The following is a 565,548-nucleotide window of genomic DNA, read 5'->3' as shown; positions in this document are numbered from 1 at the left end:
AATCTGTTACTCTACAACATTGATACACATACCAAGCACCAGAGAGAACATACAAAATGAAATGATTTTCACCACTTTTTTTGTCTTAAACAAAAGGCTTACATAGTTGTGAGTAGTATTTTGTCACACCTGATCTCAAAATGAACCATGTGATGAAAAGCTGTCACCTTGAGCAATGGTTGGCCCATGAATATACTTATGATGGCATCCTACAATAGACTGTTGACAGAGATGTAAACAAGCTGTGCCGAAGTTATAAAATAGTACCTCAGACATATGCCTAAATGTAGCATTTACAGTTAGTTAATAGATAGAGGACAGTATGCTGATCTTTTCTTGCTTCATACTGTCACTGAATTGAGAAAGCTATTAGGGTCATGTAAAACATTAGTGTGTCATCCACTAAAATAAACTATCTAAACTAAATATCGCCCTGTGTGTGTGTGTGTGTGTGTGTGTGTGTGTGTGTGTGTGTGTGTGTGTGTGTGTGTGTGACTGTTTAGGAACATCGGAAGACTGACCACAGCTGCTTACAAAATGAGTTTTCCCTGACCAGTTAGTATGTTGATGAGCTGCCATGGAAGGAAACATAAAAATGCATCACATGGTGAAAGCAAATTTTGGTCTTATGAAGACCTTTGTATTACAAAAAACTTCAGTTCTGTATAGCATCTCTTCACATCATAGTATTTGGTCTTTAAACTGGTTAAACTGCCCTGAACCCAGAGTTGACATTTTTGGTTAGGCCTAGAGTTAAGGCTGTTATGTGCTGATTTTCATGTTTTTAGGCGTTTGTCATCTTCTTCTATAGAGCCTTTGCAGTTGCGTCACAAATCTCAACCACGATGGCAACCACGCCTGGCGCCATCATGGAGGTCCATTGGAGAATTGGCTGTGCATAAATAATGGCTAAATATAAAACAACCAGGCAAGAAAAAGGTAGATATTGTGTAAGTCAATTCAGCAATGTTCAAAGTAAAAGTGAATAGTCTGATAAGGTAGATTTGTTTTCAAATGTAGGTTACTGTTACACAGTAAACTGTCTTGTCTTTAGCCCTAGTCTCTACTCCAAAACACTCTGAGGTGATAAGAGTCAGCCCAGTTAACCTGAACAAACTGTTGGTTTTTGGCTTTGTTAGCTAGCTAACTAGCCAGTAGGCTATTTTAGCAAAGCAACTGATGTTAATGTTAACATGAGACTACTAGCCCCTGCTAACGCTAGCTTCTACATACCTTAGCTCAGTGGTTCTCAATGCTTGTCCTCGGGACCCAGAGTACTGCTGGTTTTCTCCACTGCTAACATTCGCTTAGCTACTGTGCAAATCAGATGTTTTAACAAGACAATGATGGTTAGCTGACCTATGGTTTACTAGCTAACAAGTTGACATTATCTAAACACAGAATCGATTAGATGTATCTGGTGAAATCATCAGCAATCAAAACCGCACAGAAGTTAACCATGTCTATTCAGTTCTGTTGAGACAGTCAAGTCGTACTTTTAGAAATGTAATCAGCTGCTCACAGCCACTGTTGCCCAAGAGTTGTGGACCTCCAATATGGCTGCCAGAGGGTGTGTTGCATCTCCTGAAAGCCCTCTATAGGCTGAATAAAAGACACATGATGGCAGATCACCAAATGTAATCCACTACGGACTGGAACAGCTCTGACAGCTCCCTCGTCTAGCTCTCTCTTACTGCTGGTGGTGTTAAAACAAACCATCCACTGCCATCAGGCTCTATCTGAAGATATCTGAGCCTCAGCTAAAAAGACACACAGGCTTGACCTCTGACAGCCATGCTGCTCTCCCACCTAGCAGAGGGGAGGCCCTGGCCACGGCTCTGCGGATCCAGACTGAAGCTCAGCCCAGATGAATCAAGGCTCTCATTCACCCGCTACACCGACCAGTCCCACTGTGAGGCCTCCCCGCATCCCGCTCTTTCACACAAGAGCCTCTCTGTGTTTGTGTTTCGCCGATAGACATTCTCCTCTGCAATCAGCCCACACAGCTGCAGTTGGCCGCCGAGAGCCACTTAATGGTCTGCCAGGCAGTCTTGGTATCCATGAAGGACACGGTCTCGTAGCGGGTGGGCCGGCAGCAGGGGTGAGCGCTGACCTTCCTGCTGGAGATGCTGCCGTTGTCCATCAGAGCCTTGAGGGCCAGGTCGTAGTTCTTGCGGGAGCTGTGGCACGTGCCGACGCAGTACTTGAAGAGGACCGTCTCGTCCGAGTCGTAGCCGAGGCCGAGGTCCCGGACGCGCATCTGCTTCTTCTCCATGTGGCAGTCGCGGCTGCTCTTGGCCTTCTTGCGGTTCCTCCTGGTCGTCCTGGAGGAGGTTGGGTCGGGAGGAGAGCGCCGCCATCTGCTCTGCTGGGCATCCTCCTCTTCCTGACCCGGTGACCACTCCTCTACAGGAAACACACATACACACACAAGAAACCAGGTTAGTTAACTATTTGGTTGTAACATCAGAGATGTCTGGCTTTCTCCCATATTAATCAGGTTACTGTGGAATGGAAACATCTTAGTGCTTTCACATCTGGTTTTTTACCATCTGTCAGACTCAGACTCACACAGCATTATGGGTATATTTTGATGTCAACAAAATACATGGTGGTGAGCAGAACTTGCTATTGGGATCATCATTACTTCCCCCTGTATTAGAAGTAAGCTACTACTGCTCAGTTAAAGAGGGAGGGGGAATCTGTTAACTGGCTGATTCATGCTAACAGGGAAACTCAACCACAGGGTATCAAAGGTTCATGTAAACAGATAAACCCCAATAAGACTTTAACTAAAGACAATAGCCATGTACCAAAAATGTGAGCTGCCTTTGACCTGCACGAACCCCCAAGTCAAATTCCTGCTGCATGTAAACATACTTGGCAAATATTTTTTTATTCTGGTTAGTTTATCTCTCTCATCTGACAGCATCCTGGGTTGATTCCAATTGCATGAGAGCAAAATGTATCAGAGTAAGAGAAAGAGAAATTAATTAATGAGTTAATATTTCCATTGTGACTTCCAGGCATCAAAGGGCCTGATCCCGACAAGCAAGTAGTATCTGCAGACCTGTGAAGCCAGCAATTGTAGTAATAAAGCAAACGTAATAGTAAATCATATACAGACTCCCAATATATCCCAGATGTCTGCACTGGCCTTTAGAGACTAGGGTGAAAAACTTCTCACACTTTAGCTCATGTACTGGATTAGAATGAATGTTTTGGCTAACAAGTGCTGCAGACCTGGGCTTTATGAGCTGGTGGGGGAGAGCATGTGCGATCAAATTGAAAGCAGATATGGGTGTTGAAACTGGGAGTGAAATTCCTCTGGTTATCAGCTGAGTGGTGCAAAGAGTACTGTCACTATGCAGGGTCATTACCACTAGGGGGGCAGAGCTGCTGGCTGAACTCCAACAGGAACTGAAGTTGCTTTTTCAGTTGCCAGGAACATTTCAAACGAGATTTGCCCGCTCTACTGTGGCAGTCTTGCCCAGGTGTTTTGACCGATTTCAACTTCCCGACCTGCGTATGGCTTTGCCCTGTACTTTTCCAAAATGCCTCCATGCAGTATTTTCCTTAGGGACTGGTTATTACCAATGTAGAATGCTCTCCTACAGCAGCATAGACAGTCACGTTGCTTGTCAGTTCATGCCTTCATGTTTACGAAAAGAAAACTTGTAATCATGAGAAGAAAAAAAAGAACAGAAAAGTGCATAGAAATGTTCCCCAGGCGAAGACGAGCAGAGGACCTTTTCAGTCAAACCCTACCCAGGTACATATCCAACCATGTTAAAACATGCTACAAGGGTTTGCATTATTTCATATAATTATAGAACTATTCCACAACATTTAAGGAAGTGCTCCAACTTTTTCACAACAAGACAGGCAACCCTCATTGACATCAAAAGTTACAATTGAACTGTTGCCAATGATGCCCAAAAGGACTTTTCTAAACTCTGTTTTTGCTTTTTGCTGAGGCTACTGCCAAGGGAAAGCATGAATGTCTTGTTGTGATGCAGTCTGCTAAATGTAAAGCTGTCAAGACAAACTGTAGCTCAAGGTTTCAATGTCATTTTGGCACCAATTCACTTAAAAAAATGTTGCTGTGATAGCCCAACATTCTCGCAAGGAAGCAACCATTCAGAGACTTTGACACATTATACAGTAGTCTTGGTTCCCGCTTTTTGTGTCTCTGATCCTCGAGTTCATTCTATAGGCTCATCCATCAGCACCTAATGATGGGTGTGCTCTTTTAAGATCACCCTGTCCTGATCACGTGATGGGCGGATACCAACAAGAGTGGAGTGTACTGCCATAATCGGAGGAGGCAAAACAAGCCCACCCGTAAACAGCCGGTACATTCAGTTTCATTTAGCCTACCACAGTCAAATCAATAATCAGGGTGAGGGCAATCAGTTTTGCACTCTCTATTGATTCTTAGTAAGGTCAAGCTGAAAAAAAGCTTCATCAGTGTCTTCTTTTAAATCACTCATACTGAAAACATATTTTTATAAACTTGCTTTTACTTACTTGTTATGTGCTGTTTGTGCTGTGAATGGTCAATCAAAGTAGAATAGAGTACAGTGACTGAACTCTAGTTTGGCTACATACCAAACTGCCAGGCAAAATGAATGGACTTACAAGTCAAAGCAAAATGTACACTGTTTAATGTTAATTTCAAGTCCTGGCTGTGATGCATGCAGGACTATGATGCATGACAGGAATCTGCACATCAGATTGATTATTTTAACCCTGTTGTATATTGGGGCCCGTGCTCCTTGACCAAGGCCATGCTCTGTGCTGAAAACTACCAGGCATACTTCCAGAGGTTATATTAGTCATCGGGGAATGACAGTCTACTATTTTATGGCCATTACCAATCAGGGCTCCACCACAGATTTATGAAGCTTTGTTTTCAGTGAGACAGCTTAGCTGCACAAAAACTATTTGATTATCGTTACACTGAAGGATGAAGATGAAGAATAATAAAAGCCCAGGAGGGAGAAAAAAAAACCTTCATCCTATCAGAAGGAAATTTGATATGCTGAATGCGGACACAAATACAAACCTGTTTTGTAATACGACTTTTATTTATTTTGTTTTTAACATACTCACATTAGCTAATATTTCATAAAAATGTGCAAATTTTCTTATGACTTTTTTGCTTAGTGGATAAAGTCAGAATGCATTTTCCTGTTTCATTCTGATGAATAACTAAATGCTTGGTAATTTACAGAGGGATTTGCAAAATGATTGTTTTTATGAGGAATTATTCATAAAATGCTAAATATGGTGAAAATCTCAGATTTTTATGTAAAATACCCCATAAAATAGAAATGATAAAATATATCAGAAGCCTCTATAAATTCATTTGGTGGCCATATCTACATATCTCTCTAAGTGAAGTTGTGTTTTGCATACAGGGAATATGTCATGTTTTTTTTTCTCTAATTTTCTGCCTGGTGCGCTTGACACAGCTGGTATAAACACATATGAATAAACTATTTACAGTTGTTTTTGGTGATTGATTTGTACATTTTATGAAACAACAGTAGTTTAAACCAATCCAGACTTCAGACTCCAGAATGCAGTTTGCAGCATTGCTCTCTGTGTGAGGCTGCACACACTGTGCGTTGAGGGGAAGCACTCACCAAAGGCGTCAGGCCAGGGGGCGTGGGCGCTGTTGTCCTGTCCCGGGTCCCTCACCTCAGCCTGGCCGGCAGGAGGCCAGGAGGGCTGCCTGAGGATGGGCGGGAGGTCCGACTGGGTCTCCTTCGTAATACTGTCCTCTTCAGAAAACACATCCTCCACCAGCGTCAGCAGAGACGCCACCACCCAGAGCATCACCTGACAGCAGCAGGGACAACACGGTTACTACATGTGAAAAATGTATTTCAGTTCTGAGTTTAAAGTCAGAATTCAGAATTCTGAGATTAATCTCATAACATAAAGAGATGACATTTAAAAGAAATTGACATGTCAGCCCTTGACTTTCCTCAGTGTAGTGTGATAGAGAACTCTGATCAGAGTGTCTATCAGAGTAAGGGATTCTGGTTTGACCCCTGGTATTGGCAGTGCCCAACGCTGCTAAAATGCACCTGAGCAAACAGCAAAGGCACCCAGCCTCCCTATATGTAAGCCCAATGACTAGCATTGCAAACATTAGCTAAATGTTTGCATGATTTTGTTATTCCAAGAAGAACAAATACAGTATTTCACATATCTGATGAAGGTAAAGACACTGAAACGTTGTATTAGAAGAAACTATTTAGATCCTATGACTGTGTAGGAATCACTGTATTTCTTTGGTCTGACCCTTGTTTCCTCATTGCACCTGTCTGCAAAGCTTTAGAATCAGATGTGCAGAAGCTATCCTCTTAATTTTTTCAAACCATACATAGTGAATTTTTTTTTTTTTACTATTTGCATTTGATTTGGTGCTGTATTACATAAGCCGTTGTACGTGTTGGGACTCCAAGCTACGCTGGGTAAGCTGATCCATCCTGTTCCATCAGCTCTTTGACATGGAAACCGTGTCTGGGCTCCCCGGCTGGGTTTGAGCCTATAGAGGCCCAGTCTGCACGGCATTGTGGGATACCTGCAGCCAACACCTCCACCTCTTTAATTACTTAATCGACACGTGACACCGGGCAAGGTTAATATTTTAGGGGCACTTATAAAATGAGTTTCTCTGCAGTGTCTGCCAGGCAGGAACACAAGGCTCAGATCAGATGGGCCATGTAGTGGAAACTGGACAATGCTGAAACATATACGCATCTGCTAAGGGTAAAACAGTCTGCCAGCAAACCCCGTCGGCCTACTTCTCAATCTCTCACTGCTTCTCATATATTCATATATACTGGTGCAAACTGGTCAGTATAGCGGAGCAGAAAGCTTAGTTAGCAGGGATGTAGTGGAGGGTAAGAGTTCATTTAGTTTTCTACACTGATGCACATCTTTATGATACATACGTTATTAAAGACATACACTGTAGAAAGAAGCATTAAAGTGATGTACGGTACATGGAAGTAGCATCTCTTTTAAAAAATAAAACTAATTAATACTATCTTGAAAAAAGTGACATGTATCCATACAAAATTATTGAGTGATGAACAAGGGTGGAAGTAACTAATTACATTTACTCACTCATTTACTCATTAGTGGCTTTTTTGTGCACTTGTGCTTGAATTTGTACTTTTTTGAGTCAGTAATTTTACTTTTACATAACTATGTTTTTACTGAAGTATTGTACTTAGCTACATTTTAAATCACATCTATTACAGATTACAAATTTTGTGGCTCTCCATAAGCATCAGAAACCGGACAATCGTAAATTGACAAATTGTGTGAGTAATCTGGCTTCACTTTGTGCACGCTATTTTGTAATTTCCAAATTTTCCAATTAAAAGATTGAACTCTTGTCCTTTCAGAATCGTGTGGGGAAGACTACTTACTTAAGTAGATTTTTTACACTAGTAAGTTTACTTCTACTCAAATAAAATATCAGCAAAGTAACAATACTTCTATTTGAGTAGGACATTCTAGTACTTTTTCCACTGCTGGTGATGAATTTCAAGAACCATTCAAAATGAAACCCTTATATTCATATTGGTTGCTGGCCTTAATTTGATCACCAGCTGCTACATCACAGGTCAGCTGGTGATCAAACATCCTGCTTTGGTTTGAAACACGCTCTCTGAACTCTTTGAACACGCTCACCTTCCAGTTCTTCAGGTGATGCTGGGTAGTTGACACCTCCTGCCTCCACCAGTTTTTTCCATCTAAAAACAAAAAACAGAATCATTCTCTACAACTTTTCCACAAGTCTTTGCCATCAACCTTTCCTTCAAAATGCCTCCTGGATGTATTCCACAGAGAAAGAGGTGTTCCTGCCTTAATTCACTGTAATTACAAGGTACATTTGCTTTTTGTTTAGCCTTTATTCATCCAGAGAGGGGTGCATGCTCTTTTTACCATGACACCATGGATGAGACAGGATGAGACACATATCAAAAACCTGTACACTATCACACTACATCACTCCTCTATAGCTGAACACTATCAAACTACATCACTCCTCTATAGCTGAACACTATCAAACCACGTCACAGTTTACAAATCATGTCTGTTCATTATTGAGCAGTATCTAATTGATAAAATGAAGTAAAAGTTGTATTATGAAAATTTAACTTTAACTCGGAAAATTCACACCTTAGCTGAGAATTTTCACACAGCTCCCATAATCCTTTTCTCATATTCAGAAAAAAACACAAATGGGCTCTGGGCCTGTACAGAATCTGTTCTTTACCCCTGCTTCACATTCATACAGTTCCACACATTCACACTGAGAGCTGCCCAGTACAACCACAGTCGACTACTGTCAGTCACTGAGCAGTGGGGGTTTGTGTGCCTTGCTCAATGGCACCTCAGCTGTAGTTGTAAGGAGATTGGATTGTGGTCCAGATTTTGAATCAGTGAACTTCTGAACGCAAGCCCACTTTTCTGACTCCTCCTGTTCTTACACCAGACTCTCTCCTGGGTCAGTTGGTGCAAAATGAACAGACATTTACAGACACACTGAACATTTTACACAATATATACACTATCTTTTGGTCATATAGGGTGAATGCATTGATACATGTAAGGGAAAATGCAGAATATTGTGCATTAGTGACGTGTTCACTTAGCCAGAGGAGACTGGTGTTGAGCAGTGCTGAGTTCATGGCATCAACTTTCCTTCAAAATTAGTTTTTGGCCGGAGGCTTTTAGAGTGTTTGTTATTCCAGCAACAAAACCATGAAAGTGATTCTGATTCTGGTAACTGCTGATCTCATGAGAACAGTGAAGAAACAATGATAGAGAAATTCTCTAACGCTCTACAACCAGAGGTGGAGACTCAGGTCACAGTTTAATTGCTTGAGCTTTGACTTGATGCATAAAGAGAAGACTTGAGACTTGACTTGACTTGGGTTCTGGTGACTTGGGACTTGACTTTGACTTGTACTTTGATGACTTGAAAAGGTTTCTAAAGATCTTGTGTTTGTGTAAATGGCTTAGATTGAAAGTGATGAGATTTGTTCCAGCAGACGACTGAATTTAAATTCTAATAAATTGACACTGGACTCTTGATTTGTTGACTTGGTGTTCTATATTTACACTTGACATTATTGAGATGGATTTGACTTGGACCTGACTTGGTAATCTACATTTAGACTTGAGATTTGACTTGAGACTTGTGCCTCAAGACTTGAGACTGACCTGGGACTCAAGCAAAGTTGACTTGGTCACACCTCTGTCTACAACTGATCCTGTGTAGCTGGGTAGAGCAAGGCACTAGCACTGTCAGGGTTAGGGGTTCAATTCCCAATGCACACAACCAGAGCATTGTTCACAGTACCATAATTTGGCTTGAGAACTTGCTGTGTGTTTGGTGGTCATACAAACTTCAACTGACACAGGGAAGCAGATAATGGCTGAATTTTCATTTTGAGGTGAACTGTTCCTTTAAATGAATAATCTACAATATTTTCATATAAACAAATGTCCATTTCGCTACTCTACATCAAGAAAAATACATTTTTGCACACCTAAAGGTCTTTGTGTGACAGGTGCGTAGGACAAGAACCAAAAAGGTAGATGCTGAAAAAGGAATAGAATCCCGCACATTGTCTATACTTGCGAGGAGTTTTAATGCGACGTTTCGGTCATCGGACCTTCATCAGGCAAACACAACAGATATGTTTGCCTGATGAAGGTCTGATGACCGAAACGTCGCATTAAATCCCCTCGCAAGTATAGACAGTGTGCAGGATTCTATTCCTTTTTCAGCTACTCTATATCACCAAGTGTGTATGTCCAGTTCATGAAAGCCTTTACATTTGCTGTTCTTAAGACCCGGTGTCTGGTAGCTCTTTCCTGGGAAAAATCCTTCCATTCGTACAGGAAGTGATGCGTTTTATGTTTCTGGTTTGGTTGGAATAAACAGAAGAAGAACTGGGTAGTTAGCATGAGCAGTGATAGCCACCATGGCTGAACAGACAAATAAAAGAGCGCCACCTACAGAAACTCAAACAGAAAATCCAAGGAAAAAGACAAAGTCACAGTACTGGACACACTGTTTGATTGACAGGTGATCTCTGGGAAGTGCAGTGCAGAAACACCACAGCAATGAGACAAAATTTTACCATTTTAACATTATGTGGGGCCTCTAATTCACGATGAGTGTTCAAGGCAGCACATGCGGCAGGATGCTATAATGACCCAGTTGGATCCAGCTCCTAGTACCAAAGAAAAGATACGGCTGTTCCTGTCTTAAATGCAGGACCTACTGGAAAAGGGCTCACTTGATTAAATGTTATGTGACAGGCCTCGTAAAAATGAGCACAGCATATAACATCTTGAGGTACATCTAATCTATAATATTTAGTATGGTACATTTTATAGTATGATTAAATAACAGAGACCGCCTGGGCTTTCAAGTTCACTTTATGCCTCGAAATAAAAAAAACAAATATTTACTGTCGCGCAATCTTTGAGTTAGGAAAGAAGATACAAAGTTTCCTTACTGTGAGTAGGACCTCCAAACATGACAGACACAAAGATAACGGCCATGAATCACCTAACGACCACCAAGATGTAAAAACGGCAAAAGAAGACGGCAAAAGTACAATTTGTTATTTCATGCTTTTGATGTCTTCATTTTACAACTTGGTGTTTCTAAAAATAGCCCGGCCTTTCTCTGCTGACCGAACCCTGGTTCCTGCAGTAAAGTTGACATGGAGAGTAGGGCAGAGGAAGAGATCTGGATCAGGTTACACAACACTGACCGCGTATGTAATCAATACCCTGTAATGACACATAAACGGTAATGCTAATGCTACGCCTGCACGCAACTACAACAGTTTACAATAGACCAGACTGAGGATAAGCATGAGAGAGAAGGAATCGGCAGTTATGTCTTAAAACGGCTTAATAGCCTGTCATGGAGTGTAGAACCCTACAATAATATGTTATGTTAATGTTATAACAGCTTTTAACGTAACAAATGCCAGAAAAACTAAATGTAAAAAAAGCTAATAATGTAATAAAATAACAATAACAAAATAGCAATAAAGTAATCTTATTTCCTTGGTTGAATAATGAAATAACATCAACCAGTGATGCATTTTTTTTAGGCACAGGGTGAGAATATAGTTTGTGTATACTTATAACTTAGTATGTACATATACTTATACTTTTAATTTCTTTTTAATCTTTATATTGTTGTACTTTGTCTTGTTTCACGTGCACAAATATGCTCTTTTTATGTTTATGATTTACGATTTTAGTGTTTTTTTAATGTACAATTCTGTGCTGTTTTCAGTACACCTTACTGCAAGCATGAATTAATCAAGTCAAGTCAATAACACTTTGAAATCTTTTTAAATGTCTGTTCCACATCAAGTAAGAATAACACTACTAGCCTAATATTCACTCTGCTATTATAAAATGGGCTTGTGGTCAGGATTACAGGGCGAAAGCAGCATTAATAAGTAAGATTTTCACTGGCAAGGGTGGAAGTAATGAATTACATTTACTCCAGTTACTGCAATTGAGTAGCTTTTTTTGTGAACTTTTACAAGTATTTTTTAAAGTCAGTCAATTTACTTGAACTTGAGTATGTTTTTGATTAAGTATTGCACTTAGCTACATTTTAAATCACATCAATCACAGAGTACACATTTTGTCGGCTCCCCATAAGCAACAGAACCTGGACAATCATAAATTGGCCAATTGTGGAGCCATTCACAGTGAACAGTCAGTCAGTCAGTCAGCAAAGCAGAGAAGAGAAATCTGGCTTTACTTAGTTTGTGCACTTTATTTTTTAATTTCCAAATTTTCCAATTAAAAGAATCTAGTTTGAACTCTGTCCTCTCATCCTTTTAGAATTGAGAAGAATAGAATCACATATAACAATGTTCTCTTTTCTAAAAGTCTTTTACTTGCGTAGATTTTTACACCAGCACTTTTACTTCTACTTAAGTAAAATATCAGCAAAGTAACAGTACTTGTACTTGAGTAGAACATTCTAGTACTCTTTCCACCACTGTTTACTGGCCCATAGCACAAAACCTTTTGGAGTGCTCAATTAACGATGAACAAACAAGCGACAAAATTTACCCTGGCAGCAGATGCGAGCTGCAGTAAACTCTGCTTCTCTCTCTCTGCATGCAGGACAGCGGCAGAAATAAATAAGTGATTTGACCTGAAGACTTTAGCCAAGAACAGACTGATGGCCTACAAGAGGGACAATGCTGTCACAGAGCAGCCTGTCTGATGTGGACCAGCCACTTTGGACCAACCACTTGCGTCCTGTTGGTTTGCACAATGAATGAGTGACAGTCAGCAAAGCCAAATGTGCATCATGACATAATATCGGTAAAAAATATTGGCTATAAGATCTGCACCATCAATCCTAAAATATTGGTATCAGCCTCAGCCCTCTAAACCCCATATTGGTCGAAACCTAAAGGGATGAACCACAAAGACAAGGAGGGTCTTTAATCTTCTGTCTGTTACTGCTTACATGTCCTTTGATCAGCTCGCTTAGTATAGTCTACAGCAACTCAACACACACACACACACACACACAGGCCGCCGCCGAGACACTGGGGCCAGACGACAGTGCAGAACCCCCGAAGTGTCCAAACTAGCGAGAGTAAAAACAAACGCATGACTCATTAAAATGAGTCGAGCCAGGCCTCCTCCGTTCATCACCCTTTCCAAAGGAGTGTTCATTGTCTGGCTGACAAATATGCCCACTGTATACATTCTCAGTGAGAGAGACAATGTAAAATATTCAGACCAAAAAAAAACAACACGTTGGAATTCGATGCTACGTCACCGGAGGGAGGCCATGTGAGTCACCGGCGTCCTCTGTGATGATGAATGATCACGGTGCTGAGCCACAAACCACACCGCCATCATCCTGAGCAGCAGTAATAGGCCCTGCCTGTTAGTTTAGCGGTCGGACCTGCAGGGGAAATCTTTGATTGACTTTCAAGTTATGCAAATTTGGTTACGATTCCCACGTCTGCTATCGTCTACCTCTCAGAGATACAAACACACTTCAGGTTTCCCCCAAGGTTTCTCTACACCTCTGGAAAAGATCTGAAATTGTGAAAAGATAAGTCACTGTCTACTAAAAGAGTTCATAAACCAAAATGCAACAGTCTTATCATCTAAAGATAGTTAAAAAAAAAAGCATTTGAATGTGGGTTCTTATTTCTGTACTAGGACAGATGTTGGCCTTTTATTAAAAATCTGATCTGGTCCAGTCAGTGTCGTCCACCTCTAATATGATGGATATGATGCAGTTTGTTTGATTACATATTTAATATTATCCTCGGTTTCAGTGGAGAGTTTTAGTGACCCATGGTCTAAATGCTGTTTCAGAGGCTTTTCCATCCTGACAGAATAAAAATGGTTTTCATGAAAATGGTCAAATCTAAAGAACATCGGCACAAAATATCAGCTTTAGTTCAGTAATATCGGTATTAGCCTTTAAAACAAACCCTAACTTGAACATTACTTTCACAAGAGCAATCACGACGCAGCTAGATACAGAGAGAGAAAACTTGAATTCAGAAAACAGATGAATTTCAGAAAGCACACTTGGACTTGAGTCAGCCATTAGTGAGAAGGCCAACCCTCATCACTGATGTTTGACAGCATGTCTGTTAACAGTCTGTAGCCAAAACATGTCAACAAAATGAAAGAGCCCCTGAGGACATGCATGACAATGTGTCACATTCCAAGCATTGACATGATTGCGTTCGCAAGATAAGTACAGAATCTACTGTGAGAAGTATGATCCCTTCAACGAAAACGCCCATCGGAGTTCGAGTTTCTTCAGATGCTAAAAATAAATTGGGAAAATCCACATAATCAACTGTGTGACAACACATTGTGTGCTTCTTACAGGAGACATCTGCTGCAATAACAGGTGAGTTTCTGTGTCATGGCAGAGCGTTCGATGGGATTAGCATGTTTTATTCAGTGATGGTACCTCGGCATTTAAGACACGCGATGACCAAACACTAGGTTTAAACATGCCAAAACAACCCAGGTACCTTCACTAATTTCTTGAACCAAAGTGTAAAAGTAAGTATATAGGTACAAAACATGTTTTCAATCACACCTGACACATGTCCATATCAATGAGTGGTCCTAAAAATCTGTAATTCCCTGTTCTATCTACAGTAAGTCAAGGTAAATCCATTGCGGGCCAAAGGGGAATTCAGACCACCAAGCATCCTAAGTCAGTTTCGTTTCATCATTCCTCAACATTGTGCATAAACACTGACGTCCAATCACACTCACGCTACGCAGCAAACTGCATCCTGTGAGTGTGACTGAATCCATGTTTACGTGTCCGTGGAGCAGAAAACAGAGGCTAAGTGAGCCCAGCACGCCCCGTCGGAGCCTCTTGATGGATGCCCGGAAGAGATTTTTATTTAAATTTGGCTTTTATAAATGAAGTGGAGGCTGTTTGGATTCCCAGCATGGCTCTGTCCCTGTGAGCGTGACTGGTGTGGAGCAGATGTTGATGTGAGCTCCCAGTTAAACTCTGGATCAGCAGCACCATCCTGGCTCTTTTATCCTGTGGCAGCAAGCTAACTCTGTTGTCTGCTGGTTGATTGGCTAACTGCCAATGTGAACAGAAAATTTGAAAGAAAGCAAAAATCTACCAGCCTTTGGTCACTTTCTTTACTTCACACATGGCTTAGCGTCTCAGACTACTAATTGACATTACAGACGAGGTGGCATTGTTGATTTTTGCCTTTTAACAAACAGTCAGTCTACTTGCTAGGCAATCCTGTCCTGACAGTGTAAGCTGGAGTCTAACTGAGGCTATTGGAGCTTTCCACCACTGTTGAGGACATCAGTGTCTCAGGCGGTCTGGGAGAGGTTAGCTCTGTTTACAGAAATGCCTTTAGACATCATTCCCACAACTTTGTGTTTGGAGTACTGAACTAACTCCATATTTCCTAGAAACTTGTCTCCACATTAAGCCTTCCGCAAATGATTGTGGCCACCAGTAACTACAAACCCTGAGGTACGACTACCTCCTTTTCTGGTTCTGCTAGGGCTGAAATACTACATACAAGCTGATACACTGCAGTTACAGGTTGCATAATGGTACAACAGACTGAGTAACACTGTGTGTTTGCATGCACACTGGTCCAAAGAGCTCCTGTCCTGGTTAGGGTCTTATTCAGGGTAAGCTATTGATAGGCATCTGCATATCCTGCTCCAAAAAATCCCTTTACACACAAATATACAGAATCTTCAGAATATTATGAATTATTAGAAAGAAAATTTACACAGACTTGGGAAAACCAACAGTAAACAGGACAAGGTGTATACTACCCTCATTATTCCACCTAATAGATCATTAGCATACACAACTATTCATGGCAAGCAAACTAGCTGCATCCACCTTTAGAAAAATGGTGAACAATGATCGATCTTTTGCACTGCATGCTGTCACTTGGACCAAAGCACCGCGAGGATTACCATAACAAATGAACGTTAAGTAACGTGACCTGAGCCCAAAATGACCCGATCCGTATGCGCTGACTGAATGGGTGGATGATGTCGCCCGCTGGCCTAGCACTGAATGGCCTGACAGTTATACCTATCTGCTGGAGAAACCAAGTGTGTACACCAGTGTTTCCCCTATCATTTTTTGTTACAGCGGGGCGGTGTCGCTTTGTCCGCTATTTGTCACTTCGATCATGAAGGTGCGTGTCGACAGAAATACATTTGATTAAAAAAAAATCATGTGCATTTTCAGCAGGGCTGCCACTATTGAATTATTATACAAACACTGTACAAAACACTATAGAAAATATTGGAGCATGGTGGGTCATGATTTTACCGTGGCGGTCTGACACAGTATAATAAGGGAAACACTGGACTGTACACTAAAGAAAAATTAAAGGCATATAAATCTTTACATGCGTACAATTATGTACTGCATGGCCACATTCAGGATATACGTTTTTGCCACGTCACGTGATCTGAAAAATGGTCAATAACAGCACATCTCAGCTATTTTATTCCCCTCATAATTGGGATAAAGGCTTACCTGGGTTATTGTAAATGAAATATGATGTTTACATGGACCATGGCAAAATAATTCTAGAGTATCTAGAACAATCCTGAAATTGGTCAGAAATAAGCAGTGAGAGGAGGAGCTGAGGTCGTCGCTCATAGTACTGGAATGGGTTAAAATCACTTCCACAGCAAGGCTGCGCAGGCTTACCAGGGCCAGAGTCAACTTCAAATAAATGAGAAAAGATGTTTAGGTGTATTTATTTATAGTTAATTTATTTATGATACTATTTAAATAGAGAGAGAGAGAGAGAGAGAGAGAGAGAGAGAGAGAGAGAGAGAGAGAGAGAGAGAGGAGTATAGGTCCCATAGGCTTGCCCAAACAGGATTCCCTAATCACAAGTCACGACACTGGCTTAGAAAAATCCTAAACAAATCCTCACGACTGCTTTGATACAAAGAGTCTGTGGAGAAAGTGAAGAAGACAGACGATATAAAGTTAATCCCTAAAGTAGAAAAGCACAGTGAGCCGTAAGCATTGTTTCTACAAAGACAACATTAAGGCTCAGGATGTTGTGCCTCTGTTGTTAGCAGCAAGGCTAGCAACAGGAGCTCGCCGTTTCAACTGACAGCTCAATATTGTCTCGGTATGAAGAGACAAATTAGTCTATATACAGTATATAGGTCCAAAATCGCCAAACTTATCCTTTAAGGTTACGGTTAGGTTTAGGCAACTAAAATAATTTGATTAAAGGTTAGGGAAAGGCTTTGGTCAAGGTTAAATAAGTGGCTGGGAACTAATTGTGCATCTAAACTTACAACTTGGCCGTCTTAACGATTTTGTGTTTAGATAATGTCAGCTTGTTAGCTAGCAGCTAACCCCCACTGCCTTGTTAACACATCTGATTTGCACACTAGCTAACATGTAGGAGCTAGAGTTAGTAGTGGCTAATAGTTGCATGTTAACATAAACATCAGTGGCGTAACTAAATTAGCCTGTTGGCTATTTATCTAGCTAACAAAACCAAAAACCAAGTATTTGGAAACAAATCCACCTTATGAGACTATTCACTTACTTAGACCATTACTGAATGGACCTAAACCCACACCAAAACAACATTTTTCAGGTAGGCTATCTCTCTTTCTCTGTCACGGTTGTTATATATTTAGACATTATTTGCACACAGGCAATTCTTCAATGGACCTCCATGATGAAGCCAGACAGGGTTGACAGGAGATTTGTGACACAACTGCAAAGCCTCAATAGCCAAGCTGACAAACCCTCTGTGCTGGGAACAGGGTCCGATGTTGTTTTAGGGTTAACTGAGCTACACTTGAGTTGGACCTGTATTGAAAACCAGACTGAGGACTGAAGACTGGAGCAGTGTAGCAAATGATGTAATAACTGCCTTATAATGTAGTAACTGTCATGTCAAAATGTAATAAAATGTCCCACTAAACGAGTTGAAAAGGTAATAAGACCTTAATATAATAAATTCCAAAACTATTACTTCATAGTGGGTGTAAAATATTTTTCGCTGATGATGTAATAACAACATTGACTAGCAAATGTTATGACTCGTTATTAGGCTGTTATTTTTTTTACAAGTTATTACATCATTCGTCAGTATTATCATTATGGCATCTTCGTTAAAGTTAGTTATTTTATCCCTTATGAGGTAATCACCAGTTAATGTTATGATGGGATGTTATCACGTTATCTGCAAATGTATTACATTAACAGTTTTTAGTGGATTTAAGGACATTTTTATAACATTTTGACATATTACATTATCCAGCAGTTTTCGATTTATTACATTATTATTATTATTTATCACATCAGTTGCTACTAGCAGAATAGAGCAGGGAGTCAAATAATAACGACTGAAGGAGGAAGGAATCGAAATATGAAGTTATTGTTAATAATAGTGTTAAAGAAAATAGGCAGGAAAACACAATTTGGTCCTGTGTGGCTCATTGGGTAGAGCAAGGCGCTAACACTGGCATGGATAGGGGTTGTTTTCCACACATACTATGCACACATTGTTCTATAAGGCGCTTTGGATAAAAATGTCAACCAAATGGCATGTTAATTCACCTGCCTACTAACCGCCTTGTTGAATTTTGCAATCAAGTGAATTGAAGTCTAAAAACAGTGAATAATGTGACCCGTGGGCCTCCGAGTAGCGACTGCTGTTTTAACAGGCCCTCAGGGTGGGGAATTACCACCAGCCACCAGGCAAATGTGGGTCAATGTTTGGCTGGTTAGTGTCTGCACTTTACCAGCCACTCATTGTTTGGGATCTCTTTCTTATTCCAAATCCATACTTGGCTGGTGAAATAGTGAAAAAAGTTGGCAAACTTCCATCCAAAATCCATTTGCCACTGAGACCGGTGGACAAAAAAGTTAGTTTCCTCTCCAAAAAAAAAGTCTTCTCCTTTCAAGTTCTTAGCACTGTATTGTTGTCCCCTCTTCTTACGCTTTACTAAGCTTCTTTAAAAGGATAAAGGCTAAAGGATTCACAAATACGTACCGTTGCTAGTGGTGACCTTTGCTACTGCTGACCCCTCTGACTGTTTAGAACGTTACTCTAAAAAAAGCATATCAGCCAAATGCTTCAATTGTGGCTGTCTGAGTATAAGCTGTTTGAACGGGGCCCTAATGGGCATCACAGCAGCTCTGACCCCGTCACAAAGTTGTAAGTGTTTTCTATTACTGCGAAACCTTGCTGATCATTAGCGCTGGGTGCAATAAAGCAGGCTGCTGTTATTCTGCCAGTAGCTGCCTGCAGCCCATAACTCTTCCTAGTGCCACCTTGCAATCACTGGCCCAACAATCACGACATTAATCCTGCTGAGGTCTGGAGGGGTTACAATAACACCAGCAGGTCTCCTACGTTTGCCACAGGGAGGGAGAAGTTATGGTATTGCCAGCTTCAGGGACGGCTACATTAAAACTGACACTTACTAAAATACTATGATAGTGATACTAAGAGTAGCTTCCCTATGGTAGCGAACAAGACACAAGAACCCAAAGACACACAACATCACAAGCTCCAGAGATGCTGCTCTGGATAACCTGTGACTTTCCTTACCACAAACCATCTACTGCCCCTTTATAGGTTATATAGGTCTTATTACGGCTGTACTGTATGTATAAACTAAAGATCTATTAAGTGAAAGCATATGAAGGCAAATTCCTCCTACATGTAATATTCTTGGTAAATAAAGGTGATTCTGGCTCTCCAAACAACGCAGGAGAGCTGTTAAGTATTCTCTCAATGAAATAAATAGACAATTGGACAGGGAAACAAGTCAGTATAGCATGTGAAAGATTCAGTTCAACCAATCGCAGTTATAATGTGTCTAATGTTGTCCCAAACTGATTTTGAACTTCCAATTCATCAGATTTGAATTTTGAGCTTGGTTCCACAGCTTGGCACAGACTTTGCTATTTGTGTATTTATTCTCATACAAACAGGAGAGAAAGGAAAAGGAAAGCCAAGTGGCAGAGCTTTGCCGCCCTCGTTGGATAACAACGAGAAACCTCTCCATGCTGAAAGTTGCAGAGGATGAGAAGGGAGAAGCAGGTTTTCTAATAAAAAGTGATTTAAAGCGGCATCTGGAGGTGCACTGCTCAGTTCAGCTACATTATGTGATGCTTTCAGAGGAGGAAACAAACTTTACATCCAGCAGCATGTTATGATTTCATGAATTCATTTCGATGGCCTTAAAACAACTGAAGCAATTCTAAGAATGATCACCATATTAAAATTTAGGAGCTAAATTTGGGGAAAGAAATATCATCTGTCTATTTATCATCATAAAATACATTATTATTAGCTAATATAGTATCTTTTACTGCTTTATTTGTCTCTAATTTCTATCAGCACTATAAAACTTATTCCAACAACGTATGCCATAAACAGGGGGTTTTAGTTCCCTGATATATGACAGTAACATATCCAACTTGAGTTATCCCATATGAAAAGAAAAAAATATTTAGCCTTATAAGGGCATTTACACCACAGGGTGTAACATATATTTCAAAATAAATATACACTGAATGTACAAAATATTAGGGACACTTACTCTTCTCATGAAGTACACTGATCCAGGTGAAAAGCCATTACCTCTTATTGATTTCCCTTATTAAATCTATACTGATCACAAAGGTGGAGATGTAGATAAAGTCACAGGAGGATTTTTAAGATGTGGGAAACTGAAATGTGGATTTTGCACAAGGGGCCACAATTCAATATCAGGAATATGTTCCTAATATTTAGTACATTCAGTGTATTTATTGATAACATATCCTGGGATAAGCTCATATTTCAAGCTATACTTTTAGATAATATGATGAAATATACTCCAATCAAATGTATTTCAGTACCATGTGTACGTGTAAATACATGTAGAACATACAGTGCAGTATAAATGACATTTTTGACTTAGCCTACATTTCCTTCAAATGGTTAAACTATAGGCTATATAGTAAAATCTAAGATGCGGTTTCCATATGCCAATACACGGCCTATGCGTATGTGACATAAAAGAATGAAAGTCAAAGGACTATTATGGGCTGGAGGATTGACAGCTTCCTATACTTAGGCTACTGCAAGCATTTCTGATATTGGGGTTGACGGGCTTCATAAACTTTCCCAATGAGAATGAAATAAGGCCAGGGCTTCTTGATATATATAATATGGCACGTTTGTATAATGTTATAAACCAACAGACTTACCTTTGCCGAGTTTGATCACCCTCCCGATCATGGACGTGCGTGTAAAGAGCAAAACGTCGGTGTGATTCTGCGATAGTAATCCACAGACACTCGGATCTTCTCTATGGATCTCTGCGTTGATTCCCCGGCTATATCCCGTGGCATAGTGGCGCAATCCCCGTGTCAGTCCTCCTCATTGTTTTAAAAAGTCGCAGATATACCAGCCCGATAGTGACCACGGACCTGACTGGCTCACTGGATCCTGGAGGGTTTAGTTCACACGCCGGCAGATGAAGATGGGTGATCGGCGGGGAAAGGCAAAACCCGTGTGCGTCCTGGATGTGTGCGTCCTGCGGCGGGACAGGTGTTGGTGTGAACTGACGCTCCAGATCCAGATGTGGTTTTTTAAAGCCTGCGGTGTCAGATTCCACCCGCCATCACATGATCCCGTGCTGTGGCATGACAATCAACTCAACACCAGCTCATGTTTTTTTTTGTTTTTGTTTTTTTTACTTCAACATGTCCCAAATGTTCCATGTAACTCCAGAGAGGCAAGTCAGCGCGCAAGGAACCGGCACTGATCATACAAACTATCAGACAAAATAAATAAATAAATAAATCAACTTATTAGGCGCGCACGCTGCTTTTTAGACCGAGTTGTGTATGCATGGGTGCCAGTTGGGTATGGCAAGGTGTGGCACTCTCCATACCTCAGTCTAAGTAAGTCAAATTTGATCTGGTAGTTTTGATCATTATAATGAAGAGCAAAGATATAGCAAAAAAAAAAAAATCACCAGAAATTTATTTGGGGGGGGAAAAAAAAAAGACATCAGGGGAGCATCAGGATTTCCTCTAAGATGATAGTTTGGTGACCTATGTCTAATAATTTATCACATTGATGTAATAATATCTCCTAATTCATCAATCATTGCTCCACTTTTTCCCCAGAAATTCCTCTTTATATGAGGGGATTTGGGGGTTGCGATGGATATTAGATTCAGGGAGTTTTGCCACACAGCAAAATGATGAAGTGTTAATTTAACTCTGAGTGTATAAATCAACACCATGGTGTTTTTATCAGTTCACACCCATCACAGATAGTTTTGAACAGTTTGCCCCAGAGCCACATCATGAGTGGACAAACAACTCTCCAATCAACACTTGTCAACTTCAAACAATTGTGATGGAACTTTCAGAACTTTGCATAACCACTCCGTATAAAAAGCAGCAGTGAGATAACATCTGACCTCAGTATCTTTACTTCTGAAGTCGCTCAAACCACCGTGATGCTCCTTTAAATGCTAAATCACAGAGAAAGCAAACAGGCCCAAAGCACTGCAATAAAAGAGCATTCACTTTCAGGAACAAATTTCAAGTGAGCGAGCGCTGGTGTGCAACCTCAATCCTGTGCGAGTTTATCAAGATTGGCTGGGACTCAAGCTAAACTCCCCGACCAGCCTTTTAAACCCGTTCCTGATTGTGGCTCTCCAGTCAGGATCACAATACCAACCCCCCCCCACCCCGCACCCCCAACACACACACACACACACACACAGACACGCACACAGCATCTCCAGCAGCCAAACACAAGATTAAACCCCTCTGAAGGCTGCAGCTCCTTCTATGGGCAGCAACGGCTCACTGGCTGCTGCTGGAGCTTGACCCTGCCACCCTCTGCCGACCAGGGTCCCTCTCAGCTTGAAAGGCTGTCTGATGGGTGAGGGGTGGGTGGTGGGCGAGGGGCGGTGGGGAGGGTAGGTAGAGGCCTGGCAGGGGCAACAGGGCAGGAGACAGGAGCTCACAGGGGCACTGAGGAGTGACCCGGGTCGCAACCGCCAAAGTCACACATTTATTCATGGCTAACCTGTTCAGTGAGCCGCATCCGCTCCACAGGACAAACAACCTGCCACGGCTAAGTCTCTGAAGGAAACTTGTAAAAACAACAACAACAACAACAACCCCCTTAACTCTTCACTGTTGAACTTCCCCAATGGTGGAAGCAGCCATTTCCATCTTCCGTCACAGACCGAAAACGTTTCAAGAAATAACTCACATCACGTTCTCCTCGCTGAAGGATTTCCCCACTCTCTCCACTCTAATTGCTCTAAAAAGACCTTTTAGCTTTTATACTCTTTCTTTTCAGCACTTGGCTCTCATATAATCGTTGTAGGAATATCGTAACGGCTCCATCTGACCTTTGCACTCCTGATGTTTAGTCGTTTGTAATGATGGTGATCTAGGAATTGAAGCATATTGTATTGTTGCAGTCATTGTAAGTCACTCTGGATAAATGTAAAATCAACGTTTTTTTTGGTGTCAGAATTTGTAAGTAAGTAAGTATGCCTGCACATATACGGAATTTGACTTGGTGGGTTGCTTAGGTCACATTAAACATAACACAACACAAAATAATAAAATGTACTATCTAAAAATTTTAAATGTGGGGAATAGGTCTCTTTGAGAAATAGTATATAAGTATAAATGTAACATAAAAAAGTATAAGTAGTATTTAAAAGATTTAAAAATAGAAATTTAAGACTCTTCTCTGTATAGTAAGCACATGTATATGATGATATGTGATGATATTTGAGACATACTTGTGATAAATGGCTATATAAATAAACAAACATGACACTAAGTTAATGTATATTGACTTAATATTGTATAATATATAGAATGAGTGACTATATGTATATATGTGTGAGATGAACCAGCCAGTCTGACTCTATCATGTTGAAGGTTGTTGATCATGACACAACACCTTTATCCGTCTATATGCATGGACATCCACTTAGAGAGCACAGCACAATAAGAAACCAGGAGACCAGAACCAGGAAACGCAGCACGCATGCAGGTCACACACTTGGCTGCCGACGAGCCTGGCGAGGTCACACTCTGGAGAAGAGGCTGGATCGAGGCTCCGCTTGACCTCTGCTCTCGGAGAAACGATTAAAGGGCGACTCCAGCAGGGGTCCCCCGGTCCTCCGCCCCCTCCACATGTCCGGGCCATGACCCACAGCGGGGAGTAAACGGGACCCACACAGAGTCCACTCTGCCTGGCCGCTGAGAAAACACTGCCCACCTGCTCAGAGATCCACACGCTGCTACCTAGAGGTGGACGGATGACCGAAACGTTGCAGTCAAGTAGCTGCTACATTAGCTCAAAGCGGCTCAGTTGGCTAAGGTGCAAATCCTTAAAAGAAGTTGGTGGCTCCAAGTGGCAGTGAGAGGTAACTGTTTGAATTTTGATGACTTCATTACCCAAGATAGGTGTATTTTTACATAAAAATCTTGCTAAGTGCAGCTTTAAATACTCGAGAGCATAGTTAGTTTCAAGGAACAGATATTTCACATGTTCCAAAATCCACTTTTGAGAAGTTCCTTTCAACCGCTGGTGCTTCCATAGCGAGACTCAACTTTGCTTCGGGCCTCAATACTCCTACTGTACAAGTTTATCCGCCTGAACCTGATTATATTCCTATAGATCTCCAACACGGAGCAGTAAATCATCAGTCCTGTCTTCTGAACTTCCCAAAGGATATAATTAACTTTTCCACTCAAAAGAAATGATGACTTAACCCTTCAAAAAAGGAATTGATGGCTGAAATAATTTTATTTCAATACTCATTTAAACTCAATTTGGCCCCTGTCAGTATGATGTATTTTCAGGCGTATAGAAATCAGCTGCAAAAACACAGTGTTCATTGACTGTTAGTGTAGGATGAATAATACGGAGGAAATGGGATCCCAGGAGAGGCTGCACAAACCGTGACCTGACCTCGCATCACAACGGAGGGAATTATTTGATGTCGTTTTGGTAAGCTACCACTTACATCTGCCTCGAAGAGAATGCTTTATCGCAAAAAAGCCGAAGCAGCAGATACGCCTGTGTTTTTATAGAGCAAACTGGATGTCTGACGGAGCAATACGAGCCCAATGCCAAACCACACTTTGGCGTCTTTAGTCATGGCCAATTACATCTGGCAGGGAAACTGGCAGGGAAACTCAACGTTACCGCAGAGCAGGCAGGCACAGAAAGAAGCATCTTGTCAAAATAACCCTGATTATCAGTGCATGCACTGAAACCTGAACATTACCCTGCAATCAGCTTATGCCCTGAGGTCAAGCCCCCAGCGGTGTTCATGCCATACCTCCCAGTACTTCAACGGATCTCTCTCTCTGTCTCAGTGAGCAAACTTCTGTCTAGGCAAGGAGTCTCACAATAGCTACGAAGGACCTGATACCATAATGTTGCTCCATTCAAGCTGACCTTTTGTCATGGGCTCCATTGGCCCCGTGGGGTCTGTTAGGAGTGTGGAGGGTGACATGGGGTCACCAGTTTCCTGGGTGGCCATGCATGGTTCTCCCAGGCTCCTGCTGGTGGCAGCATCCAGTCCCTGTCCTTATGTCCACCCAGGTTCACATTCCTGCACCCAGGACAGTACCATCAAGCACTGATCTGCAGCATAAGAATCTGACCATTGAGTTTCACTGACCTGGTACCTGTTTTCTTTCATAATCGGTATCAGGACAAGGTATCCTCACATTTATTACTTGAACGACAGCCTTGAGCCAAAAGAGGGATAGTTCAATAAACGCACAAGCATTGAAAGACAGGGATGTAGTGCTTGAGTCTGGTCTCTAGACCGCTTTTCTGACCTCTTGGACTTGTGTCTTGTTGACTCAGACTTGTCTTGGTTTTGGCTACTGTTGGATACTGAGTGACTCAACCTTTTTGATCCTCAAGTCTCAATTATTATTTTTACATTTGGAAAGGATGTACACTGTTTATTGCCTGTTTTGGCCTCGGAATTGAATAGGACACAATTTGCTCTGGTCTTATTCTTGACTTGGTCTCGACCCACTTTGGACCTGGTCTTGATTCAAACTTGACTGTACCTGGTCTTTGAATTGATTTGGACTTGACTACATTTGCTCATCCATGTGTCACACGCAATATCTCACACACCATTGATCCGATTATGACAAAATTTGGGGAAATGATGCATCTCACCGCTGCATTCCAGCATTCCAAATTGCAATGATTGGCCCAAGGGGAAACTACAATTACAGCTCAAAACAAGATGACATATTTGTTACTGACTGGCCCAGATGGGGACTTCATCATTCATGGGGGACGACTGTTTACTGTTGATTTTTTACTCCAAGAATATATTGTAATTTATTATATTGTAATCTCTCATTTCCATGATATCTTGCATTACTAGGGAAACACATAAGTCACATACACTCCATTGTAATGTATGTTGCATGGCTTTTTCTTGTGAGAAGCTGATGTGCCATAGCAAATCAGGCTGTGATATTTCATAGATGCAGAAAGTAATTTATAACAGCAGTGGGAGTTTGAACATATAGAATCCAATTGCTTTCCCATCTGCACTCTGTCCCCTCTCAACTGTCTATGTGTGTGTGTGTGTGTGTGTGTGTGTGTGTAATGTGTATATCTCTCTGTGTGTGTGTGTGTATGTGTGTGTATGTGAGTGAGAGAGAGAGAGAGAGGCAGACAGAGAGAGAGATGGTCACTTGTCAGTAAATCTCCTTGCTGTGACTCTAATCTGCCGAAGACATGGAAATGTAGAAAATCTAGCTGCTGTTCCTATTCTGCAGAATAAGCAGTGAATCAACTCAATGTAACAATATTCATCCAGAAAGTGAGAAATAGCACACGCCTTCCCATGCTATACTCGGGACAAGGAGACCCAAGAGTACATGAAAATCCCAGCTGCCATGCATCCTAGAGAAGGGCTAAAGTAGAAACATTTTCGGCATCCCAGTCATTTCACATATTGGAGTTTTAGTCAAGATTTCTTGAAGGCAGAGCTCAGTGGGTAGTGCCATAGAAGATACCTAACTGGAAAACTTGAATGACAAAGAAGGAACTCAAAATAAAAATATGAATGGCAATGACTTTTTTTGTTCATTCATCCATGACCATGGAATTCATGATATAGGAAGATCAGCAGCTAGCTAACTAACTATGCCTAGTTTGAACATTGAAGGTCAGCTAGGCTAACTAGCTAACCCAGATAAGTTAGTGTGGCTAGATTCCATTTCAGTTAATAGCAAGAGCACTAGACTTCATAATATTAGTTTCTTCCTTTCTTACCTTTTTCACTGGGCCTCAGTCTAACATTACTTATTGTGCATTCATGTGCTATCAGATATATAAAAAGGAATTTCAGATGTCAGAAGTCAGAAACCCAAGTTATGATGCAATGATACCTTTAACCTTCTCAACATGGCGGAAAATCAAGTTTTAGCATTAAGAAAACACTTCTATACACATGCACCTTTATTACATGTTTGTAGCTAGCCAGAATAACCATGATAGGGCGCTCACCGAGTAGAGCGCGTACCATAAGGCTCAGTCCTTCCTGCAGCGACCTGGGTTCGAATCCGGCCCGCGGTCATTTGCTGTATGTTCTCCCCTCTCTCTCTCCCATACCTTCCTGTCTTTCTCTCACACTGTCTCTATCTAATAAAGCATAAAAAAGAATAACCATGATAACAAATATTTTTGTAAAGGAAGTTAATTCAATTAGCTTGTTAAGCTGCAGGACTTTGTGACAAAATGATGTGAATGCCACGCTGTTAAGCAGTTGACTGCTAAACAGCAGTCCAAACAGCAGTCCCGGATGTCGGACTTTCCCACCAGCACATGAATACTAATTAACCAGAAAAACTGTTGGCTCTGCCCATTGACGCTTAACTCAACCAATGACATTATTTTTTCATCCAGAGGTGCTCTGCCTCTAGAAATATTTGTATGACTAAAATGCCAATCTATAGTCATTTCCCCTGCATCCACAGAGAAACACGGAGCCATGGTTTCCATCTGCGAGAGCTCCCACGCCTGCCATCTTTGAGTCAAGGTTTTTATTAGGGAGTGTGTTGTGGCCTTATCCAGTGCAGATGCAGTGTCACTGGGAATAAAGGGGAGTGCAACCTGAGCTTGTACAGCCACACTCTGCTGGAGAACAGAGCAAAACCTGCCTCCTGCTCAAGGTTTAATTAAAACAAAATGATGGTCTGGGACGATTCGCAGGGATCAGGTTTCACACATGAAAAGGAAGCAAGCGGGATGAAAACCCCGTCTGCAACCGAAGCCAGTCTGGCCATTGTTGCCGGTATGTGGAAGCTGTCCCCCGGTGTCCTCAGCCATTCCCATGTTGTCATCTCGAGGCCACCTACATAGTAATGAGGAGCTTCTGTTTGTGTGCACTCATCCAGTACCCCCCCCCACCCCCACCCCCCACCCCCTTCCCCCACCCCCTTCCCCAGCCTGAGAGCATGTCCAGGTCAAGGATCCTCTTTAAATAGTGGCCACCTGCTCCTTCTGTCCACAGCAAAACTCTCTGTGATCTCACACACTTTCTAAATCTGTTTGCTATTTACTGCAGATGCAACACAACCACATTGTCGCTTCCTAAATGTCTGCTACCAGCACTACTGCCAGACTATTGGGTTAGGATATAGTATGTTTTTTTGGTTGTCTCAGTATGTTTTTGGGTTTGTCTGATATAGCACAATTTGCTGCAACCCACACAAGTTGACAAAAAATCATCAGGGCTGGAAGAGAAGGGAAGGGCTTTATCTTCTAGGTAGTAAAGAAAGAGAGAGCTCCACATACTGTGTACTTAAGTTTGCAATTAGACCATCTTTATTGAGGGCCTCAGAATCCCATAAAACGTGTCATCACTTGTGCGTCGACGTGGTGTTCATGCTTCATTGCCTATTCCTATTTTACTCACCCGTTTATATGATCTGTCTCTAATTCTGTCTTTATTCCCCTCTCTTGTTTAGGGACAAACTCTTGGAGACAGGCTTTTTTCAGGCTCCAACTAAGTTTGGATAGTGTATTTCTATTTTCTATGCATGGTAGTGTTGTTGATGGATGGATCACCTTAAATAATTGCAGGCCTGTTGTGCATTTTGGTATGTTTTGTACATGTTGTTGGTATACTTGATTGATTAGTTGGTGTCAATTAGGTGTGTTACCTGATTTGTCCTTGTGGGCCAACCTAACATAACACAACACCTTCTCCTACCGACCTGTCACCTTGTACACAGGTGTGCAAAAGCTCTACTGTTTGATCTTCTAGATAGTCAAAAAGAATTACCCATGTGTTGGCCCTGCACCTAGGTAAAATATAATCCCAAAACTAACTTTGCCTGGGGGACATTTTAATATTTTAATAATACACTACAGTGATTTCTTTTGAAGATAATGTTTGAAGCAGTGACTCACAGCAGAAGAATGTCAGCTGAGGTGAACTATGGGTAATGAAGTGAAATACAGTACAGAACAGTACAGTACAGTAGGGAAGACCTTGTGAACTATTCATATAGAATAAGTAACCCTGCATGTAAAGACAGGAGTCATTCTGGAGAGCAGCGTGTTCTGAGAGTTCAATCAGGACTAGAGAGTAAAGTGAAGGATGAATGACGAGTTTATTGCATGAATGAAGTTACAGAAGAGTCTAGAATTTACAGAAAGGCTTTGGCAATTAGACCCCATCATGAAATTGATAAATTCCCCCCCCAATGGAGTCTAGAGATGGACTTCCTGCAGGTGACTGATGGAACCTCATTTCTTGAGTCGGATGGTCTCAACTCTGGAGCTGGAATCTCCTTCTTGAGGTGCCGTTTCAACCAACAGCTGACTCTGGAGCCAATATTATCTGCGGGTTCAAGTTCTACAGGTATATAAGAGACAAATTATATATAGGTCCAAAATCAACAAACTTATCCTTTAAATTCTGGCAGCAGCAAGACGATTGGTACTCAGAAAGCGTGGACAGATCTGATTGATTCAATGTAAACAGCAGAAGCAGTACATTCTTCAGAAGTACATTCCTTCAAAGATATTATGAATGATGAGGGTCTACGGTCCTTACAAGAATTCAAGAATGAAGGAATGTCAAATTTATCTGGTTCATCTTTCTTTTTTTATCTGCAACAGCAATACGAACACATGGTGTTCCTTGGGATCAACGTCTTTCCACTCGTCCATTATTGAAACGTCTAATGTGTGAACAGTATGGAACATTGGCCTCGAAAATTACCAAGTGGACATAGACTGGGACAGAGTGTGGAGGGGGATCCCTCTTTGACTTTTACCTATAAGGTTTTCTTGGAAGTGTTTCCTTGTATACTTCGAGGGTCTAAGGCTGGTGGTGCCAGGTAGGTTAGGCTATGTAGAACAGGTAGGCTGTTATGTCTTGCTAAAATCTGCTACCATGTGTGTCTTATGCTTTGGTCTGTTTCCTTGAGTTTGTCCTATATCATTCTGTTCTATGATTGATTGTTGATCAGTTAGATTTAGTTAGGCTCATTCTCTGTAAAGTCCTTTGAGACATGCTTGTGATAAAAGGCTATAGAAATAAGCGAACTTGAACTTGAACGTATGGAATAACATTCCAATAACTTCAAAGAACTTGAACCATCAACTGATACATTACAAATGTATCTATCTGACCGCCAGGAAACAATGTCAATTAAATGTCACTCTGACACCCATTTGTGACTTATGTGATTTCAAAGTTATTGGCCCATACTGTATATACACACAATGTGGGAGTGCCCGGAGGTGAAAAACAACTGTTTGGGAACAAATAGCCTAGTACATCTCAGCAGTGACTGGAACATCGATACCCTGTCTTCCAAACATGATGTTGTTGAATGATGACTCATCACTCAAACTCACGACATGCCGGTATGACACCTGCCAAAAGAATGTTGACAAGGAGATGGAAAACACCTGTCTTAATACCACACATTTGTTGAAACAACAACTCTGAGTAATGGCTCTAGCTTAACTACAATTGATATGCTGATAATGTCTTTTTTTTTTCCTGTCTTGAAGTTGGCAATATGTCAATATTTCATATTTGTATACATCTATTGCAGGCTGGAAGGAGGGATGGTAGACTTAAATGTATAGTGAATTTTTTGCCATATTACAATGTACTGTGCTGCCTGTCTACCGATATTTAAAAATACAATAAAAAAATTGCTCACAAAACAATAAAAATGGCAGAAGCAGGAAATGACAGCTGACAGTGTGAGAAGTTGACAGCGTGGGAAAATCTCTCAGACTAGACAGTGTGTGCGTAAGAAAAGTAGACTTCCCGACTGAACTTTCGCTATAGTATAAGATATTAGAAGCTATTTTACTATATCTTTGGTTGCAGATCAAATTGGAGATGATATAAGCATTATGAGCATCTGGGGGAATGCACTGTGGGCTCAAACCTTTAGGAAAAATAGCTTCTTAACACCCTGTAGTGATTTAAAGACTTAAACTGATTTACCTGGACCATCCACAATTTTCCATGACGTTGTATTCATCTTCTTCATATTCCATGTGTTTTGCATGAATGGAAATCTAGTCTTTAGATTGCCAGGAATTTCAGGACAACCCCGTCACAACAGCATATTAACCTGACCTAACTTGCAAATCAAATGATTGAGCTGCTCTTGCTACAGGCAATGCAGCAAGCCTTCATAGCTCTGCAGCTATTCTCTGGCTCTGATGCCAAAATGTTTGGACCAAACTTCTGATTTCTTTATTATTTCTATCTATCTTGGTGAATATAGTGACACCTGAGCTCCATGATTAAGGTTAAAGCTATACCATCACGTTTGCATATCAGATCATTTTTCTACACCAGGCCTTTGTCACATTGTGGTGAAGAAGTTTCTGCATTGGCATCTCAGTTAAGCAATAAATGGCATTATTAGTGCTCTTCCGTCAAAGCAGAAACACTAATATAACGCTATGAAGACACTTGAGTTCTAGTTTTTTCCCCCATAATATGCAAAGTGTATGATGAAGACAAATAACAGGCTAAATGTAAAGATAAATGTTAAGGTGTTTGCAGTTTTTCTGACAACCCAGACTGACACAGTTGACCTGTAAACATCCCTCTCCTCCCCATACTAATATCCTGCTGAGGCTCAGCACACAGTGACTCATCACAACCACCATGTTTACCTCCATCCACTCATAAATATCTAACTACTCAGGAAATAGGGAACACATCTCTTAAGCTGGAGAATGTTGCCACAGCTGAGACGATCTGATAGTGTGTACAACAGGACGGTTTGGCTCGGGATCTGATGAAACTTTTGCTTTTGATCCTGTGACAATCCCAATACAGTTATAACTAGATGGCACTCAGTAGAGCGCATGCCTCCACCAATGCTATGCAATTGTCAATATATGCCAGCTGACAGCTGACTCTGGGGTCAATATTCTCTGTGGGTCCAAGTACTACAGGTACGTAAGAGACAACATTGCCAAACTTATCCTTTAAAATAAGAATAAGAATACAAGAATAAAATCAAAGTTTTGACCATTGGAACTTAAGTACGCATAACCATTGCATTTCTTCTGTTTTTTTGTAATGTGACTTTCAGAGGAAGGGAACAGAAACGCAAATTTGATGATTTTTCTCTTCATCATCAAACATTTCCCATGTTGCACGCAGCTCATTAAATAACAACAGACAAGAGTTAAAAATACAGCATCATTATCAGCTTTATTTGTTTTGGTCAGATTAACCTGACAGTCTGTGTTCTTGTGCATGGCCTACAATAAATACATGAATACTTTGGCTTGAGCATCTGAACAGCAGGAAGTTCACCAAAGTGAACGTGAAAGTGAAAGTGTGCAGGTCAGCGTGTATTAAGCAACGCATCTGCACACACACAAACGTCACAATGCAGTTGATTTTGGTAAATAAAATCACAAAGCTCAGTTGTATTAAATTGATCTTGATAATAGATTATGATTGATGACCGTGGGCCTGAGATTCCAGCCTTTAGCAGGGCTGACTGAAATGTGACAGACAAATGATTCAATAAAACAGTAAAATGAGGAGGCATCAGTGGATTCATTAAAATAAATCAAGAGGTGTCCTGCTTCTATTCTTGGCATTGAGTAGAAAAGAGGAAGGAGATCAAAGTGAATTTCAAACATCTTAAAGGAACAATCGGTTCATTGCAGTACATTCTTGCATGGATGCACAAATGAAAATGAAAGAAGTTGTGAACACAAGGGGGGCGGTTCAGGGGGCGGAGCCTGGACGTATATTGAAATGCCTGGGGGTGTGGAGGATTTCCACCTAGACAGAGAGTACAGACCGCACTGCTTTTTTAGAAAGCTTGAAATCTCAGCAGCATTGAGGTAAAAGATGGAGTGACTGGCATTGATCAACAACACTTGCGAAGCCCCGCTGATATATTATGGTTATTTTGCAACAAGCCAGTAAAATATTACTGATTGTTCCTTTAAGGGAAGGAGAGTGTAGGGAGAGTGTTTGTGCGCCCGGTTTAACACAGAAACTAGAAGAAGTAGATATGATGTGAAAAGAACCCTTTGTCTGATGGCGATTACATTCAAATGCATGAGCAGAAGGACACTTCTTCTGGAGGTATTCTTGGCACAGGCTCAATATTTATACCAAGCATCTTCACCCACTTCTCTTGACTTATCAGTCTGCAGCAGATCAGAGGAGCAGCTTGATCAGGCGGGCGGCCTTGTCCAAAGGTTGCTGGTTTGATCCCCAATACTGCCGACATACCCCTGAGCAAGGGTACCTCACCCCCACGGAAATGCAGCCGGCAACAAGGACGGGTATTGATAACTAGCCGTCATTAGCTAAATACTGTGATACAAGTGCTTGCAATATGTCACTGGGTCTGTCCTTGTAAAAATAAACCTTATATATAGACAGAGGAAACCAGACTCTCTGCATTGTCCATGATGGATGACGACTGTCACCGCTGCTCTCTGCGAGGGGAAATGGCCTACTGACCCTTGTTTTTCTTTCTTCAAGCCCATCAGGTGCTGGAGCAGGTTGAGCCGAGCAGAGCGCTGCGGGACGAGACCCGGCAAAGCTGCGCGAAGGCCGTCAGCATCCCGCGCCGCAGATCCCGCGGGTCAGGTCCTGAATGACGCCAGCCTTCACGAGCTTGACCAGGAACTCCTTCTCTTTAGATATGTTGTGAGTCCACGACTGTAGGGGGGAGAGACAGAAGATAGGAGGAGAGTTAGGTAGATAACATGCAATAGGCTCAAAATGCGGGCCTCCACGTCTTTCACCTTTCGGCCCAAAATGACACTCTCGACAAGTCGAGGGCAAGAGGCACAATGGTCAGATAAAAGTGGCGCTGAGTCAACAGCCCGTTAAGCTGGAGGACATTGTGTTCCCCACTGTCCCAAAATAGAGGGGATGACAGGGAGAGGCCAAGTCTTTTCAGTTGCATAGTGATTGCTGAATATGCATTTTTTGTTTGTTTCTGAACTTTCTATTATAAATGTATTTCCACCCTGTTTTTTCTGTTTCTTCTTTTTATTGAAGGTGCTATGTGTGGCATTTTTAAAAATCAATATATCTTTGTCAAATTTGTTGCGATACCTTGGTGTAATCTCTGTAAACAAATGAGACCATGGTGGAGACGATTGGTAGCCTCCATCTCATGCCAACAGTACTGTTAGTAGTAGTACTTCTTGAAATTAAGACCACATTTCTCTCCCTTGTGTTGCTCCACTGTTTGTTTTGAAGAGCGAGATGAAGGATAAAATAACAGCCAATATGCATTCAGACCAGGTAAGCTAATGTCAAGTTGAAACTATGCAGTTAGAATAGAGGAACTGGAACAAAGTTATGCGTTATTTGCAAAGTAAGAATTCTAATTGCCGAAAGCAATCCATCAGATTTCGCACCTGGTATCATACAATGTAAAATGCAGTACAGGCTGGTAGAGGCTGCCAATCTTCTCAGTGATGGTCTCATTTGTTTACGGTAATTATACTAATGTGTCAAATTAATGGTAATGATTTATTGAAAGCAGCAGCTTTAATTGTCATTACTAAAATTTTAGAACCATTTTAATTTCATTAGTCTTTTATTATTTGACAATCACATACTTAATTTGTATATTGAAGTACTCTACTTTCTAAATGAATCATTGGTGTTGCTGTAAAAGAGCTTGCTCTCCGTGTGGCTCTCCCCTAATAAACAACGTGGGTAACCACTTTCACAGAAGCACAACCAAGTGGCATCAGAGAGGGAGATGACTGTAAAGGCTTCATGAACTAGAAGGGAAATTCACTGGCAAATTAGAAATGTTTGTGGGAAGAGATGTGACACTGCACGCTTCAGGAAATTCCAGGGATTTCTAATGGCTTCAGAACAACACTCATGATTCACACATGATTCAGGGGACCAGCCCCTCTGATCGTTACCTCCACCTCTCAGACATGGAGCTGTTGTCAAAGAGCCGAATGTCATGACAAGTGGCTAAGACTCCACATTTAAAGTGTAAATCCACCCTAAAACAGAACTCCAATTTATTATTCCAAATTGTAAATGTCTGAATGTTCATTTCAGTCTTTTGTTGTGTTCCCCACCCCCCAATCAGGCAAGTCACTCATGTTTTCTCTGGTTTATGAATCACAACTCACATGAGCTGGTGATTTGGCATACTCTCGCACACCTGTGCTTGTTTACCTACACAATAATGTGGATCTATGAGTAGTCAGCAACTGATTTGATTGGACAGTCATGATTCATATGGCAGTAATGCAGTGGGTTGGAGAATGAACAAGTTTGAGAATGTCTGAGTTAGCGAGTGAAAACGTCCCGCTTCAAATTGCGTTTTAGGGTGGAACTGTGGAACTGACACAAACGTTCAGCTTTCAAGAGGATAATTATCTGCTCTATTCTGAGGAGAGCAGTTACAGTATCTCAGGCACAGTTGGTTCTTGTTCAGAGCCTGCAGGGACAGTAAACTGACAGACAGAAGGAGGAAGAGAGAGAGAGACGGAAAGGAAAAGAGAGAGAGAAAGAATGGAAGACACAAGTAAAGAATGATAAAAAAAGAGAAATGAAGACAGAGGGAGAGAAAGAGAAAGTGCACTCTTCACTTCCTCTTTACTTCCCTGTGCAACAGGAAGGGAATCCTCTGGGCATGGATTAGACAAGCTTCCTCCATTCAATCTCTCTAACTCTAATCATCCCATAATCTGCTCCAACAATGCAGCATTTTGGGCACTTACTTTTCATATCAACAAATGCAGTATTTGCTGAATTTTGCCTTGTTAGGGTTAACTGTCTCATTTTGATTGTGTTATGGGGGAAATGTGATAACCTGAGCAGGCTGGCTGCCCTGGTGATTCAGCAGACGATACCTGGTGCGTACCATTTCCTCACAACGTTGTATAGGTTTGAACCTCATGACTCATGACCTGTGTTGCATATCATCCCGTCTCTCCTATCCTTGCGGTCATTCTCCAGTGTATACTATCTAATTACACAGAAATGTCTTACGAATCATTAAAAAACGCTCCACCTGCAGGTGATTAAGGCAGAGGTAGATAGGTGTAAGGTAGGTGGCTCTACAGTGGTTCTGTCACATAAAGAACACAATCACAGATTCAGGCTAGGTGATTTACAGGGCCTTGGGGCATGAAAGTTCATAGAGTGCAAACAATGCTCCTAGATAAAAAGAAAAACTAGTCTTGAAAAGAAGTCCAGCTTAGTGTATGCCAACAGTAGCAACATTCTTTGTGCAAGTGTGCGTCTCTTTTTAAACAAGTGTTTATTAAATTAGACCAAAAAATGCCACCCACCACCACAAAAATATCAGTCCAGGTGGGCAAAAGAAAGGCCCCGATAAAAATAAGTGAATTTCTTGCCCTGACTCAATTATACATGGCAGGCGGTGGGATGGAGACAGCTCTGCGCCTCTTTGAACTGAAACACAAGTCGGAGGTAGTCTGTGGAGATGGGATGAGGGGGATCGCATGTCAGCGATGGACAAGCCACTCTGCCTCAATGTCACTGGGCTGAGAGTGATTTATGAGCGGGGAGAATACTGTGTACTTAAGCAGTGGAATGAATGGCAGGTTAGACACTGGATGTAGTGCCTGCGGTTGCGCCGCTCTCAGAAACAGTACCCACAGACTCAGACTACACTTGAGATTTAGTACACATCCCATTACGCAAGTCAGCATACTTGGTAGATTCCTTCCAGATTCCTGAGAGGCATATTAAATAATGAGAGAAAGGTCAGAGTAAACTCCTGTGCAGCGTAAACGTGGAAAACTAAACAAAAAGGATGTTGGCGGACGGCTTGGTTGGAATGCTAACACAGTTGGAGCAAACTAGTGGCTGTGAATTCTGTGTGGGTGTATCGTCCCTTAAGGGTAGAGAGCAGGAAATACTAGGGCAACAATCAGCTGACCTGTGGATGGAGTGGATGACTCATCAGCCTAAACTCTGGAAGTTCATAGCTGAGAGTATCTTAGGTCAGCCTCAAACCCATGCTACTAACACCTCACCAGTCTTTGAAAAAATCGAACTAACTTTTTGTCAAATGACCACATTGGCCAGAGGATTCATAATTTAACTGGCTACATTAATTTTTTAGTGGCCAAGTTAATTTTTAAAATAGAAAGAATGGATTGAAGACCAGCTGGCTACGTGCCAAAGTGGCTTGCAGAGTTGTCACACTTAACAAAGTCAAAAGGTTTTAGCCAAAATTTATCATAGTTTCTACACCTAATTTCTATATCTATTTCTATACATAACATCCAACACCCGTTCTACTCTTATTTAAAGACTCTTGGCAATAAAAAGGATGGCTCGTGTCATTGAAAATTATTTGCTGTTGATAAACATCATTCCTAGACGATGATTACTTAGTATAGAATTCAAGCTGGCCCCAAGTACGGTGGTTTGTAAACTAGTGGAGTGCACTCAACTTGATGATGTCACTTGAAAAATATTATCTGTCTGTAAAGGAATGCCACAGGGCTCTGTACTCGGCCCTCTCTGATTTACCATCTATGCTAATAATGTAGGCCAAAATGTGTCAAATGCTAATTTCATCTGTATGCCGATGATATGATCATTTACTGTTGTGCTGCAAAGTATGCCTTTAATAACCTCTAAGCTGCTATAACACTGTACAAGATACTTTGTACCCCTTGAAACTGAACAAAACCAAACTTTAAGTAACTGAGAATGTTGAATCTTATTTAGGAATTTTAATTGATGACTGCCTTTCCTTCACTCCAAATATTCAACAACAAGCTAACAAATTAAAGCTGAAATTAGGATTTTATTTTAGGGATGAATCATGTTTTGTCTTTTGCAGTTAAAAACAAACTGGCCACCACCACTTTTATGCCACTATATGATTATGGCATGTTTTTTATTCACATGCCTCCTCCCAATGTTTTTGCACCTTTTACAACTGTGTATTGCTTCTGCTTATTGAGTTCTTGTGCTGTTATATCTCTAAAAACTTGGTGGAAATTACCGTTTACGGTTTATCATCTGTCCCAAGGGTCAAGCAAAAGTGCCTTCATGTACTCTGCTCTCTCCTTATGGAACTTACTGTGAAATTATTTAAAGAGCTGGGGTCTCTTGGTGAGTTTAAACTAATATTGAATTGGAGTGCTTTTGCTTCAGGATATTCTATACAACACTGGTGTGTTTTGTTTTGATGCTGTTTTCATGACCAGGTTGAAAAATAAATTCTTGATCTCAATGGGACTGCCTGGTTACATAAATAAAAGTAAAACAAATAAAATAAATACAATTATTGTGCAAGGTTCACATATTTAGGCCAGCTTGTAAATGTTTGCCGTGCTTTATGAGATAATTATGCAAAAAAAAAGACATCATTATTTAGTGTTTGCTTTTATTTTGACAGTATAATCGATATACAACATATCCAGTGGTTGTTTCTCTACTGGCTGTCTGTGCGGACTGGTGTGAGAATGTGGGTAAGAGGTAAGCATGTTAATAAAGATGACACCCCTTAAGTTCATGATTATGAGAGTGACTAACAGCATTTATTATTCACTGGTTCCATTATTTCCACATGATGCCATGAGAAATATTTGAATTACTGTGGACCAGTTTGCTGATGGACCTATTCCTGGGATCATCATATCATCATCATCAATACATATTATCATCAATACCTGTTGTAGTTTCTTTGCATCTATGCCTTATCAAATCAGGTCCTTAATTACCTCTTTGATGGCTGACATCCTGATCTTCTCGTAGTAGTGTAGGGGGGCATGGGGGGTGCTCATGTTGTAGCCAAATCCAGCCACGGCTACTTCATCACAGTTATGGAGGGCCATTGTTATGGCAACTGACCCCAGGGTTGGGATATTCTGAAAAAACAGACAACATTAAGTGAGGCGATGAGGACGCAATGTGGTCCTCACGGGGAACAAAAAGGTAGATGTACAGTTTAATCAAAGGATTAGAAAGGGAGTTATAGGTCATTGAGATGAAGGAGACTTTTAATGCCCCCCACAATGAACACGCACCCCTGTGCTCCAGCATTTCATTACTACATGGATTGGCTCAAGGGAGATGCTACATAATTTGTTTATTCGTCCATGTGTCACACACAGTATCTCAGACACTACTGATCAGATTTTGACAAAATTTGGGGAAGTGATGCATCTCACCACTGCGTTCAGGGATCTTCAAAATTACACTGACTGTCTATAATTACAGGTAAAAACAGGGTTGACTGACTGACAGATGGGGACTGCATCATTCATGGGGGACAACATGGTTCGTCAACATGGTATGAGAGGTAGCTTTCTCTCTCTCTTTGCTGTTCCTATTAGAGATAGCTGGATGTTCAGAAATGAGGGGTAGTTATTGGCTGTGTGTCTAATGGAGTTGTGAGGTTTATCTGCCGTGCTGAAGGCCTACACACTCACTTTAACAGACAGCAGCTGTGATGTTGCCAGCAGGTTAATGGTGAAAGGCTTCTCAGCGGAGGCCTGTGAGTGACAGCGCTAATCCTGCCAGCAGCATTTTACTGGCTGGCTGATAAGAAAGGCTAGCACTTCCTCCACAACATCCACTCACCTCCATCCTGCCTCTAACACTCCCATGTCTCACCCAGCCAGGGCATTTCTGCTGCTGGGCTCCCTGAGCAGCCGAGGGCACTGGTTGTGTCGATATTGAGACCCAGATTAACAAAAGGTTTGTGCAAGGAAGACGGCATGCTATATCACCAAAATGACCAAATTCACTAACTGTGCACAATGAGTTGAAAGCTGCTTGTGCCTGTCATGCATATATTACGCAAATTATATGTAAATCTCATTATTTTGCCCACAAAATATTTGCAAGTGAGGTCATGCAAATCAAGATTGCACCCACTTTACTAACACTTTGCAGCACCAACTCCCCCAAATCATTGTAGCGCATATAAGATCTTTTGAAAGGTGGTGTAAAGACTTTGCTCAAAGAGTTTGTCCATTCAGAATAGCTGCTATATTTGCTGCAAGACGCGGACATCGTCGCCAGCAAGTCAGGCAGCAAGGCAGAGGGTTTTCATAGAATCTCACATCAGATCAAAGAATGCTCCAATTATAAAGCAGCTTTAGGGTGCAGGGGTGCCAACACTGGTGAATTAGTCTTACAGCTGAAGCAATTTGTGCTTGCAATTGGTGATGATGAGGCTATTTGCTTGCTCAGTGCTCTTTTTCAAGGCTTCCAGGACAAGTTGATTTGCATAAATTTCTTAGTGAATAAGACAAAAACTTTGGGCTCAAGAAATGGAGGCACAAAAATTTGCAAATTGCCCATGTTATGCAGTCTTAGTCAATCTGGACCTTTTCCATTGCACACGTACTGTACCCATACTGGGCCTACTATGGGTATGGTCCAGTATCAGGTCTGTCGGTGTTACATTGAAACACTGACCAGGTGTAGTGCTGTTAACTCTCTCATTTGCTGCATAGGGTCAGTTACCACTGTAGTATTCCAACATTGTGCATTCCTGTGTAGAGGGACATTTGTGACTGGGATTCAAACATAAATATGAATAGATTATACCAAAAAGCGGTTAACCGAGACATGACCTATAAGTCAGAACATGTGTGTACATGTAAACATACTTGCAAAGTATAATTTCTTATGGTTTTTGATTTCATCCCTCAGTGGACGTCTTACAGCTCCTGAGATTTGCAGCCTGGTCCTATTTGTACCAGCCTAATGGTAACACTGTTTTCTGACTCATTTCTGGGTCTGTGTTGGTGCTTGGGTACCTGGAGGATCTGCTGTGTGTTAAGACAGACCGCTCCTGATGTAAACAGACAGACAGGGGAGTCGGGCTACTAGGGCTCCAGTCCCAGCAAATTAACTCACTGCTACGTGTGAAACAGCTGACTGTTCCTGCTGCTTTTCTTCAGCTATACTTAAACCACGATTGACTGCCAGGGAATCAAACAACAGGTCTCTCACCCCTCTGCCCATTTGGCCGTTGTTGTGAGGCAAGCCAATCAGCTTGAAGGATGCTTCCTGGATGAAGTAGGGGTTCAGGATTCGTATGTCGCTGGGCTCTCTGGGAACATGCCTGGCCACCGACTTCCAGAAACCGTCAGTGCTGCGCTGAGAGATAAATAGCGAGGAAGGGAGAGAGTGATGTTAGTGTGACCCTCATACTCGACAAATTAGAAAGCCTAACATTTATTGTGTGTGTGTGTGTGTGTGAGGCGGGTAGGTTATCTTTAGAGATGGAAATGTTTTTCAGTGATTTGGGTTTTGCAATCTTAAATGAAAAGTGAAAATCGTGCTGTTTGCTGTTTGTGCTGTTGTATTTAGAAAAAATGTCGCCTGAAATGGGCCACTCAGACCATGGTTGATTTGTGATGAAGAACTTTACTGGAGTTGACCAATCATCTTCCGACTGAGGCGAGGGGGAGGGGCAGACCCCGTTCTACTGCCAGCCAATCAGAGCAGCGGCTCTTTCCATGATTACCTACAGAACTCCTCAACCCAAGGCTGGCCAAGTGAGAGCTGATGCAAAACAGTTGGTCAGTGAATTTAATGGGCGTCACCTGTGCAGATACGTCAGGTGTGCCTTTGACAGCTGGAATAAAAAAGGTGACCGTGAAGTGTGACAAGTAGCTTTGAAGTGCTTTGTTAGGGTGTCAAGGACTTGCCCTAACATGACCCACCTCCCTGTTACTTGGCTATAAACTATATTTCTGTCACAACAACATCACACTGAGGGACTCTGAAAGCCTGGGACACATTTTCCAAACAAAAACACTAGCTAAAAGTTTCATTAGCTTAGGAGCAAAGTGTTGTAATAGCTACATACTGTATAGCTGCCCTACCACTCTGAACACATACTAGTTTTTTCTTTGTCATGTTCCATAGGCTAACCGGTTCACCCTGAACAGGAACATGCTAGGTCAACCCTTTAACAGTTTGCTACTTTGTGGTCTGCATGGACCTATAAAAAGCAGAAGAGATTAAATTTAATTTCCACAGAGGTTTTCATAATGAAGCCAGGTGGTCAAACTCCTGTAACAAAGACCCTTTCCAGAGATTATTGCCACTTAGGTTTTCTGCTAATAATGAAGTGTTGAAGTGCGAGGGACTCCCAATATCAAAACCAGATGTGATGTAATGAGGCACAAAATGACCGTCTTGCTCTTACATGAAGCTAATGGGCTGAACTAATGAAAACATTATGCTACCTGAGAACCATAATCACATGCACAGCAGGGACAAACAACCTTTACTGTGTGTTAGCGCTTTCTAGTTAGCTATGTTGACATTAGGAAAGGCAGTATCAGAGCAGCGAAAAATACATGATTTGTATAAATACATACGGTTATTTTAGCTTATTTTTCTTGGTCAATCTCTAACTCTACATGGAAGAGCAAGTCCAGCCCGCTCTGTTGTACTATTGTGAACCAAGATACATCATACAAACATTTGTCATTTCACAGATTCCCCACTGAAAAATATATTTGAAGCACTAGGTAGCTAGCTAGTAGCTTACTAACTAGCTAGTAAGCTAACTAACTTCCCTGATGAAAATTCGTTGTGGTTGTCCTCGAGATTGCTAGCTAATTTGGTAACTGTTTATCTTGTCCTCACTTATGTAGTAAGTAATGCTACCTATATATATCTTTTGGGTAGAGTTTCCCACCCCAAGTGTTCAAAATGGCCGCCGAATGAATAAGGTAAATAGAGCGGCCCGTCAACCAAGTTGCTCACAGTGTGAACAAGTGGTTATGCCAACTACCAACAAGATGCAAACCCTTGAGTGGTAATGCTGGGCCGCAGAATGGAAAGGAGTGGAAAATATGATGGCGCTTAAACAGCCCAGTGAAAGCAATACCCTGAGATGAGACATGGAGGGGAGAGGTCAACAGCATTAAAAACACTGATGAAAAACAAGAGGAGCAAACAAAGCCAGCCAGGAAAGGAAGCCCCTGTATCAATATACCTGGGGCCATTAGGCTAATTACCAGTGGCCTGCCCAGCAATCCTGATGTCTGTATGAACAGTTACTGGGATACCTGCCACTGAGATGCTCGCGGCGCTCAGGTATGCCGGAGCACGGGGCAGGGAGAAACCAAACAGCGCCGGTATGAGCTATTAGCTAACTAGCATAGCGCTGTCACCCTGCTCCACGTTAAGCTGTGAGCTCCTAACTGAAAGCCCAGCTGGTAATCCTGTCTGACAGAGACCATTTTGCTCCTCTAACCGAGATGGGAACCGAACACCTCTCTGTGGCGGCGCTGGGTTGACACAACGGTCTGTGGGAAACCCATCTGCACACCGCGGAGAGGATCAAATGACAAGCACTTCTCACATCCATTGTATCACTGTATCAATGAATGTGTTTACATGCGCACAGTATTCCGGATAATAGCTCGTATACGGGTTAAAGCTGCACTAGGCAAGATTTTTTCAGCCTGAATCACAATTTAATTAATTGAGAGGCTGTGGATTCACCTTATTTGCACATATGAAATTCAGGAGTCGCGTATGGTCATTTCTTGGTATTGAAGTTCAAAATTTTACCAGTTACCTCTTTGGAGCAGCCAATATACATAGTTGCCTAGTGTAGCTTTAAGGTAATATTTATCGCACTTTGCCGACAATGCATGTACTGCTGCATGTTTTGTTTTATCATGCTTTTATTTTGTTTCTGATGTGTCTTTGTCCTTTTTTTTACTGTTTCTCAAGTGTTCTTATGTGTTCTTTTTGCTGAATGACGCGCGGCTCATGATCAAGAATTCCAATGCATTTTTATGTAAATGTCAAATAAACTTGAAACTTTGGGATAAGCTGTGTCATATGCATCTATTCATCCTGATCAAACATGAATTAACAGAATTGTCAGAATGTCTCGTGGCAAATATCCCTGTCATCACATTTTTGTTTCTCATAATTTGGATAAGAGCTTATGTGGGTTACTGTAAACAACTTATGTGCATATGTGCCAACTCAAAAACTTGGAATACTTGAGTATTGCCTTAACAGTCACATGCATTTGTTGATGCCAGCTGTGCAAGACTCCTTGTCTGAGGGAGTTGTTAGCCTGTAGCACATTCTCTAATGGGGATTTTCTATCGGGACTGTTGGCTGTGATGGATGTCGTTTGTGTCCTTACAGCACAATGCCAGCTCTCAGTCTCTGCCTCGCCACTCTCCTTATCGTGCCATCAGTCTCCTGCCAGCCAACACTCTCGCTCATTCATAACCAGTGACAAGTCTGTGTGTGTGTCCACCAACGGCTCTGTTGTCTGCACTCCTGTACTGGGAGAAGTAACTTGATCTCCCATCCTGAAGTGTTGCTGTGAAATGAGGCCGGCCTCATCAGCTTCAAAGCCCTCTGACACCATTATTGTTCAGCCGACATGACTGTGTGGCAGTGTCAAATGTTACACCTATACTGCCTTCGACAGCCAACGATGCACGTGATGCGTAAACAGATTCTATCAATGCTTCTTTGTACTGATAAGACTCCGTGGATTACTACAGAGGTGAGATATCTTATGGCTACACTGTAGGTCTTTGTAAAACATGTCAATAAAGCAGGATAGGGATGCAGCAATATGGCTGCCATGGCTGACTGACTCGTCAGTGTCTCTGCCCCCACCTGTCACTGGAGGTGAAAACTGATCCAGGGCTTGGACCACCCCAGTGATATCCGCCGCCTCCTGACAGGATAGGTGAAGCCCTGGCTTCCTGTTCTGCCCTCAGTGCTCTGGCAGAGCGACTGCTTTCTGATGTGCATCAGAGCTGAAGCCTCATGGGGGTTGGGGGTTGGATAGGCATGCCTGCTAGAAGTCAAAGGATTCCCCGTACCAAGTGTCCAATATTGTCAGGTAGCAAAAAATCTGTCGCAACCTTGCAGCTCCTCCAAGGTGCATGAATGAAAAAGAAGCAAAGGAATGAAAAAGATTCAGCTGCTCTTGGAGAACAAATTACGAAGCTTTAATTTCAAAAACCAACATGTTGCAGCTGCAACAGCCTTCGTCAGGGTTACAGGACTGCATGCATAGTCAATCTATATCCTTAAAGACTAGGTAGGTAAGTTTGAAGGAAAACAGGAAGTTTAGCTCAACTAGTCAGATGCCGGAGCCTCAAAATTGACGTTGAAAGCGAATAGCAGAGCAATAGCATTATCATTATTGCCGAGATGATGGCTGATTTATGTCCACCCAACAATGGACATTACCTTTGCTGAATTCAAACAAATGTGAACTTAGAAAACCTACCTACAGAGGCTTTAATAATAACAATCTTTATTTTTATAGCGCCTTTAAAAAACAGAGTTTACATCTACAACAACCTTGTGCGATTTTGAAACTCTAGTAAGACCGGTCTAGGATTTTGAGAGCTGTGATATTTCAATTCTAAAATTCAAAACAGCCATCAACTGACGGTGGCTTGGCCTTTCTAGTGTAAATCCTCTTCAGGGTCACAGGGGGCTAGATCCTATCCCAGCATGTAGAGGGAGACTCTCAGGATAGGTCGCCAATCCATCACAGGGTGTATCTGTCCTTGTAAAAACTAAAAAAGAGAGTCGCACACTCTTCTGTTAATTGCATGATGTTCATTATTGGTCAGCAAGCATCACACAATTAAGAGAAGAGTGTGTAGCTATCTTGTTCCTTTTTGAAATCGATAAACAGCAGTAGTCAGCAACTCACTGGGTGTGTGCTGTTTTTTCATGATTTTAAAGTATCTGTCTTTAAAAAATAAACCATACATATACTCTACCTTCCTTCACCCGGCTGCCCCCCGGATGGCCGAGAAGCAATCTCAGAAGCCCACTGAGATCATCTGCACAACGCTGCACAACTAGGCTAACTTTCCACAGCCATTACTCGCTTTTATCCCTCTATTCATATCTACTTGGAGATCCGTGAGCGTTTGACCCCGGACGATCTCCTGCCAGGAAGGCAAGGGAGTAGAAAGCAGGTATGTTGTGACTCCGGCTGCAGGAATGTGTCGTATTCCCATTGGAGCGTGCGCAGCCGTCGTGTGTGGAACCACAGCTGGTTCTCAGAAAAGAGACGAGGCAGATCTGAGCTGTGAGCAGGCAACCTCGGAATGCCGGGTTGACCTTGTGGCCTGTGGTTGTTGTTATATTCATACGTGCATGATGGATTTTCCCTTAAATGAGAACAGTAACACTTCATATGTCACTAGTCCTGACGCCACATCTGTGGTCTAACCAACCCCTCTCATGTTCAGGCTTGTTTGTGTCTAATTTGTTTCATCTGACATCGAAAACCTCTCCCTCCCCTTCCTGCTCATATTGGCCTAGAGCTCTTGTCAACTAATTGACATGTGTTTCAAAATACTGTTAACACGGTAACAGACAACTTGAAACTGCTTTTATGAGTCGACTTAGCTGCATTTCTTCGGGTAGAGTTACTGTGTTACAATGTCAGAGAATGCAGCCATGTCCTTGAGTTTAAAATGCCCCTGGTAACATTAGCTCCAAGAATGGAGTCTAGACACACACACAAATACACACACATACACGCATGTAAGGAAATTCAACGGGTTACAATTTCTCCTCCAAGAGATAAGGGTTATCTATTCACAAACAGAGCAGCCAATTAAGTCCTTTCATTAAATGTCTCCACTCACCTGAGGGGAGGGGCACACTGGCTACTGCAGCTCTGACCGCCGACCGGATAACTTTATCATAATGGAGGAAAGGGAGATGATTTTTTTTTTAAAGTTTACTTCATTAAGCCATACGCCAAATGCTCGGGGAGTTAACACATTAACATTGTTCCCTGTGGTCAGAGATGACATTAAATTAGTCGCTTTTGAAAAATAAACTCACCAGGGTGGTCTGAAAAGTTGCCAAGTTGTCAACAGTGATTAGAAACAAACCACTGTTGCTACTCCTGTAAATGTAAAATGCATCGCAGCAGAGGGTTTCTCCCAGTTCATAGGTGTTTAGAACAGCAATTGTAAAAGCTTTCATGAACTGCTTAGAGGTGGAATCACCAATGTATGGTATCAACTGGTGATAGACCAGCAAAACGGACATGTTGTTTGGTGGTGTATCTTTCTTATTCCCATGGAAAACTGGCTAAATGCCACATTGAGATATTTCCAGTGCAGCTACAATGGAGTGATAGCAGAAAATGTTTCAGTGATCTAAAACATAAACAGTAAACGTCAGGTTTTGGTGTCAGTCCCTCAGAATCAAAGAGTTGTTTGTTTTTCTAGACTCACCGTTTTGCACCGACATTCAACGATCATACATGGAGAAACACATCGTAGAAGAGGCAGAGAGACCAATTTCTCCACTGACAGCAGCCTCAACAGACAAGAATGCAATGCAGCCACAAGACTCTTGCTCTTGCTCTTACTACGCCATCGCAATCTCTATTGCTACACTTTAAGTTGTACAGAAATAACACACAGCTCAAAGATCACACTTTTGAGACATTTATATGCCCCGACTCCCACCTTTGATTGAAAGCAGCAAGTTCACGGCCCTTCTCTGGGGGGGGGGGGTTATCGAAAGGCATTCTGGGAAATGTAGGAACTCACTAACTGAGGTAAAAGTAGTAACTCTAACCAAGGACAACTCACACTCTGACCAGTTGCAAATTGTCTTTCTCTACATGCTTTTATGTATCCAGGATTATAGAATAGTTGCAATCCTCCAGTAGGAGCCAGTTCTTTTTCCAATCAGGCATTTTCAGAGGTATTTAGTAAATGTAGTGTAACAAAGTTCGATTTGCAACACAATAAACTGAATTAATGCAGCCCTAATAACTTGTCCAGCTGCTCACTAAACTCAGAACAGTGTGCATCTTTACAAGCATGACAAACAGGTGCACATGGCTTATCATGTACTGTCATCCTCTCCTAACTTCCCACTGCCATCTGCTGGTTAACCATAGCTGAATCCCTGTTTAAGTCCTTTCAGATGACAGTCAGGTAACTGTACTGTACACTGAATGTACATGGTATGATATTGAGTTGCAGCTTCTTTTGCACAATCCACATCTCAGTTGCCTCAAAGCTTAAAAATCCTTCTCTAGCTAGTATGCTTCTCTTTATCTACATCTCCTCCTTTGTGATTAGTATAGATTCAATAAGGGCAATCAGTAAGGGATAATGGCTTTAACCTGGATTCACCTGTCCTTAATATTTTGTACATTCATAGTTGAAGAGAGCAGAGGCTGTGGACTTTCAGGTGATGAATCACACTCGTGCTCAAACGGATTTGAGGTGACTGTATAACTGAGATGTTCTTAAAAACAACATCAACATGGATTTGTATGGTTCTTGTTCTGAAGGTGTCAGCTGTCTTACCAGCTTCTGGTTGAAGACCATGTGCCGGAGCCACTTGAAGTCCAGAGCTTTGAAGGCGGAGAGGACAAACAGGGACTGTCTCTCATAGCGCTCTGTCTTCTGGATGGCCCCCTCTGGATAGGTGATGCGCATGGTGGTCTTGGAGCCAACGTCTTTCTCAAAGCCTTTCACTGGGGCCTCATTCAACCTGCAACACACAGCTGCACAATCAATTGAAAAAAACGGCATTGTCCGAATCAGAAGAGGTTAAAAGTTTTTATCCTAGACAAAATATTGTGATGCAGTGCAAAATGCTGGGAGTGTAACGCTGGAATCACACAGGGCGCGTAGCAGCCAAATACCGCGATTTTGCGTGCGAGTCGCAGTTGAGCCATTACACCAGAAGCACATAAGGTAATATTACATAGGTACCCTGGATGACAGGGCCTGCACTCTTTCCCTGTTCATATAGGTATGTACATTTTCATTTATACAAGGTAAAGGATTTGGAAAACTAGTTAAAGCTACAATATGCAACTTTTTTCTCAATTTGTCAATTCACTTTTCTCAAGGAGAAAAGTTGCAGATTGTAGCTTAAGTAAGTAACATGGAACAACAAGAAGTGTAGTTCCTTGTAATATGCAACTGTAAATGTGTGGGTGCATCTCTCCCTGTAAAAATAAACCATGCTTGTAGACTACATTGTATGTACACTGGGTGACACAGTTTAGTATTAATTTGCCACAACTTACCTCGCCACCACATCAAACTCATCAATCCTCTGGCCCAGAGACCTGTTGGCGAGGATTCCTCCATTCCCTATGATGATGCATCTCTTACAACTCAAACTGCAACACAGCAAGTAAGCACCATTTGAATGAGGCGCGATTTCACTCAAGTCATTTACCACAAAACTCTCCCCACATCTCACTAAAGTAAGATTTCACTGGAGGACTGTATTTTTTACTTTGACTCTCACCCTCAAAACAAAGCACAACACATCTAAACAAGATTGTGTGTGTGTGTGTGTAAATATTCCTACTGTATCATTCATTTAGATTTTGTTCAAAATAGAGTGATAATATTGAACTGTGAACCGAGTATTATGTACCAAACCTTTAGCTGAATGTACTATTACATTTCTATTAGTTATGCAAGTACCCAATATGTATGCAAAAACGTGTACAACCCATATACTGTATATACATGAGGGGCTAGAAGACAAACAGCTACCTGACATTTGTTATTAAATATTCCAAAAACACAGATGATTACATGCTCTAAATGCTCCCATTCTGCAAACAAAGTTAAAAATAGTCACGTTACAAAATACATTCCACCCACATAGCAGCAATCAATCTGCAAAAGCAGGTGATCAATGGTCCCATTTCAGAAGGAAAACCCCCATATAATTTTACATACGCAATAACAATGTGCACAAACCTATGTATCTGTCTTATATACTGCCACATGCATTTATGTCTTTCCATCCCTGCTGCCATGACACCAGAAGTGTGAAAGTGAACAGAGGGAAATGTGTGACACTTTGGTTAATATCGTGGCCATATGATATCGTATTGGCGCTCTCAGGATTCAGATTCACTTCAGCAAGTGGCCTCTGTTTAGTCTGGACTGCTTAATTCGGGGTGGAAAAATAAACACATTCCTAATTGTCTTAGCTAGCTGATGAAATAAGGTCAGCGCACAGTGTCTGTGGAACCGATGAGGCCCATATAAAGACAAAAAGCTCAACCGAAAGTGGAATCGAAAAACGCTAGGTTTACTGCATGAGCTGATCTGGGATCCGTTCATTAACATTGTGATTGCAAGGCAGCGGGCTGAATTACTTAAGACTTATCACATTAGCATGGAAAGCCTGCTGAGTATTCCCAGGATGTTCCTCATCCACTGATGTTCAACAGATGAAGGATTTCTCTCTCTTCCTCTTGTGCTCTCTCACTCTCCAAGGCTTTAACTGGCATACTGCAAATGCTTCTGATGCTTTATAGTAAACTCACTTATTTTGTCTGCGATTCTATTTGTGGCTGCCGTCTTGGTCGTTTATTTTCAAATCTCAGGATTAATCTAGTTAAATAAAGCAGCATTAGCAAGATGCTTATGCTTATCAGTCTAAATCACAAAGTGTGGCTGCAACAGAGAAGAGCGTCCCATCCTCGCTAATTAAGATGCTGTAAATTTGCCCTTTTGGCCCAAATTAAGTTCTGGCGTCGGTATGATCACTAGCGGGAAATCACAATTTCACAAACTCTCCATCCAAATTATATTATTTACACTTTGTAATGACATTTTTAAATTACTGATTACATTTTGGCAAGCCAATGCCTTCGCTAGAAAGATTTGTGGCTCAGAAATAAACATAATTTTGCACAGTCAGACTTGTGGTCACTGAACTATAATTTATTACATCGTATCGTGGTTGTATTGAATCGTGAACCCCATAGTGCGTATCGAATCCTATCGGGAGATAAGCATGTTGTCCCATTCCTAGTTATTTCCCATTGCCCCTTGGGGCTGCCAAAGAGTACAGTTGCCTAGTGAAGCTTAAATAAAGAGCTACAATAAAAATAAAAGAATGAAATAAAAGAAAGGGCCGGCATGATGTGGATCAGAACCTGAAAGGACAACTGCCATCAACTTACTTGTCCAGTTCTTCCCCCAGGCCGTAGCTGCTTGTAGCTGACAGGAGAATATCTATGATCTTCTCTGTGGATACAAGAGAAGGGAGAGACAGAGAGAGAGACAAGTGAGTTGAAGATGAAAGACAAAGAGAGCTTCCTTCCACATTCCAACCAGCAGCATCACCTCGATGGTAGATGAGGGTGGCGTAGCAGAATTGGACTGTGCTTGTGATAAATGAGGTAGGGCTTGGAGCCAGTGGCTGGGTGGGCTGACACTTCTTCATGTTACAGTGTTATACAACCATTTAAGATGGGTGGCCAGGGAAGGTAAGAGCTCATATATACTCCTCTACCTCTGGGAGGGACAGATGTATACAGCGGAGGACATTGGCAGGAGGTGGGGTATGAAGAAAAACCCAGCGAAGGGAACAGCGGTTTTAAACAACATATTCTCTGCCTGATGTGAGCCATTTGAGAAAGAGGTTACATCACAACTTTCTCGACTCTTTAGGCTTTGATCTGGGTGTTAAAGGTCCCATATTCTACACTTTCCAGTGTTTTATTCTATGTCTTGAGGTCCATTCAAAGCTGTGTGTGTGGTGTCATGTACCAAAAACACTCTCAATCCATTTTTCCACGTTCATTTTCCAGCATCTCTCCTTACCAAGCCTTACCAAGAACAGGCTGTTTCTGTCACTGTGTCTTTAAGGCTCATTAATATTAACGACCCTCTGTTCTGATTGGCTAACAGAGTGAAATGTGAGACACTGCAGCCCAGCAGCTACAGGTAGGGAAAACTCTCCGGTAATAAACAATGACAACCGCTCAACCGCTTTGAAAAAAACACTTTGTTAGTCTATTATTTCTTACAAAAATGATAATGAGCGAACCTTTGTGACGCCACAAAGTTACGGAAGTCCAAACGGCTCGTTTAGAGGCTCGCTTTTCTAATATGGATTGTGTGGATTTAGTTGGTGACCGTGCGTTTTGATACTTTCACCATGTTTAGATAGCACATCCAACTCCTTTATAATCAAAGAGGCAAGGGGAATCCTGTTTTACACCATATGGGACCTTTAAGTAGAAAGCCAGAACTAGGCTTATGACTCAAATAGGTGCATCCACCCATCAATCCATACATACATACAGTATATTGCAAAACAGAACACCAAAAGTTTGCCCTGTCCATAATTACTGCAATACTTTACTGTCCAACAATTACTTAATTGTCCATAATTCCTTCTCATAAGTCCTTCTCCTCCAAGTGAATGCACTAGTTAATTCAACTGTTAGGAATGGAAAGGCTAGGCGTGCAGCTCTTGAAAATGGTCAGAACATTAAAGTGATAACCTGTGAGATCCATGCATTTTTTATGTTCTCCATCTTTGTTGCTCAGCGCTCATTGCTGTGGTGTTTCTGCACCACTCTTCCCAGAGATCACCTGTCAATCAAACAGTGTGTCCAGTACTGTGACGTCTTTTTCCTTTGATTTTCTGTTGATGCAGTTTGAGTTTCTGTAGGTGGCGCTGTTTTCTTTGTCTGTTCAACCATGGTGGCTATCACTGCTCATGCTAACTACCCAGTTCTTCTTCTATTTATTCCCCACAAACCAGAAACATACATTCCAATCAATTACTGGAATTCAAATATCTTATCAGTACTGAGGGAGAGCTGGTGTTGCCTCAAGAACCTGCCTTGGAAGAGTGGTGGTCTGAAATATAGACTGTTGGAATTATTTTTGAAAAGGGAATGAATATTGTGATGCATCTTTCTAAGGCTTCTTTTGAGCGGTGCTTAAAGTCAGAGAATCTGTGCTCTTGTCCATGCTGAAAGAAAAAAAAAAAAGGCTGATATTTTGATATCCTCAACAACTGTGAGATTCACGAAACTCAAGAAAGTGACTATATTTCTTGCTTTGACAGAATAATGTTCATGTTCTCAAATGTAGACTTAACTACTTTAACACAGAACACTGGTTAAACAGATCTCACTTGAGGAATGAGATAAATCTGTGATCTTGTCAACGGAGAAAGGAAAAACAACCAGAGGAAGATGAGGGCCTTATAGCTGATGGTTGATATCCTGTTCCCTTCAAGAATGTTCTACATAAAGCCAGCAGATCCACTCCTCAGTCTGAACACACACACATCCTCACCATTTAGCTCTCACATCTGAGTGCCTGAAGTTCAGTTTTAACATTTTTAATACTATTGTATATCAAATAGTCTTTTTAGGATTACCGTATGTATGAATTTACTCTCCTTTAGTTTAGCTTGCCTCAGTGTTCCCCTCCCTGTTTGAAGTTTGAGTTTCTGTAGGTGGCGCTCTTTTCTTTGTCTGTTCAGCCATGGTGGCTATCACTGCTCATGCTAACTACCCAATTCTTCTTCTATTCATTTTAAACCGGAAAACATAAAACACATCACTTCCTGTGTAGCAGAGGATTTTTCCCAGAAAGACCTACCAGACACCGGGTGTTTAGGACGGTATAGTTTCATGAACTGGCTTTAGGTTGAATCATTGTTGTGAAAATTAATATCACCAATAAGTACTTAAAGGTGCTGCCAACCCAACTACATACAGTATATAGGTACAATATATTACTATAGGCAGCTTCAGTCTCAAAATATCGGCATTGGTAGTAACCTTCAACAATCCCTATCAGTTGAACCCTTCTAAGTAGTATGCAGAAGTAGATATGACACAAACAAATCAGCCTTGACTTCAATAGTGTGTAAAAAAGCAGTTTTTTGTTATTCCTTGCGATATATGTGAAAAATATGTGAGCAGTGTCAAAACAATACTAAACAGCGACTGAGTTTAAAATACAATTAAGACTATGATAAGCGACATTATCAGCCCCCACCACTCCATGACTTCCACTATTCATTTGTATGTGAAAATAATAATAAAGTTAAAATATCTTAAACATGACAAAGAGCAAGTAAGAGAGAGATAATAGCACACATCCCAAGTTTGTTGGAATGGAGATACACTGACATTGGGCTGATGTGTATGACCTCCAAATGTTAGTGAAGATAATAAAGTCAATCCATACCTTGTGATTTTATTCCAAAGGGGGGCAAATAATCACCGATCTTGGAGAATCGTTTAAAATTTGGATCAAGGAACATTGGCGCTGGTTTGGTGAACCTGGTGATATAAAAGAAAACACAAGTTACAACAAGCAAGTGTCCATCAATAAAAATCTGTCCACCGCCCGCACAGCCCTGATGTGAACACTGCAGATGCACTGATTAATGGCAAAATGCTTTAGAGGATTAGGAGCATTGTGTTTCCAGCTAATCCACCGGCTGTCTGAGTTTACCTGCACCACCACAGGCTCAGAGACAGGTATAAGGGGGGGGGGGGAGCTGGGGAATTAGCAGCTAGGACGTGATCAGATAGGACGCTTTTCTCTCCTGCTCAAATGTAAAGCGCGGCTGTGAGTGTCGCCAGTAATGCAAGGAGCAAGAACTCAAAGGGTGCAAGGAGTGGTGCAGTTTTGTAATAACTTGCAAGTATTAGCTAGCTAACCTGAAGTACCAAAGGGGATAACGTCCTTGAAACTAAAGATGGACTAGAGAGAGTTAGTGATTGCTCTGCTTGCTAGATAAGGAAGAGGAGCCCATTCTGAAATGGAGGATGTGGGTACATGATGTCCTCCTAGGCAGAGCAGAGCACCAAGAGTTTTATCGTCTGGTCCAAGAGTTCTGCCTAGACAGAGCCTGTTTCAAGGGCTATTTTTATACTGACGTAATGTACTAGTTGGGACATGTTCAACTTGGAGCCCAGTTCAACACCCCAAAATGCACTAGCCCATATTCATAAAACCCACCGGCAGGGATAACAATGCGGTAGCGGGTGAGACTGTGGTGGGAGGCTGTTTCCCTATTCATAAACAGGGTTTACGGCCTCAGTTTTACCGCTTGCACTGTTTTGGCACCACCGCCCGCTTCTGATCATTTGCATGTTTCGTAAGCGATTCATAAAAGCTCACTGCTGCGCAAAAAACAAGGTATATGAACAATGGTAGTGTCAGTATTGAGCTTTTTGGTGAATAAATACAAAGGACTGAAATTCCAAAAGTCAAGGTATCCTAGAGTCCACGTTACCTCTGAATCCCTCAGCCCCCACAATCCAGTACCATGAGGTGCTGCGTAGAACTAAGGTCATTTTTTTCAGAGCAAACATCCATGGTGCATCCACACCACCCATAATCGATGTGTGTGTGTGTGTGTGTGTGTGTGTGTAGGAAAGAGGAACAGAATGACAAAGGGAGTCTTGTAATATACAAAGTGGTGCCTTCAGATTTGCAGCCCAAAGTGAACTGAACTTAAAGAACATGACAATAGTTGCTCTTCAACACACAGAATCTCAATAGGGATTAATGTAAACAATATGAACAGGAGCGGTGCAGTTAACATGCTAGGTAGGGCCCAAAACCCTTTATAGGAATACACAAGTTCTCACTGTATTAGTGTGTGGCGAACACACTGGTTGCAGTTTCACCTCAGTGTGTTCAGTATTTAGGCTCTGATGAAGACTTGGTATAATATATGTAATTTGATTAAAGCTGCAATATGCAACATTCTTCCTTTAATTTACCAATAAATAAATAGGATACATGACACATCATCAGTCCCTGTCTGTGTGTGACATGTGTTCATGCCTAAATCCCCCTGCTTGCCCCCCGCTTGCCTGGCAGGTTCAATTGGCCAAAATGTCTCACCAGCCTGACACAATTTATTCTACATGAGCACAGTTCAAGCTGGCTGGTTACCACCAGCACTAACTTTATAATGAAGGTGTGTTCAACTTTGCATGCAAAACAAAAATTACAGTTAACTATATTTTGTTAGTTTGGAGCATTAAGCATGTTATGCTCTATTTAATGTTCACATCTGTCTCCACTTTAAGGCATTAGGCCTTTAGATGTGCAGCCACAAAGTCAAACTCCTCATTTAGGCACCATTCTTTTGAAACTTGCGGTGTTTTTTTCATCAAGATCCAGGACGATGAAGACTAGGTCATGTTCACACTGGGAGTAGAAATTAAAAATGTTGCCAGTATAACATTCAGTGGCCTTACCACGCCCAAATCAAGTCATCCCAGTCATTTTCATCTGAGTTAAAATTGCACACATTAATTGATGTAAAAAATATGAGTAAAAATGTGAATCTGGACAAAAAATGAAATGGAGAAATTCAAAACAGGAATTTCAGGAAATAAAAACAAAATTAGATTTCATAGGGGACTTGATACCCTGCCAAAGGCATTGGGAGATCAAACTGACTTTGCTGGAATACTGGAGATCGACCTGAAACTCAGGTCAACTTAAAACATTCTTCGCCCAGAGACTGACAAGACCAACCACACTCATAATTACATCGGTATTTACATGCTTCAAAACACTAGAAGCATAAAAAGTCCTCCTTAGGGGAATACTACTCAAAATCAATCTTAAAATGCATGAAATATTTGCCAAAACAAATGAATGGCAATTGCTTTCAAAAGTTGTACAAAAAATAAACTAGGCTTTGAACTTTGACATTATATGTAGAATTTTGAGAAATGAAACCTAGAAACAGTGACATTTCCGCAAACCCAGTCTAGAATTTGCTGCGGAAAAAACTAAGAAACATCCCAGATTAAAGGGAAACTGTTGCTTTAACCCAAACAGCCCCTCCAGCCTTGGCAGATTATTGTTTCTTTTCATTTGTAATATCACATAATGAACTGCAAATTAGCTCTGATTTGGCAAAACAAAACTGCTGCTAATCAGAGAATGTTGGAATGTCTACAAAACAGTTAAGGGAAAAATCCACCCTAAAACACTTTAACACTGTTAAAAAAACAGTTACTGGCGATGTACCTTGCATGCTGGGTCCATTGTTTTTTTCCATTTCCCGCAGATAACTGGCCAAGCATAGACAGTGTGACGTCAGGTTGAGATATTTCCAGCGCAGCTACAATGGAGTTTGATATCAGAAAATGTTCCATAAATGTCAGGTTTTGATGTCAGTCCCTCAGAATCAAAGAGCCAGGGCTTCTTTCTAGAGCCGCCATTTTGCACCAAGAGACGTTCAACAATCATACAGGGAGAAATCCATGGTAGAAGAGGAAGAGATACCAATTTCTCCACTGACAGAAGCCTCAATAGACCAGAATGCAATGCAGCCACGTGTTTTTGAGTAAGGGGCGCGGATGCGATCAAAGACACCAGTGTTCACAAACTAGTTGACTAGCTAGCTAACAGGTGAAGCCCCTACACCCACCTATGACTGAAAGCAACAAGTTTACGCTCCTTCTCTGGGAGTTGTCGAAAGGCATTCTGGGAAACGTAGGAAATCAACAACTGAGGTAGAAGTAAACAAGGCAGATTGAGGGAAAGTGGGTACACCAAAAGAGTAAATTACAACACTCCAGGCGAGCCTCTCACCTGAATCACCTGCTGTCAGTTTGCAGAGAAAGACAGAACAAGGTTGGCAAAGACACTGGAATAAATGGGTCAGGCCGGCATTCATCTCAGGATGCTCTAAACATTTTAACCCCTCCCTTCTCCTGAGGAAAATTCTCCTGTGTTATTTTAACAGGTTCAGATCTGGACTCTCCGCTAGCTCACTTCATTAATAAGGCTCTCTGAAAGCCCTGGTGGATTGGAGCGTTGCGTGTCTCCGGTGCTAAACGAGACCGGATAAGTGGACTGGGCCGTGGCTTTCTCACGCACTGGGAGAACGGCAGAGCAGAACGGGACAAAAAAAGATCTGTGCACCACATGGGCCCGTTCAGACCGGCGCATCTTATGACTCATTTTTTTAGAGAGTGCTAAAAAAGATTCGCAGGTGAAGGGCTTTCATGGTGTGGGGGCCTCTTTGGTGTTCAATAATGCAGAGGCAGAAATGGGATCTTTCATCTCTCATGCCACTCTGAACTCAGAGAGATTTCCACAAGACAGGACTGTCCGCTGAGCATTACTTGAACTTGGCTGGGTAAGAAAACACAGTAACTGGTTTGTGGACTGAGGCCATTTAAATACTATTTTTCCCCCTATCAGTGAAGACCCCGGCCACTCTGCCACAGCTCAGATAATACCTAAACATCCGTTCACACTGCAATCAACTTGGTTGATGGGTCGCTCTATTATGACTGATTGTTAGAGGCTCCAATTGCATCTATGTAGTGCATAGCTGCAGTCTGCAGCTACAAAGTTTTGAACAGGCAAATCATGTATTTTTTGCTACTTTGGTATTACCTTTAATAACGTTATATTGTTCCTTATTTATCAACTTTACCAACAATGTTGGTTGATTTTGACAAAAATATTGCACACCAACAATATGTTGGTTAAGGTTATTTGGTTGGGTGCAGGGTCATGTAGTATGGTGTCCCTGGAGCAGGTTTGGGGGTAAGTATCTTGCTCAGGGCTACAGCATCCTGCTGCCCCAGAGGAATATTTATGTCATGATATGGTAAGAGTCACACTGCAATTTCCCCATACTCACATGCTTAAGTGATAAGGCCAGTGTCCAAAACTTTTTGGCTTCCCTGTCAAGGGCGGGTGAAGAAAATTTTCTTAAAATAACTTAACATGTAATAATATATATGTAATAATAACATGTAACCACCACTTAACCATCCAGGCAGTGTAGAAAAAGAAGACAAACTCTGCAGAAGTTTAGATGATACCACTTTGCAGAAAGCCAGCGTATTTAGGAGTCTGCTTGATACAGTTTTGCCTTGATTTACATTCATTCAGTCAGAATGAATGTACGGTGGCCAGCAGGGACTAAGTTTGAGAGCAGACTAAGACCAAAAACAGTACCTAACTGACGCATACAAATGTTACTGTCTCAAAGAGTCAGTGCCCAGTGTGGTGACCCTTACTGATTTATCCACCAAAGACAAATTTTACTGCCATTTGGCGCGATTGGTAATTTGGCGCTTGGTAAAAACATTTTCATTGTCTTTACATGTCAGGCGAAATTTTCAAGCACTGCTGAATGCATGTGGAAGAGGGGGGAGCATTGTTACTCACATAGAGAGGGGTACCATGACCCTCTAGCCATCAAACTAGCTGGGTGTGAGTCACTCTGCCATCCTATTGACCAATGGTCTGGGGTCAGGTCACCTATGACTTCATGGCTGCCACTCTTTAGATGAAGCGCAACCCACAGAGCACCAGCGGTCGCTCAACACACAAGGAAACCACTTTCTGAGCAAGGGGGGTTTCCTGGACTGAGGAGGAGAATCATTCCCACCAGAGTGAGAGTCCAGTGTAAGATTCTAGATGAACTGATAATCTGTGGCTTCATTGTGCTAATGGGGAGAAACTACAATGGCATGTACAGAGGCACTCGGGATTAGACATCACAGTTGAATGGAGGGCTGAGAGGGAAAGCTGCGGTCACACATGGGATGGAAAATGATAGTGAGTCCGTTGTCAAAGCAACACCACAGTTGCAAATGCACAGAGTAGGAGCTACTTCTGTGAAATGTATGGAATGAAGATGAAAGCTACAATGAAAACGTCCTCATTGTTATTACCCATGTGTGTGATATCACTTCAAACAACTTACCACCAAAAATGACTTATATTTATTTCAGTGGACGTTACTGTCAAAGGATATGTCAAATAGCAGGTTTAAAGGTGCTACCTGTGGCATTTTAACATCAACAAACCATTACCGCAATAATTTTGAGACATTAATACAATTATCGTAAACAACCGAGACCACTGGGTCGGCAGCATCTACTGGCCTCCACACTGCATTTTACATTGTGTGCCACTGGGGTGGATGTGGAAGGAAATCTGCTGGATTGCTTTACAGCACACAGGGATATTGCTTTACTCCATAAAGCAGGAAAGGGCGCTGTTCTTCCAGTACAAATGGAGCTGAAGCTTTCAGAGTTTCTGGCAGATGGTGGAAGGCGGAAAAATCACTTCTAACATATTTATCCTTATTTACTAGTAATGTGACTGCACAAATGGGTAGTGTTGTCACGATAAGTTAAATTTCAGTACTACTTCAATAAGGACTGCATTCAATATTGAATGTTATAGACATTCAATACTTTCACCAAATGTGTTCTGCAAGCAGAAATTCAAGTTCACGTTCAAGCTAATTTATTTCTATAGCCCTTTATCACAAGCATGTCTCAAAGGACTTTACAAAGAATGAGCCTAACTAAATCTAACTGATCAACAATCAATCGTAGAACAGAATAATGTAAGACAAACACAAGGAAGCAGAACAAAGCACAATACACACAATAGAACATTTTAGCAAGACATAGCAAACCTACTCATTCTACATAGCCTAGCCTACCTGGCACCACCAACCTTAGACCCTCGAGGCATACAAGGAAAAACTTCCAAGAAAACCTTATTAGGACAAAAAATGGAAGAAACCTTGGGCGGGCCAAGGCGAAGAGGGAGGTCTACAGGGTGTAAATGTGTGGATTGGAAAAGTTAAAAGAAGAAGAAGGATTAGAGAAGACAGAGTGTCAGTCTGGGTCTTGACAGTGGACTGGGGCAGTCTGAGTCAAACAGCTGAAAGCATTCAACAGTGTCAAACAGTTCACCACATCTTCATCTGAATCCCAGTCCACTTAAATTGGTTGACAAAGCTGGTGCCAGATGTCAAATATGGAACTTTTTGGTTTACAGAACCAATAAAGACAGAAAACTATCAAAACACCAGTGCAAACGTTGCTAAAAATCTGTCCAAGTGTGGTAATACATTGCTTAATGTGCTATTGTAGTAGTATCAAATGTTCAGTATTAACCTTAGCATTGGTATTTAATCAAAATTATGGTATCGTCACAACACTAGTCCATGCTGTTTCTGTGACATCTACCCAATGCATGCTGGGATAGGCTCCAGTCCAAGTAGCAAGTAGTAACACTCTCTTCGCAATAGGGAAAAGTGGTGATGATTTTGAGTAAGACTAGCACTAACAATACCGCTGACGTGAGATAGAGGCTATCAATCGTCTCGACCATGGTTGCTTTTGTTTACGGTAATTATACAAAGGTATCACAATTACTCTGACAATGACATATTGACATTTAAAAATGCTACAAGTACCTTCAAAATTAGCTGCAAAAGAAAAGGAGTAAGTATGTATTCTTACTTTGGATAAATCGCGGTCATCTTGGCAGCAGCAAAGCCAGGCTTACAAGCACCCTTACTGAGATTGCCATACTTGTACATCAGCTCCAAAGGCCTGTGGTGCGAAGAGAAATGAGGTCAAGCAATGAACAATGTTTTCAAACTCCTTAGTAGAGGAATTGTTGGTATGACGCATGGAATTTGTCTCAAATCATCCAGATGACCAGATGATCACAAGGGTCTTCGGTTTGTTCAATTTCTCTTGATGCAGTGTATGATTTCATGTCATACATATGAGAGATGAAGATATCTTTCCAGGAGTTATGTTTAATGGTGGTTTTATCTTACTATTCAGCAGTCGGATACTGTAAGCCTAAAAAACTAAGCAAGACGTAGAAGGCCTCCTGGTAAAGAAATGTAAATTGCCAATCAAAATATCAAGCTGTCACTTCAGCACATGAACAACGAAATGATTTTTAGGCAGTATAGAATGGTTCCAAAATGCAGGGCCATGTTGCCAAAATCAAGCCTACCAGTAGACACAAACAGTAAGTGAGAGGTGTAATATATAGAGGGAATACTTACAGATTAGCATCCAGCTTCAGAAGGAATCCTTGTTTGTCATACACTAGATAAAGAGAAAGAGAGAGGAGATAAACATGCCTTGACAATGAAAATTTAAATGTGTTATTTTAATTCATGAGGCACTTATCACAAAGTGGGGAACAAGTTTCTGTATTGGCACATCAGTTAACTGAAAGCCTTAACATTCTTAGCTAGCATCCAAGCGTCGAAGTAAAGAATTACATTTACTCTCGTTACTGTAATCGAGTAGCTTTTTTTGTGTACTTTTTTGAAGTCAGTGATTTTGCTATTGCTTGATTATGTTTTATCTTAACTATCACACTTCGCTACATTTTAAATCGATTCAATTACAGAGTGCTGCAGTATTATTGTTTTGTGTTTGCCTGGTTGTTGCACAGATCGTAGCAAAAGAACATCATTGGAGTAAGTTAGAATGGACTGATGATAGTGAAAGTATTAAGTTGCAGTGTATGAAACTTTTGGCATGAGCAGAGAAGTCATTTCATGCTTGGACATGTCTAGGACAAATGGATGATCCATGAGGCCCGTTTGAGGCAAAATGAGGAAAAAAATGATAGCGCCACCTTGTTGTGAAAGTTTGCACACAGGCATAAAGAGTAGTTGTCTCACTACTGACCAAGCTTGATGATGACTGGACATTTCGCTTTTTGATGCGATAGAGTTTATGTGTTTGTGGCCACACCTACAACATTGACTGGCTTGTGGTGACTTAAGGGGTTGGACTACAATTCTTTTGATAATTCAGGGCATTCATCAGGGCACTCATAAGATTCGTTGGAGACAACTTTGGTGTAAACGACCTATAGGACGAGTTTGCTTTAGGAGGTTTTGTAAAAATGTCAAAAAACCTTAAAAATTGAGTACATTAGTACTTAATACAGTAAATTTTGTTTTCATCTGAATGTAAGGAATATGAGGAAAGAATAATTATAATGCTAGGATAAACGGTTCAAGAGTTACAGATGGATATGTGAAAACACTGCACTGTAGCGCCACAATCTGACCAACATGGGTGACAATGAGGGTGTGAGTGGGTCACCATAGAAATAGACCTCCCAAGTTTGGTTGCTCTAGGACATACTGTTTCTGAGCTGCAAACACTTTAACAGAAAAAGCACTTTTAGCGGAAAGCACTTTGTGCTTGGACCCTTAAAAATAACAGACTTAGAAATAACAGAAGATTCAAATGTTATGGTGTCATTTCACAAAACATAGCTTCTAGCAATAGAATTAATGTGCATGGTCTGAAGAGGAGACAACCACTCCATGACTTTGACTGATTGTAGATCTAGTACCATAGCCTTTCGTGGAAGAAAAAAAGCATGCAAATCATTGCACAAGGAAGTCGCTGTGATTCATTTGCACTACAAGCAATGAGATATGATTTGATTTTGCGGAATTTTCCAGAACGTCATGTTTAACACATCAGCATGAGGCAAAGTTATTTCCATGGTACACCATGGATAAAGGATTTCCACCCACAATGTCTGTCTGCAATCACCATGATCAACACGCAAGAGGTCACAGTATTTGTCATCTAAGCCATCAATTTCTATTTCCTCTCTGCCCTTTACTTATCCCCTTATAACATGATTTCATAGAAATGTAACACACATAGCAGTGTGCTGATCAGGCAAGCCAAAAATGGTGCTATTTGTTCAGGTGGTATGTGACAGCAAAATAGAGGCTAGCTGCTGGTCACTGTGTCCTTAATCCTGAACTAAGACATTGGAAGTATATTTTGTATAGGAGTATAGGCTGCGCTCTAACCCCTTCTTCAAGTCAACCTTATTTTTTTGATTAATCATTTAGTTTATAAAATGTCGAAAATAATGACAAAAGTTGATCACAAGTTACCAGAGTCCAAAGTGTTCTTAGTCTGAACAGCAGCCAAAAAACCCAAAGTATTCATTTTATAATGAGAGAAAAGCAAGCAAATCTTAGTATTTGTGAAGCTGTGACTAGCAATTTTTTGGTATTGTTACTTAATAACAAATTTTCTGTTGATTAATTAATCGACTAATCGTTTCAGCGCCACAATATACATATGGTACAATAGATATAGGATTATGCCATCATATGAAAACTTTAAAAAAGTTTATATGGTCCTTTATGTGCTGAGTAATTTCCATGACCCTTGAAGTAAAGAAAACCCTTCAAAGGTTATTTTCAAAACTGCATACAGTAGGTTTCAATAATAAATCAGCCTTGAAAATTTACTTTTATGGACAGTTTTTTTTTTTTTTCGACAGTAGCAGTATCCCTTACTGAAATCCCAAACACAAATCAATCTCATATCTCATTTCAAAATCCCTCCAATAAAAATAGAGTTTCTTTTTTTATTGGAGGCAGAGATTGACAAAGCAAGGAAACAAAAAAGGTTTAGCCTAGTCCTTAATAGTTCTGGGAAAACCTCAATACAACTAATACAGCTGTGGCTCCAGAAGTGAACAATCTCTTATTACCACTTATCAAGCTCTTTCATGGTTCTATCTTCCCATTGAAGCAAACCTCTTACTGTAGAAGAACTGAAGTAAAAAAAGAAAGAAAAGAAAGCAGCTCGGCCACTTCAACACAGTATAGATAAGCCAGTGGGGCGCGCACTGTAAGCGGAGCTGACACTATCTCTGGGAGAACAGCGTGTGTTGTTGGGTGAGGAGCTGTAGCCAGATCCTGGACGGCTGATGGAAAAGCTGGCTGTAAAGGCAGTGTGGATGGAGGGCAGAAAAGCACTGTTTGTTATCGCTGGCTATTGTGGGAAGCATGTCCTCGCAGCGGATGAAGCAGGGCCCACCTATCTCTCTCAACTTACAACTTAGCAGTTTGGCATCCACGGTTGTCTGTCTTCCTGAGGCACACTTTGGGGAAAAAGCTTCTGTATTGGTATTATTCATTTAACCAAAACCTTGCATGTTAAGCATTGATACCATTCCTCATTACAACCAATGAGTAGTGCTGGTTAGTAGTACTAGCTACTTTTTCAAACCATGGGGAAAAATGTAAATGCGTTGACTCCCAAAGCATTTAACAACATATTCATGTCTGCAGGTCCTGAAAGAATCTTGAAATGTCTTGAATTTGATTAGCAATATTCAAGGCCTCAAAAGACTATTAAACAAACTATTCAATTCAGTTTTAGTTGCAGTTGTTGGTGTGCTGTTTTTCTAGTAAGAAATCAGCTCAGTCATGCAGAATGGGATACCACAGCACAAAAGGGGCACTACCAAAAACCCATTTTAAACTAGGACAAAACCTGTAATATTAACACACTATTTTTAGGTAGTTGAAAGCCAAATGTGGAGACTTTTTCTCCTTAATGTGCCTGAGAAAGAAAAAAAACAACACCAACCCACTCCAACTTAACCCAACAGGTGCTAAGTAAATCAACAGAGCCAATAGTCCTGGTCTTACAAAGATATCATACCTCCAATGTAATAATGTTGTGTTGATTTTCTCAAAGGTAGCCAAATATCATGGTTGAGGTTATATACAAATATATACATATCAGTAATTCTGTGACGTAAAATAAAACTATAAGGTTTTGAAGTTGTTTCGTTCTTTGGCACACTACCAATGGAAGTGGAGTCCTTTATGTCAGGTATATTCATATATCTTCTGATACTTGACCTGTGCTAGTTTTGCAATGTTTTAATTCTAGGAGGTGATAGGAATATAACGTAATAAAACTTACAGAAATGGCAATCCATTAGTAGACTATATACATTAGTGGTGTTTGAACAATTCCAGAACTATAAAACCACCCAGCATGGCTTCCTGATTCGAATGTGGAGAGATCAGAGGATTCTGCCTATACCTGATCTCACTATTCGTCCAACGGAGAATATGCTATCCACTTCTGTGTCTGCAACACAAAAGTGTAAGTTAATGGCTATATGTAGTTTTAGTCATCTATTTTTCTTCACCAGACACTTGCCACATTATGCGAGAGATGGTTTTTTTTTTTTACATTTTGTCCTTAAGCTAACTCACCCCAAAAATAGCTGACTAGATAGCTTGCTGCTAGGAGTATTTTGGTTTTGAAAAAAATTTGCACAATGCTAGAAAGCTATTTTTGGGGTTATGTCCCCAAAATATGACAAATGCCCTGAGAAAAAAAAGACAAAAATTAAAAATGTCAAGGTTAAAGCTACACGTGATAACTCGGTACGTCAACGGCTATTCTGGTCAGAATTCACAACTGCACTCTGTCCATTTTACTGCCTTCTCACTTTTAATGACGTCAGACAACAAACAATCGTGTGCTTATTGATCACGTAAACACTCATGACACTGTAGGGTGCTTGGGATAAAACTGTCCTTACACATAAACACTCACAATACTGTAAGATGCTTGGGATAAAACGCTGTGTCTGTCGTTGTAGAATACTACTCACAAAAGCTAATAGGCTAATATATAGCTATGATGCTAATGCGGCCGCGGTAGTTAGCATTAGCATCTACCCACACAGTACCTGGATGTTACATAAAACCCATCACTTCCCGTGCGATACTACTATTTCCAGCCAGTGTACTATAAAAGTGATTTTTACCACAAAAAAGTAATCACATAGAGCTTTAAGTTAAGCTGAGAATGGTTGGGGTAGGTGCATCACAAAATTTAAACAGGCAGTAGCCCGACATTTGTCTGCACCAACATCATTATCCTTGGCCATGTTTTTTAGATTTATCCTGCGTTCCATTTAGAGTCTGAAGTCAGATATTCCCTGCTGGTAGGTTGCGATTACAACCTCCATGCATACTAGTGGTCCAGCTTCGAAAAACCAGGGGAGAAACATCAACACCCGCAAGATTTTCTTTGCCCAACTTACTGTTATGTCAATGATATTTGACGTTAGCTAGCTCCTTAGCACTGAATGTTAGCAACTGTATGTGTAACTTTAGCCTACATTTCAAATTTATATGTTTAACAACCATAACAGGTGTTTTGATACATTTAAGGTCATGTGATGCTGAGCATAAGTTAAACATAATGCTGTGTAGCATTTACAATACATGCCGCCATACTGAACACATTGCACTTTGCAAGCTAAAGTAACAACCTAAAATGAATATTAACTAATTGCAGCTACACAATAATGACTGTAACACAGAGGATTTTTCATAATGAGAACAGACAGAATGAGGAAGGAAACAAGTTAGTCAAGTCTACATATCTGATGATTAACTGCCTTTATAGGTTCCAAGAAATTCAGGAGTCATTAAGAGTCTATAAAAGTTAACAATACATTAGTGTCATTGCCTTTCAAACTTTGGGAAGGGAGAAAGGGAAATGGGCTTTCTATCAGGAATGAGAATTTCAATTAATTTCAACATCTGTACAAACCAGGCAATAGATGATGACTTTTGATGATGAATTATTCCCCTAGTAAGTTTAGTAAATATGTAATATGTGAATTGCAAATGTGTAATTATATTGTTGGGATTGTAGTGCTTTATGCTGGCAACTCAACAAGTTAAAAAAAATTCATGTTCGACCGTCCAGTATTTACAAAGTACTGAAATAGTCTTACAAGGATTTTTTGCATTATTATTCTCATCTCCATAATGCATGAAACAACGCTACAGTAGAGCTAAAAGAAACAACTGATAACATTCTAGCTAATAGACAGCTGTACAGAAAATGCTGAAAGCTTCAGATGGTTTCTGTGGGCAGTCAAAGGAATAGGCTACCTTAACATTTTCAATTTCAGTCTGCTATTTTCCATCACCAGACACTTGTCACATTGTGTGAGAACAGATTTTATAAATACGCTACAATAGATAAAAAACCTTTCAAAGCACATTAAGGAATAGGCCGCACCGCCATGGCACCATGGTTGGGATACATGAGCCACAAAATCTAAACAGGCAGTGCGAGTTGTGCTTACAAGGTTGGTTTGAGAAGATTAAACTACAGCTGAATTGTCTGGCAAAATTCTCTTTTCTGCCTGCCAAAAGTTTACAGACTCAGGAAAAGCTTAAGTGCACTAATCAACAAGCATTTACTTGGTTTTTACATAACGGGCTATTTTCAAATCAAGCCTGGACTCACGTTAGCAGAGGCTCAGCCATTCTCCAGCCTCAGCCCCTCCACCCCTTTTATGAACTTTGAGTGAAGTCTTCATCCCCAGCAAGCAGTGAACAAACATTGCTCCCAAATTGCTAGCAAATGCTGATATGCCTGAGGTAAAAAAGTAATTTTCTGCTCTGAAATATGTGTATTTTCACAGAACCTGAGTTGCAGCTGACAGATTGAAAGGAAAAAAGGAAAGTAGTAGTGTGTATAGTTGGGCTATTGTTTGTTTTACCCAGGAGAAGCTTGTTCATACCATCTGTGCATCTCATCATGACGTCTTTATCATTGCTAGTAAGGATGCACCAATACTCAAATGCAACGGATACTGAGCAAGTAGAATGCTAAATTAGGCTATTGGGATTAGACAATTTCCCAAATACCTATAGAGCTATATTTCCCCCAAAACAAATCGAACGTAGACCCAAGATTGTGAAATGTTCAACTGTAAAAAAGTGATCTGAACCAAAGTCAGTTATGTAAATCTATAAATAGGATTGTAAACCATGTTTTGCAAATGAAATCCTTTATGTTACAACTAAGAATAACTATTTACTCCTTCAGTTCTCATGTTGCAGAACATTTTTTTATGTCCAGACTTTTTGCTGTTTGTATCCTCACTCTTAAAAAACGATTCATACGTAGACAGAGTTCTGATTCTAGACTGGAAGTAATAAATATTTTATGTGGTTTCAAAATATATAGATTATAGAACTGATATATAGATTTGCAGAACAGAGTTTGGGTTTTCATATCACTTTTTTACGCTTGAAGCATTTCACAATGTTGAGTTTCCGTACGATTTGTTTTTAGGGGAAATATACCTCCTTAAATACCCCATGGGAAGAGCTTTGTATAACTTGTTAGAAATCAGAAAATACATTAGCAACTTGATTATTTTTCACACAAAGAAGGATGATACCTCTCTCTAATGGAGAAATCAGGTTATATCTCAATCATTTTTTTCCAGTGAACCCAAAAGAATAGTGCAAGTTTCTTCGGGTCAAGAGGTTAGTTCTGGAAATCTGTATTAAGCAGTGAAAAGGAGGGATTACAGGGATTACAGTACAGTTAACAAAATCCTAAACACATTATTGTCCAGAGCAAATCTGTTCATTTAAAACTAAAAAAATGTTCACAATGAAGCTGTAGTACCTTTTAAGCTTTGACACCTTATAATTACTGTCAGTTAGCGTAACCGTACACAGGTTTGTGCACAATAAACCTAAACATTGTTTTGACATTCAAGAATGGTGATGCATCTGGATGATGAGGAAGGGATACACTCAATAATAAATATTAATATCTCCTCAGCAGTTGATTTATTTAGAATAAAGGGATGATAGAGAAAAGAAGTGTTGTTTTCTCTTGGTTTTATGCAAGATCTTAAATTAAGACAACACACCTAACAATTATATTAACAAGGGGGATAACCATACTTCATCCCTGTCAAATTGCCCCATTTGTAAAAACGCTAACCACAGGACCTCAGTCACAGATAATACAAATAGATCTTGTACAGCCATGATATTGTCTAAGTCAAAATAGTATAAAAGTAACAAACCAATGGCACAGGATCAATCATCAAAATGCACAGCAAATGAGAAAATCTTTTGTATCCAGGCTCAGTAACTGATCTGGAAAAATCCCAGGCAAGTGTTTCATTCCATGGTACTGGCCATTTCAACATCATAATCAAACCTCAACCTATTTTAACCCAGACCAGGGAAAGAGCCAGTGACTGAATCGGCTTTAAATCAATTAAATTAAACCTGTGTTTTAATAATAAAAAGTCTAAAAAGAGTACCAAAAGAAAAGTATGTTGGCAGTGACCTAAAACAATATAACAATATGTAAGACATGAAGAATTTGGTTGCAATGGGTGTCAGTGAAATGATCAGCACTTGACTCCAGGCCTATTCCCAGTATCACCAGTATCAATTTCAGCACCTCAAAAAATGGCTAGAATTCTCCCTTATTTGAACACTTTATGATATATGGAATACCTGTGAAGAAATTGTTGCCATGTTTCATCTTTGGGCAATGAGCCCAGATGATCAATGTCCAATGTCTTTGTACTTTGATAGCAGTGGGGAGACATTGCTGCTGAATGCATGTAGAGTAAATGAAAAATCCTATCCATAAGTAAATGTATTAGCTCCCCCATCTGGTAAAAAAGTAAACTGGACAGACAAAAAAAATGTCCACTCCTTACACAAGGACACATCAGACTTGGCTCGCTTTTGCTATCTCCTATTTTTATTCATTTTCATTTAGGTCAATATCTTTTAAGAAATGACTCTTAAGACCTTAGACTACACTAACCTTGGCATTTCTATGTAATATAAATAAATATTTAAGATACTACCTCATTTGTACTGTGTAATCATGTTTGCAAGAGTTGATGGTTTCGTCCTCACATCAGTTAAAGTCATGAACTTTGTTTTATCTGCATTCAACATGAGCTTCAGTTGACATAACAGTGACTGTACAATATCAAAGGTGGGTGTATTTTCTTGATCGCCTGACTGATTGTTGATCCACAGCATTAAACAACTGAATAGTCTGCTTAAGAATGAAAATCTTCCTTTGGGATTTGTAATCCAAGCTACCGACAAAGACTGAAAAAGGTAAACCCACAACTGAGTATAATGAATTTTATGCCTTACTGAATATAATGAAAATGTGACTTTGTTCGTGTCAATTACAGGCCACCGTAGGGGGAGGGGCCTGCGCCAGAGACTTGTGCAAAAGTTCTATCAATGTTGTTGCAATTCCTACTGGTTACTGATAGAGTTTGATAAGGGTCACAGATTACTGGCCCTTTACCTTGGGAATACTTACGTGATTTGTGGCCCCAGCCTCGTAAGCTGAGCCTCCCTGAGGAGTAGTAGAGGAATCCAAGGGCCAGCATGGAACAAAGCCCCAGGAGGAGGTTGCGATTGGGCTTCATTCTCATCTCCAGCTATCATACATGGCACATCCCACACTGGAGCCTGTCAAAACAGATAAACCAGTTAGCCCACACACGTACAAATCATATTCATACTTAATACACTCACCTATTTATACATGAGATGGTCATCAATGCAAATCAGGTCTTTCATCCCATTCTGTCCGTCTGTCTGTTGGCACTGGCAGGATATCTGAAAAAGTTATGAATGGATTTGTATGAAATTTTATGGAAAGGCTGGTCATGGGGCAAGGAAGAACATATAACAAGAAGTTATATGTCTTTTAGTGAGAACCCACACCTGCTGCCACACCCCGCTTTGGCCAATCAGTGTGAAAAGTTTTTGTGAAAGTTTTGTATATGTGACTGTCCAACTATCAATAGTACAACATTGTTTGGCCTGTTATCTATAAAGCATTTATAATACATTAATGAGACCATTTACATAGTTAGGCTGGGTTAGTTAAGCAGTAAATGTATAACTGCAGTACATAGCCCATGGGAATAGATATCAGAAAAATACTGAGATCGTCCTAGATATTACTTATTGACAGAATACAGTAAAGTACAACAATAATATATACACATATACATACACGCATATATACAGTGCAGATATATACATACACATATATACACAATCATATACATAGAATAAACATAGAATAACTATAATACCTTATACAATACAATACAGTATCATATACTTTACACTCCACTAGTAGTATATGCAGAGTTTGACTAGTTCGGCTGCATCTGTAAGTGCTTCAACTGTTTCCCTTTTTGCACCATTTACACGTGCTATTGATGAGTCTAGAACAAGTATACTGTAAAATAAGGACATCCACTGATCTAATTTAAGGACGTGCGGTGGTTTCCATCTCATTACTAAAATCTTTTTTGCCGCTGTAAGACTAGAGAAGAACATTTTTTTTGTAGGCTTAATATATTGAAGGAGGAATCGTCATTCAACAATATAACATTAGGTAAACATGGTATTTCAGTGCCAATGATATCTGATGAGACCTGTACAATCACCTGAACATTCCCAAAACATGTGGCAGTACAGTAGGTGCCGATCGACCTTTGTGAACATAGCAAGCAAATAGGGCTATCTGTAGTTGGCAACACTTTCTAGGTGATAGATAAAATCTATGAATCATTTATAGTGCAACAGTTGATTAATATAATTGCGGGATGTTAATGAAATGTTACTCCATACTCTTTTCAAATCTATTGTCAGTCCATAATTTTTCAAATCTGTATTCCAAACTTTAACAATTCCCATGTAACCTTGAGTATTCTGTTGCAGTTCTCATCATTTCCACCAGTGCTTGATTGCAGATAGAAAAAAAGGATGATCCAGGCAAATTAAAAATATGTTTCAGATCTTGGAGGGACCTTAACCCTTCGTCATTCATAATGTCTGATAGGGTATAAATCCCTTGATTTTGCCACTGTGGAAAGTAGATTGGTTTCCCACCAATATTCAAACGGTTGTTCTTGAATATTGGAGTATCAAGATGCCAATCCAACCCCAAATGCCCAGCTTTTCAACGCAGTTCCATATATAGATAGAATGAGCAACACTTGGGCCAAAATATAAGTAAACTGGGTGTATGTGGATCTGTCTAACAATGGAGCAAGTACAGCATTCATATCGCCCCCTAAAATTATTTCAATGATTTCAATCATTTCGGTAATAATTTTTGATAAGAAGTCAAAAAATTCAGGTTTGTAGAAGCTAGGTGCATAACAAGTAATGAGTGCAATCTTCTCACCAACTAAATTTCCTTTCAGATAGGCGATTCTCCCATCTTGATCGTTCCCTTTATCAACAATGTGGAACTTTAAGCTATTGCGCATGAATATGATAACGCTTTATTATTAGCAGATGATGAGGCAACAACTCTATAGTTATTATTCTTAATTTTGTGTATATCTTTTTCCATGACGTGTGTCCTGAAGCATTGCAATATCGGCCCCTTTTCTACTTATAATATCAAGAGAGCTGGCAATCTTCAGGTCAGTGTTAAGGCCTCTTAAGTTCCATGAAAGAGTAACTTATTTGGCTATAATACAGAAGAGTATAATTCACATTTTTTCTTATGTGTCAGCCTGTACATCTTACTCAATAAAATTGAAGTTCACCTGGGGCCCACCCTCCTCCCCACTCTTATTTGCAGCCATAAACCCTCCCATACCCCTCAGTTCCCTACCTCCCAAGAGAAGGGGAATATTTGTCATAATAACATATCACACTGTATTTACTGTGCCCTTCTCTCCGATTCCCCATACTCTGATGGTACCACCCCCAACCAATCAATCAATCAATATCATTGTTCACAACAATGGAGAGTGGATTTGTTTTGTTCATACCAACAGAAAAATAAATAAATAAATAGAATATATAATAAATCAGTGTGAAAAGTTAATCAGTTCTGCCTTACCATGACCAACCTTTCCACAAAGTTTCATGCAAATCCATTAACAACTTTTTGAGATACCCTGCTAACAAACAGACAGAGAGACAGACAAACAGGGTTTAAGCAATTATACAGTATAAGTTTCCAGTGTTTTAGAGTATGTAACATTGCAGCAATGCATTATTAATAAACACCATGGCCAGTTTGAAAGTATTATTTTGAGTTTACTGACTTTCACATTTTTACCATCAACAACAAATTAGATTCCAACCAGGACGTTATCAGGTCATTAAAAGGACCCATTTGAATGTACATCTTTCTCGTCCCTATAACTGGATTGTCCCTCTTGTGCAGAGGGAATGTCACATGAAACATCTGTAAATGTAATGCTGCCTTGCTTATCGGCAAAGCTACACACCTGGCAGAACATAGCTTATGACAATTTCCGGATCGTATGTATCAATTCTTCAATTTGGCATCAATCCTAAATAAAATTTCAACGTTTTAATTGGTTTGTGTGCTATTCCCTCTATCCCACCTCCCACCATTGTAGGCGGCAATGAGCAGTGTGAGACAAAGTTAAAAATGTATTGAAATAAAAACTGCTTGCTGTGTTATGTTAAATATACTAGAAGTCCATATAGATTCAAGAAAGGTCTTAAATGATGTATTATACACAGGGACATATTTAGGGCAAATCTGGGGCAAAATTTGCCGACAAACTTTGCTGGAAATATTTTCTTACTGAAAACAATGTATCAGTTTGAAATCTAGCCAAGCTTGATTGGAGAGCAAGCTTTACTGGTAAGGTTTCAACATTATCCAATGAGAGACAGGAAAATTGGTCAGGTGACCTGTCCTCTGCCCAAAATATTTTTTGAAATGGTCCAACTGCTACTAAAGGTAAACACAACTAGGTAATAATAGCTGTGATTCTTTTTCTAACATTTAATCTAGCAAGCCAGCTAGCTGTTGGATGCCAGAGCCATACATAAACCCACACATTTTTACACATTATTACACGTTATGATGAACTTCCAGTGATAAAATGATTAAATAACATTTTCAGTAAAAGAGGCCAAGATAACAATGATGGCAGCAGTATGTTATTTAATCCATTTTCACTCGTCCAACTGTCAAATTTGTCAGTTACTATTGCCCATTGCCCTCTTTGCCCATTGTCCAGTTGCTCATATTCATTGCCCATTGCTGGCAAATGTTGCCCTAAAAAATGCATGTGTACCTTCAGCTTTAGACCTACAATAGGCTATAGTAGCAGACGTGATTGGCGGTCAGGTGAATGAATGAAGGTTATTCACCCTTCAGCAGGTTAAAGTCTCTGGGCAAAGGTCCTTGCACTGAATACATACAATTGAAACTGCGTAGGCTTCAGTGCCTTCTTTGAGTACCTGTTAGCTGCCCAAAGACTTTCATCTGTGGCTGCAGGTCACTTTAGTTCTGATTCAACATCAGAGGAAGCTTGTTTTGCTCACCATTTTCATTTTGGTGCAGGATGTATCTGTTAAACTGTTATTATGACTTAAAAGATAAATATACACACTTAATAAAAAAAATAGATACTTGATAAAAGTAATGATATGATATGATAGCAGTGGCAATTCCCAACATTGCGCCTGTACAATTCAGTTTAGGGGGAAATAAGAAACTACACTTGTATTGTAACTTCATTGTATTGCTATTTTATTTCCAATCTACTGTAATGGTAATGGTAATGTGGTTTATGCCACAGCAGAGTGACTAGAGGAAGCAATGACATGAATAGAAGGTTAACATTATTATGATGAGCACACTGCTTTTATTGAAGCTAGCAGCTAGCTCACCTCTGGCTCTGTCTTATATTGGCTTCAGCTACAGTAATGATAGCATGTTAGCTAGCTACCTGAAATAACCACTGGGCACTCCTCAGGCTCACAAGCGCTGACAGCTGTACAGACACGAAATGCTTTGCCCTTCAAAACACAAAAGTAAATATGACAACAGGGATATCTGGCAAACTGGCTAAAGGTAACTTAACTACAAGCTAATAAACATGACTACAGTAGCTGGCTAGCAAGCAAGCCATTCACACGGACTCTTACCGGACGGACACCGTTAATTTTCAAGATGACCCCAAATCCGTCGGTGCTTCCTGCCGAATTGGCCAGCGAGCTGATGATACGCATTTGTCAACATTAAGTGAAACCATTCTCTTAGTCCAAACTAGCTATCCATCTGGTCAGCAGGTTTTATAGGCTCCAGCCAGCCTTTACGGTGTCCACCGCCTCCGTCCAGACGGTCCACAGGCAGCCAGCACAGAGGGGTATAACGTTAACCCCAATAGGTTCCGTTCTCTCGCATGGAAGGAACGTCACGCCAAACTCAGACAAAAAATCTGCTAATTTAATGTTGCCTTGCTTATCGGCAATCGTACGCATTTCGTAGAACATGAATTACACATTTTATGAATGTTTAGGAGCCACTAGAAAATTCGACATACAAGTGATTTACCAAGCAACATCTATTTCAATAAATTGCCAACTTTTTGAATTGGTTCGCTCAGTTCACTGCCGTCCACCACTGTATTGAATGGAACAAGGTTGTGGAATAAGAGGCGAACCAATTCTAATTTTTACTGGTATAAACGCTGCTTGGTGTATCAGATATACGCCGGAGTAGAGAATGGATCCTAAAGATTCGTAAAAGCTCTTAATGTAAGTTTAAAGAGGTGTGCATGTTTGCCAATATGCAAGTCAGCATTAAATTTACATTTTTTAATGTAGTTTGGAAGAATAACCTACTGGCTTGATTCAAACACATTGTTTAGCTTGTGAAGGTTAATTAGTACACTTTTAATTGTAGTTTGATAGCCTTCATGCTTCTCATCTACAGTATGGATTGAAATATGGAAATACAGAACATGAAAGGACAACCATGTACCAAGAGGAAAGTGGTTGTTTCTTATTATGGCTCTTTGACAGCCTGTGTTGAATAATGCAAACAAACAAATGATTGAATGAATACCTGATTTGACGATGGGTGGATATATATATAAATAAATAAATCATTAGATAGGCCTAAACAAATAAATAAATGGCTGGTGAAAAAATGCTGCTGAAACATGAAAGCAGTATTAGACACCTGACACACTGTTTTAAAATAATGTTATGCCACAAAAATGTCAATCAATGTAAGTTATGTTATTTTAAGACTAAAAAATGTCAAGGCATTTTTGTGTTAACAGTCACCAAACTGAAGTTAATGAGTTGTGACCTTCTCAAGTGACATCTAATGAAAAATATGTCTTGTCTGTTAATAAACTTGGACAGAAAACATTGAGGAATATCAACCATTTCAATTTACAAACATTTGTTGTCATTAGGTTGTACTTTTCAGCCAATATACCTGCTACACTATGGATATAGTATCATTTTTCAGTCAAAGTTACAAAAAGTAACTGTTACTGTAACTGTAATTTTTCAGATATCTTTCTACTAGGAATAGTAATAGAATTGTGAATTCATCACTGCATGTTGTGGCATTGCTGGTCTGAAAGAGGCATGAAGAACACAAGTGTTGATAGTCGATATTAACCTGTAAAGCAGTATTTTGAATGGACCACATTGTGATAGGAAAAGCCTTAATCAATAACAGGATGTTGATTATCATGGCTTTTTTTTCCCACGGCGCAGCCAAGGGTATCGCATGGCAAATTCAGGTCAGGCAGTCAGTCAGTCAGTCAGGTAACGCTTAGTGCGATGATGTGCTTCATCAGATGGCCTCTAGAGGGCGATGTTGACTGTGAGGTGCAGTGTTTCCCCATACAGAAGCACAAAATCAAAAGTTGGTCTGTATAGAAATGGATCTAAATCGATCTCTAATGCGCCTGATGTCGCATCATGTCATGTCTGTAATTTGAAGATGTACAGACAGCAGACCAGCAGCATTGAACTCAATCCACAGAGTCTCCCAGTGTGGAAACAAAAGTGAAACATAAGTGCTTGCTTTTACTCATGCACCTCAATGGAGAAACTGCTGACTTAAGCTGCATTCAGACTACGGGCTACAAAAGCTACAGAACGGTCTGGCATACCAAGGTACACTGTCGCCAACAGAGCAGAAAAGTGTTGCCCAGCTGGTCGCTGACGGTTCATGTCGTCGTCACACTGGGTGCACCAACTGATAATGTCAGACTGTCATAGTGTTGCATTTGTCTCGTTTTTATTATATTTGTCAAATACTCGTTCTAATTCATCAAGTAAACAATAATAACGTAAATATAACGACCCTACACTACCTTGATTTGGTCACACTTCACCGCGTCATCAGAGCGTGGAAAAAAGTTGAAGCCAGCTGAACTTCAGTTTGTAGCTGCGCTCGCCCGACGCGCTGCTACATTTTACGCTCTGCCGTTTGTAGCGTCGTGTTGCCGGCTTCCATTGAAAACGAATGACTTCCTGTCACTTTGTAGCCCATAGTCTGAACACACCATTAGAGGCTGGGGTCTGTAAGTTGCTTGTGGGTAACAACAATCTAAAGGTGACACTAATGACTTGGGGCCTGTCTCACAAAGCCAGTTTAGTGAGCTAAATTTGGGCTTTTCTGTCTCATGAAGGTGGCTCACTTTTAACCTTGGTAGATCGCCATGGTAACCTATGCTGCACAGCTAACCTGCTCTGGAGCAGGTTAAATAGAAACCTATAAAATAAACCTATAAAAGGCCCGTCTCTGCACCAATCAGCTCTCTGGACAAATGGAGTCACCATTCCTACAGGATCCCAATATGAACAACAACAGTGCTTTCAAATGAAAGTAACAGGTAACAACAAGAACTGTACAGGGAGAAACTGCTGAATAAACAGATAGGCCAAGAAAGAAGGACTGTTCACAGGTCCACGTGTTTAGAGACCAGCAGAACCACTTTGATTTTCATCGTCATTTATTAGATCAGAGATATAATAAATGTTTGTAGCATTTCCGCTCCACCCACTCTGGTTATAAAAGAGGACATCTAACAAATAGCAGGTCGCTTACATTAGTTAACCATAGTTATCAATGGTGAATGAAATTTAATGTTGTATATTAAGTATTGAAATTCTTTCATATGATTCTCAAGAGAGATTAATGCAATAGACGTCTGCACTCATATTCCCATTGGGAACATGATGTAGATTTTATGAATATAAAATCTTTTCACAGCCTCAGTGTGACGATACAATATTGTATAAGTGAGAAGAATGAACAGTGTGTTTTAATGATGGGGCAGAGATAAGCCTAATGACAATTATTCAGTCTGCTGATTTTATTTTTGGATTATTTTCTACTATTTTTATCTTCAAGTTGTGTGCTTACACTCTACTGCCTTTTCCCCACTGAATCATGCTACTTTTCCTTTCATCTTATCTTTTAAAATATGCTGCTCTTGATCTGTCCATGTTGCATGTGATTGGTTATTTGTTCCAAATCCCGCCTCTTTCATGTGAGCTCATAGCTGGATTGGTAAATCCTGGGTTGACAGAGCCAGTTAACGACCTCCTTCTTGAGACCGGTTAGATAGAATTGCTGTTGTTTGGTTTTGTGGAGCCGGCTATCACAGAGATACTCTGACTATGTTGAACTGAGAATATATTCATCATGAGGGACCGACAGAGGAGCATCAGGGTATAGAGGCCATCAAGAAGGAAGGTGGACAGGCTATGATGCTGGGAGTAATCTACGCTCTGAACTTAGCATACCCAAAAGAGCTCAGATATTATTATGAATTTATTCAGAAGGTCTTTATGCAAATGGGATGTGAGAGTTCTTGGACTGAAGAACAAAATCAGTGTTGGTCTTTAAGTTTAGCCATATCACATTTAGCGGACTAAACCACTCAATAAGGCTCAATATAAACATCAACTGACATTTGTGTATAATTTAGACATTTGCAACCCTCTTGACACGTCTTGAACAAAGCACAGCATCTTTGTCTGGTATAAAAAATTATATGTGACATTGAACCTACAAGTTGACCAGAGAATCACTGAAGAACTCGTATCTGCATTGTGCATCTCTAATCCTGTGTACAAGGACATTGGGAAGGCTGTCATCATGTCACTGCTTTAAAGTCGAGATGAAATGAAAAATGCCTTTTTAACCCTTTTAGATCACATCCCCGGTCATATTGTGCACCTATTTAACAATATATGCCAAAAAAAATACAAAAAATCAATTTCTTTGTATTCTTTTATCAAAATTCAATCATGTTTTCTTCCTGTAAAACAAAATATGCCGTGTGCTTACGTAAGCATGCCTCAACCAATTTCAACCAATAATATCATGACATCCACCCATCAATCAATCTTCAACTTTTAGCGCACAGAGCTAAGAGGCTAAGATTCATCAGTTAGCTAGCTAGCAACAGCATGGTACTTTGGTGTGTCTTTGGGTGTTATGACACACCCACTTTTCAACGTTCAAATCAAATTCCTCCCAACGTTACGTCCCACCTGTCTTTCCTGTTTCACTTGGAAATACGTCACGATACAGAAGTTAGATACTCTCGAAATGCCGTTTCATCTCGACTTTAAAGGGTAAAAACTACTAATAAGAACATTTCAAAGTAGTGGAGCCAACAGAATTTATCTTGGATGCTGAAGAAAGAAGGACGCTGCAGTATGTTCCACTGTTAAAGTTTTGCAGCAGCTTTTAAGTCAAACACATTCTTGACAAGGCTTTAGATACTCAGCTCATATCAGAGACGGGAATATACAAATGCTTTCAGGTTGGTGTGTATTTCAAGGACAACAGTTTTGTGTTGAACCCAGATTGAGAACCAAAGTCTTAGTGGAACATTTAAGTTGAACTTTAAAGTTTTCACTTTCATTCTTGGTGAAGTGAAAGACTCTAATGGCAGTATCAGTTTGGCTGGCAGTATCTTCTAGGAGTGTAAGAAAATATTGATAAGCTTGTACTGATTCTGTTTTACAACACAACCTTTGACTTTTTATTTCTTTGAATTCTATAGTTAAATCCATGCACTATACTGTAAAGTTTATAGAGTAGCAATTAGGAGAGTAATATTGACTATCAAAACAATAATACTGTCAAATCTTGTAATTGATAAACAGAATCAAAGTATTGCAAACTAGAAAAATGGGAAAATAATTCTGCACACTGCAAATAAAAGGCTAGGACAAAACAGCTTTTTTAGTTCAGAAAAACTAATTTATTGCTTAAAGGAATAATGCTGGTGTTTTTTAATGCATTTCTTACCGTCAACAAATCCTATGAAAATAACAAAATCAGCAATGATTTTGATTTGCCAACAAGTCTCGTCCATGTAGCCGATGCCCAATAAAGCCATGTCCCAGTAGCCATAGAAGTCCATTCTATTAAAAAAACTATTAAAAACACGTCACAGAGCCATGCCGTTGCTCTGGCAGCATATTTCATCATCACGATGCACCGGGCCGGCCGACTTTTTCCTCAAACAACTTAATAAGCCGACCGTAAACACGTTTTCCATCTCAGGAAAGTAGTTCCGTAGCACTGAAAATAGTCCCCAGTGTAATGAAGAATTTGTTCCCATTTGAATTAGATTTGGTAATAACTACAACAGTCTGACTTTTTGTGGTAACAGTTAGCAATTTTTAAAATAGAAACTATGTGTTTGTGAGCTGTATTTAAAGGTTTTTAGCTTACAATTGGAGCCAATGACTTTCGTGTTGAAGGCTAAAAAGGGAACGTGGGAAGTCGGAAAGTAATGAGAGTAGAGCAAACGCATTGTTGATTTTGATATTTTCATAGGATTTGTTGACGGTAAGAAATGCATTAAAAAACACCAGCATTATCCTTTAAGTGCCTAATTTAAAGGTGCAAGTGAAAAAAGAACTATGTACAAAAGAACTAAAGTACGGTGGCCATTTTAGGACATCCTCAGCAGCCTTTATCATTCGTAGATCTACTTTGTCAAATTTAGATGGACTTGTGTCGGGTTTAGATGTACTACTCCCGGCATTATAATCAAGCGCTTCCAATCCTTCCTTGATGAAGGATTGGAAGCGCTTGGTTGTAACGCCGGGACCGCCCTCCATTGCAGAGGAGCGCCATCTAAGTTTGACAAAGTACATCTAAACCTGATACAACTCCATCTAAGTCTGACAAAACACAGCTAAACCTGATACAAGTCCATCTAAATCTGACAAAGTCGATCTACGAATGACAAAGGCGGCTGAGGATGTCCTAAAATGGCCACCGTACTAAGGAGCAAACGGCTGGTGGTGGTGCAAACAGCTCCTGATGACTCCTGTTCCTGCTACAGAGGTGCAGGGTCCCCCTCACCTGCACCACTAGAGGAAAAGAGGACAAAGAAGACGGGGCATTCACTCAATACTCTCTTACTTACCAGTTTGCTTGAAGGCTCAAACAGGCCAGTTCATTGATTCCTCTTGTAAGCAGTGAGGGCAAAGCCTTACCTGAGGACATAGAACAGGAGGTAAGCGGTGTCCTCTCTGTCCTTCAGGACCGCGGCCTCGTCTGTTCTCGTCACACGGGAGTCATCGAGGGTCACCCATTCACCGCCGTGTCCCTCGACGACGTCACTGACGTAGTGACCTGTGTGGGACACATGAAACACAGTGCAGATTAAACTTTATTTGGTGTGTTTGTTTATATGTGTGTGTGTGTGTCCCAGATCCATATTTATGTCTGATGTATGTGACATTAATTACCGCAGTCGATGTTCTCCCCGAGGTGAGAGACGACTGCAGAGAGGCGGTAGCTGCTCTGGACACTGTGATCCTGCTGTAAAGAAACATGGTGAGTGATGAGGGGTTCATTTCCTTTTTAATACTTAAACTACTCTATCCATGAGTAACTATTCAGTACATTTTCTCTCAACAGTTCATTGAAAAATGACTGTTTTCTCTCTCTTATACATTTATTTTCTTTCTCCATCTCTGCTGTCTCTCCCTATTTCTCTCTCACCACAGAAGCTCCCTGCTGGGATCTGTCTCTGTCTCCTGAGCTCTCCAGCTGATCGACTGATGCTGAGAAACACACCACAGAATCTTCTTTTACTTGGAAACTTACAAATTAAAGTTGGGTGTTTCTAGTTAGTTTCACTGAACAGGTTTAAAATTGCACAATTTCTCTTACCTGTGCTTGGGAGGGGTTTTGCCTGAGGCGACACCTTCCTGCCTCCTGGGGAGCTTTGAATGAAAGAGCATCCTTTTTGATCAATATGATATTCAAGACAAATATATATAGGAAACTGTTTTCAGACATGACATACGTGTACAGTAATAGGCAGGTGCTCATTCATGCTAGTAGACTATAGTTTCTTAAATCTATAAGTCCTGTATAAGCCAGTTTGACAGACAGTCATGAGCTCATTCAAAAGAACTAGAAAGAGAAAAGCTTTTCAATCAGAGAAGTGAGAATAATCAAAATAACTCCATTACATTGTTTGGAGTGGTTTTGGATGGTATAACCTTCATTTAATGTACATTAAACCGTTTCATGGTATTTCTGGTTTGTGAAATTACTCAATAAATATGTATATAGTATGTTTAAAGTTATTATTGCAGTTGTTCCAATATGGAGTGTAATGGTTTACCTCAGTACATCCTGCTGCTCTTCCAACAGGGAGGCCAGAGAAAGGACTGGAGGGATGCAGACAGCATCATCCACTCTCCTCAGCTCTTCCCCATCGTGGCAGAAGCGCTTCATGTGAAGCACTAGCACTCTATTAAAACAGAGAGTACCATTAACACATACTATAGAAAGACAGTGTAATTTACAACATCATGGGCACGTTCATGTATGGGACTTACCTGGGTAGAGTGAGGAAAGCTCTGGACACTGTCGCCTGGTGGCCAAGGCACTGCCAGCAGGTACACTCCAGTTCTGATGCCTAAGGAAAAAGACACAGAGTCACTAACATAGATGTGTGTGTGTGTGTGTGTGTGTGTATGGAGAACTGAACTGATCCTCTGTATACTGACTTTGAAGTAGAGTGCGAGGCTGTCGGTCAGGCAGGAGGAGAGGTCCAGAGACAGGTTGTTGTGCCCCTCCTCCTGGAAGACTTTGTTACCACAGCTTTAAAAACAAACATGGAGGAGAAAAATACTTTAACTCAGATCACCGGACAGTTCTGTGAACCTCAGTGATGTACTTTGTTGTTTCATGTTTAATTCTGTGATTGTTCAGATAAAACATCAAGAGTATAGTAAATGCAGTTTGCTGTTGAGTTACCTGGAGCAGGTGCGGACAGACTGCAGCTTGAACTCAAAGTTCAGAGTGGGACAAACGTAGTCCGGTGTTGTGGACGTCCCCTGCTGTGTCTCGCCCTGCATTTTCATGCCCATGAGGAAGAGCATCAGGAACTCATGGGCATCCTGTAAGAGATCAGCAAGCCATTAAAATATGTTTATCACACAAATACTGCAGTAAAAAAGAAATCATGAATGCTAGACTCATTTTTGTACCTGCTGAAAGTCTTCCTCGTACTCCTCGTTGAACACGGCCAAGCTGCTCTTGACCGACCTCAGCAGCCTCCTCTTTCCATGGTAGGAGCTGTGACCCTGCCTCGCCTTGTACAGCTCCCCAAAGTACCTGGAGAACAGGAGATTGAGAGCACAAGTATTTATGACTTGCTTTTAATACCAAGGGAACAATCAGTAAAGCAATGAATCACTCAGTAAATCTGTAGCCTAGTGTGTGGGGTGAAGATCTCTTGCTCTACTGTACCTCTGCAGCTTCAGGCTGGTTTTGGTCTTGGGGCTCCACAGCACCTCCTGCCCCATGATGTCAGCACAGAAGCTGGGGATGCTGTACAGGGCCTGGAGAGTGGCGTTCAAGAAGCAGGTGTTCCCAACGTTTGGCAACCTGAGACGAAAAGCACATCAATAAAAATAGAATAACTTTATAATATGTTCTGTTGCCCAAGGTGCTTTTAATGAACCTAGAGCAATTCTTTATGAAAACTGATCTGACTGAAACTATGCACAACACCTGATGAAAATTCATGGTTTGTAATGGCAGTGATATGACTGACTTATCTGAACCTCAGATATCCAAACTGTCCAGTCTACCAAATGGGCATAATTAACTAAATAGGCAGTGATGAGAAAATTAACTCTGCCAAGTCTTAGAGATGACCTCAGTCTAAAACTTTTTGCTTTTCCAATATGCTAATACTGTCAAGTGCAATTAGAATAATTACAATTTTCCTGCTTGGATTTTGTTTGCCGTATACTAATTAAACAGGAATTGAATGAAGGTAGATCAATTTCATTTTTGTCTCATACCCCAGCTTCTTCTTCTGGCCTCTCTGGGTCTTGCTCCTCCTGAACCAGCTGAAGAAAGACAGCAAGCTCCTGGACTTGAAGGAGGATTTGCCCTCTGCCTGCACTGGCCTGAAAGATGGAGAGAGAGAGAGAGAGAGAGAGAGAGAGGAGAAAGAGAGAGAGAGAGAGAGAGAGAGAGAGAGAGAGAGAGAGAGAGAGAGAGAGGAGAAAGAGAGGGGCTGGGTAAGAGAGACACAGACTGGCAGGGATGTGATCTGAGCAACACAAAAAAGAATGGAGCCAAAGGCAGAAAAACATGAATATTCACTGGAAATGTATCTGTAAGCAACATATCTGATCTCTAAACTGTCCTAGGTTTCCACTGCTGTATGAGAAACCTGTTTCATGGAGAAAAACAGTAATACCTCTCCAGAGATCCAGAGCAATGCAGCTCCAAGGAGACTTATGAGGAGAAAAACATGAACTAATGAGAGAGCAGTTTTGGAGTGGCACATGGACAATAAATCTATATATATCATACATACATATATATCATAATATGTCTGTTATTAAATGTACCTGCTGTGGCAGCGATGCCAGGAGACTCGGTCGGTGCTTCCTGGCCAAGCGCCTCAGGAACTGCTGGAATCCTAAAAAACAGTGTACCTTCATTTAGGACAAAGCAGCTACACAGGCACACTGACCATGATACTGAGGCATACATGATGCTTACAGTTTCATCTCAAAATGTTAATATCACCCCACAACATTTCTCAGCATCGCAGGAACCACTTTCATTCACTTTAAACAAGCCACTTAAAGGGAAACCTTGACTTTTTGACTTGAAGGGTTATTTTTCTTCTTCAGCCAATGGACACAAAACAGAGAATCAACTAAACACTTCAGTCAACTAAACAATGGCATGCTAGTATTGGCAGCATCATTCATGGAAAGTCATGGATACTGATGTGTCGACAGCTACCTCATTGGCTACCCATGGCAACCAATTCCATAATGAATGAATGAAAGCAGTGCTAACAAGCAGTATTTAGTGGGAATTCAACACATCACAGTGTCCCTTTAAGTGGGTTTGACCAGACAAATTGAATAATGGAAGAGAATGGAGCTCTCAGTGATGGTTGGATTCCTGCTGGAAAGCCACAGTAAAAATATATCATTAGCCTTAATTAGCCTGTGTCATATTCTACCTGTCGATGGCGCTGTTCTCCACACCCAGGTCCTGGCTGTCTGGATCTGATGAGGAGTTCAAGGGGCGGATGGTGGAAGAGGGAGAAACAGTGGTGGAGGAGGAAGAGGAGGAGGGAGAAATGGGGGTGGAGGGGGGAGAGGAGGAGGAGGGAGAAACAGGGGTGGAGGGGGAAGAGGAGGAGGGAAAAACAGGGGTGGAGGGGGGAGAGGAGGAGGGAAAAACAGGGGTGGAGGGGGGAGAGGAGGAGGGAGAAACAGGGTTGGAGGGGGGAGAGGTGGAGGGAGAAACAGTGGTGGAGGGGGAGGGGGAAGAGGAGGAAACAGGGGTGGAGGTGGGAGAGGAGGAGGAAACAGGGGTGGAGGTGGAGGGGGAGGAAGGAGAAACAGTGGTGGAGGGGGGAGAGGAGGAGGGAGAAAGAGTGGTGGAGAGGGGAGAGATGGCAGTTTCGAGGGAAGAGACAGTGGCAGAGAGGGAAGAGATGGAGGCAGAGAGGGAAGAGACAGTGGCAGAGAAGGAAGAGATGGAGGCAGAGAGGGAAGAGATGGTGATGGAGAGGGGAGAGGAGGAGGGAGAACAAGTGGAGGAGGGGGAGGAGGAAGGAGAGGAGAGGGGAGAAAGGCGGAGAGAAGAGCGTCTCTTCCCCACAGTGGATGAGGCACAGCTAGGAGTCGGCCACGTGCCATCATCAACAGCCTGTTAGAAAGAACAAGGTGAAGTTCAAAATACTGTAATGTACCTGGGTATAATTATATATAAAGATGAACCACAGAGAAATAATTTGAATTTGAATCCTATTTTTGTTCAATTGAAGAAAAAATTCAATCCATGGCTAATGAGAGAATTATTTGTTTGGTCTGGTATCATTGTCCAAAGCAGAAGGAATATCTAGATCTGTTTATGTCTCATTGGCCCAATGAATATTATCAAGGATTTAAACAAAGTGCTTTGTAATTTTATTTGGAGGATTTTAGCTCTCTTAAACAATAAACAAAAAAAAATATTTTTGTCATTATCTAATGACCCTCCTGTCAGCTGAAACACTGGCGAAGTTTGTATTTATAACACACATCAAGCTAGCTAGCGCAGCTTCATAGCAACTTTTTCCAAAACAACTGGAGTGAATAGAGATAGTTTATTTAGTTCCAAAAAGGTAAAAATGACCATAAATTAATCCAAACAGCATAATACAAATGTTTTGAAGCCAAACCATTGCACTGTGGGTCCAAAAGTCCAATATTCAGGCCTAGGTTACCTTATCTCCCAGATTTTCCGCACTTCTTCTGCACCGCGCCAACGGTCACAACAGTAGCGAGCAGATGCTGCGTTAAAATGCTGTCAGAAAAATTGTAATTATGGAAGAGCGCGCTTGAACGACCCAATAAAATGGTAAAAGCCAATGGGAAAGTCAAATTTTACAGGATAACCAAGAAGCCAAGATGTGACATTCTCACTTTTTGTTTAACTTCTGGTGCCACGCACAACAACTTTAGCTAATACACTACCCATACACTAATTCAATTAAAATATCTATTTCAAAACTGTTGTAAATATTCTCCTCTTCATTCTGCTGTTGTAGCACAAAGTAGCTCTGTACCATTTGGTTTCAAAAAATAGTCACCAAAACAGCTACTTTTGTTGCAGGGTCAATTTAGTTATTTCTGACTGAAAAGGTACTTGAATACACGAGGAGTTGTATTTACGACTGGAACTATCGAAAGTACGAGCAAACGAGGAGCACCTGAAGGCAGCAAGAATCTTCCACCAGATCGCTGAGAGTGAGAGTTGCAGCACACTTATATAATGGGATACATATAATAATTTACTGAGCCAAAGTTTCGACCATGGTTTCTACACTATGTCTTCATCAGGGCATAATGTATGAATACAAATAAATGCGAATTTATTCCATAATAAAGAGAAAATTTTGTCATTTGTTTTTGTTCCTTTTTATCCTGTTTTACTGTATGCTATCTATTTAATATCTTATTTGCTTTGTAAAGAACTTTTAAACGATTGTTTGGAAAAGCGCTGTCTAAATGAAGTTCTTATTTATTTATTTATTTATTTATTATCTAAACAGATAATATCGCTGGTCGTGGCTCTTGCATTTTCCTCTTCTGAATATTGAAACATAACGTGTGTGTGTGTGTGTGTGTGTGTGTGTGTGTGTGTGTGTGTGTGTGTGTGTGTGTGTGTGTGTGTTTGTGTGTGTGTGTGTGTGTGTGTGTTCGCTCTGAGGTCAAAAGCATTCTAAAGTCAGAACAGCGGGTCGAGCTAAAGCGCGTGCTTCATTCAAACAATAACAAGTCCAGTGTCCGCGCGCTGTAGAGAAGCTTAGAGGGAAGCTCCGTGAACTAGCAACACTTTGACCGCACGGACCCATAAAAATCCACAATAATTCATAATTAATGAAACAATTACTGTGTTTTACTCGGAACCGTCACATCTCAGTTGATGCACTTTGTTGACTTTTTTCTGAGCTGCATTTCACATCCTTCACAAAGTTTCTTACTTGTAGCTCAAGTTACACCGTGAAAACGCACAAGAAAGACAAATTTGTTCCACTACAAAGATGAAAATGAGTCAGTCTTACCGGTTTGGAGAGGATGCTACCCATGGTGCCAAGTCCTAACCAGGTCCGGCTTTTCCTGTGAAAATTTAACAAAAAAAAAACAAAAAAACGGGCAAAAAACAAACAAAAAGTCTACAAAAAACGACACAAATCAACGAATAAACGAATGAATTAACGAAAAATGAATAAATGAAAGAATAAATGAATGAACACGTGAATAAATGTATGAACAAATGAATATAGCCGAGCTATGTGAAGATGTCTCTTGAGTCGAAGCGTGCTGTCAGGTCAAGTCTGTTGGGACAAGTGATGATTCTCATTCGAAACAGCATTTAAACAGGGAATGTTGCACTGTGGCATCACATGTGACACAGCTGTTCTCTGACTCTAAGAACTAGCAGCTAGCAACATAGAACCATAAAATAACTAATGGACCTTTTTAAAACAATGTCTCTTTTTCTGACATCTTTCATCTGTAAATATACTCATAATGCGCATTTGGCCGTCTGGACTCATTTCTGTAGGAGAGTAAGCCACCTAAAGCCAGTTTGACCAACTTTATATTTGTGGGTTGAGTTTGGTTGGTTTGAGTTTACTCATTTTTTAAGGTGACAAAAATCTTCATGATATAAATTAATAGTTGGCCTGTAGTAAGCTGTATCAAACTTGTTAAAAAAAAAAAGGGATTATTTTCTATAAAGACTGGTGATTTTTTGTTTATTGTTATTTATTTATTTATTTATTTTATTTGTTTATTTTTGATGACCAAACCATTAGGCCTCCATCACTGCTTACCTCCATCTACATATTTTACATGCTGATGATGTGACAGCATTTTCTTGCTCACATTTTCTACACTTGGTCACAAATCATTCATTCATTGTATTTTTGAAAATGGCTCTTTTCAAATAAGTCATGTTTCATGATCAAAATCATTCATTTTCATGCTCAAATAATCATGATAGGGAAATACCTTCATCTTTGTTACTTTGTTACATCTCATTCATGCAACACAGCAGCATCTGGTTTTATTTCCAGTGAATAAGCTGTTTTACATGACATAGTGCTTCACTGTGTTTCACATGTGGCACCTTTTGTCTTATCAAAGCTGTCAGACAATTATAAAAATACACATTTCCATACAAAATGACTGTTTGGAGCCAATATTTTGAGTTTGTTTACATGTATGTGTTTTTTCCTTCTTTCCAGACGCTGATCCATTCCTCATACTGTTCAGCCAAAGATTCCTCTCCTCTTTCCTGTTGAAAAGACACACACACACACACACACACACACACACACATCAGCACCTAGCACACAGCATCATCATCAGCATCCTCTCCGTCTCTCTCTCAGTCCAACTCTCTGTCTCTCTATCTGTGTCTCTTTCATAATGTAACACACACACACACACACACACGCACACACACACACACACACACACATCAGCACCTAGCACACAGCATCATCATCAGCATCCTCTCCGTCTCTCTCTCAGTCCAACTCTCTGTCTCTCTATCTGTCTCTTTCATAATGTAACACACACACACACACACACACACACACACACACACACACACACACACACAGTCCCTTACCCTCTTCAGTCACAGTATAGAGTCTCCATGGCAGCTTTGATGTGTTCAGTGACCTGACAGTGGAGCAGCCAAGTTCCAGCAGACTGAGGAGCATCTTCACCGTCTGAGAACAGTTTGATTCATTGTTCCAGGCTTCACTTTTGTCAAAATCTCAAAGCACTGTCAAGTTTTCCTGTAATTACTGATGACAAGTTTCTAATTTTGCAAGATTTTAACTGAAAAATTGCAAAGTCAATTTTTAGATCTTTTTGTCTATTTGCCGTTAAGATGAGACTTCCATCAAAAAGTGTGAAGATCTCCTGAGATGATGAGGTTTTACCTGGAAGGTGGCTGGAAACAGCTCAAACACATCAGTACGATGCAGACCTCCACCCGACTAGGGACACAGAGAGGATTATCGTGTGTGTGTGTGTGTGTGAGTGTGTGTGTGTGTGTGTGTATACCTTGTATTCCACACTGTGGCCATGCCATGGTTTGGATTACAGCTGGGGCTAAATTTAGTTTTAGGGTAGTCTTAGGCTTCCTCTACCTACCAGCTCTCATTCTCATCAGTGCAGTGCAAACTCTTCTCCTTCCTTCTTCAGACCTAGAGACCTGGAAGCAACACAATTTATAATACTGTACATTACTACTATCATTATAGATGCAATACATTTACAGTAATAGCAAGTTCCAGTTCCTCCTCCTCCCTCTTTAGATGTGGAGATCACATGTAAAGACTGTATATATTACAGAACAATATGCAGCACTCATTACAGTAATGGAGCATCGCGTTCAGCCAGAACACTGAAGTCGTGTACGCTATCAGCTGATTGGCTTTCAGCTGTCCAATCCAAGCTGACTCTCATCACCAATCACATCCAAACAAGTCAGTGAGGTGGTCTTTATAATCTGCCAGCTCACACTGCTGATCATTCTTGACCCAAGTCGATGCAAATTCCTTCCACCACCCCAACCTCCTCCTGTTATCTTATTATTATATATATTATTATTTTTATTACTATTATTATTATTATTATTATTATTATTATTATATATTATTATTATTATTATATTATATATATTATCTATTAATAGATAAATAGATAAATAGAAATAGAATAGAAACAACAATATAGCAAATGCAGGTACAATAAACACACACAACTGACAATTTCAACATTAGAACATGTTCAGTGAATGTATTTAGAAGTATGGGGAATGCATTAGAGCATTATTAGGGTACAAAATAAATCCTTAAATCCTTGATAATATTCATTGGGCCAATGAGACATGAACAGATCTAGATATTCCTTCTGCTTTGGACAATGATACCAGACCAAACAAATAAATCTCTCATTAGCCATGGATTGGATTTTTTCTTCAATTGAACAAAAATAGGATTCAAATTCAAATTACTTCTCTGAACTTCACCTTGTTCTTTCTAACAGGCTGTTGATGATGGCACGTGGCCGACTCCTAGCTGTGCCTCATCCACTGTGGGGAAGAGACACTCTTCTCTCCGCCTTTCTCCCCTCTCCTCTCCTTCCTCCTCCCCCTCCTCCACTTGTTCTCCCTCCTCCTCTCCCCTCTCCATCACCATCTCTTCCCTCTCTGCCTCCATCTCTTCCCTCTCTGCCACCATCTCTTCCCTCTCTGCCTCCATCTCTTCCCTCTCTGCCACTGTCTCTTCCCTCTCTGCCACTGTCTCTTCCCTCGAAACTGCCATCTCTCCCCTCTCCACCACTCTTTCTCCCTCCTCCTCTCCCCCCTCCACCACTATTTCTCCTTCCTCCCCCTCCACCTCCACCCCTGTTTCCTCCTCCTCTCCCACCTCCACCCCTGTTTCCTCCTCTTCCCCCTCCCCCTCCACCACTGTTTCTCCCTCCACCTCTCCCCCCTCCAACCCTGTTTCTCCCTCCTCCTCTCCCCCCTCCACCCCTGTTTTTCCCTCCTCCTCTTCCCCCTCCACCCCTGTTTCTCCCTCCTCCTCCTCTCCCACCTCCACCCCTGTTTCTCCCTCCTCCTCCTCTCCCCCCTCCACCCCCATTTCTCCCTCCTCCTCTTCCCCCTCCACCACTGTTTCTCCCTCTTCCACCATCCGCCCCTTGAACTCCTCATCAGATCCAGACAGCCAGGACCTGGGTGTGGAGAACAGCGCCATCGACAGGTAGAATATGACGCAGGCTAATTAAGGCTAATGATATATTTTTACTGTGGCTTTCCAGCAGGAATCCAACCATCACTGAGAGCTCCATTCTCTTCCATTATTCAATTTGTCTGGTCAAACCAACTTAAAGGGACACTGTGATGTGTTGAATTCCCACTAAATACTTCTTGTTAGCACTGCTTTCATTCATTCATTATGGAATTGGTTGCCATGGGTAGCCAATGAGGTAGCTGTCGACACATCAGTATCCATGACTTTCCATGAATGATGCTGCCAATACAAGCATGCCATTGTTTAGTTGACTGAAGTGTTTAGTTGATTCTCTGTTTTGTGTCCATTGGCTGAAGAAGAAAAATAACCCTTCAAGTCAAAAAGTCAAGGTTTCCCTTTAAGTGGCTTGTTTAAAGTGAATGAAAGTGGTTCCTGCGATGCTGAGAAATGTTGTGGGGTGATATTAACATTTTGAGATGAAACTGTAAGCATCATGTATGCCTCAGTATCATGGTCAGTGTGCCTGTGTAGCTGCTTTGTCCTAAATGAAGGTACACTGTGTTTTAGGATTCCAGCAGTTCCTGAGGCGCTTGGCCAGGAAGCACCGACCGAGTCTCCTGGCATCGCTGCCACAGCAGGTACATTTAATAACAGACATATTATGATATATATGTATGTATGATATATATAGATTTATTGTCCATGTGCCACTCCAAAACTGCTCTCTCATTAGTTCATGTTTTTCTCCTCATAAGTCTCCTTGGAGCTGCATTGCTCTGGATCTCTGGAGAGGTATTACTGTTTTTCTCCATGAAACAGGTTTCTCATACAGCAGTGGAAACCTAGGACAGTTTAGAGATCAGATATGTTGCTTACAGATACATTTCCAGTGAATATTCCTGTTTTTCTGCCTTTGGCTCCATTCTTTTTTGTGTTGCTCAGATCACATCCCTGCCAGTCTGTGTCTCTCTTACCCAGCCCCTCTCTTTCTCCTCTCTCTCTCTCTCTCTCTCTCTCTCTTTCTCCTCTCTCTCTCTCTCTCTCTCTCTCTCCATCTTTCAGGCCAGTGCAGGCAGAGGGCAAATCCTCCTTCAAGTCCAGGAGCTTGCTGTCTTTCTTCAGCTGGTTCAGGAGGAGCAAGACCCAGAGAGGCCAGAAGAAGAAGCTGGGGTATGAGACAAAAATGAAATTGATCTACCTTCATTCAATTCCTGTTTAATTAGTATACGGCAAACAAAATCCAAGCAGGAAAATTGTAATTATTCTAATTGCACTTGACAGTATTAGCATATTGGAAAAGCAAAAAGTTTTAGACTGAGGTCATCTCTAAGACTTGGCAGAGTTCATTTTCTCATCACTGCCTATTTAGTTCATTATGCCCATTTGGTAGACTGGACAGTTTGGATATCTGAGGTTCAGATAAGTCAGTCATATCACTGCCATTACAAACCATGAATTTTCATCAGGTGTTGTGCATAGTTTCAGTCAGATCAGTTTTCATAAAGAATTGCTCTAGGTTCATTAAAAGCACCTTGGGCAACAGAACATATTATAAAGTTATTCTATTTTTATTGATGTGCTTTTCGTCTCAGGTTGCCAAACGTTGGGAACACCTGCTTCTTGAACGCCACTCTCCAGGCCCTGTACAGCATCCCCAGCTTCTGTGCTGACATCATGGGGCAGGAGGTGCTGTGGAGCCCCAAGACCAAAACCAGCCTGAAGCTGCAGAGGTACAGTAGAGCAAGAGATCTTCACCCCACACACTAGGCTACAGGTTGACTGAGTGATTCATTGCTTTACTGATTGTTCCCTTGGTATTAAAAGCAAGTCATAAATACTTGTGCTCTCAATCTCCTGTTCTCCAGGTACTTTGGGGAGCTGTACAAGGCGAGGCAGGGTCACAGCTCCTACCATGGAAAGAGGAGGCTGCTGAGGTCGGTCAAGAGCAGCTTGGCCGTGTTCAACGAGGAGTACGAGGAAGACTTTCAGCAGGTACAAAAATGAGTCTAGCATTCATGATTTCTTTTTTACTGCAGTATTTGTGTGATAAACATATTTTAATGGCTTGCTGATCTCTTACAGGATGCCCATGAGTTCCTGATGCTCTTCCTCATGGGCATGAAAATGCAGGGCGAGACGCAGCAGGGGACGTCCACAACACCGGACTACGTTTGTCCCACTCTGAACTTTGAGTTCAAGCTGCAGTCTGTCCGCACCTGCTCCAGGTAACTCAACAGCAAACTGCATTTACTATATTCATGATGTTTTATCTGAACAATCACAGAATTAAACATGAAACAACAAAGTACATCACTTATCACTGAGGTTCACAGAACTGTCCGGTGATCTGAGTTAAAGTATTTTTCTCCTCCATGTTTGTTTTTAAAGCTGTGGTAACAAAGTCTTCCAGGAGGAGGGGCACAACAACCTGTCTCTGGACCTCTCCTCCTGCCTGACCGACAGCCTCGCACTCTACTTCAAAGTCAGTATACAGAGGATCAGTTCAGTTCTCCATACACACACACACACACACACACACACACACACACACACACCAAACTATCTATGTTTTTTTAATTTTAAACCTGTTCAGTGCTAAACTAACTAGAAACACCCAACTTCAGTTTGTAAGTTTCCAAGTAAAAGAAGATTCTGTGGTGTGTTTCTCAGCATCAGTCGATCAGCTGGAGAGCTCAGGAGACAGAGACAGATCCCAGCAGGGAGCTTCTGTGGTGAGAGAGAAATAGGGAGAGACAGCAGAGATGGAGAAAGAAAATAAATGTATAAGAGAGAGAAAACAGTCATTTTTCAATGAACTGTTGAGAGAAAATGTACTGAATCGTTACTCATGGATAGAGTAGTTTAAGTATTAAAAAGGAAATGAACCCCTCATCACTCATCATGTTTTTATGCCTCCGCGCCGGCGACAGCCGTGGCCGGAGGAATTATGTTTTTGGGTTGTCCATCCGTCCGTACGTCCGTCCCATTTTCGTGAACGCGATATCTCAGGAACGCCTTGAGGGAATTTCTTCAAATTTGGCACAAACGTCCACTTGGACTCAAGGATGAACTGATTAGATTTTGGTGGTCAAAGGTCAAAGGTCAAGGTCACTGTGACCTCACGTCCGTCCCATTCTCATGAACGCGATATCTCAGGAACGCCTGGAGAGAATTTCATTACATCTGGCACAAACGTCCACATGGACTCAAGGATGAACTGATTAGAATTTGGTGGTCAAAGGTCAAAGGTCAAGGTCACTGTGACCTCACAAAAGACGTTTTTGGCCATAACTCAAGAATTCATACGCTAATTATGACAAAATTTCACACAAATGTCTAATAGGATAAAATGATGAAGTGATGACATTTTATATCCAAAAATTCAAAGGTCAACTTCATCGACATCATAATGTTTTGCTTACCACTGTAGCTGAGAAAACGATCTTGGGTCATTCTACAAAAACGGTGGAAGTGCTGTCACTTACTTTTGCAGACACCAAAATCCTTTAAGTTGACCTAATAATCACATTAATTATATATGTTCAATAAATAAAGACTGTCCTTGCAATGATAAAACAAAGTTTATTGGCAGAGGCATATAAGGCGGTTATTTCTAGTTCTCAGCTAATTCGCTTTGGGTGGATATAGGCAGGAACACGCTACACGACAGCTTGATTGCGCACGGTGAAGTGTGTCAACATGTTGACTCATCACTTCCAACGATAATCCTTCCCTGTCATTAAAAAAAAGCACAAATATATCTCCATTTAAACATACATATGCATGCGCATTCACACATGTATTATGCACACATTGGAATATTATCTTGGCACAGTGCTTTTCTGGGCTCCCCCACATGCTTATTCTGTGTCGGTGGGAGCGACGTCAGAGCTTTTGCCAGCAGTGACTGGGTGACTTGGCACCTCATCTGAAGGAGCAGATTTTTTAGATTCGTTAATTTCTTCACATTTAGACATGACAACAACTACTGATAAAGGGATGCATTATACTGGTCATGAATGTTGGTCCAAATGCAACTGCAAAACAAAAGATTTAAAAATAAAAAGCCCATCAGATTAGAGTACCTGTGGATTCCTGGAGTATTTCAATGGCCACGGTGTCTCGTCTCGCCTCGAGCATGGGGGCTCGCTTGAGGACCTCGCTGTAGTCCTGGCAGGACAGCGAGTAGAGTCTGCAGCGGGTCATGCCTCACCTGCCTTGAGGAGATAAAGGCCTGGATGAGCAACAATTTCCTCCAGTTAAACAGCAGCAAAACTGAAGCTCTCCTTGTTGGCACTCCACACCAGGTTCAGTCATCCCCCATACCTCATCTCACCTTTGACGGCCAGGACATCCCCCTCTCCTCCTCAGTCACTAATCTGGGTGTTAGGTTTGACCCTCACCTGACTTTTCATGACCATATAAAACATCTGTGCAAGACCTCTTTCTACCATCTCAAAAACATTTCCAAACTCCGCCCCACTCTAACCCTGTCAGATGCAGAGAAGCTTGTCCATGCTTTTATCTCCTCAAGACTGGACTACTGCAATGCACTCTTCACTGGGATCCCTGGCAGGAGCATCCAGAAGCTCCAGTATATTCAGAACAGCGCTGCCAGGATCCTGATGAGAGTGCGAAAACACGAACACATTACACCAACTCTGTTTTCATTGCACTGGCTCCCTGTCTCCTTCAGGGTCGACTACAAAGTCCTGCTACTCACCTACAAATGCATCAACAGACATGCGCCTCCCTACCTACAAGAACTGATTACCCCACAAACCTCCATCCGCACTCTCAGATCTACCAACAGCTTGCTCCTCCGGGCCCCCAGTACCAAGCTCCGCACCACAGGGGATCGGGCCTTCTGCTCGGCTGCACCGCGCTTGTGGAACAGCCTTCCTAACCATCTAAGGGCAGCGCAGACCCTGGACTCTTTTAAGACGGGCCTAAAAACCTTTTTATTCAGGAAGGCTTTTTCGTATTAACTTTTGTTAGCGATCTCTTTTTTCTTTGTTTTTATTTTTATGTTTTTAACTCTGTAGCACTTTGAGATGTCATGATCTGGCTCTTTGTGTTTTGCCCGCCCACCTAATCCTTTTCCTTTCTCCCTCTCCCTCAGCAGGTACATGCAGAGGGGCGGGGCCGATCTCCACGGGAGTGAGGCTCACAAGGCACACCTGTCTCTCATCCCGCAATCAGCCCGGCTTCTTAAGCCTGCTCCAAATTCTCCCCAGTGCCAGATGATTCCCGCACATGCTCGTGTCTCATGCCTCCTCGCTCTCGTGAAGATCTCCTGTCGTAGTGTTTCCTCAGCGTATCTCTTGTAGATACTCTAGTCCCAGTTTTCTAGTGAGTTTTTTCCCTCCTGGACACTTTATTTTGCCTGTTCATGGTCTTGTTTTTCCCGTCAAGGTGATTTTCTGTTAACCTTTGAAAATAAACTGTTTTTGTTCAATTCTGCATCTGGGTCCTGGCTCTCCTTGAACACGCCCCTAACAGAATCATCTGGCCCGAATGGACCCAGCAGAATCTGAGAGTTTTAAGCGGGCGCTCTCTAGCCAGGCAGCAGTGGTTAATCAGCACGAGTCCTCCCTGCTCCAGGTGATGGAACACCTGCAGCAGCTCACCGCCAGCGTGTCTCAACTGGGCGGCCAACTGGAGGCCATCAAAGACCAAGTGATTCCACCTTCCGGCTCTTCCCCTCGACTCCAAGCAGCTGACCAGACCGCCAGTCCAGCGCAGCAAACCAGAGAGCCCTACATCCCTATACCTGCCAGGTATTCCGGTGATTTAGGGACATGTGCTCAGTTTCTCCATCAGTGTTCACTAGTGTTTAGCCAACAGCCTAATACATATGCTTCTCAGTCAGCTAAAATTTCATTTGTCATGAGTTTACTCACAGGACAGGCAGCCGCCTGGTCCTTAGCCATCTCAGGGCAGCAATCAGACCTCCTCACTGACTACAAGCTATTCTCAGATGAGATGAAGCGGGTTTTCGACCACCCAGTCAAGGGTAGACAGGCAGTGGGTCAATTGCTGGATCTTCAGCAGGGAAACCAGCCAGTGTCACAGTTTGCTGTAAGTTTCCGCATTCTAGCCGCGGAGAGCGGGTGGGGGGACGCAGCCCTTCAGGCTGTTTTTTGTAAAGGGCTCTCCAGTGAAATTAAAGATGAGCTGGCAGTGCTTGAAGAATGCTCCTCACTTAACCAACTCGTAGATTTAGCCATCAGACTAGATAACAGACTGAGGGAGAGGAATAGGGAAAGGCTGGAAACCAGGAGAAGACGACCTGCAGCCGGTTCCTCGCCTCCCGTCCAGGACCCCGCACCACCCACTCAAGGCTCCACCCTCCTCGCCCACGAGTCCCGCCAACCCCCAGCGGAGGAACCCATGCAGCTCGGACGGGCGCGCCTGACCCCAGCGGAACGACAGAGGCGGATGACAGGGAGACTCTGCCTCTACTGCGGCCAAGAGGGACATTACGCCAGCCGCTGCCCGGAGGCGCCAAAAGGCCAGGCTCACCAGGGAACAGGAGGTTCCTGGTGAGCCAAATCTCATCATCCTCCGCTTCACGCCTCCGGGTGGCAGGTACGATTCACGCCACACAACACTCCCTCTCGGTCGAGGTCTTGGTCGACTTGGGGGCAGATGACAATTTCATTGACATTAGTTTCGTTAAAGCCCATGGCCTACCTGTGTATAAGCTAACCTCACCCAAGGAGATCCACTCCATAGATGGTAAATTGTTGGAAATTGTTACTCACAAGACCGAGCCCCTTAAGCTACTTCTCTCCAGCAATCATCATGAGCATGTTGAATTGTTTGTCATCACCTCCCCCCTTAACAACGTCATCTTGGGCATTCCCTGGCTCAAGCGGCATAACCCCCACATTGACTGGGTCACGGGCACCATCCGCAAGTGGAGCCTGCACTGCCATGCTCACTGCCTGCAATCTGCAGTCCCGGCCCGGATCTCCAGCTCCTGCCAGCAACCCGAGGTAATTGACCTGACTAATGTCCCCTCCGAGTACCATGACTTAAAGGAGGTGTTCAGTAAGACTTCTGCCAGCACCCTTCCCCCGCATAGACCTTACGACTGTGCAATCGAGTTGCTCCCCGGGTCACCCCTCCCTACCAAGCGGTTGTATAACCTCTCCAAGCCTGAAAGGGAGGCTATGGAGAGTTATATCACAAGACTCGGTAGCGGCGGGGCTGATCCGGCCCTCTTCCTCACCCGTAGGGGCGGGCTTTTTCTTCGTTGAGAAAAAGGACAAAACGCTCCGCCCCTGTATTGACTACACAGGACTTAACGACATCACAGTCAAGAACAAGTACCCTCTTCCCCTCATAGACTCTGCGTTCAGCCCCCTACACGACGCCTGCGTTTTCTCAAAATTAGATTTGAGAAACGCCTACCATCTCGTCAGGATCCGTGAGGGGGATGAATGGAAGACTGCGTTTAACACGCACCTGGGACACTTTGAGTATCGGGTGATGCCTTTTGGACTGACTAATGCTCCTGCTGTTTTTCAATGTTTGGTAAATGATGTGTTACGAGACTTACTAAACAAGGTTGTGTTCGTTTACCTCGATGACATTTTGATTTTCTCACGGTCCCAAGATGAACATGTTAGTCACGTCCGGGATGTCTTACAAAGACTCCTAGAAAACAAGCTCTATGTCAAGGCTGAGAAATGCGAGTTTCATGTGTCTTCTGTCAGTTTCTTAGGATACGTGGTGGAGAAGGGGCAGCTGCGGGCCGACCCCTCAAAGGTGGAGGCGGTCAGGGAGTGGCCTGTTCCCACCACTCGCAAGCAACTATAACGCTTCCTAGGGTTTGCTAATTTTTACAGACGGTTCATAAGAAACTATAGCCGGATAGCGGCCCCTCTCTCTTTTCTCACCTCGAGTAAAGTAAACTTTGCCTGGTCACCTACTGCTGATGCTGCTTTTGGCACACTGAAAGACATGTTTATTAATGCGCCTGTCCTTACTCACCCAGATCCTGAGCAGCAGTTTGTGGTCGAGGTTGATGCCTCGGATTCAGGGGTCGGGGCCGTCCTCTCCCAGCGCCAGCCTGCGGACGGCAAGCTCCACCCCTGCGCTTTCTTCTCTCGTCGCCTCAGTCCTGCGGAGCGCAACTACGACGTGGGAAACCGAGAGCTATTGGCGGTGGTTCTGGCTCTTCAGGAGTGGCGGCACTGGTTGGAGGGGTCTGCGCAGCCATTCATCGTGTGGACAGACCACAAGAATCTGTCATACCTGCGCACGGCGCGGCGCCTCAACTCCCGTCAGGCCCGGTGGGCTCTCTTCCTGGGCCGGTTCTCCTACGCCCTCACCTATCGCCCCGGTTCGAGGAACGTCAAGCCAGATGCACTCTCCCGACAGTTTTCCGAGGAAGAGAGGGAGCCCAGCAGTGAGACCATCCTTCCTCCCGCCTGTGTGGTGGGGGCGCTCCGGTGGCGGGTCGAGAAGGAGGTCCAGGAAGCCCTCCAGGGACAAACGGTGCCGGACGGGTGCCCTCCCGGACGGCTTTTCGTTCCCGTGGTCACGAGATCTTCAGTGCTCTCTTGGGGACACGCCTCCCGGATAGCCTGCCACCCGGGAGTCCATCGCACCCTCACATTGGTTCAGCAGCGTTTTTGGTGGCCGTCCATGGCTGCTGATGTTCGAGCCTTCATTGCCGCCTGCACGGTGTGTGCTCGCAACAAGGCCTCACACCGTCCCCCGGCGGGTCTCCTCCAGCCCCTACCCATTCCTCCACGCCCTTGGTCTCACATAGCAGTGGATTTTGTTACGGGCCTGCCTCCCTCAGAAGGAAACGACACCATTTTGACTATTGTGGATCGGTTCTCCAAGGCGGTTCATTTTGTTCCCCTTCCCAAGCTCCCCTCCACCTTGGAGACCGCTAATCTGTTAGTTCGGCATGTGTTCAGGCTCCATGGTATCCCCCAGGACATCGTATCGGACCGAGGTCCACAATTCACCTCCCAGGTATGGAAGGCTTTCTGTCGGGCGCTGGGGGCCGCCACCAGTCTCACCTCCGGCTACCATCCCCAATCTAACGGGCAAACGGAACGGGCCACCTTCCCTGGGTGGAGTATGCGCACAACTCCTTGATCAGCTCGGCCACGGGTATGTCCCCGTTCATGATCAACACAGGATTCCAACCCCCTCTATTCCCCAGTCAGGAGTCCGACGCGGCGGTGCCCTCGGTTCGGGCCCAGTTCCGCCGGGTCAGACGGGTGTGGTGTGAGACCAGGGCAGCGCTGAACGGAATCGGCGGTTGGCGGACCGTCACCGGATCCCTGCTCCCAACTACAAGGTGGGTCAAGAGGTATGGCTGTCATCACGAGATCTTCCCCTCCAGACCGAGTCCAGAAAAATGGCCCCCAGGTACGTCGGTCCCTACACGGTGGAGAAAGTGATCAACCCCAGTGCCGTCCGGCTCCGCCTCCCTGCCTCACTGAACGTCCACCCGGTGTTCCATGTCTCCCTCCTGAAACCTGTCTCGGTCAGCCCTCTCCAACCACCAGTGCCACCGCCTCCTCCCCCCCGTCTCATTGAGGGTCACCCAGCATACACAGTCACCCGCATTCTGGACGTCCGCAGGCGGGGCCGAGGATATCAGTACCTGGTGGATTGGGAGGGGTACGGTCCTGAGGAGCGCTCCTGGATCTCGCGCTCCCTCATCCTCGACCCACAACTGCTGCGAGAGTTCTACAGTAGGTACCCGGGTAAGCCAGGTAGGACGCCTGGAGGCGTCCATTAGGGGGGGGGTACTGTCATGATCTGGCTCTTTGTGTTTTGCCCGCCCACCTAATCCTTTTCCTTTCTCCCTCTCCCTCAGCAGGTACATGCAGAGGGGCGGGGCCGATCTCCACGGGAGTGAGGCTCACAAGGCACACCTGTCTCTCATCCCGCAATCAGCCCGGCTTCTTAAGCCTGCTCCAAATTCTCCCCAGTGCCAGATGATTCCCGCACATGCTCGTGTCTCATGCCTCCTCGCTCTCGTGAAGATCTCCTGTCGTAGTGTTTCCTCAGCGTATCTCTTGTAGATACTCTAGTCCCAGTTTTCTAGTGAGTTTTTTCCCTCCTGGACACTAAGTTATTTTGCCTGTTCATGGTCTCGTTTTTCCCGTCAAGGTGATTTTCTGTTAACCTTTGAAAATAAACTGTTTTTGTTCGATTCTGCATCTGGGTCCTGGCTCTCCTTGAACACGCCCCTAACATGAGATTCACTATGAATGAAAAGTGCAATACAAATAAAATTTATTATTATTATATTTACTGCAACTGTACCCCGGCTGATGAAATACATGCTCTCTCCCAGCTCGCCTCTCCTGATGATCAGGTCGCCCTCGTCATACATTTCAAACACCAGCACCTCCAGAAGTTCCAAAATGAAGAATGGGTCCATTTTTTGGAACATGGGTGTGTTGGAGACCAGATCATTACAGGTGTAAAATATCACCTGCTGTAGAGGTTTGAAAGCAACGCAGAGAGAGAGAGAGAGAGAGATCAATGAAATGGTAACTCAAGATGAGATGAGTGGAACAGCTAAATAATCTTGGGCCTAAATCAAGACTTCCAGGGCGAAACTATTTTACAGGGTGAAGCTGCTGCCCGGTTTACAGCTTCTTTATCCCAAATCACAGTAAGGGAATTGGTGAAACTTTGTTTTAAATAATCTGCTGTTTGGTTTATGGCAGTGTGTTGTATTATTTAGAAACACTTTTTTTTTTATTCATAAGCAACCCAGTGTGAGCATGAGTGGAAAGGTGCATCTTTGACATATGCATTCTCTACATCATGCTCATACTGCCCTCCAGTGTTGAAACGGTGAACATAGTGAGAAATGCATCTGGGTTGATATGTGAATACAACACAGACATTAAATCACTGTGAGTCAGCAGTGTGCTTTGTTCTACCTACTGTACACACTTTCACTGGTCCTTAAGTTGGTCACTAAAACATGTATTTTGGCCAGGATCACCACATACATCACTGTTCCAACAGCCATACTGGTAATGATTACCCCCAGCTCTGGTGCTCCTGAAATAAAAGAAGGAAGGGTAGGAGAGATGGTGTTATATTAAGGTTACATGGTACAAGGTTCATATCAGTGAAAGTGACAAAATATTGTTGTCTGACCTGTGGGAAAGTTCTTTGAGCCATAGTTGAGAGCCATCATTTGACAGAGGGCCCTGAACATGGACTTTGTGTACTGGTATGTTATGGGTTCATCCTAATAATATAAAGTGTAATTATGTGAAGGGGAGGGTGTTTGTCTTCACAAATACAAGGAATATCCAAAACAAGTGGATCTGCGGTCACAACAAAGTAACATACACAGCATGGGCAACTCACCAAAAGGCCATCCAGCATAACCCAGCTGTTTTCAGGGAGGTCCATGAGTTTATCTACCAAGAACTGAAAGCAGGCGTTCCAATGGCACACAAGAGCAATACCGATAAACATGTGTGTCAGTTTTATAGCAGTGGCTATGCCCCCAATGCCTGCCATCTACACACACACACAAACACACACACACACACAGAGGAAAAAGTGAGGTGTCAGCTGACCCTTTGATCGAACAAGCTCAGTGGTAACACTTTACAATAAGGTACACAAAAACGTGCGTAGTTACCAAGGAACGAGTAAGGAACAAATCAGGAACAAACTGCTAGTTAACGAATAGTTAACGGAGTTCCTGAGTGACTCTGAATCAAGTACTATATAGTACATAATGACAAGTTACTTAAGAACAGACTATTAGATACCATGTTAATGAACCAGTATCTAATGATTAGTTCCTGGATATCTGTGAATGCACATAATGACCACTTAATGTATCGTTCCTGATTAGCTCTGAATAAGGTACTAAATGGCAAATCATTACTTCCTTCATTACCCCCATATTAGTTACTATTTTTGTGTCCCCTCAAGTAAAGTAGTGCATCATACTGAGTTGCTACTAAGAATGCATCATTATTTTCTGATTATATTACCATTAGTTACTGTTTTTGTGTCCCCTCAAGTAAAGTAGAGCATCATACTGAGTTGTGAATAGGGAATGCATTATTTCTTCATGATTATCTTGCCATTACTTACCATTTTTGTTTCCCCTCAAGTAAAGTAGAGCATCACCCTTCCTAACAGACAAATAACTACTGATTTGTTCACGTGTATGCATCATTACTTAATGATTATCTTACTATTAGTTACCATTTATGTGTCCCCTCAGGTAAAGTAGAGCATCACTCTACCTAACTGACAAATAACTACTAGAGTTGTTCATGGGTGTGCATCATTACTTCATGATTATCTTACCATTAGTTACCATTTTTGTGTCCTCAAGTAAAGTTGAGCATCACCTTATTTACAGAATAAAGCACCAACTGGTCCTCACCAAAATAATGCAGTTTAATGCTGTAAATTGTGAGCTGGCTAAATTTTGAACTATTTGGTTACCAAGTCATTACTTTATAATACCAATTGTCAAGTCTAATTGAGAACAGACAAGTACATGACTAATACACAGTATGTAGATGAACATTTTTATGCAATGTAATATCAAATGTAATAAAAATCGTGCTAACAACAATCACCTACACAAATTTAAAAAACAAAATAACACCCATTTTACAGACAACAGAGATAAAAAAAAAAATTACTAACAAAGTGTATTGAGTCCTAGCCTTTTTAAACACAAACATGACAACATGTACACATGTGCCATCATTCAAATGTAAAAACAGCCATAAACTTGCAAAACACTGAACTGTCATAAGCAGAACAGTTCAGTTCAGTTCAGTTTGGAGTTAAAATGTCTGTAGTAGATACAGAGATGTCAAAACACTGACCTACTTAAAAAGACAGCAGCAACTGGTAAAAGACCAACACCTAGTTGTGGCATGAGTGACAACTTATTTCAGCTGTAAGTAGCCTCCGCCAGGTTTCCACTGCTTTGGTCCTTGCTCTATCCATTCAAGTTCTGTGGGCTCATCTCATCGTAGCTCTGCATCCAGCCGCTCTTCTTCCTCCATGTCCTTTCCCTCATGGTCCTCAACAATCTGCTCCACAATGATCCTCATCCGCACTCAGCTGCTCTTGTCGGTCTCCATCCACCTCTGCAATACAAAGACATGTATAGACACAGTACATACATTGTAAATTGATGTGACACAGTATTCACTTTGAAACACTTACTGAATTACTTTAGCTTAGGCTCTAGACTGGATAGAATATTCCTTTAGCAAACACTGATGTCATACTCTGTATGTGGTCATTCCTAAAATGGATTAATAAACGCCTCAGACGTCAGTCAGAGTAGTTATATATCTAGTAGTAGTAGTAGTGTTATATCTCTATGTGAAAAAAGCTCTCAAAATATCATCCATTAATATTTATTATACATGGCCTGGATGAATACTTGATTCTGATTGGCTGCAGGGGTGCTGATTAATTTCAGATAACCACATGGCTCTGACACAGTAGTCCTTATCACTGCTCTAATTTAATGCATCACGTTGAGACTTGCTTATGAGTTGAATGATATTATTGTATACAAGGGTACTAGTTAGGTGATGGGCATCAAATAGCTTTTAAATGAAAATATTCTAAATGAAAATATTCATGTCAGGGACTCCCAAATTAATAGGTATATGATAAGACTTTGTCCCAATGAACCCCATCAGGGAAAAATGTTGTAGTTGCTCATAATTTAGTACTTAATTACATTGTAACTGAGGGTGGATAGGTGGCAGTCAATACATGACTGCTTTGATTATAGGTTTCATCAAAGCAGTCATGTATTGACTGCTTTGGTATGTAATGTATTGTGAGTGAAATTATAGTGGAATTAAACAATTCCTCATTTTGCTTGGGACCCCCTGTGTCCTTCTCAATAGCCCCCTTTCCACTGAGGGCCAAACCTGGTGCTTGAACTTAGTTCCAGAGTTCCTGGCCCCTTTCCACTGGGTTGGCCTAGGCCACAACAGGGCTAGTCCAGGAACTCAAGCCCTTCCAAATCCTCAGGGCCAAAGCTGTTAGCCCTGATGCTTATACATCATCACATTCTATATTTTTTCAAATAGGGGGTGTTGCTTAGTAACGTCTGCAACTGAGTGCAGCCATTTCTACATTAATGAGCATCTACCTGTTAGAAACTAGGTATGTTAATTCTTAAATCTGCATTACTTTCAGCTGCTATCTTAGAAAAAAAAAAAAAAAAAAAACATCTTGCCACACAGAAAAATAAGACTGTTACGAGTTGGAAACAACTTTTTAGCCTGATACCGTATATTAACACCAACATTGGCCTTATTTAGCTGTCTAGAAATTACCCCAATTACTATCACTCACTTTCCAAGTTTGACACACACAGTAGTAAAGGACTAATGTTAAAGAGAAAAAAACTGCCTTTGCTTACGCAGGCAAGGCAGTTTTTTTTTACTTTAACGCCTTCAGTAGGCGTTTAAATCACTGTCCAGCGATGACACTTTGTTTTTTATGTGAGTGATGTTAGCCTCATCCTGCAACCTTCTTCTTTTTTAAAACTTCCCACAAAGTAATTAAAACTAATGTTAACGATTATACGGTACATTTGACAGCAGCGTTGTCTGCCATGTTTGATGACAAGCAGTTGTGTAAGTTAGTTGTCATGGTTATGCAGGGACCAGGTTGCTCAGTGGAAACACTTTAACAAGTTTAGCCCAGTGCTTAAGTTCCAGGCTAGAGTTCCTGGGCCAAAGTTCTTGGGCTTTTGGCCTTCAGTGGAAAGTGGAAATGACCCCTGGAGGTTCCTGGACCCAAATGTGGGAGCAGCTTACCTAGATGACAGGTTGCTCACAAAAACAAAGCATGCAGCAATTGTCTTTTATGTTCTATGAATCTATTTATCGGCTTATTGTCCACGTTTCTGCTTTGAGACAGAGTCACATATGCCAGCTCTGTGTGTGCAGTCATCAACACCTTAGCCGCGATCGGGGGCCCAGTTTTCCGCCGGCTGTCCCGCCGGGTCCCTGCACCTCCACTGTATCACAGCTTCAGTAGCATGTGGAAGACGAGGAGGGGATGTCACCCCCCCCGTGACTCCTGTCACACCTTCCAGGGACAGGTCAGTGAGAGAGGAGACACAAGCACAAGGATACACCCACCGGTACTCAATTTACCCACCTTTTGATTTGAAGAATAGAGCTTACCCACCTTTTAGTCGCACATAAATCTTCAGGCTGGAAATTCATAGTATATGGGTAGAGTCTCGTATGAGAAAAAGGATGAATTCATTGTTTCTGAAAATGTAAATTATTTTTGTTTATATTGGTGGTTGTTTGCCAGGCGTTCATAGTTTACTCACATTATCACGACACGACACCAGCTTGATGGACACAGGATTGCATCACATATGGGTCCATCATAGTCATATGTGTTATTTTATTATACAATAATGTTGACATGTAAGTGTTGGGCATAGACCTACATGGCATAACAAATCCATTCAAAGCCCTTATGAAGATGATAGTCCTAAATAACCTAGTCCTCCGAGTCTTGTAATCTGTAGCTCACATAATCCACTGTTGTATTCATCATTGTCTGTCCACTCTGGACTAGATCAATGGCTCGGTCCTGATGCTGTGCTCTATACAAATTGGATAAACTGCCAAGGAGGTGACTTTGCAGGAGCTGCAGGAAGACAGCAGACCAGCACAACACTCCTTTGAAGTATCTGTCTCTCTGTTTCCATTTTTTTTTTTCCTTCCTTTTTCGGTTCTGAACCGTTCTCCCAAGGTCAGCCGCAGCGGGAGGCGTAACTGCCACTCACCCGCCAAACCCTGGAGGGGAAGAGTATTTCCATCTCAACAAAAAGAGCTCCCGACAACCCCTGACCCGGCGTGGGGCGTGAACAGAGCCGCCGCTGACGACGAGAGGCCGCGGGGCCACGGGGGTTCATTCCAACAAACAGCTGTGCAGCATCCAGCGCGGCCAAAACACTGAGATAATGAATTCCTGCCCTACAGTGGGCTAGGCAGGCTGTTCCTCACTCTACGCTGAGAGGATAATTCAATTAGCTCGACGTGTACGGCGCTGAAGTCTGAAGCTGAAGTTATAATGACGGTGGAACCTGGGGTTATTGTGTGTTTATCATAAGAGCCTGAGTGGGTTTCATGCTGAATATTCCCGCTGTAATGACTAAACCTGATACAAGTCCATCCAAGTCTGACAAAACACAGCTAAACCCGACACAAGTCCATCTAAATTTGACAAAGTAGATCTACGAATGATAAAGGCAGCTTTAGATGTCCTAAAATGGCCACCGTACTTTAGTTCTTTTGTACATAGTTCTTTTTTCACTTGCACCTTTAAATTAGGCACTTAAAGGATAATGCTGGTGTTTTTTAATGCATTTCTTACCGTCAGCAAATCCTATGAAAATATCAAAATCAACAATGCGTTTGCTCTACTCTCATTACTTTCCGACTTCCCACGTTCTCTTTTTAGCCTTCAACACGGAAGTCATTGGCTCCAGTTGTAAGCTAAAAACCTTTAAATACAGCTCACAAACACATAGTTTCTATTTTAAAGATCGCTAACTGTTACCACAAAAAGTCAGACTGTTGTAGTTATTACCAAATCTAATTCAAATGGGAACAAATTCTTCATTACACCGGGGACTATTTTCAGTGCTACGGAACTACTTTCCTGAGATGGAAAACGTGTTTACGGTCGGCTTATTAAGTTGTTTGAGGAAAAAGTCGGCCGGCCCGGTGCATCGTGATGATGAAATATGCTGCCAGAGCAACGGCATGGCTCTGTGATGTGTTTTTAATAGTTTTTTTAATAGAATGGAGTTCTATGGCTGCTGGGACATGGCTGTATTGGGCATCAGCTACATGGACGAGACTTGTTGGCAAATCAAAATCATTGCTGATTTTGTTATTTTCATAGGATTTGTTGACGGTAAGAAATGCATTAAAAAACACCAGCATTATTCCTTTAAGCAATAAATTAGTTTTTCTGAACTAAAAAAGCACAAAACCAAACAACAGCAATTCTATCTAACCGGTCTCAAGAAGGAGGTCGTTAACTGGCTCTGTCAACCCAGGATTTACCAATCCAGCTATGAGCTCACATGGAAGAGGCGGGATTTGGAACAAATAACCAATCACATGCAACATGGACAGATCAAGAGCAGCATATTTTATAAAATAAGATGAAAGGAAAAGTAACATGATTCAGTGGGGAAAAGGTAGTAGAGTATCTTCAAGTTGTGTGCTTACACAACTTGAAGATAAAAATAGTAGAAAATAATCCAAAAATAAAATCAGCAGACTGAATAATTGTCATTAGGCTTATCTCTGCCCCATCATTAAAACACACTGTTCATTCTTCTCACTTATACAATATTGTATCGTCACACTGAGGCTGTGAAAAGATTTTATATTCATAAAATCTACCTCATGTTTCCAATGGGAATATGAGTGCAGACGTCTATTGCATTAATCTCTCTTGAGAATCATATGAAAGAATTTCAATACTTAATATACAACATTAAATTTCATTCACCATTGATAACTATGGTTATCAATGGTGGCCAGTCGCTCTGACCTCACACATCATGAAGACCTTTGAGAGACTGGTTCTGCAGCACCTCAGACTGGTTCTGCAGCACCTCAGGCCCCTGGTGGTCGGCTCCCTGGACCCCCTGCAGTTCCCTTACCAGGCCCACATTGGAGTGGAGGACGCCATCATCTACCTGCTCCACAGGGCTTACTCACACCTGGAGACGCCAGGGGGCGCTGTGAGAATCATGTTCTTTGACTTCTCCAGTGCCTTCAACACCATCCGGCCCCTCCTGCTGGCAGAGAAGCTCTCTGAGATGCAGGTAGACCACAACCTTGTGGACTGGATTACAGACTACCTCACCGGCAGGCCACAGTACGTCCGGCAGCCTGTCTGACGTGGTGGTGGGCAACACCGGCGCACCCTAAGCAACCGTTCTGTCACCTTTTCACCCTCTACACCTCGGACCTCTGCTTCAACTCTGGATCGTGCCACCCACAGAAGATCTGATGACTCCTCCATTGTCGGCTGCATCACGGAGGACAATGAGGAGGAATACAGAGAGCTGGTAGACAGCTTTGTAGGTTGGTGCGACAACAACCACCTCCAGCTCAACATCACAAAGACCAAGGAGATGGTGGTGGACTTCAGAAGGAGTAGGAGGCCCCCAAACCCCGTCACCATCCAGGGGGAGGAGGTGGAGATGGTGAACTCATATTGGTTCCTTGGAGTGCAGCTCAACAACAAACTGGACTGGTCAGACAACAAAGGACAGAGCAGGCTGTATTTCCTGAGGAGACTCGGGTCCTTCAACGTGTGCAACAGAACCCCTCTCACCCTCTCTACGATGTGCTGAGGCTGATGAGGAGCAGCTTCAGCCACAGGCTCCTCCTCCCACGATGCAGGACAGAACGCCTCAGGCGTTCCTTTGTGCCGGCGGCCATTGGACTGTTCAACAGCATCAGCGACCCCTGTGATAGCCAGCCATGACCCCCCCCGCCCCCTGGACCACTCATGCTGTGATGACAGACCAATCCTTCTGGGTCCAAGAGAGAGCTATCAGTTGGTTACAGTGGCTGCTTCCAGTGAAGGTGCCTTGTTAGTTTGACATGCAGGGTGACATATTCACACCATGCTGCTACATCAAATACAGGTGTAATAAAGTGACAACCCCAAAGTTATGTGAAATAGACTATTCCAAAAGGGTTACAAAACTTTTAAACCGCATTGTATAAACTAATTACCTCTTTCAAAATCTTCAGCAGTTGTGCCATTTTCTGGCTGGGTAGGAAAATGTATCAGGATAGAATAAACCTATATAAATAGATATAATGTATAAATAGATAGAATAAAACCTGTATAAACACTGTGGTCCACCTGAGGAATGGATAGATAGATAGATAGCTAGATAGATAGTGTGTTTGTCTCTGCCTCTCCAGGAGCGCTGTACCCAGACGGTACCGGTCCAGAGCAGAAGCGTGACGACTCAGTGGCTCCTGGCAGGACGGTAACGTACGAGTGGACCCTCCCGGTGTCCCACAGCCCCACGGCAGAGGACGGTAACTGCCTCACCAGATTCTACCACTCCCATGTCTCTCCCCCAAGAGACATCGCCTCCAGACTGGTGGGACCCCTCATCACCTGTCAGAGAGGTATACTGGTCCTCTTCAACCCTGCAGTGTCCCACAGTTTCAAGCTGGACTGGGCAACTTCACAGGTACTGGGAACTTTATAGATGCACCTACCCTCCATGTAGACACCCAGTATTTCTTTAAGTATGGATTTAACACCAAAATGGATTGCAGAACTGTTCCTGGTGCATTCCCCTCCTATAACTTATATCAGTTTCATACTCTCCTCTCCTCTCCTCTCCTCTCCTCTCCTCTCCTCTCCTCTCCTCTCCTCTCCTCTCCTCTCCTCTCCTCTCCTCTCCTCTCCTCTCCTCTCACACACATCACCAACCCTGCCAACGGCCTGAAGGACGACGAGAGCAACAAGATGCACGGTGAGGAGAGTGTGCATATATGGAATCACACACACACACACACACACACACACACACCTCTTTCATCCTCCCCTTCAACGTTGTTCTGTACACTAACCTGCCTGGACTGAGCATGTGCCAAGGCAACAAGATCCAGTGGCATTTGATTGGCTTGGGCAACGAGGGCAACTGTTGAATTTTTTAAATATTTGACTTTTAAAACTTTAAGTGCGTTTTCATTGTATTGTCTAGTAAACAGCAGAGAGTGACCTACCAAGAGACCTACTGACAGTCACCTTGTTTCTTTATTAGATTAGATCGTATTAGATAGGGAGTAAGATAACAACATGTTTAGTGTAGGCTTCTTTCTTGTTGTTTGGTATTGTTTGTGAGTGTTTATGTTGTGGTCTCCTCCAGAGGGCATGCAGGCTTTATTTGAGATCAAGAAGTGTTTATCCAACGTCCATAAGCCCCGCCCACAGGGTGACCTCAGACAGTTCTTCATCGCTGCTGAAGAAGAAGTCTGGGACACACATACACATACACACACATACTGGGTTGATTTGGACACAAATATTATTTAGCAAGGCTTGAAATAATAGTCAATTAAAGTTGTAAATGGTAAAAATGAGACTAGCTGGTCCTCACTGCCCTGGAAGTTTCTATAAGAGACCCATTTCAAATGGTGTGTGTGTGTGTGTGTGTGTGTGTGCGTGTGAAAGTTGATATTTTAGAAATATGAGGTTGTCACCTGACAAACACTGTTTTAAATGCTTTATTTGAATCCAGTAAATTCCATTATTATTCATATGAGAGGTTTCCAGAGGTTTAACAAAACTTAAGAACTGTTCTGGGTAGTATTGTTCCTATGTAGACGATGAAATGAAACAAGGTATAATTAGAACATATGCATCTCTTTGATAAAGAATTAGTGATTATTAATACTTTTCCAACCCCATCTCTTTTAGGATGCCACTATGAGTCAAGCACTTCAGTGTTAACAAGTGTCTTCATGTGGGTTTTATGTGTTGAAATAACAACAAGTAGTAAGGATATCATGTCCTTAGACCTCAATATGTTAAGTGATCCTATACAATTTCCAGTCCATTCATAGCTGATTTGGCTACTTTACAATATAACTGTATATATCAAGTAAATGTTGTGTTAACTAAATCAGCTGTATATGAATGAACTAGATGTCAACTAAAATATTCACTGGAAACGTTGGGCGGAGGAGTTCTGAAGTCCTGCGAATTTGGACTCAAACCCTGTTTGTGTTTTTATAAAGCTATCAAAAGTCAAGAAAGCCACAATCAAGTCAAATGTAAATCTTATGCAGACATTTGACAGAAAATACAAATAACTGTACACACATGTGCAATAATTCACTATAATAGCAAGTTAGGTATATGTTTACACTTACAAATAAACTTCTTTTCTCCAGCACTATCCATGTTTGTTTGTTAGTTTTGGGGGGCAGGACATCAGAGTCCTTGCTGGTTTTTCACTGGGACCGCCCTAAACGCTCGTGGACTCATTGGGAACACGCCTCGAAGTCGGTGAGGTTGTGAGTGCAGACATTGGGATTGGGGCTATAAAACTTTGAAACAACGTGAGCTGAAAGACCCAAATCATATAAACTTTCACATCAGCCCCTCACGCCCCACGTTGTCTGGACCTCTGTGCTTCTGTCTTTGTTTTTAACAATTTTTGCAAGTCTGGCTGAACTCTGAATTTGATATTGGTCACAAACACTTAGAAGCTACCCACGCTTTTGAATCAAAGAATAGTTATCTGAAAATTGTTTGTACCAGACTCAAGAGGTCCAGCTTGCTGCTCTAACTGCAAGAATGTCCATGTTTAGCATGCGTCTTGTCTTGTATTTAGATTTATTAAGTTCATTTCAAGATATTTTAGGTCAAATAACCTTATTACATGGCTGGTAGATTTAGTGCTTTCAAGAGACTTTTTCATGATAATCTAGTTTGAGGGAAAAAAAATCATGAAATAAGAACAAAAGTTCAACACACTTCAAATCAACACACTTGTTTTAGGATTTAACTGTCTCAGACAAACAGCACCAGAACACAACAAAAATATCTGCCAGTATAGGAAGATAATTTGGCGTCAAATATCTTGAATAAATTTGAATACACCATAAAATCACCTTTTGCAGTGGACTCAATGTAAAGAAATCATTAAGACTGCTCAGATTGCTAGATGATTTCTGTAACAGTATTTACATTAGAGAAATATAAATGATAAATGAGTAAATCTGGAATTATGAAACAGACAAATGGCATGAAGCCGATTTCTTTACTGAAACAAACAAATGAGCTTTACAAAATGCTTGAATGATAATCTGGAAGTCCAGTATTTATCTTCAGTATCACGTAGATGGGGAACAGGCCTACTGCCGACCAGGAGGAGACAACAGAACAGACAGCTCATCTCCTGGCTCCACAGTTAACATCTCAAAATAGACTACATGACATTTATAGCTCTCACAGACTTCTGTGAAAATACAGATAGAACATGTTTTACAAAACAACGCAATAAAATAGAATAGAAAACTCCCCCCCCCCTTCCCATGTACAACTCTGTTCATACTTTGTGAATAATATAAATTCATTTTGCACTGGACTGATGAAAGCACGGGCTTGTAACTGGTGATAACTCACTAGAAAACTACCATTCCTCTGAAGTCTCACACTGTGACGAGAGCAAATTACAGGCAAACGATGGACATCTGAAGGCCACCTTGTCCCTATAATAAGTGCATTGTGATGGATGAGCTTGGCCAAGTGGAGGAGTACACAATCCATAAGACGTCTTATAAATGTACAATTAACATTCTAAAAACATACTTTTTGACAAATTAGCAATGGCAGCACACAACGATTCAAAATGTCCTCTCAAACTGGACTTAAATAAAAGTGCAATGCACAACTTTCAGTAGAAGAGTAAGGAACCAACTGGATAGACAAAGCGCATTAAAAATCAGAATGGATTCTTTTAAAATTCATCTATATACTGTAGAAAAAATAGAACATACATCATCAACCTCAGCCTCCACAGCATTACTGCAGACTCATGTCTGTATTGCAGAGGTTACTTTCTCAAAGCACCATAATAAATAGGCTGGTAAAAACAACTCTAAAAATGGAAAAGCTATATTCATTGCTTCTACAAAATTAAGTGTAAAGGAATGCAGTTAATATTGTAGCAACAGAGGAGGCATATCAGTGAATTAAATGGCATTGCTCCCTCTTTTAATTAAACTTCGGTACACACAGCACCCCAAAACTCTGAAAATAACCAACTGGCAAAGTTAATTGAAATGTTTAGTAAAGAGCAGTTCACTTTATGTTACTGCGGATGAAAAGCAGTAACCTTTATGTCATGTTCTGTTTTTATATTGGTGCATTATTGTCAAAATGCTACTTTAGTGAGCGAATGCCATCGTCTAGTATTGCTTTCAGTAACGCTGTCATTCATGTGTAGACACAAAAGTTACCGCTATTCGGCACTGCAGGGGCTGCATATCAGCTACTGCACTTGGCTTGGAGTTTCCTTCCCGTTGTAAAGATGGGAACGAAATGTTGTTTCCTAGGTCAGTGGTTCTCAACGTGGGGTCTGGGGACCACCATGAGTCCTTGAGGGGGTTCCAAGGGGTCCCCAGCAAATTAATGCATGTTTAAACTTCACCATTATTTCATTTACAAGAAGTTTACACAATTAGAAAAACTATTTCGATCATAGTTTCTCTGTTATCTCTCTACCTACAATACAGATAGTCCTGGAATTCTGGACAAAATCATATCTAACAATAAAAATATTGTCACATATGAGTCCGAGAGACAAAATCTCATCAAATGGGGGTCCATGGCCCTAATGTGGACTAAATTAGGGGTCCTTGATATGAAAAAGGTTGAGAATCACTGTCCTAGATCACAGTCAAACAACGAAAATACACTCCTATTTCAGTTAATGAAGCTGGGTGAATGAGCAATAAAAAAGGAAAACAAAAGTCAAACAAAAAAAATAATACAGCCCAATGTGGGGTTCCTGAAGGAAGTCATTTTGAGCTACACTCTCTCAGTGGCTAGCTGCTAAGTTAAGGTACAGTGAGCACAGTTCCAGTCTATCAGTGCTGGTGGTCTGCGGATGAGTAGACACGTTTTGAGCGACTACTCCATGATGGCTCTGTAAATCACAGGTTCAATGTAGTCCCCTCTGTAGCGCGAGTTGATCACCCTCTGTCTCTTTGAATCCTGGATGATCTCCTTCTCTTCGAAGATCCCGTCGAAACGCATGTCTGACGCCTTGGACTGGAGAGAGATAGAGAGAGGGAGGGAGGGAGGGAGAGAGGGAGGGAGAGAGAGAGAGAGAGAGAGAGAGAGAGAGAGTGAGCAGACGACTCGTGAAACGTGGAAAAGGCTTGTACAAGTCAGTTTCACAGGTGGGGTGAGAATGAGTAGATTAGGAAAATGGGGATTCATGTGTTTGGTTTGGATGCAGCAAACAAAACATACTATACTCTACGAACCAGTAATTCCTTAAAATAACCTTACATTTACATTAATTCACCCCTTAATTCATGCAAAATCCCCTTAAAATGAGTTATTAATGGAGGAGACCCCATCAAAACCACTTTAAACACCCCTTAATGTTTGACTGCTTACTTTCTAATTTAATGTAAAATTCAGGGAGACAGGAACTTTCCATTAATAACTCATTAATAACCCTGTAAACCTGCACAAAAGGCATAAAAAAATCCCTTAATTTCTAGTGTCTCCACAAACCAACCCATGAATAAATCCCTTGATACTAACCTTACTTTTTTAAAGCTGTTATTTTTAATGGATAATGAATGTTTATGCAATGAGAAATGAAAGACATTTCAGGGATAAAATTAAGGGGTTTGGTTTCGTAGTGATATGATCCGCAAATCACAGTTGCTGTTTTTTGTTGTTGTTGAGTTAAATCACTTAATGATGCCGTGCAACATTTGTAAATGCCAGTTTGTTTTCTAAACTCAGTTAATTTCGTCAATAGAAAATGTCCATAATGTGAGAAACCTCCAGTCACTCACCAGTCTGGACTTGACTCTCTTGGGGAGTTCCTCATCCAGAGTGTAGACGTCATCTCTCTTGGCTGTTAGCTGCGAGCCATCCTCAAATTCCACCTGTACCATATAATAGTCGCTGTCAGTGTCTTTCTGGATAAACACGGTAAACATGACTTCTACCCAGTTCTGTACATTTCTCTCATAGGACCTGATGCATATTTCTGAACAAATTTTGGTACGTACGCTACTTCAGCCTGTAAATATGATGCGATAATGTGCATCGCTTGCACATCTGGACTTACACTATGTCTGCATATACAGTATGTTACCTCCATATGTCATTTTCATAATGTGAACAGCTTATAATGCACATTTGCAGAGCAGCACACAGTTCTGTAGATATGTTCTTTAACCTTATACCTGATAATGTGAACAGCTAATGACGCACAATCCTGTAAATCTGTCAACAAAGATGCTCCATCTTTATCTGTTGTAGTATTCTCAATGTTATCTTGTTGTATCTTGTATGTATATCTGTATGTTGTTTATTATTCTTATCTCTCTCCTTCTCTCGGGTGCTATACTGACCCAGCTTCCCTTCAGGGATCAGTAAAGCTTCTTCAAATAATAATAATAATAATGATAATAACTTTAAAAAGTATTTGTATAGTACTTCTCAAAAACAAAGTTTACAAAGTGCTTCATAACAAAGCCCAAACAATACAGGATTGGTTAAACAAGAAAAGAAGAGGACAGCAGCCAAAACAAAGAAACAATAGTGAAGAAGAAGAAAGAAAGCACCAGTTAAAACCCTAGCTGCTGCATTCTTTACAAGCTGGAGGAGAGAGATGGAGATACTTTTCATTTAGGCAGGAGTAAAAGAGTTGCACTCGTCTAGGAGAGAGGGAATAAAAGCATGAAGCGCTTTTTGACTCAAATATATTAAGGGGGCCAAAGAGTACCATTTCTGATGTTGTGCTGATTTTGATGAAAAATATGTTTCTTCTCTTAGTCTTACCAGGTACATTTGGATCACATGAGCTGCCACAAATTTGGCCCCATAGACCAAGCCGTCTGTCCATCGCACCTGAACCACCTCACCCTGGGGTGGGGGCCCAAGCTGGGCGCAGTCCCGGTTCTGTCGGACAAAACACACATCTTACAGTTCTGAGCAAAGAAATACATTTCACCAACTGCATACAGCCATATCATGGGTTGAACTATTGTTATGTACAGGGACAAACTTTTTACAGGCAAAGCTCATGTGCCAAAGTAAAAATTCAAACGTCAATGTATACTTTAATGTACTTTAAATGGCAAGATTGAGAAACTACCCAAACCTACCACAATGTCCTCAGGGAATAGATTGTCGCTGAAGGAGCCGTCATCAAAGTTGACTTCGTAAAACGTCTCCTTGGACAGCTGCACCACGTCACACTGGTAGTAGCGGCCATTCTTGTGCTTGCATATCACCTTCTGTCCCACAGTCAGCTCATGCATGGCTGCTTTATTGCGCTGTGATAGCAGATACATTAAATTATTATAGTATTCAGTGACTTCAGTGACTTCTGGGGCCTCTTGCCTCCCAATAAACTGGGAAACTTCCATTATTGGTACAGAAACCAGAAGTGAACAAAACGGTACCAGTGCATCCGGTTGCCGGAGTCTCACCAGCCGCTTACCTCGATCTGAGTCGGGCCTTTGTGCCGACAGCAGGTGACGTAGACCACGAAGGGCCACTCATCCGGCTGCATCAGGACTCCGGCAGCCTGGGCGCAGGTGGGGTGGTAGGCGGTCGGACAGCGGCCGTGAGAACACTGCACACAGCAGCCAGAGGCCTTCTTCATCCGCTTCTTACAGTAGTAACATTTCTGCCAGAGAGTAAAACACAGGGCCCGAGGCTGAGGAAGCTGCACAGGTTTTGAAATGACTCGGGTGAAGCAGAAACACACTGGCCAGCGCGTGTCTGAGTACAGACCGAGCCTTAAGGTTTCATCACTCGGTCGCTCCCCTACAAGACTTTACAGTGGTTGGATGTTCCTTCAGTTTTGGTTTCAGGTCCGTTGCGGTTTTGCTTCTACAGGTTGCAGTACTAAAATTGTTGACATTTGGATATGTAAAGCGGATATTTAAACTGAACCAAAGTAACTACATACGTCAATTACAGTAGTAGTTATAAACATTGAGACTACATTAGTTTTCTTTAGAGTTGAATAGGGATAAGTTAGATCTTTTGCTAACGCTTTATTTTCTGGGTCCACAAATTCATTTGCTGAATTCTTAATTTATTTTAGTTAATTTCTTATTTTCTATATAACTACTACATAATTTAATGGTTCTGTCTTGGAAACAACAGGAGAAATTGGAGGAACTTTCCAACTACCATTGAACTCTTTCTCTATTTTCCCTATAATTAGAACATAATTTCATGGTTCTTTCCAGGAAACCTCTTAAGAAATGAACAGTTCCTTTCTAGGAAATATTAGGAAATTGCAGACCTGGAAAATAAAGCGTTACCAATCTTTTTTTATTTTAGATTTCTCTAGTAGTGGTGATAATGTTTTTGCTACGCAGTACTGTGCTAAACGACACACTCCCAAGAAAAACCCTGGCCCTTTGGATAAAAGCCCCTAATAAAAGGCATATGTCGTGTTATGCTAACATACAGTAATTATCTGAACTCACTCACCAGTTTAAATCTCTGCAAAGGTATTCCACTTAAATCCACAGGACTTCTTTCAGTGATGTTGACAAAGCGCGCCTCCAGCACGGCCACCGCACACATCACATGTACCCACCTGGAACACACACACACACACACACACACAACAGCCATGGTAAACGGCATGCTTATTGGCTATTTTGTGTGTTGTAATGATAATTACTTGACCCTCTTTCTTTGCTTCCAATATTTTTCCAGTGACTCTACTAACAATTTGAATTTTTTCGAAACTTTATTTTAATATAAGAATTCTTTCCCAAAGGATGAAATGATCTTTTTTCATCTGCTTGGGACGCAGGCTGCAGCTTGGGACGCTTGGGACACAATCAATTTGATTTGAATAACCGAATGTATGCCAGTTCAAGGGTGAGGGACCATTACCAAAAGCTGGATGTACTAAAATAGCTAGATATCCTCTCCTGTTCCTTTCACCCTGTGAAAGACTCTTCAACAACTTACTTGTTGTTATTGGCTTTCTGCAGGGCTCCGCCCCTCAGCGAACACAAACAGCAATTCTGCAAAGAGGAGACACGATCAATCAACTGTCCAGACAGTTGTATTTTGTGACCTTTAATTCTAAAGTCACTTGTCACATCGTGGGTGAAAATGTTTGAGTATTGGCTCTTCCACTGCTGTGGCATGTTAACTTTATTGGTATCCCTTATTCAAGCAAATGGCTACAGCTAGCTGCAAACAAGCTCATTAGTGCCACCTAGTGATTTAAGAGAGAAATTTATGAGAGAAAATGAGAGTTAAGTGTAACTGCGGTTCTATGAATTCTTGGTTGAACACTGAACATTGTCCATCTCATCTCATCATTGTCCAGGAAGAATGAAATAGAACAAAACATTTTAGCATAACTGAAGAACAAATGCAAAATGACTAAATATATAACCTGGTATTTAAACACTGAGACTTATCCCATTGAAAAACAATAACAAGCCATCTTGAGTAAATGCACCCTGTCAGGAGTGTCCACTGACCTCAGTCATGGCGTTGGCCTTGCAGCGTGCACACTTCCACTCCTTGGTCACACTGGCTGGGTCTACACCATAGCAGCCTAGAGTAAACACACACACACACACACACACAATCTGACACATCTGCTGCAGAGCTGAGCTGATAGACAGAGGTGTCATCAGCTGTTTAGAACTAATTATGACATACCTGGGACACTTTTTCCTCTGGCACAATTTTCACATGACAGCAGCCATGTTGGCTCCACATTCCTGCTTTCTGGCCGTCGCTAAGTAACAACTGATTCTACGCCAGCTCTCCTCAAAAATGTTGGGCATCTCACCATGTTGTTATTGAGGACAGTGGCTATGTTTACATGCACGGAGAATTCAGTTCTTTACCCAGTTATTAAAGTAACCAGGGTTTGGACTGAGAAATGTAAATGTCATAACTTGGTTTAGAATAACCTGGCCAAGCTTATACTCAAATTATGAAAAACCCAGTGAAAATGCCTTGTCGGATATTAAATGGTTTACTGTGGCGTGGAAACGGCTATTGCTTCCATTTTTGGTTTTTGATGTCAACAAAAAACAAGGTGGCAACAGTACTTACAATTACTAGTGGGATCATCCTTTCTTTCCCATGTATTAGACACCACAGGTGAACAGGAATATTCTGTTAATTTGCATATTCATAACAACAGGAATACTCAATCGTAGGGTTAAACAGCTTAACCTGAAAAAGACCTTAACCAGAGTACGGCCAAATTCCAGCTTACTTGTGCATGTAAATGTAGCCACTGTTACATATTTGCAACCGACTCTGAGTTCAAAGTAAAAGGCAGCAACATGGCTGCCCATTCAGTGCAAGCTAGACATATTCTCTCTCTTCAGTGATAGAGGTAGAGTGTAAATACTGACTGGTGTGAACGCGGACGCTGCATTGGGAGCAGCTGATGAGGAGGCTGGTTCCGTCCTCCTCCAGGTGGGGCTTGATGGGCTGCTCTTCGCACTCGGAGTCCTCCTCTGTGATGGTGGTAAAGCACATCTCTGGGATCAGAGGCTTGGTCCGCATCCGGCCACCGGACACCATGACGGGACCGTCTACACTGTTCGCACATTCAGTCTGGGAGGAGACAGAGCACATGACAACATGAGGCTCAAAACATTTACAGCAGTGACACAAACAACATCCTACATACCTGCCAAAGCCTTAGCCTTTCTAGATCTAAGTCGGGCTAGCTTTTGTCCCATGGCCACACTCAACATTCTGGCTCTTGTTTCACAGTAGGGCTGCATGATTATCGGTAACATCATTTTGATTATTGTACAAACAAAACTGAATTAAAAGGTGCATGGTATTTAAAGGCTTTGTCACAGCAAGGCAAAAATGTCCCAAATGAAACCAAATCAAACATGGAAGTCCTTTTCTGCCCACCCAAATCCATTTAACTAAGCCACAATAACGTGGGTACTCTATCCTCCAGTGTAAAGCCAGTGAGAGATTTAGGTGTAGTTTTTGATGCCAACTTCAGCTTTTGAGGAACAGGTTTTGAGAGTTGTGCAATCTTGTTTCTTTCAAGCGAGGAATATTTCCAAATCAAGCTGTTTTTATCCTCCATTTATCTGGAGAAACAGGGTTTTACCTCTTTCATTTACACTACTGTGACTCTCTGTATCCCTGCCTCAGTCAGAAGTCCTCTCGTCTCAACTTTGGCATCTTTGTATTGGTTATATATAGTTTAGGAAATTCATTCTAAGATTTTACTTGTCACCTTTAAGGCACAGATGGGTCTAGCACCAAGCTATTTTTAATTTTTAATGCCCGATGAGCCAGAGTGTAGCCTGAGATCCTCAGTCAGGCCCCTATTGGCTGTTTCAAAGTATAGATTAAAAACAAAATGTTCCTACTGGCTGTTCCACAGTTTAGATTGAAAACAAGAGGCTGCTAAATCTATATCATCTTTTAAATCACTTCTTATAACTCACTTTTATCAACTTGTTTTTCTATATGCATTCATCCTTTATTAAATGTTACTGACCTTCATTTATGCGTTGCTTTTATGTTCTTGCTTTGCTTACATGGCTCTTTCATTTGTAGCATTTATCTTTTTGTTCTGGTCATTTTTGTCACAAGCCCACTTTTCTAAGGCTACTGTCTCCATGGAATGCTGGCACACAGAACTAGGGCCAGTGGCTTTTATCTAGCATTTAATGTCTGCTTTTATGAATCTAATTGGTCCCTGAGAGTGACAATACAACTGCTTGCCAGTCCACCAGACAGAAAGTTTTCTGGTCCATGAGGCGAAAAGAAAATTGAGAACCGCTATGTCAAAACATCTGACTCAGGCCAAGGGCACGTAACATGAACTAGAAACTCACCAGCCATTTTGCCGTTGAGGTAGTTGTTTTTTAGAATGAATCCATATTAGCTCCTTTTTCCTTTTTTTTTTTTTACCACCAATATCACTATCAATTGCCTGCCTATTTAAAAAGTGAACTCTGGTGGAAAATGCCATTTTCCCACAGGAGCTCCATAAGTGCGGGATGTGTTCCCAGCATCTCTACCAGGAATATGCTTAAAATAATAAGAACTGCTGACCAGGACCCAAAATTATATATCCCACACCTCAGTCTTCTTTCTCTGTAAAATGTGCTTTTCCTCCGCTGCCCCTAACTGGACCTGCAACTGTAACCAGCTGTGTCGGTCTCACTGCACATCTTAGCAGTAAACCCAAGGGAGCTGATGTTTTCCCCATCAACAACAAATGGTGCACAGACGTCTGTGGTGTCAACACTTTGCTCTCTGAGCTTTCAATCACTGTGTTTAATCTGCTTGTCCTTCTGCTCACCCAGGAGAATTTTCCTCCTAATCTTTGCTGCCATCTACATTGCACCTCAGGCAAAATCAGATGAACCTAAAAGCTCATCAGCGAGATAGATTACAGCACCGAGAACATCCCAACTCTGCAATCTTCTTCTGGATTCCTTTAACCATTGTTATTTGAGAAATGTATCCCCATATATAAAAAAAACCCACTTCTACTCCAACATTAAAAGGTGCATACCCTATGCAATTCTGACCATACATGTTATCTCTTGCTGTGATGAGGCCTGCCTAATGAAGAAAGCCATTGTGAGTTACAACAATGCTAAGCCAGGGTTTACAAAGGAACTACAATACCTGAAGAAAATGATGACTGTTTTACCTTCTACCTGCCTAGTATGCTGCTATAACTGTTAGCTGGTTACTGGTAGCTACAGTAAACGGAGGAAAACATGGCAGTCATCAGGGTGCAGTGATCTAAAAGCCAATCTACATTCAAAGTTTTTCTTGTCATACACATTTTAGAACTTTAAAATAGTTTAAAGAAAAGATATTTTGTAAAAAAAAAAAAATAGATGTCAGTGTGCAGAATTTACTGAGTTTGAGTATGATGAACGGTTTAAAGCAATATTGTACATGACGCTCTTCGCTCTTAAGCAATTAATTGCAGCTTCTGCAATTTGAAAATTGCAGAAGTTCATATTGCGATTTCGATTTTTTTTCCGTTTAATTGTTCAGCTCTAGTAGGAGGAGAAAAGTTCTACCAATGTTGTTGCAATTCCTACCAGTCTTTTAATTTGACTAGCATGTAACTCTTTGGTTGCCTTGTGCTCACCCGCTGGTACGTGTGGAACAGCATGCAGATGGAGCAGTATGGAGGCTTGGAGCCCATGCGCTGGTTGTACTCCCTCTCTTTCTTCAGGTTGGGAGGTCTGCTCTGCCACAGGTGAGCCAGGGGTTTGGCCCAGCTCTCCCCCTCCAGACCTCCCTCCTCTACCGGCGCCTCCTCCGGCAGCTCTGAGGCACAAACAAAACGATAACAACATTCATATTCGGCCAATATTACGGAATTAAAAAGGCAGAGGTAGACACGGCCCTGTGAAACCACAACACACACCGTCATCTATCATTCAATCAGCTTCTGTAAACAAGTCAATACTTTTAATCCTCTTAACAAACATCTTAGGTCCTTCTGGACACTGCTGCTTCATTGTATTAATTTACTTAAATATAAGCTTGATTATATTATCAACACATATGCATTACTTTCACATCTTCACCAAATGTTCATGCAATATCACATGCTATGACATGCATCATAATAGATTATACATACATTCTGGTATGACTGTGTTGTGAGACAGACACTTAACTCGTACTTTTGTTTGTTGTTTTAAAATTCTTGTGCTATATAAGTGAAGACGATGTTGACGTGACACACCTTCATCACTCATGCCATCCTTAATGAGTGGGTGATGCCGTGGCAGCTTTCCTAGATGGGTGGCTGGCTCTTCGTCTCCAGTCATGTCTTCTGCCCCCTGCTGGAGAAAAACAGCGTCTGTCAGCATCAGACTCCAGGCTGGATGGTATTTTTCAACACGTTTAATACAACACATATAGGGCAATTACAGTCCTATTACTGCACCTAACCTCATGGAAGTATACCCAAACAAGAGCGGGAACAGATACTGGAAGTGATACTGGCAATAGGTCTGGGAGAAAAGCCCTGATTGCAACATTGAAATGACACCACACACACACACACACACACACACACACACACGATGTTCTTGTTCCTCTTGTTTTAGCTTTTTGCGTGTGATGTTACTGAAATTTGTATAGCACGTGTGTACAGTGAATGAAGTAGAATAAGAGTAAAAGGTGTAAAGTGCATAGTGTGCTTAATATCTACAGGTGCACTCGGCTCTGCTAACCTGTCTGTCATCTTTCTCCATCTCATTGTCGCTGCTGTCGCTCTTCCTCTCCACCTTGGGCTGGGCTTCACCTTCTCCGTAGTCTCCCTTGGCGTAGCTGTGGACGTGCAGGACGTCGGCGGGGCTCAGCGTCCTGTGAAACAGCCCGTGTGCCGGGCTGGAGCTGCTGGCCGGCTGAGGATCCTCGCTGCCGCCCGCTTTCTCGGAGCCCAGAGCCACCGCCTGCCTTTCGACCGGCTCAGGGGGACCGGCGTCTGCAGCGGACACGCCGTTTTTCTCTTTTTTGGCTGGGCTTCGTCTATTTGAGGCTTTCCTAGCATTGGCTTTAGACTGAGATTTAGGCTGTGGCTTGACATCTTTCTCCTTCTTTGGTTCCACCTTGACTTTCACCGGGTCTGAAAGAAGAATAATGTAAACAACAGTAAACATATCGCCCCCCCCACCAATGCTGCAGGCCCCCCTCTAGCGACTGATAATGTAATAAATGCTGCATAATGTAGTAACTTGTCAAAATGTAAGAAAATGTCCCTCTAAATGGGTTGAATATGTAATAAAGAAAATCATTGAAGTTTCATCTCACATCTCATTATGCTAAAACACCACTTCTACCTTTATATTTAAAAGGTATATCTTTTATTATGTGTATATGCATATTATATTATATGATGGACAGCCAATTGTGATGCTGGAAAACCCCAAAAAACGACGACCTACTGTTTTTCATATTGCAGTATCTGTTTGTTCTCAGACATAAGTTGAATTTATTACATAGAGAACCCAAAACAAACAATGATAATTTTCCTTTGCCTTTGAGCTGTGAGGTACCTTTATCTGGCTTGATGGGGACTTTAGCAGGCGACTCCTTCTGGGTCAGCTTGGCCTTCTTCTGCTCCACCTCCCCGGTCTCCCTCTCTGTCAGTTCAGGGTTTCCATCCTCTGGGGCTTCAACAGCATCATACTGACGCTTTGTCCCAGTCTTCGGCTCTGGACTGGAGTATGGAAGAAAGCATCATGAAGAATGGAAGAATTCAATGAGAAACCAGTGGTGGGCAACCGTGTGCCACGGAGGCCCGAGAGTCTGCAGGCTTTCAATCCAACCACACTACACCAGGTGATTTCTGTGCAAAGGTGCCTAATTTAAAGGTGCCTTTAAATTCTACTTTTATTTTACTGGCCCTATCATAGTTTGTGTTTTAGTGGGGTACATTGGACGGTATCATAATTTTTTCCACATCTAGCATTAGTGGCCCCTAACTGCAGGAAAAATATAGTGGAATAACTGGTAACAATAGTAGAGATGGCTTTCCCAAAGTCAACGCAGTGAGCGTGAATACAGACCTTTTCTCATCCTGGACAGTATTTGTATTTGTGGCATCCTGGACTACGGCCTCGCTGGGACTCTCCTTTAACGGCTCCACCTTCTCTCCTTTCAGAAACTCGGCAGCCTCTGGCGTGGGCTTGGAGTGGTCGATGGGCGCGTTGTCCTTCCCCGCCTTCCACAGCTTGTAACGGTCTGGCTGAAACTTGCGTACGAACACATCCATGGAGATCTTCACCATGTCCTGACGGCAGGAACACTGGGAGGAAAAGAAGATGTGAAGGTATATTAGTTAGACTGACACAGAAAAGTGCACTTGACACAGAAAAGTGCACTCGCACTCAGACACCATGAACACAATCTTCACATACACAAGATGCAGCCATTTCCTACCACCTGAGATTGACCATTTCTAGCAGCTGAGATCACTAATATATTCATGAAGCTTTGGTGTACCAGTGTTGCTTGTTTGCCGTAATCAATCCATCGTTGAGTGGCAAAGTTGGTGGATTCAGCACAGTTGAAGCCATGGTTGAAACCAGCATGATAACCAAAAGGGAACGTCACAATGAACTGCCCAGCCTCCTGAGTGACCTGAACACCAAAAAACATACAGGAAAATAATATAATAATAATATTCATAATTCATTTTTATTTGATTTACTTGTTTGTCTTCACTGCCTGTTTGTTAAGCTCTTTCTAACTACTCCACTATATAAATAAAGTTTATTATATTGACTTCAGCAGAGACATCAAGTGAATGAAAGGTCACCTTCTCAAATGGTATGCCATATTTTTTCAGAATTGAGGGCGAGATTAAAGTCATCTTGTGCCGCAGGAAAGCTTCGCAGCTCTGAGCATTCCCAGGAAAGAAACCTGTAAGCACAGCCATCAGCAATTTCATTTTTAACGAATTCTGTCTTACTGAGTGTCTATATTTAATAGGGATGGGACGATGTGCTTAACTCAGGATACAATTTGATACGTGATATGGGGTTCACGATTCAATACAACCAGGATACGATGTAATACATAAAAGTATGACTGTGATTATGTATATATACTGTATATATAATTCAATTCAATTCAAATTCAATATATCGCGAAGCAAAAATGTGACAATACGTATCGTGGGGCAGAAAAATGAATCGTGATATTAGCTGCATTTTATTCTGCTGTAGTAATCACAAATGAGACGCTTGAGCATCACAGTTTCAAAAGCTCTCAATCCAAATCATATTAGTCACTTTGTAATGACGTTTTTAAATTGTTGTTTACATTCTAGCAAGACAATGCCATCGCTAGAAAGATTTGTGGCTCATAAATAAACAAAATTCTGCATATTCAGACTTTGTTGTCACTGAACTTTTATTTATTACATCGTTTTGTGGTTGTATTGAATCGTGAAGCCCATATCACGTATTGAATAGTATGGTGAGATAAGCATATCGTCCCATCCCTAACATTTGGATATTTTTAAATCAAATGTATAAAGGGAGTACTTTGACATATTTCTTGTTATTGCAATGTAATGGTACCCAGTGGTTTCAGATAAAAACAATGCAAATGATCAATTTTACCTGTAGCTTTAGGACAAATATTGAAACTTGTGCCTGGTGAACTAAAATCCAAATAATAAAGGAGTCCCTGTGGGAACCCATTACGTACCCTTGGCAAGTCGTTCCAGTCGTTTCCCATGTTCTGGTGGGACAACATACCTGTGGAAGAACAGAACCGTAGAAATATCAGAAATACTATCATGGCTTTGAAGCAAATATACCTGTGATGTAGCAGGTTATGTACAGTATATAAAACGAAATAACAGATATGGGGATTGTATCTGCAGACTTTAGTGGCATCAGCGATGTTGTTGGCAGAGAGTAAGGGTCTTTTTTTTTTTTTTTTTTTTTTAGATATCTTTCTTTTCCTTCCAAAGTCAGGTGGGATGTTTGCTTGTTGTATAGCCTGTTTTTATAATGGAATGCTGTTTTGGAAGTCATGGCAGTGTCAAAACACTGATGTGACTGCAACTCATGAGTACTTGACTAACATTTAGATGTATGTTGTGGTGGAACTCCTATGAATCCAGTTCTATTAGACAGAAATTTCAAGGAATAACTGGACTTTTTCAATTCTAGCTATACAAGCAATTGCCACAATGTGGGGAAAAGGTTTCTGGATTGACACTTGGCAGAAACTTGTTTTTTCTTTTCTGTATAAGACAGTGTGAGGATCTGTTAGAGTGACCTTACCAGGACTTGGGCTCTCCGAAGTGAAGGTAGTTGATGCTGTAGAGATCCATGTCCTCAGTGTGCCAGGCGAAGGTGCTCTTCCACATCCCAAAGTAGAGGTATGGCGTGTTCACTCCTTTGATCTTGATTCCGCTCTCGTTCTCCACAGTGTCTAGAATGGTGTTCAGATGGCCGATGTTCCACTCAGTTACATCCTGTGAGGGAGGATTAACGTATACGTAAGGCAAGTGACTTTTGAGACATTAGTATAATTACCGTAAACAAACACGACAAACAAGACATTATCGAGAGGCTTAGCAGCTTCTACCAGATTCAACAACAGATCCTGCTTTTAAGACAATAAAGCAATCTTGGGTCCGTCGTCATTTTGCATTTCTATTCTTGCTTTACACTAAAATTTGTATTGACAAATAAAAGTAGATCCGGTCTCCCAAACAGGAACTATCTCTCCTAAATGGTATCAATGAATGGGAAGTAAAAATCCCAACACTACAAACTCGTCCAGCTGCGTCCGATCTTGGTGAGTTTATATTCTGGTTTTCATGGCGGTCAAGTGCCAAATAACCCCCATGTTAAAACTAAGTGGAGTATTGCTTTAACTGATAAGGAAAGCAAGAAAGGAGACGAAGAAGAATGGGTTGGTAGTGTGAGTACAAACTTAAAAGGTTTGCATAAACACAGCGAGGAGATGTCAGGTCCAGATCATAGAACTATCCAATGGCTCAACCCTATTGAAGACTCACTGGATCGTAGAGGGTTCCACTGACATCAGCTCCGTAGAGAGGAGGGTTGAAGGTCAGATTCTTCCAGAACTTCCTCTCCAGCTCTTCAAAATCCACATATCGGGGATTACAGAACCTGGAGTGACAAATGTTTTCAGGACATTCAGCTGTACTCATGTACAATAAAAAATGATTTTAAAAGGTAAGGCAACGTTTTTTTTAGAAACCTCTCCTACCGATAACTTACCAATGCCCGTCTGACGACATTCAAAGGGAATATATACTGTAATACACCATCATGAAAACCTTTAAAAAGGTCCTTAGAGGGAGCTTGACTGGTGATCAAAAGGACAGACTTCTAAAAATCCTGAACCTCCCGTTAAAAGCACACTGCAATCCTACAGTCATCGTGTGTAAAACAAACAATGTTCAGTCATGCAGATACATAAAATTGTTGTTTTTTTAACTGAATATGTAAAGACTGACTTGTCCATGTTGGAGGTCTTGCGGAACTCGCGGACGGTCATTGGTTTCTTCTGGATGTTGTATTGTGTGAAGAGGCCCGACTGGCCGGTCACAACCTGCTGAATGGGAGCGGGAATCACCAGGTCATCGATGTCGTCGTAGGTCCGCCTGGGCTTCCAGTCTTTAGGTGGAATAACCTGCAAAGACAGCATTGAGATTTCTCCATGATCGGCATCACTTTCTTGTGGTCCTGTCCTGTGTAGCTCAATGGGTAGAGCAAGGCACCAACACTGCCAGGGTTAGGGGTTCAATTCCCTGTGTAGCTAATCAATGGAAGCAGAAGAAACAATCAAACATCATGAAATCCTGAAAAAGAATAAGAAAATATCAGAAAACTTACTTTTGCCATTCCGGCCTTGTGTGCTCCTTGTGACTCCATGTAGGCAATGTACCGACTGAAGTCTCTGAATTCCTCCTTTGAGGGGTTAAAGGTCATTATCCTGGAGCCGGCAGTTGGGGCTGCTGTGTCTGTGGTCATCCTGGGACTGTTACTTTGACCTGCACCCTCTGCTCAATGGAACATGGGAATGAACATTTCCTGGTCATACAGTATGTTATTTAATACTAAAACAAACATAACCAAGTTTTCAATAGCAGCAAGATTAAACATAAGATGACATGCATGAAATATTTTGTGTGCATTGTAGAACATATACATATTTTCTGAGTCTAAAAGTGGCATAATGTGTAAATAATGAAATTAAACAGGGCTAAACAGACATGGTGAGCCTGTGTCTGCACCAATGCCACTGAGACCAATTCATGTAAATTTTTTTGCACTCCTGTATAGCATTCCTGTACAGTTTAGACTATTTAGTATTTAACATTAGCTGCTAGCTAACACCTTCAAGTGGACAGTGTATCAGAATCACCGTAAAGCAGAGTTTCTTCAACTTTTTCAGGCTGTTACCCAAACTGCGTGCATTTAGTGTCATAATGGGATTCACGGTCATGTGCTAGTACTTTACTGACCCACCAGGACAGACAGACCCTCCTTGACCCAACTTGTCTTTGTACAGTATCACTAACTTTGTGGCGACCTGTCTTCCCCTTTTCACCACTAACGTTACTAAGTTCCACAGGCGTGACCAAAAATATATCTCAGAAAAGTTTAGTTACATTACATATGTGATGTTACGTTACAAGTTGCTTGCAAAACAATGCTATGATAAAGTAGTTAGCCAACAGAGGTGGTGTTTATCTTTTCGCAAACAGGCTATCTAACGCTCTCTCTGGCTTTACAGTCCGAGTTACTAGCAAAACAGTGGAGACTTAGAGACCCGCCCACTCGCAACTGTAATTGGACAAAATCCTGACTAAACCTGATTCTATGTTTGTGATTGGCTGAATGCCACGTCTGTTAAAACCAGGGCCCACTGACAGTCCTCTTCCTCGGAAAAATATTTAGCTAGCCAGTTAGCTAACATGCTATCTGCTGGCTAGATTGTCCTACACGTCAGGAATAAAAAGTGTAGGCAACAATAACCCTACCATGACTACATTCACAAGTAAACAGGAAGTTATTGGCAATTGCAGGCAATACAAGTCGCCCTGTAAAAACTGGGGATAATTTGTTCAAAAAAGAAGCAACCGCTAAGTGTGCAGAAGAGTCAGAGATCTGACAGCTGCCTCCGCTCTCAGCTAGCCAACTAGCAAACATGTCTTGTTGCTGACCGTCAGTTTCTTGTGCACAAACTTGGAATTACTCCTAGTTTCCTGCAAACGAGTCAGTGCTAAAGTGGTAAACATAAACTTACATGCGCTGAAATGTAGATGAGTTGTTTTTTCTCCTCAGATCACTGCTAGTAGAGTGTAAATACAGACATCATCAGTCCGGGTAGAAAAGATAGTCCTCCATTATTCCAGTGACGCATGCCCAGTGTGTGTTTGTTTACATGAAGCAGAGGAGGGAGGGGCTTCCGTACACTTCAGGCCAATCACAACGCCTTATTTCCTATAGACCGCTCCTCCGATATATATTATGATAATTAAAGAAAACACCTAGTGATTGACCTTTTAAATGATGGTGCCCACTCACTTGTGGATTTCCACTTGTGAGTTTAATTTTCATACAAAAATCCTTTTGCATAGTGCTGTAACACATCATTTGCATGTATCTCCCTGTCTTTCTTTTGTTTCCCTTATATGGCTAAATTTAGACTCATATGTTTGTTTGCTGTTATATGGGGCTGATATTTGTCTAATCAGATCATCCATCTCCTTCCCAAGTACAGACTGTGTGTGAAAAGGGATAAACCTACTGTAAAGACAATCCAAGCTTGGAACAAGGAGAGCGATGACCGGCAGGGACCCTCATCAGTTGACTGACTGTATCACCTCATTGCATCCAGATCTGTCAAGAGTCTGTCATTAGAATAGAATAGAATGCCTTTATTGTCATTGCACAGCAGTAAAATTAGATTTTCAGGGGGAAACTCCCTAAAAGGTGCTTAAAAAATAGACTCGATAAAATATAAAGTATAAAAGTACTGAATATACACATACATACATACATACCTCCATCCATACATATCTACATACATACATACATACATACATTCCTACAACCTACATCTGAGTTAAATATCCAGACATATATGCCATCCACTTAGTTTTAATATGAGGGTTATTCGGCTCCTGACCGCCATGAAAACCAGAATATAAACTACTCACCAAGATCAGATGCAGCTGGACAAGTTTGTAGCGTTCAGATTTTTACTTCCCATTCATTTGAATGAGGCCAGAAAATAGACTGAAAACTGACATTTAACACGTTGGTGAACAGATTCAACAACAGATCCTGCACACTGGCACTGACCTATTTATTTATTTTATTCACTGATTTTATTCAGTTTTTAATACAATGCAGATACACATAGTTCTACAGCAGCTTCTGACCTTGGAAACCAGGTGGAATTGCAACAACATCAATAGAACCTTTTTTTTAATGCTTTATTACAAGTTCAAATAGGAAATACTGGATGCAATTTCAATTTTGAACAAATGTAAACTGAGTGGAGTAATAAGTCATTTGTTACGTGTCTACAGAACCATAATCAAAATAAAATAAACAAATGAAACAAATTAAATAAAATATAAACAAGTAAACTAAATAAATAGAATACATCTTGTAGTACAAATAGGTAAGGGGGTTTGAGAGCATTCTTACCATTAATTTGTTTTAAGGTTTGCAGAAAAATAGCCAATACTTAAACGCTTCTAATATAGGGGGTGTTTTATAGAAGCTACATTTATGAATATATTTTTTTGCAATTATCACCACATCATTAGACACTGATAGAACTTTTCTCCTCCTACACAAGTCTCAGGCACAGCCCCCTGATCACTCCTGTCCCCTTGAGCTATGGTGGCCTGTAATTGACCCAAATAAAGTCAAACTTTCACAATAGAAAGGAGTAGGCTAATTACAGCAGAGGTTTTTGTTCCAAAATGTGACAGAAAAGTGAGTGTTGAAAGCAAGAAGTCTCAGCACCTGGCCAAGTAATCGTCGAGTCATTGGTATTGCTCAACCTCCTGCAGATATTATGGTCCTTCTGTGCTATGGGACAGTAAAAATCTAATAAATTTACCTTTACTTGACTGCCCACAAAATGTCTATGTGAAATGAGTGTTGTCTGATAAGGTTGTTTGGGCTTGTGTTTTATCATCTTTATTGTTTCCTATGAGATGAAACTGCATATGCAAATATGCTGATGACACCGCCCTGGTTTGGGCTGTTGATGATCATGACCGCTCTGACCATGCTTCCAGGCTTTTGGATTGGTCTAAATCCACTTCCTTGATGATCAAAACAAAGGAATTTATTCTGAACCGTGGGGATCCAGTCCCAACACTTATCCTACGTGACCAACCTGTGGAAAATGTTAAATGTTTTAAGGTACAAGGAAACACACGTTGATGACAGACTGAGCTTCACAGACAATGCTGATATCTGTAAGAAAACCAGTCAGAGGAAACTGAAAGGGATTCAAAGAGGGTTTATGTTAGCCAGATAGAGAGCATTTTTGTGTTCAATATCTGTTTGGAATGGAAATCAATGGAAACCAGCATAAAAACTAGAAGAACTAAAACTGCACTTACTGTTTTCTCTGGTTGTCATGCACTACTGTCTTCTGTCATGTTGCTTTATTGTCATGTGCCAAAAGATGATTTTCCCACCTAGGTTGGACAATAAAGTTTTATTCCATCTTCAAAAGCCCATATCAGTCACACACTAATTCATTCAGAATTTGTAAACGTAAACTTATTATTATTATGTTCTGGCATATAAGTTGTTGAGCTAGCATTCACTTCCGAAACTTGCCTGACAAATGCAGAAACAGAATTAATTTAAAACACTTCTTTCAGCTCTTCATTCAGAGGGAAAGAGAAAGGGGGAGAGAAAAAGAGGGAAGGGAGAGAGGAGTGTGTGCGTGTGTGTGTGTGTGTTATGCAACTCTGCAATATTTCCGCCATCTGCTTTGAGTGACAGGGAGGGCTGCAGGTCCACTGGACTTCAATTCACACCATATTTACACAGAGCTAAAAAGAAGCACGAAAAAAAAGGCGCCGGTTTTATATTAAAAACCCAATTATTCAACTTTATTAACATCAAGGTTTTCCAGACATTTTTTTTCTCTCCTTTTTATTAACAAATAGAAAACAGATCATGTACACAACAGATTGGACCCCCACAGCACGTCTCAAAGACAAAGCGAAATGAATCCTTAACATAGTCCACCTCATTCAAATTCACCTCACTTTGTGATCTTATCCAGTGAAAACCATAGAGATCCACCACCGCACATTGATGCTGCTTTGAGTTACAAGTCTGTCCTTCTGCACCACAGTGATAAAATAGTTTAGCTGTAATACCATGAATGGGGACCCATTGATAGAGACAGAGTTTATCTGGCTTGTTGTCTCCTGGCCTATGTCAAGCCAGGTGTTTGCAAATGGAAAGGCGGAGTTCATAAGATCAGCAGGATAGTCAGAAATGTGTGAGTATCACTTGATCACTTCCCTGTACAAGGGCCATGTCAGATGCAGTATATGTGGTCCAGCAAGTAACGCAGTGCTGTCCAGACTCGGCTTGCTTGTCAGACCACCACCAGGCACCGTCTTGGCTACTTTTGTATCAACACAATCTCACAAAAATTTGTGAAATGAGCACTAGCTCTGAAACGCAAATGATATGTCGTGGACACAAATTATGTGAAGATTACGTTCCGCCACCATGAAAGGATTATGTGACAGTACCATGAACTGGACACTGCATTTTCTTCTGTTTGTCACGTAAAAAGGTTCGCTAACTGTTTGCCTAAACTTAAGGTTAGCTTAAATTTAGGCAACAACAAGGTTAGGGTTAAGCTAGGCACCTAAAACTTTGGTTAAGGTTAAGCAACTAAAACAATTTGGTTAAGGTTAGGTTATGGTTTTGGTCATGGTTAAATAAGAAAAACTTTCTCTGAAAATGAAAACTTCCCTCCCAGTAGAAAACGTCTTGTCCTCTACACCCTTACTTTCCACCACGCTATTTCAATGCTAAACTTCTTGTTTCTAGTTGCGTGTCTCCTCCACATAATCCTTTCCTAGTGGGGAAACATACTTCTCTCACTTTTCGTGTACAAAGCACGTATTCACATTTTGAAGGAATACTATGCAGGACTTTACTTTTTAAAATATTTTTAAATGACCACACTCTGTCACCACTTCCCTGGACTGGCAATCTGGACAGCCTCCTACTTTAGCTAGGTAATGTTTGCTAGTTAGCCTGCTTGGCAAACTATCGACATGTAAGATATCCATCACTGTTATTACATTTATTATCTTTACTGTATGTTGAGTAATGTTTTCTGTAAGTCCATATGACACGAGGAAGTCTCTGTTGCTGTTTCACCCAACTGATGTCTGCTAGCATGTCGTTCACACTGGTGGTGAGAGGATGCGGGGAGAATGAACACAGAGGCTAAACAACATGAAGCGTGGGGGGAAATCCTGCATAATATACCTTAAGACATCGTGCTCATTTTACAAAATTTTGTGAGAACAGGCTGTTTGTATTTAGTCTACCTGAGTCCATGTCAGCAAGGGAGGTGACAACTATGGTGCTGCTCTTGCAGGACACACAACCTTCACAATAGTTTTATTTTGTTGGGAGTCTGAAGGTCTTTGAACAACAGGCATTGAGAAAATTAGTCAACAGTTATGGACAAGAAACTCAGAATCTGTACATGGTAGTAGTTTTTCAAATGTCAATAGTCTATGCACGTTTATAGCCATAGGTTTATTTCATAGTTCACAAACTTTATCTGTTTCTTTGTTTGATCTGTTTGGTAGATATAATCATTCTGTTGGATATCAAGACAGGAAGTCAAAAGACTTATAAAACTTTGTCCCACATGTCCCACTAAATAAGACCAACTGAGTAATGATAACATTAGAATATCATATCTATGGTAGAAAATAAAATCATTAGCAGCTCTGAGTATGCGCTCTCCAGTATTAATAACTCGGAGCATGTTGAAAATACATGTCCTTAGTGCTAATAAAAAAAAGAAGATAAGCAATAAAATTTCAAAATAAGACCCATTAAGACGCATAATAACCAGTGTAAATGATTACAAAATAAATTCTAAATATTCATATCAACATATTAATAATGAATATAAATGAAAAATAGCAGAAAAATAATTTTTGCTATCAGGAGGAGGCAGAAATCGGGGAGCGATGGGAGTATTCAGTCAAGAATCAGAATGAGGCATATACCGAAAGTCTTTAGGGTTGTTTGTTTTTTGGGAGGTTTTGGTGTAGGGTCTATAGCAGGTTCATGGTACCAGTCCAGGAGGAGGGGTTGTCCGGTCAGAAACGTGCTCTCATCCCCCTCTCCTCTCCTCTCCTCTCTCACTCCCTCTCTCCTCTCATCTCCCCTGTTTTCTGCCGGCATCGCCTCCTCATCAGTCCTCGCCTCCTCGTTAGCCTTGGGACTGATGTAGCAGAGTGGATATGGCTCAGAGGGGACACCCGACTCTTCTGAAGGTGCTGTCCGGGCGGGGTTATGTTGCATAGTGATCAAAGCTTCCCAGGTACTCCAGCGCGGCCCGGTAGCACAGCTGGTACTGATCCTGGGAACCCAAAATAGTGCGATTCCAGTCAGTTTGGGAGTGGGAAACTAGAATTACAGCAGTAATGAGATAGAGAAGGGAAGAATACTGAGACATTTTAATGAGGGTTTGGTTTTTGAAGGCCTGTAGGAGCTGATCCCTTAAAACAACCATACATTTTCATTAATTTACATAAATTCACCCCTTAATTCATGCAAAATCCCCTTAAAATTAATTAAGGGAGTTATTAATGGAGGAGATCCCATAGAAACCTCCTTAACCACCCCTTAATCTTGACTCCTTTATAATTTAACGGAAAAATCCAGGGAGACAGGAACTTTTCCATTAATTTCCACTTAATAACTCTGTAAACCATGCACAAAAGGCATGAAAAATCCCTTAATTACTAGAGTCTCTAATTTTAATGGATGACTAATGTCATGTAATGTAGAAATTAAGGACATTTCTGGGATAAAACTAAGGGGTTTGGTTTCTTGTAATAAACACCTGATAATGAAATAACATCAAATTGTAATAAAATGTCCCTCTAAATGGGTCGATTGAATGTAATAAAACCTGTTAATGTAATAAATTACCGGATGATGTAATGACATCTTGAGATATTGCATTGATATAGTAATCATTTTAAAAAGTCTTGTATTGTACTTTGATAATCTACAATCACTGTCGCCAATTATTTCAAGATGTGCAAAATGATGTGAAAAAGAAAGAGAGAAACAAAAACAGCATATTAACAATTGTAAGCAATGGCACTGTTAGTGTTTGGTGATAAATGAGAAGCGCACCACACCTCCGTCTGCACCATGGCTGGTCTCTGAGTTCTCAGCGTCTTGACGGTCTGGAAGAGGTCCACCACTCCCTCGTACCTCATCCTCTCCAGCACGATGCTCAGGGTGATGAAGACACCGGTGCGCCCAACACCAGCACTAGTGGACCAGCACACAATTAAGACTTTAATTGCAAAATAACAAAGTACGACACACACCGTCTACATGCAAGTTCACGTAGAGCCACCCAAAGAATTCGCACAACTCTCTTAGTACAACTGTAAGTACAATTCTGGCCGTCATCCTCCAGAACAAGAAGCTGGAGCATCTACTCTACACTCGACATGCGCTCGTGTGTTTAAGCATTACCGGATATCGCCACTTTGATAGTTGCTTGCACTTGCTTAGGTAATATTGTGATTCAATCGGGACATTTGAAAATTTCCTTTGGATCTTGGCAAGCTAGGGGAACCATTCTTAACTGAATCTGACAATACTGTCATTGATCCTGGTGTGAAGCTATTTTCATTATCATACGTTTCTACAGAGAAAACAGTGGTGATATCCTCAGACGTGTAAACGCATTAGGCCAAAGTTACAGCTACATGTGTCTAAAGCCTGGGTCTAAGGTCTATGTAAATTCTTGTCGTAATCTCAGGGCGTCTTCACATCAAGCATGTTTGGGCTGGTTTGAACTCAGCACCAAATAACCGCACTGAGATGCCTGAAAACAGGTCCTCTAACAGGAGAACTGTGGTGCGGTTTGTTAGGAATGATAGTGGTGCGGTTTGTTAGGAAGGATAGTGGTGCGGTTTGTTAGGAAGGATTTTGACACCTGATAGCCAGCAGTTCCTCATGCTTGGAAAGCCTAGTATAACAAAATGCACTGAGAGCAAACCGCAGTCTGGACTGATGCTCATATCCAGCCAATTCTTCATGTGTTCTTAACTGGTATGAACCCCAGAGAATGAAGTCTAATAACCTGGTGAGATGACAGGTTACCAAAACTGTCCAATAAACAAGCTACTTGTGAGTCCATGTGACTTTTGTTTACAAGTCCTGGCTTGCTTCTAATTAGGCAGTGTGAACCTAAATGAGCCAAATACAAACATGCACATTTTTTCCACTATGGTTCAGACCAAAGAAAACAAACTGTAGTAACCATTTGGTCAGATGTTTCAGGTCTTGGTCTGACGCTAAGTAGGCTTTGAAGGTACTGGTTCTCCAGAATATTGTTGGTCTTGGGGACCATTATACATACACACACACACACACACACACACACACACACACACACACACACACACACACACACACACACACACACACACAGTTACCTGCAGTGCACAGTGATTGGTCCATCTTGCCCAAACTGCTCCTTGGTTTTATGAACTTGGCCAATGAAGTCGATGAAGCCCTCGCCAGTTTTTGGCACACCTTGTTCTGGCCAGTCAGTGAACTGAAACTGCCTGATGGTCCTTGACTGACCATCCTGAGGAAAACAGAGGCAAACAAGTGACTAACACACAATTCCTAGGTCTGAATCACAGAAGTAGAATGGATAGAATGGTCCTTCCACTGTTTGCTATGGTAATTTGGATAGTACAGCATAAAATGGCCATTATGGATATTTAAGGGTTACTTGCTAGGGTGACAAGGCAAGTCTGGGCATTAAGGCTGTGAAGTCTGTCACACTGTCCACACACAGAAGCTCCTTTGGTCTTTGCTGTAAAACCTCTCACCTCAGTGACTTGCTGTAAGTCGGTTTATACAGAAGCTAGTCCAACGGCACTTAAAAATGGCCGCCACTCCGACCATCCAGGAACATTGATTTGAATGGGAATGACTGTTCTATCCATTCTATCCAGTTATGCGATCAGAACACTGTTCAGTACTTACACAGCGTACTCCTTTTACTCATAGTCAGGACCATCCATGCAAACCATGCTGTACAGAAGGCTGTTGCCAGTGAACATTTTTTATTCCAGCCATACTGAAACTGACTGATTAAGACTGAGGACAGCCTGAATCAATCACCTTTAGCCTTGAGCCTAGACTGAGGAACAATCAGAAGGGTTCCAACTAATAGGGAACTAATAGGTCTGTAACGTAGCTATGGTCAAGCCCTAGCTGTGCTTTAAATGTCACCAGTAAAATCCCCCAAATAATTCTGTATCAAACTGGTAACCACTGGAGACATGAGATTGACTTTTGACTAAGGCAGGAATAGAGCGAGTTACAGTTGTCTAAATGAGATGAGATTAAAGCACAGATGACCTCAGAAACTGTGGAGGACAAAAATGACTTGATATTTTATGAGTTTCTCAAAGAAGAAAGATTGCACTACTCTCTTTATGCACTTCTTTTGTCTTTATTCAAAAGGGGGAGGCATCATATTAGAAACTGTTTTGGACCAGCTGCTGTTTGCCTCATGGTTCTACATTGTCCGAGTTTGAACTCAAGATGCAAGTTAACACCATGAATACCCACTGAACAATGTGAACATGTCTTAGCTTAGTACATATGGACTTCTCTGGTGCATACTTTTGATATTTACAGCTGTTATTGCATTGTTTAAATATGATATCATGTATTTACTGCTTGGTCTAAAACTGGGCAATACATAGCCAATAATTCTCCTGGGCTATATGAGAGCTGAAGTATAGATGTGATGTTGAAATATGGGGTAACGACACAATCCTGAGGACGTTTGGGCTTAAGGGAAGAGTGACTGTTTATCTTTAAATGTGCTTTAAAAAGATGTGTTGTTGAGTTGTGGTTATAGATGTCTTTAGCTATTTCTCCCTCACTACTTTTGTTTTATATTTTATTATTTCAAAATTTCATATTTCATAATGTACCTTCTCTGTGCTTTTAAATGGATTCTTGGTGATATCACACAGGAAAAAGAGAGATTGCTCTCTGTTGCCGCTGCTACACTTGTCTTCTCAATGTGACTTTTATCCCCCAATCCCGACAGTACACCGGGCAGGTTTGAACACTCCCATATTGGATTTTTCTGGCACTGTGATCCCATGAGCCAGACCACATCCTGTGCTGAACGGACAAGCGTAGCCGTGGCATGCGTGTCCTTCCCAATTGAAATAACCTCAGCTGAACCCGTCTCCCTGCTGCTACCTCATGTAGGGGAGAGCGGGGCAAGTTGTCACATGGGTAAGTTGTCTCAGTGGCTTTATTTCTGAAACTAAATATTTTAGAGCCAAAAGTCCAATTACAAAAATGCTTACTTTCTTAATAAGAGGTTACCTATGTTGAATACAACAGTCTAAGTCTCATTTTTTTCTTATAAATGTCTATGTCTATGTGAAAACATGCCCTGTCATGTGTAACAACATGCCCTGGCATGGGCTAAGTTGTTACAAGTTGTCAAGTGGTATTTCATCAGTAACAACTTTTTCTTCCAGTAAATTATTCAAAATGTAACAATGCAATTTTTTTAAGAGAAGACCTTAATCTAGCTAGAAAAATATATATTGTATCTCAGTAGTAAGGCACTACTGAGAAATACATCAATGAGTAAAAAGTGTGACAACATGCCCCGCTCTCCCCTAACTACAGTAAAACACCACCGAGGAGGACCTACCCTGGCGTCTGTGACTTTGAACTCTCTCAAGATGTACTGAGGCATGTTGTATTCAGCCATGGGATCCACAACAAAGTACTGGTACCGTGCGGAGCGCTCGGCAGGCCAGTACTGATGGCACTTTTCCTATGGAGAGGAGGGATGGAAGGGTCAGAATCTGTGATGCACATAACAGCCTTTGAGACGAGACCACTTGGAATAATAACAATTGCATATGATATAATCTACTGAAGAGTATATACACAGTGCTGAAAAGTAATAATAGTATGTGTGCTTATGCGTGTGCACATGTGATATCTGCTCATCAGGGTTCCCACCATGACTCTGATGGAAAATTCCATTACTTTTCCATGACTTTCCAGAATAAGTTTGAGCACTTCCATTGTGTAAAAATGTTTTTTTTTCTGTCTGGTTTCGCTGAAAACCATCATCTAATGCAATGAATATGTGAAGCAAGTTGGAAATACATGCTATATTCCTGTAAAGTGACTAATTTGTAAAATTCCCTGACTTCCTTAGAGACTTTCTCAAATTCCCTGACTTTCCCCTGACTGGAATACACCTGTTCCAGCTATATGGAATATGATATTCCAGAAAGTCCATGACCAGTGAGAACCCTGGGTCCTGCAGTATTCGGAGGGTATAGACGGGCATATATGCGTGTGTTACCCGTCCCATCTCGCGGAGTTTGGTGAGCATGACGACGATGGTGGAGTTGTGCTCCCATAACATTCTCCAGAAGTCCTCTGTGGTCTCGGCTAACGGGCCCTGGGTGGCCATGTACGCTTTCTGTTGCCTGCAAATTGGAAAATTGGAACAGAGATATGGCAATGTTATTGCTGAGGTTTTTTTTTTTTGTAGCAGTGGTGTAATTGGGTTTTCATTCCAAGTGTGTCCCTGTTTAGCCCTAGTTTTGGTTCTGGTGCAGGCTGCAGTGCTCAAACACAGCTTTCATTTGATTGTAATAAAAGTACTGGCAATGGTAGAGCAGCAGTAATAGCAGCAGTGATGTAGTGGTAAATAAAAAGGTGGGCAAACTATGATCTCCAGTCAGTGATCATCATGTGGCAAACAACCATCAGAAAGGATTACTGTATGTTTTTTCATTAAAAGACCCGATCCTCATATAACTTAGTCAGTCTGAGGCTACTATACTGTATCTATAAAAAGCTGGGTTAACTCAGTTCAGGTGGGTTAACTCTCCACGAAATCCCTGAATAGTGGGTTGCATTTCCATGCAACCCACTACAGCTGAATGATTTCTTCAGGTGTTAAATATTCAATTTTACACGCCCCCTTAAACTTAAACGTGATGAATCAGCTGTCGGTGATGTGTGCACTGATATTTCAATGGCTTTGCTTGAACGCAGAACCTTTTTAACAGCACTGTTAAGATGACAGATGCCGTCCAAGCTGCTCAGTCCAGCTTTGGGCTATCCACTTGAGGCAGTTACACCACATAGCCACTAGGGGCCACTGTTCAACCATGCAGGAGGGCGCTTCAGTGATTCTCACAAGCCTCTGTGCATGACATGTGAGTGCCACTGCCAGTGCAGCACACATACTGTGTATTTATGTTATCTGTGCACATCAGTGGTCCATCCATCATTTTTTTCTAACAGCGGTGGCTGGAGGCAATTTTGGTTCCATGTTCTGCCCCTTGTTTTGGTCTGAGGTTTGGTTCTGATGCAACTTGTAGCACTGAAACTGTTATTTGGATACTTTATAATACAACAACTAAATATACATTTTGGAGCCCAAACCTGCTGTATTTTGTTGGTTGGACAGCTTCTCTGGCAGTGCTGTCAGTTTACTTGCTATTCTGGCCCTCCACTGCTGAATGATTCCAGAGGAAAATGTGTCCAGTAGCAGTTGTGTGTGGTCAGATGCATGTTGCTAAAAACAGATTTATGCATTTACATCCTACTAGAAGAGCCTTGGCTGATGGGTCAGACCTACTGCTGAACATTACTCACCTTGCAATCTGAGTCACAGTTAATCACAGTTCGTCTCAAGGAAACCATAAAAAGGAATGCCATCACAAGGTTACCAGTGGCATTCTACTGTAGCTTTTTCTAATGTAGAAGTAATGATATTCTAGTGTAAGCTTGGTGTCTGGATTCCTATCTTGCATCAGCAGAGGAGGTGAATCACTACAGCTGATATACATAGAGGTCACTGGACACCTCCAAAAATCGTCGTAATCGCGTTCATCCTCTTCACCCTAAGCCATCTTAATCCACTCTCCTCACTTTAAAGACCTGCCGCTGAGACCGCTGGAGCTCACCGTATCTCAATCCACCCTTAATTACTGCTACAGGAATTAGAGAGGAATTACAGGACACCCCTGCCTCCTTCCCCCTCCTCGCCTAGGTGGAGGCGCCCGGGGGACTTCATTAGGTGCTGACAGCTGAGAACGAGGAAACCCTGCCCTCATCGCAAGCAAAAAGGGCTAGTCCTTATTCATTTGCCTCTCCTTTAAAAGTAAAGTAGTTCCTATTAGTGTTTACATTGTCATAAAGGAGATGCTTCTCTGGGAGGCCTGAGATTGGCTATAAATCCAGATGCTGTCCAGTCCCACAGCGCCTAGCTAGGTGTGCAGCATCAACTGTGGCTGTATTTGATGTTAGTACAGACTGTAACACTGGAGAGAGCGCTGTTTGGTGGAGGGACTCTTCAACAGATACTGACTGGCAGTGAGGAGGTACTGTAACCCATAAAATGCATCATATCAATCGCTTATTGGATCAGTGAGAAGCCGATCACACGGTTAAAGTAGTTAGTCAAAGATTGATGACTCTCATCAGCAACTGAAACTGAGAAGGCAAGGCATGCACATAAAGGGAAGGAGTGTGCAATGGGGGGGGGGGGGGGGGGGGGGTCAGCAATCAGATGATCAGCTTGTCTTGTTGAGTACAAAGGAAGAGTTGTAGGAGTTTAACATAAAGTACAGTAAAGTTGTGAACTGTTAACCCTAACCCTGTTAACAATAACTGAACTGTTGCTTTTATCGTAAATATCGTAAATACATACTACTCAATAAACCAAAGAAAACAAACCAGAAAAATACAATTATTACTGCAGTAGTACTGCATATCAATTTGGTGCTGGTACATGGGGGTTAAGTGTCTGATGACTGATCGACTGACTGACCTGAATTTGGCACCTTGTGACGTGGGATAAATCATACAAAAGAGTCTTGTGGATATTGGCAGGAGCAGATTCATAGAAATACAGAGAGTAATCAGTTTATTTCTCTGGCTTGTCACCTATCACAAACAGGCTACCCATTTACAGGAGGGAAAAATACGAGAGAATGAACAGCCCTGCCAATAAGACCAATTTGTTTTGACAACTGACACAACAAAGGGATGGGAGGCAGTGAAACACTGGACTCCATGTCAGCCCATAATTCACTGCTGCCAGCCGCAAGAGAAAAGGTCCACCTCCTCGCTCATTAGAGCTGCGACTGTGTGAGCAGATTTCACTTTTCCACTAGTTCCACCATCCCCAATTGATATTTTCCACTGCAATTTTCATATCTCATCCCCCTCTCACTTTCTCCCTCTCCCATTCCTGCGTGTGACCGCACCTTTTATTCATTCCATTTTACAATAAAATGATTTCTGCAGGCATACCTGTATCCGTCAATGAAACTGGCGTTGATGTAGTCGGACCCCTCGACTCCTCTGATTGGCTGCAGACAGACGCGGGTGGACTCGAAAGGCATGATGTTCACCAGTCGGTTCTTGAATTTGTTGCATGGCAGGTTGGCACTGATGAATCTTGAGGTATGTGCTTTAGAATTGGCCAGTTTCTGTGGACAGAATGAGGAAACATCTGGCTCTGCTGCTGTACAGACACACGATCCTTAGCCCAGAGGTGACTGCGCTGCGGCTTCACAACAACGCCCACCGTCTCCCCAGTCTGCCTCCGGTCTTTTAAAGTGCTAATATAACCAATCTTCGCAGAGTGCTGGTGTGTGAACAAGGTTGTTAGAGGGCACGGGGAGCTCACACTCTTATTGATGCATGAAAATGATGCACTTTGAGCTGATCCCCTTTGTTCTCGGACTTCAAATGAAAGCCCGACGCCACTCGGCGTTAAAACCCCATCCTGAGAATGCCACGCAGACATCGAGGAGTCAGAACAAACCCGCACAAATGTGAGACGACTGTGAGCCGAGATAGACGTGGCTGTGCCAGCGCATATCAAACCGAAGAGAACAAAACTTTTGAAAGCCATATCCCAAATGAGAGGGTTTTTTCTGCCAGCTTTGCTGACAGGTCCTAATGTGATTCCTCTGCACCGCAAGAGCAAGTGTCAATTTGAGAACTGCTTGCAAAACAAATTTGCAGTGAGCCGAGGATCAAAACCTAATTATGCTCGGTCCGGATTTACAGCCATCCTGCTTGCTTGAACAAGTTAACGTAAAATAATTTGGGTTGTGGCGTGCCCCACAAGATGGGGCTGGTTAAATCAGTTTGGTGTCACTCAGCAGGGAGCGAGCAGAGGGACCGCTGGGCCAGCGGAGTGCAGTGCGGCGCTGCAGCCGATCCCACGTCAACTAACCGCCCCAATAAACCTTTATCTTTACACTGTCAGACAGCCAGTTTGTCCCAGCCCTCCTTCTCGCTATCACCCTCTTTCCCCTACGCCTTTCTTTCTCTCTCCCTCTCCTTCAGCCTCTCATCTGAAGCTCTGAAGATAAGCTCTCGCCACAGAATGCTCCTCCTCTGAGAGGGAATTCATCTCTGTTATACAGACTGAAGATGAAAATCCCTCCTCTTCCCTTGGCTCCCGCCGCATCGTTCAGGCAGACAGACTTTATTGAGCTGTATTTGACTCACCATGCACCCCAGAAAACAAAAAAACAAATGCAACCAGCAAGCCTGTTACCTTGAACTCCAGCTCCATGGCGGTGACGGTGTCTCCAGGGGGGATCTGGGTGAGTTTCTGGATATGGGCGTACAGGTTGCGGGCGGGGACCTCTGTGTTGCCACATGTCGCGGCCTCCATCAGCGCCTCGTGGATGAAGATGTACTGGTCCTCTGTCTGGACCATGTAGTTCCTCTGGGCTCGCATGCACGTCACGTGGCCGTAAATGTCCACTGACTTCTCGTGCTTCATCCTCTCCAGCATGGCTTCGATTACAATGAAGCAGCCCGTCCGGCCCACACCAGCACTGCCAGAGCAACACATTTGTTGTAACTGTATAGGTGCAGTTGCAGTCTAATGAAATGCACAGGGCAGTGGGTTGGACTCTGGCACTTGTCAGCTTGTTCTTACTCTTTAGACAGGTTATTATGCTCTTGGCATGCTCTAGGCTGAGGCATGGTGTGGCGTTAAATGGCTGAAATTGCATTACTTTACTTGAGTATTTCCATTTTAGAGAACACCATGAATTTATTCCTCTACATTTCAGCCTCCTTCCTCAACATTCTTTTACTTTACGTGTAAGTTTACTAACGTATAAGTTTACTCCACTACATCAGTGGTTCTCAACGTGGGGTCCGGGGACCACCAGGAGTCCTTGAGGGGGTTCCATGGGGGTCCCCAGGTAATTGATGAATTGTTAAACTTCACCAGTACTTAATTTTACAAGAAGTTAACACAATTAGAGCATGTAGAAGAATGACTGTTTTGATCATAGTTTCACTGTTATCTCTCTACCTACAATACAGATAGACATGGGATTCTGGACAAAATCATATCTAACAGTAAAAATGTTATCAGATTTGGGTCAGAGAGAAAAAATGTCACCAAATGGGGGTCCGTGGCCCTAATGTGGACTAAATTAGAGGTCCTTGATATGAAAAAGGTTGAGAATCACTGCACTACATGTATCAATCACCATGTTTTTTTTTCTTTTCTTTATACAAAATGTGATCAGATCATACTCATGACTCAAAATCTCAAATGTCATGACTCCACATCAAAATTCAAATCTCCTTTTGGAAGTGCATGAAATTGTGTACTTTCAGTATAGTGCGATGTCATAGATTTGGGAATAACCATCCCTGCAATCTCTGCTGACAAGCCTCCTGTTTCCTTTCGAGCGAAGAGCCAACCTCCACTGCTCCCATCTTTCAGAATGGTAAGGAGGGCAGAAAATAGCCAAAATTGATTGCCCACACACTCTGTACTTCATAGAGGTCAATGTATTAAAGATGGAGCACTGTCTATGGTCTCTTGTAATATTTAAGTGTAGTTAAAGCTGCACAAGCCATGAACTTATAAAAATCATTGGGACGTGATAGATTTATTTGCCCAAATCAAATTCTGGTGTTAGATATGGACACTGGCGGGACATCTCCACACAGGAGGTGATAAATTAGAAGTCTCCTAAACAGCAAATGTACAATTTCTGTCCAGAGAAAGCTGGACTCACCAACATTAGATCTTTTGCCTCTTTTGTCCATTTGGTATCTTTGGTGTAAAGCATCACAGACCGGCCGGGTTGGTAAACATGAGCATGCTGTGTGCAGTTTACTAATGTCACCTTACAGGACTTCTGGGTATTGAAGTCATCAAAATTCAAACAGTTATCTCTGCTACTATTTGGGGCCGCCAACATGTGAAAATTGCATTGTGCAGCTTTAATAGGAAATACTATAACTTTACTTGAGAAGAATATTGAACAGAGAGCTTTTGCTTTTACCAAAGAGCATTTCTACCATAACCTGGGTAAAGTAAAGTGTTTTCTTCCTCTACTATCAGTGTTTTGGATTTGAGAGGTGGTTTACCTGCAGTGGACCACCATGGGCCCAGCGTCTGGGGGGTTACAGGCCTTGACTCTGCGTAGAAAGGCCAATGTTGGGGTGGGATACTCAGGCACTCCATGGTCAGGCCAGGCCATGAACTGGAACTGTCTAACCTCTCTCTTCTCGCTGGAGCCGTTCTGTTACAGCAGAAACACACACTTAAAGCCCAGCAAAATAGGTGTGTACCATCAACACTCCTAAACCTGCCTATAGTACAAATCAAGTTTCTGAGACAATCTTTCATTATATTTGACATACAGGTGTGAAAAACTTACACCAAAACTTAAGACATGATTTTTTTTCATGGCCTCACATAAAACATAGAGTCACATAGGGTCACACACACACACACACACACACACACACACACACACACACACAGATTGATGCGGGAATCTCAACAACATTTATTTCCATCAGAAATGCAGTCTGGCACTTGAAAGCATGAATGAAAACACTTATTTCCAAAGAGGTCCTTGATGGCACATTCAGCACTGAGTAATTATACTGCTATAGCAATATCAATGGATAAAATTGGCCGACATTACAAACTTTTATTCACAACAACATTAAACAAGCCATAGATTTCATTCATTTATCTAATTTGAGGCCAAGATCATTCTGTAGATCTTGCTCTTCCATGGAAAACCACTCACCTTATAGAGGGCAAAGGTGCGTACGCTGTAGGTGGCCAGTTCCACAGTGTCCAACATGGTCACCTGGATCATCCCATATGTCTCTGTGCCTCGACTGGGCCAGTACTGGTCACACTTCACCTGCACAATACACAGAAACACACACACACACACACACACACACACACACACACACACACACACACACACACGTAAACACTGTGAAGTGTTTTTTTCACACACAACAGCTCTACTGTTGTAGTGATATCTCTGTACATTTGGGGAAAGGGAAAGAAGACAGCCTGCTTATCTGAGAGAGAGAGAGAGAGAGAGAGAGAGAGAGAGAGAGAGAGAGAGAGCGAGAAGAACTGAGTGGTGGAGAGGAGAGAAGGGTGAGTAGGGGTGGAAAGACTACCAAAATCTTTCTTACTGCTGCTGAAATATTACTTTTTTTTTTCCTAATGAGGTTTTTGTGGGAGTTCTTCTTTGTTCTCATTGAGAATCCATTCATTGTGTTAAAATGTGGCTGTGTGAAGGTCTTTTAGACTGTAACTGTGATTAAGGGTTATACAAGTAAATTTCACTTGATTTGACTTGGCTTCAGCAGAAGTAAATTTAATGGGGAGAAAATCTACAGTAAAATTAAAAGTAGCTCATTGAAAATGTATTGAGAGATACTTTTTTTTGCCTACCAAATTTGTCTCTGTAATGGATGCTGTTTCTACCCTAAGGTCCTCGTGCGTGATCATCATTACAAACATGTTTCGCAGTCCAGTTTTGTTCAAGCCCACAGAACTTTATTTTAAATTCTAGTCAAGATCCCAAGGTTTTCAAAGATACCAAATATGTCATGATTAATTACAGGGAAATGGTGCAGCCATAAAAAAATGGCATCTTGGGTTTGAATATTTCACTCAAAATAAGCAGCTACAGCTTCAATGAAGCGTTGGAACGAGCAGATACAGAATATGTATATAACATTGTCGTACAGTATGGAAAAAGTATTTTTTATAACTTTGAAGCTACTTAAGGGGAAATTTAAGGGGGAACTCAGGGTGCAAGGGGTTAAAATGTAGCAACATATAATACTTCAGTCAAAACATACTTACGTAAAAGTAATTACTGTCTTCAAAAAATACTCTAAAAGTACAAGTACACAAAAAAAGCTACTCCATTACAGTAACAAGAGTGGATATAATTTGGAGGGACAGACTCTGGGGAGGACAGGGGAGACAGGGACAGGCAGTTGGACATGAGTGCTGGCTTCATGGGACCGAGGGACTCAGTAGGCTAGGCTTCAGATGATATAACAGATGGGGGGCTTACGGTCCATAGACCCGGGTGGAGGGTGTGGGTGGTGATGCTGCTGTGTGTGTGTGTGTGTGTGTGTGTGTGTGTTTGGGGGAGGCCTGCAGCCTAGTGCAGGGCCACAGGGCCGCTGGTCAAAGCGGTGTGAAGGGCCAGTTCACCACCTGGACACATCACACACAGCTCACTGAGTTACAGGCAATCACTAGAAATCTGTTAGCTAATGAGATTTTTTTGAATGCGAGCCAAAGGTGCAGCATGTCCAAGTGATGATGTGTCTAAGAGCCTGTAGTGTTTTCATTAGGTCCTTGTTGAACTGTCGTGTCTGAAATACCTGTGGTAGTAACCTTTATAGACCAGCTGATGCTACTGCTGATGCTAGTTTTCCACTAGCAGATTGATTTTTCCATTTAGCTTTTCTCTACAATTCAAATAGCTTGTGAAAGTGTTTGGCTAGCTAGTAGAAGATTCATTTCAAGTTCCCTGGTTTCCTGATAAGCTAAGTCGTGTCCTTTTACAACATTAGATTGTTTGATTTAGGTTTTGCATATTGTTTGTTGGACTTCTTCGTAGTAAGTGGACTTAATCCTTTGTTGAGGATGTAACGATAGTGTAGTAGCCCTTGTGTATGTTAGCAGTAATGTTAAGTTGTAGTAGTGAGCAATTGTTGGTGATTTCATTTTACTTTTCATTGTCATATGTGACGGTGGTGTTTTGTTTGTATTCAGCTTGGTTAGTCAGCTATAGCCGTTGCAGCCGTCACCATTGTTGGTTGACATGCTTTAGTGTTGCTTTGTTTGTTTGACTGCCTTGACGCATATTACATTTTAATGAGTTATGAGACATTTCCCAGTGAGATAAGCTAAGACTGTAAATGTCAGCCGGTGACATTAGTGAACGCTGCATTAAGTTGGTGGGAGCCGAGCGAACGACGGGGAGGTGTGATGACGTCCTCCGGCTGCTGTGGCCTGGTGTGTTGCCGGCTGTGTCTCAGAAGACAAAATGCTGAACTCGTGCTGGATGGCACTAGCTGGGTAGATGAGCTACTATTAGCTCTACTCAGTCTACACGATATTAAAATAAATCTCCTCAGTCTAGTTGTATTCTCATCAGTAGTCATTAATGGAGGACAGGCCTTTAGGTCAAAATTTGGAGCGCTTGATACTTCTGTCAAGTCAGTCATCATAGCATAACATGATGATCATAAATATTAATGAGGGTGGTGGGAAAAAGCTTAAATATTCATTTATGAATCAGGGAGTTGGACAGGTGCAGTCATGCACTCTGCACTACAAACACAACTCTAAACCTTCCTGAGGCTTGCTGATGTAGTCTCTCCTCTGTATTTCTCTCCCAGGGCTGGGAAGATTGCTTTCAAAAGGTAATCTGTAACAGATTATTATTGTCACATTGTCACACACGTATTGTCACATTTTTATATTGGGATATGTTGAATTTCGATATATTGTCCAATCCCTATTAGCCATTATTTCCAGATGTGTAAAATGACATGCCTATACTCTTAAAATCGAATTATTTTTCCCTTCAAACATGTTTCTGAGTAATTTAAAAGTAATCACATATTTTTTTTTCAAAACCATATGTGTTTTCACAGTGACAGCACTGATTCTGGTACATGTAGACTGCTACGTCCCTCACACTCCAAGCAGGATATTGAGGACACAAAGGTTGTATTTGGCTATCACCAGCAGCCATTATCTTGCTCAGAGGTTAGAGGGCACCTAATATTCCCTGCACCCCTGGTTGAACCAGAGATGTGTGATATTGGCTTTGGCAGGAGGCCGACGGTCTCTGTCACAAATAATAATTGCACGCTGCTGTGGCACTCAATTGTGCCCTTTGGTTGTGGGGATATTAACAGTGTAAGGGAGGGTTGACAGCATTACTCATATACACTGTCCCTTCCCTGCTGGCAGTCCTCTACCATGTGACTGGATGTGAACGGCTCATACTTCATGTCCACCAGCAGGGTGATGCTGCTGCTCAGCCGAGCTCATCCGTACTACTGGAGTGACTGCAGGCTCAGTCAGTGCGCTTGTATGTATACTGGGGTTAGACCAATATATTGGCTATCTGCCAGTGGCTATTTATTGAAGAATTGATCAATAATACAATGGTTGTCTACAGGAAGCCGTTAATCTGAACTGATTCTAATGTGACATTTTGATGGATTACACACAACTATGCATGAATATATTTGTTGTAAAACTGCCTTCCCATGAACAAAAACGTGTGAAACTTTGCAAGGCAGTATAATCCAAAACAGTTAGTTAAAGTTTAAAACCTTAACAGATGGAGGAAACTGCAAGTACTTGGGAATCATGAAGTCCATTGCTCTTACTTTTTTTGAAAAACTGTAAAACGAATGAACTCTTTTACTCTGTCCAAATTTCACCAAAATTGCCCACAGGCATCTTCATGCTCTTTTCCAAAAACGATCTACAAGGCTTGTGGATATGCTGTTATCTGCAAAACTGACTGAGCTGTGCATGTAAATGTCTTAATGGCGTGTTCAGTAGATATTGTAGATGACCTGTATGCAGCTCATGATATCTCAAAAAAATATTTTTTGACAAAATTTTGCATTTGGCTGTCATGTACACAATGGAAGTCAATGGTAAAATGGTAAATTTTCAAATGTCTATATTTCCTTAATAGTTTGACTAATCTAAGTAAAAGTTATTTCAAAAATTGTGTACATAAAGTGCCTAATCTTTCATGCCAATAGACTATTCTGATATACTAATGCTAATGCAGCCTATAGTTTCAAGGCCTAACAGGTTGCATTTCTTCAAGACTAAATGCCAAAGCTGTTCCCAGCCTGAAACAATGAATACTTTTTTTTTTTTTTTAATAGTTTCAATCCAACAATATCAGTATTGGAATTGTCCTTCAAAAATACGTATCGGTCGAACCTTAATGCATACCAATTCTCTGGTCATATTTGAGATTTTCAAGTGTTCCATTTTATGGGGTGCCACGCCTAAAAATCAAACTCTGCGTACAGCTTCTCATCACAATTGTGAGAAACCCCAAAAGATAGCTGACATATAGTGATTTTAGCATGCATGTAAATACACTCAATAAGGCTGGCTCTTTGGCCACTGCTCTTAATAAGGACAGTGTGTTCAGTGTGTTTTTATACAGTGGTTATTTTTTCCTGTGCTCAGATGGGGTTGTGAGTCATGCATGTATAGTATTATCTGTGTTCATTACCAATGTAATTTGGAATTGATTTGAACATTTTAATGACCATCTGTACGATTTATTTTTGGCTAGTGCCTAGCTGTTTCTCTGAGTGTGATCTTCCACAGTCCAGCCTGAGGACTTTAATATAAATTTGTATCTATATAATATTGTATATATACTAAGCACTTTGGTGTTAACAAGTGGAGTTTTTAAAGTCAACGTAGTTTCACTCAATCCAATCATGCAAACCTCCACCCTCCACCTGGAAAACACTAGCGTACTTGTCTGAACTGTAGTTTGCATACAGTTTTTTTCTTGTTTTAATTATTCTATGCATTTGCCATTTTGCATTATGTAGTATTCTTTGTTGCTTTCTTTGCTGCTGCTCTTTTTAAGCACTGCGTTACTATGCTTTGATACATGCTCTGCAAATAAATGTTATCATTATTAGAGTCATTATCATTTTTGTTATTATTCTGCAGGAGACGCTCACCCGTGACTTCTCTTCTAAGCGGGTCATCATGACGATGGTGTTGGTCCTCTGCTCCCACACCATCCTCCAGAAGTCGCTCAGCGTTTCCGGCAGCGGCCCCTGGGTGGCGATGTAGGCGTTCTGCTTCCTGTAGCCGTCAATGTAGTTGGCGTTGATGTAGTCGCTACCGGGAACGCCTGCAGCGAGCAACCCGTTAAAAAGCATTAGCAGCTCTACAACCGTCCACATGCTCACACACTGAGCATTATGGGGGAAATAGCTCAGGTGGAAAAAAGAGAGATCCAAGGTACTCAAAAATTTAGCTAGTCGTAATTGTAAGTTACAAACTCCTTAAAAACTGGAGTGTGTTGGATCTGTCTTTTTTCCACATTATTATTACATGACCCTTTTAAACCAAAGAGCACCCAACCTCACAATCTTTAACACTAGAAGGTAAAAGCATTCCAACCTCCTGTCTGTTTTAATAGACAGCAGCTCGCTTTAAAGGAATACCTTGACATTTTGAATTTCGGTCATTTTTCCTCTGCTGCACCCTTGTCTTGTGTGAGAAATTCTTTTTCATTTATCTCTTAACTTCCCTCCAAACTGCTCATTAGCATTGTTAACATTCCACATTGAAACCAATGAATACTCCTCGTTATATTTTTTTTTAATGAGGAACGGTTAAGAATGTTAACTATTTTGCAGTTATTATTATTATTAATAAACCTTTATTTAGACAGGTAATCTCATTGAGACACGGGGTCTCATTCTCAAGAGAGACCTGGTAAAGCACAGCAATCAGACTACAGATGTATAATAGATGATTCATTTTGGGATTATTTACATACGATTGAAGGGAAAATGTGTTTTAAAGACAGAACATGACACAATTGGAATAGTTAATCGAGGGTAAAGATGCGGACGATAACAGTGAAGAGGATGAAGGGGAACATATCGTGACTCTCACCATCAACGGGTGTGAGGATGACCCTGGAGTGGTCGTAGGCGATAACGTTTGCATAGCGGTTCTTTGGCTTGTTGACCTCCAGGTTGGAGTGCTCCCATGTGAACTGCTGCCCTGGATCAACAGACTGAGGCAGAGAGGGGAGAGAGCGGAAGACAGAGAGACGTAGACGGAGAGTGAGGTGAGAAGGAGAGAGAGAACACGTAACCATCTATTACAATTGAGCCTGTATTAGTTTCTGTAGTTTACAGCCTGTCGGGGCTCGGGGTGAAGAGTCCAGACCAATAAATGTGACACAAAAACTCATTCGTCATCCTTCCTCCAGTCTGTGGTTCTATAATAAGAAAAGCCCTTGATGATCCCTAAGCCCCCTGGATTCAACTTGGACTGTTTGGAGAGTCACAAAATCACCTCCTGGCCAACCCTACCAACTCAGTATCCTGTTAGCCAAGGAGAGATCCAATGCTGAAATGAAAGGAATACAGCCAGTTTTGGGGAGATTGACCCATTGGTCAACTTAGCCATTAAGTGATGCAATACCAAAATCATCCATGTGTCCCCAGTGCTCCATGCTAACAGTTTAGCATCCACTATGTTGAGTGATAGTAGGCTCCATGCTAACACTTTAGCATCCACTATGTTGAGTGATAGTAGGTGACTAGCATTATCTCAAAATTGAGAAAATGAGAAATTGCAGTGGCTGTAAAGCTAAATGGTTTTGACATACCAGGACTACTTTCCCTGAGCTTGCTTGCTTTTGCTATACTCTTGGTTATATTCCATTTTCATCTATATATGCAATTGTTTTCCTTGCTGTATCCTATTACTTTTGCTGCTACAACAAACCCAATTTCCCCACAGGGATCATTTAAGTTATCTTATCTAAAAGGGTAGAGCATTCAGTGATTCTATTCCTTGGGTGGCTCAATGGGTGGAGCAAGGCAAGACTACTTTGAAATGTTTTAGGTTTCCACATCATAGAATCATTACATTTTGACAGATGAAAAAAACAAGAATTGCTTCTGTACTAAATTATCTTTACTATTTATTTCACTGCTATCGACTAAATGATTTTATATGGTGCGTGCGAGATGGAAAACCACACGTATGTTCCTGGGATGGGAGAGTGTGTGCTGATATGAGCCGGCCAGGCGTTCACTATGCAGTTTGATGATTCCTCTCAGTTCTCTATCGATCGCTGGCTCTGAACTGCAGGCACAGTTCCAGCTGAATAATGACATGCTGGAGATTGTTATTCATTATTGACCTTTCACGCTCCTACTACTTATCTTACATCATCTGAAAAACAAACACTCTTGCACACACACACACACACCCATAGACACACATACACAGGCGCAGGCAAAACGAAGCGGCTGCGAGGGCTGTAATATCCTGCTGGTTTTCCTCCTGACTGGCTGGGCGGCTGTGTGCCCCCCCCCCCCCCCACACACACACACCCCCCCCACCCCCACCCCCCAGTCTACAGCTGATAATAATGACAATGGAGAGAGAGGTTGAGCGCACATCTTATTTAACAGCCTGTTAGGTAAAGCTTCCACTGCGTCGCGCTGACAAATCACTCACATTACCGCTAATGTGCTCCGCCGACATGAAGATCAGTTACCGAACATGTCAGTGTAATCACGCTCCTCGCGCCACGGTCCCGCCGCCGAAAAACAGAACAGGTAAGAGAGAGAGAGAGAGAGAGAGAGAGAGAGAGAGAGAGGAACATCCGGGCGTCAACCATGTGTGTTTCTATATGACGGAGACACTGGGCTGGCACTCGGCACATGGTGGCAAATTAACCGAGATGAGACTAATAATTGACTTTGCTTCACGACACATTTGAGGAGTCCGGATTTGCCTGATCCTTACCAGCAAACCTCACTCAGTACACTGGCACCCATTGTCATTTATCCTACTGCTGCTGTCACATGACAAAAAAATGACTGATTGATTGATGATTTCCATGTATTTCCTTGAACTGAAATGTTGCATTCGTGTCTCTAATGACCTCATTACATTTCAAATTTCATGATCTTTGGACATTGTAAATCCACTAAATTACAACCCATTTATTTATGGATCAGAAATTGGGAAATTGTTGCAGCAGCAAAATAGTAAAAGGAGACAGCAGAAGGAAGTAAGTGTAAAGCAAGTGTTGGTGTTTGGGTAACACTTTATTTGTCCAATGTTGATACTGAACCATCAGGTGACAAAAAGTAGATGTTCAACAAAGTGTCCTGTGCCTATTTGGTGCCAAGACACTGAATATCTATAGATTTCTTTTATCTATAGACTACTTTTAACACAATTGTCACTTGAGTATCACTTGAAACTCAGTAGACTTTTTACTGACACATTACAGTCACTTGATAAGAAGTTGAGTATCAACATTCGACTATCCAAATAAAGTGTGACCAGTATTTTAAGCATATGTAATTGACAATTTCAATACAAGAACATAGCAGAAATAAGAAGGATATGAGAAATGAATTTGTGAATTTATGTGTATTTACAGCATATATACAGGATGTGCAAAATGTGCATTGTATTCATGTGCATTAGCAGGTCAATAGAAGTTCATATTGTACAGAAAGTGTCTAGATGTGCAGATGTATGTTTGTAAAAAAAAGTATTCATCTTATTAAATATAATCAATTTACAGATGTAGATAACATATAGCTACAGATTCGCATATGTGCATTGCTAGCTGTTCACCTTTTCAGAAACTCCATAACTACATGTGCAAAAGGTGCATGTGCATTATTGTTTGTTCTCATTATCATTATCCTTATCAGAACATAAATATAGATGAGATAGCATATGTACAAAAATGTGTCCAGAGATATGTGCTGATTCACATGCAGAAAATGTGCAGAAATATGTGCAGATCACAACTTGTGAAAGCTGATGTATAGATTAGTCCATGGCATAGGAATGTGAAAAAGCAGCAAAGCAGGATTGTTCGATGATACCCATGGTACCGAATGAGGATATTTTTGTTGATTCCGGAAAAGTTTACTTTTTGGCAGCAGCTACTACTTCAGTTAGCAGTTAGACAGGTAGCATCATGCACTGTTCTGTAGCAACCTTCAGTCTTCAGCACTGCTTGGAATAAGAACGATAATGCACTATTTCTCTGCACCATAAACTCACAGAAGCACACCACCCGTTCATTTCTGCTAATCAAGACAAATTTATATATGTAAACAGATTGTACACAGAAATACATATGTGTACACACACATGTCTGCGATACACCTAATAAGGCCGTGCCACTCTGTTGTTATTTCAACCAGCTGTCTGGAGATGCAGCAGGGAGAAAAAACCCATCAGAAATGCTGCAAAGCACCAAGTGGCTCTCAGCTGTTTCAAGTGGGACTCCATTGTTCCGTTGATATTGTAATTGAGCAAACCAAATTAGGGAGCAGGAGGTGAATTTGTCTCTAAAAACCCTGTTTAACACCTGTTGTCACTGCAGAGCATATACACCCAGCTGGGAGGGGAGAACACTGTTTGCAAGCCTCAATCATGAATTTACCATCTCTGACTTGCTTTTCCTGGATATACGACCACTCTGCCTGCTTCAGCCAAAACATCAGTTCCCATAAATAGTAGGTAACTTTGGACAGCACACTGCACAGCCAGCGCTGTAACGGTGCATTCACACTGCGCCCAAGGTTGTTGGCTGAGAAAAGTTGGCCACAGCTGAACTGAACATGGCCATCAGCTGTCAACAGCCAATCAGATTCCCATGCTTCCTTGCTTCCCTACCGATGTGAGTTTGCTTCATGGACAATAGTTCCGCCTGACAAGTGCAAGATGGACGAGTTGGTTTCAGCCATTTGAAGCTTCCTCTTCTCTACAACTTTTATTTGGAAGATTACAGGAATAAACGTCCCAAAAACGATGCTGGAGAACAACTGCATCCATCCCTTGTTTTTTTTTTTTCCTGTTTATTTTTGATTAATTAAGAATGGACTGTTATGTAAAACACTACTGTACTTAAAGGTATATGTGTGCATTTGTCTTTGTGTGACAGCCACCCTCTCAACTATTTCAAATCAACTCTGTTGTATTACGCTGTTGTTTTTTCTTTTAAAATGTGAGTGTGTGTACGAATGTGTGTGTACGAATGTGTGTGTGCGTGTGTGTGCGCGTTGAACCAGTGATTCTATTTCTTTTTAAAAGCAGACAATGAATAGACTCTGGGCAACGGTCCAACCTGCAACAGATATCAGTAACAGCAGCAGCATAGAGAAGCCAGCAGCCAAACAAGAAACTACCAATCCTTGCCAACACAGAGGACAACAGCTATAAAATTGTGTTTCAATAACTCCGTGCTGACGAGCCCTGGGGCTCCGTTAGCAGCCAAAAAGTTTTACTACACTGGTTGGTATGCAAGCCAGCTTTTACCCATCTGACAAGGATAAAATAATGGATGTAACTTTAAATATAATCTTTATTATATAATAAACACAATTACTCTGAGGCAGGACTACCTCAGTGTGAGTGTGGAGGATTATACAAACTGTTGTGAATGCCATACACATACTGTATATATATATATGCAGCAGTATCCAGTGTAGTCCCTAATCAGACTGGCTTATCCATCAGATGTAACAAGCTGTGAGATCCTCTAGCTGTTCTCATTTTAAACACAGCCATTATCAGCCGTTCATTTCAAGGCCCGCTGCTTTCACAATAGACTAATAGCTAGCGCCTATGTAACAGGAGGCAGGAGGATATAGAGTGTGTGCGTCTAAGTGTGTAGGGGGTGTTACAGAGAGGAGAGCAAGAATGGATATGGGTATATGTGTGTGTTGCGAGAGAGTGAGAGAGAGAGAGAGAGAGAGAGAAAGAGAGAAAGAGAGAGAGAGAGAGAGAGAGAGACCCGACACCTGGGTCACCTACAGTCCCCACATCAAAGTGCTTGAGTTGTGCCATATCAGACGCCTGCAGTGCATCCTGGGAGTCAACTGGCGTGACTGTGGGCCTCATACTGCAATACTAGCAAAGACTAACTGCAAAAGTAGGTTGCACAAAAATGAACCCTTGCACTCAATGTCGGCACCGGCCCAACATACTGTACAATAAAGACATTCAATGTAGATGTATATGTCTTCTACCTTCTTATATTAGAGGATTTCCCCCTGGCTTTGCTGTTTAGAACGGCAAATGTAAAAGCTTTCATGAAAACTGGGTATAGGTTGAATCACTAATGTATGCTATCAAAGGAGATGGAGAGCAGCAAAATGGACATTTATGTTAAACGCATGTGTGTTTATGTTAAATGTCCATGTTTGAAACGAGGTTAATGGTCATCAAAATATCATTCCAATTTTTAATGGTGACCGGGTGAGCAAATATAACAGCAACTTATCTCTATACCGTTCTCTCCATCTCAACAAAATAGGGAAAGGCAGAAAAGTTGATTCAGTTGCTGTTTTATAATTAATATGCCCCCTTCCTTCTGCTGTGCGTAAACAGTGCACCCATCTGTCCTGCTTTATCCGCTTGGAAATTCACCACTTTAAATGCAAATTACCTTCCTTTGTAGGACATCAACAAGCCATAATCCCTCACTGGCTTTTACAGTAGGTAAGAGCAGTGGAATATTATTCTTGGAAGGAAGGCATAGAATTCATGCGGCATCCTTTTTACCAATCCTGAACTTGAACTGTGCAACAGTAAGCCAGCTCTATACATGAGTAAAAACATCTTAGACAGAATGGTAATGTGGTTTGGAATATCTACTGTGGGGTATTTCACTCAGGAGAGAGAATGTTGATTTTCTGGTTATGTGGATGTTTATTTTTACCACGTTGTGTTTTGAAGTTCAAGAAAAACCTTCAGTCAACGGAAAACTGTGCATTTACTTCATGGGTTATTTGGATTCCCCACTATGTTTCCCACTATGACGCACAGTCCTCAACTGTTGGCCAACGGAGTTGTTGAGAATCAACAACAATCAACAATCAACAATCATCAAGTGCTCAACGCTAGAGTTAGACTGATATATCAGGCTGATTATTGGATATGAGCCAGTCAGTATGGTCCACCTCTGATGTGATGGAGGTTCCAGACTACAGCTAGTCAATATGTTTTTATTATTATTATTTTATATCAGATATCTGACCAGAGAAATCATTCCAGTGTGGTGTGGGAGGATTTGACTCAACAGTCTGCTGGACCTGCAATGAAACCTGCCTCACTCTGCCTTAAAGAGCTGCTAACCCACAAGAAGAAGTTCATTAGTCTGGCTTTCAGTGGAGAGTTTTAATGTCTCTTGATGGTCTAAATGCTGTTTCAGAGGCTTTTCCACCCTGAGATAAAATTATGGGGCAAACAATGAGTTCTTTCTTTCTTTTTTGGTATGAAAACTGTCCAATTTAAAAATATTGAATGTCGGCACAAAATTTTGACTATCGACAGCTTCAATCAAAAGATATCGGTATCGGCCTTCAAAAACCCATATTGGTCAGACTCTGCTTAAGTGTAGTTGCATGTTAAGGTGAGAGTCTCTCTCATTCACTTCCCGCTCCCAGAAGTCATTCAGGGATTCAAACAACTCACTAACCAGCAGGCTAATTTAGCAAATCAACTAATGGTAATGTTAACATGCTGCTAACATTAGAAACTGGGTAAATCAAACATGTTAACAACAAGGCAGTGATGGTTAGCTGTCCAGATGCACTGGTTAGCTAGTTATTATGTAAGCACACAGTAGATCCAATGTGTCGAAGGGATCAGTTCTCAGTCAACAACGGCACAGAAATGAACTACTGTATCCCATAGACCTACTGTTGAGACGTCTGAGTTATAAGTTTAGAAATGCAATAAGCTATTCGTAGCCATTGTTGCTCAAGAGCTGAGGACCTCCAAATGCATGACAGCTGGGCTAGAATAGAAGAGATACCTGAAAAAGACTGTTGCATGAGGCCATTCAGTAACATTATAAGTAACTGACTAGCTAGTTAGCTAACTACTCAGCAAGCTAATTTAGCAAAGCAACATTCGACTACTAGCCACTACTGACGTCTGTTTGCTTTTACTAGATATGTTAGCTAGTGCGCAAATCAGATGTGTTGACAGGAATGGTTAGCTGCTAGCTAACAAGCTGACATTATCTCAACTCAATCAGATGTTTTAGTGGAGAAACAATCAGTTCCCAATCAAAAACAGCTCAGGAATGAACCCTACTGAATTCTCTTGAGACAGCTAAGTTGTACATTGTTGGCCAAGAGCTGAGGACCTCCAACATGGCCGCCAGAGGATGCATTGCGCCACCTGAAAGTCCAAGGAGAGTTACCTCGTACTCCTGAGAGAAGCGTAAGCTGTCGTTGGCCTTGAGTCGCTCTATGTGGTCTGCCAGGTCACAGGTGGCGATGGGAGGATGCTCCCTCATCCCTGCACAGAGAAGTGGAGTGGTAAATACAATGCATTCATTCATTCACACACACACACACACACACACATGCACACACACACACACACACACACACACACACACACACACACACACACACACACACACACATGCATACTCAAAGTGGATAATGTAACCAGACCAGAGTGCAGATGCATGTTGAAGGCGTAGAGCTAACTGCTAACAGTGACATGGGGTGAAGGTGAGGGTGTTGTGTGGTGAGCAGAGGGATGACGTAGGACCGTAGTGCTCTTCAACAGCGTGTTGTAGCCACACTGGGGATGTGAGCGTCAACCAGCATGCTGATTGGTTGAATAAAGCCCAGAGCGGGATAGGTGAGTGGGAGGGATTGCAGGGTGGGAGGTCGGGGTGTACGAGTACCGACAGCATCTTACAAAGATTAAAAAAGTCTCCTCTCTGTAAACTGATTACATAAGCTAGAGACATACTGCACATCAGCATAATCAATAAACTGGTCAAACTGCTCATGCTCTGCTTTAAATCATTCATATACTACTTTCTTTCCTTCCTTTTTCTTTCTACTTTCTTTATATACTACTCCTAAAAGAAACCTATTCCCTACATTTCTACTTCTGAATATTTTCTATGCTACTTTTAATAATTTTGTGTTGTGTTATGTTTAACGTGACTTACGTGATCAACCCGCCATGTAGGATAATGGCCAATAAAACTGATTCTGATTGTTGTTTTTTCCGCACTCACGAGACGTGAAAGTTCACTCGACAACATAACACATGTTTTGAAAGACCCTGATGAATTGATTTCCACACTATTCTAGACTTAATTTCACTTGGAAATAAAAACATGACAGGCTTTTGTTCATCAAGAGTGCCTTCCTGCATTTTTGGTTTCTAGTGATTTCTAGTGTTTACTTCTATTGTGTGATGCTATTATGGGTGATGAACGTATTATTATAGATTTATAATGATGACCATTATTATCGAATGCAGACTACGCAATGCTTAACATCATTTTGTGAAGTCAATTGCCCCCTGTGAGGAATAGAGACAATCTATTTTCACACATATTATATTGATATATGACTGATATTTTATCAAATCTTTATTACATTTACAAACATTCACATAATAAAAAAAAATATGCCACAAAAGCCCCCACCACAAACCACCAATGAAAAAATCTTTTTTTTTTCTGCCTGATAATAACTGTTTCACTGTGATCCAATTATACACTATGCACCAGGAGAAACTTTAATGTGACAAATATATTGACGGACGAGTTAAAGGCTTGTAAAACTTGATTCTAGAGAAAGTATATAAGCCTGGCCGCATTTTCTTATTATAATAAAGCTGCGGTTATTCCCTGTAACAGCAAACTGACATATATCATTGACTTTTTTTGTACAATTGTATAAAGAATGTATCTCTTGTATTTTAATTTTTTTCTTTAACTATTAGGTTAGTTGGTTCTCAGCAGTGAGAATAGAGAGGTATACAATTTAGCTGGCTAATTGATGATAATTGATTATGCAGCTAGAAAATGGATGGATGTATAATTCATTGCCATTTATATTTTTATTTATATTTAATCCAAAATTCCTTTCAAGTTTGCCAGTTAGCTAACACTTATTCTTGCCTTCAGAGCAGATGGAGCAGCACAAGTGTTTGTAGACCTAAAACTCCAATATGTGTTATTGGTCATCCAAAGCATTTTTGATTAAATTAAATTCCCTATTAAATTTCCTATTACAAGGCATTCCTAGAAACACCATGGAGGCATAGGACCTAAGAAGCTAATATTTGTAAAATTTCTATGAATGTTCAATCACACTTTGTGGCCTGTGACCCAGCAGCACCCTAGTAGCATTCCATGTTAAACGTTTTGAACTTGTTGAGATTTTCGGTACCATTGGAAGGCAGCAGGTTTGGCACTAGAACCAGGCCTGTTTAGTATCATTATCTATTGTTCTTAAAACGTGTCTTATTTGGGTATTTATATGATGATATACTGAATAATAGTACTATAATTGCACTATAGCTGGTTTTGGGGTGTATAAAAATGCATTTCACTAGTAAGAGACCATTGCTGCAGAATATATACAAACCTGGGACTTGTAAAAATACAATTTGACTCCATATTACAGTATTTGATCACAAAAGGATCCCTCAAAATATGCTTACACAGTTATAAAACTGCCCTCATTTCAAGTTTTGGACCTCAGTCTTATGACAAATCCCAAACCAATCTCAATTTGAATGCACAGAATGAGCGAAACAATCGATCTGTGACTGGCCTCAATTAACATCATTGCCATATCGATAGACCCAAGCTGACAAAGAGCTCTTGACATAGCGATTATGGCAGAAAAAAATCCTCAGTTCCACTGGCCTAGAACATGACAAAACAGTTTTGCGCAGGTTTGTGTGGATGTCACTTCTCACCCAGGCCAGCGATCCCTCTACAAGCAAGTAAAGTTTGGACCAGGAGGAGAGCTGAAACATATTTTCTACATCAAGTTCAAGGTTTGTACGACCAATTTTGATTGCAAGGATTTTCCTGACATATATAGACCGATAGAATATGCTGGGATGGGGGAGGGGTTAGAAGAGAGGGCTCAAATTCAAACGACTGCAGTGTAAAACAGAAAGGGAAGGAGGCGGGGATGGGGATAGACATGAATGAAACACAAGAGGAATGAAAACTAACTTGGAGTGTTCGGGCAACTGGGGGCACTGGAACCTGTAGGGGAAAGACGGGGCAAAACAAATAGCAGATAAGAGACAGAAAAGAACAGGGGGAAGCACAGGGAAAGGAGTTGTATGCTTGAATATACACTTGTGTAGTGGAGTGTGTTCACAGTATGCTGTCATGCTTAGCACCGGCTCTCTCGCAGCTAATGTGTCCGTAGAATCCTCTACAACATGGTGACAACACAAGTCTGGGCATTAAGGCTGTAAAGTCTGTCACACTCACTTGAGAACTGGGCAGATGAGTCTGTTAGCAAACTGTCAAAACTCAACTGGAAGCTAACGTTAGCGACGAGGCTAACGTAGCTTTATCAAAGACTGTACTTCTCTCTCTAGGTCTTCTAGCTAACATTAGCATGTTAGCAATCCATGGCAGCAAGGAGACAGAGAAGCTGCTTTGGTTCTTGCTGTAAAACCTCTCAGCTCAGTGACTTGCTGTAAGTCGGTTTATACAGAAGCTAGTCCAACGGTTCACATAAAAATGCCCGCCGCTCCGACCATCCAGGAACGTTTATTTGAATGGGACTGACCGTTCTATCAATTCAAGTTCTGAGCCATAAACCTTCAAATTTTTCATCAAGTTCCCTCTGAAATACTGTCCCATACTGCCCAGTCAAACACCTCTACACATTATTCATCTTCAACATTGCATTGTCAATGTCCTGCAGAAAATTTGCATCTGCAGGAATTTAGGTATTTAAGTATTCTTAGCATTTTACACTGCGTTATCAAAGTTTTGACTTCATCCTATGGTCCTGAAACACTTGCGAAAAACATGGGTGAGGATGATGTCAGCTGTCAATCAAGGTACGAAAACAAAACAGGTAAAAATCGAAACAAAAGGTTCCTGCAGGACAGTCAAAACTACCAGCATATGTTGTAGACGAACAGTAACTTTCAGAGGGAACTAGGCCACCCGGTGAGCTTTCACTGAAGGGGGAACAAAGGTCGGAGCCAAATGAGTTGATGAACATATATTGGTGTAAACAACATCTGCCGAATCCCCTCCCACTGTTAACAGACGTAAACGCAGCCCATCTGATAGGGAGAAGAAAAAAAGAAAACAATGACAAACTGTGACTTTAAACCTCCCACTGATAGAGAGGTGAAAGCAAGAGATAAGAGAGATAGCTGGAAGGGCGTAGAGGAGATGAAAGAAGACGTGAGTGAGAGAGATAGGACAGGGATGGAGAAGAGACAGAGAGGGAATATGAAGACAGATATAAAGAGAAGCCGATAGATAGGAGGGTTTGATTCATATGCGCCAATACATTTATTTTTGGATTAAAGCTGCCAATATTTTATGCTGATATTCAGTATCTTTAAAGTTGACCATTTTCATGCCAAGAACATTCCAAAAAATTACAAGTATTCAGTGTTTCCCCCAAGATTTTTTTTCTTGTCAGGATGGAAAAGCCTCTGAAACCATCATGGGACACTAAAACTCTGCATTGAAACCCAGTTTAACGAAATTCTTTGAGGTGGTTGGGATCCTTATAGGTGCTAGGTATAGCATTTTAAAATCAATAAATTATTACAACATTAATTTTGAGACTCAACTATAATTACTGTAACCAAACGAGACCATTGCAGAGAAGACTGGTAGCTTCTACCAGCCTCTACACAGTTTTACATTGTGTGTCAGTGACCAATCATCTCCACCATGGTCTCATTTGGTTACGGTAATTATACCAAGGTATCGCAATTCATTTATCAATGATATATTGATGTTTAAGGCAGAGTGAGGCAGGTTTCACTGCAGGTTTTCCAGACTGACAACCCTGAAGCAGCAGAGACAAATCCTCCCACACCACACTAGAATTACTTCTCTGGTCAGACATCTGAAATAAAAATAAATTCACTAGCTGTTGTCAGGGAGGAACCTCCGTCATATCAGAGGCAAAACCTGCAAACCTGCAAACCTACACTTTTGTCTAACCCTAACAGAGAGATAGCGAGACAGCCAGACAAAGTGAGAGAGAGATGGAGAGAGTCGTCTCCTGTGACTCTTGCCTTTCTAATTTCTTGGCAGACTTTGAAGCTCGTAAATCTCTCCACTTCCACAGCGCATAAATAACCTTTGCAGGGTCAGTCAGTCTAGCTCCCATCAACAAGTAGACTGGAGGGAGGGCTTCTGACATCCCAAATGCGCTGCCTTTATCTCTTGTTTTCCTCCCTCTAAATTCACCGTGCACTCTGCCCCCATTTGAACTGAACACCGAGGATTACTCTATTATTTTCCAAGAACTGTGCTTAGAGTCGCAATAAACGCCATTGACTCCTTTTCACAGCAAATGATACTTATTTCCTATGACTCATCAGAGGAGCGTGGGAGGATGTGAGAAGACAACACTGAGCTAGTAACATCTTGACTTGACTTTCTGACAGGCTGGAACATACAAGGAACCAGCAAATACAGGACTTTTTTCTATCTCCTGAGCAAAATTACAGATTTGGCTGGGGACACACTAGATGATTTACACCATATTTGTCCATCCCGAAACTCAGAGGAGAAATCCCTATCGAAGGCTTGGTCGGGACCAATGGTTGGCAAAGATTATGTGGTATTATGAAGGGTTTTCAGGTCCAGATTCACTAAGATTGCGTACACGCAATTCACAAATTTTATTTGCGCTTCAGTCGCTTGAGCTAAGAAATGTATGCAAAGCAAGTGCGGCACAAACAAGGGCACTGCACAAGCAAATAGCCCCTTCATCAGTAATTGCGAGCACAAATTGCGTGTTTCAGCTGTACAACTAATCCACCAAGGCTGGCAACCTTACACCCTAAAGCCCCTTTATAATTGGAGCATTTGCTGATTGGATTTCAGTTTCTAAGAGGGAAAACCCTCTGCCTTGCTTCCTCACTTGCTATCGATGATGTCTGCATCTTCTCTCTGCGTAAAGTCTTTATTCCACCTTTCAAAGGATTGTATTTAATGTGGGAGAGTTGGTGTGAAGTAGGGCGCAATCTCAATTTGCATGGCCTCACCTACAAATAAGGTGGGCAAAAGAATGAGACTTACATATAATTTACACACTGTATGCATGACCATGACAGGGGCAAAGAGGCTTTATTTTTTGACCAGCCACTCATTGTGCACAGTTAGTGAACAGCATGGCATTCTGATTTGGTCATTTTGGTGATACAGTGTGCTCTTCCCTGCCTTTAGTGAATCTGGGCCTCAATTTTAACAGACTGAACTAAGCTGCCATGCTGAATATTTACCATGTAACATCTGCAGGGTCCTGAACAAGTCCTGTGGCAAGTGGGGATGAAAGACCGCCAACAGCCAATGAGAGCCAAGTTTACAATGAGGTGAGTCGGCAGGATAATCTCAGTTATTAGGGGCTGGGGATGGAGCGACTCAATAAGAGCCGGGCTCTGTGTGTTGGTCAGTGCCAGCGGAGTCTGTGGATGCGTCTGTGAGGATGTACCACAGGATTAGCTCCGCTGAGATGGTAGTTTGGACGTGTGAGCATGTGTGTATTTACTGCTGCTCTATGCCACTCCAATAATGCAGACCCCCCTGAGCACCTAAAAAGCACTAGCACACTTGCATGGTTAAGTGCCTTATGCCCAGTCCTTGCCTAAGCATTTAGAGCGAGCAGATTTACCACTGAGAGACTCCAAATCTGTGAAGTCTGTTGTTTATGTGTGTGATGCAATGCGTTTTCAAAATCGGTTAGGATTTAAAAAGTCATCTGGTGTGGCCCCAGCCTCGGGGTGTATCTGCTGACATTAACTTTTTGCGATAGTATGTCATTTCTACCGTATGCGTCGCTCACTTTTTCTGCTTGAATGACACACTTTGTCCACTCTGTATCCGTTACTATCACTTTGTCTTCATCGATGTATTATAAATCTACAAATGCCAAAGTGTTTATGTGCTGATGCAAATATAAGGCCAGAAACAAAAACCTCAGCAAAAGTCAGTCAATATTAATAGTGTCACAACCTGTGTGGCCTTAGGGGGTATAATAGAGAAATGATTTGGACATCAGTCTCCCTGTAGGCATGTTTGTATCTGTGTGTGTGCATTTCTGTATAAATAAGTATGAGATCATGGTCGCTTGGAGGGTTGTCTCTGTGTGTGTGTGTGTGTGTGTGTGTGTGTGTGTCCATGCCTTGTGTCTGATAGTTGAGTCTTCTCATCTCCACCGGGTCGGAGGAGTGGGCCAGCAGTGAGTCCTTGACCCCCGCCATGTGCTCGTCCTTGGCTGAAGGAGAGGCTCGTTTCCTGGGGCAGAAGAGGAGATGTGATGAGAGGAGGTAACCACACACACACACTCACACACACATACATTTGTCTTTCTCTACTTGTTTCTCTACTTACTAACCCTAACCCTAAACCCAACAACTAACACCAAAACCAACCTCTTGGAGAAGTGAGGACCAAAAATGAGCTCTCCATAGGTCTAAAAATCAAACTGGATAGATGTACAAGAACACATAAACACACAGTTTAGTGGATCTTGTGCATCTATGAGAACAACAGATCTTGGTACTTTAGCTCAACTTGGGGCAGGTTGAGCCATCTCTGTGTTAGGAGGCTGTTTTGAAGTGAATTTAGTGTGACACAAAGTTGAAAATGATTCCATAAGCAGTTAGTTGGCTTTTATCTTTATTTTTGGAAAGCATATTGGAAAATAAAATGAAGTTTTGCATGACAAAGGGTCTAACGGGTAGATCCCCTATATCTTATCATGTATTTTTAATTGAACACTGGTTAACTGATTTGATTGAGTAGACCAAAATTTGGTATTAAATTAATCATTTTTTGAAGATATCAGGGTTGTTCAACTAACCTCTCATAAGTTTCAGTAACCCTTAACATTATACTGCTCCCATTCTGTCATAATATTGTAATATTGTATAATTTTGGAAGCAGCGAGTGCTACCAAAAAGGCTGAATTACTGATAGAGAAGTTGTGAAATCTTGATCCCAATTAATGGCTACTGTAAATCGTGACAATGGTACAAGTAGATGGCGGTTATATTATAGCTGAAGTAGGGCAGAGTAGGTTAATAAAATACTGTGAAATACTGAAATACTGTTGGATGGTCATGTTCATGTTCAGATAAAAAAGAAAAGACTGATGTCCCCTGTTGAGAGGCCTCCCGTCTTCAATCAAATCAGTGTAACTCATGGAAGGAAGTGAATTTCACAGTATGTTACAGTTGGCTGCCACTCCCCTTTAAAGGAATACTTCCGTAGCCTTCTCCGAAACAACAGAAGTGGCCGGGAACCTGTTCTTTGGAATTCCATAAAGGGAATTCCATAAATTGTCCATAAAAAAACGTGTTCTGAAGCCAAATGATTGCACTGTGGGTCCAAAAGTCCAATGATTTTCCACACTTGTTGTGCACCTCGCCAACAGTCAGCCTACAGTAACAAGCAGATGCTGCCTTCAAATGCTGTCAGAAATACTTATGGGTAGAGCGTGCTTGAATGAGCCAATAAAGTGGTAAAAAGTTTAATTTTACATGATACCCAACATGCCAAAATGTGACATTCTCAGTCTTTGTTATGCGTGATACTCCAGGTGTCATGCATAGGTGTTATTAGCCAATAAATGCATTAAAATATCAATTACAAAACTGATGGGAATATTCTCCTCAATCGTTTCAGGGTTCATTTTGTTATTTTTGACTACAAAGTACTTGAATACGTGAAGAGTTGTATTTACGACTGTAAATCTCGGAAGCAGGAGCTCACAAGGGGCACATGAAGGCAGCGAGATTCTTCCACCAGATTTGTGAGTGGGGAAAATCTAGAGGTGAATATTGGAATTTTGGACCCGCAGTGCAATTGTTTGGCTTCAGAACACTTGGATTATGCTGCATGAGGAGCAATTTTATGATCACTTTTTGCCCTTTTTGGAACTCTAAAGAACATGTTTTGGAGAAGGCTACCATGGACCTGCACCAGCTAACTCGCTGTGTGTTATGTGGACATACAACCTTCACCGGCATTTCGATTGACATGAGTAGATAATGAGTGAATTTTCATTGTGGTGTGAACGATTCCTTTAAGTGACTAGTGCCCGGTTGAGTGTTTCCACAGCTGAATGGAAAGCGGTGATACAGTTGTGGGCTTTGCTCATTAAAACCTCTAATTTCCCCCTTTATGATTGTGCAAAAACAAACAGGCTGAGCAATTAGTGAATCAGCCTGGTGTCAACAAAGCTGGCTAATGACAGCGGTGCAGAGTTGAGGGCATGTGGTGCTGCAGGCAGCCGCAGCTCTCCACTCTGCCTGTTGTGTCTCCAAGCAAAAGACAAGCATGCGAGCTGCTTGTCTTAATGTTACCGTGTTACTTCTGCCTCACAAATTCTTGGTACCTGGCCTAAGTGCCTCTGAGTGAATTACTGAGTGCTGAAGTGCATTCAGCCATGTTCCCAGTATTCCTCTTTTGTCAACTGCCAGCACCTTTATTACATTAAAGTCAATGGGGAGCAGCTGCAGGGGGGTTGGAAAGCGTCCGCTTTGGAAAAAGCACTGCGGTTCTTTTTTAGGCAGAGCGGAGAGCTTTAAAAAAAAAAAGAGCAACTTTTAGAGGAGACCACATAACATGGATTGACCAATCAAAATGAAGAGAATGCAACCGACCAATCACAAAGAAGAGGAGGCGGGGTTTGGGACTACTCGACAGTTTAGGACAGCAACCATAATGAAAATGGAGAAAGTAGTGGTAGTAGTTGTTGCTGTGTGTTGAAAATGGAGAATGTAGCAGTAGTGAAGTTGGTAGTAGTTGTTATATTATGCTTTTTGAGTTTCTTCTGAGGGTTTGAGGGTTGTACTGCTGTGATGATAGTGGCAGTTACAGCAGCTAGTCATTATGGTAACAAACCCTTTTATCAGCACAAAATGCAGTTGAGGCAGCTTTTGCACACAGAAAACGCAGCCTTCCTACCTGTCACACTATTAGCGTTGCTGTGCTATGCTAGCGTTGCTATGCTATGCTAGCGTTGCTATGCTAGCATAGCTGCTGTATGTAACAGATTTGTAGCCTACTCTGAACTTAGAAGAGAGACAAACCAAGAACATGCAAGGTGTTAAACAACAGTGAAAAGGTCTTTGTTATTTTAGTTATTGCCTCTAGGTAATATCGTGACTTGAAATTCCAGGTTTGGCTTTTGTTTTTGCAGGCGCAGCTGCAGGTGTGTGAGGGGTTACGGGGTGAAGAAACCACTGAGGGAGGATTATTCTGAGAGGAAGATCAACAGGATTTGTGAACTCAGCACTCCGAGCTGTCGGAGGGAGTGCAGGGAAACACACACACACACACTCGCGCGCGCAATAAACATATGCGCACTCCAAAACACACATGCTCACACACACTGTCAATTGAACCAGATATGTCTCAGGGAAAAAATGCTTGAAGACAGGAGCGGCTCAGAGAGATGGCGTAGCGGTGTGATTCTGACAGTGTAACAGAAACAACGAGCATCTGTCACTTCACATCACTGCTGTCAGAAAACATGGAGACGTCTGACCCGAAAGCACATTTTACACAGCGGGGATGGATGTGCAGAGGCAGCCCGACAGCTAAACAAGGAGGGGGGGGGGGGCATGGTGTAAAAACAGGGAGAAGTACTAACCTTTCTTGTTTGCTGCGTCCACAGAAAGCAGGGAGACAGTGTGCAAAGGGAATAGAGAGAAAAAGGAAGAGTGATAGGAAGGATTAATTTACACGCTGTCAGCAGCGGGGAGGCCACACACTGCAACTGACTGAGCACATTACTACACCTTTAACTACACCTCTCCTTCTCTTCCTCGCTTTCATCCTCTACCTCACCTCTACCTTCCTCCACCCTCTCAGCCTGCAGTTTAATTCAGATACCAATGACAGTTAAGGAGCTTTAAGGTCAAAATCTGCACTCATGGGTATTCAGGACTTGGTTCTTATCCTGAATGTTGGTCTGGTGACACACTCTGCAACTCTAGGTTACGTGAGGGAAATGTTGTGTTTAGGCATCCAGCATCTGTATTATGTGAACCGTAATTTACATTGCTCTGTTTCACTCGAGCAGCTTTTACAAAGCTCAGAATCCCAGCTGGTTCATATTTGTCTATCTCATATTCATACAGTCTGTTGTCACCTTTATTCAGGGAGCCATCTATTTGGAAAGCAAAAAGAGCTCTGTATCATATAACCAGAGCTGGTGGGGAATGGATTGGGGAAGTAATTGACTTAGAATGATATGATTACAGATATTGGTAACTGTATTCCATTATAGTTACTGAAATCATTACGGTAATCAGATGTATAAAGATAAGTTAACATTCTCAGAGACTGTGACAAAGGCATTTTTATGGTGAGATAACAGACACAACCGTCATTTTACACCATTTGAGATAATGCATTATAATGGCTGCATCATTATTGTAAATTATCATAATGAGGCAATTCAAATTACAGTCTATAAACTGAGACAAACTGTCCATTTATTGGTATGTTTTATGGGTTTTAGAGGCAAAGCAATCCAATTTAGCTACTATTTAGGTCATGTTTTAAGATGGTAATCAGTAATGTGTAATGCATTACATTTTGAAAGTAACTTCCCAAATTTACATATGAATTGCCACTGGTGAGCAATTTCAAGTCAAGCACTATCAGAGATGTAAGCATGTGAAATTGGATCACTTTATTGATTTTGCCCTGTTTTTCTCCCTATCCTCATACCAACAAATTGGCTGGCTTATCCGTACAAGAGAGCCGCTCTGAATACTCCCTAAAAGCCAAAGGAGTCTAAACCTGAAATACAAAAAACATGAAGTAGCAGTTCAGCTGAGTTCAGCCCTGTATATCTGTTTCTGAAAGTAGAGTGAATTTGAGAGAGCTCTCTCCGTTTTGTTGCCCCAAATATGGAAGAGATTTATCAGAACTTGAAATTTAAATGAAAGAAAACATCCGAGAAGAACTGAAAAAGGTAGAGCCAGTAACATCAAATACTGCAGTGAAGTTTTTCCTTTCCCCTTTCTTTCCCCCTCCATTTTTAAAAAATTATTTTCATAACATTTTTTCTGGTGAAAGCAAGTAGTTATTAGCATGATAACAGTACTACATTAATGTAGTAAGTTGTGCAATCATTACTGAATAATTACTGTGTAATACTCTGGAAACACTTTCCAATACCTATTATGAAAGTACTAGATAACACCATGCAAACTGTACTGCCAAGTAATGTCAGACTTGATACCTCAATATTACACTGATTCTACTCTTTAGTCATTCAGTAATGATTGCACAACTTACAACATTAATGTAGTACTGTTATCATGCTAATTACTAGAAATAACTGCCATTTAACTGAGAAACTACACATAATAATAATAATGGGTAATTACAAATAGTTACTCCTTATTACCAGAATTTACCAGTTACTTTCTGATAAGTTCTATGTAATTACACAGTAATTACCCTGTAATTTGTACCGTAATATAAAATGCTACCGACAATACAGTGATGTTTAGTGATGTGACACGTAGAAAAAACCCATATAGGTCGAACCCCAGTAGATCGACGGAGAGTGAGAATGAGAGAAAAAGACAAAAAGAGTAGTCCCATCTCAGCGGCAGTCTAGCCATATGGATGCCCCCTTTCAGCCCAGTCAGCAGCTCCAGATGTCTGGCCTTAGGACGGCCTGGCTCAGCCCGAGCCCGGGAAACACGAGCCAACTGTCAGCCTGGAAGAGCGGGGCTGCGGGGCACCCAACAGCGCCTTCCTCCCATATGCCAAGGAGCACCCTATAGCCTTCAGGCTCAGCCCAGATGAACGACTGTCTCAACTCTAGAAAATACTCAACTCCAACCACTTCTTCACATCTCGCTCTTGTAAATTGTTCTTGTTGTCTGCTGTGCTGGGAAAAAAAAAAAAAAAAAAAGGGCTCCAGGTCTCCCTGCAGATGGCTCTGAAATGATCGCTCAACTACATGATTTGAGGAGAAACGCTGAACATACAATGCCTCAAAGGTACGGTTAAACTAGTGCTGCTTTTATGTCCTGTCAAAATAACAGAGGACACAAATGGAACACAATGTATGGTACAGTAAGTGGCTGCTATTCATGATAATATTACTCTTAAATTGTCTAGTGGAATTTCTGTTCCAGTGAGCGGACCTTAATGCAACAGTCAGTATAAGGGTTAGACCGATATGTCAGCTTTCCATTACATTGAACCATGGTTCTGACAAAATCATCCACTTGTGATATGATGGATATGATGCAGTTTGATTGATTACATATTCATTGCAGAATTGATCAATACTACACTGGTTGCCTACGAGAATCCCTTAACATGAATTGATTCTAATGCAACATTTTGATGAAATTCCACAAAAGAATGAATATCTTTTATTTTTATTGTTATCTGTTAACTGTTCTTATCATTATTATTATTGTTATTAATATCCTTGGCTTCAATGGAGTGTTTTAGTGTCCCATGGCCTACATGCTGTTTCAGAGGCTTTTCAACCCTAAAATATCAAAATATCGGCTATCAGAGTCTTCAATCCAAAATCATCAATTATTCAAAAACCCATATCAGTCAAACCCAAGTTACGATTGATGTTTTTTGCTGACACTTTGTAACTTTGAGTAGATCTTCAGTAGATAAACATAGTGAATATTATTAATACCATTTTCTTGCAAACACAACTGACACCCACCTCTTAAAGAGCAGGATAGCGATGACGATGATGATGATGAGGACCACGGCCAGCACCGGGCCCATCACCCACAGCATCTCCGGGTCCTCGGTGTGTCGAGACATTCCGCTGTGGAGCTTCACCATGATGGGCTCGGAGTACGGGCTCGCTGCAAACGTCCTCTGCTGTGAATGTAGAACGGGACGGTCAACACTGTGTTCACATTCCCTGAGTTATACAGAATAGAATAGAGGCAATCAGCTTACATGGTTCGAAGTAACCTGATTTCTCTAATAACCTGGTTTGCATTCATTTAATAATTAGTTTAAAGGTCTAACGCAGGGGTGTCAAACTATGTGCCATGGACAGCCAAGAGTATGCAGGCTTTTGTTCCAGCCAAAATACGGAAGAACAGATAAATCTTCCTGAATGATGCCTCAGCAGAAGAAGAGGGACCACAGAGAGAGAGTCTGGGCCGTCTGGGCCAGAGTCAGCTGAAAACTTCTCCTTAGTGGGACAAAGCGGGATGGATCATGAGGAGGAGAAGAGAAGACTGCATAAAGAATGGATGCCCCAGCCCCACCCAAACCACCCTCTTCGACAAGAAGAGGTCCCATCTCAAACTTTTATCTTAATGTTTCTTATAACTGGTGATCTGTATAACCCAATGTTTCTTTGGTATGCATGACTACTCAAGGCGAGGCTAAGATTAATGATTAAGATAGGTTATGAGAAATTGTATCTTATTAAAGAGAGAAGCTATTATTTCACACAAGTCTCTTGGCTCCTCCTTGCATCTAGCCTGATCCTGGCAAAGATCCAGCCTAATTGTTTTAATATTTATTCATGCAAAAGTGATAGTGGGTGTTATTCCTTAATTAGTGTGAATCAGGGTCCAAAATTACCATCCACCAAGCACCAAATACTGGTAAAAGAACATTTGAATGCCTTGGTTATATAGACTCTTTGGTCACACGCTGTCCCTGCTGAACACTGTACACTCTCTCTGATTGTGAGCCAATCAAATCAAAGCAAATCAATCGCTCTGTATCAAACAGGCTCCTGATTGGCTACCTGTTACGCTGCTCTACATAAATGAGTAGCGTCAAAGCTTCTGTTTCTCTACTGCCTGGACTAGCCTAACGTTAGATGAATGACAAATAGCAGATCCAAAACAAGCAACAACAAAAATGAAGAAAAAGATAAATTAAAGATTGTATAAGCGAAAAACCAAGATTTACAATTAAAACTCACACAGCACCTGAAATAGCATTGAAAACAGGTAGGGTGACATATTTCTGCGAAAAATTATATTATTTTGGCTGGTAAAAAAAATATATTTTGGCAGGTATGTATTTTTTTCCAGGGTACCAGTCCTTGGCAGGTGAGCCAAAAAGTTAATTTTGGACACTGGTGGGCATGTAAGTGAGCCAGGCCTCCATATAGGAGTATGGGGGAGCTTTAAGTCCTAAATACAGGCAGCATGCTGACAAGCTGCTTCGGGCTGAGGGCAGCTGCTTAATGACTTCGTGACAAACCTTAGAAAGCAGCAGGGAGTTAACAGCAGAGGAGAGGGAGAGGAGGAGTAGAGGAGGAGTCTGAATAAAAGGTGAGAGGGATAGACAGAGAGAGAGAGAGGCTTGATGTGCTGGAGTGTGGGACTACACAGCTCATTGTGTGAAACCCTGCTGAGACCAGGGAGGCTGGCAGCGGCACAGGGGAGGATACGCATCAGTGGTATCCTTTGAGGACAAATCCAATAATGCCGACAACTTCACCACGCCTTCCGGACGGCAGCCCAGACCCTTGGCCAACCCTCCCCGTTTCCCCTGGCATCATTAGGCAGCGTGGCAGCCTCTCCGTTCCAAACAGCATGAGACGAGCACAGACTCCTGTTAGGAGGCGCAAAATGTCCCAGAATGCATTGGACCGATATTTTGGTTTGCTTATCCGCGGTGATGCAGTGGTAAATAAAAAGAAGGGCAAACTGTGACCTGTGAGGAGATCGCTAGAAGATAGCTACCATGGTTTCTACAATAAATTACACTTTGTGAAAAACCTTGCATCAATCTTTATTCATTGTTTAGTAGCTGGTTAAGTAGCTAACTAGCTATCAATCAACTCCAATTCTATGCTATTTGGTTAGCAAGTTAACGTAGCTAAGTAGCAACAGGGCTCCAGACTAACTTTTTCAACTGGTGGCGCAATCACAAAATTTGTCGCAACATTTTGCCGTGGCATCGCACATTTAAGATATTATTTTGCTACAAACTAGCTATATAAAGTAGATAAAAGTATAAAGTACATAAAAAAGCTTTGAAAGCAGAAATAAGGTGCAACAATTGATTTAATAATAAAGTATATTTTTTTCTTTCGAACATAAAGTGCATAACAAGTCAAAGTGCAAACAGTATACAGTATTTTCCTGAGAAGGCTCCCCTTAAAAGAAATGTACTGTACTGTATACATTTTCAGGGGTAGAAGACTACATACAGCTTTAGGGAAGTTAACTTTGTTTTATTACTCAAGACAGACATTGCTGTGTAGAGTTACTCCTGTCTCACGATTACTTTTCAAAACAGCTAAGGCACATTTGTCATAATGCCTTACTTTAGAGAACAAAGCACAAGAGCAAGTGAGAAAATACAAGTAATTGGAGGTCAACATCACAGAACGAAAACAAAATATTGGCCACTGACTATTTACCACTTTATTTGCTCATTCAAGCACGCTCTACCTGTAATTACAATATTTCCGACAGCACTTGAAGGCAGCATCTGCTTAACAAGTGCGGCAAATCTAGGAGATAATGACGTAAATATTAGACCTTTGGACTCACTTTGCAATCGTTTGCCTTCAGTAATTTTATGATCTTTTTATTTGCCGTTGTTAGAACTCTAAAGAAACGGTCTCCAGAAGGCTGCCATGGAGCTGCACTAGCAAACTTGCTGTGTGTTAGATTTGGACTTACAAACTTCACCAGTGTTTCCACCCTGGTTTCCAGTACGGGTGAATATGTACATGACCCACCAGCGTCAAATTATGGCATTGTTTGCTGTTATAATTTTTGGTGGCACTGCCAAGAAAAATGATCGCAAAATGTGACTAAATGGTCGCAGTCTGGAGCCCTGAGCAATCAACTGACTGATGCTATGTTATGTGGTTAGCAAGCTAACTTTAGCTGCACAATGCAATAGGAAAACCATGAATATACCATCTATATTATATAATCCATCCATGTTGGATTTTTTTCCTCAGAGGTCAACACAGCCAAACAAGGGTTTCTATTTTCCGACTGTGTGAATTCGCAGGATAAGGGTCACCAGATTTGAACTCTGCACGGAGGCGAAGTACGAAATTGATTTGTGACCGGAAGCGACTGTTTTTATTCGCATTGGTTTGCAATTGATGTCAATGGGAAGCGAAGCAAATTTCTGCGTAGGTTCATGCTAATGTGAATTTCATTGTTCGAATTTCAGTCGAATGTTAAAGAACCATAAAGAATTTGAATCTCACTTGAATGCATCAAAAACTGCATTTATTTATTTATTCATTCGTGTGTCAATATTATGTAAATTGTATCGTTAATATTCAAATTTCAGTCGAACTTGACTCATTTCAGTCAATTCATAGTGGAATTTGATTTTTAGGGGAAATTGACAGCCCTACTCCAGTCAGTATTTCGCTATGTGAATCAGCAGAGAGTCACATCATTGAAAAAGATATTGCGTGGTTGCATCATAAACTCTCAAAGCAGCCAATTTCAGTTCATGTCCTTGGAAAAAAGTCCTGTTTTGCACCCTGATTAGTTATTTGCAGAGAGAATGTGTAAGCAGTTGGATATTGGCACCATATAATAAAGTTAAATGGATCAATTTGCGAGGCATAATTCACTTTAAGTAACTGTGCTACTTGTCACTTTGTGTTCTCAGTGACAGGCGCAGGAAGTTTGACTGTTAGTGAATGGGACTATAAATATCCCTCTTACCAGATGCCTGATGGGGCTCTGGCTCTACAAGGCTAAAGGAGCTGAAGCTCAGACTGGAGGTACTCTGAGGTAAAAGCCATATGCATAATTGAATTATGGTACCTGTTAAAACAATGTCACCCCACAAATGGCTTTGGCTTACATATCGATTCATTTATTTGAAGATATTTTTTCTCTCTTACATTCATTGTCTGAGCTTGTGATATAAGGGCTGACAGGGTGCAACAGCAAAACATGAATTATACATGGATTTTGTTGCTGTGAAAGATGCGTTCACATTTGTCATGTTGAGAATGCAGGAATAAAACAGACATCTGATGGTCTTTGACACTTCCAAACAAGTCAAACTCTTCAAAAACATGTAAATACAGCCAAAATCTAGACGGACATTTGGATTGTATATTTAACATCAGAATCTTACTTTCCAAATGGAATTCATTGCAGATCACTGCTTAAATTTTTTACCAGTAACATAATCCATCTGAATACTAAACCAATACCACCATACTTTGCCTCAAAGATCCATATATTATGCAGTTAATGCGTTCCAACTAACACTGTAATCTGAATAGCTGTATTATCATGAGCGACAAACATTTTCAATCATTATTTCAAGATGTGCAAAATTAGGTTTGCATGTTTATTTGTTCCCCTCGAAAACCAGTCTTGTACTATTTCCGGTCCTCTGGCTTAAATCCTTATTATAATCCTTTACATTACATTTTACCTTTGAGGCATTTAACTAATGAATGTAACAGTAGAATAAGCTTCAATTCCTAGATCAGCGACATTGCAAGCAACCAATACTAAGGAGGTCAAGGGACAGATACTGCGTGGCGCGACAGTATTCGTGCAACCATCGAACAATCACGTAAGTAAGAAGAGCTAAGAACAGAAATAAAATAAGAGAGGATTTTTTTAGATTAGAGTGGAGCGGATATGATTCAGCAGAGGGACGGTGATGTGAAAAATCCATACTTCGCCTCAAAAATCCATATAGATTATTCAGTTCATCACCCCGGGTGCTCTCAGAGTCACCATCATATCATCATCATTATCATCTTTTCCAAGTCGTTGTCGTTGAAGCTAGATTTGATTTGTCTCGATGACATCCCATATTTTTTCTCCAGTGTCCAGCTCAGGGAGATACTGTAGTTGATTGGACTGTTGTAGACGAAAGGAATAATATATGGTTTTCTAAATGGAAATGTATTTGAAAATGACCAGACTGAGGTGACCAGGGAGGCTAATTGGAATGATATGGTTTTAATGAAATGTTATGTAACCGGCCAAATCCGGAAACACACACATTCACTGATATGACAATTATTTTTTTTGAAGAATCCCAGGGATGTGAGAATAACACTTTTGGGCACTTTGCGTTTCTCTAGCTGGTGTAGTCAATGCTAACAAACAGAGGTGGAAAGAGCTCCAAAATTGCCAATTGTTTTAATTACTTTGCTAAGACTTAACTGAAGTATCTGTCAGAAGTAAAATTACTGGTGTAAAAATCTACTATCTAAAAGTAAAAAGTAGCTCATTTAAAATGTACTCAAAAAGTTAGTAAGTCTTAAAAACAGACATTGTTACAGATGATGTTTGGCATTCAATACAAAAAGGACAAGAGGGCAAAGAGGTCAGTAAGTAACAAATGTTATAGACTATGTTAAGCTTTATAAAATATGAAATAAATAAATTCATGTCATTAGTCTGTGATTAAAAAAAACTGAAAATGCCCATCCCCAATATTCAATAACGTTACTACATTGATGTTTCTTTCGCTATTAGCTATCCAGCTAGCTAGCAAGGTTAATGAACTAGCTAGACAACAACCAGGCTAACACAATCAATACAACTGTAGCTGGATGGGTGTTAGCTAAGCTACTATCAAGGGCAAATTTGAGCATTTAATGTAACTGTTAATTAACTTTGATGTTTGATGCAGATGCAGTTATGACTTGTTAGTTTCTGATGCGATGCAAAGTTTGTACTTTGTAATGGATGCAATTTAAAATGTAGCAAAGTAGAATACTTCAGTCAAGATATACTCGAGTAAAAGTAACATTACTGCGTACACAAAGTACACAAAAAAAGCTACTCAACTGCAGTAACAAGAGTAAATGTAATTTATTACTTCCATCCTTGCTAACAAGGACTATCTTCCCAATCTCAAACACACCAGCAGGCTCTTAAAGTGCAGTATTTTGGAAAGAGGACCGAGCTTACCCAACTTTTCAACTCTTACAAATATGAATCCACAGAAGAAACCTTGAAACCTTAACATCTAAAAGGTGTGGAACTTGGTAACATGTTGAGCTCATCTGTCTCCCCTCTCTCTCACAGCTTTCTTTTCTCAGAAGCTCTTTCTGGTACTTTTTGGCAAAGTACTGCAGACAGCAGAGAAAAGTTTTTTGGGGGGGAAAAACGGCAGCTGTCATGGCTTTTAGACACAGCAGGAGAATATTCCAAGGAATATTTAGATAATCTCAGGGGGGAAAACTTTGGAAGTGATCAATTTGAGCAGTGCTACCTGATAGAAACTAATCCTTTTGGGGGTAAAAAATGTGCCGCCGCCGCTACATGTGCTCGCTCTGCATCGCTCTTTGGATTCGACGGAGGAGAAGAAGGCTGTTTAATATCAGTGGGAGGAGGAGAACATTTTCCTATTGTCTCCTGTCCATAATCTTACCTAAAAAGAATGAAAAAAGGGACTGATAAAATAAGCGGAAACAATGTGTGATTCTAATGCGCTCTGACAGCTCTGTTATTCCCCAGAACTCTGTTAGAATCCTCCTCGGCCGGAATCTTCCGCTCACGCAGCTTGTCTATCGGCGACAAACGGGACGGGATCCAGTCGACCCCCCCACTCCCCCCTCCCCAATCTCCAGTCTTCTCTCTCTCTCTCTATCTTTTCCTCTCAAAGTTCAGTATCTCTCTCTCTCTCTCTCTCCACCTGACAGTCCCTTCCAACCCCAAGAAACTCATTTTCCAAACACGGCGTCCGAACCATCCTCTCTCTCCTCAATGATTGCTGCATTTCTCACCTTTACAAGTATGTCTGCGCATTTCCCTCAGGTGCCCCCCACTCCCACCCCCACCCCTTCCTACCAATCTTATCCCCCATTAAGCTCCCTCTCTTTTCTCTCTCCACCTCTTACTCTTCTCCTCACCTCTCCGTCGCTCCCACAGGGAAGCCAAAGCCGTTCGCCCTCGCTATATCCCCCCCCCTTTTTCCTCTGCTGTAAATGATCATACAGTTTATATGGCCTTTTTTTTTCTTTTATCCAATTTCACACGTCCCGGCTTGTTTACCAGCCATGGGAGCCATAGAAAGCCGCAGTGCCCTTCTGCTACAGTCTCCAGCCCCCCCCCCCCCCCTCCAACCCCCCTCTCTCTCCGTTCTCTCTCTCCTTCCTACTCTCTCCCTCTCCTCTCGCCTCCACGCTGCCAGCAGCTTTGCGGTAGCAATAAAAGCTAAGCTTATACTTCCCCCCCTATTTTCAATGAATGTGATTAGGCTTCTATTTTTGTCTAGGCTTGAATCACATTCAACTATGTGTCTTTCACTGCATCTTGGAGTGGCTGGGTGCTGGCACAATGAGACGAGCTCTGTCCAAAGCTACACTCTTAAACTAAGGCGTCGACCATGTAATTGCGACATGGCGCGTTTGAATGACCTTTGAATGTCGATTTAACACATTTCATTTGAATTGTTTCAGACTAATCTGTCTCCCACCTCTGATCCTCACTGTCATGTATCATCAATCTTGTGATGTTCAATGCATTCCAGTTATTTAGTGTTATTTAGTGAATGAAGAGTTGCAATTTACTTTTTTGGGGAACCCAGTTTCCCTCAACCTGCCTCTTCTACTTCTACCTCAGTTAGTCATTTCCTACATTTCCCAGATTAGCCCCTTAATCAAAATGCAACATGCCTTGTGGCTGCATTGCATTCTGGTCTATTGAAGCTACTGTCTGTGGAGAAATTGATTCCCCCTCTTCGATCTCTGCCATATCAAACTTCTACCAAACGTACTCTCTATGTTTGGGTATAGTATTGGAATAAGAAAAATTCGCCATCAAACAACAAAATGGACCCAGAAATACATCACCAATAGCTGCTTCTTAGCAATTGTTTTAGGATGGATTTTTCCTTTCATAGGAACACGTCTTTAATTGATTCATTTTTTCCACCGATCAATATGTTTCAGTTAGCGACAAGACATCCTGTGCTATTTTAACACAGTTTTTAAGACTATAGTGGGAAACAGACATACGCAGGACCAAGCCAGTAAAGAAGATGTCACAGTCACACTGTTAGCTTTTACCAGTCAGGAAATATCACGGCTGTTTAAAAAGCCAGAAGTCAGAGCTGCTTTCCTGGAACTAAAAAAAAACCCTCCCTCAGATCTTAAAACATTTGAAATGGAGATGCCACAGGGGCAGAATTCTGATCTCAGAACAAAAGCACTTGAAATTAGAGCGACGGGCTGAATCGCAACACAAGATGTAGGAACCAATTATCGGTGGGACGCCTCTGAGTGACAGTCGAGTGTGCGGCGGGATCATGCCTTCACCGCGTGAGCGCTACACAGACATACGTATGCGTGACTCAAGGACGTGACTCACATCATTGCTACGTGCCTGGCATGTAAGCGCCGCTGCCTGAGGGACTGCTCTTTTGTTCCCCAGATAGAAAACACTGAAGGGGGGAAAACAACGGCATTCACAACAAACTGCAGCCCGTTTATTTAGCATTGTCTTAGGAACTGTATGTGACGAACACTGCCGGGGCAAAAACTGGAACGTGACCCACAGAGCAGAGATGAAGTTAGGAGAGCTATTCAATTGACGATTTTTAAGGCCACGAATGAGGACAAACCTCCTGTAGGTCCACATATATCAAAGCCCCGTTGAAGCTGCCTCAGCCATTCCCTCATTCTCCGGTGTGGTTTTGTGATTTATGAAAGGGCGAGAGGTGCGAGCGCAGCCTTGGTCTCGGTGAACTTTTCCCGACACCGCGCAGCTGCACACACGCCAAACTGTAACCTACAACTTAATTCAGTCTAATACTCAACTTCACAATCCTCTCGGGTAATAACAGGAAGCTGGATCGTGTGTATTTGAGTGCTACAGAGGGCAGAGGGAGTGAACGGGAGAAAAAACACACAGCACTAGGTTGGCAGGGTGGTCAGAAGCCTCCTAGTAGTCCAACAGTGCTCAATACTGCCAACGAACAAAGGTGAGGTTTTGACGAAACCCAAAGACATTAGTGACCGATTTCTCCAATTTTACAGAAGCCTGTATACATCCAAAAATAATACAGACTACACTGCAAGATTTCTTAGATAAATGCAACCTCTCTCAATTAGATGAAGAAGAGTCAGCTCAGCTGAACTCTGATGGCCTCCCAGGTGAGCTGTATAAAAAATTTAACAAAATTCTTTGTCCATATTTACATAAGATGTATACTCAAGCCCACACTGATGGTGTCCTACCTCTTACCCTAACAGAAGCGGTCATTACAATGATATATAAAAAGGGTAAGGACCCACAAGAAGTGGGCTCTTATGGTCCCATTTCCTTGTTAAACCAAGATGGAAAATTGTTTTCCAAAGTCCTGGCTAACAGATTGAGCCCCCTTTTAGATAAATGAGTACACTCAGACCAGACTGGTTTTATACCAAACAGAAATTCTTTTTTCAATCTTAGACGACTATTCAACATCATGTACTCTACTGACAGACCGAGAGAAGAACTAGCCATTCTGTCACTCGACGCAGAAAAGGCATTCGACCAAGTCGAATGGCCCTATCTGTTTGAAATCTTAAAAAGGTTTAAATTTGGGGAAAAATTCATTTCAATGGTCAAGCTCCTCTATAACAACCCTTGTGCACAAATCCTCACAAATCAAACGCTGTCCCCCCGTTTTAATCTATATAGAGGAACGAGACAAGGGTGCCCCTTATCTCCCTTGATCTTCACCCTGGCAATCGAACCTCTTGCTGAGAGTATCCGCTCAGACCCTCTAATTCATGGTTATGACAGAAAAATCTATAAATAAGATATCATTATACGCTGATGATGTTCTGTTATATATTACTCAGCCACAAGTTACTATTCCAAAGATACTAGAAAAAATCAATTCATTTGGGACCTTCTCTGGATATAGGATAAATTGGAGTAAAAGCGAGCTAATGCCCATACGTGTACAGGATATTTCTTGGTTACAGAACCTCCCTTTTAGCATATCTCCAGAGAAATTTACATATTTAGGAATTCAGATTACAAAGTGCCACACCTCTTTATTCAAGGCGAATGTCCCTCCATTATTGTCTAAATTACAGTCAAATATACAGTTTTGAGGACCCTTCCAATATCATTACTTGGCAGAATTAACGCTATTAAAATGATCTTTCTACCCCAATTGTTGTACTTATTTCAGAATATCCCAGTGTTTCTTGCCAAATCCTTCTTTAAACAATTAGACTCAATTGTAACCCCTTTTTTATGGGACTACAAAACACATAGAATTGGCAAGAAACACCTCTGCAAATCTAGAAGGGAAGGGGGCTTGGCATTCCCAAATTTTTTATCATATTATTGGGCTTCAAACATTAGGATTATGACGTACTGGCTAGATGACACAGCAACTCCACCAATCTGGCTTGAAATGGAACAGGAGGCATGTCAACCTTACTCGATAGGTGCCATCCTTGTCACCTTACACCATAGCAAAATCTTTATATAATTGCAATATAGTGATTCACAGTACCCTGCGCATTTGGAAACAAATTAGATCACACTTTAATCTGGCATCCATATCTTATGCTCTACCTATTGCTGGAAACCCTACTTTTGCACCATCTAATCTAGATAATACTTTTAAACTCTGGAAAAAGGCAGGCATCCATACAATAGGAGACTTGTACACTGAAGGCACCTTTGCTTCCTTTACACAAATACGGAGTAAATATAAATTACCAGGAAGCAACTTCTTTAGATATTTGCAAATAAGAGACTATGTAAGACAACACCTGCAAAATGTTGAGACTTTTAGAGGCTCCAGTCTTGATGGATGCCTCCGACTCTCATCATGCTCAGAAAAATCAATATCTTTTATATATGACACCTTACAATCTATCAGTCCAGTTGATTCTACTCTAAGAAAAACAAAATGGGAGGAAGAAATGGGCATTGAGATCTCGGACGCTCTCGGGAAGAAAGCTTGGAGCTTAGAGTTCAGGGATTAGGTTAGTAGAGAGCGTTTTATTTATTTCTATTTCTCTTGCATTTTGTATTTTGCATTTTGTCATATCTTTAGTTGTCACTGTTATTTTATATACATTTGTTCAAGAAAACGAAAAAGAGCATATTCCGGTCTAATTGCATGTATATTTGTATGGATATATGTGCTCATGTATGTGTATATATGTCAACATGCTCAAATAAAAAAACATTTGACACTCAATACTGCCAACGATATTCAATAATGATATTAGATACCGCTGAAAATATTACGATATTTGCGAAATGTCATGATATTCGAAAAATATAGAATATCGGCCCAAGCCTAGTAGACAGGTATTAAAAACTAGCTAACATTAGCTAAATACTAGAATACTAGAAAAATGCGATGATTAACATTGGAATAAAACACTCATATTTCTTTGTGACAAGGCCAAAAGCACATGTTGTTGAGTGATATATCAATATACTGTATCATCAAATAAACAATCAATATATAGCGATCATAGTAACTGAAACCATTTTGGCCTGTTTCAACAGTTACCATAAGTGGCTGAATCATTCAAAAACATTCACCAAACAATACAGCTATTTGCCAGTTGATTTACCTCTCCTCTTGTCCTTTTGCTACACATCTATCCACCCACTCTGCCTGTTAAACACTGACTCCGATCGTTGGCTTGCAGTTGCTCAACAACTGGCCGATTGGTGAAAACCTCATCATCCTCTGCACGTGACGTACATGCCCAGTGTGTGGATAGAGTCTCCAAACCGGAAAAAGATTGTTGAATAGATGGCGTGTAAAAGAGTGTAAAAGTTCAATTTTCGCATGTTGGCGGACCCAAATGAAAGTGAGAGGTTTGAATTTTGAGGACTTCAATACCCAGAAATCCTGTAAGGTGATGTCAGTAAACTGCACACAGCACGCTCATAGTTCCTAACCTGGCCCGTCTGTGATGCTTTATACCAAAGGATACCAAACGGACGAGAGAGGCAAAAGATTTAAGCTTTCTCTTCAGCTTTCTCTGGACAGAGCGCTCACTGCTGCTGTTTGGGAGACACTTCATTTCACTCTTAAGTTTGGATTCATCACTTCCTGTGTGGTGAAGATTTCCGACACCAGACTTTAATTTGGTCAAACAGGGTCAATCTACAGCGTCTCAATTAGCGGGGATGGGACTCTTCTCTGTTGCAGCCCCACTCTGTGATTTGTGTGGGCTGTCAAGACGGCTGGCAATTTACATAAAAATCTCACCTAATGCAGCTTTGACTATTTATGTGATTAATGGTGCAGCTCTACAGATACAACCAATTGGCATTTGTTGCAATACGTCATTGTGGTTGCACCTACCCTTGTAAAAATAAACCTCACATATGCATATCCATATAAATAAGTGGAGGTCAGTGACTGTCACTCACAGACTCGTGGTCCTTCAGGTCGGCCAGGACAAAGCAGCGGTACTGCTGCTGCCCCGGGAGCGGCTTGTTGTAGTAGCCGTTGTATTTCCTCTCGTCGCCCAGAGTGAAGACCTCAGGCAGGACGTCCAGCTTGGCAGCGATGTAGGGCTGCAGGAAGTCCTGGGCCTGTCTCTTCTTTCTGTGCAGACTGGGGTCGGCGCCGGCCTCCAGGAGCTGCCGGGAACACAAAGGAAACAGTAGGCTTTGGGACAGGCGTAACATGATGTCACATGACAATGTCACGTAACACGACATGACATAACATGCCATTTGATTCAAAAACAGTAATAAAATAATGTGATTGATCCCTGTAGGGGCATTCTCTGTTCTCTTGCCGCCCTCCATAGGAGGTCAGAGGTCAGTTTCAGCTACACAACAGCAGCCCTGGAGCTGGGAGGGACTCAGTGTCTTGCTCAAGGAAGGGTGGGGGGCTTGAACCGCAGAACTTGAATTGATAGAACAGTCATTCCTATTCAAATCATCGTTCCTGGATGGTTGGAGCGGCAGCCATTTTTATGTGTACTGTTGGACTAGCTTCTGTATAAACTGACTTACAGCAAGTCCCTGAGGTGAGAGGTTTTACAGCAAGAACCAAAGCAGCTTCTCTGTCTCCTTGCTGCCATGGATTGCTAACATGCTAATGTTGACTAGGAGAGCTAGAGAGAGAAGTACAGTCTTTGATAATGCTACGTTAACCTTGTTGCTAATGTCAGCTTTCAGTTGAGTTTTCACAGTTTGCTAACAGACACATCTGTACAGTTGTCAAGCAAGTGTGACACACTTTACATCCTTAGTGCCCAGACTTGCATTGTCACCATGGCAACTAACCCTTAAAATTCCATAATCGCCATTTTATGCTGTACTAGCCAAATTACCATAGCAAACAGTGGAAGAACCGTTCTATCCATTCAAGTTCTGTTTCTTGAACCCAGGTTTTCTGGCTGAAAGCTGGTGTCTCTGACCACTAGGTCACCCTGCCACCCCAAGGACACTCATATCCAATGCCTTACAGTAGTGCCAGTGCACACAGCGTGAATTCAACCCCTAACTCTATTAGTACACACACTATACTGACTGACGCACAAAGAACACACAGTGTACAATCATTAAATACAGTGTTGGAGAGTAGTTTCACTATATGTAATTAAACCAGTAGTTCGACTAAATTCAAATTTGGACAGTGTTTTTAAGCTTCTATAAGTCCATCTGCTGCATGTGGTCTTTTTGGGGGCATACTTGGGGGTGGACTGGTAGACTGTAGTTCTGTGTAGTTTTATTCAGAATAACAAAAACAGAGGAATGAGTGAGCCTACTTTCAAAAGGTCCATCCAACTTTAGCAGCTGAGGCTATGTGGAGAGGTTGACTAATTGTTTCTTCAACTCTAGCCAGGACCGGGCAGAGAAGCCAAAGAGCGGCAGTTTTTTTGGCTACAAGTGAGTGTCTGTTTTCAGCTCACTCAAGAAACCATACTTTATATCCTTACTCAAATTTGCAATCTATAAAGTAAAGCAACTATTTGTCCACCATTTCTGATACTGACAATCAAAACATCCAATTCAAGTACCCAAATATTGTCTTCTTGTGCATTATTGGCTCAAATCTTGCGTTTCAGTGGTCTAAAAGGTGCCAGCCGGCTCGATACTTCATAATATACATGTTGATGAGTGAGGTTTAGTAGTTGAACTTTAATAAGGGGCCCTAGACTTCACTACCATAAAGACAAAATGATCTCATAATATTTTTAGCCATTCCCTTTCTTTTATTTGTTTTCAGCATCACCTCTCATCAGTTTTGGGCTTTGTGTGTGTGTATGTACAGCAGTCAGATTGGTGCATATAGGTATTTCTCTACAGTTTATGGTCTATATACACACACAAGCTGCAGCTGTAGCTGTGTTGGTTACTCCACCTGCCCCACAGAGCTGTCCTCCTTTTTGGGGTCATGCTGGTGGCAACCCTAGAGCCCTGTAGCACTGTGCACATCTTCCTATTTTTAAGTGCGCCATTTATAGTAGTGAGCTTGTGTGGACTGCAATAAACAATTTGCCTTGGCCGTACTGCACAGGTGGCTACTGAAACCAATGTGGCAAGCTTAAGACTAGCTTTAACCAAGTTTCCACTTATAAGCACCTTCAGTTAACTAAACTATATTTCTGTTGAGGGAAGCTTCGTTGCAGTTCAGTTTCTCCCGGTGTGAAATAACTAGTAGCTTGTAAAACTAGACTTTCAGAGTAGCTTCACCAATACTGACTACACCTTCATACTGTACGCTAGCATAGGAGCATGTTGGGAGGTATTGGAGAGTTTATGGTTAGGGAGAAGCTTTTCTCCAGGAGCAAGTTTCATACTCTACAGTATGTGGAAGTGGAATGTAGCTCCTCTTCTATCAGCCTGATGTGACCTTCAGAGGCAGTACAGAGGGTCATGGCTTCATTAGAGAAGCTCAGCTGTTCCTATTCTTTCTGTGTGTGTGTGTGTGTGTGTGTGTGTGTGTGTGTGTATGTGTGTATGAGATGTCATTCTCAACCACCTGCTTCCTACCTCCCATTCATATTGCCTTTGAGTCAGACTTTCCTGCCACCCATCAATGTTCAAGGTGACACCGGCGCACAGGGAAAAATATTAAGCACCTAGTCGTCACCAATGGAGAAAGTTCAGTCAAACATAAACCGCATCCGCAACCTTGTTCTTTGTTCCGTTTTCCTCGACAGCTCAAACAAAACCATTTTGTACAGAAAAGCGACTCAGTTTATCAACCAAATGGCAAACACTTCCGAGATTTAGCCCTCTGGGAAACGGGAACAAAAGGAAAACAGATTTCACGGATGCTTCCGATTCAGGTATATTTATTTAACGCCCTCGGCGGGTTTTGATATCGAAAAGACTGCACATTTAGTTTGTTGTAGCTCCTTTCTGCAGATAACAATGCACTGAGGAAAAAAAGCACACCTCCCATAAAAGCACAAGATGGTGCATTAGCCCACACAAAGGAAAAATGCTGAATGCTAAGAAGCATACCTGAAATTAAGAGTAAAACATTTTTACTGAATCTGGGATAACTGCTTCATACACAGTCGCTCGGCTACTGTAGAATAAGAATGAAACCGTGTCTCTTCATAACAATGAGAGGTATTGTCGTTATCGATTTGTTATTTCTGTTAAAAGCCAGCATAGATTGATGTGGTGACTGCGTGTCGCTTTTTGTTGATTTTACTTGTGTATCTGAGGAGTGGTTGTCTTGTTTTGCAGTCTGAGTGAATCTCTGGATCAAAACTTCAAACGTTTCCTGGCAGTAAGATGTTCTTTTGTGATTAAAGGAACAATTCTGATGCAGCTCCCCAGACACTAGTGCCCAAAAAGTTGTTCTTTGGTATTACTGTATGTATCTTGTCTTCATATCTCTCTGTGTTGTGTGTTCTCTCCTCTCTTTCCCCTTCCTTTTTGTCATTGTCAATTAGAATTCATCACTAAATGATATAGTTATCAGTTGATAGTGTAAAGCATACAGTTATACATCAAAAGTTTAGTAGGTAACACTTTACATTAAGAGTTCATTAACTAATGTTAACTAATACATTTACTAACATGAATTAAGCATGAACAACATTAACAAAGATTAGTTAATGTTAACTGCAGATGAACTGCATTAATTAATGTTGTTACACGTTTGTTAATAATGTTAACTTATGTGTTTAGTAACATTAATTAAGCATAAATAACAACATTAACATAGATGAATTCATATTAAATGCAAAATAAACAACTGCATTAAGTAATGTTGTTCTATGTTTGTTCCTGACATTAACTAAAGTGAACAAGTCACAACAAGCATTACCTAACGTGATTAGTGTGTTATTCATGTAATTTGGTTTACCTGTTGTAAAGTCTAAAGTTGTTGCTGTGTAAAAAAAGCATGTATAACATGAATTAATGCAGTTGTTCATGTGCATTTAACATTAACTAATCTGTGTTAATGTTGTTATTCATGTTTAATTCATGTTAGTAAATGCATTAGTTAACAGTAGTTAGTGAACACTTAAAGTGTTACCGTTTAGTAAGATAGTATAGCTGGAGGCTGACTTACAAAGAGCACTTCAGGGTAAAGATTGGATGTAATAAGAGACTGAGGGCCTTTAATAAAATCCCAAATAAGACTTGCTAAATTGCATTTGCAATGGAGCAGATAGCATGTGTGGTAAATTCTACCATCGGGGGTGAACAACTAAGAATAATTGCGTGGATGACGACAGGTCCAAACAATCATGTTTAATTGAGGCTTTTGTGTGTTTGGAGTGCTTTCAACCATGGAGAGCTTGAACGAAAATGGAATGATTAAAAGTTCAACTTAAATGCCTTTTTAAATTCAATGAACATTTGATTGAGTTTTTAGTAACAGTTTTATTAAATGTATAATTTAAATGTGAATTTAATTAACCAATGTACATAATGTTTTTAAATGTATATATAAATTGATCAATACTAAGCAAACACTGAATTATATGTAAATGCTGGCACACATTGCATGGGTGACTGGCTGTAAATAATCCCTTACTTATTCCAAAAGCTCTAAAATTGCATTGGTTTACAAGTCGATATGTTTGTATTATTAATGCTTCTGGCATTTCAAAAATATTTACACAGTTGTGAATTCTCTGATTTTGCTGCAGCCGCCGTCTCCCTGCTATCAGCGCTGCCATCTCTGAATGAATGTCTGATTAATACCTGCTAATTAATACCTACTACCTATGTATTACATTACACACACAGTACCTTTCCCGCAATGACTTTCAGTCTTGGCAAACCACATTAGACGTAACCTAGTTGCATACTCTCGTCCCAAAAGTTTGCACTCTCTGCTAGAAACGCCCAACATTCCATATTAATTAAGACAAACCTGCAAAAAAGGACGGGGCTTGTATTTTAGAGTTCAAAGAGAGGTTAGTGTTGCCAGGCAAGCTAGTTCTGGTGTCTACACTTCTGGGTGATGCTCCTTACATATTATAGAGTAGTCATAGGGAATGATTAGCTCTTACATTAAAAAAAAAAAGGCCTGGAGTCCCTTGATATCTTATGGAGGACACTGAGGGACACATGGGAAGGGAAGGCTGCAGTTATCTCTTTCTAGCCTAACAGAGCAATTCAAATGCACCAAAGTAAGACTGGAGTTGACGCTAACAGAGTGTAAAGATACGACAGTAATGTAGTGCCTACTCCAGTGACTGGGCACAAATGGACCCCTACAGAAGCAGTTCAGGAAGCATAATCAGAACTTAGACACAGGGGTGTTGTAGGGAAACAGAGTCGTGGAGGCCTTGGTTTTTGAACAGCCAAAGCAACACCATTAGCCCTCCTATAATGACATCTTTTATGTTTGGGGTCAAATTGACCCCAGCAATTTAAACCTACAAAAAAAATATTGTAATTGAAAGTGTTACCCACCACTTCAGAACATCAGCAAGTAACAATAATGAAAAAACACAAATAAAAAGAAAATGAGTCACCAAAGTAGTTTTTCAGAGAGCTGAGACAGGACCTCGTTGGCAGAAAATCTTCAGGTGAGATAAAACTCTAAAAACTTGATAAAACTGCACATCTTATGTTGGGGGCCTAAAGCATGGGAATGTTTTTTAACGATCAGAAAATTGCATGGGAACGTTCCCTCAGCAGCAGTCAAAACAAAGAGAAAAAAAATATGTATAAAACTACTATGTTTTCTCTGGTTTTATAAGGCTCTTTGACCCCAAACAACACAGTTGCATACAAAGTGTATACAGGAGCTTGAAAACATATCGTGTTCAATTTTATGTTTACCTGTTTTCCCCATGAAATTAGGAAAAGTCATCAAGTATCAAGCTAAAAAATAATGTTAATTATGTTTTTAGAGACGTTAAATGTTGAATGGGGTCAAATTGACCCTAAACATAATAGCGTTAGAAAAGAGGAAGCTGGTAGTGGGGAAAATACATCGCTAGGAGGAAATAGCAAGGTGTACAAGCAGCTTCTGAAGCTAACCAATAGATGTATTGGGAACGTGTAGAGAGGAAGAAGCTCAGATGGAAAGAGTTTTGGAATATGGAGGCATCTAGGATTAGGATTATCAGAACTAGTTACTACTACCAGTGGCTAGGTTAAGACCCCACATGTCCTCTCTCAGACACACTGTCAGGATGCACAGCTGGTCTTGACCAAGGGATATTTACTTGGCAGCTTAACCCTGGCCAGTCCCTAAGTCCCTGGCAGCAGCAACCAGAAATTAATTCTTTGAATGTGAGGAGAGAGAGGATTAAGCATCAAATTGGCTTCATATGTAAAGGTGAATAATTCAGGAGCGATTTATTATTAAGTAGGCACAAGTTTGGGCAGTTAGGGGCAGCTAGGGATTAGGAAATATGTGTGTAAGTGTAGGTTCAATTTCAGGGAGGTGTACGCCAGAACTTACTGCAGTGAGTCCTCTGGAGGAGTGGTGGATCTAATTCAACCACACATCATCGGTGGGAGGGGCCCACAACAATATTTTTCCATACTTTTTCCCAGCATTATTGTGCGATTTCCAAACCTCTCAAAATAGATTGAATTTCAATATATCGTCCCATCCCTACTTAATCTCCACGTATCTACTGTGTGTTGACCTGCTCCAAGTGCGAGTACTGAAAATTAGATTGATACTAAAGATTAGTTAAGTACTGTGATATAACAGTTACACACACACACACACACACATCCACTCACCTCATCTATGTCCATGTCTTCAGGGTTCTCCCACCTCCTCAGAGAAGCTGGTGTGACAGGAACCACCACTATATAGTACCACCTGCATCAACCACAGAAACACAACTGGATTACACACCCACACACACACACATACAGACACTGCTGTAATGTGAGTTAAATGCCATGTCTCATCTCGCTGGTAGCTGGACAGAGCCGACTTGAAGGGATTTCACAATATTTGTCCGGAACCATTTTACATTCACGTCCCCCCTTCCACTCTCCTAAACTAACACCAATGGGATAAGTCTGGCTCTGGGACTGGCGTGTACTCAGACTTTAATTCACTGTGTGATGAAAAGGTCTAGGCAGGGCATTCAAATACTGATTGTGTTACTTTTTTTTTTTTTTGGTTATCACCCCTACTGGCTATGCTTATTATAGCTGACTTGTGGGCGGTTTCTTCAGAGAAACAAACACTTGAAACACAATTAAGTCCAAATAATTTGCAGTGCCTGACCGAGCTGGGTAATAGTAATAAAAAAGGGCCTCCTACTAAATTGCAGCCTTTGCACCGGGCTTCTCGTTGCTTATTAATTGTGGTTTTAAAACTCAACTCTTAAATAAATTGCTTTCTGGTATCCGGAGAGAGCTTGGAGCTGCAGCGGGGCTAGTGTTAATACAGCGATGCGGTTATGGAGTGTAATCATGGTGTTGTTGCGTTGTGAGACTGGAGTTTTTGTTAGTATCCAACACCACTCTGACCTAATAGAGCTCTCTGCTGCTGCCTGAGAGCTCACAGCAGATAACAGGCTGGTTATGAACTGACTAGAACAAGACGAGAAGTAAATAAAAAGGGCTTGAAATCCCTGTCGAATAGCCCCCAGCAGACAAGCTTGTGTCTGAGCTATTGATTTAACACGAAACACATTGTGCCTGTGTGTGTGAGTGTGTGTGTGTGTGTGTGTGTGTGTGTGTGTCTGTGTGTCTCTACCAGGCTCAGCCTCTGTGCCTTGGCGGTGAGGCTGTATACGGTGGGAAAAGCAGCTCCACATTGGACATACAGTGAATGCATGATGTAGGAAACAGCCAGAATGTAGTAACTTCATTTCAACCACAAGCGTGCAAGCTTTATTTCAGAATACACATGGAACTGTTTTTTTTTTTACTAATTTATTCTACACTTTACTAAAACCATGGCATCACTTAAATGTTGGCACAACAGTATACAGCATTAAAGGGGCATTTCACCTGAAATATATGAGAGTTGTAATTTGTTCCACTGTAATTGATTTGCCAAGAGAGAAGTTGCTTCTGTCATTACTTTATTTGAAATGTATTTAAAATTGTTTGGTTTCTTTGGAATACCTAAAAAAAGGCTATTCACTTTACAATGTATATATACAGTATATACTGTATATATATATGTAAAAAAAAATGAATATTGTCTATTTTGACTAGCTAGTACTTTTTCATTTGTAAAAAGATTTCAGTTAGCAAATATAGCTACTGATGCTTTGTGCTATGTTTAGTTGCACATAAAATGCCATAGTTGCTGTTAATGATATTGCATCACTTTCTTCATAAGATGCCTTTTTTTAGTTGCACATACCAGTGGTATTTGTGCTATCCTTGAAATTGCACTTTTTTAAAATGTTTTTATAATTTATCGTTATTTCTGAATTCACATCAACAAGATTTGATTTGGCAAATCCTGCTTATTGACCCCTCATAGACGTGTGTGTGTGTGTGTGTCAATAATAACATTCTGTGAAATTATGACTACACCCATATGTAGGTGTGCCTTGAGATTTGGGTTTGAATTTTTCACACAGAACCTTATTCTATACATGAAATAGCACTGAACACAGGTCGGGTGACACATGTTTTTCAGTAAGACCACAGTACCTGACTGGGGTGGCCGGGGGGACCCCGGGCAGGCTGATGGTGAGTTTTCCGCCCTCCTCCGGGTCGTGCTGGTACTGAGCCGGTTTAGTCTTCAGCAGGTCTGGAGCGGTTCGGATAGAAACCTGCTGCTGGAGGCCGCCGGCGCTGTTCCCCCGACTCATCAACACGAAGGAGTAATCCGTATCGGGCTGCAGCTGTGTGATCAGCTTCCTCTTCAGGTTGCCTTGGACCTCCACACTCTGCTGGTTGTACAGGATCTGCACACGCAGGGGGTGGAGGGGGCCGTGGTCAAATTCTCATTAGGGTTAGACCGACATGACAAATACGATGATATGCAGACGATACTATCCTTTCACTAAAAATCAAATCCAGTCCAGTCAGTGTCATCCACCTCTGATATGATGGATATGAAGCAGTTTAACTGATTACATAATCATTGTATAGTTGATCAATACTACACTGGTTGGAGACATTTTGTGTGGATTCCAAACAAGCATACATGAATATGTATTCTTATTGATATTCTTATTCTTACTGTGGAAAGTTTTAGTATCCCATTGTCTAAATGCTGTTTCAGAGGCTTTTCCAACCTGAAAAGAATACAATTCTGGGGTAAACACTGAATACTTGGATTTTTTGGAAATTATCATGAAAATGGTCAAATATTAAGATATTATGTATTGGCAGCATAAAATAGCTATTGGTAACTTCAATCTAAAAATATCAGTATATAAGTATTGGCCTTCAACAACCCACAGTGGTCAATTTCTATGTCTTATATCATGTTTTTGTCACTAGGGCTTTTTAGTTATTGAGTATTGCAGGTGAGGTGACACATTAATGTTTTTACATCTCCTGTCTTGCCACTCTTGTTTTGTCCCATTCACTCCTTATCACTGGGCTGCTGATACATGGTATACACATTTTCTTTTGCACTTTATCTCATCAAGCAGAAGTCATATACACCTAATCAGAGCTACACTGTGCCAAAGGCATGAGTGACATGAGACAGGCCCCTTAAAAAATAGCCAGTCATAAAAAAAACATTACAAGTCGAATTTAATAGGGTGAGAATTGATTTTCCTGATGATTCATGAAGCAGCTACTACGCTGTTGAGAAAAGAGTCCAAAGGTTTAGAGAGGAAAGTTCCCTTAAGTGTGTTTTATGTTGTGTATTTTAAAGTATCTTGGCATAGGTAAATACATAAATACATAAAATAAACTATGCATACATTAAATAAATCAATATGTATGTATCACTTATGCCAGGCAGCCACTCGGCTTTTGCTCAAATGAGTTGCTCCTTCTGCAACTCTGTTCCTAAAACAACTAGGCGAGCATCGACAATAAAACCTACAACCCACAAATATATTTTCTGCTTTCTTTTACTCACTGCTATCTAGTTTAAAAGATTGAGTTAATGCCTAGTTAAGGTGGAACTGAATTTAAGACCAATTCAAAAACCAAAACAGAGAAGCAAAGCTGGCAAAACCAGTCTATTTCTGATTGAAATGAATGTTGTGAACGTACAAATGTGCAGAAGAAGTCAAAGGACTGCAGGAAATTAATTGTTTAGGGACTTGAAGCCCGACTATGTTTAGTAAAGCAGCTAGGAGGGATATTGCACTAGTAACCCTGTTCTGGATTAGACTGGAAGTGGACATGCAGTGCAGAGAAACCTGGTATTACACTGTAAACAAAATAAGACCTCAATCTTTTTAAGGCCTTCATTTTAGAGAATTTTTTAAAGAATTTTTCTGCAGACACCCTGTCAAATAAAAAAATATAAAAAAAGACAAACCTAACAGTAATTGTCTGGCTGCTTGTGTTGTATTTCCAACCCTGCTTTTACCAAAGCTATACACTGACCAAGTAATTTCCTTTAATTTATTTTATTTACTTTAAAACATAACTGAAAAATATAAAATCTGACCTTTTGTTTGTTTATTTAAACCTCTATCTTCTCTTTAAAGGGGAATAATTTAAGGTTTTAAATATGTTACTTATGCTCTAGGACTGTATTTCAGTGTACATGAGTGAACAAGCATTACCAACTCCTCTAAACAAGCAAGAATAGTTTCCCCTAATTTGTAATGTAATACTGAGGTAAAACTCCATAGAGAATCAATTGTAAAGGTTGACAATGAGAGCACCAAGGATTGGTAGTACTACTATAACAGTGTGCTTTTTCTGTAAAAGTTTAGACAAACACTGTATAGACCCACAGAGTCAGTGGGGTTATACAGCTATGTTGTTTATAGTATAGTATAGTCTAGGAAGCAGTTTGAGATAGTACTTGTGTATGAAATCAGATATTTGTTTTGGTTCTCTTGTCTCCACCTTCTAGAGATGATTGTTCATTGATTAGTCTGTCCTAGATTATCAGAATAACATCTGTAAATTCTTAAATTGAGTGGTATGTCCCTTTAAGTGGCGAAGCTGCTGTCAGCATGGAAGCAGAGGCTGGCCTTACCTTGAAAGGCACTTGAGATTTGTAGGTTTCTGGTACTTCCCACGTCAGCAAGACAGAGGTTTTCATCACGGCTTTCACGCCAAAGTTTTTGGTGAACTCTGAGGGAAAGTGAGGATGAGTTATATAGGGGTTGCTGTTATGTGGATTTCTTCATCATTACCATTAACAAGATCCCTGCATCCCTGTTAGAGCTCGACTCAGGTTCGACAATCTGATCCCAGGCCTGAAAATATATCCGAACCCAAACCATGCCTGTAGGGTTTCAATCAATCCTGATTAAAGCCCACAACCTTACAGAAAAACCACATGAATTTCACATGTGGTTTCCCGTGTGGAATCACATGTGAAACACATGACATCACATGGGCAATATGTGGAACACATGTGCTTTACACATGGGAAATGTGTGGTTTTGGAACATTTTCAGGTGCTCCACATGTTATCACATGTAATAACATGATTACATGTCCAATGGAAATCATTTGCTCTTTATTTAAGAATTAACTTGTGTGTACAACATGCTATCATGTGCGCACAATATATAAAAAATGCACTTGAGTTGCATGCCAAGTGATATAAATAGATATAAAGATATATAGATATAAATACAGTAGCAACTACAGTAAATCTATCTTTATTCATCTACATATCAGGTTAATTAAACCAAAATCAATGCACTCATCTAAATTCAAGTAATTAGAGGCTAATCAAGTTTGAAACTGAATCTAGCACATGCTTTATTAAATTGTGGGTACGTGTTAATTAATTTGTTCTTGCAAATTATTAAATTGTGCACACAAAATAATGAAAATGAAGGTATGAATAAGCCATAATGAAAGAACCATATGTGTGTCCTTGAATTGAACAAAATGAGGGCAGAAAGTCTATTTCACTTGCACACAATACCACGTTTGTTTTTCCCTGTGGCCACTCCTGGAGCCTCGAGCTCCAACAGCAGAAACAAGAAGTAGTAAAAGTAGCAACACCATAATAGAAAAATACTTAATTAAAAGTAAATGTCTGCATTCAAAAGTTTACTTAAGTAAAATAATAGAAGTATTAGCAGTAAACTGTACTTAAGTATCAAAAGTAGAAGTCCTCATTCTTTCAGAGTGTTAAATTATTGATGCATTAACCTGTAAGAAGTATTTTAATGTTGTAGGTCTAACTTCAAAACCTTTGTTCCTTAATGAAAAATCACTGACTGACATCCAAATCTTCACTTTTCCTTTATATAGAGCATCCACCCAGACATTTTAAATCATGCTCAGTAAGTAATCAGTGTTACAGATTGTATAGAGGGACTATAAACGCATAACGGTGCTAAACAGAGGTCGTTTCAACATGAGCCATATGTGTGATGTAATCGGAACATGAAAGAGCTGTCGAGTGGCCCAGGACCAGTGAGGTAGGGTGGATGGGCTCAGCCTCAGTATGGCTACCTGTCTCCACTAGCAAGGCTGCAATCTGCTCCTCTCTGCTGCCATCTGCTTTGTGGTGTGTTGTTGTAGGGGTGTGTGTGTGTGTGTGTGTGTGTGTGTGTGTGTAGCTGTGAGCATGTTTGTGTGTGCTGCAAGTTTGTGGATGGGGATATCCATGTGTGTAGTTCTGTATACATACTATGAATTTTGATTTTGTTTTTTTTTAATTAGTTTTTTTTACTGCCTGATATCACAAAATCACCATAATATATCTGTGTGGGGCTGATAGGGTTCTTGATCAATACCAATGACTATTTTTACATGGACAGCAATAATCCGACTATTGGCCTTATTCTAAATAAGACAATATTCTGATGAAGCTGTTTGCATGGGTTGCTTAGAGAACTATTCCACTCTTATTCCTGTTTACATGCTAAAGAGCTTAGTCCGATTAATAGGACAAGGATTGCAACCTCTAGAGTTGTTCTGCTTTTTTGTGGCAAAGTAGCTGCTTTTTAACACCTTCAAGCGGTTGCGAACTTGTTCAGGCAAACGCACATAACCCTCTTCCTTCATTCGGTCAGAAACCATTCCAAAACCTATAAACTTATATATATAACTTATATATATCTGATATCCATTCCCCTCAAAACCTTGAGCATTGTATATATCGTGATATTTTGGCGGGACAGTATCACAATATACAATTTGGGATATCGTTCAAGCCTCCTCCTCACCCACTGGAGTTTCAAGACCAGTCTCACCTGGCATGGAGGTGGACATGGTCCTGCTCTGGATGCTGGGGCTGATGGGCCCCCCTCCTTTGCTGGTGAAAGCTCGGACCCGGATGTCGTAGGTGGTGTCGGGCTGTAAACCCTGGATGGTCATGTGCGTCTCGGCGGTGCTGTTGGTGTTGTTGTGCTGGCTGTTGATGTCTCGGTACACCACCACGTACTGGACGATCTTCCCGTTCCTTTCGGCCAGAGGGGGCGGCTCCCAGGCCAGCTTGGTGGAGGTGGTAGTCAGGCCCACCACGCTCAGATTCTGGGGATAGCTGCTGGGTATGTCGTCCGGCGTGGTGACCTCCTTCACGTGCTCCTCCCCGTTGCCCGCGCGGTTTTTTGCACACAGCTTGAAGATGTAGACGGCGCCCTTGTGCAGGCCGGTGACGGTGAAGTGGTCGTCGGTCTTTTTGAAGTCTTTGACGGTGAAAGCCTCCTCCTCGGCCCGCTTGTACTGCAGCTGGTATCCCACGTGCTCGCCCACTATGTCCTTAGGGGGCTGCCACTGGATCAGGGCGGTGTTCCCTATGGTGGTGCTGATCGTCATAGTGGGCTTGGCAGGCACTGGAGGACGGGAAAATCAGTGGTGCAAGATGTACACAAACAATTTACTTAAAGAGTAACTAAACACCAAACCCAAATCTGTGGTGAAGCCTGACATCTAATGGTGAAAAGTAGTATACTGAACTGGCCATCTGCTATTGGCCGGTCTTTGGTGCCAGGTGATGTCACCACCTGTTGTACTCTAAAGGAGGTGACATCACCTGGCACCGAAGATCAGCCAATAGAAGATGGCCAGTTCAGTACCCTACTTTTCACCATTAGATGTCAGGGCTGCACCACAAATTTGGGTTTGGGGTTTAGTTACTCTTTAAGTAGAGATAGAAATACTCTGAATAAATATAAATATTCTCTGTTCATAATTCTATTCAAGGAAAAGCTTTACAGTATTTGCTGTTAGTATCAAAAGTAAAAGTCTGCATTCTATATAAGTTTCTTTTATTTGAGTGCCTGGGAGCATTCAGTCCAGTGCATTACATTCACTTAAATGGAGCGATGGTCCATTTATGCTGGCACTCGTCACTTCCATTTGCTGTTACCTGGCTCATACTTTGACAGTTGAGCGTTTCCATGAGCTTGTCTCATATTTTATGTAGCGCAGAAAGTTCCCCAACGTGGCAATAGTCAAGTAAACTATAAGTATCTCAAATATGCACTTGACTACAGCAGCTGAATGCGCTCCACCTCTGGGACAGAGGGGCTGGCACAGTCAAACAGCCATCATTGTAACGGTATTATTCAACACTCAACGGTATTATTCAAATGTGCACTACCTAAAAAACGATTGTTATTATCTTAACAATTAAAGCCAACACTCAAACGGCAGACTGTAAACCTTGGAGTGGTTCTAATCTTATCTGTCAAACAGAAAATTTCCATTTTCCATAGGTGATTACATGTATGTATAGAGTGCCTCAAGGCTCGGTTCTTGGGCCAATACTGTTTTCTTTATACATGTCACTGCTTGGCCATAATATGTTAGCGTTATTATCTCTTTTCACTGCTATGCCCCTATTACACAATACACAGCTGTACAAATATGCAACTTTATCTCTCAAACAATCCCAGTTACGTATGAGAAGACTGTCAAGGTGATGTCAAGGATTGGATGTCTCAAAAACTCCTTCAACTAAATAAAAAAAAAAAAAAAACAGTGGCCCTGAGCACATTTTTATACAGCTGCTGTCTCTTGGTCCTTTACAATAAATACAATTACAATACATATTACAATATTAGGATTTATTTAAAATTTGAATTTCCTTGGCACAGTTTTAATGTGCAAAACTCTTTATGCAAAGATCCAAAAAGACTTGCAAAAGTTTAACCCTAAGACACAAAACGTTTGTGCATGGTGGAGTGGCTCTATTATTGTGCTGGAAACCCTCAAGCTCTTCAGGTCAGTGTACGGTATAAATTTGTTACAGTTGGTCACTGAACATGTGATTTTTGGCGTTTTTGAAGTTTTGACTCCAGTGTTTATCATACTGCAACTGTGATTGCAACTGCAACATTTATCAAAAATGATTCTTTTTTGAGACACACATTAACAAACACACATATACATAACCACACACCTGCTCCTGTTGTGGTGACCACCTTGGCCTTGCTGCGCGCTCCGTCCCCCTTGGTGGTGTACGCAGCCACGGTCACAGAGTAGGTGGTCTCTGCAAGCAGACCTGTTATGATGGCCTCCTGGGTGGTGGAGAGACAGAGAGAGAGAGGGAAACACAAAAAGAGATAGAGACACGGTGAGGGAGAGAAACAGAAACAGGAAGAGAGAGGGAGAGAGAGGGAAAGGAGAGAAAAAAAGGGCAACAACATCCCGGTTCCAGACAACAGCCTCAGTTGAATCGGTCAGCCGGTTTACTGTACCGGGGCACTCAGGCACATTAGGCAAGTCAAGTGCACACAACATGCGTCTGCTTCACATTCCCAACACTCCCAAGGCATTAGAACTGCTCCTTTGAGGAAAGAAAAAGTCAAATGAGGGTCATGGACGTAAACCTGAAGTGCATTTAGAGGAAAGACTCTATGAGGTACTTCTCCTGGTTCTTGGACCTCATCGACCGAGAACAGGAAGAGAATATTGCAGTATTTGGTTGCATATCTGCTCTTGGGAGCAGATCTAGAATAGATGTGCCCTATAGATGCCTTTCCTCGCATTTTCTGCCACGGACATACCATTTACAGTAAAGTACCTAAAAGGGGAATACCAGCCTGAAACAGAATCCATGTAACTCCTGCGATCTTGGATCTTAGAGCCCCTACAAAATAATGCGAGCACCTAACAATATGTAAAAATTAAGAACCTAATAAGGAGTAGAGCCGCCTTTTGCCTTCAGAACAGCTTCAGTGCTCCTTGTCCTGCTGTCAAACAGCATGCTGAACTGTGTGTAGAGGGATACTGGAGCTTTCTTCAAGAAGGAAAGCCTCCAGTTCTTTGAGGGATGAAGGAGGTGTCATTGAGGGACACTTTCTGCAGCCTATCTGGTTTACTTCTAGGAGATCAAACGAAGTCTGAGTTGAGGTGGCAGAGCTCCTGAAAGTGTCTCTTGATGGGGTGGAAACTGTGCTTTGATTATGAAGTAACTCAATTACAGTTACTTACAGGTATAGAATTTGTTTGAGCCGAACCAGACGGGCTGAAATCTCAGGAGAATTCCCATGGGTTTTGTCACAGTGTGCACAAAGTGTCCTGCTCACTGCTTCTCTCTCGCTTTGAGAGAGGGTTGTTATTTAGATATGGAGTGAAGTGCCCAAGATCATAGGAACATATTGCTGCTGTCACGTGACTGCCAACTTTTCAGGAACTAGGAAAAACAAGCCTTCTTCTTAGCTTGACGACAATGCAACTTTGAGTTGACGCAATGGTTTGAAGGACAAGATGTAAATCCTTCAACTGAGGTTACAGTAAATCATGAAAATCAACAAAATTATAAGGTTTTCACATGACAACAGCGATATCTGAATTCCGTTTTCGGGTGGATATTCCTTTTAAGTACCGAGTCAAGGTGTTGACGATTTTCTTCCACCATTATATCAGTATTGGGAACAGGAAAACGATAGCTTCAGTTAGTAGTTGGAAACCTTGGATGTCCAACTAAAATTCATAATGTCACGGTATCCCTTTCATATTAATATAGACAACTTAAAAACAGTGTTGAACTCTACAAAAGCCCAGACAATTACCACAACATGGCAAAACAGGAACACTCAAGTCATTCTGTAGGCAAGCAGTCTGTGTTAATATATAATGTAAATAACACAGAATATACACAGAGACATAATCCACATACACGCACACACACACACACACACACACACACACGGAGACGCAGACATACATAGAGGAACACACAGTAAGAGTCAAAAATAGCAGAAACAGCAGACCGACAGACACATAGCAAACTTCATATCTCCCCTCAGGAAAATTTCTGCCAACACACATCTGAGAACACAAGCTCATACATGCTCCTCCTCTGTTCAAAAGGCCTTGTTAAAGCACCAGCATGTACAGAGTGTGTGTGAGCTGCTGCCAGGAGGCCATTAAATGGCTTGGAGAAGGCCTTCCTCCTCTCAGCCAGCAGAGGATCCCTTTCCAGTGCGGCCGCTGAGTGACGAATGGAGAGGAGTAAGTAATAGAGACGAAGCTTCTGATGAGAGAGAAAAGGCCAGGGGTTGGAGGTGGGGGCGGGGGCGCGGGGAGTAATAGTTCCAGCAGAGAACACCCAGTGGGTGCCATGTCCCCTATCAGACCAGCCGCCTATGCCTACAGCTGAGGGCTTGCTGCGCCGTGGAGATGACAGTGCAAATTAGCAAAGACAGCCAAAGCTTCCAGAAACCAACCAAATTTCCAATTACGATTTCATGGCTCGCCTCTTATATCTTTATAACATGATGTTAAAAAATAAAAAAAATCTTCATCTTTTTCTGCTGATTAAAATGCAGCCTGATTATGGCAGACATGACAGAGCAGGATGCTGGTGGGTCCCAGGGAGCTGAGAGTTAAGATGCTTCCCTCCTTCTCTGTCTTCTCTTGCGGGGCAAAGGGGGTGAAAGATGAGAGAGAAATGTGACTCATCTGAAGCTATTGAACTTCTCTAAAAGGCTCATTATTTTAATCGGGCGGTATTCCTTTTCACTCGCGTTGCCAGAGAGTTTCTCGCATTTGGTAGGAGAAAAATTGTAATCAGCCTTTCATCTGTCCTTTTCAAATGCAGAGGAAGCAGGAGAGGGATTCTGCGAGGATGTGGGGATGAATTCCCAAGGACGGAACAGATGAAACATTTTACATTAAGACACGAGACGTCTCTCCTGCGAGGGGAAAGCCTGGCTTTGCGGGAGCCAATCGATTGGCAGCGCCTTCCTCTGGGTCACACATCAAATGCTTGTGTCCTCCACCTCCCCGTACTTTTCAGCCTTCATCGCCGGGGGGGGGTTTCCACTAATGTTGGGGACAACTCCACTACCAAAGCTCATTAACAACTACCAAACTGTGCTGATTCATTCCCACTGAGGCGACACAAAAGCAGGGACACTTCTGACTCGTACTTCATTGAATGTGGGGTACAAACAGGAATGTCGATAACTGACCATGTGTTCAGTGTGAGCAACAAGATCAGCAAGTCACCAGAAGTCAATTCATGTCCCACAGAGCTGAGGAAAGGACCAGGGAATAAATGTCCCAAAAACGACGCTTGGACAACAGTTGCATCCATCATTGGGGTCGACGGTGAGCTCTGACGTAATGTTACTGAGTTTTTTCTGTTTATGTGCAATTAATGCTATGAAATTAGCACTTGCTAGATGCTAGACGCAATCAGGAGCTTCTCGCACCGCCCACAACCGCTTAGAACGGAGGCAATGAGACTGAGACTGGCATGAAATAAGAGCAAGTGACATGAAGCCTTAGCCTTAAAATCTTAAAGGTAACAGCTACTGTATTGTTAGGGACATATGAAGTCATAAAAAAAACATGACTCCCAGGAACAAGATTAGGTAGAGAACAAAATGAAATCATAAAAGTGTTTAAAAACTCCTCTAACAGTCTGGTCAGCGGCTTGGACAATCAAATCGTCTCCTCTACTCAAACTGACATCTCCAACAGTGACGAGACCGCATCCAAAGTGAGTTGTGAGACTTTGAAGGCCCGGTACAGGATTTCTCATTGATATCGTTGGGTGAGTCAGGAGCTGTAAGATGCTGAGACGGCATACGGAGTATCACAATAGTTAAGACTGGCGCTGCAGAAAAGGTGGAAAGCACAGACGAGGAACAAACACAGACACTGTACGTTCCTGCACAGCAGATCCAAGCTCACAAACACAAACTGTATGCGCCAGTGGTGTGTTTGGATTTCTATTGCAGAATAAACCCACAAGAGCCAGATTCCAGGAGAATCAATAAGCGGTCTCACACTTTATTTGATGGAGTGAACCAGAGAACAGAACCCTCTGCTGCAGTGACTCAACTTTTAATAAAAGAAGAATGTGATTGCGGTGAATCAAGTCAAGTGAGGGAGGCAGTAGGAGAATCTACTGGAGGCTGGACTCTTGTTTGACAATTACTGTTGTCCAGTCAGGAGGACTAGAGCTGTGTGTGCGTGTGTGTGTGTGTGTGTGTGTGTATCTCACATAATACCATAGCAGGTATACAGGTATGAATTTGGCAGTAATCTATAAAAGCCAAGGGTGTGGCTGGCTCTGAAACTTAGATAGCAATAAAACCACAACTCCAACTTCACTTCAAAAATGAAATCAAAAGAGGATTTACAGCTGCAACTCCTCGGAGACTGTGATGCTGAGACCTGAGATGGCTGTCAAGACACACACACATGCACACACACACACACACACACACACACACACACACATTTGTCATCCTGGTCTTCGGCAGCCTGTCACCAGCTTCAAAACCATATGTTGAGCCATGAAGTCTAAAGTCTAATGTCATCTGTCTGTGTTCATATCAAAGCCCAAGGCAGAGGCTCACAGGTTCACAGTTGTGCCCCGATATCCCCCCTTCACCCCCACCCACCAAAACCAACAAACACAAACACACAAACACACACACACACACACATATAGCCCTCCACACCTCCAGAACCCACTCTGGAAACAGGCCCAGCACATTGGGAGAACAGTAAAAAAGCCTGTTAGAAGTTTAAAAAGGGATTTTCCCCTGGTTTTCTAAGGAGCAGACAGCTCTGTTGAAATCTGAACGTTCTGTATGCTTTTTTTTTTTTGATATGAAGCCAGAATGCGGTGAAAAACAGAGCAAAAATCCTGCCTGTGACAAGAAAATGGAAACAGCCTTGGGGATGGATGGAAGGATGGGGAATGAAAGTGAAGGAACGGGGCTATCAGACAACTAAATACTTGTTTATGGGCTCTATAGCAGACTGGCTGTAATTTACAATGGTAACTGTACAGGAAATGTAATAAGATGAGTCATGTCCAGATTGCATCGGCACTATCAGGCTAAAAATGAGAGCAGTTTTGATCGCTTAGCGGCTCCAGATTCTGTCAAGCTCATAATCTTATAGTGATGTTAGGAGATGAGGTTAGGTGGAAAAATGATTGTGTTAGTGCCCACACTGAGATTGGTAGAGGATACGATAGAAAACACACTCCCCCATTGCCCCCTTTCCACCCAACACACACTGCAGCTACTCACGTAGTCCGTCGAGTCCTCATCACTCCACTGATGAAAAGGACAGACAGGGGAGAGGAGTCACAGAACAGCACAGAACACACAAAAAAAAGACTGAACTTTTTTTCAGTAGAATGTACTGCAGGCCATTCTACAAGGCTGTGCTGCTGATCAGCATGCTGGACGACTGCAATGATTAGTGACTTGAGGGGAGAGATGGCGCAGGCGGGGGGGGAGGTTTAAATGGCATGCAGTAACGGAGGTAATGTGTGTGTGTGTGTGTGTGTGTGTGTAATGAGGATTCTTCTCCATAGTGCCACCTGGTGAGGCAAATCTGGTCCATGCTGATGAGGCTCCCCCGCTGGGTGCCTTGGGGAGGAGGAATTAAAAAAGACAGGCAATAATCGAGCTACTGTAAACCTGCCAGGGGCCTCGATGGCTCCGCTCAGCACGTCCAGAGGAGTCTGGAGCCGAGACCGCCGACTCACCTGCAACATGAGCCCCGTATCCTGGACCTGGGAACCTGGGCTGGACTAGACTGGACAGCACACTTTCCCACATCTACCAACTCTGCACTGTCCTCCAGTTTTAAAGGCACAGTCTGTAATAGGCTTGGGCCGATATTTGATAATATTGAATATCGCAATATTTATTGTATATTATATAGTATAGTATATTATAATTATTAGTAGCCTAGAAATGTATTATTAATAGCCTAGAAATGTATTAATAGCCTAGAAATTTGATGTAATTTAGAAGAAATAAAATGAAATAGCAAAAAAACCAAAAACAAACCTGTAAAAACCCTGAAAAACAACCCGGTGATAATATCGTATATCACAATATTTTGGTGGGACAGTATTATTAACTTTTGGATATCGCCTGTATTTATGTTTTGATTCATTCAATAATTTTTTCCCCAGGGGTTCCCACTGTGACCCTTACGTACAATTCCAAGACTTTGTTGTTTGACGCAATATCCTAGTACCTATAAATGTACCTGGTGATTTAAGTTGAATCTGATCCAGTCGTGACAAAGCAACAGTTCATAAACCTTCAACCGGCTTCTTTCAAATGAAACTGCGTTGTTATTCCATCTGTATAATGCAGTTCACTGTGATCAAAATAGTGACAACCTGAGAATGCGATAGAGTCAATAGAGGAAAATAAAAATAAATACCTTTGTCAATTACTGCTGTGCTGTTATTTACCCTGTGTTTCTTTGTGTCACTGGGATCTATTCACACTCAATAGTCTGTGGTGGAGCAGAGAATCGTATTTTCAGGTTTCTCATTTATTCTTTAGATGTTATAACTCTTCCCGAAGGTTGCGCTCACCGCTCAGGGTAGAAAGAGAAAGAGAGAGAGACGGAGAGACAGACTGAGAAGATAGAGGGGCGCAGGGAGGTGAGATAGAGACAAAGAGGCAGGGAGTATGAAGGTATACAGAGAATGAGAGCGGTTGGCAGACGAGCGCACAGTGTCGGAGGAAGGAAAAGATAAAACGATGAGGAGGGATAACAACAAAGAGAGAGAGATAGAGAGAGAGAAAGGCGGGGAAGAAAGATGAAGAGAGAGCGAGACAGAGGGAAAGAAAGAAAGAGAAAAAGAGGGAGGAAGGAGAACAGAGAGACTGGGAGACAGACAGAGAGAAAGTCATGCAGAGTGCTTGGTGATTGCACTGCTGTAAAGTGTCTGTTACTGAGCTGAGATTAAATTTCACCTGCAGAGGTTGGAGCCCTTTTGCCTATCCAGGAACGAGTCGGGGGATTACATTTGTCTCGGTGGTCTGCAGGTGCCAGCACTTATTCCCTTCATTCAAGTTCCCTTCTCTAATAAGGCGCAAAAGCAGCCGGACCATCTGCATGCCAAACTGGCCTGGCCTACACCCAGAAAGACAACCTGATCTCACAGAAAAACGTGAAATGAACGCAATTTGTTAACACCAAATTACATGAAAATTACATTTTCATTTTTAACAAATGTTTTTCTTAATTAACCATGACCAAGCCCTTTCCCTAACCTTAACCGAAGCTGTTTTACTTGCCTAAACTTAACCAAAGTCGTTTTACTTGCCTAAACTTAACCGTTAGCTAACCTTTGGAACGTAATTCAATTTGTGGCGGAGGAACGTATCAAAATTTGTGGCAGAGGAACATATTTCAATTCGTTGTGGGGGAACGTAATTCAGTTTGTGGTGGAGAAACGTTATTTTCACATAATACGTGTCCACAGCACGTACATCGCCATTTCAGAGTTTGTGTTAATTTCACATATTTGTGTGAGATCATGTTGCAGAAAAACGAGGGTTCTTCAAGGGGTCTTTGGCTGGGGTTCTTTATAGCACCAAAACAAGTCTATATGTAGAACCATTTCAGTATGGAGCTAGACAGAACCTTTCTAAAACGACAAGCCAAAAGAACCATTTTCTGGTATTATATAGAGTGCTTATTGTCAAGAGGGTATTGTACTGAGGAAGGCCAAAGGATGTTAAATTTGGCCAGCCTCTCTTCAACTCCCAACACGTAAGCGGCTGCCTCAAAAGAAATGATTCAGAGACACGAGGCATTTGTATTCCACTCCACGACCTTGCTGACTAACCAGAAATAAAAGACAAAGGGGTTCGCTTCCTCAGCTCCTTACAAAAAATAAATAAAAGCTGTTATCATAAACAATATAAGCTGCTAACAGTGAGGTGAAAATCAGCTCCGTTCCCCGGTGAAAGTGCAGCTCGTGCACTAAATCAAAAGAAGATACATCACATCGAGCTGTGGGGAGACTAAAAGTGGCCTGAGAGTAGTAACCATCATTCTTTCATACAGTAACTGATGCATTACTGGGATCCACGCCCTGATGTATCACTGGCTCTGTCAGTGAACTTGTAGATTATGAGGATGAATCGCTCTGAACTGATGACTGGCCTCACTGACAGAAATAAGAGAAAACTACTGCATAGTTACCAAGTTTCGGGGGAAGGCACTCTCTGCTTAAAAGAATAGGCGTAGGTTAGCTCAGGCTTCATAACACGACTGAACAAAGGGCAAAGGGAAAATAACAGACTCACACTACAACTGGTTGGCATTTCTTAAAACACCAAATGTTCCTTTTCAGAACCATAAGTCCTGTTCTGACAGGAGGAAAATGGGCTGTTTCTTCTCCAAAAAATCCAGAAGAAATCAACAACAACGACTGTTGAAACTGTTGAAATGAGGATAATAAAATATTAGCCATGCTTCTATTATTATTATTGCTCAGCATGGTGTTTAGCCAAAAGCAATTTACAGGCTGAGGCACATAGTTTGGTTAGATGTTCCTGGAAGCAAGCGTCACTGTGCGCAAAGCCTGCTAATTGCTCTCAAGACAAACAGCAACTAAAAGTTCAACACGGCATCCAAAAGCACAAGAAAATTAGCCATTAGACCATGGAGGAAACTCTACGTCTCACCTATAGACAAAGCATGGGACTCCATTCAAATGAAGGTGTGTGAGCTGATAAGTTGAAACCCAGAGAAGTCTCTCTAGAATTAGAATAGAACTAATAGACCACCTACCAGTGCACTGAAAAACACTAATAGAGGGGGTAATAGAGGGCTTCAGCAGAAGTAACGCACAATTTCTTTGCTGTTGTTGACTGAGGGCTGATCATTTCGCTACTAATACATTGGATTTACTATGTGTTTAGACTGTGAAAGCTTGTTCGTTGGCTATAGCCATCCAGCGCATCTGGTCAGCCACCCATCACTGTCTTGTAGTTAACACATCTTATTTACCCAGTTGATAACGTTACGCCAGCACCTACAGTAGCAGTGGCTAGTAGTTGCATGTTAAAAAGCTACAAGAGACAATTCACTGTCAAAGTATTATTCTGGTACTATTCACTTTTACTTTGAACGTTGTGGTTGTTATGTATTTAGCCATTATACATAAGACATTTAGACAATGGACCTTCATGATGACACCGGCTGTGGTTGCTGGGAGATTTGTGATGCAACTGCAATACTTCTATTGGGGCCAAAATTAATGCTGGAGTCGAGGGGGAAAATCATCAGTATGGTCACTCCAGACGGGATTAATAATTACAATAACCCTACCTGGCACAGAGAAACTAACCCCATCTGAAAAACATTTCAACAACGAAGCCAATAACGTCAACATCACAAAGTTAAATATGGCAAAAAGTTCAAGAGGAGACTGACGCATTGCCTGTAGTGAACCATTAATTAAAAAAAGGGAAAAAAGAGTGTGTTTCACAGTGTTTGATTTTAATGGAATCATCTGAGGGAGCATTCTGACTACACTATTTATCTGAAGTTGTTAGGCTGAATTGTAGATGACCCTGTGACCTTACCAACACTTCAGATCACAGTATCTTTCATTCTGTGTGTGTGTGTGTGTGTGTGTGTGTGTGTGTGTGTGTGTGTGTGTGTGTGTGTTGCCCCTGGGGGCTGGCCCCACAGCTTGTCAATGCCAATACAGATTGCTTGACCCTCGTGCCAACCGAACAGTCACATGGCACCTTGCTACAGGGTCTTAGAGGCTAATAGAGTATTTGCCTGGGAGCATATGTCTATGCATGAAATGAGTGTGGCCATGCATGTTAATATCTATGTTCAGTTTGTGTGCAGCAGCCAGATACTAACAGCCCAGAAATAGAAATGTATGTCCTCCTGCAGTTCAAATAGAGAACAAGGAGCTATCTCCAGCCCTTTGCTCAGCATGGGCAGTATTGAGCCAGGCCATCTTAAATGTCATCCTATTTGGTGTTATTTCACTCCGCTGTAGTCAATTCTCCATCGTCGTCAATAAAAAGCACCTACGGAACATAAGGAACAAGAGCTCTACTTTGGTATAGGGCATTAGGGAGCTGATTATTAAGTTGCCTAGGACAAAGTTTAAAGCTTGGATGACTTATCAAAGCTCTCTGAAGAAGTGTGATTCATTGGGCAGGCATCTTTGTTGCCTTACTCTGTCATCCCTAGCAAAAAAATCACTATAATATTCCTTTAATATTCCTGTAGGGGCTTATAGTCATGGGCGGAAATTACGGGGGGGACAGGGGGGTCCGGACCCCCCCTTCCTGGGAAAAACAGAGAGTTGTCCCCCTCAATATATCATTGTAAACATAACTATATAATTTTAAATAATATAATAATATGCATTGAAAGCACTTGTGCTAATTATAGACACAAAAAAATGCGTTTTTAAGTTTCTAAAGATTGCGCCCCCCCTCTCATATGCCTCACAGTGGTTTGGTCCACTGCCTACCTTCCTCCCCGAACCCCCCCACACACACATTAGCCCTTGGTACGAGTGTCTGTGGAGCAATCTCTGGAAGTGTGTCAGTGGTGGCAGACCTCCAGTAAGTAGCTGCTTCACAAAGGTTAACTTAAATCAAAGGATGTGTCAGAGATTTTTCTTTACTTCTACCACTCAATAGAATAAAACACATTCACAATTGTAATCAGACTACATTTTGTTGGCTCCATTACCTCGCGGTTAAATCTTGTGTCAACGTATTGGTACGGGGCAGCCGCGTCTCCTAATGCATGTATGTGTATGGAGGCAGGAGGTCTATCCACAATTAAAATCATCATAACTCGCTGAATTTTCGACCGATTTTCAAGCGGTTTGGTTTGTTACAAATGCCAGACATGTATTTATGATACAGGATACTTGGTTAAATTAAAATGCGGGTTTTCATACCAAAATGATCTTTTGTAGATGATAACAGTAATATTTCTATAATATAATAGGCTATTTAAGATTAACTTACCCTACGTAATTAGGTTCTAAGTATATTCTTTTTTTCTTACTGCATGTAAAATGGCTGCCACTATGTAATTTTGTTTATAATTTTGGAAATAAATGAAGACTTAATTCTTAAAAAAGAGCCTGAAGTAAGTTTCTGGCAGGCTTCATAGCGTTCTGGACTTTTACACATTGACAGCAAAACATTAGAGATCTGCTTTTTCGGGAAAACTAAATCTAATTAGGCATATATTAGCTTTAGTTCAGTTAATGGGTGTTGCATCTCACCTACTACTGTAAATAACCTGCATGCTGTGTGTGTGTGTGTGTGTGTGTGTGTGTGTGTGTGTGTGTGTGTGTGTCTATTTGTCAGCCAGCCAGGTCAGTTAAAATGGCAGAGAAAAGAAAAACAGACATCCGATCATTTTTCAGTGCACGTAGAAGTAGAAAGACCCCAGTAATATCAATGGCAATTTGATAAAATCTTCATAAGAAAGGAATGAAGTGCTTATGGAAATGTTTCATAATGGACCTCTATATACATTTAATACAACAGTACTTTTGGCGGCACCTTTGGTGTCCCCTTCAGGAATTGCTCTTGAGAAATTTTTCTGTTTATTGTCCCCCCCAACAGTGAAATGAAATATCCGCCCTTGCTTATAGTGTGCCTGCGCTACCCTGTAGTGAGTCTATAGTAACCTTATCATATTTTATGGCATTTATTATGTTCTATGGTATCTCTTTAAAATTCTCAAAATATTCCTAAAGGGACTAACTCTAGTAATGTGTGCTCTATCCTACTACATTTATTGCTATAGCTCTTTTTTTTTAAGGGATGATCAGTTATTTTGGCAGATGTCTGCTGCAGACCTAATAATTCGATAGTGGCACGCAGACAAACCGTTAGCAAAGGAAAACAGGGACAAGCAAACAAGCAAATGGGTCCAAAAGTCTTCCAGGATCGATGAAAAACTCCTTTGCTTGAAGTACCTTGTCTATTTTGTTTAATCAGTCCTTGCGAAACACAGATGCCCTCTGACACTCAATTAAAAATAAATGAACCGTTGTTTGCCACGGCTCACTACGGGCTAAAGCTTTTGGGTAAAAAATGCAAGGTGCCTGGTGTACATACTGCACACACACTTAAAAAGTTACAAGCTAAGCGACTGATAATATCGTGTTCTCAGTCGTCAACCTTACTTTAAGATGTTTGAAGCTATTTTTCTTACTGCACTAGCAGATCATTTTGCTGGTCTCAATAAATTTCACTTAATGCTAAACCTGTCATTTTTTGCAGTGCAAAGTTCTCAGCTGATAGCATTGTTTTAAATCGAGCAGACAGGCTGAATAAATCAGAGGGAACAGAGCCTGCTCTGACACAACGCAATCTCATTACAAAATTGCCGTGTCTATCAGTTGATAATAGAATTTTCAATGTGCAGTGTCTCATCATTCTGCATGGCAAAATGACTGTGACTCAGTGCCACTATCTCTTCCTCCATATATGTATACTGTATATATATATTTATACATCACTCTTTCTCTCTCCCTCTCTATTTTTCTCTCTGTTTTGTAATGAGGCATGTCCCATTAGCGTACCTGTCTTTCAGTATTGCTATACTCTGACTATTCAATTAGATAGTGCTTAAGCTGCTTCACTAATGCACCTACTCATGCATGCTCTATACTGTATGTGTTGGTCGTCAAACCTCGCCAAGATAGGCTGGCAGCTATCTCAAGACATGACATGAGGAATACCTTTAGGACCTGCCTCGCATGAGAGGTGGAGAGCAGCCTATCTATACTCTGGCAGCATTTCTGTTAAGGAGCACTTCTGCATTCTAGTGAGAGTTAAAAGGCTATCTCGAAGCTCAGATCAGAGAGGACATTAACAACACACCCAACGGGGGTCTTCATCTGCCAGCTATCTGGCAAGACAAATGTCTAGTCCCATGGCTCAGTGCACTGTGACGGTACAAATCTTCATCTGAACAGTTTAAACTAGAGAGGCCAGGTTGATGAATCCTACACTGGAGCCAAGTGACGCCCAGAGGCTTCAGGCATGCCCAGCATTGTAGCACTGATGTCTGAATCCACTGCAGTCTAATAGCCTAAATGTTCCAAAACCGTATGCTACAACTGCAAATATGTCAGTCGCTCCGACCATCCAGGAACGTTGATTTGAATGCGAATGACTGTTCTATTAATTCAAGTTCTGTGGCTCCAGCTCTACTCTTGCACACCTGATTTAATTATGGTGTCATGAGAATGTGTGGCCCTTATTTGAATTGGAGCTAAAAGTTGCAGGACAGGGGGTCCTTGAGAATTGGGTTGAGAAACACTGCACTGCATGTAAAAAGTCTATGTACATACTTGCTTGGCTTTCAAAACAAGGCCAAGTTCACAATGGCTGCGTCCACTGCTTGGTGCAAACAATGGGCATCAATATTTACTTTCGCCATGCTGTCGTACATCAGGTAAATTCTGGGCGCTTAGCAACTTAATGCTGCCTACCCTGGTTTGAGTGAGATATCTGGCAACCAATAAAATCTAAATCTCAAACGTCGAGTGAATTCTGATTACAGTACATTGTTCGTCTTAGGTCACCTTCCAGCTACAGCTGGATGAGAGGTCCAGCTCACCATTATTATGGTGACCAACCCTCTCTTTACATTAACTGTTAAACTTCTCCCATACCCGCTATTTCTCTCCGCCTCCTTCTTCCTTAAGCTTCTTCCCCCCTCCCTCCCCAACGCCTCTCTCAGCGACCTGCCACAGGCTGGGTTTGTTTTGCTGGGCTACGGCAAACAGAGATGAGACACAGAGAGGTTGCCATATCTTATCAGATCAGACAATGCTCACGCTTCACAGCCATCAGTGCTGAGAGGGATGAGAGGGTCCTTCAAGCATTCTCCAGCCATCCAAAAATACGCCTCACTGAAATCTTAAAACCCACCAGCTTGCCAGTAGAAAAGCAATAGAGAGAGTCAAGTCTAAACCTAACAGTGGAGGCATCAGGAAGCCAAGGCTGGGAATGAACAGCCAATTAAGGCTTTGCTCCCCATCTGTAAGCTCCAATAATTTGGTATGACTGAATTTATTTTGTCATTAAGGCCTTTGTTGTGACAAAAAAGGCAGTAATCCATACTGACTGTTGGCAAGCCAAGCCTCAGCGAGACGTCTGAACGATTTTCAGGCAGCTTCACTGAAGACAACACACAGCCCAGTGATCACAGCCCTGCCTGACTTTCCCAGAAAACACTGTTTTGTGGTCCTTGCTTTTGTGATGCTGCACACAAGCTGGGGAAATGGTGATGGGCTCCCTCAAACAGATTTAGACCCAAGACTTCATCAGGATCCAGCGCTGAAGGCCACTTTTCATCTCTGTGACAAGGACGCATGGGCTGTAAACATGGATGGACACAAGCAGCCATGGTACAACTGGTACTGCTGGCACCGAGATCTGAGCCTCCACTTAAAATGATTCATCACCACACCAGGGACTGAATCCATTCATCACAGAGAATGTGTGATGTCAATACAAAAAGCATGTCACACAGCCTAACCCAGAAACACTCATCCTCCATAGTGCTATCCTTCATTTCTCCCTCCGTCCCTCTTGAATCCCACCATGCCCTTTTAAAAAAAGTTGTGCTGTTTTCAACATCAAGTGTCTAGTAAGGGACAACACTTCTTGTATCACTTTTCAAGACTGGAGGTGATCATCAAATCCCAAAAATTCCAATCCGACTGTCTTGCAGAGAACAAACCTTTCAAGAATGCAAGGAGAGAGAACATCTTTACAGTTTGAGATGGACTGAAGAACAGTGAACATCTTTACAGTTTGAGATGGACTGTGTTCTTGAGGTAGCATCATGATTTAAAGGTGCCACTTGAAGCACTTTAACAGCATTAAATCATTAGCATAGCATAGAAGATTAGCAGCCTCTACTGGCCTCGACGCTCCATTTTACATTGTGCGTCATGGTCAGATTTGGTAGGAAATCTACTGGATTGCTTTATGGCACAAAACAGTAAGGGGTTTATGGGAAATATGGTCTTAATTTTGAGAAACACTAGCGCTATCAATACCAGCAGCATCAGATTGAGGCTACCAATTGTCTCGACCATGGTTTCATTTGTTTACGATAATTATACGAAGTTATCACAATTAACTAGTTAATTAATTAGAGCAAGGGACACCAGTACATACTGATGCTAATACAAAACCATCCACAGAGTAAATAAAAGGAGCAAGAAAACACACAAGAAAGCTGGTAAGAAGTAAAACTTCTCCAGATGTAGCCAGGTCAGTATGTAGGATCGGTCAGAGTGAGTTATGAGATTGCCGCTAGGGAGTGTGTGGTGTGTAAGCGTGTTAAGGTGGGGATGCTGTCAGCGCACGTGTGTGTGCGCGCGTCAGTGGAGTTTGTCTTTGGGGTCGCTCCGTGGACCTTGTGTTGAGTCTCATCATCATCACTGACGCCAAGGGGAGAAACTAAACTTATCACAGATGAGGCTTGAAGACAGTTCCTTAAAGAAAAATCCGCTCACCAGTGGGGCGATTTGTGGGAGTTTCTATGTGTGTGTGTGTGTGTGTGTGTGTGTGTGTAGAGAGAGAGAGAGAGACAGACGGAGAGAGCAAAGGGAGAGTTGTAGATGGGTTCTGAGATGGGTTTTCAGTTGCCTTTATCAGGCCTGCTGCTATGCACAGATAAGACAGGAATGCTGCTTATGAAGGAAATCAGGTGAGACGCTCCTCCTGGAGAACAAAACAAGCTGAGAGGAACAGAGCAGAACACCACGTTTCTGACTTTTAAACGTTTACTCTTTTACTTCTACTTCAGTAGGTTTGGAAGTACTTACTACTGTTACTTGAAGTGGTAATCTGTGAGATTCTTGTGTGTTTTTTCTATGTCTTTGGTGCTAAGAGCTCACTGCTGTGGTGTTTTTTCGTTTTGTCACCATCTTTGGTACTAAGCGCTCATTGCTGAGGTGTTTCTGCACTGTACAGAGCAACAGTGTGTCCAGCACTGTGACGGCACTTGGCACTTGTTTAACACTTAAAAACGCCCTCTTAATGCTGGCATCTTCTTGTTCAGTACAAAATCTGCTACAACTGTATCTTATGCAGTGTTGGGGGTTAGGTTGTTAGAGTAATCAGATTACTTTTTTGTGGTAACGACTAACTTAATGTGTTAGTTTTTCAATATATATCGTATACATCGTATACAATAACTGCAACTCCAGGGGGTTAATATGTCATTAACTTGGCAGTTGCCCAATATGGAACTCAATTTATTTTTCATATTGTGTATATTATATCATACATAATGAGCTTATAATGCACGTATGATGCCTTGTAATGCCTTATGAGCACCAACTCAAGTAAAGAACTGTATAATGAACCCGAAAAAATATTGGTATTGATACCCAGCGCTGCTGATCAGCGAGGTGTTGTCGGCGAATTATTCAGCGAATACGGATCAAGTCTGTAAATCTTTTCTCTAGTTCTGGAAGAACTAACGCACACAGAAGAAGATCCATGGTAGGTAAATGGCTGACTGCAATGAAGATGAGATATGCTGTTGTTGTTGTGTGATAGTCTCCAGGTACATCTCATCACACTTTCATAGCATGTCAGCCGCTGAGCTATCTCTTACACACACACACACACACACACGCACAACCACCCACCCACACACACACACACACATACACACACACACACACACACACACAATCCTTACTCCTTATGACACAAAAACAAGGCTTGCTCTTGCATTCCTAAGCAGGATTAACTAGGTTTTTCCATTATTCACACATTCACATCTATGGCTGTTTTCCACTACCATAGGCTGGAGTAAAAATAAAACCGCAACAAACATGAAATGCAATTATTTTGATGGAATAACAAGGCATTGTATTTGCATTATCATCATAAAAAGCACACTGCATTTGGATCCAATCACAAATGCATTTTCATCAGCATACAGCAGACCACACACGGTTTTTTTGGTCTGTTTCTATCCCTTTTCTATTCCAGGGGAAGATAAGAAATCATTTGCACATATTAGGTTTGGAAGGCACATACTGTACAGATCACAAGGAAAATAAGATCTGGAACCACATCCAGTGTCTAAAAAACCCCCTCATCATTTATAGGCTTGCTTTTAGGTAATAGTTCTCGATCTTGCCCACTTTTAACATCGTGCTGTTTCTTATGTCTTTTATCTTGTTTTATTCCACATGTTTCTTGAGCCTATTTTGTTTCTTGTTTTATCTCCTGCTTTTATATTTTACTCTTCTTGTTTCCATGCATTCCTACAAAACACTTTTTGAACTGATTTTAGATAAGTGCTATATAAATACATTTTATTGTTATTATTTCATGATTCAAGCTGTCACATTTTGGACACGATTTTGTGCGTCTGTCACCTTTTCCCTTCCTTCAACCCGCTGTCTGTCTAATATTTACATATTTTTTATTTTAACCTTTATTTATCCAGGGAGCTTTGACTGAGCAAGCATGCTCTTTTCCATTCACGCAGTTCCACACATTCACCAGCACAGTATTCCACTGTCGGCCAGTGAGCAGCTTCATTGGAGCAGTTGGGGGTTCAGTGCCTTGCTCAAGGGCACATCAGCAGCAGTTGTTGAGGGAGGGAAGGGTGTCACTTTTCCCATTTTTTCCCAGCCGTTCCTGGGATTTGAACCTGCAGTCTTCCAGTCATGAACCCGCTGCTCTAACCCTTAGGCTAAATAAATTGAACACAAGATAAAAAATCACCTGCTTAGCTTGTCATTGCGCTGAAGAGAGAGAGAGAGAGCGGGAGAGAGAGAGCGAGACAGTACCTGGGCTTCGGGGAGGGAGACATCCACGATGACCGGCTGGCCGTGAGGCTCCCCGTTCTCCAGCCTGGAGTAGACCAGCTGGTAGCCTCTGATCTGGCCGTGCTGCTTCACAGACAGAGGAGGCTTCCAGCTCACCCTGAGGGCCGTGGAGTTCAGGGCGTCGGCCTCCACCTTCCTGGGAGGAGCACCGGGCACTGCAGCAGACACAGCAGGAGCACAGGCTGAGTTACTTGCAGTTTAGGCAGTGTGATTTTCAGTTTTCAGGTTTGTTTGTTTTTTACCTGGATTTGGTTCTATTCTCTGTGTAACTCAAGGACTACCCACCATATGATGGATATGATGCAGTTTGATTGATTTCATATTTATTTCATATCTATTGTAGAATAATTGATCACTACACTAGTTGTCTATGGGAGGCCCTTAACCTGAATTGATTCTAAATGCTGTTTCAGAGGCTCTTCCACCCTGACAAAAATAAAATTATGGGGCGAAGTACTTCTCTGGAAGTTCTTTTTCACAGTCATCACAACATATTGGTTATCGGCCAGTTCAATCCAACAGTTTTAGTATCACTATCAGCCTTTAAAAAAAAACCATATTGGCCAAACCCTGCTGTGTAGTTCAACAGGTAAGTAAAGCTGCCAGGGTTAGGGGTTCTATCTTCCCACTGGGGCTACACATACTAAAACTGTATGAACGCCACTAAAACCACTACACTACTACATGGTGTTTTGGATAAAAGGGTCAACCAAAAGGCAGATGTTTTGTTCTGTTAAGGCCTGCTTTCACTTCTAAAACCGAAATCACTCCTCTACCCCGATCTGATAAACAACATCAAAGTTTTCAAATTCTCCTGTCCTGATGAGATAGTTGCAGGCCTGGAGAAGTTCAAAGGTAATGTGAAGGTTGCTGGCTACCTTTGAAGGTTACGCACATCAAAGCTTGTCATGTGCAGCCCCCAGAGGATGCTGAGAGGCTGGTTTAGTGCCCGCACTTTCTACTTTGTGGAATATTGAAATGGGCGTGTGAAGATTCTTCTAGAATGCTTGGTCAGCTTCCAGGGGAGTTGCAAATGAATACAAATTTGACTTCAATAAAAATGAGAAGACTTTGTCCGGATATTAGTGAAATTTGAGATAGCAGAGGAGAGGGAAGGAAGCGTTAAAGGTTAAAATGCCCTGCATTAAGAGATTAATACACAGATAGAGAAGTGTTAGTAGCTCCAGTAAAAAACACCATCCAGCACTGCAAGGAGGAAAAAGCTTCATAACTTGGTGTCAGCACTATGCACTTTGCTCTAATTGGAATTATTTAACCTCATATATCCACAAGCTTCCGCAATCAAGCATCAACCTTTGGAGCAAAACGTCGATAATACTCCTGTGTTAACAGCAAAACACAAAGCCTCAGCCTGTGTAGGGTGGAAGAGGAACAAAAGAACCATGTAATACACACAACAGAATCCCGTAGCAGACAAAACACATCTTTGAAGTTAGTCTACTGGCATTGATTGAAATAAGTACTAGTCTTTTTTTTTTTTTGCCAGCAAGCTGCGGCTTGTGCAAAATAAATATTTCAGTCAGGGATAAACTGAAAATGAAGCATATACATGTCTTATTACAGCGGGAGTGTCAACATGCTGAAAGAGACATGCTTTCGGTGCTTTTGGATAGGATGTTTGGAGTGTCCACTGGCCTACAGGTCTGTATTGGACAACCGCACACCCAGGCAAACAAGACATAAGTAGCTCTTTAGTGAGGCAATTGATGAGATTTTGGTCAGAATCGATTGTTATGATGGAAAATAATGGGAAAATAGGGTCCAGGTCGAAAATGGCCAGAGCTGAGCTGGAATTCGACTGTTTGGCCAACCTCACCTCTTGTGTTCTTCTGTCTGACAGCATGATGCCAGATCATCTATGTCTTTTTGGAAAGGTACCCTTGTCTTTGACGTAGTGGTAATGTTAGGTTTCACTTTATTTTCAAGCAACGCTATAGTGCACGGCCTTATCTTAGCAGGAGAGCTGTAACATAAATGCAACCTGGATTCAGACATGGCGTAATGTGAAACTGTGTGATACCAAATGTAGAAGTCTGAGGTTTAAATAGTCTATACTTGGTTTAGACTTTTGGAGCCGTTTGCCTGACTGACAGCATGAAGCCAGATCATCTATCTGTCGGTGTTGGGGCTTCTCAGTAGTAGCTGTCAACTACTTCAGGCAGCCACTAATTGTCTCCTCTATATCTCTCTCACCATGTCCTGTGTGCTTCCCTGTCTGGCTGTTCTGTCTGCTTACCTCCGGTCAGAGGAAACCTTAACCCGAACCACCTCAAGCTGTTACGGTCGTTCACTTGCATTTACTTGCATGTTGATTCCGAACACAACTCATTCAAAACCTCGAAGGAAATGTTGACCACATACTGTGTGACGAGAAAAGGCTGGTGGAAGATGGGTTGTAATATGATGAAGTTCACCATTCACCCTACTGCGCAACGGCTGTTCTCCACGTCTTTGTGGTTTGCTTGATCCACGGATCGCTTATTTTGAAATTTGGTCTTGGTGTGCTAGAAGTCACATGGACGCAGAGAAGAGTCTATCTGTAGCCTGCAGACTCCCTAAAAGACACACCGCCACAAGGTACTCAGTACAAGACACGCAATACAGGTGAAAAACAAACTACCATACTATTTCCTATGAAAACGATTATCTTTCAACTTATTGTTATTTACCAGCCTATACCACATTATTAAAGTTAATCAATAAAGCATTTCAGAAAAATAACAAAATCATATTTTTTCTTTAGGCCTGTAGTCTCAGCCCTTTTTTTTGTTGGTTAAATGAATTGAATGATATCTGAAATTGCATGTCATTGGTGAATTAGTTTGCTAACCACATAGCATCAGAGTCGATTGATTGTTACTTAGCTACGTTAAGTTGCTAACCAAATAGCATAGAATCGAAGGTGTATTGAGAGCTAGTTAGCTACTTAACCAGCTACTAAACAATAAACAGCCTAAAGGCAAGGTTGTTCACAAAGTGGAATGTATTGTAGAAACCATGGTAGCTATCTTCTAGTGATCTTCTCTGCCACGAGTTTGAAATGCCCACCCGCCGAGAAGATTAACATCACATCCTTTTTCGATGTGATGAGGGGGCGTGTCTTGTACCGACATAGCAGCGAGGGGGCGTGTCTTGCACTGACGTGTTGTCAAGGGGACATCTTATACTGATGTACCATGTGGGGGCGTGTCTGCAGGCTGCAGATAGACCTACTTGTGGATGCAGAGAACAACGCTTGCACAGTAGGGTTAATGGTGGACTTCAAACTGGGTTCAAAGTGGGTTTTAACGACACAATCTTTTGGGTGTCAATTTTCCACATCTATCTGTACATCCTCAATGATCAGATCCTGTCTTCAACCAGCCTTCAAAATTTCCTCCAAGGTTTTGAATGGGTCGCGTTCGCACTGAAGATGCAAACAAATAAAAATGAATGACAGCAACATCTTGCGGCCACTCAGGATATGAGCGCCCACTCACTCCCGTGCCATTTTCATGGACAGAAATGGTTCACATGGGGCTCCACATTTTTGGTCCAGTACCATTCAGCACCCACGTCGACTTGACTGAAGCTGTTTTCCTTTCCTTTTGCACTTTTCCTAGAATCCAACACGTGAAGGCAATTAAGTTCACATCATGAGCTTGTTGGCTCAGGGCAGCAGTGAAATGACTGAGCAGTAATTTGATAGAGATCTCAGAAAAAAACGTACAGGTCAAAATCCCAGTTTCATGTGTTGAAGGGTCCAAATTGGAGGCAAGTAGATCTAGCAGAAACCAGGTACAGCAGATTATTGCAGCTCCCTGCCCATACTATCAAGGGCACTGATAGCTCTGGCAAAATGCAGAATCTCAGTAATTATTAACTCAGGAGTTGGCTTCATTTCAGTTTATTAAAACAAATTAATAGTCAGCCAGCAGCCTTCAAGGCCCAGCGCGCCTTAAGCGAGGTGTCAGAGAGCGAAATGAGAATGTGGTGTGATAGGAAGGCACCAGAGCTGGCACTGATGTGGGGGCTGGAAAGGAGAATTAGTGGGGAGACCGCGGAGAAAGCTGTTGCACTTTGTGCGGAGAATGGACAGATGCTGGAGAAATCCAGTGAGCGACGAGAGCTCAAAGTCAAATGGGGTGCAGAGAGATGGAAAGAGATGAAAAGAGTGTGAGATTAAAATTCAGTGGGTGTGCAGGAGAAAATGTGTTGGGAGAGGCAGAGGGAGAGAGGGGGAGAAATCGAGATAGAGAGAGGAGGACGGGAAGGAGAATATGTAGGGAGGGTTAGCGCTGTGGAGTGGGAGAGGAAACTGAACACTGCTTAGACTTGTCTCTATAATGACAGAATTATTGGGCTTCACCCATAAACCAGGGTGGCCCAAAAAAGCACATCCTGATAGATCAGTCAATTTCAATCAGTCAAGGCAACTCAATAAAGAGAGAGCACAAAGGATCTGCTTTTTTTGGAACTGAAGTAATAACTCCCAACACACACACACACATCGTCTCTCCATCTTTCTCTCATGCTTAGAATACAGACGCAGACAACTCAAACACAATAACAGCACGAGGGAATCAAATTAATCCAGACATTGGGAAGACTAACATAATTAAGAGGGAAAGGAAGGGAAGGAATCAGGAAGATGTCAAGGGCAGAGACAGAGTTCATTTGTAAGAAGTCGCAGCGGCTGCAGCCAATCACGAGCCAGCAGCGAGCTTTAACGGAAGAGGGGCTGCGCACCATGCTGCTATGCTTTTTAAGCCCCTCCGACAATGTCCGGGACTTACTGTATGCATTGATACTTTGATTTTCTCCATTGGCTCAAGAAAAGAGCCCATTACTCTTTGGGCTCATTGGTCATGATGTGGCCCATTGTGTCTTAAAGAAAGAAATGGATCTTTTAGGATTTGGTGTAGCGGTCTTAAAGCTATGGACACTAGGTGTACTGTGCTGTGCTGTGGTGTGTTTCTGAGTTGTCTTCACCAGCGACAGTGATAAAAAGCGTGCGCTATGTATGGCAGCACTTCCCTCCGGACTGAATCATAGCGGCCATTTAGCTAGCGCCTCAGACCTGCTATCTGACTGAGAAGACCGAGCATGTCATATCGCCACTCAGGCAATTCTCCAGACACCTTAGCCTGGCAAGCCGGCGACCCAGCAGGATACAACAATGTCATCACGCTGAGCGAAAGACAGACGGATTGATAGAGAGAGGCAGGCAGAGAGAGAGACAGCGGGGATCAGAGGCAGCCGCGGCACGCAGCAGCCAGCACGGTCTCACAGAATTGCGTGAAATGAGCATACACTTTGAAATGCAGATTACGTGTTGCGGACACAAGTAATGGGAAGATTACATTCCTCCACCACAAAGGGATTATGTGACAATTGCATGAATTAGACTCAGCATTTTCACGTGTTTGTCACATGGAAAGGTTAGTTAATGGTTAAGTCTAGGCAAATAAAACAACTTTTATTCGAGACAGGCAACTAAAACATCGGTTGAGGTTAGGGTCAATGAATCTGTTCTGTCTTGGCAATGACACTGACGGTAATTTGTAATTAGTTTACTAGCTAAGGTTTTAGGTGTTTTCACAGTAAATCTTTACTGATAAATGTATCAACTCTTATACATATACTCTTTAAACTTATTTTGGGGATGGGACTGGATCGGACCGTCGGTCTAGACCGTCTTCAACCACTGCTGTGTAGGTAAGCAAATAATGTTAATCATGTTAGAGCTAATTTTGTTGGGTAACTTTAAAGCAATATTCCACTTCCACCAGAATATAAACTAATCACCAAGATCGGATGCAGCTGGACGAGTTTGTAGTGTTCAGATTTTTACTTCCCATTCATTTGAATGAGGCCAGAAAATAGACTAGATTCCCTGGTTAGGGTTTAGGCTAGGGTTAGGTTTTGCCGCTGAAACTATTTGGTTAAGGTTAGGGTCCAGCTTTGGTCATGGTTTAAATAATAATAAACTTTTTGCTAAAAATGAAACCTTCACCCTAAGTAGAAAACTTGTCATGGGTTGTGAATTGAACCCAGGTCTCCAGAGTTGAAGGTAAATGTATCCGCCCCCCCTAACCTCCACACCCTCACTTTCCACCTCGCTGTTTCGATGTCAAACTCCGGCCTGTTTCTAGTGGTGTCTCCTCCACCTAATCCTTTCCTGGTGGGGAAACATATTTCTCTCACGTTATTTGCATTTCAATTCATCGTGCTCATTTCAGCAGCAGAAGAGGAGGAGTGTTACTACTGGGAGGGATACTACTTCCAGACTGGTCCCAGTCGGCCCATCAACATACCATCCTCCTTGGTTCTGATGCGGGCGGCAGGGCTCTCTGGGCCAGGCCCTACGTCAGTATGCGCCCTCACCCACACCGCATACTCAGTCCATTTCTCCAGATCCTCCAGCACGTAGCTGCTGGCGTCGGCGCCGATTCCTGACACTTGGTGGCGCTCCATGTCCTCCCCTGTCAGTGCCTGGTAGGCTAGGGAGTAGCGCACTATGTCCCCGTGGCGGCTGCCTGCGGGGGGCGCCACCCAACTCACCTTGACACTGGTGGAGCTGAGGCTCAGCAAGTGCACCTCCTGGGGAGGGGCCGAAGGGGCTGATGGGAGGGGAGGGAAGGGTCAAGGGTCAAGCAGGGTGAATGATGATGGGAGAGTGAGCAACACACCTTCTGGACTGGGAAGAGCGACTGCACTGGTGTTGTAGAAACATTTTTAGATAGATTATTTGATCTATGAACTGTTTGGTCTCTGTATATTTTGAAACTTTTGAAATTTTTGATTTAGTATATCTATTGATATCTATTTCCTTGGTGAGTTCAGGTGATTTTGAAATGTGTATGATGGGTTTCACCCCATAAACACCGAGTTATCAAAAAAATATTTGGGTTTCACTTTAATTCATGGAATAAATGAATGCTGTCTTCATCCTTTTCATCTGATAATCTCCACAGTCCAGAGGGCAAACAAAACAAAGGTGATACTTCACGCTGTAGTTGCCTTTCTGTAAAACAATATGCTCACTAAGGCATATTACAAAGAAATACAAGCAACACAATGTGAAGTTTCACCAACTTAAAAGTAAAACAGGCATGCTGATTAAGTAAAAATATGTATGCATGACAAAACCCAGGAGCAAAATACAACCAGATATAACAGCAAAATAAACTGTATGAATTAGTGCAGAGCAGGTGGGAGAGATAACATAGGAGGAGTGTTTTCATGCCTGCTTGTGAATTGGCAGCCACAGCAGTGAGCGTGGACTCACTATTTGAACAATGCTGGAGGTTGGCTCGTGCCCGCTAGTAGGCCAAGCCCGGCATACTGCAGAGGTGCCAGCGAGTTGTAGCACAAACAGAGAGACGCACAAAAACAGGAGTAATTCCCTCACTTCTACAAGAACCTTTGGATGCAGCCATGCTGGAGTGCAATAGATCAAACGGGCAGAGATCAATGTGTGGGAGACATTGCAGCCGATAAAAGTCTCAAATACAAACAGGGTTATGAAAAACACTCAAATCTGGAGTAGAAGTAGGTGGATTCCGAGAGAAAGGGAATTAAGACCGAAAAAAGAAACTGAATATACGGTAGGAAAGAAAACAAAATGGTGACATGTAGAGGAAGAGGATAGATTGTCTGGATTGAAGAATTAGGTTGTATTTCTTGGACTGCTCTGGACTGGTTCTCATCTGACCGGTCATACGGTGTCTCAAGACTAAATTTTTGGGTAGATACTGTTCTCTTAATATATCTTACCACCACATCTCTCAGTGAAACCAAACCCCGTAAGTTAGTGGTATTACATGACTAGCTAGATGATGTCAAGGACTGGATGTCCCAAAACGTTGCCTTTGACTCATGTTTTAAGTTTGAACAACATGATAAAAAGGTGGTTTTCACACATTTTACCAACTTAGCAACAGTTTCTAATGTCCTGGTTTTTAGACTAAAACTAAACACAGGTGACGGGCTCATATTACGCCCATTTTTATGGAATTTTAAATATGAAATTGGCCATTCCTGAGACTAAAAGAGGAAATGCAAAATATTTTTTGTGGGTTATATCAGGTAGAGTGTGTGAGAATAAGAGGAACTCAAGGCAGACAAGCTCCAGATACATAAATAAACACAGCAGAGAAGACAGTGATGGGCAGAGGCATGAAAAGACAGAGGGACTTCGACAAGCAGTAAGTGACAGCGCTGGTCTTTAGTCCTGTTAGCAGGTTTCCTGACACGGTGGGTTGGTCTGCCAGAGGACTGATGCGAAACTGGAATCGCACCGACTGGTTTCAAACACCTCTATTCCTATGGGAACCAGTGTGACTGCCGAAGCAGGCATTTCACTATAGTGACAAGTAAAACAAATGGCTCAGAATAAGCTTTGATTCCCTCTGGGAGCTGTCATAAATATCGCAGCTTCAAATCCACATCTCCCAGCATGCCAGCCAGGTAGAGATCCGGCTGAATAAGAGGTAAGAATCTGAATTAAAGGTGTTCAATACCATTAGTGTCAGCGTGGGAGCAGTGATCGAACAGCAGCGTTCAAAGCCCTGAACATCAGCGAGCTGTGTGCCGCGTTTCACATGACAAACTATAATTATAAAGGAGCGTGACATTCGTAATATGTGTTCTGTCTGTGCAACAGTCTGTTTGTGTTTGCTTGGTCTTACATCATATTATGTGCTGTATGTATCTACTCAGTGGCTTTATTAGGCTATTTGTCAAAATGTGCAATGTGCAATGGCCAATGATTTGTTACACACTGGCAGCAGAAAGCAGAAAATGAATATATCACGCAGTGCTGGTGTGCACATGAACACTGCCTTACCATCCAGATTTGATGGTTTAGGGACGCATGATTTTACAGCAGACCAGTAAAAGTAGCCCTTACAAAAAAGTCCTTGGGATTGCCATTTGTCATTATTTGTACCTTAATTTTGCAATTAGAGGTCCCACGAACTCAAGCACGATTGGCTCATGCAAAAAAAAAAGTGTATTTATAATTAAGACTAGACGAGTGATTAACTTTTGCATGCTTGAAACTTGAGATTTACAATTACACAGTTCTGTGAGCTAGATAATCCATCCAGTGCTGCTAGTATTACTGTGTTCCAGTAGTCTCAGTACACAGAAATGACTGGTTAAGAATAAGAGGTTCTGCTCTCTTACACTGATTGGGTGACAATATTACAAAGCTCATGGTATAAGCAAATCTCTTATTACGTTTGTAAAACTGTTGGTAAGGAACAATAACGCCAGGAATCCCAGAAACCTCCACACCCGATTTCTCTTTGTGGCATGTGAATTTCACTCTGAACATACGTATATCAAATTCATTTAAAATGTCAAGTTACAAGCAGGCAAAATCTAATAATAACTGCGCAGTCTATAATCACAACACGCATTACTTAATGTGTCTGATAGGTGCTTGTCACCACAGGAGCTTGAATGCGACAAAAAAATAATGACTAAGCTCCAATTTTATGATAGCAGATAGCTGGATTGTCATTCCATAAAGGTCACTGCTGTGGTTCCCACCTCACAAGCATTTCAACGCATAATACAAAATAGTTTGTGCTTTCAGAGCAATGGAAAAGGAGAAACCATCAAAATAAAAACTATCAAATGAAAAAGTTGTAGCCTCCTGTCGAATGTAATAGGTAAAGCTACAGAAGCTTTACAATACATAACACAAATAACTTGCCATGCTTTCAGAGCACACAAAATGGGGAAATCTTCAAAAACGGAACATTAAATACTATACCTTCAACGTTAATAGGTGAACTCCATTTAGGCACTCAAAGTTAGCATATCTCCAGGTGGTTGGTGTAGACTACTAAAGGTTTAGCAGTCTTTTTTGTACTGTACTCCACTAAGCTAACAAAGGTTTCACACTGGCATTCTAAAGAAATATACCATGTTTTTGGTAGATTATATCAACTGGGTTGGTCAATTTAGCTGTTAAGTGAACAGAACATATACAGATACCAAAATCATCCATGTGTCCCTGGTAGTTCCAGTGCTCCATGCTAACAGTTTAGCATACACTGTGTTGAGTGATACAGGATCCATGCTAACAGTTTAGCATACACTGTGTTGAGTGATACAGGATCCATGCTAACAGTTTAGCATACACTGTGTTGAGTGATAGCAGGCCACTGCACTTAAAATGACTCACCATTTAGTTTTCCAGCTGCTACAAGTTCTCATTTTCTCATTTGCGAGACAACATTAGTGGCAGTGCATCTGTTAGCATGTAGCTTACTATCACTCAACATAGGGTATACTCTAATTTTCTCAGCATTAAACAGCTACGTTGACCAACAGGCCAATCTCCCATAAAACTGCATCCTTTAAGTAGGGTAGGCCTAAATATTAGTAGGTTAAGAAGTGTGAAAAATGCTGTATGATACCGTGGTTTGATTTGGGGTTATAAGGTTGCAGCACTTACTGGACTGGGCTGTCCTGGCCTCAATAGGCTGGGTGAAGACTCCTAAACCCATCTCAGACCGTGCTGCCAGGGAGAACATGTAGAGCGTATCTGGCTTCAGACCATCTACAGCATAGGAGCCTGCTGGGTTGAAAGTGGCACGTTGCTGTGGAGAGATGAAGAAACATCGGATCATTCATATACAGTACACACACTGTCCAGTAGTTCCATTTAACGTTTTTTTTACACTTCAGGAATTTCACTGACCCAAAAACCATTTCTCATGCCCCAATTAAAGGTAGCCTAAGTTCATTTTAGCTAACTTATGTGGCAGCGAGAGACGAGCATGGAAAAATCTAAATTATGGACCGCAATTGGTAATACTAAAACCGTCCAGAAAGGGCTTTAGTGAGATTTTACGTTCAAAATGACCTTACGTTTCAATCTAAGTGTAACTGGTGCAACAGGCTGCAGGGCCTTAGTGCCCATACAATATTCTCGTGACCATAGAACAATCATAGCGAAGTGCTAGGAAATAAATCGAATAAGAGCTGCAGACAGAGGGATTTTTTTTGTGAGTAGAGAGGGGAAATCATTCTGTAGGAAGAAGGCGATGTGAGGCACTTCTTAAAAAGATGCGTTTGCAGTCTACGATGGAACATGGGGAGTGACTCATGGGGAAGGATACTGAATCGGATGGCTGTGCCACACTGGGTAACTTCCACCCCACTTAAACAAATTTCACAGTATTAATTTCAATGGAGATCTATAGAATTAGTTCTCAAAGTGGGGTCCGGGGACCTTGAGGGAGTTCCAGGGGGTCTCCAGCAAAACGAGGAATCGTTTAATTTCAATATAACTTAATGATTAGAAATGATTAGATAATGTATAGGAATGGCTACTGTAATCATTTCCTCACATACAATGTAGACAGTCCTACAATTCGATACTAAATAAGCAACAACTAGAACCCCTAGTCTAAGGTTGTATCAGAGAAAACATTGTAAAGAAACCGATGGCAAACTTGATGAACTCATTGTCAAGTCAGATAAGATTAAAATTAAGATATTAGCTGAAACTTAAATGATTCCTGTGGAGAAAGTGGGCAGTTGCATCAGCAAATACTAACAGAATATAAATAAGAAAAGAGCAAATGGGGGATTAAACAACATATTAAACACAAACCAGCTGGCAATTCCAACACTAGAACATATTGAGTGGTAATATGAAAAGTATTAGAATATATGAATGCAGGGTGTTTGTACAGCAGTAGAACATACTGAGACAATGAAATGTATGAAATGGAAAACATGAATGAACAATGAAATGTACAATATGAAAATATATACACATATCACATACTGTGTACATACACTACTGTGCAAAAGGCACCCTAGATTTTTTATAGAAATTTTGTCTTAGATGTTTGTCTTCTGCATTAGTGTGTCAGTAGCAGTAGCAGTGAAAGCATCTTCGCTTCATGGATTTTTTACAAGTGCCTAAGACTTTTGCACAGTACTGTATATGCAGTATGCACTGTACATGCTATGAAAATACATCACAAAAAACAATATATTGCAGATAGCAAGGTTGTAGGAGCGAAAGCCATTCCAGTTTTTTCACACCAAAACAACCACATCTGCCTCATGTCTGTATGCTGGTGTTTACCTTGTCCCCGGCATTGTTGGCCTCCCAGTAGAGCAGTTCAAAGTTGATGATTGGGTCCTGGACGGGCCAAAGCCATGACAGCATGATGCGCGAGTCCAGCTCGGCCTCTGCCTCGAAACCAGAGGGCTGAGCTGGAACTGCAGGAGGGAGGAAAAAACAAACAGATGAAGAGAGTGAAAGAGAGCGATGGAGACAGAGACAGCAGGGTGGCGGGGATACAAAGTGAGGAGAAACACAGCCAGAGAGGGAGACATAAAGAAAAACATAGAGAAAGGGGGTATTAGGTGAAACGCTGCAACACTCATCAGCATTCAGAGTAGCAACCGGACCGGCATGCTACGAGACACAGCGGACAAGCAGCGCCTTCAGATGTATTCCTATGTGAAAACTGAAAGTTAAGACTGAAGTAAGATGTTGAGATTTCGCAAATATCAGTCATCGAAGGTTTCTCAGGTGACTCCTTTAAAAGTTGGAAAGAGAGGAAAGAGGAAAGATATTGTAAAACAAGCTTTTAAACAGTAAATATGCTTATTTGAATTTACTACATTTAAAACGTAGGTGCACTAGGCAACTTTGCACGTTGGCGGCCCTAAATGGCAGCGAGAGGTAACTGTTTGAAGTTTGAAGGACTTCATTACCCAAAAATCGTCTAAGGTGATGTCAGTAAGTGTCTCCTTCCTGGTGTGTTGCTGTTTCTAAATCTTGCGTAGTACAGTTTTATGTGTAGGTGTTGTTGTTATGTTTTTAACTCCTCCAGAAGTGGCCAAGAATTAACCTTCGATTCTTCAACTTTTCTCTCATGGAGCCCATCGCTCCCGAGGTTATGTAGTGGACTGACACATACAAGGTGGCGCTCTTTGAAAGGATTTCACATTAATCACAGTGATGTGGTGGTAAATAAAAATGTGGTTAAACTGTGATCTTCAGAAAAGCATCCATTTGTGCTTTCCCCCTTCAAAGACCCTATCCTCACATAAATTGCATCAGTTTGATTCTTACTATGATTTATATGATGAATTTAGGTCAAAAAGATTTATGTGGGCCTAAAAAGGTGGTGAACTCTATTCCACCATGGACAGTCGGCTGTGCTGTGGTGAAAACACTTAAAAAACATGAAAAAAGAGGCTTTCTAAGAACAATAAATACTATCGTTCCTCTATAGCATGCCTTATTGGAAGTGCAGGCAACCACTTTGTCCTTGAGGACGAGGTGTGGGACCTCATGGGTACTGACTACAGCACATACACACATACAGTATAAACACACACACACACACACACACACACACACACACACACACTCCTGAGTATCCTTGTACAATGAATTACCCCCTTTGCTCCTCTCACCTGTTCAATACATGACAGCGTAATGCTTTATATTGCAGCTCCGTTTTTCTGTAATTTCAAAGAAATCTGCCAGTAACACAATGTAATAAACTTTAACCTAGATGGTTCTGCTGCTACCAATATACCTGCCATAATACTACCATGACTGAATACTTAGTGGTCAAAAGTTGGATTTGTTATATATTGATAGTTGGTAGTCTCACACCAATAGTATTGTTAGTGCTAGTGTTTCTCAAAATTAAGGCCACATTTCCCATAATCCATGCTGCTTTCTGCTGCAAAGGCAATTTTGCTTTTTTGGTCTCTGTTTGCTCTGGAAGAACAGCGCTCTCTTCCTGTTTTGTGCCATAAAGCAATCCAGCAGATTTCCTGCCAAATCCAACCGGTATCACACAATGTAAAATGCAGTGTAGAGGCTGGTAGAGGCTGCCAATCTTCTTGGTGATGGTCTCATTTGTATATGGTAATCATACCAATGTCTTATGATGAATGTGGTAATGATTTGTGCAGCACCTTTAAAAGACAATTCCAGCGTGATTGGAGTTTCTGCTGACTGTTAAACATTTTTTTTCCAGTGCATTTATTAAATTGTGAGATATTTGCTATTTTTCCTTCGTCTTAGTTGCTTTTCACAGTAAATATTTTGAAACAAATGCTATCTAAATATTATGAGTTACTCCCAGTAAAGAAGAGGGCGCTAATTTTATGCCGCAATTGTGTAAGATTAAGCTTTATTTTCAGTTTAATTGTATGGCTGAAGGAAGCATCTTACTTTGAATTGTCTGTGGGCTTGACTGGGCTGTGATTGACAGAAGGTGGGTTCTAATGTAACCGCAGAGAACCTTAGCTATTGGTTGAAAGTTCAAAAGTAGTCTCTGTGTTTGGTTTCCCCTTAATATGAAACAGTGACCAGAACTTCTTTCAAAATGTAAAAAATTATCGCCTGATATTAGCAAAGTTGGAACTGAATGGAAGTGAATGAGTGAATGAGATTAAAAATATCTTTAATCGTAGCGCATGCCTGTTAAAAAACTGTCACAATTAACATTAAAGGGATGGAAACGTAAAAAATTAGCAAAAACTGGAATTGTCCTTTAAAAAGTTACTGTGGTAGCGCTTTGAAGAAACACATTCAGCATGTTCTCACCTCCCTGCTGTGTCTTGACCTGCAGTACATCAGAAGGAGGCCCGTCGCCGACCGAAGTGAAACCCAGCACCCTCAGGCTGTAGGTGATGTCTGTGGTCAGGCCTGAGATGGTGGTGAGCCGGCTGTCGTCCGTGTTGTGCTTCTGCCACGCGCTGAGCGGGGCGTCGTGGTCGGAGCTGTAGTAGACCCGGTATCCCCGGATCTGCCCGTTGGGTTCCTCCGGAGGCTCCCACTGGACCAGCATGGTGCTGGAGCTCAGCATGCGGGCCTGGACGTGCAGGGGAGGCGAGGAGGGCGCTTGCTCGCTGGTGCGGGTGTCGACCACGCCGCTGGGCGGCCCGCGGCCGATGTTGTTGACGGCCATGGCGCGGAACTCGTATTCGGAGAAGGGGCTGAGGCCGCCGATGCTGTATCGGGTGGTGGCGACACCGTCTACCTCCTGGAAACCGTTTTCGGACAGCTTAGCGCGGTACTGGATCACATAGTAGGACACCGGTTCCGGGTTGCCGGAGTCCCAGGTCAGGGTGACGCTGGTGGCGGTGGTTTCTGTCACAATGAGGGAAGTGGGCGGCTTGGGCAAGGCTGTTACAGAGCAGAGACACAAGACAGTCAGACAAGCCTCCTATCTCCATCTCTTTTTCAGACTTTCTAACATTAGGTCTGGCTAGAGGAACGCCCACTGATGCACTGAATATATGGAGCAGTTCAACGCTGCCATTCTATCAGTCAATCACTATTCAGGAGCCTGTCTCTCTCATCTGTACTGGGGCAGCAGGCGAGGCATGTGTATTATGTTGCCAAGCGGATAGCTGGATGTGCTTATATGGAAATCCATCTATCTCACTGGTGCTGGGCAAATCTAAAATTATATATATTCAATGCAGGCACACACCAAACATTACTGCTCTGAATTTTTGACAGATAGAAAGAAAACATTTCTCTGTCTGCTATAAAGAAGGTGTAGATTTTTGTGTGGACTTGCAAATTAGGCCCAATAAGCCATTGATTTTCTGTCACAAATACGTGTTTTTGGTTTTAGCTTGAACATCTACACATTCACAGCTATACTCTCTCACTGTTTTTCTCAAGCCATGTCCAATAGTCTGCCTCCAATAACTGCCTTTCACTGTTAAAGCTAATTTCAGAAACATATTCATCCAACATAATTATGTTGTCGCCTGTGATTTGGAGTGAAAAATTATGTGAGCAGATTCAAGACTACATATCAGATAATATATGTATACTAATAATATATCAGAGAGAGAAGTGAATAATGTGGTAGAGATACTTGATGCTGTTATTTGTTGCTTTGCTCTCTGATTTGCATCAAAGCAATGGAAATGTTTTTTTCTATTTCTTAGAAATGAATGTAACAAAACCCCAGATTGTAACAAAATGGTGGTAAAATATGATGCTGAATTACTTTTGCGGTGGGTTGGACTTTGTGCTGTCAGAGCTCAAATGGATGTGCTGAGGTAAGAAGCAAAGCAGTGGGGTGTGTATAAAACTGGAAATGCTCACAGACTGCCATTAGGGATGAACCATTGCAACCAGAGGCTTTTAGCTACAACCCTCTGCAGCTTCAGTCTTGACATCTGGTTTATTATCATGCAGTGTATCCAGAGCCTTCTTTTCCTTCCTTACAAACATCTTAATCCCAAAAGTCTCTGGCTGAATAAAGTTGCAACTTTCTCTTGGAGTTTCAGTTTGCAGTTTTCATAGAGGAGAATGTGTTCATGCAATGCTCTCATATAGATCACCATCTGTTACTGTAGAGCTAGAAAACCAGTGGCACAGTTCTTTCTGAAACAAATAACAAGCTCTTTAATTGAACTGTTGCTCCTAATATTAGTAAGCGTCACAATATCATTGTAAGAACATTAGCACCTTATGATCAGTATAAAAGAGATATAATATGCTTTAATACACGCAATATACAAAAAGTCTAGAATCGTTTTTTGGGGCAACTGAATGGCTCTATGACATGGCTCTATAACTATCATAACAAATCCATAATGTATTATAATAATACATGAATGTATGTAATTTTCTTATGTGATTTTAATGAATAAGTAGAGCATTTATGCTTATAATAGGCTTATGATGCCTAACAGTGCACTTCAAGTAACGAATTACCTAATATTAATACAACTTTTAATTGTTTTTAGTATGCAAACCTCTTTATGAGTTCATCAACTGGCATTAGCTGAGGATCTGCAGTCACCACCAATGTTCAGGCTTTACTTCTGACTCTCCATTCATTTTAATTTGTTTTAGAGCCTACAGTAGTCTAATATCCATAATTCTTATACATCTACAACCTACAGCATTACAAATCCTGCTTATTAATTTTGTCTCTCAACCACTCTGGCCTCTGAACATTTGTCTGGGACAGCAACTTTGGTGCTTACAGTAATTAATACTGTTTTAATATTGCAGTCTGCTATCCTTAACTCCTTTGAGAACTTAATTTCATTTCTATCCACAGTAATGACCAACCTCACCCTGAGAGATATGGTACACAACGTATATAGGCCTACTTTAATTGCAAATATTAAGTGATGTTAAAGATAGGACCTGCAAACAGAAGTGGCTCACCTATCCATAATGTTAGCTAATGTTAGCAGTCAGCTACTTCATGTTGTTCATGCTATGTGCAAACCAATTTATCACATTAACAGCCTTTATATTTAATATTAGTAATATACAAACAATGTGCTTCATATCCTTAGTTGTGCTTCTTTGACAGTCAAGCAAATTGTTGATGTTATGTTAGCTGTGTCTGCTAGCTAAGGTAGCATTAGGTAACTCTAGCTGATTAACGCTGATGCTGTTAAAACTAGTTACTGGCTACAATTTACACAATCCAACCTAGTTGATTTAGAGATAAATATAAAGTTAAACCCATGAAGCAGCTGACTGCTAACATTAGTTAACGTTATGGATCAACATCATGGATGTACACTTCAATCCAGTGTAGTCTTTGATTTGGACCTTCTCTAACTGCTTATCTACGATATCCAAGGATAATTTTGGTGTAAATTTTAATTTATCTGTCCAAACACAGATCTATCTGTTGATTTTGCCTCTGTTTCTCTCTGTCTTTCCAGTGTAGGGTTTCCCATCTGAAGTATGATGGTCGCCATGTAAATAAAGTCAATTCTCTTCTATTCAGAAACATTCATGCACACACACAATCACAGTGTGTATTTGACCTTTGACGGTGATCTGGGCGGTGGTCTCGATCATGCCCAGGGAGGATATGGCCACGCAGGTGTAGTTGGCGGACTGGCGGATGTTGGTGAGCTCCAGGACGTTGCGACCCACGGGCATCTCCTCCTCCTTGGTCAGCTCCACCACCCCGCTCATCCACTTCACGTAAGGCATGGGGGCGCCGACCGCCACGCAGGTCAGGTTGACGCTGCCGCCGGGCATCACGTCGTGATTGGTGGGGGGAATGGAGAAGCGGGGAGGCACGCGGCGGACTGCAAGGGGTAAAGAGAAGGAGAGTGAGTGGACACCGAAGGGGGGCGGGGAGGGGGGGGGGCATCACTGGACCACTGGGCTGACTCCATGTTTAGCTGGCATGGCTCTCACTATGCACCCGTGCTTCCCCTATCATTGATTGGTCAGGATGGACCAGCCTGCATAGAGAAGCAGAAACCCTGCCTAAGAATGTCATTAATATTTGTTTCAATGGAGCGTTTTTGTGTCACATGCTCAAAATGCTATTTTAGACAAATTCATTATTGGTTCCAATGGAGAGTTTTAGTGCTGTTTTCAGAGAATTTCATTAGTATTGGTTTCAATGGAGAGTTTTAGTGTCCCTTGGTCTAAATGCTGTTTTAGACAATTTCATTATTGGTTTCAATGGAGAGTTTTAGTGTCCCTTGGTCTAAATGCTGTTTTAGACAATTTCATTATTGGTTTCAATGGAGAGTTTTAGTGTCCCTTGGTCTAAATGCTGTTTTAGACAATTTCATTATTGGTTTCAATGGAGAGTCTTAGTGTCCCGTGGTCTAAATGCTGTTTTGGAGTTTCATTAACATTGGATTCAAAGGAGAGATTTAATGACCCATGGTTAACTTGCTGTTTCAGAGAATTAGTATTGGTGTCGATGGAGAGTTTTAGTGTCACATGATCTAAATGCCATTTCAGAGGCATTTCGGCCTCATCAATGAAAACCCTCTTGGGGGAACACTGCTCTACAGTCTCGAACCAATGGATTGGTTAGGGCTGTCCTCTTAAAGCCCCCATGTTTTAGATATGGCACTATGAACTGTATATTATGCCAGCTCTTCTCTACTAGATGTAAAAGTCAAATTAGGCTGCACTATGTTCACTTGGAAAATGGGTAAAATGTGGGAAACTGTGCCTAAGGCATGTAGCTGGATTTCTCTGGAGTGTCTGGGATTTCCGGCTGGGCTGTGGGGATTAAAATGCACCTGGAGTCTACTGTGCTGCTAGTTGGAAGCATTTCCATCACATCCTGAGGCTGCACCAAGTGCGCTGAAGAGAATACAGAAGGCTTCTCCCCTATTGTTAGTCCTCATCCTTAGAAATCCCCCTAAGTGCTGGGATATGCTCCTCATTACATTACAACTGAATTAGCGCAATACTACTCTGCTTGCATTAAATATGTAGACAGCTCTGTTGCATAACTAAAGCGCTAACCCTCTGACTTAGATGAGCATGGTCACGAAATATGACTCACAAAGTGTAATTTAAGCTTCGGGCTGAAGTATGGGTGTGAGGAGCTTACATTGTGGCTTAGAGGCTTTTCTAAGGGTTTCTTCTTGGTTTAACTACAGAGGGGGAAGAGTGAGGTTACAAACTGTGTCTAACTGGGAGAGAATGACATTACATGTTCACTTTGCTCTACCTTTCACTGTTAATGTATCTATGCCAAATTTAAGAAGCTGATGTAATGTAGAAGAGGAATTATGTGCTGCAGGGAGCGACTTGAGTTGAGTCTTAATTTACAGCGGAACTGGAAAGCTGTACTGTACATATGTTTGGTTGAACAGCGATTGACATCATTCGCAGAGTTTTGCAGTACATGCGTGGGCTAAGTGTTGCTGTGGCGGAGAGAATGCCATTTTAGCCACGCCAGGCTCAGCTCATACAAGAACTGTATTGTCTACTGGCATGGGAAGCGGCAGGCTCTGATGTGCAGATGGCCGGCATTAAGATGGATTCCCATGGAGACGGGAGTGCCTGAGAAAGTGACGTGGAGGAGGAGAGGAGGCAGAGGGAAGGGAGAGGGAGAGGAGGAGGAGATGAAGGAAGGAGATGCAGAAGGGGAGGAGGAAGAGGGTGAAGAGGAGGGGGCAAAGCGCCGGGTCAGTCCAGGCAGGGGCTCGGTGGAAACTTTTTTTCCCTCTGGCTAGTGGGATGTCTGTGGCTGAGGGAAGTCTATTTTGAGGTCTTGTTTAAAGGTGCAGCACACAGCACTAGTAGCACAAAATGACCATAATATATCTGCGGGTTTAATAGGGTTGTTGATCAATGGCAATGACAAAACTCACTTTCTAGCTTGTACAAAAACTCTCCCCCAATCTACTCACATTTTCAACTGCTCAAAGATGGAGGATGGTGCTATGAGTGACCGACTGTCATCGCAACACATTTTTAGCTATGAAAAAGCCTTGTTCTCAAGCCAAAAAAACAAATGACAGAGCAGTATTATTATTCCAGTCATATATAGACATTTCTTTCCTTTCTTTTCTCTAATTAGCATAGCTTACTCCTCTCGTGAAAATGTGATGTCAATTACAGGCCACCGTAAGCTAGAGACCTGTCAATAATGTTGATTCTTACGGATCGCTGATAGATGCTGCTAAAAGTCATAAATTACTTAATGCCCCCCCCCCTTTTTTTATTACTCATTTTGTTGTAAAAACTGATTGCCTGTTTAACACATATTCATCTGCTAGCTAGCAAATGCTAAAAAGGATCAGCCAAAATATAATTTCATGTCCTTCACGATGGACTATTTGAATGCAAAGATGAATGAGTGCTTCTCACAAAAAGCTCGATTTTTTTTAATCTTTTTTTCATTTTGAGTAAGAAATAAAGACACAGGCTGGGGTCAGGGTGGCCTTGACTCTTAAACTCTTTACACTATTGGGAAATCTTGCCAAAACAGGAGATCCCTTGTGCCAAGCTCATATTTTATGGCAGTATCTATGAGACAATAACCCGATGGAGGTGGTAAAATTTTAGCAGGTGCACAGCAAAAGCCAAGCCTTGACATTTAATTTCCCAATTGATCTTCCAACATACACAGATGGCCTGCAGAACCGCCATTAATGCGGCCGGTGGAAAACATTCCCCTCCCGCACTTCCTTGTAACTCTTAATCATTTCAAAGCGACAGAGTGATACCGACTGGAGTGACAACTATAAATAAATGCTCCATTTTCTTGTCTGTGTGCCCAGGAAAATGTCATAGTTATAGTAATAAAGCGTCAAATTTGGATGCAGAGAGGGGAGTGACAGAGCTCTGTGTATGTTGGTAAATGGAAATAGAGCCAGTAATACATCAGAGGTGTTCCAAAAAACTGTTTGACATCATAACATTGAAATTACCTGGTTATTTCCTTACCACAGTAAAATGGAGGAGGTAGGTAGGGCAATAAAATTGGATTCAACAGCCCAGGCTGGCCAGCAGTTACATCAACACCGTATCTCAAAAACTACTGAAATTGAAAATTGTATTGAAACTGTCTTTTCCCCCTTTAACAAACATTTCAGATTTTATGTGACTGGAATGCACTCACTCACACAGCAGTAGTGCATTGTGGGAGGTTATCTAAGGCACCTGGTTCAACTGTTATCTAGTTATCTAGATAACAGTTACCTCTTATGCTGAAATCTTCATTTTGTTCTGCCTGCTATTTTCTTGGATAAAACAGACATAGGTGTTTTATATATATATATATATATATTTAATTAACTTGCCCGAGATGTACCGAGATATTAATTTCAATTCAAGTCAGATAACACTGAGACATTTGTTTGTTGGTAATTAAACTGAACAGAGGGTTAGCCAAAGGCAAATAACCTCAGTCTCAGCTTATGAGGCTGCATGGTTTCAACATGCTGGCCAGCGCTGGGGAAATCACCATGTTACTATATTAGTTGATTAGAAACCATTGAGTTACCCAAGGATATGGAGGATGGTCACAATGTAATGACAGTAGTTTACTGAGTCAGAAATTACATGGGATGTTATTATTGCTACTATTGGGTTGAACAATGGCCTGATGGGTGGACAACTGGGGTGCTGACACCAGGGGTGACACTGGATTTGTCACTGAGTTGCCATGATGCCGTTTAGGAGCAACAGAAGCATATTAGGAACAGCTCACAGTTAGAAAACAGACACACACTCTTATCTTCATTGGCATGCCAGAAGAGAGGCGAGAGAAGGAGCGGAGGAGGAAAGGAAGGAGGAAAGGCTGAGAAGATTTGGGAAGCCGAGTTCTGATAAAGAAAAAAGCTGGAGTTGGAGAAGTGGGTTAGGGTGAATGGGAAGCAAAGTCATCTTTGTATGCATTCTCAAGGAAGGCATGCAGCAGTGCAGGTGCAGAGGCAGTGGCAGCAAGCTAACTAAAGGGCTGGTTTCATAGACATGGATTAAGCATAGTCCTGGATTTAGAAAATGCTCTGAATGGAGATCTTCATTAGAAGGAGCTTAGTGTTAGACTGGGCTGATGACATCTCAGCTTCAAGTCTAATGCTGCACTCCATTCAGAGTCGGAAGTCAGAAATTCCCAGCTGGTAGGTCGTAATTACAACCTTTGTGCGTTCCAGTGGTCCAGCTCGGGGGAAAAAAAGGGGAGAAACATGGAGGCCCACAAGATTTGATTTGCCCAAAGTAAAATACTGTTCCCCATGCAACAGCTAATGTTATATTGATGACATTTGGCAAAGTTCGCTAGCTAGTTAGCACAGAATGTTGGCAACTGTAAGTGCAACTTCATTTCAAGTTTATGTTTAACCATTTACCACACAGGTGTTTTGGTGGATTTAAGGTCATGTCATGCTTAGGTGTATTTTGAGGATTCTAACCATGTTGACAGTAATGCTGTGTAGCGTTTACAGTGTTACAAGTTAACAACATCTCTGAAACCTTGCGTTTGAGAAATCTGGACCGAGTTTCCTACTTGGAATTCCAACTTCGTTACGTTTTCCCTAGTAGGAAGTCAGAATGTCCAACTTTCCAACAATTCTGGAACATCAGTTCTCTGGTTTCCAGATTTGTGAGAGTTGTTCATGTTCACAAATATTGATTAGACTGCTCTACACCAAAGGAAAGAACATACTAATTCTTTCATTGAGTGGTATTCACCTTTAATCCATGTCTGTGAAACTGCTCCATAATGGCTTTGGTCATGGGTCTACAAGGGCGATCACAGGAAATATACCTACTCAATCAACTACCTAAAACTATAACTCTGCGCTTCTTACAGACAGACTTAATGACATTTCAATATCAGAATAAAATAATTTCAGCCTCTTAAAAGTTAATTTGTCCAACCAAACCAACAGAAAATAGAAAAACAAACACAGCATTAACTAAGTATATGTATCCCAGATTATCAGCCAAAATCTCATCCAAAAACTGCCTCTTTCAAGTCCTTAAATTCTGTAATCCTACATTCAGACAGACTGCAAAAAAATGTAAAGGCGGCGTAAATGTATGCAATGCCAATCGGCTTCAATCACATCTCTATCCAGGCGCCTGTAAATTTCCCCCACCTAATATTTACAGCGGGGAAAAATGTCCATTGGATATTTGTGACCAATGCTACTGACCAATGACATCTGCACAAAAAGTTTACAAAAGCTAGATTCCCCAAAGAAAACACTTGTGGTGCTGCTACCAAGCCCGGCACACAAGGATTAAAATGCAGCATGATAGAATAAAAAATATAATGCTGAAGCAGAGTTTCAATTAATGAGAAAAATGTCAATTAAAAATAATCATAATGGGACTATAGAAAGATGTCAACCAAAACCACTAATCATAATGACTGGACTAAAGAAAGATGTCAACCTAAACCACTAATCATAATGACTGGACTATAGAAAGATGTCAACCTAAACCACTAATCATAATGACTGGACTATAGAAAGATGTCAACCTAAACCACTAATCATAATGAATGGACTATAGAAAGATGTCAACCTAAACCACTAATCATAATGAATGGACTATAGAAAGATGTCAACCTAAACCACTAATCATAATGAATGGACTATAGAAAGATGTCAACCTAAACCACTAATCATAATGACTGGACTATAGAAAGATGTCAACCTAAACCACTAATCATAATGTTTGTCACCCTGCTACCTCCTATTGGATCAAGTGGTGGCATCAAACCTGTTTGCATGTTGTCACGCTAATTTCAGTGCTTATTTTCCCGGTCAAGCAATCAGACTCATACGAGGAAAGCCAGACAAAATTTCACCTCGCTTCCTATCTGAATGTAGGGTAAGTTTGAGGTGAAGAGCTTGTGGTATGGCAAAGCAGTGTGGAACAGAAGCACACAAGTGGCCATGAAGTTGTGCTGATGTACAGACCGTAGTATTGTACATCACATCCAGTAGGCTACATGCTATCCAATGCATTGATACGAATGGAAATGACAATTGATATTAATAATCTTCTCATAAATACGAGGAAAGAGAGAGTGCACCATCTACATGTAACATTGAGTCTGCCATTTGGTGGAGCCTTTTATTCAAAGCACTTTAGCATACACTATGAGTGCATACAATTTTAACCCCAAACCCTGGCAGTGTTAATGCCTTGCTCATCATCATTATCCTCCCTAACCCTTACCTTGCTCTTCAGGTACAGAAGACAAGACACAGGCAGGAGGAAGATGTAACACTAGACCAAATCTCACTAAACACGATACCACTTGCTTCAGAATTAATAATCATTCTGAGGATGTGAGATGTCCATTTTGTAAATGGCACATCTGATTGTAGAGCTGACTGGAGAATGACTGAGCCTTTATCCCACTCTGCACCCGCTCTCTCACTGTGACTGTTTCAGCTGGAAAGATGGATGGGTGAGAGCATTTTTTTGGATACAAGAAAAGTAGAATTCCACTGAAATGGACTTGTAGGTTGTTATTTTGCAAAAGAATATGTTTTCTTAAAATTTGTGCTTTAAAGCTGCACTGATTTAGACTGATAAGACAGCTGGATTTTTACATATAACCTTGGCTGATGTCATACCACTGTACCTACATTAAACATTTACATATTTTAATATAGGTGTAGGAAATTGTCAATCAAAATTTCTTTCAACTATTTTAAGCAGTGCAAATTGCCTTTTCCTCATTTTTGAGAATTTGTAACTCAAAATTTAATAAAACAACAGAAAAATATATTGGGAAATTTGATTTAAAAGTAAACTAAAATCCAAAAATGTGTTTCTGTGGTAGTGGCCTTATAAGAAAAAAATCATTCTCCCCTGCAGTCTTTTTTGCTCTCTTTCATTGTTTACCTAGATTTGAAGTCTGCAATGAATACTGATTCCACAATAAACAATCAAAGCCACTTTAGCTAGCTTTATAACACAAAACTCAAAAGGCTTTTTGCAGTTACACAGGATCCACCACATGCTTTCTAAATAGGCTAATGTGAAAAAAATGTGACTGAAATTTGAACGTCTATGTATGATCCATTCAGCTCGTGCGGCGTCCCTGTATCTGTTCTCTGACCTCAGGCGTGAAGCCATGAAGCAATGAGAAACCACACTGTTCCTGTGGAATAATAGACAACCATCAAACCACACCGCAGTCTGCCAATCCACGGCTCCTTTCCCACATATCGAAACACAAACACTTCAGCCAGGGCAGCAATTCACTCCAACAGTAGTTCACTGCCCCTTAAAATCTGAGCTGCTCCACATTCTACTATTAATGATGCGGCAGTAAGGGTCTTAGAAAAAGAGTAAACATGTTTGAGGCTATTTTGTTCTCTTGGAGAGCCTGTCTATTATTCTAGCATAACATGGTAAAACCAGCATGAGCTCCGAGCCTGCAGCTCAGAGTAATGATGGTCAGACAGTGGATGAGAGCTGAGACAAGCCATGCCTTTGAATTAGCCAACACACAATACAAACATGATAGGCATGCTGGACAGCATATCATGGGACCGTGGGACACAGTTTCGCAAAATTTCGTGAAATGAGCGTGAACTCTGAAACGCAGATTATGTGTTGCGGATACAAATTATGTGAAGATTACATTCCTTCACTACAAATTGGGTAACACTTTAGATTAGGGAACACATATTAACTATTAATAAGTTGCTTATTAACATGCATATTAGTAGTGTGTTGGTTCATTATTAGTCATTACAAACCATTTATTAGCACCTTATTCTGCACAATTGTATTCTACAAGTATACCCCATAAACTATGAACTTTCCCTCAATAGCTTCCTAATTAGTGCTTATAGCAGTCAGTTAGGAAGTTGTTGCACATGAATTGGGCTTTTAGTGTGCTTTGCTCAGTATGGGGCTTATAAGGTGCTAGTATCACATATTATTGAGCGAAATGATTACATTATTGAGGGAAAACTCATAGTTAATAGTTAATATGTGTTCCCTAATCTAAAGTGTTACCCAAATTGCAATATGTGACAATAATGTTACGTGTTCTTCATGTGAAAAGGTTAGCTAACGGTTCAGTTTAGGCAAGTAAAGCAAAATCAGTTAAGGCTATGGTTAAGGTAAGGCAACTAAAACAACTTTGGTTAAGGTTGTCGTTAAGTTTTGGGTTAGGTTTAGTCACACTTTGGTTAAGGTTAGGCAACTAAAGCAAATTTGGTTAAGGTTAGGGTAAGGTTTTGGTCACGGTTAAACAGGAAAAACGAGCTGAAAATGAATACTTCACTCCCAGTAGAAAACGTCTTGGCACAAATTGGGAATTGAACCCGGGTCATCGGAGTTGAAGGTAAATGTATTCGCCCATCCCCCCCCCCCCCCCCCCGACCTCCACACCCTTACTTTCCACCGCACTGTTTCACTGTCAAACTACTGCCTGTTTCTAGTCGTGTCTCCTCATAATTCTTTCTTGAAGGGCAAACAGATTTCTTTCACTTTTCGTGCACGGAGAGAGTATTTGCATTTTAAGACATCATGCTCATTTCACAAAATTTCATGAGACCAGGCTGCATGGGGCAGAGTGTGTGGTGGTGAGCGGCAACATGTAGCAGTGAAGAGGGTGGGGGAAGAGAGGGGGGGCGGGTGGGAGGTGCACTGAGGGTGGGGGGTCCTGAGAGAGAGGCCGGGACGGGCCTGAGGCGCCCGGCGAGATGCCGGCGCTGCACGGCTCCAGTCTGCCAGGCCTTGGCTTAGGAGGGTAAAGACTGAAAAGAACCAACCTTCCCGTTGATCTGAGTGGTGAGGTTTGGATTGTATTTTTGGATGGCAGGGTGCGATGGTGATGGAGGGAATCAAGATAAAGTGAAAAAGAAAAAAAAACAACAGAGGACAAAAAAAAGAGGAATGGGAGGAAGAAGACAAGGAGAAACAGAGAGAGTAAAACAGGCAAATATCTGCTTATCCATTAATGAGTGATAAAATCACAATGGAGGCAATATCCTGTGCAGAGCAGTGACAAACACACAATACAAACACAGTGTAAACCCATCAGACACACAGAGTAAAAGGCCATGGAGAGATGAAGGCCATCTCACCAAAGTACAATCAGACACATATACACAGCAAAATCGTCAGTGTAAATTAAATTCTGAGTGTGTAAAAAGTAATTTAATTTTAAAAGCCATATGATAGATTTTGACACACAACTCTCCAATGTCAGCACAACAGAAAAACCAACACCTATTAACACTAGAAAAATTGCTGTGTATAATATATGAATACACAGATATTCCACCCACACGCACGTACACACACACAAGCACACACGTACACGTACAATTACACACACACACTTTCTTCCCTGTCTCTAACTTCCATGCAGTGTACGAACTCCTCATAGCCAGTGAATTACGATGGCATTTGGGAGGCCGAGGCTTGCTGACAACCAGACTTCATTAAGCACACAAAGCAGACAGTGTGTTGCAGCCCACATTTATTCTGCCCATTGACTCTTGGTGAGCTCAGCCACTGAGCCCTGAAATCAATGGACGTAGAAACGTGGACCCTGACACTGGATTAGTCATACACTCACCTACAAAATAAGATTTTTTACCTCTGCCTTGTTTAAGGAAGTGCCCAGTCCTAACTGAGGCAACATTCATCTCTATGGAAGAACACTTTATAGGCTAATACTGCATTAAAGGAATACACCAACTTTTTGGGAGATTGTCCTGTTGGTCAACTTCCCCATTACTAAGTGATGAGAACATAGACATCAAAATGATCCTTGTGTCCCCGGTAGATCATTGGTGCTCCATGCTAAAGACGCAGTCAGACTATGCACCAAAGTGCAAGAAAATTTGCCTCTTATTCACTTCCATTGTAAACCATGTAAAGGGCAAACAAAGAACAACTTCTGGTAGGTGAACATGTGTTGAACTCTGACCTGTGACTTAGTACAGCCAATAGAAATGCTGCTTTGGGCATGTTGATGTATGAAAGAAAATCCAACATGGAGGAGTATCTAATCATGGCAGTGTCACAATGATTAGCGTGTCTTCCAATTTTATACAGCACTGCTAGCAAAGTACAAAAATAAGCAAAAAAAGTGATGGCTTGCACTCAAAGTGAGGCAGGACTAGATGGTACATTTATATGCACATAATAAATTGATAGATGTTTTAAAGTTACCCATTAATACCCAATACTGGCTAACTAGCATGCTAGCAGCTAACAGATAACTAGCTACCACTTGGCACTGAGCATAGCATCGCAGCTGAGTGGCATTTATCTATTAACTATTAGCTACTAGCTATGATAATGTAGCAATACTGCCTAACTAGCATGCAAGAAGGTGCCAAGCATAGCACCGCCCTATCACACATGACATCATATGTTCTCTTGACACAAAAATAATAATTTATTTATTTTATAGATGTGAGCAACACTTTAGCATACACTATGTTGATTGAAAGTAGGCCACTAGCATTATCCGAAGTAAGAAGACTGGCCTTTTAGTCATAAAAAGTTGTTTTAGGTGTTTTTTTTTTATTATATGGCCTGTAGATTTGTAAATTAAAATATTGGATATTATTAACTCAATATAGCTGTAGCTGTTTCAGGTGAGCAACCAGGTATATTTTCACTGTGCAGTGACTTGTACACAGTCTCCCATCACCCACCACATTCACTTCCTATGGAAACAGGGACAGTAGTCCCTGCTAGTTCAAAACAATGCTTTATTGCCAGACTTAGCCATATCATTTAAAATGATTTACCATTTAGCTTTAGAGCTTCTATAAGTTCTCATACTCACTTTTGAGATAATGCTAGGTGTGTGTGATAAGTGTTAGCATGGAGCATGGGAGCCAATGATCTATCGGGGAAATGGCTGATGGTTGATTTTGGTGTCTTTGTTCTCAACACTTAATGGCTAAGTAGAACAAAATGACCATTCTGCTAAAAACTCTGTGTATTCCTTTAATATAGTTTAGATTACTATTGGTATAGGTTCCAGGTACATAATGCCTTACACTGAAACAAAAACAAGCACAAACACACCCTGCAACACACAACAGAAGAGACTGAAGACATTCTCTCTCACTCATGTCCAAAGACACCAAGAAGTGCAGACAAAGCAAAGCATATTAAAAGATAAGCAAACACATGGAAAATGGTGGGCTTCACATTTTGATAGAAGGATAAGCATTTGTGAGATGAAGATAAACATACAGTCTGTGTATATGACGGACACTTCAGTGGAAAATGGGATCAGAACGCAGGACCCCAAACACAGAGAAAAGAAAAGAAACTAAAAAAGACAAAGAGAAATAGAGATAGGACAAGAGAAGACACTATCTCTCTCTACACACACACATACAGACACACACACAAACACACACACACAACGCATGCCAAGTTGTAGTGTATGTTCAGAAGCCACAATATGAGACACGAATGGAAACATAAGCTACTGGCACACCTGGAGAGATTAAAGGTTAAAACAACTCAAACAAGAGCTTTGAAGAGAGAGGCAGAAATAACAAATATTACACACACAAAAAAAGAGTTTATAGTTTTCACTTTGATGGCTACAGCTCTCTCTAGTTTAGTGGAGGGATATTCCAGCTGTTGGCCAAGAAAGTAAAAAAAGGTTTATTCATTTTTTGAAAATTGTAATACTCTGCATTTTCATTGAGTGAACAAAATATCTTCAAAAGCATGTTTTGAAGATATTTTGTTCTGTAAAAGTACTTTGAACATTCTTCTTTTTTTTGGTTCTCAAAGGCAATTTTTATCTTGGGAGAGAGCATTATCTGATCAGTCTTTGGGAAATTGATGCATCTGTATAAATAAACATCTCCCACATACAGTATGTAGCCTATACCTCCCACACACACACACACACACACACACACACGCCATTTTTGCCAGGAGGAATCAGTTACCTCTCTTCACTTTTATCTTAACAGGGAAATTAAATTGCGAGCAGTGTTTCCTAAACGTTCTCAGGTTCTTTATGGTGGCAGCAGAGTCAGTCAGTGGAAAGGACTGAGTGCGCAATACAAGAAGTTAAGTTGATATGGCATATGTGTCGGTACAGCAAATCTTTTAGTGGCAGGCCTTCCCAAAATGGATCTACGTAGTATAGGAAACCCTGGAGAAACATTTCAAAATGACTCCACAGAGTTTACACCACAGCAAGTCCCTTAGGAATGGCAAATTTCATCAAAATCTCAGCACAAGAACAAAAAAGATTCCCATGCAGACGTGTTACCTGTTCAAACACCTAAATATGAGGTTTCATATGTTTGAAGGTGGGGAGAAAAGGATAGAATGAGATGTCTGTCAGAAAATGATTGCAAAACAACGCTAGCGTAAAAAAAGAATTTGGTGGTAACTTTATTTAGCATGTTGCAGGCATCAGCTTTGACAGTAATTTTTTTTAGGGCGAACTGCATCAAAGAGCATTGTCAATGGAAATGTCAACTGAATAAGAGAATAAAGCTGTAATGAATCACCCTTGCGCTTTGAAATTGCCTTTGAGAACCTGATATCGGTTGAGGCTAATTGAGTTGTTTGTTGACAAGGCCTACTTATGAGAAGCCCCGAGGCTCGCTTTCACCCCGCTGACTTTTATTGCAGCGCGCGCAGTCGACCGTATCCCGCTTTTGGGGGGGAATTTCCTCCCTGTCTGCTCCCACACGGGACGGCGGCGAGGTGTCAGCTTCTCCTCTGGCAAGCCTCCACATGTACGCCCCGCCGCCCTCCCTGCGCTTCGCCCAAAACAAAGAGGCAGAACCGCAGCCAACCTCCCGTTCACCCCCGATGAGTCAAAACACCCCCCCCCGTCACCGTGAGGTTGGCCGGGTCAAGCAAACTAACAACAGGGCAGTGGAGCAAGTACATAATCACCGCCCGGGAGACAAAGACGAGGCAGAGGGAGAGAGAGGGAGATAGAGAGAGAGAGAGAGGAAAGGAAAGGACAGTGAGAAAGCATACACAAAGCAGACATCAACAGGTTCGACTTTCACTGCAGCTGGATCCAGGGAGCGGGCGACATTTCCCCATTAGCAGTCAGGAGGCAGACGGTCACCTCTACTCTAGGTGGAGGGCAGTACAGAGGGTTAGTGTTGACCATACGGACGGAGGAGAGGCCCTCACTGTTTGAGGCGGTGACCTGTGTGGCAGTGGGGGGGTGGAGGGTGGGGTGGGGGGGGGTCAAGAGGGATCTTACCTCGAACATAAAGGTTAGCCGGAGCCGAGTAGCGAGTCCCGGCGCTGTTGACCGCCACGCACTCGTACTTGCCCTGGTCCGACTCCTCGCTGTTCTCAATCTGAAGCGCTCCTGGGGAGGAAGGCCAAAGTGTCACGGTTCAGGTCTACGCCACACACATGCAAACGGCACTCACACACACACACACACACAGACCACACACACCCGGACATGGCAGCACAGTAAATCAGATACAGCCACACTGACAGCAGCCCTCCACACAACAAACACACAACCCGCCATATATTAGCCTGAGTGAGTCCAAATTTGTAGATATTATCATTATAATGGACAGCAATTATTAAGCAAAAATGACCAGAGATCTATTTGGAAGCCAGATCTAAAAGAAAAATTCACATTAGGGGAGCATTCAGGACCAATGTTCCCACTAAACTGATACATCTAATAATTTATCACTGACCAAATAATATCCTGTCAGTTCCTACATCTAATAACTGATTACATTGACCAAATAATAATATCTTGTCAGTCCCATCATCTAGTAATTGATCACACTCACCAAATAATAATATCTTGTCAGTCCCAACATATATAATTTATCACAGGGACCAAATAATATAATCTTATCAGTAATGAGTCATTGCTCCACTTTGTCTAGTCAATAAAAGCAGGCTTGTTTTGTTTTTTTTAGTGGCAAATGATATTAAATACAGGGACTTAGTGATAGCTTAGGGTTTAGTAAATTGACGCCCATACACAACAGGCATACGCTTGAAAATATGGCTGGAAAAGACACTCATCCAGGCTTCTGCAGTGCCGTTCTTGCCAACAATGCAGATGTAGGTAGAGTGGAATTACAGTTATCATGAGCCCAAGAATTTTGCTATGAATAGGCACTTCTGAAAACATGAAAATCTATAAAATGCGTGTTCTCTCTTACATAGAACCCTTGAGAAACATTACCTCAACTGAAGAAAAGAGACTGAGCAATTAACGTAACTTAATGTAGGAAGTTTGTTGTTTATGGGGCAGCAGGTATAAAATATCTGCTATCAGAAACATTCACAGCTCTTCCTATAGTCTGTTAAAGGAATACACCAAGTTTTTGGTAGATTGTCCCGTTGGTCAGCTTAGCTGTTAATGAGAACATAGACACCAATAAATGCAATAGTATGCTTAAGTGTTAGCATGGAGCCTACTGTCACTCAACATAGTGTACGCTAAAGTGTTAGCATGGAGCCTACTGTCACTCAACATAGTGTATGCTAAAGTGTTAGCATGGAGCCCACTTTCACTCAACATAGTGTACGCTAAAGTGTTAGCATGAAGCCTACTTTCACTCAACATAGTGTACGCTAAAGTGTTAGCATGGAGCCTATTGTCACTCAACATAGTGTATAAAGTGTTAGCATGGAGCCTACTGTCACTCAACATAGTGTATAAAGTGTTAGCATGGAGCCTACTGTCACTCAACATAGTGTATAAAGTGTTAGCATGGAGCCTACTGTCACTCAACATAGTGTATAAAGTGTTAGCATGGAGCCTACTATCACTCAACATAGTGTATGCTAAAGTGTTAGCATGGAGCCTACTATCACTCAACATAGTGTATAAAGTGTTAGCATGGAGCCTACTGTCACTCAACATAGTGTATAAAGTGTTAGCATGGAGCCTACTGTCACTCAACATAGTGTATAAAGTGTTAGCATGGAGCCTACTGTCACTCAACATAGTGTATAAAGTGTTAGCATGGAGCCTACTGTCACTCAACATAGTGTATAAAGTGTTAGCATGGAGCCTACTATCACTCAACATAGTGTATGCTAAAGTGTTAGCATGGAGCACCGGAGCCAATAATCTACCAGGTAGGCTACCTATAGATGATTATGGTGTCTTATGTTCTCATCATTTACATAATGGGACAGTCTACCATAAACTTGTTGTATTTCTTTGAGGCAGCAAATTCTGTAATGAAATTACAGAAAAGACAATGGCTAAAGTCCTGTGTTGGTTTAACTGCCTGGGTGTCAGGCTACTACTGGCATTATACAGTTGAACACTGATTTGTTCATTCTACTGTTGGTGACAGTACTGGGTGTACTGGGACTGCTCATCAAATGGAATTGAAACCCAGTAGTTAAATCAGACCAGGGCTGAAGGACTCCATTGCTGCTAAGCTTGCTGAACCTCTTTGGCTATCTTTGTCTCGGGAAAACAACAAATGAAACAGGAGCTGTAACAGAGCACTTACCTGACACCATGGTTTACCATTTCCTCAATTCATTCCAAAACCATAATACAATTTCATAGCATTCATACAAACATTCGGTATTCATTTAGACACTGAGGTATCAGTAGAGACTTGGTTTAGGTTTAGACAGATGGCGTGAATGTGTCTCTTGCAATTATACAATGGTGTTTACTGGCTGAATGTGACACACATCATGCAGTTTTGCAACCACTGGACAATAATACATGTGAAAAATAAAATGTTAAAAAATATATTTCAGAATATATTTACTTAAATGCATCATGGAATGGGTTTGTAACACAATGTTAAGAGCTGGTTAAAAAAAAAAACATCAGCAGTAGAAATAAAATGATGTGTGTGTAGCCACATCCCTGGTGGATCTGGTAAAGGCAGGGAGCCCAGAGATGGAGGAGGAACAACCTTCATCTGGGATGCAGCCAGCAAGGGCATTCTGCCTGAGATGTATGTCCTTAAACTGCATAAGGACGGAAGCTCTCTCTCTCTCTCTCTCTCTCTCTCTCTCTCTCATACACACACAAACACACTCACACATTCATGGGGCTCTTCATACAGAGCATGTAGGTAAGCCTTTCTCCTCCATATCACAAAACATTGTGTCAGAATGATAATGTCCCAAGGTCTTAACTTTCTCCCTCTGGGCCTAAATCGGAGAGATCAGATCTCATTGTAGGCCAATCCTCACATTGCTGCTGGGGAGTGAAGAGGAGAGCATGCAGCAGCAGCTGCTTATTGGCTGAGTTAAATCTGCTTCTCAGTTTCTATATTTCCCCTTTCGATTCCCTGATCATTGTCTATCTCATAGCGCATTCACCATCTCTTCATGGCAGGGCCCCTTGATGAGAAAATGTTTTATTCCCTCCTGAGAAATACAAAACGATGCTGATGGATGTTTGCTCTGACCTCTTGGCATAAACAAGGCTAATCAGCGCTGGCGGAGAAGGTGTGACTTCTCACAGACGAAGATCTGGAAGCCCTAAGCCGAACGTTAGAAGCTGCCAGAACTTCCTCTGCCCTTCAGGCGGTGAGCCTTTAATAATGTAGTGATGTGTTTCCTCCCTCTGCAGCTTCTAAGGACAGCATGCCGACAGAGGTCAACGCTCAACACCTGAACAACACGCACTTTGCAGACTACTAATCGCGCCAGCTGTCAATTGCTATATCGCGTATGCAAATCGTCTTATTTCATACTCCGCGCAACACCTCGGTAGGAAAGTCTAAGAAAATTGGCTGCAGGATCGTCAGCTAAATATCTAAGTAGGGCTGCCATTGAGAGGAATACGATTGGGAATACATACGAATGCTATACACCATCTATAGGACCTCTTTCTATGCTAGGCAGCATGTCCATTTGCTGATGTGCCTGAAAAATTTTCATTAGGTCCTTGTTGAACTACCATGTAACCTATAAACCAGCTGATTTTCCTGCTGACGGTAGTTTTTACTCCAATTGCACTGGAAGATTGCTTTTTCCATTTCACATTTCTCTACAATTCAAATTGCTTGTGGAAGCATTTGACTAGATTCATTTTAAGTTCCCTGGTTTCCTGATAAGGAAAGTTGTGTCATTTTACAAAATTAGATTGTTTGATTTAGGCTTTGCATATTGACTGTTGTACTTCATTGTAAGTGGTCTAAATCCCTTGTTAGCGTAGTAGGCCTTGTGAAGTGTATATTAGCAGTCATGTTAGTTATTAAAGAGTAACTAAACCCATCCCAAAATCTGTGGTGAAGAGTACTCAACTGGCCATCTGCTATTGGCTGGTCTTTTGGTGCCAGGTGATGTCACCACCTGTTGTACTCTGTAGAAGACCAGCCAATAGCAGATGGCCAGTTCAGTACCCTACTTTTCACCATTAGAAGTCAGGCTTCACCACAGATTTGGGTTTGGTGTTCAGTTGTAGTAGTGAGCTATTATTGGTGATTTGATTTTATTACCTAGTGCTACGATAGTTTTCGCTTGTTCTAAGACATCTCAGTCTGGCTGAGTGATCCGTATGTGCAATTTCATTAGGATCGGATGTAGCTTCCTTGAGCTTTATTCGAAGGATTGACCATACACACTTATGAAAGGTCATGTGCTGAAGGCAGAGCAAGTGCCGGGGGCCAAGCGGAGAGGACAGAGAGCTGGAAATGGGGACACTGTGAGGTGACAGGAGGAGGAGGAGGAAGGAAGGAGGTGGTGGAGGAGAGGGGGGTTGAGGAGGAAAAGAGGATGAGTGGACTGTTTTCTGTACCCAGCATTCTTACCTCTGATTGGTGTACCACCTGGTGAGGTAATTTGAATGCAAATAACATTAGAGAGAAGCATTAGTATAAAGATGAGAGAGAGTGACAGAGAAAGACAAGAGCAGCAGGAGAGCAAAGAGAGGAAAAACAGCCGAGAAAAGAGCGACTGCTATTCTATCCCTCTTTATAAAGGAAACTCACATTCATTTCACTGATATGAAAAAGTAAAGAAAATATGTTTGCTACGTATATAAGACATTCTTTAATATTTAATGAGTCAAAGTGATAGCTGAGAGTGGAAAATAAGAGTAATGATTATTCGCAACCAAGGCTAATTTCATAAACGACAATTGTGCAGAATGTATTCTCTGAGAAAACCATTTTCCTCGGTCCAACTGGGTGTTCTTTTTTCCGAATGCTCCATATATGCACAAAAATGCTTAAATAATGTATACCCCAGCTATGGCTCCCAGCTTTTCAATTGTGAATCTGCTTATTTGTTTTCACCTGGTGCTTGTTTGCGTTACACACCTGGGTATTTGCTCTACAGAGCTCTCATCCCGCTATGATCACAAACCTACTTATTCTCCACACCTGCTTTTTTCTTTTTTCTGACAGCACCTGGCTATCAAGTGCTTGACCCCTCGTTCGCCGTGAACAGACCTGTTCTGGTTGTAACCCAAGGCGTTTTACATTGTCTGGAGACTGGGTGTGATCTGGGTCTTCAGCATCCTGCCGTAACAAGGCAGATAAGAACACAAGCTGCCTCCTCTCTCTGATGCAATACAAAGAAACCTGTGCTTGTGTCCTGGAATACATTGTGATGTTGCTGCTTCTATGGGAGAGCATTCTGCTATCCAGCTCCAGCATTAGCATACTATAGATGTATTTTTACAGCAGTTGTCATACTAGGCTAATCATACGCCGCCCTTCTATTGTGTGTACCATTCTTTCTAGTGCAGTGCAGTAGTTACATTTCTTCCTTTCATCTGCATATCCCCGTTGTCAGTATGCATACGTTGAGTCATTAGTAACAGGGGCCATTTGGGCATATCAGGTCATATGCAACAAACGGTGGAGAAGATTGGTTACTATACAGATGCCAGCGATCTGGATAATAAGCCAAGCCACTCTTGAGCCAACAGGAGCACAGAGATGTGGGAGATAGATGGTGAGAGATAGTTGTGGGTGTGGGGGTAGGGGGGGGGTGCCTGGAAGCTGTGTGGCCCCTGGGTCCGATGGAGGGGACATCAGCAGCTTTCAGAGGGCTGGACTGGGTGTACTGAGACCTGCCATGGGCTGCCTCCACAGCTGTCTGACAGCTACACAAACCCCCACGCCGCTCCCCCGTGAAATCAAGGGGGGGTTCATGACAGATTTCAGGGTCGAACATTCATTGTGAAAAATAATAGGGCTTTATTATGTTTTCACAATGTCTGGATTGGAAGAGGTTGTATTTGCAATAGTGTCCTTCGTCAGTGAAAAGATACAGTGATGGATTGGTGCTCTTTAATTTGAACCTTAATGTTTCAGTTGAGAGTACAGTATATTCCACTGTAGATCAAATTCTCATCTAAATATATGGCACCAATTAGTTCATTTAGGAGCCACAGTATGGGCATTGGTGCAGCCGCTAACCGTGTGTTCACACTGCGAGCAACTTGATAGGCCGCTCCATTCTGACTGATTGTTGGTGGTGTGAGAGGCTCCGACTGAATCTATGTAGCAGTCTGCAGCTACAAAGTGTTCAACAGGCAAATAATGTAATTTTTGCTGCTTTGGTATTGCCTTTCATAACGTTTCATTTTGACAAGTTAACAGACCTAGCTAGAAAGCACTAATTATAGGTAGCATTAATCAAAAAGGTAAAAAAATATTCATAGCTTACGATCGAACCCAACGATGGATGCAACCGTTCTCCAAGCATCATGTTTGAGACATTTATTCCTGTAGTCTTTCAAATAAATGTTGTAGAGAACTGGGAAGCTTTGCATGGCTGCAATCAACTTCTTGCCCATTTTGCACTTGCCAGGCAGAGCTAATGTTCATTAAATTAAATCACAATGAAATCACATTGCACATAAATCTGATTGGCTGTTGACTGCAAAAAGTTCAGCCGCGGCCAGCGTTTCTTGGCCGACGAGCTTGTTTGGCTAAGTTTTCCTGGTTGCTCGGCTCTATAAGAAATGAATGGACTCCCAGTGACTTGTTGATGCTGTTGCTCGCAGTGTGGACACAGGGTTAGTTGACGCATCGATTTGAGTGTTTCAGAGACTGGCTGCCAAATAGGTAGCATGATGTTTTACTCCAGCATCGATTCCCGCAAAGGTGCTTTGTCCCGTCGCGCTAATCCTCTTCTTCCTCGCTATCAGATCCAGCAGTTCAGCTCTGCACTCGCTATGTTTGCCTGTCAAGCGTCTAGCATGGCGAGCAGGGTCAATTTATGCTCAGGGCCAGAATCTCTCCTAGTCGGACAAACTTTGGTTGTAATTACTGGGAGACAATGGAGAGTTTCAGAGCGTCGGAAGAAATCCTATTTCGGCAAAGAATACATAGGATATTTTCTTCCATTTACCGTAAGAGAGCAAAGGTCTCAAATTGAAAAATGAAGCTATTAGTGTTCCATGATGGATCAAAGTCATTTAATAGGGACACTAATTCATGAGCAAATTTAATCGCTCTGCCATATAATGAATTCTATTGAAACAAATAAATTGAATAATTGTGGAGTGCTGACATTACACACAGCTATATATTTCACTTGCCTTGTGTGACACAGGGCAGCTCTTATTTATTTATTTTTTTATAAAAGGAAGTCAGCCATCTGGGCTTGGCTGCTGTGGGGACTGTGTGACGATGGAGCCCTATGAACCAAATTGAAACAAATTGCTATGCTGTTCAGTAATAATACATGGCATATTTGTCCTTACCTAAGGCCCCAAATGTGGCTTGGGAAAATCCTCAGCACGGACTTCAAAGCCAGTGATATCCTAAAGCCTGTCTCTCAGCCTTTCCTCCCTCTCCGTTTTCGAGATGAGAGGAGCCAGAGGAAAGGGACCCCGAGCACTCAGCGCTGGGAAATCTGGCTCTTGCTCTGCTGCAAGGGCTGGCAAGACAGTGCGGCTCCTGGACGGCCTTTCCACGTTGTGTGGGTGCTTGCAATGTTGGCAACGGATTAACATTTCTGTTTTCTCGCAGCGACTGAGGGAGAGGACAACTGACAGGTTGCGTGGAGCAAGGGTATTCAGAGTAGAGCTGTCCAACTCCGCTGTGAGCTGCTGGACGGCCCGTTTGTGGTGGAAGATGCCCTGTGTGGTACTTTGGATGCTCGCCATCGCCCGGAGCTTCAGAGAGCCTGCTTCACATGGCTGGCTCTGGTTTAAGATTAATCATTGTCTCTAGCCGTTAAGCACCGCCGGCACACCAATATTCCCACACAGGTGCTGCCGAGGTAATTACTGAAATGTATGCTGTTCAGCTCAAAGTGGGAAACATTTATTCCAATCTTAACTTTATTGTGCGTTTTACCGTGTGAGACTTAAAGGTCCACCCTCAGATACTCATACACTGTTAGAGTTCATCAATCTGCGATGTTCATTGCATCCCAGAAGTTATGTTATGATGACATATTGGAATTTATGTAATGTTTATTTATCAAACTCCATTGTAGCTACGCTGGAAATATCTCAACGTGGTGTTTGGCCAGTTATCTACAGGAATAAGAAAAATACACCACCAAACAAAATGGACCCAGAAATGCAAGGTACATCGCCAATAGATGGTTCAACAGTGTTTAAGTGTTTCAGGGTGGACACTTTTTGTGTGAACATGTGAAATAGTGTAGCACTGGTGTTATCAGTTCATGGCGCTGTTGTTCTTTACCTGAGCGGAGCTGTTTTATCCGCCCGTTGCTGCTGTTGATGTCCACAGGTAGGAAGTCTTTGAACCAGGAGATCTCTGGGTCTGGGTTGCCACTGGCGGCACACAGCATAGTGGCAGTGCGAGTCCTCTCCACTACCTTCAGCTGGGGGCCCATATCTATGGTGGGGAATCCATGTGGGATCTGGTCCTCTGTGACAAAGACAAAGACAAACAAACCGTTGGCGATCTCATCCTGACAGCTGGACACTCTAAGTGGATGATGGCAGCTAAGACATCAGTCATCGGATGCGTCATTCAGCCCGAACCATGTGGTGTGAGATTTCCCTTCTCATCACCGCAACCTTGAGCCCACGAGGTGCCCCCCTGTGAAATTCAAACGTAGTGAAATCCAGCCCTAATGTAAATATCGCTAGGCCACGGCATGACTAATCCCTCTATGGAATTTCTCGTCATGGATCTGCGCGAGCGGGAGGGTGAGAGATGCAATTTCACTTCTACTGAAATTCATTCTGACGGAGTAAGGCCCCTACCCTGCTCAGATAATCTGAAAGGCTAAGTGTGGTCAAATGCCAGGCCTGCCAAATTATGGATGAGACATAATAAAATCATAGCCTGAAAATCCCATTCCACGCCTCCCTCCATGCAACTGAGACGCAGTAAGACAGCAACATCACATCAAGAGTTCTGCAAACCTCTCCAACCCTCTCTCAAAAAAGTCATTGAAATAAACAAATCTATTAAAGTAGTAATCGAGACAAAATGTAAACAAAGAGGAACTCACGGATTACCACTTTAAAGATTTTGCTTATAGAAAGGACTTGGGAAAGCTGTCCTTTGCCAGCCTGGTTTTCTGTGTCATATATGACTGACAGTGCTCAGTACTAGCTGTCACCTGGATAGGACAGGTGAAAAGAAATCATTGAAAGAGGCAGACTCCCTATTCTCAATATTGAGTATGGAGATGTGAATCTCATCAGCCCTTTATAACAGCAGGCTGATGCCAGATGAGGGATGATGACATCTGCGGATAGGGATTTTGTCATCGACAGACAATGGAGACCGAGACTCTTGCTTTTGACTCATTTCTTGAAATGATGGCAATCATTAGAAATGATGGTAACCATTAGGTAGCTGCAGGGACATAATTAGCCTCAATTATAACCATAGGGCATTCTAGTAAAAGCGATACCATGATATTTTAAATTCAGGCTATCATTTTTATTCACCAGGCACTTGTCAAAACATGGGGGGAAAACTTCTGTATTGGCTGTTCAGTCCTAAAAACATGTTGCCATGTTGAATTCCTTCATGCAGTCAGACAGTACCTTGTAGCTGGGGATTCACACTGGTTTCAATGAGGTTACCAATACTTACAAGCTATTTTTTAAGGATATCTCCTGGGAAAATGCTACTTCCCATTATATGGCAAGTGTTAAAAAAAAAGTGAGTGCAATTTGTTGTCAGTGTTGCAATGGGGATTGAGGGGCTTGTATTATGATCTGGAGGAACAATGCAATAAATAAGATGCTCTAGCTTTGATCTACTATTGACTGGTCAGACTTCTTTCAATATGGTTTCAAGTCATTTCATTTATTTCATTATAATATGACTGGTTTTAAGATTAACAAAAACTTGAAATAAGAAACTTAAGATTAAGCTTAATCAGTGTCAGCACAAGACAAAAATAATTGGTCTTGCAAAGCTTGTTATTTTTGCCATGTATGCTGAATCTCCACTAAATTACCACAGTTGAGGCTACTTATCATAATCATATGACTTACAGTAAGAGTGTGAATAACACATCTTGGATACAGTTTCAAGTTGAACAAGGATAATAAAATCAAGATAAAGATCAAGTACAACACAAACCTTAGGAAACAGGGCTGCATTTTACGCATGTAGGTGTGTGTGTGTGTGTGTGTGTGTGTGTGTGTGTGTGTGGTGTGCCTGAGCCTGTGCGTACATACACATGTTTGAGGGGATATAGGAGCCAATACCAGGGCAAGTGGGACAAAGGCAAACACCACATCCCACTATGTCAACTCACCTCTCGCACTTTTCAGTAAATAACAGAAGAACCAGTAGAGATCCTGGTGTAGTATACTGACATAGTATCTCCACTGATTATGCCATTTATTGATAGACCCATCCTCAATGAGCACCTGCTTGCATACATTTTAACCAGATCCAAGCGCTTCTTTCTCGTTTCCCTATGAACATATAACACTCTTTGCATTTTCCACATAAATGGGCCACTGTTGCTTCATAATCCAAACTGGAAAAGTGACTACCGCAAAAAAAAGAAAATTAAATTGCGTAAACAGTGACACTACTGTGTAACAAGAATGTGAAGCAATGCCCTGCCTCCCTATAAGGAGGACAATGACGCAGATTTGTTCACAAATCTCAGAGTACAGTGTGACAAGCTCCCAGCGCGACACTGGGAAACCCTCTAATAAAGAGCTTAAAGTGGTGTGTGGGGAAGGGAGGGAGGATCCTGTGGTGACAGACACAAATGAAACCCCAGAGAACACCGGGAGGGGCAATGGCCAGTCATTTGTTTGGGTTCTGCTGGGGAACTTTAGGGTCTGCTTCCAAACTCAGTCTGTGAAAGTATTCGTACACAGATGATGTAAACTGTATTTTTATATCTTTGTATCTTGTACATTTGTACAGTATCTCCTACTGTATGTCCTTCAGTAAATGCTTACAGGTGCATAGCATAGCATTTTAAAGGATAAGTTTGTCGATTTTGGACCTATGTATAATTTGTCTCTTACATACCTGTAGTACTTGGACCCACAGAGAATATTGGCTCTGGGGGGAACTTTACTTTTACTCCTCTAAAGGCAGTTTCACACTTACAGTTTCTACTACTGTGAGCAAAAGGCTTTTACATACCAAATATGAGAAGTTTCTTGGAAAAATATAGTCACAGATAGATATAAAAGATAGATATTTTCTTTTAATCTCAAGCCAGTTTTCTTTTAGAGGAGATAATCAGATAGAGCAAAAATGAACCACTGACCCACACTGACGACCTCAAATGGCAGCAAGAGGTGTTTGAATTTTGAGGATGTCAAGGTGAATCTACAGCGTCTCAATTAGTGGGGATGGGACGCTCCTCTCTGTTGCAGCCCTACTTTGTGATTTAGGCTGATGAGACGATTTTTACATAGAAATCTGGCAGAGTGCAGCTTTAATCTAGAGAAGTTGACATGCATGGTGAATTGATACAGGAGATTTGTTCTACAATAGGGCAATATATGTGGTAACCTGAATTAATTGAATTACAATGTAATATTCTGTTAAATAAGTATTCACTAGGGGTTTCTATTGTGTGAGTAATTGGGATAGGCAGAGCGACTGTCAGGCGGAAGAAAGGTAGAAAGTAAAGATATAGAATGTAAACCATGCAGCTACATTTTCTGGTTCACTTTTCTGATGACAGAACTAACAATTATATGATGTACGTTTACTTGTAATAGATCATTTTAATACCTCAATACTTTAACTCAGTATATTTTTGAATGGAGGACTTTAACCAGAGTAGTACTGAAAGTAAAGTAAATAAATGTATTCTTCCACCACTGTCAATGATGTTACTTTATCGGTTTATATTTAGGCATTTGACTGACTGTTGTGCAATATTAATGGAAGACAAGTCAGGTCGTTAATGCAAATGGACAATGGAAAAGCCTTTATTCCTGAATACAAACATGAAACACAACAAAACCTGAGATCCAGGGCGCAAAATGAGCATGTATGGTGGATGAATTGCTGTTTTCCCAGGGAGCTTCCCACTACGGCCTGGGAATTAGTAGTACTAGTGGCCTTGCATTTGTTTTAATGGGCAAAGAAAGTGCACCATATTTTTGTGAAGATAAGTCAGAGAATAAAGGATCAAGAAGAAGGAGAAAAAAGAGAGACAAATCTTTCAGTCATCTTGAAACTCTATAGCCTATATCTTGTCTCAGATGACATGGTCCCACCTAACAACTACAGAGAACCCAATCTGAGGCGTGCTCCAGGACAATAGAGAAAAGCTGGTTACTCATGTAGGGTTTTTTACCCCTCTCAGGACACTGGATATCCATGCATGAAATATGTGAGCATAGTAAAGGAAATGCTCTTCTAGGACTCCATAGTCGCGTATTTCAGAGGAGGGAAATTACCATGCTTTTAAAAGGTGGGCCCACAACCTAATCCAGGATGACTCAAAGGAAAAATCTTGAAATTGCCGATCGAAGCTCTCCAGCAACCTACGCTGAAATACAAAGAGAGCTCTCATTGTGCTGCGGCTGATTGGCTGTCAGTCAAACGCTATTTACACACAGAATAATGGTGTACTGACATGTCCTGTCTGTCCACTCCTGTCAGTCACTCTGCCCTGCCTCATCTCTTTATCAACAGCCTTTGGGGAGGAGACAGGGTAGCCCAACCTTCCCAGCACGCTATAGCAAGTGGCTGAACTGTGTCAAATCCCTGCTGTCTCCTTCCAGCCTCCTACCTGGCAAAGTAACAATAGGCCTATAGGCTTGTTTTCCCTCAAGCCCTCTCTCCCCTCTTATAGGCTGCTTGGTATAAGCACAACTACTAAAAACTACAACTCTACCATGTTGCAGTTATGGACATTGTTACAGTTTGATTTTGTTTAAGTGGCTAAATTTTAAGATATTACATTTTCAAAAATCCACCCTTTTTTCCAGGCAATTTCAGACTTATTCCAGGAAACGCATCACAACTGGACTTGGTCCTGATTGGCTCCCCTCACTAATTACTGAAATCCTTCCAATCAGGCTACTTTGCAGCATTTGAACTGGAAAGGCTCCAATCAGAAGGTTTACCTCATTTGGATTAAAGGAGCAGCTGCTGTTGGCCAATCAGGGTCCAGTATTGTGAAGACATAGGCTGCGGTCGAATAGTCAAAAAAATACGTCCTAACTCCTATTCCTAACCACTTTTCCTTGACCTCGTTGGAAAACGTCATGAGGTCAAGGAAAGATGTGAAGGAGAATTCAGAAGGACTTAGGAAAAGACAACCGCGGTGCTAAGAGAATCCGACTGCATTTACACTAGGCTACGTAATTATGCGACGGCGGATGTTAATGACGTGGGTCTGCCGTGGTGAAACTACAATGTTCCGAAAATGGACTACTAAAAGCGCATCTTAGATACTTCGCCCCGTGCGTTCTTACCGTGTTGTTTCATGCAGGCTATATAAATGTGGACAACCCGGTGAAAAATATTGCTTCATCACCAAGGTTGGAATTGAAATAAAAAAGGAATATAGGCTACCAGTCACAAAAGTGAAACGGGTTAGGGGTTGTCACATTGAGAATGGTTGCTCACGCTCAGCCTCCTGTCCGCTCATATTTATCGACACCTTGAAATGTTGACTTGATTGTGCTTTGAAGTTGTTATGGCTGATACAGGCCTTTATTAAGGCAAGGGTTTCAGCATCTGTGACTGAAGTAAAATTAATTAGTGATATTCCTAAAGGCTGGCAATACAACAACGCTCAGAATGAAGAAATAACTAATGCAAACTGAGCATAGGTTATGCTACAACGTTAACTTCACTTTGATCATTTTACAACAGCAGCGTAACGTTCATAGTTCGCCTCTATGGGTTTAACATATTGTTGAAAGTTTAAAACATATAAGCATATTAGCAAGTTATGGCATAAGATGGAACATGCTTAATAAGCAACGGTAACTTGCATGATGATCTGCGGCCCTTGTCGGTCATGATCATTTGTTTTCGTGAACGGCCGAATGGTGCGTCGTTGCTGCCGCAAAGAATTGTGGGACGGCATTATCTCCTTTCCTTTCGTAAAGGATGGTCCAGTGTATCCTATGCTAAAGGAGCTAAGTAAGGAAGCATTGAAGCACCTTTCCTTAGCATGTAGAGAATTCGAACAGCTCTTATCATGGCTGCCACTTAGGTACTTCCGGGTCATTTCACTCAGTTAGGAACCTTCCTAAGCAAAAAAGACTATTCGACCGCAGCCATAGTCTTCACATTCTTTTTTTTCAACTTTTAACTAAAATAAATGTATTTGCAAAGCATCATGAAGAACATTATTCCTATCCTGAGCTGTAGTATATTTGAAAACTTTAAAGTAATAGTTTAAGTTTAAGTGTAGCCAGCTTTAAATACCACCTCAGACAACCTATAAGGTTCAGCTCAGCTGCAGCTCTTACTCTGGACTCCAGTAATTCACTTTCACTTCATTCAATTCAGGAAGTCTCAAAAAGGAAGTCTTTTGCCATAAAAAAGAGGTCTGATATCAAATCTATGGAGAATTTGAGAATGTAGACCGCTCCATTATTATGTGCAATGCCGTTTCAATTTACAGTTGGAATTGAGTGAACTGAGAGTGAATGGCCCCCGAAGCCAGTCCCAGAACGGCGTCCCCGTTGAGTCAGGTGGAGCTTGGCTGATAACTGCTGGCCTCACGCTGGCCTCAATGTTAGCAGTGCAAAGATACTAATACTGGCATTGGATGTCCGACTCCTACCAGGCTAAAATATGGTAGTGATATCAGAGAGTTTCCCCTATAATAATAGCTGATACCAAGAGCCACATGTAACATTTTCTTCATTTTCTGCTTTTTTAAATAAACATAAAGGGATGTTAGAACTCTTTAATGAAAAAAAAACCCATACAGCATATTTCAAAAATTTTATCCTATGGCTGCAAACTAATAGTCTGAAATCTGAGTGTTGTGAAATACCAACTGGAGGGGGGACAGAGTATGGGCCAGAAAGTGAGTTTTGAAAGCCATAAATCTCAGCACCTGGCCAAGTGATCATCAATCATTGAGTCACTGGTATTGATCAACAACCCAGTCAACCCACAACAGATATATTAGGTCATTTAGTCCTATGGGGCAGCAAAAATCTTCCCGACTTCCCCTTTAAGTTATAGTTGAATACTGAAAACTGTTATCAGCAGTGAAATAGCTCTATGGGTGCATCCCTACTCGGTGTAATGGTGTAAGAGGCCTGGGTGATGAGAGCCCATAGACTTGTGTACACTGTGCTCATTGTTCTGCTGTGACAAGGTGTTTGGCTCCAGCTGGGCCACACATTCCTGCTGTAATGCAGCAGCACCAGCTTTGTGAGAGCAGAAGGAAAGCTGATCGGCCCTGATGGTGACACGGAGGGGGGTCATGGTGGGGTGGGGTGGGGCTGGAGGCAGATATAGAAAATAGGTCTTACTACAGGTAGGCTGTATTTACAATCTTGAGGCCCAGCCAGGGGAAAGTGTCTAGAAACACACAGAGACATGCTCATCTCAACAGATATTATATTTAGTATATTTAGTAGGTCACTTTCAGAAGCTGCGTGTTGATGCAATTTAATGAGGGAAACAAAGCAGTGCCATGTTATCCACTGGGCAAAAACTAGCTTACATTAAGTATATCATATATTTGCAAAGAGGTATATCCTTAAAGTGATGTTGAACTTTGGTAGTACCTTGGGTTGTGTAGCTTATATAACCCCAAAACCTTTCAGTTTGAACAAGTGTAACACTGACAATCTTCCAAACGTTACACTTGTTCAAACTGAAAGGTTTAATAAACATAAAAAAAGTGATTCACTTAAAAAATATTCAGCAGAATGTGCAGAATGAATCTGCTTTGCTCGCGTTTGTTATGTGCTAGAAGTGTGATTTTCAGACCTGTTTCTCCATACAATGGCAGTGAATGGAGAGAGAAAAAAAAATGTAATCCTCCAATCGCTCTCACAGAGCAACAGATAAGAGAATCACTGATGTTGGGGTTATATCATAGCCAAGAAGTTACACAACCCAAAGTACTACCAAAGTTCAACATCACTTTAAGAGAAAATGTGTACTGTAATCACGCGGCTTTAGCAAAACAAATTAGAACCAACAAGGCGAATAGTGTTTGTGTAAGGCTGGTGTCTTGATGTGATTTATAAAGAACCCCATCTGTTTGTGTGTATACATGTCTGTCTGCACGTGTACCTGTTAGGAACAATGAGCCCTTTCAGACCATCCTAAGCACTTAACTCAGTTCTTGTTACTCAGATAATGGATGTTACAGTTTGTTAGCAAAGCTACAACAAGTCGATAGAACCCTAGAAATTAACGTGCAGCAGCTTCCAATCAGTTTTGTAACTGTTTCACAGCTGTTTCTCAACACACTGGCAGCGCTTGACCAAAACACTGAGGCAAGCCCTTTTTGGACTGATGGAAAAGACTGCGTTCACGATAAAGTACATGGGTGTACAAACCCTAAAATGTCCCTTTAAGGCGAGGCACTACAGGGGAAAATGCCAATTTTTGGCAGGATTGGTCAAATTTGAGATATAATATTTTGCTTCTATAAATACTGTAGTTTCATAAAACATGCAAAACAACCATCAAAAACAATTATAAATAGTTAATTTTGTATTTTTTATTTGTACACCAAGCACAAAATTACACTGAAAAAATAAAACATTGAACCAACTAAAAGAATTTGAGGTGAATCATTACCTCATATTCTTTTAGTTGGTTCAATGTTTTATTTAGAAATATTTTTAAGTTGACTGTAAATAAATAAATTCAGTTTAACCTGTAGTTTTTTCTGACTGTTGGAGCAACCTTATTATTTCAATTTGTCAGAAATAAAAAACATTAATGGTAATTGTTGAAAATTGCAATTTTTTTTTTTTCAGTTTTATCCAAAACAGTTCATTTGATCAATTATGACTCAGAGAACATTCAAATTTTTTTTCAGGTTTATTTTATTCAAAATTAAAATGTCATTAAGTATGGTTTTCCTCAACAGACATTTAGTTCAGAGGTCTGCCTGACATGCTTTCTCCATCCTTGTATGTTAATCAATCACCAAATTGTTAAACGACACCTGTTACAATGGAACCGTTTTTAAAACTTCGCAAAAAACACAACACATATTTTAAAGTAAAAGTATGAAAAAAGACATCCTTGTCTTATGTGTACATCCTACTATAAAATGAGGAAAACCCATCCGTCCATCCGTCTGTCCATCCGTCCGTCCGCATCCATTTTGCTCCTCAACGGGTTGGCCAATCAATCTCAAACTGCACATAGGCATTGAGCATTGGCATAGGCAGGGACTGACGGAGCTGATTTTTCCATTTTCCCAAATTTACGCTGTTTATGCGCCTTTTTGGCAAGTCTGCGCGGAGTTGTGGCGCGCTCATTAGTTAGAAAGTATATTCTATGGAATGCTTGAAAATAGATAAACACAAGAAAAATACTTTCTGAAAATGAACCCAGTGAGACAGAGCAATTTCAACTGGAATAATTCCGGGTCACTTTTGAGCCCACAATTGCAGTAAATAATTATTCAAAAGTTTTTTTTTTTCCTTAAAATACATAATGGAGACCAACATTAAGACACTGAAGAAAACATTCCTACAACTAAGGAAATGGGTCTAAATTGTATATATACTGTATATTTTTTTGTAATATGTTGATTTATCATATACTTAATCAATACTGAAGCGTAAATGCAATACATTTTAAAAACATCAACCTCATAAAATTGTTTATGCATAATTAATTTACATTTTGAAAATGATTCAAAACATCAATTCCATATCAGGCTAATAGAATAATTCTGCTTCAAGAAATCCTCCAGGTTGCAGAACTGCTGTAAAATCAATGGAAAAATAAATCCACATTTGAGGACTCACTCCTCTGGCCTGTTAAGCTGGCACCTAGTCTCTGAACTCTGGCAGATATCTTGTTTGTGTCAATACTGCAGTTCAAAAGCAATCATTTTACAGTACAACCTTCAAATATCAACCTCTTAAAACTGTTAAAGTCGAGGCTGCAGAACCACTATAAGACTAATAGAAAAATAAAATAAAGTGGTTCAGTGCAAGCAAACTCTTGGACTCCTTTGGATATTTCAGGTTGAGTGCATAGATGAGACTGGAGAGCTATAGCAAAAGCAGTTCCAACCAAGGGGAACTCAGTCAGGACTTCCACACCTTCAATGACTATCTAGATGTCTTTGGGTGGATGGAAAGGATCCTCTTGTTCCCTGATGACAAAGATATCCATGGCTGTCTGCGCCAGGTCTTGAACCTCATTTGCTTGTATATCCTGCAAAAACTCAACACATAAGGACAGGAGAGTATGAGGTTGAATTAATACCCTAGTAGATAAAGAAATTACAGTTTTGTGTGAATTCTGTCAATACTGATCAGCTATGGGACCCACTGACGCAGGACACTCAATCATAGATACCTGATCTAAAAAAGAAAATGTATGTGCCCCTATGACATAGAAAACAGAACTTACCACAATCAGTGGCAATTGAATGAAGGCAGCTTCCTGGAGGTTGCACTGCAAGAGGAAACATTAGAAACATGTTTTTAGCAAGCTAGCCAATGTAAAAATCTTGCATTAAGTTATAACTTTTTTACCCATACGCTAATAATTCACAGATTTAGATTTATCTAAACAGAGGACAATTGGCCAACCTTTGTTAAAGTTGCCACCACATGTAGGCTAATTAAGCCGCAGGGTAACAAACAGTAGCAAGGCCTAGCTATGTTGCCACTCCATGTAATTATGCCACAGTATAAAAACCGTTAGCTAGGCTTATATAGTACCATGTGCATTAGGCTAGCATTAGCTAACGTTAACTAGCCAGTTTCAGTGTGAAGGCCAACTACTCAACATCTGTTAGCTAGCTGATGAAATTGCAGTAGGGCAGAGCAAATTAACATTTGTTAACTATTAGGTACAAGTAACGTTAGCTACATAGCTACATTATTTCGGTATCTGATATAGCTACTAACAATAGCTAGCTCAGAGAGCAATGCTTGCTTACATTTGCAAAAGTTAACCGTGCTAGGATTAGCCAAAGTCTCTCTTGAGCATATTTCATATACAATATTTTGTACCATCTCTGTATTAGCCAGCCATGGTCCTGTGACAGGTAGATGTAATGATACAAAGCCAGGCAGTCACTGTCAAACAGGTTGAATAAAGAATGCTAGCAATGCCAGCAATGCTGGGCCTATAGGCAGTAAAAAAACACATACATACATACAGCTTGTGCTGTATGTATGTGTGCAGTGCTGCAGTTACATTTTTTTACTTACCCTTATTAAGTTAGTTTGTTAATCAAATGCTGCTCGGCCGCTCGTCATCTGGTCTGGAAAGGCTGTAGCAGCTGCATTTCACAGTTTTGTTTTCATGTATGTGCATGTACAACTCATAGGCTACTCAACCTAACAAGGTTGCCTTGAATAAATGGAAGAATTTCAGTTTGACTTGCCACTGCCAATTTACATTTATCCAAGTAAAAGTTATAGGTTTGTAAATATGGCCACTAAATGCTGTGACTAAATATATTTTCAAAGGCTTTTTTGATATATTTTGTTATTTCTATGTTATGGGCTATTTTATAGGAAAAAAGCAAAAAAGGATTTTTTTTTTCCTATTCACATGTGTTGGTGCCTCATCTTCAAGTCAGCCATGGAGATCAATGCTGTCCCATGTTGCTATCGCTTAGCGGCTTTCCTGCTGATGTTGACATGGTGGGACGTGAGGTGGAGATGATCCAGGGAGGGAGAATTCCCCTGGTAATGGCTTCAGTGTTGCCTCTGTACGGCCTGGTGCAGACAGACGGGCCTCTCTATCTGCAGCCCAGATGAGGATCACTTACCACTTAGGAGTTTCCCAGACTAAAAGTGGCTGGGAGGGAATACTTTGGACATGAAACAATGCTGGTGTACATGACGGGAAAGTTTTCACCAGACAAGGCTATACTGTTTCATTTCTGCTGTTGCAGGGTACGCTGTTTTCACACAGGGCTGGTCAGTGATGGATTACATGTAACAGAATGACAGTAATTTGAATGCAACAGTGGTTAAATACAAAGAAAACTACCCAGAGATCACTTGTCAACCACAGTGTGGGCGGTACTGTGACGTCTTTCTCCTCTAGATTTTCTGTTGATGCATTTGAGTTTCTGCAGGTGGCGCTCTTTTCTTTGTCTGTTCAGCCATGGTGGCTATCACTTCTCACGCTAACTACCCAGTTCTTCTATTTATTCCAAGCAAACCAGAAATGTGAAACGCATCACTTTCTGTGCACCAGAGGATTTTTCCCAGGAAAGACCTACCAGACACTGGGTGTTTAGAACAGTAAATGTAAAAGGTTGAATCACTATGTTATATCACTATATTACAGCAATCAGCAATAGAGGGTAGCAAAACGGTCATTTATTTATATAAAAATGTCACAGATTACTACTTTAATAATAACACCATTCAAAATACAGTCTGTAATTTGAAAATTGATTGACTTTATATTCATTTGACTGCATATTCTATGAATGATGAAAAAGAATCAGTTTGACTACTAGTAGTTTATATCAGGTTACATTTGGAAATTTAAGTACAGTATGTTCACCTTGGGACAGCATCAGGACATGGCTGAAATCAAGGAGAATTAAGTACTGCTTATAAATACATACAATAAAGATTTGTTTACTTATGAAAATGTGACAATACGTATCGTGGGGCAGAAAAATGACTTGCGATATTAGCTGCATTTTATTCTGCTGTAGTAATCACAAATGAGACGGCTTGTCCATCACAATTTCACAAGCTCTCCATCCAAATTATCTCCATTGCTAGAAAGATCGTATCGTGAGATGAGGATAGCGTCCCATACCTGTTACATATGTACTGTGTATGTGTGTAAGTGGTCGGTCCACTCCCTTTTTTACTTTATATGACGACAGATACTTCCGCTACACTGTCTCTGGGCTCAGGCTATGCTGTTTTGACCCCAACCCCGCTTGAAGACAATTAGCAGCTTTTGGAGCAGTTAACCGATGTCTGTCAGTCTTGACAGCCGCCGGGGTCCAAGCAACCATTGAGCAAGACTTTTGGCATTCAAGCAGTGCCACAACATTAGTCTCAGGCCAGCAGTGCTTTCATTCATGCCAGTGTTCCACTGGTGTGGAGCGGGCAGAGAGAGAGGGCGACCTGTGAGGGATCCTGAAACAAAAGACAACACGCCTGTCTTAGCCTCAGTGTTTCCGAAAGCCGACCGCTCCCCCTCCCCATCCATCATTTTAATCAAGGAGATGCCAGAGCCCCTGCAGGGGAACTATATGCTCTTAATAAGATCTTCCTTCCTGGTAAATTAAAAGAGCCAGAGCCCATCTCAGTGGAAGGGGGAGAGTGGAGGGGCAGAGGAGGCTGGGCAGGATGACAGGAAGGAGCAGCTACTAAACTGAGGCAAAGAGGGAGAGATCTTGGCAGGGCACCCAGAACCATTTGCCCAGTGCAGCACCAATTAAAAGAAACAAGCAGCTCCCACATGTGCTGTGTACCTTTCTAATGGCCGAGCTTTACTCCAGCAGCAGGGAAGGGAAAAGGCGTGTGAAAGTGTCCCCGCCCTCCCACCCGCTCTGCCAGGACTTAGCTGTTTTGTTCTCTGCCTCCTTCATACTGGCACCTGGATACTGCTGCTGGTTTGCTTAAAGTACACATCTGTGATGCTCAGTGCATTCCAGGAGTTATTTTGTGATGAAGGGTTGTAATTTACTTTTTTGGTGAACACTTTCCCTCAATCTGCCTCATCTACTTCTACCTCGGTTTAGGAAATTGGTATCTTTGCCTCTTCTACCATGGATTTCTCTTATCTTTCTCTTATTGTAGCTACACTGGAAATATCTTGGACCCACCAACCTTTGATTGATTGATTTGACAGTTTACTGACGTCACCTTACAAGATTTCTGGGTATTGAAGTTCAAACAGTTTTCAATCAGTTACCTCTCTATCTCTGGGAGATAGAGCCATTAAAGGATACATTCAGCAATTCTGAACGCACATATAATTTGCGTCTTACATAGCTGTACCACTTGGACCCACAGAGAATATTGACTCCAGAGTCAGCTGTCAGTTGAAACAGTGAGCTCTGTTGCCTCTTGCTGCTAACAATGAGTCCAAATGGGGTTTGTCAAAATATCTCCAAAAAACCCAGTCTGTGAAAATGACTTTCACCCCACAGCAGTCTGTGCTGCGGCAGAGAAAAATAGTTCAGTGATTTCCTGATTAGTGAAAGTGTGTGTAATGGAGGAACTGTGTCATGTTTACTTTCAACTCTCCTGTGGAGCCTACAAATGGCTTTTTTGGAGATATTTTGACAAACCCCACTTGGACTCATTATTAGCAGCAAGAGGCCTAACACTGGAGCTCGCTGTTTCAACTGACAGCTGACTCTGGAGCCAATATTCTCTATGGGTCCAAATTCTACAGGTAGCCTATGTAAGAGACAAATTATATATAGGTCCAAAATTGCAGAACTTATCCTTTAAATGAAGACTTTGGCCACTGGAGTTTTCAGTCCTGCTCCACAGCCATTGCTGAGCTTCTGATTCTATGCCAGCTGATTTTTAGGATGTTGTGCGTCCAATCATGGCAACATCTCTTAATTCCAACCAACAGGGCAGCAACATAGCTGCAATAGCCCAACCTGGCCAAGCTACTGTATCTCTGACATAATTGGCTGATTTTCAGTTGGCATCCTTGAAGCAGGTAGGTGCACAGATACGTGGCGATCTCCCTGTCCGACCTGCCGCTCAAAGCAGTAGTATGAGCGTCCCATTTAGTCTACTGTCAAGAATCAAATTACCTTCTGTGATCGTGCGGCAGGCTGTGGGTTTGTGTGTGCGGGGCCCGCTGTGCCGCGCCGCGCCGAGGTTGAATTAAAGGAGATATCCTGTTCTATCTGTCAGCATCACCTCACTCAGCATGATGGATAGCAGCTCCGTCGGGTGCATAATGCTCTCTAAAGAGGAAAAATCCTCCTTCATTTTAAAGCAGCAATGCCAATTACAGCTGCTGCTCAGGTCTGCCCGCCTGCCCCGCTCCTCTGCATGGAGCCGCGGTTCTGGAACACTGAGCACCGAAAACCCTGACTGAACGCATTCAGATTGGAGGTTTAGTTCACATATTCATACCTTTCAACAAACACAATCACACACACACACACACACACACACACACACATACGCATCTACACAGGTAGTGCTCGGGGGGCACATTGCATCTTTAACCTGTGTGTGAGCATTGGTCTGAATAGGATGAGGCTGCCTTGGAAAGCTTCCCGCAGCGGGTTCAAAGTTTCTATCGGCAGAAAAGTGCCAACAACTGAGGAACACTGCTAAAACTAGATGGAATATAATCTCGGTAGGTGAATGCTATTACTAGATCTGTGCATAAATGCGTGCTCATTTCAGTGGGCGAACACTATTTCAGTGCTTTACCCAAATAAGCACAGATTAAAGCGTTGTAGGGCTCGCTTCTCCTTCCCGAATCCAGTGTGTGTTCTTCTAAGGGGGCATATTTAGCGTAGGGTCGATGCTGCTGTAGTGGCTTCTGCAGTAAGGAGATTTCAGACTCAACTATCTGCCATCTCAGTCCGCTGTTTATCTCCCTACAACAGGCCCAACTCAAGGCTCCCAGGCTCGCACACGCGTACCAGCAAATATAGCCTACAGTACACGCGAGCGCAGGGAGATACACTGACAGGAACGCCGCGCACAAACACACGCATAAACAACACACACGGCGCCTGGATGTTGCTGGCTGATAAAGAAGCAATTAAAGCCATCAGATTTGAGGCGGCTGTAAGAATAGCTGTTTATTTACTTATTGGCCCTGCCCGTCTCTCTGGATCTCTGTGCCTTACTTGCTGGTGACATTGAGAATTACTTTATAATTGATCTACTTAGGCTACTTAGTTTTTAGTCCGCCATTTGTTTCGGGACATTTCAAACAAACTATTTAAGTCAAGTCCTCTTCCTTTGGATACAGCAACTTGTGGGTACTTCACTTAACTTTCCTATTCATGCTGTGATGACCATCTGTGCTGGGAAGTTACCTGCTGTAGTGTAATAAGATGACACTATAATGATCCCTGTGGGAATTGTGTCATTGCAGCACGCAGATGAACAGGGCGTAGAATAGAAAGAAATAGAATCTGAACATAAAAATACAATTTAAACGATTGTGGGGTTATGTAAATCTATGCAGCCGACAAGTTCAACACATTAAGTAGACTGTATACATGGGAAGTATATGGAAAGGATATGGATTACTGACATACAGTAGATGGACATTGATTTACTTACAGTTCTTTCTTACATATATATTACTGGCAGTATCGATTGCTTCCTTAAAGGAAAACTAAAAACTAAAACACTTTAAAAATTGTTTAAAAAAAAGCAGCTATTGGTGATGTAACTGGCAGTCCTGGGTCTATTTTGTTGTTTGTTGGTGTGTTTTTCTAATTCCCGTGGATAGCTGGCCAAATGTAGACAGCGTGACGTCATGTCCAATATTTACAGCAGCTACAATGGAGTTTAATAGCAGAAAAAATTTCAGCTATCTAAAACATCAACAGTTAATGTCAGGTTTTGCTGTCAGTCCCTCATTGAAAGAGCGAGGGCTTCTTTCTTTACCCACCGTTTTGCACCGACGTTCAACAGTCATACAGGGAGAAATCCATCGTAGAAGAGAAAGAGATACCAATTTCTCCACTGACAATTTCTCCTCTTGCCGTTACTATCGCTATCGTTATCGCTCTGGCAACCTACACATAAAACCAACAGCTAGACGCAACAAGTCCATTCAAGCTCCCTGTGGGTTGTCGAAAGGCATTCTGTATGTAGGAAATTACTAACTGAAAAAAGTAAAAATGAGGCAGGCACTTCATCAGAAAATAACTCCTGGAATGCATTGAACATCACAGATTGATGGTATAGAACAGGGGAAGAGTATCCAAGGGTGGATTTTACATATATATACTGTATGTAATGTGTGTGTGTGTGTGTGTGTGCATTAAGGTGTTAATTAATGTTTGTGTCCCAAACCCCACAGTCAATATGCCTTCTTGCAGCACAGCAAACACTCCCTAATTATGTCATTGTGTGTGTAATCAGATTACTGTAGTCCAGGTATAAATAATCCACTGCTCAGCAATCCTGATGATGATATCAGTGTGACAATGTTGTCATTAATGTTGTGCAATAGCCAAAGGAATTGACTCGCTAATGACTGCATCAGATACTGTCCTCTGGTCCCATTACTCCTAACTGCTCTGAGGGGTCCACAGAGGAGGGAGAGGGGGGGCACGCTACACTACACACGCTTACAAATGCAAACAGTTGATTGGTAATTATGGAGATGTGGCAGGCCTGTAAAGTGTTAAGCTCTACCCTCTGTGTAAACTCCGCTGACTTGTAGGAACCTCGGGGGGACGCATCTTCAAAGGCTTCGCTTCAAACAGCCGCTATTAACAGCTTATTAGGAGATGTGTGTGTGTGTGTTGGGGGTGGGGGTTGCTTGTGTGTGTGCGCGTGCGTGTTCATATATTTGTATTTGCTGAGGCGTGTGTGTGTGTGTGTGCGCTTAACGTGTGGCGGCAGAGGGAGGCCGAGAGAAATTAGCGATGCAAATAAATTCCTCCCCCTAATTACGCTTGATGAAAACAAGCGAAGGTCAGCCGCCTGGCCGAGGTGTGTGTCCTTACCTGGGATAGGGAGAGAGCACTCAACAGGTCCATACGTGTGTGTGTGTGTGTGTGTGTGACTGTGGTCAAGTCAGCAGAGTGCTAGATTGTAGAGTCTGGGCCCTATTTAAACGATCCATAGCGCATGGTCTAAAGCGCATGGCGCAAGAGCATTTAGGGCGTGTCCAAATCCACTTTTGCTAGTTAAACGGCGCATAATCTGGGCGCAAAGTAAGGCGCAAGGCGCAAAGGGGTTGTACCTAGTCTCTTAATTAATCATAGGTGTGTTTTGGGCGTAACATGAATTAAACCAATCAGAGTGTCATCTCCCATTCCCTTTAAAAGCCAGGTGCGCTTGCACCTTGGCGCATTGCTATTTAAATGGCGGATTCGGCAAGTAGGAGAAACAAACGTCCAAAAAGCATCTATATGTCATTATAAGCTGACATGGTGTGAATTAGTCTCAAGTAGCCTAAGTGCATTACAGTCTTTTAGACCCAGTTTGTCACAATTAAATCCGACAAATTCAAGGTGTTAGGCATTTGGACTGGATGTCTCAAGGTAATAAATACTGATGCGTTATGACGCACGGGGCGCATTGGAGACGCCGGTGCCAGGCGCAGCGTCCTCTACAGCCTCCTCTTCACCGCGGTCTCACACTGTCTGATCCCCCGAGTCAGAAAACGAGAATACAGAACTTGTCTATGCGTTTTTTATTCACATCGAATTAATGTGAAATGTTGAGTGCGTGGTTACGTTCACTCTTTCCAAAAACAAAAGGCACATTTACGATACCTGGGTCAGGAAGATACTGCGCCAACTGTCTGTCGGTTCTGAATTAACAGCGCTATGTTTCTATAGGGTACATAAAATATGTATGTAGGCTATTGACCAATCAAGGGCGATGTGTGTGTGCGTCGGGTAGGCCTATGTTGTGCGTCGGGTGAAGGTAAGATGCCTTTGCAGTTTATTTTCATGACTTTTTGTTGGGCTGTGCTTTTTACATATTTACTGTGCTGTTTTCCTTTGTTTTAGGTTGCGTATTTAGCAATTGGCAATGTGTGATGATGGTTAACGGGACATGCACGTTGCGCATTTGGCATTGCGTAATGGTGAAAGCATATGGCAATTTGGCAACAAAACGCATGTCAGGAACGAAGTAAAGTGCAAATTTTCATAGTAGATGATCCTATTTTTCTATTTTGCATGGTAACGTTGTGTGTGTGTGTTTGAGAGAGAGAGAGAGAGAGAGAGAGAACTGATTGATGCTGCGGGTCATTGTGTGGCAATAACAATGGGCATCATATTATTATTAGTTTTTGAGTTTGTATAACACAACAGATGTAGGCGCATCTTACTATCTGAATAATGCGCCCTTTAAATAGCAGGAAAATACTGCGCCATTGCCTTTAGACCAGGTTTTTGTTGGTCAATGGCGCAATCGCTTTCCGCTCTCTCAAGATAGCAATGCGCCAACAATGCGCCTGACCACACCTCATTTTAAGACCAACACGCCCACGGGCGCACAGATGGGTGCAAGTACATTTGCTATTTAAACAACGTGGGCGCTGGGTGTGAAAATGACAACTGCGTCGGTCGGAAACTAGCAATGACACTTGCGATGCGCTTTGCGCCGCTTTGCCGCGGGTGTAAGATAGGGCCCTCTGTCTTAATGGCAGTGCATTTAGCTTCTAAAAGACAGAAGCCACTCCACACTCTTGTTGTTTGCCGTGTTCTTTGAAACACCACCATCAATTACCTGTGAGAGAGCAGAGGGTCAGACACACTCCTCCTCCGCTGGAGTTCAGCGTGGCTACAACAGAGTTTTTGCGTTGGATTTGGCTGGATTGGTAAATTTTGAGATATAATATTTTGCTTCTATAACTACTGTAATTTCATAAAATATAAAACTAAAAAATAACCAAAAACAGCTAGAAATAGTTAACTTAATACTTAACTTGTCATAAGTCAAAGTCATAAAACCAAAAGTGTTCGCATTTGTATCCAAAGGTTGGAAACTATAAACATTTGTCCTCTTCCAAAAAAACACAGTGTCATTGGGAAGCAGTCAGCTTAACGCTCTGACTGAAAGGAATACCAAGGTGCCAGTTTAAAGCTGCGCTAAGTCTTTGCGTGTTTGCGGCTCCAAATGGCAGTGAGAGGTAATCTAATTGTGCTGCGTTGCACCAGAGACTTGTATATAGTACCAGAGACTTGTAATACCAGAGACTTGTAGTACCAGAGACTTAGTAGTAGTTCTGTCAATGTTGTTGCAATTCCTACTGGTCACCAATAGAGGTCAACAGAGGTAATAGATCACTTCCTGCCCCTTTATTTAAAATGTTTAGTTATTTTGTCCTCCCTTAAATCACCTCCTAATACTACTGGGAAGCCACTTGTTTGACTGTTTATCACCATATTTCTAGGTGGGTTTGGAATACACTCAGTTATCAGCTTAATTACCATGTAGATAGGAGGATGTGGGTCACAGAATATCACCCTGCCTTCAGCAGTGGACCCACCTATCACCTAAATTAGCATTATATAAGATGCTACATAGGATGCTTACTCTGTGTGTGTGTGTGTGTGTGTGTGTGTGTGTGTGCGTGCGTACATACAGTATGTGTGCCAGTGTTTCGATGTGTGTGCCAGTCTGTGATGTCGGCTCTGCTCTTGTGTATGTGTGTGTGTGTGTTTACACCAGCCTCCTGCCCACACTAATTACCAAGGAGAAGGAACCCACAGCAGCTCCCACAGGGTTCACATCACAAGCCAGCCGCCACACCGTGCTTCTGTGTCCAAACACAACCCAGCTGCCAAGGCTGACACATCAACATACACACACACACACACACGCCAAGACACTATCATTAGTAAACCATGTTGCCGATAATTCTCCAGATAAGGCGTATACACAGGCTGCTCATCTCTCTTGGCGATGCCCTGCTAGTAGTGTTGTCACAATAACCGAAATTTCACACCGTTGCTAAAGGTTGAATTCAAAATTGCGTTCCACAAGCATTTCAAGGTCACCACTAGAGGAATAGGTAAAAATGGAGTTGACTAGACAATATGCGTTCACACTGTGAGCAACATGTTCAACAAGTCACTGGAAGTCCATTCATTTCCCATAGAGCTCAGCGACCAGGGAGACTCGGCCGATGTGTGGACGCTCAACAAGCTTGTCGGCCAATGAATTTTCACGGTCATGGGCCTTCAACAGCCAATCAAATTTCCATGCTTTCTTGTTTCTCGACTGATGTGATTTAGCTTCATGCCTTGGCTTCAGCCGTTCAAAGCTTCCCAGTTCTCTACAACTTTTATTTGTAAGACTACAGGAATAAATGCCTCAAAATCGATGCTTAGAGAACGACTGCGTCCATTGTAAGTCATTTTATAATCCAAGTAATTTTACTGAGGTTAATTTATTGAGGTTCTTTCTTATTGGCAATTAATGCTACCTGATTAGCGCTTGCTAGCTAGCTAGGTAACTCCTGAAAACTATGTTATGTTATGAAAGGCAATACCAAAGCAGCGGGCGTTTGACTTGGTATTGTAGTAGTATCAGATTTGTAAATATTATTAAATATTAAACTGGTATCGAAGTCAAAATTCTGGCAACTGCTGGTTTCCTCCACAGCAGCACCCGACTTTACCATCACAGCTGTGACAGAGAGAGAAAAATGGTGTGTGTGGCTCCTGGAGCTCAGTGAGAGGGTATGAAGCTAGGCAGGGTCTGCCTGGACTGTGGAGCCTGTATGGGTGATGGATGAGAATAATTATGTGGAACGTCCGCTTGCATAGCATGTGCGGGGGGGTGGGGTGTGTGTGTGGGGGGGGGGGCGCGCCGGGGGCCGACTCCTGTTCATGTGATATAATAACAGCAAAGCATGCCTGTTCATTCCTCGGCCCCGGTGCACTCCATCACCCGGCCAACCCCGCCACCCTCAGTCTCCATTCCTTTATCCATCTACAGTAGGTAGGGTCCCGGCCCTGGAGCCAGCACAGCTTTGAACACAATGTGCATCAAAAAAACAACCAGCCTCCAGGCTCCGGGAAAGCACAAAGTCTAGCCAGGAGAGGGAAGAAGCCAGCTGGCCGAACCACAGCCTGAAACGACGACACAGGAAATCAGCAGGGAAACACTGACAACTGTGACTGCTGTAATAAAAACACGGCAGGTCTTATAATAATAACATAAGATGAAACTATATTGATCACTGTCGGGAAATTAGGTTGTTGCAGAAAATAGACTATAAAATAAGCAATAAAAACAGTACTGTTACTACTGTTACCACTTCTACCACTGCTACTAATACTACTACTACTTATAGTACTACTACTGCTACTACTACTACTACTACTGTTACTTATAGTACTACTACTATTGCTACTACACTACTATTACTACCACTGCTACAACTGCTACTACTAGTACAAAAACTGGGGATTTAAACAAAATACAATTGACAATTTCAACATTAGAATGTGTTATGTATAAATGTATAAATGAAAAGTATGGAAAAAAAGTATTATGGTATTATGAGCGTGTGCAAAATAACTACATACGGACAAAGAAAAAAATGAATGAAAAATATGTCAGATATAACATAAATATACCAAAAATATGAAATATATGCAGCATAAAATAAGTGGGAAACTATGAAAAAAACATTAAAATATATGGAATATATGCTAAATTAGAGGCATATGAGCATAAGATGAAAACACACACGCTTGTTGTCCCATACAAGACTTTACACAGTGCTTTTCAAAAAGGCATAACAAAACAGGGTAATAGCAAAATATCTAAAAATTGGGAAACATTCAAAAGAAAATTGGTCGAAAACAAAAAATAAATGACTAAAAATATAATGAACAATTCAAGACTAAAAAGTGGGTAAAATATTATCTGCTGGCAATGTTGTTTTACGCTATAGTTTCTGGGCTGACAGTTGTTTTTATTTTATTTTATTTTATATTTGCTTTGGCACTATCTGCAGGGACTCTCTTTGCAGAGACACGTTTCCCGACAGACAGGAGATGGCATCCAGCTTTCTGAGGGTTTAGCTTGGAATGTTATCTTTTTCACTAGAGACGTTAAAAAAAGCAGCGTTAATGGATCTCTAGACAGTAAGACAGAGAGTAAAACAGAGCGAGAGCGGGAGAAAAAAGTGAGATAGACAGAAATAAAGAGGGAGGGAGGAATGGGTTTGTCTCAACTGGTTGTCTGGCTGAAAAGACAACAGTTAGGCAGTGGATAGGACGGTGCAATGGCTGTCTGGATGCCATCTTCATCTATCTTAGGGGGAAAAGACCATCTACAGGCCTGTTATGAATCTGCATTCCTGAAGCACCCTCAATATCCTCCACCTACAATCTAATAAATTACAAGAATGTTGAACCAAGTACATGAGGAATGGGATTAATAGATTTTAACCTTCAAGGCAAAACACGGTGGCTATCGCTGGTCATGCTAACAACCCAGTTCTTCTTCTATTTATTCCAAACATAAAACACATCACTGCCTGTGCGCCAGAGGATTTTTCCCAGGAAAGAGCCACCAGACACCGAGCGTAGGCTGATTAAGTGTCGTTTTACATAAAACATTTACATAGCCTACCTTTAAATATGTGAAAAAGAATCCACATTTGTGAGGAGACTAATACCTCTACGTTTGTCTTTTATGACAATGGTGAACTTGTGAACTTTGTCAACTCTTGTCACCTAATACCGTTCTCATTGCTCATTCCCCTTCCCCCTCCCTAGCCTGTCCTAGGCCAACCCACTGCACCCTCGTCCTTGGAGAGCAGAGGTGTTGAAAGCTGCACAGTTGGGTCTGGTATGCGGGCGTGGCGGCGGGCCGATCCCTGCCAGGTAGATAGGGCTCCTGGCTGTCTCCTGTTTTTTTTTATAAAACACTGATAATGAGAGGCGGTGAAGGAGTTTACATTTGCGCCAAGGCATCTCGATACGGGACGTACCAGGAACCTTCTGACTCTCTGATGTTTTTCTCTGACGGGACACGACTGGACGCAATGGGTTTGGGTCGGGTTGTACTGATTTTTTATTTTTTTCTCACTTAATTGCTTGGCCTTGGGTCAAAAATATTATCAGCCATCTCATATTAAATCCAAATTAAGTTGTAGGCCTAAGTCAAGCTTTGCTGTCCCTACTGAGCGCTTTTGAGAGTGTTCACAACTGGTTCAAAACATCTTGATTTACGGTACATGGAACAAATCCTCTACCCGTCTTTGATTCCTCCCTCTGTAGTATCACTACATCTTCACATTTACCCCTCCAAGCCAAACCAACCACACATTTCTTGCTTAAATCCCCCGGTTTTGGCTGGAGTCTGGTTCAAAGTATTGGTAGTAGTCATTTAACATGTGAAAATGAGCAAATTTGGCTTTCAGATCCGGGCTCAATAAAAGGAATTCCCCTTGGGCTTATGACTGAAGTTCTTCAGGTTGCTCTGCCTCTCACCAGGCTTCTCACTGTCTCCCCTTTATGTAACACCGATAATGAGAGCTGCTGAGGGAGTTCACATTTATACGAAGATGTCTTGTTATACAGTAAGTGCCAGGAATCCTCTAACCCTCTCTAATTTTTCACGCTGTAACACCGGTTCGGTTAGGGAACTGAGAGAATCTGAATTTCAGCCCATTATTTTTTCGTCGCCATTCACTTAATACAATGCAAGGAAAAAAGTTTCTACATTTGTCCCTCCAGCTACCTTTGAAACTGCTTGTTAGTGCAAGTGTTGCTCGTTCAATCCAATGGGTCGCCCTTAAGCCATACACCAATGAGGTCGCTTGCTGCTAGCAGTGCCCATTGGTTCCCAATTAAGAATACTAACAATGCTACAGTAGCTTGCCATTTTATGCTCAACTTACGCACCGTCACCAAAATTCTTCCCACATTCTAACAAGTGCCTGCGGAGGAAAATGCCAAGGTATCCCTTTAACGACCTGTGAGTCCATTGACCTCTCTGGACCGGGCCGTGTGAGAAAGACAGATTCCAGGTGGGATTTAAAAGCTGCTCTGTATCAAGTTTCATAATATATCGTCAGTGTGTGAACATGGGGCCCAGGTGTATTATGCACTCCATTTATGTAACCCCATCTGTAACACAATAGCCTGTACTTAGCCAGGAAAACAAAAGGACAAGGTGAGGGAGAACTTCAAATCACTACATAGGACTCCGTTGCATTTCCCCATGGCATTCAGCGCTGTCTGCTGATTGTCTGAAAGGTATTCCACGCAGAGAGAGGAGAGCCCGCGTTAGAGCGTTAACTACAGGGACAGCCTGAAATCTAATAATGAACGCAGACAAACACGTCAGGTAATATGATGATGGGCTTAAAGATGGAAAAGCACAGAGGCTATGTTTTACAAAGAGATTCAGATCAACATAAATGTCTCCTCACCCCAGCTTTAAAGCTAGATGTGTTAGAGATATACATCTAACACACAGAGACACGCTAATGAAAACAGTAGACAGAAACACTAACACATGCACGCTGCACACTCACACACACATTATAGAGGCAGAGCAAAGACTCTAAGGTATGGAGCCCGGTGCGTCTGGCGTAACTTCTCTGTAAGTCTACTTTATGCAGATTTCAGGTGTCGGGATCAAGCGTTAGCCAAGAGAATGATAGGTGTCTGATTGATGAAACATCCCAGTTTAAGTTCTGCCTGCCCTGCCAGAGAGAGGAAGGAGAAAAAACTAATTATCACCGTTTCTAGCCGTCCAACCTCGTATGATGCGTCAGAGACAAATTAAAGAAGGGCAGCTGCATGGAGGAAAGCTGCTAAAATCGTGGGAGTGGATGGTGGGTGAAGAGAGATTTCAATGATGACTCTCAACAAATGAAAATATCAAGTTAGGCGTACAATCATACCCACAGCCCATATAATCTTTTTTCAATGTTTTTTCAGAAATCAACTTGCATGTATTTGTAGCATTCAATTTATTTAGGAATAGGTCCTAATCCACCGAATTTGTCTACACCTACATTTAGATCATGAATAGATGCTGATAGGATGATCTGCACTGATGTTGAAAACTTCTGTAAATACAGTGCAAACATTAAAGTTGAGACAACCTCTGTAGTCGTCCGTGAAAATGTATAAAATATTGGTGTTCTCTGGATAAGAAAATCTACAATGTATCAGTAATGTCTGTGTACAGTGCTGAAGAATAGTAAGAATATATGATGACAATGTGATCAATGTGATCTATGATGTCCAATGCAGTCTTAGACTGAAGTCGCTGATTCTTTGTGCCAATATTCAGAATCTTTAAATTGTAAAATTTTTGTGCCAAAAAATGGGATTCAGTGTTCCCCATGAAGATTTTAATCCAATATTTTGGACCATTTTCCTGCCAAGAAATTACAAAAAATGCAAATACTCAGTGTTTCCCCCAGAATTTGTATCCTTGTTAGGATGGAAAAGCCTCTGAAACAGCATTTAGACCATCATGGGACTAATGAAATTCGTTTAGGTTAGCAGCTGTTTAGGCATTATTTAAATATTTAATAATGTATTTACTGCTTGGTCTAAAACTGGGCCATATACAGCATACAGCCCAAAAGATCATGGGCTATATTAGAGCTAAAGCATAGACTGTGCTCAGTGGAGGTTGTGAGTAAAATTTTGTGAGCCCTTTGGAATTACCTGGATTCCCACATTAATTGCTCCTAAAATATGGTCTAGTCTTCAACTCTTCAAGAAGTCATAATAATAGATAAACACAATCTGAATTAACAAATGACACAGAAACAATTGTACTTTTCCATGTCTTTACTGGAGACATTGTTTAAGCATTCACAGTGTAGGATGGAAAAAGTATGTGAGCCTGCAGGATAATGACTTCTATGAAAGGGGCTAATTGGAGTCAGGTAATCCAATCAATGTGATGACATTCAGATATGGGTTGGAGGTGCCCTGCTCTATTAAAACCCCACAAAGAGTCTGCTCTTCACAACAGAGATCTGATCAAGTGAAACATGCCCTGATCAAAAATGATTTCACAGGACCTCAGAAGAAGAGTTGTTGAAGCTCACAGGGCTGGAAAGGGCCACTAAAGCATCTCTAAAGACTTGGGCCTCCATCAATCGCCAGTCAGGTGCAAATGGAAGAAATTCTGCACTGCTGCTGTTCTCCCAAGGACTGGGCATCCTGCAAAGATGCAAGAGCGCACTGTACAATGTTGAAAGAGCTAAGGATCTGCAGGCATCTCGTGTACTTGTTAATGTCTGTTTTCATGAGTCCACAACAAGGAAAACACTGAACAAGTGTGATGTTCATGGAAGGACACCACAGAGGAAACCACTGCTCTCCAAAAACTTTGCCAAAGATCCCCTGGATGTTCCACAACGCTACTGGAACAATATTTTGTCGACAAATGAGACAGAAGTTGGCATAAGAACTCTTTGGCAGAAGACACAATGCTATATTTGGAGGGAAAAAACACTGAATACCAACACCTAAACCTCACCCAAACCATGGAGCATGGTGGAGGGAGCATCATGGTTTGGGGCTGGTTTACCTCAGAGTCTGGAGAGCTGTGTTTGTCATCTGAAACTTAAAAGAAGTCGGGTCACACAGCATGACAATGACCCTTAACACAGAGGTAAATCTACAACAGAATGGCTTTAACGGATGAACATTCACATTTTGGACCGACAAAGTCAGAGTCCCGACCTTAAGCCTTAAGCCTAATTGAAATGTTGTGGCATGACTTGAAGCGAGGCATCTCACAACTGTATATGACACTGAAAATACGATATTTCATAAAAAGCCAATATCAGCTCCATATATCAGTCTAACTAACACGCACACACATCTTGCTTTTGCTATTCTGTGAGGCAACCTTGTTTTCCGGTCACTTGCAGGGAGTAACCTTCCTAGAAATCATTTGCTTCAGCACACTCATGCGAAGGCGACAGCAGGCAGTGCGTGGAAGCATGTGCAGGGGCGTCTGACTCGCAGTGAAGCTGGCAGCTATGGCCGTTCCGTCACGTTCTCCCAGGAAACAGATGTGTAAAACCAGCACATGACCCGAACGCTCCCAGGGCCCCCGGGCCGGGGTCGGGTCGGGGGCCCCGACCCGACCGGCCTCCCTCCCGACACCCGGCGCTCCGGGGGTCACGGGTCACTTCCACAGCTCTGTACTGTCATTATGCTGTTACAGTACCTGTCACCTCCACACAGCCTGGGAAATACGGGACGTTTTTCTGCTCCAGTGAAGAGTAATTCAAAACGCTTTCACTTCCACTGTTTTAAAACCCCTTCAACATCTCTGACAGGTGCGCTGGTTGGCTTGCAACGCCAGCTTGATGATTGATTCCCCAGTGGCTTTAATGGTTAACGGCTCTGTTAGCAAAAAAACTGTTATGCATGGCTGATAGACTCCAGCGTTCGACACATTAAGCACCCTAATGTTGTTACATGCACACAACAGGGGTTTGTTGGGATGCGGTGCAGAGGCATGTGGAACTTTCTTCAGCTTCTCCTTCTTGACTCCTTGTGATTTTACGACAGCATCGTAGTTTTCAAGAGGCAAATTCAGCCAAGGCAACCTTCACTCATCTATAACTGGATACTATGAACTCTAAGCTCTTTTAAAAGTGGGCTGAAAACTTCCCTTTTTTTCCCAAGCTTTCGACTAACCTTGTGCATGTATATATGGCTGTATGTGTGTACATATATGTGTATATATACATATTTTAAATATATGTGTATTTTTTATCACATTTTATATATATTTATTGTTGTTATTTCTACTATTTTAAAACACTTTTGCTATTTTCATTGTTTTTGCATGTAAAGCACATTGAGTTTTCCTGTGAATTAAATGTGCTATACAAATAAAGTATGACTTCACTTGACTTGACTATGAAACCTTTTTGTACAGATCAACTCTGTTCTGTATTGAGCAGTAAATAGTTCATTAAGTATAAGGTGTATTAGCTAAGCTTAAGAAAAGCTCTGTTTTCTTGGGTTTGTGACAGGCTTTTCCTTTGGGGGCCGAGGCACTCTTGCATGGAGGTGCTGAAAGTGCTTCAGAGGGAAACCCTCTGGATGTTCCCATTTGATGCTTTGAACTTTCCAGGCCTCAACAAGAAAATGATTACAGGCCATTCTTATAATTGGTGGCCCTATTCAGTACCACAGCTAGTGCTCTGAAGCACTACAAATTATTTGTGTTCCAACCATTCTCACTTTGGAGTACAACTGACCATAGCGCTACTTTTTTTCTCTTTTTTAAAAAGTTGTTTTGTTGTAAAAGAGATTTTAATCTCCCATAATCCTCTTCATATGGGTGTGTTTTGATGATGTCATGCAACGGCAGAACTTACTTCTGGATTCTTCTATTATGCATATGTATATATATATATATATATATATATATATATATATATATATATATATATATGTATATACTGTATATATATATACATATATATATATATATGAAGTGATAATTATATATAGAAATCTTTTTATGATGGCAAGACAACACAAACTCTTTATAATAAAGTCCATTGTTGTATAGGTAGTACTTCTATGTATGTATATAATATTCTAAAAGCTATGTCTGCTAATGCTTTAGCTACCAACGTTAGCTTGCTAGCCAAGTAGCTTAATATTACTGTATTCTCCACTGAAGAGATGAAGGCAGCTGATCAACTAGGAAGCCAGAGAGCAGAGATCACATTCAAATAAACTGATAATTAATAAACCATTTTAAGTTAGGTCTATATGTCATCGCCACAAATACTCCATAGGACTGTACAGAATCTGTACTGAATCTTGTTTTGGAAGGGGATTTCTTTCCGGTTCCTCCCTTTGGAAAGCCAGAGGCCAACAGAAGAGACAACAAACTATCTATAGTCTATATCCGCAGGACAGATATGGGCTCAGGACATGTTTGTTTAGACCAGCAGAGTACAGGATATCTACAGCACGAGGCAGCCAGCCATGCAGCAGCCCTTTGGATCAATCACAGCCAATCGTGGAGCTTTCATCATCCTCAGCTGGACAATGGAGAGAGCAGACAGCATCACTTCATACCAGGTAAGAGAGATTTAAGTGCAGCTCGCTGTGTAGCAATATGTCATAATTCTCAGCCATGCTGTAGCTGACCCAATTAAATGTGTGCTAGACTTCCATTGAGCACTGCTGCATACAATAAAGAGACCTGCTGATTGGCTGCTGCCGAGCTACTGTATATCTTATCTACATTTCAATAAGTGCATTTACATTTACTATCCTGGATAACAGCTCATATTAAGTTCCTATTCAGAATATGTTTTTCATATGAATCTTCATATCCTGATCAGAAATAACTCTCTGTACATGAACAAATGTCCAGGAATTCCAAGATAATTTGCCATTAATCAATACTTAATGTAATGTTTTTTTTTAACCAAGATAAGTGTTACCTAAATATGTAATCAATCAAACTGCATCATATCAGAGGTGGACAACACTGACTGGACCAGATCCCATTTTTAATAAAAGTCCAAACCTATATATCAGTCTATACCTATCCAATATATTCAGTATAATTGGTCATGAAAAGACACTTAAACACCAGACTTACACAGTAAGCAGTATAAGTTATAACCAGCTGTGTTACATAATTTTCTCCTAGTCAGGACAACAGCTTATCTAGGCCATTGTAGACAGGATATGATGCGTACATGCACTGAATCAAAAAGAAAGTATGCTGATTTATTTAAGGGGTATTGGTGTGCAGGGATATTCATCAGCGCTGGAGTTCAGAACAAACTCAAGCTGATGTGTGACAGCGCTGCAAGTAACAGAAACATCAAAACACTCTGCTGTTCCTGTACATTTACTTCTCTGCCACTGATTATGCCAGCCAGTGTCATTTGCCTAATGTTCACATTTGGCTCCGGGCCTCGGAATTATAAATATGTTTACAGCTTGACAGGTTGTCCACTGGTTGTGTGTTGCAGCCGAGTCCCCCGAGGGCCTCGGAGTGCAGCTCCGCAGTGGGACGGCTAGGAATTAAACAGCCTTTCAGCTCTCTTTACTGATTTGTTCCCCAGCGCCAATAGCCGCCATAATGACTGGAGTGATTGCTCGTGTTCTGCGGGCCGCACAGGGAGCGCCCTGATTATCACTGGTGAAGGTCAGCATCGCTGGAAATGGGGAAACGCGGGGGAAACACTGGAAATGGCACCGCTAATTCCTCTGCTTGTGTATTCCGGCCGCAGAATGACATACATTCTGTGACCTTCTGATCACAAGCCTGCTTCTCTAACCTCTAGGCACCATCCCAAGTAATGGAACTACATGAATCTGATTACAGAAAAATCAATTGCACATCCTAGTTATTGTAAAAAAAAAAGTAAGCAGATTACAGATATATTTTTTTAAACAAGGTGATTACTTGTTGGATTTCTCAAAAACATGTTTGAAGGGAAAATGTGAAACTGTGTCCACACTAACATCATTTTACACATCTTGATTAGTTAATATTGACTGTAGTGGATGATCTTAACACTTTTAAATTACACACTGGAATAAATTGCCTGTATTTTCTATGGATTTTGGAGGCAATGTCACCCAAAAGTAATCAGATTCACTGAAAGTAATCAGATTGCATTAGTGAGTTTGAGTATTCCTGCAGATTACATTTTGAATGTAGCCTTTCCCACACTGACCGTCACAGAGCATCTGAAGGCAATTCTCTCCTGTGACCACTCAGACTTTTCCCAATGAAGTTATTAGCAATTGTCAAATCAAATGTAATGACAAAGAGGGATGATGTATGTTTGAAAAATCATCAATAACAGTAGAGTCTCTTTAGGTTGAAGTGCTTAAATGACAGTTTCGAGTGTTTGTGGTTGCCAGACTGATAGACTACAACAATGTGTGAGTATTTGTGTGTGTGTGTGTGTGTGTGTGTGTGTGTGTGTGTGTGTGCGCGTGCATGTCCATATATATGGACTGCTTCATGTATATGTCCATATATGAAGCAGTGAGGTCCTGTCACCCTCCTCCATCATAAGGACTGTTGACGTTCTGGTAAAGCAGAGCAAACCTGTTTAATACAAAACAAACTCGCTTTCTGCCATTCCACATCTCTTTCCCGCACGTACTATACCGGTCTCTGCATGCCCTCCTTATCCTCCCTGCTTATCTCTGCTGCCCCCCCCCCCCCAACACACACACACACACACACACACCCCAACCCCCGCCACCATGTTTTTCTACTAATCTGTTTACCTAAGACCACTAGGCAAGACCACCCCTTGGAAAATGTGCTTTTACACTTCAAAAAAATAAAACTCTTCCTTGTCATATCTGAGAGTTGGCTTGGGTTTGCATTTAAAGGAATACAGCGCCTTTTTGGAAGAAAAACTCAAATCAAGCTCAAACTCAAAGTGATGAGAACCTGAACACCAAAATCATCCGTGTGTTGATAGATCGTTGGTGTTATGCCGCATTCATGTCATATTGGATTTACTGTAAATACGAACTGCCGACTGAGAAAAGCTGTTACCTGGATTGATCATCTTTACACTGCGGGAGGGGGATCCGTGGGAACTACTGTATGTTTGTATTGTTGTGTGATATCATTTGAAAACTAGAATGAATTGTGTATAACTGTATTTTACACGTACCGGGTCATGTCTGGCTTTTCTCCTGCTTATTTATTTGAACGCCCCCCTCTTCCCCGCGTTGACATCTTTACACAGAAATCGAACGCGGCTCAGATCCACCAATAACCCGGTCTAAATACTCTGTGTAAAGACGGCTTATGTTCTCATCACTTAAAGTTGACCAACGCGGCATTGTCCCAAACACTCACTGTATGCCTTTAAGGAGAATGTCAGCATTTGCTGTGATACTGCAGTAATAAATGAACTGTGTACAAAAAAATGTTTCTACTCTATCTGCCTCTAAGCCTACTGTCTCAGTTACAGTAATCTGATTAGAAAAAATCATAAATATAATCCATCACATTAACTGTAATAAATAGAGGACATGTGAAAAAAGTAGGCGACTACTTGTTGGATTACTTACCCACATGTTTGGAGGGAAAAAGGGACTGTGACATTATAGAGAATAACATATTGCGTAAGTAATGTTTGATAATGGGTGTAAATGATAACGTTTAAATTACAGCCTGTGAAATGCTGCTTATTCTATGGCTTCTATGGCAAAGTAATCCTAATTATCAGTAATTGCATCAGTAATGAGAGACGCTTTACATTGTGAAAGTAACCTTCCCAATGCTGCTGTCTCATTTTTCACTCTTGGAGGCACGGTGCAACAGCCCCTGCAGGTCAAAGGCTCAGCTTCATAAACTTGCTGGGTTATGTGGCAGCGGCGCGGCTACGAAGCAACGCTCATCATTCATCTTTCATAATGTATAATTTATCACTGCTAATGCAGCTCAGTGCCAGCTCTATTTGTCCCTTCCTCTTTCTCTGTGCTGGAGAAGTTTAGGTGGTTAAATAGCCGAAGAGATGGATGGCCTCCATGCAGGGAATGGAGGGGCATTATAGACTCAAATCAAACAGCAACCAATTGCTAATGCAAGAACAAGACAATAACGGAACTAATTTGGTAGCCATATTAGACACCAAGGCAGCAGGATGGCCTAGTGGTTAGTCAGGTCATCCGGGGTTCAATCCCCCATGAGGCCTCAATGCTGGTCTACCCTTTATAAATCCCCAAAATCGTGAAATGGTATGCAGATGCACAAGCCTCATAGTCTGCCCCCTTAACTCTCACAATTAACCATAGATGGCTAATGAAACGCCATTAATATATACTGATATGCATGTAAATGTGCTCGTCATTCCATTCTCTGTGTGAGAAAATGGCAAAGTCGGAGTAGGACGGAAAAGAGAAATTTCCCTGGTGGCCGCAATTCACCAACCAAAATAAGTTTGTTGAGTGGCAACATGTCACAGCAGCAGTTATCGCTGCCAACTCCGAGACCCAGACCTTTTATAGAAAACAAAGAAAAAAAAAAAAGAAATGGTCCAATATAAAGGCAGATGCCAAGAAGTGTATTGCTGAGCATCGGCAGGCTGTCAGTGCCACTGGCAGGACAAACGTCTCACCTCGATAACCGGAGAAACCCTAATTAGTGGCATTGTGTTTGGTGTGTGTGACACCGACGTGACATTAGAGGAAGAGGAGACTGCTGCAACCGACCCAGATATCCTAATTGTGCTTTTTGTTTTCGGAAAGAGTGAACGGAACCATGCGTTCAACATTTCACACTCATTTGACTAAAAAAACGCATAACAGACTTAAAGCAATATTCCACTTAGTTTTAACATGGGGGTTATTTGGCACTTGACCGCCATGAAAACCAGAACATAAACTACTCACCAAGATCAGATGCAGCTGGACGAGTTTGTAGCGTTCAGATTTTTACTTCCCATTCATTTGAATGAGGCCACGAAAATAGACTGAAAACTGACATTTAACACGTTGGTGAACAGATTCAACAACTTATCAGATAGTGGCCGCGGCCGGGGGTGACGATCCAAAAATACAAGATTGTAATGGAAATCAGGATCACTGCCTTGCCATATGTGTGAGGTATAGAGGAACAAGCTTAGTCTTCCACATCAAAACATGCTCTCATAAATAATACAAACTCATAATTACAGTCATCAGGAAAACTTGCTTTCAATGGGAGAGAACTTCAGGTTCAAGTGTGTTTTTAACAGGTTTGCTCTGCTTTAATAGAACATCAACAGTCCTTGTGATGGAAGAGGGTGACAGGACCTCCCTGCTTCATCTGCGGACACGCACGTGCACAAACACACACACACACACACACACACACACACACACACACACACACACTCTTGTAGCATCTCAGCCTGGCGGCCACAAGGATAATTTGATGACTGTTTCCCATAATTAACTTCATAAAGTTTGTTAGTTCGCAATGAGCGTTGTCAACACAGAGATTTGTGAGAGCTTGTGTCTAATTTGGTGACTCACTCACCCGTTACACATTATTGCCAAAAGTGAACTTCAAAATCTGACAAGCGGATTCTGCTCGCTCCCCACAGAGGTCCGGATTTTTGGTAGAGACTCATTTCCCTGGGGTTAGTTATTTGAAGTGGTGAAATAACTATAACTACGGCTCATAGCTTTATTTGACCACATTCCAACACAGAGGGAAGAGGAGAGGCTGTTGAGTTTCAGTTGAGTAATGCAGCAGTCTGTCGCCCTGTAGAAACTTCCCTCTATCACTGTAAAGGATTGACCAAGATCCAGTCAAAGCCATAAAATGCACAACAGGTACACTAGGATAGATACAGTGATAAGTCTTTGGGGGACAATCCTGGACAGAGGTCAGTAATCATAAAGCGAATGCAATGGAATAAAGGATGTGGGTCATGCTATTAGGTGAACAAAGTGCACACAGTTTTATGTTCCAGCAAGATGGTCTCCATTAAATCGCTTTTCTTTTTTCCTTTTTATGAGTAGGAAGCAGTCTCCTGCTCTGCTGCTGCTGCCAAGGTGAGGCAGCCGTTGGCAAAGGTTCGTCTACAGCTGGACCGAATCCACTTGGCAGGATGGGGCATATTGTCCAAAAACAGCATCAAGCATGACTATTATCACAGGAAGCATCAGCAGGAGCCCTATCTAGACTGTCAGAGGCCTGTGTCATTTCTCCTCCATGCCGTAAACAGTAAATCTGTCCTGAGTCAGAGAGTTGGCACAGGGTGTGTGTGTGTGTGTGTGTGTGTGTGTGTATGGGGGGATGTGGGGATGGGGGTAAATTGTTGACATGTGGGCCAGACATGAGAACTTTCTCACAATCAGAGCTTGAAGTTAAAGCTGCAATATCCAAGTTTATTTTCACATAGAAAAACCAAGAAATCAACATATACATGATCAGTCTTTGTGTTCCCGCCTAAATCCCTGTTTACCTGATTTGGCTTTTCAATCATGGTAGGACATTTTGGGGTGTATAACATTTGCAGTGGGCGTGGCGTATGGGCGTGGCCAGTGGGGAGCTGGTTGTGGCTATCAAGGTGAGGCTACCAGCCAAATGTTGGTCTATTTTGGCTGCAGATGGTAAGTCTCAATACTTCTAGGCACTTTGGCTAACCTGCCTTTGATTAGTCCATTCTCTTAGTGGATACATTTGATTTACATCATACTCAGAGTGCTAACCCCTACCTGGAGGACAGTGAAGCAGATGTAAACAGAGGAAATTCAACAGATCGTTGGACAGAAAATTTTCCATAGGGCTGGGCGATATTGACAAAATCAAATATCACAATATTTCTGACCCAATACCTCGATATCGATAATATGACAATATTTTGGGGATGACTATTGGTGCTTTCAGAAGATATTTACACAAAATTTTGAGAAACGAACATTAATAGGATATGATGGCGAAGCAGGTGGAGGCATTCACTGTCAAAATTCACCTGTGGTTTTGGCCGCTTGGTTTGCATTTGCTTCACGCTCCTCCACATAGGGTTGCCCACCCCGAGTATGACGGAAATCAAATATCGCGGAAATAAAGTGAACCGGGTGAGCAGTTGGCCAAGCAGTCGAGTGGCTAACCGTACTGAAGGGTGGCTGGTATTACATCGACAGTGCCCACTTTCGCTGCTGAAGTGCCCTTAGGCAAGACGGCAAAGCTTCTTCGCGGAAAGACAAATTCAAATCGCCTCATGCAAATCGGCTCTTACTGACACAAAGTAAGACGGAGAAAGCCAGGATGCTTTTAAAAGGCACTGATGTTGATTCAGTGCCTATCAGTGCGACCAGCAGTACCACTCGGGGCCATAACAAGAGCACGGATGGGCGTTTGGAGTGATGTGCACTTGCGCACTCGAGTGTCACAATCAAGCAAAAGAGAAAAGTATATGATGTTTTCTGAGGATGGAGCGCACACGCCCACGCAGGAGAAGTGCCTCTCATCTCTTCTGCATTGTGCCTGGCTTCAACGTCCCGCTGTCTTCACTATCTCCCTTCCTCATCCCCTTAAGCTCTCTCTGTCTGTTCACTTCATGACTAATGCTTCACTCTCATTACCCAGAGTCCTGCTGTCTGCTCTTCCTCGTCGTCATCCTCTTCCTCGCTCTCATCTCGCTCTCTTTCTGCCCACTCTCTGTTATTGGTTTCGCTGTTTTGTATTTCTATCCTGTTCTCTTTATCTCTCTCTCACTCTCTCTGTAAGACTCTCTCAGCTTGTCTGCGGTATGCACACACACACACACATCCTTGTACTTCTATCCTTATGAGGACCTTCCATTGACGACATTCATTCCCAAACCCCTAACCCTTACCCTAACCCTTATCCTTACTTTAACCTAATCCAAATTTTAATCCTAAACCCAAATCCTAATCCTAAACTAACCTCTTGAAAAAGTGAGGACCGGCCAAAATGTCCTCACTTTGGAGGTCTAAAATTTTAAAGTACAAGAACACACACACCCCACACAAAAATGACTAACCCAACTTTTGAAAATAGAATATGACACAAATGGTGAGTGGCATGAAAGCAGAACTCATTACAGAATATGGTGAGAATGAACCAGTTTCTGAAGGACTCTATCTACAATATACTAACAATTTTGCAAATAGAACCATTTGTACTTCTGAAAGATTGAGATGGATTTACAGCCTTTTTGGAGTGAAACACTTTGACATGAACAGAGAGTCTGACATACAGCAGATTCATGTAACTAGTACATCTGTTTTAGGGTTCGATCAATACAGGTTTTTGAAGACCAATACTAATACAAGTATTTTTGTATTGAAGCTGCCGATCGATATCTTCAAATTTGACAAGTATTACGTGTTTCCCCCAGAATTGTATTCTTGTCAAAGCCTCTGAAACAGCATGCAGACCATCATGTGACACTAAAACTCTCCACTCAAACCCAGACTAATCAAACTGTTTTAGGGCTAGCAGCTCTTTATGGCAGGGTGACTCACCACACCTATTATATATAATATATAATTATATATTAATTATATATAAAATTAAAGTTTTTATGTAGCTGTGGTCAAGGAAGAACTTCCATCATATCAGAGGTGGATGACACTGACTGGCCGATATCCGATTTTTAATAAAAAGCCAATATCAGCACCATATATCACCAGACTGATATAGCGGTCTAACCTGAAGCTTTTTCTCATCTCATCTCTGTCTCAGGAGTCTATCTACATTAGGGTTGATATTGGCCTTTATTAAAAACTGGGTATTGGCCAGTCAATGTCGTCCACCTCCGATATGACGGAGGTTGCTCCCTTTGTTACTCTTAAGGTGTGGCAATCTGCAAAATCTTCAATGAAATCTGCTTCAGCCTGCCTTAACGAGCTGCAACCTGCTGCAGAATTTCATTAGTCTGGGTTTCAGTGGAGAGTTTTAGTGTCCCATGGTCTAAATGCTGTTTCTGAGGCTTTTCCACCCTGACAAGAATAAACAATTCTGGGGGAAACACTGATTATTTGCATTTTTTGTAATTTCTTGGCAGGAAAATGGTCCAAAAATATTGTCTATCAGCAGCTCCATCCCAAAATATCATTATCGGCCTTCAAAAAACCTTATTGGTCCAACCCAAATACGTACACATCTGCATCAGAGCATCAGAGCGCAACCTGTTTCTTGTCTGAGCCCTGTTCATCAAATATTAGTCTCTTAACAGCAATTATCAGCCCGTCACTCTCCTTTAACAAGACCCTGAGTGGTTTTAGAGAGACAAAGGCATGGTTGTTTGGTGCTTCGGTGCCTGAGGCTGTGTTTACTGCAGACAATATCTAGATCTCACAATAAATATAATGGGTTCCTGGGTGATTTGGAAGAAGGCTGCCAGAAACACAATCCTTTTTCGTATGAGATTGTTTGTCTATCAATTACAATGTCGATTAAATAATTGTGTTTGGGCTCCGTCTTCCCGTTGGCAGGAACACCATGGCTTTCTGGAGACACCTACAAGGAGGTTCACAGCCAAAATCCATTTCAACACATTCATGCTCAATAAACACAGTCAGTCAGAGATATCTAGCTCCATCTTGTCTGGTATACTGTTGTCATGATAGCAAAATTTGGACTTTGGTACCAATATAAGCCCAGGTAACACTGTTTCAACTGAAATCATAAAAGGATACTGCAGTGAAAAATGAAAACTGAGACAAAGGAACCTATGGTAACATGAAATAACTTATTGCCCTATTTTATACAGTTGTATTCTGCTCTTGAGGATGCTCCCCAAATGAATCCAAGCAGCATGCGAGAACTCAGAACAGAATACAGAACAGAACCCAGCAGACACGTATCACTGAGATATGGAATATGCATAATGCACAAGGCAAGAGATGTCATCACAAGTATGATTAATAAGAAACATTGACTTGTTTGAATGTGATGGGCGATTATGAGAATCAGCTGATACTGATCTGTCTGAACACAATGCTCCGTTACTGTGAGTAAGGCAATAGTGTTTTTAGCCATTTACAACTCCCCATAATAAACCCCTTTACATGACTGAAGTAATTATTTCGATTATCCAGAGAGAATTGTGGACATCAGAGTTTTTTGCTAAAAGAAGAAAACTTGTTTCCTGTCCCGCCACTATCAAATTTAACCAAAACAATTGCAACCATGATTCTGCTGTACCACATCATGTTGTTCGTCACAGCCACAGGCCTATCTCTATTTGCAATTACAAAATTCAATGCTTCAGGCGCTACTTTTGGAAAACCTGTTTGGGAATTTTTTTGGGAAACTGTGGTCCTCCAGTTCAGTGAGCTGGAGTGGAGAGAGAACTTTACAATGTCCCGAAGAGCTGTGTGATCTACTGCGTCCAATGGAACCCAAGGATGTCACTGTCTGTGCTCCAATACTCCCCATGACTTGGACTGTATTGGAGGCTCTGTGGAATACTGATTTATAGCCAGCCAGTTCGGTATGTACAAAAACACAGAAGTTCATGTAGCTCTTTTGCAAGAGCCTGGTGCTGGTTGCACAAGATTTAATCAAGTGTGTAATTGCTCGGAAAATGCAAACCACATACCTCAAATTAGAGGCTGCAGATGGAATGCACATACCTGTCCTGATGCCTTCAGATGGCTGTTGTGATTTAATCCACCGAAAGGGAAGGTCCTCATACAGAATGGCAGCGCCTGCACTAAGACGTGATCTGAGTAGGTGTGAGGCACAAGTGTAATTTTGGATACCAAAATGGCGCTACGCCACCTGATTTGTACTGACACTCCCCTCTGGAACGCTCCCTGCCCATTTCGGTGCAGGCAAGTCATGGCCAACCACAAAATTAACAAATTGCACGCAAGTTGCACAAAAAGCGTGTAAACAAGTTGCCAAAACATACCTTCATAATATGCAAATGTGGTGTTAAGAGAACTGTGTTGATAAAACATACCCAAACTCAACTAAATTAAATAACAGCCTAACCAAAGTACATAAATCAATGCAATCAAGTACATTCAGCTAATTATGTCTGAGCACACACAAGCACACACTTTAAAAAAACGTGTCTCCATTTTATTAAATTGTGGGCATGTGTTATTCTTTTGCATGAATTTTTAAATTGTGCAATTGTGGGAACAGATGCAAAGCAACACGGTCATAGAAACAGATCACATGAATATCATGAGTCTGCTGTAGCATGGTTTTCTGGTAAAATATGAGGCAAATTTAATTTGTGTGAACATTTTCAAAGGATTTATATTGGATTTATGTTCATGAGTGTGAATGTTATGCAATGTTGTGATAGAAAGTATGGTGAAAAACAACAAAAAAGGAAAAACTCTAGTCTAGCAAACTATCTTCTAAAGCAATACTTCTTAAACTATGTAGCGTTGAAGTACTGTGACTCAGTGCAATGCTTTTCACAATTCTTCTTACAGACTCCATTCTTAACTACAATGCTTATGTTTTCTTAAATCAAACCATGTGGTTATGATTTTAGAAAATGATTTGTTGTTTTTCCTGCTTACACCAAACCTCCTAGACACGAGGTCCAACACAACACCAGGGCTACACAGGATCACTTGAAACTGGCAACCCTGATCCAGATCAAGCTGAGAAACCCCCTCTGCTGTCAGAGAGTCAAAGAACTGAGGAAAAGAAGAACAAAAAACAGGGAGAAACACTGCATGTCTGAAAGAGTGAAAGGAACCGGAGCGAGACAGTGAGAAGGCCAGACAGGCGGTCGGGGTCTTACCCTCCAAAACAGTGAGCTTGGCGCTGGTGTTGATCTCCCCCACACTGTTGGTGGCTGTGCATTCGTAGATGGCTTCGTCGCGGTGGGTCCTCAGCGGCTGGATGCGCAGCACCGAGCCCGAGCCGTCGTCAAACTCAATCACCTAGTGAGGCGGACAGCAGAGACAAAGGATTTCAACTAATAATAAGTGACATTTTCATATAAATAAATGTCTGTTTTGCTGTTCTCTGTCACTTACTGATCCAAGTGTGCTGGCTTTATAGCTAGTGCGCTAGCTTGTAGCGCACTTGGATCATAAGCGATTGTGAGTGAGTGAAACCACGTAGACGTAGGAAAATATGGCAGCTTTACTTTCCTTTTGCTTTGCTTGTTCTCTCTTTTCTCCATGCTCTCTTTCTCTTTATCGTCGTTTCACTTGCCTCACTCTTTTCTTTCTGTCTTTCTTTGTTTCTCTGCTTCCCTAACCTCATGTTTTCCACCCAACTCTCTCAAGTGCATTTTAAGCGAGGCAGTATGCATGATTGGAGTGAGTATGCTTGGGCATTGAAACAAAGTGTCCATTGATTCTACAAGGAAGGAGTCAGGCTCTACAGTCTTCTTGTCATTTATTAATTTCCCCGCAATAATTTTGTTAAGGGGATTCAAATTTTGGCTCAACTCTGGGAAGAAGGAAGTGATGCGTTTTATGTTTCCAGTTTGTTTGGAATAAACAGAAGAAGAACTGGGTAGTTAGCATGAGCAGTGATAGCCACCATGGCTGAACAGACAAAGAAAAGAGCGCCACCTACAGAAACTCAAACTGCATCAACAGAAAATCCAAGCTCCACCCACACTGTTTGACTGACAGGTGATCTGTGTAGAAACAGCAATGATGATCAAAATGAGGAACTCGTGGAATACCACTTTAAAGCTGCAGCTATAACACATGAAATGCACTGTGAGGCATCATAACACATTATAGGCGTTTTATCAGTGTATATGCACTAATCTTACACTATAATCACATCTGGCATGTAGTGCGTTATAAATCTGGTATAACTGTGTAATGAGACACTACAGCGTACACATTTGCCCCAAAAATGATTCAAACCCTAGAGTTTTTGTGCAATGTTTCTATTAAATTATTAATCATGTCCCGATTGTGATTAGAATGCACTTATGTGTTTATGATACCTGGTAATACAAGACAGAATAACCACAAATACTTCTATTCAAGCCATACCAGTTACTGGACAGTTTGTAAAAAAAGAAATAAACATATGGGGTCCAATTTATTCAGATAATAGCGTAGCTTGGGCATTGAAACTCCGGAGTCTCTTTGATCAGTGCAGTCATAAACACTTTTTTCTGACACGAGTGCAAGGGCAGAGCAGACACTCAGCCGGCAGAAAACTCCTGGTTTGATCACTCAGCATGAGGACTAATACTGGCTTTAGATGGACGCCACTTTATATTTCGAGGAATGGTGAAAATATGAGGAACGGGTTCTCGCAGGACTCTGCATTACGGCGAGTCCGTCGAGACGATTTCGACCGTCTCGAGTTCAGTCCTGACCGGTAGAGCAGCTAAAAGAGGATGTATACAGTGATGAGCTTGAGTGAGTCACAGGTATGTGAGGGGCTTTAGGAATCTCGGGGTGGGAGGGGGGTAAAGACTCAGAGGTCAGGGCATCGGGCGCTGCACTTCCGCCCCTGCTGCAGTGTGTGTGACCCAAACAGCCGGCTGGCAGGAAGCGCATTCTTGTTCTAATGAAGGAGGCGGAGAGCTGGACTTTCTTCCTGCCTTGGTAGGAGGTATCTCCACCCCACACACAGGGTAGCCATCAGTTTGAGTAACGCCGAGCAGACAGGTGGAAGACAATTCCTATTACTCACAATGACATGAGCCAATTAAACAGCCATTGTAAGGAAAAAAAAAAATGTATTTCACGGTAACAGACTTTCAACTTGTGCACACATAATGGCAAGTCTGCATATATATCAGAGCTGCAGTGAAGACCACCTTAGTTGTTGCTGTCCCGCCAAAATATTGCGATATACGATGTTATCGCTGTTCGCCGATACTCGATATGGCGGAAAATATCATGAGAAGATTCAGGGGTTTCTTAGATTTATCTGCAGGAACTCTGTACTACATCTTTCAACATGAGGATTTTGACTAATCAATGCACTTAAGGAGCATTGCATACTATGCACAGATGTAATCCCCTAAATTGTTTGTAGTGCTGGAGAGAAAATAATGAAGGTGGTCTACCTGGAGAAAAACATATCTTTAAATTTTTTTAGATAGGCAGGAAAAAGTTTGAGTCAGCATCCAAAAGTGTCTGAGACCAAGATGTCCAAGTTCTCAGAGAAATGGTCTGTTTGCAAGTTGCATAAAAAGTGTGCGAACAAGTTGCTAAAACATACTTTCATAATATTACTCTAGATAGAAAAAAATCATATTCTCCAGATATGAAACCTTCACGTTATAAACTAATATATAGAGCCAGTGAAACCACACTTGATTCATGATTCTCTTTCCATTATACTTCTTCAAAAGCTGGACTCGACTTTATAAATCTTAATTCAGCTGAATAACAGCCTAATTCAACTGAAGGCGGAGAGCTGGACTTTCTTCCTGCCTTGGTAGGAGGTATCCCCACCCCACACACAGGGTAGCCATCAGTTTGAGTAACGCTGAGCAGACAGGTGGAAGATAATTCCTATTACTCACAACGACGTGAGCCGAGAGTCTCCGTCTACGCGGGACTCATGTTGAGCCGCTTCACTTGAAGTCATTTGGGCCGGCTGGCAGCTAATGAGCCTTCCCGCTGCTCCGGAGTCATGCAGGACGGCTCACAGGGTATTTACCAAGTGGCTGTGGTGGCGTTAGTGCAGCTGCATGGGGAAAAAGTTCTGGTTCTGATCTACAAACCTATGCGCACCAGCGTTTTTGCGCGTGGAAATGTGGTAGACACTTGGCAGGAGACTTTTAGACACAATTAATATGTAGTTTGCGGTGTGGCAATATCACTACAAAACCAACCCCCTTACTTTTATCCCTGAAATGTCCTTAATTTCTAATTACATAAACATTAATTATCCATTAAACAGCTTCAAAAAAGTAAGGTTAGTATGGCTTTTTAAGGGATTTATTCATGGGTTGATTCGTGGAGACACTAGTAATTAAGGATCATTAATGGAAAGTTCCCAAAAGTCTCCCTGAATTTTACATTAAATTAGAAAGTAAGGAGTTAACGTTAAGGGGTGTTTAAGGTGGTTTTGATGGGGTCTCCTCAATTAATAACTCCCTTAACTCATTTTAAGGGGATTTTGCATGAATTAAAGGGTGAATGTAAGTTTATTTTAAGGGATTACTGGTACGTAGAGAATGGAGGATGAGATTATTTAAATGGTCATTCCCATCGATTTACTAAACAAAAACACACGCATAATGGTATTTAATGTCAAATAAGAGAGTGTGTGTCCCATTTGAGAATTGCTCTTTCAAATGTCAGAGGGTGGGATTAAGAGAAATTCTAGATTGCCAGTAATAAAAAAATTAACTGCAACCTCAGACCAAGAGGAGTGACGCTGTACCCACTGTACTTGTGTCAACCCTTCATCTCCTGGTGTTTTCTCAGCTACAGGTATTCTAATTGGAAAATAGCGACTGACTTGATTTGCATAAGTGGTGTTAATAAACCTGGAGAAAGTGCCACTCGTTATGTTTTTGCACACGGTGGTAATTAGCAGCCCACAGCTCAACCTCACCGCCACTGCAGAGAAACAGACAGACCCGGTCGAGAAGAGAGGGAATTTTCTTATGTTGACACACTGTAATTGCATATATACAATTGCAGCATCTCACATGCACACACACACAGTATTCTAATAAGCTGTGTGAGGCTGGAGACCGTAACGCATCAGAGAAGGGGATTTGAGGCCGGGTCTCCGCTGGGGCGTATCAGTCGTACCTCAAAGCGCTGAGAGCTGACTTTCTTCCCCTTCTTCATCCAGGTGATGCGCGGCTTGGGCTCGCCCACCGCCTGGCATACGAACGACGCCACTCCCCCCGAAATCCCTGTCTGGTCGTCGGGGGACTTGACGAAGCTGGGCATGCCTAAGGGAGAGAGATGGACGGAAAGAAAGAGACAAAGGAAGGAAGAGAGGGGAGAGGAGAAAGAGAGGATAACCGATATCAGATGAAGAGCCGTGACAAGAGAAACAGCTCCGGGCGGGTTACAGGGATTTTACATCTCTACATCTGCTGTAAGTCTTGCAATAACAATATGCTCTTTCAAAACGTGTCTCATGCCTGTAGCCACACCTAGTCAGAACCACTGCCAGTGAAAATAGCTGAGCGCCGTCCTTCCCCTGCTTCTAAACAGCACCTGTCAGTTGTATTAATAGTGATAAGGCTGACAGCTAGAAATGGGCAGATATAAATCTTGAAAATTCTCCTTTCTATGCATGAATAGTCATATATTGTAAATCCGACCTCGAGGCCCAGATTCACTAAAGGAAGAGAATCCGAAAGCCACGGTGTACAGTCTGCAATGAGTGGAAAGCATGGCTCATAGTGCTGGTCAAAAAAATAAAGCCTCTTTGCACCTGTAATGGTCATGCATATGTAAATTATATTAAAATGTAAAGACTTTGCTCAAAGAGTTTGTCCATTCAGAAAAGCTGCTATATTTGCTGCAAGACGCGGACATCGTCGCCAGCAAGTCAGGCAGCAAGGCAGAGGGTTTTCCATCCTACAATCTCAGCTCAGACCAGAGAACGCCCCAATTATAAAGGGGCTTTAGGGTGCAGGGGTGCCAACCTTGGTGGATTAGTCTTATACAGCAACACGGTGAAGAAGGGGCTATTTGGCTGTGCAGTGCTCTTTTCCAGGGCTTGTTTGCTCCACAACATCTTTACACTGAGGTGGAAAAATGAACAAATTGCCCTCGCCCTTGCAATCTGTTTTGCAGGTGACTTCATCTTGCATTCAGACTTATAAAACTTATTTCAAGATCTTTTAAGTCAAATTGTGTTACTATATTCATTTCAGGAAATTCTAATAATATGACTTCCATTAAGAAATAATCATGGTGTCACATTTAATTTCTTGAAACAGCAAAATGATCTGCCAGTGCAATGAGAACATTTGACTTCAAGTATTGTGGAATAAGCTTGTCAAGTCTGTTACACTTGCTGCGATTGTCTGGGAGGACACGCCAGTCCTGTTATCGCTTCATAGCAACCCACACAAAGCCATGCCATCCTTCAGAGAGAGACAGCTACAAATGTGAAGTGGTTAGACGTGTAATTAAATATTCCGCATGTCAGAGCACCCCGGGGTGAACAAAAACATATAAAAACGCCGCGCTCCGCCTTCAGACACGCCACCTCTGTTCCCAGCAACAGAAACATAATGCAGACATTTGGCCTTGGCGGTACAAGTGGGTCCTTGAGAGGAGGGTCAGCGTGTCGGTAATTGGGGAGTGTTTGTGCAGAGGCAGGCCGCGACGGGTGGATGAGACCTGAAGTGTTGGCGCTTGAAGGCATCAAGGTATAGTCATCCAGCAGTTCCCCCCTGCTTTGCCGCTGCCCTCAGATCGCCCTCCGTCAGCATTTCTCCTAAAATAAGAGCTTGTTTCACTGCTGTAACTTTGAAGAGAAGCTTAGGTGACAGCAGAACTTAAAGAGCAGGCTTCTAGGAGCAGGCTGCTGCCTGCCTGCCTCTTTCTCCTTGTGTGGTTTGTGGTTCGTGGCTCTTCTCCATACAATATGTATTTTATGGCAGGCCACCCACTCACACCAATAAACCGATACACTTGACACAGCCAATTAACAAACATACACACACATGCCTGTCGGGTTAGCAAAGGCATGCGTACAGTAATCAGCCCAGCAGGCTGCGAGACTAGATCAGAGCTTTATTTGTCCTCAAGGAGGAAATCCATTTCCACAGCCAGTCAGACAAAGATGTGTCCATTCAAAACCATTGTTCCTCAGACACATGACTTGACATACACCAACACACCATGACAGAGGGAATGTAGACATGACAACAACAATAGCTTTGCACTGCAGGAGCATCTACTGAAAGCTCATAACTTATGCCTGATTCATACTTCCTCCATATGAATGAAGATGTGTCGTCGGCGTACCGTAGCATTCATGCTGATCGGCCGCGCATCTGAAAACAGTACTTTAGAAAAATTCAAATTTCGAAATTCAAATTTCAGGCAGTGATCGACATGGCGCAGTCCGTCGCATGAAGCATGAACCAGGCTTTGTTGATCAAGTGTCCTGTGATCATCATCCTACACAACACTTGTAGACAGGGCCTCTAATAGGCTCCTCTGTGTGATGTTAGACTTTCACCAAGTCTATGAATAACGTGAAAGAATTACATCCTCTGCCTTTCCCTTAGTCTGACTCAGAAGGACTGCGGCAATCCTCCCTGTTTCACATGAATCTAAATGAGACATCTGTTGTCTTTCTTGATACAACCCTCCTATGAATGAACTTTATGGAGCCATGCTTAGCAGAGTATGTAAACCAGTAAACATGAGGTCTTCACTAGAGGGTGACTGCACTGCTCTTCCTGCATGAGCCAAGCATGAGCTGACAACCTTCAAGCAGGAATTTTACTCTCGCTAGGCTTGGGCCGATATTCAGTATTATTGAATATCTCAATATTTTGTGAATATGACAGTGAAAAGACAGTGATTTTTGGATATCGCCCAAGCTTAACTCTCACAGGACTGTACTGTAAGACTGCTATTCTCTAGCTGCCCACCTCTTGTGTATGTGTGCGTGAGTGTGTGTGTGTGTAGCTGTGTGTTGTCCGTCCTCACATGAAACACCAGTGTGTCTACATATCCATATCATCGATCAGTATTCCACAACTATACCGTCACAACAACATCTTCAAAATGGCTAGATAGGAAGAGGAAAGGTAAATTTTCCAGTCAGGGGTTAAATCATATTTCCCCACCCAGGACCCCGTGAAGTGCATTATGCAGGGAGGGCGAGACATTTTCACAGTAACTTTTGGCAGCTGATAAGTGCGCTTTATAAAGTTCAATGCGATTCAAAAACCCATTTGTGTTCTCCGAGCCAAGGGCTGCTCCCCGGGCACATTTCCATGGAAATCCAGTCATGCGGGTTTTTAGAGCGGGCTACTGTAGGGTCCAGAGGATGGTCAATGTACAGCAAGGAACATATTGGCCTTTGCAACGCTATGGAAGGATAACCTAGCGTGGGAGAGTCAAGGTTTTCATCTGAGGTTCCACAGAGGGAGAAGAGGGAAGAAGTTCATACCATTATTTAGCTATTTATTTCCCATGACTGCTGTTGGCTGACCCCGGGGTTTGACACTCTAAATGTAAAACACACCGTGCCCTCGCCTTACTTCACTGACAGCTGTGAATTCTCTCTCAGTTACATTCATATGTGACCCTGCGGTTGCTGACTGTTTTTTTTTTGGTTTCTTTTTGGCGATGGCAGAAATATGTCCGTTTGACCTCTCGTATATATATCCGTCAAGGACAGGCACTTGGAGATAAGAAGAAAATAAGAAGAAAAAAGAACGAAAAGAACTTTTCAAGGGAGGAAATGTAGCCCATGTGGAGAATCATTAATGTCGAGGGCTTGGAGCCAAAGGGGCGTAAGTGCGATTTTGGGCGAATATGAGTATTATCAATTGAAAGGTCTCAGTGAGATCTTTTCAGTGCCAAAAGCACACAACTGAAATCATGACCCATAAGTTTGAATTAAACAAAAACTGAAAGCCGTAACAGTAAAAGTAGGGTTTTGTTTGCTGCCAAAAGGGCATAACTGCACTTATGCCCTTTTGACACCAAGCAAAACCCCACTTTTAACACTGAACAAGCATTGTGGGTAGAGGATTCTAACAGCACTTAGGTCAACTCAAAATGCATGCTGACGTAAGTAATACTAGCATGGCAGCATGATCACATCATTTTTAGTATCCTATTCATATCCTAATGAATATTCTAGGTCAATATTAGATGAATGTAAATATGTTAATATTCCCATGAAATACTTAGGCCTATAGATTCAAAATGTTATTTTATAATGTTAGGAGTGTGAACTGGTCAAGATGAGCTCTGATAGTAAGACTGCTGGTAGCTGAAGTTATCCCTCAGTGTTATGAGGAGTTTTACAGGTCTTTGAATGTGTCCCAGGACACATCAATAAGTGATATGTCCTGGGACACATACAAAAATGTATTATACTAGCAAAATAGTAATCGTTTTTATAGTAATATAAAACAAAAAGTTAAAATTTTGTCCTTAGTATGTGGTAATGGCAGCTGATCCAAGTTTTATCAAAATTTGTTTTGGCTCTCCTGTAAAATTTACTATAACGCACTTATGCTCCTTTGGCTCCAAGCCCTTGATGTATCATAACGCTTCTGTACGCAGTGTGTTCGTTTCCACTAGAGTTGCTTGCAAGGAAAGGTCTCCATAGGAATAAATACTTTATTGTCTGAGTATTTTTTTTATCCACTCACCTTGAGTATTTTTAGATGTTTAGACATTTGGGGACAGTGGAGGACCTTGTGGTTCTTCTCACAAAAAGATCAAAAGGTCGATCGATATATCTTGTGAGATTCTCATACAGAAAAGTTGCATTTTTAATGTTTCGGTTATCTCTTCCAAATGTGGTAGCCGGTTTGCTGCAAAAAGATCTATTTCTGATACCAAAAATGGGGTCAGTCCCATTGACTCTTAACCCACTCATCATTCTTGCTACATTAACAGCTACATAGTACTACAAATAAAGACCAAATACAGTGTGACCACCAAAGCCCCTCCATCCAACTTGTAGTGACACAGATGGGGAGGTGCAGAGATTATCTGGATGGTAGAAAGATTAGGGAGATCTCTAACACATAAACAGTCACACACACAACTAATGGATCGGCACATGCTGACTGCTGAGGGCTTATTCCAGAAGATACACAACTATTGACCCTTGAACCTCACAGACTGCACACTAAAGCCCCTTCCACACTGCACTTAGCTGTGGGCTACCTGCATTTTAGAACCGTTTTAAAGGAAAAATCTACCCTTGAAAGCTTTAGCACTGTAACAGCTATTGGCGATTTCCCGTCGCCAATAACAGTCCTAGGCCCATTTTGTTGTTCGATGATGAATTTTTCTTATTCCTGTGGATAACTGGCCAAATGTCGACAACGTGACGTCATGCCAAGATATTTCCAGTGCAGCTACAAGAGAGTTTTGAAAGTTTTTCAGCTATCTAAAACTGGTCAACGGTAAATGTAACGTTTTGGTGTCAATCCCTCAAAATCAAGGGGCTTCTTTCTAGAGCTGCCATTTTGCACCGACGTACAACAATCATACAGGGAGAAATTCATCATAGAAGAGGCAGAGATAACAATTTCTCCACCAACAGTAGCCAAAATAGACCAAAATGCAATGCAGCCGCAAGACATGATGTGTTTTGATTAAGGAGCACGGCCGCGATCATAGACACACTGCGATGTTCACAAACCAGTTGGCTAGCTAGCTGTGTTTATGTGCCCACCTTTGATTGAAAGCAGCCACCTTTGATTGAAAGCAACAAGTTCACGCCCCTTCTCTGGGGCATTCTGTTAAAAGGCATTCTGGGAAACGAAGGAAATCACTAACTTAAGTAGAAGTAGACAAGGCACATTGAGGGAAAGTGGGTACACCAAAAAGTAAATTACAGTGCTTCATCAAAAAATAACTCCTGGAATGCAGTGGACATCGCAGATTGATGTTATCTAACAGTGTTAAGAGTATCCTTGGGAGGATTTTTCCTTTAACCCTTGACTAACTGGCCTCTCAGCAGTGGGCAGACTTGTGTTCGCACTAACCCATCCTAAAGAGTGTTAACCCTGACTTTAGCCCAGAGCAAGTTAGCCCTCAATGGATCAGGGTTAGTGCCAATTTTTCAGGGTTTTCAAACAATAGAATTGAGTGAAACAAGTGTAAAAATAGATTAAATTAAACTTAGGGCTCAGGCGGAACATGCTTTGTGGAAAAAAATACTTAACAGGCGGCAGTCTCAACCTGTTCTGTTCTGTAGTTTACTGGCAGACTGGAGTTGGTCATGATCTCTATCTAGCAGAGCTGTTATTAGTCTCTGAGATCAGGTGCCTTACAGGTTTCAGGCCGACTGGCTGTAAAAACAAATGAGCCGAGGAAATATTTGATTTAGTTTTCTCTGCAGACACATGTGAGGACATCGCCAATAATGAAGCTCAGCTGAGTGTCTCCCAGCGCCGATCTGTATTTCATAATGAGGTTTCATATTACATGCTGTCCTCACCTAACTATTCATACGTACACACACACACACACACACACACTAGCATGCATACATGCAAACACTCATCACTCTGTGGGTTGGATGTGAAAGTGAACCAACTCCTCCATGACCACCGTCAGCATAATTTCCATCAGAAGAACAGCAGAGTTTTTGGAAGACTGTCCCATTAGGAAAGTGATGATAACACACCATGCTGAGCGATAATAAGCCACTCACTTAACTCTTAATTTAGGCTTAGGCACTTAGGCTCTTAACACTATCCAAAATGAGAGTACTGACCCAAAATATTATTAACTCATTAACTATTTATTCCTAGCTTTGTTGAGTACTCAATTCTGATTGGAAGGCATTCTGATGTCTGTTGTCTGAATAACAGACTGCTGATTCAGACCGCTGTTTCACATCTAATCATATCAGTTTTGTTGATTTGTAATCAAATTAAATAGTGTCACCTTGTGCCAAAAAGACGCTATTCCTTGGTTACTGCAAATTTTTCTGGTGGAAGCTTGTAAATTACTTTAGCTTATAGTAAAATGATCTAAATCAATATTTTGTGTCAAATGATTTCAGACTTAATAAGGAGGATAGTAGGATAATGTACAGCAAGCCAGTCATTATAGCAAGCCACTTCACTCATTTTGATATGATGACCAGTTTGCTGTAAATAATCCCTTAAGTAGCTGATGTAGCTACATCACTCAACATAGTGCTTAAGTGTTAACATGGAGCCTACTATCACTCAACATAGTGTATGCTAAGGTGTTAGCATGAAGCCTACTATCACTCACCAAAATCCTATGCTAAAGTGTTAGCATTGAGCACCGGAGCATATCGGATGCTTTTGGTGTCTATGTTCTCATCACTTAACAGCTAAGTCAAAAACTCTCTGTATTCCTTAAATGCTGGACCATTGCAGCTGGAAGTCCTTGTGATAGGAGACTTTGTTTTTTAATCAAATCTGAGGTGTCTGCTGAGAATTACATGCTGTAATTCTTAATGCCTGAACAGCCAGTTTATCTTTACTTGCTATAATCTGGATGTGGGGGAGATTGAATTTTGACTGACACACACACAGGAATAAATTTACAAAATAAACAAGCACAGCCATGCATACACCCTTAACAGCTACACACACTGTATAACTATGATAGGCTTAGCTTGTGGTGAATGTCATGCACTCCTCCCTGCTCATTTAGAGGCTGATCTTTGTGTAAAGCCAAACTCACAGAGGACATGCATGGCTGGAGCCAAAGAGGGGAGGAGAACCTTGTTTAGTCAGGGGAGAGGCAGAGAAAAACAGCAACCCAGAGGAGACTAGGGGTGTAACGGTACGTGTATTCGTCCCGAACCGTCACGGTACGGACGTCAATTGGCATTTACATTTCATCGGCTATGCGCCCATATGCAGTGGTAGAGGACCCCGGCTTCAAGTATTTATTAAAAGTGCTCGAGCCTCGTTACAACGTTCCATCCCGTGTGCACGTAAGCCAATCCGTGGTCCCTGCCCTTTAGGCACAAGTTCTATTTTATCTTATATTTTATTACATTGTATTTATTTAGAATTTTCACACCAGGAGATGTTATTCAGTTCTGTATTGCCTTTTATTTTGCATCAGCCCTAGGCCGAAGTAATTGAAACACTCCTTATTATTATTTATTTTGTAATATTTTCATAACATAAGAGATGCTTTTCAGTTTTGTAGCCGATTGTGACCTATTGCCTTTTGTTTTTTATCAGCCCTACATAAAAATATGACCTATGCGAGAGTGTATGTTCACTGTTTACATTTTACATTTTACTGCTTAATACACTACAGGCTGTACCAACTACCTCAGGGGGTTTCCATCCATGTATTCTCATGCGAATTAGGATGTATCAAATTAGAAAAGCTGTATGGAAATGGCAAAATTCCTAAATACTGCAAAAGATGCTTGCTTGAGGCAGACAAGCGTTTTCTTCAGAAGACATTATGCGATAAATAGCGATGGAAATGCATTTGTCGACAAGTCTCCATCGTGGTTGTATGACCATTCGTTGGTAGAATATTACCACATTCATTTCTTTCTTTTTTCTCATATTCAAATGGAAGCATGAAATATGACCAACATTAGCTGACAATAAATAAGAACAACTTGCCCAACACTGAAGCAATTTTTGAAAGACTCGTTCCAATTTTTGTGGCGGATGTTTTTTATTTGTTTTTGTTGATTTATTCACTTCAACCCCAGCTGATGGAAATGCACCTAATTTGCATTTTTTGTTTTAGCAACATTCCAAAGGTTGGCTTAAAATTTGCTTGAGAGTTGGGTGGAAAAGCAGAGAAAGCAGAGAAACGACGAAAGACAGAAAGAAAAGTGAAGAAAGAGAAAAAAAGAAGGGATAAAAGAGAGAACAAAGAACAAAGCGAAAGTAAGGCTTCTCTATTGAAGGGGCAGCAATGAGCGGGAGGCCAGCTGGGAATCTCCCATCCCATCTGGAGCCATTTGCTCTGACGCAGCCTGTCCAGCAGGCAGCTACTGGCTACTAGAACAGACCTTCGCACCAAATCTAACACCATTTCCGCTGAGACATCACTCGCTTTCCATTACAGACTCTTACAAACAGCTTCAGTGGTATCCTGAAGGCCTGAGAGGGGCCGAGCTGCAACCGAAAACTGGCCTGGAAACCATTTTCTGCGTTCAGAAACACTATTAGGAGGCAATTTGGAGCAAGAAATCGATAAATGCGCTGGAGTCCGCCCAGTTTGTCCTCATTAATAATGGAAAGGCCACTTAAATTCCTTTAGACTTGTTCTGCATGTGTTTGTTGAGAAGGATCGGAGGTGGCTGCAGCCAGGCAAAGCACTAAAGTGGTTTGCAGTATGAGCAGAAATGCAGTGGGGACTGTGTTTGGGTCAATGCAATTCTCCCCAATAACATTACCTGGAAATGAATATTATAGTAATTACTCATCACTGACTACATATTTGACTCTCCTTTGACTTTTATGTGTTGTTGCTTTTCTTTCTCTCTCTTTTTTCTCAGAAAAAAAATGATAAACTAAAAGCAGTTGAACTTTTTAGTACAACTAGAAGCGATGGTTCTACAAGAAGTGATGGTTGATACAGAATTTATTTGTTTGAGGGCTTTTTTAAAAAAAAACTGATTCACTGATCCAAGGACTGCAGTCTTATGACTGCTGGAATTTTAAGTGCATTTTGAACAAAAAGAAAATCGACATCGATTATGTTGTTAGCATTGGAGCAAAACCTCATGTACACTGAGTTAAGGTGGGAACAAAAAGGTGTGAATAGATTTTTTTTTTTTTTATCAATTAATTAAAATTCAAAATCTGTGTATATAGAGTTCATACCATCAAAACAAACACAAAAGCATGTAATTCATTTGCACTCTAGTGATGATCACTTTCAAAGAAACATTTAGATAAACTGAGAGTCAACTGACATGAACTGAAGTGCTTTTTAGTATTTTAAGTCTAAAGTCTCCTCCATGTCTGCAGCATACTTACTGTGATCACCTAACCCTGCTCCCCCCTAGTTAAATGCATGTGTGCAGAGCTGTGGCATCCCACCAAAACACAAAGTATTTATCAGACTCGCCTTTTATATCTAAAATCCTCCAGGCTACTGAATAATTGCTGGAATAAACTGTATTGGTTATGAGCTCATCTTCTTCATGGGTGGTTTAGCTCCAAAGAGCAGAGTGTTTTCTTCATTCAATTACTCCCGTAAATGATGCCACAGTAAATAGGAGATGGTGCCTTTCAGCAGATGCTGCAGAAGCCTGTGGCGACAGAGTGCAGCTCAGTGCAGGCTGGTTCACTCCGGTGCCTTTCTAACACCACCGAGGGAATCGATCCACACAGCACATTATGGCACTTACATGCTACACTAACTGGCTAGCGCTGCTGCTGGTCATTCTTTATGCCAAGTAGCAATGCAACGTTATCACTCCATACCATTTTACTAGCGTTTGACCGATGGGTTTTTTTTGGACTGTTTTTCACCGTTTTCATGACAATTAATTCCAAACAAACACAATTATCTAATGTTTCCCCCAGTATTGTATTCCTGTCAAGGTTGAAAAGCATCTGAAACAGCATTTAGAGCATCATGGGACACTAACACTCTCCATTGAAAGCTATACTAATACATTTCTTTATGGTGGGTTAGCAGCTTCTTAAGGCAGGTGAGGCAGGTTTCTGTGCAGGTTCACAGACTGACACCTCTGAAGCTGTTGAGGAAGAGCCTATCCTCACCTCATACTGGTGGTAGACAGCACTGACACACTGATGTCTGATTTTTACTGACAGGCTGATATTGCTTTGAAATACTGTTATAACCCTATATTTGACTGTCTGCTGACAATGGAGACAGTTCTCCCGCTTAGCTCCGCAACTCCATGTGTAGCTATAAGAAGAGCTCCCCATCTAATAATGCATGTGTTGGCTATATGATATTGAAAAGATAGATGAGCCTACAGATGATGGAAGTGCCTCTTTTTACCACATGCTCACTTTGAATTGGTGTTTGTATTGGAGTTTTTGTTCCAAAACAGAATGCAGTTGCAGAATACGAAAGTGAGTTTTGCACCTGGCCAAGTAATGGTTGAGTGATTGGTACTGATCAGCAACCCTATCAACCCCCCGCAGATATATTGTGAACATTTTGTGCTACGGGGGAGTAAAAATTGTTTTTTTAACCTTTATATGTTGAGTTTTACTTTCATTTCACCAATCAACAGTGAGTTTTACTTTATTGTCGCCAATCCATTTTTTAGAGTAGGTGTCATGTTTTTAAAACTCATTTTAGGATGCAATTCTTCATGTATGTGGGTCAGTAGTTACAGTGTGACAGATGTCATCCTGCCTTAGAGGAAGAGTAAGCAGGTGGAAAATGACTGTGGTAAAAGGACGCCACAAAAACGACTGGCCACTTGTCACTTTTCCCAGATCACGGCACTAAACCTATTCTTAAACTCCCTGGTTTACAGCCTATCGTTTCACGTCTCATTGTCATCCACCACAGCATACTTGTCTTACAGGGCCTTTTTCTCATTTGGAGTCAAGAATTTAATGGTGTCTAGGCATGCAGCCAGGCAGTCAAATGTTGTGTGAGGCGGAAGAAAGCTGTGTTTCAGAGGCAATTCACAGTGACAAATGACGAAAGTTTCACACAAAGTCTCTTCTCCTCTGAGAGTGTCTCATTAGGCTTTGGAGTTGAGAGGGAGCAGCCATGCAAATCAACCTCTGATCAGTCAAAGTGACATATAAACAATCTGGCTCCCTACTTCTGGACACCCCAGGTGGAATCACTGACATGCATTTCACAGAACAAAAAAAATAGTTTCTCTTCCCAACGTGAATGTTGTGACACGTGGGAGGAACGGAGGGTTACTTACTTATGCAAAGTCGCTCAATAACAAGACAGGCTCAGACTCAAAAAAGAATCAATTTAGTTGTGCAGAGGCCAATGCAGTTTGCCTCTAGTTGGAACAAAACACTAGCCATCAACGCTAATATATACAGAGTAAAATGCCTTCATTATGCCTTGTGTTCCATTAAAAAAGTGGCATAGCCTATTATGCTGCCAGCTTCATTCTCAGCAATGAATAAAGACAAAGTAAACTGTTGAATTGAATGAAAAGTACTGTAATCCATACTAGTAAAACACACTGGCTAGCAATTAAGCGCTCACCTGATGCATGCAGCATTTCAATTTAAAATCTATTCCAAGTACCACGTCCTAAAACAAAAATATGTTCTTGGTCTCCTGCATTATCAATAAATAACATCTATTTAAATCAATATTTTAACATCCTGCGAGACATTATGACATTATGTGATTGAGTTTGTATGTATGTAAACAGAGAAGCAGTGCATTTACGGGTGATCAAGTGAGCAGACTTTGATGGACGGAGGAAAGAACAAACGCTGCTCATTTAGTTTCACAGCACAATTCCCCTGCCCTCTAACACTTAAAATCCTGCCAGTTCCCCAGCGCTGCTCTGACGGGCCTGTCAGCATAAATTGTCAGTCGTGTATGTCGGTAACTTCCCTCTGCTGTGGTGTGGTAGAGAGACCGGGCAGGAAGATGATACATACATGACTGCGGGGAGAAAAGGGAGAAGCTGTCTGAGGAGCTCACTGCACTCGTAACTCTGATACACAGCGGGAATAAGCCGTGCAATGCACTGGTACACCTTAAAGGGATACCCTGACATTTGGGATTTTAGTCTGTTATTTTTCTTCACCAGGCAATTGTCACAAAGTGAGGAACAGTTTCTGTATTTGCACTTCAGTGAACTGGAACACGGGTCGTTATTGTTGCTGCAAATCGTTTCTCATTCAAACCAATGGGCACAAGGTAGCTGCATGCTACGTAGTCATTTAGGGCCCATTTCAGACCAAGACTTTAAGCATAACTATGTCCTGGACCCTATTTTCACATCACTTTCATTCATACCGATTGATTGATGACCAAAATCTTGTCAATTACTTCACTGCTTCCCACATCCCTCCATGTTGCTCCAGGTAACATGTTACTCCAGCCCACATCCCCCCATGTTACTCCAGCCCACACCCCTCCATGTTACTCCAGGTAACATGTTGCTCCAGCCCACATCCCCCCATGTTACTCCAGCCCACATCCCTCCATGTTACTCCAGGTAACATGTTGCTCCAGCCCACATCCCCCCATGTTACTCCAGCCCACATCCCTCCATGTTACTCCAGGTAACATGTTGCTCCAGCCCACATCCCTCCATGTTACTCCAGGTAACATGTTACTCCAGCCCACATCCCTCCATGTTACTCCAGTTAACATGTTACTCCAGCCCACATCCCTCCATGTTACTCCAGCCTACATCCCTCCATGTTACTCCAGTTAACATGTTACTCCAGCCCACATCCCGCCATGTTACTCCAGCCCACATCCCTCCATGTTACTCCAGCTCACATCCCTCCATGTTACTTCAGGTAACATGTTATTCCAGCTCACATCCCTCCATGTTACTCCAGCTCACATCCCTCCATGTTACTCCTACTCACATCCCTCCATGTTACTCCAGCCCACATCCCTCCATGTTACTCCAGCTCACATCCCTCCATGTTACTTCAGGTAACATGTTACTCCAGCTCACATCCCTCCATGTTACTTCAGGTAACATGTTACTCCAGCTCACATCCCTCCATGTTACTCCAGCTCACATCCCTCCATGTTACTTCAGGTAACATGTTACTGCAGCTCACATCCCTCCATGTTACTTCAGGTAACATGTTACTCCAGCTCACATCCCTCCATGTTACTCCAGCTCACATCCCTCCATGTTACTCCAGCTCACATCCCTCCATGTTACTTCAGGTAACATGTTACTCCAGCTCACATCCCTCCATGTTACTCCTACTCACATCCCTCCATGTTACTTCAGGTAACATCCCTCCATGTTACTCCAGCTCACATCCCTCCACATTACTTCAGGTAACATGTTACTCCAGCCCACATCCCCCCATGTTACTCCAGCCCACATCCCTCCATGTTACTCCAGGTAACATGTTACTCCAGCCCACATCCCTCCATGTTACTCCAGGTAACATGTTACTCCAGCCCACATCCCTCCATGTTACTCCAGTTAACATGTTACTCCAGCCCACATCCCTCCATGTTACTTCAGGTAACATCCCTCCATGTTACTCCAGCTCACATCCCTCCACATTACTTCAGGTAACATGTTACTCCAGCCCACATCCCCCCATGTTACTCCAGCCCACATCCCTCCATGTTACTCCAGGTAACATGTTACTCCAGCCCACATCCCTCCATGTTACTCCAGGTAACATGTTACTCCAGGTAACATGTTACTCCAGCCCACATCCCTCCATGTTACTCCAGTTAACATGTTACTCCAGCCCACATCCCTCCATGTTACTCCAGTTAACATGTTACTCCAGCCCACATCCCGCCATGTTACTCCAGCCCACATCCCTCCATGTTACTCCAGCTCACATCCCTCCATGTTACTCCTAATCACATCCCTCCATGTTACTTCAGGTAACATCCCTCCATGTTACTCCAGCTCACATCCCTCCATGTTACTCCTACTCACATCCCTCCATGTTACTTCAGGTAACATCCCTCCATGTTACTCCAGCTCACATCCCTCCATGTTACTCCAGTTAACATGTTACTCCAGCCCACATCCCTCCATGTTACTCCAGCTCACATCCCTCCATGTTACTCCTACTCACATCCCTCCATGTTACTTCAGGTAACATCCCTCCATGTTACTCCAGCTCACATCCCTCCATGTTACTCCAGTTAACATGTTACTCCAGCCCACATCCCTCCATGTTGCTCCAGCTCACATCCCTCCATGTTACTCCTACTCACATCCCTCCATGTTACTCCAGCTCACATCCCTCCATGTTACTCCTACTCACATCCCTCCATGTTACTCCAGCTCACATCCCTCCACGTTACTTCAGGTAACATGTTACTCCAGCCTACATCCCGCCATGTTACTCCTACTCACATCCCTCCATGTTACTTCAGGTAACATGTTACTCCAGCTCACATCCCTCCATGTTACTCCTACTCACATCCCTCCATGTTACTCCTACTCACATCCCTCCATGTTACTCCTACTCACATCCCTCCATGTTACTTCAGGTAACATGTTACTCCAGCTCACATCCCTCCATGTTACTTCAGGTAACATGTTCCTATGGGTAATTACACCATGCAGAGAGTCATAACAAGTGTTTATGCAAAGTTGCAATGAGCATTGCAAGTGACTGAAAAAAAAAAAAAAGCAGGCTTTATTGTTTTCATTCAAATAATGTCCCAAGGGCAATTTCAATCTTTGTGCGTCATCATCCTAAAGAAAACTGAATTCAAGGTGCTGCGTATCTAAAGGCAATGCCTCACCAGCAAAACACGAAACAGAGAAAAAGTCCTTGGCCTGACTCTCCACCATACCGATAGAAAGGACAAAGAAGCCAAGGTTTTGAATGAATCCGCTGAAAGGCACGCCTAAAATCCTCAGTGCAAACATGGAATAGTCCAAGTCTGAATAGGAACAGCTCAAACATGCACAAGCAGAAACTGAAATACATCACTGATACGGGTGATGTGGGGCATCACCCATATCATACCCATGGGATATTTTTCAGATGGAGACCATGTAGAGATGGGATCACTGTCAGCTATTGTCTCTGCTGGTGTAGACTGGGTGATAGTTTGTACCTGCTGACTGCTGACAGAGGCCCTGAAGGCATCTGTTTGTCCCTGGCACATTAGATCCACGCTTTGTTGGTTTGAGAATATGAAAATGTAATTAACATGGCAACATCAACAGATTATTATGTATTAGTGCACAAACAGAGTTGCGCATACCTACATTCAGGAACAATCAAATACACACACACTTACTTACAGTACACATGTGAACACACAAGTACACACACACACACACACACACTCATACACACACACATACATGCACAACACAAATACACGCTAACGCACTAGTATGCACATTGATGCCATGAATGCTTTCAGCATATTAAAATAATGCTTTTCATTTTGAGAAAAGCAGTCATTCTGACTGAAATGCAAATGTACTATCCAGAAAACCCAAGGACCTTTTGCAAATTTCATAACCCACTGAAATTCAGTTGCAGGTCCATTTCAATGAGGTGTTTACAAACTCGTGTTTAGCTGACATCTGCTGTCATTCCTAATTGTAATGTAACAGTGCAGTCAATCATTCTGCGAGTGTGAATAAATTATTCAATGAATTAAAAAAAATAAATAAATGCCATACCGCAAACTTTGGGGTTTTAATCTATACGTCAAAACAACTCCATCAGGAAGAGCTCGGCTGAATCAAGATGAAGCTTTACATTCCAATGAACCAATCAATTTACAGTCTTATCAACTGCCAACACAGACATTGCAAATCCAATAGTAATCCTCTGAGAACTGGAAAAAAATTACAACACTTTATCACAAAATAATTCCTGGAATGCACTGAACATCACAGATTGATGATATAGAACAGTGAAAGAGTATCTGAGGGTGGATTTCAGTTCCTAACAGCTAGTCTCAGCTAACTCAGCATGCTCATTGATAATTATATATATGCATCTGAGCCCACACAAGCAGACTGATTAGTCTGTGTGGAGGAGCACTGGGGAAGTGTAATGAACATTTAAGTAATACCTCTTTCATACAAAGCCCTCGCCGAGCGTCTGGCTGAACAGAGTATTTACTATATGGACATCTTTACCTCTGCGTCCTCCTCCATAATGACATACCCAAAACCAGGCGGCCAAGCCTGTGAGAAATTCAATAATCTAAACTTCCATTTGGAGAGCCTGGATGCAAAGACACTGCTACCACTTGTGTTTGTTCTTATAAATAATACATTGTTCTCTGCTGCTCCTTGTTCATGACCCTCAAAATTGCCTCCCACGCAACCATGGGAGCGGTACCCACACAGTGCTTGAAAGTTGGAAGGAGGAAGGCAAAGAAACGGGGAATAAACAGATTCTATTTTGCAAATCATGATGTGTATGTGACCCTGGGGACTTGCGCGCACAAAGACTTCTTACAAGCCTGAGTAGGAGAAAAAAAGGTAACAGTGTACTATCCATAAAATGGGCCCAGGGCTGGGTAGCAAAACACCTGTTGAGAACGTACAATTTCGGTGTTGAAGGTGTGAAGTCCCTAATAGTGAGCGACTGTGGCTACAGTAAAAAAACATAATGACCTGTTGGAGAACCTTCTTTAAAGATCCAGTAGTATTTTATAGTACTATTTTCGATCTTTAAATGCTAACTTGTATTGTTTGAATGCTTATTGTCTATTGCTTTGTGTCTGAATAATGCACTGGTTGCCACTTATTTTTTATTGTTTAGTTTTGTCTGTCTGCAATTTGCACTGCACCAACTTACCAAGTTAAATTCCTTGTATGCACATACAGTAAGTACAATACATCTGAATCTGAATCTGAAACTTTGGATGATCTTGATCCATTTTTCTATGTACAAATTTCCTCCCCTAAATGAACAGTGATTGGTAAAAGTCTCATCAAATGACCAAGTGAATTTAATTTGGTTCGGGGATGCCAGAACTTACTGCTTCGCGGTCCTAATTCAACCAAACATAGGTGAAGGATGGTGCCCACTTGATAATGTGCCACTCAAGCCTGTAGCATTTAGATTAGCTAGCTGCTGCTGCCTGTCTGAAGGTCCTGTAGGTTTATAACAGCAGAGCCTGATGTCCTCTAGAGTCACCACAACCTGTGTATTGCTAAATGCATTTCAACAACAGTATCCAGAGTTATCTTTAGTTTAGTTTATGCAGTGTTCACGTCATACGAGATTTACCGTAAATACGAACTGCCGACTGGGAAAAACTGTTCACGTCAGCCTACAAGTGGGAATTACAAGTAGGACTTTTTGTAGGCTCCAATATCTCCCACAGATATTGGTAATATTAAATAGAAGAGAAAACAATAACAAGGAAATATGGTAGAATAGGCTACTGTCGCAGCGGCGGGTCTGCATGGTCAAAAGAGGTGGGGAGAGAGAGGCATTGAGTCGTGGCTGAAATTTGTAATTTATAGCATTTTGTGTTTTCTACCTAGTATATGGACTGAAATAATAAAAACTGCCATTATCAAAACCTTTGAGTTCAGTACGACTGAAATAGTGGGAGACTACTGATTCCAGGAGGACTAACACAATAGGTGTGCTGGCCAGGCTCAAGCAGTACATGTGGAGGATGAATGCGTTTAACAATTTATTGCAGGAGTTGAAGGTGACATAACATGATGTGTGGTTCTTGATATTACTTGACAGGTTTTCTATCAATAAAAGGGAAACACAAAACAGACAGAGGAAATATTATTTGTTCTGTCATCACAATGGTATTTACAAGATAAGATATCTGATCTGATATCTGAAGATAAGGATAACTGAATTCACTTAAGAATCATAGGTTACAAAAGCTTGCACAAAAGCATGAAAATGACATTGATGTAACTGGGGCTAGGATTTCCTTTTTCCATTGATCAGTTCACTAGAATCAACTACCTACAGTAGTGGTCTGTGAACATGACAATTTAAGAGATACAGATGTCTCATTGCAGTACGGTCTGAAAGTTCTGTCAATATGGCTCATAATCAGATGCCAAAGGTGGAATGGTTTTATATGCCTTGGGAAATCAAAGCAGTATTTCCCACCAAGAGGCAAAACTCAAGATACTGTAAACCACACTCTGCACGTGGTCCAGTATGCTTTTCCAAAGCATTGTGAAGTGCGAATGACATCCAGAGAGGTGGCGACTGTAAAGCACTCCCTCTAATAAGGCTCAAGCTCCCAGGGGACACTTGGTGTTTCACATGCAGGCATAATATCATTCTGTCTGTTCATGCTTTTTACACTCCAGAGCTATGTAGAAAGAGGCCATTTTCACTGATGCTTGAGAAAAATATTCCAGCGTTTGAGGAGTGTTCGTGGTGAAAGATAATTGCTTACGCAGCCCCCTGATGAATTTGACTTTCCTATCTGGCAAATTACAGTGGGAAATTACACAATGTGTTTATTGCAGCCATAAAGCAGGCTAGAGACGATAATGAACTTGTTGATCAGTAACATTGCCCTCCAAGGGCTTCCTCCGTGGCTTAGAGGGATAGTCCTGCCTGTGGCCTACATACTGAAAACCTTTCCCAACGCTGAGGAACATCGTTCTCAAATCGCCATAGCACACTTCAAAAACTTTGCTATTGATAGGAAAAATGACGAATATAGTAGTCTACAGTAGGACTAGACAAAATGAAGCCGATGAGAACTCATTACACAGTGATTACAGATAGAAGAACATTTTCCAGCTATAAAAATCTAAACGTCAGGTTTTGGCGTCAGTCCTTCAGAATCAAAGAACGAGGGCTTTGAAAAATCCATTGTAGAAGAGGCAGAGATACAAATTTCCCCACCGACAGTAGCCTCAATAGACCAGAATGCAATGCAGCCCCCAGTCAAAATAACACACAAATTAACCTTTCATACCACCAATATAGCTGGTCAGTATCACTACTGGATTGAACCAACACTTTTTGGTCGACTAAGCAGTCTGCTGTGTAACACCGCATTATGTAATAACACGACAAAATGTAATACATTTTCACTTCATTATGTAATAACACCCGCATTTTGTAATAATCTGCCGCATTTTGTAATACACAGCCTGAACGCAATATTTAATACATTTCCCCGCATTTTGTAATAAATTATTACATATTGCGGTGGTTATTACAAAATGTGGGAGTTGCACTTTTTTTATGATGAAAATGTAATAATACAGTGCATTATGTAATAACCAACGAAAATGGATGTCTTCATCTGTACATGTTATATTTTTAACAATTAAGCTAAATTAAACTTCCCAAATATTAAATTAGACTGGCGTTATAGTTGACTCTGATCTTAGTCTAAATATCCACATAAAAGCAGTAACAAGATCAGCTTTTTATCATTGTACAAATACAGCCAAACTCAGGGACCTCATGTCAAAAGCCAACCTGGAAAAACTCATTCACGCTTTTATTTCTAGCAGACTACTGCAACGGTCTTTTGACAGAGCTCCCCAAAAAGACCATCAAAAGCTTCAGCTTATTCAAAATGCAGCTGCTAGAGTTCTTACAGGGACCAAAAGGTCAGACCACATCACCCCGATTCTTAAGTCACTACACTGGCTTCCTGTCAGCCACAGAATTGAATATAAGGCAATGCTGCTTGTTTATAAATCAATACATGGAGTGGGACCAAATACATTACAGACATGTTTAAGGAGTACACTCCTGCCAGGCCTCTCAGGTCAAGTGGGAGTGGGCTGCTAGTAGTGCCCAGTGCCAGGGCTGAACTTAGTGAAACAACCTTTAGTCACTATGCTGCGCATCTCTGAAACAGACTCCCTGTCCATCTTAAAAGTAGCCTAACCCTCGAAACTTTTGAATCAGAACTGACGGGATTACATTTCACTGTGATTGTACCTGAATGATTACACGTGACAAATAAAAACTTGATTGATTGATTGATCAGGACTCAAAATCACACTGTTCATGAAGGGTTAGGGTTAGGGTTTATTATTACATATTGCGTTCAGGCTGTGTATTACAAAATGCGGCAGATTATTACAGAATGAGGGTGTTATTACATAATGAAGTGAAAATCTATTACGTTTTGTCGTGTTATTACATAATGCGTTGTTATTACATAATGCGTTGTTACATGCTGCCCTATACGATAGTGGTACATGAAGATAATGGCGATGTAGTGGTAAGTGAAAGAAAACTTAACCACCAGGCCTCACTGTTTTTTGGCAACACCCAGCTCTTTTTAGGCCTTTTCCTTTTCCTCCTGAAAGGCAATCAGCTCTTATAAAGCCGCCGGTCTGCACGGACGCTATCAACCGTACGAAACGTCCGACTCATCTGCCTCCCCGCCCACCACCAGACTAATATGGAATCCCATTTTCTTAATATTCGACCTCTCCCCGCCCGTCCCAATTTTGACGTCGCGCTCATTACACATAGCTGACTTGCTTCTATGGGACTCTCATGGGAGTACCAAAACAACATCATTGCATTAGCCGGTGTCTGGTCCGTGCGTTCGGCTAATTTGTTAGTCTCCAAACCCAGTCATGACCCCCATCTGTCTGAATCAATACTCATAATGGGAGTTGCATGTTGTTATCCTTGTTGGTGTTCAACTCATTTGCATGTTACTCTACGCAGGGTATGAGCATAACTTTGACTGATAGGGTAATTTCTCCAGCAGACGTCTTAGCAGCAGTTAATTAGCTTAATACAAAAGTATAGCAGTAAATACAAAAGACTCAGTGGAAGCAAAGTCAAAATTGATCAGCATTTGGCTGGTGGCTGGAGCTAAATTCAAGCCCTGGTGTTACCATATAATCTATAATCTATTTTATACTGTATGTTGCTTTTATTTTATATTTTAGGCTATCTTTATCCTGTGAGCAATATTCAAACGCTTCTGATGCAAATCTATAGTAACAAGTGGGTCTGAGTAGGTGTGATTTGACACTAGTGTTAACAGAGGGAAGCAGCTGTCATTCAAAAGGTACGCCGAGCCTCAAAACCCCTGAAGGAATGAAAAAGTCTTAGGCATCACAGGCAAATAGGGAAAAAACAATCCTTTCATCCTACCAGAATGAAATTTGACATGTTGAATATGGACACACATACAAACACTTTTTGCATTATGACTTGGATTTATCTTAAATATTCAAATGAGCTAATATTTAATAAAAACTGTACAAAATGTCAGAACACTTTGTCCCAGTGGATAAAGTCATACATGTTCCTTTTTTTGGACAAATTCTTTACAAATCTGTATATGGTATGTATGTATGTACATGTATATGATATACACAGTATACACAGGCCTATATACAGTATATAATCTCAGATTTTCTGCTTTTTATAAAAATGTATAAACATGTAGAAATCTACTTTTTATAGTTGTATTTGATGATTAGTTACATAAACAGCAAAATATTATAATATCTCAAAAGCAACCAATCAAATCACCATTTACACCTGTGGTGCCTTGACTTAAGGCAATACATAGAGCACATTGCATGACAAAGGAACAGTGTTTGGAGCCAATTCACTTCAATGCTGCTGTACCATGCTGTTAAAAACATCCTAGTTGAATAATGTGAATTAAACTCCCAAGGTAATTTGCATTGTGTAACATTACAATGGGAAGGTTGGGTGACAATACAGTGAAACAACAGTGTTGTGAGAAGCTTTCTGTGTGAGTGGGACTCCTGTGCAGCTACTGGCATTCACACTTAACCAGGCTAAGATTAACACCAAGAAGAAGTTTGTTGAACAATCATGACCAATGAGAAGCCCAGGAATGCTGTGTATAGCTTTGAGATAAAAATGTGAACTTTTGCACCAATACTTGTCAAACCTCAGAATTCCAGTTTAGGTTTTATAACCTTAGACTTTGTGAAACCCATTTTATAGGCCTACTGAATTCATAACTTTAAAAGTGCGATGTGTATCATTTTTAAACATCAATACATCATTGTCAAACTAATTGTCATACCGTACTGTAAACAAATGAGAGCATGATGGAGACGATTGGTAGCCTCTATCTAACATCAGTGGTATTGTAATGCTAGTGTTTCTCCAAATTATGACCACATTTCCCATAAACCCCATTGCGTCCTGTCCCCCTCCTGTTTTTCCATCTGCCTTTCACTCCTTCCACCATCTGCTGTTGCCAGAAACTCTTCAGCTCCTTTTGTGTTGGAAGGTCGCCCCCTTACTGTTTTGTGCTGTAAAGCAATACAGCAGATTTCCTGCCAAATCTAACCTGAGTCCCTTTCACACATGAAACCCGTAAAATTGCTGTTTTAATTTTTCCGGTAAAGGTAACAGTTTCTGTTGTTCACACAAGACATGTCTTTCTGTTTTTTTAACGTAATGCTGCCATTCACACAACACTGGCAATAGCGTTAAATTCCACTGTTGTCATTTCCAAGAAATTATGTGTAACTGCCGGAGTCACTGCAGTTTGAAAACACAGCGGGCTAATCTGTTCGTCCGCCCGGACTCCAGGATCTCTCTTATTTCCACGTCTGTCCAATTCCACATTTTCGTCAAAATAGTAAAGCTACAGCCTGTTGTATACTGGTTTGTATTTCCCTCCTACAGTTCCACAACAGAGCGTCCTAACGTTGTGCATGCTTATACCGTTAACGTTACAGCATTATTCACACATACGGTCGATACGGAACTTTACCAGTAACGTTACGACGTCTTGAGCAGTGAAATTGGTGGAACTTATTTACCGGCATTTCGACACCGGCTCCTTTTCACACATGAGCCCTGTGCCGTTAAATTCACAGAACACGCTGCATGTGTAATATGCAGCGTAGAAGCCGGTAGAGGCTGCCAATCGTCTCGGCGATGGTCTTGTTTGTTTACCGTAATTACACTAATGTCTCAAAATAAATGTGGTAATGAAAAGCTTTTCATCTGACAGCAGCACTGGGTTTCGGTAACAAAGTCACATTCAAACTTGGATCAGACATCAGACTGGAAAGCTGCCTCTGCAGATTGTGTGAAACTAAATGGATCTTACCTGCTTGTACATATTCAAACAGGTAGATTAGTGCCAGTGGGGATTTCAGAGCTGTGTAGAAAATTGCACAGCGACGTTCCCTCGTGTGGAGGGACGATAGTGATACTCACTTTCTGTGTAGGACGGCAGCACCAGTCTGGCCAGCAGCAGGAGATGAAGGGCTCCCACGGTGAGGGGCGACACCCATCTGAAAGTATGGTCCATGATCTGGCTGTTGGCGCTCTCTGCTCTGGTCCTGATGCTGCTGCTGATTGGCTAAGACCTCACGCAATCATAGGGTGACACCTAGGAGGAGTCAAGAGAACTGGTGTTAAAGGTAGTGGTACTGTGGAGCTCCTATGAAGCTTGAAGTAATAATCTGCAATTCAACCTATACCAACTTCATGAAAGCTTTTAAATTTGCTGTTCTAAACACCCGGTGTCTGGTAGCTCTTTCCTGAGAAAAATCCTCTGGTTCACAGGAAGTGATGCGTTTTACATTTCCAGTTTGTTTGTAATAAACAGAAGAAGAACTGGGTAGTTAGCATGAGCAGTGATAGCCACCATGGCTGAACAGACAAATAAAAGAGCGACACCTACAGAAACTCAAACTGCATCAACAGAAAATCCAAGGAAAAGACGTCACTGTACTGGACACACTGTTTGATTGACAGGTGATCTCTGGGAAGTGCAGTGCAGAAACACCACAGCAACGAGCGCTGAGCAACAAAGATGGAGACTAATCTTGCAGATTAGTGTCAGGGTTAGAACATTGCAAGGTAAGAAGCTCCATTCCCTGTGTTGCTTTGATGTATCTTAACAAAGTTAAGTATCTGATACACATCAATCACTTGAAATGCTGCATATCAACATCACTGACTAATGCCAAGGCTGCAACAAAGGGAGCTTAAAGGTCATTGTTTAAGCCTACTGGTCCCAAAGCACCACAGGAGAATCCAGACAGTCCCCAAGGCTCATCAGCAACTGGCTGCTCAGGAGGGAAGCTCTTGGGCCAAGAGGATGAAACAGCATCCCCAAATCTTTAAAGCATTACAGGACAGGAGGCAGAGCACGCATGATGAAGACTGCGCTAAAACCCATTAACCGAAATGACTAAGTGACTGAAAGCCACTCTGGGGCAAAGGCTATGTGAGTAATCATATTCCGCAACACAGACTGACACTCTAACCTCTGTGTGTGTGTGTGTGTGTGTGCACGCATTGCAAGATTATGGTGCATATCAAAACTGCTTTCCTAATTAGTCACATTCAATCTGAGTAATATCTTTGAGTCCATGCCTCTCACAAATGCAGCTCACATACGGTAACAAAAGGCACCAGGCTCAGGCATAATTTTCCTGCCATTTGTCTACATCAGCCTGAGCCACACATTAATTAGAACACCAGCAGCACTTCCAACTCTGCCCTAGGTGTGCTGGTGGGCTGAGGCCCATCCAAAGCAGAGCTTGGACAATTAACTATTCAGTGTAAGCCTTGAATGGCTTTGTATACCACTTCTCTTACACCAGTGATTCTCAACCTTTTTCATATCAAGGACCCCTAATTTAGTCCACATTAGGGCCGCGGACCCCTATTTGATGAGATTTTGTCTCTTGAACCCAAATCTGAGAATATTTTTTATCGTTCAATATGATTTTGTCCAGAATCCCATGTCTGTATCGTAGGTAGAGAGATAACAGTGAAACTATGATCAAAACAGTCATTCTTCTACATTCTCTAATTGTGTTAACTTCTTGTAAATGAAATCATGCTGAAGTTTAACAATTCATCAATTTGCTGGGGACCCCCTGGAACCCTCAAGGACCCCTGGTGGTCCCTGGACCCCACATTGAGGACCGCTGTCTTACACTACACTACTGGCAATACTCTTCTTATTTCAATACCAAATACCTCTAAGTCTCGGGGAGTTCAAAATGCTTGTCATCAAACACAGCATTTTGATTGTATTGATGTAGGTCTGGTGTTGCACCAAAATTTATTTCCCTCACGAATTGTGGTCCCCCTGATGGTGTCCCTCCATTTCACGACAAGGAAGAAAACAAAATCATTAAAATTTTTGCGGATTGTTCTCCTGTCGTTTGCTTTTCAAATGGTAAGACAACATTTTAGAGATGTTCATTACAAAGACTGAACGTAGCCTACCTTGTTGCTGCATAATGAATGGAGATCACACTTGTTTGTGTGTTTATCTCAAACTGCAAGCGTCAGTTGATTCTACAAGTAGTCAGGCTATACATTACTCTAGTTGGCATTTTTAGGGGATACACATTTTGGCACAACACCATCCTTTCAAAAGATATATAGGTCACAGCGTAAATATAGCCCCAGGTTTTGCCCGCTACAAAACTTCAACTTCAACAGGTCTCCTTTCTCCATAATACTATTCCAAGGGTGGGAAATTACATGTTGTTCTCACTGTCCTGTTGTTCCCAGGTTATTACTGAAAACCATGCACCTGGAACGAAAAGGCCTGCCCAGTCTTCGCAACTCCACTGATTCACCATCAGGGCCTTAGTGCTGAGACGGAGCGTTGTGAATCCCGGCACTCAGAGCCATCAAAACCACTCCCTTCTGCCTCAGCACACAAGCAAATTACAGAGGGAGAGCGGTGGTCAGGTTGTACTTTCCCCTGATTTCCTTCCATTCCACAAATGAAATCCAGAGGAACATAAATCTGTTCAATGTTGCCATCCATGCAGATACACACAGGCAAAAACTGGAAAGATTGAACCAGCTCCACCAAGCTTCAGAGATTTGAGTGTTTATTTGCTGTAGAGTCTATTCTAAACGCACTTGACAGCCCAAAACATTATTTTGTGGAACAGACGTGAAAGGAGAAAAAAGAAAAAAGAAAAAGAGGATTCATGAAAGCTTTTGATTTTTCCACACGGTGTGACTGAAAACACACTTTCAACGTTCAGTCTAAAAGTTGAACAATTACAGAAACTCTCCCCAGAAACTGTTTGGTGAAACTTTGGAGATGATTTCCAAGATCTTTGACGTGTCATTAGGTGTGCTGCGAGATGAAGGTGGGGAGGAGACGAGGCGTTGGATTTCGACACTCTCCCTGGATCAGCAGCCTCCATACCATTACTATTGTCTGCCAGCAGCACTGTGGCACGGCAGGGACCCTGATGGCTCTGACAACTCCGGAGAGTCAACACTTTCATGTGCGCTCTCACATCTCACGGATCACAATGCATTGGTTCAACGGCACGTCAAACTCTCAACTCGCCAATCAGAGTGATTCATCAAACTTACATTCCCTCCGGCTCGGTTACATTTTGGAGAGCGGCGCGCCGGTGTGCGGTTGGAGCGCATAATTTAAACATCAGGTTTTGGAATCCGATTGTTTCAAACTGAAGTAAACGAGAGAATAGTCACATTTTTAGATTTTCAAAAGTTATTTGAAGTGCAACGTTCGCAAGCAAAATACTGTTATAATGCCCTCAGTGTTGCAAACTGCAACAGCGCAAGTGGTGTGGGACCAAAACACTGCATCATTTCAGTTCACCAGACCGCAAACCATTTACATTTTTAAAGGGGCAAAAAGTATATCTGCGAGGGTTGATAGGGCTGTTGTGCAATGCAAATGACTCAACAATTACTTAGCCAGGTGCCAAGAAATCTGTCTTTCACAACTCACTTTCTGGCTCGAACTTTGTTTTAGAACAAAAACTCCCATTGCATGGGGAGTTTTTGTTCGTTCTACCAAGCCAGTGCCATTGCTAGAAAGATCTGTGGCTCAGAAATAAAACTAATTCTGCACTGTCATACTTTGCTGTCATTGAACTTTTATTTATTACATTGTATAGTGGTTGTATTGAATCGTGAACCCCATTGTACATTCATGTGAATCGGTACATATTTCTGGACACTTTTTTATGTACATATGCTACCTCCAGCCACAAATGTGCTCAGATATTGATGCTTTTAATGAGAACAGTAATGCACATGCACTTTTGCACATCGTCACATTTTCTGCACAAATGGATCCTATAATTGGAATTTTTCATAAGGTGAATAGCTAGTAATAGCACATAATCCAAAACTGCACGTTCTGTACATGTTACCTACATCTGTAAATTGAATGTATAATATGTATGACCTTCTGTTGACCTGCTGATGTGAATACAATGCACATTTTGCACATCCTGTATAAGCTATAAATTCACATAATTACTTTCTTTATATTCCCATCTTCTTTTCATTCGTATATTGTATATATTGATATTATTGTAATTTTTCACTTATTTCATACTGTATATATTTATTTTGTTGGGTATATTTCCATACTATACTTATTTTCATTCATTTTTTCTTTGTCTCAGTATGTTCTGCTGTTATTTTGCCCACCCTCAGACATGCCACAGCACTTCAGACTTATCATTCATACATTTTCAAGTACGTATGTTTATATAAACCCGATTTGCTTTATTCTTATTCTATTTTTCTTTTCTCTATCCTTTTACTATTTGCTGCTGAAACAACCAAATTTCCTCACAGGGTTTCTTATATCTTATATGATGTCTTTCAGGTAATATATAAAACTTACACAGTATATATATATATATAACATTTAATTTATTTACAGTTCACCAACTGCAACTATGTAAAAAAAAAAAGTAATTTCTTTATATGGCTTTGTGTTTCATATTGTGACAGCTGAGACAATCATAGTTCATCCCAAATATGTTGAGTTGGTCGAGTGTACAATGTGTTTTGTTGTTTTCAGACTGATATGTAAAGATTGTACATCATATAATCCCTTCTTATAACCCATTTTTAATCTCTAATGTAAGACAAAGTGGATTTGTGATCTGTTGAAATCTAGAAAGCGGATGTCCAAACAGTCATTCTATTTTGTGCAGTGTGTCTTTACGCTCTGAGCCAGAATTTATTTTGCCATGTAAATGTGAAGTATATTCAGGGTCTTGTTTGGAGGTTGACATTAGCCTTTCACAACTTGAATAACCATCATAATTCAACATACAAGTCAGTTTAACTTGAGTGTTAAGACACAAAAACAAATCTACTTTATAATAATCCTGTTATCACAAATGTTTTATCTTGGAAGGCTGGAGGTCAGTTGAATAAATCATTTGCCGAGACTGGTCAAGGCCAAAACTTATGAGGCAATCTGTGAAGTCAAACCATGGGAGAAAGCAATCCAGCAATATACTGTTTATTTTTTCATAAATTACTGGGGGCAGATGACACTTTTAATATCTATCCTTTAATATCTTCATTGGACAGTCATGCTAAATACCTGTTACACAGCAGAACCTCATCTCTGGGATCAGGAGAACAAATATTTCTGCATAAAAAAACAGTTGCACGGTTGGGGAGGCTAGTATAACTACTAGTGATTACCTGCTTAAAACTGCAATCAGTAACATAATTCAATGCTACACTCAATCAGTAACATAATCTGATTATTATGATTTATTGATAACTGATTGTTTAACTGCAAAGTTGCAGTTACCGCATACGAACAAACGAATCTGTAGACCAAGCAGAAGTGGAACTATTTTCAGTGGAATTTAGGTGAAAATTAGTGTTTTGTGTAAAATATTATCTTAGGAAGAGTATTACATTTATTCTGAATTTTTTGCTCATTTGACATAGAAATAAACAGACAAGTATGGTTGAAAGTGCTAATGTTTCAATAGTCCTTACTGAAGTCGGTGGACCAATCAGAAGCAGAGCCTTGGTCAAACCCACCATTAAAAAAAGCCATTGCACCACATACTGACAGCAAGTGTCAGTCATACTCACTAGATATCAGATCAACATCATGCGATGTTGAGTTCATGTGAAGGTTATTTTAATGGCACTACTGCTCTATTGCAGTGGTTCAACCTTTTTGGCTTATGACCCCTTAAAACAAAGCGACCCCCCTGTCAAAGACAGTCTAACCAGAGAATCATTTTCCCTTTTCAACTTGTTTCATTTGATATCAGAGAAGGCCTAGAGGCTGAAAACTATTCAGTATTTCACAAGAAGAAAGCAAAAAATGGAGAAAAAAAAACATGAATTTGTACCTCAACCCACAGGTTGAGAACTACTGCTCCATTGGATAGTTTACAGTGAAGAAAGACAAGATAGATGGGAAAGAGAAAAAGAGTGGGAAGACAAAAGTCCATGGTATGGGACATAGTATTCGCCCTTGTCAACTGCACCCCATACAGACCAATGTGGATGATAGGTGAGGTGGGTACAACTAAATTAGGGCACAAACACACCAACAGTTTGTTTTTTCAAATGTTTGTATTTGGTTCGTTTAGGTTCACACTGCCCAATTACAAGCCAAAAAACACATGGACTCACCATTAAGCATCCATAGTGGTTAATGTCATCTCACTACATCTATGGTACGCTGCTGCTGTATGCTAACTGGGACACATGTCACCTTTGTTTTACACATTAGACACACTTAGGCTTAATCTGCATGGACAGTGGCAGCATGACAAACGTGGACACACATAGCACACATACACCCTGGCAAGGGTACACACTCACACACACCTCACTTCACACAGCAATCCAATGCTGTTTGTGGACTGTGTGGATGGTGATCGCCCACAGTTAGTTGTAGGAGACCATATGAGATTCTTGTTCAGGATCTTCAGCCCATCTAAGAATTATTTAAAGCAGTGATATGCCATGTTTTCCATGATTGTTTTTTTTTTTTTTTTTTTTACAGTGTATGTCCGTGTATGCTACTCACTGTTTGACTGAAATGTATTGTGTTTTTCCTTGTTTCCTCCTAGCTGTTGCTAGTTTTCACTGCAGTTGAATTGGAAGATTGATTTTTCCATTTCACATTTTTCTACAATTCAAATTGCTGGTGGAAGTGTTTAGCTAGCTAGTAGAAGATTCATTTCAAGTTCCCCTGGCAGGCAAGATAAGTTGTGTCCTTTTACATTAGATTGTTTAATTTAGGTTTTACGTATCGTTTGTTGGACTTAACTAGGCTTATTCTTTTGTTGAAGATGTAGCGTTAGCATAGTAGGCCTTGCTAAGTGTATGTTAGCAGCAATGTTAGTTGTTAAGTTGGAGTAGTGAGCTATTAATGGTGATTTGATGCTATGACATTATTTGCCAAGATGCTCACAGCTGGAAAACATGTAACTGGCAAGCTAGTTTTCACTTGTTACCTTTACATTTCGCCTGGAAAAAACACATTGACAACAATTCTCCAGCGACCATTACCAAGAATTCAGTGTGTCAGTACTGGATTTATCTTCATACTTGTCAGCTACATTGTGTCAGCTACTTGTAAAACCATTAAAACAATGAAGACCAGCTTCATTACAAACATAATTTAGCAGCACACCATAATACCAGTCAAATTACATTGCTTTCACATTAAAATGTGAAATACAGATAAACCAAGAGTGTCTATGGCCCAGGGGATCAGTCTGAGAAACCTAAAACAACATTAACGCACCAGATTACCTGAAATCATTGAATGCCTGAAGTCATTCAATGAAACAAGTGGCACAGAAGGGACGATGGAAAGAAAACAGTTGAATCATAACATATTTGACTGAGAATTAATTCACACCGAGCTATTATGAATCACTTCAGCCTGGGTGAAGGCCAGAGTTTTTACAAATACATTCTACATACTGAAACTATGGCCACCATGAATGCAGTGTGATTTCTTTAAAGGTTTTCAGTGTTGTTTAACACCTGCAGGGCAAGATAACTTGACTTTATTTTTTGTTGAAAGTAGGCTTGGATATCAATATCAAAAACCAATGTCACTTGTACAAAAATTAAGGTGCACCTAACAACAAAACTGTGGGTCAGTAAAGAGTACCTTAAGTACTTTTACTTTCTTTATGGTAGATTGCATTTATTAAAAATGATATTAATATAGTCAAGGTGAAAAGAAAGAAAAGAAATGCGAAATATCACAGTTTTCAAAACCTGTGCAATGCTGTCTCTCCATGACTTTTTCCAGATCCACTTTCTCTACAAACCACTGGTGTTACATTTTCAAAATCACAAAAGGAAATAGGAGTCAGTGGTTCAGAAACATTGTGCATTTGCCTTGTTCTTATGGCAACACTTGCTGATATGGAATATTAGTAATTTAATCATTCATACAAGTTTTTGTATGAATGATTGGGGAGTGAGGCGGCTGTCAGCCCTGCAAAGGCGTGCACACTACCTGATTTTGTCATTCAAAAACCTTTTCCCATTAGTCCAGAACAGTTCACTACAAGTACAAATACAAAATAGGTGTTCTGTGGTTTCTTGCTTCATGGTAGAGAAGCTACAGTTTACATTTGCATTACAAAGTGACATTATTACAAGGATAACACTGATGAATATTGTATGAGACTTCTTTCACTTAATGTGATCCAGCCACATTGCCATTTTATACAATTTTATATCAGATTTATTCCTCAAAATAAAATCAACAACTTATTGAGAACTTATTGTTAAACCTGAATTCTTTTCTGGGCATTCTCTTTCTTCATCATTGAGCTAAACTCTCAATGTCAGATTTCAGTCTTGGTAAGTCTTGGACCGCTTCACACTACACGAGTCCGGCCAGACTGGACTAACTAAAGCAATCATTCTGGGAAAAAATCTTGTCGGCCTCCGGTCTGGAGTCGTTGGGAGTCTTTAAACTGTGTATACTACAGGATAATGTCACCAAACAACAGTCACGCTTAGAATCAAGGATAAAATCATCTAGTGTGGCCTAGCCTTAAGTGTATGGAGCTGCTCATATAGTCAGACATCTGACATCCTCTGTTGGCAACTGCCTTGACCCAGTTCGCTTGTAAAAGTAGTCGAGGCAATGGAGATACAACTCTTGTGTTACTTAATACAATCACAAAACATCCTCAGAGTTATTCACAGATTTCAGCTGAGCCTTTAATACAATGAACTTTCTCTCTGATCGACATTAGAGAATCTCCATTAATGGCACTGTGTCACAGCTACTGGTTTTGAACAGAGGCACACCACAGGGATGCATCCTGTCATACAGTTTTTAATCTCAACTAATGATATGCAAATTCAAGATTCAGCCTCTTATGTGTACAAGTGTGCTGATGACATGGATTTGGTTGGGCTGCTACAGGAGGGTGATGAAGATAGGGAAGTGTCTCTTGGGGATCTGATTAGCTGATGTCAAGGCAGCGCTCTGGACATAAATGCCATAAAGTTGGTGTACAAAATCCTTATATTGTATCTTGTGTGTTTTTAATTCTGGTGCTTATAGGCCAAGTATATGTACAGTGTTTTGGTACAGTACCAAAGTGAAGCCAAACTCATATTTCTTACTGTGTGGACAGTAAAGTCTCTATTCTGTTCTACTCTAGCAGCTATATCACTAATAGTCCCCAGGTTGTCTTGTCTTATGTCTCTGTACACTGTGCTAACAATGTTGTGTGCTCTTGATATTTTTTGCATATCATCCCTTCCCTCTCTCTTGTATTTTCTGTCATTCGCTACCGTACACCATCCAAGAAAGCACAACACCCATCAAAACAGTCTCGTAAAAATATTCCGTAGACCATGAGGGCTGAGTGAGTGAAACTGGTTTTGTTCACAGATCAGTTCAGTACAGGTACACTAGGATGGTTAGGTGCCCAAACATATTTAACACTAGCTTCAAAACAGCTTTAACACTCATTTCAAAGCATGTTTAACACATTCTCCACCAACATTAACAGCAACATGCCTGGTCAGTGATCCAATGGAAAACCAAAGAATGCTGATACTGCATCATACCCAAAGTAGGCCCAGTACAAAAACTTTATGAGATTGCTGAGGAACAGAGGGAATACGATTAAAGAGCTAAAGCCTGTAAATTTTACTAAATGCTTACAGATAAAATAGCCTGATTCATGAAGTGATGAACATTAATTAGCAGCATTTTTAAAGCTATGGGGCACAAGCTAAGACATCACAAAGAATTCAGTGTGATGTGGTATTATAGCAGTGGGGTGACCCGCTAAAATTCCACAGGACCATTAATAAAAATGTTTGTTTTGCAGGGAGTGCCTAGTGGAAAGTAACATATCTTTCATATTTTTATCGATTCATTGTGAACACTGGCAGAACTGCTGAGTTAGGGTATAATACTAGATAGACCAAATGCAAACAGCCAGAGTATATTTGTTCCCACAATGCCTAGTGCTGACTGGTGTCAGAAAACAGCAAAGGCTCTGAAAGATAATGGGATATGATTCTCTGTTCGGTTTTTGCTTTAAATGATTCCAATACATATTAATATGGCAAACTCACACACATAACACTTGCAGAGCTTGCAGCACAAGACAAACACTCTAAGTATGCAGTGATCTTCATTGTAATGACAGTAACTGAATCATCTACAGTTGAATGAATAATTAGCAGCAGCAATTCAAAAGCTACAAAATGTTACAAAATGGGGTTTGACTGGCTACTCCTGCAGCCACAGTATCAGTGAAAACACAAACACTGAGTGTGAAAAAGTGAGGATGACTGTGTTATCTATACGTTGTAATTGCTTTACAATTCTCCAGACTCCTGACTGTCTGGACTCTCAATAGAAACAAGGCCTCGCAGAAAGGAAGGCAATCATTAATGTGCTTGCTCAGAGCACCGGGGGTCACTGCATTGATTATTGGATGTCTGCGATATTTAATTACGTTGACAGCACTTACAGTGAAGTAATCTCATAAAGCTATCTTTGTCAGTTTTTTTTTTTTTTTTTAACAGTTCCGTTAATTAAGAGTCTTCAATCAATCGCAGCAATTGCGACGTGGCATTTTCAGATTACATACAGCAGGAAACATCAACACTTATGTCGGCCATATCAGCATGGTGTTACCAGTGATTTAGTATCCAGATATTGATGTTGGATAGTCCTACAGACCCCCCCTCCATCCCCCACCAATAACCCCTGAATATAGTGAATATTTCTGTCATTATCTTCTGTTTATTTGTAGCTTCACCGCTGTTTGTCCTGATCAGTAAACAAATCTGAGTAATAAACGAATCCAATTACAGCCATTTAGTTCCGCAGTGCTTTGTCACGCAGCGACAAAACTACCTATTGTTTTGTTCCTTAAAAATTGAGATCGAGGAAGAGGACTCAACTGTCGAATTGTCTTTGGAAAGGAGAAAACTGAGTAGAGATGAAAGGGGGTGTAAGAAATAGAGCGCAATGATTGAACATTTACATTTGAAAATTAAGAAAAAGAAAAGATTACTTGTGTCTTGTTGCTGTATTGAGGTATGACAGACAGAACTATTTATATTATAGTTAACAGTGGGGAGAGGGAGCCCTATGATCAAAGTAGTCTTGCACATTCTGTCATTAAACTACTAGTTCAATCAGTATTATTGAACTAGTATTTATTGAATCAAACAGTGATCAAACTTTAGTGTGGACTCTATTAGAAGCTAATGCCCGATTACGGGGATAAGAACCCCAGAAACAATAACAAGTTATTTCGGGGTTATTGCAGATCAGCATCAGCATCTGGAATGACAGATGACAGCGAGATACGGGAACAGCAGTTTTCCGGAGTGAACTTACGCTAAGCTTCATTAATAGTGAAATAAGAAGTATCTTTCATTTTGCTGAAGGCCATTGTGCTAAAGGACAGCAGAGTTGTTGAGCGCTCACAGCGAGGGGCCGTGCCAGCCTGTCAGCAGTTTGCCCCCCCACCCCCCAATCACAGTGTGCACCAGTGGTTATACCGGCAGCCTCATCTTCCCCAGACAGGCAGGCAGAAGCAGGGCCACATCTCCCTTTCATCAGGGGTAGAAGGGTGGCATCGATCACCATCAAGCCTGCCAGGGTGAAGGCTGGAGGTGTGGGGGCTGCTGGCTCATCCTCAGAGCCAGCAGCCCAGTAAGCATTTGACGGATGGCGACATCCAGGACATGGCCTCAAACATTCACAATATGATGTTATGGCACGGTAAAGATTCATTTTAACACTAGGAGAGCCATAATTAGCAGGAGTAACATCTAGACTAAATCAACTAAATCCAGGAAAACAGCTGCAGAAATTGTGTGAAATATTTTATTTGTGTTTTTATACCATTTTCATTATTTCAGAAACCAGCAGGCTGTTATGGAAAATCCAGAGAATCGGTCTGGCACACAGAGCGTCAGTCTCCATGGAAACTGTCAAAATCAAATCGTATAAAATCGATCAAACATCACTTTCCTTGTATGATTATAAAAATCTAAAAACACTAGTCTCTAAAGACAGTGCTTCTAGGAAATGTTAAGGAGGGAAATCTCTGTACAGCTGGTAAATGTCAAGATATTTCAATTCATTAATTAAAATCACTGTCACTTGGCTGGCTAACCTTCCTAATGTTAAAACAGCTTTGGAGACTGTTTTGAACTGATATCAGAAAGACATTTAGGTCGTGATATCACAAAACCATGCAGTTAGCAGCTACCCAGCTAACATTTTGACACTGAATAGATGTTGATAGGGCAGCCTGCACCAACATTCAATACCAGTGTAAATATAGAGACAAAATGAAAGTCCATCGTCCACAGCTGCTACCTGCATCGTTTTGGGACCTAAATATCTTTCTGATATCAGTTCTGTGTTCAGAGAAGGACACGGTGCCTATGGTCAGACCCACACACAGTTGAAATGCTTAGGTCTGCAGGGCAACAGATAGATAAGGAAACAATCCTCTTTCCTCAGCAGGCTAGCCAGTGGAAGCCAGGTAGAGATTTAGCTGTTTGCACACAGACTGGACACAGACCGCACTCTTCCATGGGAGTTTGCTCTTCCAAGCATTTTCAGTGGAAAGAGCAAATGTTTTTTCTTTCATTTCATTCAATTCCCTAACGCACAAGTGGTATAGAGAAGGCATTCGGCCTCATTCACGAAATGCATCTGATCAGATTTGCATACACTCATCTGATACACGAGAGGTTGTGCATGTTTCTTGAATTCCACATTGGTCTCTCATAGGCACTTGAGCAAAAGTAAGAAGAATTTAAGAGAAGTTTTGTGAACGAGGCCCACTGATTCTCCCTGGTTCTTGTTAGAGCAACTCAGTGTGAGATTTTAAACAAGGATTGCGTTCACTTGTCTCCACCTTTTCTAAAACCTTGTTCAGTCTATCCACGGTGGTTCTGAATGTAAGTTAATTAGCAGGAGGCTCTCAAGTTGTTTTGCATTTAAAGTCTGTCTTTTGACAACAATGATAATTAGCTGCAGAATGCTTTATAATCAGAAGCCAGCGGTAGCATCGGTTTCATGCTGCCAACAAGAAAAGGATTTTCAATAATGCAGCACCCCTCATCAGTGGCAAATCAAAGACATGGCACTGTCTCATGAAGACGCTGCGGTAGAGTCTGCTGTGTTTTCAAGTCCCTGGGCAGGGTTTGGGTTGATTCACATTCAATCCAGTCACTTGGAAGCAGATATTATATATATATATGTATATATACAAAACATTTAGAATGTCGCATGGATGTTATGTGAACTGTAGCTTCAAAATGTACATTTTGAATTGGCTGAACTGAAAGTGAATTGTGCCCGACTGTGGTAGAGATGAATGAAGCTTGAAATAGCTCAAAAATACAAAGCTGAGTGGGTGTCTAGTCACAGGTACGTAGCATGATGTTATAGGTTCAAATATAGATCACAACCTTTCTTCTATTTCCTCCTCCCTCTCTTTTACATCCTTCCTGTCACTCCCCTGCCAGTCAAATAAAGAAGAAAGGTTATAAAAATCATCTTAAAATATATATTATATATATAGAACAATGATCTGTTGGGATGTGTATTATCAGCAGTCTTGGTGAGTTGAACTAGTAGTTAACATAACATTCTGCAGCGGCTTGGTGGTAAATCAACTAAGTTCAAATGTGGATAGTGTTTTTAGTGGATTATTACTTTTCATTCTAGTCATTTTGAGGCTATATTAATTTATCAAAAATAATAATAATGTGATTTGTGTTATATGACATTGCAGAAGTAGATTTGATCATCTTTTAAAAGTAGTTTGAACTAGGCTACTTCTTGTAAGTACCGTTAACTAAACTATATTTCTGTTAAGGGAAGCTTTGCTGTAGTTCAGCTTCTTCCACTGTAAAGTAACTGGTAGCTTGTAAAACTAGACAGAGTAGTTCCAGAGTACCTTTGCTGAATCCACTGAGTTGTCTTTTACAGTGAGAATTTACAAGAGGAGGGAGAAAGAGATACAGAACCGGAGAGACAAAAGGAGAGAGATAGAGGAGAGAGTGAGTGCTGAATGACGCCACTGTGCGCTGCTGATGAGCTCCACTATACAACCTATAAAAGAGTATTCAGTAGTTCTGCCGAAGTCTAAATCCCTGAGCCTTAGTGTACTGTTAAAAGCTTTCCTTTATTGCGTCTGAGTCTGCCCTTTCTCCACTCAAGTCCATAGTCCATGGAGATAAGGGCAGCGCAGAGGGCTGAAGTCATTCAGACATGCATCAAGGATGGAGGAAGAGGAGGTGTGTGTGTGTGTGTGTGTGTGTGCGTGTATGGGGGAGGTAGTAATACTGAGCTCCCCATACCACAACTGCATTAGACGAATCTACTCTAACAGATAAAACTGCACTGAGCAGAATTGGCTGGTGCCCTTTAAGCCAGTTGCACACTAGACAAGATTTCACGAGACAAACAGTTCGCCTCTGTTCACTGTCTATGACAAGCTAGTAACCGTGTGTGCATGGCATGATGAGGTAGATGGAGAAGTGAACCAGGCCCATGATGCAACAAGAAAAGTGAAAAAGTTGAATATGCTAAAGGGTCACAGAAAAAGTACCAATTTCATTCATTCATCCAGGACTCAAATTCTCCTGGTCACTAAATTTTCGCCCCTAGTTCCACTTCGGCTTTGAATGGAAGATGGAAGAAAGAATTATTTTTGGAGCAAAGTGTCAGAGATTGTTGGTCTTCTGGGGTAATGTTACCTAAAGTATTTTAGCTGCTGACTTTAGCTCTGGCATGCTAAACAAGTAGCTAATGTTAGCTTGCCAACCTAACTATCCAGTGCTTAGTTTGTAAATGATGAGGTCCCGGAACACCAAGGGGTCGGTGTTCCCGCAAGTCGGTCTGGAGGGAAAAGGTTCAGGAACATATCGAGACAACAAGCGCATTGGAGGCACGGTGGTGCTCAGTGCAGCCATATAGCTTACTGTAGACCTAACAGCCTAAACATTACTAAATGACCGACTATATGACCTTAGAGCTCCGACTACTGGGGACCTATAACAATATTTGATTATTGCATAGGCTACATAATGCTCATTTTTACAAACCTGCCCTTCAAGTAGTGGACTAAAGATATAACTGCACTGTGCACAACATAAAAATGCCCACATAGGCTACTATATGAGACATCCTAATCATACATAAAGGAAACTGCAATGGTTTCAACCATTTACCAGAGAAATTCTGGTTCAAGTAGTTACGCATCAATATTCAATACAAATACTTTCATAGGATATCGATTTTGAATGTAGGAAACAATGTCAGCGAATAATGCAATAAAACATGTCGTGGTGCAGCTAGAAGTAGACCTGAATGCGACACTCAGCTGGACCGCGCTGGTTTTGAAATGCCCACAGTGATGGGGCTTACAGCCCTTCACGTCAACCAATTCTCATGTTATTACCAATTACTTCTGGACACTCAACATAACACGCGCAATTGCCTGCATATTTAACTGTGGGACTTACAGGTCCGCACTCCAAAAAATTTCTGTTTCGCAGTCATCTATACAATTATGAATTTTCATTGTCCCAGCAGAGACCTAATAGATTACAGAATATGCTAACACGTTTACAAAAAAAAAAATCATGCTTACCTTGTCTAATTTTCCAAAATAGTCCACACAGCGGACATATGGACAGCAAATTCAACTTTTAGCCATGACGCTGTCTGAAGTTTACCATAACACACTCTGCAGAGCAGCTCACTCATGTGTGAAGTGATTACTCTGCGCTTGTTGCTACTTTCTAATAGGGTAATCACCTGTCTTCATATGGAAATGAGACAGTTAGGTTTTTGGGAGGGGAAAGGAAAGAAGAGTCAACTATTGGGAGTATTACATGGCAGACAAAAAAAAAAACGTTTCATGCCACCAGGTGCCGGGTCCACGCAAATAGGTACTGGAATGCGAGGTCAAATTAAGCACTGTAACTATCCCATCACATCCAAATAGCTGTAGCCACTTAGCTAGCTAGCTCGCTAGAGTAAAGCGTTATTTCAAGATTAGGTTTTCCAGACATTTGATTATAGACATTTTTATTATTATTATGTAGCCTCAAATATATTAGCTGCTAACTTTAGCTCTGGCACGCTAAACAAACAGCTGTTTGTGGTTAGCAATGTTAGCTATTGCTAGCCTAACCTAACAAACCGCTAGCCACTTCGCTAGCTAGGTCACTGGAGTTAGGCTAAGTGTAATTTCAAGATTACATTTCCCAGACATTTGATTACGGATTATATTTGGACAGAATGAATTTGCTCCGATGCGTGACCCCAGAACACACCCAGTGAAACGGCCACAAGTGACGACTTTGGATAGAGTGAAGCGATGCAAAGCAAGGTGGTCATGCTCGGTCTGCATGTAGCCTCCCGTTACTTTTACAGTAGAATCCTAAAGCAAGGATTCACGCTAAATAAGAGTTTATGAGTGCAGTCCCTTAGAGTTGTTAAATGGGGCTTGGAGTTAGGAGAAAGATGAGGCTTTCCTCCCCAGAGGAAGCCCAACCCATCTCCACTTTCCCTGTCTGCTGCTGTCACAGCTCTCCCTCCAGCTCCTCTATCAAAGCTGCCCAGACAGCCTTTAAAGGCTCCCAGACTATAAGTTACCTACAGGAACAATGTTCCTCTACAGACACTTGTTAGTTCCCCCCATCACTCTGTCCTCTTCCCTCTATGGAGACTGCAGGATACCGCACAGGTTTTTCATTGATTCGGTTGCTGATGGCTCAGGAAGCTAGCAGAGAGAAAGACTGGTTGTCAGCTGGCTAGTGGAGCGAAAAAATGAGAAGCACCCTTAAGAGAGCTTTGATACATTAACGAAATGTGATTAAAGGCTATACTCATCAATCACCAATTACAGTATTATTCCACAGGTCTTAGCCTACATCCTATGCTGTAATCAATTATGTGAAAATCAGAGACTTTCAGCTTAATTCCAGGAATTTATTTGCAGTGATTGCATTACATTGAGATCAACACAAATTTCCATTAAATATGCATGATTATTTTGTAAACATTTATTGCCATGTACTTAATGCTGTAATTTTGGGATTCATTAGTTTTCATTACAGTGATGGGAATTGAAATGGCCTCTTTTCCAAATCGGCGCCCAGACCTGATTTGAATTTGTTAAATAATATTTTTTTTGTGGTCAAATTGTGATTGGATATCCAGGCATCCAGTTACAAAGTAAGAAATTAATGACATGATTGAATTACATACTGTATAATGACTCACAAATATCTAATGCAGATGCAATGAAAACTGTCTCCCCTATTCCCACCCCCTGATAGCAACCCCCCACCACACACACACACACACACAAACACAGGTCACAGAATCAAAATGGATATTAATAAAATGATAAAGTTTTGAAAACTGAAAGATTAACATAAACCATGAGTAATAATGTAAACAGCTCATATTATTTCTGACAAGCCATCTACCCAAGCCAAGAGGTCTCATGACTGTGAGCGTATGAGATCATTACTGTCAAAGTGCAACCGAGTGAGTCAGAACATACAGCACCGTGAAAACTTAGGCTACACAGAACAAACAGCACTGTGTATTTACATCAGTACAACATGAGTCCATTTTCAGTGTTTCTCAAGGATGGAAAGGGATGGCTGGCTTGAATAATTGATGTTGTTCTAAAAGCCATCTCTCAGCCAATTATTGCAAGAGCAACCCAATTTCTGCCCTCTGCATCTCAAGTCTTAAAACAAAGAGGCGCAGAGCAGAGGACTGTTGACCCAAACCACCGGCAGGCCAAAACCTACATTCTGTACAGTCCCATGACATATTTCTGGTGATGACATATAAACCTAATTAATTATCAGTTTATTTGAATGTGACCTCAGCTCTCTGGGTCCCTAGTTTATCAGCTTCTCTTCTTTGGAGAATACAGTAGCATCAGGCTGCTTGGCTAGCTAACGTTAGCAACAACACTGTCCCCACATATAAGCACTACTAAAATGCAAAAGTATGTGTTGTCTTACAATCATACATTTTTTTGTATAAAAACTCATTAATTTTGCAACTTTATCAACTCTGATTGATTGTCAGTGGATTTTACAAGTATTAGCTCTCTGGTTTGTGGCTTTGGAACTTGTGGACTTGTTCATGTTCACAATATTGATTGGGGGATCCTAGACCATAGAAATATTGAACAAATAAAACAAAAAAATTAAATGAAGTGGTATTGAGCTGCGCTAAGGGAGCGCTGATTTCAGTTCCGGGTTTGAATTTCAATACAGGAATATAGGTAGGCATGCCTGTAAAATGCCTTTCTGTAAAAATGCTAACATGATACAGTACATTTCCAGGAATTGGGCTTCAAAACTGGCCTCTAGCTGTAACAGAAGGTATTGGTGTCACCTCCAACTTTACCAAAAAAACAAAACAAAAAGGAAAGAGGGTTTGTTTTCGGTGTGGTTGACAACCTGGTGTCAGTAATGAAGAGGTTGGTTTTGTTCTGTTGAGCTTGAAGATATCATAGAACACGCTAGGCTAGTATCAATGCTAACATTACACTTTGTGGTGTGCCTTTTAATTACACCTCCCTCTTTTCTATAATTATGGTGTATGTAGACAGCAACGATTCAGCATAATATGGCAAATTACAAGTCAGCAAAGCTGCGAATACGTCAAGAAAGAGGGAAGCTGGCAGTGGTTCTGTCTCTGTTTGCTATCATTAAGCTCTTTCAAGGAGCTACAAGGCGCGGTAAATATTATTTTCAGGTGAAGGGGCTTATTGGCAGCAACAGGATCAGCAGAGTCTAACATGTCGGCATTTTCTCACATTCCAGCAACAGCAATCCACACTGTAATGAAGAGGGGGTGTAAAGCTGTGCTGCACCATGCCAAAGGCCACAGACAGGACCGCGGCTTTTTAGGTGACACGTCCTGTCAGGACAGCTGCTCATTTGACTGGGTTAATAAACACTGTTAAATATGAACACTGCTAATTCCTCTGGTCTCCAGGCTGCATGTAGAGGGGTCACAGCGTAAGACAGAGTGACACATTCCCTCACGGCTTCGCTGCTGGACCCCCCTGCACTACCAAACCAAACCCATGAATTTTATATTAAATTAGACAAAAAGGAGTCAAAAAGTAAGGGGTGTTTACGGCGGTTTTGATGGTTGATTTTTAATATCTCCCTTGCATAAATTAAGGGGTGAATTCATGTAAATGTAAGGTTATTTTAAGGGATTACTGGTTCGTAGAGCTGTGGAGGGCTGCAGTAGCTGGGGTTACACCAAGATATGGAGCCAATATTGGTCTTTCATTAAATATCAGATATCAGACAGTCAATGATACGATGGAGGTTCCTCCCTGACCACAGTTGCATAAAACACCTGCGATGACATTTAGTTCCTTTATTTATTCATTTATTTGTTCTTTTTTCTTTTAATTAAAGAATAAAATTCTGGGAGAAAGACTGACGAACTGAATTTTTTTGGCTTAAGAAAGATCACATTGTTCTAAAAATAGCGTTATCGGCCTTCAAAGACCCATATCGGCGAAGCCCTAGTAGTAGCACTGAGTCACTCATCACCTCCTTCTGCGTGGACCAACAGCATGCTAATGTATCTCTAGACAAACCGCCTCACCGACGAGCGGACGGCCTCTCACCGCGCGATGATAAATATCCTCTTTCATATGTGAATGATGACACATATTCAAAAGAATCCCACCCCTCCCCTGCTCTCCCTTTTTATTGTCCCATTCAGTCAGGCTTAGTGAAATGAAGGAACGGAGCGGTTGTCTTAGGCCATAACTCCTGTCATAACAGCCAGTCAGGTGGACTCCTACCTGTATATTCACCAGGCGTGTCGGGACTCGTCGACCCCCCCCCCCCCCCCCCCCCCCCCCCCCCCCCGCCGCCAGTGGATTCCCACACAGGCGGTGTCGTGAACCACCCGCTGGAGGTCCACAGGCTACCGCCGCGCCGTCACACTTCCACCCACAGCTTCAAAAACATGCCGGTGAAGGAAGCTTTCTGAGATTTCAAAAGAGGCTTATCTGATTTATCACGCATCCTTTCAGGTTGTTTTAGGTCGGCGGGATATTGGAGGAAGTAATTGGTCGCGTTTGTTCGCCATGCTAGTGGAAATCAATAAGGTTAAAAACGGAACACAGCTCTGAAAATCCCTTACATATAGAATTCCAATCCAATTACTCACTTTTTCACAATACAGTTAATTATGTAGAGTGACTTGAATAGAATGTGACTTGTGCTTCTAATATTTCGATAACCAAAACACTGCTGCAAAGGCTCTTTGAAAGGATTCCGAGTTCATTATAAATCAGATAGGCTTCAGAAAACCCTGAACAATCCCTTTAAGGATTTTCTTTCCAGCTCCTAAACCCAAGAGACCCCTTGATGAGCACTGGACTCCTATAGGATGCTGTAGGGAGACTGTAACTGGCCTCTGAAGGCTGTATATCACTAACAGTTTCACAGCAAGCAAGGATTGCTTCGGGGTAACATAATGAAAAGGACTCCTCAAAGCAGAAAGATTATATTTACATCTTATTTATGAAGTAGCACATCTGTGAGATTTCACAGCTATAGATTGGCTTCTATTACTAACACTCCGGTCATGAATTTATAACGTCATCATCAAAATAACTTTGATTAATGGTGAAAATATATAAGCACAAGGCGAGGATAAAAAAAACAACAAAAAAAAAACAATCTCAACTGAAAATGTTGCAATCTTGCCCCACAAAGAGCTGGACTTGTGAGGGATTAAGCTCCACATAGTCACCAGTTATGGATGACACCCTAAATAACTGAGGCAGGAAAATCAAATGGTAATAAATTCCATCTATTCTGAACTCCCCTTCTGAAGCTTGTGGGAGAGGGAAGGGGACTTTGAATTCCTACTTCAAAGACGGAAGAAATAAACTCAAATGCTCTCTTCATAAGGCAACCAAATTACCAGTGTTACGGCAACTCCGGTTTGATCCACCTCCAGCTGTGGTAAAAGGTTTCATATTGACTTCAGACATCAGCGTGTGTGTGTGCGCATGTGTGTGTGCTAGCGTCCTTCCCCGTGTACGTCTTTCTTAGTGCCATTGTGTCTCTCAGTCAAAAAAACAACACCACCTCTCTGAGCCCCTCTGTGAAGGATTCATCAACCGAACTAAAGCGAGACAAGAGTGGAGCCTCGGCGGTAATCAATTAATTCTTGCGACCTCACACAATAACCAGGCAAACAGCTCAAATCTGGACCGCAAACGACACAAAGGCGGGATTAGCTCCATTAGCGCAGGAATCTCAGAGGCAATTAACCCGCCGTGAGCAAAGCCCTTTCTCGGATTCCAGCATGTGGCGCCGGCCGAGGCAGACGGAGGAGGACGGGGAGACGAAGTGACGAAGGAGGGGGGAGGGAAGGGGGGGATGTGAAAGATGCCCCGAAGAGCCCGACGCTTGTAAAGCTCAGAATGCAGGGGTCAAAAGCAACTTGTGGTGGGGTATAGAAAGCAGTGATAAGGTATATTGTCCCATCTCAACAGCCAACACTGACCCAGATGAGCTGCTGCCTACTGGCGGGGGTGGGGGGGGGGGGTAGTTAGGAGGGACGGTTGACTTTTCTTCTGCCTGAGCTCTTCATTTGTTCCACTTCCTCTGCTCCAGGCCAATTTGCTTTGATTTCCCTGTCTTTCTCTTCATTACGTTCACACATGTTCATTATGTTTGCATGCACGCTCACGATTCCATCTTAACCTGATTAAGGCAATACCGCAACGATAGAAATTGTATCGTGTAAACGCCTGTGTCTGATTACATTAATCGGGGTAAGGTCATAATCAGAGTAAGCATAACCTAGTTAACACTCAATCTTTCTATTTATTGTGGCATGTAAACACTTTAGTCAGACTTTATTTGTTTTGTTTTTTTAAACTGTTATTAAGATCGACAAAGAAACTGTTTTTATGTTAAACCAAATTAAAGAATTGAACATCCTTATGTTTTTAGACGACTTTTTGTTCAAAAAGTTCTCGACCAGGTTTAGACCCATTATTAAGTGAATCCATGTTAACCAGGTCATTAGGGAAATCATGTCAAACCATAGAAACAAAGTAAATACGGCCTTAAGCGTATCATTTACAGTAATTGGAGTATTCGGGTGCGTGTAAACACCCTCAGTGTGAAAGGGAACATGTGGCGAATCCCACAGAATGAGTTGTAGTAACATGTAGGCCATCCAGTTCCAAGTAAACGGTGGCTTCTTTAAATGAATGACTCCGAGACCGTAGAGGACTGTGGGATTAGGTGCTGACAATAGTGCGGTTGAAAGACGTAAGCCTAGCCGCCTGAAATGTAAGCGCTCCCCAAAGAGTAGCCAGTTCTCCGCTGAGCAACGTTAGACCGGCAGCTCGTCCAGGGTGATTTCTCACCAAAACAGATCTCCGGTGTACAGAGTCGCTGTGGGGAAGTTGACCTGTTCTTCAGTGCTGCATCTGGCCTACTTCTCAAAGTGCTCAGATACAGTTGTTTTATGTAAACATTAACACTAGGAAGGACAGTTGTTTTTGGGGAGTTTAAGAGAAGGCCAGCAAGCCCTTACTTGAAAGGGGCAAAAAGGAATTATAACTACTATTTCCTTGCATGATTTTAAAAATCATCTTGTTTTGGTTTGTGCAGAAACTGACTCTACCAAAAGTCATGGAGGGACATTTTGAAGGCTTCAATTCTAAAATACAAATCAGGCATGAACTGACTTTGTATTCATTAATCAGGAGCCATTTGAATGAATGTTTGTTTTTTTCTGCAAAATGAAAACTCTCAGCTCTAAATAAATTTCAGTTCACTTTTTCAAAGTTCATTTTGGCACAAGCCACTTCGTTTAACCCCCAATGGAAAGTGCAAAAGTGCAGCTGTAGGTCTGCAGACAAAGCTCTACTGACTGTTCCAGTCTAGACTAAAAGCTGAAAGGCAGTAACCTGCCTGAAAAAATTACACTGACAGACTCACTCATTTCAGTCCCGTTTAAAAACTCATTTTCATAAACTTTCAATTGATAGTTATTCATATAAATGTGTATAACTTCATTTTATTGTACTGGGTTTCATTTTGTATTTGATATATTACTCAATGTTAATTTGTGAGTTTTGTTAAAGGCTTCATGTAGTCTATAAAAGCGTCACCCTTTGAAATGCATCTGAAGTATTGTTGGATTCGTTAGCTTCCTCTACAGCACTTTGTTTATAATAGTGCTTTGCAATAAATTATTGAAATTATTATAAGGCATTTTTGAAAGTCATTCTCTGTTCAACCCAGAGGAAAGAGTTGTGGATTATGGGTGAAGGGTGTAGGAGGGTAAAGCATCAAATAAGGACGGTGTGTGGAACAGGGAACCATGTGCTCCGTTTGTTGCTACACTTAGAGTAGATACTCAGACTGAACTATTTCACTCCTGCAGGCAAGGTTAAGCCTTCAATATTCTCTCAATATTCTTACTTCATTCCTCTCTATCTCTTTCTCCCTCGCTTGCTACCTGGTTGTGTGTGTGTGTGTGTGTGTGTGTGTGTGAGTGTGTGTGTGTGTGTAGGTAACACGTACGCCTCACCAGGGTCTTTTGTTGTTGAGTGCAATCCACAATAAAACACAATTGATCAAGACAAAACTAATCCAAAGACGGGATCATTTTCAGTGAGGCCATAAATAGATGCTTGCAAACCACTTTCAAAAATTGCTCAAAATAATTACAAAAAACAACAACACATATCTCAAAAAGCATGTGACCAGGTGGCATGAAACTTCAGAAGCTGCTGAATAGTAAATAAGTGCTTACCCACATCAAGATCCATGGAGAAAACAGAGAAGATATCCCTTGGGAATGTGTGTTGTGCTGCCTTCGCTGTCTCAGAAACCTCAAAAGTGGCAGAACAATTCCTCTACAAAGCCATAAAACAATTCCCCCTTAAAGATTGCGGAGCGCAGAGCCTGAGGGGGCGGTCTGCAGCCGGTCAGGTCAGCCGCAGGTAGAGGCTTTGGAAATGTGTTGGCCGTCTGATTGATCTGAATGGATATCAGCTCCTTTCTGGCTGAGAGGCCGCTGCCTGGCGCGGGTCACCGCTGCCGATCTCTCCTGGGAGTGAGCAGCGGTGGAAAAGCCCTGCAGCGCTGTGAACGGGGCCAGCCAGCGAGCAGCCAATGTCTATGTGCGTGATGTCACAGGTGTTGGGTTTCACCTCGTGGGGGTTTAGAGGGCGGGGTTTGCTTCAAGGCCCCGGCCAATGGGGAAGATTGTGCTTCAGAGGAGTTGGACTGAACACACAGGTAAGGCAAACCCCTCCCTCGCAGAGCTTTACCTGGCGTCAGCGGAGCGGTAAACAGGCTGACAAGAAGATTGGTGGAGGAGGGGAGGGGGGGAGGGGGTTTAGGGGATTCAGTTTGTTTGTTTGGAAACAGACTAAAGTCTCTAATGGGTCAAACTGGGGGCTTTTAGAGGCACAGCCATTAGCACAAAAAGGCCTTTAGGGATAAGGCCACCAACAGTCAAGAACAGGATAAGAACAGGATACGTGATAAAGGCTTTTCATTTTCTTGGCTTGAATTTCAAACAATCAGAAATGACAGGTATTATTAATTCCAGGTGTGATTAGCATTAAATTCCAATAATTGTCAAGAGCTACACAATGTATTTGTATTCTGGGTTCAAACGCTGTTGAATGCTGTATAACATGTATAGCACTTGCTATTCATGAATCAAAATCCAAAAATACATTTTTCAGGGAGTTAGAAAAATATTATTTTGTAAATGACAACAATGTATATTTTAGTTTACATAATGGTTTTGAATGGGTGTTCAATATTCATGGCATTTGCTCAACAAATGGAGGACCGTGCAAACTTTCAGTTCAAGAGCAGAGCAATGCAAAGAACAAAAGTGGCACAGTATGGGCACGTTATGACAACATTAAATTATAAGGGTATTTCCTGACGATTAAAAGTCCATAATTTAGCATTGAAGCATAATTACTTCCATTAGCTTGGAATGTGAAAGGCGGAGATCAAGATAGGAACACAAACACACAGCAAAATTAATTTATAATTTATCGCTTGGCCACAAAAGCCAGATTAAAATCTCAACAGAGTGTAACAAAGGGCAGCATTCTGCCAAACCAACCAGTCAGAAACCTAACCTAGCCTAACCAAACATATGCCTGGTATTAAACAGGATGGAAGTTCATTACATTGGCTTAATGATGTGTAAGTGTATGTTTTATCCAGAATCATGAGTGACTGAATGGGAGTTCCTTTGTTTATTCCTGTCTGTAGGGACTGAACTGATATTGTAATAACAGTCAAAAGTCAGTAGACAACATTCATCCATTCACATTTGGTTAACTAAGTTTCCACTTTGATGATTACATTATCAGTTCAGTTATTACATTTTTGAAAACTGAAAATTTCAACCTTCCCTTGAATGTAATAAAACCTAAAAATAAAAAAAAAGTAATAATTATGTTAACAGAAAAACAATTATCAAGCTAATGGTAGGGCACTTTTAATACATTAATGGGAAATGTATTGTGTTAACAGAATTATTACACTATTATCTGTAAATTATTATTATGATAATGGAAATTCATTGTATTTATTACAACAGCTGTAACGCTATCATATTGTATTTTTACTCACTGCATTTTAGAAGCACAGTTGAGTTTTTCCAAAACGGATTTTGTAATTGGCTTTGGTCACAAGCACCCATATCTAGTTAAAAAATATGGAAGCCCTCTGTTTTGAAACTCCTTTAATGCTTTTGAAGGCTTTTAAAGGCATTTTGACAACAAATTATACGGCCATGTTTCATACTTCAGAGTTCAGTTCAGCACTGTTTGAAATGACTTGAATACAACTTCAAGAGACATTTCCTGTTTACCTGCACTAGTATTGCTAAGTGATGAATATGCCTGAACCTTCCATTTACAAGAGATTTTAACACAATGGGACATACTTGCTTCAGCGAAAAACAAGTAAATCAATGGCATTAAATCCATCTGAACCACAAAAATGTCTCACTCTCATGGTCCTGAGCGCATATGACTGCTGTGGCTGCTTTGACAGGGGAGAGGGAGAGGGGGAGGGGGGGGGGGGATCCATTTCAACTTAACATCAGAGAACACATTTTCAAAAGCCAGCCATCTCATGTTACTCATAAAGATTTATAATTTCAGCAGAATGAACTCCTGCAATTTCACAGGGTCAAAAGACACATCAAACAAGCTGTAGTTCCCCTGAAAGCGAATGGCCACCTGGTAGAGGAAACTGGCTATAATTCCTTCCCCTTCATTCAATTACAAAGAGCATCTGTGATCTGTGATTAGTGACGTGGAGCGCTTGTTAATGGCCTTCTCAAAATCATAAATTCAGAAAGAAAATGTGTCAGGCTGAAATCCAACAACATGTGAACAGATCCCTCAGCTTTCTTACAACAGCAGCGTAAAACTGCAGTCAGATCAGTAAAAAGGTTCAATGGTTCTTCTGTATTTATTCAGCAACAGCAGATAGGACCAGCGGAGAACCTCACAAAACTAAAATGAATGAAATCTTGGGGAAACACTGAGGCTTTTTAAGCTACTGTGGAGCTGGGTGCAATGCAACACCTTTACACTCCAGAAAAGAGCTATAACACCCCCTTTAGGGGCAGTCTGCTCATGTGAGACATTTGAATGAATACCAACAACACACATGCACTCTCTACAAAGACATTTAGAGACTGTAAAATCAGCATACCGTTCAAATAAAACTGATGAGTGTTTGATTTGCAACTCAAGGACTGCTCCACACCGAACTGTCCGAGAAGCGGACTTGTGGCCTGAAGGTTCCCGGTTCCAATCCCAGGACCGGCAGGGAAAATGTGATTGGAGAAAGTGGATGAGTAATACTCTTCCCTCCCTCAATAACTACTGTGCCCTTGAGCACTGACCCCCAACTGGCCCAGTGGAGCTGCTCAGTGATGAAGACTGTGGTTGAACTGAAGGAATGTTGAGGATGTTGCTGGAAAAGAGCATGGAGCTCAGTCAGCTTTCCCTGGATGAATGAAGCTGAAAAAAGGAGTTGGACTAGCTGACACAAGGCTCTATTTTTGTGATGGCGCATTATGATGGTGAGGCTTTGCGGTGGCGAAGTGGCATTTACGTCAGGTTTCGTCAAGTTTTTTTTTCTTCTTTGGCATTTTGGTGACCCACTGTGAACTTAAGGAGTGTGTAGGTGGTGTGTCAGTAACAATCAAGCAGCGCAGTGCAATTATGGTGTCAAGGATTATGGGTATTTGCACTTCCGTGTAAGCCTGTTCTAGACAATTTCCGTGGCTTTGCATGCAATGCGTCTATGAGCACATCCTATTCAAAAGCTTACCAACACTTTCTGTGGATGATATGTTGGCCAATTTGACTTTGATATAAATCCCTCAAGCAGGAAAAAATAAGATGCAATATTTTTTATCCTATGTACACATGTGGCTGTGGTGTGAATGACTGTCACCCAACATAGAGCTGTCAGTATCCCCCACTGCAGCCAAACTGTCTCTGTGGTTCACCACCAACTTCTGTTACACTCTTCGCCTAATATTATTGAACTGTTTCCTACATTGGGCAACGGTTCTCGTAGGACCAGAACAACACGTTAACCAAATGTGTTATCTAATCAAACATCATCTGCCTTAGGCGGCTTGTTTAAGGTGGTGTATATTCGCCCGTGGCGATTCATCACCTCCCGCACAAGGACATCAGTTTTCTCTTGGGAGAAGCGGAACCGCTCCAGCCTGTCTCTTCCATTATGAAATTTTCAGAGCACCGTGGCGCAGAGTGCATTGCTTTTAAAGGGTAGGAAAAGAGGTTATTTGATTGGTCATGACTGACCACACCTACTGATAATGTATTCCTCCTAATCCAACCCTGTTTCCAACTGCGCCGCAGGCGCACCACACACCTCTGGCCACAAAATTAACAAAAATTAGTCCCCACGCCCTGTGCACCCACATTGTGTGCCTTTGACTATGCTTTGCTCTGGGCGACATTGATTCACTAAAATAAAGCCCATAGAGTCTAGTTCATGTGGATGAGACTCTACCTGTCTGGCACCTAGGTGCACTACAGAGATGTGTCTTTACCTGTACATCCATTCCCTGTACACCAGTGACTGTGCCTCCAACCAGCTGTCCATCAAACTGCATCTTTGTAGATAACACCAACCGGGTGACTACAGCAAACAACCCCAAAATGCAAGGGTTTATGGGAATAAGGACATGTATGTTGACATCTGATAGCCAGCAGTTCCTCACGCTTGGAAAACCAGAGAATTACAATTACAGCAAAGAGCATAGACCATCATGCTTAGCTATAGTTACAGGGGCTGGAATCCCTCACCACCAAAATAACTTGGCGAGATAGGTTACCAAAACTGTCCAATAAATGAGATACTTGCGAGTCCATGTGACTTTTGTTTACAAGCCCTGATTCGCTTGTAATGGGGCACTGTGAGCCTAAATGAACCAAATACAAAAACTCAACATAGTAAATGTTTCCACTGTGGTTTGGACCAAAGAAAACAAACTGTAGGTGTGATCACACCCTAAGCTCAATGTCTCACAACCAATCCTAGTCTAATTTGACAAGTTAGTACTTGAAAGTATCCTCACATCCTCTATCACAGTCTGGTGAAGCTCTACATCCTCCTGTTCCAAAGGCACGCTCCAATGTGTTACAGAACTGCATAACACCAGAGTGAATGAACCATTGCTCAGGGTTCCCACTGTGCCCCTCATGTAAAATTCCCTGACTTTTCCATTACTTTCCACAACTAACTCAGAGGGCTTCCATGATCTAAAAATGTTCTTCCTTCCTGGTTTGTCAGGGTTCTTACACTGCTTGAATTTCTAAAAGACTTTTTCCATTAATTTGTTGATTTGATTTGACTGAATTAGTCAAATTCCCTGAATTGGTCAAATTCCCAGACTTTGCCGGTCTGGAATACACCTCTCAAAATGATATTCCAGACCAGTAGGAACCCTGAATATTATTGGTCCTGTGCACCCAGGCAATCTTCTGCTCCAAAAACTTTCCTTTGGGAGACGGTACTGGTCTATTAAGTCCGGAACTACCTATTACCTCAACAGCTTCTTCCCAAGAGCTGTCACCCTACTCCCCCTACCAATTATCCTAAAACTCTATACACCCATGAAATCTGTGACCTCGTATTTATTAAGACTCTATTTATCATTACCTAAGAGGTATTTACATTATGTTGCCTAGTCACAGTCTTCACAACCAAATGGCTATGTTCACACTGCAGCTGAAAGTGGCCCAATTCTGATTTTTCCCTCACATGTGATATAGATGTGATGTGTTCTAATCAGTGTGAACAGCAAAAAGGTGCATGAAGTCAATTTTTTTCAAATTCCAATCTGAACCATGGATATGTGCTGCAAAATCGGATCCCCAGGCATGCAACCTACATGTGGCATATATTTGAATTAATAAGTGTTGCCATGACGATAAGTAAAGTCATACACCTGAGACCATTGTCATAATTTTGGCAGCTTGGCTGAGCCAGCGTTAGCATGGAGGACGATGTAACTTCAGACTTTGCACGCTTTGTACGTTACATGTTGAAAGCATGTTATCGACATGCTTCTGCGCCAGTTCCACCAAGACAAATTCCTGTGCATCAATTGCATTTGGAAAATGAAAAAGTGATTCAGCTTTATTCCATTATGCTGAGTGCCACTCACACATGGCATAGAACAGCCTGTACTACTCCACCCTACAGAGATTTTTTCATTACTGGAGGTGCTATGGGTAAAAAAGCCCAGAAATGAAATGAAATGATCCTATTTAAAGATCTTTATGAAGCCCTTCCCACTAAGCCTCTGCTGAGTGGGCTCTGTCAAAACCTCCAGCTTAGTGAGAGTAGAGGCAGTGCTCACCAGATCACCAGGAAATTCTCCAACTAAGTGGTATTGGGCCTTAAACTAGGCCCGAGGAGAATATATGTGTTTAGCCCTGTATGTATGTGGAAAAATTGGTAGATCATCATCATATTCTCTCAGATGCAAATTTTTCATCAGTTATCCCAGGAGGTCACCCTACAGCTTTCTTTTCACAATCCTCTACAGGCTTTTTCCTTGGATTCAGTGCAAAAAACATTAGCAAGTCAATTTCTCCTGTAATCAAACGGATCAAGCTTTTTAAAGGATTTTTTGGTCAATTTATTTTGCTGCACTGCAGATTAACTGATTTGCAGATATTTCACTTGTTTTATGATAATGTAATTTATTTCAAGAGAAAAAAAGAAAAAAAATGGAAAAAATGAAAAAAAAAAAATGTCTGGCTCACGTGCCACTGGTTGTAAACGTGATTACGTTTACAACCCAACAACATACTCTTTGAACAATGTACTTTTAGTCCATGTTAACCCATCTGATTGAAAGTGATTGTGAGACATGAGAATGAATGTCAGCTTAATATTATTATTATTAGTAGTAGTAGTAGTAGAAAATAGCACTTACTTTGACAATCAGACAAATATACTTGCGGTGTTTTGACTTGTTTTGATATATCAAAACAAGTCAAAACACCACAAGATAATTAGATAAGAACAGAGGGTAAAAACAATATAGGCTAATAGTAAAAACTAATAGGATAAAAGACACAAAGTAAGTCTGTAAAAAATACTTTTAAGAGGTGATTTAAAAGATGATTGTCATTCTGCTAGCCCAAGCTCCTCAGGCAGGTCATTCCAGAGTCAAAAGCCCAGTAGCCATTAGTCTTAAGCCTAGACTTTAGAATTGCAAGAAGGGCCCTGCCTAAGGATCTGAGGCTTTACCCTGGTTTATAGTGAGACCATAGATCAATAAAGATTGGGTTCAGACCTAACCAGGATTTAAAGGTGACTGATAAAATCTTAAACATCTATTCTAAACCTAACAGTGAAGAGATGCCAGAATTGGAGAGATGTGATTTTTCATTTAGCTGCAAACATTGTGACATCCAGCACTTTATGTCACTAAGGCATTCCTTGAGAGTGGCTAGGCCATTCAAATCAGGGGGAGATATATCTGTGAGGTCTTGGCGTACTAGAAGTAGAATAAATATTGTGGTAACGGATTAAATAGACAAGTGGGAGCATGTAAATAGAAAACAAGATGGGGGCTAAAATTGAACCTTGAGGAACTCCACAAGTAATGTGTATTAAAAAAGTGATGGAAAAAGTTCTATGTGAGGTATGAGCTGAACCAATGAAGTGCTGTGTCCTAGATGCTAACTGAGAATTTTGAGGCAGTCAATTAAAATTGCATGGCCTGCAGTGGCAAAAGCCTTACTGAGATCCAACAGGATTACTTTCACCCAAATTGACTGTTAAATTAAGTTATTGGTTACTTTAAGGACTCTCTCTTTACTATTCTTTGTTCTAAAACCAGATTTAAATTGCTCACATGTCTTGTTTTGCCTCATAAAAGCTATTAGTTAAGTTTAACCAACTTTCCTAAAAAACCTTGATAAAAAATAAACCTCCAAGACAGGCCTGTACTTGCTGGGATTTAAGGGATACGTTTTAAGGGGGGATTGAACCACGGCATGTTTAAAAACAGAGACCAGTTGCCAGAGGGCTACTGATTATCAATAAAGTACCAGGACCAACTGTATCAAAGAATGTTGTATAGACACATCAAGGGGGCAAGTGGGCAATGTCATATGAGATACAGTTTATGCTAGAAATGAGAGACATTGGTTCAAAATAGCTAAAAACTACAGAAATTTTCCTTTAACAATATAACCTGATTAGGGGGAGTAATCTGAAGCCTTATGTGCTCAGTCTCTTTGAATGTTAAAAATGCTGAAAACTCTTCACAATTGTCTGAGCTGGCTTCAATATAATGACTAGAGGAGAGGCTGATTACAGTCTGTTACACTGAACAGGGCCCATGGATTACGACAGTTCTTAGATATGAGATCACTCAAGAAAGCCACTCTAGCGTCTTTAATTGCTTTCTAATATTTTCTCACAAGGTCTCTCAAAATCTCATAACAGATTTGTAATCTATTTGCCTTCCACTATCATTCAGCTCACCAACACTATTATTTTTAAGGCCAGAGTGTTCTCATTGTGACATAACAGTACTTTTGTATTTGACTTCTTATCTTTATAAGAAGCAATGAGCCCAGAATATTAAGACAGGCGCTCTTAAGATACAGTATGTCTCTATTGTCTCTATTCATTCATATAGAACTGAAATGATATGAACTGAAAAAAATGAATGTGAGACACAGTATGTAAACATAGAAAATGTCATTCTTCTAGACCTTTAAATGAATATGAGATACTGCGTGTACACAGTGTCTTGTAAGCCTGTGTGGGCTGGGCACCAATATGGTGTATGACACTATAATATGTAATCAATCAATCAATTTAAATGAATGTGAGATACCGCATATAAACATAGTAAATGTCTCTATTAATTATGGTAGAACTTTAAATGAATGTGAGACACTGTATGTAAACATAATAAATATCTCTAGTCACTCTTGTAGACCTTTAAATGAATGCGAGACACTGCATGGAAATCATAAATGTCTCTGGAGCAATAAATGGCACATAGTTATGGCTATAACCGCAAACTCAAGACCTGGGACAACAGACTTCATGCAAAAGAACCCATGTGATGTTAAGTTGGTGTTTTTTTATGATCACTATATTCATCATGCTGATTGTTTCTGTTACATTGAAGGGTTGAATTTTGAATTTTTTTTGTGTTATTCTTGCATCCCTCCAAACCAACAGTTAACATTCCTAATGATCACCATCCCTTTATTCTGACCCATCTCCTGTGTTCACTTCCTGCACATTTAACAGAGTCCTCTGAAGGCAGTCAACAAGTGTTGAGTCCTGAGGCAAGGACAAATCAGGAAACAGGTGTGCAAAAAATATATTTGCTAACGCTTTAGATGAGAGCCTGCATTGTAGAAGTAAGCAATGCTGAGCTTGTTACTCAAAAATGTAATATCTTACATGTTAGTTGTATTTCAAAAGCACGTACATGGTTATTGTTCCCAATACTTGCTACATACATTTTGCATTGCTCCCTAACAATCGGCAATTCCAATTCATCTCTTCAAACATCTGGGGATCAGTGTGGTCGGATTCTTTGCACATTTTTTACACAAACTTTCTGCAATCTTTCATGGAACTATCTATTAATCTGCTGGTTGATGCTGATCAGTTGGGTGCAGGTTGCTCATATAACTGATTTTGGCAAGCAAATGGTGCAGTGAGAGGCTAGGAATTAAGTACCTAAATTGCCGTTGAGTCTCATCCATATGTATATGTGTATTTTACCAAAATCTTTGGCTTATGACTGGCTGCTTACCTTTTCCACATTTTGCGTGCTGAATTTGAGGCATTTATTAATACAGAATGTGATGTAACTATCTTGTGCTACGATGTAACTGTCTCTTGTGCTAGAAACCTAGCTTGGATGTCAGTAAGGGGAAGGAAAGGGGGGTGGGGGTGTAAAGCGGGTATGCCATTGGTGTTGTCAAGTGGACACCTCCAAATATCACACATAATTCATTGAATCAGGCCCCCAACACCTCCAGGGAGCTCCAAATTAAGTTCTAACGTCCCACCTACTCTCAACACTGATCAGACCTATACTCATCTACACCAACTACGCTACCCTACACTACGACGTTACGCCTACACTTAACACTTTATCCTAGTCCATGACATCACATCCAATAATTATCAACAACAACAAGCTAATGGGATGGAAAACCCTCCAGCTTGAAGCGGCCCACTCAGGAGTTCAGACACCGAAGTGTATCAGCAGACAGTAAGCTTAATAAACCATGTCTACCAGAAGCAGAGAATGGTGTAGGACTACCCTCCTACCATAGGTATGCCATGGGATAGATTCCCACTCTTTGACCCCAACTGGTGTCCTTTCTTTTCAGCCAGAGCCACGCTCACCATTGCACCTGAGCTCATAGTTCAGTGTACCCAAGCTTCTTCCTTTCATATGCCTCATCTGCTGTACCTTCCCATGGCACAATGTGCTCAACAAAGTACAAAAGTTTTGGACCACAGTTTCAGGTAATGTCTTAGGACGGTGCTGACCGTCTCTGGACGGACACAGAAATCACCCACAAAAACACGCGCTCTTACGCCTTTCAAGACTCCATTGCTGAATAACTCGGATGACACTATCTATCGCTGACACCATGGTTGTTGTTAGTCCTCCGTCTTTGTCACTTTGACAGATACATGACATGTTGTCAGGACATAATGTTTCAACAAGGGTGCATTAGGGTGGTGTACTACATAGAGAGACTATCTGGAGGATAGACCCGCATTCAACCCATGTTGGCACGCATCCTCCCTGCTGAAGGGTCCTTGAGCAAGACACTGAATCCCTTCCAGCTCCGGGACTGCTGTTGTAGAACGTAAAAACCAATGTAAGTAAAACCAAAGTCTCTTTAAGGAAAGTAAGTTTGTGACTAATAAGACAAGACTCCCATCGCTTTAAATGGGGGGTCATCTATAGCTAAAGTTGTGACACACATACAATCATTTGCATTACATATTTACGAAAACTGAATTGTTAACAACATGGAGTGTTAATACTTGTTTCAAAGGACACTGTTGTCACAGAAAAACGAATTTTTTCCACTTACCGATGCTTGTACGCTGTGCACTGCTTCACAAAACGGTAAGATTATGATTGCCGTATTTTCTTTATAATATGCCGATTGGCCACTTTCGCTGACAACATGTCTTACGTTGTCGGAGCTGCCATCTTTGGCGTTACGGATTTTTCCATTCAGAACTGCTACAGTACACTGTCTCTATATATAATACTGTCTCTGGTAAAACTAAACATGTTATAAAAGAGCTTGCACAAAAGGCCAAACAAGTGCCACAGCAGTACACAAGAGTAATGGGCAGTCCCTCCAGGAATGTAGCTATTTTATGATCGCATTAATTGATGCAAATTCAACCAATCCCTGCAATTTTGCAAAAGTACCACAATTTCCCTGCATGAAAAGGCCAAATCAGCAGAGCTCTTGTAATTGTGGCCAATCATCACACTTTTTCATATAAAATGGTCCAATCAAACCATACGTCACGTTCTACTACAACCAATGACAGAGGGAGGAGATGGAGGAGGATTTAGAGTTTTATTCACTCATTCTATTACTGCTACTACTACTACTAGTACAACTACTGTTACTGCAACTACTACTACTACTGCTACTACTACTAATAATAATAATCATAATAATGATGATAATAACAATCATCATCATCATCCTCATTATAATATATATATATATATATAATATATAATAATATATATATATATATAATATCCTTTGTTGTTACTCGGAACCCATGTATTTTTTTCTGTTTAGAAAATAAAGGATGAGCACTAAAGTATTTCCAGTAGTTTCTGTGATACGCAGTATATTATTATCACAGGAAATGATTATGACTTTCATAATGGTAGGTAGTAAAATCTCATTTCTTCTCTCTTTAGTGCCACTTTAGTCCCATTTTGTCCTTGATTTGTGTTTTCTACCAATTCCCACCATATTACTGCAAAAACACCTAAAACTCTGCAAATTGCAATTTTTGGTGTCAGTAATAATCACAAGAAAAACTCTGCGAAATCCTGATGGGACCGAATAGATCTACGAGCTGTAACAAAAACAAATAGAGGGAAAGGGCACAACGTTTTTGGATCATTCAAATTCTGACATTTAGCAGGAATGATAACCAAACTGGCAACTGTTTTTTTTGGCCTTTATCAGTAATATCATTGCTCATATTAAAATTGTAATTTGTTATACCATTCGTTACTGAGAAACGTTTATTATTGTAATGCTTTACCAAATTACCAAGCAAACAATGGCAATAAAATGGTAAGAAAAGGTAACAATCGGTAGGTTCTGTTGCTACTGATCATTCACCTGATATTCACCTCAGTTTTCTGCTATAACCTGTTATAAAAACCCAGACACATTTTGTTGTCTGCCTAATTACAATATAATGCACAGAAATGGGGAAAATTTTAAGTAATAGTCCGCGATATCTTCATATAAATAAATGTCAGTTTTGCTATTCTCTATTGCTGATTGATATAACACAATAGTGATTAATCTATATCCAGTTCATGAAAGCTTTTACAGTTGCCGTTCTAAACACCCGGTGTCAGACAAAGAATAGAGCGCCAGCTACAGAAACTCAAACTGCATCAACAGAAAATCCAGGCGTCACAGTACTGGACACACTGTTTGATTGACAGGTGATCTCTGGGAAGTGCAGTGTAGAAACACCACAGCAATGAGCGCTGAGCACCAAAGATGGAGACTAAATTTAAAAAAAAAGATCTCCAGGATTGCATGGTGAGAGCACAGCATCGCAATTTGTTTTTGTCATGGCATCTATCTGTGGAGGTAATGGCAGGAAGGCATGCTGCGGTCAATGCATATACTAACAGTAATCAGCGTGGTGAGCAGCTTGCGTTGCCTTGGGAGATTACTGAAGACACAGACACTGGAGATTTATGCCTGGGCAGCGTGTTGCAGGGAGTGCCATTATCCTCCACAGAATGCATTAACATTTTCTTTCTCTAATTACAAATACGGCCTCTGTGGCTCACCAGGGAATAATTAAAGGTCTGTCTGAAGGTTTCCTGGTCGCTCTCTGTCAAATCTCCCTGAATGGACCACCACAACACAGAGAATTGTGTCTGGCTGTCTATCTGGCCAGCCAATACTTCTCCTTTCAGAACACTTTCTTTCCTGCAGATTTGGGTTTTAGTTATACAAACATTTCTTGGAGGCAGAGTTGCTCTGGAGGCAGAAATAAAAATTGGCTAAGTTAAACCTGAAGTTTTTCTGGCTAAGTAATGTTAGACTGAAGCACTGTTGCTAATTTGGCAACTTTCTTGCTAGATTTAGCAACTTTTCAGACTCCCATTCTGACTTTCTTTGTGAAAAGCAGCGAGTGACAAGTCTGGTGCCTTTTTTGGACCATGGGCAACTACGTTAATGTGTTGAGTCACAAAGTATTTGGCCACAAATTGGTTCAGCTGATGCCGATTTGCACGACTTGCTTGTCTAATCCAAAGAAGTCTGATTCACAGTGTCTCCCATACTCAGTGTAACTCCTCCCTCCACTAAAAGCTGATATGCAATTTAGCGGGGAACGTCATCTGACAACTTCTAGTGACTTCTTGAGCAACCAGTAGTTGCTCAAGAGTTGCAACAAGTAGTAACTTTCCGTGAGAGAGAGTTGGCAAGAGCGAGTTGAAGCGAGTTGAAGCCCAGTGAAAAAGTCAAGGGTAAGAGAGGAGGAAGCTAATATTATGAAGCCTAGCGCTCTGCTACTAACTGAAAAAATACAATCTAGCCACAGTAAGTTGTCTAGGTTAGCTAGTTAGCCTAGCTCACCTTCCAAGTTAAAATGCCCTATACTAGCTTATAGCTATCTAGGTACGCTAGGTAGCTAGCTGCTGACCTTCCAACATCATGAATTAAAGATGCTGCAAGCAGCTTTGGAGAAATGAGCAATTGATTGACAGGCAGTAGGTACGCCTCCTCACAGAGAGCTCGCCTGATTGGTTAAAGCCTACTGGGAGCGCTGAGATTTTGGAGAGCCTGAAGACAGAGGCAGGGGCGATCACAGAGGCCTGATCTTCTCTCAGACCATTTGAATTACTCATAGCTGAAAAGGTGTTATGAAATTTTCACTAAATAATAAAAAAATGAAGTTGCCTACACCAGCAGGAAAAAGTCATTAGCATTTATGTTTTGTATTTACATTTCAACCACAGTTCCATCTTTGCCATTCAAGTTTACCACTTTGAAAAACAGTGGTTCTTTGGCTCCGCCCACTGAGGTATAATTCAACAAATGAGATTATTGCTGCTTTCAGACCAGCTCTATCCCAGATCATTGTTGTTATTTATCTGCACCTGGAAGATAATTACTCCCCAATGTGGATCAGTAACAGCCACAGCTTTGCGCTCCACGTATGTTGATTATGAGCATTGATATTTATAACCTCTCCATGTCATTACATGAGAGGGAAGACGTAGTCGACATGGAAACCGCCAACTCTGCTGGCCAAAAGCCCGACGAGTGTCTTGATGAGTGGGGAGGAGACAGCGGACCGGCGATGTGCTCCGCTGCTAATGTTCACAATCTAACCCTGTAGCCTGCCACATGATTGACACAGTGGGCTCCGGCATAATGCCTCTCATACAGTCAAAAGCACTCGTATAATCCACAGGAATCCATATGTGTTCATCAGCAGCAATCAGCAGCCCCCCTCTACACGCCACATTCGATGATCCATGCTGATGATGTTTGCCGGTGATTCATAACGCCTACATTGTCCATGGATGTGCGGTCCCAGGGGGCCGCGTTAATGAGGTGATAACAGCCCGCATGTGCGCTATACCTGGTGCTGCAGGTAGGCAAAGTCACAATGGGCCCTGCATGAGCTCCACTCCCAGATCCAGAGACAATTGTCTGGGCGATCTGCCTCATCCCGTAGCCTGAGGCGCTGGGGGGGATTCAGTGGAAAAATGAGAACCGGCTGCAGCGAGAAGACATTGTTTGGATTTTGTAGATGTATCATGTATACTCTACTGTCATAATTTATTATCTTTCACTTGCTTTTTGCACTGTTTTATATATTTGTGTGTGTCTTTGAGTACCATGTTAAGTGCTTTATAAATAAAATGTAGTATTATTATTATCGTGTTCCTAGGGAGGCACTGATCAGGTTTTTTGGCGCCGATTCCAATTAGCGATTTAGTAACTGAAATGTTGCATTTTAGCCAGACTTTCTACTAACTCTAACTACTAACTAACAGCACACATCGGGTAAAGCATAAACAGTAACGTTTCAATCTAGCACTGTGTTTAACAGATTGTTCTTATGGCTGCTGTAACCATGTGGAAATAAATCAGTTTTAAATCCAGAGTTATTACATGATAGTATGAGATATGATGATATTACATTGAGGTAGTCTAGGCTCTGCCTTCTGTCCCATAAATGAAACTGTCTAACCATATAGGCTCTCAAATTCATGTCACAATGTCAAATATGTGAAGTGTCAATGTTTAAACAGTTGAAAATAGGGAATGAATCCAATAATCAAACTGTTGAGAAAGGAGTCAAATGAAATGACAAAGTCTCTCTCTGTAGTTAAAAACAGCAAGGTCATTTTATGGAATTCTTCTTCTTCGTTTAACAAGAATATTAAATGTAGGCCTATAATGTGATCAGGCCTTTGAATGGGTGCTCGGCTATCTATACCACGACAATCTATTTAGTGGATTACGATCGGTGTCCCATTGATCGGCGCATCCTTACATGTTTCATCGCTGGCAGCAGTCCATCCTCTGCCTTCTGGTGCTTTGGCTCGGCGGCTCCAGGCCAGGAGGCAGACAGGAATAGCAAAGTCCTGCTGCGGCCACCTCTGGACTGCTGTTGTAGGCTGATGACATTAAACATGTAAGGCGACCACCGCCATGGCACATCACACGAAAGGTCAGGGCGTAATTCTTCAGAGGGAGATGGATAAATAATAGAGTTTCTCTGTGGCCACGGCTGAGGGTTCAAGGCTGCCCTCTGTCTTTGGGGAGAGTGGTATGTGCCGTAGCGATCCATGTCGCAGCTCCACTGGAAGAGCCACTGGAAATAAAAGAGGACTCTATCTAACACGGGATGAGGTGGAGAAGTCGGCTTTCTGACTTCATGGGGGAGATTGGCCCCATGCAGGCGACATTGTGCTGTGGCTTTGTCACAAACAGGAAATTGAGTGCAGCGGTTGAACAAATGCTGCTTCCAGTTGCAGAACTTGATACATTATTCAACAATAAAAAGAAGAACTAGAAATAATTTTAAATCACCACAACCGCCACTGCTGCATAAAAATGTCATCTTTGCGCATGTTCCCAAATTCATTCATTCGATCATTCATCCATCCATTCATTATTTATACAGGGAGGGACACAATGAGAACAGCAGCAGTAATAACTATTATTTATTTACTTTTACTTTACATCATCATTCTATGGCAACAGGAATACTGACCCTTGACCTCCTTACTACTGGTTGCTTGAAATGTTGGTGATACTGTTGCACTCATCGTAAGTCACTCTGGATAAAAGCATCAGCTAAACAGCTAAAATGTAAATGTAAAACAATTTCCCAACTCTGGAATCCGTGTGATAAACTCATGTAGCACCTGCTTTATCGCATAAACCATGAAAATGTGTCACATGATCGCCTCCAAAAGTTGATTAAGTGTGATAAAGTACTGAATTATTTCTTTCAATATTAAAGTGTATTCTTAGACATCGTGGAGTGAGAATAAGTAGGACGTGGAGCTTGGAGGAAACTTTTTGAGTGCTGCACTGTTTGTTACAGTTACAGAATTTGAAAAGGAAGAAGTGACATTGATCCACCACCTTCAAGTTGATTAATGCGTCGCCTTGAACAGACATCTAACACATCATGTCCCGTCTCTGCTTCCTCTAAATTACACCCTCTCCACTCACTGCAGTGCAATATGATAGAAAGTTAGTTCATCGCTGCAATGAGTTACTTCCTCACTGGGTGCACTTTTCATTTATCAATTAGTTCAGGTCGTCCAATCTTAACAACAAACACATCTGCTCGAAATATAGACAATATCCTAATCAACGCTGAATAAATTATTCATTCTGTTCCTGTGCAAATCTGAGTAATGGAAACAAATAGGAACATCATGGCTTGGCATTCATCATTCACTGTTGTTCAGTAGAGAAGCTGAGCAGACTCCTCTGCCACATAGTGCCATCTCTAATAAACATGACTCCTTCAGAAAAAGACCCTCTGTCCATTAGGGATGCTCTGATCCATTGGCCACCGATCATAATTAGCCAACAGATGTTCTACACAACTCGTCGGTAATCAGCTGATTATCGTTTCAATTGCCCAACACATTATAGGCCAACATTCGCTATTTATGTTCATGTGACATTTGACAGTAACTGAATACAGGCTTCTTTTATTTTTTTTTTAAAGGTGTTCCGTGTATAATTTTAATGTCAATAAATCATTACCACCTTGATTTTGAGACATTAGTATAATTACCAGAAACAAACGAGACCATCACCAAGAACACTGGCAGTCTCTACCGACCTCAATACTGCATTTTCCATTGTGAGCCACCAGGTCAGATTTGGAGGGAAATCTGCTGGATTGCTTTACAGCACAAAACGGTTAGAGGGCGCTGTTCTTCCAGAGCAAGCAGAGATAAAGCTTTCAGAGTTTTTTTGCAATGGCAGATGGAAAAATCACTTCCAATGTGTTTATCCCCTTCAGGGAGGGGGAGGGTTAGGTTTAGGGTTAGACAGGAAACTTATGGGAAATGTGGCCTTAACACTAGCACTAACAATACCACTATGGTGAGATAGAGGCTATCAATCGTCTCCACCGTGGTCTCATTTGTTTACAGTAGCTATACCAACATATCACAGTTAATTTGACAGTGATATAATGATGTTTAAAAATGCTACATTTTGCACCTTTAATAGAGAACTGGTCCATCTGTTCTTTAAGTGGCCTTGCTGTTTTACAGACTTGGTCATTTCATTTCAGTCTTTTCTCAAGTTTGATTATTGAATTCATCCAATATTTTGAACTGGTAATAAACACTGACTACATATATTTCTGAGGTTGTTATGAATGCCATAGCTGATGATCACAAACAGTTTAATGTATTGGACAGAAGGCGTAACTGCCTCAATGTAAACCTTTTTCATCAAGCCCACACTAACATGGTATAATGTTTGGATAAAAAAACTATTATTTATTTCCACATGGTTAGGCAGCCATAAGAGCAATTGGTTTAGCACAGTGCTAGATTGATATTTTACGATCTATGCTTGCTATTGATGTGTTACAAAATGGGAATCGGACCTAAAAACCCTGATCGGCGCATCCATAGTCTTCCATTGCCTTTTAGCTTGCGAGACTTTGCAGTCGGAGGCGAAGCGAGGCGATTCAGATACAGATAACCGAGCCAGAGAACACAGAGAGGGGTCGCCGTCCTGGTCATGTCAGATCCTGTGATCTGTCATTGGCGATGTGTCTAACAAGGCAGCTGGCTGAGAGCAGACAGGTATAGAGGATAGAGCGGCGTGGCTGGGAGGCCGGCGCCTGTCAAATTAATGTCCTCCACTACAGGCCAGTCAATAAACTCTCCCAACAGCACCTGATGAAAGATGTATTCCTGCTGGCCTCATCGATCTCCGGCCTGAATACAAAATGGAAGTTCCCGCTGTAATGTGACACTGTTGTTCCCTCCCTATGTGATGCTGCATTATTCAGAAATGGATTTTTACATTTACATTTTCTATTCTGAATTTAACAACATTTTTACAATGAGCATCTCCTCTAGAATATAGATCACAGTAATGTGTCAGGGAGATGGTTTCTGTATGAGGATGTGTGTGCCTGTGTGTGTGTGTGTGTGTGTGTGTGTCTTCATTGACATTATCCTCATTGTCAGTGTCATCATTCACTATCGCTATACACAATGCTGGGCCAATTACTGGACTCAATACAGTAAGTATGCCCTGTCTGTGTGTGTGTGTGTGTGTGTGTGACATGTACATGCCTCTGGCACTGTGGTGTATGCATGTTCCCACCATGCCTGTTGAATGATCCAGCACCATGCCAGGGTGTGTGTGTGTGTGTGTGTGTGTGTGTGTGTGTAAAGGATGCTGTCCCTGGGTGTTGTCAGGGAAGTGCAGAGTCAGCTGTAATAGCCAGCCATATCGCTGCTCACAGCGATGCCCCCCACCCCCCCTCCCCTCTGGGATAAAAGCTGCCATACTCTCTCTTCATCTGCACTCATTATGAGCAACGCAAAAACAGTGCAGGGAAAACAGAGCTTTACTTGCTTTATGTGGTTCAATCTGCACAGCACCCACCAGCCACGCTAATAGGACTCTTTTTCACTCGTAACACCCGCCATTTCTCCTCCGCAGCTCCACACATCATGTCATATGTCATTTCCACGAGTAAGTAACAAATTACATTTACTCTTGTTACTGTAAGTTAGTGGCTTTTTCTGTGCACTTTTTGGAGTATTTTTTACTTAATATGTTTGTACGTATAGTGGCTATAAAAAATATTCACCCCCCTTTGACTTTTTATTGTGTTGGGATCAAAATGGATTTGTTATTGTCACTGATAAACAAAAAGTACTAAAAAAAAAAAATCGACATATTTTTCTAAATCAATTACACATAAAAACAGAAAATAAGTGATTGCATGTGTTAAAATGAGGTGTATTTATTTCAGAATAAATACACCTGTCCTTGGCTAATCCCACAGTTGGTTACTGCATTTCCAAACTAAGACTACACCATGAAGACAAAGGAACATTCTTCGATATGAAATAATTTTTCAGATATATTATTTCATGTCACTTGTCTTTGGAGACTAGAAACTGCATCAAAATTGGCCAGCGGTACATGAAATTGTAAATCATATCCATTGTAGAGTATACATCTTACAGGCTCTCCAAAATCACTGCATCACAACCTGACCAATTGTAAATCAAGCCTACATAAGAATGTGGAAGAAACACTAACTGTAACATTTAATACACAAATCTATGCTTGATAGTAGCTTAGCTAACACCCATCCAGCTACAGTGTTATTGGTTTGTGTTAGCCTGGTTGTTGTCTAGCTAGTTCATTAACCTTGCTAGCTAGCTGGATAGCTAGTAACAAAACAAACACCAGTGAGGTGACGTTATTGGAAAATGGAGATGGGTATTTTCTGTTTGTTTTTTTTTATCACATATAGAATGAAATAACTATTAGAATCTTATTTTTATAATGATGAACAGTCTAAAAATGTACAGTGTCACATACTGAACTCTGTTCTCTTTTAAATGAGCTACTTTTTACTTTCACTTACATGTAGGTAGATTTTTACTTCAACCTAAGTGAAATTTCAGAAGTAAAAGTAAAGGAGCAACAGTAACAGTGCTTCTACTTGAGCAGGATATTTTGGCTCTTTCCACCCATGCTCATTTCAGCAGCTCTGGCTTGTCATTTATTTGGACAACTTAGTACAGCATCATTTCCTCAATGTCATCAGGTGAGCCTGTCGCAATTAGCAAGCACTTAGCAATTGCAGCGATGCGTGACTTCAGGTGTGAAAGTGTTATTAAAACTGGAACGGTTATTTATATTCATGAATGCAGCTTTGCTAATACAGAGAGGTCCTCTGGGTCCGCGGTGGAGAAGGCACTCCTCGTGTGATGCATCTCTCCTGCAGCAGAACAGCAGTATCTCTCTAAGCCTGTCAGTACAAAGGTCGCTTGCCCACATGCCATTAACCAGGCCACTTCAATTCTCAATATTGTCTTTCAAGGGCTGCCCTCAATTTCAAAGCCACAAACTTTGATTATTTTCACTGTGCCAGTCTAGCAGCAAAAGAGAGAGAGAGAGAGTGAGAGACAGAGATAAAGATTCGCTTTTCTGTACGCTTTCAGCTTTATTACAGCCGCTGGCTGGAAGGAGTTGTCCAGATAGGCGAAATCTGATTCAGATCTCTGAGACTGCAGGAGGCACAGAAACTACAAAAGGATTACCCAATGTTTATGGCCTAATAAATGGAATTAGGCTCTCTGTTTAAGATGGATACACTTTCCGTGGAGAAAATGGGAGAAAATGAGCAACTTCCCAAGCAATTAGCAATAATCTTCCTTTCTAAAACGAGATCTGATTATAGCATCCATCACATTAGAGCAAAGGGCTCTAATAAACTAGACCTCGTTAAAAAGCGAGGAGCGGTTCTGCTGTATTGCTATTCAGTAGGTGGATACAGCCAGAGTCAGCTGATGGAGGTGGTGGAGGTGTCTTTTGGTCAGTGTTCCTGTGTGTTTCAAAGCCCACAAAAAGTAGCACTCTGATTTGCAGTGGTGATGTAGGCCGTCTGGAGCTGAACTCTGAACCCTTACCATCAGCTTTGACAAATAGGCTTAACAACAGGCCTCATTTACTAACAACAGAGTGGTCAGCAAGACAAATATCAGAGGGGAAAGGGAAAAAGAAATGAGGACAGGGGTGAAAAAATGGTATGTCTCAACCTAATCCGTGGAGGCCCTGAACAAACTCTGCACTGTAGCTTTGCTTTGAGTTATAATAATAATAATTAGGGATGGGACGTTATACAATACGTATTGTGGGGCAGAAAAATGAATGGTGATATTAGCTCCATTTTATTCACAAGCTCTCCATCCAAATTATATTATTTGCACTTTGTAATGACATTTTTAAATTATTGTTTATATTCTAGCAAGCTGATGCCATTGCTGGAAAGTCAGCACAGTCACTTTGTTGTCATTGAACACTTAATTACATCGTATCGTGGTTGTATCGAATAGTGAACACCATATTGCGTATCGAATCGTATCGTGAGATAAGCATATCATCCCAACCCTAATAATAATAATAAAGAGCATTATATGACAGCAAGTCTATAAAAATTGTTTGAAACAGTGATTTCAAAGATGATACAGGCAGGTCAGTCCAAATTCTAGGAGCCCTGATGGCAAAGAACCGAACCTCTTGTTTTTAACTTTGGAACAGCCACTTGGAAGCTATTGCTTTAAAAGCTGCACTACGCAAGATTTTCATGTAAAAATCCAGTTGTCTTATCAGTCTAAATCACAAAGTGGGGCTGCACCTGTCTCATCCACATTAATTGAGACTCTGTAGATTCACCCTGTTTGTCCAAATTCAATTTTGATGTCGATATGGACACTGCTGGGTAAATTGGGACACTGTTGTGTGCTCCCATGATGACACACACACACACACACACACACAAACTGTGTACTAGTTATTGTTGCTGACTGTTTAATGGTCATATGCGTTATATGATTGTGTCCTTATTGAGAGTTGCTTTATGCTATAAATAAATGATGATACATTTTAGATTAGTACTTTATTTATCCTTCAATACTAATATCACACAAGTGACACTCAACTCTTTTGGAGACACACTTCCAGCTGAAATTGTATAACATTATTCTTTTTCTCTTTTTTTTTTACACAGCATCACTGCAGTGCTTTCAGCATAGATAGACTTTGCAGTTCACAGTAAGTCCCATACTCATATTTCAACTTGTAGGCTGTATAACTTCTAATAGTCCAGCAATTTGCATCTCAAGGCTTAAGACTGCTTTTGCCCTTATTCATGTTAATTACCGTTTAATGGATTAAAACCCATTTCACCCCAAAGCAAAGTTTACCCATGCATTACGTTGAAATAGAGACTATAGTGTACAGTTTTATTTCGGTTTAGGGAAGAGTCAGTCTGATAGAATGTGTGGAATGTGGATTTACTTAATGAGTCATACTGTAGTCATGGATATTACTGGGGGAATTCTTAGTTAATAAGTTGGATTTACTTTTTACAGTGACTAAGCCTTCATAGGAATTCATATCACAACAAAACACTGCATTCAAATATTCAGCAAATTATATATAAATGATGTTGGTTGCATTGATCTCTCCCTGCTCTTGCTTTTGGCTGTCTTTAAACTACGTCATGCAGTTGTTTGACTCAGACTCATACAGCTTTTATCTCCTACCACTTTTAGAGGAGCATTATTCTATTATCTTGTAACTGACTCAAGCTCAATCTATGTTACCTTTCATAATCCGGTCTCTGTTGTATAAAAGTGGTTTATGCCAATGGAGCATTTAATGTAGTATTTTTATACACTCAGTTTGTTGGGGAAAAACGCCTAGCAATTATCTTTTTTGCTCTCTTTAAAAGCTGGCACCAGGCGGGCATTAAAGGCTCACTGAAGTGTGTCTTGATATTCATAAAAAAGCCAGAAAATTGCCACCATTGCTAGAGAAAATGTGAAAAAAATTCTATTATGTTTTAGAAAAATTTCTTCAAAGACCAAACACATATTCTTGTTTAGATTTTCCCTGTTCCCCCTATAGGTTTGTTTTGTCTTATTCTTTGATTGTGTTTTTTCGCTGTCATGGAAATTTAGGAAGTGACTGAGCAGAAAAATGTCCGTTTGGAACCAATCTGTCTTTTGTTCACCCTTGTCTCATATGAAGTAATAAAAATGTGGTCATAAAAAACCCAAACAAACATTAAGAAATAGAATTATATGATAAATAAGTTTGATAAGATGAAACTTTATTGATCCCTGTGGGGAAATTAGGTCGGAGCAGCTTCAAAAGTAACAGGATTCAGCAGGGAAAAGAAGATAAATAAATAAATAAAATAAACATTACAAACTAACAATAGTAAAAACAATAAACCATTGTGTGATTATTTACACACAGGGTCCGAAATTAACAGTCGCCAAGTGCCAAATGCGGGTAGATTTTCCGTTTGGCGAGTAAATCTCGGAAGGCTATCCGCCACATGGCGGGTAAATGTTTGTACCAAAATAGTCATGTAATAAAAAACTATGCTGAGAGTCTCTACCGCGTTTTGGTGTTGGGCGCGCAGAGAGAGCAAGCGAGAGAGAGAGAGCGAGACAGAGAAAGAGAGAGTGCAAGAGAGAGAGAGATCACGTCTGTGTCGGAGTTTCACAAGGGCGGGGCTGAGCTCCTACACACACACACACACACACACACACACACACACACACACACACACACACACAGGAGCGCCAGCCACAGACCGTCTCAAGCTCTCCTAGTTTAGCGGCACTGTTTACCGTACGGGACATCAACTACTCCACTGTCACTTGCCGCCGGTCTGCTGCTAGCTACCGTTAGGCTAACTAAATAGCTATTATGTGGCGATATTTACAAGGAGTAAGCCAACCTTTAAAACGAAAACCCACCGCCACCGACGAAAAGGAGGGCAAAGCAGCGGAAGCACATACAAAAAGAAAGTTTTGTGAGAAATGGAGGTTTGGAGATAACAGAGTTTCAAGAGACTGGCTACAGTATGATGCGAAGGCTGTGGTGATGAGTTGTTCCATGTGTCACCATGTGACGTGTGATGCTGTGGCACCAGGACTCTGTCAGGAGCAGGAGGCCAGACTTCATGGACCGTGCAAAGAGGGTAGAGAGTGAGGAGTCTGATGAGGAGGTTTAAGTTGATTAAAATGATTAAGCATCTGATAGGTTTACAAAACCTTCAAATTTACTTTTATGTTTGATCCTTAAGTACATTTAATAGCAAATACTTCAGTAGAATTTTGAGATCAAGACTTCTTGAGTTGTATTCAATTGATTAACCGTTGATCAATATATTCAAATATTCAAATTTTGCTCTGGCCTCTTCTTTAAGTTTGTATTCAACATAATACCTTATTATCTCAATGAAATGTACTGAAACGAATGTGTGTATATATATATATGTATATGTGACACAAAAAGGCAATTTATTATTTTGGCCGGTAAAAAATATGCTTGGCCGGTGGATTTTTTCATCTACCAGCCACCTTGGCCGGTGAGTCAAAAAGTTAATTTCACAGACTCACAGACTACCTCTGCAACATGAGGAGGTTTGGATCTTTAGTGCATCTTGATTGCATTTAGGGGAGAACAAGGAAAAATTTGCCACTTTTTATATTTTATGCTACTATTCATTATTATACTATGTCATTATTTCAAACAATAATTGCTATGTAAGGGTGTTGGACATTAATTAGAACATTTCTGTAGTTACTAGCTAATATAATAGCTTTCTGTAGTTAATAGCTAATTAAAAAAAGTTTGTCTTTTGGTTGAACTTGCCCCGAGTGGCACACTTTACCCCACAACCACCATTTTGACAAAACTGCTTCACACAGAAACTCAGGCCCACGGCTATACTACATTTAGTACTTCATATTGCACCTTATACAATCCAATTTCTTGCTTACATCACTATCTCCATCACAGAGTCAAGGAAATTAATTATTCTTCCTAAATCTGACCAACAGACAGAGCCTGTAAATTCAGAATAATAAGTTGATGTTCAGCTGACAGTTTCCTCCTTTCTTTCCATATGCGTCTTGTATGCATCCCCACACATTAGTGCAGATCTATTGCTCTACAAAGGGTTATGTTCTGTTCCAAGGGCATGATTGTTTAATGGTGAAATGAAGTGAAATTCAGCACTCCTGAAAAAGAGCAGTCCATTTGGCTTTATTAGTCCGATTCAGCTTGCGCAGATATTCATCTTGTTTTTTTCCCCCTGGCTTCTTAGCCAGAGCGCTGCTGGATTTACTCATATCTCAACTGTTTGTTTATGTCGATGCATCAATTACCAGGATAAAACTGTATTGACTGCATTGGTCATTTCGCATTAAGGAGTTGGGACCTGAATGTTTGCAGGAATCAGATGTGAGAAGAATGCATGATTATTCCTTTTGTCTGCAGGGAGAGAAGCAAGGCAGAGCTACAGGCATTCCAGTGGTGCACCATTCCCACAGGAGAGAATTTCCAGCTTAAAACCTTCAAAGCCAGTTAGAAAGAATGAAAATCAATTCTCCTCCTGCTGAATACATTTAGAGAAGAAACCTCAAATCCGTCAAGGAATGAAAGTGGCTGGCATCCCTACACCTGGAGACAAACAAGGCAAACATATAACTCGCTCCTCTAACACTGTCTTTTAGAACATGATAATAAGCTCCAACTGCTTACTTGTGTTTTCTATGCCCACTGAGACAGATAGTGGCCAAGCACACAGGCAGAGCTGTAGTCAAGACCACCTTAGTTGAGTCCAAGTCAGTTTCAAGACCAGGTCCTGTTGAGTTTGAGTCCAGACCAGGTCCAAGACCGAGACCAAAGCACATTGAGTCCAGAATAGGCAATTAACTCTCTACCTGTCTTTCCAAATGTAAAAACAATCCTTAAAGTTGTGTAGCTTCCTGGACATGATATAAATTGGCAATTTGCTCTTATCTGTTGCTCTGGGTCTCCAGTCAGAATCTGCTTTGTTCGTGCCAGTGAATGAAGAGAGAGAAAAACACAATTCTCCAATCATCTCTACCGGAGCAACAGATAAGAACGAATCACCGATTTTGGGGTTTTATCATGTCCAGGAAGCTACACAACCCAAGGTACTACCAAAGTTCACCATCCCTTTAAGGAGTTTCTTAAGGATCAACAGAGATGTAGACCAATCTGCAGGAGCTCTGTACTAAACCCTTCAACATCCAACTCATCAATGCATAGGATTTTTGACTAATGAATGCATAGAAGTCTGAGAAGCATAACCTACTATACACAGGTGCAATTCTTTGTCTCCTTATAACCAGGTTACAACAAATACATTTAGGTAGGTGGGAAAAAGTCGAGTCAACATCCAATAGTCACCAATACCGAGTCAAAATAGGCAGGAGACTGAGAGTTCAAGAAAGTCCAAGTGCATGGTGGGATAGGTATCACGCCCCTGTAACCTTGAATAGGAATAAGTAAAGGAAATGAATGAATGAATGAATGAATGAATGAACAGCAAACCATTAGCTCCTTCTCTAAGCAGCGGGTCATGGTTTACACAATGTACTAACAAGAAAGCACAAGCCACGTTTGTGCCACGTTTACACCAATTACCATGCACGTGGCCATTATGTTCTCATGATGCTGCCCTTCCGTGTGATTTCTCTGTGCAAATATGAGCTTCAGCCATGGTGCTCTAGAGACCAGACACAGTGCAAAGGAGCATCTCTTCACATCTCTCTTCTTGGTGATCTCTTTTCTTTCTCTCTAATCATCTCCTTACTCGTCATTGGCCTGTGAAGGGTCATAGCAACCTCCTCTATTCAGTGTATATCCCCCCCCCCCCCCCCCCCCCGTCCCTCCCCCCCATCACCATGATTACATATTGGATTTACTCAGCAGCAAGTTTGAAGGAAAAAGGCGTTTAGCGTCGTTACAGCTGGTGAATTGGAATAAAAGGTTCACTGAACTGCAGAATCTATAGATGTTGGAGACATAGTCATTCAAAAGCAATCCCATCAGCTTGTATATAATATAAAATTGAATATAATATTAAATGGGTTGATAGACTCCATTTATCACCCTCCCTTCCCCCCGTGATTATGTATTGGATTTCTCAGAAACATGTTTGAAGGAAAAAGGCATTCAGATTGTTCAATTATAATCATTGAATTTTAACACTATTACTACTACCTACTACTACTGCTGCTAAAACATCTACTACCTATACATTTAAAGGTGTATTCCACTAAAACCCTATTACTTCTACTTGTAGTACTCATACTTTAAGATATTCATACTTTTATTGCAAAATATTTTGCCATGCAAATGAATGGCGGAGGGGGAATAGTGATATCTGGTGGTCAAATGGTAAAAAGCTTTTAAAGATTGACTACTGTAATAAATGCAACTTATTAACCTTTCAAGTAGTAGTAGTAGTAGTAGTAAGTTTCAGTAGTAGTAGTAGTGGTAATAGAGTATTATTATTATACCTTCCCTTTTGTGACCTCTTTATGTCTAATATCCTTCAGACAGTTGTGTTGTTTATTGAACCTGAGTTGTCTGTTTTGATGAAAATCTATATAATTTCTAGGGATGGGACGATATATCGGAATTCAATATATTGCAATTCAAAACTGTGACAATACGTATCGTGGGGCAGAAAAATGAATTGTGGAATTGGATACAATTTATTCTGCTGTAGTAATCATAAATCATCACAATATTACTTGCACTTTGCAATGACATTTTTAAATTGTCGTTTACATTCTAGCAAGCCAATGCCATCGCTAGAAAGATTTGTGTCTCAGAAATAAACAGAATTCTGCTCAATCAGACTTTGTTGTATTGAACTTTTATTTATTACATGGTATCGTGGTTGTATTGAATCATGAACCCCATATTGCATATTGAATCGTATCATCAGATAAGCATCATCCCATTCCTAACAATTTCAAATCAGGTGTATATAATGTAAAGGGGTTGATATACTCCACAGACCTCCCTCAGTACTGGTAGCCATCCACCTTAAAAACCCCACTGGCTGACAAAACAGTTATGAGACGTTTAGAGAGTCGAACAGCTCCCACCCATCTGCAGCTGGCTGACCGGCCTGATAGGCAATAAAACTATACTGTCGTCAGCCCAGGCTCCCAGGAGACCTTCGTTAAATCCCACATAAAACTAAAAAGGACAGAGAGAGAGAGAGAGAGAGAGAGAGAGAGAGAGAGAGAGAGAGAGAGACAGACAGACAGAGAGAGAGAGAGAGAGAGAGAGAGAGAGAGCGAGACAGACAGACACACAGAGAGAGAGAGAGAGAGAGAGAGACAGACAGAGAGAGAGAGAGAGAGAGAGAGAGAGAGACACACACACACAGGCGGGAGGGTTGAAGGTGAGGGTGAGAGTATCACAGAACTCATTAAACTGGCAACAGGACTAAAGGGCACAAGGAGGACAATGACTGGCTCGTTATTTATGACTCCTTATCTCAGTTTTAATAGGAAAACAATTTCCTAATTGCAACAAATTAGTCTTGCCAGAGGTTCACAGGGCTACACATTAAATCATTACCAGCTTTAACACGTGTGAACAGTCCGTTCACACTGCAGCTCAAAGTCTTCCCATTTCTTCCCTCACATGTGACACAGATCGGATGTTTTCTAATCAGTGTGAACAGCAAAAAGCGGCATGGGAAGTCACATTTTTGGGACCACATGGATATGTGCTACAAAATCAGATCCCAAGGCGTGAGACCTGCTTGTGACTTGGATTTGAACCCTCAAATGTGAATTTGTCACTGTTGCCATGAGAAAAAGTAAATCTTATGTAATTTATCAGTCAATTGTCTTAATTTTGTCAGCTTGGCTTAGCTGGCGTCAGCATTAGGAATCGGACTATATGCTTATCTCATGATACGTTTCCATATGCAGTATGTGGTTCACAATTCAGTACAACTACGATACGATGTAATAAATAAAAGTACAATGACAATGTCTGACTGAGCAGAATTATGTTTATTTCTGAGCCACAAATCTTTCTAGCAATGGCATTGGCTTGCTAGAATGTAAACAACAATTTAAAAATGTATATAAAAATATAATTTGGATGGAGAGCTTGTGAAATTGTGATGGTCAAGCCGTCTCATTTGTGATTACTACAGCAGAATAAAATGGAGCTAATATCACGATTCATTCATTTTTCTGCCCCATGAGAAGTATTGTCACATTTTTGTATCGCGATATATTGAATTTCGATATATCGTCCCATCCCTAGTTAGCATGGAGGACAATGACACACAACAACGGAAAGAAAGACAAACAGACGACTTGACGCCTCCATTCAGCCAAAACTTAAAGGCTTATACTGTAACCAAAATGTGTTTAAAAAAAAACAGATGTGACGTGTTTTGTTATTGTTACTCTGCCACATGTCTTTTCCACAATAGATATGAACAGTTATCCCAAAAAATCAGATATGAGCAGCAATTCAGATTTGAGCATGAAGGCCTACAATGTGAACCGGGCCTATAGTATGATGCTCAGCCAAGACTGGTTAACTATGCTATGACTAAGACTATGCTATGATTTGGTTCCAACTTCATGTACGCAAATGAGAACTGGGCTGCCCTGGAATTGAATTATCTCTAACTTGAGCCAGGTCAGAGGCAGTTCAAGGTAATGCCTTGGTATGGTCTGTGCTTTAATGTGTGGAATGAGCGCTCCACAAATTAGATCAAGCTCTCTTCGCCGGGGTTGTTCGCCGCTTTCAAAGAGAAGTTCTAGCAGTGTATTTCTTCAACCGAAACCTGAACAGTATTGGAAAGCCAACTCTTGGAAGTGCACAGTCTGAGGCATAGAAAACAGAATGGGAGCTAGAAAGCAGAAATTAATCTGGCAACCTTCCAGTCACAAGCTGGCTACTCTAGTCATTATGCTATCACCACCCCTATTCCCAATCAGTGTGTGTGTGAATGGCTGTGTGAAGCTACGGTATGTTATAATGTCATTAAGAATACAATACCCTCCCTATCTCATTAAAAATCTTTCTAACCTACAGTTCATTTTCTTTGGTCCAAACTCACTCGAACTTGGAAGAGGACCAAGACCTGCATTTTCAGGTCTTGCCACCCGAGTTTGAATGCCATTGTTCTCACATTTACTCTCAGCCTGGCTCCCTATAGTTCATGACAACATATTGGTATTCTTATCACCCATAAGAAACGGGCCCACAATCCATTTTGGGCACCAAGCCTACTATCCAATGTGTGCAATTAAAACACACAGCAGCAGGGATGGGAAGGTTGCTTCAAACTATAATCCACTGCAGGTTACTAATGACCGGCTAAAATTGTATTAATTATGCAGTCTAATGGATTACACCAACTCAGTAATGTAATCTGATTGTTTTTCAATTATGCTCGGATTACTTTTTCTTTTTCAAAATCTATATAATGTATGGGACTACTCACTTACTCATTTTAAGACTGCTACTACTGTTTCGCTCTTTTCATTTTCTCTACACACTTTTTGGAGCTTATATATATTGCCAATCCCTGATGTATTCTTCTATACCAGGGGGGTTAGACGTGATGACTTGAATTGAGACATAGCTTTTAAATACACAAGGAAGTGTCACTTTTACATTTTAAATTACAGTGTAAGTCCTGGCAGTCAAGAAAAAAACCCTGCTGCACCAGTTTGAGGTGGCGGTGTATTCCCAAGAGGAAGCAGCAGCACTAAACCGGCCCAGAGGAAGACTCTGAGGAATGTCGGCTGTGTTTAGTCTCTAAATACATGTTAAATCGACTCCAGTATCATTTTTGTCCCTGCGTGCGCTTCCCCATTTGACCGTCTGGCACGGGGCTTTGTTTCAAATTACCAAAGATCAAGGTACTTTAATCAGCAGTTAATTTCCACCGGCGATGGACTGAATCCCCGCTGTATTCTTCCAATCGCCCAGCCCTATCACCTCCAACCACGAGTGAGACTTCTTTGAAATGGTGTAAAATGATCTCGACACCTCCAAATCAAATGTGTTTTATAATTCAAACCTCTCTGAGTGATCCAAAGAGTTGAAAAAACGTCTTACTTACACACAGCACATTTTCCAGTGTTAAAAAGTGTTGATTTTTCAGTGAAAGGTATTTGGAGTTGACAAGAGTTGATTGGAGAGGTGTTTGCCTAAAATTGTCTAAAGTATTAACTCAGATGGGTGTGGACATTTGTGATGATTTCTACACTCTTTAGTTAGAGTCTAGAGTTACTTTAAAGCAATATTCCACTTAGTATTAACATGGGAGTTATTTGGCACTTGACCACCATGAAAACCAGAATATAAACTACTCACCAAGATCAGATACAGCTGGATGAATTTGTAGCATTCAAATTTTTACTTCCCATTCATTTGAATGAGGCCACGAAAATAGACTGAAAACTCACATTTAACACGTTGGTGAACAGATTCAACAATAGGATTTTATTAGGATCCCCATTAGCTAATGCAGAACATCAGCTACTCTTCCTGGGGTCCACACAAAACATAAAAGCATGACAACAGATAAGACACTTACAGACAAAACAACCAAATAATATTAAAATCAGAAAATATCACTAACAATATCCTTTCTCACAAACATGTTACTATACATTAGGGCTGAACAATCAGTCGATCTACTATCTATCAGTCAAACAGATCAGTCGAACAGATCCTGCTTTTAAGACAATAAAGCAACCTTGGGTCTTTCGTCATTTTGCATTTCTATTCTTGCTTTACACTAAAATTAGTATTTAAAAAGAAAAGTAGATCCGGTCTCCCAAACAGGAACTATCTCTCCTAAATGGTATCCCTCCGCTGTGTTCTCTTCTATCAATAAAATGCTATTTGGCAGAATTATGTTCTAAAACGTTGGACCAACAGTCAGTTGAAAATCACAGCAGCAGGATCTGTTGTTGAATCTGTTCACCAACGTGTTAAATGTCAGTTTTCAGTCTATTTTCTGGCCTCATTCAAATGAATGGGAAGTAAAAATCTGAACGTTACAAACTCGTCCAGCTATCTGATCTTGGTGAGTAGTTTGTTCTGGTTTTCTGGCGGTCAAGTGCCGAATAACCCCCATGTTAAAACTAAGTGGACTATTGCTTTAACACTGACAATTTTGCTGTGTATTTATCTTTTTTTCTTGGTTTTACTCCAATGCCATTACATATAATGCGTTACTCCCCAACCCTGCCCAGCAGTGTCCAGGGGAGCAGCAGATTGCCGAGGCCCGGGGCTCTGCCAGGCTCAGCGGGTCACATCCCTTCAGAGCCCAGGCCGGCCTGACGTCCAGCCTGAAGCCAACCCTCCTGCCACCGGGGACGTCACGCTCCCAGAGAAACACGGCCAACACCCCGCCGGTCCTCCTCTCCTTATTCAGCTCACAGCTGATTGTATGGGCACATAATGTCCCTGGACATATGGCGATGATTCATGTCTGTAACAGGAATCGCTCGTGTGAAAATATAACCTGTAAGGCCTTGAAGGAAAGAGGAGGGACGAGGCGACGACGGCCCCAGGAAGTGAGTTCCGGTCTCTATTGGAGGAGGAAATGTGGAAAAGCAGAGACGGTGTGTGAGGAGTTACAATCTGTGGCACGAAGACTTGAGGAGCTTTGTCGTAAAATGGCAGTCTGCAGATTTTTAGGTTAAGAAGTTTGGCCGTTGTGTGCTCTTGTGCTTGTTCTTGTTTGTTGATGTTCATCGCGGTGACAGAATTCAGCCTGATGTTAACCCTACGTTCACACATACGCTTGATCGCTTGACTTGAAAAACAAGCAGTGAAATTGGTATGACGACATGCAAGCAGGACATGATTTGACTCAACAAAAAGCAGCAGGGTCATTATGATTAGTGGTTTAGGTCGACATCTTTCTATAGTCCAGTCATTATGATTAGTGGTTTAGGTCGACATCTTTCTATAGTCCAGTCATTATGATTAGTGGTTTAGGTCGACATCTTTCTATAGTCCAGTCATTATGATTAGTGGTTTAGGTCGACATCTTTCTATAGTCCAGTCATTATGATTAGTGGTTTAGGTCGACATCTTTCTATAGTCCAGTCATTATGATTAGTGGTTTAGGTCGACATCTTTCTATAGTCCAGTCATTATGATTAGTGGTTTAGGTCGACATCTTTCTATAGTCCAGTCATTATGATAAGTGGTTTAGGTTGACATCTTTCTATAGTCCAGACATTATGATTAGTGGTTTAGGTTGACATCTTTCTATAGTCCAGTCATTATGATTAGTGGTTTAGGTCGACATCTTTCTATAGTCCAGTCATTATGATTAGTGGTTTAGGTCGACATCTTTCTATAGTCCAGTCATTATGATTAGTGGTTTAGGTCGACATCTTTCTATAGTCCAGTCATTATGATTAGTGGTTTAGGTTGACATCTTTCTATAGTCCAGTCATTATGATAAGTGGTTTAGGTTGACATCTTTCTATAGTCCAGACATTATGATAAGTGGTTTAGGTTGACATCTTTCTATAGTCCAGACATTATGATTAGTGGTTTAGGTCGACATCTTTCTGTAGTCCAGTCATTATGATTAGTGGTTTAGGTCGACATCTTTCTATAGTCCAGTCATTATGATTAGTGGTTTAGGTTGACATCTTTCTATAGTCCAGTCATTATGATAAGTGGTTTAGGTTGACATCTTTCTATAGTCCAGACATTATGATAAGTGGTTTAGGTTGACATCTTTCTAAAGTCCAGACATTATGATTAGTGGTTTAGGTCGCCATCTTTCTATAGTCCAGTCATTATGATTAGTGGTTTAGGTCGCCATCTTTCTATAGTCCCATTATGATTAGTGCTTTTGGTTCTTTAAAAGACAAATAGATCTTATGTCACTTCACATCATTGTCTCCACTGATAACCACTGATACCGTAGTTAACCATAGACCCATTGTCTCGGTGTCATGTAACACTGATGAAGGGTTTCTCCCAAAACGCTTTGATTTTTATACATTATTAAAACATTCATCGGCCTCCAAGAGCATCTGAATTTGTTCCTCCTTTCTAGAATGCCATTCCACCTGAACCTTCTCTCCGGTGTCTACCCTACTCTGTCTCCATTTACTACAGGGTGCCCTTATGCTTTCCTACTGAATTAAGATTGAGAATACAAGGACAGCAAACTACCAACTCTCCGTAAAAATAAAAATAAATAATCACCATCCACACCAATATCGCATAAATCTGTAATCTTCAATCCCATCAACCCTCCCTTTTCCACTGCATGTCAATGGCTAAAGTATAAACAGGGGAGATCAACACATTGTCAAAGCTATAGGCTGTGTCATTGTCACACCTTGTCAACCACTTCCACACTTTTCAAAGGCTGAAAATTTGCTTGCAGTATAATTCCCTGTTACTTGTAAAGAAGCAATATCCAGGATTTCAATAGACCTGAATAGTCAGGAAACTCATTCATACCTTATCTACAATACTGCTAGGATATAGGAGGCTCTGTGGTGATAAGAGGTAATATAGCTGCGAGAACAGCATTCATTCAGGTGATTTTGAGTCAGAATTTAAGAAAAATGACCCTTTAAGCCTATTGTGAAATGCAAATGAGAATAAACTTCACCACACAAATATGAATTTTTTCCCCTCTGGTACAAACCTTAAGAATGTCTAGAAATTGTCCCTGAATAAGCACAGACTCAGAATGGGAAGGCGGTTACCAAAACCCATTGGATTCTCCACTAATGACAAATCTGGCCAAGGATTTTAGCTTGAGCCAAAATGGCTCCTTCACAGTGGCTTGAGTTTCTTGGCCAGATTCAGATTTCAGCCAGGGCCAGCCAAATCCAAGGGAGCAAAGTGAATGGTACCCCAAGGTTAGAACAAGATGGTCTGAGGAGGAGGTCAGCGCAGTCAGCCAGGTCCAAGCATCCAGGCTGACGTCACAGATTCACAGAAGAGAGGATAGAGAGTGCTTCTATTGGGTTTTGGAAATGTAAATGTTAAATTTTTATCCTGTAGCTTTGCATCACCCAGTGACAGGCATCATGGGAGATAAAAACTTCAATGATTGGTGGAATACACTAGGGATGGGACGATATACTTATCAAACAATATGATTCGATACGCTATATGGGGTTCACAATTTCATACAACCACAATATGATGAAACAAATGAAGGTTCAATGAAAACAAAGTCTGACTGCAGAACTACGTTTATTTCTGAGCCACACATCATTCTAGTGATGGCATTGGATTGTTAGATTGTAAACAACAATTTAAAAATGTCATTATGAAGCACAAATAATATAATTTGGATGGAGAGCCTGTGAAATTGTGATGGTCAAGCGTCTCATTTGTGATTACTACAGCAGAATAAAATGGAGCTAATATCGCGATTCATTTTTCTGCCCCACCATAGTCATGTTTTTGTAGTGCGATATATTGAAATTCGATATATCATCCCATCTTTAGCTAACACCGAAACACGTAGGTGAACATGTTAACTGGCTGCACGTACTAGCAGTCAGACAGATGAGAACAATTCAAACATATGACTGTGAATAAATGGATCTCATTCACTTCATATCTGAGGCACTGAACGCCATTAGATGAAAGCCGTTCAATTTGAACTTGCCAAGACACAACTCATGATCAAAGGTTTCTTAAGATTATCAAAGCCAGACTGAAATGATGGGTGTGCATATCAAATTCTAATGACTCCTCTCAAAATATCAAGTGAGGAAAAATGTTTCATTTATATGTGGGCTCATAGTGGGAAAAAGATCTTAATTTTGAATCCTAAGGCACCATTCACTGTCCTGACCAGTGAGATATCATGGCTGGGATGGAAGTGCAGGAAATCATGGGGGACATTCAGGACACAGCGGTCTATTCAGCTAGAATGGGAATAATAAATGCATTGCCAAGCACACATTCTGGAGCCAAAAAATGTCTGTCTCTTGCTGTCTGCCCTCCTCCTCCCTCAACATAACAGAAACATTATTTGAACATAGGCATTAATAATAAATAATCAACTTTATTGATATAGCACCTTTCAAAACAATTGTTACAAAGTGCTTAACAACAAATAAAAGCGTGGAGTAAAAATATAAGGTAGTGCGTCTTGGGTGCGCATGTGTTTTGTGCTCTCTGATTACAATTCGATCACCCAGGATGCATGTTAAAGCTACACTAGGCAAGATTTTAATGTAACTAATCCCCGTCTCACAGTATCAGCCTAAATCACAAAGTGGGGCTGCAACAGAGAAGAGCGTCCCATCCCCACCAACTTCAATACCCAGAAATCCTTTGTGGCGATGTCAGTAAACTGCACACAGCACACTCGTATTTCCTAACCCGGCTGGTCTGTGATCGCTTTAGGGAAACCAAAGAGACAAGAGAGGATCTAATGTTGTCCAGCTTTCTCTGGACGGAGCGCTGCTGTTTAGGAGACACTTTTGGATTTCACTCTTCAGTTGCACTTGCGTGGATAAGATTTCCCACCAGTGACCATACCCGACACCAGAATTTCATTTAAGAAGACAGGGTCAACCTACAGTGCCTCAATTAGAAGGGATGGGACGCTCTTCTCTGTTGTAGCCAGACATAATTTAGGCTGATAAGACAGGGATAGTTTTACATGAAAACCTTGCCTAATGCAGCTTTCATCTATGAGAGGAAGTGTTAGTGTGAGGGCACAAAATGGCATCCAAAAACCCTGCCTCGGCATGTGGTTACAAAGAGGCCACAGGGAGGACACACACACACAATCATCGGTGGCACACTGCAGATTAATTTGAGCTAAAGACATGTCGACCAAGACGTCCCCTGAGGCGGCCTCTAATATTCACAACAGTGTCAGCGTCCAGCCCTCAGATGGAATATGAACCTTATTCACACGGCAGCCATTTTGAACACTTGGGGTGGGAAACTCTACCTGGAAGAGGAAGCACAGCCAAGCTAAGTCCTATACTGTTGTGAACCAAGATGCACATCATACAAACATTTAGCATTCCCCACTGAAAAACATATTAGAAACAAATGGATCTCAGGAATCCAGAAGGATATAGGTTCACATTTTAATATACCAGACTCTAAACTTAGGTAGCTAGTAGTAACTAGTAAGCTAGCTAACTAACTTCCCAGCTAAATTCAAGCAGTCATTATGGTTGTTGTTCCTGAGCTTGTTAGCTAATTTAATAACTGTTCAGTCCATCTGAACTCCTTCCTTATGCGTTGAAGTAACACTAGTTTCATATATACTGTACTGTGCAAAAGTCTTACGTACATGTAAAAATATTCCGTAAAGCGAAGATGCTTTCAAAAACAATGAAATGAAAAGTTTCTAAATATCAAAAAAATACCATAAAGAATACTCTACTGACACGCTAAAGCAGAAAACAAATAAAGTAACATCTAAGACAAAATTTATATAAAAAATCTAGGGTGCCTAAGACTTCTGCACAGTATTGTATATGGCAATCTAGTTTCCGACCCTGAGAGTTCAAAATGTGCCGCTGTGTGAATAAGGTCAATAGCATTGAATTCTAGGAATCACTCCATCCACCATCGCTGCTTTATGCATCTACTGACAGCTCCACAGCCCTCAACCAACGTTTCCTAACAAGCATTGCACTGCAGACTGCCACAGCACACGCTTTCGAGAGGAGACAGAAATGAATGCTCTTTAGAATATGAAATGACCAATTAGTTCATCTCAAATCCACAGCGACACGCAAACCAAACAGAGGCGCTTTCGCTCATGATAAACTGTTTGCCTGCTCCCGTCCTCCGTATGAATGCTGATGAAAAGAGTTGCCGGCGTTTTCGCTGAAAACACAAACTGTACTTTGTGAACTTTGAAATATTTCAACGTGGAGCGCATAAAACCTACAGAGAGTTATTAGCGAGCCCCTTATTCACGCCAGCAGAGCTAAACATTAATTAACAACAAATCTGTACAGAGAGGAACAGAGACTAATCAGCATTCAACAATGCAGCCTCCCAACACTTCCATGTGATGCAGCGCTTACAAGATAAAGATCTGCCTAGCAAGCAGCCTGTGATAACCGGCTTGTGCTGTAAACGCACGCTCTGAAAATATCAGCGTTTGAAAAACTGCAGTGTTTTGACGGATATGAAAATAGAACTGTGACATCTCAAAAGGTGTTTGAAGGCTCAGATGGCTGCAGTGGGTTGAGGTACTGTATGTACCAGCAATGTCATGACATCAAATCCGTCTCATGACAGAAACATCGTCCTCCCTCTCTGTCTGCTCCCTTCCTTCTTTGTCTCTCTACTGTGTATGTTATCTAGTAGATGTGCCACAAGAGAAATCTTCATGTGAGCTCATAACTAGAGGTGACTAGACTTTTTATAGGTCTTTACCCGCAGTAGGTGGACCAAGCACACTTGTTTTTCTCTGCAACATCTACTTCACAGCCAGTTTTCTACAGGTGTAAAGTGAAGTGAATAAATCTGGAAGGTGGATAGTTTTCTCTGCCTAATTCTGCCTGTAGACGCGTTAATGTGAATACCACCCTGTATGTATGCTGTAATCTTTTTTCACACTGTCACATTCCTCTCACTGTTATATACTACATATATACATATATATATATATATATATATATACTGTATATACACTACCAGTCAAAAGTTGGATATATGCATTTTTCTTTATTTTTACTATTTTCCATATTTTAGAATAATAGTAAAGGCATCAAAACTATGAAATAACGCAAATGGAATTATGCAGTGACCAAAAAAGTGTTAAACAAATCAAAACGATCTTATATTTTAGATTCTTTAAAGTAGCCGCCCTTTGCCTTGATGGAAAGGCAAAGGCATTGGAAAGAAATTCATACATAGGCATCAACTTCACTATTTATATTTGTCTAACAAACTCATTTCAAGCATGTAAGCATAAGCCTTTAGATCAAAATGGCTTTAAGAGAATGAAAAACATATATGTTCGATCAGGTGTGTCCAAACTTTTGACTGGTAGTGTATATATAGGCCTATTTATTTATAATTCTGTTTTTTCATAATGTACAAATCTCAGATTGTCTTTCTGTCTCAGTAAGTTATATTTCCATTCATACATTTCTACTGAAAGCTGCACTGGACATGATTTTTATGTAAAATTCCATCCGTCTTATCAGCCCGAATCATGAAGTGGGGCTGCAACACAGAAGAGCACACAACACACTAATTGAGACGCTGTAGAGTCATTCTGTTTTCTCAAATTAATTATAAGTATCATTACTTTTATTAGTATTAGTATTATAATTCTGATGATGGTAGGTTCACTGACCCTATCTCAAACCCACCCAAGTCACTCACCACCAATATCTTCCTACCTGTATAACTGGGACCATATTAGTTACCTTGATTGAAACACTTAACATGAAGGCATCATAAGTCTATTATAAAGCATTATAAGCACATTATAAGCATATTGTTAGTGCATTATAATCAAAGAATGATATAATAAACAGTGTGAAAAATTGAAGGGGTTGAATATGTTATGGAACAACTTTAGTTAATGACATTAAACTGAATGTCATTTTCTGATGTTTTTTTCTGAAGATTATATTGTAAAAATAGTTTATCTCTTATGGGCTTGGAATCTGCTTATAATGCATCACAATGCATTTCAAGTAAAGTGCCACCAATAATGCTATAGTATAGGGCTAACAGAGAGGCAACAATTAAAGGAGTGAAAGTTGAGTCAATATAATCTAATGGTACTGCTGAGTTAAGTGTACTGACGCTAGCTTAGATGTAATGAGCCCACAAATCTAAGTCTGGTTTAATGATGCAACACTGATTTAAACTACATTAAAGCTAGCAGGGGTTTTTTGCACAATTACACTATGATTTGCATGATGATGCAAAAGGCAAAAATAAATTGCAAGTGAATCTGTAGCAATACTTTTGGAAGAAGCACTATACAGATGGCTGCACTTTCAATTTAAACCTCCAGAAAGGATAGATGAAATTTTACAAGAAATCCAGCGGCTAAATTCAAATATTATGATTGATAAAAAAAAAAATTAATGGATAACATGTTTTCAAAGTGCATTATATTTATAGTATATGGGACATAATTCATAAAGAAAGAATTATATATGTCATTCAAAGAGCTTAGTTGCAAGTTGACTTTAAGATACTATATAAATGTGATATGGGGCATTGAGCAAAGTGTAGAATGTAGATTCTATAAAGAAGAGACAGAAACCTCCAAACATTTCTTCTGGCATTGCCCAAAAGTTGCATTACTTTAGACTCAAGAAGTTCAACAACGATATGAAAGAGAATTTCAAATGGGCTTAATGGAAGTGTTATTAGGCGAATTAAAATGCAGCTCTAATTCTATGATAAATATTGTTATACTGTTGGGCAAACATTTCATTTATAGAGCTACAAATGTTGAACAATTAAACATGAATAGTTTCCTATCATCTGTTTCTCACTTTAGTAAGATAGAGAGTATTGCTGCCTCGAAAAGACAAATTGGTCTTTGGGAATAGATGGTTGACCATAAGCTGAGGCCTGGGATGTGGAGTAGGAACCAAATTTGACAATATAATGGGCACAATGGAGGATGGATTAAGGACTTGAATAATGGCAACTGGCTGAATATGTAATTTATATGAAATAATGAGCTGCAAATGAATGGAATGTGATTGTGGAGAGGAACGAGGTCTGGAGTGGAATGGACTAATAGCCTTCGTGGGCAAAGGACTGAGAATGTGGACTCAATGCAAACGGACCTATGGATTTGATGATGGGCTGTAACACTGTTGTTGTTTCCTCTGTCTGTTTGTATGTCTTTGTTAGAAGAAAATCGTTAAATAATCTGTAGCAATACTAATTTACAGGTCATGGCTTCTCCTACAGTTCATGCAATCATAAGATAGTTATAGTAGCATTTTGCTACTCTTTATCACCAATTGAGACTAATGTATAGCCTGACAACTTCTTTGTAGAATCAATGATCAGTGATTTCAGATAAGATACTTCCATTCTTCATAACCCCATGAGATGCTTTTGAAACATTGTTTTTCTGTTTGAAAAAACAGCAATCGGAAAACAATCCAAAAATATTAAAATATTGAAATGATGCTGTCATTTTCTTCCCTGGCATGAAATCAAGGCAAAACCTGCCAAGGGAAACACATTTATAGGGGAAACAAATTTTGCCGTAACACCAAGTGATGGGAAGTGCGAAGCAAAGCACCACAGCAATGACCGCTTAGCAGCGCGGACGTCGCCAAAACCGGGATCTTGAGGATTACCACATTAAGAATGAAACGAGGGGGAGCTACTTCTGTTCTTTTGTGCCGCGGTGCGTTCAGGGTCCCTCCGTCGAGGCGGGAGCTGTCAGTTTGCAGGGAGAAGGAGGGCATGTTTCAGCGCGGGGGTTTCGGAGCTCGATGTTAGCGTGGTATCAGTCACGAACAAGCTCACAGCAACTGTTGTCTTCCTTTTAAGACCGTTCACAAAGGATTCGCCTCTGTTAACGCACACGGTCCCGCCTGTCACCCTTCACTTTCTACCGCCGACATCAAACTTAAACAACTTCACTTTTTCAGTTCTACACTACCTGGTTTCCAAAGCCGAGAAGCCTTGAATACAGTGTGCCACTACATACTACATACAAATCCGTTTAACCGTAACACAGTGTGTAGCCTTGTACTGATGATTAGGGAAGGTTTTGCATTTATTGTTGGCATGCAGAGAGAGTCTGGGAGCAAGTCAAGGTCACACTTTCAACACTGGAACCTATTCATCCGTAACATACAGCGGTCTGGACAGGAATAGGAAAGGATAATTAAGAGAGGGAATACAGGTAGCGAGGTGCTGCCGTTTATTCCCACACTGACACGCTGTACAAGGTGGAGGAAATAATTAAAGCCTCATTCTGTCAGTAAACAATTCATTTCCCTGTCTAATGTAGGAGTAAACGCTTCGCTCCGTCTCTGCGTGCCCCCCCCCCCCCCCCCCTCCCCCGAGGGATGCTGGGAAGTGGAACAGAAATATGATCTTGTCCGGCAGACTGTGCAGCGGCCAATCAATGTAGGGGGAATTGATTACAGTCTCTGGCCCCTAATGAGCAATGAGGGAGGATACAAGGAGAGAGGGGGCTTGAATTCAGAGCCTGACGCTTGCCTTTATCCTGCCGGTCCCAGCCTGCTGTTTCTGATCCAGACTGAGGTTAATCATTGTCATTGATCTTCTGGTTCTCTGAAAGGGCGGCCCGAAGCAAGGGCCCCGATCGCTTCTTCGACACAGAAACTTCTCTGTGCTCCCTCGTCAGACAGACTTTATTATGCAAACAGTCGAGGCGACGGTGTTGTGACGAGTTCGGGAATCAAAGGGAAGCTTTGATTGGAAAACAGGCAGAGAGTTGATTATGTAACTAGGGTAGGGGACGATATATATCGAAATGAAATGTATCGCGATACAAAAATGTGACAATACGTATCGTGGGGCAGAGAAATGAATCGGGATTTTAGCTACATTTTATTCACTAGCTCTCCGTTGAAATTGTATTATTTGAAAGTGTCACTGCTAGACAGATTTGTGGCTCAGAAATAAACATAATTCTGCACAGTCAGACTTTGTTGTCAATTAACTTTTATTTATTATATAAGATATGATGAGGGAGATAAGCAGATCATCCCATCCCTAGTTAGACCAATATATTGGATTGCGGACATTGGCCTTGTATTGAAAATCAGATATAAGCCAGTCAGTGTCATTCACCTCTGATACAATGACAGCTACATAAAAACAGTCTGTAAGACCTGCAATAAAGTTTTATGTTCTTGGCACATTTTATTTATTCAATTGGTCAATAATATTTTTGTAAATTAACTCTTCATTTAAAGGCAGTAATGTATCCCAGAGTTTCCCTACCATTGGATAGGTGGTTTGGGTCAGCCTGCCTTAAGAGCTGCTAACACTAAAATAATTTCATTAGTCTGGGTTTCAGTGGAGAGTTTTAGTGTCCCATGATGGTCTAAATACAGTTTCAGAGGCTTTTCCACCCTGACAAGTAAGGCAGCTTCAACAAAAAAATATCAGTATTGGTATCAGCCTTCAACAGCCCATATAGGTCAAACCCTAGTTAGACATATGTGAGAAGAACACCTTGCCTCTTTTTACATAGTTTTGTACTTTTGTGTTGTATTTTAGCTCAGGAATATATATGTGGATGCTCTGCTGGACAAAAAGGAGAGATAAGAGAGCAGAATGGCCATTCATCCTTGTCCGTGGTGCATTAAAACACAGCTTACTCCTGGCAGCTCACAAACAACATCCGCCGTGTCATAAATTCACTTGCTCTTTTTTGTTCCGTATCTTTCAGAATTTATTGCTGAAATAAACTTGAACTGTGGCCATGAAAATGCTTATATCCCTGCCGGTAACATGGCTAACTATTTGTTGCACCGTCGGTCGTAAATCAGGCGGCGGCGAGCCTGTCTCGGCCGAAGCCTTTTCAGATCCATTTACCACTGATAATGCCTGCTGTTCCGCGGGCCTCCAGGGGCCGAAGCCAGGTCCCTTCATGAATACCCAGACCCGCTCGGTCCGCAGCGCCTGGAAAGCAGCACGAGAGACTAGAAAAGGGGGATGTGAGGGAGAACTCCTGTTTTTCCGTGCGTTATCCAGAAGCCAGTGAGCTGTGAGACGCACAGGTTGAGCTGTCACGAGGCGCGCCGCAAACAAGACGTCAACTGAAGCAGAAGCTTTTCTCAGCGAACACGCACTCCCATTCAACTGTGCTGCCGTGTGACGTATTCCTCCAATTATTTCCCCAGCCTATCCCGTTCTATGACCTTTACAAAGTGCATGAAAACAATAAGACTGGTCAGATGAGGAATTCATTTGAAAATGAGATTTCCACCATATGAAAAAAGTTGATGTGCCTTTGCCCAAGGGCACATAAACCCATTATGATGCATCATAAGCCCATTATATGGCATCATAAGTGCATTATCAGGCAACATGAGCCCATATAAGGCATCACAAGCCCATATAAGGCATCACAAGCCCATATAAGGCAACAGGGGCCACATAAGTCATCATAAGACTATTATCAGGCATCATAAACTCATTATCAGTATCATAAGACCATTATCAAGCATCATAAGATCATTATCAGGCATCATAAGACCATTATCAGGCATCATAAGACCATTATCAAACATAAGACCATTATCAAGCATCATAAGTCCATTATCAAACATCATAAGACCATTATCAGGCATCATAAGACCATTATTAAACATCATAAGACCATTATCAGGCATCATAAGACCATTATTAAACATCATAAGACCATTGTCAGGCATCATAAGACCATTATTAAACATCATAAGACCATTATCAGGCATCATAAGACCATTATTAAACATCATAAGACCATTATCAGGCATCATAAGACCATTATCAAGCATCATAAGACCATTATCAAACATAAGACCATTATTAAACATCATAAGAGCATCATAAGTGCATTATAAGCTCATTGTGAGTGCATGACAATGATTACAATCAGAGCATGATATAGTAAACAATATGAAACATGTAGGGGGTTGAATATTTCATTCAGCAACTGTGTAGTTAATGACATGATATTAAATTGAATGTAATATTCTCATGTTTGTTTGATGATTATATTCAATTTATATTAAAAAAAATAGTTATCTAAGTAGTTAATAGCAGGGGCAACAATTAAATAGTAGTATCATTCCCATTCAGATGTGCCGCCATGTGACATGACACAGTAACGAGGCAAACACTTATGAAACTTTCACAAAATCCGTGAAAACAATAAGATCAGGTGAATTCAATTTGAAATGACACATCTCCACCGCCGGAAAAAAGGATCGCCCACTCAAAATACTTTAATGCCGGCATGAAAGGAATAACATCAAAGAGATTTCCTGTCTTAAGACCTTGCTCCCAAACATTGTAACGTTTTGCGGCTGCAGCTATTTGAGTTATTTCCTGATGAAAATCTTCAATTACTTTCGCAAAATGAATACTGCTTTGGAATGAACACCCTTCAATTATAACACGTGTCCAGGAAACAATATTTTATTAAACACAGCCATGTCAAGGTCTGACGGACCACTCTGTCCCGTCTCCCCTGTATGACTGGTCACTCTAACCCCTATCTACGTCCATAAAAACCCTATAAAACACACTCCATCCACTTGCCTTTACAACTTTCATATTGCCACCAGTGGGTCTGTGCCGCACAGTCATAAATATCAACCCTTATTACATAACAAGTCATTGCAGATGGATTGTGTCCCCGTGAGCGACCGGGTAATGCTTTACTTGACGTATTGCTCATGAGGCATTATGAAGCACCTACAGCACATTATAAGCGCATTATAATCATTATAATCAGCGTGATATACTGTAGGATATCGTCACTGTCAGGTGAAAACCATGTATCTCCAAAGTGTCCATTTTTCAGCCTTGTTCTCACTTTGACCCCCATGCATTTAGAGTTGAAAAGAATTAGTAGAATTAATAGCATTTTCTCATCCTATAGGAGCATGTAATCTTTCAGCTGAAATTAAAACATGAAAATCACCAAAGTTGGAGTTAATATTTTCACCTGAGAGCGACGATATGTTGTATGACACTATGCTAAATCTTCAGGTGTTGAATACTTTCTGGGGCAGCTATATAGCCAATAATTATTAGCTAGGGGGATTATAGTAATAATCCCATAACACAGTCATCCCAAAGTCAATATAGTGCATTTACACTTAGAATATAGTTTAAATGCTCTTGTGATGGCTCACATTTAGGGTCAGACTAATATACAGTATCATTCTGGTTTCCAATAGAGAGTTTTAGTGTCCCATGATGGTCTAAATGCTGTTTCAGGGGGTTTTACAGCCTGACAAGAATAAAATTCAGGGGGAAACATTGAATACTTGGCATAATATTTTGCCATGAAAAAGGTTACATTTAGAGATATTGAATATTGGTAGAACATATCGGTATTGGCCTTCAAAAATCCATATCAGTCACCCATACTCACATGCAAGTATCCCCAAGATCTCACAATCGGGGGAAGCCATTCAATGCACAATCCCCACCGTGATAAACACAAGTATAAATACAAATTAAATAATTACATAAATATGAGAAATAAGATAAAACATTTAAATGTATTTTTTTTCCCATTGTCATCTTTGCAATTGCAGATCTTATTCAGATGCCAAGGCTCTACAGTATATCACCATAAAGAGCAAAAAAAAAAAAAGTAAATAATTCATGCCCTGCTGTATTTATCTTGATGAACTTTCCTCTGGTGTTTCCATAAGGGAAGAACTCGGTTTCTCTAATAGCTGCCGGTGGCCATGTTTGCTTGTCAGAAGCATTTGTTTTACAGCGGCTCCTCCTGAGCGCTAGTACACAGTTACAGCAGTAGGTCTGTTTGGTGCTTGGACTTCATCCCTGATTAGAACAGCATGAGGTGGGACCACATGGCCAAGTGCAAATGGCAAGTAAATGCAAAGGATACTCATAAAAAAAAAAAAATTTGAAATCCAGCATTTCCTTCTGCCGTGAACGGGCTAAATCTTCTCAGTGAGGTCTAATGGGGAAATCGGATGCATTAAAGTGCGGCCCGTTCAGAAAGGCAAGCAAACGACGCTAATCCAAACGGATACACAACAGGCCTAAGTGCTTTCATGACAAAGTTTGTCCAGAGGCCGTCTGAGGTGAAAGGAGTTCACTTGATGCCAGAAAGACAGACAGATGCATGTTTTTAAGATAAAACACGTGTCTTGCTGTAGCACTGCTTGCTTTATCTCGGATCATAGGGGACTTTAAATAAGTGTTGAAGCAAATGAGGTAAAAGAGCACCAGGTGAAATTAAGCAGAAAATAGCACTTTGTAACAGCAGTGTGAATTCCTGTCACTCAAGGCATACTGAGTAGGATTTTGCTGGTTGTGGCTTGTAAATACAACTTTCAACGTTGACCCTCCTCCCTGCGGTTGCCAGAACGGTAAAAAAACAGTAAAAAAGTACAGCGAGGCAAAATGCCAAGCAGACAAGACTCGTTCCAAAACGAGAGTGAATCTGGTCGGCTTTCACCCGTTGGTGAGTATTGAAGGAGAGGATGGGGATGAAGAGTGATGCGGTGTCAGCCTGTTTTCTGTTGGACAGGTAGCTGCCGGTTAGCTTAGCTATCAGCTTTTCTACTACAGAGAAGCTACGCTAACGGTAGCTAGCTGCCAGCACACTAGCTCTGACCAGAACTCCAGTTGTTAGATATTTAACAATTCAGCAGTGGTTCTGGTTGCAGGACACACCTGCTGCCAAAAGACTGACGCCCAGAAACGTCCCGAACATTCAGAAATTAGAAAATCCAGGCAGAAGGCAGACTCTCTGCAGACACACACACTGTCACACACTACCAATGGGCCAGAAGTAATGACTGAGTAGGATCACTTTTGGATGAGTTCATGCTATTTCAAGGGGGAAAATCCTGCTCAGTATGCCTTTAAACTACATGCACTCTCGTAGGAAGAACACATTAAGGAGGCTCAAACAGTTTCAGCCAGAAGGTCTAACTCAGTCCATAGATAGAAGTGACCCATCACTCAGCTCCATTCAAGAGTGAAGAATGAAGCTCTCAGACTTTTTTTTTTTGTATTGTATTTTATTTTTTGGGGGGGGGGGGGGTTTGGAGGTATTTTATTTTATTTCTTCCAAATTACATCCAATTTCTAGGTTGTTAATAATAATAATAATTATTATTATTACTAATTACTAAGTTACTATTCAAGCATTGGAGGAAACAATGGCCATTAGGTGTAATTTGCTCACTCCTGCCATTTCCAGAAAAACGGGCTGATTGTGGAAAAGGGGACCCACTTGAAATAGAAAGACAAATTTTTCACTTCAAGTATGATTATTTTTGTTTTTTATCCTTTTTATCCACAAAATATCGCGATACTTGATAATATTGAATATCGGCTTAGATTCCACACAGGCACACATAAACATGTTTTATTTTAATCATCATTCTGGATTTTTGGCAGGAAAATGGTCACAATTAAAGATACTGAATATAGGCTAAGAGGCACTTCAGCTGCCTAATGTCCAACCATAATCACCATGATATATAAACATACCCAGTTATGCTAATGAGATCATTAATTAACCTAATTAATGAATTCATTAGCAAATGTGAGAAAACATACTTGGCACATGGGTGGTATTAATGTGAACTCCGTATCCTAAAGCATTATGGAGCTGTAGTAGTTTCAAGAAAGTGTTTCCTCATTAATATGCAAATTTATGCATCAAGGCACTCAAAATCTAATCAGATCATCTACTCTATACAGAGAACCTGTGGTGGAAGTAGGAAGTTGCTATCATGTATTGTTCTGACATCATGTCCCGCAGACCATGCACCATGGTGGATGGAAATAAGAACATGGGTATTGCTTTCGGCCTTCAAAATCGCAAATCCGTTGAAGCGTAACACAGTGTATAGCCTTGCGCTGATGATTAGAGAAGGTTTTACATTTATTGTTGGCATGCAGAGAGAGTCTGGGAGCAAAGCAAGGTCACAGTTTCAACACTGGAACCTATTCATCCGTAACATACAGCGGTCTGGACAGGAATAGGAAAGGATAATTAAGAGAGGGAATACAGGTAGCGAGGTGCTGCCGTTTATTCCCACACTGACACGCGGTACAAGGTGGAGGAAATAATTAAAGCCTCATTCTGTCAGTAAACAATTCATTTCCCTGTCTAATGTAGGAGTAAACGCTTCGCTCCGTCTCCGAATATCAGCACAATATATCGTCTATCAGCAACTTCCAGTCCAAAATATAATTGGTATCGGTCTTCAGAAACTCATATATGGGGCGAACTCTGGCACACAAAGCACTGTAAATTACTGAAGTGACACTGGCATCAGCCCACATCTCAGCCATCAGCCTTTTGCTCTGACGTCTTATTAATTGATGCTCTGCAGGGACTAGCGGGCTTACAAGTCTGACAGAGAAGCGAGCGGTTGATCCATGTGACAAAGAGGCGTACCAAAGAGAACGATGAGGGGTTCCGGCAGCAACTTTAAATATGTACACAAGGGGCGGTGGGGGGGCGGGGGGGCGGATTCGACTGTATCAACAGCATGTCGTCCTTTTAACACAGACCTGGCGTCGCCTCTCAACCGGCGATCGCAATTAATTGAAACAATTTCATGCAAAAGCCAGCGCTACTGTTACAACGTTTCAAAGTATCATTAGGACAACTACAAAGGCTGCCTTCCTTTCTGTCTGCTGACAGCGTTCACATCAAAGTGCAGAAGACTGCAGCCTCAACAAGTGTAACTGGGACGGACGGCCACCCGCTGTTGGGAAATTGCCCTAGCAGCAATGTAAGAACAAGCATAATTCAACATCTGGCCTGTTTTAATATTAGGGTTTTCTTAGAATTTCTGCTTTATTGGACTATTGACAGACAGGACAGATGGAAGAGAGAGAGGCAAATGACGTGCAACAAAGATCCCAGGCACTGTAGACACTGATGATGTCATTACTATATAATATCAAGTAGTAATGTATCACATAGAATGTTGAAAAGGTAATTAAACCTGTTAATGTAATAAACTGCCAGATAATGTAATAACACCACATTATTACATTAACCAGCATTATTGCATATTTTTGTATGCATGTTTTACAATAACATTGACGAATGATATAATAATCCGAGTTATCACATTTTTCTTATCCTTATGACGTATTAGTCAATATTGCTATTACATCATCACTTAAAAATGTTACACCCCTTATAAACTAATAACCACTGGTTAATGTAACAATGTTATTTTAATACATTATCTACATATTTATTACCTTAACAGGTTTAGTACCTTTTCAACCCATTTAGGGACATTTTTATTACATTTTGAGAAGTTATTACATTATAAGGCAAGCAGTTATGACATTATCAGTATTACTGCTATATTGTCGCATTTTCTCGGATTCTTATATAAAAATCCCATTACCTTTACTTCCTGTTTCCCTTTCCTATGACACCATGGTTATGTCCCAGGGGCTGAATACATTCATTTTGAACTTGAATCAGAATTTGTGACAGCTCAAGATTATGCACGTTATGCAAGAATTTCATGGTGGATTGTTTCACTAACAACACTCAAGTATGCTATGGGCTTCACTGCCTTTCTTTGTTCTGGTCCAACCGGTCCACTTTTGATTATATACACTACATCTCAAATACGTCAAATTATGGGAGTAAGTCACCAGCACCATCGCTATCACAGTCCTTGTGACTTTAAGCCTGCACAGACAAAATACCCATCACAGAGTTCCTTTTTGATACCGGCAGTCACATTGTGTCACAGTGGGGAAATCACAGGTCTGTCGCTGGCTGATAGGATCTTGCCCTCGCTCTGTGGTGAGATGAAACAACAACATCGCCAGCCAGACTACGGCTGAACAACAAACAATGGATAGTCTCATTGAAAAGCCCGGGCCATTGTGGTTCTGTTCCATTGTGGAAATGAAAGGAGAAAACCTGGAGTGTTCTGTAGATAGGTCAATCAGCGCAGGAACAATACCATGACATGCCAGTCACACACTGGCCCTTCCCATCCCATAGGAAACAATACAGGGCCTGTTGCTGTAAAATCTTTTCCCTGCTCTGCCTGTTTACCAAATACCAACATTATTTTTAGTATGAACTAGCACTAGCAAGTGTGTTCTTTGAAATATAATATGTTCTCAAGTGGAATATCAATATTGCATTTGGAAATGGAGAGAGCGTATCCATGCATCTGTGTTGGCCAATATCCATTATTATAGAAGTTATCCAGAAGGGCTGTTTATGGGCGCTTTCTTCTGCCAAACAACCACCGTTTTCCAAAAAAAGCTGGCACAGAGCAGGAGGAAGTGCCTTGCTCAAGGGCGCTTTGTTGTCAAGAGAGGAGTTGAGCATTACTTATTCATTCCCTCTACCCAGATTTTCACAGCCGCTCTGAAGATGTAAACACACAACCTTCTAGTCAAAAGCCCTCTTCCTTAAAGGTCCCATATCGTGTAAAACGGGATTTCCCTTGCCTCTTTGATTATAAAGGAGTTGGATGTGCTATTTAAACATTGTTAAACACTAAAATCCAACTAAATCCACACAATCCATGTTAGAAAACCGAGCCTCAACTTCTGTAACTTTGTGGCGTCACAAAGGTTCGCTCATTATCATTTTTGTAAGAAATAATAGACTAACAAAGTGTTTTTTTCAAAGCGGTTGAGTGGTTGTCATTGTTTATTACCGGAGAGTTTTCCCTACCTGTAGCTGCCGGGCTGCAGTGTCTCACGTTTCACTCTTGAAACGGTTAGCCAATCAGAACAGAGGGTCGTTAATATTAATGAGCCTTAAAGACACAGCGACAGAAACAACCTGTTCTTGGTAAGGCTCAGAGAGATGCTGGAAAATGAACGTGTAAAAATGGATTGAGAGTGTTTTTGGTACATGACACCACACACACAGCTTGTAATGGACCTCAAGACAGAAAATAAAACACTGGAAAGTGGAGAATATGGGACCTTTAACATTTAAGCTGCATCCAGAAAAAAAGACAGTTCTTCAGTTAGTGTAGTGGTTCTAAAGTTAAAGTTCCTTTCATGCTGCAGATTTCATGCATTCTTAAAGGTTTCTTTACAGCACCATAAAGGTTCTATGTAGAACCATTTGGTGCTAAAGAGAATCTTTATGGTTCTTTATGGCACTGAAAAGGGTTCTACTACAGCACAAGCCTACACAACCATTTTCTGCTACTATACATAACCCTTTTAGTGAGTGTGGAGACCCAAACCTGGTTGAAAATACTGTGTATATATATATATATATATATATATATATATATATGTATATGTATACAGCTTGCCAAAAGAAGCTTGTCAAAATACGGCAGCCCTTCCCACCCATACATTTTCATGCTTGTTCATCCCTGAAATTACACACAATTTATCAATGTGGAAAGGACAGGTGAATATCTGGCAGAGAGGCAGAGGGAAGCCAGCCCACATAGTGAGACAAGTAGCCAGGGCCTTAAATGGAAACAGTGATCTGGACAAATAAGCAGAGGGCTGCAGTAGTTCCTCCACAGTCAGTCAGCTGCCTGCAGTCCTATATCACACTCATAGCATTCAAACATTGGTTGTGCAACTGGAGATGGGAAAACAAAGGTGACTAAGGGTTGTTTGAATTAGGGCCCAACCAGTATTGGATTTTTGGGGTCTGATAGGATGACTGACAAATTTGTCTTTGTTTATATTTAGTCATTGTTGTTTGTTTCAACTCAAATATAGATACATCCTTGGTATATTGACACCATGATATTTCTGAGGTATATATGTGTGTGTGTGTGTGTGTGTGTGTGTATAAAAGAAATGCACTTTATATAAAAGAAATGCACCTTTTTCTAAGTCCTAGTGTTAAAGTGAAGCTAAAGATAAATGACTGTGCCAAAATGACGTTGTGATAATTTCATCACTGCATTATTGACAAAATAGTATATACCAATACCAATATATATTTGAAAGGCCAGAGTTGGTGAATGATATTGGTGTGCCAATATATCTGAAAGGCCCTTGTAAGGCCCATGTAATAGCACATATATGTGTGTAACAGTGTATATGTGTACGTAACAGTGTGTATACATGTGCAACAGTGTGTATGTGTAACTGTGTGTATGTGTGTGTAGCAGCATGTATGTGTATAACAGTGTGTATGCAAGTGGAACAGTGTGTGGGTGTGTGTAACTGCATGTGGAATATGTGTATAACAGAGTCAATGTGTGTAACAGTGTGGATGAGGGTAACAGAGTGGATGTATGTAACAAGGGGGAAAGTGTGTGTAACAGTGTAGATGTGTGTATAACAGAGCCGATGTATGTGAAACAGTGTGGTGGGTGTAACAGTGTGGATGTACAGTATGTAACAGTGTAGATGTGTGTATAACAGAGTCAATGTGTGTGTAACAGTGTGGATGTATGTAACAGTATAGATCTATGTAACAGTGTGGATGGATGTAACAGTGTAGATGTATGTAACAGTGTAGATGTATGTAACAGTGTAGATGTATGTAACAGTGTGGCTGTATGTAACAGTGTAGATGTATGTAACAGTGTGACTGTATGTAACAGTATAGATGTATGTAACAGTGTAGATGTATGTAACAGTGTGGCTGTATGTAACAGTATAGATCTATGTAACAGTGTAGATGTATGTAACAGTGTGGCTGTATGTAACAGTATAGATCTATGTAACAGTGTAGATGTATGTAACAGTGTGGCTGTATGTAACAGTGTGGATGTATGTAACAGTGTAGATGTATGTAACAGTGTAGATGTATGTAACAGTGTGGCTGTATGTAACAGTGTGGATGTATGTAACAGTGTAGATGTATGTAACAGTGTAGATGTATGTAACAGTGTGGCTGTATGTAACAGTGTGGATGTATGTAACAGTGTAGATGTATGTAACAGTGTGGCTGTATGTAACAGTATAGATGTATGTAACAGTGTAGATGTATGTAACAGTATAGATCTATGTAACAGTGTAGATGTATGTAACAGTATAGATCTATGTAACAGTATAGATGTATGTAACAGTGTAGATGTATGTAACAGTATAGATGTATGTAACAGTGTAGATGTATGTAACAGTATAGATGTATGTAACAGTGTAGATGTATGTAACAGTGTGGCTGTATGTAACAGTATAGATCTATGTAACAGTGTAGATGTATGTAACAGTGTGGCTGTATGTAACAGTATAGATCTATGTAACAGTATAGATCTATGTAACAGTGTAGATGTATGTAACAGTATAGATCTATGTAACAGTGTAGATGTATGTAACAGTGTAGATGTATGTAACAGTGTGGCTGTATGTAACAGTATAGATCTATGTAACAGTGTGGATGTATGTAACAGTATAGATCTATGTAACAGTGTAGATGTATGTAACAGTGTGGATGTATGTAACAGTATAGATCTATGTAACAGTATAGATCTATGTAACAGTGTAGATGTATGTAACAGTGTGGCTGTATGTAACAGTATAGATCTATGTAACAGTGTGGATGTATGTAACAGTATAGATCTATGTAACAGTGTAGATGTATGTAACAGTGTAGATGTATGTAACAGTGTGGATGTATATAACAGTGTGGCTGTATGTAACAGTATAGATCTATGTAACAGTGTAGATGTATGTAACAGTGTAGATGTATGTAACAGTGTGGCTGTATGTAACAGTATAGATCTATGTAACAGTGTGGATGTATGTAACAGTATAGATCTATGTAACAGTGTGGATGTATGTAACAGTATAGATCTATGTAACAGTGTGGATGTATGTAACAGTGTGGATGTGTGTAACAGTGTAGATGTGTGTATCACAGAGTCGTATTTAGTGCAACAGTTTGGGTGTGTGATGCGTTCAGCGGTCAGGACTGAGTCTCAGCATGCAGCCTTCATTAGGATGACCACCGCAACACATACTGATGCCTTCCATCATACATTCACAGTGCTGGCATGCAGCTGACGCCCTTATCAAGATGGACCAACAACAAGCAGAACAGAGCAAGCTCCCTCTGCCTCCTCTCTCTCTCTCTATGTTTCTCTGACTACCTCCCTCTATCCTTCCCTCCCTCTCCTCCTCTCTCCATCTGTAGCTCACTCTCACTCCCCCACTCTTCCCCTCTCTCTCTCTCTCTCTCTCTCTCTCTCTCTCTCTCTCTCATTAACTAGAGTAGAGGTCTGTCAAATGCAGGTGAACTGACAGCCAATTATCACTGTTTCAGAGAAATCCATGCACTCGCCTTCTTCGTCTTACTCTCTCTTATTCACTCTAAGGTATTTGGATTTGCAGCCAGAGCAGGAACAAGACAGCTCTCCTTGCCATTCTTGCTTTAGAAAAAGTGCTAAAAAAAAATTAAGCACCGGAGAGTAAACCTATAGTGAAACGAAACGTCAAGCCATAACTGGCTAATGATTCCAAGTATGTTCCATAGAAACAGATGGACTGCCAAAAGCAAAACTCAACAGAGAATTGGGTGAATCTGGCTGAGCCCAAAGTAGCAGTACTGAAATAGTTGAGCAACAGCTACACCCAGGTATCTATTTTTCAAGACAGTACATACATATATAAATAAATAATGCATTCTAGCTCTATATTATCATTAGTAATGTTGCAGTTGTTGTTATTATTATTATTATTATTGTTACTATTAGTTGTAGTGAGCTAGTAGTAGTAGTAGGCTGGTAGTAGTATATAATGTGACCTTAAGTGTTCATGTTGCAATAAAGTCTATCTTTTGACAGCTGTGGGAATGCAGGCGTAGTCTGCAAATCACAAAGGCAAGTCGCACAATTTTCTCAAAGGGTCAAACGCAAAAAGGCATTCATAAATGCATCAAACCCCACGAATACTGAATTCCTCAGCTATAATTTATATCACAGGACCAGTCCACAGCAGGGGACTTTATTTGGATCATGATAATATCATCTGTCTTGGCTACACGCGTGGGAATCGTACCGTCCACCTACACTGGCCGCGGAGAGTCTGAACAGAAAGAGCTCTGTGGGTTCCAACCATTCAAAGGCAAATAAATAAGCTAATAAATATCGACACGAATAATACAAATAAATGAGGCACGTAATGATATTTTGGCTCAAAAAATGCCACTTTTTTTCATCACGAGATGAAAACGTCGGCGATGACCTGACTGGCCAAATCTTTACATGCACGGCACAGTGTGGGCTAGCCGCGATACGTGCCGTTCTCTCGTGTGGGCAAATGGTCACGCCGAACTCCATTAAAAACAATCTGGTAATTTACTGTAGCCCCGGCTATCGGCAAAGGTAGGCTATATACCCCTTAAAATGTGAACCAAGACGTTTTTTGAATCATTGTGATCCACTCTTCAAATCGGCATACATATATTCCACGAAGCAGCACACATTTTAATAAAATTTCAACTTTTACAACTGGTTCGCTCGTTACTATACCACAATCTTCCTCCACCAAAATACACCTCGGAGGGCGGTAACGAGCCGCGTGAACCAATTATAAAAGTTGAAATTTTATTGAAACAAACGCTGCTTGATGGATTATATGTATGCCGAATTGAACAATGGCTCCTATCGATTCAGAAAAGCTATTATGTCATATTCTGCGAGGTATGTCATTTTGCCGATAACCAAGGCTACACTCATTGCCACATTTTTTATGGATTTTGGCCTGTCGTTCTCTTTATAGAAGAGAGGACGGCACGTATCGGGGCCAGGTGCAGGCTATCAAGTCGAATAAAAGTGTTGGCTGGACTTGTTGGAATAAGACATCTATTGAACAATCCTCCAGCCATTCTAAGCAGTTTTCTGTCACACAGTACTGATCCAGAGTCAGTGACAGGAGGCTGCGTGCCCAGTCTGCAGGACGGTCATCTTACTGCACAAATGTCACTCATGCACCATAAAACCCTTGCATCTCTGTCACTTTACACTGTGTGCCACTTAACCTTGTAGGAAATGAACATTAAAACTGCAAAACTCACCATTTTCTAGGGTTTCCTAAACGTTGGCATTTCGGAAAGATATTCACAAGAGCATTGGGGTCTCCAGATTAGACTTCAGAAAAGAGTCACCCAATTCCTTCAGTCCCGCAACACTCGCTCAATGATTTGTAAAAATGGCCCGTTAAAGCACCGCCAGGAGTTTCAAGTATAATCCTCTGGTTGCCTGCTAGGACTTTTTCTCTCAGTGGCAGTAAATGTTCCCGGTAAACCAGCAGTACCCGCCTGTCTCCCTGTCCGTGTTGGCTCCTCTCTGAGAGCCCAGCATCTCCAGCACTTCGTCCATACGCACTCTCGGGATCTCTCGGGTGTGTTCGGCTGTGTCCGGAAAACACCGTAGTATAGGCTAATAATAGCGTTCCGCCTTTCTTATGCAAATTGCCGAGCTCCGGTGTTTTGTTTGCCAGTTTTTTTTAAAAGACCGATTGATAATAAGCATTTAGGCTGCCGGCCTGACTGAAAGGTCGTCAGTTCGAATCCCTGGACTGGCTGGGAAAATGTGGGTGGGGAAAGTGAATAAGCAAAGCTCTTCCCTCACCAGCTCTCCCCTTCCTTGACATTTACCGCTGAGGTGCACTTGAGCAAGGCATTTAAACCCCAACTACTCTAGTGGAGATTCCCAGTAGCCATCAGTTGGAAAACTGTAGTTGTGGTCAGCACCAGTGTGAATGTGTGGAACTATACACTGAATGTGTAAAATAGCCTATTAGGGATTACTCTTTTCATGAAGTACACTGAGGTGAATCCAGGTAAAAGTTTGTTGATTTTCCTTATTAAATCAATGCCAATCACAAAGGAGGAGAAAGAGAAGCAGAGACTTACAGGGGGATTTTTAAGATGTGTGACAAATGAGATGTGGATTGCGCAAAAAGAGCTGCAACTCAATATCAGGAAAATGTCCCTAATACTTTGTACAAAAATGTTACAGGAATAACTTAAAAACTTTTGTTTTATTGGACATGCACACATTGAGAGTTTTGAGCGGTACGCTGGTATCTATTGAACTTTTTTTGAGGACAGAGTGAGAAATCAAATTGTAAAATTATGAGGTGTTGAGATAGATCCAATAGGCTAACTGATCAATAATCAACTTGTAGACATAGCCTAGTGTATGTGGTTTGAATTTCGGATTGTGTTGAACATTTTTGTCTTTTTCTTTTGCAGATGCTGTCAAGCCCGGTAATACAGATGCTACCATGAAACTAACTATCATGAAACTAACCGTGCCATGGGAACATTTAAAACATGCTCCTGGTGGAACATAGGCTACTTATTGGTTATGTTTATTTTTTTATGCTGCTGTTGACTTAGTGGTAATCGGTTATGTTGGTTGTTTGTTGCTGATGTTGATCTAATTTAAAAAAATGACTCATAATTGTCATGTGATCGCACTGAGGAAATTTCCAATGCTTGCTGGGTCAGCATGACTAAATGTGCACGGACTTTGGAGCACTTTGGAGCCCCTTGCATACATGCCTATGTGAATGCTTGTATGGTCTAGCATGAAGCATTTAGGAAATATGCATCCCTTCCTGTTATATCCAAATTCTGTGATACAAAGATGATGTAGGCAGTTGAAATATACTGTGTGTAAAATTTGGTGGATATTTTGGCAACTTTTGGCAACAAGAAGGTTCAAAAAAATTTCAAGGTTAGCCTGAAGGTGGCGCTCTGGAACATTACCAAATGTGGTCTGTCACAGTTTGGGGTCCAACCCGAATATCAAGTGTTTAGGAATTATGCCTCACTTCCTGTTTGCACGTCTTTGCCATCAACTTCATTTGTGCACCACAGCCAAACAGTTTGGATTTTCAAAACTCTGGGTAATATTCATAATCCATATATGCTGTGTTCAAAATTTCATTGAGATTGGATCAACTTTGCTGGAGAAATAACAAAAATTAGATTTTGAATTTCTGATGACATTACTGGGTTTGGGAAATTCCGTGGATTTCGTTACACACTACAATTTTGATGAGGTGAATACAAGTAACCTATTCAACCCTGCTTGATATAGATACTTTCCACAGCACATGAGCAAATACACATGCAGTCTTCCCAACACGCGCTGATGCCCTGCACTGGTAGAAATACAATTGGCAGAAGCACTCTAAATCTATTTCACTGTATACAACAGAAAAGTAGACCAAAATTAATAAGTAACAGTTTCAAACTGGTAAAGAGTAGGCAGCCAATCAGCACCAGAGCAGTTATGACTTGAAACTGTTATCCCAAGATTCAAACATGGATGTCATAAGTTAGCAGTATCTTTATGGAATAAGCTTCCTAAAGCTACTCAGTTCTCATCCAAAGACGACTGTAAAAGCATTCAAAGAATATGTTCAGTGGTCAATGGGTCTAAATATTTTTTTTAACAGTTTTTGTATAATGATGACTTTTTCCATGAAGTGCCTAGTGAATCGTACATGTATATTTGTATGTTTTTATCAGTATGTTTTATTTTGTATTGATGAAAGTGTGTTTTTTTTAATGTAGGACTCTTGAATGAGTAGCCTATTTGGGCTAACAAAGATGCTAATAAAAGAAAGAAATTATGCCTTTCATGGCTAGGTCTGCCAGAGCATTAAGTAGCCTATGTACTCTTAGGGCAAATAATGTAGGCATTGCTTTGAGGAGAATGAAATTAACAAGAAACACTTTACCAGATTTATATTCATAGTTTGTAATTCATATTCAGTGTTAGGGATAGTAAACTTTCTAGCATAACATTAGCTTTGCTAGAAAAGTAAAGTAGTGTTTAGAAACGGAACTGTTGCATGAGAATCTCACGTTAATTATGGGATGGGAATGATTGTGTTACAGCTATTAAGGATGCTGTAAGCTTTTATCAAGGAAGCAGAGATATTACAGGGAAAAATCTTTAATTTGCAAAGCCAAACTGTGCACATTTTGATAAAATTCTATTTTTAAGTTGTAAAACGATTTTGAGACATCCAGCACATGGCAATGGAAAGAGACATGTTTACACATGACACATGTTTACATGACATTGCAACATGGGAGCATGAAGAGGGAGAAAAGGATGGGGCCTAGAATTGAGCCCTGCGGGATTCCACAGCTGATGTCTGCTGAGGAAAATGATGAATTGCCTGTAATGACAGAGAAGGTGCTGATAGAAAGGTAGGATGTGAGCCAGCTCAGTGCTGAACCTGAGATACCCATCCAGTGCTTAAGGCGGTCAATTAAAATTGCATGATTAACTGTACCACATGCCATGCTAAGGTCTAACAAAATTACAATCAAACCCCTCCTGAATCCTAAAGGTGGTCATTAGTTACTGTAAGAAGGGCTGTCTTGTGCTGTGCTCTGTAATGCTCTGAAACCCAAAATTGAATTCCCCAAAATTGTCATTCAAAAGAGATATCAGATGAGTTAGAGCTACTTTTTCTAAAACGTTTGATGAAAATGGGAGTTTAGAGATACGTCTATAGTTGTTAAGGGTTGAAGGATCTTGGCTAGTTTCTCTAGGAGGGGATGACTGTTGCATGTTTAAAACTGGAGTGGAAAGTACCAGTGGCCAGAGAACCATTGATGATAGATAAAATGCTAGGACAAAGACATCTTTGAGGAATTTTGAGAGAATAATACCAAGTGAGTACCATTTCCTTTAAAAACAATTGGGAAATAAATGGGTTAAAATGGACTGAAACAGCAAAGCTTTCCAACACATCAGTCAGGAGGGGACATCTTCAGTCTTACATTTTCAGCCTTTGTGGTAGGTCCTCGCCGTGCTCTGGGAATGCTTCAATACTGTAGCTGAAGGATGGGTTAACAGCGGAGTCTATCACTTTTGAGTTATGACATTTTTTAGATACGAGGTTAGACTGGTATGCCACTTTTGCATCCTTAACAAGTCTCTGATGCCTAAACATTAGCTCTTTTACATAAAGCATTTGTAGCTTGTCTTCCATCCTCTTTTTAAGGTCCCAATTGTGTTATTTTTTATGTTCGAAGGTAGCAATGTAGTCAAGAATGGCTAAGCAACTGCAGTTAAAATGAGACAATAGCTCTCTCTCTCATTAGTTTGTTGATCCTTTGAGGATATAGTTGCAAGAATGGACAGGTTACCAAGAATTGGACATAGAGTGATGTAGTAGTGGTAGTAGTAGATGTAGTAGACACGTTATGGTCACACATATAACTATCCTTAGCCTCAACATTCATTAGGATGGAACTAAAAGCATTAGATTAAAAGTATTGTGATGTGAATGAGCTGTGGGACTCACAATTAGTGACGTAATGTGTATGGACTGACCGATTGATTGAAGTGAATACAGGTGGGACTGATTGCGAGGCGGGAGGGACACTAAGCAGACAAAAGACTGGGCAGACGCCGCATTTGGGAGAAGCCTCTTGTTGCTGCGGTTCGGCACTCTTTTGGGAGGGAGGGTATCGTTCGCAGTCATTTAGGACTGCCGGCGATGAAGACAGCGAGAGCAGGTGGTTAGCTGTTCCTGTGTTAGGAGGGGAGGTCTGCTGCCTCCCGTAGAAAGTTAGGGCCGGGACCATAGAAGAGTGCCGTAGCCGCCACCGCTCCCTGAGTGTTACTTCTTGCCGTGTGGGGTGTCACTGACGCCGGCTGAACTCTGTCACTGACGCCGGCTGAACTCTGTCACTGACGCCGACTGAACTCTGTCCACGCCGACTGAACTCTGTCCACGCCGACTGAACTCTGTCTACGCCGTCCAGCGAAGCCGTTTCCCCGGGGAGTTGGACGGCGTCTCAAGCTCAGACCCCGGGGGAGGGTCTCGCCAAGCGGGCGAGCTAAGTAGCCATACACGCATAAAAATATTGTGTATTCCTGTATGTGTGTATGCGTGTAGGTAGGTCTGTTTTTAATAGCGTGGGGAGGGAGAACAGATGAGGGAGGGGTAACGGCAAGCCCATAGGCGGGATATTCATCTCGTTCCACTTTAAAGTGGTGATGGTTGTGTAGTGCAGTGCCTGTGCAGTGTTGTTTGGGTGATATTTGCAGTGCCTCCAGTTTAGAGGGTGCCAGCGTGCCGTGTTCGAGTGGTGTGCCTTAAGCTAGAGTCTAGCCCTGTGTGTAGTGCCTTTCAACTCCGTGGAAGCTTTTGATTATCCTAGCGTGGCTAGTTGCCCCTAATTGTTTGTAGACCCCTCGCCATTTTATGAAGTCGCTCATATATTTGTCTATTTAATAAAGATTACCTTTTTGTACTGTACATTATTGCATTGTGATTATTCAAAGGCTCTGGCATTAATAGCAGTGTTTTCCTGCTAACTAAGAACAAAACCCACATTCATTACAGTATGTACTTTTCCACATACACAGACATATTAAAACACTCAAATATACCAATACATATGATGGGAAACAGACATGTATGTTAAAATCACAGTGTTAAAATTCTGTCATGATTACGTATAACATGAGACAGGAGGTTCTCTCTGTTCTCTCTAAACTAACACACATAGCAAGGGAGCCCTACTGTTCATCAGAAAACTAGGGAGGTAGTAGGAACAGTAGGGCGATCGGTGTCGGGCTGGACGGGCTGGCCTTCCTCTGAACCCAGTACTTGAAACTAGTTGGTGCGCTGTATAGTTGGTGATGAGGACGGGGGCGTGCAGCAGTGAGGTTTCCCAGATCACATAGCCACCTACTGCCAGACAGAAGGCTGGGATTTGTGGGGAAAGGTGGATGAGGTGGGGAGAGGTGGTGAATAGGGTCTGTCTGGGTGGCAGTAGAGGCGTTGGTGTAAGAATATTAAATTGACAGATTGGTATTCAAAAGTGTTGAATGGCAGGGGCCAGTTAATATTGTTGAATTCAAATTGGCCTAAAGCTTGGAGTATTCTTTGATTTTGTAAGGGTTTTAACTAGACCCATGTGTTCAGTGAGTGTATTGTGCAGTTCTGTCAGTCTGCCGTATCTGTTGCAGGTAAAAACACTCCAAGTAAAACACCCCTCAGAGATAATTATACAGGTCACCCAGCTCCCACTTCATGACCTTCTTCTTATCCCTCTGCAGACCATCCAGAAAGCCTTGGGCTGCCATAGGCCTCGATTCACGCTAGCGCAGCTAACTAGCTTAGCAAGCTAGCCAGTCTGCCATCAGTGTGGAGGGAGGCAGCTGGAGGCAAGTATCCAGACAGGAGAGACTGAAAAATGTAGCAACACCAAACCACTGAAAAAGAGGTCAGAGATTTGGCTCTGCAGTAGTGAATAGAACACCCTCACCTTGGCCACACTGCAAGACCAAGGCATGGCAACCTGAAGCTCTGCACCAAAGACCTAAAACACTTGTTTTCCTTAAATCTACTCATCACAAATATGCTAATTGTAACTCTGGATATTGATAATACTTTCAGTTTGTATGTAATTTAGTCCTAGTAAACCTTAGATGTTTTCAGATTAGATTCTATTAGATGAAACTTGCAGCAGAGAAAAATGAGTGTAAATAAGAAAAGAGCAAAGAGGATTTTAAACATCAAACATTACAACACAGAACATATTCAAGGAATAGTTCACCCCAAAATGAAAATTCAGTGATTAACTACTCACCCCCATGTCAGTGAAAACTCAAACAAAACAAAACAAAACAAAACAAAACAAAACAAAATAAAACAGAGCAAGTTAGCCCCTGTACTTCCATTTCAGTCTTCTCTGCCCCCAAAACTTCCGCTACATGCTGCCATGTTGTAAACAGTATTCCAACTTCAGCCAGAGCATTGTAGGGTGCAACTGTTGGCACGTTCTAGAACAAATCAATGCTGTTGAGGAAAATATAGGAGATAATGAGGCAACAGTGGACTTCTGGACCCACAGTGCAATTGTTTGACTACCAAATACATGGATTATGCTGCACAAGTTGTTTGGAGAAATTTGATGGACATTTTATGCATTTTTTGCAGCTGTAAAAAGATGGCCCCACTAACTTCAATAGTTTCGGAGAAAGCTGACTGACATGTTGGGTGAGTATTCAATGGATGAGCCAATTTTGGGGTGAACTACTCCTTTAAGTAAACATTTATTAATTAAAATGTATTTGCAGTTATTATTATTTGCAAATGCAGATAACATGTACAGAATGTGCAGAAACGTAAAACACATCACTTCCTGTGCACCACAGGATTTTTTTTTCCTCTTTCATGAACTGAATATAGGTTGAATCACTATTAGATAGAGTAGCAAGACCTTTATTTATTACATTTATGAAAACATCAAAACCACAAAGCATTTTGGGCTGAGCTAGCTTTTTAATATGTTGTCCTCATCGAATATGAATAATAGTGGAATTTAATCTGATGGGGAGAAATAATACAAAGGATTTTGTTCACTGTGGGTGGCTCTTATTGAACATCAATCTTTCACCTGCTCAAATGCTCTGAGCAGAAGGTGAGACTGATTGTGTATCACAGATACTCTGCCTCAACACTAGCAGCCCTGTTTCATGCAGCCATACAATGCTGAAGAGTCTCTAAACTGGAATCAATTGTAAATTTGTCTGCATCTTCCATGGAGTTCAGAGACAAAGTAACCCGAAAGTAACTGAAAACCATCACTAAGAAGTTTTAGCATTCCAGTGGATTATGTTACTGATCACAATTTTAGGCAAGAAATCAGCAATGATAACCTTGCCTCAGTGGTTTTACAGGAACACACTTGCCACCATTAAGCTTCATATTATGTATGCTGTCTCTCCTCCAGTGTAGCAATTTTTGGCGATCATATTATAAACGTGTGTGTGTGGGTGTGCGTGTGTGTGTGTGTGTGTGTGTGCATGCATGTCTTTTCTGAATTAGAAAAATGTTCCTCCCAAGACACATAATATGTCTCTGACCTAGTTAGACTAGGTAATATTTGTTACACAGAGGAGTGCTAATAACCCTAATACTCTGGTAGGGTAAAATTATCTCAAGCTTGCATCCTTTCTTTAGCAAAGCAGAGCTATTTTGGGTTCCGCTGGTTTTGAAGTATCAAAATGGCATTTTCTTTTTTTAATTATCCTTTATTTATTCAGCTCAGTCCTGCTTAAAATCTCTTTTGCAGAGGAGGCCTGGCCAATGCATTAGATTGAATGCTTGTAAGCTTAGGTGTCTCTTTCCGCAGTTTCACTTCTGTCACTATCGTTACAAGACAAAACCAATCTAATCTTAGCAGTGCTTCAAAGTCCATAAAACATACAGTATCTGAAACAGCTTTTTAGTGTGTTGATCAAGGTTTAAGCACGGATAAAAAATACCTCTTACATTAATACAGTACATGCAGCCTTAGATACAGCCTTGATGTAAGGACAAAGAGACTTGCATTTGTTTTGAGATCAAGCCAATAACATTTTGTGTACAGGAAAAATGTCTGCAGATTCGAATTGGGTGTGCTCCCATCAAACACCTACACTATATCTTCAATATCTTCTGAAACAAAGAGACATAATATGATTGCTCTGTACCTAGTGTAACATATTCATCAGCGATTCATTGCTTTGCTTTTTTTCTCCCAGTTTGATGCCCAGAGACGGTACAGATTAGGGCTTGTGTTTCTCTCTCTCACATGATAGCCTACCCACACATTGCCGAATGCACACATACATGACAGCCGTGATACCTCTCATTCTGTAGGCTAACATTAAAGTCGAGATGAAACGGCATTTCGAGAGTATCTAACTTCCGTATCGTGACGTATTTCTGAGTGAAACAGGAAAGACAGGTGGGACGTAACGTTGGGAGGAATTTGATTTGAATGTTGAAAAGTGGGTGTGTCATAACACCCGAAGACACACCGAAGTACCATGCTGTTGCTAGCTAGCTAACTAATGAATCTTAGCCTCTTAGCTCTGTGCGCTAAAAGTTGAAGATTGATTGATGGGTGGATGTCATGATATTATTGGTTGAAATTAGTTACGGGCATGCTTACGTAAGCACACGGCATATTTTGTTTTACAGGAAGAAAACATGATTGAATTTTGATATAAGAATACAATGAAATTGATTTTTGGTAATTTTTTTGGCATATATTGTTAAATAGGTGCACAGTATGACCGGGGATGTGATCTAAAAGGGTTAAAAAGGCATTTTTCATTTCATCTCGTCTTTAAGACTCAAAGTTCAGAAAACGTCAATTTCACACTGAATGTGCGTCCTTTCCTCTTCATTATGTTCTGTATTTCTTTGGTGTGACGAAATATTTGTGGTATTTACGACCAAAACCACTTGAACGCATTGCAAGTCGTACTTTCGACTTCCGAACTCGTACCAAGGAGCACTTGAAGGCAACATGATGCAGCACAATAAAGCAAAAATAAATATCAGTTATTTACTCTAAATTTTTGATACTGTCGATCATTATTAGCAGTGTGAGTATTGGCTGTAGCCTTGTTGGCGCAGTTAGAATATGGATAAGTTGTTAGCCTATAGCATTAGCAGCTAACCAGTGCAGTTGCTATATGTTAAGCTGTTAGCCTAGCAACAGGAGCCACCACATCGTCTTATTGGTTTCTGTATGTGTTCAGAATCTCTTCATGTGGAGAGGTTGACTTGCTACACAGAGAGTTGCTAAAGCTGCAGAAAACAACACCTCTATGTGGTGGCACTGGCTTCTTTACTAGTGTTAGCCTAGCATAGCCAACACGAGTTAGCATGTAGGCCCTGCACCTCATAACACTAAGGGTAGCCTATGTCCTGATTACAACAAGGAGATGGAGCAGAATTTGGAGCGGCGCTCTGTCAGAAGAACCAGCATGAGCAAACCAGAGGGATGGATACATTTTTATGAATGGATTGTTCTGTAAACAGTAACATGCTATTGCTTGGAGTAGGTGTGGAATAGGCCTGTAAAATGATTGCCTCTAACACCGAGCTCCTTATTTAATTTATACTGTATAGTCTGTTTCTTCTTTTTTCTATGAAGTAGCTCCGTTATGAGCAAAGCTTTACTTTCCTATTCTTCTGCTTCGCCCACCATATTGATGTTCCAAAGCAAACCAACGGACAGAAATCTATCCGTCAATAATTCTGTCCATTTTCTAATGGTTCAGTGTGGCTGCCGCCTCACACCACAGCAGTGACCTAAGGACAAACACCTACAGAGAGGCTGCTTTTAGTGCGTATGGTCCTCGCCTCTGGAGCAGCCTGCCAGAGGTCCTGAGGGCATCGCAGTCCGTCTACACTTTTAATGCCTAAACATACCTGTTTAGTTGGTTTGGTTTAGCTTTTACATAAGTATGTGTTATCTAATGTGTTGGCTAATCTGCCCTTGATTTTGTTTTACCTAGCTTTTAAGTAATCTGTTTTATTTCAATCTGACCCCTTTTACTGTGATGCATTGGTATCTCAGTTTCAGTTTCACCATGCTCCAATTTTATGCATTGGTTTTTATTTCCTTTTTCACTATTGTATTCTATCTTATTTTACTTTATTTTAGACATTTTTTACTATCATTATTATTAGCATTACTATTACCATTACTACTATTAATATAGTATTTACATTTTCATTATTGTGTTGTATGTCTTTATTGTTCTTATCTGTTTTATGTTAAGCACTTAAATAAAGTTTGATTGATTGATTGACCTTTTAGCACCAAAGATGGGGACAAAATAAAAGGGCATCTCACAGATTACCACTTTAACAGCAATAAGTCTTTTACTGTAGTGATTTCATTTCATCTAATAGCCTTAATTCCAGTATGCACGACAGAGATATGGTTGAATACCAATGATTCTTTCACCCTAAATACAGCAACCCCATCTGATTTCTCATAGTTTCAGAAACCCAGACTCACTTAAGACTCTTAATTTTGAGCTAGCACTAACAATACCAATGGTGTGAGATAGAGGCTACCAATCGTGTTTGTTTACAGTAATTATACCAAGGTATCACAATTAATTTGACAACGATGCATTGATGTTTAAAAAAAACTGCTTCACATAGAACCTTTAATTTGTTCATCAAAGTAGGAATAGCATGATCATAACTCCAGTCCAGCTATCTGCGACGACACATTTGTCTGTCTCAATCCAAATATGAAGCTGGACAAAATGGTAATCTCATCTGTCTTTTTCCAAGGAGATCTGTCTATTTCCTCTTTTTTCTTCCTGAAAGATTAGTGAACGCTCTGGCCTTTTGGTGTGTGAGATAATTATATTTCACCACTTGCTGCTTCTTTGTCTTTTCACAGAGAACAACGTTACACATCAGGCAGCTTGCTTTGCATTAGCAACTATAGGTGTACTTTCAATTCCCTGACTACCTCTACTGCTGGTGGAGAAAAATTATGAGCAGTTATCATTATGCTTGCCATCTTGTGTTTTGAGAGGACAACTTCAGATCATCTCAGTAACATGCATGGTTTAGACCAGTGATTCTCAACCAAGGACCCCTAATTTAGTCCACATTAGGGCCACAGACCCCCATTTGATGAGATTTTTTCTCTCAGACCCAAATCTGAGAATATTTTTATTGTTAGATATGATTTTGTCCAGAATTCCATGACTATCTGTATTGTAGGTAGAGAGATAATAGTGAAACTATGAATTGTGCTCACTTGTTGTAAATGAAGTAATGGTGAAGTTTAGCACAATTTGCTGGGGACCCTCTGGAACCCCCTCAAGGACCCCTGGTGGTCCCCGGACCCCATGTTGAGAACCATTGGTTTAGACTCCTGACATGACCTTGGAGATATTTAGTAGCAGCGATACATTTTTTTCACCTTATGACATTCTTGTGTATTTTCCAGCTTTTTTCAAAATGTAGTTAATTTCTCAGGAGAATTTAGTTAAAAAATCTCTGAGGCCATTTTCTGATGCTTTGTCTTTAAAACAGAGTGCAGGAAAGCTTCAATATTTTTCTAGTCTTATTACTGAGCGCTGCCATTACACTAACATTCTGTTTAGGTGCATTTAGTGAGCTGCTACTGCTTCAATGATTTCACATCTTACAAGTCAGAGTAAGCTACCTCATTGTGATATTACTGTTTAACACAGTGGCCCCACAACAGTAGAGGAACAGAGCCAACGTTCAGGTTTTCTCAAACTGCTGCCAGATGACCGGCTCCTCAATCTTTTAATGTAACAGCAGAAGAGGCTGGCTTCAGTTTGAAATTCAATTAGGCTTGTTGACACACTCACTAATCACATAAGAGCAACCCTGCAATCACTGGTTTAGTTTCCCTCTTTCAATTGATCTTTTCAGTGTTTTTTCCTATAGGTGTCTTGTCTAGTTTTGTTTTATTTTGAATGTTATGCAAATTGTCTAAGGACATATAGTTTCAGGATTATTATGTAAGCGCCTAGCCGTTTGCATTACTCACATTATTGATTACATTGTATTTTTTATACTATCCAGTATGATGCTTTTTCTCATGTCTCATATCTGTCCGTCCTGCTTCTGCCTCTCTGTCTTTCTCTCCCTCTCTTCCCCGTCTCTTTTTTCTGTCTCTGACACACTATCAAGCGGACTGTTGACATTATGGTTCCTGCTGTGGGGTAATTGGCCCAAGGGAGACAGAAACGGTGTAAAAATGAACTTCACAGAGAAATTGGAACATGGAATTAACAAGCACTGCTAATGAGAGAGGAAAAAACTCCATGCCACATATCTGTTTTTGCGCATGCCTGTTGCAGCTATGAATTTCGATCAGTTCAAGCTCTGCTAATTAGCAGAAAGGTAGGTGTTAACAATGTGTAAGCTTGCTTTTTTGGCCATTAGAGGGAATTAGATATTACAGCTCCCTATTTTTTAATTATGCTATAATTAAACAGTAACAAAATGTAACAAGTACATTTGGCAAAGCTGATAACTTTTGCAATCAACAGGCATTTTATTCACTGAATCATTACTGGTCAGATTGTTGGATTTTGTTACAGCTTGATAGGAATAAACTACTGAAAACAGAGGAAACCAGTGTCCACTTCCGCATTTGCTTATAGCTTTAGCTTCTGTATAACAACTCAAACTTTATCCTGTAACTTCTGTGTAAGTAAATAGAAATCATAGATAAAAGGAAGCTGTAACTTCAAGGCCAGCCAAGATTGTTTTTTTTTTTTTTTTTTTTTTTTTACAATCAAGACAATAAGGACAATCTTTGAGATTTATCCATGCAGTCTAGGCTACTTTGTGCGACATTTTAATTTAAATAAATATCAGTTTTGTTACTCTCTCTTGCCAATTGCCTTTACCTTTAATATAATGCAGTATTACAGATAGCCCTTCACAGTGTCTCCTTGAAATTCAAAGTCGTGAAATGAGAATATTGTTTTAGGATAATTTATTTTGTTTCACTTTCTTCTGTAACAAGTTTCATGATCATGAATCAAGGTAAAATATCTGCAAAATGATCTGCTAGGGCAGGACATTAAGATTTATAATATCTTTAAATAAGCTTTATATGTCAGAAAAGAAGATTAAAGACACTCAATGAGCTTGTCTGTGCTGTTGAAACTTTTAACCAGCAAGTTTGCAAACGTTAACTAATTATCAGTCCACTGACTGTTTAGCTAGCTAATGTTAACAGCACCAATGCAAGAGTCATTGCATATCAGAGACCATCTCCAATAATAGTTAGTTAAAACCACATCTGGTTACCCAAAATTATGAATTAAAAATTCTATCAAACCAGTGGCCATACCAGATTTCCTTCACCCTAGGACTCAGCCAGCCGTTTTGTCTATGCATGTATCTACCTTGTGCTTGTGTGGCTGTGAGACATGAGACATGGAGCATACTGTATATAGGCTGGTTTTATGTTCACTTGTTTTCATATATGTTAAACAGATTACATCCATTTCAATGCTGCATTGATAGCTATGAAGAAAGTGAGATTGGTGCCATTGTTTGATAATGAATAAGTAATTCTCTTTGACCTTTCAGTGTATTTCTCTTCATGGGAGTCATGGCCACTAACAAGCGGGTCTGTAAGTACTGTCTGAAATAAGATACAGATTGTGTGAAATAGTCTGTGTGCCTCATGGGAGTGCCAAAACTCATGTTTTAGATACAATAGGTGGTTAGTGTGTTATTCATGTTCCATATGATCAGGTGTTGCTTACTGTATATTAGGAGATATTGCTATGAAATGGGTGCGCTGCAACCTGTTCTGTGCAGATGATGGAATGAGACAAGTTTTTATTTTAAATTTTTTTACATTTCATTACCCTTTGAATACGTATATAAGAGTCATAAGAATTGCAATGTATTTTCCATCCACAGCCAAAGTATGGATAATTGGTGACGTCCCTATGATGAAGTCATCCTGTCTTCTATCACCCACAGATGCTGGTGGAAATCTGAGGAGGATTGACGAGGCCAGGAAGTCTGTGAACAGTGTTATGGCTGCCTTTGTTCACGTTTTAAGTGGCAGCTTTGTACATCATCCTCACGCAAGTTTTGACTGCCCTGGTAGGCCTGGGAGTCGATTCTAGTCAATCGATTCTTCAACTCCAGACTATTTGGAATCGAGTGTCGACTCCAAAGTTGTGGAGTCGGTTCTACAACTGGAATCATAATTATTGCCTTTATATGTCCAACGCTAATATTGACTATTTTGCTTTCAGGTTTTCCTCTATTGTGCCTTTATTTGATGTGGTAGATTCTGATGGGTTTTGAAGCTTAAATTATGGTTATTAAATGGATATTTTACAAAATCTGGGTGCATCCCCTCTGTTTCAGTTTTTAGAATTGAGAATTGAAAAAGAAAAAGAATCAATTGATTCTCACCATTTGGAATTTGAATCAAAATTTCCTTAAGCCTTTCCTTAATAAACCCTTAAGCCCTGGCCTATTTCTGGACGATGAGGTTCATTTCACCCCGAGGAAACATTATATATTTTTGATAATTATACTATATATATTTTGTATTAAGCCCATAAGTAGACCACAGTTTCAAGTGATGATTGATATTTTGTCATATTGTATATTGTAATTAGTTTGCAATAAGTTTGAATATAGACAGCATTTGTAGGCATAACACTGTTCATCTTTACTTTCTCTGCTCTCTCTCATCCCTCTCCTCCTTGTCCTCTTTTCACCTGTCTTCTGCCACAGCGTTACCACCCCATGGTCTATGCCATTCCCTTCTCCCCACCCTGGTGTAGCTGTTACCATGGTAAACTGACCAAGACAAAATTAGGTTTATTTTTATTCATTTATTTTATTTTAATGTAATTAATTCATCAGGGGAATTATATGTTTTGGTTCTATGTCGGCCCCCGTTTTGGTCACTGATTGAATTGTATTATGTGTTACACTTGAAAATTCAATTCCTTTAAATTGAATACATATTTTATTTTTGACTCATTTCATCACCCCTGATAACTTATTCCAAGATCTGTTAGGTAATGGTTTTTCTTATGGTATAGAGCTGATACAGAGTCAAAGATTTAAAATAAAAGTGGAATGTGTACATCATATAATAGTTTAGAACAGGCTGGGAAAATTCAGTATCCCCATAAGTATTTCAATATAAAAAAACAAAGCAAAATTCCTGCTATCAAAATTCACCTCTGCTGTGTCTTTATCTGCTGATGATTCTCTACAACACAAGTCAAGACATCTGTCAGGCATTGTGGATATCATATAACAAAAATACTATTAGAAAATGTCTTGGGACACAGCAGAGGTGAAGTTTAAGTTTGGGAATGTTCATTTGTTTGTTCTGACAGAGTCAAAGATTTGTGAATCACGCAAGTAAACTCAAAATATTAAATTCTCCAAGAACATTACACAGGTCACATTTTGTGGCAAGCTTGCATTTCCCCTCTGTAATTTGTCAATGTGTGTGCAAAATAATTGACTATATTGTTTTTTATGCATCGTACGTATCTTTGCTATGATCTGTTTTACATCAATAAACCATAACAGGATTATGCAGTTACAAATCACAGGAATAACTGACATTTGATTCAACTCTGTATCACATCAAAGAGAGCAGAATTTATTACATAATAAGGAATAAAGTCCGGATCAACTAGGGCTGGCTTACACTGGCTGATGCAAGTAATACTGCCAATAGATTTCTGTTTCTCGGATAGCTGTATCACACAGGGACAGTAGCCGGGCTAGGAGTGCTGAAGAAGAAATTCTAAGAAGACTAATTGTCAAAGAATTCTGTGAGCCAAACTAAAGGGGGTGGAAGATTGCGGGAGTAAACTCTTCTTCTTTAGATTTGGCTCTACGTTGCCCTAATCCTCCGTATCTATGAATGAACAAATCCATAAAATTGCTTTTCCCACTTTACTTTCATGATTCAAATGTATACAACCTTGCAAAACCTCTTACGACTTATGACCTGTCAAGTGTTTATCAAGGAAAAATACATAGTTGTGAAGTTGTGATACCACTCTTATTCTTTTCAGTTTTTCATTAAAAAAAACGAATGCATCATGGAAAAATACATTCACTACAACCAACAACTACAGCCTTAGACAAGTAAGACCAAAACAACAACCAAGGGAAAGGCTCTTCATTAATGTATGAAAGCTGAAAAACTGCCTGTTCTTCCTCACATGGGGAAGAGCAGGAAACCAGAGAAGTGGCTGCGCTTGTCGCCATTATCACAGATCAGTGAGTCAGAACGGAGGATGACATCAGTAAGGTCTCCCTTGTCCAGCATCAGATCAACACACACACTGCTCATGTTAGGAGGTCTTGCATATGTCTGCAGTCAGGGCAGCGGCTCCATTCCTGCACAGGATGCCATGGATGTTGCATTTAACCAAAGCAGCAGAATGACATTCTGACTTTACTGAAGATTTGAAAGATGTCAAATTAACGTCATAAATGCTTCTGTGGCTGCTTTTTCATAACAACATAAAACTCGGCCCATGTATCAGTTATGTCAGTGGAGAAGCACTTTTGTAAGAGTTTTGCTGTGAACATTAGGAATAAAATGGTTAACTGGGCCCATTTCTACGGTCTTACATCAGATTTCCTTCTCTGAGAGGCAGAGGCATAACAGGGTTACTTTTATTTCTACTTTTTTAGACAGTGCACAGTAGAGAGTGAAGCCAGTCCCCGTGCTGCAATGTTTTCTGCTCTCCAACTAGCAGATGACACAAGAGAAGTCTCCTTAAGTCTCCTTTAGTGGAGGATGCTGACGTGTATCTACTTCAAGAAGTGAATAACTTAACTTAGCTGTAATGTGCCCATTACAGCCCAGTCGAATGCCATGCTTCTCAGATTTGAGATGATTGTGTGATTAATGAGGAGAAAAACACAAGATAAGAAATGTTACCTGTGGTTATGAGTTGATGGGAGTGAAATTGCTCTATCCTGAAGAAAGGTCTTTATTTCATGAACCCTGACCCTTAATGGTGAAAATGCTGTGTTCTTGCAAACTGAGCCACACGGACCAACTGAAGGTGATGTAGTGGGTGCAGTGTTTTGGGCATTTTAACTTCAGCAAGGGCTAGGGGCAGCACATAAACCAAAGAAGGTTCCCTACACAAAAAAAAAAAATTCTCACTTTATTTTTCACACTTTAAGTTTTATCCATAAAGAAAGTCACATTTTGGATTTGATTCTAGTTTTACACAGTCACAGTGCACTACCATGTGCTGCTGTACATATCAATCTAACCTATCATGTTACCTGAGTTGTACAGTAACAAAGAACTAAAAACAGCATACTAAGCATCTTACATGCATTAAAATCAGTTCATGTTAAAGTATTGTCGCACATACTCATTTTTACCCTATTATGTGACAATGAAACTCTGTCACGATAATTGGAGGACAGAATTTCTGCTGTAATTATGCAGCATAATGCACTTTTTTTTTTTTTACCATTCATGTTAATACTGTTTATACATAGTAGGAGTCATAGTCAGAAGACTTGGATTATACTACACGAGCTGTATGGAGTCATTTTATGGACATTTGTTGCCCTTTTTGAAGCTGAAGGACTGGACTCCATTTACTGCAATTGTTTGGAAGAGAGCTCCTGCCGCAGTGAGCCTGGAGAACTCCTGGTAAGTTGTATGAAGAAAAAACACTAACCCGAGCTTGTACTGGCATGAGGATGAGTAGATAATGACCAAATTTTAATTTTTGGGTGAACTATTCCTTTAAGTTGTTTTTCAACTTAAATGGATATATCTTTTGAGGAACAAATAATGTGTATGATAGGGGTTTTGAAGAAACAGTGGGTTTGCTCATTGTAGAAGAAACAGTGGGTTTGGTCATTGTTGAAGCAGGGTTAAGTGTGCCAGTTAACTGAAAAGGCATGGAGGTAGTTGTTGGTGTGTTTTAGAAATTGTAAAATTCAACCTAAATGTTGATTCCTCTGGCTGGGTTATTGCTGTACACAGTTCTCAACAACACTTGAAGTTATGCACTTACCTATGCCTAAAAAATCCCCCCTGGCGATATGAAAAAAGATTTTTTTAAGCAGTTATAAGGCCAAATTGTGAAAGCAATGTCATCATGATAGACACTGTAGACCACATAGGGTCTCCTCAATGACGTCTTCCATCATGATGGCATTGTTGTGATCAGCAGCAGGAATCCTACAACTTTTTCAACCATTAATACTGTATCTGCAACCTCTTCACTGCTCCTAGAAACAGACTGTGAAGCCACAGCGGTGTCCCTCAGGCGTCTGCTTCCCTAAAGGGAGTTGTAGGAGCCAAACCGTTAATCTTACACTGCTGTGAATATTCACCTTGACAACTAGTAATATATTTACTTATTTTAAAATTCAGGTTTGCAATTTATTAGGTGCTTACAAGAGACTAACTGTGGTTCTCAAAGTGGGGGCTAGGAACCCTCAGGGGTCCTAGAGGAGGTTTCCCCAGAAAATATAGCAATTGTTAAATTTAAATGTTACCTGGTTCACTAGAAGTTATCACAGTAAGAGAATGTATGCAAATAATTACTCTGATGATAGGTTTCCTCCACTGTTATTTCCCCACTTACAGTAGTTTCTCCAGTAGTAAACACCCTTGTTGAGTGTAACGCTTATTGGCAGGCACCCTCACAATATAGAAAAAGAGATGAACAACAATGACTGTGAAAGTACAGAAGTAATCAAAGAATGTAATCTTATTGTATTAGAAAATGTTAATGGTATGGTACATGACCATTGGAAACACTTTTACTGCATATAGACATCAACTTCAGGCTGTTCTCATGTACTTGATTTGCTACAGCTCAATAGGAAGAGCATGGCACCAACACTATCACTGAAATCCTAAAGTGAGGCTGTGTCTTGGCTGGAGTTTCTCATTTCATCAGAATTTTATGTTGCAATGATTAAGAAATCCTTTTCATCTCACAATTCAGGTTAACCTTTATCTATCTTAACCTTTTCCACTATTTGTTTTTATTTTGCGGCCTGTTAGGTGCTGTAAAAGTAGACAAGGTTACATGCAAAAACTTCACTGAAATATGTGAATATAAATGCATTTTCCTACCTTAGAGTGAGTGAGGACAGCAGAGATGAGATGAGAGGAGGGGCTGGGCTTCCAATTCTCTCTCCTCGTGTTGACCACCCACCGCTGCAGCCTGGCTTCTCCACCTAAAGGAAAATATTTCAGAAAAAAGGCTGTTATGTCAGGCTGAATTGTGAGTGTGCATACTGATCTACATCTAGCCATCAAAGGTATAAATTAACCAGGCACCGAGATATCCTCCTGGTGCCCCACATTGAAAATCAGTGTTGTGACAGGTGAAAATCATAATTCATGATTTTGGGACATTGGACAACTGGGCTAGTTTGACTAAAATGTGTCATGATACCGAGGTCACACTCTTCTGATTTTGCTTCATATCTCCTTGTTTTCCAGGTGCAATGGTACAATTACAGCAAATAACATTCGCAATATCATCTACATCACAGCCCCGAAACAACTATTCAACCTATTCATTATCCACAGAAATACTTTGCCATCTCACTGAAAAATGAAAGAAAAGTAGGCGACTGGATGAAAAGAAACAGTTTTCGCTTAGTTTTAACTAGGTCAAATGAAATGTGAGGCCACACAGCAAAAAGCCTGACAGCGCAAAACAACATTTCCCTATATATAGTCTGCTGCTGTGGCCAATTCATCTCAAGTCCGCCTTCCCTGTCGAGTAATAACCACACAAATAAACAATACGTCGGGTTACGATTCACCACTGATATTTACAAATTAGCTGACATTGATACTGCTTTATCAAAATGGAAACGTCAGTTAACTTTATGGAAATGTCACACGATGGAGAATGTTGGACTAAGGCGACAAGCTGGTTTTCTGAGTTCAACACGGTCACGACTAGCCTGGAAACGTGAAATCCACACTGTAACTTTACCACGGTGAGTCCAGTAAAACCTCCGTCCATCCCATGTTCCACCCTTTGACCGGCCCTGCACTAGTTAACCAAATACTGTAAATCTAACACATTAAATTCCTTTCCATTAACGTTTGCTGGCTAGCTACGTTTCCCAGCTCTGATAGCTAACGTTAGCAACTAGCTGACCTAGCTAGCTAACTGACAGCATGGTGCATGTTTCTTCGATTCTAACTTGCTAATTTGGGTTAGCAGGCCAACTATAACAAAAATGGACTTACCGAAAGAACTGAAGAGCAGAAAGCGTTGGAGGTCGATAATTTATTCTTTCTTTCTCACTTCCCTTTTAAGCACAGCTTTGGTAGAACAGTTTTTGTTTTGCAGCAGGAGGCAGTTCTACAAACGGATACCAGAGCTGATGCTGCTGTTTCTCCTGTTAAACTCAAGATCTCCATTACAGATTTCTAATTAAAAATGTAATTGATGTCACAGCACGCCACATTTTACACACAACAAAAACGTGTCTTTTTAGTAAAGCCACTGCAATGACAACCCCAGTCTCTAATTGAATTCTTGTTGCTGATTCGTTTAAGGTGCTTTCAACTGACTGATAATCAAAGGTTTTATTATGTTTGTCCTGGAACAAGCAAAGTGAAAAACCTTTTAATTTAAATTAATTTAATTGCAACATTTCTCTTCACTTGATTTGAATTTGTCACTTTTATCTATGTAAAAGGACAGCAGGGTTACCTTGTGGTTAGAGTGACCATCCCACAACTGAAAGGTCACAGGTAAGAGTATGTGTGTCCTGTCGAAGTGTCCTCAACAACACACTGAACCCCTATGTGTTCACTCATTATAGTCACTCTGGATGGGACTAAATACCTAAAATGTTAAATGTAAAGGAGAGGACAGAGTGAGAAAGCAACAGAGAGAGACAGAGAAAGATTTCATCCTTCTTAGAGCTACAATAGTTGACTTTTTCTTTGAAAATCAGAAATACAACACTATGGCATCTTTACAGACTAGATTCTCTGTATTTTAAATATACTGAAACTTTAATATGTTAACTTTAATGTTTTAATGGATGTGTACCATTGTGGAAATTAACTGCAATTGAATACCCTACAATTTACAGACAAGACTAGACTGGCACTGTCCTGTAAATGAGGATGAGGATGATGATGATGGTGGTGGTGGTGAAGATGATAATGAGGATGATAATGATGGTGGTGAGGAAAGTGATGATCATGGTTGTGGTGAGAATGATGATGATGAAGTTCATGAACATGATGAACACAGTGGTGGTGGTGGATGGTGATGATGAGGATGATGATGATTATACAGGAAGGGATTTAGTTGCATGATCCTCAGATGAAGGGCAAAAGAGCAAGCTGTGTGTCTGCTAAAGCTCTACAGTTTAAAACCCTTCACCATATAATCATCAAGATTATAGAGTTTACATTGCCAAACTATCAATACCTGACACCAAAATGTAGTATAAGGATAAAAAGAATTCCCCAGCAGCTGTTAAAGTCTAATTAAATCCAGTAATTGTTCTTGTGCAGTGGGGAAAATTATGAAAACCCTTGCCTGGCGAAACTCCCAGCAAGACGAGTGAGTCAATAATGAGTCAACAGCATGTTTCACAACAGAAGTGACTTTCCCTTAACATGAGTTGACACTCAACCTTGCAGCAATCAATGAGTAAGCGGGCCGGGACAAACAATGGGGCATCATCCTCTTGACAGGGGGACAAAAGTCAGCACAGTGCTCAGCTGCGATGTGAGGCTTGTGTGTGGCGCGCTCATCCCACAGTGGGTTTTAGGTGCTAATTTGAAAATACCAAAGATTGGGTTAACAAGGGCTGACATGCGGCCATACACTGCCTGCTGCATAATGCCTGGTGGCACGGACTCGCACTGTGTGAACAAAACTCATTCAGAAGTTGCCTTTTCACATAAACTTGTCATATGTGACTTTTTATTGCCGTCATAACCAGTGCAGTTTGCATTCTGGTCTTCATCCGAGCTTCTCATTCGCTTATTAACAAACTGTTGGCAACCATTATTATTCATATTTCACAGTACATTTCTGTGTCCTCTTCCTGTAACATATTTGAAGCGGGCTGCCTCCCTAGATTTTTCTATAATCATAATTGCCTTCATTATTCCCTTCCTTTTCAGTCAGCGTTTTCTCTGAATTCTGACTTTCTAATGTCAGCTTCTTCCTCTCTATCTCGGCGCACAGAGGGAACCTTTTCATCCCGCCTCATTCTGGAGTAGACAGCACAAAATGAGAGACTGAGCTGGTTAATTTTTAATTACTTGAATGCAAAGCTATGTTCTGTTGGGCAGTGTCCTAATGGCTCACAGATAAGATATCCCCTTGCAGACTCCGGAGGACCAGTAAGGAGGTGGGCTGCTCTCCAGTGGGTACAGTATCACCAGACTCTATTTCACTGGAAAACAAGCCATTTGGAGGCCACTGTCCTCCGTATTGACTGCCTCTTAGTTCTAGTCTGGAAATGCTTACCAGGCAGCTTGGGAATCATGCACATTATATCCACACTCACAGATGGCAGATCCCCCTCTCAGTATGCCAGGTTTTTCTTTTTGACCAATTTCTCTACACATGAGAGGAGAGCGGATTTTTAAAGGTGCTGCATGCAACATTTTAAAATCAGTAAATCAGTACATTAGTAATTAGTAAAATTACCGTAAACAAACAAGACCATTGCCAAGAAGCCTCTAGCGGCCGTTACATTGCATTAAGTAAAAATCTGAACGCTATAAACTCGTCCCAGCTGCATCCATGAAATACTTACTTACTTGCTTTAATTTGAAGAAACACTAGCACTAACAATTCACATTCCCATGATGTCACATGCATTTCCTACCACTATGGCGCTTTACAATACACACAGTCATTGGCCGTGGCTGTCATCTGATTATAATCACCTGTTAATTTCTTACAATCACCTGTTATTTTCATACCAAGATGGCCATGTAGTGATGGAACAGAATACTATAAATACCACCGGAGTGAAATAGAGGCTACCAATCGTCTCTACCAGGGTCTTATTTGTTTACAGTAATTATACCAAGGTATTACAATTAGCTTGACAATAATATCAGACTTCAAAACCTTCATTTTCTATACACATGGAGTCAACTAAAAGTCTCACAATTAATGCAGGAGAAAACGAAGCAGCAATTAAAACTGACTGCTGCTTCCACAGGAATGAACCTCTTGGCCCTGCAAGATGCGTTATTATATTCAAATAATATATTGTATTCAAATAGCCTGCCTGGCTGTGCTCGAGGCACCACAGGCTGCTCTGGGACCACTTTATATCCCCGAAGTTGATGCATGAAAAAATGTTTCCACATGCTAATTTGGCCCATTGGAACATACACTGTAGGGGTAAAGGCAATGTATGGAAATCAATAAATTGATAAAAGAGAGTGGATCAAAACAAGTGAAGCAGTGCAATGGATCTGAGAACTGGGTTTTGCAGAGGCAGAGTAAACCCTTTTAATGGTCTATTAATAGACCATATGTGATATGTAATCTGCCACACGATTCACGTTCTCTAAAACATCAAATAAGCCTGTTAAATCTGAATTTTGGGGTCTGCATAACATGAAACTAAAAAGATGTTTAGTAGTCCTCCAGAAAATAGCATTTTTAATACTTTGTTCAGTTTAGTTCAGTTTCAACCATAAGAATTTATTTAGTATTGTTTTGGAAAGATTTAAGTGACATTGCTTACCGCCAAAGTAAAGCTATTATTTGACACATTGAAGTTCCACAGTGGTCAAGCGGACTGGTACAGTTCTAATTCATGCTCTTATGTTACAGTTAATTCCCCATGTATTTGGACAGTGACAGATTTGATATTTTGACTTCATGCTCAAGTCATGAAACAATGACTGTACTACCTTATAGAAAATCTCTCTTCTTGATCTCAAGAGCATAGGCTTGATTTGGAAAGTGGTAGGAACACAAATTGCTTCAAAGTTACTACCTTCTGAAAATAACAATCTCTCCATGTACATTTGGCACCATGATTTTGGGGGAATTTACAAATACTCTCAAATTAGAGTAGGCTGTGTAAACTTTACCCACATAATAAATGTAATAAATGTGTCATTTTACATCTAACGTAATAACACCATGGAGTCAAAACATTATGTAATTTGTATGAGTACAGTCACTGGATTGCAACATGACTTTGTTGTTGGGAACAGGTTCAGGGAAAACGGTGCTGTGTTCTCTCAGATGCCTCTCCTTACTGTTTATCTGCTGTTGCACTTAAAAAAAAACACTGATTCTGGGATGACCTATAGGGCTGGAAGGGTGCATGTCAAAAAGCATGCATATGTCACTCTTGATTCAGGAGGTACACTGCCCGTCAAAAGTTTGAGGACACCACATTTTTCTTTATTTTTACTATTTTCCACATTTTAGAATAACAGTAAAGACATCAAAACTATGAAATAACACAGATGGAGTTACGCAGTGACCAAAAAAGTGTTAAACAAATCAAAACTATCTTATATTTTAGATTCTTTAAAGTAGCCGCCCTTTGCCTTGGAAAGAAATTCATACATAGGCATCAACTTCACTATTTATATTTGTCTAAGAAACAAATTTCAAGCATTTAAGCAGAAGCCTTTATCCAGCCTAATAGTTAAAGCACTCGCAGACTGTATTATTTTCATAAACTGGCAGCAATGTCATGTAAAATGAGCTGTCACTGCTTGAATTTACTGCCATATACCACTGAAAAATATAATTCTGCAAGCGCTATGTTACTTGGCCATTAAAATGTGACAGGCAGTATAGTATCTGCTGGAAATTGAGTGTCCAATCAGCCCATGGTTAAGGCGTTTCTTCCTGTCGGCAATTTGACTTCCTCTATAAAAGCCCTAGGGTTCACATAAACAGCCTCTTGGCAGGCGGTGCTTACAAGGCAGGAAGGCGGCTTCAGCAACAGGTGTCTCCTCTCTCAGGTGTTTGCAATACTGCAGTTCGGTATGGAAAGCCAAACTGCTGGACATTGTGTTGGTCCTTGTGTCTGTATTGGAGAGCAGCGATACCGGCGAACTGGAAGGACGTAAAGCTCTACAATGAAGTGTACACAAAAACTAGGAAAATAAGGCCCAGGTTGAAAATAACTGGAATTATCCATTAACCTTTTCACATGACGAACCAGAAAAAATGGTGTGTACAATTCATGCGATTGCTACAATAATCCTTTCATGGTGGAGGAACGTAATGGTCCCTTGATTTGTGTCCACAACGTGTAATCAGAGTTCGTGCTCATTCACAAAATCTTATGAGACTGTGTTTGTTATGTTGAGAATCAGAATAATGAAGCTGTGGATATAAAATGTTTTAATATCTGATGAAATAGTCCATGATCAACAAACTTGTGAGGATTACTAATGATTCTTTCCATAATAAAATCCCTAGTGGATGACTCATCATGGCCTTGGACGGGTCGATGGGATACAGCATAGAACTAACAGGGTTCATGTTTGCATTTTAAAAGAAACTTCTTCCTGCCATGTTGGTCACTGAGGCAAAATGAACTTGCTTACTGGGGTAGCTGAACTAACTTTGCCGTAGACAGGGGAGGTGTCTATGGAGATTAGATGCAAATATGATGCAATTCCCATCCAATCCAGGCCATATGCTGGCACAAATTAACATCATATGGTAGCAGGTGCACTAAGATGTCACCTGTCGGTGTTAATTTGGCCTGCGGGTGACGTTGTCATTTTTACTTGTTATGTTGAGAGAAGAGAGCTTCTCATTTTGTTATTACCTCGGATAGTTGTGTGTACTGATATCTAATGTACATGATATCCTGAGAAAAGGCTTGATTTGTCCATATGGAATTTGAAAATGTACATTATTCCCATATATTGATTGTCATTACTTGCGAGTGGTGAGAGTTTTCATTATGGTTTAATAAAACAAATGTAGGCCATAGTTTATAACTTTATCCATTCATAACTGACTGCTCTGATGTTTTTGAAGTAAACTATAGATGAGAAATTATTTTGAAATCTCAGTTTCCTCGCTGCACCAAACATACCAACCGTACCAATGCACCAAATCCTGAACTCAGTATTTATGTATGACTTTTGAATAAATGAATAGGTGTGACTTGTCAAAACTTTTGTGAATTGTTCCACCTCTACACCCAGAAAATGGAGGATTCCTCATAGGGTCTTTGGTTCGGACATTGGTTCTATATAAAACCATAACAACCCTCTGATTTGATAAAATAATTAATATCTCTGCATGCATTTCGTGCATTCTTATAGGGTTCTCTTCAGCACCATACAGGATCTCTGTAACCATTTGAGCATGGTGCAATAGGGAACCTTTCTTAAAGGGTTCTTCACAGCACCATAAAGGGTTCTGCTATGGTACAAGCCTAAAGAGCCATTTTCTCATGCTATAAAGGACCCTTTTTATTTATGGAACCCTTTTATTTTAAGAGTGCAGTATGGATATTAAAAAAGACATGTTTGTTTGTTGTTTGACAGTATGAATACTATAGGAATATACGCTTATGTTGTGGTCAAGTTGCCACCCCTCCTGTTGTATGAATCCTAAAACAAGCCAACAGATGGTGTCCCCCAGGATACAGCCTCGGAGGGGATGTACGCTGGGAAAAGCAGCTAATATTAGACATATTAGAGCATTTCTCAAGGTACTTCCACTGACAGATGGCATGAAAGCTTTGACTCACAGCACAATGCGAGTGAAGTCTGACCACACGGAGTACTATGAAATGCACTGGAAAACTGCAGCACTCCATATCTCATGCTGGATATCCACCGCTGAAATATTCAGATAATTATACCCTCTGCTGTTTCTGTGTTTCTGTTTTGTAGGCAAAGATCATAAAACAGCTGATGATGACTCACTACTGAGCCGTATCAAAATGCCAGCAGTCAGTTTTTAAGAGTATGCGTATGTTTTTCTTATATTTAGTGATGCTTCTCTCATAGCCCATCCACACTAACAACGCAATGTGACTGAAATCTGACCACACAGACCACAAATTGCTCTGGAATACCAATGTGCTTTGAAAGCAATGGCAACAGACAAAACCACATAGTTTAGGAGAGGAGACACCATTGACTCTCCTTTCACTGATGGCATTTCTATCTTAGGAAGCTGTTGTTCTGGCAACAAGAAGTTAGACACTTCATTCCTCTATAGCTGGACGCAATGGAAATTCATCATAGTATGGTGAAAATAATTTTGTGCTGATTTACCAACTTCATTTCATCCCAACTAATTCTCTATGGAGCAGTTCCAGATTGCTTAAAGGTCCCATATGGTGTAAAACAGGATTCCCCTTGCCTCTTTGACTATAAAGGAGTTGGATGTGCTATCTAAACATCATGAAAGTATCAAAACGCACGGTCACCAACTAAATCCACACAATCCATATTAGAAAAGCGAGCCTCTAAACGAGCCGTTTGGACTTCCGTAACTTTGTGGCGTCACAAAGGTTCGCTCATTATCATTTTTGTAAGAAATAATAGACTAACAAAGTGTTTTTTTCAAAGCGGTTGAGCGGTTGTCATTGTTTATTACCAGAGAGTTTTCCCTACCTGTAGCTGCCGGGCTGTGGTGTCTCACGTTTCACTCTTGAAGCGGTTAGCCAATCAGAACAGAGGGGTCGTTAATATTAATGAGCCTTAAAGACACAGTGACAGAAACAGCCTGTTCTTGGTAAGGCTCAGAGAGATGCTGGAAAATGAACATGCAAAAAACGGACTGCGAGTGTTTTTGGTACATGACACCACACAAACAGCTTTGAATGGACCTCAAGACATAAAATAAAACATTGGAAGGTGGAGAATATGGGACCTTTAATGTCATCACATATTCCAACCTTAGTTCTCTGGCTTCTGCTTTTGGGGAGAGAGCTGATGTTCACAAATATCGACTGAACAGTTCTAAACCATGGGAATAGCATTCATTTTTAAATTGACTGCTACTCTCCTTTAAAATACTGAGAAGCCTACAACAAGACTTGAGTTGTTTTTGATGGACGGTGGAACTCTGTCAATAAATAATAAAAGAAATCTGGATAAATTAAATATGGATTTTGACAGCTTCTTTTCCTGTTCAGTAATAACGTACCCTTTGGAGGCAGCAGCGGGAACAAGCTACAGTAAAACAGGCTGACCTTTCAGCGTAATATGAAAATTTCATTACTCTAAAACATATTGGGAAAACCGCATTCAGTCATGCTTCATGTATCATTCCAGTTTATTGGTATACGTAATGATCTTGCTTGTGACATTTTGCCATATATAATGACAAAATACAATATTTCAACATGAAAATACATGTCTCCCTCTGTCTCCAGGCCAGAATCCTCTTTACTTTCTGCTTTCAATACCATGCAACCCAAAGCACGAATAATGCCTTTTAAATAAATACTTGTTCCTTCCAAATGTTTTCAATATTATTCGGATGTTTTAATAGTGTGCCTATAGTCATGGAGAAAACAGGTTCAGCTGAAAATAACTGGCTTTTCTCATTGAACTCAGAAGAGAAGCGGGCGGGGTTTGTTTGTGTTTCTCAGTCAGTCTGGCACACACACACACACACACACACACACACACACACACACAAACACACACACACACACAGAGCCGAGCAGAGGCAGAGAAACAGACAGAGAGTTGCTTGTTCGTACACTTTTGTTTGCTCCAGGAATAGTGTAATTATGATTCATTAATTAATTTCTAATTTAGCATTAGTGAGGCCAGTTTTTCAGGTCTGATCTGCTCTGCTGATAGACTTTGTCGGTCAGAGTTGGTTTGACAGAGTGGATGACGACCAGTACAGCAGCATGTTGGTTTGAATGCCAGTTAACTTAGTGTTATTTCCCAATGGCATTTTTACATTTTTTCTTTTATGTTCAATGTAAACAAAACACAACACATACATTCAGTATTATTGAATTGGATGAATACTTTTGAGTTATTTTCTCCATAACACACATATCATAGAGACATTCTTTCCATTTGCCAAGGGATGGAGCAGAGGACTTCAACCAATTTCTTCTTATTTGCTTTAGCATCGGTATGCGTAATATTCTAAATTGATAAAGTTCATTTTCTGAACTTTATGCCAACAACATTTTTGCCAGTCCTGAATTTCTATTTCTTTACCCATCTCCTTCTCCCATTTAATCTTGACATTAGTTTTATTGTCAGCCTATTTCTCAGAATCTTGTCTTGCCCCCATTTACCTTAATCATATATATCAATAATGGATTAATCTGATATGGTGTATGGTGTGATCTCTGCTGGACTTGTTAGTTAGCTGCTGTAGTATTGCTGTAGTATTGGTAAGTTTCATTTTTGTATATTGGTCAAGATAATCTGAATTTATGTTGATGCAGCACAGTGAATGGCAGCCTAAATTGTTGTTATTGTAAACAAGGATTGTCAAGTTCATATTAAAATGTTAATATATGTTGATAAAATGTTAATGTATGTTGATATAAAAATGTTAATAAAATATCTGAAATGTTAAACTTTGCTTCTGTTTCATTTTCCAATAAAGAAATGTACATTTTGTTTGTTTACATTGTCATACAACATATCATGAATATAGAGATAGAGTTAAATTTATAATCCAATGTTACTGAAGATGAAATTGAGGACTTTAATTGTTGGCTGTGTGGGTTTGTTTGTTGTGAGTTTGCATTTTAGTTGGCAACCTGCCAATGGCATTGATATTGAATAGTCTCTTTTGACTGATCTTGATTTGGTACTAGTAGTACTAGTAGTATTTCAGCATTATGCTGTTAGTCATTTGCAGAGCCAGAAGAGAGTATTAATTTTATTTTAAAAAAAGGGGTGGCCCACAGCAATATTCTTTCAGGGGGCCCAGAATTCCTAGCTACGCCCCTGTAAGTCACTCATATTCAGCCAATCATCACCATTCAAAAATGATAAATTAAAAGGATCTAAATTAAAAGATGCTTGGTGAAGGGCTGCATATTCTGTGAGATCACCCCTCGCCTTAAATTAGTTATCGCAGATGGGAAAAAACGTTTTGAGTTTCTCTCCAAGGCTGTTAGGTCCATTGATCCCTGGGTCTATGATGGCAATTCCCAGGGCGTCCGCTGCTTCTCTCGGGCTGCTGTAGGTCACGGCTCCTTCTCGCCAAAAATTTTGAGTTTTGCTGGGAAACGGAGATGGGATTTGATGTCTTTCTCCCTCAGTGCGTCTCTGATGGGTTTGTATCAGATTCGCTCCTGCTGAGTTCGCATTGAGAAATCTTGATCGATCTTTCTCCTTCATAAAGGAGTTCCCTTTTTCGACCGTGTAGCTTTCAGAAAGTGCTGTTTGACATCCCAGGTGAGGAAACAAGCAATAATCGTGTGCAGTTTTGCGCTTCTGCTAAAGTTTGTTGGGGATGCGCTCTCACCACTCTAAGTTCCCAATTCCCAACATTTCAGCCTGTAAGTTTTCAACAAAGTGCCCTAATTCTCCTTCATTCTCTCGCTCCTTAATATTGTAGAGCCTAATGTTATTCTGTCGGGACTTGTTTTCCAAGTATTGCACTTTACTTTCCATTTCTAACTAAATAACTAAACCTCAAACCCAAATCTGTCTCTCTCTTTGCCTTTATTCAATGTGTAGTCAAAATGATCTCGTAATTTTAGTGTTCCACTGCAACAATTCTCAAACTTTTTCATATCAAAGACCCCTAATTTAGTCCACATTAGGACCACGGACCCCCATTTGATGACATTTTGTCTCTCAGAACCAAATCTGAGAATTTTTTTTATTGTTAGATATGATTTTGTCCAGAATTCCATGACTATCTGTATTGTAGGTAGAGAGATAACAGTGAAACTATGATCAAAATAGTCATTCTTCTACATTCTCTAATTGTGTTAACTTGTTGTAAATGAAATAATGGTGAAGTTTAACTTTAACTTTAATTCATCAATTACCTGGGGAACCCCTGGAACCTCCTCAAGGACCCCTGGTGGTTCCTGGACCCCATGTTGAGAACCACTGTTCTATTGTATCGGTGGATGTCCCCTTCCAGGTCCCTGGAGATGGAACTGTTGGGTGTGGGTATAAATGTCAGTCCCCGTTCCAGAGGCCGGGTCTCTGTGAGAGATAAAGGAAAAAAAAGTTGAGAAATGAAGAATGTGTGAATCTGAGGTTGGAAGGGGCCCAAGTGGTGGCGTCCCCTCCTCACTTACTTTAGCTGATCCGCCCAGTTTTTCAGAATCCGTGCTGCTGTGTCCCTAGTCCAATGAATGTTGTCGTGGTCTGTCTGAATGTCACCCTGATGAACTTTGAACAATCTGTTGGAGTATGGAGCGATGTATGAACTGAGACGTTTCAAGGTAGTCTGTTGGGCTGATGTCAGCTTTGGGAAATGGTTAATTATAGGAATGAATATGGTGGCATGGGGATATTTAGATATTAGAGGTGGCTATTGGAGGAGGTGATGAAGTGGATGGGCACTTTTTACGGATGGGACCTAGTCTGATGGTGGATCCAAACTGAATTGTTGTTCTAGGAGACCGATTAGCTAATGGTGTATGGGATCTTGAGGGTTGTGGGGTAGTAAACATTTTGGAGGGTTCAGAATGATGGGAGAAATCCTTGGGAATTAATCCTTTGTTCTGTCCCACGTTTTTCTCCACTTTTGTTTCTACTTCCATTCCCTCAGTGGGCAAAGTGTTAAAGGTGGTGTGCTTTGTGGATGAAAAAGTAGAAATGAAAAGTTGTCGTACACTGCAATATTGGAAGCTGGTAAAGTGTGTGGTGTATGTGTATGGCTATTCAACGGCTTAAGTTGGGAGGAGGGTACTCACAGGTGCAGTTTCGCTACCGTGTCTGTGGATCACTTGAGCCTTTACCATCAGAGGCTTCACAGCTTTATCAGGTTGAGCTATTGGGGCTGTCAGGATGCTCCCCGGAGCTGCAGGGGGTCCTAAAGGTGGAGATTCTTCCATTATCAGTTCAAGGTTGAGTTTGAAAAGTTGTCCCTGATTTGTCTGGCCCTCCTGGATGGATTGTACAGGAGGGCAGGTTTCTGGAGGGACAGATAAACTTGAAGGCTTGATTATACGGGAGGATGGAGATGAATTTGACCATTCCTCAGTCTCCTACCTAAGATGCTTATCTGGCTGAGTGGCAGTGGATAATGGGATGGCAGAATTTCCCTCCAGAGGAGGTAGAACAAAGGGTTGGGGATTGACTCCTAAGGGTAATGCCAAGGTGCAGCCTGCTTTATAGGCCTTGATGAGTCAGCTGTAGGCTGATGTGTCTTGGGCCGGTGGTTTGTGGACTGAATTGGGGGGTTAGTGACTTTACTAGTGTCAGGTTGGGTTAGGCCAAGAGAACCATTTGCCTAAAGGATTAGGGTCACCGGTGTCTCTGGGAGTGGTAGTGTGAGTGCTGGGGCTAGTAGTGGGATGTAAAAGGGCCTGGATACAAGTGGTTGTACTATCCTTATGTCTATGCTTGTTCCATACTGTGCTTGGTAGTGTTTCAATCTTGATCATATTTTGAAATTTTCCCCAACATCATCTGAACAACAGAAAAATGCCAAATTGTGCTTCATTCTAGAGTAATAGCTTCAGGTATACATCAACATAGTATGTGATAGTTTGAGCAGCAAAATTGGCCAGGATAGTGTAGTAAAGCCGGATACTCCTGCCAGGATTTGAACCTGGTACTTCCACCCTATAGGATAGATGTGTTACCATTACACCACAGGAGTTAGAGACTAGCTTTACCACAAAAAAATAAAATAATGTATACACTGGTCAACAGGCACAGCTGATCCCCTTCCTTCTGTACCCTTTGGCAGCTTACCTGTAATAGCCATTGCCACAGGAAACCTACTTACTGTATTGTAGCTACGGGTTGGCTGCAAAATGCAAAGTAGGTGAGTAGCTGTGAGGAGTGGTGGCATAGGTCATCACAAGCATGTCTCTAAATGTCTTTTATAGAGAATACGCCTTCTTAATCTAAACTAAATGATGTAATAAAAGACAAACACAGGCCAAAGAGACACAACAAATTAGAAAGTAACCAGCCATCAGGAGATCCCTGTTTAACGTGGCCCTCTCTAAGCATCCGCATGTGTAGGTCAGTCAAAGTTGGGCTTATGCCTGTGTCCAAGGTGCAAAGCCATCACCCAAGTCCTCTCCCAGATACAAACTCTAAATCGGACCAGAGTCTGAAAGATAAAAAAGTCACAAAGACACACACAATCACAGTCATGTTGGTTAAAGCTTGCATAGTCAGAGCAGACATATTCATCCACAGCCTCATAAAGACAGCAAGACAGTCTCTGTAGAGAAACATATAGACCAAAAAGGCAGCCCTACACTGGGTTTCCAATGGTCAGTTCCTATATTAATGCTATCAAATATAAAGGTAGAAGAGACATCACGAAATTTAAGCGCTGAAACTTTGTGAAGAGAGTGTTGCAGCTTTGCGTGTAAACGTTTTGTGTTTTCAATACATTAAACCATTAATTAGACTGATACAAACATTAAGTTACAAGCATTCAATTTTTTTTTCACAAGTATTCAAACTGGAATTACAAAGACAGATACATTTTTTTCACATTTGCAAAACTTACTTACGACCACGGAACCTCAACGCGAGTACAAATTCCTTCCTACAAAGATTCAAAACTGAGCTTGAGACATTCAAAACTAGTTTCAAGCATTCAAAACTTAGCTTTAAACTTTCGAATTGTGGCAGGATTCTAATTCCATAAATCCGCACCTGCTTTAACAGCAAACAGCGGATTTAATGGCACAGAGGAATTGCAAAGTAAACGGTGGATGTATGGATTGTCTTCTATAGATATCACTATCTATAGGAGCTGCATGTTCTGTATGTTCCTGGTTGCAGTTAGTGGACTATAAGCACAGATGAGTTCAGCTCTTACATTTTTTAATGCAGAATCATTATCAACTTTTATGTGCTGTAAAGGTAGAATAAAGCACTGGACTTGAATGGACAGTTGAGAAGGACACTTAGTTTCCCTATTTTTCAAATGACCTCTCAAATGAGTAAAGTATTGTTTAGGACTGCAGGGCTCAGAAAAATTGCATAAATCACACTGTTGTGATGAGTTAATAATACTGATAACGTTAATAAACCTAATTGAGCCTTTCTACTCCATCACTGACTTAAATATCATGCAGGGGTAGACAGTAGCCTAAGTGAGTGAGAATTTGTTTAACTTAAACATGAAGGCACTGAAGCAAAGAGTGAAGCTTTGTAATGCGGCAGTAAAAACACTGTTTTATATTACAAATATGTTAAGTGTCGATTAGCTTGCTCGATAAACAGTGTCTCTGTCCCAAATGGAAGGAAACTTAGTTTTGGTAACATAATGTTACTGGAATGCTCCTAGCTTAGCTTCAGCATACAAAGGGACAAGCTAGCTAACGTTAGTACTACTGTCTGCAACAATGTCATTCACTGCAGTTTAGATTGTAGACTAATTCAATTGCTGCATATATGATGTAGATATAACAACGCCCTGACTGATTTTTGATAGTCAATTATACAGGGAGCTAACCAGGGTATTATTTCTGGATTTGAAGGCTCTTTGAAATTGACAGGTTAAGAAACCTGGCGTTGTGAAGCAACGTTCGCGGCGAATGTTTTCCTCGTTGCCCCGGACTGTTACCGCTGGGTAACTGGTTACCGGTCAGTAACATGTCGGTTATTAGTCCGCGGCAACGAGGAAAACGTGCCGCGAAATAACACTTTTTAATGTAAAGTATGTTGTTTGCCTGATTTCGTGACAAGATTGCAGAACTAACGTTAGCCAACGTAACAGTCTATCAACTGAATTGGAGAGCTTTCTGAACACGAATCAATGAGGAAAGAATTCCGTAGTTAGCTAACTATAACGTTACATCTTATGCGCATTTAGCAACAATATTAACATTAGGTGGGATGGTATTGCACATTGTAGCTTCCAAAAATATTTACCTGAAATTATTTGCGTTGTCTCGCTGTCTTGCGGTCATTACTGTCCTAGGGTCTGGCTGCAGACTTCTAGTGACAGGCTCCTCTCTGGCTGCTCAAGCAAGTGATCTCACTACACGTTTCGAATTGCTGTTCCTTCAGGCTCACTCATCTAAAATTCATCTATTTTACATACTCATTCCAAATTAATCTCCTCAAAAGTCAAAACACTAGAGTGAAGAAATGTTTTAATGTTGTAACTTTATAATAGGGGTCCCCCCCCCCCCCCAAAAAAAAAAACAACAACCCACAATGGCGTGTGACGTCACGCCATTGTGACGTCACAATGTGTTTTCTTGTCACAAAGACATCACAATGCCTATATATAAGGTGACCAGACAGAGAACTGTTCTGAATGGATATGATTGTTTTCTACTACTACAGCAATGGAAGATCCTACTATAAAATGAGGAAAACTCTGTCTGTCTGCAATCAATCTGAAACTGCACATGGGCATTGAGCATTGGCATAGGCAGGGACTGACAAAGCTGATTTTTCCATTTCCCCAAATTTACGCTGTATTGCCAGCAAAGCGCTGGGACCATGATCCCAGATTCTCCATCCAAACCCAGGACTCCCCTGTCATGTAATGGAGTTTCACTGCTACTCCCAAAGAGAAAGCGTTTATCCTGTCCCATCAACCCCACGGTGGGTGAGGAGAAAGCTGTAAAAGCCAGTCCACTGGTTAAACACATGCAGCGTGCTTTGGCCATCCTGGAACCCATACACTCTGGACCAACCAGGGGATCAAAGAGTACAGCTGGTAAGATAAAGGCAGAGGCTAGGCCACAACAGCCTCAGCCACATAGGAGCATCGCCTGTGGTTCTGCTTTTGACTCAGTTGTAGTCCCTGATGCTTCTACTCCACGCAGCCAGCCACCGACAAAGACGCCAGCAAGAAAACAGCACAACAGTGTGTGTTTTGAACAGCCATCCAGGCCAGCTCCTGCCCAACATTTCGGTCTGATGCCGCGTGTGAAGCCTGATAGGTGTGAATCCAAAGCGACCCGCTTGCCAGCGATCGTTTACCAAACAGAAAACATCAACCACCTATCAGTCAGGCACGAGTCATATGAAACCTTTTACCAGATCCCACAACCCATGATTGATGTTCAAGGACAAGGGTTGTCAGTGCCACTGAAAAGACGAGTGGATAAGACTCCTGCTGACCCTGGCAACATGATGTCTGCTGCAGCTGCTATGACTGAACCAGTAGCACCTGCCTCACCAACAGATCTGATGCCCTTATGTATTGATCTGACTAATCACAGCACATTTTGTCCTGTGATTACCAAGCGACCATCTGCCACGACACTGTCTACGGCTGAGGCGGTTTCGTGGATGTCCCCTCTGCAGCGTAACGGTCTGCTTGTTGCCACCGATGACCACTCCGGTATGGCAGCATCCAGGCCAGCTCCTGCACAACATGCCGATCTGATGCCTGATGTGAAGCCTGCCTTGTTATATCCCCTGAAAGTCAATAAGAGACCAGCGGGGACCCAAGCAAGAAAATGGCAGAACAGTGTGTGTTTCGAACAGCCATCCAAGCCAGCTCCCGCACAACATGTCTGCCTGAAGACTGATGTGAAACCCACCGTGACACATCCCCTGAAAGGCAATAAGAGACCAGTGGAGACTCAAGCAAGAAAATGGCAGAACCGTGTGTGTTTCGAACAGCCATCCAGGCCAGTTCCCGCACGATGTGTCAGTGTGATGCCTGACGTGAAACCTGATGTAACACATCCACCAAAAGCCAATAGGTGTGAACCCGAGCCGACCCACTTACCACCGATCTATTGCAAAAACATCAGCCACCTATCAGCCAGGTGTGAGTCCTGTGGGACCTTCCCGAAGATCCCAAAGCCTTGTCCGATTTCTACCGAACTTGCTGTTCAAGGACAAGGACTGTCAGTGTGCCGGAAAATTGGAGTGGATAGGACTTCTGCTGGCCCTGGCAACAAGATATCTGATGCAGCTGCTATGCCTGCACCAGTAGCGCCTGCCTCACCACAAGGTCTGGCGACCTCACGTGTTGATCTGACTATACGCACGATCTCACATCCAGCTGCCTTGCCACGGCCTACCAGAGTCATCGCGCCCAAGTCAGTCTTGCCGATCGACCCTCCGCAGCCTGACACTCTGCCTATTCACACCCGTGACCGCTCCGGCATGGCAGCAGCTAAGTCAGCATCACCACAATTCCCATCGGCCCCACCAAACACACCCAACACCGTAGAAATCTTCATAACTGAACTACCAGATGAAGACTACAATGAAGACTTCAGTGAATTGTGGGAGAGGTATGAAAACCTCACTTTTATGTGAGGTTTTCTCCTTTGTGAAGTGTTAAATAAATGGCTTCACCAAATTAAAACAAATGTCCCTGTCCATTTCTTTAAATGACAGTAATGTCTAGATTGGCCAATCTGTATTTGCAGCTCTAAGGAAGTATTGGTGCTGTGTGTTCTGTAATGATGAAATAGAATTAATGGATTATTTGTTTTTCTACTGTGTTTACTCCTACAAAGTATTGTGGGAATGTATGATTGATTAGAGACCAGTATAGAAGACAATGTAGTCTTCAGATGTTAGATGACAAGAAGACAGACTTTGTTATGAATAATTTATTACTGTTAGAGAAATGTTCTCCTCCAGCTCTTGGAGTATGAATAGTATGAAGAGTAGGTGTATTTTCAGTAGTAGTTGCTGACTCAGCAATCAAGAGAGACACAATAAAGAAGTAATTAAGAGTGTATAAGTGTGACTGGCTGAAGCAAGCATACTAATAATAATAAAGAGCTTAAGCAACAATAATAGTGTGCTTTGCTTACAGCAGGCACACTAATGAAGGCAGGTACAGAATTCTGGGCCGTAAACTCACATTACAGCTGCAGGAGAAAACACCAATGTGTGGGAATTTGCAATTGAGGCATCAGACAAAAAAAGAGAGAGAATAGGAGTACAGGACCAATGTCATTGTTCAACAAGCTGGATATCTTAGTGATAGGTCTCTGATGTGATTACAAGGGAAATGCCATTGATTTGCTACAGGATATTCAGACAGACGGGGTAATGAGGGCACTCTCCCCCCCTGTGAATCAAACCCATAGCTATATGCACTCTTGATCAAAGCTGTGAAAACAAACAAGAGAAAAAAAAACAACATTACCACTGTAGAAAGCAAGTCTAGCAAGTTTGTTTCTTGATCTCCACAGTGGCAATCATCTTAGAAATATCCCTATCCTGCAGCTAACACACATCCATCCACCATTAGCACTGTGGCGTCCACTGCAGTCTTTGCTCCCTGGAATACACTAAACTAGAACTTAACAGGCTATAATATTATGACGCTGGAACAACGGGTGCTAGGCCATTTCAAGCATATAGTAAGACAAAATCAATGGTCCCCTTTCCACCTGGCATTAACACGCTTCTCGTATCTTGATTGTGTCTAGATATGATGTAGCTGGGTTAAGTACCTTAAAATGCATCTCTGGTATACTCATTGAAATCATTGAAAATTTCTCTTTCCCTTCTTTCTCTTTCCCTTCTTTCTTTCTCTTTCGCCAAAACGCAGTGTCACACATGTCACTTACTCTTGTGATATTTACATCCTTTTCAATTGACAGTAAACACCTCATCTGACGTGTTCCCCATCCACCAGTTTCCTGACAATCCATTTTGGACCAGTATGTTACTGTCCAAGCTGCCTGCCTCGTGTTTGATTTGTGTGCACTTCCTGGCGTCACGAAAGCTTATTTACATAGCTCGTGAATGTGGATTGGAGACACATTGCATGTACACTTTGTTTTGGCCAAATGCGTCTCTGCGTCACCTCTAGAGGCGGTTTTGGTGATCGGATTTTCAGTGCTTCCTTCGCTGCATTTACACCTGCATCCGATTACAATCCGATCATATCAATCCGATGTCCCTGATGCCAAGAAGATGATAGAAAAGTCTTTGGATTTCCTTACCGTGCAATCTTACACTGAAGGACTGCTACAAGTCCTGCTATAACATTCAGGGGCGAATTCACAAAAGGATTGCGCGGCTTTTGCTGACGCTAAACCTGTGCAAATAAGACAAAAAGAAACCGTGTAATTCACAAAGCACTTACAAAGGGTGAAATGCACCGCTAACTGCGCTGCCACGCGTCTCGGTGCTCCTGTGCTATTTGCACATATTTAAATTAGGTAATATGCATACATTTGGCGCAAAATTGGTCCCTTTCTATGCAAATGAGCCTCATTGCAAAAACAGTCCAATTCACAAAGATCGGCGCTAATTGCCACACGCAGTTAGAGTGAAATTATTAGCGTCTTCAGAGAGTTGGTGGTAATTGAAGCGCATTTATAAGGGGTGTCACGCTCGTGCTCGTGAGCGGATATTTCGAAAGAGAATATCACTTGTTGATTTAACTGAGAATTGAATTGAATTGACCTTGCAAATGTCTCTGCAACAATTCCACCTTTGTGTGACCTAAAAAATAAAATTGTCTGTAAATACAGTCTGTAAATAATATTTTGACATTATTATTATTATTATTACTATAGAACTTTAACACAGATTGCAAGCAAATAAATCAGTACAACCAAACAATCAATACAACTCAATTTCTCACTCTGAAAATATTTTCACTCATCTCACTAGTCAGCACAGTGGGCCTTATTTTGGCCTAAAGATTCAGCACCATGGACAGCCCCGCTCAAACTCATTTATTACCTCCGCCAAGGAGGTTATGTTTTCGGTGCCGTTTGTTTGTTTGTTTGTTTGTTTGTCTGTCTGTCAGCAGGATTACGGAAAAACTACTGGCCCGATTTTCATGAAACTTCGTGGAAGGGTGTAGCATGAGCCAAGGAAGAATCCATTAAATTTTGGAGCGGATCCGTATATTGGTCTTGCACATTTGCATATCATAGAAGACTGGATTGGCCTTGGCGGAGGTCTGCGCTCTCCGAGTGCCCTTCTAGTTTATTTTGGGATGCAGTGAGATGCAATGACAAACAAAGGATGCAGTGACAGGATGCAATTGTGTCATGAAGAATAAATGAATAAAGCTCCCCTACATTCTCCTTTGTTCTCCGCTTCAAATCATGCCATCTTCTTTTGCAGTCTGAAGGTGCGTTTGGAAACACCAACAGCTCTGACAGACTGGGATATTAAATCCCAAATATGGTTTCTCGCAGTCCCGGTTAAATCTCTTGCCTGAAGTTTTGAGGAATGCCTCTGCACCTCGTCCGTCAGGACTTGCAGCTCGCGGTCTAAAAATTTCATTTTTCTCTTTCTCTCTGCCACTGTTCTGCCTACTGTGTTCTTGGCCCAAAGGCAACATTTGCCACATTGATAATTGCAATCAGACGCAAAACAGGGGCAAATTGCACTCAGTTGCAACAGGTTATGGGTGTGTTTGCGCTGGCATATCATTAGCGCAATATCTTTTGTGAATCGGTCCTTGAGATGGAGCAAATAGCGGTTGCAAATGATACGCAATTCATGGTGCTATTAGCGGCCGCAATCCATTCTTTGTGAATTCGCCCCTCAGTCTTTCACAAGATTAAAAGCAGATACGAGTCAAACCAGGGCAGAGTGTATGAGGCGGAATTTAAAGGAGCAATTTGTAATAGCAGTATGGCATAACTTGTTGAGTTACTGTTGACCCACTACTGGCTTTGGTAATGTTTTTATACCATTGGATTGAAGACCTTTTTTCAATTTTCCAATTCAACTGATTGAGCTGTTGATGCAAGGACTGACAGTGTGTGACATTTAGATTGATCATCCTCGAAATCCTTGTTTTTTTTATTCATTTTTTAGATTTTGTCTTCATCTTTGGTGCTTGCTGTGGTGTTTCTACACTGCACTTCCCAGATATCACTGGTCAATCAGTGTGTCCAGTATACTGTGACGACTTTTCCTTGGATTTTCTGTTGATGCAGTTTGAGTTTCTGTAGGTGGCGCTCGTTTCTTTGTCTGTTCAGCCATGGTGGCTATCACTGCTCATGCTAACTACCCACTTCTTTTTATTCCATACAAACGGGAAATGTAAGACACCGGGTGTTTAGAACAGCAAATGTAAAAGCTTTCATGCACTGGCTATAGGTTGAATCACTATTGTGTTATAGCAATCGGATAGAGCAAAGGGGACATTTATTTATATGAAAATGTCTAGGATTACTACTTTAAATAAGAGGTGCAATGGAGTGTGCCACTAAGTTTCACTTTAAGTTTTGGAAAACTTCTTGAAGTAATTCTGCTGATCACAGCCACATGATAACACTGGTAAAAACAATTGTTAAGCATCCTGGTGGATCCCAACCATTGTTACTTGTCAAGCCACCCCCATCTGTCCTGGGTACTATCCAGTAAATCAGAGCCACACTGAAAGATAATCTAAAAATTAAATTTTTTGACAACAATAACACCTGAGTTTAATCTCAACATGCCTGAGCCACGATTAATATCCATTGTGTGTTGAGGAAGAAACAAACAGCAACTTGTATTGAATGCTACCTAATTGTTTACCGTCGTCCTGTGAAGGCCACCCAGAGAGAACAGTATCCATCTGTTCAGGCCTGGTCACTGGAGCATGGTGAGTTAATCTCATTGGAAATGCAGCTGTTAGCAGCATGCTGTACATATCTCACCACTACAGTGTCACAGTAATCTCTATGGGGTCACCAGAAGCAGGAAAACTAGCTTAATTCCCTTTTGAATTGTGCGTGGTATCTTTGTTTTGAATAGTAATGGCTGTTTCTCCAGAGCCAAAGTGCAGGGTTGGAGTTAATTATACTGCGCACCTCCTGGGCCGGGACAGTGCTGACCCTGGAGGTATTAGAATAAGAAAGGGAGGGAATAGAGCAAATAGGGAACTCGGTGCAGATATGCTACCAAATTGCTACACAAAGCAACATGAGTGGATGAAGGTTGTGCTTTGTTGACAATGCAACTTTTCATATTTCACCACTGCAATACAAAAAAGCTGATGGATTCAAGTTGATTTTGTACAGAAGCCAGGATAAAGTACAAACAGCTTCATGAGAGGTTGTTGCAAATGTACCACATTTATCAGATTAATCTTTTTTTTTTTAGCAAATACGTTTAGGAAAACTTGGATGTCAAGGCAAGTTTATCAGTATGTACAGCTTTGCAAACAACAAATCTGTTATCATCAGAATCTGGAACTGTACTGTAGCAAGGTGACCCTGCCTTAACGTAAGGCCAACTGCTGCCAAGACTTCCCAGGAAGTTATTTGTCATCTGTGCCCCACCAGCACAGAGTTACAGGAGTCAGTTAATCAGTTCCCCAACGTTTTGGCATAGCACTCACAAAAACACAGATTGCTCTGGCCATGCATCTTGCTGTCAGGGCCAGAGAGCCACCCTCTCCCTGTGAGGCTTCCTGATGTTACTATACAGAGCTGTCAGCCTCCACTCCCTCTGTGGCAAACCCTTGTGATAGGAGTCATAAAATGCTCTCATACAATCACTGAATTATCCCATAACTCCTACAGCACTCTTCCTTCTGCATAGAGTGTGTGGGACCTGCTGCCTGTATACCTGTATAGAGGCTGTGCAGTTGCATCACAAATCATAACAGGCTGAGACACCTAGTCTCCACTCCAAAACACCCTGGAACATGCAAAGTAATGAGCATTTTCATTTCAATACATGTCTGTTTTGCTATTCTGTATCTGAGACAGCTCAGTTAAGCTGAACAAACAGTTGGTTTTTGGCTTTGTTAGATAGCTAACTAGACAGTAGGCTAATTTAGCAAAGCAACCAATGTTAATGTTAATATGCAACTACTAGTCACTAACACTATAGCTTCTACCAGATATGTTAGCTAATGTGTTAAGCGTGTTAACAAGACAGTGATATCTGGTTAGCTAACTAACAAGCTGACATTATCTAAACATAAAATCAATCAGATTTATCAGTGGTGAAATTCCCAAATAACCATGTCTATAGTAGGCTACTCTTGAGATGGCCGATTTATACGTTTCAAAACTCAATCAGCTGTTGACAACTGCTGTTGCCCAAGAGCTGAGGTCCTCCAATATGGCACTATGCAGGGCATTATGCCACCCAAAAGGCCGCTGTAGTGGCTGTAATGAGACTTTGCTCGAAAAAATACAGCAACAGCAGCAGCATTGGTTTTATTTAGTGAAATCCTCTATCAATAATTGCAGTGTATTAATACACCCGGCCTACAGATAAGAACTCAGGTTAGATTCAAGTCACATATTTTCTCACGAGTGTTTCACTTATGACGTGCCTTTGGCCCAACCATAGGCTGTGACTGATTTCCCTGGGAAGATTTTCAGGATTGTCTTTAGTTCATTGTCTGTATAGTTGTAATGTGTTGTTTTGATTGTTGTTTTGATTTGAAGCCCCATTAGGATATAAAAAAAAATATTGGTTTGAAAATGTCCACCCCCCAGCAGGACCATTCATACAGGCTTTTAGTCATGATATTGTTTCATGTAATTAATTTGATTGAGCTATAATTAACATTACAAGGGCTCAGTCTCTTCAAGATAACATTCAAACTGACAAATAAATACTAAATCCATAACTCTTAATAACTCCAATGGAAAATTAAATTATATGAGACTATTTACAGTGATGGGACATGTGAGATGATGTTACATCACTTTTTAAGTGAACTGCCAATTTAAGTGTATATGTGGTAGCACTGATTATGCATATTAATAAACTAGAAATAAACAAGGTTCTGATTAGCTCTGTGAGGGAACTGTAAAGCAGAGGACACTGGCACTTTGGTTAATGAGATGCAAACGCAAGACTTTCTTATAAAGGTGCGCTGATGACATGGATTTTGGTTGGGCTGCTACAGGAGGGTGACGGAGATGGGGAAGTGTCTCTTGGGGATTTGATTAGCTGATGTCAAGGCAGCGCTCTGGACATAAATGGCAGGAAAACTAAGGAATTGGTTATCAGCAGCAATAGTAGCCAGCTCCAACCAAGTCAACCTGTAACAACCAGCTTGGGTTTTATTTCTATATAACAAACATGTCTCAGCAAATACACAATATGTCTGCTGTAGATAAAGACATTGAGTTGGTGTACAAAAGCCTCATTGAAAGTAATGCGAAAGGATTGTAACATTTCAATTTGATATGGCAACCTTGGGACCAAGAATTAAGTAAAAGTTGTCAAAGATTGTGAATATGGTGAATAACATTTTTTCAAAAGCCAACTGTGTGAGATATATGTGGTTCTTGCCTGTATTCAATAGGTCTTTTATCACATGCCATCTCCGTGTTGAATTCTTAATGGGAATCTACCAAATCTCCATCAGGAATTGCACTTTTCTTTTTGTAAATATGAATAGAAATCTCTACTGGCAGCTTTGTTCTGTTGTGGTATTTGATCATGAATTGATTTTATCTTGTCTGTTTTTAAATCTACCACAGTGAAGCCAAGGGCAAATTTCCACTTGTATGAACATAAAGTTACAATTCAATTCTATTCTATTCTGATGCAAGATAGGCTACAATTTGTCTCTTGTGTTTTGCTGCAATTAATTATTAGGCAGCATTAGATTAATGTGTCAATTGCAGTACATTTCCAGGTGCTGTAGGGTGGCCTGAAGGCAGACAGAGTTGCTGATTTGATCACTAGCACTGACAGGAGTGTATGTGCCAGCTGTACAGTGCCCACTGTACCTAATTCCCTATTGTTTTCCATTAGGCACTGGCTAGGACAGCGGGGTCCTAACTTGTGGGCAGTTTGGGCCCTTAACATGTGCTCAGCTCATGAGGAGTGTAGGTTTGAGGACTCTAACTCGGAGGATTCAGGAGTGAATAACAAACTTATTGATGTCAAAGAATGTGGTGTTGTTGGTCTTGTGTCTTAATTGTAATACTGGTCTTCATTAGACCATGCTCTTAAAATGCTATGCCTCTTTATGTCCATCGTGATAGGGACCAAGCCCAATATTCAGATATTCTGCATAGATTTAGTATTACTTTTTAACTCCTTGTCTAATGTGGTTGCAGGCGGACACACCCGCTGCCAAAAGGTTGACGCCCAGAAACGTCCCAAACATTCAGAAATAAGAAAATCCAGGCAGAAGGCAGACTCTCTGCAGACACACACACTGTCACACACCACCAATGGGCCATAAGTAATGATTGAGTAGAATCACTTTTGGATGAGTTCATGCTATTTCAAGGGGGGAAATCCTGCTCAGTATGCCTTTAAGAGCTCTTTATTTTATTTATTTATTTTTTTTACAGTTTATGGTTAAGAGTTATGTTTGTAATGATTGCTGTAAAAAAAAAAAAAAATGAGTGAACGAACCATATACCATAATTACCTGTGTCCATAGCCCCATTCAGGATGTATGATATTTGGAATTGGAATTTGTCCTTCTACGTATTTCTCCTAGATGCACGTGCATCTAGGAGAAATACATAGAAAGACAAATTCCAATTATCATGTGTAAATTGGCCAATAACATCATCTTTTTCCCGCCTCTCCTGCATACGTTTCTGCAGCAGTTGGAAAGATCCTGAAAAACTCCAGCAAAAGTTCTTCAAGGTGCATTTATACAGATGCTTTTCGCCCCACAACTATTTTACTTGTTAATTTTATTAATCAAACATTTTTGAAGGTTATACGGAGGCAATCTCTGCTCTGGTTACCAGACATCCGATGAGCCGCTGAATTTAATATCTGTCTGAAAAAGGAGCAGAAGCAGAAGTCTGTGTGGGGGGTTACTTGGTGCGTATGTCTGTTTACGTGCATGCTTATGTTCATGAATTTGTGTGTGTGTGTATGTGTGAAGGGATGGGAGGTGAGTCAGACAGGGCTGAGTGTCTCTGGTGATGCGGCTTTACCCAATATCTTCCCTCATCGGGTCCTCCAGGAATACTGGTTTTCATGGGCCTGAAAAATAAATCTGTCAAAGCCCCGATTTGAATTACGCAGCCCCGCTCCCCCCACCCATCTCCTGCCCCATCTGATGGTTCTCTCCTATCTCCTCTGCATCGCTCAGGAGAGTACAGGATACTCAACTGGCAAGAGAGAGAGCACCGATGACACACAATCTGACGCACACACACACACACACACACACACACTTACGCTTTCTTACTCTTTTTTTCTCTTTCACTATTTCTCCCTCACACACACACCAAACAAAACTAGGTAATGCGTCACCAGAGCAAACACCGGTATAGCACATGATCATCAGGGTCATGCCTGTGTGCTGGAACATAGCCCACTTAAAGTAATAATAAATCTGTTTTGCGATCTGATTGATGTAACATAGTGGTGACTCAACCTATAGTGTTTTACGTTTCCGGTTTGTTTGTAATAAACAGAAGAAGAACTGGGTAGTTAGCATGAGCAGTGATAGCCACCATGGCTGAACAGACAAAGAAAAGAGCGACACCTACAGAAACTCAAACTGCATCAATAGAAAATCCAAGAAGACGTCACAGTGCTGGACAGTGATGGGAAAAACAAGGCTTTCTGAAGCTATATACAATATTTATGTTCTATTTGTAGACTTTATAGACATATATAAGAAGGCATTTATATGCCTATACCTAAATTTGTGTATGAAATACTGTAAACTACATTTGTGTATGAAATAAACATTTGGGTATAAAAGTAGTGTATGGAATAGGAAATTCCGAGTGTTATCGGGATTTTTCTTATTGAAGAAAACAATTTGTAGTTGTTTGTAACCTTGGTCTCTTTCTTGCTCCCTCCATTTCAAATCAACTAAATCTCTCTGAATATCAGCGAAAACGACTCTCGTCTATCTCTCCTACATGAAAACCCACAACATTTGGCCATTTTTATTTGTTTTTATTGTAAATATTAGCAGGAAGGCACATCAGGTGATATGCAGGAAACCTGGAATCACTGACTGCAGATCAGCCAAATCTCGTTTGAATCAATCAGTTAGTATGAGCCTAAGTTATGACAACTGATTTGAGATCAGTAGTTGCCATAAATTTGACACAGGTTCACTTTAGGCTCAACCCCCTAGCGTTCAATCACCAAAACTTCAACACGTTTCGAAACAATACGACATAACAAAGCTTTGTTTGCTGAAATCACGTGACTTGGCCACTTTGAGCACTGTTTCAACATGGCAGTGTCACAAAAGTGTCAAAGCGTTTCAAAACGGCGTTTCGCATCCGCCCATCACTACTGGACACTACATTTTAAAGGACAGTTCCTGATGTTTTTTCATGTGATAATGAATTAGTTCATTTTTCTGAGAGTTGTATGAGAAACTAGAATGCATGGTTTGATTATGAGCACATTTTAGTCTCTGTAATTAAAACTGCACATTGGCAACCATTGCCAAATGGCAGTGAGAGTTAACTGCTTGAATTTTGCATTTGAACTTTGCAGACTTCATTACCCAGAAATCCTGTAAGGTGATGTCAGTAAAGTAAATGTCTTCTTCTCAGTGTGTGGTGGGATGGAGGAGGTGAAGAGGTTCAGCCATCGTTGGTGAGTCCAGCTTTCTCTGGACAGAGTGCTCAGTCACTGCTGTTTAGGAGACACTTTGGATTTCACTCTTAAATTTTGACTTGTCACTTCCTATGTGGAGAAGATTTCCCTCCAGTGATCATACCAACAGCAGAATTTAATTTGGGCCAACAAAGCCGTGAATCTTGAAGCTGTTATTCCGAGAGCTGTGATACCACTAATAACAAGTACAGATCCTGTACAGGCCCACGGCGCGTGTGTTGAATTCCACAAGCTGCAGCCACACTGATCCGACAGAGAACGGACAGAATTATTGACGGATAGATTTCTGCCCATTGGGCTGTTTTGGAATGTCAGCATGGTGGGAGAGGCAGAAATACAGTAGCCTAGCTTCGCTCATAACTTCATAGAAAAAATAAGAAACAGACTCTACAGTATAAATTAGATTATTAAGAAACTGACCTGGAAAACCTACAGTCATCCCATAGTTATACCAGGCTTTCTCTGTTTTATCTGTGTTTTGGTTGTACCATTGTGTCTGTGATCGCCACTATTTTTTCAAAAACAAACCTAGGAACGCCTCTTATGGTGACAAATCCATCCGTCCAAAAAAAGTTCAACTGGGTTGAACTTTCTGTCCGTCAAAACGGATGGAAATCTGACGGAGACGGACACATCGTCAGTGCTGTCCGGACAACAGACAGCTCTTATTGAAAATGAATTGAAATGAATGGAGACTTAATAACGTTACCTACCGTTAAGGTTTGCAGGGCAGCAGAAGATGTGGATGTCTGTAAATCGGCGGGTAAGAGTGGGGCTCACTGTGTGGGACTGAATGTGGCATTTATCCCACAGACGAGAGGCCAACTCTTAGTCAAAGACGCCCTCTAGAGGCCATCTCACGAAGCGACATTTAACGAAGTGACAGGTATATGACTGACTGACTGACTGACCTGAATTTGGCTCCTGATGCCCTCGGCTGCACCGTGGGAAAATGTACTCTCAATCTGAATTATGTTTAAGTGTAGCATGTAGAGAATAAGTCCTTGTCTTACCACAAGGACAAGACTCCATACAAGAGTGGCAGATAACAAAGCAGAGGTGTTTGTAAGAGCGTGTAAACCCCTGGATTGTGCTGTGGACTTGAAGGATTTGACCTTTTATCCCTGTCATCCCGCTAGTGGAAAACAAAGACAGAGATTTGATGACTCGCTGCTTAAGGGCCTCTGAGTGCCCAGAGCTACAGATCAAAATGTGAGAGCTTTTCCCCCCAATTTCTCAGGGCTTTTCAACAGCTAAGCTACCTAGATGTGATCCACACTGCAGCCGCCTGTCCAGCCTGAGTGGAAATAAGATGATATGCATTCTGGCTGAGTCTGTAGTAGCTCGTTGTCTTCATAAATCCACCTGCGGACCTGACACTGTGGATTAAAATATGCATGTAATCCACCATGAATAAAACAATATGGCATTATTCCTATCTGCACATTTGCCGATAGCAATCAAGAATCATGAGTATCTCTCCTTTCAGAGAGGGAGGCTATCAAAACTGTGTATGGAACAGAGCTGCGGAAAAAAACGCTTATGTTCCTATAGGTTCCTACATACAACTGTTGGAAAGAACATTTTACACATCAATATATCAGTCAAATTCATTGTGATACCTTGGTATAATTAGTTACATTACCGTTATGAGAGCATGGTGGAGATTGGTCGCCTCTATCTCACACCAGTGGTATTGTAATGCTAGTGTTTCTCAAAACAAAGACAGCATTTCCCATAAGCCCTGTTGCTTCCTATCCCCCCCCCCCCCCCCCCCCCTCCTCCTCTCTGAAGAGGATCAACATGTTGGAAATGATTTTTCCATCAGCCTTTCACTCCATCCACCATCTGCCGCTGCCAGAAACTCTCAAAGCTTTAGCTCTGTTTGCTCTGGAAGAACAGCGCCCTCTTCCTGTTTTGTGCTGTAAAGCAATCCAGCAGATTTCCCTCCAAATCTGACCTGGTGGCTCACAATGCCTAAAATGCAGAGTAGAGGCCAGTAGAGGCTCACAGTCTTCTCAGCAATGGTTTTGTTTCTTTACGGTAATTATACTAATGTCTCAAAATTAATGTGGTAATGATTTATTGATGTTAAAATGATACATGTATCAACTGTAATGCAAGTGCAATTGGTACCAACTCAGAATGGCTTTTCAACCCCTACAGAATATTGTGGACTTATTCTTCTCTTTTGTACGTACACAGGAAAAATTGTCTGGCTGCCTCTTAAATGTCATTTGAGTGCATGTCACTGAAGTCTCAGTAGTGTGCTGAATCTTTCAGCCTCAGTGTGTGTGTGTGTGTGTGTGTGTCTCTCAGTGTGGTATTCAGGAATCATTTTCTACTGCTGTGCTCAGAGCCACTCAGCTCTCTCTAAGCCCAACCTGCTGCCTGCTGGAACACACACACAGACACACACACAGACACACACACATGCGCACGTGTGTGTGTGTCCAAGATATACTGTTATATATTCAGCCAGCCACTCTCTATATAACAGCAAGTCTATTTACAGGATACCGAATGCATAGCACAGGAGTGGGTCTTTATGGATCAGAATATTCCTGCATCATGAAACTTTTATGAATTAATACATTTTTGAACATGCTTATAAAATTCTAAACTGCCATACAATGCTTTGTTTGAACGCAATAATAGCAATCAATCAATTTCATTATTTATCTAAATTCAACTGTAATAAATCAAATGTAGGCTATTGATTTTGAAGGGTTCTATATCAATCATAAAATATTGTCCTGAATGAATACATAGACCCCAAAATTGTTATGTATACCTATATATTTACTTTTCATTTACTCTATTCTTCAGAGTATTGCAATACATGGGCCTAAGGCACTGATTTATTGGATGAGAACACAACAATTTGCTGTTTATACTTAACTACCCAATGTCCATTGTAAACTGTCCAGTTTCCTAAGAAGTGGACAAGCAAGAAGCTCCAACCACGCAATACAATGGTCTCTATAGCAACAGAGTCCTCATGTTCTAAGCAGCAGCATGTATCAATAATTGAAAGCTGTGGAATGTCAACATTATGTCAAAGGTATGTAGCATCATTAAATCATTACCAGGCTATAGGGATGGGAATCGAGAACCGGTTCCAGTTGAGAACCGGTTCCAAATTGTCTGATCCATCAGAATCGTATGCCTCCGAGGTTATCATGCCGCCATTATCGATGGCGGCATGTTTTTCTGACAGTTGCGCATGCGCATTGCAAAAACTCATGCGTCATGACATCAAACTCTGTGTCTACGCTGCTGGAAACTTGCAACAAGAAGGAGTCATGGCGGAGAGGAAGAAACGGTCCAAATCGTGGCTTCATTTCATGAAGAAAGATGACAACAGTGCTACTTGTAACGTCTGTAAAATTATCATTTCTGTGTTCATACATAGCGTTTTTTGATGTGGAAAAAGCGCTGCCTGGAGCGCTTTCTGTGAGGAGAAATAAGAAGCGGATCACGGCAACGTCACCTGACGTTAGCTGAGCAGCTGCTAGCTCACTGACCAGCTGGTTAGCACTTCTAGCAGACAAAACAGTGTTGTGCAACAAGCAAAGGCTTACCAGATATTTCCAATACATGTCCAGTATATTCCATACTGCCTTTATGATCGCTGTTGCGGTAACGGAAATTCACTTATTACAACGTCCAATTTCTCCACCGGCACTTTAACTTTCTCCATATTTGTTGTTGCTATGGGAAACGGCCAGCGTCTCTGTCATCGCGATTGGTCGGCTGGAAAAAGCGGTTCACGTCACCCGGCGCTTTTCTGAAAAGTTGAACATTTCTCAACTTTTGAAAGCGCTCCGCTCTGACGAAAAAAACGCAGCTGCAGCGCTTTTCGGGAGCGGCCGCCTTTTGCGCGCCTTGCGGCCGCTTCCCATTGCTTTTAATGAGAAAAGGGCGCTGGCAGTTGGGGAAAAAACGTTATGTGTGAACGCAGCCAGGGTGGAAACACCAGCAATATGTTGAAACATCTTAGGGTAACCATCTAACCATCTTATTTGTTTTCCAAATTATATCATTTTAAGAAAAGGAGCATTGTAATTTATTTTAACATGTTCAAATGTTATTAGGCAGACATTCTACACTGTGTTCAGACTCAAGAGATAATAAAACAGCTGCGTTGACGCTGAAAACCTGTGTAGGCCTACTTTTTTTTCCACACAGAAAATTGATCGGGAATCGATAAAGAACCAGACCGATTAGCAGAATCGATAATGGCATTGGTATCAATAAAATCTTATCAATTCCCATCCCTACCAGGCTATAATTACCATAAACAAACAAGACCATTGCTGAGAAGATTGGCAGCCTCTACCTCCTCTGCATTGTATTTTACATTCTGTGCCAACGGGACAGATTTGGCGGGATAGATTTGCGGGGGAAATGAGACAGGAGTGTAGTGCAGCTGCACCTTGGCATCTTTTTGGTAACTTGATTGTCATCAGTTAGCAAAAAGATCAATAACCAATTTTTACCATGGCACTGTGACCTTCAAGAGCCAAATTCAACCAAGGCATCCAGCAGTGAGACACTCATTTCATCAAGTCATTCTGTACACATCAACTCTGTGCTTTATTGAGCAGTATAGAATTCATAAAATGAAGTAAAAGTTGTGTTATTGTGGATAATTACATTAATCAATAAATCTTCACACCTGCAATAGTGCAATAGTGTACAGTATCCATTGGGTCAGGCATGTTTGCTATAGGATTTGGCAAGAAAATTAAAGAAAAACTAGGTGGGAGTCGTAGTGAGCTATCCTGGTGTTTGCACTTGCTGAAAAAATTTAAGTTCCTTAAAAGCTTAATCCTCGCTCCGGTTGTTTTCTACATAGTTCCAACAGTAAAGGAGTTAAGAGCTAAGGAACATTACCTCGACACAATAACACATGAATAAGCCCCCTGCTTTGTACCCGGGGACACGTAGTATAAACACACAGAAAGCAACATAAAGAATAAACCAATTTTCACAGCGATGGTCTCATTTTTTACAGCCACTATACTATGCTATCAAAATTAATTTGAGAATGATATATTGAGGTAAATATTCTACACGTAGGGGCTTTAAGTCATTATTTGTAATTAGAAAGTGAAAACTGAGACTGCAGAACCCATAAAAACAGCCACAAGCCAGGCCAAAACATCAACACACAGGCTACTATCTATTATTGCTAGCTAAAACTGATTTCAAAATCATTATGCTGGATAGAAAACTATTTAAATAAAAAGGTTCATGACGTACCTTTATCTTCAAATCATCTTTTTTTTTCTGAAAAGTGGACCTGATAGTTTTGCCTTCTTCATGATGTTCATACAGGTACAAGACACAATCAATACAATAGATACAATACAATGTCTTTCCAGCCAGTTTCTAAATGCACATGGAACGGCTGAATGAAATGCACAGAGTACTTAGCTTTGGGCAGCATGTACATCAATATTCATGAGAGTGGATGGCATTAACATTGTGTTGTCATAGATTTGAGAAACAACTCGAAATGACGGAACCGCATTGGCAGGGTTAGAGGTTCCATTCCTTGTGTAGATCAGTAGGCAAGGCATGGCGCTGATACTGTCTGGACTGGCCAACAATAGTAATGTATGCACTGACAGTACTCTGAAGACATTTTGGATGAAAGCGTCAACTAAGCAGCATATTTTGTGCGTTATTTACTGGCATGCTGGCAACCCTGCCTTCCATGTGGTCCATATGCTCCATATTACAAAATCCACTATATCGCCTGACTCGTCATTACAGCCTGTTTCTCCCCAGATTTATTTTTCACTAGAATGAGAGGAAGAGGCTGCCCTCTGAATGCTAATGCACCAAGGAGAGAAGGCGAGGGCAAGATGAAGGAAGGGGAGAGAGAGATGAGGAGAAAGGGGGAAATGTTCTCAAATAGGAAATTATACGACAATACACACTTTCTGTCAATGTCAGTACGGTATCCGTTAGATTCTTGTTTGTCTTCATCTTTGGTGCTAACCGGTCATTGCTGTGGTGTTATTGCACTCCACTTCCCAGAGATTATTCATGCTCATGCTAACTACCCAGTTCTTCTTCTATTTATTCTAAACTGCTGGTGCTGTTGCCAGAAATGTAAAACGCATCACTTCCTGTGCACCAGAGGATTTTTCCCAGAAAAGACCTACCAGACACCGGGTGTTTAGAACAGGTTTAAAAGGTTTCGTGAACTGGATATAGGTTGAATCACTATTGGTTTTTTTCAGTTTTAGCATTTTCATATATGTCAGAAATGGTTGCCATGTCTTATAAAATTTGCCTGTAGAGCCACCCAACGTACACTTTATTTTCCTCTCCTATTCTCCTGCTTCCACTTCATAAGTATAAGGCGTCTAGCAATTAAGGAAGCAAAAGCAGTAGCATTCGAGTAATGACTGGGAAGGAGCATGTCCTCTGGTACTATACTCCGAAAATTGCAATCAAAGGGGAAGGGGTAAATTTGACTCCAAAAACCTCAGAAAATGTATCAAATATAGATGTCCAATAATTATGAAGATTTGGACAAGTCCAAAAAGTATGAATTAGGGACCCTGTTACTGTCTTACATCTGTTGCATAAGGGATCTGCCCCTGGATAGCCAACTTTTCTTAGGATAGATGAAGGCGGTGTAAGACCTTGAATTGTAGGAGCCCATGTCTAGCACAAATTGAGGAAGAATATACTCTTTGAAGAATGGACTGCCAATTGTAATCTGTTATTTCAGACGCCGAATCATCTTCCCACTGGGATCTAATAGTGGAAAGAGAGGGAGAATGCAAAGTCGATAATATATTATATATCACTTTGATTACTCCTCTGTTGTGCACGTTTATGTCGAGAATTCTATCTAAAGTTGTTTCAGCTGGTAAATTGGGGAACTGGGGGTATCTGCTACGCATGAAATTTCGAATTTGCAAATAACGGAAGAAATGGGTCTGTGGGATATTACATTTTTGAGTCTGAATCACTATTGTGATATATCAACTGGTGATAGAGAGTAGAAAAACTCACAGCTTTTTACTTTTAAGGATTGACACTGAGAGAAGTTTATGGACTTGGCTTATTCAGCACCAAATACATAAACTCACATTTCTTTGAGGCAAAAAATATGCTACACTAGAATTAATATTCCCTTTTGGTGATAAATCCAACAGATTATAATGTCATTTCAGGTGGTTTTCCCCTGAGGCAAGTGTGTCTCTGGTGCACTGCTCTGTCCAAACCCTTGTCTAATAGCATCTACTGAACCACAGAAAAATCTGGAGTGTTTAATTGGGTGCAGGTGTGCCCTCCTGTCCCAATGGGCCAATCCTGGCTGTCTCTGCCTCCTGACCAATCCTCAATCCTGCCCTGCTCGCCAGTCAGCTTTATCAGCTGGCTGCTGAAAAGCATCTTAACATTCTGGTCTCTTTTTCCAATCAATGAAAAACAGACCACACATTCTCTTCCCACTTTGATGCCCAACCAGCATGCGATCTAATTTCCCTCCAAGGGCAATGCAGATTTTGTACTTTGCACTTAAGGGGCATGAAGTAATATATGACTTCTTATCAACCTCTATCGGCGACCAGTAGGAATTGCAACATCAACCACCAGTATCTGGCACAGCTTACGGTGGCCTGTGATTGACACAAATAATAAAGCCACATTTAAGATAATTAGCACAGAGATCCAACAGAAACTTTTAGTGAAGAGGTAATATATCACCATGCCAAATACTGAAACAATACTGCTTTGTCATTCGTACAACTCTTGCATACTCACTTGTAGCTCTATCCTCCATCGTTGAGCGGTTGAAAATGCCAATAGGTGGGGAGTTTCTGTTCCAAAACACAGTGCAGGCTGGAAAGTGAGTCATTGGTATTGATTACCAACCCTATCAACCCCCACAGATATGTTATGATCATTTTGTGCTAACAATCTATTCATGTCGTTATACTCTTAGTCGACATCCAATATTGTTACAACCATCAGTGCTGTGTGACAAAAGCTTCTACTCCCGCCTCCACTGTTACCCTTTATCACAAATAACCTTGACTATACTGTATATGCAGTGACCGTATGAAATTGGCTTGGCTATGTAACGTTATTGTTTTAATGTTAGATTATATTGTTTGTATTATAGGAAAGAACTCACATTTGGGGATATATATACTGTAGATCTAGGGTTCCCAAATGTATGGCTAGGTGTATGATAATAGGAAGGGGATCTTCTGTATATTTGTCCTCAGCAGCCTCTGGCGAACATACTGTATTAAACCAAGCATAGCAGTGCCTCCTCACGTTCTCCCAAAACTCATCCGATCCATTAATTAAGAATGAATTTACCTCCTTGTAAGACCCTCGAAATATATCAGTTGACTGATATATCAAAGACTTTTATCTGGCTGTGTAATTAGAGTTAATCTGTGCCCTGAGAAAACTCCTAATTAAAAACCCTAGAAACTTCCGCCTTACAGTATTGAATGGACGGCGCCACGGCTGTCTTGAAGAAAAGTGGTATGAATTGCATCTTTATCAATGGGTGGAATATTTAGCATATAAACCAATAAGTTCTACTTTGGAAGCTCTGACAATGATCGTCATAATCAAGGTGTTAGAGGTTAGAGGCACAACAAAATATTGCCAATGGAGCTAAATAGTGAATTCATTCATGAATTCTTGAACTGCTGGCCTTGATTATACCAGAATTTGATAAAATTCAAATACTTGGGGATTTTAACATTCATGTCTGTTGCCTGCCCAGTGGTCTTGCATCTAATATGAATCTTATTGAGTCTTTAAAAATAGTGTGTTAGAGAACCTACTCAATTAAAACTAATTTTTATTTCAAGTATTGATCTTTTATCAATTGTTTGTGACCTCCTTGTTACATTTCTGACCTAGCTTTCATTGATTTTGTAGTAAGGTTGTTAGTAAGTTGTTTGTTTTTTTGGCCGGCATTCACCGTATGCGCGTAATCCGCATTTGGTAACGTTTAAGTTTGCAAAGAAGCATGTGGATTTTACAGAGGTAATATACAAAGTTTATTAAGAATCTTTTAAAAAAGATGTTGACTTTTCTAAGGTTTTATTCAATGTTTTCATTCAAACTTTTATATATCGAACAATCCAGTGAGAGTATATTGATGTAGAGATAATGAATTTGAAAACGCCAAATGGCTTTAAGCATTTAACGTTAGCTAACTGATTTTAGTCTCGTTGTTGCAGGTCCTGTAAGGACTTTTTAAAATATTCGCATTGATTAATATGTTAGGCTATAGTTAATCCTGACATTATCAGACTCTGTTGCGTTTAATGAGTTTAAAATGGATATACTGTTGAGTGCAAACAGTCATGTTACGTTAGCTGGCTAATGGGTTAGCTACTCAGTTCCAATGCTCAGTTCTCATGTAGAGAAAGCTTGGGAACAAGGCTAACGTTAGTTCTCATGTGACATGACAACTGAGAGGTCTTTAACAAATCAAAACCAAAGGCATAGATTGACTATGAAATTCTGTGATGAATTCTGTCATCAGTCTAGACTCAAGACTAAAGCTAAGGTCAATCAATAAATCAATCAACCTTTATTTTTATTTATTTTTTTAAAAGGGACCATATACAGCACAGTTCATTCACAATTAATCAAACCATTTACAATCAAATGAAGCAGAAAGATTTCACATCTGATTCTTGAACTGCCCCAATAAGTGTATCATTTTTCAATGTGCATTGTAGATTATTCCAAGTTTGATGGGCAGCAAAACTAAAAGCACTCTTTCCTAGATCAGAATTAAAGGAATAGTTCACCCAAAAATGAAAATTCAGTCATTATCTACTCACCCCCATGCCAGTAGAAAATTGGGTAAAGTTTGTTCGTTTGTCCGGCGATCCCCGGAAGAAGTTCATTGCAGCTTTCTCCAAAACAACTTAAAGGATAAGGCCGGTGTTTTTTAATGCATTGCTTACCGTCAACAAATCCTATGAAAAAAACAAATCAGCACTGATTTTGTTTTGCCTAAGAATATTTTGTCATTGCACTGAGTGCAAAAGAAAAGCAATACAAATTCTTTACCTGAGTATTAGTTATTTATAATTTTAATAAATATTTATAATTTTAGTTGTGTTACGACTTACATTGCTACGAGAATATTTTGTTGCTGCACTTAGAAGGTTGTTTATAACTTAGTTGTGTTGTGTGTATTGCTGAAAGCTGTTTTGTTACTGCACTGCGATAAAATCAATACCTATTTTTGCCGGGCCTCTGGGACCGGCCTAGAAGAGTGAAAGTAGCTAACTGACTGACTACCCATTGTTGAAAGTCGCGCGAGATGTGGCGTCAAGACCTACACAGTTGTGGTGGTATACGTGATATTACGTTGTTTCCACAGTGTCATTTCACGCGAGGGATGGGCGTGCCCCTCTATTTACAGACTTAGGCCCTGTCCACACGTACATGGATATTTTTGAAAAACGCCTCCCAGGGTGGAGATTTTTCAAAACTCCATTTTTGTGTGGACAGGTGAAACGGAGCTTTTGGAAAACACTGACATCATAACCTCAACTTGCGCATGGCAATTGTTGTTTTATTTGTATTGAGCATGTGTCAGGAACCTATGAGCCTACTACCTTACATGTAGTCAGTACTGTTAGGTTTAATTACGTGTTTATAAGTCAACCTTGCTGTATTTCTCTTACTTCACTCTTCTGTTTGAAATCCGTGATCCGCCTCGCTTTGGAAAAAAAGTGGCAGAAATGAAGCGGAGCGCTCAGTTTGTTGCCAGGCAACCAAAGCAGCACTGACTTGTCCTCTTGTGAGAAGTGAGCGTTGATCTTATCTGCTCTAGTTGAACTATTTTCCACTCTTTGCGCAACCAACTGCGAGGGGAAAAATCTGCGATCTGCCGCGCAGCCGTCGGTGAGTGCAGAATCCGCGCCCTGCCATAGGAAATAATGGCATTTGAGCAGAAACCGCTCCGCAATGTGAACTCTGCGGAGGTGTTTTTTAATCATTTTTGGGTTCTCGTGTGGACAGAGAGATTTTCTAAAACACCATTGGTGTGGACAGGAATTTTTTTGAAAACGGAGGAGGAAAAAAATGCGTTTTCAAAAATATCCATACACGTGTGGACAGGGCCTTAACTACACTGCCGTACAAAGGCAAACCGCAGTAACTACACATTTGGTCAAAATTGAGTTAGGATCATATTTGGGCTCTGTACCATCTTATTTATCTTGTGACAAAGTATCTGGGCTGAACTAATCACCATTTTAGAGAAAAAGGACTGTCAAATTTGCAGTAACTACAAATCCATGAGAAAACAAAGGCAGAGCGCAGTAAGTACAGTAAGTACTGCAGTTACTACGACTTCAGCTATGCAGTAATGGCGATCCAGAGGAAAACTCATGGTGGAACTTGCATTAAAAAACAAATACCCAGATAATGGTAAGAAAACTGGCAAGCTCACATTACATACATAAAATAAGGGCTAAGTTAATAGCACTGCCCTCTGCTGTTAGCGTAGAAATAGCCACCGGCTCACGTCATCTAAATAGACTGAAAGAATGATCTGATTCCCATCTGCTCCCTTGGAGACTTCCTTGTAAATCCTCTCTGATATCTTAATGATAATCCTTCAGTCAGTTCAATAACCCGATTCATTCCTCTTGATTGGGACATTACCACACAACGTGGCTAGCTAACCCAGCTCAAACTTCCCTGCTAGCTATCCTAGCTGGCTAGTTAGCACTAGTTTCAGTCATTTGCAGAAGTCTGCGATCTGTCTTCTAAAATGTTTCTGAAGCGGGGGAAGAGGCAGCTGTCAGCTGGCATGGCTTGAAACCTGTGTCAACGTTGAAGTGATGATTATTATAATGCTGAGAGGAGCAGAAACTACACACATGATGCTGACTGACTGACTGGAAATGCCATGTAACCTATCAAAATATCACTGGCTCACCGTCAGTCTAAATGATGTGAGATGACTGATTAATCCAACCGGCAACTTGAAAACACTAATATTCTCTTCTTTTAGCCCAGCCTACGCAGTAAATGTAGTCAATTTATTTTTATTCAATGATTATATTTATATTCTGATTGAAAACCTGATTGCTTCATTGATTAATTTTACAGATAGATGGCATTTCTGAATGTATGTAACCATTATGTTATATTTTCTTTTATATTCTGAATAAAATGGAAATATATTATATTATTAATATTTTATATTACCCAGCATCTGCCCCACTCTTCCCCCACATCCCTCCTATATCTTCTTAATGAACTAGCTGTTTCATATTGGCGAAGCAATACCTGGATTCTTTAATCTGTACACTTAAAAATATTATATTATATATAAATTAATAAGGTAAACCACTGAATACTGCTGAAATAGGTTTCAAACAATTTCCATGAAACAGATAAAACAAAAAAACAAAAAATAGTACAAACACATAGATATTGGTAGTTACTGCACTTTGCCTTTGCATAATCCATACAGTTGCATCAGGTGGTACAAAGGCAAAGTGCAGTAACTGCATTCTAGGGGTCATTGGTCAAATTTATGGTCAGTTTTTATATATACAAAAAATTACTTTATAATAATACAATACTTGAGCACATTATCACTTGTCTACATATAACCTATTTTCCTGGACTTTGGATAAACTTTAAAGTCATTTTTCTCAGTTTCACTGTTTGCGTAGTTACTGCACTTTGGCTTTGTATAAACACTTCCTTGCTGCACCTGATTGGTCGAACGCTGTCACTCGTTGGGCCGTCTGCCCCCGGATTTCAAATTGGAAAAACATAGCAGCTCATTAGAAACATTCTATTATATTACGAAAATAGTTCACCGAAATGTGTTTCTGAAAACATTTGAGGCGAGAAAACGTGTTTTTTTTCTCTCTTCATTCACTGCCATTGTATGGCGGAACAGGTCTCAAAATGACACCTCTAGCACATAAACGAATGCGAACAAAGCAGGTTCTGGTAATACATAAAAGAAACTAGTACTGTCACTCGTGTGGTTAAAGTGACTCGCTTTTTGAGTGTGTAACACCAAAATTATTGGTAAACTAAGTTTCCTCCGACCGGATTTCGGTGTTACACTGTTAAACTGAATGGTTTACTAAACATAAAGAAAGCAATTCACTTAACCACACGTGAGCGACAGTACTAGTTTTTTTAATGTGTTTTTATGTGCCGTAAGTGTGACTCTGAGACCTGTTCCGCCATACAATGGTAGTGAATGGAGAGAGAAAAAAATGCAATTCTCCAATCGCCTCTACCGGAGCACCAGAGCAACAGATAACAGAATCGCAGATTTTGGGGTTATATCATGGCCAGGAAGCTATACAACCCTTGAAACTTTGACCTTGAATTATTGCACCCTATTAGATCATGTAATTTCTAAGTTTTGTCAAGATCAGATGGATGGACACAGCATAAAATCAATTATCCTGCTTGTTAGCATTCTGTAACATTAGTTCTGAAGTAGAAAATGTACGGTCAGCCACTGGGTGCTCTCACATTCACCGTTTTCTCCAGTTCATTTTCTACAGAGCTGCTCCCATTTTCACATCTTTGTCAAAGTGTCACAGGTTGAACTCTGTTCTCTGGTCTTAAATTGAGTGGTATTGCCCTTTAAGTTGATAAGTATAGATAGAAATGTCAGCATTTAATGAGGCACTCAAAACCCACGCACTACGTGTTCTCTTCCCTTGAAGAGCTGACCCTCATTAATGATTAGAAGCCAAACCAGCCTTGTGAGAAATGTGAGTCATTTTGGAGGTACCAAAGTTTAGGATTTTATGATAATTAATCAAATATGGGTTTCAAATATGTTTTCAAAGCTTTGAGCATGGGTTGGATGTTTGCCCAGCACCACAAAGTCAGTCTCAACAAGATCGAGCTGCTCTTTTCTCCTGGAAAATTCTACTAGTCCTGTCCATCATCATGTACAAGACCACAGTGACTCCTGCTCAGACTGCCAAGAATCTTTTTTCTAGATTCTAGACGGCCAACTGTTGCGTGAAGCCACATTGCAGCTAAAAGCCAGGGGAAATTGGGTCATTGCAGTAATAATAGTAAAAGATCACAGACAAATATATTTACATATGCAGCATGAAATAAGTGGAGCTGTTGCAAGTGTTTCAATATATGTACAGTATGTACCAGTGAGGGGAATATGTGAATCTGGAGAAAGCAGATATTTGAATTTACAGCAATATACATGATGTGCAAATGTGCATCATAATCACATTAGCAGGTCTACTGAGGGCCATGTTTATGTATTCTATCCTTTTAGCCTAGACGTCTATTACCATTCACATGTCTTTTAAACAACTAATCAATGTATAATTGCTCAGTGGGAAAGATTTTGAAGGGGATGAAATTTGAGAGATAAGCTGGTTCATGCAGACTGTATTCAAAACTGAATTCTCCCAAGAACACTATGAAATAATTTTTACCTCCACCAACCTAACCATGTGGCAATAAATCATAGTTTTTTATCCAAACATAGTTATTACATGTTAGTGTAATGTTTGGCTTCACCGCATTAAACTTTCTAATCATGTAGGCTATGAAATTCACCAGAAATACCCCCAAATTAATGTGCACTGTCAGTGTTTATTAACAGCTGAAAATAGTGAATGAATCCAATAATGAAACTGTTGAGAGAGGGTTCTCTATTAAAATAATAAAAGACCATATTCAGTCACTATCAAATGGCACATGATCATAAATAATGAATGTACACCTATAATATGATCAGCAGTTGAAATGGTGATTGGCTGATCACAGATGATCTAAGATTGATCGGTGCATCCCTAACTATGTGTTAGTTCCTGTCTAATTCTGTATGTACATTGTCTAATAGTCTATATACACTAATTCCTTGTACATGCAATGTAGGTGGCAGATAAAGATAATACTGATTTTGATTCAGGTGTCCTGTTTTATCATGTTTTCCAGACTGCTGAGTGCGTTGCTTAGGGCCTTTCCTTGTGGCTGCAGCAATGCAGACATGCTGCTTCCTTGGCCGGTGTCCAATCTTCAGGGAGGATTCAAGTGTTCACAAGCAGAGCCTGGTGACACTTTAAATGGACCCAAGAGGCAGCGAGGCGTCGGACTCCTCCACCAGGCATTCACTAGGCTTAAAATCTGGCCTGTACTTAGTGTTGGAAATTGGAGCATGGCATTTATGTACGAACCTGACTAGACTTGACTGGATGTATGGGTCAGGCTGGACCGAATTCTCTTTCTTTAGTTTGGGTTTGGGAAAATACTGTTGAAAAAATTAAAGAATTGTTAGCAGGCACGTGCAGAGGGGGGATCTCTGGGTGCTTGGGCACCTGCCCTTTCCCCTTAATGGTTCCCTTTTTCCCTTAACGTTAGGGAAAAAGGCAAAACAAAAATCAACATTTTCTGTGGTTGCTTTTTCTGTGTTCTGATAATTTTTGTGAAATGTATATGGTGTAAATAATTTGTCGTTACCTTTTCACAATTATCAAAGAACTGCATTATCATTAAAATGTTTGTTCTGGAAGTCGCAAAACGCTAACAAGCTAGCAAACTTCCGTGCAAACTTCCATTCAACAGAGGAGTCATGTTCGCATTTTGAGACTTCAAGAAAAAACATTTTAATGATCTTGCTGTTGTTTGACAACCATGAAAAGGTATCGTCAAATTATGTACACCATATACATTTCACATTAATTATTAGAACACAGAAAAAACAAACACGGTAAATGCTGATGTACTGTTTTGCTCATAGAAACTGAATAGGGTTTCGCACTTGTACCGCACTTTGCAGACGTGGCCTTTTTGTTGCGTCATCGCCATTCTTATCTATTGCTAGCTAGCTTAGATGCTGCTGCTAACAGTGACTTTCTTAGCCCAGTAGCTCAGATTCTCTCGTTTGCTAACATTATTTTTTCATTATATAGTGAGTGGCTGCAAGATGCCCTGTAAAGCAAGAAGGGTGAAAGTAAAAGAGAAAGTAAAGCACAAGGCAGGTAGAGGGACTCAAGATAACAGGTGAGAGGCAGACTGGGGAGTCAGACGGTGGCAGGGCAGCTAACTTACCGTCATATTCATCATGCAAGGAAAAAAATAGATTTTGTGATTTTATTATAAAAACTATCCAATGAAGATTGTTACATTTTGTTTAGAGTCTTCAGCTTGTACTATTATGATAGAAATATAATTCGATAATAGAGGATTCATCACTAAGATACTTTTTTTTTTTTTTTTTTATTTATTTCATATTTAGCACAGGCAGACAGAAATGTAGAGAGATGAGGGGGAGAAGAGGACAGTGAGACAGAAAGACGAGAGATGGAAAGGGAGGTGATGGAAGTAAATATAACAGATGAGTAAAGTAAAGGGATATAACAACACTGCACTGCTGCACTCCTAAAACACAGAGATTACTCCACAGACTGTTTGACACTGTAGATGCCCCTTTTGTCATTTGAGCACCTGCCCCTGAAGAACTCTCTGCACGTCCCTGATTATTAGCAGGAATTCTTCAGTAACACAAAGTGCTATTACTCCTCTGGGTCAGATTCAAATTTTCAGCCATAGGTCAGCTCTGTTCAAAATCTTCCAAACAAAAGAACTACCACTGAAAGATTGTTTTCTCAATCACTAACTCCGTTTTCTGTCATTTTCTTTTTTAACTTAACATGCTTTGTTGTGTGTTTAGCATATTTTGTGACCCTGATGCCGCATTCATGTCATGTTGGATTTACCATAAACGTCAGCCTTTTAGGGGTAATTATCAGTTAAATTCACACTAATATAATCAACCCGACTTACGAAAAGTGAGTAATATCTACATCAGTTGATTTAGGGTTGATTTTAAATTCATAAATAAAAACTATTTTGGATGTAGTCCCAACGAGTTAAACGCGTGAATGCTTTCGACAAGATGTCATGCCGCTCTTCTGTTTCTTCCGATATGATATGGGTGATTGTACATATAAGGTTTTTTTTACCAGGATCAGGGAAAGCTACGATATAAGCATAAAGTTCTTTGAGTCAAAATTGCCAATGTGTTGGTGGTATATCATTAGTGCTAATGGTCTGGGGAGCCTCACTCTCCACAGCCACCATGACAAACCGATCACTCACAAATGAGGCCCATTACATGAGAGGCATGAATATTATCCCTGCTAAGACAGAGAAAATGGAATAATTGAGTGCAGTGGCCCAAAAAATTAGCAGGCTTTAATGCATACAAAAGAAGTTGGGATGGATATACAGACACTGCACTTCCTTCCGATAAATGAAATGGGTTCATCCATTAGCAGTCAGAAGTTTAGAAGATTTGCGAAAATTAATTAAGCTTGGGCTTTACAAAATGAACCCCATCGTGATTGTGAAAAGAACAAAATATGCAAAATTCTCACATTTGCTCTGATGAGAAGTAATAACACTAACTACACTGAATGTACAAAATATTAAGGACACATACTTTTCATGAAGTCTACTGATGAGGTGAATCCAGGTTAAAGCCATTATCCCTTATTGATTTTCCTTATTGAATCTATACTAATCACAGAGGAGGAGATAAACAGAAGCGAAGCAGACGAGTTATAGAGGGATTTTCAAGCTTTGACATAGTTGAGATGTGAATTGTGAAAAAGAGGCTGCAACCAGTGCTCAAAGTGGGCCGGCACACACCAGTACACCGTACCGGCACTTCTACATTTTAGTCTTTGGCGTACCGTGACTTTTTCTTGCGCACCGGCACTTCTCAAACGCTACCAGTACACTTTTCTGCCCTCTCTCAATCAGGATCTCTGGCCGATTCATGGCCCTAAATAAACTACATTACCCAGGGGGCACGGCGTGACGGAAACCGGATCACCTGTTCCGCTCTTGCCCCATCTTCATCTGCCTGCTTTTCCCTGTCGGCGGCTAGTAGAGCGTCAGTAACGTCTCAAGAATGAGGCAATAAGAACCGAACCACTCCTGAAAGTTCAACATTTTTGAAACAAATGTTTCTTGTTGTATTTGTGTTGTATTTGGCAAGAGACCACCACATCTCTCCTCTGATAGATGTGGAGTCGCCTTGTCTTCATCGCCCCCAGCTACTTAGAGTTCTCCATTGCAGGCCTGATGACTTCATTGCACCACACACCAAAGCTAGTATAGATGGTCAATTATTTTTGACTCTAACAATTGAAATGGTTGTCCCCTTGATGAAATAAATTTATGTTTTGAACATCAGCAATATCTCCTAGTATCTTTAATTCACTGTAGAAATTCAAAATGTAATACTTAATGATTTGCTGATACCGGCCGATACACACGCCAACATGTGAATAAGGGGAGTACCGGCACTTATTTTTTTCCACTTCAAGCACTGGCTGCAACTCAATATCAGGAAGCTGTCCCTCATATTTTGTACAAAACACTGGGTTTTGGAATGGATGGTTTTCTAAGGCAGGTAAGGCTCCTGCACTGAGATGGTCTGAATGGTCCTAACCTTTTATACAATAGAATGGAAAGATTACAAAAGACACCGACTCCTCCAGACAAAGCTGTGGCTGATTGCTATTGGTGACCAACCGGCGTAACCAATGTACCAGAGATACACACAGAAAATGATTGACACAGGCAGTTGTCTGGCATTTGTAGATGTTAATTACATGTTAATTTAATAAACCAGCAACATCACAAATCTCAAGCAGGGTGGGTATCAGCACTGATCTCCCGATTTGATTTCGATTCACAAGGTCCCGATTAGATGTAATATCGATTTGATTCAATAACAAGTCAATTAGGTGTACTTAATACTTAATAAAATGTCATATATTGCTAAAATTCAAAATGACCTATTATGTATGTAGCAGATAGTTTAATTTGTATTAAACATATCAATTGTGTGTCTATATGTGTTTGTCTGTCTGTGTGTTAGCCCTGTGATAAACTGCCGACTTATCCAGAGGGTTTCCCTGCCTTCCACCCAATGCATGCTGGGACAGCAAGGCTCTGTTGAGGCTCCTTTATTCACATTTTGGTTAGTTAATGGCACGTTTACATTCACAATACACATACATAAACCACATAACGACACGACACATATGTTTTGTTTCAAACAACATACTAAACTTTATTAGCATTATTGATATTACATGTTTATAATTTTAGTGCACGCATTTTAGTTAAACATGTTTTTATCATTTTGCTGTTAATTTCTTTGCATTAATTTAACAATGCTTTCTTTCACCTACGTACAGTACACGTTCGCCCGTATCCAAACCAGCAAGACAAATTGAAGGTTTGGACTGAACTATTATGCCGAAAGAGGGGTGTCCGGCTAACACAAGTGCTCAGTAGGAGTGCTGCCTTTGTTTTAGTTGTACATATATTTATTTAGTTAATATACATTTCTTTATATTAAGTTAATGAATTACTTATGTTAAATTTATTTGAATATAAGTTGTATTGTTTGCAATTTGATTTTTTTGAGTAATGTACCTGGCCAGGTGTGTATATATATCCTCAGTTTGCCATTTGTGAGGCAGCTTTTGTTTCTGTTCAGTCACATTTTTTCCGGGCCGGCCTAGAAGAGTGAAAGTAGCTAACGGACTGACTGACTGACTGACTGACTGACTGGCTGACTGGCTGGCTGACTGACTGACTGACTGACTGACTGGCTGACTGGCTGACTGACTGACTGGCTGACTGGCTGACTGACTGACTGGCTGACTGACTGACTGACTGACTGACTGACTGACTGACTGACTGGCTGACTGACTGACTGACTGGCTGACTGACTGGCTGACTGGCTGGCTGACTGGCTGACTGACTGGCTGACTGGCTGGCTGACTGACTGACTGGCTGACTGGCTGACTGGCTGACTGGCTGGCTGACTGGCTGGCTGGCTGGCTGACTGACTGACTGACTGGCTGGCTGACTGGCTGACTGGCTGACTGACTGACTGACTGGCTGACTGACTGACTGACTGGCTGGCTGACTGACTGACTGGCTGGCTGACTGACTGGCTGGCTGGCTGACTGGCTGGCTGATTGGCTGACTGACTGACTGACTGGCTGGCTGGCTGGCTGGCTGACTGACTGACTGGCTGACTGACTGACTGGCTGACTGACTGACTGGCTGGCTGACTGACTGACTGGCTGACTGGCTGGCTGACTGGCTGGCTGACTGACTGACTGACTGACTGACTGGCTGACTGACTGACTGACTGGCTGGCTGACTGGCTGACTGGCTGACTGACTGGCTGACTGACTGACTGACTGACTGACTGACTGACTGACTGACTACCCATTGTTGTTGCGAGAAGTGGCGTCAAGCAGTAACTAACAAGCAGTAGGACAGAGTGACTTACTATGAGCGAAGCTACAGGTAGCTGCTGGTCGTGTCAGATATCCATCAGTCATGTCCACAGACAGATGATCGCTGCATCCACTCACATTATTCCTCGGTTACTGATGTCAACAAATTCACTTTGACTACAGTATATAGATAGCCTCACTTGTTACTCCATTCTATTTTTGCCTTCTTCCTGTTTACCTTCTCACCACTAAAGTAAAGAAAGATAAGTGTCCGATAGGTGTAAAGGACATCCACAGACACACACTTAAGACAATCCTATGATTTCAGATTGCTACAAGGAAGTGACCAAGAATGTTGTGGAGGAAAACAAAGCATATAGGATTTGGACAAACTCCAGGATGGTACAGTGGATGTCCATCCACAGTTTCCCCAGTTTATTTGGGGGAACTGTTTTACTTTTAACCATAACAATTAAATTCTCTATCACCTTAATCTGATTATTCACAGTAACCCAAATTGTGTGCATATAAATGTACTCAGTGTCATCACAATCATTCCAGTGGTATCTATCTACTAATTCGAGGAATCTCTGTCTGTGAGTGAGTGTGTGTGTGTGTGCGTATGTGTGTGTGTGTCCGTCGCATATCTCGAGAACCGTTCGTCCAATCGACTTCACACTTGGCGGGTGTATTGCTGGGGACCCAAGGACGTGCAGTGTCGGATTTGGTGCAATTTGGACACGCGACACGTTCAATATTAATAAACTTTGACTAAACAAGCGAACAGCGAGCCGCTCAGCTCTGTCTGAATGCAGCAGGGGTTGCTTGATATAAACACCGTCACATCACAGCGGGGCGGGGCTTCAGGGCTCTGACTGGCTGAGCGGGACAAAGGCACGCGCCCCACTCAGTTAAACTGCCCGAGAGAGAAGAACGAGCACACACAGGAGAAAAAAACAGAGGTGGAGGCAGTAAAACTAGCCAATAGGAGCGCAGACACGTTTGATTGGCAGCAGAATCAACCAATGGAAGGCCGTAAACTGCTTCTACGGTTCAAGCGCACTTTAGTCTCACTGGTGAAGTCTGGGGACTGGGGACCCAAGGACGTGCAGTGTCGGATTTGGTGCAATTTGGACACGCGACACGTTCAATATTACTAAACTTTGAATAAACAAGCAGACAGCGCTCTGTGCAGCAGTGGGGCTCAAGCGGTACGGGCACACGTGGTTCTCGAGAAAGCTGCACTACAGGCACGAGCAGTACGGGCACGAGCGGGTCTCGAGAAAGCTGCAAGCAGCAATCGGCCCGTTCTGGAACGGGCCGATTGCTTTGAACGGGCACTGCACTAGTCGGATAAAAATGGCAAAATGACTACAGCTACTCTTTTGAGAGATCCATCCACAAATGGGTGGCAAAAATTCAGTTATTTCAAGTTAATTCAAAATGGGTGGCAAAAAAACAGCATTTTTTACTTTAAAATTACAATATAATTATAACACATCTAGCATTTGAATGCCTTAATGGTACCCTAATACCAACCACTTTACCTAAGCATAACGATAATGAAAATAGTAGATATTTTGATGACCACCACATCAAAAAACCATGATAAAAATCTTCAGTGACCTATTGTAACTTATTTATGCTTGAACTCTTCTACCTAATCTAAGGCATGGCTGTAATTGGACTTGTATCCATTACAGGGGCAGAAGTACTTATGATTGGGGGATAACTACAATCAAAACATAAAAAGTGGAAGTTTCCCCATACACTTGTAGGACAAATGCAGAAGTCTATAAGCAGCTATAAACTTTGATTAAATCAAGGCTACATGAAATGAGGAATGATCATAGTTGCGTAGGTGTGACTGTTTGTGTGTGTGTGTGTGTGTGTGTGTGTGTGTGTGTGTGTGTGTGTAAGAAGTGCTGGCTGATATTTGAATACACACTCAAAATGACCATTAAAAATGCAATATCCATAACAGATGGTTATTTTGTCCCATTACTCAGCCCACCTTTTCAAATGAACCTACTGTATACAGTGTAGTATAATAATGAGGAATAATAATGAGGTGGTGGTGAAAGGCTATACAGATAGAGACACACAACATGTTCCTTCACATATGTTTTCTGGTACCCAACAAATCATGAACGTATTAATTATAAGGCTCTATCTGAGTGGAGTGCAGTTCTGAGATATTGAGCATAACTAACTGCATGCAAAACTATCATGTGCTTTCTATCTTTTTAAATATTCAACCCCAAAAGGTTATTTTAAAAAATTATAATAATAATAATACCACACAAGCATAAAGTAACATTCCGAGATCATACTGTATATATGAAAATGAAAACTCAAAACAAAAAAACAACAACAAACAAATAGTAGCTTATAATTCCTGAACGAAATACTGATATTTTTACATTACTGGCATCTCTCTCCCTTTGATCATTTTTTGACTGTATTCCTCTATTAGTTCATCAAAGTTTTTTCCGATGTTTGCTTTAATTTCTTCGATGTTCACCTGCTCAATTTCTAAGAGAATCCTACATGGTGATAGGATTTTACAGTCAGTCCAAAATAAACTAAGAATTTTTAACATGACCAGAATACCAGAATTTTAAATATATCTATATCCTCTTCCCTCATACACTCAAAAGATGGTTCTCCTCCTGTGAACCTTTAGAACTTCAGCTTACCTTCTTTCCACTGCCTAGACGCCAAAGAACCAGGCCAAGGCAGCCTGCAGAAAGAGTACACAGCAATCAGCAGTGTTTCACAGAGCTCGCCAGTACAATGAATACCTCCAGATGCTGCCGAAATATTCTGGAGTTAAAAGGGACATTTGATTTTTAGCGCTCCCTCACAAGGCAAAAAGACATCCTGAAGAGATTAAAGAAGTTATCCATAGCCAATATTTCTTGCTGATATTCAATATCTTTAAATTTTACCTTTTTATTTTTGTGGCTTTTTTTGCCTTTATTGTAGAGAGAGAGAGGAAAGTGAGGGCAGAGAAAGACGGGGTGACATGGAGCAAAGGGCACGGGCCAGATTTGAACCCAATAAGCACAGAGATGCTTCCTTACAGTTTGAGATGGACTGTGCTTCATGTTGCTCATGTGATTAAGACACACAGCTGTTCATTTTCCCAGCTGTTTCAACTGGCTCTGTACTGTAGACTACAGCGCTGCTCGGACATCATGAGTTCTCGCAATGAGTCTTGGGGCTTTCCATTTGGTCTCGGCGGTAAAGTCAAACTTCCAGGATCTTTATCCATACTTTCGTTCTTTTGTTTTGGAATCGTGCTTCGGCGGTTAGATATTACATAAAGCGCGCCATGGTGGACACAAGCACGCACAACAATGCATATTCACAAAGACCAGAGTCTGCAGAGGAGCTGTTTTTTTATATTCTACCTGCCCCAGGTCTCATTCAGCCCCTGATTAGAGTAGAAAAGCAGCAGGACTCTGGCTCCTGAGGAACAGGATTGAGAACCACTCATTTAGACCATCATGTCAGTTGCTCGAACATGGATTAAGACTACTCCAGACTAAAATGGCACTTGGACAACTGGACTAACTCAAGTTGGCTTGCACAGACATGGCTTAAAACAGTCCTAGATTTTGCCAGGTTTCAAGCAATTTGGTTTCAAAGAATATTAGTGTTACTTCGGGACTACATGATGGCTAAACTTAAGGCTCCGAGGGGGCAGGTTTAACTTCAGTTTACGTTACTTGTAAAGAAGCATGGACTATTTGGATTATGTAAATGAAGACCAACATGCGCCACCGAGGCTTGCCAGACAAGTACCTATTGACGTGAGCGATCCACTCAATTATTTTGATGAAGAAAGCTTCAGAGATCGTTTTTGTATGTATAAATAAAATGCAGAGGAGATCATTTCCCTGCTTGAGCCAAGACTGTCTTCATTAACACAAAGGAGAAGACTGTTCCTCCATCTCTACAAGTATTGATCACTTCAAGATTTTTGGCATCTGGAACCTTTCATTGTGAAACTGGAGATTTGTGTGGTGTCAGTGAAACCACTGTGTGTAGAGTAGTTCACAGTCTGCAAAGCCATTGAGGGCAGATTGCATCAGATTCCCTTATGCTGCAGGCCAAGCTAAATTTACTGTAAATTACAATGCTTTGAATATGGAACCTTTGCTGGGGTGATTGTCTTTGATACCACTTTCTATTATCTTCCACAACATAACTTTTCCTTCTTTGTTGCATCTGCCTCAAGTTGTAAACGGCTCTCCACTCTTCAGTTAACTAACGTTCACCTGACGTTGGTAACAACTGTTTGCAACAAACCAGCGGGCTAGTAGAGCACGTTTGGTGTCTGGAAAAATCGTTTTCAGTGTCATCGCTAAAACACTGCCTTCTGAGCCAAGGAGATGCAGCAATGTGGTCATTGCAATGGCTGTTCTGCACAATTACCTGAAGCACCATGGTTGGCCTCCAGTGGAAGATGAGGTTCAACCAGATGTGTCCATGGTTGAGGTGGCCAGTGACAGACTTGGACTTGCATATAGAAATGCCTTTACATCTCAAAACTTTTCTAACTAGATGGATTTCTCAATGGTACATTCAGAATTATGTTTTGATTTTTGTGCTGCTTGTTTACTTTGTTACTCTTACTCTGCTTACTCTGTATATGTATGAAATGAAACATGAAAGAGGATGTAAAAAGTGAATTGAATGAACAATAGTAAATAATCATACTGAGCTAAAAGGTGGCTTGTTGCAAATAAATAAAACATGCCCACACATGCATCTCAAAGACAACCTTTATTTTTATGTTAACATATTGTTGTTGAAGCTTACGTGTACCTTACTGCACATAGGGCGACGCACGACTGCAAGAACTGTGATTGGCCCACTTCATATTTCCCTCCGATCTGTATCCGGTGGATGTCCGCCAATAGCGAGGACAATGGAGCAGATCGAAGGGAGACTAGCTGAGGAGAGCTGCAAATATTGATTTGTAGGACACCTCATCTCCAAATTATAAAGACTACCAGATGTCACTGAATTTGTGGTGAGAAATATCCTAGAACACAAGCTTAAGAGAATGTAAACACAACTGCTTCTTCTGTTATTACTTCTGGCATCTAGTGTGTTGATGGTGTATGCGCACAATCACCGACGCAGAACCATAAATACTTGCACTGCTGTAGGCACCAACATCGTTGCCACGTTGGCATTTCAACACAAAAGTATAATTTTCCCTTAACTGTGCACATGCAGTATGTCAAAACTTTTGACCTACTTAAAAAGACAGCAGCAACTTGTACAATACCTCCACCTAGTGGTGGCATGAGTGACAATTAAATTCAGCTGCAGTGGCAGTTTTCCACTGATTTGATCCTTGCTGCAAAACTTCTCACCTCAGTGACTTGCTGTAAGTCGATTTATACAGAAGCTAGCCCAACGGTACATGTAAAAATGGTCGCCGCTCCGATCATCCAGGAACGTTGATTAGAATGGGAAAGACTGTTTTATTCATTCAAGTTCTGTGGACTTAACTCAGGTGCTCTAGTTTGAGATTGCTTACCCTTACTCTTGGACTCCATAGTCAACTAAGACAAATTCAGACCATGTGCTTGAAAGCCACTTAAATGTTGCTTCAGATTTAGGCCCTACTCGCGACTTATTTCAAGCTGTGTCCGAGCAACCGACCCTAAAACTCTCCATTGAAACCCAGACTAATGAAATTGTTTTAATTGTTTGTTCTTCAAGGCAGGGTGACCCACTGCACCTGGTCAATGGTTGGGAAACTCTTGGATACATTACTGCCTTTAAATTAAGAATTTAACAATTAAATGAATAAATAAAATGAGAAAAAAAAATCATGTTAGGTTTTCCAGACTGTAGCTGTGGTCAGGGAGGAACCTCCATCATATCAGAGATGGATGACACTGACTGGACCATATCCGATATTTAATAAAAGAGCAATATTGGCCCGATATGTTGGTATAACCATAGAATCTTGTGCCATGGGAAGACCTGCAGAGGAAAGATAATATATCCAAAATATCCAACTCAAATAGATGTACTACTATAGATACTACTAAAGATGTACCTGCTCTGCTGGAAATTTTAAAAAAGTAGAAGTTACATTTTTTCTGCAATGCACATCCCAAAGACCACCTGTCAATCAAACACTTAGTCCAGTACTGTAACAACTTTTTCCTTTGATTTTCTGTTGATGCAGTTTGAGTTTCTGTAGGTGGCGCTCTTTTCTTTGTCTGTTCAGCCATGGTGGCTATCACTGCTCATGCTAACTACCCAGTTCTTCCTCTGTTTATCCAAACAAACCGGAAATGGAAAATGCATCATTTACTGTGCTGTGGTTTATTTACAAATGTGCTGCATTTTCTGTCACCCTCTAGTGGTTGGAAAATCGCTTAGTGCAGCTTTCAACCTTGTGTGGATTGTTTTTGGGGGTACAGAAATGAATGTCTCATGGCATTCACTGAAACCTGGCAGACGGATGCAGACATGGACTTGACTCTGTACATTCGTGGCTTCAGGGATTTCTTTCCACCTGGACTGGGACAGTGAGGTGACTGGAAAATCTGCCTGCCTATATATTTAAGCACAGATGGTGCGGATTTGTCTTTGCAACAATGAACTCCTTTCTGTATGAGTAAGGCCCTTCTATCTCCCAAGGGAGTTTCTAAAATGTGTTCATCACCGTTGTTTACATTCACCCCAAAGCTGATGCCAAAACTGCTGCCAACACAATTGTCAATGTGATTCAGAAGCAGCAATCTGTCTCTCCCAATGCTCTGAACATTATAATGGGTAATTTTAATCACTGTACTTTGAAAAAGTCCTTGAACAGTTTTTAGCAGTATGTCACTTGCCCTGCACACCATAAAAAGACACTGGACTGTTGTTATGGCTACAAATCAGCGGCTAGAGCCCCGCTGGGATCATCAGACAACACTATACACCTGCTACTCTGAGATTAAGAGGGAGAAGCCTGTGGTGCTTCAGGTGAAGGACTGGATTGATGACAGTTCTCTGCCATTGCAGGAATACTTTGACTGCATGCACCGTGTTTCAGCAGTCAACAGTCTGACAGTATTGATGAACAGGTACAGTGTGTAGTTACTGTATGCATCCTTGGTGATTCCTACTAAAATGATTGTATAGTTTCAGATTATTATTTTTCTAATTTGATTCGGCACATTTCTCCAAACTAAGATTCATGCTCTCAAAACAATGAACGCAGCCAAACTATACAGACTTTCACTTTGCAAGTATTTTTTTCTTTTCAGGTACTATACTTCTAACAACTACAACTGTGTCATCTAGTGATTAGATCATATATTAAGCTATATCCACATAGGGACACAGATGGTAGAAGTATTGATTATGGACAGAATAAATCATAATTTGTTGTCTATAATGAAATCTGATCCAACCAGATCATAAAAGGGCCTCCAAGTGCATTCTTCGCAGGATGATACAATGATATAAACTTAAACAGATGGTATAAAACCTTCTGTGCTTATTTTGAAATTGCATTCTATTTCCGTAATTTCATTAGAGTCCTTTGGAGAATAGATCACACTATTTTATCAGCTGTGTAGCATCCTCTCTATCTCTCTGTCTCTGGTTTCATTGGGGTGAGGAGGAGGCGGCCTCTGTCCTGCATTAAGCCAACACATAACAAACTCTTCCTAGATCTTGTTCTGTCATTTCATTACATGCTGCAGAGGTGGAAGATAATTGATATTGACCAACTAATGCCTGGAATATGGACAAGCAGTTCACACTATTTTACCTGGTGTCTTGCATCCTCACTCCCTCTCTCTGTCCTGCATAAATTAAGAGCACTGACTCTGCAACTTTAGCTCTTTCTCAATTAAGTTAGATTCTGCAAATATAATTGTGTCTCTGGGTGTTACATTGTGACCATGTGGATAAATTAAGAAACCATTAAGCATGCTGTTATATTGCTAATGTGGATGATAGAAACAGTGACAGAGCTCAGCTCCGTTAGATAGGGAGACTAACAGAGGTGTGACCCGGTCAACTTTGCTCGAGTCAGTCTCAAGTCTTGAGGCACAAGTCTCAAGTCAAGTTCCAAGTCTAAATGTAGAACACATAGTCAGAACAAATCAAGAGTCCAGTATGAATTTAATATCTTAAAGAAAACTAAATATCTAGGACTTTTCAATGCAATATGGTTTTAATAGGATAAAAACATAGTAAGAGCATCAGGAGTTTGATTTCTATAATCAGTTTCAACTTCAATAAATTCAATCATTCCATACAAATTCAGAAAACAATTTAAATTCATTCTTTCTAAAGACTTTAGAAACCTTTTCAAGTCATCAAAGGACAAGTCAAAGCCAGGTCCCAAGTCACCAGAACCCAAGTCAAGTCAAGTCTCAAGTCTTCTCTTCATGCAACAAGTCAAGTCAACTCAAGCAATTAAAATTGTGACTCCAGTCTGACTCGAGTCCAAGTCATGTGACTTGAGTCCCAACCTCTGGAGCTAGTTTACTGGTATATCTTTCCTGCATATGTACATGATATGGCTAGTCACTGTGAGGTAGTGGAGAAAGATGGACAATACAGATGGTCTGACAGTGGCACTTACACTTAGGGTTTCCCCCTCAAATGAAAACAACGAACACATAATCTATCTAACCTAACCTAACCTCTGCAGCATGGAGGAGATTTCGTGAAAAACAGCTTTAAAATGCTCAGTTCTGGTGACATTTGAGAGAGGGATTTAGCCAAATTGTAAGTTTATCCTCAATGTTCTGCTGCTTAACATACTGTGAGATTAAATCAATTTCATGAATGACAAATGGGCATGCCCCTCCTTTTGCTCCTGCTTCCAATGCACATAACGTGAGCATATGTAATTGTTTTGTAATTCAAAGTAGAATTCTGATTAACCACATTTATAGTTTCAAGTGCTCAACATTGACAAGTAGTTTTTCCATTAACAATAACAACAAAAAGGTCAGTTAATCAGTGAAAAACCTCAACAACAACAACAGCAACATTTATTGCTTTAAAAGTACCCTCTGCCCTTATTTCCCCCTCTGTTTTTAAAGCACAACATTTTTAAAATAAAGCTCCAAAACCTATTACGGAGCTTGTGAAAAGTGCTATCAAAATAAGCTAAATTGAATAGAAAAACTATTTAGGATAATTCTCTCTCTCTCTCTCTCTCTCTCTCTCTCTCTCTCTGTATTGACTCATTGAGAAACGCAACATCTTGCTCTTCTTTAAGGGACGATTGCGTATTACATGTGGCGGGTGGCAACTCTACTTCCTTTGTAATAATCCATACTGTTTGTAGCTACTGTAACACTCATGTCAGGTTTTTTTGCATTTTTCCCACAAGCCTCCTCCATAATGTGGAGAAGGTTTTCCCACTCATAGGTATTTCAGTCATATACCTTCTTCTGGATAAGGAATGGGGAGTATGAAGAAACAGATGGGAGAACCTTGGGTTGACAGTGAACCAGTTGCGGACCAGAAAAGTGCCAAAGCGACATTTCCCAAATGATGATGTTGCATGGCAGCTCTGAAGTATCCTGAAGACCATCAAGGAATGAGAAATGACTGAAGCTTGGCTGCAATCTCTGCCCAGCTTCTCTCATTGTCATAACGTGGACAAGGGCATGGTCAGCGAAGGTTGCATGAATTATAAGATCGATAGATAGATAAACGTTCTTCTTGCCCTTCCTTTTCCCCGTCCACCTCCTCTCATTCATGCTGCCTGTCAGATGGTCCTGTAGATTTATGACGCCATAGCCTGATGTGCTCTATGGCCAATATCTGTCAACGGGAAAGACAGCTGACAGGAGGAAATAGACCCCACCGGAGCCAGTATTGTGGGCCAGTTGGGCCTGTTGGATACACACAAAGAAAGGTAGCCCAAGATGCACGGCTGTAGACCAAAGCTTCAGGTGTGCTACTGTGGCTGGGTAAAGATAGCAACTCTTAAAGGACCATACCGGTGTTTTTGCATGTTTTAGCCCATTTAGTAGAATTCATGTATACTTTAAATTACTACTGGCCATTTCCCAAAGCATACCATACTTTTTTAGATGCTTTAATGCATTTGTCGTACCTTCTAGGCAGCCATTGGTTTCCATTCATTTCAGTAAGGTTCGAAAATCAATTTGCAGAGACTTGAACCTTGCTTGTGATAGTTAATCCATCACAGTGAACATCCCGCCTAGGTTTGTTTTGGTCAAAGTTACTGTTTGCGTTACTCATTGCGTGGCAATTGAGTTTAATGCCCACATTGTTTTGAAAACTCTACATGTCTTCTGGTGCGTTCACATGCTGGTGGGAAGCTCCAACGCCTCAAAGTCGGCTGCCACACAGCATTGCATTCACGTGTTATGTGGTCGTAAAATCAAACTCAGAAGACAAACGATGAGCAAACATGGACATTCTGAAAATGATGATTTGGCTTCTCTTGCTTTAAAAGAGTTAGGACATTTCGTCTGGCTAACAACCAAGTAGGAAATTCATTTTTCAGATCCATCCGATAGCACACAAATGCACCATTCCTCTCTGTTGAACTCAGGAATGCTTTCCACAGAAAATACATAAAAGATTGTCTTACAAACTCAATTCAAACGTCCATGATTTGTAAACCCAGGCACAAATGTCAGTCGGGTGAAGTCCAATGTTAGATAACAAACCAAAGTTGGCAGGATCAGTATCCCTGTCACTGATGAGGCAGGCACTAACAATGAAGTGCAGGGCTGGAAGGGCAGAGTAGTACGGTGTGCAGATTTGCATGCTTAATGTACAAGGGAAGAATTTCTTTAGTGTAGTGGCGCAGAGGCTGTCAAGCTACCAGTACAAAAAGCTGCAATATATGGCTGCTTAGAGCACACAAGCATGATTTGGCACCAAATTCAATCAGCCAAGCATTTAAGCAGGAGAAAAGAGATCTCCATGTGTTATGTTTGGTCCTTGCTAATGCCTTTGGCTCCATGCCACGTAACTTATTGTGGGAGGCTTTCGATTTTTCCGACAGTTATTAAAAATCTGGTCAGGGTGTATTTTCAAGATTCAAGATTCAGATGTGCTTCACAACAGCAGAGTTTAGTACAGCATGCAGCATCTGGAGATAGGCATCATGGCAGGGTGCACAATTTCCCCTCTAGCTTTCACTATGACAATGGGGGTAATCATTAGGGCATAGAATGGGTGGTAGGTGGTGAAAGACTGCAGGGAGAGCTGCACCTCCCACCCATTAGGGCATATATCATTCCTCAAAATGTCCGCCTTTTGGACACAGTGATGTCTGTTTTTTCAAGTATCTATTTTCTATCTTTTTAGCATTCTATCAGAAAGAGGAAATGTTTGACTTGCACAAACACACAAACATATTGGTCCAACTCAGGCACCTCTAATCCTGTGGATTTTGAACAAATGTTTGACACACAAACCCTGTTACCGTCACTCAAACAACTGTTTGAAAGTGATTTCAATGCATGTTTCTAAAACTTTTAACATTTTCTTACAAATGACTTCCATTACGTCCATTATTCTACCATAATAATCTGTAAGACAATACTTAGTAATAATAGTGGTAGTAATAGAAGTAATAAAATGCCTTTTTACTTAATTAACGTCATTACATCTGTGTACAGTGGAGACGGCTTAATGATAAACTCTCTGAGCACAATCATAAGCTAACATGAACAATAGAAACTGATAAATGATACAATTACTTCACACACACCCATTCAATAGAGCTGGACATGTTTTATCATTATCACCCTGAACAAAAAATATCAAGAACTGCCAATGTTTACCAATTGCTGCTCTGTAGAGTTTGTCTAGCATTTTCTAAGCCCTTAGAAAACAACAGTGCTTATATGAATACCTGGTCACATGTCTATCAGAGAATAGAGGAGCATGAGCAGAGTATTGCCCACAGAGACAGTGCTGATGCATACTTCATGAGAGTCAGCATGGCAGACATTAAAAGCATACTTAGCAGGAATCAAATGTACATCGGGACCAGGCGACAGAGACGTCAGGTGTTGGAGTGTGTGATTGCTGTGGTCAAAGTGACAGGCAAGCGTGGCCTTAGTTACATGGCACACAAATGTGAGGCAGCATATACCCTGGAAAATGTGGCCATTGACTGTAGTAACGTTTTAGAGTTAATTTTGCTTCTGATCAAATACGATGTGTGCCTTCATGAACATGGAAATGACTGTGGAACAAGAAGGTGCATGAGTCTGGAGGAAAGGAGGAAGGAGGTCTCTTGTTACCTTGCTATCAAAAACAACTACTAAATACTGTTATTGATACGATCGGCCACATAATCAAAGAAACCATTGCAAATGAAGCCAGGGAAGATGGGATATTCTCTGTCCAGATTGACTCAATAGAAGACATCAACTCCAAGGCCCAGTGCTCAGTCATTCTAAGAAGGTCACAGATGCTCTCCATGACAGACTCTTGCAGACTCATGGCAGTGGTTGATTGTCAGTCATCAACTGGAGAGTCATTTGTGGAGTTAGTGACTCAGGTTCTGGAGAAAGTTGACATAGACAAGGTAAATGTGTCAGTAATGCCAATGACGGAGCTGCCAGTATGCAGGGTAAATACCAGGGCTTTTCTGCAGTACTGTCAGTAAGGTGTTCCAACCAAATGCACATCTGGTTTTATGCACACATACTAAATCTGGTGTTGGCAGACACCATAGACACTGTGATACCAACTGCAACACTTTTTCACTTATGACGTGGTAGTATTCATTTGTGAATCATACAAGCACATGACTAGCTGGAAAATACAGGCCCTTGACAGTGAGCCTGTATTTTGATACATAATGGTACTGATAGAGAGGTGTACAGTACCTGTTTGTTCGTTTCAAATATTAGTTATTGTTTATAGACCAGCAAGCAAGCATACCCTAATACAAATACATTACATTGCATGCTTTTCATTCCCAGTCCTCTCCTGCCAGCATGGAAAAGAAATGCAGATGTTCAACATGTTTTTGAATGTGTGTGGTCTAGGGCTGAAACGATTCCTCGAGAAACTCGAGTAACTCGATTACTAAAAATCATCGATGCAAATTCTTTGCATCGAAGCTTCGTTTAATCCATATAACTATATACACACTCAGTGTTTCGCACGGATGATTATTACTGTTGCACAACGCGCTGGAGAAAGAGAGAGAAAATAGCGAGGGGCGAAGAGAAGAGACAGGCCAGAGAAAACGACAGAAAGTGTCCAAAGTTTCGGATCCAGTGTTGCCAACTTGGCGACTTTGTCGCTAGACTTAGCGACTTTTCAGACCCCCCTGGCGACTTTATTTCTCAAAAGCGACTAGCGACAAATCTGCCGACTTTTTCTGACCATGGGAAGCAATGTTAATGTGTTGAATCCCAAAGCATTTGGCAATAAATTGGTTCGGCTGATGCCGGTTTTCTCTACTTGCTTGTCTAATCCAGTGAGGTCTGACGGTCACAGCGCTTCCCACACACAGTGTAGCTCCTTCCCTCCGCTGAGAGCAGGGACTGTAGGATAGGGTCCACTTGTAATTGCTACCGGTGTACGCCGAAACTGGCCCGGGTGGGCGGAGTCAGCACTTAATATTAAAACGGGATGAGATGAAGGCTAGTAAAGAATGCACGTTAATTATGGCTATATGTAATGGCTAGTTAAGAACGTAAATCAATATGGTGGCTAGTTATGATGTCCCTAAGTTAGCTAAGTTTTGCTCAAGAAAATAACCACAGAAAATAAAATGCTGCAGTCAATTTGTGAAAGCCTGAGCTTCATTAATGTTATTATTATGATAGTCACACACACATACACACACACACACACACACACACACACACACACACACACACACACACACACCTACTCCCCTCACAGTGATGCATAAAATACCCCAGAAAGCAAAATATCAGGTGGTGTAAGTAGCAATTGGAGCCTAAAATGCACCAGTCCAATACAGCAGGTATATTCAGTTTAGTTTGATTGCAGTGAGTAGGGTCAGCAGGTGTAGGGCAACCCTTCAACATAGTAAATAAATGTACATTAGCCAGTCTTATGAACTTGTATGATATTTAGGCCTAGTAATAAATATCAATAATAATAATTATTTCACCTCGTTTTCAGTAAATCACAGTGTCGTATGGACAGCTTCGTGCGGACAGCTTTTCTCTTTTGTATATTTACTATTGCTCTTTAATAAAGCAAAAGTATTTCTTATCCGATTACTCGATTAATCGATGGAATAATCGGTAGAATACTCGATTACTAAAATAATCGATAGCTGCAGCCCTAGTGTGGTCTACCGTAACTTTGCTGTTTTACTTTCTTTTCTTACTCCTTCTTTTCTCCATTGTTGTTGTTGCTCTGACTTCCCTGCTCTGTGGCTGCTAGCCTCACATTGATAGCCAAAACCAGCTCACTGCTGGCCACGCCCATACAATATGCCCACAGCAAATGTTGTACACCCCAAAATGTCCCCAACATCATTGAAACAGTAATTTCATGCAGACAGGGTTTTAGGCATGAACACACAGACTGATAATGTGTAATATATCCTATTTATTTTGTATTATTCGGATGTGAAAAAAGTTGCATATTGCAGCTTTAAATTGGATAGGAGAAAGAAGCTGTAGAGAGACTTTCAAAAATAAGCCAACTGAGATTGTCCTGTGATTAAATGTGAAGCAAGACATTGCTGAAAGAGCAAGTGTACTCATTCAAACCTTTTAGATAACAGTTTAATATACTCATGATTCTGGGTTTAATGGGTTTAATTCTAACTCATGACGATTGTCAGGTCAACCTCTTTTATGTTCATTTTTCCTGTCTGTACGCTATCCAACAAAAGAGAAATAACTTAAAATACTCTTGAAGAACCTTGAAGAACTTACTATAGCAACTGTGCCAGTCAAAACAGCACCATCTGCTAAATTAGCGATTAGCCAAATGCATATTTATCTCTTAGTCTTGTTGTCAGATTTGCACCTGGATTGCATCTAAAAGAGGAAATATTAATTTTGTTGGATTGCAGTTAGAAGAGGAAGTATTAATTTTGTTTCATCTTCCCAAATCCACTCAATCAGATGCAGCTTGAACATATTTTCTTCTGCTGACTGAGCTCCTCTGTGTACCTTTCATTTTGCTGTTGGTTCTTATCATTTCATTGCAGCTGTTTTGAAACCTTGGCTAACAAAGGACTTTTTAGGAAAGTCCTGAAATGTTTCTGTAGTGTAGCCATGGTAATATCAGGTTTAAACCTGACTGAAAGTAAGCCACAAGTCTGCTATCTATCATGGCATTTGAAAAGAATGAGCAGGACCCAGGGTCCCATCTTGTATTTCCATTATGTCGCTGTCAGGTGAAAACCTTGTATCTCCCAAAAGTAAACTTTTCAGCAACTAAAAAAACAGCCTTGTTTTCAGATTGACCACTATGCACTTTGGAGTGTATCCAGTGGGTTTTGAAAGAGTTTCACAAGCCCAAGGGTCATAGCATTTCCTCAACCCATGGAGAACCATGTAATCCTTCAATTAAAGTTAAAACATGAAAATCACCAAAATTGGAGTTGTAAGGTTTTCACACGACAAAAGCAATTTATTTATTTTCGAATCTGTCATGTTGTATTATACATTTAATAATCCATGTAATTTTCACGTAATAATCCATGACATTTTCAGGAAATAAATGTCCATTTTGCTACTCCCTATCTAATTGATACAAGATATAACACAATAGTGATTCAACCTATGTCCACGTCATGAAAGCTTTTCCATTTGCTGTTCTAAACACCCGCTGTCTGGTAGCTCTTTCCTCTGAAAAATCCTCTGGTGCACAAGAAGTGATGTTACCTTTCTGGTTTCTGTTTTTTGAACTTTGTGTCAAAGATATTATTGTCTTAAGCCCTATTCGCACGGGACTAGTATTACCTGGGGACCTCTAGTAATTTGTAATAATTGCGGAGGTCGTCTGTGATCTTAATCCCGTGAGAATCTGCCATGTCCGTAATTTTTTTGGAGAAATATTTATTGGAAAGTGTCTGGTTGCTATAGCTCTATAGGCCTAATGTTACTATTAATAGGCTACCACATAATAACTGTTGAGCCTGTTGAAAGATAGAAAAATGTTTCTTACCGCATGCTGCCACGATGTACTGTTCTCTCCCCAGCAGAGCGCATCCGGGAGGCCTTGGTAGCGCATATCCGCAGAGCCTTGACATCATATCCGGGGAATAAATGTCAGTAAATTCAAGTAAAATACAGACTTTGCTTATCCCGTGCGAATGCGCCGCACGAAACACAGACGTGGGGGGATAATTTCTAAATCACATGAGGTCCCCAGGTAATACTAGTCCCGTGCGAATAGGGCTTTTACCTCTCCTCCGTATATAACACAAGACAACAGAAACAGAAACATAAGTCAGTGACAACACCTGTATTGTGTTATACATTATGTTGAAACACAAAATAAGTGATCAAAGACAGAGTTACGGCTTTTTAACATTGCTGCCAATGGTGAGAACCAAGCTATATCCTGCAGAAGTACGGCAGACATGTTTGTGAAAAGGGCCGATTAGCCTACTATGCTATCAAAATTTATTTGATATACTTGGTAGGGGCTTTACAAAAGAAGTTGGAATTGGAAACACTGGTAGACTTTCAAAACAGCATTTATTACAAAAAACAAAACAGTGTCTAATCAATAAAAATGCTCAAGACTTTGAGTGTGACTTTGAGATGATCTCTGTTAGTTGTCTCACATCTCTCTTTGATTCCTGAGGTATACGTTTAGGGACATAGCTTAATCTAAGTGTTCCTGTCCTTCAGGCACACATGCTTATCTCCTCGTTCCACACCTTAAACTCCCAAACTACAAGTGATAGATCAATCAAGACATCGGTCAAAGCCTTGGAATTACCTCCTTTCTGTCATCCGTCATTTCTTGTGGCTACAATGTAGTCAGAAGCTGTTGAGGGATAAAGGGATGTGAAAGATTAATGTGAAGTAGAAATGGCAAATTAATTAAGAATATTATGATCTGAAAACACACAAAATATTGTAGCATAGATATTGCTTAAGATTAACCATTTCAAAATAAGTATAAGAACCTCCATTCTCCATTTTTGCCCATTTAACTGGGCAAGTTAATTACTAAGTAAGTGTAACAACAGGCCTATTATTCACTGACCTTGCCTGAGTAATTACTTGTGAGATTGTTCGATTGGTTAGAGCTTGAGAAGAATAAAGCATTGCAAATAGAGAGAAAAGCAGAGTCCATCTAATGCTCAGACAGAAAAGGCCAAGAATAAAATGTGACAGATGTTAACAGACATTAACTTTGAGAATGATACAAACTTCCTTGACCTCAAAGTAATACACTTTTTTTTAAAATAAAATGAACAATATAAATAATTACATTTACAATCTAAACACACGCTCATAGTTTTCCAAAGGTCATATCACCATACATTGAAAATTGAATCAACCTCTTTATGACTCAAACCTGTCAAATTTCATTTCAACAAAATGAAATGACACAAAAAATACACATTGTGTCATTGACCCAGATTCTGTCCAAGTCTTTATTTATGTAATTGATGGAGCCTAATTATAAAGCCAAAAGCAGCTGAGAGGATCTTTTGTGGCTTTTGAAATGCCAGAGACCAAAACCCTAACCCACTAACCCTTAAAAGGCTACTGTTTATTTTCATTGTTCATATGTTCATGTATCAATCCACAATTGTCTTTAAATTCCCTTACACAGTTCCATAATGCACTGGGAAACACAGAAAACAATAACACCCACTTTAATCAACTAAACGTGTCTAATGTAGTGTCACCAGGGAACAGGGTTTTCCTTTGGTACAGAAATGAAGAAAAAGGATACTAGGTTGGCTATCAGAGGAGAATTGGAAGCAACCAGGCAGCACGGTTAATTAATGTGAAGGCCATCTGGTCTGCTGGGATCGTTTCCTCCTACTGTACCTTCCCGTCAGTCTAGACTGGAAAGGCTTTTAAAACTAGAATCTGTGGACCAACAAGAAGCCAGAGCAGGATGGAAATGCCTTTTTGAAATGAAATAAATTCCTCTTCACAACAAGCAAGCAGCAAAGAGGAAGAAAAGGGTTTTGTACACAAAGACATGTAGACAAACAGGCGCAAATGAAATCTGTTCCTTTTGCAACAAGTGAGAAAACATCATAGGAAGAAAGGGGTTAATGCACATTATTCTGCATATATTATTGTTTGACTCTGTGTTCAACATGTGAACTCTGTGTGTAATATGTTTATACACCAAATCAAATTTAATGCACTTGGCAAATAATGCTGATTCTGATTTTAGATAAAAAATAAACTGGTTGAAATTAAATATAAAGGAAAGTGTTTCATGCACAATAAAGAGACAAAAAAAATGTTTCAGGCTATAAAAAAACGTCATCACTATCAAATCTTCATACTCATGCGTTTTCAGTACCTTTCACCTCCAAAGTCCTAAAGGTAGAGTAAAATTTGGAGGGAACATAGCGCGAATCGAGACTCAACTGCAGAGTTGTGAACGAATGACTCACTTGGCAGTGAGTTCTGACTCCCAGTTCCTAATGAAGTCGTTCGCCACAAACAAATCGGTCATAGATCTGCAATCACTAGAGCATTCCAGTAGTCCAGCTCAACACCCACAAGATTTTATTTGTCCAATGTAAAGTGCTGTCCCCATGCATCACCTAAAATTATGTCATTATGATATTTCACAATGTTAGCTAGCTAGTTAGCATAGAACGTTAACAACTGTAAGAGCGAATTTACATGTCAAGTTTATGTTTAACCATTACCAAACAGGTGTTTTTAGAGATTTAAGGTCATATGATGTTGAAAGTGTATTTTGAGGATTCTAAACATGTTAAAAGTAATGCTGTGTAGCATTTACAGTGTATGCTGCTTTGTTGACGTGACGTCAGATTACTGCATCTCTGAAACTTTGGGGTGGAGAAATTTGGGCCGAGTTTCCTACTTGGAATTCCAGCTTGAAGGGCCGTTCCACTGCATTTTTCCTAGTAGGAAGTTGGAAATTCCAACTTTCTGACATCTCTGGAGCGTAGCATAACACCAGCTTCTGCATCCAAGGGTTGTGTCTCTCTCAGATCCATCACAGTGGTGGAGCTAGACAAATCGCCGTACCAAACAGAGAGGAGGAATGAAAGAAAGCCTTGAAGTTCAGGGTGCAGGAGGTACACTACGAGCACTGGATCACACCAAGAGGATGATCTGAGAATAGTGCCGAGTGTGTCCAGATGAAAAGCCTTGGTCTCTGTTGGAGCTATAAGATTGGATTCCCATGTACAGCCCGGAAAAGGCTCTGCAAAACAACGCTGGCGCTTTAAGAGTCTTTGTGCCACCATATACACACATTGCAAGACAGATTAAACAACCACAAAGGCAACAGTGAGCCTGTGATTCTCCAAATCCGTTCAGTGTGCAGCCCCGGCCTGGAGCAAGATGTGAGTATTTCTCTGAGGATGACAGTGGCAAAGGAGGAACAGATGAAAATTTTCTTGCCAAGCCATGGGCTACCTTGTTCCTCAGTTCAGAGAGAGCTAGTTAAACACAGCATGGCTTCACAAACTCCAAAGTTGTGAATGTGAGAAATGATAAAGGACACCAATATCAGGATGTTGTTGTGAACTAAATGGTATCACATAGACAACCCAAAATTCCTGTGGTCCAACCAATATGGGTTGTTGATGGATAAGATAAGATAAGATTCACTTTATTGTCCCCAGGGGGAAATTTGTCTTGTAAGGAAAAGAAAAGAAAAGAAAAGAAGAAAGAGATTTCTAGATAATAAGCTGAAGGTTATGAATTGTACAAAGATGATGCATTAATTCAAGGGAGAGAGGTATATCTGTTAGGATATGAAACATCAACTTATACCTTCATTACAGTCCCAGAAAGAAGCTAGGGTGAAAGGTTAGGTAGATTGAATACATCTTCACTCTGTGGTATTAACTTAACTAGAAAGACGACCAGCACTTTCAGAAAAAGAATGAACTGTGTCTTTATTTCATGAATCATAGATATTTATGTCAAACACAACATGGAAGAACACGTCATTGGGTCCCTCTGTCATTAAAAACCAAATGTTGGTTTAGAAAGCTCTTAAATGCAAATAATCACTTAAGTATTGATGAAATTACGGCTCAATTTCTATAATTACACAGCAAAATGCACCAAAATATGGTAATTTTTCCCAAGAAGTGACCATTACAGTATTGATTGTCCAGTGACACTGCATTAACAAAGAAAAGAAGCTGAATTACAAACTAAAATGGTCTTAGTGTGAATGAAAAAGTAAGTACATGCTCTTTGCTGAGTTGATTTTATGTCCTCAAACCTTTCCTGATCTCACCATCACCACAATTGCGCCATTTATCATATAAGACCCACTGATGTTTTAAGAAACTTGTCATCTCTATAAATTACATCTGCTCATGTCTGTAAATGGAAAAAGACAGTGACAAAACATAATATATGGCAGATCATGGAACAAGGAAACTATGAATACCGTGAGAAAGACGGAGACTGCTGACTAGTTTTCTCTCTGAAGCCGGTCCCAAATCTAACAAGCTCACTATTCTGTCAAGATCAGGTGAATAACGGGCCTGTTGGTAATAACAAAACCACTTGTGTCAGATTTTATTGCACTCTTTTACTGTCTAACCGCACTGTAATTATGGAAACAGTGGAGCCGTAACTTAAAAATGGCTAGAAAAATTTGATATTGCAAGTGTTGTTAAAGGAAAACTCCCCCCTCAGATGCTCTTACTCTGTCAGATATCATCAATTTGCGATGCTCAGTGCATTCCAGGAGTTATTTTGTGATGAAATGTTGTAATTTACTTTTTGCTGTACCCACTTTCCCTCAAGTTGCCTCACCTACTTCTACTTCACCTACTTCTGCTCTTCAGCTAGTCATTTCCTACATTTCCCAAAAAGCTCATTAAGTGAAAACAAGTGGGGCTGCTGAAGCTCTATTATTGCCTTTCAACATCTCCATATCAAAAGCATTTAGAGATGGCACGTCCAGCCTGGGAAGACCACAGAACTGACATCAATGGACATGGACTTTATATAATGAGAGGATCTCCACCCCAGTACAAAACCTCATTCCCTGCATTTAGTACTAAAGAAAAGAAAAACCTCACAAGCAGTTGCGATCAATCTATAGTCTTTTGAGACATTCTGACATGTAACATAATCTTTACTTAAAGTCTACACTGTATGTCACTTGTTTATCCACAGCATTGATAATCTGAGGCATCTTTGTATGGATACATCATGGGACGTCCTATATTTACTGTTTAAATAGCAGTGTGGCCCTACATAGATGAGATAACAGGATGAAACTTGAATGAACCCCGTAGGGAAATTGGGCCACTGTAGCAGCAAATAGTAATAGCAGCAAAATAAAAATAGAATAGAAATAAGAATAGAGCAAACGAGGGTCATATAAACAATTTCAACACCAAAACATGCAAAGTAGAACTATATCAATGAAAGTGTAAAAAGGTATGGATTTCAACATTAAAAGGGTGTGTGCAAAATAGTAATAGGAGAACTGACTGACATGAAAAAAATAAATGGAAAGTATATGCACAGTATGAAAATATGCCAGTATTACCACAATATACACTGTTGCACAAAAACAAGTGTTGTGCTACATTATAATTGGTGAATGTATGTATTAGCGTCCATGATCCTGTTTATTACGCCCGTTATTACTGTACTGGCTGATCTTTCGGCTGACATTCAGTAGAGGGCTTTACAAATCTGAAAAGAACCATGGGACATTTCAGTCTTACATGACAGCTGAAATTAAGTTAGATTTTAAACAGAGTGCAGTGCAGATTACAAGATATCAAACATCTATAAAAAACACTAAGGATAAATGGTTGAAATTAAATCAAAGGGAATAACTTAATTCCCATGGTGACATTCTACATTATACCTGTCTAACAGTACATTTCTGTCTACTACTACTTATTGAATCTTAAGATTGACAAGTTCTCTCATCGAGTCATCGAGTCCAGTGAAAATTTCAACATACAAGTTCAGATTTTTGTTCTGCAAGTGAAAATTTCAACATACAAGTTCAGATTTTTGTTCTGCAAGTTCTCACATCGTGTTCTTCAAGTTACATCAAGTCTACAGGCTCTTGGGTTTTGCAACAGAAATACCTTCATAATAAAGTCGTCAGGGGGAGCTGAAATGTGCTAAATCTGGTGACAAAGTCGCCCAATTGGCAACGGTGTATGAATGAGTTGTGAGGCACCTTAGTAGCTTATGGAAATCCATCCAAGAAAGGAGCCAGTCAGAACTTTTATCTGTTCAAGTTACATGGAGGAAATCATTCTTGCCACAAAATCTGAGGAGCATAGCATGTTGTTGAATAGCTGCCTAACCAGGGAGATTTAATATTCCCAATGCAAAAAATTTTTTTTACAGAGATTTACAATAAATTGCACTATATTTGCATTTGCATATTTAGAATTTAAGGTAATGAAAACTATTAAACTAGCAAATGAGCATAAGAGTATGTTAAAAACAATAGATAAATATGTTTGAGCTTTTGATATTGTATACCAGAGTTTCTTACATATTTCGTGGTTAGGAACAGGTGTGCTCTCTTCCAGATGCTCTCTTTTTGTTTTGGGGACTAACTAGTAATGGCATTGCCTCCAACAGGAACTAGATACATCAAAGCAAGCAAGTCTGTATAGCAACCAGGCCAGGGACAACTCAGCAGCATCAAATCAGTGGATGCACCATCAGGCCCTGAGCTTAAGGGTGTTTTCATACCTGGTTGGTTTAGAGCAGTTATTGGCTTCCCCGTTAGTTCGGTTTGTTTGGCCATATGAAAACACAGCATTCGCATTCAGGTGCAGACCAAAACAATCGTACCGAGAATTTGTTGAGGCCTCGGTATGTTTCCAAACCAACCATGGAGCTTCATACATAGCATGTATAAAACATTATATAGAAATACTATAAAAATACTATAAAAACCAACCAAAAATCTATAAAAACAACCAAAAACAAGGGATAGGTCAATAAAGCAAGGCAAAAAATTACATTAAAAATTACAGTAACAGTCAAACTGTGGCAGTAGCGGTCAATAAGAAAGTAACAGCACTACAAAACCAAACCCATTAATTTTATCGCTGAAATCTTATTAATTTCTCATTACATAAACATTAATTATCCATTAAAAATAATAGCTTTAAAAAAGTAAGGTTAGTATCATGGGTTTATAAGGGATTTATTCATGGGTTGGTTTGTGGAGACACTAGAAATTAAAGGATTTTTTATGCCTTTTGTGTAGCTTTACAGGGTTATTAATGTCTCCCTGAATTTTACATTAAATTAGAAAGTTAACAGTCAGACATTAAGGGGTGTTTAAGGGGGTTTTGTCTCCTCCAATAATAACTCCCTTAACTAATATTAAGGGGATTTTGCATGAATTAAGGGGTGAATAAATGTAAATGTAAGGGTATTTTAAGGTATTACTGGTTCGTAGAGCAGTGAATCAAACAAAAGGGGAACAAACAGAAACATGAGGCAGGAAGAAGAAAGAAAGTCAGACATGAAAAGCAGTTTTTGAACAGGTGGACGTTCACGGATGTTTTGTTTGAAAGTGGGGAGTGAAGAAGAGTCTCGGTTGTGTTTGGGGAGGGAAAGGGTAGCGATGGAGAAGGTCCTGTCACCCCAGGTTCCATGCCTGGTCCTTGTGAGGGGGACTAGGAGGTTACCAAAAATTTTCATGGTTGTTTAACTTCAGCAAAATCCCCTGTTTCTACAAACTGAATTGTCAAACCGAGAAGTACAGCAAAAAGGTATAAATTATTTATTCAGTATCTCATTCCATGAACAGCGGGATAATCCTTTGTTATACAACAGGACCACAACAGGCACAATTCCCAAAGAGAGATTGACAGCAAATGCGACGATCCATCAACGTAGCTGATGCTGATGCTGATGCTCCAGGTTCGTTTTGTGGAGAAAGTCTTCTCCCTAACCAAATTTCTGGCCAACAAAGGAACTGACTGCTCCTATGTGGCTTTTGTTGATAAATTATGGTTCACTTGAAATTTTGCTGTGTGAAACATAACTAAAGCAATGCAGAAATGCAACAAAGTAACAACTCTTCTGATCTGGAGTGGACCAAAGCAAACAGACTATGTTTGATAAAATGCCCTCAAAAACACTGTCCTGGCTTAAGAGTCTCTAGGGTAAGAGCAGCTACAATTTCATCTCATTGATTATTTTACTTGTATGGTTCAAACCCAGTGTTTCATCCTTTCCTATTTTGTATTATTTCCCATAACTGATGTGTCATCAGAGAATATTTCAGATGTATGTTGCATTATTGAACCCAGCTGTTTACTGCCGCTACCATATGTCCATGCATTCCTCGTCTTTTTGTAAGGGCCACTTATTGAGCTACAGCTGTCCATCGTGACATTTTGGGTCACCATTCCCCCACACTAGAGACACATCTGGAGCTCCATTTAGACAAAAATGGAGTCCCTAAAAGTCCCTAAAAATGGATTACCAAAAAAGAAATGTAAGAAGAAATGTATCAGTAATAATCATAAACCATCATTTGATCAATCAACCGTTATTTGCATAAATAGTTAAGGTGATTAGGTAAAATGAGATAAAACTTGGGTCACTGCAGCAGCAAAAAATAGGATCTAGATAAGAAAAGAACAAATAGAAAATTATGAAGATGCAATACAACAAATAATACATATTGTAGATTATACAACACGCAGGACATATTGAAGATAAAGAAGATAAATATGCAGCAATAAAGATAAAGATACTAGAGCATGTTAATACAGATTTTTGCAGTTTACCGATATACTAAATGTGCCAATCATTGGCTGGCCACATAATTAGATTAACAGAACACATGTGCTCATTAGGTGTTCACATTATCAGTTATACAGATTGAAAAAATATGTACATTACAGAAATGTGTCCTGACATGCAAATGTGCATTGTTAGGCATTCACATTGTCAGATCAGATTTACAAATGGAAGTAACATTAACACAAATGTGTCCAGAAATATGTACCAGCTCATAAACAGAGGTATGGAAATATGTGCAAGCCATAAACATAAATGTAGACCAGAATGTGTGAAACAAGGTACATGTACAGAGTAGCTGAGAGCAGAGAGAAAGAGAAAACAAAAATAGCCTCTCTGGACATTTTTGTTCTGAATTTAGGAAGAACTAATCTGAGGGTTGTGTAGGAAGTGTACTGTAAAATCATATATAATCACATGCTAAGTATGTATGACATTCCCCTGTGGTTCTGTGCTTAGCCAATGGTGAGTTGTACACAACAGCATTTTGCAAAGTAGTAGGGAAGTGAGGTCAAGAAATCTGTGCTTAGCATGAATAGTCAATGGCCAGGCCATTACACTGTATAGCACTCAAAAACCACTGACAAGGTGGGATGGGTGTATCTAGAGGAGCTGTGACCCTCCTTTAAAGAATATCTTTAATATTGGTTTCAAAGGAGAGTTTCAGTGCTACAAAGTCTTAATGCATTCTCAGAAGCCTTTGCACCATTCTGGAAAAAAAACCTCTATGGGAAACTCTGCAGCACTATTTTCAGACTTTCACCTTGAAAATTAAAAGAACCAGCAGCTTTGGCAGTTTTCAATAATGAATCAAGCTCTCCACTCTCCTTACTCAAATATAAATGTCAGTGTTGCAAGCCAGGATAAACAACTTCACCCTCTTTTGGGATATGTGCATGTGGTAGGCACTTTATGAGCTAACTAAAGTTTAATAAGAAGATTGTGATAAGACAGTTTGTCATACCCTAACAGTATTACAAACTGTCACCTTTCTTCAAGGTCTTATGATGTTTTGTTGTAGGTGTCACAGTTGTAACCAATAGCTTGGTATGCATGAGGGAATGCTGCCTGTACTGGTGCTGCTTGGATGACATTTCAAACGGTTTCTTTTTGTTTTAGTTTGACTGCCCATCAGATGTAATGCAGAGGTATGGTGATCCTGAATTAATGACAAGTTGGAACTGGGAAGTTCACAAGCTCAAGTTAGAAAAATAGGAGCCACCCAACTGAGAGTTCTGAATTCCCTAGAGTCTTATTTGTCTAACTTGACATTTGGTGAGATCAGGCTAGCTGCTTGCACTGTTGTAGTAAGGTAAAAAGTAGACTACAGTGGTACAAAATATCACAATTACTGCAATCGGACATCATCTACTCCCGCTGTTATTTTAGCACTAGGCTAGCTCTTGCCACTATCAATTACAAGGGTGTGGTATCCTCTAGCGACTAAGGTTAACCTTGGCACTAGCCACTAGTAGCCACCAGTCACAGCCCACGCCACTAACTGCTGGAATGTAAAGGACGCACTCATGGGCTTGAAATTTCTGAGTTCTGAGATGCCATGAATGCAAGGTATTTCTTGATGACCAGCATCAAGCGATGGTTTGAACCGCATGTTGGTGAGAAGAGGCAGTAAAAAATAAAGATGGAGTTCTGCCTCTGGGTCTACAGCACTTCCTGTCAGGCACAAAACCACTGAGGTTCCATCTGAAATTTAGCTTGAGGAAGTGGATCTAAATTTGGCATAATTGCACCACAACTGGCCCTCAAGCTACTTTGCTCGCATCTCTCATCTTAGGGCAAGGCAATTGGTTTGGTAAAGTAGCTTCCATAACACATAAATGGGTAAAATCACTGTAACTATTAAATTTAAACTATTTATCTCAACCACACAACACTGCATACACTGGTTCCAGACTGACTTGCAAGCTGCTTAACAGCCAGTGGTTGAACGTGACCTTATTCAAGCCGACTTCACGCCATATTGGCTGTTGACACATTAGTTTATCATAGATAGGCTTGCTATTCCATTAAATACTAATCCAGTCACTGTGAAAAACTAGTAACATAATCCTCTGAATTATTCAACTCATAAACCAGAATCCGGGCCTTTTTTCCAGTAATAAATAGTTATTTTATCCATCTTGACCTTGGAGTCAGGTTACACAATACCAACTGCCAGTATAACCATGCTTGGAGATGCTCTCCATAGAAATTTTTGACCACGTAGGACGAACGTCTGCTAACTATCCAACTAACATTAGCCAACACAGGCTACCTGCACTTGGTAGCTAGACTAGCTAGTTAGAGGGTGACAGAAACCGCAACACATTTGTAAATAATGCACAGCAAAGCCACTGCGCTACGGAGGCCTATCAAGGACAAACATTGCAAAGCACCGTGCATAAAGGCTAAGCCAAGGGCGTAGCGGACACGGGGTACGCAGGGGACACGTCCCACGCAATTCCCGTATCTGTCCCCTCTGTCCCCCGCACTTTATTCCAAAATTCTGCGCTAATTTTGTGACAACACGGTGGCGGTAGGCACATTCCCACGGCATTCTCCTACTCAGAATCATCTCTCTCTCTCTCTCTCTCTCTCTCTCTCTCTCTCTCTCTCTCATAGAATTCTTACGGGAAACAATAATACTTGTATGATAGCGGTTTGCACTTGTATTTGTCAATTTCATTCCTTCTTTCCCCCTCTGTTTTATTTACAAATCGCACTCTACTGCCGTTTCTATCATTCAGTCATTTCCAATAATAAGTGCACTTACAGTATTTCTATAATAACTCAGTCCTATAGTCCTATAATAACTGCTTTTGGCCCGGATCTACTAAAGGTTTGCGCCACCGCAAATCGCATTGCGGGTGCTAAAACCTTGTTTTCTGATCTACTAAGACGGCCATTTTTTGCGGTGTGCATGTCTAATTGCAAATGCATTTGTGGGTGTACCAAGGCTGAGGCGCAAAATAAAGGGAGGGATTTATGGAAATTGGTAGTGGACGTGATTTATCTAGAGGCAGTGGCCGTTAACACCTGCTGATTGCGCACGGAATTTAAGACCTAGGAAAAGCATGTCTTATCATCTCTGCTGGAACTGTCTCTGGAACTGGTCTAAGATCAAAGTGATAGTCATCTACACAGCATAACATGCAGTCATTAGATCGCAGGGTTTAAACGACTTAAAAATGTACAATTTAAGCCTCATTGGCAGAGTAGCAGAATACGCACTCAATATTGAGATTTACCTAAATATAAAAAAAAGAAAAGTTGCACGCTCTTCTCTGGAGCGCGCAACTTTCTCTTTGCTGACACTTATTATGAGCCAATGTCTCCACGACATTGCCTTGATGAAAACAATGCAGCTAAAACATGTGTGCGTAATAACTGTCACGACAGTGGTGTGTGCGCAGCTTCTCCAGCTATATGTAACCGTACCTTCACCAGGTCTGCATCCCTCCCACACTGGCACCTGCGTCTCAGTCAGGCTCCTGCACTTGCTCCTCCAAGGGAGTTAAGGCTCCTCTTTGGCTTTATTTGTGGTCAGCATTTTGGTTCACCTCCTCATACCAGCGCTTTTTACCTCCGCTAAATCGTGCTTGTGGTGCCCAACTGTATTCACTTTATGTTGTTCGAGTGACTGTTTACGTGCGGGTAAAACATGTCCTCTCAGCAGCTCTTTGGGGTTTTCTCTGCCACCAACACTTAAAGATAAACTGGTCAACCTAAATACGAGACTGATTGCTCAGCAATTCATTGCGGCTAAGGAGAGGCGCAGAAACACGTTTGGGTACTTCACTTAGGCTAGATCATGGCCATGAATATTATGCTCAACAAATAAGACGGGCTGTAGACTTTAGTTTGTGTATATACTATGTTATGATGAATAGGCCTATAATACTGTGAGTTATTTGAAATCTGTTGATTTATGTTTGTGAAAATCGAATGGGAGAGGATCTTTCAATAAATCATTCAATAAAAATTGTCTTACTCCTGAACAATCTGTCCCCCTCACTTTTATGGCTACGCCCCTGGGCTAAGCTAACCGTACCTACGGAGAAGTCTGGCAGGTTACCAGTCTCCATTTGCTAGGCCTTTCTCCCGCTTAAGGTTACGTGTCCCACAATGACAAGTGAAGAGGCAGGTAGCAAGTTTACTAAGTTTACTCCCTCGCTTCATCGATTCTGACATTATGAGTACATTTTCAGGAATGGGAGGGGGTGAGGGCCGCTTTTAAACAGCGAGGGAGGAGACAAGCTATTTTTTTTTAAATTGTAAAGCTACTGGATGGCCCGGGAGGAGCTTCGTTCAGGAGCGGAATTTGACAACATGCTTTAGAAAAGAGGTGAAAACAGCAACACAGCTGGCTGCTGTGTGGATATTGGTTTATATCATTATGTCTCAATGAAATCTCCACATAGCACACATTCCTTTCAGGATTCATTATGAGGTTTGATATCGCTTATTGCAGGTTTGAGTGCTAAGTGGTCATTGCTGTGGTGCACTGCACTTCCCAGAGATCACTTGTCAACAGGGTTGGCACCTCAGAGTGCTTTTCATCCTTTTTTTCTTCACTCAAGTCTTGGCTTGGAGACACTTTCCTTTTTAGACACTTGCCTTTCCATGAGCGATTTGTCTGTTTCTTTTTCCTTGGATTTACTGTTGTTGAAGTTTGAGTTTCTGTAGGTGGCGCTCTTGTCTGTTCAGTCATGGTGGCTATCACTGCTCATGCTAACTACCCAGTTCTTCTTCTACTTATTCCAAACAAACCAGAAAAGTAAAATGTGTGCCAGAGGATTTTTCCTAGGTAAGACCTACCAGACACCATGAACTATTGTGTTATGTCACTCAGCGTTAGAGCGTAGCTAAACAGAAATTTATTTATATGGACATGATTGGACAGATTATTACTGTGACAGTTATTACTGCAGTTTGAATTATGTAATCATAATCATCAACCATCCTGAAATAATAACAATTATTTCAAGATGTGTATATATTGTAAATATAATATACTATATCACAATCAGAATGTCTTTTCCTGTTAAAACCTGTTTTGGGTAATATAGCAATTACAATTTAAAATTCACCTATTAAAAATGTATGTAACCTGATTACTGATTTTTTTTAGAAGCTTAAACTAACAGATGATAGCTATTGTTTATAAATTGTTATCCGGTTACTACAACCCCATTATATGTAATCTGCTACTCTCCAACCACATGCATATATGCATATCCTAGCAGTATAAACTGTGATTCTACTTATGGTGTTAGGTTTTATTGTGGCCATACAGTATTATTTGTTAGCTTGCAAAATGTGTTAACATAGCAGATTTCTTATGCTTAAAGGGGCAATAATTAAGATGTTTACTGTTCCGTAGCACAAAATGACCATAATATATCTGCAGGGTTTATAGGGTTGTTGATCAATACCAATGACTCAACAATTTCTTTGCCAGGTACTGAGATTTCTGGGTTTCAAAACTCACTTTCTGACTCTGTTTTGTAACAAAAACTCCCCACAGAGTTTTGTGTGTGTGTGTGTGTTTTGTAGAAGATGAGTTCTATCAATATTGCTACTGGTCGCTGATAAAGGTGAATAAAGGTCATGGATTACTTAATGCCCCTTTAATTTCATCACACGTTTGCTGCGGTTGTAACACTTGCAGCTTTGCTTCGCTTTATAACATCACTCATGCCATTTGGTGGATGCTTTTATCCAAAGTGCTTTCTATTTTTAGAAAGGGTGGCCTCTGTGGGAATTGAACCCCAACGCTGGCAAGTGTGCCATTGAGTTAAACGGAACCACAAATTATGATAATAAATTATTCATTATTGATAAACTTGATAATTATTTCATCAGGTAACTTCAGTGTTAGTGAACTTGAGTGAAGTTGTGAGGAGAAAGTTCTGTGAGTCTTCCCTTACAAATGGAGAAGGATGGTGGTGTTGGTCTCTAGACCAATTAAAAGCAGCCAAAAACAGATGGCTAGAGACCAACCTAGAGAGAAAAGCCTCCCACTTACTCCAATTTGCAATTAATTTACTTAATAGCCCAAACAATGCTGCTGTATATTTCTCCAGGAAGATCATGAAGACAGATCCCTTTGCAGATTTTATAGCATCTAGTATGGTGTTGCAAATCTAACTACCTGTGATAAACCCCTTGTGGAGGGAAACATTAATATTCAATGTATGATGTAATGGATGCCTTTTATAACAAAAACAACTACCTGTGAATTTGTCAGTTGTATCCTGCTCACAATACCACTGAACGCCTACTGACATAGGATTATTCTTGGAAAAAACAGGCCCCACAAGGACACTAAAGCAGAAAGAACTTTTGTTGTTCCAATGATTAAATACAAAGTACATAAATGTAACTATAGGTCAGCATAAATTTGTGAACAATAACACGTCTCTCCGAAACCTAGACACAAGACAGACAAGTCTCTCTTAATGCACTGTATACGAGAATAATCGTGCAGTTGCCCCATTGTAAGTGAATGGGAGATACTACTATAAATTTTGCGGTCACAGTAGTAGTGCCCAGAGTGATTTCACAGGAAATTTGTACATTTTCTGGTTCACACTGTTAGCACTGACTGACAAATTCATGTGAATTTAAAAGCTCATGCAAACTTTCTTTGAGTACGGCACAGTCCCACGGAGCAGTTCTAAGTTTTCTCTCTTGATAACATACAAGCAAAGACCTAACATATGTAAATTATTTTTCAGGGTGGAAAAGCTAGATTTCAGACGACTACAGGCACATGGTCTTACAAATTGACCATTGGGTGGAAAATAGTGAAATGGCACAATGGTTATACTTTCTCCCCATTTATGATACACTGAAATGATTAACTTGGACACATTGCATTTGGCCTTGGGGTTGAAGTCACAACAGAAGCACAGCAGATGCTGCCTGCAGCCCACTCGTGGTCTGGAGAGGTTACAGCTTGCCACATGAAACTCAGGGCAGAACAGCTGACTATTGTTCCCAAGTGAGGACATCACATTAGCCAAATGCTTCTCTGGGTTCACACAGTTAGATGCAACTCAGTACTCTGCAAACAGGCCATCTTAACAAGGGATTTCATCTTGTGTTCTGTCTATTCTGATCGTACCAAGAAAAATGCCACTATTGTCCTGGTGACGTGACAATTTCACTTGTTTCAATAGCAATTCAATCATTTTCCAGAATTGTATCAAATGAAGTACCATTGTCTTAGAACAAGTACAGTGATCTGCCTCATTTGAAGAACTAGAACTGTTTCGAATTTAAATATCTCAGCTTTCAAAATGTCCTTTTTTGTACAAACCAGTGTTTAAGGTTTTCAAACTCATGCAAGGAAATAGAAGTTATCATATTTTCCTTACCATATTTACCACTTCAATTGACAGCTTGCTGCCTTAAATCCATTTGGCCTGATATGCAGTATTCCAGCACAGTTCATTTAAGTTCAAAAACAGTAAAATACTAAGAAAATGAATCAATGTTCAGACGTTCCAATGAATAAACTACCTTCACATGCTCATAGTTTTTAAGTACAAGCTTACAGCATTTTTTAATACCAGCAAAAACTAAACAGATCAAATTATGCTTGACTACAGCGGTTTTGTTGTATTAGGCTTTAAGATGAATATTTTGACAATTTGCTGTATTCCCATTACATATTATTGTAGTCAGCAGTATGACCATGCAAACATAAACACTGTTTTACTGTGTGTTTGTGCACAAGTTATACACTTTCCGCCTAAATGACAATTTGGCTGGAATATCAGGGGGAAATGACATAAAACATAGTGGAGCTCAGAGTTATTTGGAGAAAGCATGTGTTGTTTGATTGGAAATAAAGTGACACCCTGCAGCCATTAGCATGTTGTCGATTTTTTTCAGCAAGAGACAAACACAGGCTGAAATTTGTCATGATCATTTCAGCATGGATGGAAATAGTTCCAATATATCCTACTCAAGGGAGTACTGTCATTATTCAATGTGTGATTAAAAAAATGAAATACTCATCTACTGATTGCTATGGACCATGGTCTGGAGGTATGGGGGTGTAGGCCTGGATCATGGTCTGGAGGTATGGGGGTGTAGAGCTGGACCACGGTCTGGAGGTATGGGGGTGTAGAGCTGGACCACGGTCTGGAGGTATGGGGGTGTAGAGCTGGACCACGGTCTGGAGGTATGGGGGTGTAGAGCTAGACCACGGTCTGGAGGTATGAGGGTGTAGAGCTGGACCACAGTCTGGAGGTATGGGGGTGTAGAGCTGGACCACGGTCTGGAGGTGTGGGGGTGTAGAGCTGGACCACGGTCTGGAGGTGTGGGGGTGTAGGACTTCACCATGGCCTATGTAGATCCCTTTGCAGCCTTGTATGCCACCATATGAGTAGCCATGGGCAGCCAGTGGATGGAGAGTAGGGGGCTGATATGGGTGAATTTGTGGAGGTTTGTTTTGGGAGGCTGGCTTCCAGTACTCCAGATGACTAAAGCTTGAGCAAGGAGCAGGGCAGAGTCTCTGGTGAGAAAGGATCTGATTCAATGGATTCTGCATGTGTAAACCTGCAGGATCAGGTTGTGGCTGCAATATGGGCCTTGAATGACAGTTGGTTGTCTAGAATCCCACGAAGATTATTAGTGTTCTTGGCAGGAGTCACTATTGTCTTGTCAGTGGTGATGGAGAGGTCTTGTACAGGGATTTGCCAGGGAAATCTATTCGGGGAGCAGAGCAATCATGGTTGTTGTTGGATAATTATCTGTCTTACTGGGAACTTATTGTCCCTCGTGGGGAACCCACACAGATCATGAGCATAAATGGTTGTTCCCACTTGCTTTTGATCACACACCCCAAAGGAGGACATTGTTGGTTTTCTCTGCTGTTGTTGTCTGTACCTTCACATTGCACATCTGTCTGACTCTATGCTAACACTAACAATAGCATTTCAGCTACAGACTCCAACAACAATAGAAGCCATAATTCCATCTGCTGCTTATGTTCTGCACTTTATCTTGCCAGACATTAAGCAGTGAGTACAAATTAATTTCTTTTGCTCTTGGCATTTATGTTTCAGCATTTAGGTGGGCAGAACAAAGAGAAACAGTGAAGTTAATTGAGTGTGTAGTGATGAAGAGACACCAGGGCTTTGTTAGAACCATAATAGTACTATCTAGTACTTATGGACAGTGGAATACTGGCCTGCATTGTGAGTTGGAAGAAGATACAAGATACCTGCCAGTGACAAGAATGTGAAGGAATTCAGTGTAAAAACATGGGTCTTTCCTAATACAGGCTAAAATATACTCTGCTGCACCAGTATTTTGCCCTTTTGAACCTAGTTGGTGGTTGACATTGTGAAGCTCCTTATCAACCTCTGCATGAAGCAACGGCTCTGTGCCAGACCCCCACTGCTTATCCTATCTTCGGCTGTTTTATGTCAGACACACAGAGTGGGCTAAATCTTCAACACAACCCACCCTGGAAGATGTGATAACCCGAGGCAAGATTTTGGACAACTATGACTCAATTTGATGTATTGAATTCCTGAAACAGCACATAAGGACTGAATCCCAGGAAAATATCAGAAAGATTATATCAGAAAAAAGTTAAACTGGACAATAGACACAATGGGTTTGAACATCTCTAGAAAACATCTGGACAAAGGTTTCTGTAGGTGGCGCTCTTTTCTTTGTCTGTTCGGCCATGGTGCCTATCACTGCTAATGCTAACTACCCAGTTCTTCTTCTGTTTATTCCAAACAAACCGCTGTTGCTGCTGCTGGCAACATAAAACGCAGCACTTCCTGTGCACCAGAAGATATTTACCAGGAAAGACCTACCCGACACTGGGTGTTTAGAACAGTAAATGTAAAAGCTTTCATGAACTGGCTGTAAGTTGAATCACTATTGTTTTCACCTCTGAGTAAGTCACTTGTGACTACTTTGATGTGAAACTGTTCAATAACTTATTTCCTAGGATTCAACAACCCTCTTCTCTGACATTTCGCCCAAACATGGTCTTGTTGAAAACCAAGACCATCTTTTACATTATTTGTCTTGCCTTAATCGTGAATTCTCAGTTGCGGCTCTCTCAGAAACTTCATTAACATAGGAGTCTAAGGCCCTGATATACTAAAGCCTTTAATGGGTGCAAAACCAATGACATAACTCCTGATTTGTCAAACAAATTGTCTTGCACTTAAGTCTTAGTGCTGACTTTGAACATTGCAAAGGTTTTTGTGCCCATTAAATATTTTTAGTAAATCTTGGCCTAAGTGCTCTATATGCCTAACTATAATGCTGTTCATTATTGTGGGAAGTCTATTGGTGGAGTGTCTATTTCTATGTAAGGATTTTCAGTATATTGAGAGAGTAATTCCCTCTTGTTCTCACTTTGACAGTAAAGAGGTGACAGTTGGTTGTTTATACAAGCCAGAAGCCACCTGACACTTGTATTGACAGTTTCAATGACAGCCTTAAGCATGTACTGTAGAAAACATACCAAAGGAAGGGAAGTGTGTTTTCTGTTATTTTTAACATCAATCGACTCAAAGGCTAGACTCACAGCAGAACTCAGTGTTCCAACTCCGACATTCTGCATTAACTCAGTTCTAAATCAATAACTATCTTTTTAATCTGCTACCCTTATAGACAACATTTTTATTAAGTGCTCAAGACTGGTACCCTGTACACTGACATGAATTTATTCCTGTAATTTCTATTAGATTATTTCTGTACTCTTGTAATTGGCTGCATTTCCGCAGGCCTGGAATAAACCAAGGTTTACTCAACATATCCATAGCTGCTTTTTTGCAGGTATTAACTAAGGAGAATCATTTGTGAAAAAAGTTAAATGTAGCTAGAAACAACCAAGATTAATTTCTTTTGTTGAATACTCTACACGAATCACTCCATTCCCTTATAAGGTAAAACGGAAGACCGGAAAATGATCATGGATGTCAGTGTACAGGATGGCAGTTTTTGCCAGCTTTGATATCACATGTAACTGTGACAGTTGTCTGTCTGTTCTCACCCGTGTAATGGTTTAGTTTCACAAGTGAAAGTTGAAAATGAAAAAGTCTTTCTTTACTCAACTGACAATAGTTGAAACTGTTAAAACTGACTATTATAATTTATAGTGTTAGAGTCTATTGATTTTAATTATAATGTATTATAATGATTGAACTGGCAATAATGGCAACTGGCAACTGGCATAATGTTGTAATTTTTAACAGTCTGTTAAACTTGACAATATTATCATTTACGGTATTGTAATTCATTAAATTAGAATAATTAAATAAGAAATAAAATATTTCAATATATCTTTCACAAGCTCTTCCTCTATTACGTTCCCACAGTGTGCAGACAGACAATTCGCCAGCGGGTGAAAAAGTTTATTTCATGCACTGCTCACTAAGGTTCCAGGACTGAGTGCAATTTCTTTGGCATTATAATATGCCTACTCTGGGCCACCAAGGGCCATCAAATAACTACAGTACTAGTGAAAGAGAATGTTTGCTTACCACAGGTTTTGGGCTGTCTGAAAGACTGTGAAGACAATCATACAGTGCTTCCCAGACATTGAAGCCCAGATCAAAATGAAAAGCATATGACCAAGAGTGACTCTGAATAAATGAGAGGAATTACTACTAATACTGTATGCATGTAACTCAACAAGTACTCAAGCTATGGCAAGTCTAATTTTAATGATCTCTATAAACTTAAACGAAAAATCTACCCTAAAACACTTGCATTTCTGGGTCCATTTTGTTGTTTGGTGGTGTTTTCTTTTTATTCCTGTGGATAACTGGCTAAACGTAGATGGCATATTGTCATATTGAGATATTTCCATCGCAGCTACAGTGGAATTAAGTGAAAAAGGCAAGAGGTGAGAGAGGAGGAAGCTAATATTATGGAGCCTAGAGCTTTTGCTGCTCACTGAAAAAAGTACAAGCCATACTGTTTTCTAGGTTAGCTAGTTAGCCTAGCTGACCTTCCAAGTTCAAACTAGCCATTCTAGCTTATAGGTATCCAGGTATGCTAGTTAGCTAGCCTGTTGACCTTCCAACATCATAAATGTCATTGCCATTGATATTTTTAGTTGCATTTTGACCAGAGTTCCTTCTTTGCCATTCATGTTTACCAGGTAACTTGCGCTCTGAAAAATGGTGGTTCTTTGGTTCCACCCATTGAGGTGAAATTCAATTAATGAGACTCTGCATCCAAGAAATGTTTGTTGAACTAAAACTCCAATCTGCTGAATGTGAGGTCCTGTTGTCCCTGTAGCCTGTGTCAGCATGTAGCCTACTTATTTTTCTACATAAGTTGCTGTTCCTGCACCAGTGCCACCAAGACAAATTGTGCATTTATTGTACTGGGGAAATAAAGTGATTTTGATTATTTTCATGAGGGTAAGATGAGGTCTGTATGTTTCCAAGGCTGGTAAAATAAGATGGGGCAATGGGGCTATATCTATGGGGAGAACAGTGGGGCAGTGACTGTCTCTTTGACGTAAGCTTCTGTATTGCATCCCAGGGAATGGGTTTAATGGCCTACTGCTGTTCTGAGTCATCTGAGTGAAGCCAGAGCCCAGACAGAGGAGAGAGAGAAGAGAGACGAGAGTCTGTAGTTAGTCTTTAAGGTCGCAGTAGGAGCATTGTCACAGGGGAACAGAAGACAGAAGAAATGGGACAATAAGCTGTCAGCAGTACACTGAAGGAAAACATGACAGTGTTTGAGGCTGGTACTTGTCTACTCTAAAGATAACAGCTCAAATCAGATGGAATTTATCCTCAAATCTCCTTTGGCAGTGATGTACTTGAAAGTAAGAATTTATTCTTAAACCACCAGCCTGGTTAAATAAATGTTAGATGAACATAAATTAAACTAAAATAACTAATCTAAACTAAATGAAAACAAACTTGAACATATGTGAATAAGAATTGCTAAGACTATCGTAGGAATACAGCAGAGTCAGGGGAAGGAGAGATAGAGAAACAGAGAGGAAATAGAGAAGAGATTAGTTTTTTTTTAATTAGGTTTTTCTTTCTTGTTGAAGCTGCACAGCTTCAAAAAGGTGCCCAAGGTCCTGCATTGCGCAAATGCCTGTTCTTTCCACTGTGCTGGATATGTCTGCAACACAATAGGAACAAAGTGTTCCCTCACTCCTGGGTTTCTGATGCTACTGAAGAAAGGCAGGAGGCAGTACAGACAGGAGGCAGGCAGACGGCCAAACAGACAGAAATATAAATATTTAGTATTAGCTGTATGTTTACATGCACAGAGAATTCCCTTCTTAACCCAGTTACTCAAGTAACCTGGTTTTGGGTCGATGCATGTAAAACATCATAACTGGGTTAGAATAATCAGGTAAGCTCATACTGATTATGAGAAACCTGGTTAAGATGTCTGGCTTATTCCCATATTGAACAGGTTAGTGCGCCATGGAAACAGCTTACTACTTTCAATTGGGTTTTCATTCAGACATTATGGGTATATTTTGATGTCAACAAAAGACATAGTGACATAGAAGTAAGCTACTACTGCTCAGTCAAAGAGGAAGGGGAAATATTCTGTTAACTGGTTTATTCATGGCAACAGGGAAACTCAATCTTAGGGTATCAAATGTTCATGTTCAACACCTTAACCCGACTAAGGGGGCGATCACACCGAGACGCGTCGCTACAGGCGCAGCCGCGTCAAAAACGCCTCGGCAGACTGCGTCGGGCAAAACAACTTGGTGCGCCTGTGGAGCAGGGCTGCGTGTGCGACCGGGTTAAAGATCGCTAATATCAGCTTTTCATCTGTGTTTGCCAGTGTCCCACCGTTCCCACCACATCAAACCGCATCAAAACAGGAAGGAAAGCCCGCCTTCTGCTTGATTTGATTGGCTGCCTGGCCCAAATGTGACATTGATGACCGGTGCGACTCCGCGCCTTGCGCTGAAAAGTTGAGAATATTTTAACTTTTATGCGCGCCTAAAAACCGCCAGAAAAACGCGACGCGCGTCGCAAGAGAAGAGCACGCCATACCATAGGAAAACAATGGTTTTGGTGGCGACGCGTTTCTAGCGACGCTTCTCGGTGTGATCGCCCCCTTAGACTGGTGTTTGGCTAATAGCTGGGTTGCTCCATGTATGTAAATGTAGCTGTCCAGCTGTGCTGTGCATCCCTAATTCAGAGGAGGGTGGGAGCTGGACCACCCGCTGGGAGCTGCCTAGGGTGGCCATTGCAGGTGAACCATAAAGCCATGCATGGCGGCACCTTGCTCTGTCTGAGGACTAATTGGCACATGTAATTTACAGCTGTGCACATCGCAGAACAACTGTGGCCACATTTCATTTTGCTTCGTTGACCATGGAGGCCTCCCCCTACTGTCCCCAGGCCGGGCTGCAGAGAGGCAACAGACTGTCAGCCATCAGCTGGATGCCCAAACTAATTTCACATGCAAAGGAGTTGAACGTGGGTTGGAAGAGAACAAGCTCTACAAGCTTTTAAACTCTGTTTAAAAGTGAATTTCCTTCACTTGTCCATTAGCAGGCTTGTTGTGTGAGTAATCAGTTGAATCTTTAATGAACATCCTCTAACACGGCCTTCTAGGGATTTGGAAAGACATTAATGCAATGTAAAATGTCCAAGCAGACTATTTCCGTGGAGTTGCAGTTTCAATGCAGTTATTTACTTTTCCTTGAAGGCGATGTAGCAGTGCCAATAGATGACATGCTTGATACAGTTCACTGGCTTGAGATTGTTCTGTCAACATGGCCTTCAAGCAGCCTTGAGGGTCATAACTGTGCACACTGAAATGTCACTTCTGTCCTTCCAAGCACACTGCTGTATTAACTTCACTCCCCTCACACATTGCAGTCAGTTTGTCAGTTTTGTTTGTGTTTGAAAAGTAGTAGAAAAAGGAAACTACTGACAAGCTGTGCTTCCTTTCCCGTGTCAGCAGTGCAGTGGGGTCTGTATCATCTTCTTTTCTACAGTTCACAATGGCTCGCGCGCACGCACACCTACACACACACACACACACACACACACACACACACACACACACACAAATGCTGTCACGCTATGGATATAACAGTACCAAAGAAAGGAACTTTTTTTTCAGTTTTGTCATTTCATCTTGAATATGCTGAGGTGTATTGTGTTTATTTGTTTTTTGTGTTTTCTTGTGTATTCATTTACCAAGATATTTTTGAAAACCTTTAAGACAGATGCTCCGTAGAACAAAAATAAATTGTGATTGTGATCGAGGAGGGTTTAGATATCGGTGGGCACAGAAGATGTTGCAGTTCTCTGACTGCCTTGCTTTTCCTTTACCTTCTCCTGATTCTACTCTGAGTTTTATTTTGGTCCACATCTCCTATTTCCTCAAACTTCACTATCTTCCATTTATTTGGGACGGGCCCCTGCCTCAATTTTCCTGGTCCAAGGGTATCCACCATGCACAGTACAGCAGAAGTGGTTGCAGTGTTGTAACTTGTATTGAAGCTGTCACGCTGTGATTGCACCCAAGCTGTGTCTGCTTGAACATGCTGATGGATGTTTCAATTCGACTCCACAGTTCAGAGAAATCACTCCCTGACAAGATTCAATTTTACAGCAGTATCTGACAAAATCGGATTGAAAGCAGAGAAACACTTTTTCCACAACATGTGACTTCAGCAGCACAAAATCACACAGGTATGTGTCCCAGCATTGCAGGCTATGCATTTCAATTTAACCACAAATATGTCTCTGTTTACAGAAATCACTCATGGAGTCTTGGTTTTTATGTAAGCTGCAGATGAAATAAAGGCCTGTCTCCAAAGATGGCCAGCTAAAATGGGGTGAAGGCTTGTTACCCATTAGTGAGGCTTCACGCCATCACATCATGGCTGGGAGGATTGGAGTGAAAAATAAACTTTAGATGGAGTTGCAAACATTCTAAAAGTTCAATTCCTAGACGCCCCAAGTTGCAAGCAACCAATAGTAAAGAGTGCAAGGATCAGAACCATAGTGCCCTGACCATATTCCTGTGACCACAGAATGATGGTTTCAGAGCAAAGTGCGAGGAAAAGAAATTAAATTAGAACTAAAGGGAGAGATAGAAGGGTTTTTTTTTTTTAGAGCAAATAGAGTGAGGAGAGCGATGAGAGGGATATCAGTCAGTGGGGAGAAGATGACATAAGGTGCTTCTGGAAAATATGAGTTTTCAGTCTACGACATAAGAGTGACTCTGCTATTCTGGCTAAAAGCCAGGAGAGAGAAGAGTGGAAACTGGGTGGAGTGAGGACCAGGAGTGGACCATGGTCTGGAGGAATGGGGGTGTGGGACTGAACTATGCCCTGGGGGTAGGGGGATGTGGGGTTGGACGATGGTCTGGAGGTACTGGCGTGTAGGACTTGATCATGGTTTGGAGGTATGGAGGTGTAGGACTGGACCATGGTCTGGAGGAATGGGGGTGTAGGACTGGATCATGGTTTGGAGGTATGGAGGTGTAGGACTGGACCATGGTCTGGAGGAATGGGGGTGTAGGACTGGACCATGGTCTGGAGGGAGTTTAGGACGGGAGTGACATGGGAGAATTTGCAGGTTGAGGACGAGGTGAGCTGCAGCATTCTGGATGAGTTTAAGGTCCTGATGGGAGAGTTTTGGGAGGCCGACTGAGTAAGTTACAGTAGTGCAAAGGGAAGACGACTAGTGAGGAAGAATCTGATTCGATGGATGTTGTAGAGTATAAAAAATGCAGGATTGGGTTTGCAGCTGCAAAGTGGGCCTTGCATGATGGATGTCTAGAGTCCCACCAAGAGTCTTGGTTGTCTAGGCAGAAGTCACCATGGTCTTGTTAATAGTGATGGAGAGGACTAGTCGAGGGCAGGATATCTGGGGGAAAAAAGAGTCTTGAGATCGACTTTGAGATGGCGGACAGGCATTCAACTGCAGATGTCAGCGAGGCAAGCAGACATTAAGCCAGTGTCAGAGAGATGAGAAGAGGAGGCAGTGAGTAACTTAAGGTAAGAGCTAGAGGGAAACTTGGAGAAGGAGCCTCGGATGTCGTCAGCCTTCTTCAAAGGTGACAAAATCTTCACCAGTGAGAGAAGGGATGGGTAGGTGGAGGGGGTTGAGAAGAGAGGAGAAGATGGAGAACATTTTTCTGGGGGTTAGAAGCAAATGATTGCATTTTGGACTGGTAGCAGCAGACAAGCAGACAAGGAGAAGATAGTGAAAGTGAGAGAGGTCATCCAGTAAGCCAGTCTTGTGCTACTTGTATGTTCAACCGGCTTCAGACAGTCAAGGGGAAGGTGGAGACATATGGCAGGTCTGACAAATGAGGATGAGAGAGCAGAGAGAAATGCGAAAGTGGAGGAGAAACTGCAGGTTATGTGGTGATGAGAGGAGAGACTAGAGGAGGGATCAGTAGAGCAGAATGGAGAAGGAAATAAACTGGTGATCAGGAACATGAAGAGAGGTAACAGAGAAGATAGCAGTAGGCTCTAGAGAAGACCAAATACAGAATTGAACAACTTCTCTGGCAGGGAGAACCATAGTGCCCTGGGGACACACTAGATAACTTTTAATATCCTAACCAATTTTGAAAAGGCATTAGATCACACACATAATGATGGATTTGTTGTCTCTTGTGGTGAATGTGCTCATACTAGACGATTAGGCAGGATGTGGTATGGCACACTTAATATAACTGAGATCATCCTGCTGCTGATGTCACCACCTCTAATCTCCAGCCAATCACAGCAACACACGCACCTAACTGTAAACTGGGCTCCCATTGGTTATTGGCGGACCCCACTGACCTCGCTGTATACTGGCCTCTCACTGGCTATTGGCGGTCTCCACTCATCCTAGTCATTTTTCATTTTAAAATCACAGACTTTTTCCAAACCTCAATTCCTTGACTGGTGTTAGCCAGTGTTCAAAATGATGGATCTTGATAGCACCTTGATAATGACTATCAACTTTTAAGATTAAGAAGTTTAAGATTATTCTTGACAACAAATATATCATGTGAAATGACAGTGGGTCTATGACTACAACAAATGTGTGGTCATACATATATTGGTACTGAAACCCCCCCCTTTTTCTTTTTTTTTTTTAAATATGTTTTCAGACTTTACATTTAATTCCAATACTCATTTTCCATGCTTTTCCAGACTTTCCAGACCTGTGTAGGAACCCCATCAGGATGGGCAAGTCTGGTGTAAATTGGACCAGTAATCCTGTGAGTCAGCTAATCAGCTGGCTGTGTAGCAGAGGAGGGTCCTACGCTTAACAGACTAGTGTGAAGTAAATTTTAAGCAGCTAAACAAAAGACAGTTAGCCTTTAGTAAGTGACCACAAGGTTTTAAGAGACTACACACAAAACTCCTTGTCTAGTATACTTAGCAGATAAAAGCAATTGTAACTGGATGCCTACAATACTAAAGCAATAGACAAGTGAAAGCATAGAATGAAGCAGATTGAAACTCTGTAGTCACACTAGGTTAACCTTTCTCCACAAACTCACCGAAGGGGGTATGCATGTTCAAAAAGTGCATTTTGTCCAGGATGACTGTTACCCATGCACTGTTTGAAGTGACTAATCACATAATCCAAGGATGTGACCAGTGTTGCACATAAGATGGACCAATCAAGATGAACAGAAGGAGAGGAGAAGGAGAAGACTTTTTTTCTCAACCTCATGTAAATCCTGTGGCTGTTACTTCTTCTGGCCCCACTCTACAGTTTTTAATTTCAAGTGTCCTCAACATGGCTTACTAATAAAAGACATTAGTCAAAAAAGCAATCATGAAATATTTGTTAGTTCTCATCACAAGGCCACACACAATCTATTCCTGTAATATTCACATCTCTCATTGAATATTGAGATTAGAAGTAATGTATAGTGTTCCACAAACACTATTGGATGCTGAATGAGACTTGTTGCCAATTGGGTAATATGGGAAGCTACTGCAAAGTTCAATGTCACTTACATCACATCTGTCACACCTGTAATTTCATTATCAGAATATACTACTATTACCACTACTACTACTACTACTAATACTACTGCTACTACTACTAATAATCATCTTTATTTACAGTATATTGTATTATTTACATATTAGAGCACTCTTCAAAACAGTTACAAAGTGCTTTACAAAGGATTTAAAAAAGGAAATAAGCCAGTTCCATACACACAGTGTCAAAATAAACATCTATAAAAAAAAGGCAACAAAAGATCAACCAGCTCTTCTGAATGCATTGCAATCATACAACACTAAGAAGATTTGAAAAACCTGGCAGAACCTTGGAAGATATAGCAACATTCAACAAGTTTTATCTCAATTTCAGTGGGCGACACAACATTTTGAAGACGTTGCCCGTACATAAAATATATAAAACCATAAAATCCTTCTTGGTTGCATATGTGCTGATTTGCAGGGCTGTAGTACTATAATTTTCATTTTGGAGGAAAATTTTATTTAAACGTATAATTTCATGTGGTGTGATTGATATATATATATTTATGTAAATTTGTCAGTGTAAAGAGTATGCTATAGCAAATCCACAAGTGGTATTCCTTTAATTAAATCTATAAATGGTACACAGCAATCCCGTTATTAATCAATTGCAGCAGTTACTCTAAGTGCCACACTATGTGCTGCCTTAATGCTTGTGGAGCCCTATGGTGGACCTGAGGTGCCTGCCTGCAAACCACTCTAACAAGGACAGACAGCCATGCAAATTACCTGCGGTGCATAAAGAGTCAGAATGACCTGTGGAGTGCCAAAGACAAATGACATCCTGTGTGCTGCAGGGCACTAATGAGAACAATAACCTACCCTCTTAGTGTGTTTATAAATTGAATTGCATTCAATTAACAAAGAGTTGAAAAGAGATTGACTATATATTGTGTCAACCCAGGGGAACTTCCAGGAAAGTTTCACAATGAAATAACCGTGCGTCAGTGGAAGTCCATTCATCTCCCATAGAGCCATGTGACCAGGGAAGCTCGCTGTGTGGACGGTCAACCAGCTTGTTGGCCGAGAAAAGTTGGGTACAGCTGAAAGGAAATCACATCAGTAGAGAAACAAGGAAGCATGGGATTCTGATTGGCTGTTGATGGCCAATAACTGCCATCCTCTAAGCAGAATGGGGCAGTAGCAGTTCGTTTTGCGACCTCTTACCAGCCTCTTGGTAGAAGTTAGAGAGATGTTGTCTGGTTGACTTTCTGTTCCAAACTGACCAAATGCTATTGCCCATACTGTGGTTAAAGGGTCTATGTGTAATTTCTGGTCCAATGCTGGCCTCTATCGCTCAGCGTTGTCATGGCAACAACAACACTCTGCCCTCTGTAGAGCGAGACCATCATCAGCATGGTGGGCAGGTTGGACTGTTTCACAATCAACAACAATGAACGTAGTCTATACGGGACAACAAAGGCCAATATACAATCTAGATATGCAATAATCCAATACCATAATCAGTCTGTGATTAGGATCCTGACATGGGCTCAATAAAGAGTCAAAAAGATTTTGAGCTTGTAAAAAAGATTCTGAGCTTGTGAAATGATTTTTGCAAATAATTTGAGACTTGCAGTTGTATATCACCATTTGTGAACATGTGAAACAATTTTGCATGAATGTATTTGAATGTGTGAATGTGTAAAAAAGATTTAAGCAAACAAAAATAATGTGTAAATGTGTAGAAAAGATTTGTAGTTGTAAACAACATTTTGTGAATGTGTAAATAACATTTGTGGACAAATGATTTCAAATGTGAGGTTGCAAAAAATATCAGAGGCCCTGACACACCAGGCCGACAGTCAGCCGTCGGCCAATGTCGGGCCGTCGGTAAGCGTCGGTGTCCCTAGTTTTTGCGGTGTGTCCCGCACCATTGGCACTAGTCGAACCCCTGTCTGCGTCTTTTCGGCCGATTGAGCATGTTGAATCGGCGGCGGAGCCCGTCGGTGAGCGAGATCACTCTGATTGGTAGTTCGTGTTTTGCCTCTTGATGATTGGACTGATAAATTCCTTCAACATGTGGAACTGAACAGGAAAGTCGGAGGTTTCATTTATCTCCAGCTCTCGACACAGGTTCGGGAAAGCCCCTTAAGCCTGTCGCTGGAGTAACGTTATTCATGATTTCACCCATTTAGTGCGGTTTCTCCTTATTTTTCGCCTCCGCCTCTTCCTTTCTTCTTCCACAACCAAAAGACCAAGGGCTGACAACGCCAGTGCCATTTGCAACTTCTTATCAGACATAAGGTATGGAGAGTTATTTCCCCTCACGCAGGCGCAGAACGTACGTGCTAGTTGGCCGTTGGCTGTAGTCTTTGCGGTGTGTTCAAGTGCAACTTTTTGGACCAGACACAGGCGACGTGAGGCGACGCAACAGTCGGCCTTCGTCGCCGCTGGTTCTTTGATGTCAGTTTGGTGTGTCAGGGCCTTAAGTCTGTTCATGTGACATCCAGGTTACAAGCACGGATTTTTGACCCTGTTTTGCCTTGGGAGTCTACTAGCCAATGGAAACGCTACTCAGTCCTAACCCACGTGGGTCCTAGAAGACGCATTGGCAGCGCTCATCATGACGAACTCCGACAGGGAGCGGAAGGCTGTGCTTGTTTTTAACGCCGGGGCGCTCGGGCTTGACGTAGGCGGAGTTAGCTGATAAAATAAACGTCGCATGCTGCACGACAACCAGAGGACTAGGTCAAAAATCATAAACAATGTAATTTTTATGAAATAAAAGAATATCAGACGCAATAGTGGAGCATTTGAGACACCACTACCGGCTGCCTTTTAGCACTTTATTTTATCGGCTAACTCCACCTACGTCAAGCCCGAGCGCCCCGGTGTTAAAAACAAGCGCAGCCTTCCGCTCGCTGTCAGAACGCTGCCGATATCTCCTGGGACATTTGGTAACACATTAGCAAAATGGCAGCTGTGCAGTACAGCCTGCAGTTACTCAGTTGAGATGTTAATGTAACGCAGGTCTGTCTGTTGCTATGTGCTGCTCTTAGTTCTGTAGCTCTCCAGCTGTTAGCTAATAGTGATGTGTCGGTCGCGAACGAGTCGGCTCTATGAGCCGGCTCCTTTAAGTGAACGATGGGAGCCGGCTCCCGTCTGAGAGCCGATTTCTTTTTTTCTTTCTTTTTTTTTGTAAATTAATAATGATTAATGTGTATGTGCGTGCGACCAATCACGTGTGATGACAGACAGAACAGCAGAAAACAAGATGAGTGACAGTCGCAAAGTAGCATTTGGATGCATTTTAATAACATAGACAACCTAAAGGCAGAATGTAGAATTTGTAAGGTAAAAATATCACACACACCGTGTTCCGTTTTGAGTGTCATTTGTTTGGAATGGTTTGTGTTTTGGATAGTTCAATATAAATAAAACGTTCAATACACACGTGTAATAGTGTTTGATGTTTTTACATTATTTAAGGTTTTTATACCAAACATAATGTAAAATTATGGTATTCTGGAAATTATAAGGTTTAGTATAATTACATTGAATAATTTAAGTGATATATGTGCACACATACCAATCATAGGTCAAAACATTGCTAAATTTGGCTGAATTCTAAAAGCCAGAAGTGGTACTAAATGAAGAGCCATTTGGGAGCCGAAAGAGCCGGCTCTTATTGCTGAGCTGAGCCAAATGATCTGGCTCACTAAAAAGAGCCGGAATTCCCATCACTATTAGCTAACGTACTACGAACTCTGACAGCGAGGAGGGCCGCAGCTGTTTGACCAGAGCGCCAGAGCCATTCGCCCCCTGATTGGATAGTAAAACTCACTCCCTGATTGGATAGTCAAAAGAGTAGCGTTCCCATTGGCTAGTAGACTCCCGAGGCAAAACAGGGTAAAAAATCTGTGCTTGTAACCTGGATGTCACATGAACAGACTTAAACTTTGAGCGAGCAGAGTTTGCTGCTCTGAAACCTTCATTACACATTCACAAAACTATATCTGTTTGCTCTAATTTTTTTTGCAACCTCACATTTGAAATCATGTTATTTACTCATTCACAAAATGTTGTTTACAACTACAAATCTTTTCATTATTTTTGTTTGCTTAAATCTTTTTTACACATTCACACATTCAAATACATTCATGCAAAATTGTTTCACATGTTTACAAATGGTGATATACAACTGCAAGTCTCAAATTATTTGCAAAAATCATTTCTCAAGCTCAGAATCTTTTTTACAAGCTCAAAGTCTTTTTGACTCTTTATTGAGCCCATATCCTAACATTACCACAATTCCTGTTGTCTGTGGATTTTTGGAACATATCGAAGGTAAGGAGTCGCTATTTTGTGTGTGAAGTAACACCACATCCCCGGCACATAAATGGGCTGGTCCGTTAAAACTCCAGCTGTTTGGAGGATTATATACATGCTGAATTTACAAGAACACCTTACACATTAGTATGAAAGTTACAAATTAGATTTTCCAATGTGTGTTTTTTGCCAATAAGCAAGGAAAACAAATTGCCAGATTTTGAATGGACCTTGGTGTGGTAGGAGGGTCTTCAAACAACAAAATAAAAAACACAGCCTTGGCCCGCTCCTGTGTTTTTGAATGCAGAAATCTCAGCAGCGCATGCACCGTGGCTGCTCACTTTGTTTCACTCACTACCATTCAGCAACCTCTGCTGATATTTACTAGTCATATTATGGTTCAGTAAAGCAGAAATATTATACATTTAACCTTTAAGGTCTTATTCAGGTTAAACCTTTGATACCCTGTGGTTGAGTCTGCATGTTGCCATAAATAAACCAGTTAACAGAACATTCCCCCTCCCTCCCTGACTGAGCAATAGGGCAAACAAATGATGATCCTAATAGTAGTAGTAATAGTAAGTACCGCTCAGGCTCACTGCCATGTTTTTGTAATATAATACTGTGTGAGCCTGGTGTATCAGTTGTACCCATAATGCTGTGTGAGTTTGTGCAGGACCAACCTGCACAATTGATCCTGAAATCTGCCAATTGATACAAATGATGGTGTGTAACTCCATTTAAAATAATTCAAATAAACATAATCTTAACAGTCATATAATGAATCCTATCATGCTTCCCCTACAATCCACTATATGGTCATTTCAGCTTCCTTTAACCTCAGCTGTCATACTAAATTGTGAATTGTCGATATTATGCATGTAAACAATCCTCTCTAAATATAAAACTGCTTGTTGTGTCAGCTTTATTCAAGTATTCTAAGATTTTTAAAATTTATTTTGCAGACATAATTTGCACTTGCACTTGCATTGATATTATACAAGCAGACAACAAGACCTCCTTCAGACCATTCCACAGAGCATAAGTGCAATGCACTCCAGAACATAAACACTGTAGAGTAGCTGAAGAACATCTCCCGGGAAACGATAGCTTCCTGCTGGAAAGGGTGGGTTTGAAGTGAAGAAGCAATTACCAGACATGAGGAGCTTCCCTCATAACTTATCAGGAGAAAAATGAATTGGATTCAACTGCTGGAGAGGCTCAAAAACTATTACACTTCTTTGGCTCAGGCAGCACATTGTATTCCAGTCATGGCAGCCATCAGGGAGCCCTTTCACCCTTAATCTGCCAGCTGATAGACAGTCCAGTATATACAGGGTTCTTTAAGTACATTGTCTTGAAGATAGTGGCTTCCCTTTCCACATTCTGGGACTCATGCTCCGACACCACTCCAGGGACAGATATACCACTGTTTTAGGAGATTTAGTCTAGAGGACTGGCTTCCAAAGTAGAATCCCAGAGGAGTCCCCAGCAAACTGAGGAAATGTCAATAAATTAATTTAGTATTATCTCATTTACTAGAAGTTAGCACAATGAGAGAGAGTATAGCACTGTCTATGCTGATCATTCCACTGTCATCTCCTCATAAATAATGCTTAAATATAACAACCGGGCAGGAAAAAGAGAGCTACCTGTAAAAGCTTGTTGTGGTGTGGCTGTAGATCCATTTGGTAACATTATAAGCAAAACTGAATAGTCTGATGAGGTGGATTTGTTTCCAAATGTAGGTTACTGTGACACAGTAAACTGTCTTGTTTTTAGCCCTAGTCTCTAGCTTGAGAAGAGTCAGCTCAGTTAACCTCAACAAACAATACCAAAACTTACCAACAATGCAAATAAACCATTTTATGGTCATTGAAACATTGTGATATGTGTTCAATGAAGATAAATAAAGGACTGAAATTTAAAATGTCAAGGTGTCCCTTTGACTGCCACCAGACATGTAGGCTTTCTTTTGTGCTTTAGTCTCCTGGTAACTGTGCCTTTGTCAGTTTACACACGGTCCCAGCACTTGTGTAATTAATCAGTCTGCCTGCCAGGTCAGGCTTGGATTAAGAGACTGACCCTAAGTGGTTTTGGAGACTTCCTCAGCAGTCTCAACTAATTAGAGCTGCTACTAGTGTCTTACACAGGGACTGACACAGGGCCACAGATCAACAGTAGAACCAAGAAAGGAGTTTCCGTTGGCCTGGACCCAAGGGCATAGAATTGGGTAGGGACGGTAGGGACGTGTCCCTACCAATATCAAGCGACTCTGAAATGTCCCTAGCAATTATTTTGATTGACAATAAACGTTGTTTTGTCCGTCAGTGTCTAGTCAATGTTAACAGATCGCGTTCTCTACTACGAGTTCCGCTGCATTGGTGTAGTGCATTGCAGGTGCATTGGTGTCCCGCGTCGGCATAGCAACGGACGCTGTAACGAAACTTTAGTATAACAGCTGTTTTAGAATGTTATTGCGTCACCCGGATAAAAATTGGCGTGACACCGCCTCCCTAACCCCCCCAAAAAATCGCTGATTGGCTTTGCCATTTCTTGCTAACGTATGAAATGCGTATATTATTATTATTATTATATTAGTAACAGTTGTGTTTAGCCATTAAAGTTAGTTTATTTAAGTACCGTGTCGCGTGCGTCTGTGTCGAGTGACGACCGTAAGTAGCCTACATGTCACAAGTGAGATTGAACAATGCTGATGTTGCCACACTGGACAACACTGATGTAAAACAAATATGCCAACAGTTCATCTCTGTTAATGACAGGCGTAGGCATGTGTTTGGCTCCTTCAAATAGGAGCAAGGCAGTGGACACTCAGCTGTTTGTATGTAGGGTTTGGATATAGTTTACAATATCTTATTATTATTATTATTATTTTAAATGTAAATACAGATCGTTGGTTTGAATAGGCAACAGTACTACAGTACCTGCCTTAAAACAAAATGTGCTCTTCAAAGTCCCATTCAGCTGGCAAATTTGAGTCAAGGATTCATTAATGTGCTACACCCCTGTGTCTGTGTGTCTGTTAATGAGTGTATTGGCTACCATAACTATCTAGATCAGTGGTTCTCAACGTGGGGTCCGGGGACCACCAGCGGTCCTTGAGGGGGTTCCAGGGGGTCCCCAGCAAATTGATGAATTGTTAAACTTCAGCATCATTTAATTTACAAATAGTTAACACAATTACAGAATGTAGAAGAATGACTGTTTTGATCTTAGTTTCACTGTTATCTCTCTACCTACAATACAGACAGTCATGGGATTCTGGATCAAAATCATATCTAACAATAAAAGTATTCTCAGATTTGGGTCCGAGAGACAAAATCTCATCAAATGGGGGTCCATGGCTCTAATGTGGACTAAACTAGGGGTCCTCGATATGAAAAAGGTTGAGAATCATTGATCTAGATGACATGAAATGGCGGTCAGAAGTCTATCATAAATGTAAAATGCCTCAGCTTCCAGTGGGGGTTACATCCCCTCCGGACCTCGCCCATTTGTGTCCCTACCAATGTCAAAATCAAACCTACGCCCTTGCCTGGACCGCCAACATCCTCTTTCTTTCTCACTCCTTAATTATTTACATAAAAAGTATTTCTACAGTATCAAGCAAAGGTTTGTTACAGTGGCCCTGAAGTACAAAACACAACAGCATTTCACAAAACAAATCAGCAAATTCAAAAACACAACGGCAAAAGAGAAAACAATTCAACATTTCACAGAAAAAGGAAAAGGTAGGTTCTTACTTGGATGTCTTTGTTGTCACTCAAGGTAACGGGAAGTGGGACTAGCGGCAACGCCTTCAAAATAAAAGCACAATATTTGCAGCCGACCAATCATTTTACGTTTGGGGAAGGGGGAGGGACGGTATTTCCTGTTGAAACAGGATGTTGGGGCGGGACATAACGCAGGCAGGGATCATTCAAAAGTGTAAACCAATGGGATATCAGTTTGTGAGGGAATGGCAGTTTTATTTGATTGGAAGAGCGGAGGGGCGAGACTATTCAGAAATCTGTGATGGTTTCATTGGTTGGCATTTTTATTTACACCTCCTGGTGCAGCATGAGGTCACCATTATAGATACACTGTTCTCCAGGAAGTAAAATTAATGGGATTTTGATATAAAAAATACAATAATTTTTTGTGCCATTTCCTGGTAAATAGCTGTATATTATGACATGGGAAATTAGCTAACAAGGTGAAGAAGTATTTTTATTATTTCATTGTGACTTTAAAAATTCTGTAAATGTTCATACCTCCCCACAGCAGAGGTGGGAAGATAACTCCCAGTTAATTCCAGATGACAGCATTTCTTTCATGTTGGCCTTCACTGAGATTGTGTTTCAACAGTATCTTAAACAGCTCCCTTTATTCAAAAGATTGTGATAAGCAGCAGTTTTCCGAGTAATAGACATTGGTATTTAGCACAGACACAGTGCTCAAGTCATTAGACATCAAACATGAAAATACAGTTAAATTCCCAAACAGTTTGGCTGAAAGGAATATGTCTCTCAGTAGATGGAGAAAGTCAGAAAATGTTTGATTTCCCCTTATCTGTGCATGCTTGGCTGGTATAGGTCGGGGGATTAAATACAATGTTAATTATGTTTTTCATTAACAACTCTAAAGCTGACAAACCCAAATCATGACCATTCTGATGTCTGAGAACTGTAGCACTGGGGCTGGGAGGAGTTCAGGGCAGGATGAGAAGAAAAGGTGTGGAAGGTATATTTCCCAGGCTGTTTTTTCAGAGATAAGCTGTGCTCTTTTCTGACTCAAAATGAAGGATAATCACCAAGTACCTTTATATGTACTAAGGAATTTGGTGCACATATCATTGCTGCACAGAAATACAACAAAATATATAGACATCCAGTATATACAAAGTGGACATCGTATTTTTAGGTATTAGAATTATAATGCAGCTTCTTTGTGTGGATATGAAATATCTCCTTTGTAGGGATGGGACGATATGATTATCTCACGATACGATTCCATATGCCATATGGGGTTCACGAGTCGATACAAACATGATACGATGTAATAGATAAAAGTTCAGTGACAACAAAGTATGAATGTGCAGAATTATGTTTATTTCTGAGACACAGCTCTTTCTAGCAATGGCATTGGCTTGCTAGAATGTAATCAATAATTTAAAAATGTCATTACAAAGTGCAAATAATATGATTTGGATGGAGAGCTTGTGAAATTGTGATGGTCAAGCGTCTCATTTGTGATTACCGTATTTCCTCTAATATTGGCCCGGGCCTTTATTTACCTCAACTGCAGAGGGTACCAGGCCTTTATTGGAAGCAGGCTTATATTAGAGACAGGCCTTTATTTCTAATTCCCTCTGTTTGATAAGTATATTTGCTCCTATTTTAGTACGAAGCCTCCTTGTTTTCTGATCTGCTTCTGTTGGGGTACGTTAGGTAGACGTTTTTTTGTTACTGCAATGCATTACGATAATTACGGTAATCGACGACGGCATGCTCCAGAGACTTCCGCCGGCCGAGCCGTCTTGTGGCACTTGTACGTTACTACAAACTACAGTTACAAACAGGCACCAGGAGTTTACCGGTATCCACCGTTGTTTGCATGTAAGCTGAAGCTAACTGAAGCTAACTGAACCTGGGCACCGACGTGTTCCCGGTGATCCGGCCGAGATTTCGGCGGGGGTCCGGGGCTTGGATCGGGAGGATCAATGCGGGCCGTGGGCGCGGTGGAGAGGCAGCGGCGGAGAGAGGAGACAGACACGGTCCAGCCATGTACTAGGTTTTGACCTAGTTTTTTCCCCCGGCCTGTATTTGAGGCCGGCCTTTATTTGTTCGTGTCGACCACGGCCCCGGCCATTATCGGAGACCCGGCTTTTAATTGACTACAGGCCACTATTAGAGGAAATACGGTACTACAGCAGAATATTTTTCTGCCCCACAATACGTATTGTCACATTTTTGTATCGCGATATATTGAATTTTGATATATCGTCCCATCCCTACTCCTTTGTGTGCTATACATTCTGCTCCAATTGTCAGAAAGAAAGAAATTATTAAAAATCTACACAATACAGTAGGCACTTGTCTTTCTTGTAGTGTCTCTTTCTCAGTGCAATCCAGCCTTTGGTGTAGGAAGACTCCTACTTTTAAGGATTAGACTGCTTAGTAAGGATCCACTCATTTTTGACGTGGCTTTGACACAAAGCTTGGCAATATCCTGCAGAAGGTTTCAGTGGCACATGCTGTTTTTCAGTTATCCCTTCGTTTTTTTTTATTTTTGATAATCTCTTGGAGACACTTAACCTTTTATTCTGCCTTCCAAAACAATTCCCCCCCCCTCCAGTTCCTTCCAGCAGTTGAGCAAGCAAGAAAAACAAGAGTAGAGAGACACTTTGTTGGAAATAAACAATCTATAAACTATAAAGATTAGTGGAGATTGATCAGTTTGAGGAGCTTCTCAGAGGGAAAAAATTGGAAGATCGACACTAAGAGCAGAGTGAAGGAGTGGAATGGTGGAAGAGGGCATCCGGACTGCGATTATTTGTTCAATCATTCTCTCTTCACGCTTATTCCTTTTCAGGGTCACAGGTTTCTCAAGTCTATCCCAGCATGCATTGGGTAGAAGGCAAGGAGACGCCCTGGACAAATCTCCAGTCCATCACAGCTGCTGCTAACCTGCTAACACAGGTCGGACTGTTCTTGGATCTATGTGACCAGATAATGTTTAGTTTAGTTTAGTTTAGGTTCAGTTCAGTTTGACTCCCTTAGACACAAATTAATCTTAACATATTTCACATGCATTGACATAATGAGCACAAATTGTACACATTTGAATTTCTTCATTCAATTTATTTTTGTTTTATTTGAGTCAACTTCATAAATAATAATACTTCGTTTAAGTTAATTACTTAATTCAATTTAGAAGAAATTTGTCATACAATTGAAATGCTTAAACCTTGCAAATCGACAGACAAAAAAAAAAAATCAGTCATGTTTTTTCACTCACATCACATCATGAGCAATGTTTGCAAGGACACATTTTGTTGAGTTTTTTTTTTCTTATCTGTCCACTTGAATTTTTGTAGCACTCAACACAATACAATAGAGTCTATTGTATTGTGTTGAGTGCTACAAAAATTTGTTATTAAAAATTAGTAATTAGTAGTCTATTGAATAGACTACTGTAGGCCAATGTATTTACAGTTACAGTTGTAGTTGTTACATGCAAAGACAATTCTTCATTTTCCTCATATTTTAATAATAAATTACAGTATTTTCATTATTAGATTCAGCCTTCACTATTTGCAGGCTATGTCATTGTGAATACTTGAGAAAGACTAGATGCAGTAATTTTAAGCTCATCCATATATTTATTGTCCAGTAGCTCAGTACATAGTCTTTCTTCTGTTGTCCTTTCTGTTTCAAAGAAGATCTTTTGTAAGGTCTGCTGTTCAGGGATAAAAAGCTCTTAGATTCTGAAAAAGAAACGAAACACAGAAAGAAACTCACCATGACCTTCCTCTGAATCATAACTTTTCAAACTGGGAAATGAGAGATTAATTTAATATTTACTTAAAATACAGCAAAAATGGATTCTTGCTGAGAGAAAATATAGCACAACACTTAACTTGAAGTGCATGGGAAGCAATTTAAGCATATTATAAGCAAGTGTCATTTCATGGAGAAATTGGAATGAGATTGTTATACAGTTGTCCTAGAAAGTTTTCATCCCCTCGATTTTTTGCTCAGAGTGTGTATTGAAGCATATGATAATTTACTGATAATGTCTGCAATGCACTCATAATATGATAACATTGCCTTATAATGTCCCATGAAAAACACTTGGAGTAATGTGTTACTGAACACTGTGTCACCGACCCAAATTCCCTGCTGGCAGAGGACTGACAGTTGATCCCATTTCAATTAGTCAGTTTGTGGAGTCCTGCTAAGGCTGGAATTCCCAGCTTGTGGATTCAGTTCTAATCCATGCAGGTTGTTATCAGGCTGTAGTCGAGCCTGAGTGTTTCCCAACAGCAACGTGTCACAGCGCCGCATGAGACAAATTACTTACAACACGCAGCTGTAAGAACTGTCAGTATAGTATGCTATGTTCAGACAGCAAGCAAATCTGATTCGTTTTTCAAATCTGATCTTTAAAGGAAAAATCGACTCTAATAGCGAGCTAGCTACTCAGCTAATGTCACATGACATTATCGTGATCTCCTTTTTTATTTCTCCTCACAAAAACCGCTCAGGCAGCGTTTTTTCCAATCAGAAAAACGCTATGTGCGAACGCAGCCTAAAAAAAAACAGCTATTACCAATATACCTTGCATTTCTGGGCCCATTTTGTTGTTTGGTGGTGTATTTTCCTTATTCCCATGGATAACTGTCATGTCGAGATATTTCCAGCAGCTACAATGGAATTTGATAGCAGAAAATGTTCAGCGATCTAAAACATCAACGTTAAATGTCATGTTTTGGTGTCAATCCTTCAGAATTGCTGAGAAAGGGCTTCTTTCTAGAGCCGCCATTTTGTACCAACGTCCAACAATCATACAATCCATCGTAGAAGAGACAGAGAGACCAATTTCTCCACTAACAGTAGCCTCAATAGACCAGAATGCAGTGCAGCCACAAGACATGTTGTGTTTTGAGGACGGGGTGCGACTCGTTTTTTTCTGGACTGGAAGAACTCATTCTCTCTAACGTCACCGCTCTTACTATCGCTCTCTCCACCTGCACATAAAACCAACAGCTACACGCAACAAGTCCAGGCAAGTTCTCTGGGGGTTGTCGAAAGGCTAACTGTCCACATTGTAATTTACAAGTGACCAGATAAGTTGAGACCATAAAAAGATGTAAAAAAAAAGATGGATGTAGCGAGTGTGACGTCACCTGTTACCTTCTGAAGGGTCATTTTGAAGCCTGGAGATTGTGGAGCTATTAGCTCCATTGCCACAGCGACGCCTATTGGCCCATAATCGATAACCAGATGATCACTGGACAGGCGACCTGTCAATCACAAGGAACACAACCCTGTTTTATATCCATCATATCCTGTTATTGACACAATTATTTTGAAAATCTCCATAAGGACACACATTAGAAGAAGTGAAATTAGCTACTGAGGGACTACAGATGAAAATTAGCCTCTGGCTAACTCTGGCACATTTTCCGCTTCTAATGTGCACTGTCCCTGTCAAATAAATGAATAAATAAATAAATTAATGATACTACAACCTCTTGTCGAAAAAATGTATTGACTTTATATTTTTAGCAGAAGTTGGGTTGTGGTCCCATTGACTTGCATGGAGTTGGGCCGGATTTGGAGTGTTTTTGAAGCTGGCCCCTTGCAGACGTTAGAGGAATTGCCGGACTGTTTTTCTGTTGGTAAACATTGATGACGTCACAAGCCTGCGAATGCAGAGCGGAGGCAGAAAGCGCCTACAGTACGTTAGCATAGCAGCTAGGTATTCGTAACAAACTAGCTGGATGTACCTTTAGAAAACCGGTGAACAATGAATGATCTTTTAGAGTACATGCTGTCACTTAGACCAAAGGACCGCCAGGGTTACCTTAACAAATTAACGTTAAGTAACGGGGTAAAATGACCCGATTCATGCGCTGACTGAAAGGGTGGATGATGTTACCCACTGGCCTAGCATGTACACCAGTGTTTCCCCTATCATTCTTTATAGCGGGCGGGCTGTAGCTCTGTCTGCGACCACATGTTGCTATTTGTCACGTCGATCATGAAGGTGCATCTCGGCATACATTTGACACAAAAGAATCTTGCAGATTTTCATCAGGGTGCTGCTGCTGAAAGACTATACAAACACTATAGGAAATATTTTAGCATGGCGGGTCATGATTTTACCGTGATGGCCTGCCACAGTAGCCTATAATAAGGGAAACACTGGATGTACACTAAAGAAAAACTAAAGGCATATAAATCTTGACTATAAATCTGATCTGAAAAGATCGGATTCCATGTGGCTTTGCTGGTCAGACTTTAGAAAAATATCTAGATTTGAACTGCCTGTCTGAGCAGAGCTTTAGTCACTCAAACTCAGAGAACTTAATGGGAGATATAAATCTATTCATGAATTAATTATTAAATATGTTATATGTTCTTTGGTCTACAAAAGTCTGGTAATATTTTTGTGATCACTAACAACTCCAGATCCCAAAAAACTAAGACTTGAAAAGCTTGTCCCCAAGATGTTAAATCTAGAGTTGCTCCATAGAGAATCAATGGGGAACGATGGCGAAGGTGTATGGGACAGCTGCAGATTTTATCACAAATCTGATTGATCCAAGTCTTTGCTCTCCGGTTTCTGGCTTTGGACGAGAGCTGCATTTTGTTTCATTCAATCCATCTAAACCAATTACAGTGTAAGTTTTGGCAGTTTAGAAACAACTCAAAAGTTCCTTCTGTACTGGATGCCAGGACCTTTTAAAGTCGGCAGAAGTTGCTCAGACCAATTGTAACATGAAAAGATTCCATCTCAGATAGCTATTGCAACCTTTAAATGTGACTGTCACATTTATTTTATGAATACTGCTCTGCTAAGGACAAAGTGTCAGACCAACTTCGTGCACAGCACTATTCCCTATTGAGTAGTTTCAGACTAAGGACCGAGCAAAGAAACTCTTAGGCCTCCTTGTTAAAGATGTGATTTCATTCCAGCATTGAATTTCAGCAGAATCAATCACACATAAAACATAAAAACATCAATCCCAAACAACAGGTGTGTTTACATGTATACAACGTTTGGGTTAATAGCTCATATCCTGGGGCCTGTCTCATGAAGGTTATGTGAAGTGCTATCAGATCCAAACATAAAAAAGTCAAACTGCTGTCTGGAAAAATGGCATCACCACTCCTAGAGAATCCTAGGGCAAATTGTTTTTACAACACCAGATATGAACACATTCAAATGAATGAGACAAGTAATAAAAAGAACTGTACAGGGCAAAACTATTAAATGAACAGATAGTAAGAAGGGCTCATCACAGGGCAACTGTGTTTGGAGACCAGCAGAACCACTTTGGTTTCCATGATGATTTATTAGATGTTAGATATAATAAATGTTTGTAGCAATTGCAGGCCATTTGCCCTCTCTGGTTATAGAAGAGTGATTCTATTAAATAGCAGGTAGCTTACATTAGTTGACTATAGTTATCAATAATGAATGACATTTACTGCGTATTAAGTGCTGAAATCCTTTCATATGATTGCCGAGACTGATTGATGCAATAGATCGCAGCCATATTCCATCACCACAGCCATGGGGAAGATGAGGTGGACTTTGTGAATAGAAAGTCTGTTTACCGCCTTGATGTGAAGACACAATATTGTATCAAGTGAGTATTGTGTGCCTGTGCTTGAATGATGGGGCAGTGATAAGCCTGTTTACCTATGCATTTACACTATCTGCAATTTTCATCCTCTCTAGCCTTGGCAGCAGCAACTGTTACTTTTCACTATAATGTTTTTGTATTGCTCATATTTATTTATTTATTTATTATAATAGTTTGTTCTTCTTGAGAGAAGATCACAAATGTTAGTTCTCCATTTCTTTCCCATACTTAACGTGTTGAACTTGTCGGCAGTATATGTTTACAGCAGCAAATGTGTGTTTAAGCGACACACATTTGCTGCTGCAACAACCTAATTTCCCCTCGGGGATCAATTACGTTTCATCATGTCTTATTAGAAAAAGTAGGATCACGCCTCAGTTCTGGAATCAGTATGAATTAACTTCCATTCTATCTGTATCTTTATGCTCTTCATACAGGTAATGAAAAAAAAAAAAACTTCAACGATTTTCCTACTGCCAATATTAGATGACCATTTGTTTGGGATGAACTCAATTCTTAGACAGGGTTAATGTTCTGTGCTGGATGGGGTTTTGCATGTGCTCATCACATTTGATTAAAAGGGTTTGATTGTGCTGAGCTGTCCATGCAGGATGGGAAGCTTTCAGAGAGAGACAGAAAAAGAAAAAGTCAGCCTGCCTAGAGGAGAGGCTAACCTGCCTATTGCCCTCTCTTGTAAAAGACTTTTTTTTATTTAAAGTTTGCTGAATCTTAACACTGAGGGGTCCTGGCACAAGAGTAGTTTGAAAGATATTTGGCCAATCTGCACTAGAAAGATAGTCTTTCTCTGTATCACAAAGAAAAGGCTGTTGAGATCATAAGGCATCATTTGTACCCATAAACGAGGGTCTATAGTGCAGCTCCACAGCGAGAACAGTCTGTATTCATGTCATTGTCTTTTATTTCCAGGACATCTCCATTACAGACATTACGGTAAATATGTGGGTTATTGCCAGTTGAAGGCCTTTGGAATTGTAGAGAAAATGGCCCTATCAGCAGCCTTCAGGATGCTGTTCAGTAGACTCATTTCAAGTGCAGGGGATGTTTACTGAGCATGTTTTTCTTCTCAAATACCCTGCTTCCCATTCATTCACACTTACACACATTCAGTCCCAGGAGCTGCCACAGTCTATACTGTCCACCACTGGGAGCTGACCACAGTTTTCATGTATGGACTTATAATTAATACTAGGACTTATAATCTAATAAGTTTAGAGTTTTTACTTACAGATGTTAGTAACAGTCTCAATTGCTTACTTCAATATGGATTACTAAATAAAATAAATGAAATGTGCTATATACATTGTATGTTATAAAACAGGAGAGGACTAGGAAGCCGGCAGAACATACGAAGAGACTCAGTGGCCCTAAAAACGGCATCGTACAATCCTGCAATACCTCAGCATAACTAGCAGGTAATGTGCATAGGTCACATGTAAGCCTGACGTAGAGATACGACCATTTCCACGACTGGTTGAGCTTTATAAATAACTTTGTACTGATTTTCTGCATACGCCACTGGGTAAGATCAAATTGATCAAAATGATCGAAAGCCTTTTCTACAAATCAGACCCCTGATAGCCTAATTCCTGCTACATGCATACTAATAATTTATAATCAGAGTAAGCATCACCTGGTTAACACACCTAGATTTCTGCTCAGTTTTTCCATTTATTGGAACATGTAAACACTTTAGATTTCTTTTGGATTTGTCAAACTGCTCATCACAGTCACCAGACGCAGTAACCTGGATGTTTTTACAAAGCAAAGCAGAGCAGTGGGATGACAAGCAATAGGCCGATTGTTAAATGCATCCATGTAAACCAGGTTATTAGAGAAATTGTGTCAATTTCAACCATGTAAACTTTGTAGAGTATCCTTCCTTTATTAGAATTGATATCCTCTTTGATCTTGTCTTGATTGAAATGTGTTTCTGTGATGTTGCTGCATCACGTTACGAGGAGAGATTGTGTACAGGCATCCACAGACGCTCTTCCTCTGAGCAGATGCCAGAGCCTTAGGCCTTAATTGAAAGCATCAGCTCCTGTTTGGATACTCTGTCATTGTCAGTCAGGATGTCACTTTATGACAAACCTGATATGTCATCAAAAACATTTTCCAACGTTAAAGGGGAACACCACTTGATTTAAAAGTTTGTATAAATATGTTATGCCTGTGGTTGAGGACACAGAATTATGTCCATTTGGATATCAGAATCAGAATCAGGTTTATTGCCAAGTAAAGTTCACAATACAAGGAATTTGCCTTGGTATGTAGGTGCATACAATAAACATGGAGAAAAATAGAAAGTAGAAGTAAAATACACAACAAGTACTGTAAGTCAAAGTCAAGAACATAAATATAACAAACAAAAAGAGATATTTACAATACAGAATATGAAATATATAATAAAAAATGTGCAATATATCTGCTATTGAAGTGAAATGGAAAAGCTGTACAGTTAGTGCAGGAATGTGCAAAATATTGACCAGAGGAATGTTTACTGTACAGAATGCATAAATGTAACGCATTGAGTCAGATGTGGAGACTGTACGTTACTGTAGCGTGTAGTGTCTATGGGGGGAGGGGGTAAGGGTCCGTGTCAGTGGGGGTCCCGGGCCCTGTTGATGAGGCCAGCTGCAGACGGGAAGAAACTGTTCTTGTGGCGTGAGGTTTTGGTCCTGATGGACCGCAGCCTCCTGCCAGAGGGGAGTTTTTAAAAAAGTTTGTGTCCAGGGTGGGAGGGGTCGTCCACAATCTTTCCTGCTCGCCTCAGGGTCCTGGAGGCGTACAGGTCCTGGAGAGAAGGCAGATCGCAGCCAATCACCTTCTCAGCAGAGCGAATGATACGCTGCAGTCTGCCCTTGTCCTTGGCAGTAGCAGCAGCGTACCAGATGGTGATGGAGGAGGTGAGGATGGACTCAACGATGGAGGTGTAGAAGTGCGCCATCATTGTCTTTGGCAGGTTGAACTTCCTCAGCTGCCGCAGGAAGTACATCCTCTGTTGTGCTTTTTTGGTGAGGGAGCTGATGTTCAGCTCCCACTTGAGGTCCTGGGTGATGATGGTGCCCAGGAAGTGGACAGACTCCACAGTGTCGACTGGGGAGTCTCTCAGGGTGATGGGGGTGAGTGGGGCCGGGTTCTTCCTGAAGTCCACAACCATCTCCACTGTCTTTACAGCGTTGAGCTCTAGGTTGTTCAGTCTGCACCAGGACACCAGGCGGTCGATCTCCCGCCTGTAGGCTGACTCATCCCCACCAGAGATGAGCCCAATGAGGGTGGTGTCGTCCGCGAACTTCAAGAGCTTGACAGACTGGTGACTGGAGGTGCAGCTGTTGGTGTACAGGGAGAAGAGTAGAGGGGAAAGAACGCAGCCTTGAGGGGAACCGGTGCTGATGGTCCGGGAGTCAGAGACGCGTTTTCCCAGCTTCACGTGCTGCTTCCTGTCTGACAGGAAGTCTGTGATCCACCTGCAGGTGGAGTCAGGCACACTCAGCTGGGAGAGCTTGTCCTGTAGCAGAGCCGGGATGATTGTGTTAAAGGCAGAGCTGAAGTCCACAAACAGGATCCTGGCGTAGGTTCCTGAGGAGTCCAGGTGCTGGAGGATGAAGTGGAGGGCTATGTTTACTGCATCGTCTACAGACCTGTTGTCCAGGAGTGGGTCAGTGATGTTTTTGAGGTGTGACAGCACAAGGCGCTCAAATGACTTCATCACCACAGATGTCAGGGCGACAGGTCTGTAGTCGTTAAGTCCTGTGGTCCTTGGCTTTTTGGGGACGGGGATGATGGTGGAGGTCTTGAAGCAGGCTGGTACGTGGCATGTCTCCAGTGAGGTGTTGAAAATGTCTGTGAACACCGGAGACAGCTGATCAGCACAGTGCTTCAGGGTGGATGGAGAGACAGAGTCTGGCCCGGCTGCTTTGCGGGGTTTCTGTCTCTTGAAAAGCCTGTTAACGTCCCTCTCCAGGATGGAGAGAGTCGTCACTGTGGTAGAGGGGGAGGGGGGCTCTGAGGTGGGCAGCTGTGGAGAGGTGTCAGGACTGTCCCATTGTCTTTCAAAGCGGCAGTAAAACTCATTCAAGTTGCTGGCCAGGCGCAAGTCGTTAGCAGAGTGGGGGGCTCTAAGTTAACCTGTACTTTGACTCTTTGAACCTGTCTCTGTCCCCACTCCTAAACGCTTCTTCCTTCTTCGACCTTAGCTGTCTGAGTTTGGCTGTGAACCAGGGTTTGTCGTTGTTGTACCTCACCGTGGTACGTGATGGTACACAGCTGTCCTCACAGAAGCTAATGTATGACGTCACAGCCTCTGTGTACTCGTCCAGACTGTTAGTAGCAGTCCTGAAAACCTCCCAGTCAGTGCAGTCCAAGCACGCCTGAAGATCCTCCACAGCTTCACTGGTCCACTTTTTTGATGTCCTCACCACAGGTTTGCAGAGCTTTAATTTCTGCCTGTATGCAGGAATCAGGTGGATCATGACGTGGTCAGAGTGTCCCAGTGCAGCGTGGGGGACGGCGTGATAGGCACTGCTTACTGTGGTGTAACAGTGATCCAGAATGTTCTCCTCTCTGGTCGGGCATTTAATAAACTGTCTGTATTTGGGGAGATCATGGGTGAGATTTCCTTTGTTAAAGTCACCGATGACAATAACTAAGGAATCCGGGTTTGTCCGCTCCACACACAGTATCTGGTCGGCGAGCGTGTGCTGTGCCTCCTGCACGTTGGCCTGCGGTGGAATGTAAACACAGACCAAAATGAATGAAACGAACTCACGAGGGGAGTAGAAGGGTTTACAGTTTATGAAAAATGATTCCAGATCATATAAAAATCAAGCATTATGTAGGTCCACAAATCTGTCTCATTCTTTCCTGTCTTGCTTATTGAGGGGATCCGGATTTGAAATCTTGGTGTCATCACTAGTTCAGCCTTATTTCTCTGGTTTCTGGGTTTGGAAGAGAAGTGTTCATCTTCACAATTATTCATTAGACTGTCCATAGGAATACATACTGTATATTTATTACACAGCTTTGTTGAATACTCAATTCTGATTTGCTAGTGAAGATATTCTGTCTGTTATTTCTGAATAACAGACCGCTGTTTCACATATAATCACATCACTCAATCAAGAAGTCAAGTCGTTTTTGTTGTTTTCTAATCAACAAAGAAGTAAAGTGCAAACTGTCAACACTAAACAATCCTCCAACTTCCAAAGCTGCCGCCTCCGTAAAATATAATAACTATGTTGAAAATATACAAAATATTAAAATCTCTCTAAATACATTTTACATTGAACTGGCACCAGTACATTAGGCAGGTTTCAGATTTTAATATAACAGTGCAACACGCATCTGTTACATATGCAAATATGAAATATATTTTTGAGTAACCCACCATGTAACCAGTAAGCTTTTCAATCTGTAAAAAAGGAAAGTATCTGTAATCTGAAAACTTTTTACAGTTACCTTATTGTAAACAGATAAATGTAATCCTATCACAATTTGTGTAAAGTCTTAGAACAAGAGGCAGAGCATCATCGCTGACCTCAGCTAGATTCAGACTGCAAACTACATTACTCTTGGTGTCTCTTCTCACTGGAACAAACATCATTTTAAGAGTGAACAAACAAGATGTCACCTTTCAGGCAATCGCACTGCCTCAAATCAGATTTGCGGAGGGTTAAAGACAAGCTGTTACCTCTGTTTCCTCTACAGAGGTTTCCACGCTGGCTGTGAAATCAGATGTGATTTCTCCCTCTCGCTGAAATCAGTGTGTGACAGCGGCGTAGGGTCTGTGGAAACTCGGTGTATTGGCAGAATGCTAATCCTCCTCGGTCGTGTGACGCTGAGCCTCCAGAGGGGCTTACTGCCAGACTTTAGAGTGTAACCTGCTTCTGTCAGGACATTTATTTCAATTGTGCTTTATTTAACCAGGGTAGTTAACTTATTAGGATGACTGTTTTCTGGGGAATTTTGGGGTCAACTCCACCACACACACTCTTTCATGCAGTTTTCAGTCTTTTAGCATGAATTTTTGGAATGGTGTCCTACCGACAGGAAAGTGACGTGAAATCATAAATCTGATATGACTACTCAAAAAAAGAGCAAGGTCGCACATCCAGAGTTGGGGAAGAAATTAATACTGGATACAATACTCGTATTTTGCTTGCACAAAACACAAGAAAAGCCTTCATCAGAGCATTGAATGTGTTAATGTGTTTCATGCTGTGTGCCCCAATACAGTAAAATAATGAAACATGTAGCAGCTTGTCTTTAACCCTCCACAAACACATCTGATTTGATGTTTTTTTGTCTCACACAGTGAAATTACACATATTTGAGAAGCTAAATATGAAATTGGCCACTGTTACATTACCAGGCTTTCCATAATACAGGTGATTGGCACTCACAAAACACGAGTCAGTACTTGCTTGTTTCCATTTGTAGACAAATGTAGGGCATACAGCACATTGAATGCTTTGAATCATCAGTATTTCTAGTGAATCCACGGGTCTCTACCCTCAGCCAGAGGATGCCAATGTAAATGACACAACCCAGCTAAACCGCCATTATCAGCTGTTGTCAGAGGTGCAACCGTGTTAGCATTTGCATACATTAGACTAAGTCAGTGGGGCTGTTTCCTCAGAGATAATGAAGCCAGCTGTGAGGTTGGACACCTGTAAAGGTACGTAAGAACTTAAAACATCTCTGTCATTTCAGCATTACATTTCAACTAGCAATCTTATTTTCCCTATGACATTTTTAGCTGGAGGGCAATCATTGTCACATTGTCTGCAAGTCAAACAGCAAACAATAGAATAGAATAGAATAGAATAGCCTCTACTGCCGCAATCGTTTTCATTTGTTTGAGATGGAATACAACAGCTTAAAGGATAAGTTCAGTGATTTTGGACCTATATATAATTTGTCTCTTACATAGCTGTAGCACTTGGACCCACAGAGAATATTGATTCCAGTCAGCTGTCTATTGAAACAGTGAGCTCTGTTGCCTCTTGCTGCTAACAATGAGTCCAAATGGGGTTTGTCATAATATCTCCAAAAAAGCCAGTCTGTGAAAACGATATGGAGACCAACTGATTTATTTCTATCCACAGCCCGGAAAGCAGCAGCACCACACCATTTCCACTCAGTGGATCATCTTCCACTAAACTCTACTGTTTACAGTAGAGTATCACGCCGCCAGTAACACACTTTCACCCCACAGCAGTCTGTGGCAGAGAAAAATAGTTCCATGATTAGATAGTTAGATAGATATATTGACAAACCCCATTTGGACTCATTATTAGCAGCAAGAGGCATCGGCGCTCGCTGTTTCAACTGACAGCTGACCGGAGTCAATATTACTACAGGTAAAGTACTACAGATATGAAAGAGACAAATTATACGTAGGTCCAAAATCGCTGAACTTATCCTTTAAGGAGCTAATCTAGAGACATAAACACATGGGATGTGTGTGGGTTGGTGTAATGTATGGGTGTAATTGAGTATTAAAAGCACTACTCCGACCCATTAGTTACCTTACACAATATGTGACGAGAGGGTTGGTACCAATATCACCTGTGTCTCAGAGTTGTGGAAGTTGTGAATCTTCAGGCCATACAATAAAAACCTATACCAACTTTGGATAAGTAAAGGGTTTATCTTCATACTTTGGCTAATGCTCATTGCCTACAGTTACTCAACATACTGTATGCTAAAGTGTTAGCATGGCAAGTGACCAAGCAAGCTAGTGACCAATGGGCCAAACCCCCAAAAAGTCAGTGTAATGACTTTTGACAAAAACAATCAGCAATAAAACATTGGCAGGCTCTGCTCTGCCCATGGAAAACATTGTTTAATAAATGGAACGAGGCGGTTTGTTCCTTGCATTGTCCTTGATTGCAACATTTACCGCGTACCACTTAGCCGATATGGGCTGGTATTAGTTCCCCTTCCCTACAGGCTGATTCTACTTCCCTCCATGATTAATGTCGTTGTTGTTTGCTAGGGATATTATCTCTCTCTCATTATTTAGGAGGTGGCTGAGTCTTACATTCCTTCCCTGCTTATGAATGCAGTCAGTTTGCCAGAGTTGTTAGGGGCCTATATACTATTTTTTTTTCTTATTTCAGCAGGATCTATGGTAGATGGTTACTGGGAAAGAGCACAGTGCTTTGTTGTATGAGATATTACCAGAAAGGACGCACATCCAACAGTGATATCAAATAACCATGGTAGGCCTATTGCAACTAACTCATATACAAGATGATGCTTCTAGCTCTACTGTATCTATCAAATAAAGGCAACAACTCCATAATGCCATGGGAGGAGGGAGGACAACTGATAATGAGACAAATAATAGCCTTGACTGCATGTCAAGACCTCACTATTGTCAACACAAGAGTTATTTTACATTTAACATTTGTATTGGAATACTTCAAGAACAAGCATTAATACTGCATATGGTAACTTTTTTTGCTTGAAGTGTAATATGATACATTACAAGCAGATTAGAAGCCATTAGAAGCAGAGATCAACAATGTTTTCGAATATAATCATCAAAAGTCAGAAAATTACATTCAATTTAATGTCATTCACAATACAGTTGCCCCATAAAGTATTCAACCCATATTTTTTCGCTATTATCTGCTTATAATAATAATCATCATTTGCTCACAGTGCGCTGATAATGCACTTATGATGCCTTATAATGCCTGCTCATATTCAACTAAAGTGTGACCCAGTATGTAATATAATACAATAAACAAAGAGCTGACCATCGGACCCGAAATGCCCCTCTTTTCTTGCTGCAGTAACTGTGACATCTATCAGTGTTTGGGCGCTGTCACTAAAAACATCAGCCTGAAGAAAGAAATCAATACAAAGTCCTGGGTTTGTTCTGTCATCCCATCGTAGGCTTGTTAGTATGGAGACGTATGAGAGCCGGGTGGGCTGCTTTTCAATTTCCTGCCCCACTGGCCTCCCAATGAAACCCCCTGCAATCTGGCCTGGAGGTGGCCTCCAACAGGTCCAGATGGATGTTTGAGGTCAGAGACGTCCATACTAGGGTTAGACGCCCGTATTGGCATTTTAGTAAATATCAGATATGAGCCAGTCAGTGTGGTCCACCTCTGATATGATGGAGGTTCCTCCCTCATCACAGCTAGTGAATATGTTTTTATTATTATTATTTTATATCAGATGTCTGACTGGAGAAATCATTCCAGTGTGGTGTGGGAGGATTTGACTCAACAGTCTGCTGGACCGGCAGTGAAACCTGCCTCACCCTGCCTTAAAGAGCTGCTAACCCACCTAAAAGAAGATCATTAGTATAGCTTTCAATGTAGAGTTTTAGTGTCCCATGGTGGTCTAAATGCTGTTTCAGAGACTTTTCCACCCTGAGAAGAATACAATTCTGGGGGAAACACAGAATATTTGTATTTTATTTATGTATTTGAATAAAAATGGTCAAATTTAAAGATAGTGGCTATCGGCAGCTTCAATCCAAAAATAGTGACTAGCCTTCATAAACCCATTGGTCTAAACCTTGTCCATACCATGCTTAGGCCTATGGCCTACTCTAAGAATTGACTGTTATTCTCATTAGATTAGTTTAGTCAAGATTTGCAAACAAAACAACTCTCAAAAACTAGAAGCTCAAACAACAACACCTATAAATCTGCATTACATTGCAACTTGGGTGATCGGACTGTAATGAAAAACACATCAAATTCAGGTGTTAACGCACCCAGGATGAATTGATGATCTGATCAGCCAAACCACCTCTCATCAGAGACACATGTGGCCACATTAACAAAGTGTAAATGCAATGTGTCTCCAATCCACACAACTATTACCATCTATTTTAAAGGACGCTAATATTCAGAGAGGAGGTGACATGCACACTAAAGACATTTGATTTCAGTGTGTATCCCAAAGATGCATTTTAATGTCAGGTATAAATGCAATCCACGTACAGTAAGTCATCTAGACATAATGTGGGGTGCATGTTAATGCCAGGTGGAAAATGAGCCAAAATTGAGTCCATTTTGTGCAAAACGTTTTTTTTAAAAATGGACTCAAACAGTAGAATATTGGATCTTATACATCAAAAGTGAGCTTTACTTCACTGTAGTAGTAGTGAACAAGATGTCACAATTACTGTTCCCATATCACATTGGGCATAGTAACTGACAAAACTGTTCCACTGTTCCAAAACTCCCATTCACTGTTAGAGGAGCAGTTCTAGGATTTAGCTTTTGGTGGCACCACAAGTCTTTCTTGTTTCTTGCTTCAGGAGAGACATCAGCATGTTTATTGATATTGATTGCCCTTTCCAAGATAATTGTGAGTTATAAAACAGTTTTAGGGTGGCTTTTCCCCTTAAAATGCGTGTAAGTAATTTGCTGGGCCAATAGAATAAAGTTATAACAACAGCAACTGCTTGGGGGGAAAGTTGAATGATTCTTCTGGTTGTGGAAGAGTTGTTGGACAATTGGCTCCAAAGCAGCCATTGGCCTTATAATGCAATGCAGCGATGGCTGGTGGCCGAAACTTGTTACACACGCATGCACACAGGACCTGCTTCTGCGTATGCTGTCTTCAAGTGCAGTCAGAAATATCAGTTACTGATGTTTAGGGGGCAAAGAGTATGGAAGCCATGTCAACAATTGATGGTAAAAGTGATGTACTTTCTTATGTTATTGTTTGGCAAGTTATTCACGGTATAGTTTTATGTTTTTATTGTCAAGTTTAACTTAACACACATTTTGTTTTTAAAAATGGACCCTGTTAAAAGAATAGTTCACCCAAAAATGAAAATTCAGTGTTTCAACTGGCATGGGGGTGAGTAGATAATGACTGGATTTTCATTTTTGGGTGAACTATTCCTTTAATGGGGTTTGCAGGGTCCATTTTGTTATTATTTCTGACCAAATCACCTTTATATTGACACAAGAATATAGCAAGTAGCCTACATCAACTACACAGGAAACTGCAAATGTGCATATAGGTATAAACACTGACAAATATTTGTAGATTACAAATTTTCACAGCTTTCTTATTGTTTAAGGTGTTAACAGTAACAATGTATTGCTCAAGAGAGGTTTGCTATTGGAGTGTTTACATTTACAGTACATGTGAAATTTGGCCAAAAGAATGATCAAATTTGTTAAGTAAAGTAGGCAAGGTTTCCCTTCTCTTTGACTGGAGTTGCTGAAATCAAATAGCATATTTTCCTCTTTGTAAAGAGAAATTATTATACACAGTCATGTAATCAAGTCAGTAGTCAGAAGTCATTGTCAAGTTGGCATTAATATAGTTTTATGATTAGCAAGGTTGAGCTTGTGAATAATATTTAAAGGAATCTCTCTAATTCTTGATAGGGACTGCGCCTGCGCAGTGCACCGAGCCAGGAAGCATGCTACCAGCCATGTGACAATAACAAAACCGCACCACAGTGTCAAGTGAGCTACAATACAACATAGCACTTCCTTTTGTAACTTTCAAAATAAACCCGTTTTTAAATGTCTTGCAACGATTGTAATTCCATGTGCGAATTTGAAAATAAAGTATATATTGACGGAGAAATCTGTAGTAAGTTAAAATAAAATTGATTGTTTCCAAAAAGTCCTTTTCACAGCATGTGTTCATAGCAAAGTAAGCAGTGATGTGGTAAAGCATGACCTCTAGTCAATGATTAGGCTATCATAAGGCAAACAACCACCAACAGAAACAAAATCAGTTGTATTTTCATAAAAGGATTTTCCTTTTTTCTCAAAAACATCTATCTTCATATCAATTACCCCACATAAATTTGATAATATGGTATATAGTATGACTTTTTATGTGGTTTTATCAGCCTAAAAAAAGTATCGCTTTTATTTTGAAGGCTAAACCGCCTATCATCTTCCGGTGTTAAACTGGCTAACTGTAGCTAGCTTAACGCAGCTGTTCACAGGCAGTAAGCAGAGTAAAGTCCAAGCCCGACCAACACAGGTCGTGAACGCTGGGTCGTTCACATCTGCAGTAAATTAAGATGCCTCCGTTGAAGTTCTGCGCGAATATTTCGTGGTTGTTTACGGAGCTTCCAGACTTCAGCCAGAGGATATACGCCGCTGCTTCGGCTGGGTTTCAGGCCGTGGAAGCTGCCTGGCTCTACGACGCCGACCTCCAGGAGCTGCGGCGGGCCAAGGAGGCTACAGGAGTGGAGATGGTGCTCATCAACACCCCGCCTGGTAAAGCCTGTACACACCGCCGTTTCTTAACCCGGTGCCATACAGGACCGGTGTTCCGGTCTGCAGGTTTTCACTCCCACCAAACACTACAGCAGCTCATTTCACCAATTAGTTCCTCCTCTCAGGTGTGTTAATCAGTAAAACCAGCTGGTGTAGAGTTTGGTCCTGCAGACTGTTGGGCCTCCATGCCACATAGCCTACTGCTGTAGTCCATACTTACTGAAATGGTCAGCTATGTTTGCTTATATAACTCATATCTGCTATATTCTTGTTTAGATTCTACTTTTATGTTTATATTCCGTTGGTGTTCCAGTGCCAGGGCCCTAGAAGTACAGGCTCGTGCACGCTCGCTCATTGGAATGGCTGTGGAACACCTAAATGGAACAGAACCATCATTAATGTTATTAGTTACACCTGTGTTTACCCTGCTATGATACATCAAAATGGCTGCTGTGAAAAGGGCCCAGTACTGATACTTTGCTGAAATCTTACTCAAGTAGAAGAAAAATCATTGTTTTGTTGTTCTTCTCCTAATGAAGAATTCGCTTGTCAGTTGCTGGTTGGGGTGCAGGCTCAGCCAGCTAGTGCAGCAGGATGGGGTCCAGTGTCTTGTTGAGGGATAGGCTAGTTATGGCCTCACAGGGGACTGAACCCTTACCCTGGTCCTCTGGTTGGGGGGCGACCTGAGTGACTAACCACTAGACAATCCTGCTGCCACTGCTGTAACAATCTATGTAGGTACAATAAAAAGTGTCGAATTTACAGTTTCAGTTGATGTGACACATTTCTCCAAACTAAGGTTCATGCTCTCAAAGGAATACTAATGGTAAAACATGTTTATCAGAATGTTCCACAAACCTTTTTTTCCATAATCTGATGTCACATCTGATAAATCACAATTTGCTTCTAAAGAACCACAATCAAGTTTACTCTTGTAACGAATGACTTTAATCCTTGTATTATGCATGAAAACATGAAAATGTACAGTTAGATTTACGATGTTATCAAGGGTTTAGATGGTTATGTTAACTGTTTTAGAGTTTGGAGAAATGTGTCAAATCATTTGAGAAAAACTGTAATCAATGGTATTACATATGATCTTTCCCATGCAATACAAAAGGTCGAGAAGACACAGTTCAGACCAGGTTCTTTTAATACCTTTTAAATAAAATACCTTACAAAATAATGTGCATAAACAAAGTAAAGCATGAATCCACAGAACAATTTGGGGATGTGTTAGCATAACATGGCATAGAATGTGATAGTGAAATCCACAATTCCACAAGTCCAACAAAGACAGATGCAGAGGCACCAGCACAAAGAACAGAGAGAATAATTCAAATAAATACATGAATAAATAAATAAAAAGAGGAAAAAAGAAATGAAAAAGATACACAGAATAAAAAAAAGAATAGAGGGAGATTAGTCACAAACAGACAGGTCAAATGCTCCACAATACGTTTCATTTCAAAATATGTAATATATTTTGCAGAAATGATTCAATTTGATTCCCCACTGTGAATGAATAGGAAGCCAAAGCAGAGAATTACAATAGCCTAGCCAAACCAAAATTCGGCATGATTTGGCATCTCTTTCCTCCCAGAAAGGTTTTTCTGTGTTCAGCCAGAAGAAGAACGCTCTTGCTTATTCACCACTACATCTTCATTGGAAGAGGAGACAAGAAGAGCAGGTGGACAAATATATGTGGCTACATCCATTTTATTGATTTTGTTTTTTTCCAATTCCGGTTTGTTTTCACCACTGCGGCAGGAGGCAGAAGTTGGGAAAATGAAACCTTTGTTGCCAAGTCTCGTCTGCAGGCTCAGCAGACGGCACTGAACAGCAGTGTTGACGCACAGGACCATCGCTGTCCTGTTGAAATCAATGAACATCCCATTTGCCGTTCATCACCTACCACCATTATATCACATCACATCAATTAGGCTACATTTCTTTTATACAGTGGTTTTTAATCCTGGTCCTCAGGACCCAGAGTCCTGCTGGTTTTCTATCCTACCAGCTACTTCATTGCAGTTAATTACATTCAGCTGGTGTCTCAGGTGTAAATCAGACCCTGATTAGATGGCTAGAATGAAAACCAGCAGGACTCAGGGATTAAAGTTCTCCGTCACTACGACGGATTTCCGTCAATTGGATTCCAGAGAGGCCATGTATGAGATCAGTGTAGATCCGAAGGGGGGGGGGGGGAAGCGAGGGGAGGGGGGTGTTACGGGACTTAGGAATCGCGCTACCAGGTGATAGGTAGCTGATTTGTATAGGCATACAATTTACTTGGATGTTGGTAATTATACCTATATAGCCTATAGCCTATATTTCTCGTTAGGCCATATTATTCTCGAATGCCTAATCCGTCTTTTGACTAGAATGCTGATAACGTAGCCTTGGCTCCCCATGTCCATTTCAGATAGGCTATGGCTGTAGGCTATAATGTTCTTTTAATAGTGTTATTTTATTTACATTAGCCTACTTATGAATTTTCATCAGTTCCTTATGTTGTAATAGAGACGGATCGGCAGGGTTCTACAGTGCGAGCAAAATGCTTGCATTTGCTCCTACTTTTTTCAAAATGCGAATGAGAGGTTGAATTTAGGGGCACCGGTGCGAGCGTAGGAATGCAGCGATTAACCGATGTCACTATGAGCCACGCTTTAAAACGCCATGGTTTTCTAACCGTAAGCATTTTAGAAGCTGCGGTATCTCCGCCTGCGATTCTGTGCTCTTGAATGCAGCCTCGCATTCGCATGAGACTGCGCCTGTCAAAACTTCTCACGAGAGCGAATCACTGTTTATGTTTGTGTGGAGGCTACATTAGCTAACAGGGAGGAGACAACATCCCAGCTTTTTATCCACCAAATAGTGCCTTAAATCAGCAGTGTGGGAGCATTTTGGATTCCTACAAAATGACCGTGGTTTGTTGAAGAAGACTGATATTCAATTTGCAAAGCTGCCGACAAAACGTGGCTGCCAATGGCTCAAACACATCTAACTTGCCAAGACATCTTCCAGATCACCATCCATCCTTGCATGATCAAGACAAGGTAGCCTAATAAAAGTAAATTGAAACACGGTTAACTTGGCGGCAAGTTGCTCACTGAAACGTAAAGCTGGTAGGGGATTAAATATAAATCAACAAAGTAGCGGTGAGTGCAACGTAAGCCAACATCAGTAAAGCAGAAACGTAGCGCCCATCATTACTTTATATACTTACATTTTATAAAAGCTCACCAACATGGCCGTAATCTAGTCCAAACAAAGTAGAAGTATTCCAGTGTTTCATCTCAGCAGTGTCTTCCATTCGCGGGGCTGAATCAGCTCGTTTGGTGCGATTATTTATAGTACTTTCAGTTTGCATCTGTATCAGGCTAGGTGCAAAAGACTAATCTATTGCACTAAATCTAATCCGTTTTTTTTTGTCTTCAAAAGGCAGCTATGTATTATTATATCACTTTCAAATGGCAACTATTGTGAATTCTGAAAGGCAACTAGGCTACATACTTTTTTTCCACTGTATTTAAATGTGGTTTTAATATAGAGTACGCTTTTTTTGCAGAACCAGAAGAAATATTGTGAAAAATACAATAAAACCTGTAATTATAAAATTCTCATTTGATTTTCCCTGGCATAATCGTAAAACCGAGAAACCGTGATTTTTCCTTACACTACAACCGTACCATCAAAAGCTCAAACCGTTGCCACCTGTGGCCTGAAGAGTATTTGCTCTGTGCAATGATGGGGAGATAGCAGATCCATGAGAAGTAACCTGGCTGCTAGAGTTTGAGCATCAGACAGACAGTGACAGACATTCATAACCAGTTTGTGCTCCTAGACTTTGCTGTGTGCTCCTGTTTTTTTCAACTCAGGAGCACCAGTGCTCCCTGGCAAAAAGCTTACCGTAGAACCCTGGGTTGAAGCCTTTTTACAACTTGATGGCTGCATTAGAGAACAGCAGCAATGGTTATGCGTGGGGTGGTGCTGAAATCTCATCATTTTACTTGTTTAGCAGGCGCAGAGGGCTAAGGGCGTGTACACACTGTCCGCCTTTTTCTCAGCTGCCTCCGCCTTTTTTACATGAAAACCTATGGGAAGCGACCGCGGTGCGACAGCCACCTTTTCTAAAAAAATTTAAAAAAAATAAAAAGCCGGACAGTGTGTACACACCCTAATGTGGGGGCCTCCTCTGTAACTTGTTTTACAAATTGTAGATGGGGAATATGACTTGGCCTGAAAAAATTTTTTCAGTCAGAAGATTTTTTTTTTGCTTTAATCCCTGAGGTCTCTGGATCCTGAGGACCAGGATTGAAAACCACTGTCTTAATATGTAATACTTAGGTGAGGGATATTGAACCATGTGCCATGGAGGGACGAGTGTATGCAGGTTCTCATTCCAACCAAAGACTACACCAGGTGATGTCACTGATTAGCACAGGTCAGCCAGAGAGGAGGAACTGATCAGTGAAACCACCTGGTGCAGTCTGGTTGGAATGAAAACCTGTATACACTCGGCCCCCGTTGGACATGGTTGAAAACCCCTGACTTAGATGTTCTTGGAATAAAACATATTTTTGTCACATACTTCTACCACCAGTAGACCCAGTAGTCAAATGCGTCCACAAACAAATTGAATTGTAGAGAAATGTGAAATGGAAAAATCAATCTTCCAATGTAACTCAGTAGAGTGCAAACCTCCGATAAAGCTACAGCCTCTGTAATGGTTTATGTTTGTTCATCGTTTGTCTTCCGGGTTTGATCTTCAGAGTAAATGGCATGTGAATGATAACAATGAATGATGATGATACTAATAATGGTAATGATGAAGGTGACTGTATTGCAGGAGACATGAAGGCAGGTGATCTTGGCCTGGGAGCGGTTCCTGGAAGAGAGGCAGAGTTCAAACAGGGCCTTGATCTGGCTTTGCAGTATGCGAGAGCTTTGGACTGCAAAAGGTGAGGCGACAACAAAGCGCTCTGAAACGTGCAGTAGATAACTTTTGTATAGTTTTCACCCCAAAAACTGCAGCCCTGAAAATTGCATCCTATGACAAATTTGTTAGTGCATGCAAAATATTGCAGCATAAACCTTTCCAGACCCAATCTTTATTGTCAACCAAGAGTTGAGGTGTAGGTGCGAGCCTGTCAACTGAAACATCAATTTACAGACTGTAATTTTAGTACACAAAAGATATAAATATCAATATAAATGCCTCTTTTCTGTAAGTTTCTGAGTAATCCAACAGGTAATTACCATTTCATTTCAAGAGTATTTATCTGATCACTTTTTTGCAGTAACTGGAACATTTCAGACTCAAATCAGAATACTTAAATCCTTTTACACATAATCAGTTACTCCCCAAATTAGATCACTGAACTAATGAAGAACCAAATTACAAGTTTAGGTAGCTTACAATAAAATACGTTTTTTCATCTCTTTTGGTGATAGGCGAATTGCATTAGGCCTAACTGCATAGCTTTTACCCTGTTGAAATTAACAGTTACCCCATTTAATGGTTCTACTGTTGCCTATTAATTACATCTAGTTGTAGTGATTTGGTGATGTTAAATCGGCTAATTAGGTTTATCTACTTTTTCTCTCGCTATCGCGCAAGTTAGCTAATATTACCTTAGGCTACCGTTAATTGGGGTACGAAAAATATATTTTGGTTCGGATGTTATTGAAAACAGAAGATGAAACGTGACTGTCTGCGACAGTGTGTCGGTTATTGTCCCTTTATGCAGGCTGCTGATAACCATGCTGTTCGTAAACTAGGAATCAGAGCCGGGTGTGTTTAATGTTGGGTCTTGTTAACCTGTCTTCTCTTCTCTTGTTACCTGACAAGTACTAGCATGTTTAAACGGCCTGTGCCCCCAGCAGGGTTATAATGCTGTATGGGTGTCCTGGGCACATAGCCTGAGAGCTGCTGTACCTACTGTAGTGGAAGCAGTGTGACAGCTTTTACATGTGACATTATCAGGATCCACCTGATGGCAGGAAGGATCCCTGTGGGGTCGGACAAAACTGCTATTGCCAAGGAGATGGAGGCCATCTTTGTGCAGAACCTAAAGTATGCTGCTGATATCCTCTCAAAGGTAGGTAACCTTGTAATGAAGTAATCCTTCCATGAGATGGGGGTGGTAGCGGGTTAAAAAAAAGGTAGGTAACCTTTTTTTGGGAGTATTTTAAACATAATGCAACCGGCAGGTAACAGCAGGTATGCAGGGTGGGCAAAATAACAGCAGTAGAACATATTAAGGCAAAGAAATTAATGAAATAATGTACAATATGAAACAAAACAAAAAAATATATGCAGTATGAAAATAAATGATAAAATATCAAGATGTATGCAATATACAAATAAGAAAAATAAAATATCACAATATGAAGAAAAACAAATGTGTGGATTTACAGTGTATATACAAGATGTGCCAAATGTGCATTGTATTCACATGAGCAGATCTACAGAAGGCCATACATACTGTCTGTACAGAAGGTGTCTAGTCATGCAGACGCACGCTGAAGACACTCTTCACCTCTTGAAATATATTGAATTTACAGATGTAAATAACACAGATCCCACCAGTGTCCTTCACACAAACAGGAAAGGTCAATCTCTTTAGTTCAGCAACAAAGACAAATGAATCACAGTTCAGTTACACTCAAGCACAAACCTTGTGGAAGGCTTTTAAAATCACCGATGTACAGTAGCGTTATCATCTAAACCCAATCCTATCCTAAGTTGTGTAAAATGCCACTGTGTAAAAGTGGGGTAAATAACGTTTGCATTCATGGCTGCACAATGAAAATGCATTTTCCCCTTCATACATGTCTGTAAGTCATCCAATAAGTAATAATTACCTAGTTTTCAAGAAGCGTTTCAAGTCTCGTTGTGATTTTTCTCTAAAGGATAATTCCGGTTATTTACACAAGTTCCAGGCAGCGGATAATCAGAAATAAGATGTAGGCAGGTCCCATTGCAGAGTGTTATTGTGTTGAAAGGACTTGTTTTCACTTTTTGGGTTCAACTGTTGGAGCTTGCTTTGGCCCTTGTGTGTGTATTGGAGAGCTGTGCTTCCAGTGATTAAATTGTGTGATGAAAGTGATGAAATTTTGAACACAATCAATTGTCAGTTCAATTCAAAACTAGAAGAATAAGGCCCAGGCTGAAAATAACTGGAATTATCCTTTAAGTAACTGATTAGTTACTTGCTGAAAAAAATCTCATTGGAATACTGCTATCCCTGTTACATATAATGTTAATAAACAATAATAAAATAAAAAATTGTCCTGAAATGTTGCTGTTACTCACAGGAGGGAATCACTGGTTTGATTGAACCAATCAACACAAGGATTACAGATCCAAGGTACTTTCTGGACTCTCCTCATCAGGGTAAGACATTGTCTCACATGGTAGTGAGTCCCCATGACACAAGACGATCCACTCAGTATGAACATGAACTGCACAACCAAAAGACACAGGCCAGAGCTGCTTTGCTGACAGTAAATAGTAGACCGACTTTTTGAACTCATACAAAGCTTGGCTGTGTGGCTGCGTAGTTCAATCAATGTAATGTGGTTTATTTTTTTATGTCCACAATGAGCTTCGTTCAAGCTGCACTAAGCAATTTTCGCACATTGGCAACCCCAGATGGCAGCAAGAGATAACTTTGAATTTTGAGGACTTCCCAGAATTACCCAGAAATTACCCAGAAATCCTGTAAGCTGATGTCAGTAAACTGCACATATTTCCCAACCCGGTCAGTCTGTGACGCTTTATGCCAACGAATACCAAAGAGACGATGGAGACAAAAGATCTAATGTTGGTGAGTCCAGCTTTCTCTGGACTGCTGTTTGGATTTCAGTCTTCAGTTTGGATTCATCACTTCCTGTGTGGAGAAGATTTCCCTCCAGTGACCATACTGACAGAATTTACTTTGGGTAAATAGGGAGAATCTACAGCGTTAGTGTGGATGGGACGCTCTTCTCTGTTACAGTCTTACTTTGTGATTTAGACTGATAAGACAGCTGGATTTTTGGAAGTTTTGCCTAGTGCAACTTTAACAGCCTCACCCAATGAAAACCCACAACTGAGGATGAGGAAAAAGGCCTAAAACTAACCCTATCTTTGATAAGGCCTTTCTTGCTCTTGCAGTATGTGTTCCCTCTCAGGCCTAAGGTGAATTTCTTATGCCCCCAAAGCTAACAAGTGACAAAAGTAATGACAAAATCTAGTTTCCATACCCTAAATGTTTGATTTAAAACCTCTGAAACCTTAGAAACAAATGTGGGGACACATCTGGCCCTGTGTTCAGTCCCTCAGTCATCTGTTGGCTGATGATCACTTTTTGTTTCACTGTAGCGGCTGCAATACTGGAGAGAGTTGGAAAGCCAAATATCAAGCTGCAAATGGTGGGTACTATAGAAAATGTTTCTCTAATAGATCTTGAAAATGGAAAAACATCATGAAGCCTTTTACTAACTGGTCTCTGAACTGCTGTGCCTGTCCTAGGATGTCTTTCACTGGCAAATAATGGATGGAAACCTGACACAGAACATACAGAAGTATTTCCCCCTTATTGGTGAGTGGGTACTGAGATAGCCCGTTTTTTACCCGTTGTTGGGTATTATATTTATAATATCATCAAAGACTAGAGAAGTGCACAGTTAGCACCAACATCAGGTGAAGCCTCCTTGTTTTTCTTCAGGTCACATCCAGATTGCTCAGGTTCCAGGCCGTAATGAACCAGACAGTGCCGGAGAGCTGAACTACCGCTACCTGTTCAGTACACTGGAGAAACAGGACTACCAGGGATACATTGGCTGTGAATACAAGCCACTAGGTGAGGGTCAAATCATGAGTACCACAGTAGGATTGGGCCAATATTCGATAACATTGACTATCGCGAAATCAAATACCTAATATCTCCACTCGTCCCAGCTGCGACACCATCTGTTGCTTAGATCACAAACCTTTAAACTTATAAACCTATAATCTATGAGTGGTTGGATAGTAAAAAACAAAAATAATAAGTTTGTCAGTTTTTGTCATTTATTGTCAAATTTGTCATTTTATTTCAAGTGGGTTCCCTTTTCCACAATCAGCTTATTTTCCTGGAAATGGGAGGAATCAGCAAATTACACCAAATGGCCATTGTTTTTGCTTGAATAGTAAGATCAAATTTGTAGGCTAATAATAATAATAATGGCCTAGAAATGTGATGTAATTTAGGAGAAATAACATTTTTACAAATGGATGTCGGATATCACGATATTTTGGCGGGACAGCATTGCGATATTAGATTTTGGATATCGTCCAAGCCTATAACACATTCAATTAAAATTTCAATAAAAATGTTATTTAAAAAAAAAAATCTATACAGAATCTATCTATCATTTTTTTCAATGTTTTATTTATCATGCACTTTAGGATCTACAAGTGAAGGTCTTGGTTGGGTGAAAGATTATTGGACACACAGCAAGTGACGACCTGAGGAGGCGATGGACCACCAAGCCTCCAAGCCTCGTGCCTTCAACATGTTTTAAAAGTCTGAGACTGTTTTTTTATGCCTATTCAATTCTCAGTCAGCCCACCGCTTTCAGGAAAAAGCATATACATATTTCATTGTAATAAAAAAGTAAGATAATTAAATACTTAATGTATTTAGTATCTCTGCCTTCTGTAAACCTTCAGAAGGACCACATGATGGCAGATCCTGGAGAAATTTTCAGCGGTTACGATCTAAAGGCCCTGACACACCAAACTGACTTCAAAGAACCAGCGGCGACGAAGGCCGACTGTTGCGTCGCCTCACGTCGCCTGCGTCTGGTCCAAAAAGTTGCACTTGAACACACCGCAAAGACTACAGCCGACGGCCAACTAGCACGTACGTTCTGCGCCTGCGTGAGGGGAAATAACTCTCCATACCTTATGTCTGATAAGAAGTTGCAAATGGCACTGGCGTTGTCAGCCCTTGGTCTTTTGGTTGTGGAAGAAGAAAGGAAGAGGCGGAGGCGAAAAATAAGGAGAAACCGCACTAAATGGGTGAAATCATGAATAACGTTACTCCAGCGACAGGCTTAAGGGGCTTTCCCGAACCTGTGTCGAGAGCTGGAGATAAATGAAACTTCCGATTTTAAAAATTTCGCTCGGCTCTTTCCTGTTCAGTTCCACATGTTGAAGGAATTTATCAGTCCAATCATCCAGAGGCAAAACACGAACTACCAATCAGAGTGATCTCTCTCACCGACGGCTCCGACGCCGATTCAACATGCTCAATCGGCCGAAAAGACGCAGACAGGGTCCGACTAGTGCCAATGGTGCGGGACACACCGCAAAAACTAGGGACACCGACGCTTACCGACGGCCCGACATTGGCCGACGGCTGACCGTCGGCCTGGTGTGTCAGGGCCTTAAGATTATTATATCGCCCGCCTGCTAGTCATATTCATACGGAGCGCTCCAGGGGTCACCTGGTACAAAAAATAATTGATGTGGTCCATGCCCCCGGATTAGTAAACCGTACCCATTTATTTGTGATATATACTGTATGTTGTACATTGATAATGTCACAGAGGGACTTTGGGCGATTATTTGAAGCCTTAATCTTTTCGGCACACCACAGTGGCCCACAGAGTTGCATATAACATTAATAGATGTATGTGTTAACATGCTTTTTCTGCAAGCATGATTTATGGCACGTAAATAGGTTTCATATTGTCACCAAATTGGACAGTAATTTGGGAATAAGAAGACCGCACATGGGATCATAAATAAGACCCTGTCTGAGGAGTCTGGGGAGTTTTTGTTCCAGAACAGAGTATGGGCCAGAAAGTGAGTTTTGAAAGCCATAAATCTCAGCAGCTGGCCAAGTGATCATCAATCATTGAGTCACTGGTATTGATCAACAACCCAATCAGCCCACAACAGATATATTATGGTCATTTAGTCCTATGGGCCAGTAAAAGCCTTACTTTTGCATGGACCTTTTATGTATAAATCACCAGTCGCACTACTTATGTTTCTACTCTAAAATAGATGAAATAGCTCAAGGGTCTTACAGTTTTTTCTGATTGCTTAGGCACTATCTTTGAAACTATAGGCTATTTTTGCAAAACTCTACACACTAACCACAAAACCTTACACCAAACCAGCAAAACATTATACATCTCTTGCAAAAGTAAACAATTCTTGCAAAACTCTTCAAACTCTTTTAAAACATTGTGTTTTTGCGTCAATACAAACACACAAACCATCATTTGAATAAGCACACGAAGCACCAACTACGCACTGATAGTATAAATGAAAAACACTTGTGGCTTTTGCTTTTTCTGTGTGCAGGGCATAGCAGTTTGCAATACTGTAAAGTTTTGTCATACATGTAGTAAACACACATACAAAGAAGGGGAAAAAGTTTTTGTTTTTTTCTTACAGTAAGAAAAAAAACAAAAAACTTTTTCCCCTTATTTGTATTGATGGTGTGTTATGTTCGGAATACACATCCATACTTTACACATTTGGATACCTGTGTGTATGTGTGTTTACGTTACTACATGTATGACAAAACTTTACAGTATTGCAAACTGCCATGCCCTGCACACAGAAAAAGCAAAAGCCACAAGTGTTTTTCATTTATACTATCAGTGCGTAGTTGGTGCTTCGTGTGCTTATTCAAATGATGGTTTGTGTGTACTGTATTGACGCAAAAACACAATGTTTTAAAAGAGTTTGAAGAGTTTTGCAAGAATTGTTTACTTTTGCAAGAGATGTATAATATTTTGCTGGTTTGGTGTAAGGTTTTGTGGTTAGTGTGTAGAGTTTTGCAAAAATAGCCTATAGTTTCAAAGATAGTGCCTAAGCAATCAGAAAAAACTGTAATAATAGAATGATCATATTTGATGTGTAGACAGAAGTCCACATCAGTGTCCCTGTTTGTAAGCTTGAGTCCTTGTCAGAGCAGCATGGGTTCCAATCCGGCCCGTGTCCTTTGCTGCATGTCGTCCCTCCTCTCTGCCCTGTCTCTCTCCACTGAAACTATCCAATAAAGCAAAAAAGCCCCAAAAAATCTTAAAAAAGTGTCAATGAGTCAGTGCATCAACCAGTTTCATTTAGACCTACTCTAGAACCAGCTAGCATTTGGCAGAAATCGATGTGCAGGAGGTGCTTCAACATCAACCCAAACACGCACAAAATGTTCACTATACGATATTATGGCATGATAAAAGTATTAAAACGGCTCTGAAAACTGTTTTGAAGTGATATCAGGAAGATATTTAGGTTATGATTTCACCAAACAATGTAGGTAGCAGCTATGGACGACTACAGACATCATCTCAACAGTCATTTTGGCTCTATATTTGCACACGTTTTCATCATTGGTGCAGCCTGTCATAATATCTATTCAATGTCTAAATGTTTGCCTGGTATACTGTGAGGAACTGAAGGTTTCTCCTGTGTTCAAACTCCTGAGGCACTTAATATTGAGTATTTAATATGTATGTGCCAATAATCCCTCATTTTATTAAGACTGGTCACAGGTGATTTTGGAATAATTACATTTTGTTGGATGACCAAATGAGTTCAGTAGGCCACCTGTAGAACTTGAATCAATACTGCAAGTACCAGCGAGCCCAATGCTGATTGATACGGATTTTATAATGAGTAACAACAACAGGGGTTAGGTAACTACAGTTTTGTGGAATTATTACAATTATGTGGAAGACTCGCTATAAAGTGCAGTCAATAGCATTTTATTCCCAATCACCATAAAGCTGAACGCAGACCTGTAGTGTGCAGTAATAATGTGCTACTGCCTTCTTTATTGTTTTGCAGCCGTGCAGCAATTGGTTCGACTTTGTTTTCATGTGAAAAGAAGAAGAGTGGGTACATGTTTGCATTTATTTTGTTTTCCCTCTCTTGGCTTTTTGATGACTTCGCATTACCCTACACAGATTTACAATATTTACTTCGCCGCAACTCAACCTCTTTCCAGGGAGGAAGACGGAGAGGCTCTGGACAGGAACTCCCAGGATCCCAGCCTCAGGTTTTAAGCTTTAATCAGCATTAGAAGAGCGAGAACAGCAGCTGGGACAGACGGGGGGCACAATGCTACTGAATAAAACAGAGGACGGAGCACATACATGATGGTGGATAACAGTTGGCTTTTATACACTTGCAAGCTCACGTTAAATCATTTTTTAATGTGAGGAACAAGTAACCCAACTCGAACGTGGAAATCAATTTTACCGAGTCGTATTATAAGCTAATAAACAGCTATTTAGACATGAAGTTCTTTGTTTTTTGTAGTTTCTAAATGGGAGAATAATGCAGCTGGCCAATCATAAAGACGTTATTATAGAACTACAAGATTTCCATAATACTGTATTTAATTGGCCAGATGGGCAGCATAAAACTCGGAGTGGAGAGACATCTCTGTGCTGTTTGCTGTGACAGTCTGACACATCTGTGTTGTAACGTAAGCTGGTTGGCTAAGGAGAACATCGGAGGAGAATAGTTGGTAGAAGTGGATGGCTTGAATTTTTAATCATTACCAGATCCAATGCATCAATAAATGAGGTGTTTTTGATACATTTGACACTAACATATGTAACAGCATGTTCAGTATGGTGGTTCCCAAAAAAACACACACATAAAAAATGCTTCTAGAAGTTGCCCAACCCACATTTATCCATTCTTATATAACAGCTTGATTCAAGGACTTCTAAGGTGAGGCCCTACAGGTGAATAGGGAAGAATTTCATCCTATCAGAATGAAATGCTAAATGTTGTTTATGGACACAAATTCAAACATTTTTGTATTATGACATTTAGAAAGTTATTTTTGCTATGTTCAATAAATGGGTGAATTTATTTCTACTCTTAATAATTGGTTCGTGTTGAGGGGGAAGGGTGGTCAGTATTTTTTCTTATTTTTTTTTTTCTTAAGTTTTTAAGTATAGATTTTTGTTTTAATGCACATTAATCAAGGGGCAGCATCTAGGATATTTCTGGTTATTTTCAACCTGGGCTTTATTTTCCTAGTTTTTGCCATGCTGTTTGTTTATGGTTGATTTAGAATTCAGAAATACAAATGATTTTGGATTTGGACGTTCCAACGAGTAAAACACGTCAAGAATGCATGAAGCTGAAGCAACAAAATCCTGTTCTTCCACTTCTTGGGATATGATGTGAACGCAGCAGAAGACTGGCAGCCAGTAAAGTAAAGAAAGATGCCTGTGAGCAATGTTAAAAAGTATCAAATGGACTATTATAACTGAAATGTCATGTGGTGATTGTTCAATCACTATCGCTATTTAAAGACGTGGAACTGCAGTGAGTTATTGTGTTTTAATCACTTTTTGGGTTCAACTGTTGGAGACTGTGCTGGCCCTCTGGGTGTGTAATGGAGAGCAGTGCTCCCTGCGAACCAGAGATAAGTAAAGCTCTGCAGTGAAGTACGTGACAAAATTTGGAACACAATCGTAATGATGGCATAAACTAGGAAAACTGTAATTATTCATTAAATTAAGCTAGAAATGATTGGTATGCGACTGTAATTCTACTGAAACAACAGAATCGCATTAATACCATTGGTTTATTTAGCATTTTCATACATACAAATTATTCTATATATACATAATATACATAATGCAATTACAGACAGTGCAATATTGACATTACAGTTTCAAAATGCCAAGGGGTAACTATTCTTACAGTTCACATTTTGCATGATCGATATCCAGTGTTTAACATTCAAACAACAGAATTTTTGACTTTATATGAGCACTGTTCTCTGTTACTTAACATTTCTCCTTCATTTTACATCAACAAAGAACTTCAAAAACGTATTTGGTTTCCTTCCAGTGAAAATGTGTAGAAAATAAGGCTGTTTAACGAGTCAATAATGAAGGTATTGCAATGGATATCAACCCT

The 565,548-nt window shown here is 41.0% G+C and overlaps 4 protein-coding genes across 11 annotated transcripts; 1 reads left to right on the top strand and 3 right to left on the bottom strand.

Moving 5' to 3' along the window:
• Positions 1–33,466: 33,466 nt before the first annotated feature.
• Positions 33,467–70,874, bottom strand: st3gal3a (ST3 beta-galactoside alpha-2,3-sialyltransferase 3a). Of its 3 annotated transcripts, none has more exons than XM_071906919.2 (11): positions 70,760–70,874; positions 65,657–65,704; positions 61,822–61,864; positions 61,259–61,351; positions 54,180–54,274; positions 51,143–51,206; positions 49,235–49,330; positions 48,504–48,690; positions 41,143–41,289; positions 38,898–39,044; positions 33,467–33,864 (listed from the first exon to the last, which is right to left on the bottom strand). In XM_071906919.2, the coding sequence occupies exons 1-11, from the start codon at positions 70,872–70,874 to the stop codon at positions 33,760–33,762; spliced, it is 1,140 nt and encodes a 379-aa protein (XP_071763020.1). In that variant the 3' UTR covers positions 33,467–33,759. The 3 variants fall into 3 exon arrangements, with proteins under 3 accessions (XP_071763020.1, XP_071763021.1, XP_071763022.1); XM_071906920.2 differs by having other exon boundaries at positions 65,657–65,698; XM_071906921.2 differs by lacking the exon at positions 65,657–65,704.
• Positions 70,875–113,935: 43,061 nt separating this feature from the next.
• Positions 113,936–131,834, bottom strand: kdm4aa (lysine (K)-specific demethylase 4A, genome duplicate a). 2 transcript variants are annotated; one of them, XM_071903188.2, is made up of 22 exons: positions 131,718–131,834; positions 130,301–130,467; positions 129,922–130,097; positions 129,457–129,571; positions 128,714–128,907; positions 128,130–128,179; positions 127,234–127,337; positions 126,918–127,055; positions 126,482–126,720; positions 125,969–126,132; positions 125,144–125,538; positions 124,651–124,750; positions 124,045–124,226; positions 121,304–121,508; positions 120,410–120,486; positions 119,886–119,941; positions 119,394–119,502; positions 118,387–118,575; positions 118,049–118,219; positions 117,723–117,842; positions 116,729–116,821; positions 113,936–115,964 (listed from the first exon to the last, which is right to left on the bottom strand). In XM_071903188.2, the coding sequence occupies exons 2-22, from the start codon at positions 130,436–130,438 to the stop codon at positions 115,824–115,826; spliced, it is 3,156 nt and encodes a 1,051-aa protein (XP_071759289.1). In that variant the 5' UTR covers positions 130,439–130,467; positions 131,718–131,834; the 3' UTR covers positions 113,936–115,823. The 2 variants fall into 2 exon arrangements, with proteins under 2 accessions (XP_071759289.1, XP_071759290.1); XM_071903189.2 differs by having other exon boundaries at positions 130,301–130,498; positions 131,718–131,815.
• A 2,699-nt stretch (positions 131,835–134,533) lies between these two features.
• ptprfa (protein tyrosine phosphatase receptor type Fa) lies at positions 134,534–353,971 on the bottom strand. 5 transcript variants are annotated; one of them, XM_078285727.1, is made up of 34 exons: positions 353,681–353,971; positions 329,746–329,920; positions 306,083–306,228; positions 302,125–302,266; positions 261,334–261,522; positions 252,954–253,064; positions 239,296–239,565; positions 236,081–236,662; positions 233,588–233,724; positions 231,941–232,085; positions 227,784–228,089; positions 221,428–221,621; positions 208,850–208,876; positions 203,749–203,866; positions 201,596–202,177; positions 199,411–199,508; positions 196,938–197,194; positions 195,051–195,132; positions 188,283–188,495; positions 175,649–175,812; positions 169,103–169,215; positions 164,935–164,967; positions 162,130–162,227; positions 154,815–154,938; positions 153,866–154,041; positions 148,876–148,995; positions 148,202–148,356; positions 146,355–146,640; positions 145,094–145,272; positions 142,125–142,251; positions 141,456–141,581; positions 139,189–139,343; positions 137,875–138,010; positions 134,534–137,084 (listed from the first exon to the last, which is right to left on the bottom strand). In XM_078285727.1, the coding sequence occupies exons 2-34, from the start codon at positions 329,837–329,839 to the stop codon at positions 137,016–137,018; spliced, it is 5,754 nt and encodes a 1,917-aa protein (XP_078141853.1). In that variant the 5' UTR covers positions 329,840–329,920; positions 353,681–353,971; the 3' UTR covers positions 134,534–137,015. The 5 variants fall into 5 exon arrangements, with proteins under 5 accessions (XP_078141853.1, XP_078141854.1, XP_071759292.2 ...); XM_078285728.1 differs by having other exon boundaries at positions 353,685–353,971; XM_071903191.2 differs by lacking the exon at positions 164,935–164,967.
• A 196,370-nt stretch (positions 353,972–550,341) lies between these two features.
• On the top strand, positions 550,342–560,270 carry hyi (hydroxypyruvate isomerase). The gene is made up of 8 exons (XM_071899967.2): positions 550,342–550,607; positions 555,460–555,571; positions 556,597–556,711; positions 557,931–558,009; positions 558,979–559,028; positions 559,129–559,198; positions 559,325–559,459; positions 560,047–560,270. The coding sequence occupies exons 1-8, from the start codon at positions 550,409–550,411 to the stop codon at positions 560,100–560,102; spliced, it is 816 nt and encodes a 271-aa protein (XP_071756068.1). The 5' UTR covers positions 550,342–550,408; the 3' UTR covers positions 560,103–560,270.
• The last annotated feature ends 5,278 nt before the right edge of the window (positions 560,271–565,548 follow it).

Source organism: Centroberyx gerrardi, chromosome 9, assembly GCF_048128805.1.
Source record: "Centroberyx gerrardi isolate f3 chromosome 9, fCenGer3.hap1.cur.20231027, whole genome shotgun sequence".
Taxonomy (NCBI): Eukaryota; Metazoa; Chordata; class Actinopteri; order Beryciformes; family Berycidae; genus Centroberyx; species Centroberyx gerrardi.
Note: the sequence above shows the minus strand (reverse complement) of the source record. Positions and strands in the feature narration are given on the sequence as shown.

Coding starts and splice junctions, on each gene's coding strand:
- kdm4aa (XM_071903188.2), bottom strand. CDS start 130,438: ATGACCACAGACACAGCAGCCCCAACTGCCGGCTCCAGGATAATGACC. Junction 126,133..126,481: donor ACTGTCCAGGATGAGAAAAG/GTCTGTATTCAC, acceptor TCCATACTCCAG/TCCAGAGCCGAAGACTGGGA. Junction 115,965..116,728: donor AGAGAGTCAAGTCCAGACTG/GTGAGTGACTGG, acceptor ATCTCTCTCCAG/TCCAAGGCGTCAGACATGCG.
- hyi (XM_071899967.2), top strand. CDS start 550,409: ATGCCTCCGTTGAAGTTCTGCGCGAATATTTCGTGGTTGTTTACGGAG. Junction 559,029..559,128: donor CAAATATCAAGCTGCAAATG/GTGGGTACTATA, acceptor TGCCTGTCCTAG/GATGTCTTTCACTGGCAAAT. Junction 559,460..560,046: donor CTGTGAATACAAGCCACTAG/GTGAGGGTCAAA, acceptor CATGCACTTTAG/GATCTACAAGTGAAGGTCTT.
- ptprfa (XM_078285727.1), bottom strand. CDS start 329,839: ATGGACCATACTTTCAGATGGGTGTCGCCCCTCACCGTGGGAGCCCTT. Junction 232,086..233,587: donor CCAACAATGCCGGGGACAAG/GTAAACACCAGC, acceptor ATCTCTCCACAG/CAACGTGCCACTTTCAACCC. Junction 208,877..221,427: donor TCTCCCTCCCCGAAGCCCAG/GTACTGTCTCGC, acceptor CCTTTTCATCAG/TGGAGTGATGAGGACTCGAC.
- st3gal3a (XM_071906919.2), bottom strand. CDS start 70,874: ATGAGAATGAAGCCCAATCGCAACCTCCTCCTGGGGCTTTGTTCCATG. Junction 51,207..54,179: donor CTTTGGAATAAAATCACAAG/GTATGGATTGAC, acceptor TTGTATCCACAG/AGAAGATCATAGATATTCTC. Junction 39,045..41,142: donor ACGGCCAAATGGGCAGAGGG/GTGAGAGACCTG, acceptor CTGTTTTTTCAG/AATATCCCAACCCTGGGGTC.